At 40.7% G+C, this 571,470-nt stretch overlaps 2 protein-coding genes across 7 annotated transcripts; both read left to right on the plus strand.

Annotated features, from left to right (window-relative positions):
- Nucleotides 1-233,639: 233,639 nt before the first annotated feature.
- Nucleotides 233,640-487,110, plus strand: dapk1 (death-associated protein kinase 1). 6 transcript variants are annotated; one of them, XM_060838350.1, is made up of 27 exons: nt 234,076-234,266; nt 234,894-235,067; nt 250,454-250,573; nt 329,451-329,672; nt 344,629-344,767; nt 355,535-355,664; nt 358,376-358,424; nt 358,522-358,548; nt 364,234-364,386; nt 371,437-371,482; nt 372,374-372,463; nt 380,837-380,929; nt 381,750-381,869; nt 390,037-390,135; nt 390,424-390,522; nt 397,552-397,650; nt 403,355-403,552; nt 406,484-406,681; nt 410,353-410,451; nt 420,621-420,698; nt 428,267-428,489; nt 431,239-431,427; nt 434,056-434,253; nt 440,615-440,753; nt 441,560-441,680; nt 447,988-448,176; nt 485,004-487,109. In XM_060838350.1, exons 4-27 carry the CDS (start codon nt 329,497-329,499, stop codon nt 486,240-486,242), a joined length of 4,191 nt encoding a protein of 1,396 aa, XP_060694333.1. In that variant the 5' UTR covers nt 234,076-234,266; nt 234,894-235,067; nt 250,454-250,573; nt 329,451-329,496; the 3' UTR covers nt 486,243-487,109. The 6 variants fall into 6 exon arrangements, with proteins under 6 accessions (XP_060694311.1, XP_060694326.1, XP_060694333.1 ...); XM_060838328.1 differs by lacking the exons at nt 234,076-234,266; nt 250,454-250,573 and adding an exon at nt 233,640-233,829 and having other exon boundaries at nt 485,004-487,110; XM_060838343.1 differs by lacking the exons at nt 234,076-234,266; nt 250,454-250,573 and adding an exon at nt 234,041-234,058 and having other exon boundaries at nt 485,004-487,110.
- A 51,555-nt stretch (nt 487,111-538,665) lies between these two features.
- On the plus strand, nt 538,666-550,573 carry ctsla (cathepsin La). The gene is made up of 8 exons (XM_060838355.1): nt 538,666-538,774; nt 539,478-539,601; nt 541,365-541,487; nt 541,812-541,967; nt 542,050-542,274; nt 545,158-545,326; nt 549,272-549,389; nt 550,062-550,573. The coding sequence occupies exons 2-8, from the start codon at nt 539,479-539,481 to the stop codon at nt 550,159-550,161; spliced, it is 1,014 nt and encodes a 337-aa protein (XP_060694338.1). The 5' UTR covers nt 538,666-538,774; nt 539,478; the 3' UTR covers nt 550,162-550,573.
- The last annotated feature ends 20,897 nt before the right edge of the window (nt 550,574-571,470 follow it).

A 571,470-nucleotide genomic window follows, 5' to 3' on the forward strand; every position in this document is an offset into this window, starting at 1 on the left:
ATTCTGGACATCAGGTTTTCAACAAATACCAGTAGATGCCAAAGCCAACAGTTACTTCAATTACTGCAGGGCTCTCAATAGAAGATATAAACTTTCAATTTAAGTTTATCTAACACTGGCAACTGTGAAAATTACATTCATGTCGATGTCTGTTGGACCAACGCAGATCCTGAAGCAGCAAATAAGAATGGATTATGATCAACTGGCAATAAAATTCCACCCAGTTAGCATGGTGTAGGAGAGAGAGAGGAAAAGTGACCATATCCTTGTCCAAATTTCAGCAGCTCACTCAATACACATCAAAATTATCATAAAGCCCAATGCCACTGATAAGTTGAGAAATATTATGGGTTGTTTTTGTACTTGGGAAATAAAGAATTGCTTAATTTCTAAGACAAGATATGTACATTTTTTCAGACTTATTGTAGCAACAAAACAGCAAATCATTGTGGCTAAAATATTATAAAGCTCAAGTGGTTAGCATGATGAGAAGTCGGTTTTGGTCTGCATTGTGGTCAGACAGTGATTTTCACTTGCTGATATTCACATTTTTTTTGACTTAGAGGGCAACACAGTTGTGAAGTAAGTCAGAGTAAAAACAATTTCTTTTGATTACTAGTTCTACCGTATCTGCTCCAACATCCCTATGCTGACACTCATATCCTCCAATCAAAAAATCTTAAGTATTTAAAATAACAAAGTTGACAAACATTACAAGATGATTTTGAATGATACTGCCATCAGGAATGATCATAGACTTCTGAAATTCATTTGATTTCCAGATGAAAATCTGCAAAAAAATTCTTATTATTCTATGCATCCTCCAATAATTAATCTGATGTAAAAAGGCAACTAAGACTGAGATATTAATATTGGTGAGAGTAATGGTATCACTGGGGGGTACAAACAGTGACAAGTCAATAGTGCCATAGTTGGTTCAACTGTACAGGGGATTTGGAGGGTATTTTGGAGACCATTAAGGATATTCTATAATTAGGAGAACACATTACTACAGCCACAGATGTGGATCTAGGATAGCAAGCTGTCTTAGACGTGTCAGGATAAGTTATGTCACTGAAAAGCTGGGAGAAATTTCCACTGTCATTGAACAGCATGGATAATAGCAACAAGTTTTGGTAAATAGAACAAAAATGGAAATATCAGAATCACAATATCAAGAAAGAAAATTCCAATTGTCCCCTTCAGGGTTAAATGTGAGTTTAGAATCATTCTAACAGGCAGCAATTATTTATTACCATGGGTTTGAATTTCATTATTAGCCGAATTCATCTTATTTCTATGCAGCTTCAAATTCTCCTCTCCTTTTCTGTGAAACCAGTCAAGAAAGTCAGGGCAGTTACCTGACAGTAGCAGCTCATCTCTTGCTTCTCTGGGTCTTCATCCAACTTTAATTACAACAGAACACATCAACATGCTTTAGAGAGAACATTCTTCATTCTCCATCCAAACAAATTGGCGACAAGAGGACAACAACCTCACCACATCATCATGCTTCCTTTCACACCAACTCACACACCACATTGGCCCCTCAGAGCCTCATATGACTCTGTTTCGGCCAGGTCACTTTGCACAAAGGGACATGCAGCTACGTCATACTTCTACTCAGAAGTCATCTTATAGTTCTTAGTCATTTCTTAGTGCTTCATCACTCTGTGCTTAATTTTAGGTTGTCAGCCCTTGTATCTTGCATTGCTTTTTAATGCATTTTCTGGTCAGTGGGATAAAGTACTACCCTTTGTTTCCTACCCTCCCCCCAGACCCCACAAGCATCTCTGGGTTCCTGTTGCTATACTGAGAAGTTAGTCTGCTTTTCTGGGTTATTTCCTTTGGGTAATGGTGCAGGACTACTGTACAAAGGAGTCGTTCCTGGCTTGCGGTGTCTCAAGTGGTGGTCAGCTTTAAATTTATCACTAGTGCAATGACATTGCAAAGTCCTGCTAGCAGTGAGCATTTAAACTACTTTACGACATGATTCCATAAGATGGGCACTGAAGAGGTTTGTTAAATCAGTAATGAGATGAAGAGCTGACGATTGAGTGGAAAATGTTACCGTGGGCCATGGTAGACCATGTGCTATAAATCTCATTTGAAAATTCATTTCACTGCCAAGGAAGGGAAAAAGCAGCCATGTTCTTTTTGAATAAGGGGCATACCATCCAAAAATAGTGAGCACTTTGGGCCCTTTCAAAGTAGAACCAGTTATATGATCACTGTCAACTGTAAGGCCATCGGCTCACTGTGAGGCCATACCAGTGGCCCTACCAGACATGAAATGAATGGAAATTGACTTCATGAAATATACTGGCTGCAGTGTCCAGCAGGATATAACATGGACTTTTATGTTGTTTTATGCTGGTCCAAACCATGTAAAGAGTTTTCTCCTTCATCATTGTTAAGTAAATGCAGCAACATGTACACATCTGGCTTCTGTCAGGTATGATCTAACAAGTATTGCTGGCTCTTGACCATCCTAATTTACCCGCATTTTATCTGATTCCTATCTGAAGCATGATATACTGTGATTCAGATATCTCCAAGGAACCTTTCAGCATTATGGATCATCAGACTTTCATACATATTTTTGTACTTTTTGATCTAATGTCTCTGTTTCCTTTGAGTGTAGCAAGGTCTATATTTGCTGATCCTCTGCCAAAGTGAGGACAAACAGTCTTGTTTATAAATACTGGTATGATGATGGGTGACTGCAGAATACTTACACTGCAGCCTGATCTGACTGGCATTCCTGCATCTGCTATGTCCAGAAAGCTCACATTTTGGGGAGCTCTTACCAGGAAACCCACATTGCCATTAGCAAGGTAGTAAGAAACAGCAGTGTAACTGGCACAATTGGCTTTAGTTTGGATCTAAATACCTAAAAAAACATAAAATATGAAAGAATTATGAAAATTATGTCAGAATTCATTGGCAGCTGGAAAAAGTATAAGACAAGGGGCAGATTCAATATGGACTGCTTTACACCCACACCCAACATCAAAGTGCCAAACAGCAGCTTCTAATCTCATGAAATCTATATTGCTATCCATTTACTGTGAGACAGCATTGACAGAATTCTCCTCATTTGCTCCTTTCGCCGCCCAACATTCCTGTGCAATGATTCCTCTGACACTGAGATAAGTCTAAATACCAGAAATACCAGAATACTGGTACGAGTGGTGGTAACTCTGGGGTGTATAGACAGAACCAAATCCACTGTGTCATGGTTGATGCAGCTGCACAGGAGAACTGGAGGAAGATTGGAGAGCATTAGTGGGATGCGATTCTGTAGTAGAGAACAGATACACATCTGTATTGCCTCAAATGTGAATCTAGGTTGGTATGTTGTCCTACCACTGCCAGGGTCAATTATGTTGCTGAATGACTGCAGAACACTCTAAGGGTTGGAGAGGGAGTGGGGGTAGGTGTTAAAGGAAGGGGTACAGGGATAGATGGGAGAATGAATAAACACGGCTGAGGTCTACAGAAGTTGAAAAATAAATGAAGTCAGAGTTTAGGAATCTAGAAAAGAAACTGGTGTGCAGGCTCTCAAAGGTTAGAATGATCCCCAGATTATTCTCAGTGCCACACACCAGTATAGTGATAGGAGGAGAGAACAGATAACTGCATGGCTGAGCAGAAGCAGCTAGAGGGAGGGGTTTGGATTTCTGGGTGCAGGACTATTTTTATTGGAAATTGACCCAATGCATGTCAGATAGGTTTCACCTAAACAAAGGGTATGTCTTTGTCAGGTTTTTTGAAGCGTTACTTTGATCAATTTAGTTGGATAGGGATTAGGAACCAGATAACATTAGAGAGGAAAAACAAAGTGAACAAAGTTTGTGTTAGACTGACAGCACGAGAGTAAGAAATAGCAGGCATAAGTGGGGTTTGGCTAAAAGGTAATAGAATAGGGTCTAAGCTAAGTTTATAGTGTATGGAATTTATGGGATGTGAGAACTGTGATTGTTAAGCTCCATGCCAGCAATATCGAAACACAATATATGGTGATAAAAGATACTTGAATCAAAAAAGAGTTGAACTGGCTTTTAGATATTTCTGGATGCAGCATGGTTAGAGAAGGAAAGAAAAGAGGAAGGCAGCTATATTGTTTAAGGAGAATTTTACAGTGTTGAAAAAGGAGGCTTTCCTACAAAACTTTCCTCCAAGACAGTTTATTTGGTTTGAACGAAGCAAAGGTAGATGTATACAGATATGGGTGCCTTCCATATCTTTTCCATGAGTTCATGACTGATAAATCTAGATTTTACATGAGATCAGGTTGCGGCAGGGAGAAATATACTGTACACTTCTCCAGAAAAGAAGGTGGTTGGACATCAATCAACATTAAAGAGATTACTCTCAAACAATAACACAATGTGGCAGCTTAAAGAAGCTGATGATTGGAATGCTACCTCTCAATGGACAAGATGTCCTACACTCGAGTGCTGCCAACTATTCTGATTGTTCCGCAGCTCAATAATCCAATCAGTGTTAGACCTCAGTGATGAGACTAGATATTGCCAAACCTTCACAGATACAAAATAAACCTGCAGATTCTGGAATCCAAGACAGACAAGCAGGAGGCTGGAAGAACATGGCAAGCCAAGAAGCATCAGGAGGTGGAGAAATTATCCTATGGAGGATAGCATGAGGGATAGAGGCACATATTTTGCAGACCACACAGGAAGGAGCAAAGGGGATTAACATCCTAGGAATATGTACTCCCTTCTCCATAATGCAAAGGGGGCATCAACAAACAACTGTTCCCTTCCCTTCCAACCTTTCCAAAACAAGTTGTTAAAAAGTAGCCTTTCCACTCTTGCCTGACTGCCAGTGTCCATGTTTAATGATGGTGGATGCAGATTGACCTTTAAGTGGATAATAATGGAAGTGTTTAAAATCGACAAGTCACCATGACTGGATCAGGTGCATCCAAAGAAACTCAGAAATGTAAGGGTAGAAATCACTTAGATTCTGGCCCTAAGATCCTACTTAGAAAAATGGATGATAACAGAGATAGGAAAATTGGAAATGTTGCACCCTCATTCCAAAATTAGGTTAAATCAAGCAACTACAGGCCAAGCAATTTAAACTCAGTCATATGAAAACTCATAGACATTTCATGCAAGACAAAATTGACTGTCAATTCAACAAGTGTAGATTAATTAAGGAAAGCCATCAGACATTTTTTTAAAATGTAAGCTGTGTTAACTAACTCAATTGAATTCTTTGATGATGGAACAGAGAGGATTAAAAAGGTTAAATTTGTTGATACTTTGATCATGGATTTCCTAAAAGCAATTGATAAAAGGTCACATAACAGGCATGTGAGCAGTAGAGTTACAGGTAGATAGAATAGTGAAGAAGGCATTTGGTATGCTTTCCCTTATTGGTCAGAGCATTGAGTATAGGGGTTGGGAGGTCATGTTGCAGCTGTACAGGATATTGATTAGGCCACTTTTAGAATATTGTATGCAATTCTGGTCTCCTTCCCATTGAGAGGATGTTGTGAAATTTGAAAGGGTTCAGAAAAGATTTACAAGATGTTGCCGAGGTCGGAGGATTTGAGGTACAGGGAGAGGCTGGAGAGGGTGGGAGTGTCAGAGGCTGAGGAGTGACCTAATAGAGGTTTATAAAACCACGAGAGGCATGGATTGGATAAGTAGACAAGTTCTTTTCCCTGGAATGGGGGAGTCCAGAACTAGAGGCCATAGGCTTAGGATGAGTGGGGAAAAATTCAAAAGGGACCTAAGGGGCAACTTGATCACACAGAGGGTGGTGCATGTATAGAATGAGCTGCCAGAGAAGTGGTGGAGGCTAGTACGATTACAACATTTAAAAGGCATCTGGATGGGTATATGAGTAATCATGGGTCTGTTTCCATGCTATACATCACTATGACTCTATGACTCTATATGTGTGTCAGCATGAATACGATGTTGGCTGAATAACAGGAAAGAGAGTCGTGATGAACACTTATTTTGCAGTCTATGGAAACTATATAGTGTTGTGTCCTAGGAGTTGCTTTTCTTGTATTAATGAGTTTGACTTGGATGTGTAGAAAATAATTTTAAAATTTACAGATGATACAAAACTTGTAAGGATTATAAAATATTAGGAGGACAGCGCAGAGGTCAGGTGACCTAGGCTGGAATTGGTGGACGTGTAGCAAATTAAGTTCAATGCAGAGAAGTATATAATTATACACATTGGAACAAAGAATGAGTAGGATATTAAAAGTGTGACATTCTGTCTATGTACTCTTAACATTGTCCTGACTTCAATATTACACAGCTAAAACACATTGTGAGATAGATTGATGTTCATCTACAACTCTATAATTAATGAACTGTATATACAACATATCCTTGAACATGAGCTCACCAGAAACATAATTTGACTCCCAAAGGACAATATGCAAGAGTTGGCAAATGTACTTGTTTCTTGGAGACGTGTTGCTTGGTTTGGTTTATGATAGTTTTGACCCAGTGATCAAATCACTGGAATGTGTGGTTTCGAAGTGTGTGAGACTTGAAATGAAAATTATGTTGATGTAATCCTTTCAAGCAGCCAACAAACCACTTAACCAGCAAAATAAATGTCAAAATATGTGTTAATCCAGGTGCATCAGATATAAAGATTGATGCAATCATTTGGATGAAAAGCCCTGTTTTCATACCATTGGAAGCCCTTCTAATAGATTGGGATGAGGGTTGGAACAGATAGATGCCTGGGTGGGGAAGGGAATGTACTTCCAAACATGGAAACTACAAAACATGGGACAGCACAGTGGCTCTATGGTTAGCATCGCTACCTCACAGTGCCAGGAACTTGGGTTTGATTCCACCTTCTGTGTGGAGTTTGCACATTTTCCTCATGTCTGTGTGGGTCTGCCAGATGCTCCTGTTTCCTCCCACAGTCCAAAGATGTGCAGTTTAGGTGAATTGGCCATGTTAAATTACACACAGTGTTCGGGAATGTGTAGGTGTGGTGTGTTAGCCATGGGAAATACAGGATTATAGGGTAGGTCTGGATGGGATGCTCTTTGGAGGGTTGGTGCGGATTTATTAGGGCTGAATGGCCTATTTCCACATTGTAGTGATTCTAATTAACAATTTTGTTATAGTCATTTTCATTTCACTGATTTGGAGGATCTTAAATTTTTGGGGGGATTAAAAGAGAGCACAAAGCATGAATTTTGCTGTAAAGATGCAGCACATAATTCAAATGAATATAAAGGAAAATCGCAGCTGTTACAGATGGATACAAATCTGCTCTGCAAACATAAAGATGCAATGGGAAAGATTTTGTAAATGGGTTGTGCCTTGTTTTTGTAATCTAGTTGATTGCAAGTCCAAAATTAGGCTCAACTTTTATTTCAATAATTTCAATAAGAACCCATTGTGACTCCAGAGATATTTGCCCAATACACAAGATTAAAAATTAGACAAAATAAAAACAAAAGAACTGCGGATCCTGTAAATCAAAACCAAAACAGAAATTGTTGGAAAAGCTCAGCACATTTGGCAGTACCTGTGGAGAGAAATCAGAGTTAACATTTCAGGTCGAGTGACCCGGTCAGTCAACCCAAAACATCAACTCTGATTTCTCTCCACAGATGCTGCCAGATCTGCTGAGCTTTTCCAACAATTTTGTTTTGGTACAATTCAGATACCTTGCACCTTCACAAGTCATACGAAGCAGTGGAAGGAGGGAATTATCGTTGCCAGCTAAAGAAGGTCTGTAGAACCAGGAATGTTATGACAGGAATTATTGCTTAGGCCACAGCAACATTGATAAATCCTGTGAGGAGTAGATCCCACGTCCTGTTCCAGCCTTTGCTTTCCTATCTTGTTTGGGAGGTTTGAAACAGGAACAGGGTCTCAATCTACATATGTAGAGTTCCAAACTTCAATTACAGGTAGATGTCATAAGTGCCTGGTCAGTCATCTGGGTCAATGTGATAATGATCATAAAATTACCAGAGTCCTACTGTATCATAAAGCAGCTCTCTCATCAGAGGGGGTAGGAGAGAGAGAGAGAGAGAGAGAGAGAGAGAGAGAGAGCAAATAGTGATGGTTTAATCTGTGGTTCTCAGGCGAGGAGAAAGGTTGAGAAGGAGAATCCATCGGAGTCAGGGACAAGGGCTCAGTGATATCAGTTGGTTGGACAGCTAAATTGTGATGCAGATTGATGCCAACAGTGTGGGTTCAATTCCAGCACCAGCTGAGGTTACCATGAAAGTCTTTCCTTCTCAACTACTCCCTTCCCTAAGAACTGGTGACCCGGAAGTTAAATTGCCAGCGATCATCTCTCTAATGACAAAATAGCCCTATGATCTGGTAAGGCTATGGCAAATTTACCTTTTGAGTGCTGATACCCCTTGTGCTGATTGAACATTGTCCCTTATTGGTTTTCATTGTTCTTATTTATGCAGACACAATGACAAGAAAATCCAATTCCTACCCAAACAGTAAAAATAATGAACTTTTAAAAAAAAGTCATACTTTTCATGATAGCAAACATACCAAATCATGTTCTTATGTTTATAAACCAAATTGGCACATAATTGGAAAGCACAGCGTGGTACAGCTGTTGAACCATTAAATGTGGAAAACTTCAGTATTCATGGAAAGTATGATCAAAATATTCTGTAGAGAGAACTTCGCAGACATCAGAATTTTAGATGTTTAAGAGCTATTGCTGTGTACTATAAAATATATTCTATGACTTATAAGATATGTTCCATTATCAATCGTACTTGTCAAAATATGACACTCAGATGGATGAAAGTATCTATACAAGTACCAGATACATCAAAATCTTACCATTCAAAGCTAGTATAGTGGAGTGAATTTTTATTCCAATGATTTCAATGAAATGAGTAGACAATCCACTCTGCCAAACTATCATTCCTGTGGTTATACAAAAATCTACTGGAAAACTTTTCAGCCTCTCCTGTTTCAAGTAATGTGTTTTAATGTGTAAGCAAGTTACAGCAGAGGTCATATGACATATAAGCCAATACATTATTCATTAATCAGTCTTTTCACAATCAGTCTTGTTACCAAGATAAGGGCTTAAGGAGTGTGAGGCACAATTGTACAATGTACAAACACATTCTCCAAACATCTCTCTTTAGTCATCCAGGATAACCCAGTAATTTGCAGTGTACTATTGGAAGAGCACTACACAACCTTCATCTGCTTTTGAAGCAGGCTAGACATACACAGATACAAATGCTACAGGATAATATCATTAGGATAATTTAATGCCTCATTGGAGGGCAAGTGTGGTCAGGGGAGTCATGTAATTAGTTGAGAATAAGCAAGTCGAGATCCTGGCCTGCTCGTGTTTAATGTGGAAGGCTCAAGGTTAGCCTTCTCGTGCCAGCATCTGATCAGCCATTACTCCACATTACGGTTTCTGAGTGGTTAGTCACATTGCAGTAAGTAGAAAGCCCAGTGGCAGGAAAGACAAATATCTGATTGGTACTTAATTCTATCAGATCTCTGTTTTCCATCTGGTGGAGGAACCCAGATTAAAGTTGAGCAGGAAGCATAGGTGAGCAGTAGTGATGAAGGAAGAGCACTGATGGCATATGGCAACAAATTAATTATCTCTAAGTGGAGGTCTTTTGAGCTAACAGATGTTATAGTATCAAAGCAAGGGAAATTATACACCTCCATGCACATGATTTTGGTCATATATGGTTTTTAAATGCTGAGCTTGAGTACTGATCCCTGTTGCACTAGCTTAATAACAGACATCGAACCTGGAAGTGACCTATTTATACTCTTTTTACTACTATAATCAATTCTCTGTCCATATTACCCCAACTTCTTCAGCACTTATCTTGGTAACAAGACTAATTATGAAAGACTGATTAATAAATAACACAGGCTCCTAAATACAATCCAAGGTTTATAGGTTTTGCTTTTACATTTTAACAACTTGCCATAAAAGGAGCACAGTTTAAAAATATTCCTGCCTGTGAGTGGTATTTGTTTTATATCAACAAGCTGTCTTCTGTCTGTTTATAGAGACTATCTATTGCAATCTTTTTCCATTACTGCTCATTGGATCCTAAAACTGTAATGAATCATGGGGTTCACGTCCAGTAATGTTCAGCTGTTACTGTCAGGGCCACATTCTTCAAGTTGCACCTTGAATGTTCACGATGCATTAATGTGTGCTACATTTTTGAAACATAATAAGGTCCAGTTTATCTTTATCCGCTCAAAATAGATTTTCAGTTTTGTAATTGTGTAAAATAGATGAAGGCTTGTTGACAGTTTATTTTACATTTCTCCAGGTTTGTGTTTGCATTAAAGTGACAGTTTCAGCATCAAGATTGCACGGTGAAATAGAGCACATCAAAGACATTCTGTGGGATAATGGCTATCGTGATCAGATCATATCTCACATATATCGTGCACACATTTTAATGGTCTTAAGACAGTCATTCTTGGTTGTGAATAATGCTCAGTCCATCTCAAATTACTCTGGAATTGTAAGGGATGTCAAATGTTTGAGCAATAGGTGAAACTAGCTCTTTCACACTGCTACTATACAGTAACAGCAGGAGTAGTGATTCCCACTGAGAAGATGCTGCTATCAAGCCAAAAAGATATTCTGCCAGGAAGATGAATGAATGATGATGATCAGTTCTGTTGTGATGATTGGTACGTAGGCCATAATTACCAAAGATTGGCAGATTGTATCAAATAGCTTGACAGTTCAGTAGTTCACAATGAGCAAGGTGCCGACCATACCCAACCAGCCCATGCTTGCAAAACTCACAGCTCAGTGTCTAACATTAGATGTGATTCCACAATTGGACAACATTTACTTGATAATTCTGAGTATATGAGGAATTACGCTGAGAACCAACCCTAGGATTATCAGCCAGGCTCACCATGTGGTCCACTTACAAATACTGGAAGTGACGGATATTAATACTCAGAGCCCTATTCTTTGCAGATAGGAAGAACATGTACATACTCTGTTCATACTTCAACTCAATACAATAGGTCACAGCTAGTCACTGTTCATTTCTCAGGGCAACACCCTACCAACCAAAGTCAACAAAAGCAAAGCCTGGCAGTTAACTCTCAATCAACACTGAAGAGTACATTCTTCATGACAATGCTCCTATCAATCATAGTCCACTTGCTAACCAGTCACACTGTTATTTCATGCAGTATAAATGTTTGTTTTTGCCTCGTATTGGTATTCTTGTGAATTGAAAATGTGTTGCTGGAAAAGCGCAACAGGTCAGGCAGCATCCAAGGAACAGGAGAATTGACATTTCAGGCATAAGCCCTTCTTCAGGAATTCTTGTGAATTGTCATGATGAGTGCAAAACATGGAGCTTTGACAATATGCGTCTTCTTTCAGCAATGCTTGGGTTCTGTATCACCAATTGACTACAGAGGAACCTCGATTATCAGAAAGACACAGGTGGGGAGTATTTCATTTGGCTAATCGAATTCTGGGTAATTGAATGCCAGATAAAATAGTTTAGCCAAGCATTGGGACCTTGCAATCTTGCCAGATAATCCGATATTCAGATTATCGAATACCAGGTAATCCAGGTTCCTCTGTATTTGGATACCAAGAGCCAAAGTGCTTGAGTGGAAGTGCTGCTCATGCTCACCACCATCAAGAAGTGGATTATTAGTGGTACTCATTGCTTCCTCTCTAAGATAGTTGAATTAAAGCAAAAGATAAATTTTTTTTGCAGTGTAGGTTTGAACTGGACATTTAGCTGATCACCACATACATTGACAATTGAAGATGCATGGTTGGTCTGATTAGCCGTGAGTTGAAAATGAGTTGCTGGTTAAAGCACAGCAGGTTAGGCAGCATCCAAGGAATAGGAAACGCTTCAGAGAACACCTAAGGGACGCCTGGACCAACCAACCCAACCACCCCGTGGCTCAACACTTTAACTCTCCCTCACACTCCACCGAGGACATGCAGGTCCTTGGACTCCTCCACCGGCAAAACATAACAACACGACAGTTGGAGGAAGAACGCCTCATCTTCCGCCTGGGAACCCTCCAACCACAAGGGATGAACTCGGATTTCTCCAGTTTCCTCATTTCCCCTCCCCCCACCTTGTCTCAGTCGGTTCCCTCAACTCAGCACCGCCCTCCTAACCTGCAACCTCTCCGCCCCCACCCCACTCCGGCCTATCACCCTCACCTTGACCTCCTTCCACCTATCACATCTCCATCGCCCCTCCCCCAAGTCCCTCCTCCCCACCTTTTATCTTAACCTGCCTGCCACCCTCTCCTCATTCCTGATGAAGGGCTTATGCCCGAAACGTCGAATTTCCTATTCCTTGGATGCTGCCTAACCTGCTGTGCTTTAACCAGCAACGCATTTTCAACTGTGATCTCCAGCATCTGCAGACCTCATTTTTTACCTGATTAGCCATGAACCTATCAATGACAAGGTCTCTCTGTCACCCATGACGCAGAAATGCCCAATCTGGAGCCTTCATCATGAGCCTCATTGTTCAGTCCTTACTATCCTTTGCCCTCAAGGTATTATAGCATTAGAGAATCATAGAATGATACAACACAGAAGGGAATGATTTGGCCTATAATCCCTATTACATCTTGTTGGAAGAGCTATGCATTCAGTCCTACAACCAGCTACTTTTCTTCCCCATAGCCATATCCACTTTTTTCCTTTAAGGTATACATCCAATTCTCTCTTGAAGGTCAATGTTGAATCTGCTTCCACCACCTTTTGATGCAATGCATTCCAGGCCATATAACTCACTGCAAGAAATAGTTTAGAAGACTGTGACCACAACCATTTTAATTTCTAACTTTATATCCATTCAATTCTGCTCTCCCTGCTATAGGAAAGCTCTTGTTAAACTTCAAAATATGCAGTAAAGATTTACAAGGATGTTGCCAGGGTTGGAGTGATAGGGAGAGGCTGAAAAGGCTGGGGTTATTTTCCCTGGAGCATCAGAGGCTGAGGGGTGACCTTATAGCGGTTTATAAAATCATGAGAGGCATGGACAGGGTGATTAGTCAAGAACGTTTCCCTAGGGTAGGGGAGTCCAAACCTAGAAGGTGTACCTTTTAAGGTAAGAGGGGAAAGATGTAAGACTGATCTAAGGGGCAACTCTAAGAGGATGGTGCATGTATGGAATGAGCTGCCAGAGGATGTGGTGGAGGCTAGTACAATTATAGCATTTAAAAGACATATGGAAAGGTAAATGAATAGGAAGGGCTTAGAGGGACATGGGCCAAATGCTGGAAAATGGAACTAGATTAATTTAGGATTTCTGGTCAGTGTGAACGAGTTGGACCGAAGGGTCGGATTCTGTCCTGTACAACTCTATAACTCAGCATCCTAAAATCAAGAATATGCAGACTTATGGCTTTTCTACTTTGAAGACTGAGAATATTTTAAAAATTGCCTCTTTACCTAATTTTATCCAAAGCATTTGTGCCATTAGAGAATGTTCCCTTTTCAGAAAGTTGGGTACAAGGCTAGGACGTGGTAAATTCAAATTCAAATGCCTCCCAATACCACAGTAATGGATTGTGTAGTGACATGCTTTGCTGCACACACCCTGTTGCATAGCAAATTCAGAAATTATTCTTCAACAGTTCCTACTCTTGTAACATTAGGTTCTCATTAACCTTTGTGCAATAGTTTAATTTACTTACATAAATAACATAATTTGCTCTGACAGTATCAGGGTAGTACAGCAAGTGACAATACCAGTCACTTGTGAATAATGGCTTTCCTCCACTTTTCTCCAAGCATATTGTAATGTTGTTTTGCATGTGGGTTTATGGACTGGCATGGAAAACAAACTTCTTTGCAACCAACACATGCCTGACATTTCCACTTTGGTTGCCATTTAACAAGGACTCAGTCACTTGCTTGCTGATTTGGTCCATCCATGGAGTCTCTTTTCTAATCATTTCTGTCAAACACTTTTAAAATTTTTCTCACCTTCAGTAGCAGCAGTGGCATCTAATGTATTTCAAAACTTCTTGAGGTTTTTCAAATTTTTGGCACTAGGTCCTTTCAGACCTTTATGGTAGAAGTTTCCTTTCATGCTGTTCCTGCTCCATTGATACACTAGTCCTGCATTTCCAGTGTGTTCATACCAATGGAGCAGGAACAGTACTAAAGAAATTCCAACTTGTTAAAATATATTTACAATGTTCTGCTCCCACAATCATGCTACGTCATGCATCTTCCTAAATCTACATTTGGATATGTGAACAATTCTGCAAACAGTTGTACCCAAGACCGATGAGAAACATAAGTAACAAACCATCCTAGTAAGATTAACATCAGTTTGTAACAATTTAGAACTAACAGATATCTAATATTGTTTGTGCGAAATGACAATCATCTAAAGGTCTTCAAGGTGGAGAAGTTGAGATGATAGTTTCTTAGGCTGAAGGATATTTGGAAGATTCAATCAGGTGGAAAAGTCTGGATCAGCTAACACACTAACATTTGAACATATGAGTATGAATTAGAAACATAATAAACCATTCAGCCCCTTGAGCATGTGCGGCCATTTGATAAAACCTGGTTGATTTTGTACATGGCTGCAAATGTAGTTTACTGTTGACCCTCTATACCTCCGGTTAAGACAGTTTCCATATCAAAGCAAAGTTTGTTTCAGATTTACTGCATTCAGAGTTTTGTTTTATTATTGTTTGTTTTCACACCAGCCACATTGATCAGGGTTTACCATAATCAATCCATCTCTGTTTTATTTGTAACTTTCTATCTGATCAGCTATATTACTGTGTCATTAGCAAATTCGTATTTACAATTCTATACAGCTTATGCATAGTTAGTTCCTTACACTCATACTAAACTAAACTCAGTTTAATGAGTAAGTGAGGACTGCAGATGCTGGAGATCAGAGCAGAAAATGTGTTGCTGGAAAAGCGCAGCAGGTCAGGCAGCATCCAAGGAGCAGGAGAGTCGATGTTTCGGGCATGAGCCCTTCTTCAGGAATGAGGAAAGTGTGCCAAGCAGGCTAAGATAAAAGATAGGGAGGAGGGACTTGGGGGAGGGGCATTGGAAATGCGATAGGTGGAAGGAGGTCAAGGTGAGGGTGATAGGTCGGAGTGGGGGTAGAGAGGTCTGGAAAAAGATTGCAGGTTAGGAAGGTGGTGCTGAATTCGAGGGTTGGGACTGAGACAAGGTGGGGGAGGGGAAATGAGGAAACTGGAGAAATCTGAGTTCATCCCTTGTGGTTGGAGGGTTCCTACACGGAAGATGAGGCACTCTTCCTCCAGCCGTCATGTTGCTATGGTCTGGTGATGGAGGAGTCCAAGGACCTGCATGCCCTTGGTGGAGTGGGAGGGGGAGTTGAAGTGTTGAGCCACGGGGTGGTTGGGTTGGTTGATCCGGGTGTCCCAGAGGTGTTCTCTGAAACATTCCGCAAGTAGGCAGCCTGTCTCCCCAATATAGAGGAGGCCACATCGGGTGCAGTGGATGCAGTAAATGATGTGTGTGGAGGTGCAGGTGAATTTGTGGTGGATATGGAAGGATCCCTTGAGGCCTTGGAGAGAAGTAAGGGGGGGGGTGTGGGCGCAAGTTTTGCATTTCTTGCGGTTGCAGGGGAAGGTGCCGGGGTGGAGGTTGGGTTGGTGGGGGCTGTGGACCTGACGAGGGAGTCACGGAGGGAGTGGTCTTTTTGGAATGCTGATAGGGGAGGGGAAGGAAATATATCCCTGGTGGTGGGGTTCGTTTGGAGGTGGCGGAAATGACGACGGATGATGTGATGTATATGGAGGTTGGTGGGGTGGTAGGTGAGGACCGGTGGGGTTCTGTCCTGGTGGCGATTGCAGGGGCGGGGCTCAAGGGTGGAGGAGCGAGAAGTTGAGGAGATGTGGTGGAGAGCATCGTCGATCACATCTGGGGGGAAATTGTGGTCTTTGAAGAAGGAGGCTATCCGGGTTGTTCAGTATTGGAACTTGTCCTCCTGGCAGCGGATGCAGCAGAGATGAAGGAATTGGGAATATGGGATGGCGTTTTTACAGGGGGCAGGGTGAGAGGAGGTGCAGTCTAGGTAGCTGTGGGAGTCAGTCGGTTTTTTAGTAAATGTCCGTGTTGATTATGGCAGATATGGAAGGATCCCTTGGGGCCTTGGTATGGAAGGATCCCTTCAAATTCACCTGCACCTCCACACACATCATTTACTGCATCCACTGCACCCGATGTGGCCTCCTCTATATTGGGGAGACAGGCTGCCTACTTGCGGAACGTTTCAGAGAACACCTCTGGGACACCCTGACCAACCAACACAACCACCCCGTGGCTCAACACTTCAACTCCCCCTGCCACTCCACCAAGGACATGCAGGTCATTGGACTCCTCCATCACCAGACCATAGTAACACGACGGCTGGAGGAAGAGTGCCTCATCTTCCCTCCAACCACAAGGGATGAACTCAGATTTCTCCAGTTTCCTCATTTCCCCTCCCCCCACCTTGTCTCAGTCCCAACCCTCGAACTCATCACCATCGATTCTCCTGCTCCTTGGATGCTGCCTGACCTGCTGCGCTTTTCCAGCAACACATTTTCAGCTCAGTTTAATGAGTGTCCTTCTTTCACTAACGATGATGCAATTATGAATTACCCTTCTGCATTTTACTGAAATGAACAGAACTTAGCCATAATTATAACTGACACAAACCAGATCAATAAAATATTTTCACCAGATGTTTAAATAATGTATAAAAAATAAAAACAAATTAACTGCAAGGACGTTCCAACTTTTTTCTAAACTTTTTTTTACCATTCTTGAAGTGTTTTAGCTTTGCAAAGTTTTCCATGATGTACTTTTTTGTTAAACTACTTCAGAACCAAAAGCCTTTTTTACCTTGTTTTTCTATCAGGTTGGAAAGGCAGACAGTCTATTAAAGCAGATTTATATCAATATGCACATATAGTGACTCCATTCTTCTCCAGCTCTCTGCTGAACTGAGTGATGTTCCCAGACTTCATGTATTATCTGACTTTAAGATGCATCATAAATACACAAAGCAGCACTGTTGTATGGTTCTCTTTGTCTATCCTCAATAGAGCTGTTCATCTGACATTTTTAACATGCATTAGGAAGGTCAAAAACTAGCCAATGTGATGAAAGAGGTAAATATAGAGAAATAATGGTTCTACTATTTTTGAATGAATCTAGTACTGTTGTCAAATCTAAGGTATCTATGTTTAATCAAATGGGTGTGGGCTAGTTTCCTGACAGGTAAAAGATAGAGATGTTTCATTTGGATGTCAGTTAAGAGGTGCCCTTCATTAGTAGAAAAGTGCACAAGTGTTTGAAGAGAGATTATAATTTACTCAAGTAATCAGTGGAACATCAAGCGACCTAATAGTGGAACAACCCACCTTGTGAAACAATGTTACCACATACATAATTTTAAAGGTTGTGAGACAACATCCAGAAACTACAGCATTATAATAAGATTATTCTAATCTCTACAGACATTTAAAAAAGCTAAGTAAAAAAAAACAAAACAATTGCAGATGCCAGAAATCAGAAGCAAAAACAGAAATTACTGGAAAAACTCAACATTCCTGGCAGCATATTTGAAGAGAAATCAGAGTTAACATTTTGGGTCCAGTGACTGTTCTTCACAATGGAAAGTTACAAAAATCACACAACAGGTTATAATCCAGCAGGTTTATTTAGAAGCACTAGCTTTCAGAGCACTGCTCCTTCATCAGGTGGTTGTGGAGTAGAAGATCGTAAGACACAGAATTTATAGCAAATGTAGAAATTTAATGTTTGTGTCAATATGTGTAATCTTCTTGGAGATACCACAACCATCTGATGAAGGAGCAGCACTCCAAAAGCTAGTGTTTCCAAATAAACCTGTTGGACTATAATCTGGTGTTATTTGATTTTTTACTTCGTACACCCCAGTCCAACACTGGCATCACCAAATCAGAATGGAAATGTTTTTTAAAGAATAGGTCTTTATAAATGGGCCTTTGCAAATTGAAATCACTTCATGAACAATTCATAAGCAAATCTGAAGCACAAGTCAATGAAGTTACCTTTATAATGGAACAGGTATATTTATAACAGTAAAGATCTTGCGTGGGGATAGTTAGCTATGTTAGCTACATGGCTAATGTGTTTTTCAGAATCCAGCCAAAAGCACGGATTTGAACTTCTGATCTGATTGTGATGCTGCTTCCCTGTCTAACATGCATGGTGTGGAATGGTGCCTCTCAAGCTATCCAATCCATATTACAGAGAGATGCCAACATCCGTCACGGACTACGGTTAATTATCGACCTAAAGGTCTTAGAAAAAGACCTATGTTTTGCATACAGGAACAATAGGACTACAGCTAAAACACATTTTTATATTGATGCCATGCTGAGGGAGCTCTGAATAGGAATTGTTCATTTACTCTTCTGCATGTCTCCTGACATCATTAATTCTTAATAAGATACAATTCTGCAGCAAATAAGCCAAGGCAACAAAAAGAAAAACAAAAAATGTGCAATTATAGAAATTCTGTTCAAACACGTGACGCAACTTGGGAACAAGTGATAATTGAATCCTCAAGGGTCCATAACACTTGCAATTATACATTTTTTAATCAGCCTGTTCAGCGATATTAATACATACCTCAGGAGCAGGTGCGACTTAAATGCAGGCCTCCTGGCTCAGAAATAGGGACATTACTACTACCACGAGAGCCCTCCGACTTATAATTATACTGTGTGCTGTGAAGAATGGCAGAACTAGCATGGAAATACTGGTAGAGACCAGTTGGATGAAATGGTTTGTTCTGCGCAGTAGATTCTCCAAAATGTTAAAATTGCTATACAAATGCAGATTAGTGTTCCTGTTGCAAACCATACTCTGCATCATCATGGCTTGCCTGTAGAAGGAAGAGGGTGGTGGTGGAAGGGTCTTTTTCAGGCTGGAGTTTTGTGACTCGTGGTGTTCTGCAGGGATCTGTACTAGGTCTCTGCTGTTTCTAATGTATATAAGTGACTTAGATGAAAATGTAGATGGGTGAATTAGTAAGCTTTCAAGATGATACAAAGATCGGCGAAGTTGTGAGTAGTGTAGAAGGTTGTCAAAAGATACAGTGGGATATAGATCAGTTGTGGATATGAGCAGAGAAATGGCAGCTGAAGTTTGATCCATGTAAGTGTGAGATGTTGCACTTTGGGAGATCAAATATTAAGGAAATGGCAGGACTCTGAACAGCATTGGTGTACAGAGGGATCTTAGGGTTCCAGTCTATGAAAGTGGCCATGTAAATAGATAGGGTGGTTAAAAAAAAGGTGTATGGCATGCTTGCATTTATTGGTCAGGGAATTGAGGACAAGAGTCAGGATGTCATGTTACAGCTTTATAAGACTTTGGTTAGGCCACACTTAAGAGTATTGCATTTAATTCTGGTTGTCACATTACAGGAAGGATGTGAAGGCTTTGGAGAGGGTGCATAAGAGGTTGCTGCCTGGCTTAGAAGGTATGAGCTATAAGGAGAGGCTAGAAAAACTCAGATTGTTTTCCCTGGAGTGGTGGAGTCTGGGGGGGAGACTTGATAGAAGTCTATAAAATTATGAGATGCGTAGACAGTCAGAATCTTTTTCCCAGACTTGAAATGTCTAAAATTAGGGAGCAAGCGTTTAAGATGAGAGGAATAAGTTCAAGGGAGATGTGAGAGGTAAGTTTTTTACACAGAGTGTGGTAGGAGTCTGGAATGCAATGCCGTGTGGTGGTGGAGGCAGACTTTTAGGTAAGTACATGAATATGCAAGGAATGGAGGGATTTGGACAAAGGGCAGGCAATAGGGATTAGTTAAATTTGGTGTCATATTCAGCATAACATCATTGGCCAAAGGGTCCTTTCCTGTGCTATATTGTTCTGTGGTCTATGTTCTATTTTGTTATTGAAGAAGCCACAAATCTTTTACAGAACCTGGTAAGTTATGAATATCATGATATATTTATTAAATTTTGCATACATTCAGTGGAGCCAGGAAAGTCTAACTCCTTGGAGTGGTTTGTGTATTCAATAACTCCTGGCTTGCAGTCCAGAAATTCCATGCTGTAAACACAATCCACTCTGCTTTACCAAAAAAGGTTGGCAAGCAGTGAATTCAATAAATGTTTTCTAAAAATTTATTCTTCACTCTCAAAATCTATTAATTTGTTACAATACACATTAAAAATTTCTTTGTGAAACTTTGGAGATATTGTTAATTTGATCTTTTACTTTAGTTTTCCACTTGTTTCCACTTCTGGCTTAAATAAAGGGTGCAAACATTTAAGTGAGTATTTTCTTAAGAACTAAAGCAATGATTGTTATCAGATTATTCAGCTGTGGAAACCATCACAGTGGAATTCGACCCTGCTGTCAACCAATATCCACATGTACATATCAACGGGAATCATTGCACAGCAAACAGCAGGAGAGAGCCCAGCTGTTTTTCCTGTCTAGCCCTGAGACACTGGGTTCAATTGTAATGTCTCCAATTCAACCCTAGCTAAAATGAGCTAGTTCTCCATAGGACAAGTTGACATAGCTTTATTCATTTCATTACAAATTCAAGATACAATAACATAAATCATGTTGACAGACAAATCATATCAATTCCTCGCGATGTCACATACTTTGGTTGTTCCTCACTCAGACAAATGTAGTTGGCATTTTACTGTCAACATTACCCCTTCAAAATGACAGCACTATTCAGTTGCACTTGACAGCATTGTGTCACTCGTCAATAAATGTTTGAAAAGTACTTTTGCCATGTTATTTTAATTATAAAATATAAAAATATGTGCCACATTGGAACATTTTGTGCCTCTGCAGCTTAACCTGAAGGGACTCACTCTGCAGTGCCATCATGTCGAATAACTGCAAAGTTGCCATTTCAAAATGTTGTTCGCATTGAAGTGTTCAGCTCGGATAATGAGGTGTAAACTTGTTCAACATTTTGAAGATTATATTAAACATGGGTTTAACTGTGACGTTCCAGTTCTACACCTCTAAAAAACAACATTAAAGTATTTTCTCAATGTAAATAACATTCTAGTTATCTTTTTGCAGGACTATAATGTGATTTATTCAGCTTTGGAAATATCTTTTAATTATGTGGGTAGGACTAGATCTATGAAATCCAAACAACCAACACATTTAAGACCCAGTCACACTCACATGGTTAGATTAATAGTAAATGAATTTTGTAACAGTGCTGTTTAACAATAAAAAATTAATTCACAATTGGTTTTATCACAATTGACTTCAGCCTAGGAATATTTTAGAATTAAATGGTCTGAATAATATAATTTTGCAACACAGCAAGCAACCATTCAGCAAATCCTGTCACTCAGTCCCTTAACACTTGTGTTCCTTTTTTACTTTCAATTCTTTATAAAAATATTTAACTGTAATTCTACTTCCACCTTTGTTTCTGAAGGCATTGCAAGCCCAAACAGTCCTTTGCTTGGAAATAATTCCTCCTTTACTTGTTCCTTCATGATGATTTTAAACTTATGCCCTCAAATTTCACCGAGATTAACAGAGTAGTGGAAAACATTACCGTAATTCTTTTTAATCTGGAAACCCCTCAAAAAATTTGAAGTCCCACAGCTTTAAAATACTAACCAGTGCAAAATCAACAATCTAGGAGAAAGTGAGGACTGCAGATGCTGGAGATCAGAGTCGAGAGTAGTTGCTGGAAAAGCACAGCAGGTCAGGCAGCATCCGAGAAGTAGGAGAATCGATGTTTCGGGCATAAGCCCTTCATCAGGAATGAGGCTTGTGGGTCAGGGCTGAGAGATAAATGGGAAGGAGGTGGGGTTGGAGGGAGGTAGCAACAACCAAGATGCCATGATAACGAAAGATTTTTCAACAAGACCGTGTGTAAAATGATTGTTGTTTCCCACCTAAATCCATCTGGTCTACATTACATAGCAAAATACAGCCTCAAGTTCTCAGGTACCTGAATTCAAATAGTACAATCTTAAATAATGGCAGCATTGACTCAAAAGAATGATGACACCAGAGAGCACAGCCTCGGGACCCCTTGCACCGGTGCTTTGCAGCAAGAGTATTGATAACATTGCATCCTCAACAACTTCTCTTTCCAATCCTTCCACTTCCTCCAAAACAAAGTGGTAGCGATGGACATGCACATGGGACCCAGAAATGCCTGTCTGTTTGTTGGATATGTGGAAAGTCCATCTTCCGCAGTTACACTGGCACCACCCCCTCCTGTTCCTCCGTTACATCGATGACTGCATCGACGCCACCTCATGCTCCCACGAGGAGGTTGAACGGTTCATCAAATTTACCAAGACCTTCCACTCCGACCTCAAATTCACCTGGACCATTTCAGACGCCTCCCACTCTTTCCTGCACCTCTCCATCTCCAACTCTGGTGACCGACTAACCACAGACATATTACAAGCCCACTGACTCCCACAGCTGCCTATACTACACCTCCTCCCACCCTACCTCCTGTAAAAACTCCATCCCCTATTCCCAATTCCTCCACCTCTGCCGTATCTGTTCCCAGGATGACCAACTCCACCTCAGAAAGCCCCAGATGGCCTCCTTCTTCCACGATTGCAACTTTTCTTCCCACATGGTTGACAATGCCCTCCAGCACATCTCCTCCACTTCATACACCACTGCCCTTGACCACCCCACCCCTCCGAATGCAACAAGGACAGAAGCCCCCGGCTCTCACCTTCCACCGCACCAACCTCTACATACAACGCATCATCCTCCGCCACTTCCGCCACGTCCAAATGGACCACACCACCAAAGATATATTTCCTCCCCACCCCTATCAGCATTCTAAAAAGACCATTCCCTCTGTGACTCCCTCATCAGGCCCACACCTCACTCCTGGCACCTTTCCCTACCAATGCAGAAGGTGCAAAACCTGCACGCACACCACTCCCCTCATGTCCATCCAAGGCCCTAAGGGATCCTTCCACATCTGTCAGAAATTCACCTGTACCTCTACCAATGTCATCTACTGCATCTGTTGCACCAAGTTTGGGCTCCTCTACATCAGGGAGACAGGATGCCTTCTTGCAGATCATTTTAGAGAACATCTCTGGGTCACCCACACCCACCAACTCCACCGTCCTGTGGCTGAACACTTCAACTCCCTCTCACACTCCATCAGGACATGCAGGTCCTGGGCCTCCTCCACTGCCAAACCATTACCACCTGATGCCTGGTGGAGGAACACCTCATTCTCCGCCTTTGGACCCTGCAACCACATGGGATAAATGTGGATTTTAACAGCTTCCTCATTTCCCTTCCCTCCACATTATCCCAGTTCAAGCCTCCAACTCGGCACCGCCCTCCTGACCCATCCATCACTGCCCCCCTCTGACCTATCACCTTCTCCTTCATCTTCATCCACCTATCGCTTTCGCAGCTACCTCCCCTCACTGCCCCCCAACTCACCCCAACCTTACCTTCCTCCCATTTATCTCTCAGCCCTGATCCGCAAGCTTCATTTCTGATGAAGCGCTTATGCCCGAAACATCGATTCTTCTGCCCCTCGGATACTGTCTGACCTGCTGTGCATTTCTAGGACCACACTCTCAACTCGATTTCCAGCACCTGCAGACCTCACTCTCTCCTTGGAGTTGTACATCAGCCATTTATCAAGCTATTTGCCACTTCTCTACCAATCCTGTTCCACCAGTCAACCCCCTCCCCACCTCCAGTATCTCACCAAAGTTCTCTCCATGTACACAAGAGGTAAGTGCAAGTAGGCTATCCAGCTATACATGCTATTACAACTTATCCAGGGATGGGCATTTGGGGGCAGATCACTCTGATTTTCCTCTCTTGTTGTGATACAGTGGTAAACAGCTACTACTTCCCCCACCACCCACTATCAAATTAGATCAGGTTAGATTAGATTAGATACCCTACAGTATGGAAACAGGCCCTTTGGCCCAACAAAAAGAAGGGTTTATGCCCGAAACGTCGATTCTCCTGCTCCTTGGATGCTGCCTGACCTGCTGCACTTTTCCAGCAACACATTTTTAAGCTCTGATCGCCAGCATCTGCAGTCCTTACTTTCTCCTTTGGCCCAACAAGTCCATACCGGACCCTCTGAAGAATAATCCACCCACATCCATTCCCATACCCTGTATTTCCCTCTGACTAATGCACCTAACACTATGGGCAATTTAGCATGGCCAATTCACCTGACCTGCACACCTTTGGACTGTGGGAGGAAACCAGAGCACCCAGAGGAAACCCACACAGACACGGGGAGAATGTGCAGTCAGTTACCCGAGGCAGTAATTGAACCCAGATCCCTGGTGCTGTGAGGCAGCAGTGCTAACCATTGAGCCACCGTGCCACCCTAAATTAGGAGCACAAATTATATCCTGGGATCAACAACAGAGAGAGCAAGTCAAATTGGCATTTGCGTTTCACTCTGGACCTTTTGTTTACGAACTTAGTCATCAGAATCACTTGACAACTCTTCGTTTTGCCTGATGTTGTGGCTGAAATCTGAATGCAATTGGTTTGATGATGTTGCTACTAATTGTATTCACAAAGAATAGAAAACAAATATGTTCTTGTGCAAAGTTCAAACTTTGACTGCAACACTATAACCAATGTCCTATTCAGTTATTCATTGCAAGAGTGAAAAAGATGAGTTGTTATATTAAATTAATCCAGATACCATAGAGTGAAAACTATTTATCAGTTCAACGATCAGACTCATCTACCATTAAACTGATGTCCCTTCACAATGCAATAGCAGTATCTTTTTTTCTGACTTTCATTTGTTTACTTCTTTCCATATGAAGAAAGCAGGGTAATGAGACGAGCAGCTGTCATTCTTAATACCTTCAGAAACCTGTAACATCATCCGACAAGCAGCTGTTAACCCGTATTGCAGGCATGCAGCATTCTTCAGAGACTGCCTCTTATTGTCGGAATCTCTGCAGTCAGCCTGCAACCTGCAGGAACCTCTCATTGTGTAACCACAGCCTCATTTTGTAGGATATGGCAGCCAAAAAGCCGAATGAATATAGCCATTTATTTCATTATGTTGGATTGATCTCAGAGAAGCAACATTGGGAAAGGGGAGTGAGGAAACTTGATCCCCCCCTTTAACTACCATCAAGTCCCTCCCTCAGGAAATACCTGTCTGGAGGAGGTTGTGGGGGATGGGGGTGCAGTGTGTTGTGGGGTTAGGATAGGAAGTGAGTCAGACAGAATGAGAATTGTTGGTAGAAGTCAGTGTGTCAGGGCTGTATGATAGACTGCTATTTCCTACAGGCTATTTTGAAAATTGTTTAGCAATCAGGCTATCAGTCCCCTGCTTGACAACTGCCAGCAAGAGGAACCATCTCAGCCACTCTTCAGTGAAATCAGTCCAGTTTCCCCTCCAGCTACAGGTGTGACCAAGGCTGCGGGCAGAGCCAAACTTCCTAAAATAAATAAAAACAAACGCAGAATGTTTTTCATTTTCTGCCTTTTAGATACTGTATTCCTTGATGGGTCGATGTTATCAGATGAGCTATTTAGTCTCCTTCTGGTGCAAACAGAGTTTGGAAGCTGATGTCACGTCAAGCAGATTTTTAACACATTCATGGTTAAAATAAAAAGCTTCCAAACAACCACAAGAAGTTAACAACAGTGATACAAACGTCTTTCTTTTTTGTCTTCTTTGCACCACTCTTGAAGACAATGGATCCTACTGGGAATCCCCCTCTGCAAGCAATGCCCTTATTGAGGAACCATCAATCCAAGAAACTACCAACAGTAGTGACAGAGTCATAATTTGGCGCAACTTTCCCCTTTCCACTGCACCAGGGGGTCGTTTATTATTAACCACGAGCAAGAGCTATGTCTAATTCCTCCATTTCCTCTGAGATGCCATGACCAACTGCCAACCCAACTATTGGTCCGGCTGAGATTGACTTATAAGACACTGAGAAGAAATTAAATCTAGAACCAGTTAAGCCTAAGTAACTTAATCACGCACATTTCGACTTTGACCAGTTTGGAGGTATAGTGTAGTATTGGAAAAGAAAAGGTAACCAGTATTGATATTGCATCTTCATGACCTTCGACTGTTCAAAAATATGTCTCACATCCCATTAGGTAGTTTTGAATATTATCCCTAATTATAGATAACACTATAGTCAAATTACATATACCACCAGTTCCCAAAAATATTAATAATATTAATAACTGTATTTTTTTACATAGTTATGTACCTTAAGGGAAAAGGAATGATTGAGTATTTGAAAAAGTAGTATCTTTGCTGGCTGAATATCATCAGTGCAGTGGGGGATAAGAATGATAAGAGAAGGAGACACCAAGACAGCAAAACCTGAGAGATGCCTCAACTGTTGTGTAAATTCCAGCATACTTTACGACAATAAATCACCAGGCGTGAAAACTCCTAAAGCTGTGCACAATTCCCTTGTCTGGCAACTTCCAAGGCAAAGCTCATTACTGCCACAGGAGGCTAGACTGTGACTTTTGAAAACTAAAATAGTCAGTGGCAGAAATTGCAATTTTTTATAAAAGGAAAGACTTGCAATTACATAATTCACAATCTCAGGATATTCCAAACTGCTTAACTGCCAATGAAGTACTTTTGAATTGTAGTCACTGTTATAGCATAGGAAACTGACAGCCAATTCACACAGTAAGTGCTCATAAATTATGACAATAATTATGACAGATAAAGCTAATTTTGATATGTTGATTGAGAGCTAAATATAACCAGAGCACCTGCTTGTTGTCAAAGTAGTGCCAGGGATCCTTTAATGCCACCTGATAGGATAAACAGGGCCTCAGTTTGAAGTTTCATCGAAAAGCTGGCACCTCTTACAACACAGTACTCCTTCAGTATTGCGCTGGAGGCAAAATCGATTGTGGGGTGCTCAAATCCTGAAGTGTAACTTGAGTGTATAAACTTCCATCTCTGAAATGGGAATGCTACCGCTGAGCAATGATTGACTCTGAAATAGCAAAAACTAGGGGTGCCAGGAGGTCAGTGATACAATTTTTAGGAATTATACAGGCAATTTCCTACCCTTCCTTAGTAACAGTATAGTTGTGAAATTACAAGATCATAAATCCAGAAGACTAGACTCATCATCCAGTAAACCTGAGTTTAACTCCTACCACAGCAAATTGGAAAATACCTGGAAACAAAAAGAAAAACTAGCGTCAGTTAAAATGCTCTTGCGGCCATAAGATTATTCTAAACTCATTTCCAAAGAAGCAGACTCGAAACGTTAACTCTGTGTTTCTCTCTCCACAGTTGCTTCCAGGCCTGCTGAGTTTCTTCAACACTTCCTATTTTTATTATAGTAGGACTGTTGTATTACATGCCTTGCAAATATGCAGAGATTACATTACTCTTTCTAGATCTGATCAGGAGCTTTATTTATGAAAACTTTTCAAATATCTGTGCAGCCATAAACTTATTGTTTACTTTTAATTTTCTGTGTAACTGCAGGCAAATTTGATTATTGGTACACAGCACTTGAAGCAGTTAAAAGAAGTACAGAATCAAATACCAAGCAATGGACTACTACATCATTTCCCCTTTGTAAAATGAAAACATTTTAAATTAAATCATCCTAAACAAATAATATACACACCAAGTCATTTCAGCATCTCCATTTTCCCAAAGAACAAAATGGGAGAATATGGAGGTCGCTATTGACACGATTAAGATTTCTGAATCTGTGACTGTGCAACAAGACAAGCACTGAGAATGAGGAACTGCCCTGCATGGTTCCTGACAATTGTCCTGGGAACGGGAAACAGGAGAAAATCACTGACCCTGGTGCATGATTCTATGACTCTATGACCTGGTGTGCAGGCAGGGACCTTAGAGGTCATATTGGATAGGGGACACAGTGGTGGGAATTCCTCATTCACAAGATCACCAGTGGAGACCATGACAACAGATGCTGCCAGCCTGGTGTGAGATAGCCACCCTAGCTAAAGCACTCTCACATCTTCTGAAGTGAGTAAATGACTCTTGATGTGTCTCCTCTACACTGGGGAGACAGAACACCAACTTGCGGAACATTTCAGAGAACATCTCTGGGACACACGCACCAAACAACTCCACTGCCCCATGACCAAACACTTTAACTCCCTCTCCCACTCCGCCAAGGACATGCAAGTCCTGGGTCTCCTCCACCACCAAATCCTTACCACCCAACACCTGAAGGAAGAATGCCTCATCTTTTGCCTTGGGACCCTCCAGCCACACAGGATCAACGTGGATTTCACCAGTTTCCTCATTTCCCCTCCCCCTACCTTATGCCAGATCCAACCTTCCAACTCGGCATTGCTCTCTTGTCCTATCCTACCTGTCCATCTATCTTCCTGCCTATCCACGCCACCCTCCTCTCTGACCTATCACATTCACCTCCAACTTCAGCTACCTATCATATTCCTAGCTACCTTCCCCCCCCCTCCCATTTATCCCTTGGGCCACAAACCTCATTCCTGATGAAGAGTTTATGCTCGAAACATCGACTCTCCTACTCTTTGAATGCTGCTGACCAGCTGTGCTTTTCCAGCACCACACTCCTCTCCAGCATCTGCAGTCCTCACTTTCTCCCAATGACTATATACGCTCCCCTAGCATAAGTGCCGACATCTTCTCTCTGATACATCACATTCATTCTGTCTCTGCTACTATACCCACAAAGGTTCATGCTCTAACACTCTCACAATTACTTGCACTACCTTCCTTTTTTTGACATCACCCACCTCAATTCACGACAGCACTAATCCCACCTTCCCTCTATCCCGACCCTACACATTCACTGGGGACACCTCCCCATCTGCACCAGAAGTAACGGCTGTGACCCTCATTTTCATCTCCTTTAATACACAAGCAATGAAATTAAAGTTCACATTAGCCAATGCAATGTTAGTGGTGAATACCAAATGGAGCAAGCTAATGAGCCACTAAAGGCGCAAGATATCCCAGATAGACATAGGTGTAACTTGGAGTAGATCTCTTCGCTCTTGTGCCATCTTTTCACCATCAGTTTTATTATGACCACTGAGAGTTAGGCCAACTGACATCAATGACTACTAGTGAGATGAAAAGCACACTTCAGTCAGTACAGTATCCTGGACTTTGTATTAAGTGACAGTGACTCTCAAATCATGTGTGGAATTCAGTTACTTCAAATATGATTGGAAAATTCAATATCATATGCCATGTCCACACTAACCGCAGTCACAAAAGAAAGCTGAGGTGGCACAGTGGCTCAGTGGTTAGCACTGCTGCCTCACAGCGCCAGGGACTCGGATTCAATTCCAGCCTCTGGCAACTGTGTGGAGTTTGCACATTCACCCGGTGTCGGCAAGGGTTTCCTCCAGGTGCTCCAGTTTCCTCCCACAGTCCAAAGATGTGCAGTTTAGGTGAATTGGCCATGCTAATTGCCATAGTGTTCAGAGATGTGTAAGTTAGATGTGCTAGATATGGGTAAATGTTGAGTAATAGGGTAGGGGAATGGGTCTGGGTGGGTTACTCTTCAGGGGGTTGGTATGGACTTGTTGGGCCAAAGGGCCTGTTTCCTCACTGTAGGGATTCGATAATCATTGAAGGAATTCTGAAAATATCGAATAAATCCAACATAGACTTGAACAAAGCAATTATTGAGTGGAGAAATAAAGCAAGTAAAGGCATGAAAAGTGGTCTGGTTCAAAAAATAATATTACACCACGTCTAACTATTCTTCCAACAGTGAAAAACTACTCAGGTCTTGTGACAGGTCTGAGTAACAAAATAAAGGTAAAACAATAGACAGCCAATTTTCATTCAGGTGAAACTACAAAGTCATTGCGAGAGCTGAGCATTCAAAAGCAAGTCAGAGTGAAAATGCTCAACGCTCTCAACAAAAGTCAATCCAAGTGGCAATAATAGTTCCCATCTCAGTTCTATGAATGAACATGAATGACCAGTTGGTTTGTTCAACTGCAGGGATCTATGTACAACTAGAGAATCTGTTTCTTCACAACAGGCAGCTGATCAGGAAGGTGTGATCTCATTGCTGACACAGAGTAAAGAATGATACTCCCGGAGAATAAATAGGGATGAGCAGATACCAGATGAATACTGAATATAAATGCATATCATGAGAAGACCTACGCAATTTAAAGACAATATATTCAATGCATGTGCAGAGACTGATGGAAGTGAAACTGACTAGAGTTAACACACTATTCCATTAATGCAGGGAACTTTCTTGCAGCAATAGCTGCCTCACAATTTGAGGATATTTTTGAGAACATCTGACCATGGTCTCTTGCATATGTAGTGGGATAGGTATCATTTGTTATCGCAGTTTTCTTTGGTCTGAAATATTTTTTGAGAGCAATTACTGTTGCATCATATGAAAATTTATATTCTGTGAACTGCCTTCTGTCTTTTAGTCAAAAATAATATCCAAGCATTTCTTCAGTCAGGTCACTGAGCCATACAAAACATTCATCCTTATAATGAACAAATAGGCTTTGAACTCTGAAGTCCCTTCATACCACAGTATGGAGGAACTCTCGATGTAGAAGGGAAAAATATAAGCTAAATTTAAATTATTCTCCATTTCATTATCAATTGTATTTTATGTCTCAGAGATGTGCAGAAGGATCACATCTGTTACAATGTTTTAACAGGAATTTTATTTACAAATGCTTTGAAAGCCACAAATTTACAGTTTAGTTTTAATTTCTATTTTTCTGTAACCACATCCAGGCTGGACTAATAGCGCACAACAAGCATAACAGTTAACACAAAGAAACAATCAAAAACTGAACAATCAAACAATTAATTATCATAACTGTGATATCATGCCCAAAATACTCATTAATATCTTCATGAAATTAAACCTGCCTTTCTTACCAAATCTGCTTGCGAAGTGACCCACTCTCACCTTAGGATGACTGAGTTTTGACTTCCTTGGAAATAGTTTAACAATCCATCTGGTTGCATCCAATTCTTATAACTATTCAGCGAGAAGGCCCATCAAAATCTTCACTGGGCAATTAGTCATGGAAAATAAAAATCAGCCTTATTTAGCAGGACCTGCATCTGGTTAATTTTTTTTAAAAACTGGATAAATTTCAGAATTTTTCAATAACTTCTTTCACAAAGTCAACACACTTGTACCTCTCATCATAACAAGCAATGCGACCTTGTGAGACCTCTCTAGCTTTATCGAGGACATCTTGAAACCCATTGTACAGGGGACCCCAGCTTCTGTTGTGACACTACAGATTTCTTACAGAAACCCAGCATCCATGGACCAGTCATACGGCGAGTCCCAGGAACATTCCTCGTCACAATGGACATGTCAGCACTCTACACCAACATCCCCCATGACGATGGCATCCTGAAACAGCCTCAGCACTCAATACCAACAACTGCCCATCTCCAGGCACCATCCTACGACTCATCCGTTTCATCCTCAACCACAATATCTTCATCTTTGACAACCAGAACTTCATCCAAACACACGGAACAACCATGGGGAACAAATGTATACCTCAATGTGCCAACATTTTCATGCACAAATTAAAACAAGATCTCTTTGCTGCATAGGATCTCTGACTACCACTAAATATCAGATACATTGACGACATTTTCTTCCTCTGGATCCACGGCGAGGAGTCACTGAAACAACTCCATAGCGATATCAACAAGTTTGATCCCACCAACAAACTTACCATGCACTACTCTTTAGAATCAGTCTCATTCTTAGAAACGCACATCATCATCAAGGATGGACAAGGAACTTATCTCTACCTACCTCGACACTGTCCAATCCCCCCTAGTCCAGGAACTCTCCACATATGTTCGAGACACCACCCACGCCCTCCACCTCCTCCAAGACTTCCGTTTCTCTGGCCCCCAACGCCTCATCTTCATCATGGATATCCAATCCCTCTACACCTCCGTCCGCCATGACCAGGACCTCCAAGCCCTCTGTTTTTTCCTCTCCAGACATCCCCAACAGTACCCTTCCACCGACACTCTCATTCGTTTGGCCGAACTGGTCCTCACCCTTAACAATTTCTCCTTTTGAATCCTCCCACTTCCTCCAGTTCAAAGGGGTAGCCGTGGGCACACGTATGGGCCCCAGCAATACCTGTCTCTTTGTTGGCTACATAGAACAGTTGATCTTCCATAATTACACCGACACCACTCCCCACCTCTTCCCCCGCTACATTGATGACTGCATTGAGCCACCTCGTGCTCCCGCGAGGAGGTTGAGCAAATTCATCAACTTCACCAACACATTCCACCCTGACCTTAAATTTACCTGGACCATCTCTGACACCTCCCTTCCCTTCCTGGACCTCTCCATCTCCATTAATGACGACCGACTTGACACTGACATTTTTTACAAACCCACTGACTCTCACAGCTACCTGGATTACACCTCTTCCCACCCTACCTCTTGCAAAAATGCCATCCCGTATTCCCAATTCCTCCGCCTCCGCCGTATCTGCTCCCAGGAGGACCGGTTCCATCACAGAACACACCAGATGGCCTCCTTCTTTAGAGACCGTAATTTCCCTTCCCATATGGTTAAAGGTGCCCTCCATTGCATCTCGTCCACATCCCGCACCACTGCCCTCAGACCCCACCCCTCCAATCGTAAGAAGGACAGAACGTCCCTGGTGCTTACCTTCCACCCTACAAACCTTCGCATAAACCAAATCATCCGCCGACATTTCTGCCACCTTCAAAAAGACCCCACCACCAGGGATATATTTCCCTCTCCACCTCTTTCCGCCTTCCGCAAAGACCGTTCCCTCCGTGAATACCTAGTCAGGTCAACGCCCCCCCTACAACCCACCCTCCCATCCTGGCACCTTCCCCTGCCACCGCAGGAACTGTAAAACCTGCACCCACACCTCCTCCCTCACCTCTATGCAAGGCCCTAAAGGAGCCTTCCATATCCATCAAAGTTTTACCTGCACATCCACTAATATCAGTTATTGTATCCGTTGCTCCCAATGCGGTCTCACCTACATTGGGGAGACTGGGCGCCTCCTAGCAGAGCGCTTTAGGGAACATCTCCGGGACACCCGCACCAGTCAACCACACCGCCCCGTGGCCCAACATTTCAACTCCCCCTCCCACTCTGCCGAGGACATGGAGGTCCTGGGCCTCCATCATCGCCGCTCCCTCACCACCAGACGCCTGGAGGAAGAACGCCTCATCTTCCGCCTCAGAACACTTCAACCCCAGGGTATCAATGTGGACTTCAACAGTTTCCTCATTTCCCCTTCCCCCACCTCACCCTAGTTCCAAACTTCCAGCTCAGCACTGTCCCCATGACTTGTCCGGACTTGTCCTTCCTGCCTATCTTCTTTTCCACCTATCCACTCCACCCTCTCCTCCCTGACCTATCACCTTCATCCCCTCCCCCACTCACCAATTTACTCTATGCTACTTTCTCCCCATCCCCACCCTCCTCTAGCTTATCTCTCCACGCTTCAGGCTCATTGCCTTTATTCCTGATGAAGGGCTTTTGCCTGAAACATCGATTTCGCTGCTCCTTGGATGCTGCCTGAACTGCTGTGCTCTTTCAAGGATCAAGGATGGACATCTCAGTACCTCATTCTACTGCAACCCCACAGATAACCTCACGATGCTGCACTTCTGGAGCTCCCACTCTTAACGTATTAAAAAAGCCATCCCCTATGGACAAACTCTACACACAAACAGGATCTTTTCAGATGTGGAGGAACAAAATGGAAACCTGAAGGTGCTGAAGGCCACCCTCATGAGAACAGGGTACAATGCTCAACCCATCGTTTGCCAACATGCCACAGCAAAAACCCATAATGACCTTCTCAGGAAACAGACATGGGATGCAACCAATAGGGTACCCTTCATTGTCGAGTACTTCCCGGGGCAGAAAAACTATGCCATGTTCTTCACAACCTGCAACATATTATCAATAGGATAGGCACCTCACCAAGATCTTCACTACACCTCCACTTCTTGCACTTAAACAAGCACCAAACCTCAACAGACCATTGTTCGCAGCAAACTGCCCACCTTTCAGGATAGCATCGAATACAACACCATACAACCCTGTCATAGCAACCACTGCAAGACATTTCAGAGCGTCAACAAGGATACGACCATTACACGTGGGGACACCATCCATTACACGTGAGCAGGTACTCCTGTGACTCGGCCAGCGTTGCCTCGCTCATATGCTGCAGCCAAGGGTGCCCCAAGGCATGGTATTTGGCGAGACCATGTAGACACTACGACAACGGATGAATGGACACTGTGCATTAATCACCAGATAGGGATGTTCCCTCCCATTCGGGGAACACTTCAGCAATCAAGGAAATGTAGCCTCAGGTCTTTGGGTGAGCGTTCTCCAAGGCAGACTTAGGGATACGCATCAACACAAAATCGCTGAACAGAAGCTGATAGCCAAGTTCAGTACACATGACGATGGCCTCAACCGCAATCTTGGGTTCATATCACATATCAGTTGACCCCACCACACTGTACACTTGCACACGCATGCACATACGCACACAGACACCCACACACACTTGCACATACACACATGCACACCCTATCACAGGCATATACTCACACACTCTCTTAAGCAAGCACACACTCTCTCTCTCTCACACACACACGCGTACACCCTATCACAGGCATATACTCACACACACTCTTAAGAAAGCGCACACACACACACACACACACACACACACACACACACAAAGTCTATGGGTGAATTTGCATTTGCAGATATATCCTACTTTGTTCAAAAAGCACATTTAAGTAAGCAGTCAATGTGACATTTTATAAATTCCTACTTTGGAAATAAAATCAGTCTAACTCCATGTTGGGACACAGAGACTTTAACCTCGCACCATTAATGCACTGTCTGAGCTGCGATGTCAACTTTTTTTAATATACTGATAGAACCTTAAATTTTCGGGCAGTGACTTGAATGAACTTCTGGGATATACATAATAAACAATTGAAACCTATATTCCCATTCTAAGTGATTAAAGATTTAATAGCCATCTAGTTATGTCTTATACATCGCATCAGTTATATAACATTTTGATCTTTTACTTTCAATTTCTGTGTCCTATGTATCCTGTCCCACTAGCTATCATACGAAGGAGCAGCACTCCAAAAGCTTGTAATTTCAAATAAACCTGTTGGACTATAACCTGGTGTCATGTGATTTTGAACTTTGTCCACTCAAGTCCAACACTGGCATCTCCACATCTTCACAAAATTAGTTTGACATAAATTAGTTTGACATTAATTAATAGACAGTTGGGGCAAAATCTTTCAGAATAGGAGTAAATTTCCTAAAGCCACGTTGGATTATGTATACAGAGACAGACAACAGATGCTCTCAATGTAGCATTAAGAAACATTTTCCATAATCCTGAAAAGTGGCTAATTTTTCAGCAATATAAGCAAGACTTGTATTAAAAAGAGTCAAGCTTAATCAGTAAAAGATCGCTTAGGCATAAGGATCATAGCATGGTTATATTTATATATGATGTTGAAGGGTGAGAAACTTGTGTCTGAAAATAGAGTCTTAAACTTGAATAAAGGAAATGCAAAGTTGTGAAGGCCACGTTAGCTACAGTAGCCAAGGAAATAGAATCAAAGTTAGCATGTTAGTGAAGCAATGAGAGACATTTAAGGAGATAATTCATAATGTTGAAAGAAAATATTTTCAATTGAATAATAGAGTTTCTTCGAAGAATGCACTATTTGTGGCTAACAAAGCAAGTTAAAAGATGATATCAAAGTGAAAGAAAAAAAACATACAACTCTGCAAAGGTTAATGGCAAGATAAAAGATTGGAAAAGTCTTAGAACCCAGCAAAACAAGAGTTTCTATACGTACATAAAAAAGGCAAAGAGTAACTAAAGTAAGCATTGATCCCATAGAGTGGCCAGGAAAATTAAAAATGAGAACTAGAAATAGCAAAGGCTTTGAACAAGTACTATATCTAATTTTCTGGTAGAAAATACATGAAAGTATTTGAAAATCAAGGGACAAATTATAGGGAAGAAGTTAAAATAATCACTATCATTTGAGTAATGCACAGCACTAGAAACATTAACCTGACTGAAGGCTCACAAGTAATTTGGATTTGAGGAAACTGGAAGTGAAAAGTTTTATTCTGTAATGGTGACCAAGAAATTATCACCAATTGTTGTAAAAATCCATCTGGTTCACTAATGCCCTTTAGGGAAATAAGTCCTTACTGGATCTGATTATAGATCCACAGTAATATTGTTGACTCTCAACTGCTCTCTGGAATAGCCTAATAAGCCACATGGTTCCAGGTTAGTTAGGAATGAGTAATAAATGCTAGCTTAGCCAATGATGCCCACATCTCATGAAACAATAAAAAAAACTTAAACGTTGCTAAAGGTGGCAAGAGTTGCAGTCTTTTCATCTTGCACTCATTAGGACTATGTTGCAAGAATCAGACTTGAGAACAAGAGGCACCATTTTTTACGGCATGAGAAGAAAGTGCTGATTGGTGTGCAGACTTTAGTATGATTCTGCTCTTGGAACTCATTTGTTAAATAATCTGGACAGTGCTAAGAGTTACACTGGAAACAAATTTAAGATATTTAACTAGACTTGCAGTGTGATGTATTTGCATGTGCTGAAAGCTACACTTATTAATACACAGGATCCCGTTTTATGTTGGCAAAAAGGAATTTGTAAATGGCTGACTCTTCTTTCATGAAAAGAAAGTCATTGTGGTGACTTCCAACCTTCACTGCATTCCCATGGCAACACTCTGACCAACCAGCATCTATCTATCTGATCTGAGATTGAAGATTGAGAGGTAACTGTTCTTGCTGCATCTCCATGCCAATGATGGCTCAGCCAGTCAGGGCTCTTTTCTTCTGCTGTTTGAATTGGTTCCCCTGTTTTTCAAGCCTGCTTCTTGCTTCATAGTCCTGGAGATTGCAAAATGAAAAATTTCAGCTTCTTTTAGCAATTTTAAATTCTGTATTGCCATGCAATAATTTTAAAAAGTGAATACGTTTGTGTAATCTTCCAAGATTCAGTAGAATATGGAAAAGCTCTGCTAGATTAGAAAACCATAAATGTAATATTGGAATCCAATAGAGGAACAGTAACAGAACAGGACTATTGGTAGGTCAGGTGGCTAGACAATTAGCCAATTTTTAACCCTGCTCAATGTCATTCCTTGCCTTCTCATCCTGCTCCCATCTCTCAAATCACCGTGGCTATGACCTGAACATGTTATTGCTGGGCATTTAGAAAATCAAAACAGACTTTCACAAAAGTGAAATCATGTTTTTTTTTCAATTTACTTGTGAGATATAAGCATCGTTGGCTAGATCAGCTTATGTTGCCCACCCCTAGTATTTCTGAACTGCTGCAGATTACATGCTGTAAATTGAGAGGGAATGCCAGGATTTTCACTCAATGACTGTGAAGGAATGGTGATATATTTCCAAATCAGCATGCTAATTAGCTAGATTAGGACCTTTGACAAATTTGTTTATGTTCTTTGAGGATACAAAAAGCAGAGTAGCCACCTGGGAGTCACTATAGGCAATATATTTGGATTTGCAAAATTCATTTAATACATTGACTGAAAATTGTCTAACTGGCAGGAAATAGAAAAGGATCACTTCTGATTTGGCAAACTATAACTAGTGGGATGGCATAAGGCTCAATGCTGGAAATTCAACTAACTACAAACTATATTAATGATTTGGATAATGAGATAAGGTTATTGTAACCAGATTGGCTGAGAACACAAACGTAGCGAGGAAAACAAGTTGTGAGGAGAATATAAAAGTGGCCAAGGGATGGAGGTGACTTAAGTAAATGAAAAAACAATAGACAGATGGATGATTGAGCAGGAAATAGAAAATACAATTCACTATGACAAGAAAATTATTATTTAAATTAAGAGAGACTGAAAAATGCTGTGCAACGAGGTCTGGGGATTCTTATACATGAATCAAAAAAGTTTGCAACAATACAGCAAGTAATTAAAAAGATAAATGGAATGTTAGCCTGAAATGCTTGGTGGATCAAATATAAAAATAGGGAAGACTTGCTATAATTGTACAGGGCATTGATGAGATTGCACTTTGATTACTGTATACAATATTGGTCTCTTTATTTTAGCAGTGGCTTACTTTCATTCAATGTAGTTTAGAGAAAGTTGTAAAGTTGACTCTTGGAAGGAAAATGTTATCTTATGTGGAAAGATTGAGAATGTAGGGCATATACTCATTGGACTAGAAGAATGAGAGGTGATCTTAAAGTTTTGAACGACCTTGCTAGGGTTGGCATGGGAGGCTGTTTTCTCTGATAGGGGATAATAGAACTATGATGCACAATCTGAAAGTAAGATATCTCTCATTTCAGAAGACAGTGAGTAATAATTTCTTCTCTCAGAGGGTTGGGGATCTTTAGAAGCCTAAATAGATACTTACAACAGAACTTAATCAGAAATTACTTTGTTTTTTTTTCTGGGCAAATTCATGTTGTTAACAGAAACTTGGAAAAGGAGCTGGAATTAACATATGTTTGAGTACTGTGTGTTTCAGTTAACAACCCTTCCCCAGCACTTAAGGAGAATACAGTACTGGCATTATCAAATGAACCATTTACTTTACAGTGGATACTACTCAATAGCAGGAACAGCATAAAAGCATTTTGCTCACCATGAGGGCACTCCTGTCAAAAGACTTGTTATCATTGGTCATGTACACAAAAGGATTATTTTTATAGGATTTCTGTTAGTTCAAGAAAAGGGTTCAGGTTCCCAGAGTTAGGAAAATGTTTACACAGTTTAATCTGTAAATTTGATAGTTTTTGAAGAAACCACACCACAGCATGGGTCCCATTTATTAGCTATACACTAATGATCAAGCAATTAAGTTGAAGGCAGCAGTGCTCCTTCCCATCATTGGACCTTCTCAGGAAGTGTCATAAAAGAGAGAGGTTAAAACATGACTGTGCCCACTTAGGATAGATGTTTTTCACAATAAACTCTGAAGAGCATTTTTGCAGTCACTTTAGTCTTATCCTTAACTCTTTCAATACCAGTGCTCTAATTGTGCAGTTATGTTTTTCAATGTTAGAAAAGTTCTGTGAGTGCATAACAACAATAATGGGCAGTAACATAAATAATCAGAGCTGGGATGCTTAACAGTTCCATATCCTTTCTAAAATTCTGTCTGGTTTCACTTTTCATAAAACCTAGCATGAGGATTTTGACATAAACATGGAAATAATTATTCTAGATCCCATTGAACGAGATATACAGACGTTTCTGTTAAATCCTTAACAATGTAATTCACAGAAGAAAAAAATGCAGATGGTCACAGTTAAACATTCCACTTCAATCCTCAGATATTGTGTAAGGATATTAAAATTAATGCATAACTCATTCTACAGCTATAGTGTCCTACATGAAGTCATTGAGGTCTGCAGCACAGAAAAGGGCTCTTTGCCCCATTTTTTCTCCACTAGTGAAAACCAACCACCTCACTATTCTAATCCCATTTACTGACTCTTGGCTCGTAGCCTTGTATGCCTTGGCATCACAAATGCACATTGAGTCCCCTCATAGCATTTACCAGATTCTAACGAAGTGTTTTCCAAATGCATTGTTATTTAACAGCATTTGAGATTGATTTTTAAAAGGCCTGCCAACTTTGATAAAATTAAGATCTTGATCTGAAATAGCTCACCCTAAGTCTGTCACTAAGAGTCCGAGATCTAGACCACCAGCTCAGGGGGAAAAAAACAGCATCTAACATGTTAAACTGTGTATGATTTGTTAAATTTCAATGTGATCCATCCCCATTCTTCTAAACCCCATCGAAAACAGGCCTTGTATATGCAATCTTTCCCCATGTCCATATTTCAAGAATTAGTCTGATGAACCTTTATTGTGTTCCTTTCAAGGCTTTTAGAACATAGAACATTACAGCGCAGTACAGGCCCTTCGGCCCTTGGTGTTGCAGCGACCTGTGAAACCAACCTGAAGTCTATCTAACCTACGCTATTCCCTTTTCATCCAAATGTCTATCCAATGATCATTCAAATGCCCTTAAAATTGGCGAGGCTACTACTGTTGCAGGCAGTGCATTCCATGCCCCTATTACTCTCTGAGCAAAGAAATTATCACTGATATCTGTCCTAAATCTATCGCTTCTCAATTTAAAGCTATGTCCTATCATGCTAGCCATTATCATCTAAGGAAAAAGGCTCTCCCTGTCCACCCTGTCTAACCCCTTGATTGTCTTATATGTCTCAATTAAGTCACCTCCCAACCTTCTTCTCTCTAACGAAATCAAGTCCCTCAACCTTTCCTCATAAGACCTTCCCTCCATACCAGGCAATATCCTAGTAAATCTCCTCTGCATCCTTTCCAAAGCTTCCACACCCTTCCTGTAATGGGGTGACCAGAACTATACGCAATATTCTAAGAGAGGCCACACTTTTTGTACAGCTGCAGCATGACCTCATGGCTCCGAAACTCAAACCCTCTACCAATAAAAGTTAACACACTGTATTCCTTCTTAACAATCCTATCAACTTGGGTGGCAACTTTCAGGGAGCTATGTATATGGACACCGAGATCTCTCTGCTCATCTACACTACCAAGAATCTTACCATTAGCCCAGTACTCTGCATTCCTGTTACTCCTTCCAAAGTGATTCACCTCACACTTTTCTGCATTAAACTCCACTTGCCACTTCTCAGCCCAGCTCTGCAGCTTATCTATGTCCCTTCATAACCTACAACATCTTTCACCACTATCCACTAGTCTACTGACAATGTCATCTGCAAATCTACTAACCCATCCTTCTACACCCTCATCCAGGTCATTTATAAAAATGACAAACAGCAGTAGACCTAAAACAGATCTTTGTGGTACACCACTAGTAACTGAACTCCAGGATGGACATTTTGCATCAACCACCACCCTCTGTCTTCTTTCAGTTAGCCAATTTCTGATCCAAGCAACCACCCAAATATATAACCTCACTTACTCAGCAGTCCCTGTGTCTGCTCCTACTAGCGTGCACTCCTCCTTTAGACAAAGTAAGTTTTTATATTTTAAATTTATCTTCCCATCAGGCCCCTGGTCTCTGCTGTCACTCCTTCCACTGCAACTGCCGCCGAAAAAGAAATATTATATCACCCTTTACAAGATGAAGGCTTGATTTTCCAAAATTGCCTCAGTTATTGAATGATCCAAGCATAGTAGAGATTGACAAATATATCACCATTATTTAAGAAATGAAGGAGGGAGAGAGAGAGAGAAAGAGAGAGACAGACAGACAAATAACAGGCAATGACAGGCCAATTAGCCAATAGGCGATACCTGAGGAGATTATAGAGGCATTGGCGGTGGACTTTCAGAAATCACTGGAGTCAGGGAGGGTCCCAGAGAACTGGAAAATTATTAATGTAGCACCCCTGTTTAAGAAGGGAAGGAGGCAGAAGTCAGGAGAAAATAGGCTGGTTAGCCTGACATCTATTGAAATTAAGATTTTAGAATACAAGAGCAGAGAAGATAAGCTAAAAGAGGCGGAAACTAGAACTGAGTCTGCTGATAGGTTTGTAGCAAAACTGGAAGGTAATTGTTAATTACACCAATTTTCTTGGTACACTCCCCTGTTTTCCTCCCCATCAGCTTAATTAACTGATATTGGTTCTGAAGCAGGAAAGTCAAAATGCAGCATTTTTTAAAGAAGTACACTCAGGAATAATCCTGTGTTTTGGTATAGAAGTTGGGATGGTGGGGAAAAAGTCTTAATTGCATTGTTTGGTTAACATGATTTTGGAATTAAGTTTACAGTTAAATGTAGTAAGTTACTCTTTTGACTACTTCTGGTGTAGTTTTGAAAGATGGAAGAAAGAGAAGTGATAAAAGTAAGACAATAAGAATAAGACATAGGAGTGGAAGGAAGGCTATTCTACCCATCGAGTCCACTCCGCCATTCAATCATGGCTGATGGGCATTTCAAAGCCACTTACCAGCATTCTCCCCATATCCCTTAAATCCTTACAAGATTAACAATTTATCAATCTCTGCCTTGAAGACATTTAATGTCCTGGCCTTCACAGCACTCCATGGCAATGAATTCCACAGGCCCACCATTCTCTTGCTGAAGAAGTGTCCCCTCATTTCTGTTTTAAATTGCCCTCCTCTAATTCTAAGGCTGTGCCCCCAGGTCCTAGTATCCCTGCTTGATGGAAACAAGTTTCTAGTGTCCACCCTTTCTAAGCCATGCATTATCTTGTAAGTTTCTATTAGATCTCTGCTCAACCTTCTAAACTCTAATGAATACAATCCCAGGATCCTCAGCCATTCAGCGTATGATAGGTATCATCTGTGTGAATCTCTGCTGGACACGCTCCAGTGCCATTATGTCCTTCCTGAGATGAGGGGCCCAAAACTAGACAGTATTCTAAATGGGGCCTAACTGGAGCTTTATAAAGTCTCAGAAGCATTGCTTCTCTTATATTCCAACCCTCTTGAGATAAATGACAACATTACATTTGCTTTCTTAGCCACAGACTCAACCTGCAAGTCAACCTTTAGAGAATCTTGAACTAGTGCTTCCAGATCCCTTTGTACTTTGGCTTTATTTTCTCACCGTTTAGAAAATAGCCAATGCCTGTATTCTTTTTTCCAAAGTGCAAGACCTCGCATTTGGTCACGTTGAATTTCATCAGTCTTTTCTTGGACCACTCTTCTAAACTGTCTAAAATTTTCTGCAGCCTCCCACCTCCTCAGAACTACCTGCCTGTCCACTTAACTTCATATCATCGGTGAACTTCGACAGAATGCCCCAGTCCCTTCATCCAGATCATTAATATATAAAGTGAACAGCTGTGGCCCCAACACTGAACCCTGTGAGACACCACTTGTCACCACTGCCATTCCGAAAAAGAACCTTTTAATCCCAACTCTCTACCTTCTGTCACACAGCCAATCCTCAATCCATGCCAGTAGCTCACCTTAACACCATGGACCCTTTACCTTACTCAGCATTCTCCCATGAGGCACCTTATCAAATGCCTTTTGGAAGTCTAACCGACTTGTTACCTCTTCAAATAATTCTAACAGATTTGTCAGATACAACCTCTCCTTATTAAATCCATGCTGACTTGTTCTAATCCGACCCTGCATTTCCAAGAATTTAGAAATTCCACCCTTAATGACGGATTCTAGAATTCTACTTACAACCGAGGTTAGGCTAATCGGCCTATAATTTTCCATCTTTTGTCTTGATCCTTTCTGAACAAGGGGGTTACAGCAGCAATTTTCCAATCATCTGGGATTTTCCCTGACTCCAGTGATTTTTAAAGATTACAATCAACGCCTCAGTTATTTCTTCAGCCACCTCCTTCAGAACTCTAGGATGTAGCCCATCCAGGCCAGGAGATTTATCAATTTTTGGACCTTTTAGCTTTTCTCGCACTTTCTCTTTTGTAATAGCTCTCACACTCAACTCTGCCCATTGACTCTCCTTAATTGTTGGGATATTACTCATGTCTTCCACTGTGAAGACTGACACAAAGTATAAGTTCTTCAGCTATTTCTTTATCTCCCAGTACTAGCCTTCCTGCATCAATTTGGAGCAGCCAAATTTCTACTTCTATCTCTCATTTGTTTCTTATGTATTGAAAGAAACTTTTATTATTATTTCTAATATTACCAGCTGGCTTACCTTCATATTTGATCTTCTTCTTCCTTATTTCTCTCTTTGTTATCCTCTGTTTGTTTTTGTAGTGTTCCCAATCTTCTGATTTCCCAGTGCTCTTGGCCACTTTATAGGCTCTCTCTTTTTCTTTGATACATTTCCTGATTTCTTTTGTCAGCCATGGCTGTTTAATTCCGCCACTCCCATTCCACCCCCCCACCCCAGGATAATTTTTCTTTTCTTTGGGAAGAACCTCTGTACTGTCTCCTCAGTTACACCTAGAAACTCCTGCCATTTTTGCTCTGCTGTCTTCCCCAATAGGCTCTGCTTCCAGTTAATTTTTGTCAGTTCCTCTCTCATGCCCCTGTATTTACCTATGTTTAACTGTAACATCATTACATCTGATTTTGCCTTCTCTCTTTCAAACTACAGACTGAACTCTACCATCTTATGATCGCTGCCTCCTAAGTGTTCTCTTACTTTAAGAACTTTTAAAAAGTCTGGCTCATTACCTAGCACTAAGTCTAGAATAGCCTGCTCCCTTGTGGGCTCCATCACAAGCTGTTCCAAAAAGCCATCCTGTAAGCATTCCATGAATTCCCCTTCTTTGGATCCACCAGCAACATCATTCACCCCGTCCATTTGCATATTGAAGTTCCCCATGATCACCATGACCTTGTCTTTCTGACATGCCCTATCTATTTCCTGGTACATCTTGTGCCTCTGGTCCTGACCACTGCTGGGAGGTCTGTACATAACTCCCATTATGGGTTTTTTTGCCTTTGTGATTCCTCACCTACACCCACATAGACTCCACATCATCTGATCCTATGTTATTCACTGCCATAGATTTAATTTTTTTCTTAACTAACAAGGAACCCCACCCCCTCTGCCCACCTCCCTGTCTTTTCAATAAGTTGTAAATCCTTGGATGTTTAACTGCCAGTCTGAACCCCCTGCAACTATATCTCTATGATGCCTGCGATTTGTGCTGTAAATTCATCTACTTTGTTACAAACACTACGAGCATTCAGGTAAAACATCCTAATACCAATTTTCTTATCCTCATGATTTCCATCACCTCTGGAATTATGTCCTAAGTTATCCTTCCTTTTTGCTTCATTCCTAGTCTGCCTTGAACTTAAACCCTGCACACATACTAACCTGCTGCTTATCTTTCTGCTTGACTCCATACTCCCTGTCGCTTTCCCTTTCCCTTCCCCCTGACTCACAAGTTTAAAGTCCTAGTGACCACCCTATTTATCCTTTCCACCAGAACGGTTCAGGTGGAGACCGTCCCATCGGTACAGATTGCCCTGATTCCAAAACTGATGCCAATGTCCCATGAAATGGAATCCCTCTTTCCCACATCAATCTCTTAGCCACATGTTTACTTTCCTAACTTTCTTATCCATATGCCCATTAGCACGTGGCTTGGGCAGTAATTCAGAGATTATGACCCTCAAGGATTTGTTCTTCAATTTCCTTCCTAGTGCTTAATACTCCCCAATCAGGTCCTCCTTCCTAGCCTTGCCTATGTTGTTTGTGCCAATGTGGAACAAAACAACTGGACCCTCTCCCTTCCACTCCAATATCCTTTCAAGCCAGTCAGTAATGTCCTGCACCCTGGCACTGGGCAGGTAACACATCATGCATGACTCCTGATCAGGTTCATAAAGGATACTATCTGTCCCCCTAATTATATAATCCCCTATAACAACTACTTGTCTTTTTGCTTCCCCTCTTGAATGGCTGGCTCATCCTGTCCACAGCCCTTTTCCTCATCCATACAGGGAGCAAAAATCTCTTATCTGTTGGACAAGGACAAGGGCTGAGGCTCTTCCACTCCTGAACTCAGGTTCCCCGTACCTGCCTCACTTACAGTCACACCCTGTTGTCCCTGATCACTAATTGAATTTGAATGACTTAATCTACCGGGTGTCACTGCCTCCTGAAACAAAGCATACAGGTAACTCTTCCCCCTCCCGGATGTACCGCAGTGTTTGAAGCTCAGATTCCAGATCATCAATTCTGATCCGGAGTTCTTCCAGCAATGAACACTTGCTGCAGAAGTGATCACTGTCATTCAGAATGGGATCAGCCAGCTCCCACATCACACAGCTACAGTACATCACCTGTCCAGCCATCTCTACTTATTTAATTGATTTATACAAATTTACGAGTTAAATAATTTCTAGTACTTCTCTGTCATCTTATTCAATTAACCAACTAATGGTAAACTTTTAATCAATCACACAATACACAAGAAATATCAATTGAAACGCCTTAGCAACACACGAGAGTCCTTTTTTTGGTTAGAGAAGGAGGGTGGGTGGGAGACACTACACGTGTAGTGTCTCAGGATTCAGCTGCTGCCAAAATATATAGCTGAAACTCCCAAGATAAGTTTTTATATTTAAAAAGTACCTTCTCGTCGGGCCACTGGTCCTCACTGTTGCTCCCTCCACTCCAACTGTCGCCGAGAAATGAAAAATGAAGTAAATATTAATTTGAGACCAGTTTTATCTTGTGCTAACACGTTCGACAAGGTTCTCCATGGGAAACTGGTTAGCAAAGTTAGATCTCATGGAACACAGGGAGAACTCACCATTTGGATACAGAACTGGCTCAAAGGTAGAAGACAGAAAGCGATGGTGGAGCGTCGCTTTTCAGACTGGAGGCCTGTGACCAGTGGAGTGCCACAAAGATCAGTGCTGGGTCCACTACTTTTCGACATTTATATAAATGATTTGGATGTGAGCATGAGAAGTATAGTTAGTAAGTTTGCAGATGATATCAAAATTGGAAATGTGTGGACAGCGAAGGAGGTTACCTCTGATTACAATGGGATCTTGATCACATGAGCCAATGGGCTGAGGAGTGGCAGATGGAGTTTAATTTAGATAAACGTGAGGTGCTGCATTTTGGGAAAGCATATCTTAGCAGGACTTATATACTCAATGGTAAGGTCTTATGGAGTTTTGCTAAACAAAGAGACCTTGGAGTGCAGGTTCATAGTTCCTTGAACGTAAAGTCGCAGGTGGATAGGATAGTGAAGAAGGCATTTGGTATGCTTTCGTTTGTTGGTCAGAGTATTGAGTACAGGAGATGGAATGTCATGTTGTGACTGTACAGGACATTGGTTAGGCCACTGTTGGAATATGGCATGCTTTTCTGGTCTCCTTCCTATTGAAAGGATGTTGTGAAAATCAAAAGGGTTCAGTAAAGATTTACAAGGATGTTGCCAGGGTTGGAAGATTTGAGCTATAGAGGGAGGCTGAATAGGCTAGGGCTGTTTTCCCTGGAGCATCGGAGGCTGAGGGGTGACCTTAGGGAGTTTTATAAAATCATGAGAGTCATGAATAGGATAAATAGACAAGGTCTAGGGGGAATCCAGACTAGAGGGCATAGGTTTAGGGTGAGAGGGGAAAGGTATAACAGAGATCTAAGGTGCACTGTTTTCACGCAGAGGGTGTTGTGTGTGTGGAATGAGCTACCAGAGGATGTAGTGGAGGCTAGTACAATTGCAACATTTAAAAAACATCTGGATGGGTATATAAATAGGAAGGGTTTGTAGGGATATGGGCTGGGTGCTGGAAAATGGGACTAGATTGAGTTGGGATATCTGGTCAGCATGAACAAGTTGGACTGAAGGGTCTATTTCCATGCTGTTATATCTTTATGACTCTTTGACTCTATATGTTGTTGAGGCTGTATAAGGCTCTTGCCTGATCGCATTTAGAATATTGCTGGCAGTTTAGTGCTCTGTGTCTAAGGAAGGATGTGCTGGTCTTGGAGGGAGTCCAAAGGAGCTTTACAAGAATGATCCCAGGCATGAAGAGCTTGTAGTATGAGGAGCAGTTGAAGATTCTGGGTCTATACTCCACCGAGTTTAGAAGGACGGGGGTGGATCTGATTGAAACTTACAATATAATGAGAGGCCTGGATAAAGTGGGCATGATGAAGATGTTTCTACTAGTAGGAGAGACTAACACCTGAGGGTACACACTCAGCATAAAGAGATGACTATTTAGGACTGAGATGACAGGAAGTTTTCTCGCTCAAAGAGTGGTGAATCCATGGAACCCATTGCCATAGAGGACTATGATGGCCAAGTCATTAAGTATATTTATTACAGAGATAGATAGGTTCTTGATTGGTAAGGAGATGAAGAGTTACGGGGAGAAAGCAGGAAAATGGGGTTGAGAAACATATGAGCCATGATTGGATACTGGTGCAGACTCGATGGGCCAAATTACTTTGTACTTCTCCAATATCATATGGTCCTATATCGCATGGTCTTATATCGTATGGTTGTATATCATATGGTCCTATATCATATGTTCCTATATCATATGGTCCTATATCGTATGTTCCTATATTGTATGGTCCTATATAATATGGTCCTATATTGTATGCTCCTATATCATATGCCCTATATTGTGTCATCTTATGGTCTTACCAGTTGTCAAGAAATAAGAAACTATTATTATAAAATAATAGAATCATTCTTAGAGAGTCCACAATATGCTCAAAGTAAATTTGATAAATTTATTAATATTTCTGTGTTGTAATTGGTAAAATAGTTAAAGGAGAATCAGTAGATGTAATATACTTGAATTTCCAAAGATCATTCAATAAGTTATCATGCAAAACAATAATAATCATAAGGGCTCAGAGATTCTTGGTAATATGTGAGCATGGATTGAGGATTGAACAACAAATAGGATCAAACTGTAAGGATAACTGGGGCATTTACAATTGACAGAATGTGACCAGCTGTGTGCTGCAAAGCGTAGTGCTGAAGCCACATGTTATTATTCTATATTGATGATTTAGTTGAAGATTCAAGGAGTAATGTATCATGACTTTGCTGATGATACCAAACTCATGGGAACATCAACTGTAAGGATGACACTTATGTAATGATAAGGTCCTATGGAGTGTTGCTGAACAAACAGACTTTGGAGTGTAGGTTCATAGTTCCCTGAAAGCAGAGTCACAGGTAGAGAGGATGGTGAAGAAGGCATTTGGTATGTTTTCCTTTATTAGTCAATCCATTCAGTATAGAAGTTAAATGGTCACATTGCAGCTGTACAGGACACTTGTTAGGTGACTTTTGGAATACTGTGTTCAATTCTGATCTCCCTGCTTTAGGAAGGATGTTGTGAAACTTGAAAGGGTTCAAAAAAGATTTACAAGGATGTTGCCAGGGTTGGAGGATTTGAGCTACAGGGAAAGGATGAATAAGCTGGGGCTGTTTTCCCTGGAGCATCAAAAGCTGAGGGGGGGGGGGAACCGTATAGAAGTTCATAAAATCATGAGGGGCATGGGTAAGATAAATAGACAAAGCCTTATCCCTGGAGTGGGAGTGTCCAGAACGTGAGGGCATAGGATTAGGATGGAAGGAGAAAGATATAAAAGAGACCTAAGGTACATGTATGGAATGAGCTGCCAAAGGAAGTGGTGAAGGCTGGTGCAATTACAGCATTTAAAAGGCGTCTGGATGGGTATATGAACACGAAGTGTTTAGAGGGACATGTGCCAAGTGCTGGCAAATGGGACGAGATTAGGTTAGGATAACTGGTTGGCAGGGACAAGTTGGACCGAAGAGGCTGTTTCTGCGCTGTACATCTCTATTACCCTATGACTCTATGACACAGAAAGAACTGTAAAGAGATACAGAGGCATTAATTGTGGGGGAAACACAAAGGCAGCTGGTATATAAAATGGCAATGTTTTCACTTTGATCATAAGAATGGAAAATTAGAACCCATTTTAAAAGGTGTGAATTTTGAAAATATTGATGTTCAGAGACCTGCTGTACATAGAACGCAGAGTTAACATACACACAGAATAGACAGTTAAAAAGGGAAATGACACCTTTTCCTTTATTACAGGAGGATTTGGGTAAAGGAATACATTTTTTTGAGACAATTGTGCAGTGTTTTGGCTAACATACAGGAATACTGTGTGCAATTTTGGTCTCCCATTGAAGGAAGGAGCAATCTGAGTTGGTGGTGATACAGTGAAGGTTCACTGGATTGGTTATTCGGATGTGAGTTTTGTCTTATATTGAGGGGATTCCTAAACTCGGCCTATATTCTACAGAGTTTAGAAAAATTTGAGGTGATTTAATTGAAAAATTGGAGATTCTGATGGCTCATGATCCCGTAAACGTAACTTTATTTCTGCCAACTGTAAATTTTCACAGTCTCAGGATAAGTGGACGATTGTTTACAACTGAGGAAAGGAGACATTTCTTCATTCAAATTTTTGGCTCCATGTATTGTGGATCTTCGAAATTCTCCATCCCAGAAGGTTTTGGATTTCCAGATGGACCTTTGTTGAATATATTTAAAGCTGAGATGGGCATATGTTTGGCTTCTCAGGGAATCAAAGAATATGGCATGCAGACAGGAAAGTGGAGTTGAAGCCAAAGATCAGCTACAATTGTACTGAAAGACAAAGAAGGCTCAGTTCGAAGTTTGCTCCTGCTCCATTTCTTGTATTCAGGAATTTTTTTTTGTAACAAAGTCCAACATGCTACTTGCTTTCTTAATAACTTGCTACGTGGTTAACTTCTGTGATACAATTAAAAATAACTAGGTCCCATTGGATACTAACATTTCCTAATGTCTCAATATTTTTAAAAAATCTACTTATTTTAACCAAACATTATATTTCATATTGCACACCTTTCATCATGTGCATCCCCACGCCCAAAGCCAGGAGAACAGGGTCCTAAGTACGAACAGTGCCAGATAAGTAGTGTACCAGGTATGTAGGGGTGAGGGTGCAAAGAGGCTAGGAGTTGTTGCATTCTGGGGATCGTGGATGAGTGTCAGGTCATGGGGGAAGGGTGTGTGAATGATTGGGCTGGTGTTGCATCTTGGTAGGGCAGGCAGTGGTTGTTAGATCCACTGGGAGGAGAAATGGTGTCATGTTGGGCTCAGCAGTTGGAGAAGATTTTGGGTTGCAGGAGTAGAGAGGAGGTATTAGGCTAGGGTTTATGGGAGTGTAAGGGGTTTGTAGAATGAGTAGTTTGCAGAGCGTATATGTTATAAGTTTTGGGGGTAATTTTAATAGTTACTCAAGAGATAGACCAGACATTTAATAGTCTCACTGTTTAAGTAAAGACTTACATAACTGCAGTGGAACCCTTCAAATTCTCCCATTTAAACGGATACTTTTAGAGGGATATGTTTAGGTGATTTTGGTCATTGGAATCTTCAGTTTTTCAGCAATTCCCTCAATCTACTGCAAAGGAGATTCCACAAGCATAGCTCCTAAATACACTGAACAATATATCTGATCATCACAAAATCCAGGCCAATATTTCCCTTTCCTATATTTGTGTTGACTCTACATAATTATGATCATGATTATGTAATTTCTTCATTTTCATGTCACTGATAATAGATTCTAGTATTTTTGTGTAATTGAATCCAGGCTAGCTGAGCTATAATTCACTGATATTCTCTCTCTTTTCTTGAGTAGTGAATATATTTGCTGCCTTCAAAATTCATGGAGACAATTCTGCAATCTACATTTCTGGCACCTCACATATTTTTGCAAGTCTATGAATTTGCGACTGAGATACCTGGGATGAATTTTCCAGACCTTTCCCTTTAATAGTTAATTACCCTTAATTAATCTGTTCCTGTGCTTCTTTCCAGAAGATTTAACAATTAGTAGAAGTATTGTGATGATTGGGATATGGTGACTCCATGGATAAAACGTTTAGTGTAAATTTGATTGAACCAATCCAGAAGAGTAGATTAGTACACTGGGGACAAATGTTCAAATCCCACCATGGCAGCTGGTGGAATTTAAAAATTCAGATAGTTAAAAAAAACTCTCATGACCATTAAACTATTGGAATGTTGTTTAAAAACCCTCTTATTCATTCATGCCCTTCCCTAAAGGACATTAGGAAATGTCCTTCCCTGGCCAGACTTCGAGATATGTGGTTGACTTTCAAATAGCCTATCAAGCCATTCTATTGTACCAAACAGTTGCAGAAGAGTCAGAAAGGAGTAAAAGTGAATGGACCATCCAGATTAACTGAAGGACTAGAAAGGACTATGGCACACCCAACTCAATCAACCCTGCACAGTTCTCCTTACAAATAGCAGGAAGCTGGAGCCAAATCTGGGAGAAGGGCCTCACCGTCAAATCCAGCAATAGCCTGATATAGCCAGACCTCATAGACACAATCCCACTCTCCATCAACATCATAGACTTTGGCCTGTTCAACTGGGAGGGCAGAGCTTCCACATTGGTATCCAGTCAGGACAGAGTTCCTCAGGGATTTCTCAACGTTTACCTTGGGCTCCATGGACCCTCGGGCATTAGGTGAAACAAGCAGAGGAAAGCGTTCTACTGATTACCATTTACTGCTTACTCTCATCTGATGAGTCAGTACTTTACCATGTTGAACGCCACTATGAAAGAAATAGTGAGGCTAGCAAAGACACAGAAGACACTTCGGGTGGGCACTTTGATACCAGTCACTAAGAGTGGCTCAATAACACCATTAATGACGAAACTGACAGTTTCTGAAGGACATATTCTCAAGTCTGGGCCTGCAACATGTGGCAAGGAGATCCAGAGTGGGAAAAACCAACTTGTTCTTGCCTTATCAATCAGCAGTTGCAGATGCAATCATCCATGAGAGTAAATGTAGGAATGTCCTTGTGAAAAGAAAGAATCATCTTCACACTGAGGATACTCTCCACTGTGTTGTTTGGCACTATCTCTGTACTGAATTGGATAGAGTCATAAGAGTCATTTAGCATGAAAAAAAAACCTTCAGTCCATGCTAATCAAGTTTTCCAAACTAGATTAGTCCCGCTTGCCTGCATTTGGTCCTTTTCCCTCTTAAACCTTTCCTATTCATGTACCTGTCTCTTGTATCTTTTGAATCTTGTAACCAAACCTGCATATACCACTTCCTCTGGCAGTTCATTTTACATACAAACTACCCTCTGTCTGAAAAAGTTGTTCCTTAGGTCCCTTTTAAATTTTTCTCCTCTCACCTTAAAAATATGCCCTCTTGTTTTGAATGCCCCCGCCTTATGGAAAAGAATTTTGCTTTTCAGCTTATCTATACCGCACGGCATCCATGCCACATTGTGGGCTATTTGCAGCACTACTATGTTCAAGCACAAACAGTAGCCTCAAGGTCCTTTGTATCCCTCATTAGTATCCCTCAGGCTGGGAGATTAATCCCAGTGCAGTGAGCGTTTGAGTGGTGCATGACAGGAGCAGCACCAGGTCTACCTAAAACTGAAATACCAACATCATGGACCTACAAAACAAGACTAAAGGCACACCAAACCATGGATGCTGCATATAATGGATGTAAGTGATTCCACATTTAATGGATCAAATCAATGCTTTACAGTTCTTCCATGGACAGTCTTATATGTTGGTGGATAATTAAACAACCAGCTGGAGGAGGAGGCTCCACAAATATCCTCATCCTCAATCATGGGGGAGCTCAGCAGATCAGTGCAAAGGAAAGGTTGAAGCATCTGCAATGATCTTCAGCCAATACTGCTGAGTGGATGATCAATCTCAGCTTTCTCCTTAGCATCACAGGTCATCATTTATCAGCTCATTTGATCCTCTTCTCAGGATAACAAGAAATAGCAGGAGGCACTGGAAACAACAGCTATAAGTCTTAATGATATCCTGGCAGTATTAGTGAAGGCTTGTGCTCCCTAACCAGCTGTGCCCATCGGCAACTTTTACCATTACAACTACAACACCAACATGTACCAATGTAGAAAATTGCACACAATGTACACAGGAAAAGAAAGATCTAACGATGCCATTGCATCAGTCAACACTCCATCAACAGTAAAGAGATAGACTGAGATTTTCCATTTTGGGGTTAAAATATGGCAGTGAGTACCTTAGATGGGATTACATCTGCAATGGCCTAGGATAAATTATTTCACAAGATTGCATACTTCTCACCTTATTGTCTATGCAAACAAAAACTTTGTACAAGTGACTCGGTGAATCACGTGCGACAAGAGAACAGCAAATTGAACTCCTGACAGGGCCTCCCACTGTTGTAGGTTCTGGCACCATATCTAAAGGTCAGCTGGACCCCCACTTGACTTGCTGCAAGCCAAAAACATCCACTCAGTCTGCTGGTCACCTTAACAATGAAGTGATGCTTCCTAATGTCACCATCCTCTCTTTGCTAGTTCACACTCACAGTCTTAACTCTGTCACTGCACAGGTATCTCTGAAAGCTTCATAGCCGTCAAGCATCAGAATCATATACACAATCAACCTTCAAAACCTTACACCCACCACATACTCTGAAACTCGCAGGCTGTTGCGTTTCCTGGGGAGAACTCACCTCTTTATATGCTTATGCATGCTCACAAATTGCTCTTGCACCTATTGCCATTGCATTTAGTCCTTATTCTTATCTCATTTCAGGAAAAACAAGCCAAAACCACACAGAGAAGGTAAAGAGAGTTGGATGGTGTCAAACATTAAGATTCTCAGCACATTTGAGGAAAGGGCATTGCAGCTGGCCAGGGAAAACCTTCCTGTGGTAACAGGGAGACAGAGGTCAGGAATCCCATAAGCAATATTGCACTAATCACAGATGGTTCTCATAGTCACCCTGGAAAAGTTAAAGTTTGAGAAGTGGGCATATTGCATGCTACTGTCATTACAGAGTTGAATGCACAGAACTTAACCAGGCCTGGTTCAGGCATTGGCACTTCATTTTGAGGAGGTTTTTTTTGTACAGTGATCCTGGTGGAAGTGTCTGTAGCATTGTATTTCTCTTTAGCATCAGTCTAAGAATGTCATAGAGGTGCCCTTACCAGATGTGGAAGGATTATCCCTCGTCATCGAGTTACCATCCTTGTATGGGCCTAGAACCTTTGAAAAAGGCTGGCACAGGACAGCAGTCCAGAACAGAAGAGTCACGATATCTCACTGAATATCTAACACAGGGCCACATTATCCTGCTGTTGTGGTCACAAATGACTTGTAAATTAAGGGAGTGGAATCTTTTTCGTCTTGAACCTGCGAAAAGCCAGCACCTTAGAATCTCAAAGACTTCACTGCCCAACTTTCACCTGTCAAGAGTTCACTTACAAAGAGAGCATCAGTGAGCTCCGAGATGCACTTATAAATTACACCTGAGACATATCACACAGGAGCCCAGTCACTCCCAGAAACAACCAATTGAAAAAAGAAACTAAGGGCAGCTGTTACTTTCACGGCTGCCAAGATAGGATTGCTATCCAGTATCTATGGCCACTGGTTTTCATCCAGCAACCTTCCATCCCATGCATGGAAGACTTTTTTAAAAGAACTAAAACTAAAACTAAATCAGGTGGTTGAAGCTGATCATGAAGGTTCAATGTCAGAGCAACAAATAAAGCCCTAACAATCAAAGGAAATTAAGTTGGTTTCTGCAGATAGCGTTTTTCTGTTATTTTTCTCATCGTAACCTGGCACTTCAAGGTCCATTATGGCATCTCTTGCCCACCACTTATCCAATCAGGTAATTGAAGCAACAGTTCAAATCTCAAGCATTTCTGTTCCGTATGACTCCATTACTCATTGCCTAGATCAGAGTGGTGTTGGAGAAGCACAGCAGGTCAGGAGCATCCGAGGAGCAGGAAACTCGATGTTTCAGGCAAAAGTCCTTCATCAGGAATGAGGCTGGCAGCCTTCAGGGTGGAGAGATAAATGGGAGGTGGGTGGGGCTGGGGCGAAGGTAGTTAAGAGTACAATAGGTAGATGGAGGTGAGGATGAAGGTGATAGGTCAGAAAGGAGGGTGGAGCGGATAGGTGGTAAGGAAGATTGGCAGGTAGGACAGGTCATGTGGATGGTGTTGAGCTGGAAGGTTGGAACTGGAGTAAGATGGGGGATGGGGAAATGAGGAAACTGGTGAAGTCCACATTGATGCTCTCGGGTTGAAGTGTTCCGAGGTGGAAGATGAGGCGTTCTTCCTCCAGGTGTCGGGTGGTAAGGGAGTGGCAGTGGTGGAGGCCCAGGACCTGCATGCATTACTCACTGCATCAACTTAAATAACCTTAGAAGGAATCCTGAAAAGATGCTTGGTAAATATTTCAATCTTCAAATCAAGGAGACAATCACAATCTACACTGTTCAAATAGTCTCCTAAATATATTAGAAATCGATTTCTCAAGCCTGCGAAACAAGTGTGAAGCACTTTTCCTAGTAGAGTTGAAGTTTTTCTTTGCTTTTTGGCATCAGTTTGTAAAGTCATATAATCACATTGGTAATAGTTCTGTTTCCATATTACAGCTGTGCACTCTAAATCACTCTCTACCTTACCATATAAAACATTTTTATCCTTAGAAAAGCATTTCAAACACACCAATGGGAGCCAGCCAGGACTTAGTAAGCCAGGAATTACTATGCACAGCTGCCAATAAAGTAGTCAAAACTGCTAATAATCTTCAAAAAAGCAAATAATGGATGATCTAGAAATTAGCCTATTCAGATCCTTTTATTAGAGGATTTGTTGGTAGAGTTGGTTAAAATATTGAGCCTGAAAATCTGGAGTCATTCTATATTCATGTATCATGAGTACTCCAGCTTTAACTCTGGTGCAATTACCCCTGATAGCAGCTAAGTATATCAGGCCTAAATGCGTCAGCCTCCAATATGGCAACAAAGATCCTTTGGATAATTAGAATTTTATTCTATCTTTGCATGGATCCTGTAGTCTATTCACAGTGGGTTCTAACAGGCAGCACAGTGGCTCAGTGGTTAGCACTACTGCCTCACAGCACCAGAGACCTGGGTTCAATTTCCGCCTCGGGCAACTGCCTGTGTGGAGTTTGCATATTCTCCCCATGTCTGTGTGGGTTTCCTCCGGGTGCTCTTGCTTCCTCCCACAGTCCAAAGATGTGCAGGTTAGGTGAACTAGCCATGCTAAATTGCCCAAAGTGTTAGGTGTAGGGGAATGGGTCTGGGTGGGTTGCTCTTCGAATGGTCGGTGAGGACTTGTTGGGCCGAAGGGCCTGTTTCCAAACTGTAGGGAATCTAATCTAATCTAACTATTGACATGGAATGTGGAAATGCAAAGGATGATAAGTGGGGAGCACCAAGGGTTGGTACTATGTTGACAAAGGGGCTGTAAAGGGAACATTGATGGTAGGTGTAGGTGTGGGTTAGCACGGACTGTATGAGGGATCCTTGCAGGTGGGGAAGGAGTATGACATGCCATGGAGGCTGTGAAGGGATTGGATAGGGACATAGATTGTTGTTAGGGCAATAAGGGCCAGTGAGGGTAACTGAAGGTGAATAGGTTAGCATAAGGTGGCAAATATGAACTAAGGGGAATGAGTTGGGTTATATGAGGATTTTAAGGAGGAAGACCTCCTTACAGTTGTGAACTACCTTCAGTTGTGATGAAGGATAAGCACTCTGAAAGCTAGTGCTTCCAAATAAATCTGTTGGACTTTAACCTGGTGTAGTGTGATTATGAACGTTTTCCACTCCAGTCCAATACCAGCTCCCAGTCCTCCACATCAGAATGAAAAACTCACTCTTTAGGGCATTTTTCCCAGAGACAGCTGTGGTAATCCATGAAATTTCCCAACTTTAGAGTATAAATCTAGGCCCTCGTATTCACTGCTGATACTTAGACTTGATTTAGGTCAAAATAATGTGTCAGATTCATTTAAGGTAACATCAAGATTTATTCATAAGTTAAGCTACTTTTTCTCACTAATCAAAATATATTTTTTTGGACATAACATATTATACTAAGGAATCCAGGCATGTACAGTAATAGAATACTCAAAAAATTCTTTAAAAGAATGATCTGCTTGGTTGATTTAGAGTCAAACAATGAATTAAATTTGTGACATCTATTTATATAACTCAGCTTTTCATAATTACACCCTGTTATTATGCACCTTTTTAAAAACATTTCTCCAGAGCTAATTTGTTCAAGGATTTACTCCCATATCTAAATGACTATCCAATACACATGGTTAACACTTGTTTGTTTTACATTTATAAAACACTAACAGTTATGGAGAAAGTAAATGCAGCAGAATTACTCTATTTAAGAAAACAGCATCTGGCCATCTGTAGATGCCTAATTTTGACCTGTGAATAAATGAATCTTGAAAAGTTGCATTGTATTTGATAAATGTTCCGGCTTTCTCCCAAGCAATTTAGCAAATTTTGCTTATTTAAGGATTGTCCCTTGTGGTAGCAGGTCATAAAATTTCATCTAACAGTCGGTGGGTATTCAGTCTGAAGCCAATCTGTTGCCATTTAAGGGGCCTATTCAGCTTGCTAAGCAAACACCAGCAGCAGTCCAGCTTTATTATACAGTCTCACAGTACTCAAGATGCAGAGGGGGAGGGAGGAGGGAAGAAGATCACATTAATACATTCTAAACTTTGTTTTTACACCAATATAAGAGCACAATAGGTCTTTGTTCCACTGATATTATGAGCTATGTGTTATTTATAACTGTGTTACTGATGCTTTGCTGAGAGCTACAATTGAAACCATGCTCAAACGCCATTCTCTGGGGCTGAGAGTGATGGCATGCAAGTCTGTGTTTGCCATTCTCCACACTTTCAGTCATGTCACTGTGGACTGTTGCCAAGTAGAGGCCAGGCACTTACTCACAGGAAGAGAAATAATAAATTGAACTGTTTAAATTTAAGGTTTCTTTTATATAGCTCTCTCTTATCATTTTGCAGGTGGGATTCACTTATAGCAATTTTACCTTCGTTATTTTGCCTCCTTTCCCAGAGTTGAGGCTTCTGTTGGAATTTTAAATTAATGTAGTCAAGATATCATACATTAGTATATCCAAGTGGCCATTCTTCATTTGTGAATCTACCCAATTAAAGTCAATAAGCTATTTAATCAATGAGGTATGTATTGGACTCTGGTGTGTACATATTTATATTTTTCCAGGTGTGACCTCGAGAAAAGTTAGACCTCACCTTCCAAAAGCACAGGAATTGCCATCGAGAAGAAGAGGTCAGCAAATACATGAGAACACCATGACTTGCAAATTCTTCTCCCATCCATGCACCATCCTGACTTGGAAATATGTCACTATTCCTTTGCGATTGTTAGGTCAAATTCCTGAAACTCACTCAGTAACAGTATCTTGGATGTACATAGACTGAATGGATTACAGCAGTGACACAGCTCCCCACCAACTCTCTAAGGCAATAAGGATCGGGCAGCATGGTGGCACAGTGGTTAGCACTGTTGCCTCACAGCACCAGAGACCCGGGTTCAATTCCCGACTTAGGCGACTGACTGTGTGGAGTTTGCACGTTCTCCCCGTGTCTGCGTGGGTTTCCTCCGGGTGCTCCGGTTTCCTCCCACAGTCCAAAGATGTGTGGGTCAGGTGAATTGGCCATGCTAAATTGCCCGTAGTGTTAGGTAAGGGGTAAATGTAGGGGTATGGGTGAGTTGCGCTTCGGCGGGTCGGTGTGGACTTGTTGGGCTGAAGGGCCTGTTTCCACACTGTAAGTAATCTAATCTAATCTAAATACATGCCGAGCCAGCATACAGATACACATGTATCTCTTGAACAAATATATATTTTAAGAAGTTGAACAATAGCATGATAGGCTAGCTATCTGACACATTTCCACTTCCAAGAGATCTTGCTGGAGGAAGTCAATGTGGCAGAACTGTATGATCATACAGGATTCAAGAGCAAAGAACACAGAAAATTTACAGCCCAGAAACAGGCCCTTCGGCCCTCCAAGCCTGAGCTGATCCAAATCTACTGTCTAAACCTGTTGCCCAATTCCTAAGCATCTGTATCCCTCTGCTCCCCACCTACTCATGCATCTGTCCAGATGCATCTTAAATAAATCTACTATGCCTGCCTCTACCACCTCTGCTGGCAACGTGTTTCAGACACCCACCAAGCTCTCTGTGAAGTACTTGCCGCTTGTATCCCCCTTAAACTTTCCACCTGTCACCTGGAAAGCGTGACCTCTTATTATTGAATCCTTCACCCTGGGAAAAAGCTTGTCTCTATCCACCCTGTCTATACCCTTCATGATTTTGTAAATCTAAATTAGGTCCCCCCTCAATCTCCTTTTTTCTAATGAAAACAAACCTAACCTACTCAACCTCTCTTCAGAGCTAGCACCTTCCATACCAGGCAACATCCTCATAAACCTTCTCTGCACCCTCTCCAAAGTGTCCACATTCTTTTGGTAATGTGGTAACCAGAACTGTACATAGTATTCTAAATGCAGCTGAACCAATGTCTTGTACAATTTTAACATGACTTGCCAGTTCTTATACTCAATACCCCATCCAATGAAGGCAAGCATGCCATATGCCTTCTTGACCACTCTATCCACCTGTGCAGCAAACTTCAGAGTACAATGGACCTGTGCTTCCAGACCTCTCTGCCCATCAACTTTTCCCAAAACTCTTCAGTTCATTGTACAATTTGCTGTAGAGTTAGTCTTGCCTAAATGCATCACCTCACATTTGTCTGGATTGAAATCCATCCGGCACTTTTCCGCCCAATTCTTCAGTCTATCTATATCCTCCTGTAATCTTTGACATTTCATTATGTCCTCCACCAATCTTCGTGTCATCTGCAAACATGCTGATCATGCCAACAGACTCCTCTTCCAGATCATTTATGCACATTACAAACAACAGTGGCCCCAACACTGACCCCTGTGGAACAGCACTGGTCACCATTCTCCATTTTGAGAAACACCCTTCAACTACTACTCTGTCTCCTGTTGGTCAACCAGTTCTTTATCCACCTAGCTAGAACACCCTGCACACCATGTGACTTCACTTTCTCCATTAGTCTACCATGGGGAACCTTATCAAATGCCTTACTAAAGTCCATGTATATGATATCAATTGTCCTTCCTTCATCTATCAACTTGGTCACTTCCTCAAAGAATTCTATTAAGTTGGTCAGGCACAATCTCCCCCACACAAAACTGTGTTGCCTATCACTGATAAGCCCATTCTTTTCTAAATATAAATAGATCCTATCTCTCAGTACTCTCTCCAGCAACTTTCCCACCACCGACGTCAGGCTCACTGGTCTGTAGTTACCCAGAATATCCATACTACCCTCCTTGTACAGGGGGACAACATGAGCAACCTTCCAGTCCTCCGGCACCTCACCTATATTTAAGGGTGCCATGAAGATATCTGTCAGGGCGCCAGCTATTTCCTCTCTCACCTCCCTCAGCAACCTGGAATAGATCCCATCTGGTCCTGGGGATTTGTCCACCTTAATAACCTCTTCCCTACTTATGTCAACGTGATCCAGATTAATCAAACTTCTATCTCTAATCTCAAGATTCATCATGTTCCTCTCCTCAGTGAACACTGATGCAAAGTAGTAATTCAGAATCTCACCCATTCTCTCAGGTTCGATACACAGCTTTCCTTCATTATTCTTTAGTGGACCAATCCTTTCTCTGGTTACCCGCTTGCTTCTTATATAAGAACAAAATGCTTTGGGATTCGCTTTAAAAAGGGAAATGGTGCTGGCTTTGGAAGCTGCAGCATATGGACCTTTGGTGTTTTTCTGCAGTGCATCTTGTTAATGGTACACACTGCTGTGGCAGAGTATTGGTGGTGGATGGACTGGACATTTGTTGATGTCGTGCTAATCCTGGATGGTGTCAAGCTTTAGATTAGATTCCCTACTTACGGAAACAGGCCCTTCAGCCCAACAAGTCCATACCGACTCTCCAAAGAGTAACCCACTCAGACACATTCCCCTACCCTATATTTACTCCTGACTAATGCACCTAATACCATTTGGCAATTTAGCATGGCCAATTCACCGGACCTGCACATCTTTGGATTATAGGAGGAAACTGGAGAATCTGGAGGAAACCCATGGCTGGAATCGAACCCAGGTCCCTGGCGCTGTGAGCCACCATGCCAGCTCTAATCAACCAACTTTTTGGGACAGGAAACTATGTAAAATGTGTTTCTCAAGGCTGTCTTCTAAATCCACAACAAAATGCTAAAACTATGTACACCTTCCAATCCCAAGAAGCTTCTAGTTCTCTTTCAAGTCTACCAAAAGCTTAATCCACTACATTGAAACAAAAGCAAAGGGATGTAATTAACCCTTAATTCTATCCCACATGCTCATTTCCACCCAAAATCTGCCTCAAGTAATTATTACTACCATATCAATGACAGTAAGAGGTATTACGAGGCAGATGCTGTAAAAATAAAAACAAGATGTCACACAGTGTTGGAAATATGAAACAAAAACAATGCTGGAAATATATAGCAGGTCAGACAGCTTCTGGGAAGAGGGTAACAGAGTTAATGTTTCAGGATAATGACCTTTCATCAGAACAGTTTAGAATCATTGGCCAAAATATAATGGCACGCCACGGTTAGCACCCCTCTGACCAACTGTAGATGTTAAGCCCATGCATGTGAGCAGCATGACTGTGGAAGACATTTTTCCAGTGGTGGTCAATTAAGAGACATTAGGATCAGTGACTTGCCTCTGTGCACTGTCGATCCAACCAGAGGACTCGACACTTCACCAGTACCACAGACTATGGTGGTCACAGGTAGAAGGAGAGAGAATTTCTATGGCAAAGCAATAGCTGAACTTTCCACTGGTGGTATCAGAAGCATGGGTTTGGCTGTTGTTCCCAGTTGCCCCCTCCATAATGAATAAACCATTATTGAAGGAAGGATCCTACCCCAACTGGATGGCCACTGTGAAGCTTTCTCTCCATTTGGTAATGATAGAGGAAGCAACTTTGGCAATAACCAAGTTAAAAACAATTCAGTTTGAAGCTTGAAAAAATGTGTTTACTTTCTAAAGGAATGGTCAGTTCCAATTGAAAGAGCTCTAATTTTAATTTGCACCTCTTATATATCTATAAATATTTGGAGAAGCTCATTCCTGTTTCCAATTGGAAGTTTCAATGGATACATCTATTGAAGTAACAAGGAAATTGTCAGCTTTGCTATAAAAATCCATTATTAATGGCTTATTAATGTACTTTAGTGATGGAAACCTGTCCTCTTCACCTGGTGTGAGTCTATATTTATGACTTCAATTTGTGTCAATGTGGTTGACTCTCAGATATCCTCTGAAAAAGACACACAAGCTACTCAATTGATTAAACAGCTATGAAAAGCTGTAAAAAGAATGAAACAGGATGGAATTCTTGGCTTTAACCAAGCTGTGAGTTATGCAGTTCAGTGAGAGTCATTCTCAATAACATTTAGTATATGATGGCAAAGTTGAGATGAGATGAACAACAGCTCACACAAATATACACATTTGTTTAAAATCCAAGCAATCGTGAAGTACTTTACATCATCAGAACCAGCACAGTTGCATTCCATTACAATCTGTCAATTCATAGTGTAGCATCTCTTCACTCCCCCATCATCTTGAAGCCAGATAATTAAACTGGTTTCAATGGGGATTGCAGAACAACATACCAGGAGCAGCATCATGCACATCTGAAAATCATAATTTTCTTCAGTTTTCCAACACTATCACTGGACACAGTAATATATGGTCCTGTGAAATTGCGTCTGAGAATCTTCAATGTTAAAGTTGTATCCCATGAAGCCTCAAAGCATCGAATCAAAAATATGAGGAAACATGCACCTGGCTACAGTCTGCCATCCTTCCTTAGTTCTGCCCCTCCCCCATGAGTTGGACGAAGCAGGCAACAAAGGCACAGAATAGAGGACTTCAATGTTCATCACCAAAAATCACCCAGTAGCACCATCACTAACTGATCAAATCTTAAAAAATACATCTGTCACATTAGGCTTGTGGTAGGTGTTGAAAGAGCCAACACGAGAGAATAATCTCCTTGTCTCCTCACCAATCCTCTCATCACAAATGCAAGGTGTTCAAGGTGGCAATTTTGGAGTAACCAATGTACAATCTTTGTGGAGATGAAGTCTCATCTTTACATTGTCCAGACCTTTCATTGTATCATACATTATTGCCATGCTAAATGGGATAATTGCCAATTAACAACAGAGGTAGCAACTAAAATCTAAGCATTCACAAAATACTTTACATCATCAGAAGCAGCAGAGTTGCATTCCATTACAATCTGTAAGTTCATGGTGTGGCATATCCTTCACTCCCCCATCATCTTGAAGGCAGATTATTAAATTAGTTTCAAAGAGGATTGCAGAACAGTGTACCAGGAGCAGCATCATGCACACCTGAAAATATATCACCAACCTTGTGAAGCTACAATGCAAGACAAAGTGCTTTTTAGAAAGCAGAAACAACATACTATAGACAGAACTGAGCAATCCCAAAACAAACTGAGTCAAATGCATGTTTCAGCCAATGGTCCCTGACACTTCTTTCAATATCCAAATCATTACAGGCAGTTAACTTCCACTATGACATGTAGCACTCATCCATCACATGGGTGCACTGACACCCATTTTAAGCGTGAGAAACAGGTGAAGCACCATTGAAATTCTTTACAAAGTTGCTGCATCAACTTATTCCATCTATATTTTTGATACTGGAATTCAACCACTGCACAGATAATTTTGTTTCATTTTCAAAACTGTCTTTATTTGGTAATTTTATAAGAAAAATTAAATTCACAGAAAGCCAGTTTCATAAACAAACCTATATTCAATATGAAAAACAAAGGTACTAGAGATACTCAGCAGATCAGGAAGTAGCTGTAGAAAGAGAATCAAAGTTAACATTTCAGGCCAATATCCTCCCAAGTGAACAGGGAAAACAGGAAGATGGGCTCATTTTTTAGATGACTGCCCTTTATTCTCACTCTTTTGATCCTGTTGAAACTGTTCTTGGGAGAAAAGATTTACACAGCTAATATTTATGTATGTGTTGAACTGTGCAGAAGAAAGTACACCTTTAAAAATATAAATTTAGATTGATCTGCAACCTTTCAAGAATGTTTTTGACTGTAACTTGCAGTGGAATCTGTGCAATGCTGCCTGACTTTTCTCAGAAATTAAGAGGATTTTAAATCAATGTTATTTTGAACTTATGCTTGGGTTCATGTTTTTCAGGAGGCTACTCGAAATGCAACAGAATACTCGCTGTATAAAGACTGGGTCAATTGTAATGCAAGTCATTCATTATATGTTTGGCACTTAGTTGGTGTTCTGACTAAATTTTTATTTTTATTAAATAAAATGCCATTATTAATCAAAAGGTCATAATGGAACTTTAATAAATCATGTTCTATTAATTGTTTCTAAATGCTAACATATTGATGAGTTATATATCAGCAGTATTCTCTTGAGATAGATCTGAAATAGCATGAAAAATATTTGACTAATACTAATTTAGTCATAAGTATACAGTAGGATTCTCTGTGCTCTGCATTTGTGTGCATGCAAGTCAATAATTGCATAAATGCTGTTACAAACATAACTTCAAGTAACTGGACTTAGTAACTCCTGACCAGGAATAGGAAATTGATCAGGGTTTTTGGCCACAATCCAATGAACTGTGATGAGAAAGTGCACTTGCATAGACCACAGGTTCAGAGAAAATTCAACTTCTCTAAAATTCCCTCCAAACCAAAATAATCTGGCATACTGTTTGAAATGTGATCCCTCCTGAAGCAGTTATTTTTTTAAAAAACTGTCTCCAATTAGCTAAGATAAAACAGAGGCAGAGTTTAGGCAGTGGGGGCATTCGTGAGATGCATGAAAGAGTTGGAAGAGTAGTCCGGTGAGGGAAATCTTGATGTCGAGATTATCTCATTCCAAGTTGTATACTTTTCATGAATGGCCTGACATAATTCCCACCAAGGTGATAAAAACAATGACTGCAGATGCTGGAAACCAGATTCTGGATCAGTGGTGATGGAAGAGCACAGCGAAATCGACGTTTCAGGCAAAAGCCCTTCATTAGGAATAAAGACGTTGAGCCTGAAGCATGGAGAGATTAGCTAGAGGAGGGTGGGGGTGGGGAGAAAGTAGCATAGAGTACAATGGGTGAGTGGGAGAGGGTATGAAGGTGATAGGTCAAGGAGGAGAGGGTGGAGTGGATAGGTGGAAAAGGAGATAGGCAGGTAGGACAAGTCCAGACAAGTCATGGGGACAGAGCTGAGCTGGAAGTTTGGAACTAGGGTGAGGTGGGGGAAGGGGAAATGAGGAAACTGTTGAAGTCCACATTGATGCCCTGGGGTTGAAGTGTTCCGAGGCGGAAGATGAGGCGTTCTACCTCCAGGTGGTGAGGGAGCGGCGGTGAAGGAGGCCCAGGACCTCCATGCCCTCAGCAAAGTGGGTCGGGGAGTTGGAATGTTGGGCCACAGGGCGGTGTGGTTGATTGGTGTGGGTGTCTCGGAGATGTTCCCTAAAGCACTCTGCTAGGAAGCGTCTAGTCTCCCCAGTGTAGAGGAGACCGCATTGGAAGCAATGGATACAATATATGATATTGGTGGATGTGCAGGTAAAACTTTGATGGATGTGGAAGGCTCCTTTAGGGCCTTGGATGGAGGTGAGGGAGGAGGTGTGGGCATAGGTTTTACAGTACCTGCAGTGGCAGGGGAAAGTGCCAGGATGGGAGGGTGGGCTGTAGGGGGGGTATGGACCTGACCAGGTAGTCACAGAGGAAACGGTCTTTGCAGAAGGCAGAAAGGGATGGGGAGGGAAATATATCCCTGGTGGTGGGGCCTTCTTGGAGGTGGCGGAAATGTCGGCAGATGATTTGGTTTATGTGAAAATTTGTAGGGTGGAAGGTGAGCACCAGGGGCGTTCTGTCCTTGTTACGGTTGGAGGGGTGGAGTCTGAGGGCGGAGGTGCGGGATGTGGACGAGATGCGTTGGAGGGCATCTTTAACCACGTGGGAAGGGAAATTGCGATCTCTAAAGAAGGAGGCCATCTGGCATGTTCTGTGGTGGAACCTGTCCTCCTGGGAGCAGATACGGTGGAGACAGAGGAATTGGGAATACGGATAGCATTTTTGCAAGAGGTAGGGTGGGAAGAGGTGTAATCCAGGTAGCTGTGGGAGTCGGTGAGTTTGTAAAAAATGTCAGTGTCAAGTCAGTCGTCATTAATGGAGTTTGAGAGGTCCAGGAAGGGGAGGGAGGTGTCAGAGATGGTATAGGTAAATTTAAGCTCAGGGTGGAAAGTGTTGGTGAAGTTGATGAATTGCTCAACCTCCTCACGGGAGCACGAGGTGATGCCAATGCAGTCATCAATGTAGCAGAGGAAGAGGTGGGGAGTGGTGCTGATGTAATTATGGAAGATCAACTGTTCTACATAGCCAACAAAGAGACAGGTATAGCTGGGGCCCATACGTGTGCCCATGGCTACCCCTTTGGTCTGGATGAAGTGGGTGGATTCAAAGGAGAAATTGTTAAGGGTGAGGACCAGTTTGGCCAAACGAATTAGAGTGTCGGTGGAAGGGTACTGTTGGGGATGTCTGGAGAGGAGAAAATGGAGGGCTTGGAGGCCCTGCTCATGGCGGATGGAGGTGTAGAGGGATTGGATTCTCACCAGTCAGTGGCAAGATGCCAATTGATAGTAATTAACAATTTTGAAGGTCCTTATTGACTGCTCAACCTGCCAAAAAACTAGCCATCAGGATTACCCAACATGAAAGCCAGAATGGGTGTTTGGCGAGTTCAGCTCACTGCTTCCACTAAACAAACTCCATTTTGCTCTTCGCCAAACTGCAGAGTTGGGTATAATCAATTTGGTTTCGCTGCACACACTTCCACCATAGACACTGTTTCCTGACTTTCAGACAGCCATTGTTGCTATCCTGGCATCTCTCCCAATGCACTGGAACTTGACCTAAAACCTAGGGTTATCTAGCAGAGTACAAATTCAACCAACATTATTCAAGTGCATCAGGGACAGGTTGTTATTCAGCTATTGACATTTTACTCACACCATCTAACACTCTTGGTCACCTGCAGAGACTTATTATTCAACACCCCACTCACACTATTTATATGATCTTTTGATCTCTCTGCCCTTGATCTAACTGCCCATAAATTCTCTGTTCTGTTTGCTTCCCTCTCACTTCACCTGTCAAAGGGGCTACACTCTGAAAGCTTGTAATTTCAAATAATTGTTGGACTATAATTTGTTGTTGTGTGATTTCTGAAATTATAAATCGAACAATTTGTCAAAGGATCAGATTCAGGTAGGCACCAGTAGAAATATATCTGAAGGTCCTCATGAAAAATTTGGACAAAAAAAAATCAGCTCAGGATAACTGCAGCATTCCATAAGTTCTAAATTAATTGCAGAAGGTGAACAATAAACATAAGCCAATCAGGAAATAGAGTGGTTCTCATGTCAGCCATTTTTAATTGTGTTTCCAGCAATTGGGATGATATGTAGCAGTAGGTTTAACCAAAAGGAACAACAAACTTCTATCAAAGACTGATTTAACATAAAAGGTGATATAGCGTGCCAGAAACAAAGGCTGTCAGTCTTATCAAAAGAAGGATGAAGTGGAAGATAGGGTAATTTCTGTTAATGATGGAGCCAGACCATATTCATCTCATGGAAAAGTGATCTCTTTATATTGAGCTCATTTCTCCTGGCAAATTCACTTGAGTCTTGAATGGCCCAGACCCTATTTGAATAATTAATGCCATTATTTAGCAAATGCTGAAAATATGTGCTTTGTTCTGAATGGCCACAATCCAATATTAAGCACATAATCAGTGTATCATTATTTTGTGAACTGCATGGAAATTTTCAGTGAAACAAACATTGTATATGAAAATGTTGGAAAACACAATTTTACAGATCATCAAAAGATTAATCAAGAGTGACCTTGAGAGAATTCAAAAACTTTCCAACAAATGTTTTAGTAACATATGTCCAAAAAAGGACAACAAGCAACGATCAAATGTTAAAACTTCAGCCATAGTCATTAGAGCCACAAGAGAAAAAATTTTCAAACAGTCATCAGGTAGTACAGAACCTGAGAATTGCTTTAAAAGGGATATACTTGGTTGAGGCTTTTCATCTTGCACTCATCAGACAATACACAGGAAACACCAAAGTAAAGGGAAAACATTTATGCTGCTAGACAGGAAAGCACTGATTGGTTGACAAGGTTGACAAAGCTTTTCACTGTGCCTTGGTACACATGATAATAAATTCATTTCAATTCAAGTGCTCTCTGATTGATAGAGATGTTGCTATGGAAAATGTATCAGTTAATGATGAATGAAAAGCAGTTAACTATCAGTCATCATTAGCTCGTGTTTCTCTATAGCAATGCCTCTGCCAATCAGTTCACTTTCCAATCAATCAGCACTCTCCTCTCATAAGAGCAGGAGTATACTATACAGTCCATCAAACTTATGCTGTCATTAATTTAATCACAGCTGATGGAATAATCCAATATCTTTACCCACTCCATCCTCATAAACCTGTACACCACTGGCAATCAAAAATCTATCAATCTCTAGCTTAGACATACGCAAAGGCTAACCTTCCATAGACCTCTGTAATAGAGAATTCCAAAGGTTTACAACCGTTTAAGTAAAAATATTTATCCTCTTTTCAGACTTAGGTGGCATCCCCCTTAATTTTAAATTGTGTGCCCTGGTCTAGGCTCCCCATCCATTATGAACCAGGGAAAACATTTTACCTTCATCTTCTTTGTTCATCCTTTTAAATAGTTTGTAAGTTTCAATGCGATTGCTTCTCATTTTCTGCAAATCTCATATGGTATAAATATTGTTTTCCCTTTAATTTGGTATTTCTTGTGAATTGACCTGATGCGCACAAGACAAAAAAATTCAACAAAATGCGTCTTTTTTCTTCAAAAATATCCGAAACTATTATTTTAAGAATTCTTCCTTTTACCTCCTGAGACCAGCAGTCAAGGTGTGATATTCAATGCAAATGCAAACAATCCTTTGGTAGTTCAATCATCTGTCTACCTGGATGATTACCATTGCCAAGTTGGACAATGTACCCCATCCTAATCTTGTCTTCAATCAATGTCCAACAGAACTCATTTGGTAGTGATTAGGCTCAAGACTTGCTGACTTTTCCTCCTATTTAGCTTAGGGAAGTTGGAGTCGCTTATGACATCCCTATGAGAGCCCTGGCTGTGTTTAAATAACTCTGCACAGATCAGAGATCAAATCTGGATCTAGTCTGTCTGAATTCTCTTATGTAGAAGTGAATCAATTATTGTCATTTTCTGGATTATAATAATGTCACTGAAAATCTTTAAGGGTTATGAAACTTTAAATATTTGTTTCCTGTTGGCTTTTTAGGATTATTTGACTTTGTCCCCGTGATGATGATTATTGCGAGAGCAGCAATTAAAGAAAAAATTGTGATAACTAATGGTTTAGGAAAAATGTGATGTTATTCCTGTGGAATCCTGGGAAGCTGGAAGCACTTAACTGCAAGAACTACATCTGTAGAAAGAACCAATAATTTGTTCAAGGAGCTGACATCTGGTTAGTTAGCTTTCAAATAGGGTTGATGGTCTGACAGAAGGCAGCGTTTGCACTGAATCAGTGGCAGAAGTAGGTTTATGTACACCAGAATCTCAAATACAGGAAATGCATTTGTTATGATAGCATAACCATTTGGACTGGCTAACAACCAATAAAAACAGACTTAAAAGGGATTGTTTAATATTTTTAACAAAATATAAATTAAAGTTCAACAATATGTACACATGGACATTTGGGCTGTGTTTTTAATCACTTTATGCTGCATTATTTAACATGATTAAAAATAACAAACTTGAGGATAATTTTTACACGGCTCAACAATAGAAAAATCTGTTTCGAAGGCTGTATGAAACCAAACATTAAATTTCTATCAAATGGTTATTCCCTTTATTTCTGTCTCTATAAAAATCTTTTCAGTCATTTCATCCGACAGCCAAAACCTTTCAATGTTCAGAGATATCATACACAGATGTTGGGTAATGAATATAATTCTTGAAGAACATCCTTGTGGGAATGATGCTATACGTACAGGTTCTACTATGGTTGCTATGAAAATAAATGCATAAAATATGGCTTCCTTGTGTTTGTTCGAGTTTTTAATTGACTGGCATATTATGGGATATCCCAGGACGTCAACAACATAAAGAAAAACAAATTAGAGAATGTTGTATTCTCATAACTGAAATGTGATCCTGTAAGAAAAACAGGAAGATTAAGTTGTACATTTATCATGAATTATTTTCCATACATCATGTGGTTAGATTAAAGTTGCATTCACATGACTGAACGTTAGCAGACTTTACTAAGTATAAACATACAAGGGATGGTAAGAGAAGACATCTCTGATTGACCTACAGACTTGGGTTTAAGTTCTATGTGATCTGATGTGATTATAATATTGATCTGCACACACATATTGAGTAACTATTCTTAACATTAAGGGTTGGTGTGGACTTGTTGGGCCGAAGGGCCTGTTTCCAAACTGTAAGTAATCTAATCTAATCTAAGTATAGTTAACTCTTCACATATCTCCCAAGTCTTTACACTATTTATACATCTTCTTATTCTACCTCACATACAGTCTCTGTGCATTATATGCATGCTCTGTGGGGAGGTTTCACCAATCACTTTGAACCTACACAGAAGCTTATTTGGAGGTTGAGGAGGGTCAATACATGCCATACTACTTCTCTGAGTGTCTGTGTCATTAGTGACATCCCTCATAAGCTGTGCATAGCCACTCCAATGTTCTGTGTCTGACCTCTGGCTCTGTACGTCTCTGCCGTGCTTGGGGTCCTGAGGCCTGAAAGGAAATGTTGGTCATTAATAGTTACATTGTCTTATTTTCTTCTATGGATTAGGTTTTGCAGGACATCCAGCTATTTGCTTCTTTTTAACTAAATTGTGGTATGGTTATTTCTTTGAAGAATGCCACTTGATGTCCAGACAGGATAAGATCTCTGTTGTTAGAGCCTCATAATAACAACTCTCTCGTACTGCTGGTCCCTGAGCCATACCTGGTCTCACTTTTCCAATATGGGCAGGTTATGAGTCTGTATCACTGGTTGCAGGTGTGAATTTGATCTGTCCTTTAATTTTTTTTACTGTCTTGTTCATTCATAGGCCTGTGCCATGACACTTGGCCTTAGTTTATGGGAAAGACAGGGGAGTTGAGTTTGCAGCCTCCAGCCTATTAAACGTGGCTTGGGCCAAAGCCATTCTATAAGAGTGTAGAAAGGGAGCTGAGTAAGGCTAAATGGGAATCTTAATTTTTTTTCAGGTGATTTGTATGATATGAACCCCTCTCCTGGCTTTATCTTGGCTTGTGGGTATCCTAATGACTCTGTAACATGGATAATTCCATAAGAGACAACAAAGGATTGGAAAACTATTGATGAATTATGGTGCATTGCAAGTGAATTCTACATGTAGGATTTCATGCATGGAAAATATGATGGATTATAACAACTTCCGAGATGGGTCAATTGAACTTCTAGACCTTAATTCATTAGAAATAATCATCAACCAAGATGAGATTATCCCTTAAATTCAAATAATTTATCCCAAGTATTTTCCATGGTCTAGCTGAAAAAAAAGAAGGTAAAGAGTAGCACTGGGGTAGCACAGTCCTCAATGGGTTGTGACATACCTGGCCACAACTTGGATTTCCATGCCTTGAGCTGACACTTGAAAATACCCAGATGCCTTCTGTGGATTTTCTGGAGATTGTCTGGAAACAGCCTTCAATGGATCAAAATATCATTGATATTTCTGATGTGATTACATTGCTCAAATTCCTGCCACAAAACAAGTGTTATTCAGGTGGTACTCTGGCCAGTGAACAAGGTAGAACATGGTTAAAAACAAGGTAAAAACAATGACTGCAGATGCTGGAAACCAGATTCTGGATTAGTGGTGCTGGAAGAGCACAGCAGTTCAGGCAGCATCCAAAGTGCAGTGAAATATTTCGCTGCACTTTGGATGCTGCCTGAACTGCTGTGCTCTTCCAGCACCACTAAGGTAGAACGTGTGAATCTGCATTCTTCATCACACAATTGAGCGTCACAAACTTCCTGAAACTTCTTTGCTAGGATGGCAAATATTGTGGGGTTAAAGTGACAAAGATCTAAACGTCTTAACTTTTGGTTTTCCTTTACTATGGGCATCTTCAATGAAATGTCTAGTAAATGGGATTAGAACAAGTTGGTATTTGTTGATAAGCATAGATGTTGTGGCCCAAAGGGCCTTTTTCTATGCTGTATTACTTGATGATTCTATCCATGATTCTATGATTCTAATATCAGCTGTTGTCTGGTGTTTGCCTTATAAATATTTTTAACTGCGTTATAACATATCAGCTGCAGCTGAAATTTTGGGATTCAAACTCAACCCTGCACCTGAACCCAGTCTTTGTGGCCACCTGGTTGTTCAATAAACTTAATGATAATCTGTGGTTAATTTAAATCTTTACCAGTAAGCACAAGATGTAGCCTTGGGACTTTTCGCAGGCTCAACCCATTGTGAGTGCAGCTTTCTCAATGACAGCATATCTTATCTATCAACAAGAGGCTTGAAAGCATACTTGGCTCGCCATCTGATTCCATTGTAGTAAATCTGAAATGAGACTGCTCCCAGACATTTGGATGGTACATCTGCCACTAATATAGCTGGGAGGTCATGAACATAACGTGCATGAACCTCAAACAAATTCCAGTCAAATTGACTGTTGGTCATGCTCAGTCCAACATCAAGCTCAATCTTGTTTCAAAAGTTTCCGAAGAATTCATTACCTTGGGTTTGGTCAGGTACAAATTTTCCCAATTGGTTCACCATTCCCAGAAATCTTTGGAGTTCTATACAATCCCATTGTGCTGGAAATTTCCTGTTGGCTTCCATTTTCTGTGGATATGTAGTGATTCCTATTGCTTCAAAAACATGGTCCAAAAATGTTATCATTAGTTTTGAGAATTCACACTTTTCATTAAGTCTTAACCCAACATTTACATCCCCCTCATCTGGAAGGAGGAAAGTATGCCAAGCTGCAATAAATATGACAATCTTCAAGAAAGAAGACTAACTGCAGTAACTACAGTGGGATCTCACTGCTGTCTGCCACAGGGAAGGTCAGCGTAAGAATCTTTTTCATTGGCTTCCTAGCTTGGCTAAAAAAACTCATCTCAGACTCACAATGAAAAATAGCTAGATATATGAATATATAACTGCTATCTATGCACAAAGTTTGAGGGGGGTAGGGGGAAACATTGTGTAAGGTAATGGCTGTGGAAGAGTTAATATTGAGTGAGAATATCAGGGGAATGAGCCACAATAGAAATGGGTCACCATCTTCTTAGGAGGAGGCCAGGAGTTCCCCTACATCAACCTGAAGGAAAGACATTTCAAAATAGCTGCCCATTCCTCCATTTTGCAGGACACCTTCAGAATCAGAATCAGAAAAGTGTTCTCATCTGTCAACGTCGTATACTTTACTTAACTCACTGAACATAACCATAGAATCCCTACAGTGTGGAAGCAAGCCATTTGGCACATCAAGTCAACATTGGCCCTCTGAAGAGCATCCCACCCAGACCCACCTCCCTACCTTAGCTCTTTAACCCTGCAGCTCCCACAGCCAATCCACCTAACTTGTACAGCTTTGGACTGAGAGGAAACTGGAGCACCCAGAGGAAACCTACACAGACATTGGAAGAATGTGCAAACAGGGAGAATGTGTAAAATCCCCACTGTCACCCGAAGCTGAAATCGAACCCAGGTCCCTGGTGCTATGAGGCAGAGTGTTAACTGCTGAGCCACCATGCTGTATCATACCTAAACTGTTACTCCCTAAACAATTTCAACAAACTATTAGAAATTTATTGCAATGCCTATATTAGGAAATTGTGATCATGAAGGCTTCTCACAAAAATCAAAATTTGAATTCCACCGAACCTGATGACGTTACAAAATCTTTGTGATTTCCACAATGTTCCGATCGAATGAGATATGACATATCTGGCTCTTGGTAGTTATAATTATGCATATCTGTTTAATGCTAATTGTACCTAAATCTATCATTCAATTATATCTTGTTACACAAGTCAAGTGCCTCTTCTTATTAAGATCTTACTACTCATAATTAGACAGACCTTTAGACATTACACTAAATGGAGAATAGGCAGAAACCATCTACTCCAGCCACAATCCACCAGGTGATGGTAACCAGAAGAGACAGCATTATGAAACCTGAGAAAAATATACCATGAAACCATAAGACTTAGGAACAGAGGTATGCCATCATGTCTGCTATGCCATTCAGTGATATCATGACTGATCTGATAACCTTTAACTCCACTGTATTGTCTTTTCTCCATAACTCTGAATATACTTGATGATGCAGCCCTACCAGCCCTATATATTAAAGAGTTCCACAGATTTTCTACCCTATGAAGAAGGAATTCCTCCTCATCTTTGTGCTAAATTGCAACCTCTTATTCTGAGATTATGCTCTCTGGTCCTAGTCTCTCCCACAAGGAGAAACAACCTTTCTGTATCTCCTCTGTCAAGTTTACTAAGAACCTTGTATGTTTCAAAAAGGTCACCTCTCATTCTTCTATATTCTAACAAATATAGGTCCTGATCACTGAAACTCTCCTCATAAGACAGTCCCTCCGTACTTGGTATCAACCTAGTGAATCTTTTCTGGCCCGTCTCCATTGCTAGTATATCTTTCCTTAGATAAGAGACCCCAAATTGTTCACAGTATTCCAACTATAGTCTGAGTAGTATCTGTTATAGTTTTAGCAAAACTTCCTTACTTTTACATTCTATTACCATTGAAATAAAAAGTATTTATTTCACTTTCCTATTACTTGCTGAACTTTTGTGATTCATAGATGAAGGTTCTTTTCATAGCTTTCTCGTCATTCTCACTTTTAAGAATATTCTGGTCCTCTATTCTACTAGATAAAGTAGATGCCTCACATTTCTCCTCATGATATTCCATCTGCCAAGTACTTTTACCCACTCACTTAACCTGTCTCTCTCGCTATGCAGATTTGTTGTGTCATTCTCACCTGTTGCCTTCCCACCTATTTTTTGTAATGTGCAAATTTGGCCTTAGTATTTGACTTTTTTCATCCAAGTTATTAATGTATATTTTAAATAATTGTGGACTAATACTGATCCCTGTGGTACCCCACCAGTTGCAAATTGCCACTGTGAAAATGTCCATCCTATCCCACCTCTCTGTCTTCTATTAGTTAGCCAATCTTATATACTTGCAAACATAATAAAACACCACGGGCTCTTAGAGTCATGGAGATGTACAGCACAGAAACAGACACTTTAGCCGAAATCATTAATATCAACCAGATGTCCTAAATTAATCTAGTCCCATTTGCTAGCATTTGACTCATATCTTTCTAAATACTTCCTGTTCATATACCCATCTAAATGTCTTTTAAATGTTGGAATTGTACCACTTTCTCTGGCAGTTCATTCCATATATGCATGACTCTCTGCATGAAAACATTGCCCCTTAGGTCCCTTTTAAATCTTTCCCTTCTTATCTTGAACTTATGGACACCCCTACTCTGGGAAAAGACATTGACTATTCACCCCTCATGATTTTATAAAACTCCATAAGGTCATCCCTCAGCCTCTGATGCTCCAGGGAAAATAATCCCAGCATATTCAATGTCTCCGTACAGCTCAAACCCTCCAACCCTGGCAGCATCCTTGTAAATCGTGTTTGAACCCTTTCAAGTTTAACAACACCTACCCTTTAGCAAGGAGACCTGAATTGAATGCAATATTCCAAAAGTGACAAAACCAATATCCTGTCCATGACCTTCTAACTTATTAAGTACACGTAGAAAATCCTTTGTCTGAAATTCCGAAATCCAAAAAGGTCCGAAATCCGAAGCTTTTCTCGAGAAGTTTTTTTCTCCAGAACAAGGTTGTTTGGCTTGCAAAGAGTTAACCCAACTCCACACCCAGTCAACCCAAGTCGTGACATGACATGGTTGCGTGGCCCAGCACTGGCAGGCGTCAATTCTGTCTTAGCTCTCGTAGTAGTCAGACACGTGTCTGCTGCTCAATCGTTTTTTTTTAAATTTCACTGTGAAAATGTCACTAGTTCCAAAATCTAAAAAATTCCAAAATCTGTAAACCAGTTAGCCTCAAGAGTTTCAGATAAAGAATAGTATAAAATTAACATCCAATTATATTACAAATACTACATCCCTTTTATCTATCCTGCTTGTTACCTCCTCAAAGAATTCCAGTCAATTTGTCAGGCATGATGTCCCCTTCACGAAGTCATGCTGATTTTGCTTGATCATGTTATGCATTTCTAAATTTATAATAGACTCTAATTGTTTCCCAATGAGAGACTTTCAGTTAATTGACTTATAGTTACTCGTTTTTGTCTCCTTCCCTTTACAATTCAAGGTTTAATATTGGCAATTCTCCAGTTCTCTGTGATTTTTCCAGAATCTAATAATGCCTGAAAAATTACTATCAATTTATCCACTATCTCTGTAGTTACTATTTTTAACATCCCAGGATGCATTCCGTTGGGTCCAGGGTCTGATTGGTCTTTAGCCACATTGGACTTTTGATAACATTTTTTTTAGTGATAGCTATTTCCTCTACTCCTTTTGCCATTGAAATATTTAGTCATTTTGGAATGCTATTAGTGTTTTCTCCTGTGAAGACTAATGTAAAGTATTTATTGAACTCCTCTGCCATTTCCTTGTTCCCCATTATTATTCCTCAGCATCATTCTCTAGGGGCCTATATTCAATTTGACTTGCCTTCCTTTTTAAATCGTTAAAGATGCTTTTGCTGTCTAGTTTGATATGACTTGCAAGTTTACCCTCAAAGTTTATTTTCTCCCTTTTTTTTGCCATCATTTGTTAGCTTTTAAAATTTTTCAATCCTCTAGCTTACCATAAATCATTGAGACATTGTATGTTTTTCGATCAATCAGATGCTATCCTTGTTAATCATGGTTGGCATATTTGTTTCCTAGAATCCTTCTTCCTCACTTAAATTAATCTTTACTGTGAACCATAAACTATTTTGTTAAACATCTGCCATTGTTCCTCAACTGTATTAGCTGCTAAATTCCTTTCCCAGTTCACTCCACTCAAATCTGCCTCATCCCTTTTCAATTACCCTTATTTAACTTCAGGGCCGTTTTTTCTGACCCTAGTTCTTCCTTTGAAAACTAAACACTAAGTACTACTATGTAATGCCACTTTTTCTAAGGGAATCTTTTAATGTGACATCATTTATCAAAGCTGCCTCATTACACACCACCAGATCCAAAATAGCCTGATCCCTAGTTGGATTCATTACATATTGTTCTCGTAAACTGATCAAATATGCTTTATTTTCACTCATGACATCCTCTGACGATCTGACTATCTAAATCACCCATGCATAATGTACTGCCCTCATCATCCCTTGATTTATTTTCTGTCCCACAATATAACAACTGTTAGGTGGCCTGTAAACTAGTTCTTCTAGTGTCTTCTTTCACTTTTTATTTCTTACTTTCACCCATATGGATTCTACATTTTCTAATTCAAGATCATTTCTTACTACCACACTTATTCCGATCAGTACCCTTTCCATCCTATCTGGCCTTTCAAAAGGCAATTTAGATCTCAACTTTGAACTCCCTGTAACTATATCTCCACAATGGCTTTACCATCATATCTATTAACTTGTAGTTATGATGTTAATTCATCTATTTTTCTCTGAATACTATTTGCATTCAAGTGATGAACTATTAATTTTGCCTGTTCGACCATTTTTCCCATTTTGACATTATTTATTGCAATTTTTCTATGTATGCATATTGTCTCTACCTGTCCCACTCTGTGTCCTGTAATCATGCCATATCCTCATGTTTTGTAAGTTGTTGAACGGTTTAAATGAAGTTCTATCCCAGCAGAACAGCTCCCTTCACCCCAATTCTGGTGTCCGTTCTCCACAAACTGAAACCAATTCCACATTAATGTTTCAGACATGCATTTAACTCCTTTACTTTATCTCTCGTATGCCAGCTTGCCTGTGGTTTAAGTAGTAACCCAGAGATTATTGCCACTTTGCAGTTGAATAAATGATGCTGCAGTGTAATCTTTCACAGACATTTAGGGCTTTTAGTGATCTTAGCATTTTGATATCGATCATCATGGCCTGTGAATTCGATAAAAGTAATCATCTGCTGTGTGCTTTTAAATCCTGTTACCATGCATTCTTTGAATATGGGCTTTTATATATAGAGTCCACCATAATTGAAATTTTGGCTTTCGATCGGATAGGCAAAAACTTCTTCCTGCTTCTAGATATTCTAACAGTGACAGACGTCCTCCAAAGCACTATCATCTCCCCTCTTATACGTTGAGTTGTCCTCCCTTAACAATTATTGCCTCCTCTGCATCCCAGCATGTTGCCTCCATTCTGACCTATTGACTTTCCCAATTTCATTAAGATAGCTGTGGCCCATTACAACCTGCTTTGATGTTCAGTGAACGGACCTGAGGATGACCATGGCCCATGCTCTGACTGATTTGGAAGAACAGGCCTGACTGTTGAGTGACCAAACCCTGGAATGATCTCTGTACACCTACCTGACTAATGTACAGGTAATCCCCTGGCTTGTTGCATTGAATGTGCAGGATTGACTATGGCGCACCTTTCTGACATTAATGATGCAGAATCCCTGACCCTCCCCCCCCAGTCCTCACCTTCCACCCCACTAATCTTCGGATACAGCACATTATCCTCTGCCCTTTCCGCCACCTCCAATCAGACCTCACCACCGGAGATATATTTCCCTCCCCGCCCTATCTGTGTTCCCCAGAGACTATTCCCTTTATGACTCCCTCATTAGGTCCATGCCCTTCACCCTTCACCCTCCACACCTGGCACCGTCCCTTACCACCTCAAGAGGTGTAAAACCTGTGCCCACGCCTCCCCACTCATCTCCATCCAAGGCCCCTGCACATCCACCCACCTCATCTACTGTGTCAATTCCTCTCGATGTGGTACATCAGGAAGACAGGATGCCAATGTGCAAGCATTTCAGGGGACATCTCTTGCACTAACACATCAATCAATCCCAATGTCTTGTGGTTGACCACTTCAACTCCCCCTCTCACTCCCCCAGGACTTGCAAGTCCTGGGCCTCCTCCACCACCAAATCCAAGCCACCTTTCAGCGTTCCCTAATGAGATTCTCCCTCTTCCTAATGAGATTGCCACGTCTTCACAATTGACTCACCCACGTCATTCAGGGGCTGGAAAATTCAGCCCTAATTATCACTACTACTTTCCACATGAAGGCAATTCCAATAACTATCTGCTTATCTTTACTATTAACAAAGTGATTATTGGTCATGATTGGTAATAAATCTAACATACCCAAAAAGTGAACAATTATAAATGTAAAGTCACATTCCTTTAGGCTGTGAACTGTTTTAGTACACAAATAAAACACTGATTTTTAAAATTCCATTATGTACAGAAAATGGTGATATTTGATTAAATTTATTTTGAAATATTGCTTACAGATATAACTAATTTTAAGGAGAGAAAAAATCTGTTCATTGTATATTAGTTGTGTTCAATTGTATACAGATAGTGAACATTGATTGTATCTTCCTTTTTATCCCTTCATCTAAATGTAAAGTAAAAATCACTAAAGCCATTAGAGAGAGGTGACTGGTCATGATTTAAACTGAAGGTCTCTGTGCCTCAGGTGAGGGAAGAGCTTCAGAAGGAGAGTCCTTCATGGTAACTGCAGTGTGTATGGGAATTGAACCCAGACTGTCAGCATCTCTGTACAATACTAACCCCCTATCCATATAAATAGGCATAACTGAAACTGGGTTTGGAGCTATTTGCATGTAATGTGCAACACAGAAAATAAATGTTTCTGAAAATATATGAAGATTGGTTTTAGTTCTGTCCTTCAGTGGTTGGCTTTCTGGATTATAATAATTTAAAATTTTTGTGCGTGCAAATGACATTGTAAAGGTAATATTTCGACACAAGATTAAAAAACATTTTCAATCCCTGAAATTCCAGAAATTTCCAAGAGGATTTTTTACATTTTTCAATAACCAAACTTTGCTTTTTACAGTAAGAGGCATCCATTCTCCTGGATCTCCAATAATGTTTATAATTGGATATGAGATTCATGACACACATTGTATTGATGTAAAAGTCTCCACATTTAGCAAACACAATAAAACAAGTTAAGATCAGCATGATGAATGAAGCGCACGTTCAGGCTTGTTATTTACCAGTTCTGTTGTGACATCACTTGAACTTGAGGATATTTCCTTCTAACACCTTTTTTCCCACAATAATTTATGTCTAGAGTCATAGAGTCATAAAGCTGTACAGCACAGAAAGAGACCCTTCAGTCCAACTCGTCCATGCCAGCCAGATATCCCAACCCAATCCAGTCCCATTTGCCAGCACATGGCCCATATCACTCTAAACCCTTCCAATTCAAATACCCATCCAGATGCCTTTTAAATGTTGCAATTATACCAGCCTCCACCACTTCCTCTGGCAGTTCATTCCATACATGCACCACCCTCTGCGTGAAAAAGTTGCCCCGTAGGTCCCTTTTAAACCTTTCCCCTCTCACCCTAAACCTATGCCCTCTAGCTCTAGAATTCCCCCACCCCAGGGAAAATACCTTGTCTATTTACTTTACCAATGTCCCTCATGATTTTATAAACCTCTATAAAGTCACCCCGCAGCATCCGAAGCTCCAGGGAAAACAGGCCCAGTCTACTGAACCTCTCCCTATAGCTCAAATCCTCTAATTCAGGCAACATCCTTGTAAATCTTTTCTGAATCCTTTCAAGTTTCACAAGATCCTTCCGATAGGACAGAAACCAGAATTGCACACAGTATTCCTAAAGTGGCCTAACCAATGTCCTGTACAGTTGCAACATGACCTCCCAACTCCTGTACTCAATACTCTGACCGATAACGAAAAGCATGATAAATGCCTTCTTCACTATCCTGTCTATTTGCGACTCCACTTTCAAGGAGCTATGAACCTGCACTCCAAGGTCCCGTTGTTCAGCAACACTAACCAGGATCTTCCCATTAAGTGTAAAAGTCCTGCCCTGATTCTACGTAAGGCATGAAATCATTATCATTTTAGATGTTTACAGGTAAGCAAGGGGCCATAACTGAAAACCTCTTGAGATTGCAATACCAATGCAAAAGAAAACTCAAAAACACAAGATTAGAATTTATTTTAATTATCACGAACAAAGCCATTTTTATGCCCGCAAAATTATTTTTCTTTATTTTGAACACCTACTTAGACATAAGTTCTGAGAAATAGGATGGTTTTCTTTCCTCATTGGTATACAATCGATCCAGGTAAAATCCAAGTCAACTATCTGAAACAAGTCCACATTTAGCTCTCCTTATTCAACTCTAGTATAACAGTTATTGAACAGAATGAGGCTGTTTTCCTCAGGCAATCAAGATTGAGAGGGGGCATGACTGAAAATATAAAATTATGAGGGGCATAGATAGGATAGACAGGAAGAAACCTTTTCCCTTGGAGGAGGGGCCAATGACCATGGAGTATAGATTTAAGGCAGAAGTTTGAGAGGAGATATGATGAACAACCTTCTCACCCAGAGAATGGTAAGAATCTGGAACTGACTGCTAATAAGGGGGTAGAGGCAGAAACTCTCACAACATTTAAGAAGTATCTAGATATATGCTTGTGATCCCAAGACACACAAGGCTATGGGTCAAGTGCAGGAAAATTGGATCAGAATATTTAGGTGTTTGTTTTTAACCCTGCATAGACACATTGGGATGAAGGGCCTTTTCCTGTGCTGTAAACCTCTGTAACTCTATAACATAAACTGATCATAGATGAACATCCACTATTCCATAAAAGGAATATTTCTATTGCCCAAAAAGCTACCATTGTGACCCTTTGATGTTGAAATGTAATATTTTTATGTCTGCTGTGCTTCTATCTGCACAGAAGTTCAATCTAATAAAAAATTGATCACAGCCTTCAACAGGCAGTCACCACTGCAGGTTTTCATCTTAATATTGAACGTGGAAATATTTGAACATTTGTAGAATTGGAAGTGGTAGAAGTTGTCTCCATTCCAACTTAACCATTCTTTTCCCATCCACTCCATCCCCTCAGTACACTCCAACCTCTCCTCCAGCATACAGGCAATCTGTGCTGAAATGGGCCACTGGCTACCACAGTCACTTGGTTCATTCTGTTGTTTTGCTTGCTTTGGAAGTTGTAGCAGTGTGCTTTCAGTTCTGTTAATTTTGGAGAGAGGTTAAAGACTTTAAGCCCATCTGTTGTTCTTCACTAATTTAGTGTCACTTCACATTGAATTTGTGGTAATTTCATTTCTTAAGGTTATATCAATTCACAAACATACTGAGGCATATCAAACCTATTTCACACAATGACTAAATTTTGGTTTGAGACTCCCACATGGAGCATTTTGGAAAATTGGGCACCACTTCTCATGAGTTTCCAGCCATCTTGGATGAATAAAAATCAGAGGCAGCCTGTCCCTGTTTTTTTTATGTGTGTACCCAACTGGTAGCCCTACTGGGAGCACAGAGTACAAGAAAGTGTTGTGCACTACATAGGAGAAAGAGAATAAACGTTTATCCCTTTGGTATTTTTGAATAATTCAAACTCAAGTCTAATATATCTGTGGATCTTTCTAAATTGTTTATTTTCTATTCCTTCCTCCTATCCTGCTTGTTGAGTTCCAAAGATAGCAGGAGCCCTGTGAAATCATTAATGTGTTGGTAACAACAGTGGCTGTCAGAAGGCTGTTCAGCTGTAAAGGATCACTCTTGAACCCAATCCTGTTCTCATCCAGTATTTCTATGTGGACTCTCCACAAACAACAGCACTCTGAGGGTTATCACGCTGAAGAGATGGCAATCTTTGACATGCTCTTAATCTGGCTAGATTGGATCTTGAATCTCTATCTGCCTAAGGAGATTCAATACAAAAAAAAAGCAGTTGGTATGATTTAAGCTTGTACAACTCAATTCCATAATAGGACCTATTAGGGCAGATGACAGTAAACATTTTTATAATTCTGTGCAATACAAACATTTCAGATTTCTGGCACTGAACTCTCCTCATGAATAATGTCTAATATTAACCTAGTTTACCTGTTGCCTTGGAGTCTAGACTTCAGTCTACATTCTGTAGTTTGTATTGTCTGGCATGTTCTTTAATGTTTGCAGGACTAAATTTGATTCATGTAATGGGCTCTAGAAAACAACTTTGACTAGAAATTTTCATGAAAATATACTTTCATGAAATTACAAAATGAATTAAAATATAGCTCTGAATTTTGAGAGTATAATGTACCAAATGAAATGTTTTTGAAGAAATGTTTAAAATGCCTTCTCAAATCTTTGGCGACTTTTAATCTACTAATGGGTCACATCTATATACCCCTGTGGCATTAAATCTTGAAAGAAACTAAAGTTATTTGGCATGTGTCTGTGTGTGCCTTTCAAATATTGAATCCACTTTACTATTATGCGCAGTACCATGGTATTTTGAAAATCTAATAAGCAACACTTTCAGGCATGGGATTTCGCTGCAGTCACATAAATGCACAAACACTTTCACTTGCTCACCAACATTCTCATTATCTTGCCATCTCTATTAACATAGTACTGGGTTGGGAGGGGGTATTATTGAATTCTGTCTGCAGGCCATAGTTCAAAATGGTTCACATTTCATTATAGTGTGGATGAATTCCAGATGTGGTACTGTGAGTAATCAGTATTGAGACTGGGGGCAGTGAATGTGTTTTACACAGCTGGGAAATGGCTGTCACTAAAATATGACTAATGGCTAAGTAGTACACTTATATTACAGACTAATTCACGTTATTCAGCCAAAAAATAGCACAAACCATGGGAATTTAATTCATTTCAATCCATTGGTGCCAATAATAATAATATTCAAAAATGCCAATAATATTCAATGATATCTATTTTATATAATTTTAAAAATCTCCACTTCATCCCTGAATCATGTAGTCTTGGGACATAATGATGCATTCAAATGCATCATACTTTTTGGCAATTTAATGTAATGGAATTGAAGGATAGTGATTTGATATGTTCCAGTTCTACTGGGAATATTGTACAAGCAGTCTGCATGGAAAGTTAAGTATGTTTTCTTTTGACTGGAATGTACAGTTGTCCAGCAGATAAATGGTTGCAGTAAAGATCTAAGATGGAGTGGGAGAAGGAAGGAACCATGGCCATAATCAAGAGTTCAGCTGTCAGGAGAGGGTGGGAGAGGTGGCTGTGGATGAGCAAAATCTGCTGGGAAAATTGCTAAGGAAGAGGATAAAGGAGAAAGGGGTTTAGAAATCAGTCACAAGACAAAGAAGTAGTTTTAAATATCACAACCATCTGAACTACTTAAAACAGGAAATGGAGAGAAGGAACATAGAAACCAGGAATTAGTGAAGAGATAGCCACAGTTGGAAGAGTACAAAGGGTAAGCATTCAGAGTTTTAAGAGAAAGAGAAAGAAAGATCAAACATGAAGGCAAAAGCTACCATGCAAGGTATTGGAGAGAGATTCCTCCAATTGCAGAGAAAAGAGAGGAAAGATTGAACAATAGGCAAGGATGACAGAGTCCAAAGCTAACTTTGAAAATGGGCAAAAATGGTGGAAGCACAGAGGAATTTGTGCCTGGGTTGAAATACTATGATGTACAAATGTCCTTCCTGGCTTGCCATAATCACGTGTCCCATACCGTGCAGCACACATGATAGCAACAGCCATTTGATAGACAATTCAATAAAGGTATTGCACAGCCACGGCTGCTATCTGATGAGCACAGAACAAGCAGTATCTTCAGTGCAGAGAGCAGAAGGGACACATAACACAGATAGCACGAATGGTTTGAACAAAAGAAAATCAAGTATTGGATTACATAATGTGTGCCATCCTATTTTATCTTTCTCTCATTTCTGTTTGATGGGGCACAAATTGCCTAATATCAAGACTTTTGCCCCATTTTGACGGGAACATTCTGTCTTAGAGAACTCCAAGAAAATCAAATTGACTGACTGCCTCAGTAGTGACAGATTTGAGCAATGGACACTGCTGGGACTACAACAGTTAACAGACTTCAACCAAGTCCAAAGTATCACAGATCCAAGCTGGCAGACTCTTGTGAGAGTGGAGAAAGTGCTTGAGAGGCTAATATTAAAGAATGATGGGGTGGGGTGGAAGGGAGCTTTTTCTTTGTGGGGGGGGGGGGGGCACCTCTATGGAGGGCTAACATAATGTTTTCCCTAACTTGCCCAGTACTATCACACCCAGTAAAAGTTGCTGGGCTACTCACCTGCCTTGTGTTTCCCCATATCTCAGGCATGTTCAGGATAAAGCACTCAAATGTCATTTAAAAACCTCAGCAGGTTTAAAGGCCAGCAGACTGCCAAACACCTCCACAATGCGTGGTAAAATGAATCAGAGCAGCCACATAGCACTAGTGCTCTGTGTCCCAGTTTCTTGCCAACTGTCCTTCTCCAGCTCCCCACCTCCAAACTTTTAATTCATATGTCTGTTGGGATATTGGATAATATGAAGCTTTCAGACAGGTCAAGTGTTAGCATTTTCAACTGAATAACATTTACAAACACAATTTCAGTGGTTTGTCTAAGACCAGTTGGTGCTTTGTTTATTCCATCTAATTGGAATACCGTATGCATCGCATCTGAGATCCATTCACTCCCTCGGTACTGCGTAGCTTACTGGGAGTTGTAAACAAACTGATCAATAATCAATGAACCAACTTTCATTGCAAATGTGACTACATTGCATAAACAAAACCTTTCTCCTTCCCTTCCTACCTTCCCGCTTCCCTCCATCCCTTCCCTCTTCAATTCATTCCTACCTTTTGTTCCCGTTTTCTGAAATCAACAAACATCAGCAAATATATCTGTTGGCAAAGAACCAATTATAAATATGATACTGCTTTATTCGTTGTATTTGGGTTATGGTGAAATTGAGGTAATTTAATGAAATGAACAAATTAACAACTGCTGTTCATACACTTCATGAAGGAACCAATTCGTATAATACAAATTCCAATAATGTACAACATTGGCAAAGCTTATAACTTTAAGCTGCTTTACATTTAAAATTAAAGTAACATTGATTTTTAAAATAAATATATCAGTTTTTAAATAGTGTTTGTCTCTCATTTCTACTATTGTAAATTGGCTTTGATTAACTTAGTTTCATTGTCCTGAAGATGTAATTCACAAGTTGTGAAATAGAATGATACACATTACACAATACAAAATGTGTTTTTTTTTTCTCCTGTCCATTAGCTCTATTTATATATGTGTCCCTTCTGCTCTGTTCATCAAAAATATTGTTTGTTAGTGCTCACCAGATTGCAGCCATGTTTGTGCAGTGTCTTCATTGAAGGGTCTGTCAAATAGCTGTTGCCAGTGTGTGTGTTGCATGGTATGGGACACGTGACTATGGCAGACCAGGAAGAACATTTGTGCATGACAGCATTTCAACCCAGACACAAACTCTCTGTGTTTCCACTATCCTTACCCCTATTTAAAGTTAGTTTTGGACTCTGTCCTTCTTGCTTCTTGTTCAATCTTTCCACTCACAGCTCTGCTATTGGTGGAAACCCACTCCTAAATCTTGCCTGGTAGCTTCTGCCTTCATGTTTCAAAACTCTTACCCTTTCTCTTAAATGTCTCCATAAACACTTTGGGGTTGGAGTGGGACACCCCACAATCCAAAAATTTGTTGCCATTTAAGATACCACAGCACTGTTAGAATATGTAAAATATTACACCTTAACTTGTTAGGAATGAAAAGGGTTAAAAATGAAGGCGAAGAAAGAAAATGATATGATAATCCTGATGTGATAGGTTTCCAAACCAATATAAATTTAGGGCTAGAACACACTTGTTTAAAACTGTCTTCTTTAAATATTTAATGATAGCAGATGCCTCAGGCAAGGTAACACTTTTCCCATGTCTCTGCTTCTTTTTAGTTGTCACATTTATTTCTACATATGGCTGTTGATTTTGAGTTGACCATTGGTACTGAGCTGATTAGGGGCTGGTACAGCAGCAGTAGGTTTGAACAGAACACTTTAAAGTAAATTTGACCACAAATGATCCATTAGCTCTTTTCATCAAATATGTTTTTAGAAGTGGACAACTTAACTATTGCAAATGATAGTCATTCCCAAGACTATTCAGACCTTGTTTATTCAGTGGGGTAAAGATTAATTAACCCAAACTCAGACATATAATTTGTGATGATTTTTTTCTTACAATAAAACAACTTGTGCCATTTAAAGTAGTCATTATAGAGTTTAATCACCTAGCTCCAAGCTAAATGTAACCACAGGTTTGTTTCACTGACTGTTTTTCATAGCTTGGCTGTTAACCTTTTTTTCCTTTGGAATTATTGAGCTCTCAACAGTACAGTACAGAATTTCTCAAGTGAAGAAACCCCATAACTCAAGAATTTTGAAGTTGACTGTAGTGCATAAGGTTTCTCTCACAAGAGATGACAATTCTGTATTCACTGCATTTAGAATTTCTACTGGACCTTGTATGTTTTTGTATTGGGGTTGATTTTATGGACCACCCACAGGATTGCTGCAGGGGAAGGTAGGTTGACCAGTAAATTAGAGTGGGTGAAAGTGAGGACCGCAGATGTTGGAGATCAGAGCTGAAAAATGTGTTACTGGAAAAGCGCAGCAGGTCAGGCAGCATCCAAGGAGCAGGAGAATCGATGTTTCGGGCATAAGCCCTTCTTCAGGAATCTGTAAATTAGAGTGCAGTTCCATTGGTTGTGTGACTGCTGTCAGTCATCGCCCCCACCCCGACTGCAAGTTTATCAAATAAAATGGCAGGAGTGTGTCGGTTCCCAACACATGACTCTATTGAGGCTCTTAAGTGAGTGATTAATGCCCAGTTAGGGGCCTCTGCTTTGATTTCATCGGTGGTGGCAGAACCTCTGTATCCAACATATTGTCCATTGTGTTTAGCCCCTTAAACAGAAGCAAGGGCCCCTTGTGCCAGGTCTCTGGTACCAATCAAAGTACCCATGCCACAACTTTGCTGCCCCCTCTCCCCCGCACTCCAACATTCCATCCTGTCATTCCACCCAACTCCAAACCCCACTGCTCACCAGGCCTCTCAGCCTGGCCCCAGCAAGATCCTGGGCATTGCTGAATGATAACTTCTGCCATTCAAGCAGCCAAACCAGCAGAGGTCACTGATTCTTCTACAGTCAGTGCACAGAGGTGCAGATCTCCAATTGGCCCATGGCTCAACAAGGTGGGCCCTCCTCCTACAGAGAGACTGAAGTCTAACCTTATAATAAATAAAAGATTGATACCCAGAAAACTAAAGTGTGTAAGCCAATTTAGGAAAGGCAAGTTCTCCCACCATCAGGGTATAATCCGACCCTAATTGTGCAAGGTATTTCAATCTTTCCAAATAATTAAAAATTCCAGACAATCAGAATCTATTTGTCTGGGATGGTTTATCAGCATATCATGATGAATAATCCCATCAACTTACATTTGTTTTATGATGCTGATCAATCAATCTTTTTCAATAGGCCTTACGAATATTCCCAATCTTTCCTCACATTACATGGTATTGCCACCACAGTGCTTGATCATTCCTCATATCAGTAATCATGTTTGGAATGAGATGGTTGTTTTCCAACCTGGTATTCTTCCTCCACTAACCTATGCTGTTTTGTGTACTGTGTTCTTTAGCATGTCTTAGGGAGAATTTTAAACCCACGACCTTCAGCCTCAGAGGCAGTGAGCTACCAAGGGAGCCACTCCACTTCTTACTTTGATTTCATATTTCTAAGGTGCAATTTCAACCCAGCCAGTCTTACAGAAACAGAATGGACTGGGGATTAAAATCATGTCAGCAGTTCATTTGCAATTTTAGCTCACTAATTTTTGTCTTTGGGGCAAGTAGCAATCCCAAGTCTGCTAAAATAGAGTTAAAATCTTATAGTTATATTCCAATGTCTTAAACATCCATCAAATGACTTTAACATCAAATTGCTAGTACCTTAGTCTCAAGCAAACTAATAAAATCTAATGGATTGATGTCTAAGACAATCTGAAAAGTATAAAAAGGAACTCTAAAGACAGCTCACTGGAGCCCAAGATATTTTACTGCTTGGTTTTGCAGGCACAATTACAGTGTTACTTCCACACTTTAGTTGTGTTATAACCTTTCAGTCAGCAACAGCATGTGCAATCCATCTGCTTGTGCAGTAATTCAACAGGACAGATATAAGGTTCCAGCAGTTATTCTTGGTATCATAAGTAGCACTGAGATACACAAATGAAAAAGGAGCCAGAAAACAACAATATTTATCAGAAAAATGTTTTCTTGATTAATTATGCTAAAGAAGCAAATTACAGTATACTACAGAAAACACAGACTTGGACAATTGAAAAATTATCTAACTTTACAGATTGCACAAATATATAGTTGCCACTCTGATACCTTAGTTTTTAGCTACAATATTTATAAATGTCGTAGATCCTGGAATATTGTGGTTAGTGTATGAACAAATGTCAGATTACAGATTGTTGCTGATGTGTTTGGAATATCTCAAAAGAAATAGTAGAGCACAGCCAGCTAACAAATTAACGTGAAAGATTTTACATTAAATTAATAATTTGAAAATACTCACAGGGCAGAACATACAATAACTGCATCACAAGATAGTTATCGGTACTATTGTTTACCAAAGCCTCTAATTTGTTCATTTAGTTAGATAGCAACTCCTGCACTGAGCTGCCATCAGTCAAATTTCCAAATCACAATTATCAGCTTCTTTGTAGAAAAGAGTTCTCCTTTCTAGATTAGAATTGTAGAAATGTAAATTTTAATCCATTTTCAGAAACTGATACTTTGTCTATCATATCTATCCCCCTTCTATATATATTTTTTGTTGATTCTTGAGTTAATTTTGAATTTGATGGTGAGGGGTGTGGAGAAATTAACCTTTTGCTCAGATGAAGAACAGAATGAAAGAGGAATCCACCCGAATGGAAATCACACCAACCTGAATTTACTTCCAGAATCTTCCTGAATATGTCCTCAGAAGGAACTCCTTCTTAAACTCATTCTCCTTCAGCACAGTGTTTAGCACTGCAGCCTCACAGTGCCACAGACACAGGTTCAATTCACCTTCAGGCAACTGTCTGTGTGGAGTTTGCACATTACTCCCATGTCTATGTGGGTTTCTCCAAGTGCTCCAGTTTCCTCGCACAGTCCAAAGATGTGAAGCTTATGCAGAATTTGGTCATGCTAAATTACCAGGTTGTGTGTCCGGGGATAAGCAAGCTAGGTAGATTAGCCATGGGAAATACAAGGTGACAGGGATATGGGATGGGGGGTGGGAGGGAGGGCAGCAGAAGTGGAGTGGGTCTAAGTGGGATGCTCTTTAGGTTTTGTCTAGTGACATTACCACTATCGGAATAGTTACGTTCTCTGCAGAGTCTCTGCAGGAATAGTAAGGGAAAGAATTCATGGTGGATACAATCGATAGACCCCAAGCAGTTGCCTCATTGTAGGACAGAGTATAAATCAGGAAATAATGGAGGTGTATAAGTACACTATATAGTGTCATGGGTGATTTTAATTTGTTTATTGACTGGATAGATGGGCAAGTGTAACATGGAAGACAAACAAGTAGAGTGTATCAGGGTTGTATCAAGAGCTGTTTCTTAAAACAGTATGTTGTAGAACCTGCTCAGGAAAAAGACTCTTTTGGATCTAGCAAAATGTAATGATGTAAGATTAATAACAGATCTCACAGGTAAAGATCCCTCGGGGTAGTAATTACAATATGCTAGAATTCAAATTCTTTTTGAGCAACTCAGGCATCAATCCAGGATCCTCAATTTTAAAAAAAGGGACTGAATAAAAAGTTATCTAAAGCAGGCTAGAAAAATAAACTAAAGGGAAGGTCAGTCGAAGAGCAGTGGCAGTATCTCATAGAATTTATTCTGTTCAAAAAGAAGGTCTTGACAAGAAGGGTGACCCACCCATGGTTAAGATAAGCAGTCGGGGAGAGTGTTCAATCAAACATTCAAAGCAGTAAAAACTAGTGCTAGGTCAGATGATTGGGAATTTTGTTTTTAGGAACCAGTAGTGGATGATTGAAAAGCTAATAAGAAGGGAAAAAATGATTATGGAAATAAACTCACAAGAAAAATAAAAATAAACAGCAAGAGCTTCTATAAGAATGCAAAAAGAGATAGTGTTGGGGGTGTGGGGTACATAGGTAATTAAAACCAATATTGTGCCTTGTTCTTCATGGTAGAGGACACAATGAAGATACCAATGATAACAGGTAAGCAAGGCCCTAAAGGATGGTAGGTCTTGTAACAGTCTCTAGCAAATCTTTGAAAAAGTAATGGGATGGAAGCCACAGAAATTGCCAAGACCTCAAAGCTTGCATCCAAGGGTTTTAAAGCGAGTGACTAGGGATTTGTGGAGGCATTTGTTGAAATATTCTAAATGTCTCTGGATTTTGTGAGGGATCTAGCAAATTGAAAAAATGCTCATGTGATGCCCCTATTCAAGAGGTAGTAAACTATAGGCAAGTTAACCTACCACCTGTCATTAGAAAAATGCTATCATCCATTATTAAGAAACAATGGGAAATGCTGGATGCAAAAAAAATTGTCAACATGGTTTTGTTAAAGGGAAGCCATGTTTGACAAATTTGCTACATTCCTTTGAGGATATACCAAGCAGAGTTTGTAAAGGGGAACATGTAGATGTCATGTAGTTGAATTTCCAAACGACACTTGATAAAGTTCCACATAAGAGATTATTGCACATGATAGGAGCTTGTACTATTGATGGCAATGTATTAGGATGGGTTGAAGATTAGCCAACACATAGAAATCAGAGAATCATAATTAATGAGCATTTTTCAGGTTGGACAAACATAATTAGTGGCATGCCCCAAGGATCTGTTTTATGGTCTCAATTCATAGAACCATAGAATCACCACAGTTTGGAAACAGACCATTTGGTGCAACAAGTCCACACTGCCCCTCTGAAGAATATCCCACCCAAACCCATTCTTCTACCCTATTACTCTACATTTCCCACGGCTAATGTACCTAGCCTCCACATCCCTAAACACTATGGGCAACTTAACATGGCCAGTTCACCTAACCTGCACATGTTCAGACTGTGGGAGGAAACAGGAAACCCATGCAGGCATGGGGAGAATGTGCAAGATCCACACAGACAATTGTCTGAGGCTAGAATCGAACCTGCGTCCCAGGCACAGTGATGCAGCAGTGCTAACCAATGAGCCACTATCTTGGCTATTTATTGTCCATCCCAAGTTGTCTCAGAGTACAGTTAAGAGACAGCCATATTGCTGTGGGTCGGGAGACACATGGAGCCACACCAAGCAAGGATGGCTGGTTTCCTTCCTTAGAGGGAATAAGTAAACCACATGGGTTTTTTTTTTGCTGACAATCAACAACAGCTCCATGGTCACAGGTAGACTCTTAACTTGATTATTGAAATCAAATTCCATCGTCTGCTATGGTGGGATTCAAAAATAGTCTGCAGAATTTACTTGGGTCACTGGGTTAATAGTCCATCAACAATAATAGAGGCCATTGCCTCTATTTATATCATCTATATTAATGACTTGAGAAGGGGACAGAGTGTAATTTCTTTTTAATTCATTTGTAGGATGTGGGCGTTGCTGGCCAGCCAGCATTTATTGCCCATCCCTAGTTGCCCTTGGGAAGGTGGTGGCGAGCTGCCTTCTTGAACTGCTGCAGTCCACCTGCTGTGGTTTGACCCACAATGCCATTAAGGAGGAAATTCCATGATTTTGACCCAGGGCAGTGAAGGAACAGTGATATATTTCTAAATCAGGTTGGTGAGTGGCTTGGAGGGCAACTTGAGGGTGGTGGTATTCCCAAGTATTTGCTGCCATTGTCCTTCTAGATTGAAGTAGTCATGGATTTGGCAGTTGCTGTCTGAGGACCTTTAGGTGAATTCCTGCATCTTGTAAATGGTTTCTCTTTGGAGTTACTGAGCTTCAATGGTAAAGGGAATGGATACTTGTGGATGCAATGGAATCAAGCGGGCCACATTGTCCTGGATACTGTCAAGCTTCTTGAGTGTTATTGGAGCTGCACTCATCCAGGCAAGTGATAAGTATTCCATCACATTCCTGACTTGGTTCTTTTACAGGGTGGACATTCTTTGGAAATTCAGAAGGTGAGTTCCTCAATGCTCCTGACCTGCTCTCGTAGCCACTCTGTTTATGTGATGTGACCAGTTGAGTTTCTGGTCAATGATAACCCCAGGGACATCGGTCATGAGAGCTTCAGTGATGGTAACAACATTGAATGTGATGGTTAGATTATTTGTTATTGACGATAATAATAGCCAGGCATTTGCGTGCCATGAATGTGTCTTGCCGCTTGTCAATTCAATGTCCAGATCAGTAACGTATCCAAATGTACTGGTAATACAAACGGTAGGTGAAAGGGTATATGGTGATGAGGATGTATAAAATTTCCAAAAGGGTTATAGATATGTTGAGAGACTGGAGAAAACCTTGGCAGATGGAGTTTAATATCATAAATTGTGTCATCATACACTTTAGTAGGAAGAATCAAAAGGTAGATGATTTTTTAAATGCAAATTGACTCCAAAACAGTGCAGTGTAGAAGGATCTGGATGTTCGTGTACATTAAACACACAAAGTTATCATGCAGGTACAGCAAGTAATTATGAAGGCAAGTGCAACTTTGGCCTTTATGGCTAAGGTGTTAAAATAGGGAAGTCTTGTTACAACTGTCCAAAGTGTTGTTGAGGCCGTTCCTGGAATACTGTATACAGCTTTGTATAAAAAAAAGGATGTACTGGCATTGCAGACTGTGCAAAAGAGATTTACTAAGCTGATCCCAAATGGAGGGGTTGACTTATCAAGAACAACTAAATAGTTAGGCCTTTGTTCATTAGAGTTTAGAAGAATAAGTGGTGATTTGATCAAAACATTTAACATTCTGAACAGGGTTGCTTGTAAGGAGAGATTGCCACTGATAGGGAAATTTGGATAAGGGAACATTCATTAAAAGCAGAGATGCAAAAGTATTTCTTCTTGCAGATGGTTGTGAAAGTCTGAAATACTTGACCCCAGGGAGTTGTGGTGGTTAAGTCATTGAAAGTATTTAAAGAAGAGGTAGATTGATTTCTAAAATATCAAGGATTTGAGGGCCATGAGGAGCTAGCATGTTGGAGGAGTTGAGGCCTGGAGCATGATCATGCAAAATAGCAGGACAAGCTTGAGGGACTGAATGGCCTACTCCTGCTTTTATCTTTTACACTATTATGTTCTAAAGTTATTACAGTTCACCTTTGTGGGGATTTTAAACAAATGATAAACTGTTTCTCGCAGCTGGATAAATACTCAATCCCTCGCAGAGCTGGCAAAGGGGCTGCCCTTTAAAAAGCTGGAGCCATGCGTGCCAGCAGTTGAGGTTAGATAAGAATTCTCAGAAGTGTGCTACAATTAATAACCTTAAGGGTTTGTACCAATATGTGTGACACTGCCATCTGGAGTATCATCAGCCTGTGCCATTTCTCAGCAGATAATGGAGAACATTTTGCAAGGTTTATCCCAGATCACCACTTATCTGGATGACATGCTAATAACAAGGAAGACCAATAAAGAGCACTTAGAGAACTTGGACATAGTCCTTAGATCTTTCTCCAAGGTGAGCATCTTAGTAGGGAAAAATGTGTGTTCCAGGCACCCCAAGTGACTTACTTGGACTACAGTCAACAAGACCAGGTTACACTCCATTGGAAGATAAAATGGGAGCTCCAACATCTGTACTGGAGCTTAGGTCTTTCCTTAGATTGGTAAATTATTATGGAAAAGTCATGCATAACTTGGCCTCCATCCTGGCACCCTTCCATCCGCTATTGAAAATGGATCAGCCTTGGAAATGGTTTCTTATCCATGATGCAACCTTTAGGAAAGTGAAGAAGCAGTTAACATTGTCTGAGGTGTTGACACACTAGGATCCCAGGGAAGATCTGGTGCTGACATGCAATACCTCCCCATAAGCTATCAGGGTATCAGGCTTACAGATATAACAATGGAGAGAAGTGTTCAATAATGTATGCTTCCTGGACTTTGGCTGTTGCAGACAGCATACATGCCCAGGTAGAGACGGAAGGTTTGGTGGTCATCTTTGGTGTGAGAAAGTTCCACCAATATCTTTACAGATGTAATTTTGTATAGTAACAGACCACAAACCCTTCTAGGGCTACACAAACAGGGCAAGGCCATGCCACCCATAGCTTCATTTCAAATTAAGTGGGGGGTTGTCATTTTCAGTGCATAAAATTATAAATTGGAACACAATCAGGGAGGCCAAATAGCAAATGCAGATGCCTAGAGCCGCCTCCAGCAATACTGGTAGATGGGCCTAAGGTCAGCAAACAACTAACTGAATATTGGGTTAAAGTCCAACTCATATTCTAATGTCTCTGGATGCTCAATTCATAATGCCCAAGTGAAGTGAAGGGACAAAGAGTGCCAAGTGCTAGTAAACCTATACCCCAGCAAGGAGACAGTAACTTCAACAAAGAAGATTGGGAAGCTGATGAGAAAGATCTTTTCAAGCTTAGTACAGATAAAAGCTGCACCTACACTGTTGTCAAAAGTTCAAACAAAGAACAAAACTCTATTCATTATTATACCTCAAAACTTGTCAAAATTAATTTTAAAATGTTACAATTTTTTTAAAGAAAGTGAATGATAATCTAAAAGTAAAATAAATATATGTGTAAGAGTTGACAAGTTAATTAAGAAAGTATGTTCCTATTCTGCTGTAATTGATTTGGCGAAGGGTGAGTATTTAACACCAAGTCAAGCTGGCAATTTTGGCACAGTTTTCTAAACTTGTATGATTCTAGAACTGGATAATTCTAAGCATACATTTTATCTTCCAAGTAGTATATATTGTACTTGATATTTGTAGATTTTTGGCAGTGTTTGGGTCTCAGTGTGGTGCTGACCACACACATGCACGTTGAACCTATCCTTGCATCAGGAAATTCTTTTTGTAAACTCGAATTCAAGTACCTAAACATATGCTATTCATTAAACAGTGTTTACTTATGTCATATATAGTTTGCTTACCCTTAATCTACTGAACACACCAAAGGACCACGTCAGAATTACTGCAGCCCTCATTCAGACCGTCTCTATCCAAACATTAAAAAAAATCATTTGTCTAGTAATGATGGTAAGATAATAATAATCTCAGTTGCTCTGTAATAAATTGATGCCATTATTTAAAAGACTATTGTGGCTATTCAACCCAGCCAAGACAATTCCTTTTGACAAAATATACTTATTTGCACAAAATATACTTACGAATAATTTAAATAAAATAGGTTTAGAGGGAATAGTTTGATACACTGTAAAGATGTACTAGGAAAGGTGCAAGAGAGAGGAAGTTTCCATTTGCTTCTGTTAGTTTTGCATCAGCTTAATTCTTGTGCAGGAGATCATGGAATTTTAAACAGAGATGCATATATCTCAAACAACTTACTTTTTTGCATTTTGGAGATCTTTTGAGCAATTTGCTTGAATTAGACTTCACCCATAAAATAAGTCACATACTAATTGATCAAAATTGTAAGATTCTGTTATTGTGCTGGCCTCTCTATATTTGCACAATTTTTAAGGACCACAAGCACCTGGAGTTGAAATCTAAAAGTGTTTCGTGTGAAGAAAAAAACTGACCGACTGTCTAGAATACACCAATGTTAAAAATACATGATGCCAATATCCATGGACATGGCTGTGTGTGGCTGATGCCCAGAGAGTGTGCCTGAATTGTTAGTACCCAATTTCCAACATGAAAGTAATTCAGAGGAAGTGGCCAGCTGAATCTGCCGGATGCTCATTCGGTTTTGTTTTTGTTGTGTTTTCCCAAAATCTAGAATGCTTGGTGAGTTTAGTAAGAAGGGAGGCCGAATATTAATGAGAGGAGTTGTGCCATTCACAAGGCATTTAACAAGTGTTAATCACTATCAGTTAGCATCTCACCATTATCAGTTGAGGTCCTTTCCATATAGCTTGCAAAAGACATAAAAGTGATAGTGCAGGTTGCTCCTGATATTGAAATGGGCCTTGTTGCACTTGTCACCCAATTCTGCCACACACCTCACCACGCCCCCATCGCTCAGACCACTATAACATTCCATTCATTGTACCTGAGTCAAAGCATCTCCTGCAACTATAGCAATTTCAGTAAAGGTGAAGGGAAGGAGCATTGACTAGTATCAATAGAGGCAGCAAAAATTGTATACTCGCATGGACAGTAGGCAAAGGTATGCACTCAATTGAGATCCTGAATTGTTGAGTTTCTCTTTGGGTGAAAGTGAATCAAGAAGGAAGAAGTTAATTCTGGCAAGTTGGGTAATTAATGAGATGCATATTTATAGTTTCTCAATACTTTATGGCAAGAAGTCCACTTAATCAGCTAAAGAGGAGAAATTTCATTTGCTGGCAAGAATTATATTTTTGATTAATCCTTTATACCTCACAATATTCTCATCACTTCAGATACTGGAAAATCACATCCTTGGATTCTGCTGATAGAATCTGGATGTCTGTCTATTTTTCTCTAAGTGACCACCACTTTAGAAATGCAAGAAATCACTCAACATTAATGGAGGAAAGTGATGTGAGAGGGACATCATGTGATATAGAATTGGCTTGATGGTATAAAGCAAAGAGTAACAGTGGAAGGACACTTGTCAGATTGGAGGCCTGTGCCTAGTGGAGGGGTCAGTGCTGATCCCATTGCTGTTTGTTATCTTTATCAATGATCTGGATGAGAATGTACAAGGCATGATTAGTAAGTTTGCAGATGACACTAAAATAGGTGGTAGCGTGGACAGTGAGGAAGGTTGTCAGATATTATAGCAGGAACTTGATCAGCTGTGGGCTGAGAAATGGGAAATGGAGTTTAATATGGAGTGTGAGGTGGCAAATAGAGTATGAGGTCTTGCATTTTGGCAAGTCAAATGGAGTTTCATGCTGAATGGTAGGGTGTTAAGGAGTGTAGTGGAACAGAGAGACCTTGGAGTTCAGGTGCACGGTTCTCTGAAAGTGGAGTCACAGGTAGACATGGCAGTGAAGAAGGCTTTTGGCACACTGGCCTTCATCAGTCAGGGCACTGAGTATTGAAGTTGGGAAGTTATGTTGCAGTTGTACAGGACGTTGGTGAGACCAAACTTGGAGTATTGTGTTCAGTTTTGGTCTTGTGGGATATAGGTAAATTAATGTTACTTCTGTAATTCTGCAATTATAATTTCTGATACAAGGTGAATGAACTCACATCAATGTGTAATTGTTTCAGCCAAGAGCTGAGTCAACAAGAATGGAAACTATGTGGAGGAAATGCATAAATTTTTTTTTGTATCAGCTAAAAATGTATGCAAGAAAGAAACGGGACTGCAAAACAATGGTAGATAATACAGGCACTAGATAAAATGCTGTGAAGAGAGGCAGTTAAACTAAATATGCCTGTATAAACAATAGGTATAAACATCTGTTTCCCACTTTTACAGAAACACAGGAACAAACCCCAATTAAAAGAGTTTTAATGATAAGATGCTGAGAGGAATGGCACAGATGCAGGGAGTAAATAATGGTGAGACAAGGATGTGCCCACAGCAAGATGGGGTCAAATGGCCTTGTGAGAACAGGAATAAGTATTTTTGTCACAGACAAGGCCGGATAAGACAAGAGATAAACAGGAGTAATGGGTACCGGTCTTAGGGAAGTGGAGGATGTAAACAGGGGGGGAAACGATGAAATAAGAAAAGAAATGTAGGAACCAAATTATATAAATATCGAATATTTGTTGAATTCAGTGTGTTTTTTGTTTCTGCCTTGTGGACATCACACCCACTTGCAAGTGTGAAATAAATGACACTACTGCTTCAGATCTTGTCTTGGACTGAAATTATTGAAGTGAGTGAGCTTTGTTTCTCACAGTCACTTGTTATAAGAAGGATGTTATTAAATTGGAAAGAGTGCAGAAGAAATTTACAAGGATGTTGCCAGGACTCCAAGATGTGAATTATAGGGAGAAGTTGGACAAGTTAGGACTTTTTTGTTTCAAGTGTAGGAGACTGAGGGGGGATTTTACAGAAGTGTATAAGACCATGAGAGATATGGAAAGGGTGAATGCACTCAGCCTTTTTCCCAAGTTGGTGAATGGAGTACTAGAGAGCATCAGTTTGAGGTTAGAGGGGAAAGAAGAAAAGGGAACCTGAGGGGTAATGTTTTTACACAGAGGGTGGTACGCATATGGAATGAACTGCCAGCAGAAGTGGTTGAGGCAGGTATATTAGCAACATTTGAAAGTCATTTGGACAAATACATGGATGGGAAAGGTTTAGAAAGATTTGGGCAAAGTGCAGGAAAATGGGGTTAGTGTGGATGGATATTTTGGTCGGCAGGGACCAGTTTGTGCCAAAGGGCCTGTCTCCATGCTGTAGAACTCTATGACTCAATGATATAATTCCAATTTAGTTGCATAAGTATAGCTAACATCAGCACACTTGGGCAAAACATGGCATTGCATGAACTTTGCTTGAAGTAGTTAAATGAGACAATAGACCAACTGTTTGCCCAAGTAGAGTACTGTAGTTGTAAAAGCTGATCTGTTTCTTTTTCTCGCACTTATGAACCACAAATGTTAAAACAGCACACCCATATTTTCACCACTCAGGCAGAGTTAATCCAAACTAAACTGAAGAAAATTTCAAATAAACTCAGAATGGATGAGTATCCAACTATCTCACTCTGTGTATATTAACTACAATGCATCTACCACCTATGTCATTGTTTTCATGCCCTGATCAGAACATTTTCAAATGGCACAGCCTGGGATGGAACAAGAGAAGGGATCAAATTGGTTGGGGGTTGGGGTTACTGGATTTTAAGTGCATGCCAGAACCTGGATCCAGTAATTTCTATTTCACACAGGCAGCTGCAGCTTTTTTTTAATACATGCTTAACATCCAATATTGATTTCTTTTTTTCTGTCTGGAAGATCTGGGTCAATTTAAGCTTCAGAAAGCTGAAGGAAGTATTTGTTCAGGAAGACATTGGGCAGAATGTCAAAGTGGAAGGGTATGTGGAATTCAGTTTAGGTATGCAAGTTGAATTCCTGTAAAAATGTGAGCAAGTTTAGAAATGGTCTCCAAACTACCAACCTCCATATTTGACTGCAGCAAGCTGTGAGCATGCAGTCCCTTTCAAGTTGTCAATGTCACTACTTTAATCACTCAATACACTGATATTGGCATGAGTTCTTGAATTTCACTTTGAGCCCAGCAGATGCCTGGACTTTATGGAAATGAAAGCAAGGTTGGAAAACAGCAGCAATTGTGGGAGATTAAGACATGACAGGGCAATATGCAATAATATCCAGAACTCAGTGCGGATTTCATACTTGCTAGTGTGAAAGTGCTTGTTCACAACACTGAATGGTTATTTTTCACAGCTAGGAAGTATCATTTAGAATTTAGAAGTTCTGATCTGCACTTTAGAGCTCTAATCTATCAGACAGAACAGGAGTGTCATTTGCAACGTTTTACATTGGCCTGCTATTGGGTTGATCTGTAACAATTGCAGGAGCAGTGGCAGAAGCATAAGGAACAACAGAAGATGTAACACCAGCAATAGCAAGAGTAGCAGCGGTTGTTCTAGCAACAGATCAACTTTATTTGCCAGGACTGGCACGCTACATTGGATTTGTCTGCAATGATGTAGCTCAAAATGAATATGTACTCAGGTTTGTAGTGGTGGCTGGTTTCTGGCAGGCAAGGACATCAATGTACTCATGTAGCAATCTGTACAGCCCAAAATCAATCAAAAATGTTCATTAATGACAAAAGATTCCATTCCAGAAATCTATAGCTAATGGACAGCAATAAAAATTACCTTACTACAACTATGAAAAAGGTTCACAGGCAGTTACTATGATGCATTCATCCTAATAAACCCAACAAAACCTCTTCACGTCTCAGAGTAGAGTTACTGACAGGTTAGTTGGAGATTAGGGACATCCCCTTAAAACCTAATGGATATCTCTGCTCAGAACACCAAGGATTGCAGCCCAGGAGGAATGCAATGAACACCTATCACAGTGGATGTGTCATCCAACAAGTATTTGGCATGCTAAAGATGTGCTTCAGGTGCCTGGTCTGATCTGGATGCACCCATCAAAATGCACGAACCGAAATGTCAGAAAACATTGTATTATGTTGCACTGTCATATTGTACAGCAGAAAGTTTTGGATTTGTAGGAGGAACAAGTTACAGAGCATAGAGCATCCTCACATGATTCTGAGGAAAAGGGTGATGATAAGGAAGAGATCATTGATTTAGGCAATGTGCAGCAGTGCCTATTGCTGTTCAGGAAATTCTCATCGATATGAGATTAGCTCAGATTTCACCAGTCAACCACTTAATAATCTAAATGCAAAACCTTTCCTCCAACCAGAATCACAGAATCCTTACAGAGCCAAAAGAGGCCATTCACCCATGATATCTGTAATGGCTTGCTGAGTATTTTAATTCCTGCTGCTTCCCCATAAACTTTCTGTTAAAGAAATCAAAGAAATTCCTCATTTGAATCTGGCACAATCACATTGCCAAACCTGGGCCATTCGCTGTGATAAAGTATTTTCTCACTTAGCATTTGTGATTGCTTTTCATAAAACCATAGATTCTCTACAGTGCAGAAAGAGACCATTTGGCCCATCAAGTCTGCATTGACCATCCGAAAAACATCCCATCTGGACCCAGTCCATTCTTGTGATCCTGCATTAGGGCTTTTACCATGCCTAACCCACCCAGATTGCACATCCCTGGATTCTATAGGACAATTTTTAGCATGACCAATCCACCTAACCTTCACATCTTTGTATTGTGGGAGGAAACTGAGCCACCCAGATGAAACCCGTGCAGACATGAGGAATATATGCAAACTCCCACTGATATTTGCCCAAGGCTGGAATTGAACCCATTGTGAGGTAGCAGTGCTAACCACTAACCAATGCTAACTACTAGTCCAGACTCTTCATGATTTTGAAACCTTCTATCAAACCTCGCTACCTGCCCCCCAGCCTTCTCCTCTCCACCAAAAACTGTCCCATATTCCCTAATCTATCATCAAAGCTGACAATTTTCAAATTTCAGTCATATTTGGAATCATTTTTGTTAACGTCTTCTTGATTCTCTCTAAATTTCTTGAAATTTCACTTTCTGCATTTATGTTGGATGCTGCATTAATTGCCACTCAATCTGTTGATGTCTGAAAACCTGGATGAGGAAAGCTAAAGTAGGATATTGTCACATGATGAACTAACTCTCGGATCCCCCAGTAGTCTTGGTGAACAATTTCAAACTTACGTAATTTCTATCAGTTTGCTATAAATCAATAACCACATTTTTGCTTCGGATAAGTGGATCTTCTCTTAAGACTCATTACGGTTTTCTTCTACCACTCTAAATCAATTAGGATCTTAAACCCTGTGAAGAAAATTGGATTCTGGCATCAAACTACTCAAATAGGCAGGTACATATAACAATCTTGCGGAGAATTCAAATTAGTTCACCTTTCAATGTCCCATCTGTAGAGGCAACTGTGTAAATCTGCAAAATAAAAACCAAGATCATTAGTTGCAGGGGTCTCTGGTTGAACTGGCCCATTCAATCACAAGACTTTCAAGACTGCAATAAACACCAAAGACTGAGAGGACAGACTGAAAATTTGCGGAAGTTTCATCAACACTATTCCTGGTAAGGATCACTTTGGCAATGAGTGTCGAGGAAGTTCTGACCTGCAGCTGTTGCTGCTTCAAATGCAGTGGGGCAATTGAGTCTTTTAAATGCCTGCTCATGGGATTAATCTCATTGCTGTCAGGTTCTAACCAGTGGTGATGATGGAGCCCAGGCCAATGCCCAGATCAGCGTTTATTTCAACATGAGTAGAGGGCATCTGTTAAATGACATCTGAGCTGATCAAATGTAAATCCTCCCCACTACCAAACTTCATTGGCTCATTGCAGGGACCTGCCAGGAAGACCACCAAATCCCTTCCCAAGTCATGATGTAGCACTGAACATCCAGTCAGGTCAGGAATGAAGTAATTGCTGTGACCCTACTGGTTGAGGACAGGTATTAACATGTGATTCCTGATGAAGGGCTCTGCCCAAAACTTCGATTTTCCTGCTCCTCGGATGCTGCCTGGCCTGCTGTGCATTTCCAGCACCACTCTAATCTTGACATTAACATGTGGTTGACTAGCAGCTCTCTCTGGATGGGCAGAAATCTCACCTCCAATCCATTTAGGATTGTTTGGATGTTGCATGTGACTGGAGCAGCATTCCTTCTGCTGGTTGTGCCCTACCCTTACTTTTCAGCAGATGCCATGGTGCTGTTTAAAATCCAGGCATATGTTCTGTGCAGCCAGGACATATATAGACACTAATCACACACTGCGGACAATTTTTAGCAAATCCCTTAATCAGAATCTTTTATATGTTTAAAAGTACTTCTCAATGTAATCTCAAGAGAATTCTGAAATGGTGTGGCACACATGCTGACCTCTAATAGCATATGATACAAGGAATAATGGATACCTGGAGGCATTTCAAGGCAGCAAGCTAGTAAAAGGATTCAGATAACAGCATAAACTGTAAAACCAAAGCACAGGAGGTTTACAACTGTCATCTAAACCCAACGGTTACATTATGCTTGTAAATCACCCCTGATGTCTTATTTTTCATGATAGAATGTTGGATTTATATTTTAGAGGATGCAGGGCCTCAAGATTGCAGCAGGATTGTGAACTTGCAACCATGGGAAATCAGTACAAGTTCAGGCCAGAATAATTAGACTGCAGTTTCCTCTTATTACCGCTTTTATGCGGAAATTGTGGATATTTTCAGGAGGGGTGCTAGAAATACATTAGAGGGAATCCTCTTCTGAGATCACAGTGGAGGATGCTGGAACATTATGGAAGTAAGTCTCCTGCAGCCTGACAATGATTTCCCAATGCCACCCATCTAACCACTCTATGTATGAAACATGGTGGACAAGGCTTGAAATGGCACCAGATTTTGTTGCCTGCACCCTCCCCCCCCCTAAAGAACTTAAACTGTTCTCCAATGCCATCATATCAAAGGTGAGTCCCAGCAATCAGTGCTAACTACTCAAATTGTTCAATATATCATATCAGTTGCACGACACTATGATATTGTGCTATGAATTATGCGTTTTATAATCCTGCCCCACTAGCTATCTGATGAAGGAGCAGTGCTCTGAAAGCTAGTACTTCCGAATAAACCTTTTGGACTATAACTTGGTGATGTGTGATTTTTGTTTTTAACTTTATCAGAATCAAATGAAGGGGCAGGTTATGAAAACAGTATTCAGATGTCCCATGGGCATATCTTATTAGATATTTTTTGCAATAAGAGTGTCACTGTCTAGACTAATATTCATTACCAATTCCTATTTACCCTTGAGAATGTGACTGCTGCAGTCTATTTAATGTCGATACTCTCACAGTGCTATTAGGAATGACGTTATATGATCTTGACCAGGTAGCAGTGAAGGAACAGTGATATACTGGTGGCTCCAAGTCGGATGTGTGTATGACCCTGGAGGGAGATCTTTTAGTTCCATTTGTTGTCATATGGTGTCTTAGAGGAGGTTTAGGGGACATTATTCCATGAAAGAGATATGTTGGAGTCTGAGGACCTTTTGAAGTAATTCTTTATTTTCTTTACACTCACATTATATTATACAATTATACTAATTACTCACATTCTGGCTAAGCAAGACATCTAGGCTATTGATCACTCTTCAAAGTCTTACCATCATCATGTGGTTATGACATCCATGGCATAGCTTCCTTATACAGGTTCATGGGTCAATGTTAACGTCCAGTCCTTGTTGCAGTTGGAGGTGTGAGGTTCAAGGGCAGAGGTGTGGGAAGTGGAGGGAATGCGATAGAGGGCATTGTTGACCACGTGAGATAGGAAATTGCGGTCCTTGAAGAAGGAGGCCATCTGGGATGTCCTAGAATGGAATTGGTCCTCCTGGGACCAGGTGCAACAGAGGCGAAGGAATTAGGAGTGAGGGATGGCAGTTTTACAGGAGAGGTTGGGAGGAGGTGTAGTCTAGGTATCTGTGGGAATCAGTGGGTTTGAAGTAGATGTCCGTGTTGAGTCAGTCACCAGAGTCAATGGAGATGGATAGGTCCAGGAAGGGAAGGGAGGTGTCTGAGATGGTCCAGGTGAACTTAAGGTCAGGATGGAAGGTGTTTGTGATGTTGATGTACTGTACAACCTCCTTGTGGGAGCACAATGTGGCAATACAGTCATCAATGTAGCAGAGGGAAAGGTTGGGAGTGGTACCAGTGTCGCTGCTGAAGATGGACTGTTCCATGTGGAACAGTTACACCAGCACTATCCCCCACCTTTTCCTCTACTACATCAATGACTGGATCAGCTCCAACTCATACTTCGGCAAGGAGCTTGAACAATTCATCAACTTACGGTAATCTTATAGAAATTTATAAAATCATAAGTAGCTTAGATAAAGTGAATAGGGAAATACAAAATGAACGGGCATAGAATTAAAATGAAATTGGAAAGATTGAAAAGGGATCTGAGTGGCAACTTTTCTCATAATGAGGGCAGTGCATATATGGAACGAGCTGCCAGAGGAAGTGGTAAAGCAATGTACAATAACAACATTTAAAAGACATTTAGGTAGGTATATGGATGGGAAAGATTTAGAAGGATGTGGGCCAAATGGGATTAGTTCGGTTTAGGAAATCTGGTCGGCATGGACGAGTCAGGCCGAAGGGCCCATTTCCATGTTATATGACTATATCGTCCTATACGATGTGGAGTTGAACCACCATTACGATATAATTGAATGATGGAACAAGGTCACAAGGTTGTTTGGTCAGCCCTTGAGTTACTATACATTTTTATAAGTATGTTTAGACTGAGAAATCTGTATTTAAATTCTGACTTGCCCAATGGGTTAATATTCAAGGGATAAGCCTGCTTGCTTCTTTTATTCATGATGCTGATAAACAAAAGGCAGTGTAAGAGCCATTGACTTACGCAAATTTGGCTGTTTATTTATTGAAATGCATGATCGTTAACAAAGCAAATCATGAGCAGAAACAGGCAAGCAGCCATTGTCTTCGCTGAATGCTTTTCTTTTCCCTCAGAGAGACAGACCATACATTAATGGTTGATTAATTTTCCACCCATGCTAGCATATTTTTGGATGTACTACATACGAGTTGAGTTGTGGCGCCACTAAAGCCAACAGTATTCTATAGCTTCTCACAAACAAATTGCTGGCAGCATTAACATGGTGTTGTTGAAGAACAAATTGCCAACAGTACTGAGTCCTTTGGTCAGTCAAACATGGCGCAGCGACTTTATCTTCTACAGCTCCATGAATACATCTCATGTAGACTAGCACAGTACAATTTATGATATAAAGCATTAAATGGCGGCTAATGGCAGCTAGGTTCTCACTCTGGCTGTTTACAGGAGCTCGTTGTTGAAGGCATGAGGCCAGTTCCATTTTAAGGCCAGATCTTCACAGCCTAGCCCCTGAAATCATGTGCTTGGTACAACCTGCCAGTTATGATCAATTGTAATCTCAACCGGGTAACTGCCTGTACGAAGCAGTCCTTACTCTGCCCTGCAGGCTTCAGGAAAGGGAGGCATCAAGTGAAATCCATTTATAGCAGAGGTTGAGAGGTGTTTTCCCTGGAGCGTCGGAGGCTGAGGGGTGACCTTACGGAGGTTTATAAAATCATGAGGGGAAAGGATAGGGTAAATAGGCAAGGTCTTTTCCCTGGGGTGGGGGAGTCCAGAACTAGAGGGTATAGGTTTAGGGTGAGAGGGGAAAGAGATAAAACGGACCTAAGAGGCAACTTTTTCACAAAGAGGGTGGTGTGTGTATGGAATGAGCTGTCAAAGGAAGTGGTGGAGTGTGGTACACTTACGACTTTTAAAAGGCATCTGGATGAGTATATGGGTAGGAAGAGTTTAGAAGGATATGTGCCAAGTGCTTGCAAATGGGACTAGATTAAGTTAGGATACCTGGTCGGCATGGATGAGTTGGATCGAAGGGTCTGTTTCCATGCTGTACATCTCTATGACTCTATGACTCAATATAGGTATTAGACCTGAAGGAACACTAGCCCCAACTTACTACACAAAATTAAGAACAACTTATTGCTGGACCCCTCTTCAATTGAATTGCCAGCTGAAACACCGTGGAATGAGCAGACCACTCACTCTGCTCAGTCAAATCTTCAAGCTATTTGGTCCCCTCATCAAAGTATTCTGATTTTTCAGGTTAAAAATGCCTAAGGCCTGATTCAGTTGAACACTCAAGCTTTCGCCCATAATTAAGATCTGGTAGTGATACCATCAAAGGGAATAATAGTCAAATCTCACCATTATTAGAGCATAGTAACCCATTTACATTGGGTTAAAAGATCTCAAACTCTCCCATTAATTAACTGTTGCAGGGTGATAATAATGGGCAAATGCATAAGTATCTATATAACATCCTAATATAGATCAAGAAAAAGAGGACACAGTTGGTACATGTTTGCAAAAGAAACAAGTGAGAGGTGAGCAAGAACATTTCACACAGTAAGTGGTTAGGGTATGGAATGCACTTCCTGGAAGTGTGGTGGCATTGAAGAGGGCATTGGATAATCATTTAAATAGAAACATTGTGCAAGATTTCAGGTAAAGGGCGTATGTTGGTACTGACATACTGGTTCAGACATGATGGGTCGATTGGCCTCCTTCAGAATCATAACACTACTGTGATTCTATATCTTTTGTTTTAACATAGACTTCTTGATATTTTGAGTTTCACTATTCAGAAGGGCTTTTTAAAAATATTTGCATTCTTCTTCCCTCCAGCCTTGAAATCGTCTCCAGGATAACGTACAGTGAAGTAGAAAGTGAGGATTGCAGATGCTGGAGATCAGAGTTGAGAGTGTAGTGCTAGAAAAGCACGCCAGGTCAGTCAGCATCTGAGGAGCAGGAGAATTGATGTTTCGGGCGTCAGCCCTTCAGGTGGGCATTCAGCCATTCCTGATGAAGGTCTTATGCCTGAAACGCCCATTCTCCTGCTCCTTGGATGCTGACTGACCTGCTGTGCTTTTCCAGCACCACACTCTCTAATAACATACAGAGAAACCTTTTCTCTTGGATTACATCAGCCAGCGCTCCTTTAAATTCATGAGATCTTTCTTGTTTTCAAGTGAAAAAAAATCACTAAATTAATTCTTGTTTAGCTTTTATTAGTTAAGCAAATTGAATTTACAACAATAAACAAAAAATTGTAGTGCTAATAAAAAATAGACTTCACGCTAACTGACATTGTCAATGCCTCCCTTCCCTCGAGAACCTTTCAAGATCATCATCAATGCCTTTTCCTCAAAAAATATTCAAGTGATGCAGACCAGACAAATCCTGTCTCAAATTGTGACCCATTTTCCGGCTGCACATTCCTGTATTGCCTTCCAACAGTGAGGAATTTCAAGTCCATAGGAGAAGTTGAATGATAATGAATTGAGTGAGAGAGGAATCAAAGGACCACTGGGTAGGTCTTAAGGAGACAACAGATGTGAAGTAGGCATGAAGAAATGTGTGGAGGCAGGCAATCAGGGCTGGAGTGCAGGAGGCAGGAAAGAGAAGAGGGTGAGCAAAAGGCACGATGCAGGTTATCACATGGATGGTCTCAATCTTACAAAGGATTCAACTAAATTGTTACACTTGGTGTTGGAGTGAAGGTGCAAGCAAAGTGGAAAGAGTTTAGCTGGCAGCTGATAATGAGAAATGCAGCCAGGGCTTGTCAAAAGCTGAAGAGACCAAAAGGCACAGTCATGATTCCCATTGGTTGATCTATTCAGACTTTATTTTAAATCACCAATGTTTTCCTCCTATTGGTCAACTTTTGCTACTTTTTGCGGCAGCATCCAAGCTAAGTTTGTAGATAACTGAAATTCACTGAGGTCTTGACTATTTCATAGAACCCCTACAGTGTGGAAGCAGTCCATTCAGCCCATCAAGTCCTTCCAGACACTCTGAAGAGCATCCACCCAGACCTACTCCCTCCGCTCCCCACCCCACCCCCCCACCCATACCCCCATCCTATCACTGTAAATCTGCATTTCCAATGGCTACTCCAAATAGCCTGCACATCCCTGGGTACTATGGGCAATTTAGCATGGCCAATGCACCTAACCCAGACATCTCTGGACTGTGAGAAGAAACCGGAGCAATCGGAGGAAACCCATTCAGACACAGGGAGAATGTGCAAACTCCATACAATCAACCGAGGTTGGAATTGAACAATTATTAAAAGCCAAATGTTATAGACAGAGGTTAAATTCCCGGTCTGTAGCAACTATACCTCTATACTAAGGCCAATGTACTATGTTGGATAAGGTTTCATTTTTAGCATTTAAGCAAATATAACCAGACTCCTATGCTGATTAGACTGATGGGGGAGGGGGGATGTTGATATGCCTGAACCCTGGAGACCTCAGTAATGCCTGGAATGTGGAAAATGTCCTCAAAACTTGTGTGGATCAGTTTGCCTGTGTTTTTACAACAATTAAGAAAAATGAAATATATATTCTGTAGATGTTTTAGAATGATAACTTATGCTTCTATCTAAAATAAATCAGTAACAGCTACATGTACTCTCTGTAAAGGGCAAGATAAGCATTGAAGTGAACATAAGTTATTTTCATTCTCAACAATGTATGACCATGACCATACTTCATTGAGTTACAGATTACATGTCCTGCAATGTAACAAAATTTCTTAATTAGCACTGAAGTAAAACTTGCCCAGAGTTGAATGATTAATTGAACAGGAATTAATCTTCCTACCTATTTGATCTGTTGCATAACCCTACTGATGTGAGTGGGTAAAATGTCAGTCATGTGCATTTTTCTTTGCAACTACTGGATTATTATTGAGTGGGGGAAAAAATGAACAGTCACTTGATGCATGCAACTAACACGATGTCCTAATTCTCGATCAAAATCACTCCCTGTCACTTGAATGAGCTCAGGAATCCCTGCAGTGTTACTATCTGGTGATCTGGTTGCACATTCCTGGGACTTTTCTTCTTCCGTTCAGCCGCAAATGAATGTCTGGACAAAAATTTGTCTAACATCTGACAGCTGAAAGCATTTTAAAATAGGCAACTGTAAGCCAAAACAAAGTACCAAAATGGCGTACATTTTAAAGTTAACATTTGGTTACTTTGAAAGCAAAGAAAGATTAATAAATCTCCAAACTGTAGTCTGTTAAATTCACTTTACTTTTCAAAGGGAGAATTAGTATGAAATTGAGTTTACTCTGAGGCTCTTGACCTGCTGTGAAAATATAGAAGCAACTTATTGCAGATACTGGACTCTACTGAAAACAACCAATGCTGGAGATCACAGCGGGTCAGACAGCATCCGTGAACAGAGAGCAAACTAACATTTCAAGTCTAGATGGTTCTTCAGCAGAACTGAAGTAAAGTGTGAAAGGGATAGCATTTAAACTATAGTTTGGGATAGGGGTGTTTGGGAGTAGTGGATGTAGGGTGCTGGTGGAGAAAAGCTGTTGTTAATTTGGATTAAATAATCAGAATGTGAGAATGGCAGAGTAATGGTGTGTCTCCCATCAGACTTGAAATGACAGACTGTCCCTGGGGTAGGGGGGAGGGGAGAGAGGACTTGGTAACATGATAAACAGTCATTCCAGGTGAAGCAGCATTTCACCTGTTCCTCCTCCAATGTTGTGTATTGTATTTGTAGAACATAGAACATAGGACGTTACAGCGCAGTACAGGTGCTTCGGCCCTTGATGCTGCACCGACCTGTGAACTTAATCTGATGCCCCTCAAACCTACACCGATCCATTATTATCCACATGCATGTCCAATGACCATTTAAATGCCCTTAACGTTGGCGAGTCTACTACTGTTGTAGGCAGGCCATTCCACACCCCTACTACTCTCCGAGTAAAGAAACTACCCTGATATCTGTCCTAAATGTATCACCCCTCAATTCAAAGTTATGTCCCCTCATGTTAGCCTTCACCATTCAAGGAAAAAGTCTCTCACTGTCCACCCTATCTAATCCTCTGATTATCTTATATGTCTCAATTAAGTCATCTCTCAACCTTCTTCTGTCTAATGAAAACCGCCTCAGTTCTCTCAGTCTTTCCTCATAAGACCTTCCCTCCATACAGGCAACATCCTAGTAAATCTCCTCTGAATCCTTTCCAAAGCTACCACATTCTTCCTGTAATGCCGTGATCAGAACGGCACACAATATTCCACGTGCAGCCTTACCAGTGTCTTGTACAGCTGAAGCATGACCTTGTGGCTCCAAAACTCAATCCCCCTAACAATAAACGCCAACACACCAGATGCTTACTTAACAACCCTATCAACCTGGTTGGCAACTTTCAGGGATTTATGCACCTGGACACCAAGACCTCTCTGTTCATCTACACTGTCAAGAATTTTACCATTAGCCCAGTATTCCTGTTATTTCTTCTGAAGTGAACTACCTTACACTTTCCCGCATTAAACTCCATTTGCCACTTCTCAGCCCAGCTTTGTATCTTATCTATGTCCCTCTGTAACCCACAACATCTTTTGCTACTATCCACAACTCTGCCTACCTTTGTGTCATCTGCAAATTTACTAACCTATCCGTCGACACCCACGTCCAGATCATTTATAAAAATAACAAACAGCAGTGGCCCCAAAACAGATCCTTGCAGCACACCACTGATAACTGAGGTCCAGGATGAAAATTTCCCATCAACCACCACCCTCTGGCTTCCTTCAGCTAGCTCATTTATGATCTAATTCGCTAAATCGCTTCAATCCCGAAACTCCGTATTTTGTGCAATAGCTTACTGTGTGGAACCTTATCAAATGCTGAACTGAAGTCCATGTACATCACATCAACCACTTTACATTCATCCACTTATTTTGTCACCTTCTCTAAGAACTCAATTAGGTTAGTTAGGCATGACTCACTCTTCACAAACCGTGTTGACTATCTCTAATCAAATTATTTATTTCCAGGTGACTATAAATCCTATTAGCAGCACCCAATGTGGCCTAATCTACACTGGAGAAACCAAATGAAGACTGGGTGATCACTTTGCGGAACATGTTTGGTCTGTGTGCAAGCATGACCCTGACCTTCCCATAGTCAATCATTTTAAAACAGCCTCCTGCTGGCATGCCCACATGTCTAACCTCAGCATGCTGCAGCGTCCCAGTGAATCGCAGTGCCAACTGGAGGAGCAACATCTCATCTTCAGACTAGGCACTTTACAGCCTTCTAGACTTAATATTGAATTCAACACCTTCAAATTGTGAACTATTTCTACCCTTTGTTTTACCTGGTACGTGCTGTCACCATGCCCTCTCTCCCTTCCCCAAACCGGAGGGACTGTCTGTCCTTTCAAGTCTGGCAGGAGACACATCATTGTTGTGCCATTCTCACATCCCAATCACGTATCTGAACTATCAACATCTCTTCTCCATCAGCACCTTACACCTACGACCCCCACACCACCCCAAACTATAGAATACATGTTGTCCCCTCCACATTTCACTTCAGTTCTGATGAAGAGTCATCTAAAGTGGAAATGTGAGTTTGCTCTCTCTCCATGGATCTGACCTGCTGTGATCTCCAGCACTGGTTGTTTTCACCTACTGTGAAAAACTTCTTTCAAATTCATCATGTTGTTCCATTATGTGCAACTGGGAACTATTATAAATTTTCTCTTTGTTTGGCTTTGAATTGATATTTAAAACTTTAGAGGCAAAGTCGTCCTCATGGACTAGTAAATAAATGAATATTCTGATCTGTTGCACAGCCATAGAGGGAATGAAAGTCACAGGTTGGATCTTTGATCTATGCTGAATTCGTTGATCACAGCCTGGAAGTCATTTAAGGTTTGGGAGAAATATGAATCAGAAAATCTCACTGTTATCAAATAACATCCGCTTGAAAGTCCACATGTAAATACAAGTCAAGGGAAAAATCTGCTTTGAATATTATATGTTTCATGGTTAAGTGACCTACCACTAATTCTTTGGGCGCACACACAAGAAGGATGGTTTTTATCAAAAATGTGGAATTGTCAAATGTGCAAATGTCAAGTTGCATCTTCTGTTGTAAAAATGAAAAAATAGAGGAATAAAACATTCATTTGTGTCATAAATGGTAAGTCATTAGCATCAAACTTTTCCAGCTCTGCTTCATCTTATTTGAAAAAGGGTTACACCCAAAATGTTGACTTCTCCAGCTCCTGATACTGCCTGTCTTGCTGTGTTCTTCCAGCCTCCTGCTTGTCTACCTTGGATTTCAGCATCTGAAGTTTCTTTTTGTCTCATCTCATTTGAGTCAAATATTGTGCAGACTTTGTGACACTGTGGGTAGCAACTCTATTTCTAAGCCAGGAACTCCAGGTTCAAGTCTCACTGCAAGCCTTCATTTCCAAGGAAGGTACACTCACAACAGCCAAACAGGTCAAGAATTAGTAGGATCCAGCATCCACCTGTGGCAGGCAGTAAAACTGGGATAGATTCCTGGTCAACCATGTGATAGAAGAAAAATAGAATCCACCATTGTCACTGTTCATAGCTCAAGAGTACAGCATGCATTTAAATGTTTGCACAGCAATCATTTTATGTCTAGTGACATCACTAATCTGGTAATTTCAAAACGCAGTAATTTTACCATTAATTCTACGAACTGTAAATATCCACATCTGAACTTGCATATAAATAATAGCACAGGCTGCCTTAGCCTTTCTTCTGTGCAGTGTGAACTGATGCTGGTCTTTTCTCATGGGCCAGCTGTGCTCAATGATATCATGAGCTCAAAGCACAAAGAAGCACTAAAACAACCCACTTAACCTGCCTTCAAGGTGATTAAGGACAGCAACAGTGTTCAGCTATTCAGATGCCAAGGGTCACAGCACACATTCAACCCCCAAGGCAGGGACAAAATGTAAGATACTAAAATAAGTTCCCTCAGGCTATCTTTTTGTCATTACTCCTCACCCAAGTTATTCATCAAGGTGTAAACTTGTGAGAACTTTGTTTTCAGCAAGTCTTCAGATTTTTTTTCTTCTTTTAGCTGTTTGGGGTATGTACAGATTTTATTTTGGTTTTGGTTATAACTTTGTTATCCTAGATCATTGCTGTTTTACAGCCTACTATCTGACATCAAATGTTCCATATTTCTCAAGCCAGGTGTTACAAATCCTCTTATCAAATTTAATCTTCAGCCATCAACCTTTGACATGAGAGGTAAATTTTGCCCCCAGGTTTAGCCGCCTCTGCTAAAACAGTCATTATTCTTGCAATATGCCCTGTCAAGATCATTTGCTGATAAATAAGCCATGCCAGCTATTTTGAACTGTATCAACCATATGTCATCAATTTCCTTCATCACATCCCATACAAGGACACTGCTTCCATGATTAAGAGTTTAAGCCCACAAGACCTTAAAGCACCTCCAGATAGATATAAGAGATTATCTTTATGGTACAAATTATTGCAGTAAAAATATAAAATTGCTGTCATTGGTCAAAAGATGACCAAAACAATAAATGTGTTATGTCAAGTATGGAAATAGCTGAAAAACTGTTGTAGTTTGCACATAAAAAACATCTATTAGGTAAATAACACATTACTTTAAAAAAGAATGATTTATCATCCCCACTGCACCAGAAAACCTGAAATACTTGATTTTCTTTATTCATTCATCAAGAGTACAATAAAGGAACTTTGTAAATTTCTCTGTAGAATGTTTTCCAATAGACTGTAGAAATCAGCCATCTGAAAACTTCAAAAATTTCAAAGACTCTAAAATGGATGATATTTCTAAATCAGATGAATCACCTTTTTCTTCTTGTAACTTTATTACAAATGTTGTTCGACATCAGGGAAGAGCAGGATCAGACTTGGTTCTGATTCTCCCTGAGGTCAAATACTCCATTGACACTCATTGTCAAGGCTCAGCATCTTAATAAAAGCAAAGGAAGAAACCAAAAAAAAATTACTATTTTCACTACTCTGGAAGAACTTGTGAAAATCTTTATTGTGAATTGAAAGTTGAATAAGTATACCGACTAATCTTGACCTGACAATCTCCGCTTTTATTACCAAGGAGCTGTTCTATATAAGTGGCTATAGCAATGACTTTAACTACTTTGGAAATATGCTTCCACCCTGCAATTAAATTAGATTCCCTACAGTGTGGAAACAGGCCCTTTGGCCCAACAAGTCCACACCAATCCTCCAAAGAGTAACCCACCCAGACCCATTTCCCTCTGACTAATACGCCTAATAGGATGGGCAATTTACCATGGCTAATTCACCTGACCTGCACGTCTTTGGACAGTGGGAGGAAACCCAGGGAGAATGTGTAAACTCCACACAGACAGTCACCCAAGGCTGGAATTGAACCTGGGACCCTGGTGCTATGAAGCAGCAGTGCTAGCCACTGAGCCACCGTGCCACCTTTGGATCTGATACTGGTTGATCACCAAATTTTACCCATTCAGCCAAACTCATATTTATGTATTATTTCATTAGGGTTTCCTTCCAATTCATATCACTGACCATAGCATATACTTTATCGTCCCCTCTCAGGCTTTTGTCATGAATTTCAAGAAAGAGTTGGATAGAGCTCTTAAGGATAGTGGAATCAAGGGTTATGGGGATAAGGTAGGAACAGGATACTGATTCAGGATGATCAGCCCATGATCATAATGAATGATGGTGCTGGCTCGAAGGGCAGAATGGTCTACTCCTGCACCTATTGTCTATTGTCTATCATCGATAGTTTGTGCATCTCACAATTAAGCACCCGTTTTACCAGAGGATACTTTCAGGTACTTCCTACCTGACTACCCAGGGACAATAATGTTGTAAAGTGCAGGTGGGTAAATGTACCCTGACTAACTTTGACCTATTTTGAGTAACCCCTTTTGACTCAACTGGATTACGTGGTGAGAGATAGACAAAGGGGACAAGAATCAAGGTAAAGTCAAACTCAGTTTCATTGAACATTTTATCAAGGTAAAAAATTGACTCCATTATTGTAATTTAATTAAACTCTATCAAACTCTTCACAGACTCTTCAGTAAAAATTTTGACTCTCTAAGTAAACAATCTCAAATCCACACTGGCTATCTATTTGTGACACATACTTCCAAGGATTTGCTACAGCCTATCCATAGGACAGTTGTCTGAAAACACTGGTGATAACACTGGTGATAACTGTTCTATAAGGCTGGGACAAGCTGTTCCTGTCTTTGATGTTTCAGGATCTGTTGTCTTCAATTTGGACTTCTCTTGTCTAGGACTGCTTTTGATCTTTGGTTCATCTCACCAAGGATATATGCGGGTCAGCTGCCAGTTGAAGGTGCTCACTAGAGATGCCTTTGAAGAAGATAGAAAAGCAGAGAGAGCTGGGAGTTCAGGTTCCCACTTGCATCCTGCTCTTCATGCTTTTCTCAAAGATTCCGTGACCGATGTCAAATAGTAGCTTCAGGTGGAGGCTGGAAGATAAAGTGAGATAACTAATTTCCATATCTGGAGGTTGCTCAGCATGGTTTGAACCTTCAAACTGTCAAGTCTGATTCCTGAAGAAGGGCTTATGCCCAAAATGTAGATTCTCCTGTTCCTTGGATGCTGCCTGACCTGCTGCGCTTTTCCAGCAACACGTTTTGCAAGTCTGATCCGTGTCACACGATGCCTCTGACCTTCTACTAAGCTTGGTACTACCAGCTCTGCGCAGCATTCTTCTAACAAAGCAGATTCTCAGGAGTTTTCATCCATGCTCGTGGGAAAACGTAAAAATCTGTAACAACCCTGGAGTCATGGGTTGCCTGATCACAATTTCCATCAGTCACTTCTTTTTGTTAATTGATTTCCAGCAGTTATTGTTCCCACTAAAAGCCCTTAAGCCGGTGATGTCTTTATTGGTGAGTGCTAGGCAAAAGTGAAAACTGCAGATGCTGGAAACCAGAGTCTAGATCAGAGTGGTGCTGGAAAAGCACAGCACGTCAGGCAGCATCTGAGGAGCGGGAAAATCGACATTTCTGGAAAAAGCCCTTCATCAGGAATAGAGGCAGGGAACCTCTATTGGTGATGAAGGCTCTTTATTGGTGAGTGCATTGAGTATAGGAGTTGGGAGGTCATGTTGCAGCTGTACAGGACATTGGTTGAGCCATGTTTGGAATATTTCATTCAGTTCTCATCCCCCTACTATAGGAAGGATGTTGTGAAACTTGAAAGGTTCAGAAAAAATTTATAAGGATTTTGTCAGGTTTGGAGGATTTGAGTTATTGGGACAGGCTGACTAGGCTGAGGCTTTTTTCCTTGGAGCATCAGAGGCTGAGGGGTGACCACATTGAGATTTATAAAATCATGAGGGGCATGGATTGGATGAATAAATAAGGTCTCTTTCCAAGGGTAGGGAGTTCCGAAACTTGAGGGCATAGAGTCATAGAGATGTACAGCACAGAAACAGACCCTTCAGTCCAACTTGTCCATGCTGATCAGATACCCAATATTAGTCTAGTCTCACTTGCCAGCACTTGGCCCATATCCCTCTAAACCCCTCCTATTCATATGCCCATCCAGATGCCTTTTAAATATTGTAACTTACCACCGTTCACCACTTCCTCTGGCAACTCATTCCATATACGTACTACTTCTGTGTGAAAAAGTTGCCCCTTAGGTCTCTTTTATATCTTTCCCCCTCACCCTAAACCTATGCCCTATAGTTCTGGACTCTCCCAACCCAGGGAGAAAAGCTTGTCTAATTACCCTATCCATGCACCTCATGATTTTTTAAACTTCTTTAGGTCACCCCTCAACCTCCAACGGTCCAGGGAACACAGCCCCAGCCCATTCAGCCTCTCCCGGTAGCTCAAATCCTCCAATCCTGGCAACATCCTTGTAACTGTTTTCTGAAACCCTTTCAAGTTTTATACCATCTTTCCAATAGGAGGGAGACCAGAAGTGCACACAATATTCCAAATTTAAAGTGAGAAGGGAAAGATTTCAAAGGGACCTGAGGAGCAACATTTTCATGCAGGGAGGGATGTGTGTATGGAATGAGCTGCCAGAGAAAGTGGTGGAATCTGATACAATTACTACATTTAAGCCACCTGCATGGATATATGGATATGAAGGATTTAGAAGGATATGGGTCAAATGCTTGCAAATGGGACTTGATCAGTTTAGAATATCTGGTCAGCACTGACAAGTTGGACTGAAGGGTCCATTTTCATGCTGTCTGTCTCTAAGAATCTATGTGCTAATGGTAGTGCCATTAATTGGGGTGTTCTAGGACTTTAACACTGCAATGATGAAGAATCATCCTGATTCAGAAATGCATCACTGTTGGGCAGGGTAAGAATGGCATGTTTCCTTCCTCAAACCTGATGTTTTACCACAGTTTGGTAATTTCATGGTCACTATTAATTATAGTGGTTTCTTTTAAAATTCAAATTAATTTAATTTTGCATTTCCAATACTGTCACAGTGAGATTTGAACTTGTGTTTTTAGATCTTTAGAAATATGAGAAATATGCTATCACACCCATTGAGTATTTTGTGACAAACTAGATAACAGTCAGTTGATGTACAATTGTTGCCCAAAGTTTGGAGTCAAAATAGCAGTGAAGCTAGTTACAGTTGCCGTCAGCTCTCTGCAAATGCCACAGCAATTTCTGGTGAAGACAGGTACACTGTTAAGTATAAAGATCAAAATCTGCTGGCAAAGGCGAGACACTTCAATGTTAGTTTCTCTAAAATGGCATCTGTTGACCAGCCCCTGTATGGACATGTTATACGCAAGGTGCACAAAGTTACTTCAAAACATAACTGGAACATAGATACTATACCTTTGCAAAATGCACTTCAGAATGTCAGGTGACTTATTCTGTGATGCTGTTCTGACAGTGGCACACCTGTATGAACATACCACTGGGAAGTAACTTAAAATGCAAATCAAAATGCCAAATAACTGCAGATGCTGGAAATCAGAAACAAAAACAGAAATTCCTGGAAAAACTCAGCATCTGTTGTTCTGAATTTGGACCTGAAAGATGAATTCTGCTTTCTCTCCACAGATGCTCCCAACCTGTGCAGTTCCCTCAACAATTTCTGTTTTTGTTTTTAAAATGCAAATAATCTTTCTCGCTGCAATTACCCTCATCATTTAAATGAAAGATTTATAAAATGACAATGGCTGCTAGACTACCTGGCCTTATGGAGATGAAATTTCAAATCAAGTCTTTCAACAGGAATAGCTGAAATATTGTTGGGATAGCAAACCACACCTATTGTGTGTCAATTAGATTGATGTCAGTTCATTTTATAAACAATGGTACTCCTCAATACTGTCACCACAAGACTGGAACCAGCTAGAGAAAGTCCACACTTTAATTAATCCACAAGGGCAGCATAACAGGTCAACCCAACCAACCCAACCACCCCGTGGCTCAACACTTTAACTCCCCCTCCCACTCCACCAAGGACGTGCAGGTCCTTGGCCTCGTCCATCGCTAGACCATAACAACACGATGGTTGGAGGAAGAGTGCCTCATCTTCCGCCTGGGAACCCTCCAACCACAAGGGATGAACTCAGATTTCTCCAGTTTCCTCATTTCCCCTCCCCCCACCTTGTCTCAGTCGAATCCCTCGAACTCAGCACCGCCTTCCTAACCTGCAGTCTTCTTCCTGACCTATCCGCGCTCACCCCCACTCCAGACTATCACCCTCAACTTGACCTCCTTCCACCTATCACATCTCCATCGCTCCTCCCTCAAGTCCCTCCTCCCTACCTTTTATCTTAGCCTGCTGGACACACTTTCTTCATTCCTGATGAAGGGCTTATGACCGAAACGTCGAATTTCCTGTTCCTTGGATGCTGCCTGACCTGCTGCGCTTTTCCAGCAACACATTTTCAGCTCTGATCTCCAGCATCTGCAGACCTCACTTTCTCCTCCCAGCATAACAGGTCAGTCTGGGATACAAAGGCAAGAGAGAAGCCACCTCCAATAGTGCAATGGAATACCAGGCCTTAGAAGAGGGACTAATTAATGTTATCCATAAGATTAAATTTCTACATGAAAGGATTTCAGGCACAAATTCATCAGAAAAAGCCTGAAACTTGCAATCTCTATTGTCGTCAGTGAATCAAGCGATAATCTTTCAGAACTGTAATGTTTCAATCACCATCTGAAGGACTATATGAACAAGTGACCCGTTTCTTTTGTTCTGAAGAAGTGTCACTGGACCCAAAAAGTTTTAACTCTGCTTTCTCTACATAGATGCTGCCAAATCTGCAGAGTTTTCCCTACAATTCCTGTTTCTGTTTCTGATTTCCAGCATCCGCAGTTCTTTATTTTTTGTACCAGTTTCTTTTGTTTTGTTAGCAATCTAAGTGCATCTTTATAAATCACAATTTCTAGTGTGAGAGTATTTGTGCATTTATAAATTAGATGTTTGTTGCATTTACATTTTGAGTACTTTGGTTTAAGCTTACAAGAAAGACTTTTTAGTGGCCATTTTTTAAAGTCACAAAATTCAATGTGTTGAAATAATCCTTCTCAAAACCACACATTTTTGTGACCTTTCAAAAGATAAGAAAAGGGTGAAATTGTCTCAAAGCCTTGTTCATACATAACATCCTCCCTTCAAATGAAGCTAAATACTGTGCTGTGGATAAGAAATAAACTCACAAAAGTTACAAGAAGACATTTCAAATCCTACCATATCTTTACCAAGGTGCAAGTATTACCAAGGTGTAAGTATTACCAAGGTGTAAGTATTGCTTAACAACAGCCAACACTTCTGGCATTGAAAATTCACTATTCCCAATATGGAGTCAGTCTTTGTGTTTAATGTTTAACTGTTGATTTGTTAATGGAGAATTATTAAAAATAAATTCTTGTTTTCTGTTCCTATTTGCTTATTTTCTTAATTCAGTCTTTCTTTTCCTCTCTTTAATTATTTATGTCTCTTTTGACATTGAATTCTCCCACTCTAACATGCCCAGTACTTTTTCCTCAATCCTTCTGCACATAATTTCACAATCCTTCAACCTGCTTGGTTAAAAGGGATACACAGTTGTTTATCCTTTTGGAGGGCACTGTGCTGTTTCTGTTTTTCACTTTGAGCAATTTATAACAGAAAATATCATCAACATCACACCAGCAGGATAGGAAAGTCTAACCCTTGTTGGATACTGTTTATTGATCCTGGACTAATAATTTATGCAACATGTCTTAACATGATGAAGGGCTAAATGTATGTTTTAGAATTCCCTCAGAGGCATTAAAATTTCAATGTTGTAATAGGGATAGAAAAATATCCCAATAAATGATTATAATGATTGAAGAAAGGTAGGTTCAATTCACACCTTTAATTAAAACTAAAACTGTCAAAACTTAGGTATTAGATTAATATACTCCCTCAAGTGTGAAGTAAATCCTAGTTATACCTTCTATTAAACAGATGAATTTTATGCTCTCTGGATAAATGTAGCCTCATGGCAGCCATGTTAGACAAAACTTCACTACAGTAAACATTTGTTTGTGATAGAAATGTAACACTCATGACAAATACAAGTGGTAATAATTATGTTGCTGCTACTAGCTTCTACATTATTTATCAAAACATTTGAATCCCAGAGTAAACATGCAATCTGTCCATCCTGGGAATCTGTGTTGAGATTGTGGAGCTCTGCATGCTGTAATCATTTTTTATGAGTATTCTTTGGTGTCACTTAATTGAAATGAAAATTCCAGTCTTCAGTTCCTAGCATGACCAAGCTTTGCTTCATTACAGCCCCTGGTGATGGATGGGACAAGCTTAACTGATTTTGACTAAGCACTTCTTCTAAAGAGATGACAGAAGTGAAAAATGAAACGGCCAAAGACATTTTTACCACCTTCAAAGCAAGCTGGTGTAAACAGGAAAAAACAACTTTTTCCAAATTGGGATAATCAAATTAATGCTTCATTAGTTAACTTCTTAATTAAAAAATCTCACTTTATTCATTTACTTTGAGCAAAGTTGACTGAAGTTATAGTAATTAATTACGAATCCAATATATTTGTGTGAACATTTTATGGTGGTCATTGTTTAAATTACTTTGCAGTGGGTACAGTTGTTAACTATTCCATGAGACTGTCATGCAGCAGTGGCACTGAGTGCAGTGATTGCTATAAATGACACTGACTGTCCTTTAAACAAAAAAAACATGAGACTAATCAAATCATCTCCTGAAATGTCCATAATATAAATTCAGCATTAGGTTCCAGTAATCATTTAACATATGAAGGAGTATTGTTGCCATCTCAACATTATGAAGAAATGTTTATTTAATGTAATGTAATCTTCTTACATTTATTGACAAGAATTGACCCAAATTATTTGTCAGTTTTCTCCCATTTTATCATCTTCTCCAGACAGCTATTCTTCATGTATGAGCCCAGAAAACAAGTGCTAATTGGGTGTGAACCATGGGTGCATCACAGCCAATCCTGATACTTTCCTTAACTGACAGCCCCAGTGAGTCACTAGATAGTGAACATGAGAATGAATTCAATTAAATTATTCTCTGCCTCAACCCAGAGTTGTTGTAGCCTCGTTATAGTGTCACCTCAGTTGACATCATTGAACACATCACAGACCAGGAATCAAACCGCAAATTTCCATGCTGTATCATAAGAACATAACTGATCCACTGTCAGACCTGACACCAACTGATGAGGTAATAAATGAAGTGTGCACATATTTTTTCATGTTCATGGTACAGAATGTAATGATTTGTTTGTATTTCCTAATTAATTCCTTACTCCGATACACAAAATTTGTAATTTTGATTTCAATATGACCAAAACTCACTATTTGAAAGAATGCAGACGTGTGCTGGAATTGACTGTAATCTTCAGTAACGGTTTTATGACAACACCTTTGATACCACAATTCTTGTAGCTGTACAAACAAAAAGACATAATATATGTATGCCGTATCCCTTGTGCAATTTCAGAATTGGTTACTACCACCATGCTCAAAACAAAGAAAGTAACTCAAAGATTCAATTTAATTAACCCTGTAAAGTATTAATGCCAACTGATTCTTTACATAGTTCGAATCCACAATAAAGTAAAAAAAATGAAAACAATCTCTAGAACTTCAGTGACTAATATACGGAAAATGCATTGGTTTGCGATTCGAATATAATTTAACTCAATATCCTTTTTTTAATATCCTTTCTCCAACTTTCCTGTTATCTGCTGAATTTATTTATCTATTTTGTTATTAAATGATGGTCACACGTTTCCATGTTTTTAACTTGTTTTCTTAGAACATATATAAATATTTTGATGTAAGACTCAATGCGATTTAGCTTTTGGTTTATGAATATTTCTTGATTAATTTACCGTAAATACAATTGTTAATTTGTGTACCAAGAATAGTAGCAATTACTTAAGCAAACAAAATAAAATATTACATTTTTATTACACCCTTCATACACCTTTCATTATACCTATGAATGTTTCACAGTTGAAGACGTTCTATTGAAGTGAAGAAACTCTTGCAATGTCGGAAACACCACAGCCAGCTTGCACCTGATAAATTCACACATATTGATACTGTTCCAATGGTTTGTTTGAGTGCTAAAGTACAAATGAGGATACCAGGATAACTCACCTGCTCTTCATTGAAATAGGGCCATTTGATCTTTTACATCCACCCAAGAGAGCAGATGTCAATCCTCTGTTAATATTTTATCCAGAAAACACCGACTCTGACTGCATGGTATTCTCTTATTACTGAATTAGAGTGAAAACCTACAGACAAAGGGAAACAATTTTCATCCAGTTGTTGGTTTGGATATTGATCCAAAGGTTTAAAAACACAAATGAATCCAAACTTACAACATAAAAGGAAATGTGCTGAAATCAGAGGGTTTAGCACGCAGAGAACCCCAGAATACTATAAAAAAAGCAGAGAACTGCTACAAACAAAAATAGACTGCAGACCAAAAATCAGTGTTATTTGGCAGTGTCCTGTATGGGACATATGGAATGTTGTTTCATTGGAATTTCAGGAAAACTTCATGAGAGGTACATAATAGGTAGGGATAATAAGGGGGCTAACTATCTCCTCCATCTCAACAGAAAATCATCTCTTAAAGGCATTTTGTATCTCTTGCCCTTCCAGGAATGTACGAATAAAGTTAAAAACTGATTACAAACATGACCAATGTGTGCTAATGAAGGGCTTATGCCCGAAATGTTGATTCTCCTGCTCCTCGGATGCTGCCTGACCTGCTGTGCTTTTCTAGCACCACACTCTTGACTCTGATCTCCAGCATCTGCAGTCCTCACTTTCTCCCAATGTATGCTAGTGGAAGGGGTTCTAGTAGAAGATTGTGTACTATTAAATTGAGGTTCTTGTGGACTCATACCCTGGGTTTGAGTGTGAATGTGATTTGAAGCTCACAATTGAAGAATCACCCACTCATTACCCTGTATTACAGATAAAAAAAGACTCTTTCGCTTAGAATACTAGAAACCAGTTAGTAAGTAAGCCAATCAAATGGAAACAGGATAACAAAAAGATGCTCTCATTCTGAGTGCTGCCAGTCAGTTACCATCTAAAGGAAATAGAACAAAAAGTATTTAAATTAACCTGCAAAAGTCAAGATTCCTGAAATCAACTTATCAATTATTAAGATTTCACTATCTACTCTTCCCAAATGACCCAGAGATAATGAGCCATAACTGTTTTGAATCAATTCTTATTCCTGATCTGTTGTATTATTAATTCCTTTCACATTAGTGACAAATAAACTTACTCTTTTGCTAAGTCATGAAAACCTGGTTAAATTGGCTCTTCCAAAAATATAAACTAATTTGGTCTAGGAAAGAGACATCCACAATGAAGGGATCCTTTTTAAATTAAGGTTTGGAGGTGCAGGTGTTGGACTGGGGTGTACAAAGTTAAAAATCACACAACACCAGGTTATAGTCCAACAGGTTTAATTGGAAGCACTAGCTTTTGAAGCGCTGCTCCTTCATCAGGTGATTTGTGACACAACTGCCTAATGAAGGAGCAATGCTCTGAAAGCTAGTGCTTCCAAATAAACCTGTTGGACTATAACCTGGTGTCGTGTGATTTTTAACTTTTTAAGTGGTGAAAGAAAGCAGAGTTTATCAGCAGCAGCTTGCATATAACAGAGTCATTACTTAGTTTAGAAAACAGTTGGGAATGGGATATCCCAGATGCTAGTATTCAGTCCATTTTTCTCAATTATGTTTATGACATCAAGCTAGACATATAGGTTGTGGTATAAAAGTCACTGACAGCACAAAGGTTGGCGAACAGTGTAGGCGATTGTAAAATACATTTTTTAAAAATTCATTCATGGAATGAAGATGTTACTGGCTAGGCAGCGTTTATTGCCCAGAGGTCAGTTAAAAGTCAATCACATTCCTTTGGTTCTGGAGACACATGTAGGCCAGACCAGGTAAGGATGGCAGTTTCCTTCTCTAAAGGATGTTAGTGAATCACATGGGTTTTTCCTGACAATCGACAATGGATTTATGGTCACCATTAGACTCTTAATTCCAGAAACTGACTGAATTCAGATTCCACCATGGCAGGATTCAAACTCAGGTCCCCAGAGTGTTAGCTGGATCTCTGGTTTAACAGTCCAGTGAAAAGCCACTAGGCCATTGTTTCCCCCTCGCAAGAAGGCTGCTCTTTCAGAATCAATGCGACCAACACCAGCTAATGCGATCAATTAAAACTGCATGGATGTATAAGGAAAGCAGTGCCCAAAGAAGCTGACAGGACGTAACAGTAGTCCAGCTCTCCATCGACAAACATTATTGAAGCACCACCTGGTGGGAGAGTAGTCATGAATCCATGGACCACAAATCTGATATCCCCTCTCTGGATGACAATATTCAGAACCCTTGTGGTTGCCTGTTAGCCTGCCAAGTTTAAACTGTCAACACAAATGCTGAGAAGGTGTTTTCCAGAGCTATTTTAGATCATCTTACAGGGCTTACTTTTGTATGATGTCTGCCTCACCTCAATTAGATGTGACGATATTATGCTGCAAACTTATACCCACTAAGAAATCTAATCAAATTATTCACTCACTGTACATTGCTAAGCTTTAGGTAAAGCAATTCCTCCTGATAACCCTGGGAATAAAAGGCCTCCTTCTTTAAGCTAGCTGTTTTATCCTCCTCCTCCTCCTTGTTCAAGCCAGGAGAAAGTGAGGACTGCGGATGCTGGAAATCAGAGTCAAAAATCTTCCTGACGAAGAGCTTATGTTCGAAATGTCGACTCTCCTGCTACTCAGATGCTACCTGACCGGCTTTGCTTTTCCAGCATCGCTCCATCTTCTAGTCACTTGGTTTGCTCTGCATTGTCTCTGTTCATTCTTCCAGTCAGTCTGTAGTCTGGAATGCAAAATTCTGCTTCCATAGCTGGGAACAAGTAGTTTATACAGAATGCTTGAAGTTAAGACAAATTCCTTCAGCAGCTGCCAAGGTACTCATTGTGGACTTTACCAACTTTGAACAAGCCCATAAATCAGCAACATTTTCATAATCAGAGCAAAAAAACCCCACTACAAACCAATTGGTGATTAGCCTTAAGTATCTCATGCTCTCTTGATATAGCGCAGGTGGAAGACCCCTCCTTTTAGCTGTGCAAGTTTAGGAGATCGGTCGCATTGAGCTCTGATAAAAGATTTCAGACTCCCCTCCTGATGCCTATCATTACTTTATCACTAGCCCTCCTGTCTCCCAGCAAGCCTTGAAAATTATATAGAATCCAGTCATAGATTTAAAAGGGTTTCTCATGACGAAATGCTTGCCAAATCTTTTGACGCATTTTGTGATGATATTAAGCACATGACAGGATAACTTTAGAATATTTTAGCTTGACATGGAGAATTGTCAGTTTCTCTTGCCTATGCTGAATAAACAATATCAAGAGTAACTTGTAGGGGACAAGATGGTGAAAGAAATTAGACACAACAATTTCAGCTTTTTGAACAGTGCAAATTTTTTTTTTAAAGCATCAGCACTTCAAATATAACATTTACACATTTTTCTAAACATAATTCTCATACTTCCAGAATGTATTCAATACAGTGGCATACAACAGATTTGTGAGAAACGTTTAACTCATGGAATAAAAGAAACAGTAGCAACATGGATACAAAATTAGTTGAGTAATAGGAAACAGAATTTTTGTCAATGGATATTTTTCAGTTTGGAGGAATGTTTGTAATGGACAACACCGGGGAGTTGGTAGGAGGACTCATGTTTTTCCTGCTATACATTAATGATGTTGATTTTTTTTATGCAGAGATCAAATTCAAAGTTTACCAATGATATCAAATTTGGAAATATTGTAAACTTTGTGGAGGACAGTACAGAACTGCAAAAGGGCATGAATAAGATGGTGGCCTGGGCAGATAGGTGGCGTGTGAAGATCAATGCAAGAAGTGATGTGACGAATTTTAGGAGGAAGAACATAGAAAGGCAATATAATGAAGTGGTACAATCCTAAAGGGACTGCAGTAACAGAGAGACCTGAATTATATGTGCACAGATCATTGAAAGTGGTAGGACAGGTGGAGAAAACAGTTAATAAAGCATACAGTATCCTGGAGTTTATAAATAGGGACACGAAGTTCAAGAGCAAGGAGATGATGTTGAATTTGTAAGACCTCAGTTGAAATACAGTGTACAGTTCCCTATGAGAGGGAAGTGAATATGCAGCAGAGATTTACAAGAATACTTCCAGGGATGACAAACTTCAGTTATGAGGATAGATTGTACAGGTTGGAACCATTCTCCTTGGATAGAAGAAAACACGAGGAGATCTTATCCAAGTTTTTGAAATCATGAGGATATAGAGTAAATAGGGAGAACCTGTTCCCACTCATAAAGGGATCAAGAATGTGTGGGCATAGATTTAAAATGATTTGCAAAAGTTGTAAACATGATGTGAGAAAAAAATTTCAGGTCTGAAATTCTTTGTAAGTGTGGTGCAGGCATGTTCAGATGCCTCAACTGAATCATTCAAGAAGGCAGTAGATGATTAGATGATTAGATAAATGGTGACTGTTTTCCCTATCTTTACTTGCCTATTGGTTTGAAAATGTCAAGGTTCCCAGTAATAATAGGTTCAGGTGGGGCATACTGTCCTTTGCATTAAGTTAAGGCACCTTTTGTTAATAATGTAGATCACCATTGCTTATGTTTATTGGTGCAGTTACAGAATTTCATTTTGAAAAAACAATTTTTAGTGTATAACAGAGCTAAACGTTATTACTCATTTATCAACTGTAAAGTTCCTGAGTAAATAGTTATAATTGAGAATAATCTATGCAAACCTTCTGTTCACCAGTTAAAAATGGGAAAAGAACAGCAGTTCGATTGAGAAACAATGGTCTGTGGAATTATACTGTAATATGACACTTCAGGGAGAAAGAAAAGCATGAAAATTGGAACATTGCCTTGTAACTAACATCAGTATGCTTGCTCCCAAATCCCATTCTTTTATGATGTTCAGCAGAAGTATTCTCTCTGAATCAAAACGTTTTGTGCAATAAGCTCTTTCTAGGATTTGAATGTCATCTATGTTGACACTTCAGTCATTGCATTCATGATGAAACTGTGCATCATAGGAGATGAACTCTTTTATGATGAGAAATTAAGCAGAGACCCAAATCTATCCAATGAAATGTTATTAAACTGAAACCAGTGACTCTGTACTCTCTACAGATGTACAAAATGCACTGCAATAACTAACCATGGTACCTCTGATAACATCTTCCAAACCCTTGATCTCTAAAATCTGGAAGGACAAGGGTAGCAGATACATGGGAACACCACTACCTTCAAGTTTCCTGCCAAGCCACTCACCATCCTGACTTAGAAATATATCTGTCACTGATTGGAAATCCTGGAATTTCCTTCCCAACAGCAAGTTGGGTACGTGTACATCCCAAGGACTGCAGTAGTTCAAGAAGCATAGCACCTTTTCTAGAGAAATTTGAAAAGTAGGACAATAGACAATAGACAATAGACAATAAGTGCAGGAGTAGGCCATTCAGCCCTTCGAGCCTGCACCGCCATTCAATATGATCATGGCTGATCATTCCTAATCAGTATCCGCTCCCTGCCTTATCTCCATAACCCTTGATTCCACTATCTTTGAGAGCTCTATCCAACACTTTCTTAAATGAATCCAGAGACTGGGCCTCCACTGTCCTCTGGGGCAGAGCATTCCACACAGCCACCACACTCTGGGTGAAGAAGTTTCTCCTCATCTCTGTCCTAAATGGTCTATCCCATATATCCCATATATCCCATAGAAGATAAAGCTGTGTCCTCTGGTTCGGCACTCACCCATCAGTGGAAACATGTTTCCTGCTGCCAGAGTGTCCAATCCTTTCATAATCTTATGCGTCTCAATCAGATCCCCTCTCAGTCTTCTAAACTCAAGGGTATACAAGCCCAGTCGCTTCAGTCTTTCAGTGTAAGGTAATCCCGCCATTCCAGGAATTGACCTCGTGAACCTACGCTGCACTCCCTCAAATGCCAGAATGTCTTTCCTCAAATTTGGCGACCAGACCTGCACACAGTACTCCAGGTGTGGTCTCACCAGGGCCCTGTACAGCTGCAGAAGCACCTCTTTGCTTCTATACTCAATCCCTCTTGTTATGAAGGCCAGCATGCTATTAGCCTTCTTCACTACCTGCTGTACCTGCATGCTTGCCTTCATTGACTGGTGTACAAGAACACCCAGATCTCTCTGTACTGCCCCTTTACCTAAATTAATTCCATTGAGGTAGTAATCTGCCTTCCTGTTCTTGCCACCAAAGTGGATAACCATACATTTATCCACATTAAATTGCATCTGCCATGCATCTGCCCACTCACCTAACTTGTCCAGGTCACCCTGTAATCTCCTAACATCCTCATCACATTTCACCCTGCCACCCAGCTTTGTATCATCAGCAAATTTGCTAATGTTATTGCTGATACCATCTTCTATATCATTAATATATATTGTAAAGAGCTGCGGTCCCAGCATGGATCCCTGCGGTACCCCACTGGTCACTGCCTGCCATTCCGAAATGGAGCCGTTTATCACTACCCTTTGTTTCCTATCAGCCAACCAATTTTCAATCCAATCTAGAACTTTGCCCCCAATACCATGCGCCCTAAGTTTACTCACTAACCTCCTATGTGGAACTTTATCAAAAGCTTTCTGAAAGTCCAGGTACACTACATCTACTGGATCTCCCTCGTCCATCTTCAGAGTTACATCCTCAAAAAACTCCAGAAGATTAGTCAAGCACGATTTCCCCTTCATAAATCCATGCTGACTCTGTCCTATCCTGTTACTACTATCCAGATGTGCCGTAATCTCATCCTTTATAATAGACTCCAGCATCTTTCCCACCACTGAGGCCAGACTAACTGGTCAATAATTTCCTGCTTTCTCTCTCCCACCTTTCTTAAAACGTGGTATAACATTAGCCACTCTCCAATTCTCAGCTACCAATCCCGAATCTATCGAATTCTGGAAAATCATCACCAACGCATCCACGATTTCCCGAGCCACCTCCTTCAAGTACCCTGGGATGTAGACCATCAGGCCCTGGGGACTTATCAACTTTTAGACCTAACAGTCTCTCCAACACCAAATCCTGGCAAATACAGATTCCCTTAAGTTCAGGTCCTTCAGTCACTGTTACCTCAGGGAGATTGCTTGTGTCTTCTCCAGTGAACACACATCTGAAGTACCCATTTATTTCTTCTGTCATTTCTTTGTTCCCTGTAATATATTCCCCTGTTTCTGTCTTCAAGGGCCCAATTTTAGTCCTAACCATTTTTTTGCCTTGCACATACTTAAAAAAGCTTTTACTATCCTCTTTTATATTATTGGCCAGTTTACCTTCGTACCTCATTTTTCCTCCGCGTATTTCCTTCTTAGTAATCCTCTGTTGTTCTTTAAAAGCTTCCCAGTCCTCTGTTTTCCTACTTATCTTTGCTATGTTATATTTTTTCTCATTTAACTTTATATGTTTCTTAACTTCCCTCATCAGCCACGGCCGCCCATGTCTCCTCCTGGGATCTTTCTTCCTTTTAGGAATGAACTGATCCTGCAACTTCTGCATTATACACAGAAATACCCGCCATTGTTCCACCACGGTCATCCCTGCTAAGGTATTGCACCATTGAACTTTGGCCAGCTCCTCCCTCATGCTCCATAGTTCCCTTTATTCAACAGACTCAGGCGACAGACTGTGTGGAGTTTGCTCGTTCTCCCTGTGTCTCCTCCGGGTGCTCCGGTTTCCTCCCACAGTCCAAAGATGTGCGGGTCAGGTGAATTGGCCATGCTAAATTGCCAGTAATGTTAGGTAAGGGGTAAATGTAGGGGTATGGGTGGGTTGCGCTTTGGCGGGTCGGTGTGGACTTGTTGGGCCGAAGGGCCTGTTTCCACACTGTAAGTAATCTAATCTAATCTAAAGAAGTACTGTCACTTCCGACTGTACCCTCTCCCTCTCAAATTGCAGGTTGAAACTTATTGTATTATGGTCACTACTTCCCAATGGCTCCTTCACTTCGAGGTCTCTGATCAATTCTGGTTCATTACACAATACTACATCCAGAATTGCCTTCTCCCTGGTCGGCTCCAGCACCAGCTGCTCTAAGAATCCATCTCTGAGGCACTCCACAAAGTCTCTTTCTTGAGGTCCAATAGTCCATTCAGGAGGAGAAAGTGAGGACTGCAGATGTTGGAGATCAGAGCTGCTCCTCTGCCCTTGAACTCCGCCCCTCCAATCGCCACCAGGACAGAACCCCACTGGTCCTCACCTACCACCCCACCAACCTCCAGATACATTGTATCATCCTTCGTCATTTCCGCCACCTCCAAAGAAACCCCACCACCAAGGATATATTTCCCTCCCCTCCCCTATCAGCATTCCGGAAAGACCACTCCCTCTGGAGTCAGGTTCACACCCCCCCACCAACAATCTCCACTCTCGGCACCTTCCCCTGCAACCGCAAGAAATGCAAAACTTGCGCCCATACGTCCCCCCTCACTTCCCTCCAAGACCCCAAGGGATCCTTCCACATCTGTCACAAATTCACCTGCACCTCCACACACATCATTTACTGCATCCCCTGCACCCGATGTGACCTCCTCTACATTGGGGAGACAAGCCGCCTACTTGCGGAACGTTTCAGAGAACACCTCTGGGACACCCGCACTAACCAACCCAACTGCCCCGTGGCTGAACACTTTAACTCCCCGTTTCACTCCGCCAAGGACATGCAGGTCCTTGGCCTCCTCCATCGCCAGAGCATGGCAACACGACGGCTGGAGGAAGAGTGCCTCATCTTCTGCCTAGGAGCCCTCCAACCACAAGGGATGAATGCAGATTTCTGCAGCTTCCTCATTTCCCCTCCCCCCACCTTATCTCAGTCCCAACCCTTGGACACAGCACAACCCTCTTGACCTGCAATCTTCTTCCCGACCTCTCCGCCCCCACCCCCACTCCGGCCTATCACCCTCACCTTAGCCTCCTTCCACCTATTGCATTCCCAACGCCCCCCCCCCCAAGTCCCTCCTCCCTACCTTTTATCTTAGCCTGCTTGGCACACCCTCCTCATTCCTGAAAAAGGGCTTATGCCCGAAACGTCGATTCTCCTGCTCCTTGGATGCTGCCTGACCTGCTGCGCTTTTCCAGCAACACATTTTTCAGCCCAGTAGTCCATTCAGCCCATCATGCCTGCCCTGCCATTCAATATGATCATGGCTGGATTGAACAATTCCATGTCTTTTGCACACCCTATCCCTTTAAATCAGTATATTGTTAGTAATCAGTAATCTATCAATTACTACCTTAAATATACCCAAAAATGAAGCTTCCATAGCCCTCTGTAGTAGTGAATTCCAAAGGTTTACAACCCTCTAAGGAAATATGTACCTCCTCATCTCGGACCAATCATCTGGGATACAGCTAATTTTTAAATTGTGCCCCTGGTTCCAGACTCCCAACTATGGGAAGCATCTTACCAGAGAAAACACCTGACCTGTATCTACCCTGTCTAACCCTGTAAATATTTTGTAAGTTTCAATGAAATTACTTCTCATTCTTTGAAACACTAGATTTAGGTGAATATTTTTAACTAGCATGGACGTGATGAGTCAAAGGGCCTTTTTCTGTGCTGTAATGATAGTCCAATTTGCTCAATTTCTCTTTAGAGAGTAATCCTGCCATCCCAGCAGAAAATGTGGTGAACTTTCATGACAATCCCACGATCACAATAATATCTTTCATTAGATAACAAGACCAAAACTGCATGCAGTACTCCAGGTGCAGTCTAACCAAGCTCTTATACAATTGAAGCAAAACTTCAGAATGCCTGTACTCAAATCCTCTGGCAATAAATTCCATTAATCTTCCTGAGAGCTAGTTGCACCTGCATGTTAGCCTTCAGCGACAGTTCATCAAAGATACCTAGGTCCCTTGCACATCTACACTTTCCAAACTCTTACCATTTATGAGATAGTCTGCACATCTATTTCTCCTACCAAAGTGAATAATCTCATATGTTCTCACCCAGTCACCAAGCCTATCCAAATTCCCCTAAAGTTGCTTTGGCATCTTCCTACAACAAAATTTTCAGTTAGCTTTATTTCTTCTTCAAATTTGGCAATAGTGCATTTGTTCTCGACCTACAAATTATTGATATAAAATTTCAATAGCTGGGGTGCATGTACTGATCCTTGCGGTACTCCAGTAATCGGATTGCCAACTTGAAAATGATACATTTATTCCTACTCCTTGTTTTCTGTCTGTTACCCAATCCAACCCAGTACATTATTTCCTATCCTATGACCTTTAATTTTCTAATGAGCCTCTTGTGGGAGAATTTCATCCAACACATTCTGAAAATCTAAATGTACAACATCCATCGGCTCTCGTTCATCAATTTTGTAAATAACATATTCAAAAAAATCTTCAACAAGTTAATCAGACACAATTTCCCATGTGTCCATGTTCACTATGCCCAATCAGATCACTCTCATCAAAGTATCTATTTATCCCATCCTTTATAATAGATTTGAACATTTTCTCTACAACTGATATAAGATTAACATTTCTGTAGTTTCCTATTTTCATTTTTGCTCCTTTCTTAAACAATGGGGTGACATTTGCTACCTTCCAAACTGCAGGGATGATTTCAAAATCTATACATTTTGGAAACTACTGAAAATTATAAACCATCTCTATAGCCTTCTTCTTCAACACTCTGCTTTGCAGACCATCAGGGCTGCGGAATTTATCAACTGACAGCTCCATTGACATCTCTTCTTATTAACATTCTGTTAGTAATCTTCTTACTAATGCTAATTTCCTTCAAATTCTCAATCTCTCCCCTTATCTCGACCTCTTGTTCTGGGAGATTTTTTTTGTATCTTCTTCAATCAAAACAAACACAAGGTAATCATTTAGCTTCTCTGTCATTTCACTGCTCCTCAATATAAGTTCTTGTGATTCTGTATGTAATGGACACATATTTGTTATATCTAAATGCTTTCTTTTCATACCTATAAAAGTTTTTACAGTCCATTTCAATGTTTTTTGTTAGATTGCATTCATTTTCTACCCTCTTTTTCCTTATCAGTTTTTTTGGCCCTCTTTTCACTGTGTCTCGATACACATGACAATAAATTCAATTCAATTTTAAAAAGCTTGCCAAAATTTCAGAAAGATTTTTCTTTGCATCTTATACAGTCCTGAACTTCCTTTGTCAGTCACATTTGACAGACCTTTTTGAGTTTTGAACCTTGATAGAATGTCCAGTTACTGTAAATCTTATTGAGATTGGGAATAAATGCTGGACTAGTCATTGATAGCCATATTGCAGGAACAAACAGTGAAAAAGATGTGGCCTGATCTGTGGAGCATTTACAGCTTTTATTTCAGAGTTTCAGTAAGTGCAGCATTTTGCTTTTGTACCTCTGCTTCTCTCTCAGGTGAATGTAAAAGAGTCCATAGCCTGATCTTACGAAGAGGTGAGGAATTCTTTTAATCTTTTGTCCATTTCTTTTTTTCTCACCTAATAACTAATAACTCTGAAAAAAAAACATGAGCTGATGTGTCTTAAATGGCACACTTCCTTATTTATTTGTATATTTACATATTGAGGTCATTCTGCTACAATGCGTGTTTCATTAAAGTGCATTCGCTGTACGTGATCAACAAATTGGGGACATTGTTTCAAAAGCTGGAACTTTTAAAACATGTGTTGGCTATAATGTGATTACATCGGCAACCATCACATTACGGAAGAACTATCTGCACTTGGACCTGTTTGTCTGAATCAATGCCCCTACTCACAGTATGTTCTCTGCAATTGTCAGTATTTCCAGTGCTGGAGACATTCCTCGAATAGGTGTGGGCTTTCTTTTTGTCGTAACTTTGGTAAAATCATCATTTCGACCAACACCTTGTAATGTTTATGTCATGCTTTCTCTTTTCCTAGACCATTCTTTAAAGGTGGCAGTTTGCTGGATTTGTAATGATTTCAGAAATAGAAACCCATCTCAGTAGCTGTTCATTGATGATTAATAACTTCCTATATTATTCGTAGTTTCTTGCTATTACGAGCTATAGCAAGGCCAAGTTGACTAGACAGCTATCAAATGCATCAGATTAACATTAACAGTTTAGGGTTCACCCTGCCCCGCTTCTGGGTGATCTAAATGCAGCCTTCCTGCCCTCTTCAACCCACCCAGAGTAAAAAACTCAGCTTGACGAATTTCAATGTATATTTGTATAGAACCTATTCCTTTCTTTCTCATGTATTCATCCATTTTCCCCTTAAACGCATCTGTTATTGCCTCAATTATTTGGACAATATCTTGCAAAGGGGATTGACTAGAGTACAATTACAGGCTCATGAATCCAAAGTTTGGTGAATTAAGGACTTAGAACTATGCTATAATAATAATTTCATTCATTGCCTAATTTGATTGCAAATGAAAAAAAAATGCATTATTTCTGAGGCAACAATAAGTCATGTTTGACAATTTTGTTCAGTGGTGTAGTATTTCACTTTGGAATAAGCCATGTTTACTGCCCAATTGACCTTTGTCAGCAGATATAGAAGGATCTTCATGCAAATTGCCAAACAGGCCTTGTGTTAACCAGGTGTTTCGGTATTATCCTTTAAGCTACACGCTCAGTTCAGATTCCACCCCAGATCGATAGTGCATTTGTATAGTGCATCTGTTAACTCAGGCAATAAGTATTCCAAATACATGCAATCATTCCTTCATTCTCTCTTGTGAGATTATGTTCAAAAGGCATTGCAGCATAATTTATGGATGTCCTTGACACCTCAAATTACAAGCAATCATTTTATCAATAGATCTTAAAATGTAAAAGTTTAGTTTTGTTAACAGCAGAAAAATGAAGATTTTTCTTCAACATGCTGTACACTTCAGATGTAAAAGTCACATGCTGCAACTTTCACTTTTTTAAATATTAAAGTTGAAATGTAATAAGCACACTTTGAAGTGAACAATTTTTATAGAACCTATCAACCAGAATCTTCCATGATATAAAAGAGCTCTGACAATGCATGGTTCACACTGTCAAGTTTCTGCAACTGTTTTAAGGTGCTGTAATGCTAAGAGACAGCTTAATGGTATATTAAGCTAAGTAGTTTAATTGCCTTATAGTTAGTAAAAGCTGGTTTCTGATTTATCAGTTGTATATAATTAAACAGGCACATTAGAAGTAGGAAATGCCAATGATTTGGAGCACAGTAAGTCAGCCAGTAATAAGTAGTATTCCAGCAGAGTTCTCCCTGAGAAAAAAAATTGAGTTCTGTGAACTTTAGCCTGAAGGTCAATGCTTCAGAAAGAAACTGTTTGATCTCTAATCTGAAATGTGCTATAAGCAGCATGTCTTTGAAGATGAAAAATAACTGCATAGCTTTATTAACTCAATGAGCATTCTCCCTTAAAACTAGTTCCACATTTTTTTTAAGAAAAAGAGGTCTCCTCTTGTTCTGGTGATATAGTGTCGACAATGTCAATGTGCATGCTATTAACTTACAGACTGAATCTATAAAGACTATAAAGTAATGTTAGCCAAGGTTAGACCCGTTTAAGGCACATTGGCATCAGGATTAGCAAATGCTGGTTCTTTAAGATAAGAAAAACACTAATAAACATGTTAGTTCCCAATTGACTCTTACAACAAGTTTTGAATCTTTCACAAGTTATACAAAGATGCATAGATTAATGAATTTAATGAACCAGCAAAGGTTTGTCACCCGAAACTGATGTAAGTTTCAAACAGACATTTTAAGGGATGCTTCATGCATAGTCTTCTATGGTCATAATTTGGCTAAAATTCATTTTCCTATTTGTTGGGTGCAGATGTAACAATTTGTGACCTGCACGTTCCAGCTCCATTGGAGACAACTGAGTTTTGTGGTTTAGGAGCAAATTACTGAAGTTACTGGAATCTGTAATGTAAAAAACATTGCTGGAAATCACAGGTGGTCAGGCAGAATTCAGGGAGAGAAAACAAGCTGACATTTGGTGTCTCGATGATTCTTCAGCAGAGCTGATGTGGAGTGTGGGGGGTGCAGTGTTTATGGAATATTGGAATGTGAGAAAGGCAGAACAGGTGTGGGCCAACTACCAAACTGGAAAGAACAGATTGTCCCACAGGGGTGGGGGGAGGGAAGAGAGGACATGGTGACAGAGAATGCAACAAGTAAAGCTAAAAGAAATGGGAGCTAAACTAAAGGGAAGAAATGGGAGTGAGTGTGTAATCTGAAAGTGTTGAACTCAATATTAAGGCCAGAAGGTTGTAAAGTGCCTAGTCTAAAGATGAGATGTTGTTCTTCTAGTTTGAGCTGACCATTGCAGCATGCCAGGGACAGACATGTGGGCAAGAGAGCAGGATACTGTGTTGACATGACCAGCTCTGGTAAGGTCAGGGTCAAGCTTGTGCAAGGACCGGAGATAGTCTGCAAAGTGGCGACCCAGTCTACATTTGATTTCTGCTGAAAATGTGTTGCTGGAAAAGCGCAGCAGGTCAGGCAGCATCCTTGGATGCTGCCTGACCTTCTGCGCTTTTCCAGCAACACATTTTCAGCTCTGATCTCCAGTATCTGCACTCCTCACTTTCTCCTGTATTTGATTTCTCCAAAGTAGGCCACATGGGGTGTAGCAACTGGAATAGACCAGATCAAAGCAGGTACAGGTGAAATGGAAAGACAGTTTAGGCCCTTGGATGGTGAGCAGGAAGGAGGTGAAGGGGCAGGCGCTGCACCTTCTGCAGTTACATGGGAAGGTGCTGTGGGAAACAGGAGTGGTCATCGAGGAATGGACTAGGTTCTCCCGGATGGAACAATCCCTGTAAAATACTGACAGAGGAACTGAGTGGAACATGTGTTTGGTGGTGGCATTCTGCTGGAGTTGTATGAAATGGTGGAGGGTTTTTGTGCTTTGACCGCTGAAGAACCAGGTGATACACAATTGAAGTGGGCAGAGCTGATCTTGGAAGGCATAAAGGACATCGGCATCCCTCTGTCCCTGGAACATTGAGTCAGCACCAATGTTCCAAAGAGCATCCCACCCAGACCCATGCCAGTCCTGTGACCCCCCCCCTCCCATTTCCCAAGGGGAGCATGGGTAGGATAAATAGACAAGGTCTTTTCTCTGGGGTGGGGGAGTCCAGAATTGGAAGGCGCAGATTTAGGGTGAGAGGGGAAAGGTATAAAAGGGACTTAAGGGGCAACCTTTTTCACACAGACAGTGGTGCATGTATGGAATGAGCTGACAGAGGAAGTAGTGGAGGCTAGTACAATTACAACATTTAAAAGGTATCTGGATCGGGATATGAATATAAGGGTTTAGAGGAATATGGGCCAAGTGCTGACAAATGAGACTAGATTAGGTAAGGATATCTGGTAAGTGGAATAGGAAGGAATCTCGAGAAGAACTTTGTCATGCACGGGGCAATAGAGTTATGGAATAAGTTTTCAGGGAAACACTTTGAGCAGATAAGTAAGTGGATGGTAGGAAGCTCAAAGGAGTAGATTGTGACTGACTGTGACTATGTTAACCCGTTTTACATCTTTCCTGATTCTATCACAATTGACTTAATGAAAATAAAAATCAGGAATGATAAATACATTGCCAATTCACAATCACTTCCACTGCAATAAGTTTTCCAATAGAAAGCAAGTGAGAGTTGTACATGCCGTTCTGCTTTAACGTGCATTTCGCTAATGCAACTTCACTATAACGTGATGGATGAACTGGGAACACTTTTTCGAAAGCATGAATTTTTAAAGTGTCTATTAGTTATAATGTGATTTTGGCCCCATTAGTTTAAATGATGCTGCTACTATGCAATTTTCTTATAACATGGGATGGTATGAGAATGGAACTACCGCATTATAGCAGAACTGACTGTTATGGGAAGATAGCTTCAAAATAATCAGATGGACATGTTGGATTCAATACTTCTTCTTGACTCTATAAGTTCTTTTACTTTTAAATTGTTTCAGCTTTCAAATAGAATTTTTTACCAAAACTGGGCCTAACTTACAGTGAATACAGAGCAAAATACTTCCTTACATGTCATAAGTGCTATATACAATGGCCAAATATGAATGAAAATAAAGGTATTTCTCATTTGAATGTAGCCTGCTGTTGAAGGCTTTATATTTGTAAATGCTGCCATTTTTCACTTCTGTTTGTACTTTTGACCACAACTCCATCAGGCAGTACTCAGCATGTATGTCCTCGCGACCCTACAGGAAAGGAGGGGCTTGATCCTGTCTGGTTCTTCCCTGAGCAGACTGTCAAAGCCAGTTGGCAGATTGCCTCATCATTAGAACTTTCCTACAAACACCGGATGTGCTTGGTTGGTGATGAGAAGGGAGATCCTTCATGTGTGCCCAGACCACTCAGTGTGAATCAACCCCTCCACCCCCACCCTCACTGCAGAGATCGTGGAAGTGAATGTCACACACCTCTTTCTAGAATGTGCCTTTGCCACAAGTCTGGAGTGAGATGCTGTGGTTTTTGTTGAGGTTCATCCTGAGCAGTTCCATGATGCAGCACTCTGTGCTCTATGGTCTGTTCCACAGGCCACACAGCAAGACAAAAGCATTGATCGCGCCTGAAAGACCGTCAACTCAGTGAAAGATGCACTTTGGTCTGCCCAAAACTTGTTCTACCAGAATAAAGCGTTGACTTTCACCAAGTTTTGCAGGCTGGCACATTCCATGGTCCAGGACTACATGCTGAAGGAAGCACTAAAGTTTGGGGCAGCTGCTGCCAAGGCACATTGGGTAAGACAACTGTTAAAATGTGTCAAAGTGCAACAAAGGTTAGTTCAGTTATCAGATTAGATCAGATCACTTACAGTGTGGAAACAGGCCCTTTGGCCCAACAAGTCCACACCGACCCGCCGAAGCACAACCCACCCATACCCCTACATATACCCCTTACCTAACACTACGGGCAATTTTAGCATGGCCAATTCACCTGACCCGCACATCTTTGGACTGTGGGAGGAAACCGGAGCACCCGGAGGAAACCCATGCAGACACGGGGAGAACGTGCAAACTCCACACAGTCAGTCGCCTGAGTCGGGAATTGAACCCGGGTCTCAGGCGCTGTGAGGCAGCAGTGCTAACCACTGTGCCACCGTGCCACCGTGCAGACCCTCCCTCTGCCTCAAAATGCATGTAAATAATGTCCTACATGAGTAGGAAATATCTTTGGTTTTGCAACTGCAAGGAATGTCAAATTCCAAGGTTTGTTTTTCTTAAGATGCAAATACTGAGCAGAACTGCTTTAGTACCAGCGTATGTTCATAAAGATCATTTCCATTGAAAAACTAAGTTTGTTTCTTTGTTTTCTTCCTTCGTTCTCTTTAACTGTTTCTAACTCGGATTTGTATAATCTTACAACATCGAGAAAGGTACATCTAAGACTGAACAAACAAAGCATCCCCCCACCCCATGTTCAGGGAATATTCCTGGGAAAGTTTGAGGTTGAATTTTCAAAGGCTAACAGAGTAAAGAATGGATGCATGTGTAAATCAAAAATGGTGTTCCTGGAAAACATTTCTGGAAAACAGTATAAATTATGACATATTTAAGAAACAAAGAATAATACTCAATGTCTCAATCAAAGGCACAGAGTTGTCATTGTGGCACTAAGTGTTTTACATTTGTGAATAGCGAGTGTTTCAACTCTTAATTAGGCATGAGGTTTTTGGCATTATTTGGGCATCAGAGGTGGGTAGAGGGAGTGCTCATGAACAAATGACCAAAAGCTTACTGAGTCACTTACACTTGGGTAGAATCCTGCCACTAAGCCTCTTTCCCTAATGTTAGCCTAAGGGGCCATCCAGCACTCTGTGGTGGAGGAGGAACTAAAGTAAGTTTGAGCAGAAGAGGCTCTTGTCCTTGATAACAAGAGATTACACCCCAGTAACTACATACAGGTTCCATGAGTCCAGCCATACAAACTATTACTGATGAGAGATAAACACGACATGAATGTCCTCATCAGGACACCTTGCCTGGAGTCCAACTAAGTTCGACTGCTGAACACCTAAAATCCCAGTCTCTACATCGTGGCTATGTCATTTATCAGATTGGATACAGCTTCTGCAAAGTCAATACTCCACTTTTTTCTGACCATTACCTTACAACACATGTTTTCGTCCTTTCTGTCCTGAAGGTGTGTGATTTGAAGGAAGTTAATGAATGCAGAATGGAATCAAGCGTGAAAAGATTGAGAAGCTCATTATAATGTACATGAAACAAAATGATAGGGCACTGGGGAACCTTGAGGTAATGATAAAAGAGGCAGTACCATTCTACACAGATGGAATGCTTTAAAAAGAAACTGAAGGAGCAATGAAAATTGGTGGACCCTGCACAAAAGAAGCTTGTTTTGAAACACAGAAAGGATTTCAGTACAGTTGGTTCAGCTATTACGCTGTTTTCATGCAATCCCATGTTATAAGAAAATCACATAGTAGCACCATTTAAACTAATGAAGCCAAAATCACGTTATAGCCAATACACATTTTAGAAGTTCGCACTTTAGAAACAGGGTCTCCAATTTGTCAATCACATTACAGCAAATTGGCATTATCGGAACGCGTGTTATAACAGAACAACCTGCATTAGGCTATCCAATGACAAATGATTTACAAAAGGAGTTGGCAACATCAGGATTAGGAAAATCAGAGCCAACCAGACAACCAATCAAATTGTCATTTCAAAACCATAGATCATAGATTGGGCAAGTAATGCGTTATATAAGAATTCACAATTCTTAAATATAATTTTGGGAAGTTTCAATAAGGATATCACTTAGGTACAATGGAAGTATTCCTACCTCTAGGCCGAAGGGTCTGGTTCACATTCTATCAGGAGGTGGAAACTGTTTCTCATACCAATTTTATATTATTTTTCTTGCATAGATCACTATTATGAATGGGTGAGCAAATGAAAAGAGAATTAGAGTCATTCAAGCTGATGGCTTATTACACTCCAGAGTTTTGGACTGCGCACTAAAGTTTTGAACTGAATTACCAAACAGTCTATTCAACAATCCTTATGCTCTGCCATTTACATCCGTGGCAACGGGATCCGAGTAAACTGGATATATAGGCAAACAAACAAGGACATAAAACTTTAGCAGCCATGGTATTGGAGAGACATAAAGCACGGAGGTATAGCAAAGCATGAACAGGTGTTTCTGCTGTGCCTGTAGAAATTACTGAAGTCACATTGTAGCTAATATTATCAGAGACCACCCACAGTGGAACTAGCCACTAAATAATACAGATTGGGATAACAGTTAGAAGTCAATTTCAAAATCTTAGAATAACAGGGACAAACCTTTGAACAAAACTGAATAATTCAACCTCAAATGAAGTCCAAAGATAATCAGAAACAGCTTAACATTTATAAATTGGAGAATAATTGTAGATGTATTTGTTTGTTCATCTAAAGGATTATTAGTAGACTATTTAGGTCATTTAAACTAGAAGTAATTAGAAAGAAATTACAGTATGAAAGAATTATTATTTAAACATTTTTCCAAAAGATAACAAAGATTTATGGCCATTGCAGACCAAAATTATTGATAGGGAAATATAATTATATAAAATATAATAATTTGTATTGGTCAGTAACATTCAACCTTTGTACTTAGATACCATACTCGAATTAAATGTTTGTAGATCCATAAGGAACAAAGATCCCAAAGGACATTAGCATTTAGCTACAAACAGAAACATTTCAAAGCTACTCCCAGTCCCTGCCACATTCCCCCTCCTCCAATCTTCCTTCACAAACTGAAACATTTAGGTCCGTATGCTCTGTTGCTGAGAAACAGGATGTTAGCTCAAAGTTTCCGATCACTGTTTAAACTGCTCTCTCTAACACTGACCAGAGGGATAAAAAACACTAATTTACCATCTTCCAGCATTTCTGGCCAAATTTCCAAATCTTAGTTCAGCAAACCCTGAGACATCAGCACCCTTTCAAAAGTTGCATACCCTTTTTATGGTACTGGCTGCCAAATTCCGGTAAGTAGGTGCATAAATATCCCAAATGTGAGAGTGACTTGGGGAAAGTAAACTGCTGTCAAACACAATTTGATGATGTAAAACTCATGGTAAGTGCTACATTCTTCACCTGAAATGTGGAATAATAAAAGTATAGAATGCTATTGATTACACTTCCAATTTAATTATATGAAATAAACAGTTAAAATGCTCCTGTTGTGTTATAACTATCTATTAAAGAATTAAGAAAGGTTATATTAGTTAAAGGAAGCATCCTTCTTGGAAATTGCCACCATAAGGGTATATAATGAGTCTAAAACATTTTTTATATTGTTGTATGATTTGCCCATACGCAACGTAGCAATTGAAGCAGCATCACCTGTACCTGAAAAGGAAACACATCTAATCTACAATCAATTGTATTAGATTAGATTTTTCTTTTATGATTACCAGTCTTAATAGACCTTTAAGACATCATTCTATCCCCAGATATAATGTGATAAGTAATTAAGTCTAAAATATTATAGATTATTGAAAACAGCTTTTGTAGTACCTCAAGCTTTTGACTTTGTTAAAGAGTGGTCTCTTAAGGTTTGTACATCTCATGTGAATATTAATCTTGGTCACTTTAAGCATTATCTCCCACCATGACAAGCAGTTGTTAGATTTTACTATGCCAGAGCTCAATTAAAATTGTTAATGAACATGGTTGCTTATAGTCATTCTCAATATTTCCTCTCAAACAACTGTTTCATGTTACAGTGAGGTGTGTGAGTTGAGAACAGGGAAGGGGTGGGAGGATATGGTGTGGGTGGAAACTTCCAGAAAACCTGGTTTCCCTTCATCTTCCCACAAGTATCCGGATCATTGGGTTTGAACAGATCTTCGGAAGTTCTGAGTGCTCCGGTTAAATGTTTAATTATGTTCCCAAGGTGAAGATAAGTAATTTAATGAATGAGTCTGTGCACAATGAATTAAGCCCATTATTATCTTTAATAACATTCTCCCTAGGTACCTAACACTATCAATCGGACCTCATATGGTTTATATGAACTAAAAGGGATTAAAGGGTAATATCTTCTTGTCTAAGTTCAAAAATAGAGATTGGAAGAAACATAGAAACATAGGATCAGAAATAAACCATTTAGCCGGATCCACCATTCAATATAATCATTCAACTCAGTACCACTGTTCCTAATTTCTTCCATACCCTTTGATCCCTTTAGCTCTCAGAACCATATCTAACTCCTCTTGAAAACCTTCAAGGTTTTGGCCTCCAGAATTTTCTGTGGCAGAGAATTCCATAGGCTCACCACTCTCTGGGTGAAGAAATTGCTCCTCATCACAATCTTAATGGCCTACTTCATATCTTTGGACTGGGACCTCTGGTCTGGAATCCAAGTCATCAGGAATGTCCTTCCTGCATTTACGCTGTGTAATCCTTTTAGAATTTTATAGGTTTCTTTGCGATCTGTCCTCATTCTTTATAACTCAGGAAAATATAGTCCTAACCAATCCAATATCTCTTAATATGTCAATCCTGCCATCCCAAGAGTCAGACTAGTAAACCTTCATTGCAATCCCTCCATAGCCTTCTCCAGATAAGGAGACCAAAACTACACACAGTACTCCAGGTGTGGTCTCACCAAAGCCCTGTACAATTGTAGCAAGATATCCCTTCTCCTGTATTCAATGAGGGAGCATATTGGTCACAACAAGCTCCTGAATTAAGGTCCAGAACAAGGAAGTCCCTGCTGCCAAGAGCTACTGACTAATCAGAGGTTGCCATTACTAGAATTCACCAATGCCATGAAATAGGCCATTGCTGCTTCAAAGACAACATCTTTTGGACTCCCAGGATGAAGGAACATCCATGAAAAAGGCAAATATGGAAGCGGTGGGGCGGCAGAAGGAGGGGAGAGGTCACAGCAGGTATAGGTTACTGGAAGCACGGTGAGGGTGTGGCTATCACTTAACCTATGTGTAGTCTCTCAATCATGCACATAGGAGTGAGATCATTGGACACATAAACGACCCAACAACAGCACGCCGCTCCACCCCCCAACCCTAAGCTTCTAACTAGCTGAAGGGCCAATTATATCTGGATCTGCCTGATGCTGGATTAACTGGAGTTCAGGTGTGAAAAGGCTATATGTAGCCATTAGTGTACCTCTTTAGAGCATTAAATGCTGATAGAACAGGAATCTGCTTCTTGGACCTTCCCATTTACAATGAATTTGGGCAGAAGGTGGCGATGTTCTGGTATACCACCATTTAACCTAAGAAAATTACCTCTCATCATCAAGCCTGCTGTCTCTGGGCCTGAATGAGTTGCAATGAAAGGCTAAATGTGTAGGTGGATAGGTTGGGAGGAAAGTGTGATACAACCATGCAGGATGATGAGGTCCGGTTGTGGGAAGTAGAGAATGGTCAACAGGCGGGATTTGAAGGAGGAGTTGGGATGTCGGTTGCTTGGTTCCCACAAGGTCTAATATTTCCTGGATAACTATTCAGGTCTTTAAACAGAATTCACTGACTCTAAAAGAGGGAGATTTGTTTGGAAGGTCCCAGATGAGAAGGTGAATTACTCATTAGAAATTAATTTCCCTGGAACTTCCATGGGGTCAAGAGAACAGAAGATCTGGGGAGATTTATCTGGTAGAGTTTTGGAAGGAGATGATACATTTCTTGTTGTACTCTGATTGTCTGGTTGTACTCATTTAGTTAACATGAGAAGAGTTTTGGCAACTTAATCTATTTCATTGGCTAGGATATAGCAGTCTATCCATGATTAATCATTGAGTTTGAAAATACTTATTTAGTCACAGTTAAAATTTCTATGTGTGTGTATTTATTTGTGGTTCTTGTGATGTTACCTAACAAACTGTGGGATGATTGTTATTATTTGATGCTGTTAGGGAGGCATTCTACCATACTGACCCAGACAAAAAGAAATGGCGATAGCTAATCCAGTCAGAATGGTGTGTGACAATGCTGCTCTTGTCACCCTCAGTGTTAGAGGCTGGAGGCTGAAAGACGCTGTCAGAAGGAGTCTGATGAGTTGCATCAATGCACCTTTTAGATATTGATTACCATAGCACAGTACATCATTGTAGAGTGAGTGATTATTGAGTTCATTGTCAGGGAGAGAGTTCAGCCAGACCATTTAGTCCAGGGCAGTGAGAATTGCTGCAGCTGTCCCCATCCAGACAATGAAGAATATACTATCGCATTCTTGACTTCAGGCAAATAGATGACAGAATGGATTCTGGAGATGATCATCTCATCACAGCATACCCATTGTTTATACCTCCCATCCAGCTATGTTGTTGATTGGGATGCTCCAGTTAAGATTATCATCTGTGAGGACTGAGAACTCATGAACATCAGAGGAGGCTAGTGAGCCCTCTCTTGATGACGATGATCATTGCCTTCCACTGAGATAGCAAATTTGGTGTCACTTGTCAGTGTGACCACATTAGCTAGAAGTATGGTGTAAAGACGAAGTGATTTCAAATGAATGGCTCACCTCTTAACTCTCTCAACAATCCACACCAATGATACTGGTGGTGGTGAGGTAGCTTACAAGGTTAATAGACATGAAATTGGAGAGACCCTGGAAATGGGCACATGTACCACAAAAGGTCTGTCTCAATTGTGGCTATTTTAATTGAGGTATGAGTTTTATCTTGGTTAAAGATCAGTGTAGTTTTAATAGGCAGGGTCCACCTTTTAAAATTTCATGTTGGCCTCTGCATTAACTCGATGTGCAGATCAAGGCACAAAAACAGCAAAAGAATCACAACCATCAAATCAGCATTGACAAAAGTGTAAGGTTTGAACCAAAACCTAATTGGATCATTTTCAAATGGAAAGTGGATGCATTCAGCAAAGCAGTAGTATAGTATCAAAACAGCACTGAAAACTTTGTGATTTACAAAATGCGTTACTGCCCTCCATTGTAAATGTGCACTGTGTTTCACTCTGCTGCTTTTCTCAGAATACTCCAATGTAAAAACACTTGGTGTTTATGGCACCAAGTACAACCCCAAGATGAACATGATACATTGGTGTATATTACTGTGCTATAGGCAGTCTCACAGGCTAAATGGGGGAATTCACATGACAAGCTCCAACATGTCAGCAGTAGTGTGTAACAATCACTTTTCAAAGCTTTGGTAGAGAGCACTTAGATAGCAACATGCGCATATAGCATTCAATGTGTTTTAGATAAAATTGTCACCTCCTATATTTATTTCCTATGATTCATTTTTAACTGAGATATACTCTCAATATTAAGTGCTGAAATGTGGGGAGACAGAAACAGTACAGTGAAAAATCCTTAAAAACAAGCAGAATATATATTGTGTATCTTAATTTAAAAGCATTCTTGTTATACAGTAAGATTTGAAAAGTTGTGGAACAAACTTTCTTTGCGGTTATTTTAATATCCTAATGCTTGATCCCAAGTCCTTTTCACATCTGCAGTATCATTTTTCATCTGATACATTTTGCCACAACATTATAAACTTACCACACAGCAGCTAGTGCTCTAAAAATGGAGCGTACCTTGTCTTCTTTGAACTGTACTTCACCAGAATTACCCAGTGGACACTGTCCTGTGTGTTTCTGTGAATGCCGGGAGTGGAAAACCCTAAAGAAATGCACAGTAGCTCCCAGTTGGAGGAACTTGTGAATGCAGCACAATCTTTTTATCATCATGGCTGCTTGGAAGATCTTGGGCCAGCATTTTTAAGAATGTCATGGACTCCATCACCTTTGGATATCTTCCCCTCCCTCTAACCTCATAGTATCTACGTTCTAAGATTCACAAAACAAACTTCACTGGGAGAGCCATCAAATGGATTTTGTCATAGAAATAGAGGTGGGTTAGTACGCAGGTGGATCAGTTGTTCAGCTTGATGTGACTTTCCCTGTCATTGCTTCGCAGGGAGGTACTCACCTGCCAAAGCACTTGCCCGTCTCCGCCAATTTATTTATTCCTGAGACTGTGCAATTGCCTTTCCAAATTGAGCATTCTATATGCAACCTTTCATCTGCTAATAGACTATGCAAATGAGACTTAAACAAAATGTGAATTTCTTAATGCTAATTTAGTCACCTGGTTTCACCGTAGTTAAAATGGCATTTCAGTGCAGAGAGGTTTTGTATATCCCCCACTGGTTCCACAAAGCTGTGGTCAGGTGATTGTGGCAGCCATATTAGGTCATTATTTGTTCTTTTTCAAAATTACTTTAGTTCAGGTATTGAAATGATGGTGGAAATTGAATATTGAAAGTCCATATTTACCATTCTCATAACAAGCTATTAGAACAGGAACAGAGCTAGATTTTCAGGAATGCCTTTAAAAGACGCACTGAGAACTAGGGAGGTGGAAGATTTAAGGACATAATTCCAGTGTGTAGGGTCCAAGCCATGGAAGACGAAGGCCTGAACAGTGGACTGGTTGAAATTGGAGGTGTGCAATAAGCTAGAACTAGATGATCACAGAAAGCTCAACAGTAACATAATTACCCTCAACCTACCTCTAAACCTGGAGGCCTGGGTTGAAATCTCACTTGTTCCAGTGGTGTGAAATTACATCTCTGAACAGGTTAATTAAAAAGTATCACACAATGGCATAGTAAAGTATCCAGAGATGCTTCACAAGAGAGTTATCGACATTTGACACCAAGCCACATTAGGAGACATCAGGACAAATGACCAAGAGAATTGCCAAAGACTGATGTTTTAAGAAGTGTCTTTTAAAGGAGGAAAAAAATGGAGAGGTAGAATGATTAAACAACAGGCTATCAGCTGAAGTCATTCCTCTGGCAGCTCATTCTGTACACGCACCACTCTCTGCATGAAAAAGTTGCCCCTTAGGTCTCTTTTATATCTTTCCTATCCTTGTCCATTTATCCTATCCATTCCCTTCATTATTTATAAACTTCCATAAGGTCACCCTTCAGCCTCTGATGCACCAGGGAAAAAGCCCCCGCCATTTTAACCTCTCGCGATAGCTCAAATCCTCCAACCCTGGCAACATCCTTATAAATCTTTTCTGAACTCTTTCAAGTTACACAACACCCATCTGATAGGAAGGAGACCAGAATTACACACAATTTTTTAAACGTGGGTCTAACCAATGTCCTGTACAGCTGCAACATGACCTCCCAACTCCTGTACTCAATACCAATAAAGGAAAGCATACCAAATACCTTCTTCACTATCCTATCTACCTGCAACTCCACTTTCAAGGAGCTATGAACAAGCACTCCAAGGTCTCTTTGTTCAGCAACACTCCCTAGGACCTTACCATTAAGTGTATAAGTCCTGCTAAGATTTGTTTTACCAAAATGCAACATCTCGCATGTATCTAAATTAAACTCCATCTGCCACTTCTCAGCGCATTGGCCATTCTGATCAAGATCCCATTGTAATCTGAGGTAACCTTCTTCACTGTCCACTACACCTCCAACTTTGGTGTCAACTGCAAACTTACTAACTATACCTCCTATGTTCACATCCAAATCATTTATATAAATGATGAAAAGCAGTGGACCTAGCACCGATCCTTGTGGCACTCCATTGGTCACAGGCTTCCAGTCTGAAAAACATCTTTCTTAAATAATGGTAGTTAAGAATGATAGATAAGAATGGAACCAGGTATATGCAATCCCATTCATTGGATGGGACCTGTATTTGAAGGACAAGAAAATTTGAAGCTCAAGATCCCACATTGGAGACTGATAAGCAAAATTCTGAGATCCAGAATAACTTGGCAAGTTAGATCCAAAAATGGCTTCGTGACAAGAGTCAAAGGTTGGTGTTGGAAGGCTGTTTAGAGTCATAGAGATGTACAGCATGAAAACAGAACCTTCGATCCAACCCGTCCATGCCGACCAGATATCCCAACCAATCTAGTCCCATCTGCCAGCACCCGGCACATATCCCTCCAAATCTTCCTATTCATATACCCATCCAAATACCTTTTAAATGTTGCAAATGTACCAGCTTCCAGCACTTCCTCTGGCAGCTCATTCCATACACGTACCACCCTCTGTGTGAAAAAGCTGCTCCGTAGGTCTCTTTTACATCTTTCCCCTCACACCCTAAACCTATGCCCTCTAGTTCTGGACTCCTCGACCCCAGGGAAAAGACTTTGCCTATTTCCCTATCCATGCCACTCATAGTTTGGTAAACCTCTATAAGGTCACCCCTCAGCTTCCAACGGTCCAGGGAAAACAGCCCCAGTCTGTTCAGCCTCTCCCCATAGTGCAACTCCTCCAACCCTGGCAACATCATTGTAAATCTTTTCTGAACTCTTTCAAGTTACACAACATCCGTCTGATGGGAAGGAGAACAGAATTGCATGCAGTATTCTAAAAGTTGGTCTAACCAATGTCCTGTACAGCTGCAACATGACCTCCCAACTCCTGTACTCAATACTCTGACCAATAAAGGAAAGCATACCAAACTCCTTCTTCACAATCCTATCTACCTGCCACTCCACTTTCAAGGAACTATGAAACTGCACTCCAAGGTCTCCTTGTTCAGCAATACGCCCCAGGACAATACCATTAAGTGTATAAGTCCTGCTAAGACTTGCTTTCCCAAAATGCAGCACCTCACATTTATCTGAACTAAACTCCATCTGTCACTTCCCAGCCCATTGGCCCATCTGATCAAGATCCTGTTGTAATCTGAGGTATCCCTCTTCGCTGTCTAATACACCTCCAATTTTGGTGTCATCTGCAAACTTACTAACTGTACCTCTTATGCTCACATCCAAATCATTCACGTAAATGACAAAAAGTAGAGGACCTAGCACCAATCCTTGTGGCACTCCACTGGTCACAGGCCTCCAGTCTGAAAAACAACTCTCCGCCACCACCTTCTGTCTTCTACCTTTGAGCCAGTTCTATATCCAAATGGCTAGTTCTCTCTGTATTCCATGAGATCTAACCTTGCTAACCAGTCTCCCATGGGAAACCTTGTAGAACACCTTACTGAAGTCCATATACATCACATCTACTGCTCTGCCCTCATCAATCTTCTTTGTTACTTCTTCAAAAACTCAATTAAGTTGGTGAGACATGATTTCCCATACACAAAGCTATGTTGACTATCCCTAATCAGTCATTGCCTTTCCAAATACATGTACATCCTGTCCCTCAGGATTTCCTCCAACAACTTGCCCACCACCAACGTCAGGCTCACTGGTCTTTAGTTCCCTGTCTTGTCCTTACCACCCTTCTTAAACAGTGGAACCACATTAGCCAACCTCCAGTCTTCCAGCACTGTGACTATTGATGGTACATATGTCTCAGCAAGAGATACAGCAATCACTTCTCTAGCTTCCCACAGAGTTCTCGGGTACACCTGATCAGGTCCTGGGCATTTATCCATCTTCATGCATTTCAAGACATCCAGCACTTCCTCCTCAGTAACATGGACATTTTTCAAGGCGTCGCCATCTATTTCCCTACATTCTAGATCTTCTATATCCTTTTCCACAGTAAATACTGATGAAAACTACCCGTTTAGTATCTCCACCATTTTCTGTGGCTCCACACAAAGGCTGCCTTGCTGAGCTTTGAGGGGCCCTATTCACTTCCTCGTTACCCGTTTGTTCTTAATAAGTTTGTAAAAACTCCTTGAATTCTCCTTAATTCTATTTGCCAAAGCTATCTCATGTCCCCTTTTTGCCCTCCTGATTTCCCTCTTAAGTATACTCCTACTGCCTTTATATTCTTCTAAGGATTCACTCGATCTATCCTGTCTATACCCTACATATGCTTCCTTCTTTTTCTTCACCAAACCCTCAATTTCTTTAATCATCCAGCATTCCCTATACCTACCAGCCTTTCCTTTCATCCTAACAGGGATATATTGTCTCTGGACTCTTGTTACCTCATTTCTGAAGGCTTCCCATTTTCCAGCCATCCCTTTACCTGCAAACATCTGCCCTCAATCAGCTTCTGAAAGTTCTTGCCTAATACCATCAAAATTAGCCTTTCTCCAATTTAGAACTTCAACTTTTAGATCTGGTCTATCCTTTTCCATCACTATTTTAAATCTAATAGAATTGAGGTCGCTGGTCCCAAAGTGCTCCCCACTGACACCTCAGTCACCTGCCCTGCCATATTTCCCAAGAGTTGGTCAAGTTTTTCACCTTCTCTAGTTGGTATGTCCACATCCTGAATCAGAAAATTTTCTTGCATACACTTAAGAAATTCCTCTCCATCTAATGCCTTAACGTTATAGCAGTCCCAGTCTATCTTTGGAAAGTTAAAATCTACTATAACCACCCTATCATTCTTACAGATAGCTGAGATCTCCTTACAAATTTGTTTCTCAATTTCCCTCTGACTATTAGGGAGTCTATAATACAATCCCAATAAGGTGATCATCCCTTTCTTATTTCTCAGTTCCACCCAAATAACTTCCCTGGATGTATTTCCGGGAATATCCTCCCTAAGTACAGCTGTAATGCTATCCCTTATCATATATGCCACTCCCCCTCCTCTTTTGCCCCCCTTTCTGTCCTTCCTGTGGCATTTGTATCCTGGAAATTAAGCTGCCAGGCCTGCCCATCCCTGAGCCATGTTTCTGTAATTGCTATGATATCCCAGTCTCATGTGTTTGTGTGATTGGAGCCCAGTGTGCAGTGGAGTACCACAGGGATCATTGCTGAGGGTCTCTTATTGTTTGTGATATTCATAAATGATGTAGATGTGAGGGGAACGGTTTACAGATGATGCAAGTGTTGGCTATGGTTAATTGTGAGGAAAAAGGTCATAGATTACAAGAGGATGTGGATGGATTGGTCAGATGGGTGATCAGTATCAGATGGAATTTGATCCTAATGAGTGTGAGGTGATCCCCTTTGGACGAAGTATCAGTACAAGGGAGTACCTTATGAATGGTAGGATACTAGAAAGTCATGAGTAACAGACGAATGCTTGCCCACAAATCCTTGAAGGTGACAGGGCAAATTGATAGCAGTTGAGACATTGTTTATAAGGGCAGGGTAGTTAATTTGGAGCTGTACAGAATTTTGTTTGGGCTACAGCTGAGGTATTGTGTGCAGTTCTAGTCATGACACTTTGTGAAGGATGTGATTGCAATGAAGGTGGTGCAGAGTAGGTTTTCCAGGATGCTGCCTGGGATAGAGTGCTTTAGCTATGAAGAGAGGCTGGATAATCTTGGGACAGAGCTTTGGAACAGAGAGAGTTGATGGAGAACCTGATAAAGGTGTACAAGATTATGAGGTGGCATGGATCAGTTGGGTAGAAAGCAGTTGTTCACCTTAGTTGAAGGAGCATATTTGAGGGGAGTTGAGGAAAAATGTTTTCACCCCCTAGGATGGTGAGGGTCTGGAATAAACAGTCTGAGAGGATAGTTGAGGCGGGCTACCTCACAACCTTTAAAAGTACTTGGATAAGCACGGGAAATGTGAGGCTTTGTGCCAAGTGCTGGAAAGTGGAACTATAATAGATATAATGCAGTTTTGGCAGTGCTGAATCAGTGGGCTCAAGGACCTCTTCTGTCATGTACAATTCCATGATTGTATGAGAGAGTGACAATTGAGAGAACAGTTAAAAATATCAGCTTGCATGGAAATCAGGAAGAGAAGTTGAATGGTCAGCAGTTAAATGGGAATAGCTTTGAGGAAAGAGGTGGTGATTCTCATGGACAAGATGAAAACAAATGAGAAAGGTGCTGGAGAAAGATCTGAGTTTAGGCTAGGGCAGCAGTGTTATTTAGAAAAAGATTTATTCAGTTGGTTAGTGGAAGGGAAGGATGCAGCAGAGCTGATTGGATTATCCTGATATTAGCAACAAAACAAAACAAGTACTGTGTGTTCTCCTTAATGACTTTTTATACTTAATGTTGGAGGTGAGGGTGGTCGATAGTTGGTTTAAGATAGGTTTCAGAAAATGTTTTGCTGTAAAGTGTGATGTAGTTGCTCCAGGTCTAACAATAAATAGACTAGTTTTTGCATTAATTATGAGTCTGTACCCCTATAGTTAGTACTTAGTAAATATAGTAGTAACAAATATAGTTAGTAAATGCTGGCCCAGCCAGCAAAATCAATGCCCCACAAGTGAGTTAAAAAAATCTGCTGAAATCTTACTTTAAAGTTCTGGGTCGAAAGGATTAAAGCAAATAATCTCTTGTATTCTACAGTGATGAATGTTCAGAGACTTTAGTGTAGTGGTTATATCTAAGCATGTTGACATATACATGGCTCTTGCAAACTGAGGAAATTTCAAATAATCAAAGACACAGAAGCTGCCATTTTGCCATAAACACAAGAAAAAGTTATTGGGAAACAGTTCAAAGTGTAACGCTCTTGTTATCATTGCAGAATCCTCGGTCAGGAATAGCAAGAGTTGTGATTGACCAACTCAGCAGACAACAAGGATCAAACTGAGAACATATCTTGTTTGTATAGCTCAGTATTGTATTCTGCACTGCATCATCTGTCATGGGACTCTGGTGAATGTCCTTTTCAACATTTGTTTCAATCATTCAAGCAGATTGGATGAATTGACTCAATCAGTTGCTGTCAGATTCTGACACTGATGTAACTGCTGCCAATGGGCCATAACTGTTTCTAATTAAATAAGCAGTAGCTTTGAAAGTAAATTTTCATCAGGCAGCAACCAGATTTTCCAAACTTTCTTCTGTCGCACAATTGACAGAGAGCATGGAATAGCGTCATCAGGCTTTACATTCTATTTTTTGGGAGGGAGGAATGAACAATTATAGAAAAGTTTAAAAAACATATTGTAGATGTACCCATCCATAATGGGATCTGTTGGAATGACCACTACACAGTGCTTGTTGAGACAAAGTCCTGTCTTCACATTGAGGATACCCTCCGTCATGCTGTGTCGTATTATCACCATGCTAAATGGGACAGACTTTGAAACAATATAGCGTTATTGAGGAGTATCATCAGCAGCAGAATTGTATTCAGCCATAATCTGTAACCATACTGGCTGACATAGCCCCTAATCTGCAATAAGCATCAGGTTGGGAGTCAATCCTGGTTATGGAATGCAGGACAGCATGCCAGTAGTAGCAGCAGGCATTCCTAAAAATGAGGTATTGACCTTGTGAAACTGCAATACAGAATTACTCACATGCTAAAGTCATAGGCAGTAAATCATAGGCAGTGTTAAGAAACCCCAAAACAACTGGATGAGATCGAAGCACTGCAAACCTGTTATACTCAAGCATGAATGGTGGTTGACATTTAACAAACAAATGGTAGAGACCACAAAAGGTGGAGTCTAACAAAAGGTAGAGACACCACAAATATCCCTATCTTCAATGATCCACATCAATACATCAGTGTAAAAGACAAGTCTGAATAATCTGAATCCATTTTATGACCATGTGCCACATGGATGATATATATCAATGATTGAGAGTTGGAGACCAAACATAATGTAACTAAATTTGTGGATGATAAAAAGTTAAGTGGAAATGTGCGTTGTGAGAAAGATGTAAAGCAGTTTCAATAGGATTTGTGAAAGGACAAGAACATAGCAGATAGAATATAATGTGGAAAAATGTGAAATTATTCACTGATAGGAAAACAGGTGTGGAGTATTTCTTAAATGGTAAGAAGTTGAAAAGCGTAGATGTACAAAGGAATATTGTTGATAAGTCACTGAAGACTAGCTATATCATTAACTTTTATTGCAAAAGGATTTGAGTACAGGAATAATGAAGTATTAGCAGAATATGGTTAGATTGCTCCTAGATTACTCTGCAATTTTGATCGGCTTATCTCAGGAAAGATGTTGTCGCTATAGAAGGAAAACAATTAAGTGCAATCAACCAGGCATATTCTTGGGAATATAGCACTGGTGTGATGAAGAGAGATTTTGCAAATTGCACCCGAATTTCGTAGAGTTTTGAAAAATGAGATGTGACTTCATTGAAACTTAAAAACATTTAAAAAGATAGACGGGGTAGGTACAGGCAAAATGTTTCCCATGTTTTGGGAGTCTAGAACCAGGGAGACCAATTAGAAATAAGGGAATGCTACTTAGGTCCAAGTTGAGGAGACCACCAAAAGGGAAATCCATCCAATAAGTGGGACATACTAGCAAGGCCACCCATCGGCACGGCCTCCGATTTTGAGAAATTAATTTTGTAACCTGAGAATGCATCAAACGTATCAATAACTTGGATCAAGCGAGGCACAGGCATCAGAGGATTACTGAGAAAAAGGAGAACATCATCTGCATAAAGGGTAATTTTATGTTTACCCGTGCCAGCCCTCGGGGCCGTTATATTCGAGCCAGCCCGTACAGCTTCTACTAGTGGCTCAACTTTTAGCGTGAATAACAACGGTGATACAGAATTCAAAAATCCCTGACGGCAGCCCCTATCCACATTGAAGCTATCCGAGCCTAAGCCATTGGTGATCACAACTGCTTTGGGATCATTATACAATGTTGAGACTCATTAAGCAAATACCTTTCCAATGCCAAACCTTTCCAACACATAGAACAGGTATGACCATTCAAACCTGTTAAATGCCTTTTCCGCATCCAATGAGACTACTATTCCCAGTATTTCTTCCTGATGATAGACTTGAATCACATTCAAAACCCTTCTAATATTATTAGATGATCAATGGCCCTTGATAAACCCTGTCTGATCCTCTTTTATGATGTATAGCAATACCCTCTCCAGCCTCAATGCTAATGTTTTAGAGAGAATTTTAAAATCTACATTTAGTAAGGATATTGGTGTGTATGATGCGCAATCTTCTGGGTCCTTTCATTTTTTGAGAATTAGGGAGATATTCGCCTTTTTCAATGAAGGCTGGAGGCAGCCCTGACAATAAGAGTACTTGTACACATCCATAAGTAGACCAGCAAATACTCCTGCAAACTCTTTGTAGAATTCAACCTGAAATCCATCTGGGCCAGGTGCTTTACCGCTCTGAAGTTGCCTGATTGCATCAAGTACTTCCTGGGTTGTTAGGGGAGCATTCAGGACCGACATCTGTTCCGGGGTTAAGTCCGAAAAGGTCAGGCTTTTAAAAAAGGACTCCATCTTCCTGGCTCTATCTTCTCAATCCTGCAATTTATACAAATCAGAATAAAACTTTCCGAAGATTGTGTTGACCCTTTTATGATCGTGAGTCAGAGTACCAGCACTTTCCCTAATCAACGTGATAGCTTGAGGGGTCTTTTTTATTCCTTGCGAGAAATGCTAAGTATCTGCCAGGTTTATTGCCAAATTCATACAATCTTTGCTTTGCAAATAATATTTCCCTCTTTGCCGTATGGGTAAGTGCCGTATTCAGGGCTGTCCTAAGGGCTGTAATCCTTCATAATTTAGCAACAGCAGGTCTATCAATGTACATTGTTTCAGCTGCCGTTAAGCGAGCCTCAGGCAGATGCTGTTGCTCTCCCTTTAGTTTTTTCTGGGTTGCCGAGTATGACATAATCAGACCCTGTGCATAGGCCTTACTGGTCTCCCACATCATTGACGGGCTACTAGCCGTACCTGAATTAATTTCCAAAGAAGTTTTACATTCTTGAGAGAAATATTTTACAAATTTACTATACTTCATTAAGAAAGAATCCATACGCCAATGTCGGGGGGAATGCCTCATTTTTCCTAGCCTTGATTTCTATATACACAGCAGCATGATCAGAAATTATTACTTTACCTATTTTGCAGGATGATACAGAATTCAAAAAGGCTGAGGCGGCAAAATAACATATCAACTCTAGTGTGACATTTATGTGGATTAGAGTAAAAAGAGAAACCTCTGCCTTATGGGTGGAGACACCTCCACACATCTACTAATCCCAACTCTTTATTCAAATCCACCAATTGTCTACATCTGGGGGATACACCCGCAGTACTCTTGGGTATCCTGTCTATTTCCAGGTCCATAATGCAATTAAAGTCTCCCCCTATAATTGTATGATGAGCCCCGAGAGCCCTCAGTTTGGAGAAAGCTTCCATTATAAATTGAAAGAATGCGCCAGGGGACAATACAGATTCAAAATCCCATAATCCTCTCCATTTATAAGGGCTTTAATCAGTATATACTGTCCAGATTCATCTTTTATCTGACTTAGGATTTTAAAAGGGAGATTCTTCCGAATAAGAATGACTGCTCCCCTACTTTTTGACCTGAAAGCAGAAAAGACGGCCTGATCAAATCCACCCTGCTGTAATTTCAAGTGCTCTTTATCCAGTAAATGTGTCTCCAGTAGGAGAGCTATATCAACCCTTTTTTTTTGAGGTTTGATAGTATTTTCTTCCTTTTGATTGGAGAATTACTCCCCTTGACATTCCAGGTGCATCATTTAATCGAATAACTAACCATAATCATCCAGGCAAGTCCGAGACCCCCAGGAGGAGAAACCTCATCCAAAACACCCAGAGCATATACCATAGAAAATTCACAAAATAGAGATTCTTTAATGCACTCACACCAATATAATAAAAAACTATTTCTAAATAGAAAAAATATACAACGTATTTAAACGGAGATTTTCCCCCTTGCTTGCAGGGGGCATCACTCCCTTTCCAAAAACCCATCATATCCTCTCCCAACCAGTGCCCCACCCTCAACCCAGGCACCCCATAATAAAATAAAGAAAATTCAAGTGTACTGTAAAGCTAAAGTTAACAGTGAGAATCCTACCCACTCCCCCCCCACCACACACACACACACACACACACACACACACACACACACCAACACTTAGATATATTTGGTAACATTAATACCACATATAAACATATAAAACTATAAAGATACAGTCTCAGCAGATAATAATTAAGTATAGTAACACAAAATAATAGGGGGAAACAACCCCGCTCTAAAAGGAAGAGATAAGGTAAGACAAGGCAGATGCCCCTCCTCACCTGAATCAACTAGACCACCCAGCCTATATATAAAAAAAGAAAATTGCGAAGTGGAGAACAAATAAGCCCCCCCCCACCCCAGGAGATAATATTAAACAATAAAGGTAATAAGAACAATATAATTCACCACACAAGTTAACTCTTAGAATCTATTTAAGAGAGTCCAAAAATTCCTTGCCCTTCTCCAGTGATCCGAAGTTATAGACGGACCCTTCAAAGCTAAAACATAGCGTCACTGGGTAGCACAGGGAGTATTGAATATTTAAATCCCTTTGATGCATCTTCGTTTCATCAAACGCCCTCCTCTTGCAGACAAAAGCTGGAGAAAAGTCCTGAAACATCTAAAATCTTAGATCCTTTTTAAGACATGGCCTGGGGATCTTTCCTGAGATTTCTGGAGGCTTCCAGGAGCATTTGCTTCTCTCTGTAGCACTGAAACCGGAACAGCGCCAGGTGGGGGGCACTGGTCCAACCCGGGCCTGCATATTGCAACCTGGTGGGCCCATTCTACCCTTACCTGGCCTGATCCAGCCTCCAGCTTCAACATTTGAGAGAGCCACTGCTCCAGAAACACTGCAAGCTGGCCTTCCTCTACCCGTTCGGGAAGGCCCAGCAAACAAATTTTTTTCGACAACCTCGATTCTTGAGGTCATCGATGTGATCTCCTAAGGCCCGGATTTGTTGTTCAAGAGTCCGGACCTGACCCACGGCTGATTCTGCAGTAGCCTCGAAGATTGTGGCCTTTACTTCCGCCCTCCGACTCAATGTTCGATTTTTTTTATGTCTCAGTCGTGTTTTTGGAGTGCGACCGACAGCGATTGCTACCTGCTTCTGGACTCTTCTACGAAGGTGCTGATCTTCTCTTTGAGCTTGGAAATCACTGCAACAAGGCTCGCCACCGTAGGTAAGTCCCCGGGTACAGCTACGGACGCCTCTGCTGCAGCTGGGGAGGGTGCAGGAGGGGTTCCTGTGTGCTGCGAGCTGCGGGCATTCTTTCTCTTAGTCATTTTAACAGAGCGCCGAACTACTCAAGTTTGGTCCAAATGACTAGCTGTATTAAATAAAAGTTATTTAAAATGATTTGGCCGGTGTGATGGAGGCGGGCAGCCCATTTTGCCTGAGTCTTGGGCAGAGCACTACAGACTCAGACTTGCTGGGTTGCCGCCATCTTGGATCCCCAAGATCTGTCTTCTTAACTACCTTATTAATCTGCAATGAGCCCTGATAACATTCTGACAACAATACTGAAGATTTGTACTGCCAAACTAGATGCATCCCAGAATCATGCTGTTCCAGTTCACCTACAACACTGACATCTTCCTTACTTTTTAAAAAATTATGCAGGTATATCCCATTCATAAAAAGCAGGACAAATCCAATCCAACTAATCAATCTATTTATGATCATCAGCAAAATTATAGAAACAATCAACAACAGTGTTATCACATGGCAATTGTGAAGTTACACCTGATCAGGTCCTGGGGATTTATTCACTTTTATGCATTTCAAGACATCCAACACTTCCTCCTCTGTAATATGGGCATTTTTCAAGATGTCACCATCTATTTCCCTACATTCTGTATCTTCCATATCCTTTTCTCCAGTAAACACTGATGCAAAATACTTGTTTAGTATCTCTCCCGTATCCTGCAGCTCCACTCTGTCTCTCTGGTTTCCCTTTTGCCCATAATGTATTTGTGAAAAACCTTTTGGATTCTCCTTAATCCTATTTGTCAAAGCTATCTCATGTCCCCTTTTAGCCCCCCTGATTTCCCTCTTTAGTATATTCCTACTGCCTATATACTCGTCTAAGGATTCACTTGATCTATCCTTATCTACAACTATATGCTTCCTTCTTTTTCTTAACCAAACTCTCAATTTCTTTAGTCGTCCAGCATTCTCTATATCTACCAGGTTTTCTTTACACCCTAACAGGAATATATTGTCTCTGGACTATCGTTATCTCATTTCTGAAGGCTTCCCATTTTCCAGATTTGGAGATGCCTATGTTGGACTGGGGTGTACAAAGTTAAAACACAAATAACACTAGGTTATAGTCCAACAAGTTTATTTGGGAGCACTAGCTTTCGGAGTGTTGCTCCTTCATCAGGTGGTTATGAAAAATAAGATTGTAAGACACAGAATTTATAGCAAACGCTTACAGTGTAACATAACTGAAATCATATAGTGAAAAAGACCTAGATTATTTATTAAGTCTCTCACCTTTTAGAATGACCATGTTGATTTCAAAAAAAAAGTTTTGTGATTTACATATGAAAGAGCTGAAACCAACATGGTCATTCTAAAAGATGAGAGACTTAACAAGCAATCCAGGTCTTTTTTAATATATAATTTCAGTTACATCACACTGTAAATTTTTGCTATAAAGTCTGTGTCTTGCAATCTTATTTTCCACAACCACTTGATGAAGGAGCAGCGCTCCAAAAGTTGGTGCTTCCAAATAAACCAGTTAGACTATAACCTGTGTTGTCCCATTTTCCAGCCGTCCTTTCTCTGCAAACATCTGCCCCCAATCAGCTTTTGAAAATTCTTGCCTAATACTGCCAAAATTGACCTTTGTCCAATTTCCAGCTTCAACGTTTACAAAGAACATTGAACATTACAGCACAGTACATCCCTTCAGCCTTCGATGTTGCACTGACCTGCAGAATGAATCTGATGCCCATCTAACCTACACTGTCCCATTATTATCCACAAGTATGTCCAATGCCCATTTAAATGCCCTTAATGTCAGCGAGTCTACTACTGTTGTGAGCAGAATGTTCCACACCCCTACTACTCTCTGTTTAAAGAAACTACCCCTGATATCTGTCCTAAATCTATCACTCCTCAATTTAAAGCTATGTCCCCTTGTGTTAGCCTTCACCATCCGAGGAAAAAGGCTCTCACTGTCCACCCTATCTAATCCTCTGATTATCTTATAAGTCTCAATTAAATCTCCTCTGAATCTTCTCTCCAACGAAAGCAGCCTCAGTCTCTTCAGTCTTTCCTTGTTCGACCTTACTTCCATACCAGGCAACATCCTTGTAAATCTCCTCTGAAACCTTTCCAAACTTCCACATATTTCCTATAATGTGGTGACCACAACTGCACACAATTCCCCAGGTACAGCCTTACCAGTGTCTTGTACAGCTAAAGTATGACCTTGTGGCTCCAAACCTCAATCCCCCTAACAAAAAATGTCAACACACCATATGCCTTCTTAACAACTCTACCAACCTGTGTGGCAAGTTTCAGGGATTTATGCACCTGGAGGCCAAGATCTCTCTATTCATTTACACTGCCAAGAACTTTACCATTAGCCCAGTATTCTGCATTCATGTTATTTTTCCGAAGTGAACTACCTCATACTTATCCACATTAAACTCCATTTGTCACTTCTCAGCCCAGCTCTGCATCATATCTATGTCACTCTGTAACCCACAACATCCTTCACCATAATCCATAACTCTGCTTACCTTCATGTCATCTGCAAACTTACTAACCCATTCTTCTATGCCCACCTCCACATCATTTATAAAAATGACAAACTTTCAAACGTGGACCCAAAACAGAACCTTGCAGCACCCCACTGGCAACTGAGCTCCAGGATGAACATTTCCCATCAACCACCATGCTCTGTCTTCTTTCAGCTAGCCAATTTCTGAACCAAACCACAAAATCACCTTCAATCCCAAAACTCCTTGTTTTGTGCAATATCCGACCGTGTGGAACCTTATCAAGTGCCTTACTGAAGTCCATACACACCACACCAACTGCCTTACCTTCATCCACCTGTTTTGTCACCTTCTCAAAGAACTCAATAAGGTTAGTGAGGTACGACCTACCCTTCACAAAACCGTGTTGACTATCTCTAATCAAATTATTCCTTTCCAGATGATTATAAATCCTATATCTTATAACCTTTCCCAACATCTTTCCAAAACCAAAGTAAGGCTCACTGGCCTATAACTACAAGGGTTGGCTTGACTCCCCTTCTTAAATAAGGGAACAACATTTACTATCCTCCAATTGTCTGGCACTACTCCCGTCAACAATGATGATATAAAGATCAAAGCTAAAGGAACAGCAATTTCTTCTCTGACTTTCCAGAGAATCGAAGAATAAATCCCACGTGGCACAGGGATTTTATCAATTTTCAGATCTTCCAAAATTGCTAAAACCTTCTCTTTGTCAACCTCACACCCATCTAATCTTGTAGCCTGTATCTCCATATTGTCACTAACATTGCCCTTTTCCAATGTGAATACTGATGAAAAGTATTCATTAAGCACTTTCACATGTCTTCAGATTCCTCACACAACTTTCCACTGCTATCTTTGGTTGGCCCTAATCTTACTGTAGTCATTCTTTTATTCCTAATATATATGTATAGAAGGCCTTAGGTTTTCCTTGATCCTATCTGCCAACAAATTCTCATGTCCTCTCCTGGCTCTTCTTAGGCTTCTCTTTTGATCTTATAACTCTCAAGACTCCTAAATGAGCCTTCATGCCTCATCCTCACATTAGCTTTCCACTTCCTCTTGACAAGAGCTTCAACTTCTTTAGTAAACCATGGCTCCCTCTCTCGACAACTACCTCCCTGCCTGGAAGGTATATACTTAGCAAGGACCGAAGTAACTGTCTCTTGAATAAGCTCCACTTTTCAAGATTGTCCATCCCCTGCAGTTTTCTTCCCCATCGTATGCATCCTAAACCTTGCCTAATGGCATCACAATTGCCTTTCCCCCAGTTATATCTATTTCCCTGCTGTACATACCTATCCATGCCCATTAATATTGTCAACATAACTGAATTATGGTCATAATCGCCAAAGTGCTCACCTGCCTCCAAATCTAATACCTGGCCAAGTACATTCTCCGGTTCCAAATCCAATATGGCATCGCCCTGTTGGCCTGACTACATACTGTGTCAGAAAACCTTCCTGCATACATTGAACAAAAACTGACCCATCTAAACTACTTGAATTATAGTCCTCTCCATATCCCACAGACCCCTTTGCCCAGCTCCAACACTGTCCCTCCACCTGGACCCCTCCACCTGGACCCAATCCCCATGGCCTTCTACCTGCCCTCAATTTGTACATTGAGAACTGTCGATGTGACATTGGTTGCCTCAATTTTGCCCCTGCACACATTCCAACCTCTATCTCCCTTCACACTGCATCTGCTCAGATCCAACCTTGATTTTGTTATTAAGCCTGCTGATAAGGGTGGTGCTGTTGTAGTCTGGTGTATTGACCTCTATAATGCAGAAGCTGAGCACCAGCTCTCAGGTACCTCATCCTATGAACCAGGACCAAGACCCCACCATGACACATCAGGTGATTGTATCAACTATTAGAAAGTGAGGACTGCAGATGCTAGAGATCAGAGTCAAGAGTGTGGTGTTGGAAAAGCACAGCAGGTCAGGCAGCATCTGAGGAGCAGGAGAATCGACATATTGGGCACAAGCCCTTTCCTGATGAAGGGCTTATGCCCGAAACGTCAATTCTCTGCTTCTTGGATGCTGGCTGACCTGTGTGCTTTTCTAGCACCACAATCTTCATTGTATCAACAATGGTCTCTAACCTTGTTGCATCTGGTGATCTGCCTCCCCCCTCACTGCCTCCAAGCTGATAGTTCCCCCAGCGCCACACAGCTCACTTCTACTTCCTTCTGAAAATCCACAAACAGGACTGCTCATGCAGACCCATTGTTTCAGCCTGCTCCTGCCCCACAGAACTCATCCCTTCCTACCTTGATTCAGCCTTTTCTCCCCTGGTCCAGTCCCTGCCACTTACATTTGCATTTCCTCTGATGCTTTGTGCCAGTTTTGAAATTTCCAGTTTGCAGGCTCCAGTCGCCTCCTCTTCACCACGGAATTGCAATCCCTTTATATGTCCATCCCCCACCAGGGTAATCTCAGGACTCTCCACTTCTTCCTGAAGCAACAGCCAGAACCGTCCCCATTCACCACCACCCTCCACACCTGGCCAAGTTCATCCTCATCCTCAACAACTTCTCTTTTAACTCCTTGCATTTTCTTCAGTGCAAAGGGGTCACATGTATACCCACATGGGCCCTAGTTTTATCTGTCTCTTTGTGGGGTACACTCTTTGTTCCAGTGTCATTCCGGACTCAACCCCCAACGCTTTCTCCAATGTATCGAAGACATTATCAGTGCTGTTTCCACCTTTCATCCAGAATTGGAAAGGTTCATTGAGTTCACTTCCAATTTCCACCCTATTATGAAGTTGAAGGTGTGTACTGTACTTTTAAGAGAGAGTGAAAGCTGGTAAACACCTGTAATGTCACAAAGTATACTGGACAATTTGAAGATGTAACAATTTGGCTGTAACTTAGATACTGGGTTGTTTTAATGCAGCTTGAATTTAACTAATCAGTTTAAATTATGCCCCAACATACTAAAACCCAATCGAATTTGAATTTTACTGTTTTGACAACATTGAACCAATGAGATGACCCAATGTTTTGGTGTATGAAAAGCAGACATTTTGGACAGTAAACCTGAGAAAAGGTATCTTCTGCCATCAACAGACTGCCCACAAACTCTCTCTCTAAAAAGTGCCTTTCTCATATGAAACATCTTTGCAGCAGAAGACTGAAGATGACCCAGGAAGATCTACAAACAGAGGAAGATCAACACTGGAGATGACAGTTGCGGTCTGGTTTTGAAAATTGATTTTCAGTAGATTTATTAGAGGCTTTACCAGATCAGTATAATGTTATAGAGTGGGAGGTAGATAACAAATCTTTAAGAGAAAGGAGGCTCAGAGTTGTAAATAGTTGTTGTTTAATGTTTTCTTTTTGAGATAAAAAATATAATTTTTATTTTTTTCTTTAAATAGTGGAATTTGCATAGTTCTCCGTCATTCATACTTCCACAGATAATGAGGCAAAGTGAGCTTTTCTGTGTGTTTGGTTTAATTAGCACAACGGTTCACCACCGTATTTTAACAACTCTACCCTCACTTCCACCTGGCCCATCTCTGACTCCTCCCTTCCTTTCCTCTGTTTCTATTTCTGGGAATAGACTGGCCAACAATATTCACTATAAGCCCACTGACTTCCACAGTTACCTGGAGTATACATCCTCGTACCCTGCCTCCTGTAAAAACTCAATTCCATTGTCCCAGTTCCTCTGTCTCTGTCATATTAGATTAGATCACTTACAGTATGGAAACAGGCCCTTCGGCCCAACAAGTCCATACCGACCCGCCAAAGCGCAACCCACCCATTCCCCTACATTTACCCCTTTACCCAACACTACGGGCAATTTAGCATGGCCAATTCACCTGACCTGCACATCTTTGGACTGTGGGAGGAAACCGGAGCACCCGGAGGAAACCCACGCAGACTCAGGGAGAACGTGCAAATTCCACACAATCAGTCGCCTGAGGCGGGAATTGAACCCGGGTCTCTGGCGCTGTGAGGCAGCAGTGCTAACCACTGTGCCACCGTGCCGCCCATATGTTCTGATGATGCCAACTTCAACAAGGGAGCCTCCAAAATGTTGACATTTTTCCTCAACTGAGGATTTCTCAGCACTATTGATGACAGGACACTCAACTGGGTCCAACCTATCTCCAACACTTCTCCCTTCACACCTCTCTCCCCTTCCACAACAGCAATAAGGTCCCCCTTGTCCTTATCTACAATCCATATCTAGAGGAACAATAGCCATCATTTCTGCCAATGACAGCAAGATGTCATCACCAGGCACACATTCCCATCCCCTCCCTTGACCATCTTCCACAGGGACTGTTCCTCTGGGATACCCTGGTCTACTCTTCCTTCACTCCCGACACCTCCTTATGGCACCTTTCCCCTGCAAATGCCGAACGTGTGACACTGCCCACTTACCTCCCTCCTCCTCGGTATCCAGGGGCTCAAACATTCCTTCCAGGTGAAGCAGCACTTTACAGACACTCGCCACGCTCTAGTCTGCTGCATTTGCTGCTCACAATGTTGTCTTCTCTGCACTGGGGTAACAAAGTCCAGACCGGGTGACCACATCGCCGTATACCTATGTTATGCCTGCAAAAATGACCCTGAACTTCCAGTTACCTACCACTTCAACACACCACCCTGTTCCCTGGCCAATATCTCTGTCTCAAGCTTGCTGCATTGCTCCAGTGAACCTCAACATAAGCTGGAAGACCAACACTTCATTTTCTGCTTCGGGATCCTGCAGCCTTCAGGGCTCAATATTGAGTTCAATAATTTTAGGGCTTAAACTCTCCTATGTCCCAGCCCCCACCCACTCACATCAGGCCTTGTTATCAAATAGTCTGCTGTTACACACAACCCATTACCAGCCACTAACAGTCTCCCTTTCCAGCTATTCAGCCTCCTAGCCAGAGCATTATCAACCACTTTGTCTGTCGAACCTTTCTTCTCTCTCTTTGGGTTCTCTCCCTTACTATCATTTACTCCTTACCACCTCCCTATCTTCTGCATAAATACTGACATTTTCTTAGGTACCATCAGTTCTGAGGAAGGGTCTCTTCACAGATGCTGCCAGACCTGCTGAGTTTTTCCAGCAATTTCTGTTTTTTTGTGGCAATCAATCTGTTGTTCTCCACTATGTTTTCTTTTATACACACTTTACATTTTTTCATGTAGCATGGGAAATTTTATTTTAATGACATTTAATATAAAGTATATTACATTTAAGTGTCACTGTTATGCAGAGCTATTGTTACCAATTGCAAGAAAAATGGTGAAATGTTGTCAAACCTTCTCATCTTACATTCATCAGGACACAGTGACAAAAATATCAAATCCCAAGGGACATTAATTTATACTGCACAAGAAGAGGGTGTTGATGTGACATACCCTACTTTTAGTTATGTATTTAATGTTTATATGAAGTAGTGTAAATATAATTAACAGTAGCAAGCTGCATGTTACAAAATGGGGTAAGCTCCCCCACTGCTGATTTAAACCTGCGACACAGAAATGATTTAACCCATGCTGTAATCTGTTAAAATTTGGGGGACAAGGAACTATGCCCAAAAGTCACTATTTAAAGTAAAAATTAGCAACTTTTTTTAACATCTAACAGAGAATAATTAACCAACAACTATTTACAACTGATTTATCTAAACCTATCTTTTATACTCCCTCCTACAATACTGCTCCGATAAGACCCCCAATTAAGATTGACTGAAAAATTCAAATTTCAAAACCAGTCAGCTGTCAAATCTTCTCTTTGTATCTTCCTCTGTAGATTTGCTCTCCAGGTTGGTGTTGATGTTTTGTCTCTGTGCGAACATCTTCAGACAGGTACCTTTCAGAAACTTCTGACTAGCAGCCTGTGTCTGTTGGTCTTTTGGCAGTTTTCCACCAACTGTTCAATGGTTTTCCGGTTTTAGACCCCAAAGCATCGAATCATTTCGTTGGTGTTAATATTATCAAAGTACTAAATTCAAACTTAATTGGAGTTTGGGTATTTTGGGGCATAATTTAAACTGATTGGCCGCATTTGAATTTGTTTTGTCATTTCCAGTCAACCCAGTAAATCTAGTTGTTGGACCAAATGCTACATTGTTACCTTAGTCCGAACACTTAGTGCTGTGTCAGGTACTTCTGCTAGCTTTTATCTCTCTTAAAGGTACAGTACCCCTTACACCCACATAAGGGCAGCACGGTGACATGGTGGTTAGCACTGCTGCCGCACAGCGCCAAAGACCCGGGTTCAATTCCTGCCTTAAGCAACTGTCTTTGTGCCGTTTACATTCTCCCTGTGTCTGCGTGTCTGGGTTTCTTCTGGGTGCTTCAGTTTCTTCCCACAGTCCAAAAATGTGCAGGTTAGCTGACTTGGCCACGCTAAATTACCCATAATGTTAGTTGAAGGGATAAATGTAGGGGAATGGGTCTGGGTGGGTTGCTCTTCGGAGGGTCGGTGTGGACTTGTTCAGCCAAAGGGCCTGTTTCCACACCGTAAGTAATCGAATCTAATACTGCAAAAGTTACATGAACTTAAGCAAGTAGTATGTTTGTACCTAAACCTGACAGTCTGCTATCATTGATATTTTCTTTTTTTTTCATTTTTGTTTTATAATTACAGGAAATAGAACTTAATCAGGAAGGTGGCACATATGTTTGATCACACATTCAGAGTATGTCACTATATTTAACTTTATTATAATGCAAACTAACTGTAGCAAGATGGCTTTAATTTTAAATGTAAAGAACGATATAAGAATTCCTACTAACATCCTATTCAGGCTAAAATAAAAAGTTGCCATAAGTATAGCCCGTAAACTATTTTTCGTTTGTAACCCATTAGATTTATAGGTTAAATCACCAGTATCACCACGTTTGGCTTTGGATATTTTTTTAAGGTAGTTTCTGGAAGGTACAAAATAGAGTCTTGCTACATGAATGCAGGTTCCCTCCAATACCCTCCTGAATGAGTTAACCTAACTGTGCCAATAAGAGCCAAACTTGATCAAATTCTCAACCGAAACTTGCACACAAAGGTGCACTTGCTCCTTCTCCTGCTATACTTTTGTTTGGTGGGAAAAGTTGCTTCCTCAAAGTTCTGGAGTGTGAAGCAGCTGAGTAAACATCTGGCCACCTTTTCAGGTCTAGTTCCTTCCCAACAGCCTAGGAAGAGCGAGCACTTCTGAAGGCTGCGACATTACACTGCAGCTGTGATTGGATATGTGACGCATGTTGAAATGGGATAGCCCTTGTTGGCAAGTGCCCAGCTTCATTTCTTTTTGGCCTGATTCATTTAGAGGCAACACAGACAGCTGGCTCAACACAGATACATTGTGACTGATGTCAGGAAATCAGGTATAGGCCTGCTCTGATCCAGCTGTCTATTCCCCATCTGACTCCCATTATCCTCCAGCCCCAAAGTGGGATTTACCAGATCAGCATTTACAGTGGTAAAGTTATTTAAAGACCATCAAGGACACCTCAACGCCAGAAAAAAAGATTTTCTCAGAAGTTAGAATTAAGTTACATAACTCAGAAAATAAGACAACGATGTCTCCTGCCAACCCTCTCAGAAATTAGCACGCAAGCTAAAAAGACAAACTAGGAACTGACCTCGATATTGTGGATGTGTATATGTCTAATGTCACCGAAACCTGATTGTCCGCATGATCTTGATAGATTGTTAATGATAAGGTCCCAATATTGGAAAAAAATATGAACAGGCTGCTACCATGTTCCAATTGTCAAGTCTTGTACTGATGGAGAATTGGCAGCAGGGATAGGGCTGTGAACCTAGGAGTGCCTCATCAAGAATCTGCACACAAATGACAAATGCATGAAGCTCATTGGACATGTTGTGGCGGAGATGTCTCTTGGTAACAGCATCTGTGACTGAGCAATCCTTTTATCACACCTAATGGGGAAATGGCATGAAAGTTTTCCTTAAAAACACATTGTCCCACTTTATCCTGCTGGGGAAGCACACCCTGTGGGATCATTGGGCCGATCCTGATGAAGGCCTTATGCCCAGAACATTGATTCTCCTGCTCCTCCGATGATGCCTCACCTCTTCCAGCACCACACTCTCAACCTTGTGGGATCATTACCTTCTTGGTCAAAGATAAAAACCCTAACTTTTGCAACTTGAAAAGTTAGAATGGTCAGGAATAAATCTCAAAGGGGACTGTAATGCTGGGTCCTACTATAACCATAATTACTGTAAAGGTGTAATATAAGGAGTCATAGTCCAGAAAGGATCATAGACATCTCTCTCCATTCCAGACAAACAACACATTATGTACAGCTTGAGGATAACCACATCAGCATGAGATAAGTCAAGGATGTAGGCCTACACGATCTAACAATGTTGGTATAGAAATTACACTCATTGTTAGCTTTATTCTGCATCACATTCTCATCATCTAGCCAATTGCACTAATTGACCCATGTTGAAGGGGAAATTTCAAACTAACTGCAAATTGGTTGAATTTAGTTGCACATACCTAATTGTATAATTCCAAATCAACTTCCTAAAATTCAGGCTGTAGTGATTGTAACAAAGTCAGCCAGGTGGACCTCCTACAATATGCAGTCCCTGATTGGGGCTATTAACCTGATTAAATCAGGGAGCCCTGGCTGACAGGTATAAACAGTAGCGTCAGAGGTTCTTAAAAACAGATGGTATACAAAAAGCTCAGCGGCTTTGGCAGCATCTGTGAGGAGAAATCAGCGTTCATGTCTTGGATCTGGTGACCCTTCCTCCGAACTGATAGTAGCTAGGAAAATGTCAGGATTTATATCGAAGATAGGGTAGGGGGAGGGAGTAGGGAGTAAACAATCGGTAGGGGTAGAGCCCAAAGACAGAGAAGAACAGATGAAGAGACAAAGGAATTGATAAAATCTTGCTAAGAGGGTAAATAGCTGTTAATGGAGACTATTAGTGGCTAACAATAGGTAGTGTGTAATGGTAGACAATGTGATAACAAGGCTTGATGTGTTGGATAGGGGGATATGATATGAGAGAGTTCAGGCCCTAAAATTATTGAACGTGATATTGAGTCTGGAGGGCTGCAGGGTCCCCAAGTGGAAAATAAAATGTTGTTCTTCCAGCTCGCGTTGAGCTTCACTGGAGCACAGCAGCAAGCCTGAGACAGAGATGTTGGCCAGGGAACAGGGTAGTGTGTTAAATTGGGTGAAAGTGAGTACTGCAGATGTTGAAGATTAGAGTCAAGAGTGTGGAGCTGGAAAAGCACAGCAGGTTAGGCAGCATCCAAGGAGCAGGAAAATCGATGTTTCGAGCAAAAGCCCTTCATTAGGAATGGAAGTGAGAGGATTCAAAGGATAAATTGTTGAGGGTGAGGACCAGTTTGGCCAATTGAATAAGAGTGTCAGTGGAAGGGTACTGGTGAAGACGCCGAGAGAGGAAGAAACAGAAGGCTTGGAGGCCTTGGTCATGGCTGATGGAGGAGCATAGAGAATGGATATCCATGGTGAAGATGAGGAGTTGGGGGCCAGGGAAATAGAAGTCTTGGAGGAGGTGTAGGGCGTAGGTGGTGTCCCAAATGTATGTAGGGATTTTCTGGACACAGGGGGTAGGACAATATCGAGTTATATGGGAATGAATCCTATGGGGCAGGAGCAGGCTGAGGTGATAGGTCAGTTAGGGTATTCAGGTTTGTGGATCTAAGGTAGGAGGTAAAACTGGGTGGTGCAGGTTCTATATGGTTGAAAGCTGTGGGTAGGAGATCCCCTGAGGTGATGAGGTTGTGTACGGTCTGAGAGATAATGGTTTGGTGATGGGAGGTGACGTCGTGGCCGAGGGGGAGGGAGGAGGAGGTGTCTTTAAAACTACCATTGCACCCCACTTGTCTGCTGGTTTGATAGTGAGGTTGGGGGTTGGAGCAGAGGGAGTAGAGGGCTGCGTGTTGTGAGGGTGAGAGTTTGAGTGGGTGAGGGGGTAGGCAGGTTGAGGCGGTTAATGTCTCAGTGAGGGGGAGGTCTGAGGGGGATGGTGAAAACTCGGCAGGGCTGGGAGCTAGGACCTGGTATAGGGCTAGAGCTAGGAGTGAGAGCGGAGCCTGTAACTGGAGTGGGCGTGGTAGTAGGGGGAACCGGGGGTGACAACATTTGCAGAAGTCATGCTCACCCCAGGATTCTGGGGATTGGAGGTGGTGTCTGTGGGATCCACCGGGGATGGGGGGGAGGGAGGCGTGTCATCGGTGTTCAGGTGAGTGGCGTCAGCGGGGACGGAAGTGGTTGTGATGACAACAGCTGCAGGGACAGAACACATGGTGAAGGTGATGTTGTTGGGGGTAGAAGTCAAAGTTAAAGTGGCAGGCAACTGCAAGGTCAGAGTCATTTTTGCTGGCAGAATGTAGACATACTGCGATATGGTCACCCAGTCTATGCTTTGTTTCCCCAGTGTAGAGCAGACCACATTGTAAACAGCAAATGCAGTAGACAAAATTGTGGGAAATACATGTAAAGTGCTGCTTCATTTGGAAGGTATGATTGGGCACTTGGATACTGAGGAGGGTGGAGGTAAATGGGCAAGTGTTACACCTTCAGCAGTTGCAGGGAAAGGTGTCGTGGGCTGTGGCGGGTTTGTTGGGAGTGAAGAAGTGTGGACTGAAGCATCCCGGAGGGAACAGTACCCGCAGAAGGCAGAAATGGTGCCAGATGATCTTCTGGATGTGATGCTGGTGGGATTGTAGGTAAGGACAAAGGAGGAGAGGGGAATATGTGTCTGGTGGTGCTGTCTAGCTGGAGGTGGCAGAAATGGTGCCTGATGATTTTCTGGATGTGGATTCTGGTGAGTTTGTAGGTAAGGACAAGGCGAACCCTATCACTGTTGCAGGAGAGAAGGGGGGGTGGGGGGGGGGGGGTGAGGGCAGAAGTGCAGGAGATGGGTCCAACCCAGTTGAGGGCCCTGTTAACAATGGTGTTGGGGGGAGTCTTCAGTTGTGGAAGAAGGTGAACATTTCAAAGGTTCCCTTGTTGAAGTTATCCTCATCTGAACATAAGCGACAGGGATGGAGGAACTGTGAGAATGGAATGGAGTCTTTACATGAAGCAGTATGCAAGGATGTGTAGTCCAGGTAAAGTGATTCAGTGGATCAGACGTTCTGTTCACTCTGAGATTTGGAACTAAGAGAGCTAGATCAGTGTCAAGGATAATTTGCATGTAAATAAAGGTTGACTTGGTGATGAGATACCAGCTTCTGTGGAATTGTTTCATAGACAAAACTGGGCCAATGGTAAAACAAGATCCTCAAACAGTAAATAATATCAAATTTTATTTTAGAAAACAAAAAGATACCCTTATCTAAATACTCAGTATACTTTTACAGCTTCAAGTGGGTGATCAATCCAGATAGAACTGTAAATCTGCCTCACATTCCCTTACTAACAATAATTTCCTCAAAGCCCTATCCCGCACTCAATACCACTTACAACAATATGCTCATTCTCTCATGACTGACAATGTAGACGGTTCTAGAAAATGTTTTACCATTCAATTAGCATTGCTTTGTCACAAATCTGCTGTCTTTAGCCAACTGGTCAATTGTTGTTTTGAGTTAATTTAATTGGATTCAATCATTTACACATAATGCCCCATTGAACAGTACAATCAGTTTGTTCGTGATGTCTCCCCATTTGTTCATGATGTCTCCATTCTCTGAATTTATACAAATAGTTATTCATTGTTTTGCACATCCTCCAACATTCAAGGATAAGATAGGGATTTGTGCTCAGCAGTACATGATAGTTCCCTTTTACACAGCCAACGCTGAAAGTAGCCCTGCAGGGCAGGAAAAATTGGTTTGCAGCAAACTAATACTTTCAGCTTCAAACATTAAAGTACTACCCAGCTTAATAATTGCCTGATTAACTTACTTTTCCTGTAATTATATCACTGAGGCGCACTACTTATTCAATCATTTGTTTCTGTGCGGTTACTAATTATACAGTATTTTGATTAGATGAGTGTGGTTCTCTAGGTTATACAGTTTAAGTTACAAAATGGCTTCTTTGGCCCAATGTTAACCCAAAAGTATTTTGTTGACCTTGTTAGCTTATAACAATGATTATAAGGTGCAAGTTTTCTAAAAATGTTCACATTAAACTAAAATCTACCCAAGTCTACTGGTAGGGCTGCTGGAAAGGACAATTCCTATTTTTTGTGAACTATCAAAACTCCAAATTGAAAATGTCGCCCTCATATAGACCTGCATTCCTAGGGGAGGGCTGCGGAAGGAACAACCCGGGCTGGCTAACATTCCTATTCCTGGATATCCTGAATGACCACTCTAATTTGCTTTCCATGGCACTACAGTTGGTGAATTTCCTGAGTGCTCATTTCTTCCCTGTGACTGTCCCTTTTGATCTATGGTACTACCTCACTCACTGTGGCTAATTGTTCTGATGGAAGCTTGATGCATTCCCTATGGTGGGCATTCTTCCACAGTATTTCCCCTTTTACACAGTGGTTTTCCTCTCCATAGTTTGCAGCTTATGCAGGCCTTGAAGTCCATCGTTTACTGCTTTCTTTCACCTTTGAACTTCTCTTCAGGTGTCTTCCCCACTTCCAGGGCTGGGCTGCTCTGCTGGCCTCATTCTTCACCCATAACACTCCGGGTTTCACTTCAGGCTCTCCTCACTTCTTACATTCATTTCCACGCATCTAGTCACTACTGTTGACATGTAGATGAATGTCGGCGGATGATTCTGTGTATGCAGAGGTTGGTGGGGTGGAAGGGGGGTTCTGTCCTTGTTGCGGTTGGAGGGGTGGGGTTTGAGGGCGGAGGGCCTACCAACCTCCACATAAATCACATCATCTGCTGACATTCCTGCCACCTACAAACAGATCCCACAACCGGGGATATATTTCCCTCCCTGCCCCTGTCCACTTTCCGCAAATACCGTTGCCCCCGTGACTACCTGGTCAGGTCCGCGCACCCCCAACAACCCACACTCCTGTCCTGATACCTTCCTGTGCCACTGCAGGAATTGTAAAACCTTCACCCACACCCATCCACTCACCTCCATCCAAGGCCCCAAAGGAGCCTTCCACATCCATCAAAGTTTCACCTGCACTTCTACAAATGTCATTTATTGTATCTGTTGCTCCCGATGTCGTCTCCTTTACACTGGGGAGACTGGACGCCTTCTTGCAGAGTCCTTCAGGGAACATCTGCAGAACATCTGCACCAATCAACCCCACTGCCCCATGGTTGAACATTTCAACTCCCCCTCCGACTCTGACAAGGAAATGCAGGTCCTGGGCCTCCTCCCTCACCACCTGATGCCTGGAGGAAGAACGCCTCATCTTCCGCCTTGGGACACTTCAACCCCAGGGCATCAATGTGGACTTCACTAGTTTCCTCATTTTCCCTCCCCCCACTTTACCCCAGTTCCAACCTGCCAGCTCAGCACTATCCCCATGACCTGTCCTATCTGCCAATCTTCCTTCCCATCTATCCGCTTCACCCTCCTCTCCGACTTATCACCTTCATCCCCACCCCCATCCACCTATTGTACTCTTGGCTACTTTCTTCCCAGCCCCACCTCCATCCCATTTATCTCTCCGCCCCGGAGGCTCCCTGCCTTCATTCCTGATAAAGGGCTTTAGCCCAAAACATCGATTTTCCTGCTTCTCGGATGCTGCCTGACCTGCTGTGCTTTTCCAGCACCACTCTAATCTTGACTGCTAACATGCAGTAAGATGAAGATGACACTCATCTGACCAAACATTTCTGAACTTTATTAAACATAATGATGATGAGGGAGAACATCTTTGGGAACCTTATTGATCCAGGCACCAGTTTCACATGATTTGACAGTCACGATGGCATTGATCCTTTCATACATGCTCAATATCTATTCTTTGGGTAAAGGTATCATTCACCCTTTACTCCATACACCAGACCCTGTATCCAGGTCATAGGAAGAGTCCTAAGTAGTAAATAGTCATGTTGCCACCTTGTCTGTCTGTTACTGCCAGACATTATTAACATCTCTCATAGACAGTCCTAGCAATGAGAAATGGAAATTAAACAAAAGAATCCTGGAAAAATGGTTGAGCTATTATTAATTTTGTTTTGCTGTTTTATATAACTTTGATACATACTCATGATGTCTGTGGACCAAACGGCAGGTGGCGTACATTTGGTACAAACCAGAATCAAATCAGGTGGAAAGCCTTCATGCTGCGCCCCACGCTTCTCCCTCAACCCTGCCCCCACCCGCCTCTTGATTCTTTCAGAGTATTACACTGACTACAATGAGTTATTATGCAAGTTCAATCTAATTGCCCAAAGGCAAAGTTCAACAGTTTGCTTCTTTTACAACGACAAAGCATATTTTCAAAAGTAAACACCCCAGGATAGGACTTTTTTTCTGGGGCAGGAAGCAGACGTTGGGACTGTCTGAATTAAAATGATAAGGCAAAGTGATAAGACATTGATTTAGAGTTCAGGCCATGAGAATGAAGGGGATGTCCTCTTTCCAGGAGGACACCACCCTCCCAACCTGAGCAGACCTGGACAGAGACACTCAGCGGACACAGTGCCATATGGAAAAACTCACTCCTGTTCAGGAAGAACTCTAACTCCATGATATGCTTTCGTAAGACAATTGCAATGGCCAACTCTCAGACAGGCTGGTATTCACATTCTAGCAGATTAACCAGCCAAGGACCCCGAGGTCACCTGCAGATCTATGTGCCCAGGGCACTTAATGGCCTCTCCAAATGGCTCAGAAACAATGTTCTGCTGAGGACCAGCCAACTCTTAAACGTGCAGCTTCCAATGAATAAGAGCAGTTGATGTCATCCCCAGAGGTCAGCAGTACATCACCACACACTCTTTTTTTTTGTCCTTACGGAAGAAACAGGCCTATAAATCTCTAAGAGAGGGCCCAAATGAGGGGCGAGGCTTCATACCTGTGCATTTTCATCATTATGCAACAAGGAGCCATGGAGATCACCAGGGTCACTGACCACAAGGAAGTCAGGCAAGGTGAAATGGGAACCCATGGTAGAGATTGTGATTAGAGAGTGCAATATGGTCATTAAAGGGGTGCACTTCCCTCCACCCTATGCATTAACATACCAATGACACAGCTATATTGTGAAGGTTCAGCACAGGAACAGCACTCTGATCTCCAAGGTTGGTTCACATAGTCTATTCTTGGGTATGCCATGGGTCCTGATGCCAGACAACAGACTAGTTCTCTCAGCATCACCACATCGAAGCATAACTATTGCAGAGGTCAGAGCAGGCACTATCCTACCTTACAAAGCAACCCTCCAATAATCATTTCGGTGGGTACTTCTTTAAAATTCACGTATGGGGCGTGAACATCACAGGCAGCATTTACAGCCATGTCCCTAGTTGCCCTTGAGAAGGTGGTGGTGAGCTGCCTTCTCAAACCGCCTCAGTCCCCGTTCTTTAGGTTGATCCACAATGTCCTTTGTATGCAAAAGGATTTGGCGACATCACTAGTGTTGAAAGCGGCAATAAAGAGCAGGCGGAGGTGCATGAGGCAGAAGTAAATGTGGGAAGGATGGAACTCAGGCACAGTCCTGCTCAGCTGGGCACAGATGCAAAGCCTTGGAAGTCTCAGGAAAGGATGCTCAATCTACATCAGCAGCAACCTATGTGTTTCCTCATGATGGAGATCCTGGGGCAGTGCATGGTGATTGGCAGAGAATGGCAGAGTCCATGTGCTCATGTAGTCCATCACAGCTCAGGGCTTTAAACACCAGGAGCCTCTCCATTAAGAGAGTGAGCAATCCTGCAGACAGACGTTGTGGCAACACTTGATGTTTTTACAGGAACTGATATCTGATGTTCACAGTGTGAATGTGAGACCCTGTGTCCTTGATCAGTCAGTGGCACTGATGCCGCAGGGCTATCTGCAGCTCAGCTAGTGGCTCCCACCAGCTATTTGGAGTGTTAGCCATGGGCCTAGGCAATGAATCTGGGAAGATGATAGTGCCATTTTCCACAGGACAACATTATCACCAATGGTCACCTTGGCCCATTTGTTTGAGGGACCAACAGCGCATCAGAATCCAGTGATGGAGCATGTTGGCATAATTCCACTTTGTTGCAGCAGCCTCTGGTACCTTCCACCCTGCCCCGCCACTGGCAATTCTTGAACAAGAAGACTGTTGTATATATCTCAACCTCAAGCCAAGGCTAGTAGGTAGACTGCTTCCAGTGATCTGCCTCTAGAATCTCCCAAGATTTCTTAGCTTTGGGAAAAATCCAAGGGGATTTGAAAAACAGCCATTGTAACACCCTATTCAAAAATGGAGAGAGATTTAAAAAACTATATACCAACTAGGTTAACATGTGCCCTTGAGAAAATGTTAGAGACTGTTATAAAGGATGCAATAGCATAGCATTTAGACATGCGTAATATAATTAGCATGGCTTTGTGAAGGTGAACTGAAACTTGAAAAAAATTATTACAGTTTTTATAGGGGTAATAAACAGGATCAATAAAGGGAAACCTGTCAATGTATTTGAATTCTAAACCACATTTGATAAAGTACTGCATGTTAGGTTACTTAATAAAATAAAAGCCCTTGCTGTTGGGATCTATATATTGGCATGGATAGAAGATTGGTTAACTAATAGAAAACAGAGAATTGGGATAAAGGCAACATTTTCGGGATGGCAACTAGTTGAGTGCGACAGGGATTCCTGCTGGCATGACAATTATTTATAACATACATTAATGACTATGTTGGAAGCATATATTCTATTGCCAGGGTCGCAGCTGACACAAAAAATAGGTGGTAAGGCAAGTGGTAAGGATGACACAAGGAGAGATATAGACAGTTAAGTGAATGGGAAAAAAATCTTGGCAGATGGAAAAAATGTGGAGAAATGTAAGCTTATGTAGATCTGCAGGAAGACGAGAAGAGCTGAATATTATTTAAATTAGGAAAGACCGCGTAGAGCTGTAAAAGAGAGGAATGTGGGATTTCTCATACATAAATCATTAACAAAAGCACCTAAGCTCAAAGGATAATAGGAAAAGTAAATGAGTGTTAGCCTCTATTTCCAAGAGAAAGGAGCATAAAAATAGAGAGGTCTTGCAAAACTATATAAGGCAGTAGTCAGACCTTTCCTGGAATACTGTGAAAAGTTTTGGTCCCCTTATCTAAGGAAAGATATACTGGCATTGCAGGCAGTCCAGAGAAGGTTCACTAAGTTGATTCCATGTATGGATGGATTTCTTATGAATAGGTTGAGTTAGTATTTATTGGAGTGCGGAAGAATGGAAGGTGACCTTATTGAAACAAATAGGATTATCAAGGGGCTTGACAAGGTAGATGGAAGACATTGTTCCTCCTTGAGGGTGAGTCTAGGACCAGAAGGCAAAATCTCTTAGTAGGGATTTGCTCATTTAAGCCAAAGATAAGAAGTAATTTCTTCTCTTGGAGAGTAGTGTTTACTACAGAAAGCTGTAGATCTTGGCTATAAGTAAATGCAAGGCTGATATAGAAAGAGTCTTCATCAACAAGAGAATCAAGGGTTCTGGGGATAAAAGAAGAAAGTGGAATTAAGGATTATCAGGTCAGCCATGATTTCATTGAATGGCAGAGCAGGCCTGATAGCTAAATGGCCTACTTTCACTCCTACATCTTATGGTCTTATGGCTGCACCTCCTCCAAGGTCACAAGGGGAGAACAGCTTAGAAATAGCTGAGAGTAGGGGTCACCACATTGGGCAAATCACAGAGTAGGTCATTAGAGTTTCTATCAAATATAAATGTGTAGATCTTGTCATAAGAGACAACATGCAAATATTGACACATGAAATAAAACGTTTGAGCGTCTATCTTTGATTAGTCTTGCCAAGACTTAATATCTGGGAATGAGAAAGAAGAGAAAGAATCATGAATAGAGACAATGAAATGTGACAAATGTGTACCCTCAATTGGCAAGAGGAGTTGACATGTTCCAGGCTGTACTTTTAATGAAGGAGTTCTCACAAATAAATTGAAGTGAGTTTCATATCGTGTTGCTTTTCCTGGGTCAAAGGGACTAACTTGAGATGATTTTGAATCATTTTGTCCCCACTGTTAATAATATCCTGATGAGACCTTCAAACCCAATTATTAGATCCAACCACATTTTTCTTGTTATCCTTCTCTTTCCTGCACTTTGTCCTCCTCTATTGAGTACAGTCCTTCCAAGGTCTTAACATTCTTAAGGTCCACATATCTCCAGAGAGACATGTTATCAAGAGTGCAACATACAACCACGACAATTGAGATACTCGTTGGAATGTACTTCAGTGAACCATCCAACTCATCCTGGCACAGGAATCTTACCTTTTGACTAGTATTAGACGGATTCTTCTTTTTTAAACATTCTTTTCATTCATACATAGGGTGTGGACATTGCTGGCTCGGCCAGCACGTATTGCCCATCCCTAACTGCCCAGAGGGCAGTTAAGAATCAACCACATTGCTGTGGGTCTAGACTCACATGGAGGCCAGACCAGTCCTAAAAGACATTAGTGAACCAGGTGGGTTATTCTGATAGTCAACCTGATCATCATTGGAGTAAAATGCGAGGTCTGCAGATGCTGGAGATCAGAGCTGAAAATGTGTTGCTGGTTAAAGCACAGCAGGTCAGGCAGCATCCAAGGAACAGGAAATTCGATGTTTCGGGCCAGAGCCCTTCATCAGGATGAATGAAGGGCCCTGATCATCATTGGACTCTTAATTCCAAACTTTTTAAATTGAATGTAAATTCCATCTTCCGTGGTGGTGGGATTTGAAGCCAGGTCCCCAGAACATTAGCTGAGTCCCTGGATAAATAGTCCAGCAATAAAACCACCAGGTCATTACCTTCCCAACCACCTTCCTGTAGGGACAATAAGGAAAAACAATGCAACATCCTGTGCATGAGTTCTGCCTGAGGATACACTTTCCAGAGTCTGCTTTTCAATTTCTGTTTCTGCGCAAGAACATAAGAACTAGGGGCAGGAGTAGGCCGCCTGGCCCTTCGAGTCTGTTCCGCCATTCAATAAGATCATGGCTGATCTTAAGAAGCTTCACAGCTGCAAACTTACACTAAAGAAGCTCTCCTAAAATTGGTTAATCCTGCCAGAATTTGATACCTAATTGTTGAAAAGTGCAGTCACAGGATAACAATATAATGTGTGGAATTACTACAGAATTTCAGACTCATTTTCTCACATTAGGGTTCTTTACAGTTGATTCAGTTCGATGTAAATTGTTCTTCTGCTGGATCTGAATGGTTAATGCTTGTAATCTGCCCTCTCAAGTCTTCAAAACCATAATGCTACCACGCTACATCCTTCCCTTTGACGTAAATGTAACAATTACACAACAAGGATTGATGAAACAATAATATGGGTTCTTTATTTGCAGATAAGACCATATGCAGATAAGGTTAACGATAAGACTAAGTACCTTCATCTGATCTATCCTTTTGCTACTTATGAGCCAATTACAAGTCATGGAATTACTCCAGTCTTCCTGAGGACTTGTATTAATTGACAGCAGTTTAGGATAAACCCCTAAAAGCTACATGTACTTCATAATTGCAAAACTGAAAGTCCAGAAAATGAAACTCACTGCCCTCTAAGCCTATGAGGTCTCATGCATCAGCAACTGAAAGTACAGTCTAGTTCTGGCAACTAGAACATCAGTAACCTGGTGCAATGGTGTACGGCCATTTGCATGATGCCACCAGATCTGCAGTTGTTCCTTGCATGGAGCCAAAGCAAAGAGATACAAAGCTACAATGACATTGACAGCAACCAGCAGGGTCTGAGGACCAGTATGAGGTGCAATGAGGTTACAGATATCTGAGACTATCCTCCTGGAGATTTATAGTCTCCTGGAACACTGAGTCTCATTCATCTCAAGGAAACTCCTTCAACAATACATCTTATGCTATGGTATAGCTGCTATTGCCACTTCTTTTCTTGTCCTAATGTCATGCTCCCCAGATGTCTGCACTTCCAATCATCCTGTGGAGGATGTTAATGCGCACTGCCACTAGATCTGAAGTCTATAGTTCTGTCCCATGTTCCCTCCCATGTTCTCAGCCTGTTCACTTCATTTTATTCGTGCTGACCCCCCTATTCCTCCAATGTTTCTGTAGTAGCAGGAGAGTGACAGCTCCCTGAGCATCCAGTGTTTATTGATCATCCTCCTCACAAACCGCACTGACAGATGATACCTGTTTGCAAATGGCAAAGTACCTCTCTAAGCCATTCATTCTCTCAAAGGCTGCAAATCATTCCTGGCTGAACTGGGCTGGTCTGGGCTCGGCTGGTCTGGTCTGAGCTGGGCTGAGCCAGGACTAGTTGGACTGGGCTGGGTTGACTCCTCATTGTGTGAGTGTCTGCCTCCATGAACTTGATTTTTGAATTTTTTTTTGTATGTGCTCCTATATACAACTGTGCCTTTTTTTTTCCATTACGGTGTCATTTTTTTTCTTCATCAATTAATTACCATTAGTAAATCACCTGATGGACATTTGGATATTTACAAGCAAAGCCCATTAGAGCAATACAAACCATCAGAAATGAAGGAGAGGTAGTGAGAGCAAGAAAGGGCTAAATCAAAATGGAGTTGGAGGGGGGTGAGACTGGGCGCCTCCTAGCAGAGCGCTTTAGGGAACATCTCCGGGACACCCGCACCAATCAACCACACCACTCCGTGGCCCAATATTTCAACTCCCCCTCCCACTCTGCCGAGGACATTGGGATCCTGGGCCTCCTTCACCGCCGCTCCCTTACCACCAGACGCCTGGAGGAAGAATGTCTCATCTTCCGCCTCAGAACACTTCAACCCCTGGGCATCAATGTGGACTTCAACAGTTTCCTCATTTCCCCTTCCCCTTCCTCATCCTAGTTCCAAATTTCCAGCTCAGCAGTGTCCCCATGACTTGTCCGGATTTGTCCTAACTGCCTATCTCCTTTTCCACCTATCCACTCCACCCTCTCCTCCCTGACCTATCACCTTCATCCCCTCCCCCACTCACCCATTGTACTCTATGCTACTTTCTCCCCACCCCACCCTCCTCTAGCTTATCTCTCCACGCTTCAGGCTCACTTCCTTTATTCCTGATGAAGGGCTTTTTCCCGAAACGTCGATTTTGCTGCACCTTGGATGCTGCCTGAACTGCTGTGCTCTTCCAGCACCACCAATCCAGAATCTTACCTACTCCAGACCCAGTAGGTCATCCATGAAAATTTGAATGTGGCTCTTAATATGGTCTCAATGAGCTCTTTAACAATCTTGGTGAGATTAATTGATGGGACAGGTTCTCGCTCTGCTGAAAATTACCAGTGCCATCAGAAAACCAACAAGAACTGAAAAATCAGCCCATAATTTCTACCAATAGTCGATGCTGATTGTAAATCATCACTTTCAGTGGCCAGTAAAAAACAGTCTGTGTGGAGACCCAGATTGATCTCTCCTGGTGATAAATCTTCGTCCTTCATGGACAGCAGCAATTGAGCCCCCTGGACTTTAGAAAATTTGATTGGATTCAATTTCAAAGTGAAGCTGCTATTTTCAGTTTCCAGAGGTCAATGCAAAGACTGCTGTGAATGGTCCAGCCAATCTGCAGAGTATCCCATTTCATAGGTTTTTCACAGCCTGTTAGGCTCACCATCGTTTTGGTCTGATGTGTGGAGGACAAATAAAATAATAGGAGAACCAGACCAACTGCAGAGTGTAACTATATTCTAAGTCACAACTTGGAATTGCTGGGCAAATTAGATAGCACACATTAAGAACTAGGCAATGTCAGATTATTTAAGTAAGAAAAGGGAATTCTATATTTTCTGTATAAGGTACAGTACTCTGCTATTGTGAAATGGAATCCTGCAGCAATAGCAATGCATATTTTCAATTTTTTTTAAAAATAGCTCCTGGAAAGAAAAGGGTGAAACCGTGCCAGTTTAAAATATAAATATGAGCATCTCTTTAAATTAATTAGGCCATTGCAATCCCAAATATTATTGCTTACAACAGTCCAACATGGAGCTGCATGAATGTCATGCTTGCTCACTAAGATCCTTAAGACTCATATGTAAATATATTTCCAAACACATAGCCTGCAAATTGGAAAGACAAATCAAAAGTTGCAGTTTTGCCACTGTTGCTGTAAAGATCCTGATGGTCAATGAATTACAGTCCTAGTGAAGGAAGAGGATGGAGTTCCAAATCTGATGTCACAAATGGAATATTTTAGTTCACAATCATGTGCGAACGTCAGTTTACCATGTCCAGAACATTAAATCATGTGCTCAGGAAAGTGCAGGGTTTCTGCTCCTCTCCTGGGTTGTTCTTCAACATGTGTGGACTATTTCTGTTACCTGGGTTACCAAAGAATACACTTCTAGAACAAGGATATTTCCTTAAATATACAACAATATGCAATCATGTATTTTAAAATTGGCAAAATTGGAAAATCCTTTTTTCAGCAAGTGCTCCCCTACCAGTCGTGAAGCATACCAATTGCTGTAAAGAAGCCAGATCAAGAATGTCTTTTCATTACTTAATTGGCACTAAAACTCCACGCTTCATGTATGGAATAGAAACAGCCAATATTCTGTGGTTTTCTAAGTGATAATAATGACTAAGAATTGGTTAACAACCAGCAGCCACATGTTAAGAACCTAAACAATGCCAAGTTCTTTAAGAAAATAAAACCAGTATTTTTTTCTCTATGAAGTAAAGTGTTTTCCTATTGTGAGTGCCTCACCTACAAACCCTCTCAATACATATTCCAGCTGTGGCAAGCTGATGAGAGAGACAAGCAGTAGGACTTATACATTTGCTTTGGAATTTAGTCATTAACCATTGCCTACTGCTGGTTCATTTAGAATGGCATCTTTCTGATAACAATGTACTGAAAATTAAAATACAAGCTTAAATTATTGAATAATTTGTTTTTAAAAAGCTGCAATGGTATGACATGCAAATATTTCTTTCTTGCAGAAGATAAACAGAAATAGATGAATAGTATTATCAATGATAACCTTCATCAATCAAATATTATCAAATTCTCTGTACCACTACAATCTAGAAAGGGAAATTTGGAAAATAATTGATTTGCAAAAGTCCTGGTAAAGCTAATGATTTGTTTCCTTTCACAACTTTAATACTTCTTCCATTGTGGTCAAGTCATGCTAAGAGAAGTCTACTTCCAACTGGTACAGTGTAATCAGCAAGTGTTTCACTTCATAAACTGAGACTGTATTGTCACTAATAGATGATGGGAAAAAAATTAAGTTGTCATGTTTTAAACATTAAAAAAGATTTATACTTTTAATTCCTTGTGGAAAGATGTTTGGCAAATCTTTTTTGCTTTTATAAACACAATATACTGTTATACCTATAAATGGGTTTCAAATACGTTATTGCTTTGGTAACCTAATGATTCATAATGTCCTTTAAATTTTTTTGAGTTAAGAAAACTAGAAAGGTATGTGGAAGCACATTTAAAGACATGAATATGAATCAGATTGCAAATATTGGAATTGCACAAACTTCCACAAGTAAATAACAGTAGTTTTCATGTTCATACATTCAGAAGCTTTTGTTTAGAATTTCCAATTGATTTGTATTAATTTGTTGATAATGCATCAGGTTTTAAAAATGCAGGTTTTACCTCCAGCAAATAAACAATTATAAAAGGCTGACATAACAGCTTTTCTGAATGACAGCAAATGGAATGTAACTTTGATGTTGAATTATGTGTTAACTTAAGTTTATCATGTCCATAATATTAAATCATGTAATCTGGAAAATGCACAAGTAATTAACACACTCACTTGTCAACTACTTGACAATTGAGTAATTATTGTTTTTTTCTTTTTAAGTTTGTTTAAATGTTATAAATGAAGGATTTTTAATTTGCAGTTAGCACTGCCACCTTGTGATCGGTCTCAGCAGCAGCTATTTATGTATCTTGTGCAATTTGCATGAAAGCAGCATCAATTTTCCTCATATTCTTATAATGCTGAAAAAAGTTATATTTTTCCAATGTCACCTCATCCATTTCATTTTATCCACCAAGTCAAGCAGCATTGCAAGAGAGAGAGAGACAAAGTTAATGTTGCAAATCCAATACAACTCTTATTCAGAAGAGATTATTCCAAATAAAGGTTATATTGGACTCAAAATGTTAGCTCTGTTTCTCCCTCCCTAGATACTGCCAGATCTGCAGTATTTCTCCAAACTTTCTGTTTTTAGGGTATCCAGGACAATTTTATTTAATGCTGGTCTCCCACCTCATCCAGGCTTACTTCATTTTCCCGGAGTCCTGCAGAGAACTATGAAAGAATGGAATTTTCTGACACAGGGAGTAATTGAGGTAGAAACTATTACATCTTTGAAAAGATAAATATTTAAAGGGAAGGGACATACGTGATCTTAATGGAATCAACAGGGTAATGAGATTAAATTTATCTTATTCTATTTGAGGATAGCTTGAGATAATCAACCTATATTTTTCTGTGATATTCCATTGTGCCAAATTATTTTAAATGATGGGGGGAAGGTCATGATGAAGCAGCTGAAGATGATTGAACTCGGACACTACCCTGAGGAACTCTTGCATAGCTGTCCTGGGGCTGAGACGACTGACTTTCAACAAGCATTTTCCTTCTGGTATATATGACTCCAAAACATGGAGAGATTTCTCCCTGATTTCCATTGATTCCAATTTGGCTAGGTGTCCTTGATGCCATACTCAGTCAAATGCAGCCTTGGTATCACCTCAACTGTTGAATTTTCTTTGAAATAATATATTACCGGTTATATGTGACCTTCCTGACATCTGTCTGAGGCTGAGTCAGACTATTCATAATCTTAATATCAAATTGACTGGTTGGAGATTCAAGAACCAGGGGACATAGTCCAAAATTTAGGGCCAGACTAATCTGAAGAAATGTTAGGAAGTACTTCTACACACAAAAGGTGGGAGAGGTTTGGAATTTTCATCCCCAAATGACAATTGATGTTGAATCAGTTTTTATTTTAAATATGAGACAGATTTTTTTTTTGTTTAACAGAAGTATTCTTTTCCAATCTATACTCATAACTAAAATTTCTCATTCTCTGAAATATTCTTGTAAATCTCTTCTGCACTCTTTCCAATGTGTTGACATCTTTTCCATAGTGTGGCACAACATTTCAGCTAAGATCTAACAAGTGTCTTATACAAGTTCAACATAACCTCTTAGTTCTTGTATTCTATGATCTTGATAATAAAACCCAGGATACTGTAAGTTTTATCAACTTTTTACTGAACCTGCAACCCTCAATAATCCGTGTCCACATACACACAGGTCCTTCTGCTTTTGGACCCCATTTAGAACTTATATTGTCTATCTATATTCTACCTTACACCACTCTGCATTGAACTTCATCTACCACCAATCTGTCCACTATACCAGTTCATCAATATTCTTTTAATGTTCTATACTCTCCTTCTTGCAGTTTACAATGTTTTCAAGTTTCGTATTATCTGCAAATGGAATTTTACCTCCAGTAAATTGTTTTATGTGATAATGGCAAGGCTTAAGTAATCCCTCGTAATATTTTAAAAAACTGAACAGAACTGATGAATCCAAGAGTTGTTCATTCCTGTGAGCTTTCATGTACATTGGGGAGGTGGTGGTGTAATGGTAATATCACTCAATGGACAAGCAACCCAGAACCTCAGGCTAATGTTCTGTGGGCATGGGTTCAAATCCGACAGTCCAGATAACGAAATTTGAATTCATTGGAAGTCAATCACACAATGAAAATGTGAGCATTGGTTCTTTGTGATTAAGAGCTCACCTGATTCACTAAAGGGAAGGAAATCTGCCATCCTTGTCTGGCCTACCTGAGATGCCATGCATTCAGCAATGTGATTGTGTTTTATCTCTGAACCTTGTGCTTGCTAGCCTACCCTACAATGCCCACATTTATGACCACAAACAAAATCAAATTTTATATTACATGAGTGCACCCAAAGCTCTTCAATTACTATAGAACAGCATGCTTTCAATAGCATTCAAGTGATCTGAATTAAGTTGAAATATGAGATCTTTTTACCCTTAGGTCACAAGCAATTATATCGTGATGATGTCAGGAGTATGTGTCTTACAACTACACTGAGATACCATGTCCCTTTAGAGAATACTAACAATGAGAAATAAAACAACGGGTTGAGCTGAACTGAGGTAAGTCATCAGTTTGGCTCAGCTCGAGTATTGTGTACTAGGTACCATGCTTAGGAAGGATGTGAATGCATTGTAGAGGGTACAGAAAAGGTAAACAAAAATGGTTTCAAGAATGAGAAACTTCAGCAAAGGAGATAGATCAGTGAAGCTGGGACCTTTTTATTGATGTGGAGAAGGGTAAAAGGAGATTTAATGGAAGTTTTCAAAATCATGGGAGATCTGCAATAGAGCAGATAGGGACAAATTGGTCCCACTCCTGAATGGCTTAAAAACGAAGGGCAGAGATTTAAAGGGATTTGCAAAACAAGTAAATGTAATGTGAGAGAAAAAAACAATGTCACGGAATGAGTGGAGTGAGTCTGGAATGCACTGTCTGGAAGTGTTATGGAGATAGTTTCTATCAAGGTATTCAAGAGTGCGCCAGATGATTATTTAAGGAGAAACAATGTGCAGGGTTACTGGGAAATGACAGGACAATGGCAATACGTCATGATGCTCCTCTGGAAATCTGGTGCAGACAAAACGGGTCAAATGGCCTTCTTTTACACCGCAACTATTCCATGATTCAGAGAATCACACAGGTCTACGTCACACAAAAATGCCTTTCAGCCCATCAAGTCTGGGTTGACCAAAAATAAGTTCCCAACTATTCTAATCCAATTTTCTAGCACTTGGCCTACAGCCTAGTACACTTTGGCATCGTAAGTGCACATGTAAATATTTCTTAAATGTAATGAGGATTTCTACCTCTCCCACCCTCAGAGGCAGTGAGTTCCAGATTCCCACCACCCTACGAGTGAAAAAAAGTTCTTACATCCTTTCTAAACCTCCTGCCTCATGCCTGAAATATATGCTCCCTGATCATTGATCCATCCAACAAGGGGAATAATTCATTTCTGTCTATCCTGTCCACGCCACTCATAATTTTATACATCTCAATAATAGCCCCATCCATCTCCTCTGCTCCAGGTCAGACATCCGACTGGAAAACATAGAAATCCATCACCATGTGAGTCTCCAAATTAACCTGTTGAGAATTCTACATCTGTTTGCATGCTCCCTCACCAGCGGACTTGCCTTACTTATCAGAGTCGGGACAGTGGAGACTACGTTTTTGTGCTGGATTTTGGAAGTGAAGGTTGGGCCAGTTTCCAACTTCAGAAACCCGAGCCCATTCCCACTGTATGTATCTGCCATATTTTCATCTCTTGCAGATGGGAGTGGACTGGTTTAGGTTTCCACCCATTGAGACAGTGTAGCAGAAGAGTGGGTCCAGAGGCAGGCTGGTAATAAGGCCTGCCTAGTTTTACTGGGGCTTCGGCCCAGCTTTCCACATCATTTTTAATTCACCCAATCCTCATTTCATTTACCATGCCCCTCCATACCGTTATATCTCTTGTTTTCCCCATGTCCCCACCATACCATTTATAACCCTTCATGGCTACTTATTCAGGATCCACTTTGAATAAGAGACATGTAATAACAATGGTAAATCTTTGAAATAGATGTGGAAAGTTATATCTCAAACTATCTAATAGTGCTGTCATTTAAAAGCACAACACTCATTCTGAAAAAAAATCCTGTACACAATGGAAAATATGTAAAATCCTTCAAGTGGCCATTCTGCAGTAAAGTTACATCCATTCTGCAATCATTTTTTTAAGAAAGATAATCTTTTAATGACCTCTTAAAATTGTCAATCAAACTGTGCATACAATCTCAACAGACCTAATGGTTCTCTAGCCTTTGATTCTATGGCTTATTCATTCTTTTAAAATCTAGACTTGGCCAAAGCAGTTCTGAACAACATTCCAACTTCAACCTTCTGTAATTTTTAGGTCATTCAAAACTCTGCTGTCCATGTGTTAATTCATTTCAAGGTCTATTCACCCATCACCACTTTGCTCAATGTGCTACCATCTCCTGTTTAAGCAATGTTTAAGACGCAGAAACAATCTTTCTGCATCTATCCTGTTCAGTCTCTGATAAATCCTTTATATTTTGATAAGGTCGCCTCCCAATCTTCTAGTTTCCAATAAGAACAGGCCCAATGCACTCTACCTCATCTCAGGATGCAGCCCTTCTATACCACGTGTCTGGACTACCTCCAATGCCAGCATGCCTTTCCTTACATAAGGATCCCAAAAATGTTCATGGTATTCCAGCTGGAGTCTCAGCAAAACCTCACTACTTTAATATTCCACTTTGTTTGAAATAAAGGCCAACATTCAATTTACCTTCCCTATTAGCTGCTGAAGTTGGAAGTTAGTGTTTTGTGACTCATGGACAGGAACTTCCAAATTAATCTGTTCCATAGCTTTTTGCAGTCTTTCTTCATTTAAATGTCATTCAGCTTCTCTATTCTTCCCGCCAAAGTCCGCGCACAGTGATCAGCATGCAAACATCACTCATAGTGATCACCATATTAACATCTTTCACAGGGATCATCATATTACCATCATTCACAGTGATCAGCACATTAACATCATTCACAGTGATCAGCATATTAACATCATTCACAGTGATCAGCATGCAAACATCATTCACAGTGATCATCATATTAACATCATTCACAGAGATCATCATATTAATATCATTCACAGTGATCAGCACATTACCATCATTCACAGTGATCAGTATATTAACATCATTCACAGCAATCAGTATGCAAATATCATTCACAGTAATCAGTATGCAAATATCATTCACAGTGATCAGCATGCAAATATCATTCACCACTGATTTCCAGTTCCAGAAATCGGTGCTGCACACAAACCTCAGAGGTCAGTGCAGCAGAAAAGAAATTAGTGGGAACACCCTTTCAGCATCTTCCTTTTTAGCCCAAGAGGTAAGCAGTAGATTGTGGAGTGGTCCCTATTCATTCTTGGCTATCTATCTTTCAACTTGCGAACTTCTCCCCCTTTCGTGTTTGTGGGAGTGAAAGAAAGAATGCATGTATTACTGGGCTAGGTCTTAATTAGAGTCATAGTCATACAGCACAGAAACAGACTGTTCTGTCCAATTTGTCCTTGCCAGCAAGACATCCCAGTCTGACTGAGCCCCATTTGTCAGCATTTGGTCCATATCCTTCTCAACCCTTCCTATTCATACACAAATCCGGATGCTGTTGAAATGTTGTAATTGTACCAGCTTCCACCACTTTCTCTGACAGCTTGTTCCATACATGCACCACTGTCTGCGCAAAAACATTGCCCCTTATGTCTCTTTTAAATCTTTTCCCCCTCACCTTAAACCTATGCCCTCTAGTTTTGAACTCCCCTATGCTGGGAAAAAGACCTTGGCTATTCACATTCTCCATTCCCCTCATTATTTTATTAAACTCTTTCAGGTCACCCCCATCCTACAGTACTCCAGAGAAAAAAGCTCCAGCCTATTCAACCTCTCCCTACAGCTCAAACCTCCAAATCCAGCACCACTCTTTTAACTGTTTTCTGTAGTCTCTCAACAACAATGGCTTTCGTATAGAAGGGCAACAAGAATTGTATGGAGTATTCTAAAAGTGGCCTCAACAATGTCCTGTACAACTGCAACATGGTCTTTTTCCCAGCATCCCAACTCTGATATTCAATGTTCTGAACAATGAAGGCAATGAAGGTGAACCTTATTCACCAGTCTATCTGTCAGTTCACTTTTAAGTAACTATGCATCTGTGCCCCTAGTTCTTTTTGTTAGGCAATATTTGCCAGGGCCCTACCATTAATTCTTACCATGATTTCCCTCACCTAAATGAAAGTCTACCTGCCACACCTCAGTCCATTGGCCTATCTGATCAAAGTCCAGTTCTACTCTAAGATAACATTCTTCACTATCCACTATGCCAGCAATTTTGGTGTCATCTGTAAACAAACTAACTATGCCTCCTATATTCATATTCAAATCATTTATACAAACGACAAAAAGCAGTGGACACATCACCAATTCTAGCAGCAACTGCTGGTCACAGGCCTCTAGTTTGAAAAACAACCCTCTACCACCACCCTCCTACCTTCAAGCCAATTTTATATCCATTTGGCTAGCTCTCCCCTGATCCCATCTAATCTAACCTTACTAGCTAGACTACCATGCAGAGCCTTGTCAAATGCTTTGCTGAAATCTTCATCAATCTTCTTTTGCACCTCTTCAAAAACTCATTCAAGTTAGACAGAGACAATTTCCCAAACACAAAACTATCCCTAATCACTTCTTGCTTTTCCAAATACATGTAAATCCTGTCCCTCAGGATTCTCTCCAACAACTTGCCCAAAACCGATGTCAGACTCACTGGTCTATGGTTCCCTGGCTGTTCCTTACAATAATGGCACCACATTAGCCAACTTCTAGTCTTCTGGCACCTCACCCATGGTTGCCAATCATACAAATATCTCTGCTAGAGGCACAGCTATCTCTTCTCTAGCTTCCCACAAAGCTCTGGGGGACACCTGATCAGATCTCGGGGATTTATCTACCTTTATGCATTTTATGGCCTCCAGAACCTCCTCTTCTGCAATATGAACGCTTTTCAAAACATCACTATTTATTTCCCCAAGTTCCCCAGCTTCCATGTCCTCATCCACAATAAATACTGATGCAAAATAATTGTTTAGGATCTCCTATGGTTCCACACATAGACGGCCACTTTGATCTTTAAGGGCCTCTATTTTCTCCATAGTTACTCTCTTACCCTTAACATTTTTACAGAATTTCTTGGAATTTCTTACAAAAACCCTTGAACTCTATTTGCTATTTCATGTCCCCTTTTTTGACCTCCTGATTTCCCTCTTAAGTATAGTCCTACTGCTCTTACACTCCACTTAGGGATTCACTTGATCCCAGCTATCAAAACCTGACATACGTCTCCTTCTTTTTCTTGACCAAAATCTCAATTTTTCTAGTCACCCAGTATTCCTACACCTACCAGCCTTGCCCTTCACCCTAACGGAAATATACTGTCTCTGGACTGTCATTATCTCATTTTTGAAAGCTTCCCACTTTCCAGCTGTCCTTTTACCTGTGAACATCCACTCTCTCCCCCATCAACTGTTGAAAGTTTTTGCCTAATATCATTGAAATTGGTCTTTGTCCAATTTAGAACTTTAACTTTTGATCAGTTATTTAATTTTCCATAACTATTTTAAAACGAATAGAATTATGATCAATTTGACCAAAGTGCCACCCTACTAACACCTCATTACTTGCCCTGCCTTATTTCCCAACAGAAAGCCAAGTATTGCCCCTTTTCTAGTAGGTACATGCACATGTTGAATAAGAAAGTTGTCTTGTATTCACTTAACAAATTCCTCCCAATCCAACAGTCCCAGTCTATGTTTGTAAAAGTGAAATCCCCTACCCTTTCAATCCTATTTTTCTTAGAGATATCTGAGAGCTACTTACATATTTGCTTCTCAATTTCCTGCTGACTATTGGGGGCGTACAATCCCAATAAAGCAATCATCCCTTTCTTATTTCTCAGTTCCACCCATTCAGCTTTACTGGAAGATCTCCTAGGAATATCCTCCCTAAGTACATCCGCAATGTTATCCCTAGCCAAAAATGTCATTCTTCCTCCTCCTTTTCCTTCCTTTCTATCCTTCCTATAGCATCTACAGCCAGAATATTTAGCAGTCAGTCCTGTCCATCCCTGAGACATAATTTCTGTGATAGCAATGATATCCCAGTCCTAACCATACCCTAAGTTCAGCTGCCTGGCCTGGCAGACTTCTTGTTGTCAGCCAATTCCACTGCTTGATTTGCTGTTTGGTTTTCTATGAGTCCTTACCAATGTAGAAAGTGCATTCTTAATTTATTTCAGAAATGTCATTACCTAAGGGCCTCATATGTAGTCTCTGACTTTAATGCCTGCACCCAATGGTCAAAGTTACTTTATTTACTGTCTACATTGTATGTAAGTCTGTGTAGAATGCTTCTGAATATTCTAAAATTCCTGCTGTAATCGTTAGGCATGCAACAAGAACAGCTTTTATGCAACCTCAATTTATAGAACCCTCCACAAAAAGGAAGTATAAACCTTATGAGTTCTGCCTGTCAACCTGTTTTATTTGAGCAATCTCCAAATTTATTTTGGCTTCATCTGCTTAGCCATTTTTCAGAAAAAAATTTTTTTTAAATGCCTCAGCCTCACTTTCAACAAGTTTTGGGAGGTCTTGCAAAAACATAAATAGCTCTCCACTAGATCTTGGATGAGAATCAAATTTTCCTTTTCAGTATGGTCTTGGAGTCAGAAGTCTCCTTTTTTAGCTCCTTTTAAGATGATATTTCTTCGCTTCCTTTCCTTTCCTCACCTGAAATGTTATTCCCCTCCCTCTAAAAATCTTTTTCCCTTTATTTTGCTCTCTCCAAGGTGTTCTTTCTCTTGTTTTTTCGATCTCCAAAGTGTTTTCTTTCAAATACAAGATTTGTTTTCATTTCCAATTCTCTTTCTTACTTCTTCATTGTGTTTCAAAGTGCTCCATCTGCAGTTCAATATTTAAGAGCTCAGTTAATTTCTTCGAGGAGAAAGTGAGGTCTGCAGATGCTGGAGATCAGAGCTGAAAATGTGTTGCTGGAAAAGCGCAGCAGGTCAGGCAGCATCCAAGGAACAGGAGATTCGACGCTTCGGGCATAAGCCCTTCTTCATTCCTGAAGAAGGGCTTATGCCCGAAACGTCGAATCTCCTGTTCCTTGGAGCCTGACCTGCTGCACTTTTCCAGCAACACATTTTGAGCTCAGTTACTTCCCAATTTAGTTTCCTTTGTTATTCTTCAATTTCAAACATTGAGATAATACCTTAATTATGTCTGCTGTAGTACTATTTCAAATTCTAATTTCTTTCCCAATTTAATTAGCCTAACATCGTTTTCTTTTTGGTAAATCATTCAGGAATAAATCCAGAAAGAACCCAATAATTACCAAAGCAACTTTGATATAATAATGTGAAAGAAATTTGTTTTGTTCCTTTAATATTTTTCCAATTATTATTACCCCACTTCCAACTAAAATCCAGCTGTCAGCATTAGGGAGCCCAGGTGAGACCCATTTTTATTGTACAACTAAGGTTGCAGGAGTGCACTATCACTGTAGTACCACTACTCTGTGCATCAAAAGATAAGATAAAAATATATTGTCCAGTTACCATAATGCTCAATTATATGTTTTACTTATATCAAGTTTAAACCAGTTTTAATTAAAAAAATTATTATCAAACAAGACTATTCCATGAAGACTAGTTAATGTTCATAGCAGATAACAAGGAAATCAAAATGTTTATCCCTATCAATACCCCTGATACACATGTAACATCACAACACATTTCAAGAAAAGAACTTTCTGCTGACTAGGGTCACTCTTGAAAGTGGAAAAGGTAACATGCAGAATGTTCTGGAGTCTTTTGCTCTGGCACTCTGCCACATGTGGTCAAGTCATGAATCACTAATGATCGTCTCTGCAATATTGGCAGGCACAGCCTACTCAGGAAAACAATACTGAGAAGTTACTTCAATCACTCTTTCAGACAAATGGATATCACCCCGAACTCAGCAAAAGAGTTATTTTCAGAATAAGGAGAGATCAGCTAGACATCCAATCTTCACAGGCTTCTTGTTCCCCTTGCTCTCTAGATACCAAAACACTGTCCAACCAGTTGCTGTTCAAGTAGGCCCAGCAGACATTGAAATTAGAATAAGAAGTCGCTTACATTACCAATCCTATGACTTCTAGGAAACCCCACAAAGCTTGAAATAAATCACGTTTTCCAAAATATCCTAAGTCAATAATGGCACTGAAGCTTTGAGAAGTCCAAGAAGTTCACCAATGCTGAGGATACCCTGACTTGTGGTCATTTCATCTTTGGCTGCATTTCATGTGGCAACAATTGTTTCTCTAGAGATAATGGTCCTTCCCTTGTGGCTGCTGATGTTTGTGATTCTACCTACCTCAGCGCAAATATCCCTCTGGATGATCATAAGACATTAGCGCAGAAATAACCATTCAGCACATTGAGACTGCACTGCCATCCATTGAGATCATGGCAGATCTGATAATCCCTAACTCTACTTGCCTGCCTTATCTTAATAACCCTCTATTCCCTTACTGATTAAAAATCTGTCCATCTCAGCCTTGATTATATTTAATGACACAGCCTCAAGAGCCCTCTGAAGTAAAGAATTCCAGAGGTTCACTACCCTCTGAGAGAAGAAATTCCTCTTCACCTCTGTCATAACTGGGTAATCCCTTACACTGAGATTATGCCCTCTGGTCCTAGTTGCTTCCACAAGGGGAGACGACTTCTCCCCATATATCCTGTCAAGTCCCCTAAGAACCTTGTATGTTTCAATGGGGTTACCTGTCATTCATCTAAATGCTATTGAGTACAAGTCTAATCTACTCATAAGACAGTCCCTCCATTCCTGGTGTCAGCCTTGTGCACCATCACTGCACTGCCTCGGACACTAGTACTTCTTTCCTTAAGTGAGAGTCAAAGATTGTTCAAAGTATTCTAGCTGTGGTCTGACTCTTGCCTTGTACAGTTTAGCAAGACCTGCCTATTTTTATATTCTACTCGTTTGAAATAGTGGCCAACATTTCATTCATTTTCTGTATTACCTGCTGAATTTGTATGCTGTTTATGATTCATACAAGAGAACGCCCAGATCCCTCTGTGCTGTAGCTTTCTGTGATCTTTCTCTGTTTACACAATATTCATCTCTTATATTGTTCCTTCTAAAGTACATACCCTTACATTTTCCCAGGTTATATGCATCTGCCAACTACCTGCTCATTCGTTTAACCTCACTGTATAAAATCCCTTCATTGTAGAAGCAGGCGATTTGGCCCATGGAGTTCACAACAACTCAATTAAGTGCATCCCACCCAGACCCACCCCTCTACTCTATCCCTGTTGCCCTCCATTTTCCATGGCTAATTCACCTAGCCTGCACATCCTTGGACATTATGGGCAATTTAGCCTGGTCAATCCACCTAAACTGCACATCTATGGATTGTGAGAGGAAAGAGGCTGTGGTTAGCACTGCTATCTCATAGAACCAGGGACCCGGGTACAATTCCAGCCTCGGGCGACTGTCTGTGTGGAGTTTGCATATTCTCCCCATGTCTGTGTTGGCTTCCTCCTAGAGCTCCAGTTTTCTCACACAGTCCAAAGATGTGCAGACTAAGTGGATCAGTCATGAGAAAAGCAAGGTTACAGGGATAGGATGGAAAGGGTGAGTCTGGGTAGGATGCTCTTTAGAGAGTCAGTATGGACTTGTTGGGCCAGTTGGCTTGTTTCCACACTGTGGGGATTCTATTTAAAAAAAGGAAGAGACAGGTAGTTCTTATATAACCTGATAGTTGCATTACAGCCAACACACGTTTTTTAAAAAAAACATGTTGTATCGCAGAACGACCTGTACTTGGGATTAACACTGCCCACAATGAGAAATATTAGCCTAACTGAGCTGCACCACTCAGAGGTTATGATTTATCTCAAGCTGTTGCTTGGTACCTAAATAATGCACACCAATGAATGAATAGTCTGTTTCATTTTCCTCCATGAAGTTGAAGACTTGTTCACAAAGCCTACAACCCATGTGCCATTGGTAAAAAGCTATTGCATGTGCAAAATGCATCTTATATGGCTGTTTTATTAGTTTAATTCATTGCTGGCCTCACTCACAGGAAATGTCTCCTGACCCAGCCCTGACAAAACTCAGAAGGAGGTGAGAATATATTGTGACAGGGGCAAAGAGGGGATTAGCTGTGCTGCAGTCTCATGTCAACAGCAAAGAATAAGTCCCACATTGGTTCAGGTTACCTGAAGGACTCTCTTTCTCAACGTTTCCCCTCACCTCAGGTATGGTTAAACCACCCTCAGTTGTCACTCTGTAATGAGAGAGCAGCTATTGAATCTGGTAAGACAGTGGGGGATGCAATCAAATGACATTTTTAGATTTTTCTGTTTCCCCAACACCCAAACTTGCATTCACTGGCCTGGGAAAATTACCCCAGTGGTGTCATTTCTGATTTCAAATCTTAGGAATTCATTAACATTTCCATCAATATCCAGGACTATCCACCTATTTTCCACATGTCTAACATCCCCTGCCACATACCCAACTCTCTACTTTAGTTTCATTATCTAGTTATTTTGCATTTTCTTTCCATTTATGTTACTGACCTCAGCAATTTACTTCTTCCACAAATTATGCCCCAAATACCTTCAGCTGCCCCATGCTTAACCTATTGCCTTTCTGAGTGAGAAAGAAGTCCACAAGCTCCTTGTACTTTTTGGACCAGAGGATGGAGAGGATGAGGAGAAAGTTTCAGCAGACAATTTGCATTAAAGAAATGAATATATGGTTATCGTTGCATTCCAGGGTGATCCAAAAGTCACGACCAATTTTAGCAAAGATGAATAGGACCCAATTGGTTTTTATGTAGTCCCATCAAATCTGATGCTGAATAGCTAAAATAGTTAAACCATATCTTTTTGAAAGTTTGGATTTAAGAGAGTGGAATGAGGACATTACCAAAGAGTGATGTTAGAGGTAGTGGTGGATTGAGTAGGTGTTGTTGCTGTAGAGCTGGTTGGATCTGGGAAGGAGTTGAGAGGCTTGTGATTTAGCAGTTGAGGCAAGGTGAGGGGTAGACATGGTCCTGATTGTGTTTTGCTCCTTGTCTTCCTGCTGCCATACAGTTTTCATAGTTGACTTGGGGAGATTAGAGAATTGGCCAACCATGAGGGACCAAGAAAGTCACTTAACTGACCAATTAAGCATGTTTTTTCATAGCTGCTAGCATTTTATCAGCAGTGGTTGGGCGTTCGCCATGTGGGGAGACTATGTTATGAATTCTGGCAGTGTCCCTACTTACTCTGAGATGATCTTCTCATTCGAGCACTCTTTAGCCCATGGAGAAGTCCCTGTCTACAGCAAATCAGTAACAGCACTGCCTGGCCTCACCAATAACTTCTCCTCACCCACTCTCCTCTCCAGCTCTACAGGGCCTGTCTGCCTGATGAACCCACATATCTGGTTTATTAGGTGGGTGACCTGCTCCTATGGTATCTCTTCTTCTAGCCACTGTCCTAGCAGCTGCCACCGCTCCAGCTAGTGCTCCTGAAACTACTGAGCTGTGGTCCTCTGGTTTTTTATTTTATTCATTCGAGATGTGGGCATTTCTGCTAAGTCAGCACTGATTGCCCATCCTAAATTGCCCAAAGGGCAGTTCAAAGTCAACCACATTGCTGTGGGCTTGGCCAGACTAGACCAGAATGTAAGCTTGCTTCCTAAAGGACTTTAGCAAACCAGATGGGTTTTTCGAGCAATCAACCATGGTTTCACAGTCATCATTAGACTCGTAATTCGAGATTTTTACTCAGTTCAAATTTCACCATCTGGGGTGGCAGGATTAGAACCCAGGTTCTCAGAACATTACTTGGGTCTCCAGTCCAGCAATGATACCCTTTTATTTTGGAGTTCTGATATCAACTAAGTAGTTGTCACACCACTGAAAATTGTAGCCAGGACGTCAGAAATGGCCATTGATCTTCATGCTCTGATAAACCTTCAGCCATTGTAGTAAGTGAAAGGCCAAAAGCTGGACAACTGTGATTTTGAAAATGCAGTTCCTCGTGAATTGGGGGAAGATGTTGATGAGACAGACAATAAAGGAAGTGGCTTTGAGAGGAGGAAGAAATATATTGATGGAAATAGATGCAAGATGATTGGTACAACACTGCCAGTGTTTCGGATACAGTTAAATGAAGTCTGCACCAATTGCCACCAATTTGTAAGATGAATCCTCATCATGTTGCATGAGTCGCAGCCACCATCCTCTTTCATGATAGGGATCTAGATGGCTGTGTGTTCTAGAGTAGTGGTGGCAAACCACTCAGTAGTCTAATAAAATAAGGCTAGAATAAATTAGTTTGTAAGGGTTAAATAGGGAAAAAGTAAAGATCAGACATTATTAATGAACCTCATGCATGCTAAAGAATAGTGTAGGAATCCAAGAACAAGACAGTGCTATCAAAACATGTCACATGGTCTTGGCCAAAAGATGTTTGGAGAGGTAGGGAGGTGACATTCACTGATAAAGGGTGGCAATACAATACCAGGCTAAATTATCCTTCACTGGGTGAAGGACAAGGCATTAATGACATAAGCCAATGACGTGGAATGGATATCTTTTTCCTATGTTTTTATGAAGCAAGGTTGGAATTTGAATAATGAGATGCCCATGTGGCAAAAGTTTGTGTAAAGATATTGCCTTTTCCTGTATTTCTGTGAGTTATTTTAGCTAGCCTAGAATATAGCTTAGAGTAAAAAGTGAGGTCTGCAGATGCTGGAGATCAGAGCTGAAAATGTGTTGCTGGTTAAAGCACAGCAGGTTAGGCAGCATCCAAGGAACAGGAAATTCGATGTTTCGGGCCAGAGCCAGAGTCCTGATGAAGGGCTCTGGCCCGAAATGTCGAATTTCCTGTTCCTTGGATGCTGCCTAACCTGCTGTGCTTTAACCAGCAACACATTTTCAGCTAGAATATAGCTTACCTGGGTATGCTTGAATAAATGCTTGAAAACCTTGTACTCAATTGTGGTCAATTATTATGTATTAGCACAACATCTTAAACAAGTTATAGTTTATTGCATAATGGCAATTGTCTCCAAGTTGCACTGATGTAATGGATATTGGTAGACTATTAGGAAGACCTAGATTGTAGGTCTTAATCCTTCAAGACTCTAAATTGCTCTCCCACTCATCCATGTAACCACCATATTGAATGGGACTTAGTACATCCTTCAGCATTCGCCCTTTTGGATCCTTATACTTTTACACAAGAAATTTCCCTTCTGTGGGAATTAATGAAAATAAGTGAAACCAGGTGCACAAGATGATTTAGTTCACTACTTCATAATGGAAGCTGTGTTAACCAAAAGTTCATACAAGAGTACTGAGGGGAATAAATGTTATAAACTGAAATAGCTTTACATTGGCCAGTACCCCAACACCAAGTCACCCTTCATTTACGCGTGTATAGTACCTGACACTGGTCCAGCTTCCTGAGAGTTGGCTCTTTGAGTGAACAGAACCTCTGAAATTTCTATTTATATCTGTCAGCCAGGGCTCCCTGATTGGACCAAGTTAACAGCCCCAATCAGGCAACTCATATTCTATGAGGTGTACCTGGCTGACCCCATTACAATCACTATAGAAACAATAGAATATGATGTGGTGATGCATGAAATATACAAACTCATCATACATATTGTAAATTCTTCAAGTCTACACTCAGCTCTTTCATTAATAGGTTTCCCTTATCATAGGGTTAGAAGTAGAGCTGTGCAGTTATAATTGCCCTGTTTATCCATATTTGCAATTTCTCACTTAATATAGGCCATGCTGTTGAATGCCAGAGCTTATGGGGCATTAGACAGAATCCAGGTAGATAACTTTGTATCAGAGTTTTATTCCAACTGATACATCAAAAAACTCCAACAAACCAATAACTCATTCCCCATCAAGTTCTCATCTAATTATCCTTAATAGCATAAAAATTGCTTGCTATTTCATTTGATCTCAGATATCCTACTTAGACCCTACTAAATGATAACAGTGTTGCCATGCAGTAAAACCTGGACCATATCCAGATTTAGGGTGATGAATTGCAAGTAGCATTTTCAATCTGTAAGTCATGAGCAATGATCATCTTCAATAACTGTTTTTACCAGAATACAGAGAGTCTGCCTTTAAAGCTGATTGATTTAAAGTTGTTTCACTTTAAATTTGTTAATAAAAAAGGGACAACATATTTGTTTATAGTGTGAGTTTTAGTTTCAGGTTGTTTCCAACATACATCCTGTGTGGCTAACCTGTTATAGAGTCATAGAGCCATAGAGCTCCAAAGCATGGAAACAGATCCTATGGTCCATCTCATCCATGCTGACCAGATATCCTAAATTACTCCAGTCCCATTTGTCAGCATTTAGCCCATTTACCACTAAATCTTTTTTATTCATATACCCATCCAGATGCCTTTTACATGTTGCAATTGTACCAGTCTCCACCACTTCCTTTGGCAGCTCATTCCACACATGTACCACCCTCTGCATGAACAAGTTACCTCTTAGGTCCATTTTAAATCTTTCCCTTCTCATCTTGAACCTATGCCTTCTAGTTTTGGACTCTGCTATTCTGGGGAAAAGTCATTGGCTATTTACTCTATTCATGCCCCTCCTGATTTTATAAACTTCTATAAGGTCACCCCTCAGCCTCCGATGCTCAGGGAAAATAGCCTCAATCTATTTACCTCTCCCCATGGCAATATCCTTCTAAATCTTTTCTGAACCATTTCAAGTTTCACAGCATCACTCCTCTAGCAGGAAAACCAGAATTGAACACAATATTCCAAAAGTGGCCTAATCAATGTGCTATAGAGTTGCACCATGACCTCCCAACTCCTATACTCAATGCTCTGACCAATAAAGGCAAGCATACCAAACACCTTCTTCACTATCCTGTCTACCTGTGACTCTACTTTTAAGGAACTATGAACCTGCATTCCAAGGTCTCTTTGTTCAGCAGCGCTCCCCAGGACCTTACATTTAGTGTGTAATTCCTGGCCTGATTCACCTTTCCAAAATACAACACCCCTACTGAACTCACTGTATACCCATGACTTTGTCGCCAAGTATCAGACTAATGCCATTTACAAGTTTGCTGATGAGACCACCAAAGTCGGTCGAATCTCAGATGGTGATGAAACAGACTACAGATGGGAGGTAGAAGACCTGGAAAAATGGTGCACTGACAGCAACCTAGCTCTCAATGCCGGCAAATCCGAAGAACTCATTATTGACGTTTGTTGGGATGTTACTCATGCCCCCTACACATTAACAGCACAGAGGTGGAACGAATGGAGAGTGTCAAGCTCCTGGGAGTGGCCAGCCACAACAAGCTTTCTTGGACTCTTCATGTGGGCGCACTGATTACAAAGGCCCAACAATATCTTCTCTTCCTCAGGCAGCTGAGAAAATTTGGCATGACGGCGCATACCCTTGCCACCTTTTATAGGTGTGTCATTGAGAGCATTCTGTCTGGATGTATCACTACCTGGTATGGCAACTGTACCATTCAAGATCGGAGACGGTTACAGAGAATGGTGAACTTGACCCAGACAATCACAAAGGCCAACCTCCCATCTATAGAATCCATCTACCAGGCCCGCTATCAAGGAAAGACCGCCAACATTCTCAAAGATCCATCCCACCCTGGCAATGTTTTTCTCAACCTCTACCATCTGGGAGAAGGTACAGAAGCCTGAACACACACACACCAGCCGGTTTCACAACAGTTTCTAGAGAATACTGAATGGACTCACAAACTCTTAGCATTCGCCAGTACCTGTGATTCTGTTTTGCCACTATTTATCTAGTTGTTACCTATCTATGCTATTTAACTCTGATCTGCCTATATTGCTCGCAAGCCTTTTGCTGTGCCTCGGTAAACGAGACAATAAATTCAATTCAATTCCACCTGCCACTCCTCGGTCCATTGGCCCATCTGATCAAGGTTCCATTGTACATCTTGCTGTTCACTACTCCATTCAAGAACTTTCCAAATGCTTTTGCTCCTACATTCAGTTCTCCCTCCTGTTTCCTGTTTTTGCTTCACCCTCAGTCACTTTTCACCCTGCTTTCATCCTTCAAAGTTTAATCTTTAAATTCTTACTTTCCAGTTTAGCTTTCTCTCCTATCTGCTGTTTGAAATTTAGAAAGAAGCCCTGTGCTCAGCCTAATGTTACAGAAAGGTCCTGAAGTACTGAACTCTACAGTATTTGTAGGAAATAAGTAACTGGAGTAGCTTTTCAGCCCCTCGAGTGTGTTCTTCCAATCAATGAGATCATGGTTAATCTGTGACCTAACTCCATATACCTGCTTCTGGCCTATATCCCTGAAATATATTTGTATTAACCAAAGGAGGTACCTAAGATTTAAAACAAATAACTGATTTAGAGTTGATTGCATTTGTGGACAAACATTCCAAACCTCCGCCCCCCCCTTTGTATGTAGAAATGCTTCCTAACATCTCTCCTCAATGGTCTCACATTACTTTTTATATTAGTTTGAGAATCCCCAACCAGTTGAACTAGTTTATCTATCTTTTCTTTTACCTTTTCCTGTTAATATCTTGAAGACTTTGATCTGATCACCTCTTAATCTCCTAAATTCTGGAGAAAATCAGCCTAAGTCACATCATCTCTCCTCATAATTTAGCCCCTGAAGTATAGGTGTCATTCTTGTAAACTTATGTTGTACTCCCTCGAAGGCCAATATATCCTTCCTGAGGTGTGTACCCAGATCTGCTGACAGTGCTTCAAGTATGGTGCATCCAGAATGTTGTATAGCTGCAGCATAACTTCTACATCCTTGTACTCCAGTAGAGCCATAGAGTCATAGAGTTGTACAGCATGGAAATAGACCCTTCAGTCCAACCTGTCCATGCTGACCAGATATCCCAACCCAATCTAGTCCCACCTGCCAGCACTCGGCCCATATCCCTCCAAACCCTTCCTATTCATATACCCATCCAAATGCCTTTTAAATGTTGCAATTGTACTAGCGTCCACCACTTCCTCTGGCAGCTCATTCCATACACGTATCACTCTCTGTGTGAAAACGTTGCCACTTTGGTCTATTTTATATCTTTCCCCTCTCCCCCTCAACCTATGCCTTCCAGTTCTGGACTCTCCTACACCAGGGAAAAGACTTTGTCTATTTATCCTATCCATGCCTCTCATGATTTTATAAACCTCTATAAGATCACCCCTCAGCCTCCGACGTACCAAGGAAAATATCCCCAGCCTGTTCAGCCTCTCCCTGTAGCTCAAATCCTCTAACTCTAGCAACATCCTTGTAAATCATTTCTGAACCCTTTTGAGTTTCACAACATCTTTCCAATAGGAAGGAGACCAGAATTGCACGTAATATTCCAACAGTAGCCTAACCAATGACCTGTATATCTGCAACATGACCTCCCAACTCCTGTACTCAATACTCTGACCAATAAAGGAAAGCTTACCAAATGCCTTCTTCACTATCCTATCTATCTGCGACTCCACTTTCAAGGAGCTATGAACCTATGCTCCAAGGTCTCTTTGTTCAGCAACGCTGCCTAGGACCTTACCATTAAGTGTAAAAGTCCTGCAAAGATTTGCTTTCCCAAAATGCAGCACCTCACATTTATCTGAATTAAACTCCATCCACCACTTCTCAGCCCATTGGGCCATCTGATTAAGATCCCATGTAATCTGTCCACTACACCTCCAATTTTGCTGTCATCTGCAAACTTACTAACAATACCTCTTATGCTTGCATCAAAATAATTTGTATAAATGACAAAACAAAGTGGACCCAGCACCGACCCTAATGACACACCACTGGACACAAGCCACCAGTGTGAAAAACAACCCTCCACCACCACCCTCTGTGATATAATTCTTAATAGGCTGTGGCTGTTTTCTTTGGATCGTTGGAGGCTGAGGGGTGACCTTATAGACGTTTATAAAATCATGAGATGCATGGATAGGATAGGTTAGGATATCTGGTTGGAATGGGCAAATTGGACCAAAGGATCTGTTTCTGTGCTGTACATCTCAATGACTCTATGACTATGACTCTTGTATTTAGTTATTTACTTTAGTTAGCGAGTTATTTCACCTAGGGATAGTGCAGCACTTCAATCTGTACATAGTTTTTGCTCAGAATAAACAATCTGCAGGAATCTAACTCTGATTTTAACAGCAATTCCCATGGGAATCAATATCAATTAAGTGATATTATGATTAATATCCTAAGGAACAATACTGCCCAGAAACACTCCTGAACCAGCTAAATAAATAATTGAGCTAGAGGTCAACGGTCAGGTACTCTGAAAAGAATGACTCAGCTGCTGGATGCCCAAGGGCTGGCTAACAAACACAAGGTGAATGTTGTGAGTCTGATGAATACTTCCTATTTGCTGGGAAGAGTACGTTTCTAAAAATAGCTGAGAAGCTTAATTGGACTTAATCAAGATAAATTAGCCAGCACTACATCTTCCAGGATTCCTTTGCATACAGGATGCGGTCCAGCAGCTCCCAAACTCAGGTTAAAATATCACCTCAAAGGAGGAAGGCAGCAGTTGCTTATCAACTCCAAATCATGAAGCTTCCCATCATTAAAATATACCATTGAATCATACAGCATAGAAGAAGCCTTTCAGCTGATCAAGCCTGTACCACCAAAATACACAATCCAGCCGAGGCCCACTTCCCAATATTACAGCCATGGTCTTAGATGTTATAACACTTCAAGTGCTCATCAGATGACTATTAAAAGTTGTGAGATTACCAGCCTCAACTACCCTGCCAGGCAGTAATTTCAGACCCATCCCACACTCTGGGTGAAAAACCTTTTCCTCAGCTCCCCTCTAAACTTTGTTCCTTTCCTTTTAAGAATGTGCCCCCTTGTTATTGACCCTTAGTTGGAGGGGTACAGCTGTTTTCTCTCCACCCTGTCCATGCCCTTACACTCTGTAATCTTAATCATATTCTTACTGACATCAGTCAGTTCCCTTCGCAGCCTGCTCTGCTTCAAAAAGAAGAACCTGAGCTCATCTTCCCTAATATACTCCATTCCCAGGCAACATCCCGGAATCCTGTCCGTAGCTCCACCAGCGCAGTCACATCCTTTCTATAGCATGCTGACCAGAACTGTCCACAGTACTCCAGATGTATCCCAACCAAAGTTGTGTAGAGCTCCATCATAAGCTTTTTGTTCTTATAATCCGTACCATGACAATTAAAACTAAATGTCCTATATGCCTTTTTAACTACCCCATTTACTTGGTCTGCCACCTTCAGGGATCTGTGGACAAGCACCCCAAGATCTCTCTGTTCCTCAGAGCTTTCAAGTGTCTTACCATTCATTGAGTACTCCTTGTCTTGTAACTTCTTCTAAAGTGTACTACCTTACATTAAAAATTCCATTTGCCACTCATTTGCCCATTTGACAGATCCACCTATATCCACCAGTAAACTAAGATCTTCTTCCAAACAGCCTGACATTCTTCATGTCATGCTTGCTTGCTTGTCAGACCCCTTACATTCTCAACTATTTATGTAATATATATCACAAACAATAGTGAACTCAGCACTGATCCCTATGGTATGTCACTGGAGACTGGCCTGCAGTCACACAAAAAGCCTTCTACCACCACCCTCTGTATCCTACCACTAAGTGAATTTTGGGTTCATTTTGCCAAATTAACCTGGAGATCATATGCTTTTATCTATCTCCAGTGTGGGCCCTTGTCGAAGGCCTTACTAAAATCCATACCTACTAGACCAGCTACACTATCCTTATCTACATGCTTCATCACATTCTCGAAAAATTCCACCAATTTGGTAGGCATGATCTCTCCCTGACAAATCCATGCTGACTACTCCAATCAAACTTTGCATCTCTAAATGGAAATCAATTTTCTCCTTTAGGATTTTCTTCTATACTTTTCCTGCCACTCATGTGGGATTCACTGGCCTGTCATTTCTCTATCACCTATCTTGAAACGTAGAACCACATTTGCTACCCTCCAGTCCTCTGCCACCTCCTCTGTGGTTGGAGAGGAATTAAAAATGTGGGTCAGGACCCCTCAGATTCCCTCTTTCATCTCCACAGCAGCCTGTTTCTTAACCACCATTAGTTCATTGTGAGATTACCTTCACCACAAAGACTGTACAGCATCTGCCACCACCTTCCCAGAAGTACAAATATACCCTCAGTTACTACACCCTACTATTCAGTTTAATACAAATAGATATTCCAAGCTATTTGATCTAGATGCTCCAGGCAGTTAAAACTTTTAGAACAAAGCATGTGACTAGTAACAACAGTGAGTTAAACAATATGGAATTTTTGTTAAACAATTGTTTAGGTTTTAATTGATTCTAATGATATGGGTTGTATCCAAATATTGTCAAAATTCTGGAATAATAACAATAAACATAATAAATTAACTTATCATTCTTGTTCTTTGCTTGGACAATGCTTGATGGCCATTTTAAGGGTAACAATTAACATATGTGAATGGATGGGAAGATAAGGACATTTTAGCCAAATATTTATCTCGTTCACATTCACTGTGTTTTTTGCTTATTGGGCACTGAAAGGTGAGGGAATGGGGAATACGACCAATTCATAGTTCTCCAAAAATGCTACCTTAAACCCCCTGTAGAAAGGAAATAGTCAATATACTCCTGAAAATCCTGGCCCATAAGGACATTGACAATGTTTTCAAGATCTAGCTGTGTGCTCCTCGTTTGGCCTAGATTCCTTTTCATTTTCTGTCAAGCATGCAGACTTCAAACTAGGCCATGTACTCATTGCTAATTTGAAGTAATTTGGGGTGCTGAAGTAGTAAAACATAATGCAATTATTAAATAATGCTGAAAAATAAATTAAAAATCACACAACGCCAGGATATAGTTCAACAGGTTTACTTGGAAGCATTGCATTTGGAGCACTGCTCCTTTATCAGGTGGTTGTGGTGTATAAGATCGTAGGACACAGAATTTAGTGCAAACGTTTACAGTATGATGTAACTGAAATAATATATTGAAAAACACCATTGTTAAGTCTCTCATCTTTTAGAATGACCATGTTGGTTTCAGTTCTGTCATATGTAAATTCCAGACCTTTTTAAAAAAGTTACATTGTCAAGTAAACTTTAACAATAGATGCCATGTCGACCCACTGAAGGTGTGAGGGCACCTTATACTCCACAACCACCTGATGAAGGAGCGTCGCTCCAAAAGCTAGTGTTTCCAAATAAACCTGTTTGACTATAATCTGGTGTTGTGGGATTTTTAACTTTGTACACCCCAGTCCAACACTAACACCTCCAAATCATGACTGAAAACTAAAATATTGCTGTTACAGAAATTGAATTATTAGATGCAAGGATAAAATATTGTGAATGTTGAAGTCTGAAATAAAAGCAGAATGTGTTAGAAATACTTAGTGATGCCATATACCATCTATATAAAGAGAAACAGAGTTAACATTATATGTCAGAATCTGAAAAGGTGTCATTGATCTGAAATCTTAATTCTCTTACTTTTTGGAAAGGCCTGCCGAATAGTTTCAGGATTTTCAGAATTATTTGATGGTATGAATGAAACAATATTGAAATATCATTTTATTTTGAGAATACTACTGGTATAATGACAATATTTTCTTTTGCATATTGGATTGCAGATTGAAATGGGAAGAAAACTCTTTTAAAAACTGAGGATTGTCGAAGGATTACTGCACTTTTTTAAAAAATGTTACTTCACTCTCATTGTAAGTGCTGTTTACACTGTTGTTTGTTCAAGTAGTGGTTGGTTTTGTTACAGATGAGCTGGTACCAAGGAGTGTGTATGAATGGAGTTTCAGCCAGCAACAAGTAGCTGATTGGTCTATGGATTAATGAACAGTCTTCATTGACAAAGGCTTTCTACTTGTCAACAACTATGTGATTGGTTCCTGAGTAGCTGAACCACAACCTGTGGGTGTGAATTTTTGGAGAGAAACCATCGGCTCTCTGAAAGGGAAGAAGCTGTTCCTTCTGTTTTCAGTAAAAACCTGAAGTGGGACAGCTTATTTTCTTCCTTCAACAGTTTCTGGAAGCTTTTCTATTAGCTAATAAATCAATAGTTGTAAATGTGAAACAGTTGCCCTGTGCAGGGTGCAAGGAAGTGAAAGTCCCAGGAGAAGGAAAATTGAGGAGCAATAATAGCCAAAGTCCATCTCAGTAAACCCCGTGAACAGGGACCATTGAAATACCTTCATAGTCTCTTCTTCCACCCATGACACCCATGCTTTCTTCAGTATGTTTGTATGTGTGTTGACGGAAAGTTTATAAGGGTTTGGAGTTTTAATCAATAGAGGTACATGTTACTGGTTCATAATTGTTCACTTGTAATTCAAAACTATTTGTTTGTAATAAAATGTTATTCATGTTAACTGCATAAATCTGGTCCATGCTTTCCATCTGGGAAAAGGCTGGGAAATCAGGGATTTTGCATACTTTTACAGAATCCTTAACTTTTGTGATGATTGTCGGAATATTGGGGCTTGAGTAACCACAAAGTAACAGTGAAGTGTAATAATGGCGACAAAAGATGACATAGAGCACTTCTTATCAAAATGAAAAAATGTATTCATTCACATATAACCTTTCCCCTCTTTTTTCATTTGCTTTGCAGATAATAATAGAAAGGGAAAATGTTTCTAATTGGGAAACATCCAGAATGTGTTCAATATGAGACTGGTTAGTTTGTGCTTCAAAACTAATTTGCATAATCATAAATATAAAATGATCAATGAATTAGCACAACGGGCAAACAGAATAGTTTATCATAATAATAGGTTAGCATTTTTTTCATTAAAATAAATTTCTTGTTGTGTTTAAGAGTGTAACCTAGTGTAGTTTTATTAATGTGGCTGAAAATGGGTTTATCAGCAAAAATTTGTTTTTTTATTGATGATACATAGACTTCCATTCACTTAGTAGTTTCTTTGGAGTAAACTTACCAGCTTCTTTGAAAACATACCAGCACAATTTATAAAGGCAGTTAAATAACTTTCATCATTTTGATGGTGGTTCATGATTTGGTCAAAGTGAACATTGAATTTGCATAAAAAGTTGAAAGAAAATTGACTTTGGGTGTAACACATATTTAAACTTCTCCTTCCTTATGTACTTGTTTGCTTGATTTCACCAGAATGTATTGCTTTAACTGTTGGAAACTTCACTCCAATAATTTCAGCTATCTGTTTCAAAGAAAAGGCAAGAGAGTCATCTAACTGTGGTGACAAGCTAATGGCAAATCACACACAACGAAGCCAATACATTGATTGAAAGTCCATCTGTTGCATTTACTATTAATATTATTTACAAAAGTAGCAAAGTAACACAAATTCATTAGTCATGTAATCTCAGCCATTGAAATTGACTTGACACTCCTCACTACTAGTCAAAGCAGGATTGTCGGGCAGCAAAACAGTTGTGAATTCCACCCTGATATCTCTTATGACAGCTGCTCAATCTGATTTGTAAGGTATAAGGCAATAGTCTACAGGAAGTAGGAGGGTGGGAGGAAATGTATAAAATTGTTGTACCAACTTCTAACTAATTTGGCTGGTAAATGATATTAATAATTACTTTGAAACTAAAGACAAAATCAGCATATAGATTTACATTTTTTTATCCTGAAAGCCATGTGCTTCTGCGTTAGTTTCGTCTTTTTAAAATTCCGGTGTTGCGCTGCTGTTGTCTAGCAGCAGGTGGCGCCATTGCTTCATAACAGTCGGTTGTCGTTCTGGTTCTTAGTAAATATAGATTCAGCATGGATATATCACCAGCACTTAAATGGGCTCGAATGATTTTGGTTTAATTTATCCGCTTCCTTGCACATTAGATTATTATGATATTAGTCCTCCATTTATTTCCAACGTTTCCAATGCTGCTTTCTGCCCCAGGAACATATTGAACGCCATGTAAATACTGTGGCTAAAAGGGCGATCCAGAGGCTAAGAACATTGCAGCAAAATCCCAAACCTCCTCCTGGGGGTGTACCTATATCAAATGGATTGCAATGATTTAAGAAAGCAGCCAGTAATGCCTACACCCTACAAGTGACTATATAAACAGAGAATCTCCTGAAATGTCTTTCCTGTTTCACTCAGCAGACTTCCTGCATTCATTGCTAAACCAATCCTGATGAGATCAGGCCGCAATCAGGCATCGGGTTGGGAGGGGACATTACTTTCAGGGGTCAGTCCATTGATTCTATAGTGGCAGCTTGGAGAAGCTGTTGGCGTTAAGTGTGGTTGGGGACATTTATGGGCATCAGTGAGAGGTCTGGGTGTAGGTGTGAGCCATAGTCAGTCTATCAGTCTGTAGAAGGCTGAAGGGAGGGCTGGGTGGGTGAGTGGGGCAAGTGTGATGGTAGCAATCCACACTCAGGGTGGACAGGGTAAAACACGTAAGAGGCTGCATCTGCAACTACACATTGGGATTTTATACATGAATAACATAGGTCCAGGCCCATGTAAAGTGTAGCACACAGCTTGGAGGCTGCTCACTCCCTGACCATCCTACAATATTGATCTCCTCTGGACCTGACATATCTTTGAATAGCCACTACTGTATAATCTTTGACAGCTACGCTTTAGTGCATTCGGGATGTTGAACTAGGAAGGCCTAAGGTGTTGGCAGACTCAATGCCATGTATTTGCATTGTTCCATTGAGCTGCCTGTTCAATTCATGTACAGACATGCACTGCTGCTGGCTAGTGTGGAAATGTAATCAGTGCCTGCAGAGAAAAACTTAAAAGCTGATGCATGCAAGTTAAAGTCATCAATATTTATGTACACAGTTCTTTTTTCAGAGTACCTTCGTCACCCATGCCACCAAAGTGCCCTCAAATGATTTTTTTGTTTCCCTCTTGCCCCACTCCCATTTATGTCAGTGTACACTTTGGTTCTGCAGCTTGGATGGGGAGAGTCCATGCTGATGTGGGGCTCTCTGTAGTTACTGCAATCCGTCTGATCTCCCTGAGCATTGTCTCCTTTTTTCCAGATGAGGGGGATGAGGTTATGTGTATGAGCCAAGAGGGCTTCTCTGCCATATTTCAATATTTCTGTGGGGATTCCATCTGGGCCAGTGGCCTTGCTGGTTTTTAGCTTGGATGGTCTTTTAGGTGCATCTCCTGTCAGGTTGGGGTTGTGCTGAGATGGTGAGGATTACATTCTATGAGGTACAGCTGTGGCCATTTATGTCAAAAACTAAGTCCAGATGCTGAGGTCCTCAAAGTGCTCCTTGCACAAGTGCTGACGAGACTATCCCTGTTGATGCACGTCATTCCTCCCAACAAGTTGCTGTATTTCCTTTCTGCGTGCACTCTATTCTTCAGGTCACAGGTATTTTGTTGTAGCTCAGCCTAAATTGTCAGCAGATCTGCTTTCTTTCCTTTGAGTTTCGGATGTGTTTCCAGTTCAGGAACACCTTGCACTTGTAATTCAGTGTCTCCTGGATCTCCAGATCATTCTTGTTCAATGGTCCCTAATGTTTTCTGGTACAGAGTCACCTGAAGAGTACTGATTAAAATGGATATGAGGGCAGACCAGATGCTATAGGCATTCTGTGACACTCAGCCATTGAACACTGAGTATCGCTAGGTTGAATCCGCAGCGTTACCTGAGTTGATCTTTCTTTGCAGGGTGCTTGTATCCATCAATATTAAGTTTCCTGCCACTATGTTTCTCCTGTCGCTGCTGTTTTTGAATGTCTCTGATGGAGATGTGAGATTGGGTTATGTAATGATGTGACAGTGTTATGGACAAAAAATTGAGGTGTGTCTGTTTCAAAACCACAGAACAAGTGATAGTCTGAATGGTAGCCGACAGTACTGGAAGTTTCCGTGATACTCTGATCACGTATCATAATTATTGTGAAATTACAGTCAAGAGCTTCATGTGGATTACATGTTTGTATCACTTTGAAAGTAGCTGTTCATTATTTCAATTTACGTTAACAGTAATGATCAATAGCTTCATGGGAGAACAGGTGCAAAAACAAGGAAAACATTTTGAACTAGTTTAAAGCAAGAGGCGAGCTGAAGTGTTTCAGAAGTATTTTTGCAAAATATGCAAAATATTTTCTCCTGACGTCTGTATCAAAATGCAGCTGTTAATGATAACCTTGGCTTATCCTGATCCATGTTAATAATTATTTTAACAGAACAAAGGTGAAATTGAACAAGTACAACAAAATAGCTTCATGTAAAATTTACATGCTGTTCCATCAGAAACCATTTTAATGAAGCTCCCTCTGACATGCCACAGCTTTGATATATCCATCTATCAAACATGAATCAGTCACTAAACTAAAATATTTAAAAGTCCTTTCAATGCAATAAGATTCTAAAGATGTACTTTTGATAATTGCTTCATTTACAGTCGGCCTATTATTCTGAAGTTTAAGCATTTCAACACATTTAAAGATTACAGTGGTTAATTTTATGAAACATATATTTTTTCAAATTATTTTCCTTTTTGCCTAAAAAGAGCCAGTGTTCAGCATTTCTACAGTTACGAAGTTCTATCTTTCCTCCATTGGTTGATTGATAGGCCCAAGCCCACTTCAGATATACTGACTAAAAGGAAAAAGTTGTAGTCCTTCTTAACTCACTTGCACCATCGGTGTGACTTGAAGAAACTCCAGGCATAGGCTACAAATGCTAGTTGGACCATACACTTAGATTTCAAGAGGGAAATTTGAGTACAGCTGTAAGCCTGAGATCCTTACAGTTATGTTCCTGGCCCCTGATATTGGCAATTTTTAACAAGAACTGGAGAGGAGAAATCAGGTGATCTTGGTACTTTGAATTTTTTTATACATGTTTGCAAAAGAAAAATTTTCAAGCTGTTCCAGAAAAGTCTTCCATCAGCCTTCATTAGCTGTGTGCAGTCTAATGCTGATGTGGAGATGCAGGTGTTGGACTGGAGTGGATAAAGGGAAAAATCATACAATACCAGGTTATAGTCCAACAGATTTATTTGGAAGTACTAGCTTTCAGAGCTAGTTACCTGATGAAGGAGTAGCACTTGGAAAGCTAGTACTTCCAAATAAACCTGTTGGACTATAACCTGGAATTGTGTGACTTTTAACTAAATCTAATGATGTCACAGTCTTTAGGTGATGAAGTAATTAGTCTTGCACAATGTCCCAGCATAGACATGACCAATCTGACCTCTGCTTGTTAATTTTGATTGTATCTATTGTTATTGTGCAATCATCTACATTCTGAATATTAGTGGTTAAAAAAATAAATATTTTGTCAATGTTTTTAACTCTCAATCTCCAGGACAACTCACAAGAGATATTAAAGTAAAGGGAAATAACATTTTTACTCCTTGAAGGGAGAATGTTGATTGTTTAGCAAGCTAACACTGATCGGTAGAGGTGTTGCTATGGAAAATGCACCAGTTAATGATGACTGACAATTAATTGCAAGGCTGAAAATGTGTTGCTGGTTAAAGCACAGCAGGTTAGGCAGCATCCTAGGAACAGGAAATTCGACGTTTCGGGCCAGAGCCCTTCATCAGGAATGAGGAGAGGGTGCCAGACAGGCTAAGATAAAAGGTAGGGAGGAGGGACTTGGGGGAGGGGCGACGGAGATGTGATAGGTAGAAGGAGGTCAAGGTGAGGGTGATAGGCTGGAGTGGGGTGGGGACGGAGAGGTCAGGAAGAAGATTGCAGGTTAGGAGGGCGGTGCTGAGTTGAGGGAACCGACGGAGACAAGGTGGGGGGAGGGGAAATGAGGAAACTGGAGAAATCTGCGTTCATTCCTTGTGGTTGGAGGGTTCCCAGGCGGAAGGTGAGGCGCTCTTCCTCCAACCGTCGTGTTGTAATGTTCTGCCGATGGAGGAGTCCAAGGACCTGCATGTCCTCGGTGGAGTGGGAGGGAGAGTTAAAGTGTTGAGCCACGGGGTGATTGGGTTGGTTGGTCCGGGCGTCCCAGAGGTGTTCCCTGAAGCGTTCCGCAAGTAGGCGGCCCGTCTCCCCAACATAGAGGAGGCCACATCGGGCGCAGCGGATGCAATAAATGATGTGTGTGGAGGTGCAGGTGAATTTGTGGCGGATATGGAAGGATCACTTGGGGCCTTGGAGAGAAGTAAGGGAGGAGGTGTGGGCGCAAGTTTTACATTTCCTGCGGTTGCAGGGGAAGGTGCCGGGAGTGGAGGTTGGGTTGGTGGGGGGTGTGGACCTGACGAGGGAGTCAAGAAGGGAGTGGTCTTTGTGGAACGCTGATAGGGGAGGGGAGGGAAATATGTCCCTGGTGGTGGGGTCCGTTTGGAAACATCTCCAGCATCTGCAGACCTCACTTTTTACTCAATTAATTGCAAGGCTTTGTTTAAATTTTAAACCAGGCTGGTTGACTCTGATAAGTCAAGGCACTGCCTGAGAAATTAATCTGAAGATGGCTGCCACCTATTTCCTTGAGCCGAAGCAGGCAAAGTGTGTGTACGTGTACCTTCTGTTTGCAATGGAACAGGATGCTGTGTGTCAATATACGTAGCTTTCAGAACATACAAGTATGTCACAATTTGAGCCCAATTGACAATCTGAAATTGGTTGTCATTGTAATCATTCCCACACTTGGGATTATTTAGCAAGCCCTGTGCACTTGCAGAAAAACTGTCTAAAGTTGCACACCTGCTGTGAGCTATCCAAGGGCAGACTTGTTGGATATTTAGTCATCCTGCTTGTTGCAAGCAATGAAAGATTTGTGCCATTTGATACAATCCACCAGCCCTAAAAGCCTATCCAAAACTCCACAAATCCAGCAATCAAGAAAATATTTAATAAGCAACATTCAGTCACACTGCCTTTGAAAACTTTTTAAAATGAAATGGCATGGCAAAATTCCAGGCACTGAGGTACTCATCTGAACAAGTCTGCCAAGCATCCATGCTGTGTTGAGACAATTGCAAAGCTCCCCTTCGAATCCTCATCCACCATTCTTTACAGCAGGAAGTGTGCCGTGTTCTATGATACGCTTGTCCATCTGCACAGCCAGTTACTTAGACAGCTCATGTTAAAAGTTAGGTATGTAAAGTAAGTATAAGGCTTGGGTATCAGTTAGTTAAGGGGTTAGGGTGCCAGCTGCATTCACGGGTAATATGTCAGATGGATGAGAGGGTGTAGTATGGCATGTGTGATGTTAACAGGGTGGCAGTTGGATGGGGTGCCAGGCTGGGGTGCAGAGTAAAGCGCCACTGGATGGGTGCCAGGTGGGTGAAGTGGATCAAGTACCATGTGGATGTGGTCATCAAGATGCCAGCTAAGCAGGGTACCAAGTGTGAAGAATACCAGGATGCCAGATAAGTGGTGGAGGGCATCCATCTGAAAGACAGAAGGTATGAGCAGTGAATGGAAAGTGAACAATGGTAAGTCAGAAGGTCAGTTACCCAGGTATTTGAGTAGGTTTTGAATCCTCTGACATTTGCTGATTTCAATTTTAAGGGGCTTTATCAGAGGCTTGCAGCCAGAAGGAATTGCCCACTGCAAGTTTCAGTTTCACTCTGCACATCCCGCAGAGCTGCATGAGGAAATCCCCAAGTTCCAACTTGCAAATCCAATCTATGGTGCTCCAGCAACTCTCTGGTCATCAAAATATCTGGGCCTTGTAAACGTTGTCAGTTCTCCTTGGTGACCTTCTTGATGTGAAATACACTCACCTACCATAATATTTTAGCTTGAATGCCTCAAAGTGCTTTGCAGCCAATAGACTATTTCTTTTGAACTGTATTCATTGTTATAATGTAAAAAATATTAACGTGTTATCTTAATTTTTTTTAAAACCATACTAACTGCACCTACCTGAGATTAAGCAAACTTGGATTTATATGAAATGGAATCGCTGAAAAATGCACAACAAAGCAGAAATAAATAATATTTCCAATTCTCTCCTAATTCAAGTTGCATTCACTGACAGCAAATGGAACAGAAATATTAGGTTATAATCAGGGACTAGATAACCTCTGATCTGTCAGTATATAATCAGCTATATAATATAATTATCGTTCTACAATCTTTTTCTAAGCATTCTAAACTCTAGGCAACTGTTTACTGACAACAGTCAGAATTGCAAGGCATGTCAATTAATCTGCTGGGTTTAACCCTCTGGCAAATTTACATAAGATAATGTGTTAATACAAAGTAGATAAAATCTCTGGAAGAGACAGCACATTTTATCAATGGCATGCATAAAGTGCTTGGAATCTGATTCACTCTTAGTTGGTTATTTTATTGGATGTTACACAGTTTTAATTAATTAACACATTCTTAAGTAACCTTCCACTAAACATTTGCAAAGTTGTCAGGTGCAACTGAGTTTACTGAAGACAGCTGGGTTATAGTAAAACAATACAATTACCCATGCCATTGGTGCTAAGCAGTGAAATCAGGTATTGTTCCCCACACCTCACCTCTATCCAGTCTTATTCATCAACTAATATAAAGATGACCATCTTCTGAAATAACTCCAGAGATTGGCATCCCAGCACCAAGTCATCCTTTATTTACACCTGGAAAGTTCTTGACGCTGATCAGCTTCCCTCAGAGTCAGCTCTCAGAGTAAACAGGATGTCTGACACTCCTATAAGGTTCTCCTGCATGCAGGACATGACTGAATTTTGGACACGTTGCTAGCTCAGAACCTCCCTCCCTGCATTTTCTTTCTGTCGCTGATGTGAGCTTCAAGGAAGACTGCACCGTATTTTTTATTTGGTTGTGCCAGATTCAGTATTGCTACCCGAACTGCTCCCAAAATTTGAAGTCAATATCAAAATTCCTAAAGGAAGTCTTCTGAGTGAATTTGTGGCATTTCCTGCAACTACCATGAGAATGCATCCCAGATTCAGGGTCTTTAGAGAAGATCTCCTTTGGTAAGCAAATGTCGGGCACTGTAGCGAAATGACCAGCCTACCTCAGTTGTGATTGTCTCAGCATTAGCATGGATGCTTAGCATGCTGGCCAGGTAAGCACTTCTGTGTCTGGTATTTTGCCATGCCATTTAATTTTCAGAAGTTTTTAAAGACAGCTCAAGTGAAAGTGTTTGAGTTGGAACAGTCCAAGAGTTACAACCATAAAATAGAACAGGCAGGACTATTGTTCTGTAGACTCTCACTTCAGTTAGCAGTCTTGCTCCTCTTCCTTCCCAGACTGATGTCCAAATTCTGTAAAAGGTTACGCTTGTTTTGGCAATTCCTGCTCGTGTCTTGTGTTGTCCTCAGCTCTGATAGCACCAGACCTTGATCTTTGTTCTTACATAGGATTTTGATTGTGTTCATCTTCATAAGAGTGTGGGTGGGTCACTGTGGCAGTCTGTGTATTGCTTCCTCATTGATGATGAAAACTTATTGAGGATGTGGTTAACATGCTCTGCCCATGTTTCTGGAATTTGGTCTTTTCTGAGAGTAGTGTTGATCCAAGAATTGATGATGAAGACAGATTTCAGAGCATCGTAAAATCTTTTCAAGTCTTTGGAGTTTGCATATATCTAAAGTTTGACTGCTTTCTGATTTAGCCAAGCATCTCTCTAAACTTGCATTAGACAGTGGTATGTGCTCAAAGGTGCATGTATACAGGTATCAGGACAGGGCATAATGTGCTCCCCCTCCTTTCATGATCAAGCAAAAAATAGAAATTCAAGCAAAGTTTGCACATAAAGAGTAGGGACTTCAGCATTATATCATATGGTGCTTGTGAAATGATACACCCATATAAATCAAGTTGTTTGGAACAGGAAGAGAGAAACTGGTGATGGGAGGGCAGGGGGAAATCTGTATATCCTCTCTTTCAAAGTGCATTCCTAATATGGCTGGCTAGAATCTGATTTGAAGGTTAATGTCACAATTGCCTGTAAATTCATGTTCAAAGCTCCATGCTATGGCACCCAGGAATAATTGAAAGTCAGACTGGATTGTTCACTATTGTGATGGCTGTACATTATAAAATGGGGGTTTTACTGTACACACCATGAAATACAATAGATTACAAACAATAGTGCAACCATTTCCTCAAGTTAAACAGGAAAGAGAAATGCATGCAAAGAAGCAAAAGAGGTTGGGATATCTTGGTCGGCACAGACGAGTTGGACCGAACGGTGTGTTTCTGTGCTGCACATCTCTATGACTCTATGACACAATTATGTAGGAGTGAAGGACTGACTTTCCTTGCTTACAGACTTTTTTGACAGATTTTTTTTCTTGACACAAGGCTGGCATGTGGCTCAGTGGTTAGCACTACTGCCTCACAGCACCAGAGTCCCAGGTTCGATTCCAGCCTCAGGCGACTATCTGTGTGGAGTTTGCACATTCTCTCCGTGTCTGTGCGGGTTTCCTCCGGGTGCTCTTGCTTCCTCCCACAGTCCAAAGATGTGCTAGTCAGGTGAATTGGCCATGCTAAATTGTCCCATTGTGTTAGGTGCATTAGTCAAAGGGAAATGGGTCTAGGTGGGTTACTCTTCGGAGTGTTGGTGTGGACTTGTCGGGCCAAAGGGCCTGTTTCCACACTGTATGGAATCTAATCTAAAGAGTGCTTTTTTACAAACAAAGCAACCTTCATGAATTAAAGCTCCAAAATGCTGCTTGAATAAAGTACTTGAAATCTCAAGGTAGAGCCAATTCTGGATGAGCACAGGACAGTATGAAGGTAGATTTCTGTGTTCAGCTTTCTGTGTTCAGATGAATTAAATAACATGTCCTCATGATCCTCACAACAAAGTACAAAACATTTTACAACCTTAAGTTTGGTAATCATTTATTGAAGTAAATTATATTGATTTTGATTTTATTGTCATGTATATTTTACATTAAGAATACAAAAAGGTAAGTTAAAAAGCTTTCATTTGTCATCACAAACAGCCCCATTTTGAATAATTTAAGAATAACTGGAAAAATAGATATACCTTGAGTCTATCAGTCCTGAGCAGGCTTATCACTATCATTAACAACTGCATCGCATCATCTGCCTCCAGTTTGCTGCTGTCTATACCAGAGCCAAACCAACATTTAAGCCATTGCTAGGCTGATACTCCTCCGCCACTGCCTCACCGCTGCCTGTGCTGGACCAACCAACCTCAGAGTCACTTCTTTGGACACCGGGCATATCTCATTGATGTTGCTGTGATGCCCTTCCACCACCACTTCACCACAAGCACCAGATCCAACCAACAATGAAATCGCCAATCTTCAGGCACCATCTTTTGCTGCTGAGCCTACCTCGTTGACATTGCCTCTGCCAATGTAGCAGCCACTGATTCCAGGCCCTGTGCTTGTCCCAGAAAAGTAAGGAGGGTCCCACTCGAAGTCCACGCACTGGGTCTGTTTGAGGTCCATCTGCTAGGCTGTTGCCATCAACAATGTCGTCCAAGCTCAAAACAAGGTAAGTAAGGGAAAAAAAAAAGAGACAGGAAAAAAAAACAAAAAGAAAAATGGTCTGAGAGAACAAGCTCCAGCACTAGAACCCTACTCCACAGCCATCTTGGACCAGAATATACCATTACATGTAAATCTGCCAGTATTATAGGAAAGGCAGGTGTGGAGAGGTATTGTACTGTGATTTATAATAACACATAAAACAAAAGTCCAGTTATCAATTAGCTACTCAGAGTGGTTGGTTACTGTAAACTACCTTCCAGACTGAATACAGTTAAGGGAATACCAAGAGATTCTTCTCTTCAAAGGCCTCCAAGATAATCTTTTGGTCCAGGGTCCTCTGTGTGGAGCAGGATGAAATATGCTCGCATTTCTTTTTCCAGAGGTGCACAGACAGAGCTGTGTGATCAATAGTCTGAAGGAAGAAGATGGCTCAGTAACACCATCTCAGTCTGACATTGCTTTGTGTACATAGCTATCAGGAAGTGGTCAGCACATAGCCTTCTCAAGGCAGGAAAAGGAAAGAGTGAATCCTGTCGGGAAGTTCCCTGAACAGACTGTCAAAGTCATTTGGCAGAACACATATTCACTATAACTTTCCATCAAGCACTAAGGCATAGCTTGGCTGGTAGTGAGAAGGGTACTGCCTGTCCAATTCTTCATGCTCGCTCAGTCTCAGTACTCCACCGCACACCACCCTCAAAATGGATATACTCATGAAAAGACTGTCATGCATCTCCTTCTGGAACTTGCCTTTGCAAAGGATATCTGGAGAGAAATGCATTGGTTTTTCTTGAGGTTCATCTTGAGCAGCTCCAATCTGACTCTGAGACAAATTTAATGTTCACACACCACTGCTACTGGCAAAGTCTCCAGGCTGGTTATTCTGGCTGAAGACTTTAACTGCATCATCGATACAGCTGGACTATCTGGGGAAGCTGACACCAAACTGGACACCTAACCAAATTCCTGATACACAACGTCTTCAGATGGAGATGGCGTGCAGCATAGACACACAAGGTTGCAGCCAGATGGGTCTATCCTCTCAAGGATAGATTTCTTGTTTGTGTCCCATACATTCTCAGTTAGATCCTTGATGTCAAACTGGTGTACCTCTCTACTCGCTGCCTCCTGCTAAGTGACTGTCACCTACAAGACGACCAGAGGGCTGGCAAGGGAATGTGGAAGCTGACTGTGAAAACTTTGATGCCAGTTCACATTGATGAGCTCAAAAGGGATTATACAGGTTAGAGAACCATGAAATCTCTGAGTCTCCAGTGGACTGGTGTTAAACCTTCGAGGAGAACATCCAGAGGTTCTTTATCTTCAAACATGTTCAGAAAAGAAGAGAGAGATGAGGAAAACTGACCAATCTCCAGAAAAACCTAGAAATCCATTCCTGCTGCAGATAAAGGGGTTGATGTTGAGGAGTATCTCCAGGACGTGAAGAAGCAGCAAACTTCACTCTTTGCCTCAGAGGCATCTATGATAATCTTCCAATCCAAGGTCTGCACTGAGGAACAGAACAAGACGTGTTGACGTTTCTTCTTCCAGAGGGTGCACAGGGAGAGCTCTGTGATCAGACGTTTGAAGATTGCTCGGTAAGGTTATCTCAGTTTGACATCCTGAACATCAGCAAATCCTCTTATGCCAGACCAAATGACAGGAAAACCACGGACATTCCTGGTCATTCCCATCCTCTATCATGGAGGTCTTAGATAATAGCACGCAGGAGAAGCTGGAGAAGCCGTTATCTCTGGATGAGCTGACCAAGATCCTCGAGCTCTTTGAGAGAAGTAAAACTCCTGGAAGTGATTGCTTATTGGCCAAGTTGTATTCTGCTCTGTGAGACTTGATTGACCAGGACTAGCTGGAGATGTATGCCAATATACTTGTGACAGGTAGCATGTGCCAGTCCATGAGGAAAAGTATCATCACATCATCAACAAGTGAAATGAGGAGAGGATGGAAATCAGAAACTGGCGACCCCACTTCACTGATAAATGTGGACTACAAAATTCTGTCTCAGTTCATCGCCAACAGAGTCAAGTCTGCTCTGGGACTGGTTATTCACCCCAACCAAAACTGTGCTGTACCGGGCAGGACAATCTCTGAGAGATTTGCACTCCTTAGAGATAATGATGACCTATATTCACGATAACGGGGTAGACACCTGCTTCATCAGCTTGGAGCAAGAGAAGGCCTTTAATAGGCTATCACACATATTTGGGACCTGTCTCCAAAATGGGCTTGGGGAAGGGAAGTAACAATTGGAATCTGATTTCTGTACACCAATATCATTAGTATAGTCTCAATCAATGGGTGGGAATCAGAAAGCTTCCTCATCAGATTGGAATTAGCCAGGTCTGTTCTCCCTGCTGCCATGTTTGTGTGGTATATAGTCTTTTGCTGAGTTCATCAAGCGGGATGCAAGCCTGAGAGGGTGACTATTCAAGGATGACTATGCATGTCAAAGCTGCCCTGTACATGGATGATGTTGCCATTTTCTGTTCAGATCTGCTATTTGTACGCAGACTCATAAGCATCTACGACCAGTTTGATCTGGCCTCAGGAATGAGGTAAATCGAAGCAAGGGTGAGGCCACATTCTAGGGAACATTTATCCCCTTCCCAGATTACCTGAAGGTGCTGGTATTATGGTTTGGAGGGGTCCGGGCATGCGCAAAATCTTGGAAGGAGCCCAGCACCAAAGTGAGGCAGAAACTGGTATTTTTGGAACACTTCTCCCTCTCCATTGCAGGTAAAAACCTGCTCATCAGGTGTAAGGCACTCTCTCTGTCATTATAGATGGTGCAGGTCTGGTCTATTCCTCAAACCTGTGCTGCTGCAGTCACGCGAGCCATCTTCTACTTCATTTGGACATCTAAGATGGACTTTGCTTGCAGAGATACCATACAAAACTCTAGATAAGGGGTGGCACAGTGACTCAGTGGTTAGTACTGCTGCCTCACAGCACCAGGAACCTGGGTTCAATTCCTGCCTCAGGCGACCACCTGTGTGGAATTTGCACATTCTCCCCGTATCTGTGTGGGTTTCCTTAGGTGGTCCGGTTTCTTCCCACAATCCAAAGATGTGCAGGTTAGGTGAATTGGCCATGCTAACTTGCCCATAGTGCTCAAGGATGTGTAGCTTAGGTGCATTAATCAGGGTAAATGTAAAGTAGTAGGCGAATGGGTCTGGGTGGGCTACTCTTCCGAGGGTCAGTGTGGACTTGTTGGGCCGAAGGGCCCACCCAGACCCATTCACCTTTTACTGGAGGGATTTTATTAAATAAAAGGACCCAACATCACCTCATCCTGATGGCCATCTTTGCGTGTGGCTGCCTAAAGCTGTGCATAGACCCTCAGTACAGAAATACCAAGCGTCACTGTGTACTGAAATTCTACCTGTCCCCGGTATTACAAAGGATGGGTCGAGCCTTGTTGCTGTTGAATGTTCCAAGTAATTGGACTGTTTCATATCAGCTATCCATTATGGAAAAGTTTGCAAAGAAAAACAATGTATCGCTCTTGAGACCCTGTGAGAAAAGGAGAGGGCGATCCTGTCAAGTTGTGCCCTGAGCAGACTGCCAAAGTCAGGACGTAGCTTAGTTGGCGATGAGAAGGGCACTGCCAGTCAGATCTTTCATGCATGACTATCTTCTTTGTGCCACCTCAAAGTGGCTGCACTGGTGAGGGGACTGTTGCACACCTCCTTCTTATAAAGAAGATCTGGAGAGAGATGCAGAGGTTTATTCTGACAGCTCCATGACACAGGACTCTGTGCTGTAAGGGCTGTTATCCATAATGCAGACCAAGACAAACATTGACGGTGCCTGGATCACCATAAACTTGGTGCAAGATGCTCTTTTGTCTGTCTGAAACTTTGGTCTTCCAGTGTGAAGAGGTGACCCCAACAGAGTGTTGCAGACTGGCACATTGCAAGGTCTAGGACTATGTGCTGAGGGATGCACTAAAGCTTAAGACAGACGATCATTTAAGTTCTGTTCAGCTCTCAGATCCCCCCCCCCCATTACCTGAAAATGAATGTTAATAGTTTCCTACATAATTAGAAATTGCCTTTGTTTTGCAACTGCAGGAAGCTTTGAGGAATGTCAAATTCCAATGCGTTTTTTTTCTCTCTGCAAAGACAGTATAGATTTAATGACATTTTCTATGTATTTATAGTTTTTTTATGAATCAAGTATACTTTTGCAATATTAAAAAAAAATCTGACTGGCTGATTGTTTGTTTGGTATTAAGGGAGCATCTTAGCAGCCAGAACTCCTTCCATTCTGAAGAAGGAAGGATTAAGCTCCTGCTAAACACCATTTTGGACCCGTATTGATCCATTATGTTGTTTGTAATAAGGTCAATAGACTGAAATTGTTTGTTGTAGCATTGGCTCTTTCGGCTGGTCAGAAAGTTGGTAGCAACACTATCAGAGCCATTTTCAGAAGTCCAATAGGATCGATGACTATTAGGTCATTAACTTCCTGCAGTTGGAGTTCTGAGGGCTGGTGGAAATTTAGCCCCCAGTGAGTGTGACCACAGGAGAAGGTGGGTTTGAAAGTTTGGCTTGTCAGCTGGAGTGTTTTTTTGCCACCCACAATTCATCCCAGGCCTTTGTCTAAGTATAGGAGGTGGGGTTAGTAATATCCAAGAGGTGTCATCGAACCAGAGGGCATGCAGGCCTTCAGCCCCAAAACCAACATAGGGAACAGTGGCCATGGAAATTGAGCAAATATAGAGATGAATGGGAGTCAAATATTTGCTGGTGAGGTGGAGTGTAAATGTCATAATTGATGGGGGGTTGGGGGGAACCTTTCTGCTTGCTAAGTACTTTGTGGGGTATAGGGTGTTCAATCAGGTAGGCTCCCTATTCTCCCAGATCCCTTTTCCTCATAGGCAAGCAAAATATTTACCAAAATCCCTTTGAAACTTATTATCTCTTCAAGCAGTGCATATCCGAGCGCAACAACTCACTACACTAATCATTAATTTTAACCATAGATTGCCCAAAGTTCTTTCGGCAATTATCTTAAATCTTTGTCCTCTATTTAATGATCATCCGCCACTAGAAATGGTTCCCTTTTATCTGTATTTTATCAAAACCTTGTGTGATTTTGGGCCAGACCTTCCAGTACGCAGACCGGCAATGCACAGAACTGAAGTTGCTGCTGCTCATCGGGACTCAGAAGAACCTTGATAAACACAGTTAAAAATCACACAACACCAAGTTATAGTCCAACAGGCTTATTTGGAAGCACTAGCTTTCAAAGTGCTGCTCCTTCCTCAAGTGGTTGTCAAGAAAGAATTTTCTGTCTTTTGAATACTTTCTCTTTATTGTTATCCAATTCAATTTCTCCACTACTTTTTACATTACTGTGATTTTGCCAGCATTGTCCCCTTTGCTGAAAATAGATTCAAAATACCCAACAAGTCCTCAACTACATCCTCCACCTCCACAAAGAAGTCTCCTTATGTATTCCTAATTTCATTTTTATGATTCATTCATGGAATGTGGCTGTCACTGGCTAGGTGAGCATTTGTTATCTATCCTTAATTTTACTTGAAAATGTAGTACCTTCTTAAACCTCTGAGGTGCTTAGGGTATAGAGATACCCACAATGTGGATAGGAAGGGCGTTCCAAAACTTTGGCCCAGCGATGGTAAAGGAATGGTTATGTAGTTCTAAGTCTGGATGGTGTGTGGCTTAGAAGGAAGATTGCAGGTGCTGGTGTTACCATTCATTTGCTGTTTTGTTTCTCATGTCATGGGTTTGGAAAGTTGCACCCAAGGACACATGATAAGTTACTCCAGTAAATATTGTCGATGGCACTCATTCCTGCCACTGTGTATCAGTGGTGATGTTCGATGTGGTGCATGGCATGCCAATTAAATGGGTTGCTTTCTCGGGGATGGTGTTGAGTTTTGTTGGACCTGCGCTTATCCAGGCAAATGGAGAGTATTCCATCACACTCCTGACTCGTGCTTTGTTGGTGATGGATAGACTTTGGGGTGACAGAAGATGAGTTAACTGCTGCTGAATTCCTGGCCTTTCATAGAACTTATATGGCGTGTCTAATTCTGTTTCTGGTCAATGGTAAATCCCAGGATATTCACAGTAGGGGAATGAGCAATACTAATACATTTGGACAATAGTTGGAATCTCTCTTGCTGGAGATAGTCATTGCCTGGCACTTATGTGCCACAAATATTTGTTGCCTCTTATATATTGATCAAGTCTCACTGCATATGGACACACATAGCATCTGAGTTGTCATTAATTGTGCTGAACATTGTGCAATTGAACATTCCTACTTCTTACTTTATGATGCAGTTGAGGAAATTGATGAATTAGTAAAGATGGCTGGGCCTAGGTCACTACCCTGAGGAACTCCTGCAATGATGTCCTGGGCATGAAATCTTTCACCTCCAACAACCACCTTTCTTTCTGTTATGCATAAGTTCAAAAAACAGTTTCCCCCTTATGCCTATTACTTTCCTAGAGCTTCTTGACTCCATATGTGCCAAACGCTGTCTTAATGTCAACTCTCACCTAACCTCCAGAGACCAGCTCTTTTGTCCATGCTTGAACCAAGACTGTAATGAGAACAGGAGCTGAGTGGTCCTGGTAGAACCTGAATTAGCATCAGTGAGCATATTAGTCCTTCTCAAGTGTCATGTGATAGCACTGTCAATTCCCTTTACATCACACTGTTGATGATCAAGAATAGAACTGATAGAGTGTAATTGGCCAGTTGGGATTTGTGAAATAATTGGCAATTTTCCACATTGTTGGATAGATGGCAGTGTTGTAGCTGGATTAGAACAGCTTGACAAAGGGTGTGCCAATACTCATACCACAAGATTTCAATACAACTGCTGGAATTCTGTCAGGGCGCACAGCCTTTGCAGTGTCCAATGTCTCCAGTTTTTCAATATCAAGTAAAGTAAATTGAATTGGTTGAAGGTTGCATTTGTGATGCTAGGAATCTTAGAAGAGGCCAAGATGAATCATTCACTCAGCACTTACGGCTGAAGATGAATGCAAAAACTTCAGCCTTATCTTTTGCACTGATATGCTGGACTCGCCCCATTATTGAGGATGGGTGTGTCAGTGGTGAAGGGCGACTTGTTATGACACAAACAAAGGTGGGAAAGCACACAGTGAGGATGTCACACTAAACCTACAGAGGGAATACAACTACATGAGTGGTCAAGAAAGTGGCATACTGTGAGGTTGCGCACGTTGGTAGAAATAATAGAACAGCTGAATATTCTTTAATTGGGAAAATACAGCAGCAAGTTGCAGAGCAGACGGCTTTGAGAGTCCTTGTGCATGAATCACAAAATGCTAGCATACAAATTCAGTGTGTGAAACGGAAGTCAAATGGAATAATGGCCTTTATTTAAAGTCGTGGAGTCATAGAGCCATAGAGATTTACAACACGGAAATAAACCCTTCAGTACAACTTGTCCATGCTGACAAGATATCCCAATCTAATCTATTCCCATTTGCCAGCTCTTGGCCCATATCCCTCTAAACCCTTCCTATTCATATACCCATCCAGATGCCTTTTAAATGTTGCAATTGTACCAGTCTGTACAATGTTCTCTGGCAACTCATTTCATACACGCACCACCCTCTGTGAGAAAAAGTTACCCCTTAGGTCTCTTTTATATCTTTCCTCTCTCACCCTAAAACTATGCCCACTAGATCTGGACTCCCCCATTCCAGGGAAAAGATTTTGTCTATTTATCCTATCCATGTCCCTCTTGATTTTATTAACATGTATAAAGTCACCCCTCAGCTCCAGGGAAAACAGCCCCAGCCTATTTAGCCTCTCCCTATAGCTCAAATCCTCCATCCCTGGCAACATCCTTATAAATCTATTCTGAACCATTTCAAGTTTCACCACATTCTTCCAATAGCAGGGAGATCAGAATTGAATGCAATATTCCAATAGTGGCCTAATCAACATCTTGTACCGCCACAACATGACCTCCCAACTCCTGTATTCAATACTCTGACCAATAAAGGAAAGCATACCAAACTCCTTCTTCACTATCCTACCTACCTGCGACTCCACTTTCAAGGAACTATGAACCCGCACTCCAAGGTCTCTTTGTTCTGCAACACTCCCTAGGACCTTACCATTAAGTGTATAAGTCCTTCTAAGACTTGCTTTCCCAAAATGCAGCACCTCACATTTATCTAAATTAAACTCCATCTGCCACTTCTCAGCCCATTGGCCCATCTGATCAAGATCCCATTGTAATCTAAGGTAATCTTCTTCGCTGTCCACTACACCTCCAATTTTGGTGTCACCTGTAAACTTAATAACTATATCTCCTATGTTCACATCCAAATCATTAAATAAATGACAAAAAGTAGAAGACCCAGCAGTAATTCTTCTGGCACTCCACTGCTCACAGGCCCCCAGTCTGAAAAGCTCCACCACCGCCCTCTGTCTTCTATTTTTGAACCAGTTCTGCATCCAAGGGGCTAGGTCTTCCTGTATTCCATGAGAGCTAACCTTGCTAATCAGGTTCCCATGGGGAACCTTGTCCAACACCTTATTGAAATCCATATAGATCACGTCCACTGCTCTGCCCTCATCAATCCTCTTTGTTACTTCTTCAAAAAACTTAAATCAATTTCGTGAGACATGATTTCCCATGCGGAGAAAGTGAGGACTGCAGATGCTCGAGATCAGAGTCGAGTGTGTGGTGCTGGAAAAGCACAGCAAGTCAGGCAGCATAAGCCATTTCTGATGAAGGGCTTATGCCCAACTCATCGATTCCCTGCTCCTCGGATGCTGCCTGACCTGCTATGCTTTTCCAGTGCCACACTCTCGACCATGATTTCTCACGCACAAGGCCATGTTGATTATCCCTAATCAGTCGTTGCCACACAGCACTAGGAACCTGGGTTTGATTCCAGCTCCTGGCAACTATCTATAAGGAGTTTTCACATTCTCTCCACATATGTGGGTTTCCTCTGGAAGTTCCAGATTTTTCCCAAGGTCCAACATGTCAGGCACATTGGCCATAGATAAAAAATGCCCATAGTGTCCAGGAATTTGAAGGTTACTCATGACAAAATCTCCATGTGGGTTATGGGGATGGGGTGCTCTTTGGTGGGTCAGGGCGGACTTCGAGTCATAAAGATATACAGCACAGAACAAATCCTTCGGTCCAATTTGTCCACGCTAACCAGATATCCCAAACTAATCCAGTCCCATTTACCAGCACTTGACCCATATCCATCTAAAGCCTTCCTATTCATATACCCATCCAAATGCCTTTTAAATGTTGTAATTGTACCAGCCTCCATGAGTTCCTCTGGCAGCTCATTCCATATATGCATCACCCTTTGCATGAAAATGTCGCTCGTAGGTCTCTTTTAAATGTTTCCCCTCTCGCCCTAAATCTGTGCCCTCTCGTTCTGGACTCGCCTACCCCAGGGAAAATATCTTGATAGGTTGAATGACCTCTTTTTGCACTGCCTGGATTCTATGATTCAAAGTTGGACTCAGAAGGCCTGACAAGAAAGGCAGAACTGCACCAGGCCTCGAAAAGTTTGTGTGAAGCAGCAATCCAATGACGATGGTCACTTCATGGGAGATATGGGCCTGTATCTTTACTCATACGTGTGTTCCCAGCTACGGATACCTTAGGTATCACCTTGTGGGAATGTGTCCAGTTTGTACCTAATCAGTTCCTTTTTGAATTCCTCCCTTTGCTCATCTATTAATCTTTGATTTAAATTCGCTGGGTCACATCTCTTTTCAGGTCCCTCCTCCAGCGGAGTCTTTTCACGTTTGATTTTTCCTTCTCCTTTGCCCCGACAATGAGAAGACTAATGCTTTTGTGATCATATTAAAGGCAAAAGGTATAATTTTGGAAATGCGACTCCACTTAATTCCCTTTTGAGTGCCGCAAAGAGGAATCTAGGAGTACAAGCATCTGTACATAATATCGCTGACAGTAATTTCTGCTATTATGTGCCATTGAAACAATCAGGAATCTGTCAATCAGCTGACTTCTGAAAATCCCGTAGATTGTTCCCATTTCCGCGAGTGGTGGTGGATTTGACGTTTGGAAGAGACTAACGGCAAAGTAAATGCTCCTTGGCGGAGAGGGGAGCAAACGGTAGAAATCAGAAGAAAGTAAGCGTTCCTGAGAGAACGAAGCATACGTCGAAAGAGGAAATGTGCAAACGCCACAGTGAGAGGGAAGCAGTGAGGTCTTTGCTGTGCGCCACTCACACCTTGTCCGGTTTTCAACGGTTGCTGACTAGTTTGCAGAAGGAATTGTGAGTAGAAGCAAAGACGTGGTGTTGTTCTGCGCGTGGTGTCAATATGAAGCCTGTAGATGAGGAGAGAGTGGCTGAGTAGTGAGCCTTGTGAGGGAGTCAGTGAGAGTTGCAGCAGCCTGTTGTTGTTATTGGCTGGGCCGCTCCGGTAACCAGGGGCAGCTCCACTTGGTGACGGAAAGCTGGAGCTGTTCCCTGGGAGCTGACCGCGCCAGTTCCGGGGGGTGGGGTGAGAAAAAGCACAGCTGTAAACTTCCATCTTTTATTTTTTTAAACACCGCCCTCCAGCCCTGGGGAGGGGAATGTTGTGTTTTAGGGTGGTAGGGTTGCTCCTGCTGTGGAGTGCAGGTTGTAGTTGGGTTAATGTGCTCGGATTGCGGTCCGGGTTGACTTTGGGCGCAAGGCCGAGGCTCGAGCACACTGTGTGCTTTCCTGAGGTACAGAACTCCCCACCTCCAAGTAGTCACCAACCTTCAAGTAACCGGAAGAGACCTTAAACATTTGACAGCGAGTTCTCTCTCTCTCGTATTGTCGGTTTTAATTTACCAAGTGTGCATTTTTATTAAATACATATAAATATAGATAATTTTGGTTTGAATTCAGATATAGCTGTAGACCGAATAAAAAGGCTTGTTTTGGGAGAATGAATCATGCTGGTTACTTTGTTTTATTTTTAAAAACAATAATCTATATATGGTTGTTGATGAACCTATGCTGTTGATTCTTCAGCTCTGGTGTTGGTCTGCTGTATTGGTGAGGAATCACCAACCAGCCCTTTGCAAAGATTGAGTGGCGCTGACTTTGTTCACGGTTACAATAGACGTGATTTTTTTTGTTCATTTCCCTGTGTTATTTTGAAGATAAATAGAATCAATCCTTAATTGTGCATCACGAGCAATGTTGATGATTACGTTGTTTATGTTGTACTATATACCGAATAAGGCAATGTAACAATCAGATTTTTCAAAAAAAATGTTCAGGAACGCCCATTTATTTAACCCAAATAGCAATCGTTTTTTTTTGGTGCAAAAAAGTCATTTTTGAACTTTTTTTTCCCCGCACAGGCTGGAATGCACTTTGTGTGGTTAGGAAGTGGGGAGGGTCGCCCTGTTGGATGCTGAAATTGGTTACCTTTTATCGGGCTGATTGTGCGCCGGGATGCAGTAACCAGTTACCATGACCGTGTTCAAGCAGGAAAATGTGGACGATTACTACGAAATCGGCGAGGATTTGGGGAGGTGAGTGTTTGGAATTTCATAGATTCGGATCAAGGAATCTGGTGTTTGTAACGAGGTGGCTGGAACAATGGACAAGAACGTTCTCATTTACTGTGCTCTGTCAGGTGATGGATCCATTTTGTCAGGAGGTGAAGGTATGGGGCAGGAATTGGGACTGATTTAAATCCCCCTCGACCCAGACGTTCAGACAGAAGACTTTTTTTTCCGTTAAATTTCCAACGAAACAGCTAGCATCGGACTGTTCCACTTAAGATAGTGGCAGATGCTAAGGGTTTGATAAGGGCCAAGCTATGGGTGTTGCACATGGTATGTAGCTTTATTATCGTTCCCATTCAGTTCAGCTATTTTATCATGCAGAAAAACCGATGGTGGTGACATTTCTGCCGACCTAACATATTTGTGGTTGTTTTTCCCCTCTTGGTAGGTTCTACTTAGCTTTGAATATAATGGGGTTCAATGTTTTGTCATCATTGTTAAGGGGTTTAAATTCTGTATTGGCATTTAAAAGATTTGTAGGGTTTGATTCATGCCTGGTAGTCTGTGAAAATAGCTTGAATTTAAATAGTATGTAATAGTGCATTTTCTCTAATGCATGTTACTACAAGGAGTAACATTACATAAAATGCACACAAAAAATTGGTCCAGAAGTGTGAACCCCACTGATTCAGTGTTCTACCCTCGTAACATCCTGTTAAAAGTCTGCATCATTCTGTGATCAACCAGAATTGTCAATTTAACTCCTAGTCTATATTAGGAAAAAAGCTATTTTCAGAAGACCCTTCTCCACTATCCCCTTCATCCTCACCTCCAAATGAACTTTGAGGTGATTGTGGACTTATTTGTTACTAAGGTTGACCGTGTCTGATTAGTTACCTTTACTACTGCCACCTTTTTCTTTCCTCTGAGTCATTCTTGCCCTTTGGTTTCTGTCTGTTCCAACTCCAATACTTTTTTTTATTTGTTTATCTATGTTCCCTCTGTATCCCAAACTAATCTTAGTCAGAAAACCTACCTTTTGCTCCCTCAACCCTAATCCAACTCAATTGTTCAGCACTCGGTCTGGGAAACAGGAAAGTAATGGTTTGATATTGCTAATGGTTTGCTCTTCATGGTTACTGTGTCCATCTTTCAAGTCTGCCATCATCACCCTTTCCTTAAAAAGCCAATCTTTGACCCCTCTGTCCTTGCATGCTCCATCTCCAGTATCTTATTGGAGCAATTGAATGTGTTGTAGCCTACCAAATCAGTACCTATTTTTCACAGGGTTCCATATCGGAATCTCTCCGGATTGGTTTGTTCTACTGGCAGAACACCAAAATATCCCTTATTAAAATCACAAGCAGCATCCTGTATGGCTGTAAACAAAAAAAGAAAGAACTGTGGATACTGGAAAATCAGAAATTACTGGAAAAACTCAGCAGGTCTTCAGTTCTGAAGAAAGATCACTGAATCTGAAACATTAGCTCTGCTTTTTCTCCACAGTTGCCAGACCTGCTGAGTTTTTCGAGCAATTTCAGTTTGTGTTCCTTTGTGACTGTGAAGGAAGTAAACTTTCCCTTCTCATCTTTATGGCCTGTCTACAGCCTTTTCCATGGCTGAACTACTTCTAATACTTATCCACTGTCATCCAGATAGATGGAACTGCTCTTGCCTGATTCAAATAATTTTATTTAGCATAGCCAGATAAAGAATCGATTTGCAATGACTTCTCTTCCCTCTTGCCTCCATGCAAACTCTCAGCTCTGAAATTTCCTTCTTATCGCTCTGTCTCTTTTTTTTTTCTCCTGTTTCTTCCATAAAATGCCTGTTTAAAAAGAAGCTTCTGATTGTCTGGCCCAGTACATGTGACTCGTCAAATTTAGTTTGATAATGCTCCTGAAAAACATTATTATTCAGTGTCTTTTTATGTTCAGTAATGCACAAGTTATTGTTATGGTCTATATGTGCTGTTGCTTGTCAACTTGCAAATACTATGTTGTTTTGTTTAGTTCACTGTAATTTACTTGGTTACATGAAATGCATTTTAACGTCTATCGAGGAGGAATTGTTTTGCACTGGTTAGGATTACAGTGACTGCGATTTTATCTAAAGCTCAAGTCACTTCAACTGAAAGGTGAAGCCTGTGATTAGAAGTCTTTTATGAAATATAATGGTTTCAGCATCCTCAGCCTAAGCTTTGAGAGTCAGTTTAGTGCTCTTTCTGATAGGTCTGACCTTGTATTTGATTTGTACTACGGTTAGTTACTTCAAATTGGAGTCCATGTTTGAAGTAAATATTCAGGTGTTGAATGGCTGAACCTTATTATTTTTAAACTGAGATCTTTCAAGGTTTTCAGAAGCTTTTTGTTTTTCTCAGTGATTTATAAATGTAATCTAAGTAGTAAATTGAAATTGAACTGGGCACTTCTCTGGTTTCTTCATGTTGAGCCTTCGTGACAGAATTGTGTACACGCTTGTTTCTAATGACTCGAGTTGATGCTGATACTTGACAGTTCTGGATGAAATCTGGCTTGATAGATCATATGTTTAATTTTTTTTGTTGACTGTAGTTCCTAACTGAAACAAAGTCACATGATGCTACATACTTTTTAACAATAGAATGTGCATTTATTATGTAAAAGAGAAAAAAAAGCTGTGCACATATTATGTTTAAAATAATCTTAACAAACATTAAACTAAGTTAAACCCTGTTTTCCAACACTATCCGCTGTTGAGACTCCAGTCCAGAGAAATTCAATCCTATCCCAACGCTATAAATTCCAATTAACTGATTCTTTCCAGTTTCTCTGTTGAAATGTAGAGAATATTTTGTGATCCCTCTCCAAATCTGATGGCCCAAACTTGTTAAATTCTAACTGTCTGCAAACTCTCTTGGTGTGAAAAACGTCACAAACTAGAAAAATGCTGCTGCAGTGACTAATTTTCATCTGAATTAAAGCTTGCTTCTGAACTCGACTCTCAATTGTTCTCAACAAAAACACTGGTGTTTTCTGAACTGACAACAAAACGTTTGGCTTAATCTATTTATACTGCCTGTCATAAATATAAAATTGTATGCATCTTATTCCATAAATACTCGAGGGGTTCTTCCAAGTCCTTGATTGCAGTTGTGTGTGTTTTTGGAACTGGTGCATTGAGGTCGCTGTTCCAGAATGAGATTCTGGCTTTTGCTTTTTAAAAAAAATCCTTTTATGGCTCGGACACATGTCTGTATTTCTCTCTTTTAAAAACAATCCAAATTTGTTAAATGATGATATATTTCGCACACCTTTCATCACATTGTCATAACACTCATCCAGGAATCTGTGCTTGTGCATTTGTGTTCTAACATAATGTCATTTGATGTAAGGAACTGGGTGATTGGGAAGGTGGTCACATTTTATAAGCAGATTTCAAATATTAATCTTCAGAAAATAAGCAGGATTCTCCTTTCTGCTGGCTTCCTATATATGTTTCGCCATTGGAGTTTTTGCAGTGATATGCTCCAGAATAGGTTTCACATTATGGTGATGTTTTGTGCACTGCATAACCTTTTCCTTCAGATATTTGGAACTGGAAGCCCTGGAGGAAGAAGGCTAATGTAGTGTGGCAGAATAAGTCACCAGTACTAAAAGTTCAAATCAGAGGAGGCCGCTGTCAGGGGAGTACATTAGTTATTGGGAGATGTTCAGAAGAGAAAGACACCCTCCCTGCCTACACTCCCTTGCAATGTACCTGTATCCTGCTTTGTGGCTATGCATCACCCAATGAGCATTACAGTCCAATGCAAAATATGAGGCAGTTGTATTCCCATTCTGCTTAGGTAAAAATAGCTCTGAAGTTTTATTACAAACATAATCTGAAGGTGACTTTTTGTATTATGGGTTTACAATGAGTTGAAACATACTTTACTAGGAGATTTTAAGTTTTATGTAAAGTAATGAATTTTATATAAAAAAAAGGGCGTTTGCAGTCTGTGGTTTTTATTTGTTGGTGGTTTAACCACAGTGCGTGTTTGATCTCAAATCAATTTCTTGTAGGGAGGACTAAAATTAAGGCAAAGCCCTTCCAGATAAGGAGGAAAAGTCACTATGTAACTCCTAATGGGAGATATCCAATCAAAAGAGCCCTTGAATGCCTACTATTTGCCTTGGCTAAGCAAGATGTCAAAAGAAGTCAGAATGAAAAGGAAGAAAAAAAACCACATCCTTATTTTAAGTACATTTAAAAACATTTTTATTGAATGTGCAAATAAATTTCTCCAAGTTCATGATACAGTAGCTACATTTCAGACTTGTTCACAAGTCGCTGTCCAGAGTTGTTGTCAAGTTTGTTAATGAAATACTGTGTTTTCTCCTACCCATAACAGAAATTTAAATTCTGATAGTTTTGTGTAAATGAATTACTGAATAAATACCTCTTTATTTCAACACATTAGTTTCTACTTCACATTTATAGAGTCAAACTAATTATTTGTGTCAGCTGTAGCACAAAAGGTTGGATATTCCCCTCAACTGAGAAGGTTATGCATTTGTGACATTCTAGAGACTCTAGAACTGTACTCAAGATTAAATCTGGGCTGACAAACCAATGTTGTGCTGAAGGAATGCTACACTGTCAAAGATATATTTTTAAAATGAAACATTAAACTGAGATCCTGTTTGTCCTGGCAGGTGGATGTTTATAGACCCCAGAGCATAATAGCTGTATTATTGGACTAGTAATCCAGAACCCTAGGGTAATATTCTGGTACTATGGGTTCAAATGCCACCATGGCATATAGTGAAATTTTAATAAACATTTGGACGACTTTCAGGTTTACAAAATCATGAGGAGCATGGGTAGGATAAATAGACAAAGTCTCTTCCCTGGGGTGGAGGAGTCCAGAATTAAAGGGCATAGGTTTAGGGTGAGAGAGGAAAGATATAAAAGAGACCTAAGAGGCAACTTTTTCATGCAAAGGGTGATACGTGTATGGAATGAGCTGCCAGAGGAAGTAGTGGAGGCTGGTACAATTGTAACATTTAAAAGGCATCTGGATGAGTATATGAATTTGGAAGGGTTTGGAGGGATTATGGGCTGGCTGCTGGCAGGTGGGACTAGATTGGGTTGGAATATCTTGTCGCCACGGATGGGTTGGACTGAAGGATCTGTTTCAGTGCTGTATATCTCTATGGCTAAAGGCGTACGTGTAAGCACTGTCAGTTGACATTAAAAACCTATTTCCTTCACTAACGTCCTTATGAAAGGAAAATTGCCATCCTTACTTGCTGTTTGCCTACATATGACTCCAGACCCACACCAATTTGTTTCTCTCTTATTTAAACTCTGGGTAAATGTTGGCCAGCCAGCAATGTCCGTATCCAATAAATAAATAATTTTAGAAAAACTTGAAGAGCAGTGGAGTGATTTCCAATATCCTGATAATATTTATCACAAAGCAGATTATCTGGTTATGATCACATTATTTTCAGGAGTTTGTATACAAATCGCTATCTATATCATAATAGCAACTAGACGTTAGAAGTACTTTGCTGGTTGAGAAGCAGTCCGGATGGCCTGTGGCCATGACAGATGCTATATAAATGCAAGCCCTCTTTTTCCTATATCACATAAAAGGATTGTTATTACCAATGAATCCATGCCCTAGGTTATGGTGTCTTAAGGAAAATAAACGTAACAACAGAAGTACAGGTAATATCTTGGAGCCTGCACCACCATTCAGTATGATCGTAGCTGATCATGCGATTTCAGTATCCCAGTCCTGCTTTCTCTTCATACCCCTTGAACCCTTTAGTGGCAAGGGCCGCATCCAGCTCCCTCTTGAACATAAAAGAGGCATGAGGGAGTAAATTGACAGAGAGGAAAGGTTATGTAATAGTAAGTCTGTTTAAGAGAGCTGTACAATGATGTGCAAAAGTAGAGCTCAGAACATTCCACTCCAACCTTTCTTCAATAAAGCTATCGAATTATAGTTGAGATAAAGCCAGGTGAGACGAATATCCTATCTAGACACTGTCTGTCATTTCAAAGTTCATTTAATTCTGGAAATATTCTGCTTGAGAGATGAGAGGAAAACAAATTGTTGCTGACTATTTATAAACCTGTTACAAGCAATATTTGCTTGGAAAATATTTGGTTGGAAATTTAGTTCATCAATTTGTTTTTATCTTTGAGTAATGGGAATAAGTCGATGCTCATTAAGTTCTGGTTAACCGATCACGGGAACAATAATGGCCCAGCAACATTGTGACTTCTGATTGCCAGGAATAAATCACCTCTGACCTTATGAATTATATTTTAGTTTTAAAGATTTCCTTAAACAGAATTTTACAATTTCCTTAAAGAGAAAAAAGCAACATTTCTACCTATTGGAATAGATTTGATTATTACTTTGATTCTCTTTGGACATCTGTCTATCACCTGAACCTGCTTTTGTTTTTCAGTTCCTCAGGGGCTATTCTGTATATTAGAATAGTTATGAGCTTTAGTTCCTGCAATTAATCCAAGACCCCTCAAGGGAATGTAAAAACTGATTTACACCAATTGAAAGAGAGGTGGGGATTAGTATACTGGCCAATATTTATCCTTTGACCAACATCATTAAAATACATTATGTGACCATTTTTGTTGTTTGTGGATCCTTGCTGTGTCCAAATTATTTTCCGACTTGGCAACATTGAAGTGTGACATGCTCTGGTTCTTTCTAACTAATTGTTTTATTTCTTCCTCCTAATTTCCACCACTTAATTGTGATACCTGTCTGAGTAACAAGCTTTTTTTTTTACAATGAACGTTTGTTGAATGAATTTCAAATCTTCATGAGGAAATGTTCTGCTTTGACTACACAATTGTAAAGCGGAATACTTCAGTATAGACCTAGCAACTTTGAGAAATTAACTTTAGATGTCTACACATTTGATTGTGATCATCTTCAATAAAAATTCATCTTTGATATGACAAGGTATTGAATTCTAGAAAATAGTTACAACAGTCCTGAACCTTGGACCTTTTTTGTAGATATATTTGGTTTCTTCTCTTACTGGCCAACTCCCCAAAAAGAGTTGTCAAAACAAAACCCGAAATTGCTGGAAAAACTGTGCAGATCTGGCAGCATCTGAGGAGAGGTAGCAGAGTCACTGGAACTGCAAAGTTAATTCTACTTTTTCTCCATAGATGCTGCTAGATCTGCTCAGTTTTACAGCAATTTCTGATTTCCAGCATCTGCATTTCTTTGGGGTTTGTTTTTCAGAAATTTTATCAAGTATAAGGATGTTAATTGCGAATTTTCCTATCAGCGTTCCAGGTAATTGCCACCCATTTGCACTCCAGTGGGTGCCCCTTCTTAATTCTTAAATTTGAAATTAGTAAAAGGGTGTTTTCAGATGCCGAAGACATTTTTGCTCAAATTGTATCCCACGTTTTAAAAATGTATTTTTTTTACGACTGTCTGATAGATCCATTACTTCTTTTAATCTGTTTCACCTTTTTTGGTCCATGACCATGTCAGTGGTCATTTTCCCTTAAAAGGTAGTAGAAAGAGAGAACTGAACTATTCTGGGACTTCTATCCAGTCCCTCTATACTCCCCTTTGACTGACTATAAAGTAAACTAGGTTCAGACAAATTTAGTTGTCTACTTCCAATATAACACCTGAGACAGGACAGAACAGGGGTTAAAATTTGGAGTTCCCCCACTCTTACCCATTGGATCACCTGGCTCTTATATATTTATTGTTTGTATTCCATGTGGGTATATTAGCATATTATTGGTCTAAGTATCTGCCTTTCAATGAGAGTTTCAAACACCCTAATTACTATCGTATTCTGTAGTAATTGAATAATTAATCTGGCTAAGGGACATATGGAGTAGGATGTATTGTTCACAGATGAGCACTGATTCAGACTGGAGGGTCACCAATTTGTAACCTAATTATTACTTATTTAAGGTTGGTATCTTGAGTGAATAGAGTATTTGTTAGCTCAGTTACTCATCCAGATAATTATTTTGCTAGGGAAGAATTCAATTACTGAAAAATATCAATTTAACTTGCTTAAACAAAACAAAATCATGACCTCCAATGAAAATTGTTGTGGTCTGAGTTCTGCAGATAATTGAAGTTCCAATATGTGCATGTTAGTACAGTGGGTTACAGAGTGCACTATTAAAAGGTCTTTAGTGCTTCAATTACAAATTATATCTGTGAACCACTGGCCATTCTTTTAAGTTGCTCCAATGGTTGGATCAAACAGATGGGGTTCCTATAATGTTTCAGCATGCAACCTGGAATGGCACAAAGCCACGATTCGTCCTGTACATGCATTTTGATTAATCTGCTCAGGGATGTTATTATATACATCTTTGATTCGGAGGTGGGGATACTATCACTGTGCCACAAGAACCCTAATGATTCATGCTGTATTAGTGGCTCTGCAATACAGTGTTTCAGAGCTCGACAGGGGAAAATACCTCCACGTTTCCCGCTTAAAGTTCTAAAGTGTGCCGTGACACCACCTGAAGCTTAAATTGCACATGATTGAAGGGCATCTTTGATTGAATATCTTGTACTGTATAAATAGAGTCTAATGATGACCATGAAACCATTGTCAATTGTCAGAAAAACCATCTGAATCATTAATGTCCTTTATGGAAGGAAACTATTGTCCTTACCTGTTCTGGCCTACATGTGACTCCAAACCCACAACAATGTAGTTAGCTCTTAACTGCCCTCTGGGCAATTAAGGACGAGAAATAAATACTGGGCTAACCAGCGACACTCTAATCCCATGAATGAGTAAAAGATAATAAATGGTCACCAGTATCTATGAAACCGTATGCACAACAATTAGTTCGTTCAAGAGAGGATAAGCCATGGAGCTGAGTAAATTCTCCAATAGCCTGTTCAGAAATATGTAGTTTAATTTTAAAAAATGCAACGTCCTTTGCAATGTTCTGCTGAATCTACAATAATAGCTTAGTATTCCATATTTAAATTTCTTCGCAGTCATGAAATAAAAGGAATTCATGTTGAATATCATAGAATAGAGAAGCTGAATATTATATGGAGAAAGAGACTGTAGGAAGCTACAGAACGGAGGGATTTGTAAGCCTTCGTCTCTGAGTCTCAAAAAGCCAGCATTCATGTTCAGTAGATAATAGGGAAGGCAAATGGGGAATATTGTCTTTATGTCAAAGAGAATGGAGTATGAAAATAGGGAAGTTTTGCTAAAATTACACAAGGCACTAATACAACCACAGATGGAATACTGTAAACCGTTTTGGGCCTTTTATTTCAGGCGGTTCAGCGAAAGTGCATTGGCTTATATCAGGTATAGAGAGACTATCTTTTCAAAAGGGTTTGAGTAGATTGGCCCTATGATATTTGGAATACAGAAGAATGAGAGAGGTCTTGATTTAAACATACAAGATTCTTGGGGTAGATGTGGAAAGATTGTTTCTGCTGTGGAAGAGTCTCGGACCAGAGGGCGCAATCTCAGAATAAGGGGTCAAATATTTTAAGATAGATGAGGAATTTCTTTGAGGTAATGGATCTGTGGACTTATGTATCACAAAGGGCTGTTGAGGCTGGGTTATTAAGTATTAGAGGCTGCACTCGACAGATTTAATCAGTAAAGAAATCAAGAGTTATGGAAAAACGCTACAAGATGATCAGATCAACCATGATCCCATTAAATGGTGCAGCAGGAATGTTGGGCTGAATTGCCTACTTCTGCTCTGACATACGTTGTTTTTAAAGAATCATAGTTTGGTTACTCTATGGAAGAAGTTATTTCGCGTATTGTGTCTGTGCTACTTTGGTCCTACGATCTAAAGTTTCCTTATGTAATCAAAAATTAAGTCAAGCTAACTAAAGTAGAAGAACTTGCATTCATACAACCAGTAAATTAATTTTGGAATACAACTTTCAATGTTTGGTAAGCTAATGTCCGCCAGTTTCCACTGAGCAAGGTTTCACTAAACCACAGTGAGGTAAATCATCACTTAAACTGCTATTATTGTATTTTATATTGGGGAGAGGATTGGCAGGCGTGGTATATGCTAACAGGGACCGTCCAAGTGGGAAGAGTACATGGAGAGTAGCTGTTGAGCCTAGGGAGGATTTGGGATTGGGAGTGATGAGTAGGGCTGGAGGTGGTACTGGGTGCTCCTTGGCCTGCAGTAACAGACTTGGGGGCAGTGTTGAGGCAATCAAGGAAGACCAGCCTGCTGGAAAGCCCTCCCCAGATCCAAACCCTATCCAGATCCTGGGCTTTCATGTATAAAGCCTTGCTCCCTTTGGCCTGTGTCAGGCACTAACCCCACACCTTGGCCTCACCAACTTAGGTTGAAACTGGCCAGTAATACTCTGCTCCTTTCTAACTATGTCTGTGCACGTGCGTTGTGCCAGATTGGATTGCGTACGAGCAGGAGTACAATGCAAATTCCCAAGCAGCAAAGTTCTGAGACAGATGTCATTTGGAGTGTTGGTCACGCTACATCTAAGTTGTCCATAAGGACATTGTGTGTGTGTGTGTGTGTACTGGCTTCTGAGGAAATACCTGAAGCAGTTCCATCTGACCCCAGCAGTTTCCTGAGGCAGCAATGTGCAGTGTGTTGTGGCTGCCACTTTGTTGACTGTGCTGGAATATTTCTAACGTTCCTCATGTCACTATTATATGGAAAGCAACAATTTTTTTTAGGATACTATTACAGTTTTGTGGCAACCTCCATCAGCTATTATGATTATTCAAAACCATATCCATAGGTGCAGCTGTTAAAGGTAAAAGTATATTCGATTTGGTATATTCTGAGAACTTCTTTCGTATACAGAAACCAAATTCCATGCAACCAAGAAAGCTAGGTAGGAGTAAACTGCAGCACCATTATTTCCGTTGGTACATTGGATAGAGTCTGCGATTGGATTTTGAATTTGCAATGCAGAATTTGATAAAAATGAGTTGATAACATCACATCAAAGGGAACCGAACATTTTGGATCTGAGTGAACAAGGCAAGGAACTGATCAGCTAAATCTTTTAACAGGTTGATAATTAACAGGGTCTAACAGGAAAGTACAAATTGGATGAAGCCTGTGACAATTCAGGTACGTACAGTAGAAATATTTCCAGTAGAAAATGGAGAAAATTATTTTTAAAAATTTGCTTTACTATCACATCTTGAATGGGTACTGAAACTGGAATGGACAATATTTAACTTTGTAGCAAGTTTACTTAGCATTGAATTGTTGTAAGCAGGTGTTGAGTCAGAGAGGGAGACTAAATACGGAGCAGTCTAACTCCAACAGTAATTTTTGAATTTGAGCTTGTGTCCATCTGCTGTTTGCTTAAATTTCCTGTAGCATTTGACCATTAATAGTGATGAGCACATCAACCAAATTTATTTTGAATACATAATCTGGTACATAGAAATCTCTTAGCATTGTACAGCTTATTTGGAAGCTCATGGTTTTTTTTTAAAATCTGTAATATGAATACATTATGTTAGTGAGTAGGTTGTTGGGTTTAAGCGATGTTTATCTTTCCTGAGAGTAGAGGCATTACCTGACACCTCTGTACTTCTATGATCCTTGTCAGATTAAAAGTGGGTGAGGTTTCCTTTTCGTGCTTAGTTGTTTCCTAAAGGTGGTGGTGAGATTAGTGGAGCAAACAAAAAGTGAAACTATTTAAATTTATAAAAATTTTTCCCCTCTCACCCTAAATCTTTACCCTCTCACCTAGTTCTGGCCTCTTTCCCCCACCCCCCCCACCCACCCTAAAGGAAAAGACTTTGTCTATTTATCCCATCCATGTCTCTCTTGATTTGATAAACCTCTATAGGATCACCCCTCAGCCTCTGACACTCCTAGAGGAAACAGTCCTAGCCTATTCAATCTCTTCTATAACTCAAATCCTCCAACCCTAGCAACATCCTTGTAAATCTCTTCTGAACTCTTTCAAGTTTCACAACGTCTTTCCGATAGGAAGGAGACCAGAATTGCATGCAATATTCCAGCAGTGGCCTAACCAATGTCCTGTACAGTCGCAACAAGACCTCCCAACTCCTGTACTCAATACTCTGCCCGATAAAGGAAAGCATACCAAATGCCGCCTTCACTATCCTATCTATCTGTGACTCCACTTTCAAGGAGCTATGAACCTGCACTCCAAGCTCTTTGTTCAGCAACATTCCCGAGGACCTTACCATTAAGTGTAATAAATCCTGCTAAGACTTGCTTACCCAAAATGCAACACCTCACATTTATCTAATTTAAACTCCATCTGCCACTTCTCAGCCCATTGGCCCATCTGATCAAGATCCCGTTGTAATCTGAGGTAACCGTCTTCGCTGTCCACTACACCTCCAATTTTGGTGTCATCTACAACTTACTAACTATATCCCTTATGCTCGCCTATAATCACTTTTAATGTTATTAACCTAAATGTTTTGGCACATTGCAGTTGAATTACCTTTTGTATCCTTATACTATACCTAAACAGCAGTATTCTAGTTAAATTGGCTGTTAATGCATGCTAACTTATGAAGTAAAGCGAAATGGGTGGTGCTCCAAAGAATAACATGTATCCATGTTGACACATCCTCTTCTATTGAAGGCATCAATTTCCACTGGGAAGGAGGAAACTTGACTGAAAGCTCTTCAGTATTTGGTATTTTGCCATTTCTATGTGAATATTTAAAAAGACAACTGATGTTTATGTAACCTGTGACAGATGTATGATTTTATTCATTGAACTGTCTGAGTTATTTGGGAATAATAGGTAGTCCATGTTGAATGAAGAGCACCAAACCAGTTAATAGATTTAGAATGATAAAGAATTATTCAAAATATTTGTTTGCAAATTGATTGATAGTGGTGGCATGGTGGCTGAATGGGGGCCGGCACAGTGACTCAGTGGTTAGCACTTCTGCCTCACAGCGCCAGGGACCCAGGTTTGATTCCAGCCCCCAACGACTGTGCAAACTCCACACAGACATTCTCCCCATGTCTGTGTGGGTTTCCTCTAGGTGCTCCTGTTTCCTCCCACTGTCCAAAGATGTGCAGCTTAGGTCATGCTGTATATTGCCCAGAGGGATGTGTAGGTTAGGTGCATTAGTCAGGGGCAAATATAGGATAGGGGAATAGGTCTGGGAGGGTTACATTTTGGAGGGTTGGTGTGGACATGTTGGGTTAACGGGGCTGTTTCTACAGTGTGGGGATTCTAATTCTAAACCTAGTTTTTGACATTCTCTGAATGTTGCCTGTAATTTTTGATCTACAACGTTCTCAGTGGCAGTGTTACGCATGTGAACTTGGAACATGCAGATATTCATCTTACTTTGCATTCATATGAGAAAGATGTGATATTTATATTATTTTGTTAAAACTTTGTCATGCAGAAATTGAAGGAGACAAACAGAGGGTTAAGGAATACAGATTACTAATTTTAATTGCTTGAACAATTAACACTTTTGTTAAAGTGAAGGATTAGTCATGTTATTTATATGAATTAGTTGAAACAATAGATTCAGAGTAGCATATCCCTTGCACTGTGATCCTTTTAGTAGAAGTTAAAGTGAATTTGTACAGTCTTTTAACATTAATAATCTTATGTGGGCATCACTAGGAAGCCCTCATTTATCACCTATCTTTGAGTGCCCTTAAGAATGTAATGGTAAGCTGCTGTTTTGAACTGTTGCAGTCCCATAATGTAGAGAGTTTCAGATGTTTTGTCGAGCAGTGAAGAAGAGATGCTAATTAACTGTCCAAGTCTAGATGTTATATTTGTTGATTTATAGGGAAACTTAAAATTCATGGATCCATGCATCTGTTGATCTTGATGTTATAGGTGGTTGAAAGTGCTGTTAAAGAAACTTTTGAGTTTTTGGGAGTAGGGATAATTAAAATGGTGTTTTGATCTGAATGGCCTTTTAGAGGGTGGGTTGTTAAGAATATTCAAAGCAAAGACAGACATATTTTAAGCTGGAAAAGAATCAAGCATTATGGGGAAAAAGGCAAGAGACTGGAGTTTAAGATTATCTCATCAGCAATGGTCTCATTGAATGACAGAGCAGACTTGATGGGTGTAATGGCCTGTTTCTGTTCCTACATGCTATAACCTTGGTGGAGAGACTGTGGGAAGTCAGGAGGTGCTTCCATAGTTGTAGAATACCAGACCTCTGACCTTCTGTTTTAGTTGTTACTTTTAATGAGCTGCTCCATAATTTTCTGATCAATGGAAACTCTCCAGGATTTTGTTCCTTGATGAATCATTGATGATGCCATTGAATGTCATGAGGTTGGATGCTTTTTTTTTTGTTTTCATAAAAATATCTTTACATACGTAGTTACTAATGCAATTCAGTTCTGTACAAAGAAACAAACGTTGGAGTTGACACTTTTCAGCAAACAAACCCAGGCATTTGTTACTTTGGCGAGACAGTGTTTATATACATTTGAGGCACTGGGACAGTCTGATAACTCAATGGACCTCCATTTAACTTTGGCAGAAAGACCTTACGCAGTGATCTTTCCTACGAGACCAACCCCATCCTTCACAAAGTTTGTTTTTTGTGTACCTGAGAGTCTATGCATGGCTTGATACAGTCACACACAAAGGTGGCCATCAGGATGAGGGTGGCCTTGGGAATGTTAGGTCCCCCCTCCCCCTTCAGAGTTTTGTAGGTAGGGTTCCTGCAGACCTGGACCACCTCCAGATTAAGTGCAGATGGCTCAGGTGATTGTAGTGGTCCAGGTTCGGAAAATGGGAACTGTGCCATCTATAACAACAGAGTGCCTCTCACCTGATGACCAGTTTTTACCCACAATGGAGAGTGAGCGATGTTCTGAAGAGACTAATTTCTGCCTCACCTTGGTCTTGTGCATCTCTGAAGATTTTGCACGTGCCCTGACCTTGCAAACCATATTCCCGGCACCTTCAGTTAATCTGCCCTGATGGTGACAGGGATTACGGATTGGTTGGCTTGCTTCCCAAAGAAATGGCCTCACTCTTGCCTTGATTCACCTTTGGCTTCTGAGGCCAGTTCAAACTGATCACGAATGCTCATGAGTCTGCACCAAGCAGAAAATGACACTGTCATCTGTGTACAGGGAGGTTTAGAGCTCTAGCAGTCTGTTGCTTGGAATAGTCATCCCTCTTCGGCTCGTGCCCTTCCTGGTGGACAAAGCCGCAGAGATTGGGCAGCCTTGCCTGACTCCAAATCTGATCGGGATGCTTTATGATTCCCAACAGTTGATCGAGACTGCACTAATGATATTGATGCAGAATTGTCAGATTCAGTTGCGAGTTCCCTATCCAATTGGCGATGACCTTGGGCAGGATTTTGCAGTCCTCATTCAGCTGTGAAATTGGCCACCAATTTCTAATTTCCTCCATTTTCCCCTTCTTGTAGACGACAGTGATGAAAGCTTTCCTCCTGGATTCGCACATGCTACCTGACAGAGGTATACTGTAATACAACTCCAGCAGATCCTGGCCAATATGTCCCACAGAGCTGAATACAACTCGGCCGGTAAGCTGTCACTTCCAGGAGTTTCATTCTTTTCTAAGGACTTGAGGACCTTGGACAGCTCATGCAGAGACAATGGCTGGTCCAGCCTCTCCCATGTGCTGTCGTCTAAGACCTCTGTGATAGAGGACAGGGACAACTGGGAGGCTGTGCTTTCTGTGAGCTTTGTGTCACACAGTCTGACATAAAAGGATTTGCTGATCCTCAGGGTGTTAGACTCAGATGATGTTACTGTGCCATCTTCTTCCTTCCTCTGTGACGTAGACACCAAGCATCTGCAGCAGGAGTAGGTTCTGACTGCTTTTCTGGAGTTTGGACAGTTTACCCCACCTGTCTCTTGCCCTGTAAACACCTTTGAGGATAAAGAACGTTTTAATGTTCCCTTTGACTGTTTCCCATTTGTCCACTGGAGACTCAAAAAAAAGGATCTTCTCCAACCCGTGTAATCCATTTTGAGCACCTCCGTGTTTTCCAGTGTCAAGAGTTTCACTTTCATGCTTCAAAGTTCCCTTGCCGGCATGCTGGTCATCCTGTAGGAGGCAGTGGTTAGCGAAGAGTACCTGTTTGACCAAGAAGGTGCATGACGCAAACAGATAATCTAGCTTTAAGCGGACAGACTTGTGTGGCTTTAACCAGTTGTATACACTCTGCGCTCTATCAGAAGGGGTGCTGAAGACGTCATGAGGCTTGGCAACTTTAACCGTTTCCATAAGGAATCTCGACATGGCATCCAGTTTGCTTTTAGCCCTTTCAGATTTCCAACTACATCGATGATAGTGTTGGAGTCAGCAGCCAGAATGATTGGCTTGGATGAGGCCAACAGTTGTGGGAGCTGCTGCAGGATACCCAGCTGCTCACTCTTAACCACACGTTAATTAGTCTTGGAGCGTTTTTGCACATAGCAGACACTATGATGAGGCGCCTGCTGACCACCTCCTTAACTTTGGAGATGGTGAAGTGACCTCCTTGTAGCAGAATATCCAGGCCAGAGGAACTGCAATTATTTCTCTGCACTGATTACCTTTTCCTCCGCTTCAGCCTGTCGTCCTTCTGGACACCCCTCCATTTCAGTTTTTTTGCTCGAAGGTGAGACCTTACTGTCCTTTTGGGATCAGTGGCTCACGTTGTCACTTACCGCTACTTTGGCACACAGTGATCCTTCCTCCACTTTCTTCCCATTCACCCTGACTGTATTGCAGACCCCCTGACCTGAGGCCTGGGAACTAGCAGAGGCCATGGCACTGGCTGGCTGGTTACTGAATTGGCATTGGGCCGAAGTCAACATAAAGATTAGATCACCTATAGTATGGAAACAGACCCGTCGGCCCAACAAGTCCATACCGACTCTCCAAAGAGTAACCCATCCAGACACATTCCCATATTCACCCCTGATTATGGGCAATTCACCTAATCTGCACATCTTTGGATTGTGGGAGAAAACCAGAGCACTCGGAGGAAACCCACGCAGACATGGGGAAAATGTGCAAACTCCAAACAGTCAGCCACCCAAGGCAGGAATCGAACCTGGGTCCCTGGTGCTGTGAGGCAACAGTGCTAACCACTGAGCCACCGTGCCACACTATTTCTCCACCAATTTCAGCTCAGCTCAACTGATCTTCTAAGTTTTGCTCACAATCATAATCCAGCAATGATCTCAAGATCTTCCTATGATGAAGGTTCTCAGCTGAGACTTGTCCTGAGAGGATGATCTTCTGGATCATGATATCTCTCCTGCCAGACAGGGAGAGCTGCTCAACTTCCTGTAGTTTGCTGGCATAACCGCTGCTAGTACCTGTGATGTCTGAATGTCCCTTGCCACTAATTCTACCTTTTGGATGTTGTTCACATGTGTTGCTGCATTTGAGCACGGCAACAAATTGTAACTGGACCGAAGATTTGAGTGTATTAGGCTTGGTTGTAAAGCATGATATGCTTTAATGATCTCTCTGGAAGATTAAAAATAGGTGACACTTCTTCTTCTACTTCCTTTTGTGTTTCATACTGTTCTCAACTTCAGAAAAGCTTGAAATACTCTTGGGTGGAGAACTGAAAACTCTAGGCACCACACATTTGGACAGATGCAGTGGGTATAGATTGTAAGATCATAAAATGTAGGAACAGGCGTAGGCCTATGAAGTGTGCTGCATCATACATTGAGATAACTGTTGGTATTATAATTCTTAACTTGATTTACCTGCTTTTTTTCCCCAAACCCTTGATTCCCTTAGTGATTAAAAAGCTATCTATCTCCGCCTTAAATACACTAATGACTAAATCCCTCCTCCTCTCGGTTCTGGAGGGTTGTTCCTTCACTGAGACTGTGCCCCCAGGTCCTCATCCCATCTACTAATGGAAGCATCATCTCTATATCCACTCTATCCAGGCCTCTCCATATTCTGTAAGTTTCAATGAGATACCCCCCTCACCCTTCTAAACTCCATTGAGGACAGACCTCAGAGTCCTCAAACTGCTGTTCAAATGACAAGCCCTTCATCTCTGGAATTGTTCTTGTAGATCTCCTTTGGACCCATCCAGTGTTGCATATCCTTCCTTAGATACGAGTCCCAAAACTGCTCAAAATATTCCAAATGTGGTCTGACCAGAGCCTTATACAAATTCAGCAGTACATCTCTGCTCTTGTGTTCTCGTCCTCTTGAAATGAATGCTAACATTTCAATTGCCTTCCTAACTGTCAACTGAACTTGCACATCAGGGCAGGATTGATTGGCATGAGGGGCCATAGTTTTAAGATATTAGGAGAAAGGTATAGAGGGACATCAGAAAAAGGTTCTTTACACAGAGAATTATGAATGCATGGAATGTGTTGCCAGCGGTGGTGGTGGAAGCAGAGTCATTAGGGACATTTAAGCAACTGCTGGACATGCACATGGAGAGCAGTGAATTGAGGGGCGCGTAGGTTAAGTTATTTTATTTTACATTAGAATTAAACCTCGGCACAACATTGTGGGCCAAAAGGCCTGTTCTGTGCTGCACTTTTCTATTTCCATCACCCTTAAGAAAATCCTGAACTAGGACTACAAAGGCCCTTTGTGCTTCATATCTCCAAAGCCTTTCCCCATTTAGAAAATAGTCTCTGCCACTTTTCTTCCTATCAAAGTGCATAACCTCACACTTTGTTTTTCCCAAATTATATTCAATATGCCACTTCTTTGCCCAGTCCCCCATCTTGTCCGTGATCTTCTGCAGCCTCCCCACTTCCTCAGCACTACCTGCCTCTTCACCTATTTTTGTGTCATCATCAATTGAAACAATAACCTCAGTTCCTTCATCCCGATCATTAATGTATAACTGGAATAGTTGTAGTCCCCGTTGTGGACCCCTTCACTTCTAGTAATAAATGGCTGCCATCCATAAAAATGGCATCCCTTTATCCCGACACTTCGCCTTTTACTAGTCAACCACTCATCTATTCGTGCCAGTGCCTTCCCCCTAACACCATGGGCTATTGCATTTTATTTTCCCAGTCCACCTGCATATTGAAGTCCCCTCATGATTATTGTAATATTGCCTTTCTTCCATGCCTTTCCTATCTCCTGGTTTATTTTCCAACCCACATCCTGACTACTGCCAGGAGATACATACTTCTCATTAGTTTTGTTTTCCTTTTTGGTTCCCCAACTCTACCCATACAGATTCTATGCTTTCTAAGTCTATTGTCCAAATCACTTCTTGCTATCAATTTAATTTAATTTCTTAGTAACAAGGCAACCTCGTCCCCTCTCTCCAGCTGCTTATCCTTTTGATTGAGTGCATAACCTTGGATATTTAGTTCCCAACCCTCACTCCCTTGCAGCTATGTCTCTGTGATACCCACAACATACCTGCCAATTCCAATCTGCACTACCAAGTAATTTACTTTGTTTTGTATACTGCATGCATTGAAATACGAAACTCTGTCTGTTGACAGCCCCTTTACTCATATTTTTCCCCTTATATGCTGTGCCTGAAGTTACATTCCTCAGCCTTTTCATACTCTCTGTCCTATTCCTTTCTCTGGAAACGTTTTAATAACCTCTGCCGAGACCTCCCCTCAGCTTTTAATGTTTTACATTATTTTCCATGCAACTAAACCTCAAACTATGTTCAATTCCGTTGGCTAGTCTCCGCTGAGACAGTTTTATGAATAGTGCAAGTGGCCTCTGTGTTATCTCTGTTTTGATAGGACTGGGAGGAGAATTGAATAGAGTCTGTCCAGTAGCTTTTGCTTCAATAATCATTGTGTGGATATTGACTGAGGATAGAATTCAAATGTGACTGGGATGTTATACAGTCAAAACCTGGTGTTAAGTATTATGCATGCAGAACAGTCACAGGGTTGCCAGTGCACACTCGATGATACCTTGGCAGGGTTGATAAATGAAGGAGTAAATTAGATTGATTGGGCAGAATTAACCTTTTTGCATCAGTCCCTATACATTATACATACCGTAGATGTAAGAAGACTATTCCAGAAGTAACAGCCGTTGTCTTTCTGGAATGAGTCACATAACATTTTGGTGAGAGTAGGGAAAGGAAGTGTTCAGTAAGCCTCCGCCTTCTTTCTCTTTCTTTCTCTCTTCTTTCTATCTTCAGAGTTGGCATCTAATTACCATATATTATTGAATACTTTATTTTCTGCCCATCACAAATTCCCACACTTCGCTGTAAATTTTTGAACAGAACTTTGTGTATTATCAAATGTCTAGCACGCTAGCTCGTGGTCAGTTTGAGACTTATTTATTCTGCGCTTTATTACATAAGTGTGAATCTAGTGATTCTCATATAAAACAGAATACACATTAAACACGTGATCATGGATTTAAAGAACCTTTCTGTACAAAAAGCCATTTGGTTCATTAATATTCTGACAGCTGTCTGGCCCATTCCATTGACCTTTCTGTACAACCAATTTTCCTATTTGGTTTTGATATTAAGAATAGTGACTGGGGGCTTGGCCAAGTTTGTGGAATCTTAGGTGCGTCGAAACTGAAGTGTTTTTACATTCATGCTGTCACCTAAAGCTGTCTGCTTCACTATTAGGGGATATGTAAATTATCAACTAACAGTCTCACTCCTAGCCTTGTGACAGAAGTGAATTTCTTCCATCATTTTAGGTCTTTAACTAGAGCCTTGATCCAATAATGGGTGGATAAGAATCTGAAGCAGTCAAAAATTCTAGTGAAATGTTTGCCTTTGTCAAAAGGAAATTGAAATACAAAAGAGTGAAAATAATGCACCAATTATTTAGTCAGTCTTAGTCAGCCTCCATCTGGAATCCTGTCTTCAAATCTGGGCAACAGCTTCAGAAAAGATGTTTGCAAAAGCAAAATCATGTACATGATAGAAATCTAAAGCATTCTGGAAACACAAGGGTCAAGAAGCAGCGCTCATGGAGAGTAAGTGAGAGTTAAGATTTAATTTTGATGAAATTTCACCAGATTCTGCTCTGAATCATTAACTTCCTTCTGCTCTTCACAGACGCTGCCTGAACTTGAGCATTTTCCAGCCTTGAAGTGTGCAGTGCACATTCACCCTTGTTTAGAGTGTATAGGGTTAAATTAGCAGGCAGTGTTACACAACTCAGGCAGTCTCTTGAATTTAGAAATTTGTGGAATGATCTAATTGGGATGCTGAAAACAGTGCAGGGATTTTAACTGGGTAAACAAAATGTTCTTCTAGGACATTTCTGTCAAAGAGGACGACATCATAATACTAACCATTTTGCAGTGTTGTTCCTCCCTTACTTGCAAATGGTAGTGACAGTCTGGAACTCTTTCACCCCTACAACCTCCAAACTGTGGCCTATCCAAAGGTATTGGGTGCAAAACCAAATGAAATTTTTATGAAGGAGATAAACTTGTTTACTCCCCATTTTAATTAGGACTTGGTTAGCACAATTATTTGTCGGTGTAGCTGGCATGGCCAGAATTTTTTTTGCCTATCTTAATTTCCCTAGAGAAGATGGTAGTAAGTTATTTCCTTGAACTGTGCTGTTTATGCAGTCATATAATCTTTGAGCATAGAAACAGGCCCTTCTATTGCCGTAACTATACTAACTAATAAATACCAAATGGCACTAATTCCGCTTACATGTGGTCTATAGCCTACTATGCCCTGGTATTTTAAATGCATATCGAGATGCTGCTTAAATGTTGACAGTATCTACCTTCACCATCTACTCAGGCATATGTCTACCACCATCTAGGTGAAAAAGAAATTCTCAGATCTCCTATAGATCACTTACTCCTCACCTTAAACCTCTGCCATCTGGTCTTAGACATGTCTGCCATAGGAAAAAAATTCTCAAATTTTCTACTCTGTCGATAACTCTCAATCAAAGATTCCTTCACCCTGCTCTGCTTCAAGGAAAACAAACCCAGCCTATCCAGTCCCTCCTCATAACTGAGACTTTTCCTCAGCGGCAACATCTTGGAGAATCTCCTGTGCACCTGCTCCAGAATTACGCACACAACTCCTCCAGCTGTGGCCTAGCCAGTGTTTTTTGAAGTTGTAACAAGATTTCCTTGCTCCTATATTCTGTGCCCTCGCTAATGCAGGTAAGCGTCCCATATGCCATGTTCACCATCTGGTCGACCTGTGCTAACAACTCCTGGGGATCTATGGATTTGTACATCAGGGTCCCTTTGATTCTCAGTACTTCGGTCAGGACCCATTGTTTTTTGTGTATATCCGTCCCATATTAGACCTGCCAAATGCATTCCTTTGCACTCTATCAAATTTATCAGCAGATCAATATTGGATTATAGCCTAAGGGTCTCCTCCTCACATCACTAATTTTCCTGTTATCTGCAAACTTAGTACTTACACCGTTTTTACATTCACATTCACATGTACATGTACATAAACAACAAGGATCCCAGCAGCAATCTGTGGTACACTGCTAGTCACTGGCTTCCAATGGCAAAAAGCATTCCTTCACCACCACGCTTTGCCTCCTGTTTGCAGGTCAATTTTGGTTCTAGTTTGTACTAGCCGTTGATCCCATGGGCTCTTATCTTTTTTGGAACACCTTTCCGTGTGGGATTTTGTCATAGGCCTTACTGAAGTCCATGCAAACCATGTCAAATGGACTACCCTAATCACTTAATCACCTTTTCAAAAAACTCAGTTAAATTTCTTAGACAGGATCTCCCCCTAACCAATCTGTTCTGAGTCTTTTTGATCAATCCCTGCCTTTCCAAGTGTTGATTAATCTTGTCGTTCAGAATTTGTTCTAATAATTGCCCAACCAGTGATGTTAGTGTAACTGATCTGTAATTACCTGGCCTATCTCTGCTTCCTTTATTGAACAAAGAGGCCACATTAGCTATCGTCCAGTCATCTGACATTTCATCTATAGCCAGCAAGGTATTAAATAATTCCACCATGGCCCCAGCAGATCTCCTGAATACCCTTACCTCCCCTAGCAACCTGGATAGATTTCATCAGGCTCTGGTGATTTATGCTCCTTTACACTCACTCAAACATCAAATACCTCGTTATTAATCTTAACATGTTCTAGAGCCTTGCAATTTGAAATCCTCAGCTATAATATTTTTCTTCCTTGTGAATACAGGTAAGTATTTATTTAAGACCTTACCCATGTCCTCTGGCTCAATATATAGATTACCCTTTTGATCTCTAATGGGTCTCAGTCTTTTCCTGTAATCCTCTAATTCTGAATATACTTAGAAAAAGTCCTTGAAGTTTCCTCAATTGTATCTGCCAAAGATATTTCATGGCCCACCCTTTTCCCTCTTCATATCTTCTTTTTAAGCAACCTCCTATTTTCTTTGAAAGTGCCTCCCTCGCTTTTAATGTGTTGTATCTGACATACGCTTCCTTTCTTTACCTTTTCAATCTCACAATATCTCTTGACATCCTTGGTTTCCTGGATTTGCTCCCCTTACTTGTCACTCTTAGAGGAACATGCAGAATTCTACTATGCTACTTTTAAAAGATTCCCACTTTCCAAATGTAGAATTATCCATATGTAGCTGCTGCCAGTCTGTTTGCCAGATCCTGTATAATGTATTTGAATTTGACTTTCATCCAGTTTGGACTGTTAACTTATGCAGCATCCTTATTCTCTTTCATAAAGACTTTAAAAATTATAATTATGGTCACTGTCCCCAAAATGCTCCCCCACTAAATCTTCAACCACTTGACCAGATTCATTCTTTAGGATTAAGTCAAACATGCCCAGTTTCTGGTAGGTTTATCTTAATATTGACACAAAAAGCTCTCCTAGATGCACCCCTGTTTCATCCTAAGGGGATCCCAGTTAACTTTAGCAAAGTTGAAATCTCCGACAACTATAAGCAAGTTTCTCTCTCACCTTTTGTGAGTTGTCTACGTATCTGCACCTCTGTCTCCCTCCAACTGTTGGGAGGCTGTAGTATAATGCCAGCAAAGTAATTGCCTTTTTTAAATTTCTAAGCTCTATCCAGATGGCTTCATATGAAAACCTTGGACATCCTCCCTCATTATTGCAGTGATGGTTTCCTTTTAATATAATGCAATGCCCCATCTCTCTTACGTCACTTCCTCTAACCAATCCCATACACATCGCATCTGAAACTTCTATACCCTGGAATGTTGAACAGCCAGTCCTGTATTTTTCTTCAACTGTGTCTGTGATTGCAACAATATTGTATTTCTACAGAATGATCGAGCTCCTTACATTAAAATAGATGTTGTTTAGCTTTCTGGACCTACCATGTGCCTTACTTTCCCCATGTATTCTCCACCTACTAGGCTGTCTTAGCATTATTTTGATATCTGATTGGACCTTGCTCCTGACTTTACATCTACTCTGTGCATTTTCCTCTAGCAAATAATCTTAAAACATCCCAGCAAGGATATTGGACATATTTCAGTTCAGGTGCAACCTGTCCAGCTTTTACAGGTCCCACCTAACCCAAAAGCTGGCCCAATGATCCAAAAATCTGAAGCCCTCCATCCAAGTCATACATTCATTTAATCTTATCTTCCCATTCCTACACTTAGCATGTTATACTGGAAGTAATCTGGAGGTTACAATTTTGGTAGTCTTCCTCATTAATCTACTTCCCATCTCTCTCAAATTCTCTTGCAGGACCTCTTTCTTTCTTTACCCATGTTATCAGTGCCAACCTATACCATGACTGCTGCAATTCACCCTTCCCCTTCAGAATGCCCTGTAGCCATTCTGAGACATCCCTGACACTGGCACCCAGGGAAGCAATACATCACTTGTTTGCTGCCACAGAACTACCTGTTAGTTTCTCATACTATCCACACAATTGGGTCCCCTCTCACTAAAGGTCTCCCTGTCTTTTTTCCTCCTATTGTTGTGCAAAAGAGTCAACTGTGGTGGCATAAACTTGGCTGCTTTACCCTGAGAGGCCATCCCACCACCACCTCCGCCACCCCCCCCCAAACAAATGTGTCCAACATGGTATATATGTTTGAGAGGGAATTGTCACAGAGGGCTCCTGCACTTCCTGCCCTTGCTTGTTAGTCTTTCTGATGTTCTCATGTGATGCTTGCCTGTCTGTGTAGCCCTTACCCCTTACTTGTGGCGTGACCAACTCAGTAGATGTGCTATCCGTTATGTTGTCTGCATGAATGCTCCATGGTGAGTCCATCTGCAGCTTCATTGCTCCATGTGATCAATCAGGAGCTGCAGCTAAGCACACTTCCTGCATACGTGGTCACCATGGAAACTGGAAATGTCCCTGATTTCCCATATATTGCAGAAGTAGCATTCCATAGGGCTGAGCTATCCTGTCACCAACTGCAAAAAATAAGGAACCAATCGCTTAACCTTACCCACACTACTCGCCAGATCAGACTTTTCACTCTTTCTCAGTATTTGTGCCAAACTATGGAGCACAAACTACAAAGCACAAAAATAAACACTTTATTGTCTGTGTCTTCTTCCTGGCATCGCTCACTCAGTCTCAAAAGTTGGTTTGCAAGTGGGCAATCCTCTTGCCCTCTGACACTGTTTGAACTCTGACATCAGGTAGAGTTCTGCTTCTGGATTCTGTTCCTCTCCGCTCCTGCAGCCGCTCCAGCTGAGCTCCATCTGGGCCCTGCTTCTTGCATTTTATCTGGAAGCTCCGCTACTGTTGTTCACCCCCAAGTTTAATCTGCTCTGTTCCTCTCCCACTGCTGCTCCAACTGATGTACGAGCTTTACTCATGATGTACCATGTTAGCACTGTGGATGTTCCTATCTTCTCATGGTCTGCAGTAACTCAAGAATTCGGCTCACTACCGCCACCTTAAGTACAATTATTGGTGGACCTGGCTAATACTACCCAGATCCTGTCAAGCAACTTTTAAAAACTGAACATTGCAGTCAGTGAATGTGCTTATTTCTGACCATGTTACAGTGGAAAGTCATTGATAAAGCATCTGACGGTGGTCACTGGTACCACCAAATCATTATGACTCTTTGAATTTGAGACATCCACATCGTACATTTTGTACGGTTTCCTTCCTCAAGTTTTTATCTCAATTGGTTTTCAACAGGGAAGCAGTAATTAGAATTCCCAAGTTGATAAATTAAGAGATTTGAGGATATGGGAAAGAGTGGGGTGATAGTAGGTGATGAGTTCATGGTTTCTTTGGCCTTTTTTAAATCTAAAGCATGAGACCACATGGAGCTTGGACTTAGCACTGGATCCAAGAGCAAGACTGCCTGAATATACACCATCTGCTCAATGCCTGTAAGACAGTACCTAGCCAGGGTTGGTGATAAAAGAATGTGGATGAGGTCCGCTGAAATAATCTCTCTGATTCTTATGTTTAATTATCTGTGTAATAGATCTTCCAGTTTGAATATTGGTGCTTAGATATTAATGAGAAGGATTTTGTCAGGTTGGTCAAACTGGCTTTACCTCAGTATGGATTAAATTCTTTGTTTCGATAGTTTTAAATTAAATCAAGACTTCTGCATTGGGGTACAAATTATAAATCAAGCCTTTTTTTATGTGAGCAAAGATGCCGACTTTCATTTAAATGTCTTCACAGAAACTCCACTGGGAGAAAGGTTTTACATAGTTTGATCAGCTTGCCTTGTTTTAATTAGAATTTAGGCAGTAAATTCTCATCTAGAATTCCAAGGGTGGTTATTTCATTGACCTGAATGTACAAAAGGCTGTTTGATTTACATCAAATTAATATGGGTTGTAGGTAATTTTATATATTGATTGCAGCTGACTTATCAAAGGAATGACTGTAGAGAAGCCTACAGCCTTCCATGCTTTAATATTCTTTATAATGCCACTTGAGGAACTCCTTGCTCCCTGCTTATGGGTGCAACCCCACTTGTCCCATTCCTACTCACTCTCCACCTCTCCTGATTAAAATATCTGCCATAAGATCATTTTGGCAGTCCTGCCCAACCTAACCATTGTTGCTTCTTTGGACACTACCTCCTAAAATTGCTCTTTCTTAAAAATGTGGTATAATGAAGTACTACACCAATACTTTTAAGATTATTTTGTTGATATCGTGACTGCTTATTTACCGACTTCCAGAGTGCAGTGGATGGGGAACAATCAGTTCCTGCTTTTACATTCCATAATTAGTCCTTCCCTGCACGTGCATGTTAATCTTGTGCTCACCACTTCTGCAGTGAAACCAAGATCCTGTTTTGGATTGGTGCAACTCCTGTGTCAGTGCTCTACTTGCCTTTCAAACTCAGGTTTTAGCAAAGATGAAGGTCATTTGGCTCTTGACTGTTCTGGCATTCAGTTGGTTTGATGTTAATACCCATCTAGCCAGAGTCAGTCAGTCTCAGTTTGATATTGTCAGTTCACCTCAGCTTTTTGAGGAAGGAGTTCCAGATTTCCACTGTCTTTTCTGTGATGAGGTGTCTCTTGAAGTGTCTCAAGATAAAGTCCAAGCTTTTATTTAACTTTAAGATTGAAAGCAAGTGAAAATGTACTTTAATGTGACAAATTCCAAAAATCTATTGTAGTTTTTAACATTTATACATTGGTAAATGTTGTTCCTCCTGTGACCATATGCTGAGTACTAAGATGCCGATTATTCTCGATGTTATATGTTGGCCTTGATAAGGACGAGAAAACAAAATCTGAACTATTTACCTTTGAGCTTATTTTGTTTTAATTTTAGCCAGAATTAAACTGTAGGCCAACGTAGGTTATCAATCCAACCGTTTGATTTGTAAATGATCTGCTGATTGAGCAGTAAAGAGATAAAGGTGTTCAGGTTAACAATCCATTTGATTTCTTTGAGTGGAGTGTACAAAAGCACTCTGAGGGGAAATTTAAACTATATTTAATGTATTTGTCTTTAAAGGAGTGATGTAAATTGAACAGAAATTCATAACTGTATCTTGGGTGAAATTATGAAACAGATGTAGAAGCTTCTTTTGAAGCTAAATTGTTTTGTGAACACTGTTTTTGCCAAGCACCAGCACTTTAAGAACAGTCTCTGTGTTTTGATTTTTAATATAAACTGCTCACTTGAAAATAAATTTGTGGAAGTGAGACTTTATTACAAATAGAACAAGAGACCATCTGTTCTTGCTCAAGATTTATGCTTGCCATCCTACTTGATGTGTATCTAATTTTTTTTTTATTTTGACCACTTCCTTCGGTCTTATACTGTTAATTTGTTAACCTGTACAGCATTCACAGTAGCATTTAACTTGAACCAATAGTACCAATTATTGGTCCTGCAAAACAAAATGCTACTCCCCACAGCAACCTCAGCCCCCTGCATCGTCCTCTGCCATAACAACGCTCATCACAAATGCCAGAAGCAGCATTATGTATTTCTACTGGGGAAATCGACTGCCTTTCTGCATTAACATCAAATTTGTAATTATTGTCCTTTTTTTTTGTTGGGTATTCTGCAAAAAATTATACTTCCTTTGAATCCACTTACTGATTATTTGTTTGTTCCATTATTGCCTTCTTTTGAATCACCATTTCATTTGCAACGTAATCAATTTCCCCCTGTCCTATGCAGACCTAGCCCATCTAAAAGATTATTAACATGAAATGCTACACCTTTCTTTTTCCACATAGATTCTGTTTGACCTCATGATCGTTTCTAGTTTTCTTCATCTGCAGTATTTTGCTTTTATTACATTAGTGAAACCTGTTTAGCCAAAGCTTCCTCAAGTGTTGAGTACAACAAACGTATTTAAGCTCAAAAGATTACTGTTATGCCTCTATAAGATTATATATTAAACAGTACATAAAAGCTCATGTGGATTCTGGAAATCTGCAAGATAAATAGAAAATGCTAGAAATACTCAAAGTCAAGCAGCCTAAATGGAGAGAGCAGGAATACCTGGTGCAAGGCCAGTTAACTGTTGTTTGTTTCTATGTAGCTGCTTCATAAAGTAAATGAATGTTTTTGATTGCATTTTTAAAAATCACATGTTCTTGTGGAAATTCATTATCTATTAATCAGATTTAACACTCCCAATTATGAATTCATCTGTTTTGTTTCAGTAGCCAACAATTTGCTATTGTTGACAGCTCAGATGAAATTGAACAAATATTTATGAATCTACAGTAGTTAACTTGATAACCACTACCTCTGCAATGCTGTGTTTATGCATACTTATTCAAATATAATTAGAATTCAGCCCACACTGATTGCCACTGAAGGGTCATTGATTCTTTGTCAGGAATTGAGGATTACAAATAATTCAAGGCTTTCATATTTTTTTGTGGATGAGTGCTGTGGCTTAATTTAATAAAAAGCTAAAGCTTAATAAATTTCTGAAACAAGAACTAATGTGAGATTTCTGTAGTTCTGTGTAATATAATGACAAATGCTGAATTGTAAAGTACTATTGACTAAGCTATTCTGTTTACGCACCTTGTATTAGCCACCAATTGACAAATACAAATGTGATGTTTGCATCAAGCCAGTTTTTATTTACAAACATGGACTTTTTTCAAGTCACTATGATTCAGGCAAAGAGACACCCCATCATTTAGGTTAAGTTTCATACTGCAGTTTTTACATAAACTGCTGAATTGTAAAGCTGTGATAGTATTTTTAAAAAATCTCATACACATTTTATTTTGCATCTGACACAGGATGGACACTGACATTTCTGTCAAGAAACTAAAAGTCCTGGGTGAGACTGAGTAACATCAGATTTGGTGTGCAGAAAGCAAATGGAGCTGCAACGTAATGTTATTTTTTCAAGTTTGCTATAGTGTTTATAGAATAAAAGTGATCTTTGGCACATTTAACTAGAGATTACAGAATTTTGTGCACCTGCCAAGAGTCCTGTCTTTTAATGTCTTGTTGAAAGCCTCTGAAATCTACAGGATTTAACTTGATAACCCCCACCTCTGTATTCCTGTATTTATGCACATTGATTAAAACAATCAAAATTCAGGAATAGTCACGATCTTTAGATGCAAAATGCAAGAGCTGTCTTCAAAAGTATTTTCACAGAACAGTACATGATGAGATATGTTGATGCATAGCATTTGGGTTGTATAAAAGTGACTGATGTAGCACTCTGAGATGGATAGATATATAAATGTATACACACACATGCATTACAATATAATTCTGAATTCATCATTGGAGCATAGGGGCAGTAAAGATGTTTGCTCTTGATATCAAGGCAGCATTTGACAGAGTGCAGCATTAAGGAGCTCTCGCTAAACTGGAGTCAGTAGGAATCTGGGGGAAAACTCTCGCTGGAGTCTACCTGGCACAATGAAAAATGGTTGATTATTGGAGATCAGTAGCCCAGAAAATCTGCCCTTATGGCATAAGGCAGCCATTTATCAAGGAGATGTTAAAACAGTTTTATTTGTGTAGCTTCAACTTCTTCTTTCCTCTGACTAATTGCTTTCAATTCTTCGATAGCAATTTGTCCTTGTCCCTTAACAGTCAAGGGAAGACTAAAAGATGATTGCCAGTGCCCCCAGAATTTTCACTCTCACTTCCTTTAATATCTTTGGATGCATTTCATCCAGTCGTGTTCTTTTACAACTTTTAAGTACCAAAATGCTTCTTCCTCATCGATAATGAACCATTCTAGTGACAGATTCTAATATAGCTTCGTGCTTTGTCACTGTGGCCTGCATAACTTGATAACCACTAGTAGGCGGCACGGTGGCACAGTGGTTAGCACTGCTGCCTCACTGTGCCAGAGACCCAGGTTCAATTCCCGCCTCAGGTGACTGACTGACTGTGTGGAGTTTGCACGTTCTCCCCGTGTCTGCGTGGGTTTCCTCCGGGTGCTCCGGTTTCCTTTCACAGCCCAAAGATGTGCGGATCAGGTGAATTGGCTATGCTAAATTGCCCGTAGTGTTAGTTAAGGAGTAAATATAGGGGTATGGGTGGGTTGCGCTTCGGCGGGTTGGTGTGGACTTGTTGAGCCGAAGGGCCTGTTTCCACACTGTAAGTAATCTAATCTAATCTAATAACATCCACCTCCTTGGTTAAGACAGATGCAAGATATTCATTTAACGCCTATACCATGCCCCTGTCTCCATTTCGTAAATCCCCTTTTTGGTCTCTAATGGACCCTACTCCTCCTTTTACCACTCTTTTACTAGTAGTGTAATTATTAAAATCTCTGGGATACCCTTTATGTTGGTGACTAATTTTTCCCCACAATTACTTTGCTTCTCTAATATGCTTTTCCACCCCATGATGAACCTTTTGTGTTCCTCTTATTTCTCAGTTGAATTTTGTACATGACACCTCTCATAAGCACACTTTTTCTTTTAATTTCTATCTTCTTCGTCATCCATGAAGCTTTGGATTTGTTTGTCTTCCCCCTTTTTGAGGGAATATATCTTTAGTTTCCCCAAACCATCTCTTCTTTTTGAGGGTAGCCCAGTGCTCAATCATAGAACTTTCCTGCCAGACATTCATTCTGTTCTTTCCAGCCCAGCTCTGCTTTTGTCTCGCTGAAGTCTGTTCTATGTCAAGTGACTTTTCTTTCTTACTCTGGATTGACCATTATCATTTTCTACCATCATTTATTCTTGTGACACAATAATTACTGTTTCTTAAGTGTTTCTTCACAGCCCATTTCATTTCTGAGTACCATGTCAAATAATACATCCCTTCTTGATGGACTGGACTCACACTTCTCGGGAACTTTCCTGAGCACATTCTAGGAGCATTGCCCCTTGCTGTCTCTTAAACTGACAGGCTCCCAGTCAATGTTTGGATAATCAAAGTCTCCTATCCTAGGCACTTGATAAGGTTGGGATTTCTGTATGTCCCTGCAGATTTGTTCTATTGCATCCTTCCCACCAGTTGGTAGTCTGCAAATGACAAAGAACAATATAATTGCACCCTTCTTTTTCCTTAGCTGTAACTAAGTTGATTTTGTTCTTGAATTGTCAAGGATAACCTCTTCCTCCAGCATTTCACTCTTTAACCAATACCTGACACACATCCTCCTTTCTTGAACACGCTGTACCCAGGAATATTTGAAATACAGTATTGCCATTCCTTAAGCCAGGTCTCGGTTAATGCCACATCAATGCAACCTGCTCCTTTAATTCGCCCAGTCTTATTTACTGTATTTCATGCATCGTAATCCTGATTTAGATTTTGCTATTTTCTCCCTAACTCCAATTTCACCTATTAACTCATTATTCTCTGTACAATTGTAGTCTGTCTCTTGAAGTATTTTGTGAACCTTGGTGTTCGTCTTTACTATTCTGTCTTGTTTTCATACCTTGTCAAATTAATCTTAACCAGTCTTCATTTTGTGCTCGTGTATTAGTTCCAAATCCATTAACCCTAATTAGTAATAGCTGCTTGTCATGGAGCACAGAAACAGAACCTTCAGTCTAACTCATCTGTGCTGATCATCCATCCTAATCTGACCTCCTGTCATTTGCCAGCATTGGGCCCCTATTCCTTCCTGTTCATATACCCATCCAGATGCCTTTAAAATGTTGTAGTTGTACCTGCATCCACCACTTCCACTGGCAGCTCGTTCCACCGTCGTCTCTGAAAATGTTCCCCTTGGATCCTTTTTAAATCTTTCCCATTTCACCTTAACCCTATGCCCTCTAGTTTTGATTCATGTCAAAAATATTTTTAAAGTGGTTACATGACAAACAGTGCTGCTTTTTTTTCATTCAAATCCAGTTCAGGATATATCAATTATTGCAACCATAATAATGACAAAACATTTAAACTAGTTTCCAGTATAAATTGTGCCAAGTTGTAAGAAAACAACAGTCACATCTTTCTCTTTTATCATTCCTCATCTCTCTTTGACTCATCTTGTCCACATGACCCACTTCCTGTTCCCTTGATTTACATTTCTCTGAAACTACTGATACCCAATTTCACTTGATTGCACACCCTCCCCATCCGAGCTGATACTGCAAATGCTTACCTTCACCATTTAAAATTTGCAGCCATCACCCCTTCCTCAAAACAAATCTTAACCCTTGGCACCTCCATTTTTGTTAACTGTCCAATTTCCCTTGCCTCTCCAAAGCCTTTGAAAGTGTTATTGTCTCCCATGTTTCCAAGAACTCCTCCAGTTTTGAATCCCTCCAATCTGTTTTTTTTCTATGCCTGACTACTGAAACATCTCTTACCAAGATCACAAATGACTACTTTCTCGATATAGCTTCCATCCAGCTTTCCTTGCGTAGTTCCATTCTTATCTACCATCTTGTAGCCAGGCACTTCTTTGCAATGATTTCTTCTCCTGCTTCTGCACTATTTGCCTTGGGTACCCCATGAGAAGTCACCCTATTCCTCATCTTCCTGCTGTATGTTGATATCATCTGAGACAGAGCATTAGCTTTCACATGTAACCTAAAGATAGCCAGGTCGATCTCTTCCTCATCCATTTTCCACAGACCACCTGAGTTCCTCTCTCATTTTTAATCTTTTTCGCCATCTATCTCGCCACCTATTTCTCAATGGTTGATAAATTATCCAACATTCTTATCAGATACGTTTTGAAAATCCAATTGCACTACAATCTAGCAGAATTCTTCTCCCTTGTTTACCCCCAACTTAAAACTGCCAGTTATATAACACATTTCAATATACCGCAAATTTGTTTGAGTGCAAAAAAAGTCTTTGTAACTTAATTTTGCTGGTGTAAAAATAAGAAAGAAATAAGTATTTTGTTATTATCACAGTACAGCTGCAACACTCACTTTTTAAATCCCAGCATCCACAATGGGCTTCCACTGTAACAGATTATTGAAAAATAATTTGCCTAAGTGAACAGCTACCACTTTAAATAATAGATGATAATATTGTTGCCGCTACTGATGTGAGACAAAGGGCACAGTTTTAGAACTAGCAGCATCCTTAGTTTCCCACGTACACACTACTGTAGGCGTTTTGCTATAATGTGCTGTAGAAGTCCACACTTTTACATTTCCTTTTATCGTAGGGTAAAGCTTTTCTTACTGTAAGCCTGAATCCTATGGCTCTCATTTAAGTTTAGTAGCTTTTTGTCACAATGGAATTGGCTGCCATGCTTGTCGTAATACTAGTGTTCAAACTGATCTTGAATTTACATAAAAGACTTCTTAAAATTTACCTACAATATAGATTGTACTTTGCCACAGTTGTCATAATATGATGGATGGAGACACCTAATTTTATTGGTGCTAAGTGCTGCAATTCTGGAGCAGAATGACTTTGTTTTTGTTTTTTTTAAGTATGCCTTTGCATGACACATCTGCTGTGTTATGAAATAACCACATGCTGCCTTGAATTTAACTTACTGTCACATTTTTCTTTTTGTATTTGCTTGTTTCTTTACATGACAAAGGTTGAAATAAGCATCACAGCTATTTCGAGAACCTTGTTAACTTCCAAAACACTACATTACTAATTTACTATTCTAACCCACAGTTCTTGTAAAGAATTTACTTGGCAGTAGGATCAAGGCTTGGTACTACTTATACAAATCATTATTGGCTGAATGTCAATCCTTTTCAAAATATAGACAGCATGACCTCCTTCTGAGGTCCCCACCATCTTAGATGCCAATCTCCAATGAATTTCATTCGCATCACATATGGTTAAGAAATGGCTCAGTGCGGTGATTACAGCAAGGGAATGACCCATGACAAAATCCCTGTTGTAGGGCTGACAACTTGTGTTCCAGAAACAGCTGTGCCTCCATCCAAGCTGTTCTCGATATTCAACAATATTGGCAATTACCCAACAAAATGGGAAGTTGTCCAGGTATATCCTGTTCACTCTAAGCAGTACAAATGCAATTCAGCCAATTACTGCACTATTAGTCTATTTACAATTGTCTGTAAAATGATTAAAGGTGTTCTCGATAATGATACTCACAGTACTTCCATATCAGAAGTGGCCAGTTTTAAGTTTGAATTCTGTCAGGATCAGTGCAACCTTGGTTGAAACATGGCCAAAGGAGCTGAATTTGTGAAGTGAGGCGAGACGGCGGTTGATTGAGTTGTGTCAAGGAGCTCTAGTGTAGTTGAAGTCAGTAGGGATGGGTGTGAAATGCTTGTCACTGAATGATCTGGAATCATTTGTAGTATGAATGAAGATGGTTGTGCTTGTTGGAGGCTTCAGACCCAAGACTTGACTGCAGGATTTCCTCATAGTGTCCTAGGCCCAGTCAATTTCAGCTGCACGATTAATGCCTTTCCTTGATCAAAATATCATAAATGAGGATGTTTGCTGATAATTTCACAGTGATAATTGTACAAAAATAAACTAGTAAAAAGCATAACTTTGGCTTTCTTGAGTCTTGACATCAGTTCACCACATTATCTTTAACATGGCCCCACTGTCGATAAGGGCTTTCCTTCTTGCTCTCCAATCCCTGGTTCCACCCTAATTCTCATCTGTATGCTATCCCTAGAAGATATCCAAAAATGCAATGTAATTTTACACAGGTATGCTGACAGCACCAGTACTAGATGGTCATCTGTCACCTCCACTGTCTCTAGATTGTCAAACTGCCTGATATCCAGTACTTTATGAAGACAAATGTTCTCTTGGGTTGACCAAGATCTCCAAGACTAACACTATTCTCTAGTCACCAACTCCATTCCACTCCCTGGCAACTGCCTGAAGCTGAAATCAACTATTCACTTGGTGTCATAGTTGATCCAGGCTTCTGGCCAGATACCTGTACTATTGCTAAATATATCTTTTCCCTAACTCTACAATCTTGCCTGGTGTTATCTCTGCTTCAGCTCATCTGCTGAAATTGTTATTTATGTCTTTGGTATCTAAACTTAACTGTTCTCTCAAACCTGTTTGGTCTGCCATGTCCCATCTTCCATGTCCTTAACCTTGTCTCCTAAACTCTGACTATACTCTTACTCATGCTGGCCTTGCACTGTTTACCCATGGTGTGTGTTAATATACCTGTGTCTCCTCGTTGAGCAATACTTCCATTCTAAAATTGTTTCTTTGTCCCTTCACTAAGTCTGTCAATCCTTTGACCTGATGGCCTTCTGGGAAATTTGCCCTCTTGACACCATCCAGGAAAGGTTTTGCCTGCTTGATCGGCAATGTGTCTACCCCCTTAAGCATTCAGTATATGAGCATTGTGACTGCAGTCTATATCGTTTACAAGATTCACCTTAGCAATTGGCCAAAGCCTCTTTGGCAACAACTTTCAAACTTGAGACTTCAACCAATTAGAATGACAGAAGGTTCATTGGAATGCTGCCATCTCTGAGTTCCTGTTGAAGTCACTCCCTATCCTGACTTGAATGCAAGCTGCCATTGAACGTGGTTGGTTTAGAATCCGGGAACTTCCCACCTAATAAAGTTGTGGCAATGCTTTCATTGCACGGAGCAGCAGTTCAAAAAAAGTGGCTCACTGCCATCTTCTCAAGCAGTTAGGAATGTGTAATAAATGTTGGTGTTACCAGTGACACCCATGTCCATTTCAGTTATGTTTTTAAATGCAGCCATTGTAGTGGAACCTTTTTTCCTAAGTAGATACTTCCATTCCCCCCTCACTTTCACACCTATTGAGTGCATTGTCTCTTTGCTTACAGCAACCTCCTTAGTCACTAATACAGTCATCCACTCGGCCAAAATTTTTTTTATACCTACATCATCCCATGACTAAAATGCTCCCATTGCAATCCACAGCCAGATCAGTTTCAGTATTATTTCCAAGGATCACATTTCCCTAAAAGAAATTAATAACCCATCACCTGTTTCCCTCACATGGATCTGTATGTTGGTGCTTTGGTCATACAATAACACAAGTACACTTTACATTCTCCAAAAACTAATTCTCTCTATCTGGAGCATTAAACTGTCTCTTGGAAATCATACTGAGAAAGCATTGCCAATTCTTCAGGGCTGTTTTTGACTTAAATTGGGAATGGATGCTAATCCCATATAGGGATCTTTGTCAGAGGTCTAGCAGACCTTGATTTCTGCATCTCATTTTAATGCTGGTCAACAGCTCATCTGTCTCATGTGGAAAGACGTTTATGGTTAACAAGAAATGAAGTCAAAGTCTAGGGAGAAACAGTTGGGCCAATGCCAGGAGAAGGAAGCCATGAAGAGGATGTGCCATGTTAGACTAGGGTGGGCAAAATTAAAAATCACGCAACACCAAGTTATAGTCCAACATGCTTATTTGGAAGCACTAGCTTTTGGAGCACTGTTCCTTCGTCAGGTCGTCATAAGGCTATGGAACGTTTTATAGGAAACGTAGGCATCAATGTTTCAAACTAGGTGAACGCAGAGGACAGCTCATGGCCGCACTCGGAGAATTTGCTTCTTGAAGAGTCTCTCTAGATTTCCTATAGCTTTTCCTGGCTTGGTAACTAAGACAGCAGCTCAGCTTTAGAGCAGGTGTACATGCCATTAAGGTCCACCTCCAGTATATTATTAGACCTTGAACTATATTTATTAATGATGGTCATTGAAATACTTATTCGCTAATCAAAGTTTAAAATGGGAAATCCTGCGGAAAATGGGTCCACTTTTTTTACTACTCTTCCATTCTTTTTCATTGTGTTGTTGTAATCTACTTTGATCATCTGTTCTTTCCTGTTTCTTTTACAAGATTGTAACACAGAACTAATTACCTGAAATCCCTCTCTTTTACACTCATAGTCCTTGATTACATTTGCCCTAGATTAAAACCTGTTCTCAACATGACTTTTTTTTAACACAACTTCAGCATAGATAAATCTCCCAAAGTATTGGAAGCACATTACACCATTGAAAGAGGCCATTTGGCATTTTGCACCTAAGCTAATTATGGAAGAGTTGTTCAATTGTTCCCTTTCCCCATGATCTTTTGAAAGTTTTCCTTTTCAAATAATTATCCACTTCCCCTTTTTAAAAAGCTGTTATGTATTTTGTTTATACTTGGTCTCTGGTAGGATGTTGATTTCTTTGCAGCACCCTACATTTTTTAAACAAAAAAATCCTAATATCTTAAATTATAATCCACATTCTCTCATTTTTCCACAAATAAAGCCTTTCATGTATAGCATCATCTTAGTAAATCTCTTGTATACTCTCTTGATCTCCTGACTGTTGTGCCCATGTTCATCAATTTTTATTTCCTTTGTGTATCAGATTTAAAATGGCTTTGTAGCATTTTATCTGTTATGCTTCTGTTGATTGTTGTATTGAAAACTATTTTTGGCTTGTTTCCATTGACTGAAGCACAGATTAGTTTTAACTCTATCCCTAGTAATTCTGTTACAGTTTATTCCTTTTTATTAACTGTTACTGTTGAGCCAAAGGTACTTTCATGTGGTGCACAATGCAGTTTGAATATGGTTTGTCCTGTCTATTGTAAAGGGCTGCTACTTGCAAAGGAAGATGCTGATGTGTCTTTTGAATTATCTGCTAATGCATATTCTCGATAAAGGAAGGAATAGTAATATATTTCCAAGTCAAAATGGTGAGTGGCTTGGAGGGGAAAATTGAAGGTGGTGGTATTCCCATGTATCTGCTGCCGTTAACCATCTAGATGGAAGAGATTATGGGTTTGGAAGTTGCATTCTGAAGATCTTTGGTGAATTTCTGCAGTGCATCTTGTAGATAGTACTCACTGGAACTACTGAGTGTTGGTGGTGAAGGGAGTGAATGCTTGTGGATGTAGTGCCAGTCAAGTGGGCTGATTTGTCCTGAATGGTCAAGCTTCTTAAGTGTTGTTGAAGCTGTACTCATCCAGGCAAGTGGGGAATATTCCATCACTCCCCTGACTTGTGCCTTGTAGATGTTGGACAGGCTTTAGGGAGCCAGGAGGTGTGTCACTTGCCACAATATTCTTAGCCTCTACCGTGAACTTATAGTTGCTGTTTTTGTGTGGTGAGATTAGTTGAGTTTCTGGTCAATGATAACCCCAAGGTTGTTGGTAGTGGGGAATTCAGTGAAGGTAACACCATTGAATGTGAAGGGGTAGTGGTTAGATAGGCACTTATTGGTGGTGGATATAGCCTGGCGTTTGTGTGGCGCTCTTCTGTTCGTTTTTGAACCATTGCTGTAATGAGGTCAGGAGCCGAGTGGCCCTAACAGAACCCAAAGTGGGCGTCACTGAGCAGGTTATTGCTGTGCAGGTGCTGGTTGATAGTGTTATTGATGGTACCTACTGTTACTTTACTAATGATCGAGAGTAGACTGGGGCAGTATTTGGCTGGGTTGGATCTGTCCTGCTTTTTATGTACATGACATACTTTGGCAATTTTCCCCATTGTTGGGTAGATGCCAGTGTTGTAACTGTACTGGAACAGCTTGGCTCGGGGAGCAGCAAGTTCTGGAGTACATCAGAATGTTGTCAGAGCCATAGTCTTTACAGTACAGTATCTAGTGTTTTCAACCATTTCTTGATATCACGTGAAGTGACTCAATTTGGCTAAAGACTGGTATTTTTAATGCTGGGGACGACCACTGAGGATGGGGAGATTTGTGGAGTTTTCCACTTTCGTGAGTTATTTAATTGTCCACCACTATTCACAACTAAATGGGGCAGGACTGCAGAGCTTAGACCTGACCTGTTGGTTGTGGGATCACTTAGCTCTGTCTAATGCTTGCTGCCTATGCTGCTTGGCATACAAGTGGTCCTGTTTGATGGCTTCACCAGGTTGACACCTCATCTTCAGGTATACCTGGTGCTGCACCTAGCATGCTCACCTGCACAGTCTGTTGAACCAGGGTTGATCCCTTGACTTGTTGATGATTGTTGAGTTGGGGATACGCCAGGCCATGGGGTTACAGATTGTGCTGCAGTATAATTCTGCTGCTTTTGATGGCCCACAGTGCCTCATGGATGCCTAGTCTTGCTAAACCTGTTTGAAGTCTGTCTCGTTTAGCATGGTGATAGTGTCACACAACGTGATATAGGTTCTCAGTGTGAAGAACTTTGTCTCTGCAAGGATTGTGACGTAGTCATTCTTACTGATACTGTCATGGACAGATATGTCTGCACCTGCCAGATGTCTAAGCAGAAGATCAGTGTTCCTGTTGGGCAGTGGTTTAAGACTTCCTTCTTGAATTGGTAAGAGACTCTGGTTTGAGGATGATTTTGGCCACTCGTGCTTCCAGCTAGTATAGTTAATACTTAGATTTTTTTAAGTTTCAAAAAGTTAGTGCAATAAAATGGACAGAATCTAACTCAGGGTTTTACTATGTGCTTAGTGGTAGTAGCCCCGAGATCAAATGCTTTAAGAAGCTTAATGCCTCACCATTACCAATTTCCATCACACTGGGATTTCTGTCTGCCCATTTGTTTCAACTTACAGAAGCTGTACTCAAGTTTTGCAGAATCATATGAGAATTAATTGTGTGGCAAAAGGAGTCAATGATTAATGGATATGATTTTTCTTTGCAGTCGAATTGTTGAAAGAAACTTTTCTGGAAAAATTCATGATTTACCTTGAGTTGAAAAGTAATACTGTGTTTCATAGATTTTTAATGTATGGTTTCTATGTTTGCAGCTTTTTACTTAAAGACTTTGACAAGGCCATCAAATTTAAAAACAAAATACTAGAGAAGGTGTGTGTATGTGTACTCTAGGAAGGTGATCAACCAACTATCCTTAACCGTGGAAGTTGAGAACAGTACCAAATTAAAAGAAAAGAAATATACTTTGATGAAGATAGTTTTAAATGCTAATAAAAGATGACACAAAAAATAAGTTGGAGGCAAACTAGCAAGTAATGTGAAATGGACACTAAGAGCTTCTTTAGTTGTATAAAAAAAGGAAAAGAGAGATCAAAATGATCATAGGTCTTTTTGTAGAAAAGGGACTGGGGAGACAGTAATTGTAAACTGCAAATGGCAGAGGAGTTGAATAAATATTTTGCATCCATCTTCACAATAGAAAACATTAATAGCATTCTGTAACTATTGAGTAATCAAAGGGCTAAAGTGGGGATGGAATGGTGGGCAAATAAATACAGTAATTATTACTAGATAAAAAGTACTAGCGCGATGATGATGGTTTTCCAATCCCTGAGACTTCAGTGTACACTTATTCAAAAAGGAAGGGAGACAAAAACAAGTAATTATAGGCCAGTTAGCTTAACATCTCTTATTTGTAAAATGTTAGAGTCCATTATAAAGGATGTAATAGGAGAGCATTTTGAAATTTATAGTAAAATCAAGCAAAGTCAACATGGAGTCATGCAGGGGGAATCCAGCTTGACAATTATTACAATTCTTTAAGCAGATAACAAGTAAGTAGCGAGAAGAACCAGTAGATGTAATATATTTGGATTCTCAAGCATTTGATGAACTACTGTGCATGAGGTTTCTTGAAAGAAGAGCCTATGTTTCCTTTCATGCTGTAATTTACACACATCTTCCATCTCTCTTTCTCTTTCCCTTCACCATTAACAGCCCATTTTGTCTGCCTCTATCAAAAGTATTTTAAAATAAAACATATTCCAACACATTTCAGTTCTGAAAAAGAATCATACCGACTTGAAAAGTTATTTCTCCTCTCAGATGCTGCCTGACCTGCAGGGTGTCTTCAGCATTTTGTTTTTTCAGGTATCCAGCAGCCGCATTATTTTGCTGTTGTAAGAACATATTGCCAGGATGGCTCAGTGGTTAGCACTGCTGCCAGGGACCTGGATTTGATTCCACCCTCGAGCAACTGTCTGTGTAGTGTTTGTACATTCTCCCCATGTCTGCGTTGGTTTCCTCCAGATGCTCCAGTTGCTTCCCACGGTCCAAAGATGTGCAGGATAGGTGGATTGCCCATGGGAAATGTAGGGTTACTGGGATAGGATGGGGTGGATGGGATCCTCTCCGGACAGTCAGTGTGGACTCAATGAGCTTCCACCTTGTAAGGATTCTGTGATTATATATGAGCATGGGGTCAGTTAGCCCAGTTGCTTGGACAGTTGGTTTGTGATGCAGGGTGATAACACCAGGGTGCATCTTAATTCCCCGTCTTCATTTTTCTGCATAAGCATGGATAAAGGATTGGCTAATTAATCAATTCAGGATGACAACTTGTAACTCGTGGAGTACCACAGGGATCGTTGCTGTGGCCACAATTGTTTACGATGTGTATTACTTTCTTAGATGACAGAAGAAGCATACTATCGCCAAGTTTGCTGATGACACAAAAATAAGTGGGAAGGTAAGTAGTCAGGATGACACAGTCTACAGAGGAGTGTAAATAGGTGAAGTGTGTGGACAAAGGTTTGCAGGTGGAATGTAATATGGGAAAATGTGAAATTAGGCACTTTGACAGGAAGAATGGAACGACTGCATAGTATCTAAATGGAGAAAGCCTGCAGAAAGCAGCAGCACAGAGATTATGGGTCAATCCTCTTGGAATCACAAAAAGCTAGCTTAAAAGTTTAGGTAATAGGGAAAGCAAGTGGAATGGTGAACTTTGTTTCAAAGAGTGAAGTTTTTAAAATATATTTCATAAGTCAATTGTCAGGACCGCACCTGAATACGGTGAATAGATTTTGTCCGCTTAAAACAAGAAAGATCTACAGGTATTGGAAGCAGTCCAGAGAAGGTTCATTAGGTTGATTCTGAATTCGGAGAGAATTTCCTATTGGGAGAGGTTGAGCAGTTTATGCTCTTGTAAATCGGTATTTACAAGAATAAGAGGACACCTTATTAAAGCATATAATATTCCTAGGGGACTTGGCAGGGTAGATTCAGAAGGATCATTTTCCCCCTTTAGGATCGAAGGTCGTAACTTCAGAGGAAAGAGTCACCCATTTTAAAACAGAGGATTTCTGAATGTTGCCAATCAGAACACTGTAGAGGACAGTCAAGTCTGGTTAAATATATTCAAGACTGTGAAAGACGGATTTTTAATCCGTAAGGAAATTGAAGATTATGGGGATAAGGCAGAAAGCAAAACATGGATCAGACATTATCTCATGGTGGAGCAGCTTACTGGCCTACTTATGCTCTTTGTCTTATGGATTTACGACATTGTGGTCAGGTTTAAAAAAATGTCATTCAAGCTTATGTATTTTTCCACTTTTTTTTTCTCCTACTATCAACCAATAACAGTGTGGTGAATGTTGAGCTGTTGGCTTCTACTGCAACATTTAATGTTTGGAATCAAGTTACTCTTTGCATTACAGAGAGTTTCTTGAACTTTTATTAATATAGGAGAGAGGGCCTCGGAAGTTAAAATAACTCTTGCTTCAGAAGATTGAATTCCTTCTGAGGCTGCAGCGTCGCAGGTTGTGGATACACATATAGTTGAAATCCTCTCGCCTCAGTTGATCTGCTTAACACAGCTGTATTTTCACCGAGTGAGTCACAGTTTATAAGGAAGCAGAAGCAGAAATTGATGGCAGTAGCAGCTCATGACCTTGAGTCAGCTTAATGCATGCTGAACCTTTGGCACCTGTCATTGTGAAGATGAATACCATAGATACAGCAACTTAGTCAGGTCATGAAAGAAGATGTACTTTCCTCAGTAGTGGGCAGTGCGAAACTAGCTGCATAGACAGGTTATTTGTCTCCATGAAACTACAAATACGTTCTCAAATGTGTCTATGCATGCCGTGACTGTAGCCATGCATTTCCTGGATGTCAACTTGTTGGTCACCTTCAAAGAGGATGACAGTCCATATTTGTGCTTATGAAGGGGAACAAGGAAGTGAGACTGCAAATTGCAGCGACACTGGTCATATTATTTCAGCCTTCCTTAGATTCTCAGAAGATGCCAGGAGAATTGCAAATATTATGCCCTTTATCAAAAAAGGAGTAAAAATTACAGTAGTGGAGAAATGTCTGGAAAGAGTAATTCAGGACAGAAATTAGTCAAATGGACAAAGCTGGGATAATTCAAGGAGAGCCAGCATGGATTTATGAGAGGAAAATTGTGTTTAACTAACTGGAGTATTTGAAGTGAAGTATGGGTTGATGAAAGTAATTCTGTTGATGTGGTGTGAATAGAATTCCAAAAAGCATTTGATACAGTGCCACGTGATTAGACTTGAACAAAGTTAGAGATCATGGAATAAAAGGGACTGTTGTAACATGGATACAAAATTGACAGATGATATGAAACAGTGTAATGCTTAATTAATATGTTTTGGGGTAGGTTTGGATGTAGTGAAGTTCCCCATTGGTCAATATTAAGATCTTTGCTTTTGTTGATCTATAATAATAATAATCTAGATCTTGATGTGTAGAGGACAGTTTCAAAGTTTGTGGATGGCATAGAACTGGAAGTATTAAAACTGAGGAGGAAAGCCTCAGAAGGTTATTGACATATTGATGGGGTGTGTTGATATGTGTCAGATGAAGTCCAGTGTGGAGAAATACAAGGCAATTGCATTTGACAGAAATAACGTGGAGAGATAACATTCAAAAAGGGTTACGACTCTAAAGGAAATGCAGGAGCAGAGGTGTGTGTGTGTGTGTGTGTGTGTGTGTGTGTGTGTGTGTGTGTGCGTGCGCATAAGTAGACAGGACAGGTTGAGAGAGCATTTACTAAATTATTCAATATCCTTGGCTTTTATCATATGAGCGTAGAGTACAACAACAAACAGATAGTGTTGAGCTTGTATTAAACACTGTTTAGACCTCAGCTGCAGTAATGTGTGTAGAGAGCTGACACCATACTTCAGGGAAGATGTGAAAGTATTGGATAGAGTGCAGAGTAGTTGATAAAAATGTTTTCGGGAATAAGAAACTTCAGGAATGAGGGTGGATTGGAGAAGCTGGCACTGTTTTCTGTGAAGACAAGAAGACTATGAAGAAACTTAATGGAAATTTTCAAAATTCTGAGTCTGGACAGATTGAATAGGGAGAAACTGTTCCACTCCTGAAAGGAATTAGTACAAGAGTGTACAAATTTCAAGTGTCTTGCAAATGAAGCAGGTATGATATAAGAAAGAACCTGTTCAAATGTGAACTAGTTAGGATCTGGAATTGGTGTAGAGGCAGGTTGAATCAAGTCATTCAAGAGGGCATTGTTTGAATAGAAACATTGTGTAAGGTTAGGGAAAAGGCAGGAGAATAGTGCTGAATTATAATGTTCATCTGGAGAGCTGATTCAGACGTGATGGGCTGAATGGCTTGTTTCCACACTGTACAATTCTGATATTCTTTGTGGCCTTACAGTTCATTGCGATTTACATTAATCTGCCCCTGTTAGCATTCTGATCTGCGAAATATTTTCAAAATGTTCAGTCAGTCCATCTTTAGTTAGAGACTCCAGTAATTTCCTGACTCCAAGTAATAACTGGTCTGTAGTTCACTGACCTGTTTCACCGGTCTTAAGCGGTGGAGTAATGTGCAGTTTTTAAAAGAACGGTTCTTAAATTGTGAGAAATGTTTTGAAAGATCATAATTAGAACCTTTTTGCAATATCCTTACCTAAAACGGCAATGAAAAGCATTTATTCTCCATTTGTGTCTTGCTTTTATTCATTATTGCTTAATAACTTGCACCAGTTTTAGTGAGTCCTTTTCCTGATTCATTGTTAACTTCCTTGGCCCATCTGACTCACTGCCCCTTCCTCTACTGTGTGCTGAGTATTTATTAAAAATTTTCACCACTTTATTCATTTTCATTGACAATATTCACATTATCTGTCTGTTTTACATTTATCTGTTATCTTTTACAACAGATATTGAGCTATGCTACTGCACATCCTATTCCGACTCAGCTTAGAGAAACAAAGCCTGGAAGTCATGTTTAATTGCTGCCAAGTCTTTTCTGTTCACAGATTTTGACAAGCCAAGTTGACTTTTGGGTTTTACTCATACAGTTTCACTACTCTATTCTCCAAAATAATCTTCAGAATAATATCAGGATTCTTATGATTATTTTGTAATACTTGATGGTATTGCACGAACTGTATTTTAAAGCTCAGTAGATGAAACTTAATTCACAGGTAATGTTTAGTAGAAGGAAGCTCTATTACAGCCCTAAAGTCTTTCCCTTGTGGCAGTTGAAGGATGAAATGGGTAATGGGTGAAAAGAACTGCAGCAAATTTTAGCTTATTTGAGGTAGCCTGACCAGGTAAGAAGTTTGCTGCTCCTATTGTATTAAATCCATGTAAAACTGGAAAAAGTCCATGCTCATTTCAGTACAGAGTCAGTAAATCTCAGTCAGGATTGCAATTCAAGCACTATCATTAGCCTCAGTTCTGGGCTAAGGGTAATGCTCCTATAGGTGCAAATAATCAACTGGAACAAGGAAGTAGTGAAAAAGAAAATGAGTTTGTAATGGAAGCATTGCATGCAGTTGGTTTGGGTTTTATTATTTTTACGTCTAACAGGCAAGTAACTCTTTTTGCTTTTACAAATTCGCCAAGTCTATAACAAAACCATTTATGCAAAAAGAAAAGCTAAATAAAATCATGTGATCCTGGAGTTAATATCGGACTCAATTGGTTGTGACACCAAAACACACCACGGCTCCCAAATATCTTGGGTGCATTTTTCAACATGGCTCATGAGCACTCTTAGCATAGGTTGCCGGGTCACTTATTCTGTGATACTGTTGCCATCTGCCAATGCTTGTTCGGAAGATAAAGGTTCCAATGTGAACCTGTCACCCTAATAAGAGGGTCTCAATTTCCCTGCTAACATTGTAGATGTTTTCAATCAACCTGTTCAGACATAACATGATATGATACACCTTGGGAGCTGATAGGACTTGAAAGCTGCATCTTTTGGCTTAAAATTGGGACATTACTGCTGCACCACAAGAGCCCTTGTGCTGACATTGTTAGCATGGATGAAAGCTAAATGACAGGATACATGCACCCTTCTCTTCCAGTCTGACTAAATGCTCAGTAGTTCCAGTTATTCACTGGCCTGCATCATGGGCTGGGTACTGGCAGATGGGACTACATTGGGTTGGGATATCTGGTCGGCATGGACGAGTTGGACCGAAGGGTCTGTTTCCGTGCTGTTCATCTCTATGACTCTATATATCAATAGTACGCCATTTAATGCTTTTCAGTCAGCAATTTGAAAAATTATTTTTCAGTTTCATTTTCAGCAATATTAGAAATATGACCTGTTATTTTCAATTTGTTCTGTATAAAATATGCATAAATGGTATCTCAGTTTTAAATAAAACCAGATTGGCTTTCTGATGAATGCACAATATGGAACAGTGCCATTTGCATTTGTTGTGCTAAGTCAGTTGACCTAGACCAAGACAGCTTTTGGTACACTACAGTTGACTTCATCACCCTAGGTTAGAAACGGGTAAATTGTTAAATCCTTCTCTCATCACAGTTGATGATCACATAATTACAGAATTACGATATTAGAAAAAGGAGGCTGTGATCTCTGTTGAAAAGGGCCACAAGCAGGTGATTGGGCAAAAAATAGGACTATTCTTAAGATCCTTGTGGATGAATAGCTCATCAACACTGAATAGGCTTCTATAATGGCAGAAAGGGTTGCTGGGATTTATTCATTTCTGAAGTGGGTTCCTGATCTCAGTCACACTGTAAAGAGACTAAAAGCAGAGACTTGAAAATTCCTTGCCAGATAGAAGGAAATACAGTGGGTGTATTCATTTTGTGTTTTCAGTCATGCTTCTTATCATCGAACCAGAAATTGATAGAGCATTTGGTATGTTTAAGTTATTAACATTAAACATGGCCTGGAAAATGTAAGATAAGAAAATATAAAATAGCTTGATGTATAAAACCCAACATTCAGATGATATCATTTTTATGTATTATTCCAAAGTAGTGCAATGAATTCAGTTTAGAAATGTGATAAATACCTGCCTCCTGTTCTGATACAAAATTTAGTAATGATGGAATTAAATAACTACAAAAAACTATGTTTGCTAAAAATCTTAAACAAAAACTGCTGGAGAAACTCAGCAGGTCTGGCAGCTCTGTGTAGAGAAATAGTTAACATTTAGAGTCCAGTGATCCTTCATCAGAACTGCCAAAAAAGGTCACTGGATTCGAAACGCTAAGTCTATTTTCCCTTCATAGATGCTGCCAGACCTGCTGAATTAACTACATGTTGCTTATGCATTAAGTTTATCCATGAATTACTGAGAGCGAATGATTGATAATGTTTGTAATAAACAGCATAGGTTTTATTTCATGCTGCTGGCTTGATCATTAAAAATTCTAGCAATTTGTCAGAGGTACACATGCTTGTACATAAAATCAAAATTTGCACTCTACATAATACAGATTTCTTAATTGTTTCAGTTCTAAACTCCATATCAGTATCTACAAATTACAATGAATTTCATGATATCCTTATACAGATACTCTTGCTAAGAAACAGAATTGTCTGAAAACTAGACATTATTATTAAAACGTGCCTGGCATCATTTATAAACTTTTAATCAATAAAATTAACTTTCCCAGGCAATTCTGCTAGATGGTGCATGGCAACAGACATGCCTATACTTTTGCTTCAGATTTCCAGCATTTGCAGTTCTTTGTTATATTTTACGTCCGTATTGCTAATTGCATTCCAGGCTATTCCTGGGCTCCAAGTGACCCTGACCTCAGCTGAAACAAAATACAAATCTCATCATGTCCTCAGTCCCATGGCTACTAGTTTTTGAGAGAGTATATTATAATTCTTCCTACACTGAGATAATCAGTATCAAAATGTATCGCACTGGGAAAGCACAGCCAGTCAGGCAGCATTCGAGGAGCAGGAGAATTGACATTTCAAGCATAAGATCTTCATCAGGAAATTGAGTTTATGCTCCAAACGTTGATTGTCCTGCTCCTCAGATGCTGCCTGACTGGCTGTGATTTTACAGTGCCACACTTTTTGACTCTGATCGCCAGCATCTGCAGTCCTCACTGTCTCTTATTAAATGCTTAATCGTGAAGAAATTAGATTTTTGAGAAAGCAGCAAAGTATTAATGGACTTGGATTTTGTTCTCACCCAATTCCAGATTGTGCAGCCTATTTGATATGTGTAGGGGGCATAAATCCTAATCTCTGTACATCTTGCAAATTTTTGAGTATATTTTCAATTCACTGAACTCCTTTTTAAATGTCACCGATCAGTTTCTATACTAATTCAGAAGTGGTTAGGAGATGATGACTTTACTTACAAAGTAAGTAGAAAGGAGACTGTACATTTTAGAAGTGTTCATAAAATATTTCCAGAGGGACGGCTTCTAAGTTTTATTCTAATTTTTGTTTGAGTTTTTTTTTGTTAAATGTGCGCAGTTTATAGCCTGTACCTTGATAGGCAGTTTTCCAGAAACTGACTTGTTTGTGTTTTGTAGTTGACCACAGAATAATGGCTACCACCCCTCCCAATCCGTCAAGGCGACAGCCACCTTGCACATGACATCTTGCTACACTTGAAAAACATGATCGGCCATTGTATATAGCCAGTCAACATCCAGGATTATTAACATAAACAAAAATGCCTGATCAATCAGCAGTAAGATTCAATTATATTCCCATTCCCCTCTACGTATAACTGTCTTGTTCATTTTTGCCTTTCCTCTCCTGGTTGCCACTTCTCAGTCACCAGTACTCATGCGCAGCAAAGCTCCTGCTTCCTGAGCAACTACACCCCAACCCAACTGGTTGCTGGCTAAATTTACCACTCCCTACTTCTCCTGCTCACCCTTTCCCTTCTCCTCAACAATTGCTCTGAAGTTGGGCAGCAGGATTCAGAATGGGAAATGAATTGCAAGGTTTCTGAGAACTAGAGAGATAGCAAGACAAAGGGTTGGCAGGATCCAGAATGGTTGGAGAGCAGAAGAGGCTGCTCCAATTCATGTGACCCTACATCATGCCCGATACAAAACAGTATTTCGGATGGAACCCCTCACACTGAACACACGTACCAAAATTAATAACTGACCATGAAATCAAAACAATTAGAATCAGGCCATTTGAAGCAGGGAATAACTACTTTTAATATCAGAGTTATAAATTGCTTAGAAAATTGCACCCAGCCAATGGGCTAACTCTTAACTTGTTCTTCTCAAACAGTTGGTCTTTGCTGAGGCCAGATATTTCCAAAAGTGTTGCGTCTTGCAACATACTATGTCCACGACAGAATCCGTTGTTGTCCTTCCTTCATTTTTATTTTTTTTCACTTTGTACTTTAGGGTCTTTAGTTTGGAAAGTGCTGCTTTGTAATGAAAATGAGGGATTTCACCTCAGCGGGTTGAGTCTTTGTAACTTCTTGCCACAGAGAGTTATGGGGGTAGAGTCCTTGTGTGTATTTGAGGCTGAGATAGATAGATTCTAATCAGTTGGGGAATCGAGGGTTACAGGGAAAATGTAGAAAGTTGACATGAGGAATGTCAGAGTGTCGTGATCCCGTTGATTGGTGGAACTGACTGAAGGGGCTTGAATGGCCTGCTCCTGTTCCTATTTCTTAGGTTCTTATTTTCAACCTTTGGATTTTAATTAATGTTATTTTTGTTTAACAATTTTTTTGTACAACAATCCTTGGAGCTCCCACTGGTGGTCTTGGCTATTCATCCAGAGCCCAATTCTTATTGAAAAGCTCCATATTTTAATTCTCAGAAGTTTCCCTTTCACCGTGCTATTTTTGGTGAATACTTTTCATTGCACTTTTGTGATGTGGCATCCTAAGTCATTACATCAGAGCTGGAGATTAGGAAAAGAAAATAAGTTTTCAATTTCACGTATTGTCCATGTTTTGGGATGAGGATCATCTGATAAATGTCAAAAAGTGTTCCTAAGTCATAAAATTCTGCACATTGTCTCATCTTCTTAGTAACTTCACAAAATACTAGGTACATGACTTAGTTTTTCAAACATTCTCAGTGTCTGGTCTGGTAGGACAAGAATTAAAATACAATTCGGTCATTTTATTCGCCTGTAGCTGCTGTGAACTCTTAATAAGAAAAGCTTAGCTGGAATCGATGTACTGACCTCCTGCCTATACTTTAGGAATCAAGTTGATTAGATTGGTTCCTGTGATGAAAAGGTTCTCCATGATGAGAGGCTGAGTAAATTAGATTTATAATCTTTTTTTAGTTTAGAAGAATGAGAGAGAATCTTACTGAAACATACAATATTCTTTAAGAGATTGACTGGGTAGACACTTAGTTGTTTCCACCACATGGTGTATGTAGGAAAGTGAGGTACAGTTTGAAGAAATGGGATCATTCATTGAGGGCTGTGATGAGACTTTTCAAAAGATTTTGAAAGGGTTTTTGTTGAACCACTTTGGAATTCTCTATTTGGAGTGTTTGGATGCTGTATCGTTGAATGCATTTGAGGTGAAGATCATATTGACACTCAGGCAATTCTGGGATATTGGGAGAGGGCTGGAAAGTAGAGCTGAAGCCAATGCTCAGCTGTCATCTTATTGAATGACAGAACAGGCTCAAGAGTTGAATGTTCTTCTCCTTTTCCTTTTGTTCTTTGAGGCAAAGAGTGGATGTGGAGTATGGAAATATCTAGTTTTTGCTATCAAATGCTCTTGGGTCAGACTAACTGGAGGTTGCAAATTGAAATGTCACTGTGGTTCAGTTCAAAATGTAGGACACCTCATTATGCCACTTCAAATTTTTATATTCATCTGTTGATCTCTGAGTAAGACTGACAGTTGTACAATTTCCTGTGTGTGCTGTCAACTTACATTCAGCAAGGACTAGGTTGAAACAACTCAGCTAAAGTATCCAACTTGGTGTGTATTTATCTTGGCAGTCTGGACTGAATTTGAACCCTGGCTTTAGATATATTGGGCTAATTGGGCATCTGTAAAGTAGTTGTTGCCAATGACCGTTGTTTGCACTTAGAGCAATGTGGAGAAGGGGGGTGGGAAGCACCTCTCTAACTTAAATGAGAATGATGCTTTATGGCAAACTATCAAGAAAACTGCTTTGTCTTCAACTTTAAGGGTTGATTTGATCAAATGTAAGATCCAATATTTTTTCCACAATAATATGCTCTCAAAATCCAGTTCATACTTAGTTTTCAAATGTGCTGAAGGTTTTTTTTTACAGTCAGTGAAATAGTGTAGTTGCAGTATGCTGACTACATATTTTCTCCTAAGTCAAATGTTGTAATTGACTAGAGCCAGGGGTTCATTACAATTCAGTTCTGAATAGGCTGGGTTTTTTTCTCCTCCAGTAATAACTGCAAACAATATGCACACCAATTCTCAGTACTATTTAATGACATCTCATTGCCAAATAGATTTGGAATTCCTTCTGTTAATTTGTTTTTGTTACCCTACAGTACTCCTTGACCTTTGAACTCCCCTGCCTCTGACTCCCTTGTATAATTGAAACTTACTCCTGTACCTCTTTTGGAATCTTCCAATGGCCAAAATGCTCATCATTTCCTCCTGATGAGCTGCACCCCAACTGCTCTTATTTTACTCTCTCACCAAGCTTCCTGCACTTGCCTGCTGTTAGGTTTATGTTTTAATGTTCAGCTCTCTTCTGCGGCTAACTGTCTGCAGGGACAGTTATCTTAAAGCTGGGTCTGAACATGTGGAATAATCTTTAGACTTCCATTGCTGTCAGCATGTTGTATAAGGCATCTAAACAGTCTGTAACTCACTGTGTGGTGATTTCTTGTCACCATCCTCTCAAAGTCCAGAGATCTCCACACCTGCTCACTCTGGTGTGGCTGGAGGTGGTGACATTTGCTGGTGTAACTGGCAGAGGCTGTAGCAATAAACTATTAATTGCATGATATGTGAGAGTAAATAGTTACTTGATATATTGATAGACATTAATACAGAGACGAAGAGATGACCAGGTGTTAAATCTCACTCTTTCAAGATCCTGAATTGCACATTGCTCACACATCCATATGACAATATTATATTGGCAGTGCTTATGACATGCCTCCACATTAACTCTTTTGGACCCAAAAAACTGCAGTGACTTTGAGCTATGCATTTGTATAGTTACTGTAGAGTCAAGATATTTCCTAATAAAGAGGAAAGTATCACAGGCTATGAGTCACTGTGAGCCATCTGTCCCTTTGTTTCATCTATGACTACATTGAAAGTTATATATGGAGTATATTATTTTCAAATGAACCTCCTTTATTTGAACAAAGGGATCTAAAGCTTCGAATGGGACAAAATCTCAGTTTGAAATAAACTCTGAAACTAACTTTTTTATGGCAAATATGACACAAAATTACAAAATGAGAATATTACCATGAAAGTGTGGACAGCACGGTTGAGTTGATGAATGAGCAACAGAAGAAAAGTCATGTTGAACTTTGTTAACTTTCTCTGTCCATGTATGAAAAGTACTGGACTTTCTTTTTTCCAGTACTTTCTGTTTTTAGTCCAGAAAGATCCGTGGCTCAAACTTGAGGTAAATATGGTGAAGAACAATATTAGGCAGAAATCCTGCAGAAAAATGGCTCTGGATCATTAAACCCCCATAACGTTTTGAAGCTGTAGCAACAAATATCAAGGGGGATCCTTTCTCATTCTTTTCACCTTGAACCCTGCCCATCATCTTCTGTCAGCAATAATTTGACAACACAGTCATAGAAGCAGACCCTTCGGTCCAACTTGTCGATGTCGGCCAGATATCCTAAATAAATCTAGTCCCATTTGCCAGCACTTGGCCCTTATCCTTCTAAACTCTTTCTATTCCTATTCCCATCCAGATGCTTTTTAAATGTTGTAATTGTACCAGCTTCCACCATTTCTTCTGGCAGCTCATTCCTCTGCGTGAAAAAATTGCCCTTTTTTAAAAAGGCCCATTTTAAATCTTTTCTTTTTTCACCTTAAACCTATGTCCTCTAGTTTTAGACTGTCCTACCCCAGGAAAAAGACTTTGTCTACTTACCCTATCCATACCTCTCATGATTTTATAAACCTGTGTAAGGTCACCCCTCAGCCTCCGATACTCCAGGGAAAACAGCCATAGCTCATTCAGCCTCTCCCTAATTATAGTTCAAATCCTGCGTTGCACCCTCCTTACACCTCAGTCACTTGCCCTGCCTTATTTTCCAAGAGTAGGTCAGGTTTTCACCTTCTGTAGTGGACACATCCACATACTGAATCAGAAAGTTTTCTTATACACACCTAACAAATTCCTGTATATCTAAGCCATGGACACAATGGCAGTCTCAGTCTATGATTTGAAAATCAAGATCCCTTACCATAACCACCCTATTATTCTTATAGATAAGTGAGGTCTCCTTAGAAAATCGTTTCTCAATTTCCTGCTGACTATTGGGGGCTCTGTAGTACAACCCCAATAGGATGATCATCTCTCTCTTATTTCTCAGTTCCAACCAAATAACCTCCCTGGACATATTCCCAGGCAGAGTGATGATGGTATGTGCCTTCCAAGCAGTTGACCTGGGTTCGATTCCCGGCCATCTCAGTGTTGTGGCTTCTCATATGAAATTTAAATAGAACCTACCAGAGTAAAACGAGAAAAAGAATGTTTCTTTTAGGCACTTGTGTGGCACTGTCACTTAATTGGTTAAAATGCCTGTCTAGTAAACAGGAGATCCTGGGTTCAAATCCCAGTGGCGCCTGCTTGCTGCATTTGTGTTTGGGCTTTGTGTTTCAACTTCTGGGTGGCACGGTGGCTCAGTAGTTAGCACTGCTACCTCATAGCACCATGGTCCCAGGTCCAATTCCTCGACTGTTTGCACATTCTCCCTGTGTCTGTGTGGGTTTCCTCCGGGTGCTCTGGTTTCCTCCCACAGTCCAAAGATGTGCAGGTCAGGTAAATTGGCCATGCTAAATTGCCCATAGTGCTAGGTGCATTAGTCAGAGAGAAATGGGTCTGGGTGGGTTACTGTTCAGAGGTTCGGTGTGGACTTGTTGGACCAAAGGGCTCATTTCCACACTGTAGGAAATCTAATATAATCTAAAATATCCTCCTTAAGCACAGCCACAATGTTATCCCCCTTCCTGTCTTGCCCCCTTTTCTATCCTTCCTCTAGCATCTATAGACTGGAACATTAAGCTGCCAGTCCTGTCCATCCCTGAGCCAAGTCTCTGTAATCACTATGACATCCCAATCCCATGCTCCCAACCATGCCCTGAGTTCATCTGCCTTGCCTGTTGGGCCTCTTGCATTGAAATAAATGCAGTTTAATTTTTCAGTTCTACCTCATTCTTTGCTTTGTCCCTGCCTGCCTTGACTGTTTGTTTGACTTGCTCCCTTTCCCCAACTGTACCAGTCTCAGCCTGAACTCTTCCCTCCATATCCTCGTGGGTCCCTTGCGCACACCCCTTACAAGTTTTCCATCCTCCTGAGCAGCTGTAGCAAATCACCCCATCATATTAGTCCCTTTCCAATTCAGATGCTATGCATAATTATACAGGTCAATTCTACCTCAGAAGAGATTCCAATGATCCAAAAATGTCTTCCCCCACACCAGTTTCTCAGCCCCACATTCATCTGCCCTATCCTCCTATTCCTACCCTCACTAGCTCATGTCACCAGGAGTAATCCAGATATTATTATCCCTGAGGACCAACTTTTCTAAATTCCTGCCTAATTTCCTATATTCTCTCCACAGAATCTCATCTGTTTTTTTTCCTATGTCATTAGTTCCATGTGTACAATGACCTCCTGCTGGTCCCTCTCTCCTTTGAGAATGCTCTGCATCCTCTCTGATGTCCTAGATCCTGGCAACTGAAAGGCAACACCATTCTTATGTCTTGTTGTCAGCTTCAGAAACGTCTATGTCTGTCTCTGACTAGAGACTCCTCTATCACAGTCGATCACTTTGAACCTGACGTACTCCTCGTTACATCAGAGGCATCCTTGGCACCAGGAATCTGGCTGCTAATGCTACATTCCCCTGACAGTCTACCACTCCCAACATTTTCCAAAACAACATGATTGGGATAGTCACAGGAGACTCCTGCCATACCTGCCTCCCTCTCTTCATTTTTCTGGAAGTAACCTATCTACCTGACTGTATCTTCAGTTTTTCTCCCTTCCTGCAACTGCCATCCTTCAAACCCCTTAGCTCCTGTAAATTCTTTATTCCCTCTAACTGCTGCTCCAACCAATCCATGCTATTCGATTAGGATTTGCAAACAAATACACTTCCTACAGACATAATCATCATTAACATGGAAACTCTCTCTAATCTTCCACATCTGACAGGAAGAGCACATCACTGTACTTCAGGCCATCTTTGGAGCTTAACAATCTACAGACCCAGAAAATAGCACAGTCTTACTGCTCTAAAAAACTGCTCCAGGATAACTTCGTGCCTATATTTTTTAAAGTTTAATCAAGAGACAGACATCAATAAAAACATAATAAAAACAACTTTACTCGCTATTTAGATTTACACGAGAAAAATCAGTAAGGTTACACTTTAAAACTAGGTACTTAGCTGCTTCCCTGCTGTGAGCTCCCCCGCAGGTTTCTCTAAGGTCTGCTGTGAATATCACGTTTGTTTACTTTTCTTAGATAAACTTGATGTCCAAAGATACATGAAATCAAACAGAGGCAGTCAGCTATGACTGTCAAATGATTCTCCCATTTTCCCAAATTTACCGTTTTTACATTGCATGAGCAACAAACTTGCTAAGTTGGATTAAGCAGTGAGTTAGTTAGTAAGTAAATTGCAATAATTATAAAAGGACATTAATTGTGCAGAGGGAGGAGAAATTACTTCTATTGCCAGGTTGCTTGCGAGACTAACAGAAGAAAGGGTAGGGCAATCAATTAAGGTTTGTGCATAAAGTCATAGGGATATAGCAGAATATAGTAGCAGGTCACTGGGGTCATCATGCCAATGCCAGCTCTTTGGAACGTAGGGTTATGTAATTTTTACACTCCCAACTCTACTGATTTAGAGTTGTAATGATGTTTTCATTCAGTCATTGCCTTAATTTATCACTGGAAGTTATTATTAAATCCAAGTCACAAGGCTTTGTGACACTGTATTTTAGATCCCTGTGTTTAAGAATAAAGCATTTCCTATGAACTTGGTTCTTCTGTCATTGCCTTAAATCTGTGTGCTCTAGTTACTCATCCTTCTGACACAGAAAATCCTGTCAGATTTACTTTGGCATAACTGTTTATGATTTTGAATGTGTCTCAAAGCTGCTCTTTACTCTAAAGAAAACGGTTTTTCTAGTATCTCCCACATGAATTGAAGTCTTATATCCCAGCAGCATTTGAGTAAACTCTTTTTACATTTCTTTTCAGGCTATGATATATTTCCTATGGTGCAGTGCTCAAAATTGAACATAATCTTATTAAGACTGAGCTCATGTTTTTTTTTAAGTGTTCAGTATAAATTCCTTGTATGTACTGAATACCAGGGGTCTCAGTGCTCTAAGAATCTACAGAAGGTGTTTAGGGATGATCAACAATCACTAATTAAAATTCATTGTTTCATCCACCCATTCAATCTCTCTCTCCCTCCTGATGTTTGACCACGTTCTCACTTTTGGGTTGATGTAGTCAGTCAATTGAGTAGATTTTTTTAAATTTGGAAAGATACTGTGAAGCCACCCATTGTGATAACTGTTGGACTCGCAACAGACCGTGTTATGCTGTGGACGTGTCAGGACAGTATGATCCAGCAATAGTTCTGAGCCAATAGTCTTATTGTGGTTCTCATCAGCATGGGTATGGGCCAAACACTGGCAAATGGGACTAAATTGGGAGGTCTGGTTGGCCCACCCGAGCTGGTCTGAAGGGTTGTTTCCATGTTGTATGACTGGATCACCAGCAGCATCAAAAACACCACATTTCCTCAATTCCTTCATTATGGAGTAGTAGCCAGTGATTAAAACAAAACAGCAATAATTATGGAGTCATAAAAGGGGAGCTTCACACCCACACACTTCTTTGTGTTACCAGTAATGCTGGGGCTTAAGGCCTAGTTGAGTCATGTCCTGTGCAAATTTGTCTTTGACTTGATAGCAGTGGAAAATCAAAATTGCATTTAATTTCCAGTTGTTTGTCAATGATGATGTCTCCCCGTTCCAGGTCTCTGATCATGCAGTTCTGTTTAAAATGGTACTGTGTAATTACTTTGCCTCTTATTTAAAAGACCCACTTTGTACTTCTCTGTTCAATTTAATTTGCCATGTGGCTGTCCATTACCCCAGCCTGTGTCCCCTGAGGTCTGTTAATGTATTTACTGCTTTCTACATTTCTAAATCATGTATCATCTGCAAACTTCAAAATTATGTTTTGTATACAAAATAGAAGTCAGAAATATGGATCTGAGGGCATTAACCCCAGAGAAAATCATTGCTCGCCATTCGAATAAACAGTCATTTACAATTACTCTTCTTTCTGCCATACCAATCAGTTTTGAAACCATATGTCACTGTTCTGAAGTTTTTAGAAAATAGGAAGAAAATTAGCATAAAATTGCCTGCCTCGGTGAAATCAGCACTAGTTAATTTACAAATCACAGCACAAGTGTTCAGAAGGCCAAACACTATTTGACCAACAAATGTTTTTAGCATTTGTAGTGTTTGTGCAGTGACTTGAATGTAATGAAACCTTCAAAAGTTCTTCACAAGACGAAATGTGACACAGTCGCACAAAAAGGTATTTAACCAGATGACTAAAACTTAATCAAAGAGGAATGCTTTAAGTATTTTAAAGGAGGATAGGAAATGGAGAGGCAGTGAGGTGTAGGAAAAAAGTTTCCAAGCTTAGGGCACAAGAAACTAAAGGCTTAGCCACCAGTATTGGAGCGGCTATATTTGGGAATGTGCAAAATGTCAGAATCAAACGAATGTAGAAATCTTGGAGGGTTGTGGGCTGCAGGAGATTGTAGTGATAGAGGGACACAGCTGTGGAGGATGTATTGATAGTTAAAACATAGGCAGCAGAGTGTTGTATCACCTTCGATTTGCAGGGGAAGGAATGCAGGAGAGTAACCATGGGAATAGTAGTCTCATGGTAACAAAGGCAAGAATGAGGGTTTTTGCAGTAGATGAGCTGAGACAGGGGAGAAGTGAGGCAATATTAAGGAGATTGAAGGAGGCAGTTTTAAAAATCATATAAAAATCCGGTCAAAAGATTAGTTTGTGATCAGAGGTGACACCGATGTTGTAACCTGACTGGTTTAATTTCTGACTGTTATGAGAAAGCGGTATGAAGTCAATAAGGAACTGAAATTAATGGCTTCAGTGATCCCGATAAATAATTAGAGGAAATTTCTGCGCTCACTGTACAGAATGTTGGATAATTCAGCAATCACCTCGAGAGAAATAAGAGAGATGATGGTGAGACACAGTTGAAACAAAAAAAAAATTGCTACACATATTCAGCAGGTCTGGCAGCATATGTGGAGAGAGATAGAGCTGTGTGAAAACCAATGGTGTGTCTTGAGGTGACATCAAGGTACAGCATGTAAATGAGGAATATAAAAAACATACAGTATATTGAATGGCCTGAACAGAGTAGATGTTGAGAAGATGCTTCCATTGGTAAGAGAGATTAGGATCCAAGGGCATAGCCTTAGAGTAAAGGCAAGACCTTTTAGAACGGAGATAAGGAGAAATGTCTCAGCCAGAGAGTGGTCAATCTATGGAAGTCATTGCCACAGAAGGCTGTGGAGGCCAGGTCATTAAGTATATTTAAATCTGAGATAGATACGTCCCTGAGTATCAAGGGTTATGGGGAGAAAGTGGGAGAATGGAGTTGAGAAACTTATGAGACGTGATTGAATGGCAGAGCAGACTCAATGGGCTGAATGGCCTAATTTCTGCTCCTATGTCTTATAGGGGAACACTCTAGGCCATACTGCAGGAGCAGGAAGAGAAGCCATTGCAAGGGAGTACCTGGCTACAGAAAGGTAGTAAAGAATGGAACTAATCAAGGAAAGAGTCAACCAGCTGGATGGAAGCTATGTTGAGGAAGATGAGGGGAAGAAGTTTACCTTTGACAAAGTGCTGTAGGATGTAATTTGTGACCTTGGTAAGAGATGTTTTAGTACTCAGACAGGGACAGAAGCCAGGTTGGGGGGATTCAAAAATGGAGTTCTTGGAAATACGGAAACTGGTTTGGGAGGTGACAACACTTTCAAAGGCTTTGGGGAGGAAAGGGAAATTGGAGATTTCACAAGAATGGAAGTGCCAAGGGGTAAGATTTGTTTTGAGGAAGGGGAGATGACTATAAATGTTAAGGGAGAGACTGAAGCATTTGCAATACCAGCTTGCACAGGGTCAACCAGATGAAATTGGGTGATCAGTATTTTAGGAAAACATGATTGAGAGAACAGTAAGTGGGTCACATGGACAAAATGAGGTCAGAGAGGAATGAGGAATGATCAGAGAGAAAGATTTGACTTTGCTGTTTTCTTACAACCTGGTGCAATTTTTATTGGAAGTTAATTTAATGTTTATTATTAGTATAGTTATAGTAATTAATATGTTCTAATCTTGATTTGAATGAAATAAAATGTATTCTTTGTCACCATTTTACAGATAATTTTGATGCATGCTAAAAACTAAGGTGAGAGGGGAAGGATTTAGAAAGTACCTGAGGGGTCTCTTTTTCACATAGAGGATGGTGTGTGCTTGGAATGAGCTACCAGAGGAATTGGTGGAGGCTAGTACAATTGCAGCATTTAAAAGGCATCTGGATGAGTGTATGAATGGGAAAGGTTTAGAGTGATATGGGCCAAATGCTGGTAAATGGGACAAGATCGGATGGGATGTCTGGTCAGCACGGACAAGTCTGACTGAAGTGTCTGTTTCTCTGCTATGTGGCTCGATTAACTCTATATTCTGGGTTGGATAATCTAGCATGAAAGGTACAATATAATGGGTACAAAATTCAGAACAGCTTTGATAACCTTTCTGAATGTCACATTGCATATATTGAAGTAACATTTTCTTCATATATGAGGTGAATTTTTTATGACTCTATCGATGATGAGCACTTAAAATTAGTTGAGAGGATGTGGTGTTAAAAGTTTATTCAGTATCTTTCCAGAATGAGTGATCAACGATTCTGTTGAGGTTGTTATTTCCAGTATTAACACTGACAAACTGATTACAATGATTGAAAGAAAAATATAAAGACCTGTTTGTATTGTGTACCTGACAATCCAGTATTTAAAAATTATAAGTGTAGCTAAGCAAAATACAATTCACATTTAAAGATGACTGGGCTGTGTAGGTGAGGGGTGGGAAGTAGATATTGCAGGTAATGAAACCCACATTTGAATAATGGCTATTATTTGTGTACTTTTTCCTTCAAGTGTGTGCTGTTGGTTGGCTTTCTAAGTACTTGCTTTCTCTTTGCAAGACATTGAGGAGTGATTGATTATACCTGTGCATACAGTTTACACACTATAATTATGTCTCTGCCCATTTCTGTTTTCCCCTAACTTTAATGACTAATCCTAGGGAAGTGTTCAGTATTTTCAGTTTTGGTGTACGTACTGCACTCTGACATTTTGAAATGTGTTTTTTGAGGAAAAACGTAATACTTACTTTGCCTTTGTTTTAATCCTACTAATGGAAAGCTTTTTGAAGGTTTTCTTCCAACCATCGTATGGTAGGGAGGTTGTTTCCTTATTTACACTTTAATTACCTTAATGATCTGGTTAACAATTTAAATGGAATTGGCTAATCATATTACCTCCACGGACCCACAAGCTTTGTACAATTTAATGATTGTTTCTATACTGGTTCTTTTAAATACAACCATCCATTCCCATCTCCAAAGTCTGTTTGGCTGTTTCTTTTGCCACTTTCTATCTGTTATAACTTAACTGGGAAGAGTGCACTGATAATCGAGGCCCACTATTCCACAAGTCGTCACAAATGTGTAAAAACTCTTTTAAACCACTAAGATGACCAATTTGTCTTGAATAGCAGTCAGTCAGGCAAAAACAATGCCCACCAGGTTCAGTTGGTACCAAATAATAACTATTTATTGTAAACAAATTTAACTTCTGCAAATGGAAGAAAAGAAAGGATGGTAAATTTATCTCTACGCATCTTAAAAAATGCGCGTGAATGAAATGGATATAAAACCGACAGTTTCAACCACCTGTATTACAGGTGAGAAGATGTTGAGGGAAGAAACAAAATTCTGAACGTCAAAAGTCCAGTTCATAAGGATGGATTAAATAGATTCTCTGTTCCTTTTGATTGTGGTGATAATAATAATGTGCTGTGGCAATGGTCATTCTTCACGTTAATAAAGGACAAGGAATTATTGAATTCAACAGTGAGTTCTGAGGCTGCAAGGCTCTCATGCAGCAAATGAGGTGCTTTGCTGGAACACTGCAGCAAGCTGAAGACAGAGATACTGACCAGGGAGCAAGCTGCTATGTTGAAGGGGCAGGCAACTAGAAGCTCAGGGTCATTTTTTTGCAAACAAAAAGTAAATATTCTGCAAAGCAACCACCGAGTCTGGAGTCTCATCTCTCCAGTGTAGATGACACTATATTGTGAATGGTCAATACAGTAGACAAGATTGAATGAAGTGAAGGTGAATCACTGCTTCATCCTTGAACATGTATCTGGAGCCTTGGATAGTGAGGAGGGAGGAAGTAAGTGGGCAGGTGTTACATCTTTTGCAATTGGATGAGAAAGTGTTGGGGGTATGGTGTTTGGAGTGGAGGAGGAGTGGACCAGGCTGTCCCAGAGGGAATGGTCCCTGCAAAATGCTGATAGGGCCAGGAAGCATGTATTTTGTCGTGGCGTTTCACTGGATGTTGCAAAATTGTTCGCTTATGATACTTTGGATGTGGATGCTGGTGGGGTTGAAAGTGAGGACCAGGGCAACCCCTCGGTGTTGTGGCAGGGAAACAACTAAGGGGTGGGGACAAAGATGTGGGAAATGGGTCAAGGTTGTCTAAGCGTCTGTCAACCACGGTGGTGGGCAATCATCGATTGAGGTAGAAGGTGGACATTTCTGATGCCCATTGTAGAAGTTAACATCATCAGGTGTGATGTAGATTGAGGAAGTAGGAGAATGGAATGGTGTCTTCACAGAAAGCGGGGTGTTAAGATGTGTAGCCCAGGTAACTGGGAGTTGGGTTTGTAGTGGGTAATTGGTGGCCAACCTATCCTCAGAAATAGAAACCGAGATGTTGAGGAAAGAAAGAGAGAAGTAAGTCAGAGATGGTACTTAGTAAAGTTCTGCACAAGAAATTATAACAAAAACAATGCATGTGAAATTGTGGTAATCATGATATAGATTGACTTGGAGGTGCGAGACTAAGAGAAGGGATAAAGGGAATGTTCTTTGATGTTCCCTGTGGAGGGGGGGCACTGGGAGAGGCTGGAACTGGGAGGTAGAGGGGGCTGGGAGGGAGGGGGGAGAGTTGGGGAGGAGGGTGGGGGAAGGGGGTAGTCCAAAACTAGATGGCATAGGTTTAAGGTGAGAGGGGAAAGATTTAAAAGGGACATAAAGGGCATAGTTTTCACGCAGAGTGTGGTGCCTATATGGAATGAGGTGGTGGAGGTTAGTGCAATTACAACATTTAAAAGGCACTTGCGTAGGTATATGAATAGGAGGCTTTAGAGGAATATGGACCAAATGCGGAAAATGGGACTACATTTATTCAGCATGTATGGTTGGCATGGACAAGTTGGATCAAATTGTCTGTTTCTGTGCTGTATGTCTTTATGGTTCTCTGTGCTGTGATACAGTAAAAAGTATCATTTTGTATCATTATGTAAGGCACGATTTGCCTTACATAAGTACATCAGGGTCATAGAACAGTACAGAATATAGTGTTACAGGTGCAGAGAAAGATCAGCTCTAATATGAAAGGTATGTTCATAAGTCTGATAACAGCAGGAAAGAAGCTGTCCTTAAATCTTTTGGTATGTGGTTTCAAACATTTTTTTTTCTTCTGCCCAATGGAAGAGGGTGGACAAGTACATAACTGGGGTCTGACGGGTCCTTGACTGTTGGCTGCTTTCTCAAGGCTGGAAAGTGTAGACAGAATCAATGGAAAGAAGGCTTGTTTCGTGATGAACTGGGCTGTGCTCATAACTTTCTATAATATCTTGCTGTCTTGGGCAGAGCATTTGCCATACCAAGCTGTGATGCATCTGGAGGAAGCTTTCTCTGGTTCATTTATAAAAATTGGTAACAGTCGTTGTGAGTGTTCCAAATTTCCCTGAGCCTTCCGAGGAGGAGCAGCATTGTCGTTCATTCTTGTCTGTAGCATTGATGTGGATGGACCAGGACAGATTTTTTTCCTGATATTTACTTATAGGAACTTGAAGCTGTCTACCATCTCTACCTCAGCATAATTGGTATAGACAGGGGCATGTCCTCCACTCCTCTGCTTCTTGAAGTCAATGACCAGCTCCTTCCTTTTGCTGACACTGGGGGAGAGGTTGTTATCTTTTCACTACATTACTAAGCATTCCTATTTCTTTCTTTATTTGGTCTCGTTATTGTGGTGTCATCAACAAATTTGTAAACGCATTAGAGCTGAATTTGACCCCACAGTTATGAGTGCATAAGGAATATAGTAAGGGACTAAGTCCAGAGCCAATACAATATAGAAGGGCAAGGATAGGTAGAGGGAACACCATCCACTGCAAATTCCTCTCCAAATCATTGACTATTCTAACTTAGAAATATATTACCATTCCTTCAGTGTCACTGAGTCAAAATCCTGGAACGTCCTCCATTACAACATTGAGGATGTACCTGCAGCAAATGGACTGAGCAATTCAAGAAAGCGGCTCAACACCACTTCCTTCGGGGTAATTAGTTAATAAATGCTGGCCCGATCAGAGAAGTCTTCATCTCCTGATGGTTGATTTGTTTTTTGTATTCAACAAAGAGATCAAGGAAATTTTGCCATCCATGCATAAATTATGCACTCTAAGATAGAACCTGTTTAATAGCTCTGCAAAGTTTGTACGAACATTTTGTCACACTGATTTGGTCATCAAGAAAAGGAGAATTTTAAATAAAGGCAAATATTAAAATTTTACGTAATGCTTGATCTCTTGAATTTAGTTGACTTGCACACATTTATAGCTTGAACCAATTACAGATATTTAACTGGCTTGGAAGAGGATGAAACTTGAATTATGGGGGTTAAATTATTAACCTGAATCAAAATGTGCTTAAATTTTGAGTAATTCTAGTAACAAATGTTGGGGACAAACAAAATGCAGAATATTGTGTTTTCGAATCTTTCAAAACATCCCAAACTATTACATAGCAATTTCTGCAACATAAAACTAAAATAGGCTTTACCATTGTTGGGTCTTCCTGGAACAATTAGGTGTTTTAAAAAAAAATTAGGAAGGACTTTTCCTAATTTTCTCCTCAAACATCTGACCCTGTAATTTGACCTCGGTGAGTAAACACAATTGTCGCTTTTTTTTTGCATGTTTTTCTGAACAAGTGGTTGTCTGGGAAACGCTTAGTTTTCCATGTCCAGTAGATTTGCATTGGTTTATGTAAAGCTGCAGAAAATCCTATTTGACCTTGGGAAAGCTTCAGCTGTACTTCTGGTTAACAGAAAAATTGTTTGCTGATTTTAAACATGATTAATATTGACCATTCATGATAATTTTGAAGAGAGCTAATGGGGAGAAATCAGAATTTTATTAAGGGGGTAGCAAAAGAACACTAAATCACTTTTGACCACCAGCTGGAAGATTTTCAATTAGTAAAAATAAATTTGTGCAGCTTTTCTTTGTAAAATCTTAATATAGAACAAGTCTTTAGCAAATGAAACTGTTGACTTGAGTCAGTTACATAAATGGTAAATCATGGCATAATCAAATCTGTTGCCTAGCTGCAGTGACTGATACACTGTTCTAAGTTTGCAACTAAAGAGCCTTTAAGCTCCAAAGGACGTGCCAGATTCTTCATCACTCACTTTACTGTTTTCCTTCACCTAATGTTGGGCTAGGTTTTGTGTTTTTAAATCTCATTAAATGTACACATTTATTTTGTGTTTTTAAGTCTGGGGTTTATGACTCAGTTTGTGAACATCTATCGTGGGGAAGTTGCAAAATTTGCATTATTAAGGAAATGATAGCAAGATACTTAGGCAATCAGGTAAGAATAATGTGACTTTGTGAAGGGGAAGTGGTATTTAGCTAACGTACTACAGTTTTCTGAGAAATTAACAGGCGAGGTTGCTAACAGGGAGCCTGGGTTTCCTTTAGTAATTTTTAACACAACAGCACTTATGAGAAAAAAGTAGTCATGGTGTGGGGTAACCCATTAACAAGGATAAAAGTTTAGTTACATAATAAGCAGCAAAGAGTAGGGATAAATGTATCTTGAAATGGCAACAGGAGAGAGAGGAGTGTTAGGGATTAGTGCTGGACCCGCAACTATTTGCAGTGTATGTCAATGACTTGAAAATGGGGACTAAATATAACAAAATTTGCTGATGAACCCAAGATAGGTTACAAAAAAGTAAGTTGTCAAATATGTGTGGAGAGTCTGCAGAGGGTTAAAGATAGTTTAAGTGAACAGGCAAATAGATATAATAGAGCCAATAGGAAGACTAGAAAATTTAAATTTAAATAAGGAGATATTACAGAACTCTGAGGTAGATAAAGACCTGGGAGTCCTGGGACATGAAGCACAATTTTTACTATGTAAATCATCCTTTTTCAAAATGGTGGACCCTGCAAAGCCTTCGTATCTTGAGGTAGGATTTGAAACCAGACCTTCTGAACCAAGAGGTGAAAGCAATGCCTTTGCAGCACTAAATCTCCTAAGCACAACAAAGTTAGTGCCAAGTAATAGCAAATGCTTAGGTTCACAATTTGAATGTTGGTGTTTATTGCAGGAAGTTTGGAACATCAAAGTAGGGAAACTTTACTGCCCCTGTACGGGGCTCTCCTGAGATTACATCAGCAGCACTGTGTGTAATTTTGATTATCATTTTAAACAAAAGATATAATTGCATTGGAAGGATATCAGCGATTCTTCACAACTAGAGGACTGCTGTCACAGAGAAAGCTTGAACTGGTTGCAATTTTACCTTGGACTTTGAAGAAATAAGAAGTGATCCTATTGAAATATGTAAGATCCTGATACCACCATTGTGGTATTTTACAGGGCAGGTCTTGTGTCTCAAATTGATTTGGGTTTTTTGAGGAAGTGACGGCAATGATTGATGAGGGTAGGTCAGTGGATGTTGTATACATGGACTTTACTAAAGCATTTCACAAGGTCTCCCATGATAGGCAGGTCCAGAAGATCAAGTAATATGGTATCCATGATGAGTTGGCAAATTGCATATAAAATTCGCTTGTCCATAGAAAACAGAGGATAATTTCTCACCATTGTTGTTCTTACTGCAGATGACAAGAAAATTGGTGGAGTTGTGCCGATTTAAAGAAGGTTATCAAAGGATGCAGCAAGATATATATCAGTTGGAAAGTTCAGCAGAAAAATGACAGATGGAGTTTAATCTTGACAAGTGTGAGGTGATGTCTTTTGGAATGTGAAAGGCAAGAGGAAATATACAGTAAATGACAGGACCCTTGGACAGATTAATATATAAAGAGACCTTGAGGTCAAGTCTACTTTGGCTGGAAGTGCCAACACAAAGACATACAGCATGCATGGCTTTTTGCTGGAGCATCAGAGGCTGAGGGGGTGACCTGATGGAAGTAGATAAAATTGAGAGACATGGATAGGGTGGATAATCAAAGTCTTTTTCCCAGGGTGGAAATATTAAATACAGAGGGGCATAGGTTTAAAGTGGAAGGGGAAAGTTTAAAGAGGATAGTGGATGTCTGAAATGTGCTGCCACTGGAGATGGCAGAAGTAGATATAATAGCAATGTTTAAGAGGTATTTATGCAATCACATTAGCGGGATACAGACCATGTGCAAGCAGATGGAATTAGTTTAGAATGGCATCATAGTCAGCACAGACATGGTGAACTGAAGGGCCTGTTCCTGTGCTCTGCTGTTCTAAGGGGACTTAACGGGGTGAATTCTGAAAGAATGTTCCCTTTTGTAGGAGAGACAAAGACAAAATTTAAGGTCTTGCTTTTCAGATGGAACTGAGTCCCTCTTTCGTTCCTCCAGTATTTTGTCTGTGGAATTCTTTTCCTGAGATAAAATAGCTGAGTCATTGAGTTCAGTCCAGGCTAAGTTGATACTTGATCAACAGGGAGTTTCATTTACCATGACTAATCCACCGAGCCTGTACATTCCTGGATATTACAGACAATTTAGCATAGCCAATGCATCTGACCTGCACAGCTTTAGACTGTGGGAGGAAACTGGAGTACCCAGAGGAAATCCACACAGACACTGGGAGAATGTGCAAACTCCACACAGTCGGTCACCCAAGCGAGGTCCCAGGTGCTGTGAGGCAGCAGTGCTAACCACTGAGCCCAACTGCATCATGCTCAGTTCCAAGGTCAAAATTCATGTTTTGCAGATAAACTGACCATCAAAAGCCTATGCATTTGGTACACGCACAACATCGTCTGGTTTTTATGCCTCATACAGCCTGCTCTGCTTCTGTGTTGACCTTGAACATAGAAAATTTTTCTTGTGTGTGGTAATTGTTGGGCAGAGCCCAAAAACTTGTAACTTTGTCAGTAGACATTTTTCTAATTCAATCAAGGCTACAAACTTTTTTAAGACCCTTGCTATTTGCCAATTTTTAAAAGAAATGTTGATTTGAACACAGAAGAATCAGTTCTTCAGATTTTTTTAATCAACTCAATCAGAATGGTTCTTTGTGTTCCATTCTGCTGTGCAGTGAATATTCCATTGTAAGTGCATTTCGATTTCAAAATAAACACACCCCCACAGTAATAACAGCTTTCAACCCACAGCAACCTTTGAGTAGTTTCATGTCAGGCTTTTATTATTTCACTTCTCTATTCTGTAGGCTTGCTGTATCTACATTGTGATACCTACACTACGTGGATCTCCCTTCCTGCAGCCGGATTGAAGCAAAAATATTTCATTTTGCTGTCGTTTGGCGTGGTGTTTAGTCATGCCCTGGTCCTAAATACCCATGACACCAACCAATTTTCAATTGAAATCACTTGAGTAACTCATCGGTCATCCAAAAGAGAGACTTCCTCTGGGTGATCTGAAGCAATTAATAGAAAATATGTTTGTTCTGAGCTGTTGACATTATTTAATTCATGCATTAGTGAATAGCATAGTTTGCAACACAGAATTTAAAGTTTACATGGTTTATTTTGACACAAGTTTTTGATTTGGGTGGAGTTTTACACACACGTACAGTTCTCTTTATTTCTATGTTTCTGTATATTTCTATATATTCTGATTGTAAGTTTGCTGGCTGAGCTGGTAAATTTGTTCTCAGACGTTTTATCAACATGCAAGGTAACATCTTCACTAATGTAGCGCTGGTGTTCTGTCCTGCTTGCTATTTATCTGTCTTGGTCTGTTCTGGTGGGTGATATCACTTCCGGTTCTTTTTCTGAGAACTTGGTCAATCGGGAACAAATCAATATGGTTGTTAATGGAGTTCAGGTTTGAATGCCAGCCCTCTTGGAATTCCCGTGTGTGTCTTTGTTTAGCCTGTCCCAGGATGGATGTATTGTCCCAGTTGAACAGGTGACCCTCTTTGTCTGAGTGTATGGATACTCGTGATAGTTGGGCATGTCTTTTGGTGGCTAGCTGGTGTTCATGTATCCTGGCAGCTAGTTTCCTGCCCATTTGTCCAAAGTAATGTTAGCCACAGTCCTTGCAGAGTATTTTTTATATAATATTCTTTCTGCTGGTTGTTGCAATTTATCAGGAGCTGTCTCAGTGTGATGTAGGTTTGTGGGCTACCATGATGCCTCGGGGCTGGAATTGTCTGGTCATCATCTCAGAGAGGCTCTGGGCATGTTGTGTCTTCTTGTTTAGGTCTGTTTTAGATTAGATTAGTTCCCTACAATGTGGAAACAGGCCCTTCGGCCCAACAAGTCCACACCGACCCTCCAAAGAGCAACCCACCCAGACCCGTTCCCCTATATTTACCCCTGACTAATCCACCTAATACTCTGGACAATTTATCATGGCCAATTCTCCTAACCTGCACATCTTTGGACTGGGGAAGGAAACTGGAGACCCGGAGGAAACCCTTATATATTGGAATCGGCGGACTGCCCATATCGGGTACCCATTGTTTCTGAATACATTGTACAGATGGTTTTCACCAGCTTCTCTTAGTTCCTGGATGCTGCAGTGCGTTGTGGCTCATTTAAATACCGTCTGATACAGCTCAGTTTGTGGGTGTTGGAATGATTACTCCTGTAGTTGAGTATCTAGTCGGTGTGTACGGCTTTCCTGTAGACGCTGGTCTGTCACTCTTCATTGGCTTTGCATTCCACAGTGACATCTAGGAAGGGGAGTCTATTGTTGTTCTCTTCCTCTTTGGTGAACTTTATACTGGTAAGGATGTTGTTTGTGTGTTTATAGGTTTCTTCTAATTTGTTGCGTTTCATGATGACAAACATGTTATCCACATAGCGGACCCAGACCTTGGACTGAATTGTGGGAAGGGCTATTCGTTCTAACCTCTACATAGCTGCTTCTGTAAGAGTCCTGATATTGGTGATCCCATAGGCATCCGGTTGATTTGTTTGTAGGTCTTGTTGTTGAAGATGAAGTAGGTTGTGAGGCACAAGTCTACTTGTTTGAGGATTATGTTAAAAATCACACAACACCAGATTATAGTCCAACAGGTCTAATTGGAAGCACTAACTTTCGGAGCGCTGCGCCTTCATCAGTTCATCACCTGACTATAACCTGGTGTTGTGTGATTTTTAACTTTGTACACCCCAGCCCAACACCAGCATCTCCAAATCATTGTTTGAGGACGTTGTCCTTGTGGATGGAGTTGGTGCTGTCAGGTGTTTGTGGCCTTGATTTGTCTAGCAATAGGGCCAGTGTTTCTTTGGCTATGGTGATGTTTATTGATGTGAATAGGGCCGTCCTGTCAAAGGCAACCATGACCTCGTTATCCTCTACCTTGGTGTCTTTGATGTTAAGGAACTCCTGAGTGGAGTGGATGGAGTGGCTTGAGTCTTCTGCTAGGTGTTTCAGTTTGCGTTGCAGTTCCTTTTGCTATTCTGTATGTCAGTGTACCGGAAAGTGTGGGTTTGAGGGGGACACGGTAATCCATATAAACTGGGTGTGTTGGAGCCTTCAGGTTTCATTCTTTTGGAGGCCTATCTTATTAATTTCATCTGTGGTGTGAAGGTTCCTCAAGGGTGCTGTAATATGGTTTTCTAGCTGTGGAGTCAGGTCCATCACCACCTGTTGGTAGGTATCTGTATCTGCAAGTAGTGTGTTTGCTTTTTCAATGTATTGTGTTCTGTTTAGGATGGCGGTCACACACCCTTTGTTTGCCAGTAGGATTACGATATTTCTAACTTTTCAATAAGTTCTGTTTCTCCACTTCCCCTTTCCTGGCCTCTACAACACAGAATCATTATTGATCAGAAGGAGACCATTTGGCCCACTGCACCTGCATGGGTACTGTTATCTGGTGTTAACCTCCCGCCTTATTACATCATTTCTATTCGAATTATCATCCAGTACTTTCAAGTACCTTTGCATTTGTGACTTCTTTCTCTACAAATAATTTTTCAACTGCTCAACATCTCTCAGCACCTGTGATAGGTTGTTAACTATTGAAACCTGGCTGTAATCTATTGCATTTATTTGTTATTGCCATTTTCTATCTTAAGAGTGAGGTCCCTAATAAGATTTTAATATCCTTCAGCACTTAATGCTATCATTAGTTAGGCAGTGATGCTGTAAAGTAGATAGTTTGAAATAGAAGAGCATAGTTTTCAGAATTCTGCTCTCTTTCCTTTCTTTCATTCTGGATGATGAAGGTATTCTCAAAATACTGTCAGGAATTCTGTTTCTGAAGTTTGACTCAAAGGCAAGGAGGGCTGGCAATGTATTTTTATTCAGGGGAGTGTGTAACATGAAGTTGAACCTGCAGGTGGTGGTGTTCCCTTGACCCTGCTGCCTTTGCCCTTCTCCCAAGTTGACTTTTAATATAGAGGTTCTGTCTGAGAAATCTTGGTGAATTATTACAGTGCATCTCATTAGATGGCGCACACTGTTCATGGTGCATCAGTGGTGGTTTGAGTGATAATCAAGCAAGCTAATTTGCCCTGGATTATGTGGACAATCCTAAGTTTTGTTGGAGCTGAACTCATCTAGTCGCTTGGAGAATATCATCTCTGAGGTATAAAATTGGGGAGATGTTATTTACAAATACTTTTCAAGTACCTAGCAGACACATATTGGATCATGGCGTTACATTTCATGGTGAAATTATCTTTTGCTGCAGTTGACTCAGAGTGCCTCATGGACATCTAGTTTTAAACTACCAGCTCTCTTTTGAATCTATCCCATTTACCAGAATGGCAGTACCACTTGGCTTAGTGGAGGGTGCCTTCATTGGGATTTTGGAACCTCATTTCCACTGTAGTGTGTCTTAATACTATTACTGCAAGGGCAGTTACACCTGCTATAGATAGTTTGGCGCGGACAAGCCCAAATTTTTATTAATTTTTGGTCCTCAGCGTCTTGTGCCAATCCCGTTAGTTATGTTTGCATGAGTCGGCCAGTTCAATCAGTAATGGTATTCTGGAGCCACTCTTGCTGATGGACAATAAATTCCTTCCTCCTCTGCCTCCACTTCTGACCCAGACTTGGTTTCATTCAGTAGTCTTGCTACCCTCAATGTTTTTTTTCCAAATAGTATTTGACATTGGAGGTGTATTATTAATTTATCAACTGACGGAAGTCAGCAGGTACTTTTCTTACTCATCTTTGCAGTTGTACCATGAGACTGCATATGGTCCAGACACCGTGTTGAGAGTTTTCAGGCCCTCGCATTTCTGACTGTACATCACTGCGATAATGTTTCAGGTTTGGCCTGCCAGTAGGTAGGACATATCTAAGGATGATCATGAATTAGTCATATTGTATGGTATGATGAATTGAGGTTGTCAGGCTGTTATCTGACTAGTCTGTACTTTCCCAATTTTGACAGATGGCCCCAAATGCTAATAAAGGAAGACTGGGAAATATGTGCCTATGATATGATCAATGCCTAGTTTGATAAGGCTAGCTTGGCTTTATTTTTGAGCATTGGTATGACTAGTTTGGCAGCTTGTTGAGGCAGTTAAAAGTCAGTCACGTCATTGTGGGTGTAGCATCACATGAATGCAGACTGTGGGTTGGAGTCCTGTTTGGGCCAGACCACATTGGGATAGCAGATTGCCTTCCTTAAAGAAGGCAATCTGCTTTAAGGATGATAATGAGCCAAATTTGTTTTTACAGTGCTATAGTATTTTAATTGTCGTCAATACTTGTATAAGTTTTCTGTGTTCAATTTTATTTAATTCATGGAATTTAAACTCTCATACCATGGTTAAAATTTAAACTCCTGTCTTGAGCTTATTGCTGGTCAAGTAACATTGCTATTAAGATTGTGCACGAGTGTGTGTGTGTGTGTGTGTGTGTGTATGTCGTCTAGTTGGTAATTACTTACCTAAGCAGATGCATTTAGACAATTTATTAATATCATTTTATTTACTTGTACCTTAGCCTATAGCATTCTCAGTAGACTAGTTCATCAGGCTGAGAGGTGACCTTAATGAGCTTTATAAAATCATAATATGAATAACCAAGATCTTTTTCCTTGGGTAGGGGATTCCAAAACTAGAGGGCATAGGTTTAAGGTGAGAAGGGAAAGATTTAAAAAGGACCTGAGGGGGTACCTTTTCACACACAGGATGGTTTGTATAGGGAAGGAGCTACAAGAGGAAGTGGTAGAGGGGGGCACAGTTGCAATATTTTTTTGAAAAACAAAACTTGGACAGGGACATGAAAAGGAAAGGTTTAGAGGTACATAGGCCAAATGCAGACAAATGGGACTGTTCAGTTTAGAAAACCAAATTGGCATGAATGACTTGGGCTAAATGGCCTACTTCCATACTGTATGATGCTATGACTCTAACTGCAATCCAAATTCCTTGTTATTTAAAAAGGGGATTGAAAACTGAAATCCTCTACCCATGGATGACAAAATCATAAACAGCATCAGATGCAAGATAATGTAACTGAACTGCCTTTATTTATAGTGTTGAAGCTACAGGGTTTATTTCAGTTCTAAATGTTTTGGTTCTGTATTTACTGCAAAAATATTTAAGGAAAGTGGGGTTAAAACAAGTTTTGTGTTTTGCTGCACACATGTGCGATTGCAAATTGACATGCAATTTGCGAGAGAAAGAACTAATTAAAAGTACCCTGTAAGATTTTTGCTTAATGCACGATTCTTTTTCTGTTGTTAAGTGATCAAAACAGACTTCATTACAGATTGAAAGGGGAAATATCATTTTACAAAGAGGGGTCAGACTGGGCCAGTCTTCATTTATTAAGGTATAGCATACATTACAAAATGTCCAACTTTGTAAAGACATTTATCTTTTTGATTGCTAGTTGTTCTGAATTAAGGTTTGATTTCTTCGTGGTTGTTGCTTTATGCACTTTAAGCTACAAAGCATAAAGCTGGTTTGGTCAGCTCAGTTTGACTAGATGATGACTGCATGGATCAGCTGAATGTCAAACACATTTGTTTCATCTGAGACTCTGCCTCTGCCTAATTGGCCAGCTTGACATAACGAGTCGTGATACTTTGCTGCGAAGTGACGAATAATCACCAAGGACCTGGCTTCAGGCAAAGAGTTTGAGATGAAAGAGAAAGTTACACGCACCAAAAACCAAGACTCATCCATGTTTCCAGTTTCAGTACGAAACTAGGAACAGAGTAGGCCATTCAAACTGTCGAACTTTCTCCACCATTTGGTGACCTCTGTGCCATAATGCCATTAAAGGTGGGAGCAGAAATAAGCGATTCAGCCCATTGAGTCTGCTCCGCCATACAACAAAATCAAAATTCCGCTTTAATGCAGGTTTTGTGAATGCCTCCTGATAGGACTGGATTCAGCTATGATGCCCTTGAGAATAATCTCTTGTTACCGTTGAGACCTGCGTTCTAAATACGTTAGGATTATTTGTGTGGAATTGCAGATGGTATTGATCCCTATGAATATGCAGACCGAGAAAATGTCAAAACATTTGAGAATTCCTGTAGAAAGAAGAATATTTGTTAATTTATTCTTCTCCCTACAACCTTTAATCACCAATTCTTGTAAAAGGGGAAAAGGTTCCAAATGAGAGGTTAAAAAATGGAATGAGTTTGAAATAGTAAAAGAAGAGAGATCAAACAAAAGTAAACTCCTGCCCTAGATATTCAGGACAAATTCATAATTATCATTTTAAAGTATTTTGTCAGGGCTATAGGCATTTTCCTTTTGAGCTAATATTTTGCGGATGTTTCAGTTAACTTACAGACTAAGTTTCATCATAATTACATCCGTGCAAGTGTCTTTTCCTTTCCTTGATATGGCATAAGCTGGACTTATGGTCAATGCACAGCAACTCCTAATATTAGCAAAGAGCAGGGTGTGAATGTCTTGTTGAAACAGGTCATTTTAGAGTCACAGTCATAAAGCATAGAAACAGACCCTTCACTCCAAACAGTCCATGCTGACCATAAGTCCAAACTAAGCTAGTCCGACCTGCCTACACTTGACCTATATCCCTCCAAACATTTCTTATTCATGTATTTATCCAAATGTCTTTTAAATGTTGTAACTGTACTTGCATCCACCACTTCCTCTGGACATTTGTTATACACACAAACCACTGTAAACATTGTTGCCCCTGCCTTTTTTTAAATCTTTCTCCTCTCACTTTAAAAATATGCCCTTTAGTCTTGAAATCCCTCACTCTAAGGAAAAGACACCTGCTTTTCAACTTGTTCTATTACCATCATGATTTTAGTGATGTCTATAAGATCACCCCCTCAACCTCATTTGATTATCACTCCATCTACAAATATCCATATCACTGATTTAGTCCTGGAACACTGAAATTCAGGTTTCACAATCCTTTGATTAGCAAACAGTTGTATTGGTATTAAACAATAACAGAAAATGCTAGAGAAACTCAGCAGGTCTGGCAGCATTTGTGGAAAGAAAACCGTTAATATTAATATTAACTGGAGAGAAAATGAAGTTAACCTTTTTGAGTTCACTCCTGAAGAGGGGTCATTGAACTTAATAATGTTAACTCTGTTTTCTGTCCACAAATGATGCCAGACCTGCTGAGTTTCTCCAGCAATTTCTATTTTCGTTTGTTTCAGATCTCCAGCATCCACAATTTTGTTTAATTTGGTAATGTGGCTATTTTCTTGTTTTTTTTTTGTCCTAGTGCTGGGCTGTTATAGCATCCCAACTCCCTAGCTGAAGGATGCACTGGGATTCATTATAGAGATCAAAAGCCTTATGTACGAAAGCTGGAAGGTTTATGGAGAGAATGAATTTGTGAAGGAGGATTTAACCAGAATTGCTTTATTTTAATGCTTATTCTGTTGAGATTCCATCAGATTGCCTTTTAACAACTGGCACCTTTGACTAACAGCAACCCACTCCACCAAAAAAGAAAGGATAATTAATTAATAAGCAACCAAAAGAACAGTGGGGGATGTTGGAAATCGAACAAAAACAGAAAATGCTGGAAAAACTCAGCAGTTCTGGCAGTATCTGTAGAGATGAGAAAATTAATTGCCATTACTGAGCAATACTGAAGAGTGTAAATTTGTTAGAGAATGTTTGTAGAATCCAGCTGCCCTGGATTCACACTGAGCGAGTAGGTGAGTAGATATGACTAACCTGTTGGACTATGGTACTGTAATTGAACCCAGATATTTTATGCTGCAACTTTTAAAAGAGAAAGTTGTTTAAGGTTAATGTGAAGTCCAACTTAGTACCATGGTAAGGTGGAACAGTAGTGGATTATAAATACCAGAACAAAATCTATAGAATTTATGATTTTTAGTTGACAAAAAAGTTAACATATCTGTTAAAACTTAATATGTTGTATTAATGTTTCCTGGTGAAGGGCTTTTACCCAAAACGTCGATTTCGCTGCTCGTTGGATGCTGCCTGAACTGCTGTGCTCTTTCAGCACCACTGATCCAGAATCTGGTTTCCAGCATCTGCAGTCATTGTTTTTACCATGTTGTGTTAATACTATAGGTTATATTGGAAATGATTTATTTTGGAAGGAGATTGCCGTAAAACCTAAAATTAAGACAGAAATAAAGCTACATTGTATAACATCATTCCTGTGCATATGGGAATTAAAATTTGATTTCACTACATGCATAAGATCTTCATGTAAAAATAATATCTGGCTTGAAATCCCAAATATTGTCACTTTTTTCCCCCAATAAGACTTGTACAAGCTAAGACCTCATAGAGGAAAACCATTATGCTTCACAACTAAAATTTTTATGAAATATTCTTCATTTTTGAGAAATATCGAAATAGTGAACTATAACAGCATAATTTTAAAAAATACACACGGATGAAAAAAACAACCATTTCGACTGGGTCAACCCACCAGCTAAGCAAACACATGCCAGAGAATTCCTAGAGGCCTGGCACTCCAACCACATCGCCATAAACAAATCGGTCTAGATGCTATCTATCAACCCCTCAGAAAACGAACAGGAAATGACATCACCACAAACCCCAGGACCCCCATCCAGGGGAAAGATATAAATAGAAAGCAGGAGACAACAGCTTCACTTCACTTGGAGGTCACCACTGATGATGTTACTCGCTAGGTAATGAAATGTCTGGATATCAAACCTACAGCTCAGCGAGCAAAACTCCATCCCATAATTCAAAGCATCTTGATCTTTGGTACCAGTCTTTTTTTAAAAAAGATAACGTTGCCAGAGTTCCATAAGGCTACACTCTCATCAGAGAGAGAGATAATGGGTGGTAGTTTAACCAAATCACAGGTGAGGCATGAAGTTGAGAAGCTGGGACTTTTGTAATAATTTCAGCTGGTGTAGGAATTGAACCCATTGCATTAAACCAGCAATCCAGCCAACTGCACTAACTGGCCTCTACTTCATGTATTTTTAGTGACTTTTGAAAGGTTTATTGAATCTTGGAGAGCAGCCCATCCATGCTGTCCAGATATCCCAACCCAATCTAGTCCCACCTGCCAGCGCCCGGTCCATATCCCTCCAAGCCCTTCCTATTCATATACCCATCCAAATGCCTCTTCAATGTTGCAATTGTACCAGCCTTCACCACATCCTCTGGCAGCTCATTCCATACATGTACCACCCTCTGCGTGAAAACGTTGCCCCTTAGGTCTCTTTTATATCTTTCCCCTCTCTTACCCTAACCCTCTAGTTCTGGACTCCCGACCCCAGGGAAAAGACTTTGCCTATTTACCCTATCCATGCCCCTCATAATTTGGTAAACCTCTATAAGGTCACCCCTCAGCCTCCGACACTCCAAGGAAAGCAGCCTCAGCCTGTTCAGCCTCTCCCTGTAGCTCAGATTCTCCAACCCTGGCAACATCCTTGTAAATCTTTCTGAACCCTTTCAAGTTTCACAACATCTTTCCGATAGGAAGCAGACCAGAATTGCATGCAATATTCCAACAGTGGCCTAACCAATATCCTGTAAGCCGCAACATGGCCTCCCAACTCCTGTACTCATTACTCTGACCAATAAAGGAAAGCATACCAAACACCGCCTTCACTATCCTATCTACCTATGACTCCACGTTCAAGGAGCTATGAACCTGCACTCCAAGGTCTCTTTGTTCAGCAACACTTCCTAGGACCTTACTATTCAGTGTATAAGTCCTGCTAAGAATTGCTTTCCCAAAATGCAGCACCTTGCATGTTTCGGAATTAAACTCCATCTGCCACTTCTCAGCCCATTGGCCAATGTGGTCTAGATCCTGTTGTAATCTTCGCTGTCCACTACACCTCCAATTTTGATGTCATCTGCAAACTTACTAACTGTACCTTTTATGCTTGCATCCAAATCATTTACGTAAATGACAAAAAGTAGAGGGCCCACCACTGACCCTTGTGGCACTCCACTCGTCACAGGCCTCCAGTCTGAAAAACAACCCTCCATCACCACCCTCTGTCTTCTACCTTTGAGCCAGTTCTGTATCCAAATGGCTAGTTCTCCCTGTATTCCTTGAGATCTAACCTTGCTAATCAGTCTCCCATGGGGAACCTTGTTGAACGCCTTACTGAAGTCCGTATAGATGACATCTACTGCTCTGCCCTCATCAATCTTCTTTGTTACTGCTTCAAAAAGCTCAATCAAGTTTGTGAGACATGATTTCTCATGCACAAAGCCATGTTGACTATCCCTAATCAGTCCTTGCCTTTCCAAATACATGTACATCCTGTCCCTCAGGATTCCCTCCAACAACTTACCCACCACCGAGGTCAGACTCACTGGTCTGTAGTTTCCTGGCTTGTCTTTACCGCCCTTCTTAAACAGTGAACCACATTTGCCAACCGCCAGTCTTCTGACACCTCACCTGTGACTGTCAATGATACAGATATCTCAGCAAGAGGTCCAACAATCACTTCCTTAGCTTCTCACAGGGGATTTATCCACCTTTTTATGCATTTGAAGATATCCAGCATCACCACCTCTGTAATATGGACATTTTTCAAGACGTCACCATCTATTTCCTCACATTCTAGATTTTCCATGTCTTTCTCCACAGTAAACACTGATGCAAAATACTCATTTAATATCTCCCCCGTCTCCTGCGGTTTCACACGTTGGCCGCCTTGCTGAACTTGAAGGGGTCCTATTCTCTCCCTAGTTACCCTTTTGTCCTTGATCTACTTGTAAAACCCTTTGGATTCTCCTTAATTCTATTTGCCAAAGCTATCTCATGTCTCCGTTTTGCCCTCCTGATTTCCCTCTTAAGTACTTTCTTTATACTTCCTTTTTCTTAACCAACCCCTCAATTTCTTTAGTCATCTAGCATTCCCCATACCTACCAGCCTTCCCTTTCATCCTGGCAGGAATATACTTTCTCTGGATTCTTGTTATCTCATTTCTGAAGGCTTCTCATTTTCCAGCTGTCCCTTTACCTGCGAACATCTGCCTCCAGCTTTTGAAAGTTCTTGCCTAATACCGTCAAAATTGGCCTTTCACCAATTTTGAACTTCAACTTTTAGATCTGGTCTATCCTTTTCCATCACTATTTTAAAACGAATAGAATTATGGTCGCTGGCCCCAAAGTGTTCCCCTGATGACACCTCAGTCACCTGCCCTGCCTTATTTCCCAAGAGTAAGTCAAGTTTTGCACCTTCTCTAGTAGGTATAATTCTCTTAACATATCTTTCACCTTAGTGATGGTTCCCATATCTAACCTTAGTTATTGGACTATTCAAATGCACCTAACTTTGTGAATCTTTAGGTTGTCTTTAGGTTTACTATGATATAAAAGATATTGTTCGCTAAAAAGCGTTGTCAATTTGCTAGTAGAGTTAAGAGTGCAAACTAATATCTTTTTTATCAGTTCACTGCATTACTGTGTATACACTGCAAAGAATGGAACTGAGCCAAGTTCAATCCTCAATCTATACAGAGCTTTTTACTTGAGTCACATGCTGGTGAAGGGTTCGGCATAACGGTGGAAGACCTGGATCCAGGCCCATGACGAAGCACTTAAGGACTGTAATGTTGAACTGTTAACTTTATTTTTCCACTTTGTACTTAATATGATGCTGGAGAATGGCAACTTTGTACACTCTTCCCTCTACTCCTGGACTTGAGTCCGTGTAGCAGTAAAACCTAATTCTATGTAAAGCAGTAGCCAACTATATCTGGGCTACTTGACATGCGGTCTTTCCAATTCTGTAGTGCAGATATTTTTATTCAGTTGTGGTACACCTCTGAAGCAGGCTGGACTTGAACGTAGGCATCCTGGCTCAGAGGAAGATAACACTGTGTCACAAGAGCCCCACATTTTGTAATATATACTGAGTTTGGTTACTGGTTGTTGATGAAATCAGTTGGTCTGCAACAAATGTATTTGCTTTTTTTTTTGCAAGTCTCGCTTGTGAAATGGAGACTGAAATATTTCCTTTTTATCTTTACATTGTTCTACAACTACAGTGTGATGAAAATTTGCCTGAATTGGTGAACAAAAACAGGGTGTGGTGTTCCGGTTAATCCTGTCTGCTCAGTCAGACACCAGCAGCAGTTGCTTTTCTTAATGTCTGCAAACATTTATCCATCCTTAATATATTCCAACATGGTGATCCAGAAAATTCTAACTTGAAGAGATTCTTATAAGGACTGGAGGCAGTTGTAAATTTATTTTTCACTCAGTAGCTGAAGTTGGCCACTGGATGATACATTATAGTCTGTTATAATGCTGATAAGCGTACTGTGAATCTCTAATAGCATGCACATGTCATGGCTTCCCATGAAGGAATCCTATTCTCCCAGCTCAAGTCTATCACTTGACCGACCCAAATTGATCCTGACCCAAATATCCCTTCTGAGCCACCTACCTGCTGTAAAACTTGCTGCTCATATTTACCTTATTCATTTGCCTTTGCTCCATGACTTTTCTCTTTCATTATTAGCATGCATATATAGAATGGCAGTGGTCAGGGCACCAGTTTCCTGATCATGGCTCTAAAATTGCGCAAATAAACTATTTTTGAATACATTTATTGCATAATATTATCTGTATAACGGCTATTGATATTGTTCACCTAACAGAAATTAAAATGTTTTAAAATTGCATTGCACGCAAAAGAGGCATTGGGACTTTGCAGACAGACTTTCTCGGACACTGCTCCACCATGTAATCATTGTTCGACTATAATGTGGTGTCAGTTTTGGAGGTTGACATTCGTGTTGATTCAAACATTCACTGGATATAATGCTGACACAGCAACTATTCGGTTTGTTCTTGTGTAAGCAGTAAATGATCAACATGCACTACTTGTCATAAAATACATTATCTGTGGTATGTACTTGCCATTTTTTTTAACTATCATAAGGAAGTATGAAGCAACATATTGTATGGATAACTTTTGGAATATCTGAAAATATTCATTAATCTGAAATGCGGGCAAATACCAGACCTGCTGAGGATCTGTGCTGTAATTATTACAAATTGAATTAATTAGGATCCCTGTGGAGACCAATAATTTTTAAAGTTATTTTAATTCAAAGTGGCTGATGAGTAGGATCATGTGACAAATTTTTAAAATTGTAATGTCATCCAAAAGCAACAGTATCTAAATATTAATCAGCAGACAACATATGTTCTAAACTACAGTAAAAGTCTCCCATTTAACTTTTGTAAACTGACCCAAAATTTTCTCTCTATACTTGACTTTGTCCCTTAAGTGGATGCTTCATTCTTCAGGAACAAGTTCATAGTTATTCTGAGTTTTCAATGACTTTTTTCTTCGTGAATTTTGAGAAGATTTGTAGCTCAAGTTGAGATTCTGGATCTAGGTTTTCCCGCTAAACTGGGAGGTTCGTTTTCAGACATTTTGTCACCCTACTAGGTAATATCATCAGTGAGCCTCTGGTGAAGCCCTGGTGTTTGTGATCTGCTTTCTGTTTGTGTTTAGGTTTCCTTGGTTTGGTGACGATATTTCCTGTGATGTCATTTCCTGTTCCTTTTCTCAGAGTCTGGTAAATGGGGTCCACATCAATGTGTTCATTGATAGAGTTCCCATTGGAATGCCATGCTTCTGTGAATTCTCGTGCATCTCTGTGTTTGGCTTGTCCTAGGATGGATGTGTTGTCCCAGTCGAATGGTGTCCTTCTCATCTGTATGTAGGAATATTATGCCATGTCTTTTTGTGGCTAATTGATGCTCTTGTATCCGGTGGCGAATTTTCTGCCTATTTGTCCAATGTAGTGTTTGTTACAGTTCTTGCAAGGTATTTTGTAAATGACATTGGTTTTGCTTGTTTTCAAATTCATTAGCTGCTGTTTTAGTGAGTTGGTGGGTTTGTGGGCTACCATGACGTCAAGAATTCTGAGTGGTCTGGCAGTCATTTCTGAACAACAACAAACTGCCATTTCTAGATGTCACAATACAGTGAACAGCCAATGGGGAACTTCAAACCAGTGTCTACAGGAAGACAACGCATATGGATCAAATACTGAACTACAGACACAATCATCCCAACACCCAGAAACGAAGCTGCATTAAAACATTATTTCAATGAGCCATCACACACTGCAGCATAGAGGAACTACAAAGAGCAGAGGAAAATCACATATACAAGCAAAACTAATGTCATTTACAAAATATCTTGCAAAAACTGTAACAAACACTACATTGGACAAACTGGCAGAAAACTAGCAACAGAAAGACCCACCATCACTGGTATCCTTACATACAGATGAAGAATGACACCACGTGGACCCCATTTACCACCGTCTGAGAAAAAGAACACAAAATGGTGTCACCACAGGAAATGTCACCAACCCAAGTAAACCTAAATCCATAAATTGAAAGCAGGTCACTAACAGAAGTGCTTCACTGGAGGTTCACTGAAGATGTTACCTAGTATGGTGATGAAACATCTGAAAACGAGCCTTCCAGCTCAGCGAGCAAACTTGCATCCAGAACTACTTCCTTTTCTAGTTGGATAACTACTAATCCTGAACTAACATAAAGATTATCTTTTGCCCCAGAGATACCTCACTCCAGTTAAAGCTAGGCAAATGTTCTGGCCTAGTTTAAAACCTCATAAACTTGGTCTCCTGAATCTGAGCATGAGCATCCACCTTCATTCTGCATGGTAAAAATAGAGAATGGCTGCCTTTGTCTGTCTCCAGGATTCTTGCAGACTGATTGTGTTTGAGAGTCGTAATGGCAACCTGATCCTATAATTGCTTCCTCTGGATTGCTTCCTTTCTAAAACCCAACTCCTTGACAACATGAATCATAAAGACCTTGTATACAAATAGAAATATTAATTTGCCTTTTGACAGTGATCCACTTTCCATCTAAGTACACTGTTTAAAGTACAACTGTTTACAAAACCTGATATTCCTAACACTTCCCTGTGGCTTGGAGACGAGCAGTCTGTCCATTACCAGCATTGCTGCCCTGGTTGTTGTTTACCATCACAACCACAGACCAGGCTATTCCTGAATACCACCCACGAACTTAAGAATTCGTGTACGTTTGTACGTAATCACCATTAATCTACAAACCCTTCATTTTACTATCATCCCTGTGCCTATCCGAGACTCGCTTAAATGTTCCTAATGTATCTGACTCTACTATCACTGCTGGCAGTACAATCCATGCACTCACCACTCTGTGTAAAAAACTGACCTCTGACATCTCCCCTAAACCTTCCTCCAATCACCTTAAAATTATGCCCCCCTTGTGATATCCATTTCTGCCCTGGGAAAAAGTCTCTGACTATTCACTCTATCTATGCCTGTCATCATTGTGTACACCTCTCATCTTTCTTTGCTCCAATGAGATAAGCCCCAGCTCCCTCAACCTTTCTTCATAAGACATGCCCTCCACTTCAGGCAGCATCCTAGTAAATTTCCTCTGCACCCTCTCTAAAGCTTCCACATCCTTCCTATAATGAGGCAACCAGAACTGAACACAATATTCCAAGTGTAGTCTAACCAGGCCTCTGTAGAGTCGCAGCATAACCTTGCAGCTGTTGAACTCAATCCCCCGGCTAATGAAAGCCAACACATCGTATGCCTTCTTAAAAACCCTATCAACTTGGGTGCTAGCTTTGAGGGACTTATGGACCGTGGACCCAAGATCCCTCTGTTCCTCCACATTGCCAAGAATTCTGCCTTTAATCCTGTAATCTGCATTCAAATTTGACCTTCCAAAATGAATCACTTCTCACTTTTCCAGGCTGAACACCATCTGCCACTTATCAGCCCAACTCTGCATCCTGTCAATGTCCCTTTGCAACCTACAACAGCCCTCCACACTATTCACAACTCCAACCTTCGTGTCACCGCCAAACTCACTAACCCACCCTTCCACTTTGTCATCCATGTCATTTATAAAAATCAAAGATCAGAGCTCCCAGATCAGCTCCCTGTGGAACACCACTGGTCACCGAGCTCCAGGCTGAATGCTTTCCATCTACTACCACCCTTTTGTCTTCTATGAGCCAGCCAATTCTGTATCCAGACAGTCAAGTTTCCCTGTATCCCATGCCTCCTTACTTTCTGAATGAGCTTACCATGGGGAACCTTATCAAATACATTGCTAACATTCATGTACACCGCATCCACTGCTCTACCTTCTTCAATGTGTTTTGTCACATCCTCAAAGAATTCAATAAGCCTTGTGAGACATGACCTCTCAAAGCCATGTTGACTATCTGTAATCAAACTATGGTTTTCCAAGTAATAATAAATCCTGTCCCTCAAACTCCTCTCCAATAGTTTGCCCACCACAGATATAAGACTGACTGGAGTGTAATTCCTAGGATTATCCCTATTTCCTTTTTTTTGAACAAACGAATAAGGATAAGTGTGAAAGTTTGACACCAAGTCTTCGATTGACTGGAGAATATCCAGTATTGTTTGTAAACAGACTAACAAAATAATGAGTTTTGCATACCTACACCATTATAAAAAGATTATAATAGGTTAGCTCTGTCTTAATTCTTTATTCATGCTCTCGGCCTGAATTTCCTTTTTTAAAAAAAAGTGCTAAAGCTATATCTTAACCTGTTATGGTGCAAACATCCCAGAAAATTATAGTACAAGTGAGTTATGCCACACAATATTTTGCTGAGAATTTTGTGTTCTCCATGGAAAGCCTTGCTGAAAATTGTTAATAATTAATTATCAAAGCTCTATCCCAATGTCCACAGCTGTTACCACAAAGAAATATACATTTAAATAATTCAAACTTTGTGAGAAGATTTGTAGCTCGGGTGCTCGTTATTGTGGTTCTGTTAGCCGAGCTGGGAGTTTTTGTTGCAAACGTTTCGTCCCCTTTCTAGGAGACATCTTCAGTGCTTGGGAGCCTCCTGTGAAGCGCTTCTGTGCTGATTCCTCCGGCATTTATACTGGTTTGAATCTGCCGCTTCCGGTTGTCAGTTGCTGTCCGCTGCAGTGGCCGGTATATAGGGTCTAGGTCGATGTGTCTGTTGATAGAATTTGTGGATGAGTGCCATGTCTCTAGGAATTCCCTGGCTGTTCTCTGTTTGTCCTGCCCTAAAATAGTGGTGTTGTCCCAATCGAATTCATGTTGTTTGTCATCTGAGTGTATGGCTACTACGGATAGCTGGTCGTGTCGTTTCGTGGCTAGTTAGTGTTCATGGATGCAGGTTGTTAGCTGTCTTCCCGTTTGTCCTATGTAGTGTTTTGTGCAGTCCTTGCATGGGATTTTGTACACAGTGTATATATTGTCTCTGGACTCTCGTATTCCTGTGAGGGTGAAAGGAAAGGCTGGTAGGTGTAGGGAATGCTGGATGACTAGAGAAATTGAGGGGTTGGTTAAGAAAACGAAGGAAGCATATGCCAGATATAGACACAGAAATAGAATGAATCTTTAGAGTATAAAGGCAGGAGTATATGCAAGAGGGAAATCAGGAGAGCAAAAAGGGGACAAGAGATAGCTTTGGCAAATAAGGTTGAAGAGAATTGAAAGGGACTTTACATATACATTAAGGGGAAAAGGGTAACTAGGGAGAGAATAGGACCCCTTCAAGATCAGCAAGGCGGCCCACGTGTGAAACCGCAGGAGACGGGAGATATTAAATGAATATTTTGCATCAGTGTTTACTGTGGAGAAAGACATGGAAGATTTGGAATGTGAGAAAATAGATGGTGACATTTTGAAAAATGTCCATATTACAGAAGAGGAGGTGCTGGATGTCTTCAAACACGTAAAGGTGGATAAATCCCCTGTGAGAAGCTAAGGAAGTGATTGTTGGACCTCTTGCTGAGATATTTGTATCATTGGTAGTCACAGGTGAGGTGTCAGAAAACTGGAGGTTGGCTAACGTGGTGCCACTGTTTAAGAAATGGGAAGTCGATGGCCTAGCAGTATTATTGCTAGGCTGTTAATCCAGGCACCCAGGTAATGCTCTGGGGACCCGGGTTCGAACCCCGCCATGGCAGATGGTGTAATTTGAACTCAGTCAAATCTGCAAGTAAGACTGTATTGATGATTGTTGGATTGTTGATTGTTGGAAGAATCCGTCTAGGATTTTGGGAAGGAATCTGTCACCCTTACCTGGTCTGGCCTATGTGTGACACCAGACACACAACAATGTGGTTGACTCTTAACTGCCCTCTGGTCAATTAAGGATGGGCAATAAATCATGGGTTGACCAATGATGCCCTCATCCTGTGAATGAATTTTTTAAAAAATGGTAACAAAAAGCTAGGGAACTATAGATCAGTGAGTCTAACATCAGTGGTGGGGCAAATTGTTGGAGGGACAGGATTTATATATATTTGGAAAGGCAAAGAGTGATTAGGGATAGTCAACATAGCTTTGTGTGTGGGAAATCATGTCTTATCAACTAGATTGGAGTTTTTGAAGAAGCATCGAAGAGGATTCATAAGGGCAGAGCAGTGGACATGATCTGTGTGGACTTCAGTAAGGTGTTTGACAAGGTTCGTCAAGATAGACTGGTTAGCAGAGTTAGATCACATGAAATACAGGAAGAACTAGCCATTTGAATACAGAACTGGCTCAAAGGTAGAAGAGACAGGTGGTGGTAGTGGTGGAGGGTTGCTTGTCAGACTGAAGGCTGTGACCAACAGTGCGCCATGAGGATCAGTGCTGGCTCCACTGGTTTTTGTCAATTACATAAATGATTTGGTTGTGAACATAAGTATAGTTAGTAAGTTTGCAGAAGACACCAAAATTGGAGGTGTAGTGGACAATGAAGAAGGTTATGTCAGATTGCAACAGGATCTTGATCAGATGGGCCAATAGGCCGAAGAGTGGCAGATGGAGTTTAATTTAGATAAATGCGAGGCACTGCATTTTGGGAAAGCAAATCCGAGCAGGACGTATACACTTAATAGTTAGGTCCTAGGGATTGTTGCTGAACAAAGAGATCTTGGAGTGCAGATTCATAGTTCCTTGAAAGAAGAGGTGCAGGTGAATAGGATAGTGAAGAAGGTGTTTGGTATGCTTTCCTTTATTGGTCAATACATTGAGTGTAGGTGTTGGGAGGTCATGTTGCAGCTATACAAGACATTAGTTAGGCCACTTTTAGAATATTGCATATAATTCTGGATTCCTTCCTATTGGAAAGATGTTGTGAAACATGAAAGGGTTCAGAAAAGATTTACAAGGATGTTGCTAGAGTTGGAGGATTTGAGCTATAGGGAGAGGCTGAATAGGCTGGGGCTATTTTTCCTGCAGTATTGGAGGATGAGGGGTGAACTTTATAGAAGTTTATAAAATCATGATGGGCATGGATAGTGTAAATAAACAATGTCTTTTCCCTGGGGTGGGGGAGTAAAGAACTAGAGGGCATAGGTTTAGGGTGAGGGGGGGAAAGATTTAAAAGGGAACTAAGGAGCAACATTTTCACACAGAGGGTGGTGTGTGTATGGAATGAGCTGCCAGAGGATGTGGTGGAGGCTGGTGCAATTACAGCATTTAAAAGGCATCTGGATGGGTATATGAGTAGGAAGGGTTTAGAGGGATATGGGCCAAATGGGACTAGATTAGGTTAGGACATCTGGTCGGTATGGACGAGTTGGACTGAAGGGTCTGTTTCCGTGCTGTACATCTCTATGACTCTAATGAAGTGTTTTATCAGCTAAGATGTGGAGACACTGGTGTTGGACTGGGGAGTACAAAGTTAAAAGTCACAACATCAGGTTATAATCCAACAGGTTTATTTGGAAGCACTAGCTTTCGGAGCGCTGCTCCTTCAGGTGGTTGTGGAGTATAAGGTTGTAAGACACAGAATTTATAGCAAAAGTTTACAATGTGATGTAACTAAAATGATATATTGAAAAAGACCTGGATTGTTTGTTAAGTCTCTCATCTTTTAGAATGACCAAGCTGGTTTCAGTTCTTTCATATGTAAATCGCAAAACATTTCTAACCAGTTACATTCTCCATGTCATCTTAGATATGTATGAAGGTGTGAGGTTAAAGTCTGTCTGCCTGTGTCCCAATGTTCAGACTGATTCTTTTTCTACAAAAAAATTTACAGAATCTTACATGGATTCACGCAGTTTTTGAGCAAAATAAAATGTAATTCTGCAAGTACAAATTCACCCCACAAACTTACCTGATGGGTGTGTGTGTGTGTGTTGGCGGCTGGGGGTGGGGGGGGGTTGTAGGGGGTTATGAGTTTCTGTGTGAGAGTGTAGAGGGGTATAAGTCTGTGAGAGGGTATGCGTGACCGTATGAGAGAGGGTCTGTGTGAATATGTCTGTCTGTGTGTATTGTGCAATGGCGTCACCTATAATGTGACATGAATCCAAGGTCCTGGTTGAGGCCATCCCATGGGTACTTGAACTTGCTTGTCAGCCTCTGCTCGGCCACGTTTCGTTGTTGCCTGTCCCAAAGTCTGCCTTGGAGGGCGGTCACCTGAAAGTCCAAGGTCGAATGTCCTGGACTGCTGAAGTGTTCTCCACCTGGGAGGGAACACCCCTGTCCTGTGCTTGTTGTACAGTGTTGCCATAGCCTGTGCATGGTCTTGCCAATGTACCATGCCTCATGAGATAGACAACGTTGGCTGGGTCGCATGAGTACCTGCCACATACATGGTGGGAGGTGTCCCCAAGTGTAATGGCGGTATCCATGTCGATATTCTGACACGTCTTGCAGCAGCTACCATGACAAGGTTGTATGGTATTGTCCTGAAAGCAGGACAGTTTGCTCCGAACGCTGATGTGTTTGAGGTTTGGGGGTTGTTTAAAGGCAAGAAGTGGAGGTGTGGGAAACGTCTTGACGAGGTGCTCATCTTCATTGATAATGTATTGCAGGCTGCGAAGAACATGGCTTAGTTTTTTGGCTCCTGGGAAGTACTGAACAATGAAAGGTACCCTGTCGGTTGCAGCTCATGCCTGTCTCCTGAGGAGGTCATTACGGTTCCTCGCTATGGCACGTCGGAGCTGGCAGTCGATGAGTTGAGCATCATACTCCGTTCTTATGAGGGCATTCCTGAGTATTTCCAAGTGCCCGTCATCCTCCTCATCTGAACAGATCCTGTATATGCGTAGGGCTTCTCCATAGGGGATGGCTGTTTTAATATGTTTCAGGTAGAAGCTGGAGAAGTGTAGCATTGTGAGGTTATCCGTGGGTTTGCAGTAAAGTGAGGTGTTGAGGTGCCCATCCTTGATGGAGATGCATGTGTCCAAGATAGTAGAGAGGAGTCCATGGTGAGTTTGATGGTGGAATGAAACTTGTTGATATCACTGTGCAGTTTTTCAGTTCCTCCTCTCCATGGGTTCAGAGGAAGAAAAAGTAGTTTAGTGTTGGTTGGAGGTTTTGACCAAAGTAAAATGTAATTCAACAAGTACAAATTCACACCACAAATGGTGTGTGTGTGTGTGTGTGTATGTATGTATGTATGTATGTATGTATGTATGTAGTGGGGGAGGTGTGTACAGTGTTGATTTGAAGGCCCTGCGGAGATAGGTCGTCTTGTTCGGACCTGTACATGAATATATTGGCATATTGGGCTGCAAATTTGGTCCGCATGGCTGTTCCATGTGTCTAGATGAAGAACTGGTTGTCAAAGGTGAAGACGTTGTAATCGAGGATGAAGCGGATGGGTTTTAGGACGGTGCTCAGAGATGGGCAGTTGCTGGTATTGAGTACTGAGGCTATTGCCGCGATACTGTCATTGTGGGGGATGCTGGTGTAGAGTGCTGATGCTTCCGTTGTGATAAGGAATGTTCCTGGTTCGACAAGTCCGTGGGTGCTCGGTTTCTGTAAGAAATCTATAGTGTCACGACAAAGACTGGGGGTCCCCTGTACCGTGGGTTTCAAGATGCCTTCGACATAGCCAAAGAAGTTCTCTCACAGGGTCCTATTGCCTGATATGATGGAGCGTCCTGGTGTATTGGCTTTGTGTGTCTTCGGAAGGCAGTAGAAGTCACCTACGTGGAAAGTGCGTGGATGAGGGCGCACAAGGAACTCTGAAAGCCTGGATCCAAAGTTCTCCAAATCATATTTGCAGAATGATTGCTTTTCCCACAAGTGTGAGCCTAAGATGCCTTCTGCTTGTCACCTTTTCTGAACTCTTTGTAACAAAATATCAAGGACAAAGATGATGAAGTACAGCATAAAATCAGGCAGCAGCATCTCATCTTCCTACTAGCATCTTGTCATCATTTCTATTTAATATTTTTGATAATTCCACCTCTAAATGAAGGATTCTACTTGCAATTTAATGAAAATTGTAGAACTGGATATCATAGAAGGATAGTCCTCTGTCACCTGGATGCTAACTCTTTGGTGCAGCTTTTCCAATTAATCACATTCTTCTGGTCTTTGCCAAAGCTTTAGTTTATTTTCTCCCCTTCTCTCTTGAAATGTGTTTTAATCTCAAAATGTCATCCTTGGTGATTTGGACAATAACCATAAATCTCTGATTTTTAGTGACCAGCTTCTGTCACTGGAAACAGTTTGGCTTTATTTACTTCATTTAAGCCATCCATGATTTTGAAAACTTTGACGAGATCTCATCTTAACCTTGGTTTCTATAATCTGTCCAGAAAACTTAAGTTCTTTGTACCTAGTACCATTGGGATTCATCTCTTCAGCACTCATCTCAGGGCATTGAGATTTTTCCTTGAAGCATCCTTTGGCTTTCTGTTCCTACAACTCCTTCAATTCTTGTTGCATCACCTAATTGTTACATTGCTACAAAAATAGTCACTCCACATTGTTCTTTAAATGTAATTTTATTTAAATTTAAAGAAAAATGTCGAGTGACCTATTTTTGTAGGCCGCTCTGCCTTGACAGGCTGTGTTTCTCTAATCCAGATGTCTTAATTTTCATTGCACTGGTAGAAGCCATGCCTTCTGTTGCCCATGCTGCAAGCTGTGGAATACCCACCCTACACCTCTCCACTTTTTTAATCCTCACTTTCCTTTTTTAAAATTCCTTAAAACTTGCGCCCTGACCTTAATAACTCCTGTGCAACTACTATCGTTTTAAAATGTCTCTGAAATGCCATGCAGTGTTTAATTGCATTTATGTCACATCTCTAATGTTGAAATCCCTTCTAATACTTTCTCTATGCCACAAAATTTGTTGCTGTTCACTGGTTGATTTGTGCCTAATTTTCAATTTCCAAATCATAAGGATGTCACCACCTCAATGCTTCAGTTTGGGCAGGGTCTTGTCACTTTCTATTTCTCATTGTTGGATCATTATCAGCTCATTATAATACCAACAACACTGCCTTGCTCAGGTGATGAGTGGAGTTTTTGTCAATTAACCAGCTTGTCTGAGCCAAAATAATTTTCTTCTTATTGTCTGTTATCTCCGTCTACGGAATTCCACTAATTTAGATAGCTGATATCTGCCCTTTAAATTTAGTGAAGAAAATACAAAATAAATGTCATCATTGCATTTGCCTTCTCAACTACCAATTCAACCTGCTGGTTTACCTTGAGAATCCTGGACTAGAAGTCCCAAGTCTCTTTGCATTTCAGACTTCTGAACTTTCTCCCCATTGAGAAAATAATCCGCGCCTCTGTTGTTCTTACCAAAATGCATGACCTCACATTTTCCTGCACTGTACTCCATGTGCCACTTCTTTGCCCATTCTCCTAACCTGTCCAAATCTAGTGAGTTGCAAGGACCCAAACGCTGATCTTTCTCATACCCAATACCTTGCAGCATTGTCTTGCATGTCACAATAGGGAGAAAAGCAAATTCTATTAATGATTCTCCATAGAATAAATCAAAGTATAAGATCTTTAACCATCAATTGATAAACATGCCAAAATTTAATTTTGTAATTTAAAGGTAGGAGAATCCGAATATCCAGGCGTCTTATGTTTTTGCCTGTTTTGTTATGCTGCCTATCCCTTGGCAGTTTTGTATTCATGCTGCCACTGTCCTTTATTTTCTCGGCTTTCATTTTGCAAATTTATGGATGCTTTGACAATGTGAGAGGCAGATGTGAAATGTGTGGCAGCATTCTGGGTGGAGGAGGGAGAAGATGAGTGACTGGGGTCAGGATTCTCTGTTGGAGCCTGTGCTAGACCCTCAGTGTTGACTCGTGAGTTTTTTCCTACCAGTTATTTCACCTTGTTGCGAGGAGTAGAATCTGGAAATGCTGCCTCTGCTTGGAAAGGGGTGATCTAAGTTCAAAACTAATCCGGGGGACAAGAATTCAGTGAAAGGGATTCCCTAGAGCACTAGTGGAAGCAGTTAGTATTAATTCTTTCACATGCATGTTAAATTTCTTCTGGTAATCATCGTTGCTGCATTTGTTGCAATGGAGGTTCACTTGCTGCAGATGTAGTTGCAGCTGTTCATGCAGTACTCTTTGTATCACCTGATTGGCTTAGTCTTTTTCTGTTGAGCAGTTCCTTTGGTTCCAAGCAGTTTTTCATGTAACTGGGCCCTGGCCTTTTTGCACTATTCGCACGTTTTGTCTTGTATCCTTTATTTCTATCACGATTCCCTCTGTTGTCATCTGCTACTATCACTTAGGTCTTTAACCACCTTCTCTCTTTGATCAAAGCAGTTTACATATCATTCTATTTTCTTTGCTATCTTTTGTGCTGTACTTCCACCTTTCCTACTCGCCTTTGTTCTTTTTTTAGCTCAGTTTCACTAATATGTCCCATTTTTCAGATACTTTATTCCCAAAATTTAAAGTGGTTGATCGTATTTATAGGTATTGTTTGACCTCTTGGGTGTTTTTGTTTTATTTCCATCACCTCTGCAGTATTTTGCTTTTTGTGTCTAATTATTTGAAACATGCAATCACCACAAAATCTTGACTTAATTAATCATTTGGCCCTTCCTGCATTGCACATAATCAGCTCATCTGGGTGAAATAGCAGTCCCAGCACTGAATGAGAGAGCTCGTCCTCCAAAGATGTTTATTGATTGCCTGTGTTATAGTTCAAGCAAATGACTTGTTTTAAGTAAGCTACTGGTCTTTACAAAACCCTTTCGTGTTAACAGGACCTGTGAGTGGGAGATAATGAGATCAGGGAAGAGTTTGAATACATTGTTGATTTGAACTTTGTCCCTCCACTTTTCCAGCTGAACATAGAGAATGTAAGGAGATAAGATTTAAGAAAAGGGGTTTCATACATATTTTCTAGGATTAAAGCAACTCATACATTTTCAAGTATACTCTAGCTTTATTGCTGTAATAGTAGGTCAGTCAGTGAATGTAGGTTTCGCCTGCTCAGCCATCTACTACTAAAATGCTGGGATGTTAAAGAAATAATTGTTCACTTTTTGAACAGTTAACCTGCAGAAGACCGGGAAGAACCTAAGTGACACAAAGATTGGAGCATCTCCCTGAACCAATTAAGACTCCTATTGCTTGTGCAGCATTCCATAGTACATTTTATTTTTTTCGCTGGCTAATGTATTTGATCCACAGTGTTTATTGTTCTTTCTGTTTTATTTACCTTCACATTATAATTCGACTTTTATTTCCAGTGGACAATTTGCAATAGTGAAAAAATGCACAGAGAAAAGCTCTGGAATGGGATATGCAGCAAAGTTTATCAAAAAACGCCGCTCAAAGTCAAGCCGCCGAGGAGTAAGCCGTGAAGATATCGAGAGAGAAGTCAACATCTTAAAGGAGATTCAGCATCCAAACGTCATAACTCTGCATGATGTTTATGAGAACAAAACCGATGTGATCCTTATTCTTGAACTGTAAGTAAATATTTGCGTCTTTATGTTGTCTGCCTTCAGTGTGAAAGTGTGCTGGAAATCATGTGCAAATTGTGGAACAGCTTGGTGTGTTCTGAAGGAGCCTATTCCTTTACCTCAAGAGGAAGGGGCAATAAATGTGAAGCATTGGGCATACTCTGCTAGGCATGTTTCCTTGACGTACATTAAGGTTGTGATATTTCAAATAAATATTCAGCAATTTCTATTTGGCTTTGAACCACTTTGTAAGCAACCTACAAACATTATAAATATTGTTTTCAATGCATATACACTAGCAGTGGAAGATAATTGTAACCTTCTTCACAAACCACTGTAAATAAAATTAACTTTAAACCACAAAAGTAATCAATAACATTCAATAGTACCTGTCTGCATTGTGAGCATCTGCCTGCAATAATTTCTGTTCCTTTGTTGATTCAGTAAAAGGAAATGGATTATAAAAGAACCAAAATAAAATCAGCTTCCTTTATAGAGAACTTGATTTTTCTGTTTATGCACAATAAAATAGAATCCTTATATGCCTCCTTTCTTTTTGAGAGCTAGCCAATGGGGGTGGAACTGAGAAATGAGGGATGATCGCATTTTTGAGATTGTACTATAGACGCCCCCAGTAGTCAGTGGGAAATTGAGAAAATTTAAGGAGGTCTCAGTTGTCTTTAAGAATAATAAGGTGGTTATGGTAAGAGATTTTAACTTTCTAAACATAAACTGAGATTGCTATCGTGTTAAGGGTTTAGATGGAGAGGGGTAGAAGTGTGTAAAAGAAGATTTTCTGATTCAGTATGTGTATATACCAAGTAGAGAAGGTGCAAAACTTGACCTACTCTTGGGAGGTAAGGCAGGACAGATGACTGAGGTGTCAGTGGGAGGACACTTTGGAGCCAGTGACCACAATTCTATTAGTTTTAAAATAGTGATGGAAAGGGATAGGTCAGATCTAAAAGTTAAAATTATAAATTGGAGGAAGGCTAATTTTGACGGTATTAGGCAAGAACTTTCAAAAGTTGGTTGAGGGTGGATGTTTGCAAGTAAAGGGATGGCTGGAAATGGGAAACCTTCAAAAATGAGATATCGAGAGTGTAGAGACAGTACATTTCTGTTATGGTGAAAGGCAAGGCTGGTAGGTGTAGAGAATGCTGGACAACTAGAGAAATTGAGGTTTTGATTAAGAAAAAGGGGGAGGCATATATGTCAGGTATAGACAGCAGAGATGGAATGAATCCTTGGAGTATAAAAGCAGTAGGAATATTCACAAGAGGGAAGTCAGGAGAGCAAAAAAGGGACATGAGATAGCTTCAGCAAATAGAGTTAAGGATAATCCAAAGAGATTTTGTAAATACGTTCATGACAAAAGGATAACTAGGGAAAGAATGATCAGCAAGGCAACCTATGTGTGGAACACCAGAAGATGGGGGAGTGTTTTACATTAGTGTTTACTGTGAAGGAGGACATGGAAGATATAGAATGTGGGGAAATAAATAGTGACATCTTGAAAAATGTCCATATTACAGAGGAGTACGTTCTCGATGTCTTAAATTTCATAAAGGTGGATAAATCCCCAGGACCTGATCAGGTATACCCTTGAACTCTGTGGAAAGCTAGGGAAGTGATTGTTGGGACCCTTGCTGACATATTTATAACCTCAATAGTCACAGGTATGGTGCAGGAAGACTGGAGGTTGGGTAATGTAGTGCCCCTATTTAAGAAAAGTGGTAATAAAAAGTCAGGGAACTATAGACTGGTGAGCCTGACATCGGTGGTGGACACGTTGTTGGAGGGAATCCTGATGGACTTGATTTTCATGTATTTGAAAAGGCAAGGACTGATCAGGGATAGTCAACATGGCTTTGTGCATAGGAAATCATGTCTCACTAACTTATTTGAGTTTTTTTCTGAAGAAGTAACAGGATTGATGAGGGCAGAGTAGTGCGCATGATCTGTATGGACTTCAGTAAGGCATTTGACCAGGTTTCTCGTGGTAGACTGGTTAGCAAGGTTAGACCTCATGGAGTACATGTCGAACTGGCCTTTAGATGCAGAACTGGCTCGAAGATAGAAGACAGAGTGGTGGTGGTGGTGGAGGATTGCCTTTCAGACTGGATGCTTGTTGACCACGAGGATCGGTGCTCAATCCACTGCTTTCCGTCATTTATATAAATGATTTGGATGTGAACACTGGATGTATAATTGCAGATAATTGGAAAATTGGAGGTGCACAGACAGCAAAGAAGGTTACCTCGGAGTACAAAGGGATTCTTATCAGAGGGGCCAGTGGGTCGAGGAGTTTCATTTAGACAAATGTGAGGTGCTGCATTTTGGAAAGGAAAATCAGGACAGGGCTTGTACACTTAATGGTAAGGTTATGGGGATTGTTGCTGAACAAAGAGTCCTTGGAGTACAGGTTCTGAGTACTTTCAAAGTGGAGTCGTAGGTAGATAGGATAGTGAAGGTGGCATTTGATATGCTTTCTTTCTTGGTCAGGGTATGGAGTATAGGAGTTAGGAGGTCATATTGCAGCAGTACAGGACATTGATTAGGCCACCTTTTGGAGTATAATGTGCAATTGTGGTCTCCCTCCGCATGGGAGAATGTTGTGAGACTTGACAGGTTCAGAAAAGATTTACAAGGATGTTGCCAGGGTGGAAGGGTTTGAACTACGGGGAGAGGCTGATTGGCCGGGGCTGTTTTTCCTGGAGCGATAAGAGGCTGAGGGGTGACCTTATGGAGGTTTATAAAACCATGAGGGTCATGGATAGGACAAATAGACAATGTCTTTTCCCTGGGGTGAGGGAGTGCACAACTAGAGGGCATATGTTTAGGGTGAGGAGGGGAAAGATATAGAAGGGACCTAAGGGGCATCGTTTTCACGTAGAGAGTGGTGCATGTATGGAATAAGCTGCCAGGGAAAGTAGTGGAGGCTAGTACATTTATAAAATTTAAAAGACATTTGGATGTGTATATGAATAGGAAGGGTTTGGAGGATATGGGCCAAGTGCTGGCAAATGGGAGAAAATTAGTTTAGGATATCTGGTCGGCATGGACGAGTTCAATCTAAGGGTCTGTTTCTGTGCTGTACACCTCTATGATATTATGGTAATATCTCTCTCAACATGTTTCAAAAATTCATCATGTACCATATCCATAGGGGACAATTGTTGTAATGAGTTTATGGAGTTCTGAAGCAGTTGCTGTAAATTAGATAGTGCACTTTATCTTGACGTACTGCTTTTCTTCTTGTTCATCTGTTATTATTTATGTAAATTGTATAGTTTTCTTCAATGATACATATAATTGAGTTTCTATGTTCAGGTGAGTAACAGTCTCACTGAAACACTGATCAGTGTGGTTAAACTTTTATACCTCCTCCTGGCCCTTTGTATAATTCGCAATGACAGGAGCACGTTAACAGCTCAAAATAGGAAATGAAATGGTTTTTAAATCTGTAAGATTCTCTACTGGATTGGTTCTCAAAATAAATTGCAGAATTGCTACAGCACAAAAGACTATTTGCCCCATTCTGTCAGTGCTGGCTCTCCAAATGGACACCTAACTTGGCATCGTGCTCCTGCATTCTCCCCTTAATAGGACACATTTTTCCTTTTCAGCTAACTATCTAGTTCCTTTCTAAATGCTACAAATGAGCTTACCTCCACCACACTCTCAGAAAGACCTGAGGGTATTTCAAATCCTAAACTTGCATTAAATGAAAATGTTTTTCCTCACATCACTTTTGTTATACAGGTGTACAATATGTTGATCGAGAAACAAAAACTTCACAGTACAGAATAAAAACATGAGAATGGCAGAATGCATCTATATGACACTAAATGCCACAGTCTTATCAAAGTCTACAGCATGAAAATAGACCCTTCAGTCAAACACATCCATGCTGACCAGATATCATAATTCATCTAGTCCCATTTGCCAGTATTTGGCCCATATCTCTCTCAACCTTTCCTATTCATATACCCATCTAGATGCCTTTTAAATGTTGTAATTGTACCAGCCTCCACCACTTCCTCTGGCAGCTCATTCCATACACGCATAACCCTCTGTATGAAAACGTTGCCCCTTAGGTCCCTTTCAAATCTATCCCCTCTCACCTTATGCCTATGCCATCTAGTTTGATACTCCCCTACCTTGGGAAAACGGCCTTGACTATTCACCCTATCCATGCCCCTCATGATTTTATAAACCTCTATAAGGTCACCCCCTCAGCCTCAGACACTCTAGGGGGAAAAAGCCCCAGCCTATTAAATCCCTCCTTATAGCTCCAACCCTCCATCTCTTTCAACATCCTTGTAAATATTTTTTGAATCCTTTCAACTTTCACAACATCCTTCCTATAAGCAGAAAGACCAGAATTACATCCAATATTCTAATAGTGGCCTAACCAACGTCCTGTACAGCTGCAACATGACCTCCAAACTCCTTTACGCGGTGCACTGACCAATAAAGGCAAGCATGCCCCAATGCTGCCTTCACTATCCTGTCAACTGTGACTCTGCTTTTAAATAACTATTAACCTGCAACTCAGGTCTCTTGGTTCAGCAGCATTCTCGAGGAAACTGCCATTAACTGTATAAGTCCTGCCCTGGTTTGCCTTTCCAAAATGCAGCACCTCCCATTTATCTAAATTAAACTTCATCTGCCACTGTAGCCTTACTGAAGTCCATATGGATCACATCCATTGCTCTTCCCTCATCAGTGCTCTTCATTACTTCTTGAAAAACTCAATCAAATTAGTGAGGCATGATTTCCCACGCACAAAGCTATGTTGACTATCCTTAATCCGTCTTTGCCTTTCCAAATACGTGTAAACCCTGTCCCTCAGGATTTCCTTCAACAGCTTGCCCACCACCAATATCAGGCTCGCCAGTCTATAGTTCCCTGGCTTTTCCTTACCGCATTTTTTAAATAATGGCACCACAGTAGCCAACCTCCAGTCTTATGGCACCTCACCTGTGATTATCGATGATCCAAATATCTCAGTAAGGGGCCCTGCAATCATTTCCATAGCTTCCCACAGAGGTCAAGGGTGCACCTGATTAAATTCTAAGGAGTTATCCCCTTTTTTGCATTTTAAAACATCCAGCACCATCACCTCCGTAATATGGACATTTTTCAAGATGTATAAACCCACAGACACCTATAACTATCTGGACTACACCTCCTTCAACCCAGTATCCTGCATGAATTCCATCCTGTTCTCCCAATTCCTCTGTTGCATCTGCTCAAATGAGGAGACATTCCACTCCCAAACATCACAGATACCTACCTATTTTGAGCAACATTCTTTTCCCCTCTCTGTCATCCAGACAGCCCTCTACCGCACCACCTCCATTCCACAATCCACTGCTCTAACCGCCCCCTCCCCTCAAACATAATGAAGTCAGGTCCCCATTGTCCTCACCTACCACCCCACCAGTCTCTACATCTAATGTACCATCCTTAAACATCTCCACCAACTCCAATTAGACCCTACCACCAAGACCATCTTCCCCTATCCATCCCTCTGTGCCTTCTGCATGGACCATTTTCTTTGCCAATCCTTGGTTCGCATCACTCATTTTTGAAGGCTTCCCATTTTCCAGCCATCCCTTTACCTGCAAATATAAGGCATCTGGAAGGGTATATGTATAGGAAAGGTTTGGAGGGATGTCGGACAGGTGCTGGCAGAGGGATTAGATTGCGTTGGGATATCTGGTCGACATGGACGAGTTGGACCAAAGGGTCTGTTTCCAAGCTGTGCATCTCTATGACTCTATGACATCTGCCCCCAACCAACTTTTGAAAGTTCTTGCCTAATATCATAAAAATTGGCCTTCCTCTAATTTAGAACTTCCGCTTTTGATCTGATCTATCCTTTCCATCACTATTTTAAAACTAATAAAATTATGGTTGCTGGTCCTAAAGTGCTCCCCCACTGACACATCAGTCTCCTGCCCTGCCTTATTTTCCAAGAGTAGGTCAAGTTTTGCACCTTCTCTAGTAGGTAAGCCGCATACTGAATCGAAAATTTTCTTGTACACACTTAACAAATTCCTCTCCATCTAAACCCTTAACACTATGAAAATCGCAGTTCATGTTTGGAAAGTTAAAATCACCCTATTATTCTTACAGATAACTAAGGTTGCCTTAAAAATTTGTTTCCCAATTTCCCACTGACTATTGGAGCAATCTATAATACAATCCCAGTAAGGGGATCATCCCTTTCTTATTTCTGAGTTCCACACAACTAACTTCTCTAGATGTATTTTCAGGGATATCCTCCCCAAGTACAGCTGTAATGTTATCCCTTATCAAAAACGCCACTGCCCCTTCTTTCTTGCCCATCCCACCCCTTTTTTTCTTACCCTTCTTGTAGCATTTATATGCTGGAACATGAAGCGGCCAGTCCTGTCCATCCCTGAGCCACATCTCTGAAATTGCTATGATATGAGGAGAAAGTGAAGACTGCAGATACTGGAGATCAGAGCTGAAAATGTGTTGCTGGAAAAGTGCAGCAGGTCAGGCAGCATCCAAGGAGCAGGAGAATCGACGTTTCAGGCATAAGCCCTTCAGCCCTTGATTCCTGAAGAAGGGCTCATGCCCGAAACATCGATTCTCCTGCTCCTTGGATGCTATCTGACCTGCGCTTTTCCAGCAACACATTTTCAGCAATTGCTATGATATCCGAGTCCCAAGTTCCTAACCATGTCCTGAGTTCATCTGTCTTTCCTGATATGCCTCTTGAATTACTAAAAATACAGTTTAATTATCAATCATACCTTGTTCTCTGCTTTGTTCCTGCCTGCCCTGACTGTTTGACTCACTCCTTTTCCCACTGTACCAGTCTCAGATTGATCTTTCCTCATCTTACTCGTTTAAATCTTCCCACGCAGCGCTCAAAAATCTCCCTGCCAGTATGTTAGTCCCCTTCCAATTCAGGTGCAATCTTCCTTCTTGCATAGGTCTATTCTACCCCAGAAGAGATTCCAATGATCCAAAAAATGTGGCCCCTTCTCCCCTGTACCAGCTCCTCAGCCATACATTCATCTGGTGTATCCTCATATTCCTGCCCACATTATCTCATAGCGCTGGGAGTAATCTAGATATTACTACACTTGAGGACCTCCTTTTTAAATTTTTTGTTAAACTTTCTATATTCTCCCTTCAGAATCTCATTCTTTTCCCTTCCTATGTCATTAGTTCAAATGTGTACAACAGCCTCTTGCTGATCCTGCTCCCATTGCGTACGTTTAGATTAGATTAGATTAGATAACTTAGTGTGGAAACAGGCCCTTTAGCCCAATAAGCCCACAAAGAGCAACCCACCCAGACCCATTCCCCTACATCTAACACTACGGGCAATTTAGCATGGCCAATTCACCTGACCTGCACATTTTTGGACTGTGGGAGGAAACCGCAGCACCCAGCGGAAACCCACGCAGACTCGGGGAGAATGTGCAAACTCCATGCAGACAGTTGTCTGAGGCGGGAATTGAACCCAGGTTTCTGGTGCTGTGAGGCAGCAGTGCTAATCACTGCGCCACCGTGTCGCCCTCTCCAAGGGCCCTCTGCACCCTCTCCAAGATATCCTTGATCCTGGCACCAGGTAGGCAACACACCATTCTGATTTTTCACTGCCAGCCGCAGAAATGCCTGTCTGTGCCTCTGACTTGAGAGTTCCCTATCACTTGAAACTTGAGGTACCCTTCATTTATATTAAAGCCATTTTCAGTACCAGAAACTTGGTTGTTCTTTTTACATTCCCCTGAGACTCTATCCCCCCAACATTTTCCAAAACAGCATACTTGTTTGAGATGGGGATAGCCACCTGAGATTCCTGTATTACCTGCCTCCTTCTCATGCCTTTCTTGAGCTGTCCCAGCTACCTGACTGTATCTGCGGCTTTCCTCTCTTTCTATAACTGCCATCTATCACACCCCTGCTCTTGTAAATTCCTTATTATCTCTAACTGCAGCTTCACCCAATCCATTCGATCTAATAGGATTCGCAACCAAAGATGCTTCCTGCAGACATAATTATCAGCAACATGGAAACTCTCCCTAAACTCTGACATCTGACAGAAAGAGCACATCACTCTACTAAAAGCCATCTTTGCTCCTTCACAATCTGCAGACCTAGAAAAGCATGGTCTAATTTCTCTAAAAATAAATTGCTCCAGAATAACTTAGCACCTATATATTAATTTAATCAAGATTTAAATTAGAAAGATCTTTCTAAAACATATAATCACAAAAAACCCAATCCTACTCACTACTGTAGATTTACAGCAAGGTTGCACTTAAAATGTATGCACTTACCTGTTCCTGTGCTGTGAGCTCTCCCACACAGGTTGCTCCCAGATCAGCTATGAATTTCACTGTTTGTTAAATTTCTTTAATGAACTCTGATGTCCCAAAATACTTGAGAACTCAAACAACAAAGGCAGTAACTGTGCAGATTCACCACTGTGTCAGACAACAGTGTAGATTTCTTTCACTGACCATGTGGTGTCTGCCTTTTGTCTGTCCTTTTTTTTTAAAAGTGCTGTTGTTTCGATTTTTTTTCCCCCAAACTTCTAAACCAATGCAACAGTTTATAAAACCGTAATTGCTGCTTTTCGAATTTGAGGAAATCAGCTCCAACACCAAAAATACCTCCAAAAAAGGAACAGCTCTTACAGCCACAATTTTTTTCCCATCCTCCATCTTGGATTACTCAGATTCCTTTATGATTGTCTTTACTAACTCACTCACAAGCGTTCTATATTTACTATACCACATTTCCATTCAAACATTCATAAAACCGCATTTTTGCAGTACTCTTACTAGATAAACTAAATTAAGTGTCCCTTCCGACCCATAAATATTTCTTTGCACCTTTCAATTCTTATCGACCCCATGCTAAAAGCCGTGTTTGAACCTATTTCTGTATCAAAGGATCCCTTGAATAAGTGTTAATACTGTAACCTCCTCTGAACAATGCCACCCCGCCATTGTGTCTCCATAACTCACTTGGAAAGATTATTATATTAATTAGTCCGTAGCAACAGTTTCTCAGGACCTGACTAGGTTGCAGAACATCAATTTTCCCCATTAGCCTGTTTCAGACATAAAGGACAGTCTGCTGTCCTTTATGTCTGAAACTTCCTGGTACACTACCTGGGGCTACCATCTTGTACTAATGTATGGAATTGTATTTTGTAGCTATATAGGGCAGCTATCCCCTTTTAAAAAAACTTACTATCAAAACAGCACTTCTGTGAAACTGCATGAGTGAATGCCTAAGAACTGTCAAAACCTGCAATAGTCAATAAAACCTCACAACCTAGCTGCAGGAGGTCACTTGAGTATCCTGTAAACTTCTATTTAGTACATGTATAATTTCTCACTGATTTGGATCATATTGGTCTAGGTTTTTTTTTACTAACATTACTAACTTTAAAGACCAACCTCTCTCAATTGTACAAGCTCAGACCAGACAGACATTCTAATCCCATCAGGAGTAACAGCCAGCATTTAGCAAGTGCTTGAACTATCTCCTGCTTCCTCACGACAGATGTCACACAAACTTGTGTACAATAGATACAACAATGTGACACCATAATGCTAAAATTTTAATATATATAAAAACTGTCCTAAAAGAGGCTACTGGCAACCTGTACTTTGAATTCCTTCACCACCTCAAACTGTGCTATTGTGGATGCTCAGTCAAGAGGCTATTTTCGCCATTGACCAATCTCTGTTGTTATTGAACACGATCCCACAGAGTGCTGTGTTAATTCCCAACACGAATAAGTAAACTGAAATTTATGCAACCAGACTGCTCATGTCTTGATCTTCCCTTAGGAATTAAGCTGTTGTAAAAAGTATAAAGGTAAATTTACAAGAAAATTGGGAGGGGGAAAAACAACATGTAATCAATCAAGCTAATTAAATCCAGAGACCATTTTTGATTTATTCTATTAGACTTTATTCAATACTGCATTTTCCCTTATTTTAAAAAAATGCTTAGTTCTTTTAGCATGGCCCACAACATACCATTCTTTATGGTTAATATGTCTATGATCTTCAATTTCACATTAACAGGTACCAATCCTGCTTCTTTAGTGTGTCAATTGTTACTAAATCATCTTTGCATCAGATTGCACCATTTCTCTCCTCAGTCCTTCGACGTGAAAGTACTTGGGATCTTCCTTTTACATTTAGGCTTCTTAACCTAGAAATTCCCTTCAGTAAATATTTCTTTTTTTCAATTCATTCTAATTATTTATAATGTTACTAGTATTCTTTGTCAAAGTAATGCATTGTGTGTGTGTGAACAATCTTCTGTAATTGGACTGAAATGAAAAAAAGATGTAAAACTCTTTAGTTCATAGTTTGGAAAAAGGAAATTGATGATGTTCATGGACTGAAAAAGAAATAATTGGACATTTACTATGGTTGTTGGACAACCAAATATTTAGATATTTCCTGAGAATTTAAATTCAGATTTTTTTTTTCAAATCTGTGTGGCAAAGATTTTGAACAATATTCAATCATCACATGAAACTGTTGTAAAAGCTCAGTAGGTCTGGCAGTATCTGTGGAGAGAAAGCAGATTATGCATTTCTTCAGAAGAAAGGTGCTAGGGTCAATGGTGTCTATCAGTATGTTCAAGAGATACCAAGGGGAAGGGTGAACAGCCAGAGGCCCTGGTACATATTGGTACCAATGACATAGGCAGGAAGCGTGACAAGGTCCTGCAAGGAGAGTTCAAGCAGCTGGCCCTGAGTTGAAGATCAGGGTCTTCATGGTTGTAATCTCCGGATTAGACCCCATGCCACGTGAAGCAAGGCAGGAATAGGAAAATAGTATCGCTTAAAATATGGCTTAACAAGCTGGTCCCTGGGGTTGGGTTTCATATTTAGGGATCATTGGGATCTCTTCCAGGGCAGGAGGGATCTCTACTAAAAAGGCAAGTTGTATCTTAACCGGAGGCGCACTAACATTCTGGTGGAGAGGCTTAATAGTGTACTCGGGTGGATTTAAACTAATATGCAGGAGGCTGGGAACCAAAGCAACAGGTGAGAAAGTGAGCAGGTAAGTGGAGGTTAAGAGGATAAATAAGCAGGGCCAGTCCAATGATCAAGGTGAGGGAAGAAATCACAAAAGTTCAAAATGTGGTTTGTAATTTGCAGTAAATGATAGAGTTGAGGCTCAGTATTATCAGGGATTAATAAATAAGATGGAGAGTGTGGAAAGCATAATGCACAAAAAAAATTAGAAGACAGAAAAACAAATCAGTATAACTTTTTTAAAAGCCTTGTACCTAAATGTACGCAGTGTTTGAAATACATTGTTGAGTTGACAGTACAGAGACAAATGGGGATTACTGGAAGATCAGGACTGGGGAGTTAAATATCTAAAGGTGTTCGGTATTCTGAAAGGATTGACAAGAAGGAGCAGGAGGTGCAGCTGGTTAAGAAGGGCATCAAGGCTGTATTAAGAAACTATATGGTACAGGGGCCAGAATGATGAATGAGTCTGGATAGAAATGGAAAAGCAAGAGAAGAAACCCCTTGGTAACAGTAATTTCCACCACCCCCTACAAAGTAGTATGCAGTATAAACCAGAAAATGAGATTGTGAGAGAGGCAGAAGAATAAACCAGGAAATGGGGTTTTGAGAGAGGCAGAAGAGTGATTATGGGTGGTTTGAAGATGCATATTGACTGGGTGAACACTTGGCAAGATTAACCTCGAAGAACAAGTCAATCAGTATACAAGAGATTGTTTCTTAGAGCAACATTGTCATAGAGCAACCAGAGAACTGAGTACTTTAAATTTGGAATTATGTAATAAGGAAGCGCTGATAAATGGACTTGTAGTTAATGATTCTCTTGGAAGGAGTGACTACAATATGCTAGAGTTTCAAATTCAGATTGAGAGTGGAGATAGTCACTTATGAGAATTTTACTGTTGGACAAAGATTATTATAGCGGCCTGAGGAAGGAGTTGGCCCTGGAATGAACTGGGCAAATTAACTTAAAGGGCAGGACAGTTGAGTACAGTGGTGATGCTAAATACCTCTCAAAGTACATTCCTTAGAGGGAGATGAATTGTAAAAAAGTGAAAAGTCATCCATGTTTTAACAAGAAAGTCATTGATAACATGAAGGCAAAACCTGAAATTTGTCATCCTGCACAAGTTAGTCGCTTTGTGCAGACATCAGGGAGGCGCTGGCCTCCTGATAATACCATTCAATTGTTAAACGAGAGATCAGATACTGTTCTGAGGACTTGGCTTGAATCCTGCCACAGCAGATGGATGAGTTTGAATTCACACCTGGAATTGAGAGACTGATGGCGGCCATGAATTGATTGGTGTTCCAATCAATCGGTTCTGGGACCTCTGCCCTTTGTAATTTTTATAAATGACTTGGATGAGGAAGTGAAAGGGCGGGTTAGTAAGTTTTCCAATGGCACGAAGCTTGGGGGGAAGTGATGGCGAGTGTGGAGGGCTGTTTTAGGTTGCAGTGGGACATTGATAGGATGCAGAACTGGACTGAAAAGTGGCAGATCGAGTTCAATCTGGAAAAGTGTGAAGTAATTCACTTGGAAGGATGAATTTAAGTGCAGAATATAGGATTAAAGGCATGATTCATGGCCCATGACCATAGATTCCTCAAAGTTGCCACCTAGGTTGATGGGGTTGTGAAGAAGGTGTATGGTATGTTGGCTTTCATTAGCAGGGAGATTGAGTTTCAAAGCCGTGAGGTTGTGCTGCGGCTTTGTAGAGTCCTGGTTAGACCGCACTTGGAATATCCAAATGAGATGGATGGGCACTATTTCGTTTGGATAATCGATTATTCAGTTAATCGATTAAATGCCTTTCCTCTGGGGCTCAGAGTTTTTAAAGTCTGCTCCCTGTTCAGGAGGCAGCACATGAGCCACCGCCCATTGCCACCAACCCCATCCCCAATACCATCCCAATACCTCCCCGCCCCCAACCCCGTCAACATCTCCTCCCACCGTCAACCCCCTCCAACACCTCCCCCTGCACCCAACCCCATCCCCAATACCTAACCTTGCCCAACAGCTCCCCCCGCCCCACAACCCCGTCCAACATCTCCTGCCCACCCCAAAACTGCCCTCCCCCTCAGTCCACCCCCACCCCCTCTCTGGGGCAGCTAGACTGGAGACCAGCAACAAGACTGCTGCTGCTGCCTTTGTGGGGTAAGTCTCCAAATAGCACACAGACACAGAGCCACAGCCCCACACATACTTTTTTACTGCAACTTTTTGACAGGTTCCATATTTGACCTGTCAGGATAATGTTGGTCAGATTATCTGGGGAAGGGGGGGTGTGGTGGATTTAGGGTACACCCCTCTGTAGAACTCCAGGGAAAGTGTGGAGAAAGAGAGAAAGGATGGGAGGTTAGTCATTTGGCGACAGTGCCTGTTTAATCACTGTAATCAAAACACACAATCACTGTTGGAAACACGTCTTTGATGTAATGTTTCTATCGAGACCTAATATTCAGATAATCGACGTTCCTCTCTATTGTGTTCAGTTCTGGTTGCCTCATTATAGGAAGGATGTGGAAGCTTTGGAGAGGGTGCAAAGGAGAATTACGAGAATCTTGCCTGGACTGGAGAGCATGTCTTACGAAGAAAGGTTAAGGGAGCTGGGGCTTTTCTCTTTGGACCAAAGAAGGATGAGAGGTGTCTTGCTAGAGTATTGAGAGGCATAGATAGAATGGATCATCAAAGACTTTTTCCCATGGCTAAAATGGCTATCATAAGGGGGCATAATGTTAAGGTGTTTGGAGGAAGGTTTAGGGGAGATGTCAGAGGAAGATTCTTTACATAGAGAATGGTGGGTGCATGGAATGCACTGCCAGCAATGCGCTTAGAGTCAGATACACGAAGGACGTTTAAGTGAGTCTTGGATAGGCACATGGAAGATAATACAATGAAGGGTATGTAGGTTAGTCTGATCTTAGAGTAGGATTAAAGGTTGGCACAATATCGAGGGCTGAAGGGCCTGTACTGTGCTATACAGTTCTGTGTTCTAGCTGTTGTTTTGAGAAAGCATCACTAAAGTTGCATGTCATACTCCTCATATCTTTATAACTTATTTTGATATGATAAGTGGAGTCCAGTTATACGTCAGTACATGATATTTGTTTGGTCATGACCAAATGCTCTTTGTGCAATCAGTGATTATTTCTAAAACACTTTCATTTTAACCTGTTGTTGCTGTCATCTGTTGCCCACAGTTAACAGGTGGGGCTTTACCTTTCATTCATATTAAAATGCATATGTAAAACTCGTTGTATAGAAATAACTAGTCTAAGTCTGTCTGTAAATATAATTGTTATTATTTGGACTCCCTATTTACCAATTAAACACTGCATTATCAATTTAATATTAACCTATGACAAACACGTTATTCTAAATAATTCAGTTTGTGTTAGGGAGTGCCAGGATAAAATCCTAGGGAATTCCACTGCATTTTTTTCCCCTGGACAGAGCATTTTCTATTTAGCACAACCTGAAAGCAATTTCATTTTTTCTTGGACTCCTCTCCCAGTTGCATTCTGCTTCTGAGCAATGTCATAGATAAATGAAACAAGTTTGTTGTGCACTGCAAATAAAACTGCAGGCTGTTCAGAGATTTTCTCAATTAAGATTTTTAAAATTAATTTATGCAATTTCAATATTTCAGTAGAAGATGAAAAGCCAAATGTTGAAAGGTCAAATGATATGATGTAAATCTACTATATTTGCTGTTGGTCTGTGTTATCAAATGTTCCAATGTCACACATGGCAAATGGCAACTAATGTTATTGCATGGTTTAGATCGAGCGTTTGACGTATTTTACGTTGAAATTGATACACATTGGAGCAATTTGTTTGATATGTTTAAAACTATCCTACCAAAGTTATTTATCTTCTATACACTGTAGTGTGTCTGGAGGAGAATTGTTTGATTTTCTGGCTGAGAAAGAGTCCTTAACAGAAGAGGAGGCCACTGAATTTCTCAAACAGATTCTCAATGGCGTTTACTATCTACATTCCAAGTGCATTGCCCATTTTGACCTCAAGGTAAAATTTACATCTGAAGTTGATGAACTTTTGATATAGTTTTTTAATATGGAACAGGTGAACAGTATTAATTTTATGCAATTTTTATGACAAACTGTGTGGTCAGGCTCGAATTGCAAAGAGTCATTTGCATTCTCTTGTTGAGATACAATATGTTAGATAAGTAAGGTCTTTATTTTAGATTCTCAATTGATTAAAGGTTGGCAGAAAAATCAACAAATTGTAAAATTGTAAATATTTTGTGAAGTCTATTTTTCTGTACTTTATATTTCGAAACATTATAGAAGTATGGGTCAAGTGCTGGCAAATGGGACTAGATCAAGTTGGGATATCTAGTCAGCATAGAGTGATAGAGATGTACAGCATGGAAACAGATCCTTCAGTCCAACTTGTCCATGCCAACCAGATATCCCAAACCAATCTAGTCCCACCTGCCAGCACCCAGCCCATTTCCCTCTAAACCCTTCCTATTCATTTACCCATCCAGATGCCTTTGAAATGTTGGAATTGTACTAGTCTCCACCACTTCCTCTGGCAGCTCATTCCATACACGTACCACCCTCTGAGTGAAAACGTTGCCCCTTAGGTCTCTTTTATATCTTTCCACTTCCACTCTAAACCTATGTCCTCTAGTTCTGGACCCCAGAGAAAAGACTTTGTCTATTTATCCTATCCATACCCCTTGTGATTTTATAAACTTCTATAAGATCACCCCTCAGCCTCCTATGCTCCAGGGAAAACAGTCCAAGCCTATTCAACCTCTCCCAATAGCTCGAATCCTCCAACCCTGGCAACGTGCTTGTAAATCTTTTCTGAACCCTTTCAAGTTTCACAACACCTTTCCGATAGGAAGGAGACCAGAATTGCACGCAGTATTCCAGAAGTGGCCTAACCAATGTCCTGTACAGCCGCAACATGGCCTCCCAACATCTGTACTCAATACTCTGACCAATAAAGGAAATCATATCAAACGCCGCCTTCACTGTCCTATCTATCTGCAACTCTACTTTCAAGGGGCTATGAACCTGCATTCCAAAGTCTCTGTTCAAAAACACTCCCCAGGACCTTACCATTAAGTATAAAAGCCCTGCTAAGATTTGCTTTCCCAAATTGCAGCATTTCGCATTTATCCGAATTAAACTCCGCTTGCCACTTGTCAGCCCATTGGCCTGTCTGATCTAGATCCTGTTGTAATCTGAGGTAACCTTCTTCGCTGTCCACTGCACCTCCAATTTTGGTGTCCTCTGCAAACTTACTAACTGTACCTCCTATGTTCACATCCAAATCGTTTATATAAATGACAAAAAGTAATGGACCCAGCACCGATCCTTGTGGCGCTTCACTGCTCACAAGCCTCCAGTCTGAAAAACAACCCTCCACCACAACACTCTGTCTTTTACCTTTGAGCCAGTTCTGTATCCACACGGCTACCTCTCCTTGTATTCCATGAAATCTAACCTTGCTAACTAGTCTCCCATGGGGAACCTTGTCGAATGCCTTCTTGAAGTCCATATAGCTCACTTCCCTCTGCCCTCATCAGTCCTCTTTGTTACTTTTTCAAAAAAAAACCTCAAATTTGTGAGACATGATTTCCCACACACAATACCATGTTGACTATCCCTAATCAGTCCGTGCCTATCCAAACGGATGAGTTGGACCGAAGGGTCTGTTTCTGTGTTGTACATATCTGACTATGACTTTATAAGTAAATGGTTCGTGGTTTTGTTAAAGTTGGTCTTTTGATTTACACACCTCAGTGTAGGGCACAGCAGTTTCATGTCACCTCCTCTAGGTTGATATTTTCACACCAGCAAATGATGTGCAGGGAACCAGGGTGTACCTGAAAAATCTAATTTTGTAATTTCCCAATTAATCCCTACTTTACTTATTTACAATAAGAAGGCAGATTTGTCATCAATTCCAATCTTTGGTTTTAAAGTTTATTATTTAGGGATGAGCTCAGTTACGTTGTAGGAATGCATTAAAGTTGCATTTAAAGACCTCAAAGAAGCAAAGCTCGTGAATTCCAAATAAAACAGAAAATATCTTTGAATATCAAAATCTTTTACTTTAACATTTTTTGCTATAGTCTTCAGAAAATACTTTCCAACATGAGGGAGAAGCTCCACAGAATAAATGTTTAATCCGCTGTATTAAGTGAATGAATATCAGCAGAACCTTTTTACTATGGATAATTTTCTCCAGTCTGTCACAAGTATCAGAAACAGTTGAATTTTAATCTAGCCACCTACCCATTAGCCCCATGATCCAGGCTCTGTCCATTAGTAATGTACTTTAACATGAAGGAATACAGTGCTTGAAATAATTCTTAGACAACTATTTCTACGTATTCACCTCAGATCTGGGTTTCAATCCAGCTCAGACTAATGGGATGAAAGTCACATCGTTTCATTAATGTAATCGAAGTAGAATAAGTTTGTGACAGTCTTAACATATTTTTTATTAGCTTAACTCGCAGGGTAAATCTGCTCATTATTTAGAATTCAGTCTTCTGAAGATGAGCCTTTAGATTACTTTACAGTGTGGAAACAGGCCCTTCGGCCCAACAAGTCCACACCGACCCGCCGAAGCGTAACCCACCCATACCCCTACATTTACCCCTTACCTAACACTACGGACAATTTAGCATGGCCAATTCACCTGACCCACACATCTTTGGACTGTGGGAGGAAACCGGAGCACCCGGAGGAAACCCACGCAGACATGGGGAGAACATGCAAACTCCACACAGTTAGTCGCCTGAGGCGGGAACTGAACCCAGGTCTCTGGCGCTGTGAGGCAGCAGTGCTAACCACTATGCCACCGTGCCGCCCACTAACATAGGAATTCTTTTTTTTAAAAAGAGTAAACGTCCTCTGGTGTAGCAATGCATTCTGTTCAATATGTTTGATTGAGGGAGTATAGCGCAAGTTTTCCTCTGCATCTGTTAGTGGCCAAGGAGTGCCAGTTTAATAATGCATATTTCAAAACAGAAAAAGGAGAATCAATATTTGTTTTCTAGAGAAGTGATATACTTAGTCGTTTGTTCGCTATAATAATCTGTGTCGGTGTTTACTACTTATAAGGAATGAGTATTAAACATATTTGATTGCTCTGTTCCCATATTCCTTTACCTGCATCCATCTATCCAGTCTAATCTAGACATTGGCATTATTTCTGCCTTGGACGCAATTTTGAAGGTGAATTCTACAAACTGACCATTTATTTTGTCAAAGATATTCTGCTGCTCTTTACTTTAAATCACTTGGCCATAATCTTGTATTTATAATTCTTAGTTCTCAATCCCTATAATAATTATATCTTTCTGCTTTATGTGTGGGGGAAATAATACATTTCCTCAAAGCTGTGGCAGTATGTAGATAAACTGAAACTCCTCCTCTGGTGAAAGAATTGAGAACAAAGAAGGAAATCAGGAAGCACTTCTTCCACAAAGTATAGTGAAAATCTGGAACAGTATTCTGAAAGGTCATGACTGCTAAGTCAAATTAAATGTTCAAGACTATAATTGATAGTTTTAGCAGGGAGGGATATCCAGGAATACTAAACAAAGATCCATAAACATAGTTGTTACATTTAACATTCCTTGGATATCAGAACAAATAGGCCTTTCTGCCCTTTGAACCTATTCCCACTCCTAAGTTCATATAATCGCTGGCGCAGAAGGAGAACAAAGATACTTAATTACAGGAGTTTCGAACTTTGACATTTGTGAAGTGCTTGAGTACTATGTGATGAGATATTACATGACTAACTATTCAGAAATATGCAAACAGGGTTGCCATCCCTGTATTATATCAGTGAGTGCATCTGGAATTGTCAGATTAATGTTTCTGTTCAAAATGATTCCATTTTACATTTTACAGTCAAACATATCAAAGTTGGTCATGGTAACTGACCATTCAGTGTTGATTCCATTGGATGGTTTTAATTGAGACAGAGAAAAGAGTTTTGTTTGTTTTTATTGGATCTTTGCAACAATATTTAATTCTAATGTGTTTTATATTCTTTTTTAAATCCCATGTAAAGTCAACATTTTTTTTACGTTAAAAGTTCCATCCTCCTATTTGACCATTTTGTAGAATTAAATTGGTTTATTGCATTAACTGATGAGAATGTGAAATGATTAGCTGCACACATTTGATAATAGTAACCTGTTCAAGCCTCTTGCCAGTTTTGTTCATGGACTATTTTGCTCTGTAACTACCGTCATTATTCACCATGCAACTAACATTAAACATTTCCAAGTTGCAAAACCCAAAAACAAATCTGACTTGAACATGTTGTGGCAAAATGAAATTCAGCTGCCGTTTGCCATCCCACAAGAACTTCAGACTACATAAAACTGTGTTGCTATAAATGGTTCAGATTCGAGGTTGGGTGGATGTACTGTTTGAAGAAAGACCAACAAATGCAGGAGGAGAAGTAGATTATTCAACCTATCAAGTCAGTACTACCATTCAATGAGATCATGGCTGATCAGTGATCCTCACTTCCACTTTCCTGCCTTTTCATCTTGACCCTTGATTCCTTTGCTAATTAAAAATGTGTTGGATCTCAGCCTTGGATATGTATAATGACCCAGCCTTGACGATCTTCTGTAGTAAAGAATCCCACAGATTGATTACCCTTTGAGAGAAGAACTTGTTCCTTGTCTCAGCTCTCACTGGGTGTCCCTTTTCTCTGAGATAATGTCCTGAAGTCCTAGACTCTCTGACTAGGAATTGCAACCTTTCCTCATCTACCTTGTCAAGCTCCATAAGAATCTTGTATGTTTTGATTAGGTCATCTCTCATTCTTCTAAATCCCCAATGAGTTAAAGCCCTACCTACAATAACTTTAGAAACTGAATGTTACCTTCAATGTCCTTTATTCACCCTGTACTCCAGGTCCTGTCATGACATGAGCTGCTTTTGGCACAATCAACCCATTTTCACTTACTTATGGTCACCATTATCAGCTTTTCTTTCTTCAGGGTATATTATCACCATCCTTCTGTTTGTCCAACTGCCATTGTCTTTTCCTGGGCACTATTTCCATCTCTCTGCTCTCTCTCTCACTCACTCACTCACTCACTCACTCACTCACATATACACACACACACACACTCACTCTCACTCTCACTCTCACTCTCACTCTCACTCTCACTCTCACTCTCACACTCTCACACACACACTCCTCATGCTCTCCCCCCCTCTCTCTCTCCCCCCCTCTCTCTCTCTCCCCCCTCTCTCTCTCCCCCCCCTCTCTCTCTCTCCCCCCCTCTCTCCCTCTCTCTCTCTCTCTCTCCCTCTCTCTCTCTCTCTCTCCCCCTCTCTCTCTCCCCCTTTCTCTCTCCCCCCACAGCCACCCTAACACCACCACATCGGTCTGGAGGCATTAACTTTGCTTTCTCTCCACAGATACTGCCATATCTGCTGAGTTTTTCCAGCAATTTCTGTTCTTGTTCCGACCTACTCAACCTCTCCTCATAAGAAAATCCCTCCATACTGAGGGACAATGGAATGATCTTTCTCTGGATTCTTTCTAATGCCAGTGCATCTTTCTTTTGATAAGAGGGCCAAAACTGTTCACCGTATTCCAGGTCTGGTCAAATTAGTGCTTTGAGAAAGTGAGGACTACAGATGCTGGAGATCAGAGCTGAAAAATGTGTTGCTGGAAAAGCACAGCAGGTCAGGCAGCATCCAAAGAGCAGGAGAATCGACCCCGGGCATAAGCTCTTCTTCAGGGCTTATGCCCGAAACGTCGATTCTCCTGCTTGGATGCTGCCTGACCTGCTGCGCTTTTCCAGCAACACATTTTTCAAATTAATGCTTTGTATAGTTTTTAACAAGACTTCCTTATTTTTTTGTACTCCATTCCCTTTGAAATAAGGGCAGACGTTCTACTTACCTTCCATACTACCTGCTGAACTTTATGCTAGCTTTTTGTAATTTATTATGAGGACTTCCAAATTGCTCTGCTGCAGCTTTTTCAGTCTTTTCCACTTAAATAATATTCAGCTCTTAAATTCTTCCTGCTAAAGTGCATAACCTTGCATTCTTCACATTATGCTTGTCAAGTGTTTGCCTAGTTGCTTAATCATTCCTGAAGAAGGGTTCTGCCCGAAATGTCGATTCTCCTGTTCCTTTGATGCTGCCTGACCTGCTGTGCTTTTCCAGCAACACATCTGATCTCCAGCATCTGCAGTCCTCATTTTCTCCTAGTTGCTTAAGCTGTCTGTTTCCCTCTGCAGGCTCTTTTATATCATCCTCACCACTTGCCTTCCCATCTATCCTTGTGTCTTCTGCAAACTTGGCTATACTACATACACTTTAGCATCCAAGTCATTAATATATATTGTAAATAACTGTGACTCCAACATTAATCCCAGTGGCATGAAACTGCCAACAGTGCAGAGATATCAAGACTGTCTGGTATTCCTAACCCTAAATCCTCACACCTGCTTTCTGTGCAAGCAAAACAATTTATTAAACTTTCCTTATCTAACAGAACCCATTCCATTACCCCAACACCTGCCTTCACCTTTAAAATTTGATACTTGTTTCCACTTCAACCTGCAACTCGAAACCTGGTCCTTTTTATATTAAAATAAGTAAATATAAAGTTTACTTAAAATAACTAAAATGTCAAAGAAATACTACTTGGCTTATTTATATTTACTCATTTTATATGTGAGCCAATCAGAACTTGGCCGAATTTTGGGCAGTTTTGTAAAACTTTAACTCCATTTGTCTGATGTTTTTCTAAGTTGTACTTTGTTCAGTTTCACGATTTTTATTTCATGTATCAATCAATTTGTGATATTTTAGCTGATAACATCAGAAAACTGAGCCCAATGTAGAAAAGTGTAGGTGCAAGATTAGTAGTTGATTGAGCAATGGGCACTGTTCTGTGTGTTTTTAGGTTATGTTGCTGGAGAATTGAACTTGTGCATTATTAGACTGATGTGTGTTTAAAAGGATATTGTGCAGATTTGTTTGAGTGTATTTGAACTGCAGCCAAATCAACTAAATCAATAAGGAACAGCGGCTCTGGAAATGTTTGTTTTTCCATTAGTCACATGATATATTGTCATCAAACATTAAGGAAGTATCAGTGAGTGTTTTACCACTTCTGTTTTGGACTCTACAAATTGCTGAGGGAAGAACGACGTGGTTAGTTTAACCATTCAAGAATTAAATTTATTTGGCTATCTTAACTATCTTTAATCTGCATGGTATCTTTCGTGGTGTCATTGCTGCATAGTAAATCATTTCAGGAAAGAATAGTTCAGATTTTGTTTTAAGAAGAGTGCTGTTATTGATTTTGAATTGACCAAAATCTTGGCAAAAATACATCCTTATTGCAACAGTTATGAATTTGTACCATCCAGGAAATGTGCAGTAATAATCTAAAGGACTAAAGTGTGGCAGTCAAAACTGCATGCAATATTTCAAATGCAGCCGAGCTAAAGTTCTGTATAGCTGCAGCATGACTTGCCAAGTTTTATACTCTGTGCCCTGACCAATGAAGGCAGGCATGCCATATATCATCTTGATCAGTTCATCCACTTATGTTGCCATTTTCAGGGAACTGTGGACCTGTATGCCTTGATTTATCTGTATGCTTCTAAGGGTACTGGTGTTTCCTACATACTTCCCTCCTGAATCAGACTTTCCAAAATGCGTCACCTCGCATTTGTTTGGATTAAACTCCATCAGATATTTCTCTGCCCAAGTCTCCAGCCTGTACATATACAGATTGTATCCTCTGACAATCCTCCACAATATCCTACAGCTCCTCAAATTTTTGTTGTCTAAAACGTTGTTAATCGGACCAGTTGCATTCTCCTCGAAATCCTATAAATATATATATATGCATTAGAAACAACGGGGATTCCAGCAATGATCCCTGCAGAACATCACAGGCCACAGATCTCCAGTTAGAAAATACCCATCCACGGCTACTCTCTCTCTTCAATGTCAGTGATCAGACAACAAGAAAACTAACTCTCCCTAGGGGAGGACTGCCAAGCCAAACTGTGCTTCCACCTGCAATGACTGAAACACTTAACTAAACATGGGATAAATTTGGACCTCCAAAATATTGATTGTATCAGTATAATCTGTAACAATGCATCATTTGATAAAATATAGTACAGGAACAAATAACTTGATGAAGAGTGATAATCGGACAAAAATCAATCTTTTTCTTTCAAATTTTTGTTAACCAAACAGTAACACAGTTACTCGTGTGGCTATTCAGCCATTTAAATCCGTTCTGCCATTTAATTGTGGTTAATGTATTTGATCTATACCATGTGCATTTACATGTTTTTTAAAAGCATTTTGTGTGTTTTTCTCTTTTAAATCTTTTGACAGAGCTTTGGGGTCTTCCATGAAATACATGAAAATTGGCAAATTAAACAGTAAAATGCTTTACATATAAATCTTTGACAAAGAATATTTTGCAACTGCAGGAGAAATGCTCACTTTAATCCTTTAGATTATTATTACACATTTTTGAGAGGTATTAATTCATAACTGCTGCAATATGGATATATTTTCTCCCATGATACAAGCTCTGTAATAATTCAAAATCTATAACCGCTTTCTCTTCTTTTGCTTTTACTACACAGTGATCATATCATGAAATTTTCAATAGAGCAGATTAAAGATGGTTAAGACAACCACAGAAGGATGTAGAGGCTCTGGAAAGGGTAGAGAACATGTTTACCGGGATATTGCTTGGTTTGGAGGGTATTAGCTATGAGGAGAAATTAGACAAACCTGGTTTGTTTTCACTTGAATGTTGGAGGCTGGATTGGGGGTGACCGGTTTGAGACATATTGATAGTTGAAGTCTTCTTCCTAAGGAAGAAATATCAGTTACTAGGGAACATAGGTTTGAGATAAAAAGAAAATTTAAAAGCGATATGAGGCAATTTCTTTTTACATGGAGGGTGATAAGTGCCTGGAATGCACTGACTGAGGAATGGTAGAAGGAGATACAATTGCAACATTTAAAAGACATCTCGTCAGATACATGAATAGGCAGGAAATAGGTGGGTACTGATCATATAGAGGCAAAAGGTTTTTAAGTTTAGAAAGGCATCATGAATCATAGTCATAGAGATGTACAGCATGTAAACAGACTCTTCGGTCCAACTCATCCATGCCAACCAGATATCTCAACCCAATCTAGTCCCACCTGTCAGCACCCGGCTTATATCCCTCCAAACCTTTCCTATTCGTATACCCATCCAGATGCTTTTTAAATATTGGAATTGTACTAGCCTCCATCACTTCCTCTGGCAGCTCATTCCATACACGCACCACCCTCTGCATGAAAAAGTTGCCCCTTAGGTCTCTTTTATATCTTTCCCTTCTCATCCTAAACCTATGCTCTCTAGTTTCCCCATCAGGGGAGAGACTTTGTCTATTTATCCTATTCATGTCTCTCATGATTTTACAAAACTCTATAAGGTCATCCCTCAGCCTCCGACGCTCCAGGGGAAAACATCCCTAGCCTATTCAACCTCTCCCTATAGCTCAAATCCTCCAACCCTGGCAACATCCTTGTAAATCTTCTCTGAACCCTTTCAAGTTTCACAACATCCTTCCAATAGGAAGGAGACCAGAATTGCACACAATATTCCAAAAGTGGCCTAATAGATGTTCTGTACAGCCGCAACATAACCTCCCAACTCCTGTCCTCAATATTCTGACCAAGAAAGGAAAGCATACCAAACAGCGCCTTCACTATCCTATATCCCTGTGATTCCATTTTCAAGGAACTATGACCCTGCACTCCAAGGTCTCTTTGTGCAGCAATACTCGCCAGGGCCTTACCATTAAATGTATAAATCCTGGTAAGATTTGCTTTCCCAAAATGCAGCACCTCACATTTATCTGAATTAAACTCCATCTGCTACTTTTGAGCCCATTGGCCCATCTGATCACGATCCTATTGTAATCTGAAGTAACCTTCTTCGCTGTCCACTGCACCTCCAATTTTGGTGTCATCTGCAAACTTACTAACTGTACCTCTTATGCTCACATCCAAATCATTTATATAAATGACCAAAGCTAGTGGACCCAGCACTGATCCTTGTGGCACTCCACTGGTCACAGGCCTCCAGCGTAGGCTTGGTGAGCCAAAGGGCCTATTCCTGTGTGTACTTTTTGTTTTGTTTTCTTGTTGTTTTTTGAGGTGCTTTCTGTGGATGCTGGATGAGAATTGAATTTGTTAGTGCTCTTATACCACCCTCCCTATGTATTCCAATGCTTGTGGTAATATTTAAATAGTCTGTTTTTTGTGTGAGGTTAGTGGATTAAGTGACATAGTAGAAAGCTACTACTGCCATTGCTTGAAGCATTCAAAGGAGCATTTAGCATGTACAGTGCGAGCAATAAAAGGAGTGGAGACATCTGTAATAAATAACTCAGTGCAGCCTTTACATACATCTACCAACCAGATCGATTTGATAACCAAGTAAAGGTAGCAATTGCATTACTTTTGAGACTTGTAAAAAAAAAATTGGGTCTTGCACTTGAAAGCAAACTATTTTAGAAAGCAGTATTAGTCAGTTGATAATTGTGATGAACAATCTACTCAGTTTTTCTGTTCACATTTGAATAAACTGTTAGGCTTAGAATATGTTAATTTTATATATTTTTAATTGTTTTTTTTATTATGCTTGTATTTTGCTTCATAAATGAAAATGAGTTAATGTTTGAATTCCTTCCATAACTCTTTCTCTCTGCAGCCTGAAAATATAATGCTGCTAGATAAAAAGTCACCGAAACCTCGGATTAAACTTATTGACTTTGGTTTGGCTCATGAAATAGATTTTGGGAATGAATTTAAAAATATCTTTGGAACTCCAGAGTTTGTTGGTAGGTATCTTTTAAGACGTATCTGAAATCAGCTTGATTATTTGCAGTGTTGGATTTTTCACTTGTTGTAAAGTGATTTTCTATTACCTTTTGTGGAGATAAATGTACATTTACTTTGTGAAAATATTCTATAGTTTTACCATATTCGCAGGAAGAATATGTCATCATTATGTATGAACTGAGAAGAAGCTGCTGATAAGAGATCAAAATAATTTCACCTAAGATTACAACCTGAAGTTTAACTGAATTGGTTTAATAATAATGCCTATATTTCTTCTTTGCAGATCTAGGTAGGTTGCACTTGGATTTTATGTCGGAAGGCCTGGGCTCTGTCTTCCCTGTTTGCTGTCTAGGATACAGAGATATGAGCAAAGCCTTACCAATATCAATCATTAAGTCTTAGATGGAATTTTTTAAACATTTGTGAGATAAAGTGTGCTCATTTTATTATTCCAACATGCTGTTATACATCCTGTATTTATCAGGCTGAACCTGCCTGTTTTTGTACCTTCTGCCTGTCATGTGGTGTCGTCATCAAATTTGTCGAATTATATTTTCATTCCACTTATCCACATTGTTTGCTAAAATCCCAATAAGAAACATCAATAGCTGTAGAGATTACACTTAATGCTCTTATACATTTGCTGAAAACCCATCTCTTCACATAAAGTTGGGAAAGAAGAAAATCTTTTAGTAAATTGATCAAAATGACAGTCAGAGAAGCCTGCAAGCAGCTTGCCATTGCACAGATGTGGTTGTGGGAAGGTGAAATAGCTGGAGAGTAAAGGAGCAGCAATTTGTTTATCGTCTGCATTTAATAAATTATAGTGACTTAAAGTTCTTCCTTGGTTGGAGCCAATCTGATGAGGGTGTACAGCATATACCCTCATTTTTAGTCCTTTAATTCTAATCAGTAGTTAGGTTTGACTGGGATAAAAGTTTACTTCTATTAAAGATTGAGAGCGCTGTAGAACATCTGACACAAATTTAAAAAGAAACATTATGTAAGCACTTTTTTCAAAAAGACTTCATACTTTCGAGCATCAGTGTTTTTTATATTGTCAAGGGTGTTAATTGTATGTTATTTGAATCTAAGTATATGCTGGTGTTAAGTGATGATTCACTTGACTCCTTATTAAAGGAACAAACTGAATCTGTGGGTTTTGGTTGAGGAGATATTTATCTACTGTGTAACTCTCAATCTGGATGTGTAGAAAGGTTGACTCCAGTTCTCCCTTTCACCAGATGCTTTCTGGAATATACCTAAGTTGGTGTGAATTTTCTTTTCTTCTGTTAACGCTCCTGTGTTTCTAAAGTTGGTATATATAGTTCAAATAAATTATGTAAATTCCTGCCTTCATTGCTTCGTTGGTATGTGGGCTAGCCAATATAGAAGTGATCTAGGAAAGTTCCAGGTTTAACCTGTGTCAAGTTGGCAAATTTTATTTGCATAGGTGAGGGAGGATTGTACATGGCTTTTGTGCCTTCAAGTTTGGAAGGAAAAGAAAAGACAGTGTATGAGGACAGAAGGTTTCCGTGGTTGACTGGCTTATTGTAACCCCTGCTTAGACTTGCCCATGGATAATAGCCAGTAGACAAGATACCTGGAGTGTCGGAGGCTGAGGGGGTGACCTTATAGAGGTTTACAAAATTATGAGGGGTATGGATATGATAAATGGACAAAGTCTTTTCTCTGGGTTGGGGAGTCCAGAACTAGAGAGCATAGGTTTAGGGTGAGAGGGGAAAGACATAAAAGAGATCTGAAGGAGCAACTTTTTCATGCAGAGGGTAGTACGTATATAGAATGAGCTACCAGAGGAAGTGGTGGAGGCTGGTTCAGTTGCAACATTTAAAAGGCATTTGGATGGGTATACGAATAGGAAGGGCTTGGAGAGATATGGCCGGGTGCTGGCAGGTGGTACTAGATTGGGTTGGGATAACTGGTTGGCTGGACGAGTTGGACCGAAGGATCTGTTTCCATGCTGTACATCTCCTCTATGACTCTAATTGTGAGATCTTATATTTTGATAAGAAGCAAAGAGGTCGCGTACACCGTTTTTTAAAAGAACTTCTGAATAAAGTAAGGAAGCAGAAGAATATTGAGATAGATACTCACTTCACTAAAACAAGTGACAGATTAATAAGGCCTTCTTATTTTTAAAAGAAAACTAAATGCTTGGTTTAATTTATGGAGGGATAAAATTCAAATGCATAGCAGAAATGATAAGCTTAATTGGAGCCTTGGTAATTCACATTTGGAGTAAAGTGAACAGCATGGTCGTCTTTTAGGGACAAAGGTACAATGACTGTGCTTGAGAAAGTGGAAGGGAAAGCTTGCTAAAAGAACTAAACTGTTATAGCAATCAGGAAAAATTAAAATCTTGGAATTTCATTCTTCAATAACAAAAAAAAGCATGAATTAAGAAAGAATGGTGACAACAGCCACTGCAATTTCTCAATAAAAGACCTGACTTTAAACACTTGAAAGGACGGCTGTATCAAAAGGAAAAGCTAGGGTGGCAGGAAAGAACGAGAGATGCAGAATACATGATATTGAGCGATTGATGTTGGATGGTTGATCCCTGCCAGCTGAATTAGGAAATGGAAAATAACAACAATGGGAGTCCATGTAAAATTTAAAATGGAAAATAAATCCTTTTGACTATAGCACATAATATTTTGGATCTTCTGAATTTTGTTTTATTTTGAAGCTCCAGAAATCGTCAACTACGAACCCCTTGGTCTAGAGGCTGATATGTGGTGAGTGAAGACAAATTGTATGATAAGATAAACTTTTGGATGTGGTTTTTAAACTAATTGCAGAAATATATAAGCACTGTTCTTCCATGTGTTTCAGGAGTATTGGTGTCATAACCTACATTCTGTAAGTATTATATTTTTAAATAGACGTTCTTTTGCCACTATAACAATGCACTTTTAACACTGACTAAAAAATATATTCCATTGCCAGCACAAGTAACACAATTGACAATGCCATAGTGTTAGCGCTTTGCATGCTTGAAATAACATTCATTATTTTTCAAGAAATAGTTTTATGAACTGTGTGGATCATTGAAATTCTCAAAAGCGGCACCCAAATTTGTGATTAAATAATGAAGACTATTTTTCCTTTTATGTAATTGTTTAAGAACTCTATCTGCAGAGATGCTGTAGTATAATTAAATTTTCAGACAACCATAGTTCCTCAACCTGAGATGAGCACTGGAGACCTTGAGTAGCGGAGCAAAGTTAGTGATCTAGCATTGCTTTCAGTTAAGATATAGATTAAAAGTCCATTTACAATTGACTCTTTTTTTTCTCTCTCGAAGCATTTTTACTGTGCTCTTTGAGGGAGGGAAGATTGGAAAAAAGAAAGGACACAGTAGAAAGCCATTTGGTCTCTGTACCTGAAGTATGGAAATCTATACAAGTTACATTAGTGGAGGCCCCTTTGTGCTAACAACAGAAAGCAATACACTATATTACTGAAATATGTTGGAATATTTATAATTGGATGTCTGATTAGACTCTGCATTACATAGCAATATTTATTTGTATTACACTTTGCAATATAGAAGCTATAGAGGGGTGAGGATAGAATTGAGCCTCTCTGCAGGAATCGAGATTACGTTAAGGGGATAGGTAATCAGAGACAAATGGTGAAGGTGAGGTGAAAGTCCATGGAGCAAAGTTACAGCCGATGAAGGTATAGACACTGGCGATGTGGGAGAAGAGAGAGACACACTAGCCCAAGATCTCTAAAAAGTGGACTACCTGGACAGAATACTTGTAGAACCAGAATGGAGCTGGATTTAGAGAGAGGCATAAGGAATTTGAAAGCCATGTGTTGGTGGATGTTAGGCCAATTAAAGTTTTCACAGCTCAAGAATTATTTCAGTGTGTCTAAAAAAAACTTAAGTACCTTTAAAAATAAACTGGCTCGAAGATAGAAGTCAGAGGATGGTGGTGGAAGATTGCTTTTCAGACTGGAGGCTTGTACTAGTGGTGTGTCACAAGGCTTGATGCTGGATCCACAGCTTTTAACTATTTATATAAGTGATTTGGGTGCGAACACCGGAGGTATAGTTACTAAGTTTGCAGATGAAACCAAAATTGGAGGTGTAATGAATGACTAAGGAGGTTAACTCAGAGTACAATGGGATCTTGATCAGATGGGCTAATGGGTTGAGGAGTGGTAAATGGAGTTTAATTTAGATAAATGTGAGGTGCTGCATTTTGGAAAGGCAATCAGGGCAGGACTTATACACTTAATGGTAAGTTGCTGGGCAGTGTTGAACAAAGAGACCATGAATCGCAGATTCATAGTTCCTTGAAAATGGAGTCACAGGTAGATAGGATAGTGAAGAAGGTTCTGGATTAGTGGTGCTGGAAGAGCACAACAGTTCAGGCAGCATCCAAAGTGCAGCGAAATTGACGTTTCGGACAAAAGCCCTTCATCAGGAATAAAGGCTGTGAGCCTGAAGCGTGGAGAGATAAGCTAGAGGAGGGTGGGGGTGGGGAGGAATTAGCATAGAGTACAATAGGTGAGTGGGGGAGGGGATGAAGGTGATAGGTCAGGGAGGAGAGAGTGGAGTGGATAGGTGGAAAAGGAGATAGGCAGGTAGGACAAGTCCAGACAAGTCACGGGGACAGTGCTGAGCTGGACGTTTGGAACTAGTGTGAGGTGGGGGAAGGGGAAATGAGGAAACTGGTGAAGTCCACATTGATGCCCTGGGGTTGAAGTGTTCCGAGGCTGAAGATGAGGCGTTCTTCCTCCAGGCGTCTGGTGGTGAGGGAGCGGTGGTGAAGGAAGCCCAGGACCTCCATGTCCTCGGCAGAGTGGGAGGGGGAGTTGAAATGTTGGGCCACGGGGCGGTGTGGTTGATTGGTGCAGGTGTCCCGGAGATGTTCCCTAAAGCACTCTGCTAGGAGATGCCCAGTCTCCCCAATGTAGAGGAGACTGCATCGGGAGCAACCGGTACAATAAATGATATTAGTGGATGTGCAGGTAAAACTTTGGATGTGGACGGCTCCTTTTAGGGCCTTGGATAGAGGTGAGGGAGGAGGTATGGGCACAGGTTTTACAGTTCCTGCCTTGGCAGGGGAAGGTGCCAGGATGGGAGGGTGGGTTGTAGGGGGGCGTGGACCTGACCAGGTAGTCATGGAGGGAACGGTCTTTGTGGAAGGCAGAAAAGGGGTGGGGAGGGAAATATATCCCTGGTGGTGGGGTCTTTTTGGAGGTGGCGGAAATGTCAGCGGATGATTTGGTTTGGGCGAAGGGTTTGTAGGGTGGAAGGGGAGCACCAGGGACGTTCTGTCCTTGTTACGGTTGGAGGGGTGGAGTCTGAGGGTGGAGGTGCGGGATGTGGATGAGATGCGTTGGAGGGCATCTTTAACCATGTGGGAAGGGAAATTGGGGTCTCTAAAGAAGGAGGCCATCTGGTGTGTTCTGTGGTGGAACTGGTCCTCCTGGGAGCAGATACGGCGGAGGCGGAGGAATTGGGAATACGAGATGGCATTTTTGCAAGAGATAGGGTGGGAAGAGGTGTAATCCAGGTAGCTGTGGGAGTCGGTGGGTTTGTAAAAATTGTCAGTGTCAGGTCGGTCATCATTAATGGAGATGGAGAAGTCCAGGAAGGGGAGGGAGGTGTCGGAGATGGTCCAGGTAAATTTAAGGTCAGAGTGGAATGTGTTGGTGAAATTGATGAATTGCCCAACCTCCTCGCGGGAGCATGAGGTGGCACCAATGCAGTCATCAATGTAGCGGAGGAAGAGGTGGGGAGTGGTGCCGGTGTAATTACGGAAGATTAGCTGTTCTACATAGCCAACAAAGAGACAGGCATAGCTGGGGACCATACGTGTGTCCATGGCTACCCCTTTGGTCTGGAGGAAGTGGGAGGATTCAAAGGAGAAATTGTTAAGGGTGAGGACCAGTTCGGCCAAACGAATGAGAGTGTTGGTGGAAGAGTACTGTTGGGGACATCAGGAAAGGAAAATACGGAGGGCTTGGAGGCCCTGGTCATGGCGGATAGAGGTGTAGAGGGATTGGATATCCATGGTGAAGATGAGGCGTTGGGGGCTGGGGAAACGGAAGTCTTGGAGGAGGTGGAGGGCGTGGGTGGTGTCTCAAACGTATGTGGGGAGTTCCTGGACTAGGGGGAATAGGACAGTGTCGAGGTAGGTAGAGATGAGTTCAGTGGGGCAGGAGCATGCTGTGACAATGGGTCGGCCAGGGTGGTCAGGTTTGTGGATCTTGGAAAGGAGGTAGAACCGGGCAGTGCAGGGTTTCCGGATTATGAGGTTGGAAGCTGTAGGTGGGAGATCTCCTGAGGTGATGAGGTTCTGTATGGTCTGGGAGATGATGGTTTGGTGATGGGGGGTGGGGTCATGGTGAAGGGGCCAGTAGGAAGAGGTGTCCTCGAGTTGGTGTTTTTTACCTTGTTTTTACCTCTAGTGAAGAAGGTGTTTGGTGTGCTTGCCTTTATTGGTTAGATCATTAAGAACAGGAGTTAGGAGGTCATGTTGTGGCTGTCCAGGACATTGGTTAACCACTTATGGAATATTGTGTACACTTCTGATCTCCCTGCAGGAGGAAGGATGTTATGAAACTTGAGAGGGTTCAGAAAAGACTTACAAGGATGTTGTCAGGTTTGGAGGGTTTGAGCTATAGGGAGAGGGAAAATAGGTTGGGGCTGTTTTCCCTGAAATATCAGAGACTGAGGGGTGACCTTATGGAAGTTCATAAAATCATGAGGGGCATGGATAGTTTAAATAGACAAGGTCTTTTCCCTGGTGTGGGGGAGTCCAGAACAAGAGGGTATAGGTTTAGGATGAGAGGGGAAAGATTTAAAAGAGACCGAAGGGGCAACTTTTTCACACAGAGGGTGGTACGTGTATGGAATGAGCTGCTAGAAGAAATGGTGGCCTCTGGTACAATTACAACTTTTAATAGGCATCTGAATTAGTGTATGGATTGGGAGGATTTAGAAGGATAGGGGCCAAGTGCTGGCAAATGAGACTATAGATTAATTGAGGATATGTGGTTGGCATGGATGCGTTAGACTGAAGGGTCTGTTTCTGTGCTGTACAACTCTATGACTCTAAATGTTGCATGTAAAAACACTTTATAATATGCAGAAGATTAATATGACTTTATATGACAAATATGCAAACAATAAAAAATATATTGTGATGTACATATTTTTTTGAATGCTGAGCTGATTAGAGCAACTGAGTGGCTGACGTGAGCAAAGCCATCACAGGTCTGTTTCCTGGGTTAGTGTTGATCATGACGAATGAGTGGGAGTATAGGAACATTACTATTGGCTTAAGTGCCTTGAATTTTCGAATTTGTCACTGCTGATTATTTGTTCAGTAGTTATTGCTGGAACTTGCAACAGTAGTAGACCTGCTGACGTTTAGGGCATTTAAATGGGCATTGGACATACATATGAATAACAATGGAATGGTGAAGGTCAGATGGGCATCAGATTCAATTTCACAGGTTGGTACAACATTGAGGACCAAACGTTACTGCGCTGTCACGTTCTATGTTTGCCCAAGAGTGACCATCTGGTGCTTCCCACGGTTGGGCATTTTTCCAACACTTGCTGTCTAGACCAAAACATATGAAGAATTGTTTCTTGGGCAAGATACCAAAATGTCTCATAATTGTGAGCTCTCTGTATTCCTCTAAAGAATGAGAAATAAATGCCTTCAGGAAAGTGATCATCAACAAGAGATAAAAAGGCAAACAAATGTCCTAGTGTTTACATTGTTCTGAGAATTTTTTCTGTACTGTTGGAGTGTTTGTATAACTTAAAAGAAATGACTGATAACTGCATAGTTATCTAATTTTGGCTTATTCAAATGAACTTAGAAATCTGGCATTTTGATTTGAAGCATAATGTAATGGGAACAGTATAGATATGGAGCAAAATGTAAAACAGCTGCAATGTTTTTGAATGACTAAGCAAGATGTGGGAGTACAAGAATCAGACCAGATTGAATTACTCGTATAAAAGCTAACAGTTGGTTTCATAATTAAGGAGAGCACAGTTAGTTTCTTCAGATAGCCTAAATATTTTTAATACTATGTCCGCTCAATTGGCTGGATGGCTGATTTGCAATGCAGAGCAATGCCAACAGTGTGGGTTAAATTCTCGCACCGACTGAGGTTACCATGAAGGATTCTCCTCCTCAATCTCTCCTCTTGCCTGAAGTGTGGTGACCCACAGGTTAAACCACCATCAATCATCTCTGTTGAATTAGACAGCAGCACTATGGTCTGGTAAGACTATGACAACTTTACCTTTAATTAAAAATGCCCATCATTTGTTATTGTGTAATAATTTGGATTTTTGTTGGGGATACAAAGAGTTAAAATGTTAATATCAGAATCAGAACCTTTACACAGAGTAATGCAGATTATTTCTCATTTGAAGCCTTGTGTAGTTGGATTCAATACTTTGTGGTAGCCATTATATGACAAGGATGTGCAACTTATTTTTAGTGGTGTGTTTTTTTTGTGTACAATGTTCTGAAATGTTCATGATTATCTTTTAATTAGCTTGAGTGGTGCATCACCTTTCTTGGGTGACACTAAACAAGAAACATTGGCCAATGTTTCAGCTGTGAATTATGAATTCGATGAAGAGTTTTTCAGGAACACCAGCGGCTTGGCAAAAGATTTTATCCGAAAGCTCCTTGTGAAAGATCCTAAGTATGCCTTTAATACACTTTATTGTACTTTAAATTGTGGATACACTCTCAACTAATAAACACTATGGGTATTAAAGATGCTAATTGTTAAGTTGTATGATGGTCCTGTGGTTAAGTTAATTACACAGTGTACAATACTGGTGGAACGTAATTGGGTTCGAAGATACCTGATTTCAGTTGGGCAAAGGTCCATGCTACATTTGGCATCAACATCTCTTGGTTTCAGAGGGAATATTAGTCAAGGTTTCTGCTTCTGATTTCAGTTTCAGAATCTAAGCATGGGTTGCATGATCAGATCAGTTGTAATGCTTCTACAATTAAATTCTGTTGGTCCAGTCTGGATATAGGCTTCCTCGCTGAGCTGGAAGGTTCATTTTCAGATGTTTTGTCACCATACTAGGTAACGTCGTTAATAAACCTCTGAATGAAGCACTGGTGGTACAGCCCTTCTTCTATTTATGTGGTTGGGTTTCCTTGGGTTGGCGATGCCATTTCCTGAGGTGACCTCATTTTGCATGGTGATGTCATTTCCTGTTCTTTTTCTCACGGGGTGGTAATGGATTAGGAGTCAATGTGCTTATTGATAGAGTTCCAGTTAGAATGCCATGCTTGTAGGAATTCTCATTTGTGTCTCTGATTGGCTTGTCTGAGGATGGACGTGTTGTCCAGTTGAAGTGGTGTCTTTCCTCATCCGTATGTAAAGATACGAGTGAGAGTCGGTCATGTGTAACCCCCAAGCGGGCTATACCACCAGTGCTTCAGTCAGAGACTCACTGATAATGTTGCCTAGTATGGTGACAAAACGTCTGAAAACGAACCTTCCAGCTCAGTGAGCAAGCCTACACCCAGAACATCAACCGGAGCAACAAATCTTCTCAAAACTTGCTGTTGTCTAGTCTATAATTCTAATATGTTTCTAATATAATTCTAACATAATACAATTTCCCTAAATCATGAGTACCTGCCAGCTTTGGGAGAAGAGGAAAAATAACTCTGGATTGGTGACTTTTTTAAACGAATCGAAATATTATAATAATCTCATTTATGTCACAAATGCAATGATTTGAAACAAGACTGATAAATTTTGTTTAGAAATTTTTTTTATTGAGTTACATTTCAAACTTAAATGTAGTAAATTGATAATATTAACTCATTGAGTTTTTTGGGGGGAACCTGTCATTTTATCAATGAATACATGATAGTTGGGCTTTTGATAAGGTCTTGCATCGCATGCTCATTAAGATGGTAAGAGCCCATAGGATTCAGGGCATTTTGGCAAGTTCAATCCAAAATTGGCTTCGTGGCAGGAAGCAGAGAGTGATGGTCAAAGGGTGCCTGTGTTCAATGGCGTACCACAAGATTCGGTGCTAGGTACCTTCTTATTTGTTGTGTGACATGACATGAATGCAAAAGTTATGATATTAAGTTTGCAAATGACATGAAAATTGGTGGTGTGCTTAGAAAGTGAGGAGGGGAACTTTAGACTACAGTATGAGGACTGAATGGTGGCAAATTGAATTTAATCCTGAAAAGTGAGAGGTAATGTATTTCAGGAGGACTAACGAGGCAAGGAAGTACATTTTGAATAATAGAGCCTGAAGAAATGTAGAGGATCAGAACTACCTTGGCGTGCATGCCCTTGAAGCCAACAGTGCACGTAGATAAGGAGATTAAGAAGGCATCTGATTACTTGCCTTTCTTAGGCAAGTCATTGAATATGAGAACAAAAACATAATGGTGGAGATGTATGTCACGTTAGTTAGAACACAGCTGGAGTACTTGTGCAGTTCTGATCACCACAGCACAGCAAGGATGTGATTGCACTAGAGCGAGTGCAAAAAAGGTTCAACAGGGTGTTATCTAACTTGGAATGTTTCAGCAGTGGAGAGAGATTAAATAGGCTGTGGTTGTTTTCCTTAGAGCAAAGAAGGCTGAGGGGAATCTGATTGAGGTGAACAGAGTTCTGAGGAGCGTAGGTAGGACAGATAAGGAGAAACTTTTCTCCTTAGTCAACCATTCAATAAGTAGAGGGCATACTTTTGAGTTAAGTAGTAGGAGTTTTATAGGGGATTTGAAGAACATTTCTTTCACACAGGGTTTGTGGAGAACCCACTGTCTCAAAGGGTGCGAAAAGCAGGAACCCTTGAGAAAATTCAGAACTATTTAGATGAGTATTTGAAATGGCATAGCATACACGATTGTGGGACACATCCTGGGAAATAGGATTGGAAGAGATGGATGTTTGATGAGTGGTGCAGTCACAATGGGCCAAAGCCCATTGTTTCTGTGCTGTAAAAACTCTGCCTTTCTGAATCTGACATCAAGGAATTAAATCCTTCAGCAAAATGAAATCTTATTGATCACTTAGTACTAACTTTCCTGATGGCATAATTATATACAGGACTGTTTCTTCCCCATGTATAAAGTACCATATTTTATGGCTATTATTTTAGTGGAAATTCTGTAATTCACTTTTTGGAGTTATAGAGTCTTAGAGATGTACAGCAAGGAAACAGACCCTTCAGTCCAACCCATCCAGATATCCCAATCCAATCTAGTCCCACCTGCCAGCACCCAGCCCATATTCCTCCAAACCCTTCCCATTAATTTATCCATCCAAATGCCTTTTAAATGTTGGAATTGTACCAGCCTCCATCACATCCTCTGGCAGCTCATTCCATACACGCACCACCCTCTGCTTGAAAAAGTTGTTCCTTAGGTCTCTTTTATATCTTTCACCTCTCACCCTAAACCTATGCCCTCTAGTTCTGGATTCGCCGACCCCAGGGAAAAGACTTTGTCTATTTACCCTATCCATGCCCCTCATAATTTTGTAAACCTCTATAAGTCACCCCTCAGCCTCCGACGCTCCAGGGAAAACAGCCCCAGCCTGTTCAGCCTCTCCCTATAGCTCACATCCTCCAACCCTGGCAACATCCTTGTAAATCTTTTCTGAACCCTTTCAAGTTTCACAACATCTTTCCGATAGGAAGGAGACCAGAATCGCATGCAATATTCAAACAGTGGCCTAACCAATGTCCTGTATAGCCGCAACATGACCTCCCAACTCCTCTACTCAATAGACTGACCAATAAAGGAAATCATACCAAACGCCGCCTTCACTGTCCTATCTACCTGCAACTCCACTTTCAAGGAGCTATGAACCGTACTCCAAGGTCTCTGTTCAGCAACACTGTCTAGGACCTTAACATTAAATGTATAAGTCCTGGTAAGATTTGCTTTCCCAAAATGCAGCACCTCTCATTTATCTGAATTAAACTCCATCTGCCATTTCTCAGCCCATTGGCCCATCTGGTCCAGATCCTGTTGTAATCTGTGGTAACCTTCTTCGCTGTCCACTACATCTCCAATTTTGGTGTCATCTGCAAACTTACTAACTGTACCTCTTATGCCCGCATCCAAATCATTTATGTAAACGACAAAAAGTAGAGGACCGTACACTGATCCTTGTGGCACTCCACTGGTCACAGGCCTCCAGTCTGAAAAACAACCCTCCACCGCTACCCTCTGTCTTCTACCTTTGAGCCAGTTCTGTATTGGAATGGCTAGTTCTCCCTGTATTCCATGAGATCTCACCTTGCTAACCAGTCTCCCATGAGGAACATTGTTGAACGCTTTACTGAAGTCCATATAGATCACATCTACCACTATGCCCTCGTCAATCCTCTTTGTTACTTCAAAAACCTCAATCAAGTTTATGAGACATGATTTCCCATGCACAAAGCTATGTTGACAATCCCTAATCAGTCCTTGCCTTTCCAAATACATGTACATCCTGTCCCTGAGGACTCCCTCCAACAACTTGCCCACCACCGAGATCAGGCTCACTGGTCTATAGTTCCCTGGCTCGTTCTTACTACCATTCTTAAAGAAAGCCAACCTCCAGTCTTCTGGCTCCTCACCTGTGACTGTTGATGATACAAATATCTCAGCAAGAGGCCCAACAATCACTTCTCTATCTTTCCACAGAGTTCTAGAGTAGACCTGATCAGGTCCTGGGGATTTATCACCTTTATGCATTTCAAGACATCCAGAACTTCCTTCTCTGTTATATGGACATTTCGCTACTATTTCTATATCTTTCATATCCTTTTCTACAGTAAATACTGATGCAAAATACTCCTTTAGTATCTCCCCCATTTTCTGCGGTTCCACACGAAGGCTGCCTTGCTGATCTTTGAGGGGCTCTCTTTTCTCCCTAGTTATCCTTTTCTCCCTAGTTATCCTTTTCTCCTTAATGTATTTGTAAAAACCCTTTGGCAAATAGAGTTAAAAAGAATCCAAAGCTACTTCATGTCCCCTTTTTGCTGTCCTGATTTCCCTCTTAAGTATACTCGTGCTGCCTTTATACTCTAAGGATTCACTCGATCTATCCCATCTATACCTGACATATGCTTCCTTCTTTTTCTTAACCAAACTCTCAATTTCTTTAGTCATCCAGCATTCCCCATACCTACCAGCCTTTCCTTTCACCCTAAAAGGAATATACTTTCTCTGGATTCTCGTTGTCTCATTTCTGAAGGCTTCCCACTTTCCAGCCATACCTTTACCTGCAAACATCTGCCCCCAATCAGCTTTTGAAAGTTCTTGCCTAATACCGTCAAAATTGGCCTTTCTCCAATTTAGAGCTTCAACTTTTAGATCTGGTCTGTCCTTTTCCATCACTATTTTAAATCTAATAGAATTATGGTCACTGGCTCCAAAGTGCTCCCCCACTGACACTTCAGTCACCTGCCCTGCCTTATTTCCCAAGATTAGGTCAAGTAGCACTGAGAGTAATCCAGATATTACAACTCTCGATGACCTCCTTTTTAAATTCCTGCCTAACTCTCTGTAATCCCCCTTCAGAATTTGACCTTTTCCCTTCCTATGTCGTTGGTCCCAATGTGGACAATGACCTCTTGCTGGCCTCTCTCCCCCTTGAGAACATTCTGCACTCTCTCAGAGACATCCTTGATCCTGGCACCAGGGAAGCATCCCACCATTCTGATTTTTCGCTGTTGACCACAGAAACGTCTCTCTGTACCTCAGACTAGAGAGTCCCCTAACACAATTGCTCTCTTGGAACCCAACGCACCCCTCATTGCATTAGAGCCAGTCTCAGTATCAGAAACTTGGCTGTTCGTGCTACATTCACCTGAGAATCCATTTTCCAAAACAGCATACTTGTTTGAAATGTGTTCATGACTTCTAACCTACCAAATGTTAATGAAGCATAAGACATTTGGATGTAGGTGCAGAAGTGATCATTGATCTGATGATCTTCAACTCCGCCTTATCCCTATAACCCTTGAATCCCTGATTAATAAAAAAATGTATATCTCAGCCCTGAAAATACTTCACAGTCCAGAGAGAAAATAAAGATCTTCCTCATTTTTATCTTAAAAGTACAGATATTTACAATGTGATTATGCCGTCTAGTCCTAGACACACTCACAAGGGGAATCAAACTGTCCCCATCTAGCCTGTCAAGCCCTCCAAGAATCTTGTAGTTACATAAGGTCTCCTCTCATTCTTCAAAACTCCAATGAATCTCGACCTCTTCTCCTAAGATAGTCCGTCCATACCTGGTATTAATGTAATGAACCTTCTCTGTACTATTTCTAATGCCAATACATCTTTCCTTAGATAAAACTATGGTCTGGATGTATGTTTGCTCGCTGACCTGGGAGGTTCATTTCCAGACGTTTCATCACCCAACTAGATAACATCTTCAGTGGGCCTCAGGCAAAGTAGTGTACAAGATTCCTGCTTTCTATTCGTGTGCTTGGGTTTATTTGGGTTGGTGATATCATTTCCTATGGTGATGTCATTTCCTGTTCTTTTTCTCAGGGGGTGGTAGATGGGGACTAATACATCAACCCAAACATATATAAATAGAAAGCAGGAATCTTGTACACTGCTTCACTTGAGGCCCACTCAAGATGTTACCTAGTAGGGTGATGAAACATTGCAAATTAACCTCCCAGCTCAGCGAGCAAGCCTACATCCAGAACCTCGACCTGCGCTACAAATCTTCTCAAAACTTGCTAATAGCTATGGTCTTGCCAGTGAATTGTACGGTTTTACCAAGATTACTCTATTCTCCATTCCTTTTGAAATAACAGCCAACTTCCATTTGCCTTCTGTATTACCTGCTGAAATTAGATACTAGCATTATGTAATTCATGCACAAGGATTCCCAAATCCCTCAGTGTGGCAGCTTTCTTCAGCCTTTGCCCTTGAAGTAATATTTAGCTCTTCTATTCTCCCTGAATCTCTCAGCCTTCTCCCACTCACTTAATTTATCCATAGCCCTCTATTGACTGTTTGTGTCATCCTCACTCCTGGTCTTCCCACCTATTTTTCTCTTATCCGCTCCAGCCCTGAACTCTGTGGCACTCCACCAATTGCAAGTTGCCATCCTAAAAATGTTCCCTTTATCCCAATTCACTAGTTAGATTAGACTAGTTAGCTAATCTTCTATTCATGCAAATATACTACCCAAAACCATGGGTCCTTATTAAGTCGCTTTACATACGTAACTTTCATACATTTTAGTTTGCTACACTTAAAACCTTTTGTTGAAGCCATTGGACACAACTTTGTTGATGTTCACAAGCTACAGCTGAAGAAACTTCAGCTGAACTGACTACCTATTTGAATTCACATCTTGAGATTGTATGATGTGAATCTTTAGAAGTGATATGTTGTATTCGTGCCAAGTTATAGAAACAGAAACAGAAATTGGTATTTTCAACCTCTCCATTCTCTTCATAAAGAAAAAAGTAAATGGTTTCAGTTGTTAAATATGGTGAGCAAAATTATATCGTGTTGTCCGTTGTCCTTTGTCCTATTTTCAGACCATTTTTATGCATTGAGGAATGATAATTGCTGCATTTGAAGTGACATCAGTAAATCAAATGAAAGGAGCATTAAGTCAGCCTGGAAAGCTGTAGATGCAGATGTTATTATTTGTAATAAGGTTTTTTTGTTTTTGATTACTGCACTGTTTTTAATATGTTTTGCTTCTGTAATATGTCTTTAATAGGAAAAGAATGACTATTCAAGATAGTTTGCAGCACCCATGGATCAAGGTATGCTTTTCTATCTTTATAACTTCATTATACAATTATAATTGAAGAAATGTGCAGACCTTTTAAGGCTCTTTTCTTGTTTAAAGAAATGTATTTGCATACTCCAGAAGAGGCCTTGTACAACCTCAGCATAATTCTTCTGGAGTACTAGTCCAGTTTGGTCACCCTGTTATAGGAAGAATATTACTAAGCTGGCAAGGTTCAGAAGAGATTTACCAGGATGTTGCCAGGAATGGAGGGGCTGAGTTATAAGGAGAGGCTGGATAAGCTGGGACTTTTTCACTGGAATGTAGAAGACTGAGAGGTGACCTTATTGAGATTTATAAAATCATGAGGGGTATAGGTAAGTTGAATGGCAGGTGTCTTTTCCTTAGGGTCGGACATTTCAAGACTATGGGACATATTTTTAAGGTGAAAGGAGAAAGATTTAAAAAGGCATCGGAGGGTATTTTACTTTTACGCAGTGATTCATGTGTGGAATGAACTTCCAGAGGAAGTGAGTGATGTGGGTACAATTACAACGTATAAAAGATACTTATATTTGGATAAGTACGTGAATAAGAAATGTTTGGAGGGATATGAGCCAAGTGCAGGCAGGTGGGACTACTTTAGTTTTGCATTATGGCCTATTTCCATGCTGTATCACTCCCATCAGGAGATGCATATCCATAGCCCAGTTTTACGAGATTAAAGGCAGGGAACTTGCCTGGATTGTGTTGGTGATTGTACCACTGTCCACCATGCCCCAGTTTTTCTATTTTGACTATGAAAAGATTATTTCAATCTCTACCCAGTCAGTATAGTGCAAGAATTACATTGCATAATTTGTGTTTATATTCAATTAATGGAAGGTTTGATGCCTTTAGTAACTTTATTTTTGTAACATTTCAGCCAAAAGACAGTCAGCAGGCTCTCAGCAGAAAAGCATCAGCTGTAAATATGGAAAAGTTTAAAAAATTTGCAGCCCGAAGGAAATGGAAGGTATGTGGAATTGTGACTGGCATTCAATATTTACTTGACAACGTTTGGCCATTTCTGTAATCAGTTCAAGGTTTGCAGGTATCAGAATTCAAAATTAATTGATAAAGGAATTTAGATCAGGTCATTATGTCCATCGTTTTGGAGTCAGAAGGGGGAAGAATAAAAAGTTGAATGAGGGAAAATATTTAAAATATGTCTTTGTGGGACAGGAGGAAATGTTTCAGAAATTGATATTTATGCTGTCAGGAAACAAACAATATTGAACATTTTTTGCATCATTTTTTGAATGAGGACTTGAATCCAGCTGAGCCTTTCCTATCCATCTTCTCACTTCTTAAAAGAATTTTCCTTGCTACAAATGAAGGGTGTGTCTGTAAGAACTTTGTGAGTCACTGTCATAATTGGTTCTTGTGGAACATTTCTTGATTCAGTCCTATGCAGACCCTCAAACACAACTCCTCTTGTTCACCTTCACCTGGCCCATCTCTGACACTTTGATTCCTTTCCTTGACCTTTCTATTTCCATTTCTGAGGACACGCTGTCTGCCAATATTCATTACAAACCTAGTGTAACCCACCATGACCTTGACTGCACTTTTTCATGCTCTTCGTGAAAAGACTCCATTCTGTTGTGGTTCTGTTAGCCGAGCTAGGAGTTTTTGTTGCAAACGTTTCGTCCCCTTTCTAGATGGCATCTTCAGTGCTTGGGAGCCTCCTGTGAAGCGCTTCTGTGCTGATTCCTCCGGCATTTATACTGGTTTGAATCTGCCGCTTCCGGTTGTCAGTTGCTGTCCGCTGCAGTGGCCGGTATATAGGGTCTAGGTCGATGTGTCTGTTGATAGAATTTGTGGATGAGTGCCATGCCTCTAGGAATTCCCTGGCTGTTCTCTGTTTGGCCTGCCCTATAATAGTGGTGTTGTCCCAATTGAATTCATGTTGTTTGTCATCTGAGTGTATGGCTACTAGGGATAGCTGGTTGTGTCGTTTCGTGACTAGTTGGTGTTCATGGATGCAGGTTGTAGCTGTCTTCCTGTTTGTCCTATGTAGTGTTTTGTGCAGTCCTTGCATGGGATTTTGTACACTACGTTGGTTTTGCTCATGCTGGGTATCGGGTCCTTCATCCTGGTGAGTTGTTGTCTGAGAGTGGCTGTTGGTTTGTGTGCTGTTATTAGTCCTAGTGGTCGCAGCAGTCTGGCTGTCAGTTCAGAAATGCTTCTGATGTATGGGAGTGTGGCCAGTCCTTTGGGTTGTGGCATGTCCTCATTTCGTTGTCTTTCCCTTAGGCATCTGTTGATGAAATTGCGCGGGTATCCGTTTTTGGTGAATACCTTGTATAGGTGTTCTTCTTCCTGTTTTTGTAGTTCTGGTGTGCTGCAGTGTGTTGTGGCCCTTTTGAATAATGTCCTGATGCAACTTCGTTCGTGTGTGTTGGGGTGGTTGCTTTCATAGTTCAGGACTTGGTCTGTGTGTGTGGCTTTTCTGTATACCTTCGTGGTGAATTCTCCGTTCGGTGTTCTTTGTACCATCACGTCTAGGAATGGGAGCTGGTTGTCCTTTTCTTCCTCTCTCGTGAATCGGATTCCTGTGAGTGTGGTGTTGATGATCCAGTGTGTGTTCTCTATTTCTCTATTTTTAATGATTACAAAGGTGTCGTCCACGTATCTGACCCAGAATTTCGGTTGTAATTGCGTTAAAACTGTTTTTTCTAACCTTTTGCATTACTGCTTCTGCTATGAGTCCGGAGATCGGTGAGCCCATAGGTGTTCCGTTGATTTGTTCATATATCTGGTTGTTGAATGTTAATGTGTTGTGAGGCACAGGTCCAGTAGTTTAAGTATGCCGTCTTTGTTAATAGGTTCAGCGTCCTGTTGTCTGTTCTGTATGTCCAGCAGGTTTGGATATTGTTTCTCAGGCTAGGATTTTGTCAATAGAAGTGAACAGTGCCGTTACATCGAATGAGACCATGGTTTCTTCCTTGTCTATATGTATATTTCTGATGATGTCCAAGAATTCCTGTGTTGACTGTATAGAGTGTCTGGATCCACTGATCAGGTGTTTCAGTTTCTGTTGTAGCTCTTTAGCCAGTTTGTGTGATGGTGTTCCTGGTAGTGATACTATGGGTCTGAGTGGGATGTCTGGTTTGTGTACTTTAGGTAGTCCATAGAATCTGGGGGTGGTGTTGCTTTCCGGTTTCATTCTTTGTAGGTCAGTCCTGGTTATCTGTCCGTTTTTTTGTAGATTCCTCAGTGTGTTGTTTATCCTATTGGTGAGATGTGGGGTGGGGTCAGACTCCCTCTTTTGGTAGGTGTTGGTGTCTGCAAGTAGTTGTTCTGCTTTTTGAATGTAATCTGATTTGTCCAGTATCACCGTCATACTGCCTTTGTCTGCTGGTAGTATGATTATGGTCTTATCGTTTCTTAGTGATTTTAGTGCTTCTTTCTCCTTGGTGTTGAGGTTGTGTGTTTGTCTTTTTCTTGTTATCATAGGTACGATACTTTGTCTCACTGTTTGTTGTGTCTCTTCTGTCAATCCATTGTTCCTGAGTGTGCATTCTAGTGCTGCTAGGAAGTCTGTTGTCTTGGCATCCCTGTGGTTGTAGTTAGGTCCCTCGGCCAGTATTGTTCTTTCCGTGTCTGTGAGCTGTCTGTGGGAGAGGTTTTTAACCCAGGTGTGTATTGTGGTGTCCTTTTCGTTGTGTGTTAGTTTGGCCATTTTTCTTTTGGTGCCGTTTTTTTGCGGTGTGTGGTCCTGTTCTGTACTATGGTGACGGCCTGTTCTATGGTCCGGGTCCATTCCTGATTGGTGGTTTTTGAAATTAATGATTTTTGGCTCGCAGTTTCTTGTCTGTATTTGCGGAGTCTGTTGTGAGCGTCTGTAATCATTACCTGGATCATCCTGAGTCCGTTCGGTCTGGCTGTGTCCCTGGCTTGTGGATTGTTGACTGGTGGTCTGTATCTGACACATGGTGGAAGGATTCGATTCGATAGAAAAAACAGTTTTAACGCAATTACAACCGAAACTCTGGGTCAGATATGTGGATGACACCTTTGTAATCATTATAAAAACAGAAATAGAGAACACACACCGGATCATCAATGCCACACTCACAGGAATCCGATTCACGAGAGAGGAAGAAAAGGACAACCAGCTCCCATTCCTAGACGTGATGGTACAAAGAACACCGAACGGAGAATTCACCATGAAGGTATACAGAAAAGCCACACACACAGACCAAGTCCTGAACTATGAAAGCAACCACCCCAACACACACGAACGAAGTTGCATCAGGACATTATTCAAAAGGGCCACAACACACTGCAGCACACCAGAACTACAAAAACAGGAAGAAGAACACCTATACAAGGTATTCACCAAAAACGGATACCCGCGCAATTTCATCAACAGATGCCTAAGGGAAAGACAACGAAATGAGGACATGCCACAACCCAAAGGACTGGCCACACTCCCATACATCAGAAACATTTCTGAACTGACAGCCAAACTGCTGCGACCACTAGGACTCATAACAGCACACAAACCAACAGCCACTCTCAGACGACAACTCACCAGGACAAAGGACCTGATACCCAGCATGAGCAAAACCAACGTAGTGTACAAAATCCCATGCAAGGACTGCACACAACACTACATAGGACAAACAGGAAGACAGCTAACAACCGGCATCCATGAACACCAACTAGTCACGAAACGACACAACCAGCTATCCCTAGTAGCCATACACTCAGATGACAAACAACATGAATTCGATTGGGACAACACCACTATTATAGGGCAGGCCAAACAGAGAACAGCCAGGGAATTCCTAGAGGCATGGCACTCATCCACAAATTCTATCAACAGACACATCGACCTAGACCCTATATACCGGCCACTGCAGCGGACAGCAACTGACAACCGGAAGCGGCAGATTCAAACCAGTATAAATGTCGGAGGAATCATTACAGAAGCGCTTCACAGGAGGCTCCCAAGCACTGAAGATGTCACCTAGAAAGGGGATGAAACATTTGCAACAAAAACTCCCAGCTCGGCGAACAGAATCACAACAATGAATACCCGAGCTACAAATCTTCTCACAAACTTTGAAGACTCCATTCTATTCTCTCGGTTTTCCAGTCACTGTCACATTTGTTCAAACTGAGCCACCTTATACACGGGTGCTTTTAGCCTGTTCTTTCTTTTCCTCAACCGAGGATCCCATCGCTTAGTGGGTAATAGGGCCGTCAGCCATATCTTAGCCATTTGCTGCACATCTGCCCTTGGTCCTTCCCATCCCTCCCAGAACAGTGATAGGGTTCTCCATGTCCTCAGTTATCATCCTATCAGCCTCCACAATCAAAGAATGATCTTTTGCTGAATCCCCTGTCTCCAGCAGGATGCTGCAAGCAAACACATCTTCTCCTCCACTACACTAACAACATTCCACAGGGATCGTTCTTTTCATGACAGTCTTTCATTTGCATGTCTCTCAGTCTGGTCTCCTATATTAGCTGTATTCAAGAGCAGACCCACAACACAGATTACCATATTCTAGAACACTTCCACACTGTCTGCCATTTCAATACATCATCTTGCTTTCATGCTAACATTTCTGTCTTGGGCCAAGTGCTCAAGCAAACTCTCAACAATTTGGAGGAAGTGCACTTTCCAATTAAACACTTCGCTATCTTCAGGACTTGATGCGAAATTCAACAACTTTGTTTACCATCACTAATCAACGTAGAACTGATGCATTTTAAAAATTTAACACCTACTCTTCATCCAACTCTCTTCTTTGCTGCCATTAGAATCCCCTTTCAGTTCCAAAGAAAGGTCATATTGGACTTGAAACGTTAACTTTATCTCTCTTTCCACAGATTCTGCCAAACCTGCTGAGTTTCTCCAGCAGTTTCTCTCTTTATTTCAGATTTCCAGCATCTGCGATATTTTACTTCATTCATAGTTTTGAAGTGTGAAAGTTATTGTGTGTTCCCTTTTGAGGTGGCATAACTATCTTCAAAAGAAGGCAAGAATACTTTTGATAGAAATATTTCACGTAACATGGGGCTTAGGAATTTGGAGTGGACCAACCTTCTATGATCCAAGTTAATTTCGAAGTCAAGCGTTCATAGTTTCAAATTAAGAACTGCCGAAGAAAATGGGATATTCAAATCCAATCTCTTTAGCAAGAAGTTAAAGAACAATTGGAGAGACAAGTAATGTAGTAAGACCAGGAACTATGATGGAGTTTACCTGAGGAAAAGTACAATCCTCGTCAACAAATAGGATTCAGTTTTAAAGTGTAGAAATACATCAAACTACTCTTGAGGCACAATTATCTACTTTAATAGTGAACTACCACAGCTAGAAAATTGATATAATGTTTCATAAGTGGTGGTGGTGAGTATTATAGCCATCACTGAGGAGAAGGTTCTAGGGAAACTGAAAGGTTTAAATCACCCAGACAAAATGGACTACAGCCCAGGGTTCTGAAGGGAATAGCTAAAGCAGACTGTAGAATCATTGGTGGTGATCTTTCAGGAATCACTAGAGTCAGAGAAGGTCGCACAAGACTGGAAATGGCTAATGTAGTGCCCCTGTTTAAGAAAGGAGAGAGGCTGAAGACAGGAAATTTATAAGCTTAGCCTGACCTCAGTCCTTGTTAAGATTTTGGGGCTCGTTGTTAAGGATGAAATTGGGGAATACTTGGAAATGTGTGGTAAAATAGGGGTTAGTCTGCACGGCTTTTTGAGGAGGCAATGAGGAAGTTAGTAAGAGAGCGAGTGGATTTAGAATTCCAGAAAGCTTTTGATAAGTTTTATTTAGATTAGATTCCCTACAGTGTGGAAACAGGCCTTTCGACCCAACTAGTCCACACCGACCCTCCGAAGAGTAACCCGCCCAGACCCATTCGCCATATTTACCCCTGACTAATGCACCTAACCCTATGGGTAATTTTGCACGGCCAGTTCACCTAACCTGCACGTCTTTGGACTGTGGGAGGAAACCCACGCAGATACAGGGAGAATGTGCAAACTCTGCACAGACAGTCGTCAAGGCTGGAATTGAACCTGGGTCCCTGGCGCTGTGAGGCAGCAGTGCTAACCACTGAGCCACCGTGCTGCATAGGAGCTTGCTAAATAAGATAAAAGTCCATGGTGTTAGGGGCAATGAACTCGCATGAATAGAGGATTGGATGACTAGTACAGGACAGAGTGTCTTTTTCAGGATAGCAGCTGGCGACCAGTGGAGTTCTGCAGGCATCCATGTTGCAACAACAAATTTTCACTTTTTGCATTAACAATCTAGATGATGGAATTGAGAACATTGTTGCTAAGTTTGCAGATGACACAAAGATAAGTTGAGGGACAGGTGTTGAGGAAGCGGGAAGGCTGCAGAAGGATTTGGGGCAGGCTAGGAGAATGGGCAAAGAAGTGGCAGATGGAATGCAATGTGGGAAAGTGTGAGATTATGCACTTTGGCAGGAATAATAGAGGTGTAGACCATTTTTTAAAAGGGGAGAGGCTTTGGAAATCTGAAGCACAAAGAGATTTAGGACTCCTTGTTCACGATTCTCTTAAGGTTGACATACAAATTCTTTTGACTGTTTCATAGAAAAATTCAGTGATGGCATCAATCTGAAAGGGCTAGAATACAAGTATAGGAATGTAATACCGGGGCTGTATAAGGCTCTGGTCAGACTGCATTTGGAACATTGAGAGCAGTTTTGGACCCCATATCTAAAGGGGGATGTGCTGGCCTTGGAGGGTGTCCAGAGGAGGTTTACAAGAATGATCCTGGGGATGAAGCAGTTGAGGACTCTGGGTTTGTACTCGATGGAGTTTAGAAGGGCGAGGGAGAGTCTCATTGAAACTTGCAGATTACTAAAAGGCCTAGATAGTAGATGTAAGGAAGGTGTTTCCACTAATCAAGGAGACTAGGATCTGAGGGCACAGCCTCAAAGTGAAAGGATGACCCTTTAGAACTGAGAGGAGGACGAATTGTTTCAGCCAGAGGATGGTGACTCTGGAACTCGGGCCAAGTCATTGAGTATCTTTAAGACAGAGATAGATAAGTTTTTGATTAGTAAAGAAGATCTAAGGTTATGGGGCGAAGGCAGGAGAATGGGTTTGAGAAACGTATCAGTCATGATCAAATGGTAGAGCAGACTTGATAACTGAATAGTCTAATTCTGCTCCCATGTCTCATAGCCCTTCATTGAGGAAACCATTTTATTTTTGGAGAATAAAGATCTTTAAGCACTTACTCAATTAAGAATAATGATCAGTTATCTAATGTTGTTGAAATATTACCTTGGAAGAAATCCCAGATGGCTTTATTGCAACCTACCAAATGATCATTGAGTTTCTGATTGTATTTATTAATGTTATGCATAAACACACACCGGGGCTGTACTTACTTGGGTATTAGTATGAGTTGTTAGTGTCAAAGCTGCAACTGCACATACAGGGTTTTCTTCCTTTGGGTCAATCTGAGCAAATCAAAAATGAAAGTCTCCGACATGGGATGATGTCATTAATTCGTGGTATTTGTTCATGGAATGTGTGTATAAGACTAGGCCAGCATTTTATGCCACCCCTAAATGCACTTGTGTTGAGCTGCCTCTGGAACTACTACTGTCCTTAGTGTGTCAGGGAACCCACAGTAGTGGTCAGAAGGGAGTTTCAGGATATTGGCCCCGTGACAGTGAAGGGACGGTGATATAATTTCATGTTACGATGGCTTGGAGGGGAATGTGTAGTGTAATGTGTTTCCATGTACCACTTGCCATTTGCTTTCTTGGGGGAAGATGTCACAGGTGTGAAAGGTACTGCCAACAGTTTTAATGAGTTATTGTCGTGCATCTTGTCGATGGGAAAAATATGGCATTAATGAAGCAGCTGCTTTGTCCTGGATGGTATCAAGCTGAGTGTTGTTGGAGATGCAACAATTGTATCAATTATTAGTGTTGGAAATCTAATTGAGAGAACATCATCGCGGAGTAGCGTAAACATCAGATAATAAAACCAAAGTACCTTTCATTTAATCAGTTACTTCTACCCACAACAAAAAATGTTCTCCTATCCCGGAATGTTAGTGTTTATACATATAGGAAAATATTTGTCATTTTAAGAGATACAGGTAACCTTGAATAATGAAATTATACAGCTTTCATGCTCTTTATAGTTTGGATTGACTTAAGTTTGCTGATAGAAATTAAAAACTGACAAATGAATGTAATACTGCCTGAAACATTCAGTCTAATTTATTATTGATTCTGTGTCATTTCTAGGTGATTGCAAGCCATTAAGTGTTTTGAGAATTGGATGTTTATGTTTAAATGTAACTTATTTTGTTAAAATATATTTTCTTTAGCAATCTGTGCGGTTAATATCATTGTGCCAACGGCTATCAAGATCATTTCTTTCTCGAAGCAATATAAGCATTGCTAGGAGTGAAGACACTTTGGTAAGTATCTGAACAACATTCCATTTGGCAGCTGAAGATCTGTTTTCTTTCTTAAGAATAAGAAATTGGAGGCATTAAGTGTGTTGTTCATATAAATACATGCTGGCTACAAACATCCCTTCAGGAAATCTAATTGTGTAGCATCCACTACTTCCCCTTTATCTATCCTGCTTGTTACCTTGTCAAGGAATATTTGGGACATAGTTACCCTTTGTTTTTTCTGTGGTATTGATTCCATTCAGCAGGCTGTTTTCAGTGATGACATTGTGTATGTGCACTTTGCTGAGGATAATCTGCAGTTAGAAGAGTGAAAGAAGCCTGTCTGCTATAGCACTTCCTAAAATCCTCTTCTTTGATAGCATTGGTTATGTTGTCTAGTGATGCTTTCAATAATTACCTTGGGATTTTGCATTAGATACACGTTGATGTTCTTAGACAAGTTGATTTGGCCAACTATTGCTCTGGCTGATGCCAACACAGAGCAGGATTGAATGGAAGATCTTCTTTTTCTGTAAGGTATACTGCTCACTATAATTGCTGGCTGATCAATCTATGGAGCTGTTGAATTTTGCATAACTCCAAAGAGCTAAAATTGGAAAGAATCTGTCATCATTATTTAAATTCACTGATTTAAAAAATAAAAGCTGGATTTCCTGAGTAATTAGAATAATTGGAAGAGGATGTTATCAAGGTGTAAATTATGCTGTTTTTGAAAATAGCAGAAATAGTCTTTCCTCCTTCCATCCATATGTTCTGTAGTCTTTGACCAGCAAATGGTTGGTTGCTTTCCAAGAGTGACTAGTTTTATTTTTCTTATAAGGATGAAGAAGATTCTTTTGTGATGAAAGCAATTATTCATGCCATCAATGATGATAATGTTCCCGGACTACAGCACCTTCTTGGATCTCTTGCCAATTATGATATTAACCAGCCCAACAAGGTAATTTTTGTACATTGTTTGGTTTGTTTTCTTAATGGCTTGAGAATGATTTTCTTCCTACATCTCAGAATAACAGGTACCGACTATGATCATTGTCAAGTAATCCGCTGATTTTAATAACAGGAAGAATATCTAAGATGGTAATCTAATTGGCTAAATTCAGCATGTTACAGTAGATGCTACATAAATTATTTCATCTTTTGTACTATCATTGCAAATATTTATGATTCCTGTAGTGGTTATTGTAGGTCGTTTCATGTTATCAAGTAATCAAATTATGCAAAATGCTATAGCTTGTTTGATAAATTAACATAAAGCACAAGGAAAATTTTACATGAATGACCGCGGAAACTGTTCACTGTTAAATTTTTAGTGTTAAGCCAGTAAGCAGGTAGTCCTCCTTTTAAACAAATAATCCCCATAACATTTTTATATTCAATTCAATTTAACATAATTATTATTAAAATTAGTCTATTTTACTCCTCCCCACAAATTTCATCACAAGGAAGCATTTGGATTTCTGAGGGCAATAATTGCTTGTAAGAATGCAAGAGCATTATTGTTTCATTAAAACAAAACTGTGATTCTAACTTGAGTCCATTTGCCAGTTAATGTGTATGCATGTCAGAACACAATGCAGGGCAATATGAAACAGCTGTTCGTAATTATGAGGAAACTTTTCCATGTCTGATCTTTAAAATTAGCATTAATACACCCTATGGGGATCGCATTCAAAAGTACAAGTGTTCATAATCAAGGACCCAGTATAATGTTTACAGTTCTCCAGGTCTCTGGTACCATCCCTGTATTTAAAGTGAGTTAGAAGATGATCCTTGCCTTTTCAGTTTCCACTTTTGCTTCCCTCAATATTCCCAGTTGCATCTTATCCATTTCTGGTGATTTGTTTAACTACAGCTGGTCTCTGTAATGCCCCCTTGTCAAATTTTAGCTGGTCCAATGTCTTTAATCCCTTCTCTTTCACAGTTTCTTAGTAAATCATGGTTAAAGACAGTTGAGCATTGCTCATTTATTACCTAGGTTGTGCCTTGTGCCTCCACAGGTCAATCCACATTTAGGTCTCTCTTAGTCCCATTCCTCATCTTATCACCCTTTTATTATTTATACGGATATAGAGAATTTTTGCCCTTTTCATGTCAGCTGTCAGTCATACTTGTTCCCTGCTGTTTTTATTTGTTTCACACTTCTGTATTTGAGTTGGTTCTGAATTGTATTATCCACCTGACAACTGTCATGTGCCCCCTTTTTCTGTTTAATTATTCATTCCAATTCATTTGCTGTCCAGGGAGATCTAAGTTAGTTTGCTGGACCAGATCTGTTCTTGTCATCTTGAAGTTGGCCCTACCCAATCCTTGGATGCTGCCTGACCTACTGCGCTTTTCCAGCAAACACATTTTTAGCCTATCCAATCTATATTTACTCTAGACTGTTTTGTGCTGTTTCCTGTATCGCCACCCTATTTCTTGTATTGTGCTAACTGTCTCTTAAAAATATATCTACCAATATTTGGTCCACTTGACCACCTCATTCCTGAGAACCAAATCTAGCAAAGCTCCCATCTCTCCAGGTGGAGACCTCCTGATGTAGAACATTTTCCTGAGCATACTTCATAAACCCCTACTCTACTTTAACATAACTAAAGTTCTGGATTATGAGTATTCTAATTCTTGGACCTCTCTGCAGTTACTTTGCAAGTTTGTTCATTTGTGTTTCTTCTATTTGTTGATGGTATATAGAATAGACCCAGGTACCCAGCAACGGCATCTTTTTTGTCTATTGGCTCTGATCAGATTCTGCCCTTGACATCTCTCCATCCCCAAGGATACCCCTCTCTCCTCAGTACTTGTGTGTTTTTCTTAGTATTGCTATCTTTTCTCTGTTCATTCCTTCCTTCACTGTCTTTCCAGATTTCCATTACAACAATCTGTTCTCATGTGGCTGTCTGTTGCGGTTCACCCCACACATTTTTTACCAGAATATGATGAATTCACATCAGTATACAAGTAGTTCTTCAACACGATGGTTGAATTCTTGTCCAACCCCACATTTTAGAAAAATCAGGCTTTAGAAACAGCAATTAATGTGGTGGCTATGTAATCGCATCACAAACAATTAACATTTTAAAAGTTTGTGCTTTAGAGATGATGTCCCCAATTTGCCAATTGCATTACAGCGAATTCGCGTTAACGAAATGCATGTTATAGCAGAGCAACCGCTACAATAAATATAATTTAGATTATTCATCATTCCTTCTTGATCTGAGTTCTCCTCAGACTGAGTTTTTTTTTGCTCTCTCATATTCCTTCCTTGTTCCAACATGACTACCAAGTTTAAACCATCTCTAGTAGTACAAGCAAAATCCCTTGTAAGGGACTGCATTTAAAAGCAGGGAGGTTATGTTGCAGCTGCATAGGGGACTGGTGAAGCTACACCTGGAGTACAGCGTGCAGTTTTGGTTGTCTTACTTGAGAAAGGATATAGTGGCAGTAGAAGGGGTGCAGAGGAGGTTCACTAGGTTGATTCTGGATTGAGGGGTTGGCTTATGAAGAGAGACTGAGTTAACTGGGATTATATTCATTGGCATTTAGAAGAATGATGGGGGATATTATAAAAACATTAAAAAATTATGAAGGAATAGATAAGATAGATGTAGAGAGAATGTTTTTACTTGTGGGTGAAACAAGGACAAGAGGGCATAACGTCAACATTAGGGGGAGCAGATTTACGACTGAATTGAGAAGGAACTTTACCGAGAGGTTGTGAATCTGTGGAAATCCATGTCCAGTGAAGTGGTTGAGGCTTCCTCATTGAAGGTTTTTAAAGCTAAAATAATTTTTTGAGCAGTAAAGGAATTAAGGGTTACAGTGAGAGGGTGGGTAAGTAGAGCTGAAGCCACAAAAAGATCAGCCATGAACTTACTGAATAGCAGAGCAGGTTCAAAGGGCCAGATGGCCTACTCCTACCCCTAGTTGTTACGTTCTTAAGGACAGTTGTCCCAGCTCTGTTCAGGTACAACTTAAATGCCTGTGGACCTTCCGTCTCGTTCTGTTCTATATCCCAATTTCTGAACTTATTAACTCATGGTATTGGGAGTGATCCAGAGATGTGACCTTTTTGTTCACTAGTTTCTTTCCCAAGTTCCTGCGGTCTAACATTGTAAGACAGTATCTTTATTATGTTTATTAGCGCTTCTTGTTTGAGCGATTACTATTACCCTTGAGTAATCGTAAATGATTTCTTAAAGTCAAACCATAGCCAGGGTGATTGGTGAATAAGTCAAATGTAAAGTTGAGAATTCCAGGCCAAACAATTCCTGTTGAACAACTATTTCTGATTGGATGACTTTTCTTACTTGTTCTGTGCTTATACTTTCTCCAGTTCAGGGCCAGTGATCCTTCAACAACATATTAATATTAATCAAGCATTTGTATTGTAATGTTGTGACATGAGTCCTTTCATAGGAACATTATAAAACAAAGTATGACACCAAACCAGGCAAGGAGGTATGAGTTCAGATGGCCAAATGCTTAGTCAAAATAATGAGCTTAAGTGTGTTCTGGTGGAAAACCAAGTAAAGGAGTGTAGGAGGATATTCCAGAGCTTGGAACTTGGACAACTGAAGGCAGAGTCACCATTGGAGAGCAGCTATAATTGGGAATGCACAAGAAACCAGAAAAAGGGAAGTACTCTGAGACTTGTATGATTGTAGGAGATTACGGTGATGAGAAGAGGCAAAGCCGTTGAAAACAAGGATGAGAATTTTAAAATCAAGATATTGTTTGATGAGGAACTAATGTTGGTCAACGAGCTCAGGTGCGATTGGAGAACATGACTTGCTAGAACGTAAGACTTGGGAATTTACGTTGAATTGGAGGATTGAATAAGGAAAATTAGCCAATGAGTTGGAATAATGGACTCCATAAGAAGAAATTAAGGCATAGACAAGTGTTTTAACGACAAATAATCTGTGCAAAGTTAAGTAATGTTATGGTGACAAAAAAGAGAGTCCTGGTGACCATGCACATATGAAGTTGGAGGCTCTTGTCTGTGTTATATATGACTTCATGTCCAGATTCTTGATGCAAAATAGTGAAAATGCTGAACGTTGCAAAGATTTTGCATCAGTATTTACTGTGGAAAAGGATATGGAAGATATAGACTGTCGGGAAATAGATGGTGACATCTTGTAAAATGTCCAGATTACAGAGAAGGGAAGTGCTGGATGTCTTGAAACTGTTAAAGATGGATAAATCCCCAGGACCTGATTAGGTGTACCTGAGAACTCTGGAAAGCTAAAGAAGTGATTGCTGGGCCTCTTGCTGAGATATTTGTATCATCGATAGTCACAGGTGAGGTGCCGGAAGACTGGAGGTTGGCTAACGTGGTGCCACTGTTTAAGAAGGGCGGTAAAGACAAGCCAGGGTACTATAGACCGGTGAGCCTGACCTCAGTGGTGGGCAAATTGTTGGAGGGAATCCTGAGGGTCAGGATGTACATGTATTTGGAAAGGCAAGGACTGATTAGGGATAGTCAACATGGCTTTGTGCGTGGGAACTCATGTCTCACAAACTTGATTGAGTATTTTGAAGAAGTAACAAAGAAGATTGAGGACTTCAGTAAGACGTTCGACAAGGTTCCCCATGGGAGACTGATTAGCAAGATTAGATCTCATGGAATACAGGGAGAACTAGCCATTTGGATACAGAACTGGTTCAAAGGTAGAAGACAGAGGGTGGTGGTGGAGGGTTGTTTTTCAAACTGGAGGCCTGTGACCAGTGGAGTGCCACAAGGATTGGTGCTGGGTCCACTGCTTTTTGTCATTTACATAAATGTTTTGGATGCGAGCATAAGAGGTACAGTTAGTAAGTTTGCAGATTACATCAAAATTGGAGGTGTAGTGGACAGCGAAGAGAGTTACCTCAGATTACAACAGGATCTGGACCAGATGGGCCAATGGGCTGAGAAGTGGCGGATGGAGTTTAATTCAGATAAATGCGAGGTGCTGCATTTTGAGAAAACAAATCTTTTGCTAAGGTCCTAGGGAGTGTTGCTGACCAAAGATATCTTGGAGTGCAGGCTCATAGCTCCTTGAAAGTGGAGTCAGAGTTAGATAGGATAGTGAAGAAGGTCTTTGGTATGCTTTCCTTTATTAGTCAGAGTACTGAGTACAGGAGTTGGGAGGTCATGTTGCGGCTGTACAAGACATTGGTTAGGCCACTGTTGGAATATTGCATGCAATTTTGGTCTCCTTCCTATCGAAAAGATGTTGTGAAACTTGAAAGGGTTCAGAAAAGATTACAAGGATGTTGCCAGGGTTGGAGGATTTGAACTATAGGGAGAGGCTGAATAGGCTGGGGCTGTTTTCCCTGGAGCGTCGGAGGCTGAGGGGTGACCTTAGAGGTTTACAAAATTATAAGGGGCATGGATAGGATAAGTAGACAAAGTCTTTTCCCTGGGGTTGGAGAGTCCAGAACTAGAGGGCATAGGTTTAGGGTGAGAGGGGAAAGATATAAAAGAGACCTAAGGGGCAACTATTTCATGCAGAGGGTGGTATGTGTATGGAATGAGCTGCCAGAGGATGTGGTGGAGGCTGGTACAATTGCAACATTTAAGAGGCATTTGGATTGGTATATGAATAGGAAGGGTTTGGAGGGATATGGGCCAGGTGCTGGCAGGTGGGACTAGATTGGGTTGGGATATCTGGTTGGCGTGGACGGGTTAGACCAAAGGGTCTGTTTCCATGCTGTACATCTCTATGACTCTAAACTGACATCCTGTCACAGTGTGCACCATTTCTGATTTTCGTGGGGATGGTTTTGTGAACTCCTGGGCTTTAGGCCATAAAAATGAATAGATGGCATGGCTGGCCATAGAGCGTGTGGAAGGGATGTGAGGCGTGCAAGTTTGTGATATACTGATAGTTGCCAGTGCAAATAGAGACGGATAACACATTTGAGTTAGCAAGAAGAATTTCACTTTATTTTCCTTTGCAGGTAACACACCAGTAAACTTTAGCATTCAGATAAAATGAGTCCATAGTTTCAGCGTGTGATGTAACATTTGTTTCAAATATTGGTCCATATTGAAAAGATAAGCAGCAGAATGGCTTAATTTTGTTTTATTAATTACTAGGTGAACATTGTACTAGTCTCCATAATGAGCCAATAATACTGAGTCACCAAGATCAACATGTTTCCTCCTCTTATCTATTTAGAGTGCAGAGTTAACCAATTCTTCTTCTCCAAGTAGCCTTCTGAATTCTTCAACTGAGGCATGTAAGTTGGTTTTACTATAGGGCAGGTTGAAGAGGCAGGCCCCTGTATACCTCAGCCACAATAGGAGTCAAATTCCATGGACTTGACATTATTTTGAACCATACGAGGGTCATCAAGCATGCTCTGTGAATTCGCTGATAGCCATCGGAATAGTGACAGAATTTTTAAAATTGCTCTTTTTACCTTGCCCAACCAGAGATAAAAAGTTAATCATTGTTTCTGTCATGGTTTGGTGTTCTGTGAGCCTGAAGTATGATGCAGTTGTAGTGATATTGGTAGCAAGGAATTGCACTAGGTTTACATGGCCAAGAATTGCTGTCTTAACGGCCCTTCTTCCCCTCCCAATTTCTTGTTTAAATTCTTTTCTGCTTTCTTAGTACTCCTCAAGGGCCTTGTTTGATTTCTGTTTCCTTAACCTTATGCATGCTTCCTTTTCCTTTTTAACTCAGCTTTCATCTCTCATTATCCAAGGTTCATAAATATTGTCACCTTTGTCTTTCATCCTTGCAGAAACATCCTGGTCAACAGGCTTCCCACATGATCAATATGGATTTACTTTCAACAGCTACCTTAAATCCAATTTTTCCAGCTCATGCCTTGTACTGTTATAATTAGCCTTCCCCTAATTTAGCACTTACACTCGAGGACCAGACTTATCTTGAAAGTTATGGAATTATGATTGCTGTTCCCAAAATGTTCCCCCACTAAAACTTCAACTATTATAGTACCACTCTTACAAGCACCCATTATTTCATGATTTATACTCTGTCCTACAGTGTAACCGCAGACGAAGGAACTACAAACCACTTTTATCAAAGTGACTTCTTTTCCTTATCTCTATATGATCTGAGAAGAAACATTTTCTCACAGCAAGTGGTTCAAGTTATGAAATGTACTGCCTGGAATTGTGGTGGCGCAAGTTCATTCGATGAACAGGAGGGATGTTAGAGGATTTTATCAATAGAAATAATGTGAATGGTTATGTAGAAAAGATAGGAAGATGAAACCAAATTATGATGTCAATTTGGAGATTCAGTGCAAACAGGATAGACCACGCCCCTTTTGCACTCTAACTAATCTGTAATCAGAGTAATTTAGTTAACTCTGAGTTTTCAGTTACTCTTTGCCAATTTGCTCCAGGTCCATGGCACTGCTTTTTAATTTAGTCCCTATCCGTTCTTAGTCCCATCTGTATCGTTGGTATCCAATGAATCCCGCCCCCCCAATCTCGCCAGCATTCCCACCAGGAGTTCCTCTCCAGCCCAGAGCCAGTTTCCTGAATGCTGGTACTGGAGAGACAATATAGTCACCTGGACTTTGACTCTCTGCTGTAGAGAATAGCATATATTCTTCAATTATACTGTCCCCTGCTGCAACTCTGTATCTTCCACTTAAATGCTCCCTTGCACCATGCAATAGGGACAGTTTGCTCATCCTCATTGTGATCTTTTATGTTATCTACTCAAGCTGCAGGGACATCAGATCAGTTGGACAGTTGTAGAGATGTTAACTTTGAGATCCCTATCACTGCCTCAATTACAGCCACCTTCTGTTCCTGACAATGGAGCAGATCTGAAATCCCTGGCACTAAATGGTGTCTCCTGGAACAAAGAGAGCAGGTAACTTGCCCCTCCCCGATGTGTTTGAAGCTCAGACTTCAGGTTATCAACAATGAGTTAAATTCCCTTGAAATGCAGGCACTTGCTGAAATTTGGAACATGGTCCAGGGGCTGCAGTTGACCTCGATCTGGAAGGTAAGCGTACTACAGTAGGTATTCAGCTTAGTCAAATAAAAAGGAAAATAAGGGACTTAAATCATCATTGCCCACTGCATTCTCAGATTGTCTCTCACAATTTGTTTAATCTTTCTGCAGCATGGAACACCTCCCCTGATGGTGGCAGCTGGTTGTGGGAACATCCAGATTCTCGATTTGCTCATCCAGAAAGGAGCAAAGATTGATGTGCAAGACAAGGTTTGTACTGGAACTTCTCCCAAAGTAGTAATTGTCACTGAACCATCATAGACAGTATACACATGTTACATAGGTTTATAGTTACCAGTAAAGCCTAATTCTGGAAAAAAAGAAATGGGTTTTTGATATATAAATGATTTGCCTAAAGTTCCTACAAGAGTGAATACAAAATCGGTTGTCAGTTATGGTTTCATATTTTGATGAACATTTATAAATTAGTTGAGAATTCAGATGTTTTTAACAGAGACCAATAAAGTTCACTTCACAAATTATTCTCATTTTTTTTAGTCTGGTTCAAATGCACTTTATTGGGCAGCAAGGCACGGCCATACTGAAACATTAAAATTCTTGCACCATAAAGAATGTCCATTGAATGTACAGGATAAGGTAAGCAAAGAAAAAAATTTATGCAATAGTACTAGATTAAAATTGATGCCTTCGTAACATTATTAAATACGTTCCTGAATTAGTTATTTCAAAATGACAGTATTTTGGTGGAGTTATATTTTATTTGAACTGATGGTGAGAAACATGAGATTTATTGTCTTATCTGTATATTCATAAAATTCAGTAGAAAATATATAAGATGCAATTTCAGAAAATCTATCAACTTTGTCATCTCAATTTTAGTCTCAGATTTGAATAGCTGTTCTTGAGTAACAAATACTTTTTATAGATAGTTGTGAGTAAAGTTTTAACTAAAGGAAAAGCATGGGCAGGGGGCAGACCGTAGTGCTTAAGGGGGTCCTTTCCACTCAAAGCGTGAGCACAGTGACCTGCCACGTTTCTTCCCTCCCTCTGAACTCCACCCATCAGCAGTGAGAATGCTCCATGTAAGAGCCCCACATGATCTATATAAAATTGGGGACAGGTTGAGGTTTGGCAGGATGAAGAGGGTGACCTAGGGAATTCTGACCCCACCTTGTGCGCCATTGCAGCAGCCTTTTCTGCCCATGGCTATTATGCCATTAACTTCAGTGTCTGCCTTGTCATCAACTGCATTTCTATCCACTGTCACTGTCCTAGAATGAATCAGATTCTTCTTAACATCATTGCTCTGTTCTACTTCAAGATATTTTTCACCCTGTTCCATCTTCAACAGAAAAGATCTTACCACTCAAGTTTGTTACTCCCTCAGTCACAGTCACTGCTGTAACCTTTGTTCATGAACTTGTCATCTCCATATACAGTCTTTCCAGTGTTTCTCATGCAAGTCACTCATCCTCCAGTTGCCATAAAAACTAATTTATCCAAAACTTTGTTCCTTTATTCTTTACAGCAAGCCTAACTACACATCATCCCCATCCTAGCTGCACATTAGTACTCACATCCCCAGCAGCTTAAATTTAAATTTTCTCATTGGTCTATTTAAATTTCTTTGCAGTTTCATTAAACTTCTGACTTTCCAAACCACCCTTCATTCAATCTGTTCCTGAGGCATCCTCTTATGTACCACCTCCCATGCCCTATTACTGATAACTATGTGCTCAGTTCCAAGCTCTAACGTTGCCTACAATTGCTTCATTAATCCTCCTATTTTCTACTGCTAAGTCTCTCCTTAATGCTTTGCTGTTAACCATACAGTTAATAACCTTTCCCTAATAATATCTGCTTTTGTAGTTATTTTCCTAATGTCTCAGTAAAGTGCCTTGGGATGTTTTCTACAACTAAGGGATTATATGAAGGTGGTACGTATTGTTCCTCATTGTAATTGGTTTGGAATATTTTCTTTTTATCGAGCTTGGGTGGTTATAGAAAATTATTGATCTTAATGGATAAAGATATTCTGCATTCTGCTTAGAATCTGAATAAGGCAGCCACCAAGACAGTTTTAACATTTGGGTTCAATGAGTGTACCTTTCAAGTCCTATACTTCTATATCCCCATCACCTTGTAGATAACCCCTCACCAACTATTTGTCCAATTTTCTATCAAACAATATTTATAGATTTTGCTTCCATCATCCTTTAAATCAGTGCTTTATGAGCAGGGCAAGTGTCACTTCTGGTCCTTTCATCAGTTATTACTGATAAGTTTGTCTTCTCTGGTCACTGACTCAGCTGCCAATATAAGCATATTTTTGTTCACTATATCAAAACTACTCATAATTTTGAACACTTCATTTATATCTCTTATTAAGGTAAGGATAAGAATCTTAGTTCATCTAGTCACTCCCCATAACTAAAATCTTATTTCCCTTTAGAGTTATAGAAAGGTACAACATGAAAACAGACCTTTCAGTCCAACTGGTCCATGACAACCAGATATCCCAACCTAATCTAGTCTCATTGGCAGTACTTTGCTCATATTCCTGTAAATCCTTCCTATTGATATACCCATCCAGATGCCTTTTGAATGTTGCAATAGTATCAGCCTCAACCACTTCCTCTGGCAGCTCATTCCATATGTGCATCACCCTCTGCATGAAAAAGTTGCCCCTGAGGTCCCTTTTCTATCTTTCCCCTTTCACCGTAAACCTATGCCCTCTAGTTCTGGACTCCCCCACCCTGAGGGAAAGACTTTGTCTATTTATCCTATCCATGTCCCTCGTGATTTTATAAACTTCTATGAGGTCACCCCTTAGCCATTGATGCTCCAGGGAAAACAGCCACACCTAATCAGCCTTTCCCTGTAGCTCAAATCCTGCAACCCTGGCAACATCTTTGTAAATCTCTTCTGAACCCTTTCAAGTTTCACAATATCCTTGCGATAGGAAGGAGACCAGAATTGCACACAATATTCCAACAGCGTCCTGTACAACTGCAACATGACCTCCAACTCCTATACTCAATACTCTGACCAATAAAGGAAAGCATATCAAAAGCCTTCTTTACTAATCTATCTACCTGTGACTCCACTGTCAAGGAGTTATGAACCTGCACTCCAAGGTGTCTTTGTTTAGCAACACTGCCGAGGTCCTCACCATTAAGTGTATAAGTCCTGCTCTGATTTGCTTTCCCAAAATGCAGCACCTCGCATTTATCTAAAGTAAACTCCATCTGCCACTCCTCAGCCCAATGGCCCATCTGATCAAGATCCTGTTGTAATCTGAGGTAACCTTCTTCGCTGTCCACTACACCTCCAACTTAATGTCATCTGCAAACTTACTAACTACAGAGGAATTTCAATTAGCCGCATATCAATTATCTGAATTTCAGATTATCCGAAGAAGATCCCAAAGTGCCGATAAAAACATTACATAAAGAGGTGTTTCCAACACTGATGACGTCTTTTGTTTACAATGATTAAAAGTGAATTTGGCTTACTGACAATGCTGCTGAGAACAGTCCTGGACGTTGATGGGAGCCCAGGCACCGTCTCCAAGTGACTCACTGCTTTCTCTCTCTCTCTCTCTTTTACTCTCTCTTTTGCTCTCTCTTTTACTCTCTCTTTTACTCTCTCTTTTACTCTCTCTTTTACTCTCTCTTTTACTCTCTCTTTTACTCTCTCTTTTACTCTCTCTTTTACTCTCTCTTTTACTGTCTCTCGCTCTCTCTGTCTGTGTCTCTCTCTCTCTCTCTTTCTTTCTCTCCTGGAGTTCTACACAGGGGTGTACCCTAAACCCCTCTTCCACAAATAATCTCTCCAACATTGTCCTTTAAAGTGCAAAGGTGGAACTTGTGAAAAAGTTGCAGTTGATTTGGGGAGGGGGGTGGTGGGGGAGCATCCCGCGGGATGTGCTGCTGCCTAGTCTTGTGAATGGGGAGCATACTTAGCAAATGCTCGCTGTGTCACTCCCATTGGGGCGGCCAGGGGAGTAGGTGGGAGGTCTCAGCAATGCTGCCGGTCAGCAAGGTGGCTCAGTGCTCAGAGCTACTGCCTCACAGCATCAGGGACTTGGGTTCGATTCAACCCTTGAGCGACTATCTGTGTGGAGTTTGCACATTCTCCCATGTCCGCGTGGGTTTCCTCCGGGTGCTCCAGTTCCTTCCACAGTCCAAAGATGTGCAGGTCAGGTGAATTGGCAATGCTAAATTGCCCATAGGGTTGGGTGCATTAGTCAGAGGGAAATGAGTCTGGGTGTTACTCTTCGGAAGGTTGGTGTGGACTTTTGGGCCGAAGATCCTGTTTCCACACTGTAGGGAATGCAATCATCATCTAATCGGGTCCCTTACACACAAGTGTGTGTCCACTCATAAACAAGTCTTGAAACAGAGAGAGAGCGAGGCAGGTAAAGCAAGGAAAAAGGAAACTTCACAATCCCAGAGGAGAGGCATTAAGTTACTTATCCGAATGATCAATTATCCGAACGAAATACTGCCCGCTCATCTAGTTCGGATAATCGACGTTCCTCTGTATGCCTCCTATTTTCATATCCAAATCATTTTTATAAATGAAGAAAAGTAGAGGACCCAGCACTGATCCTTGTAACACACCACTGGTCACAGGCTTCCGGTCTGGCAAAATAACCCTCCACCGCCACCATCTGTCTTCGACCTTCAAGCCAGTTCTGTATCCAAATGGCTAGTTCTCCCTGTATTCCATGAGATTTAACCTTGCTGACCAGTCTCCCATGGGGAAACTTGTCAAACGCCTTACTGAAGTCCATATACATCACGTCCACCGCTCTGCGCTCATCAATCCTCTTTGTTACTTTTTCAAAACACTCAACCAAGTTCGAGGGATATGACTTCCCACGCACAAAGCCATGCTGACCATCCCTAATCAGTCCATGCCTTTCTAAATATGTGTAAATCTTATCCCTCAGGTTCCCTCCAAGTTGCCCACCACCGACGTCAGGCTCACGGGTCTATAGTCCCCTGGCTTGTCCTTACCACCTTTCTTAAATAATGCTACCATGTTAGCCAACCTCCAGTCTTCAAGCACCTCACCTGTGACTATCGATGATACAAATATCTCAGCAAGGGGCCCAGCAATCACATCTCTAGCTTCCCACAGAGTTCTAGGGTACACCTGATCAGGTCCTGGGGATTTATCCACCTTTATGCATTTCAACACATCCAGCACTTACTCCTCTGTTGTATGGACATTTTTCAAGATGTCACCATCTATTTCCTTACATTCTGTACCTTCCATGTCTTTCTGCGTAGTAAACACTGATGCAAAATACTGCACCTCCACACAAAGGCTGCTTTGCTGATCTTCCGAGTTACCCTTTTGTCCTTAATGTATTTGTAAAAACCCTTTGATTCTCCTTAGCCCTATTTGCCAAAGCTCTCTCTCATGTCCCCTTTCTTGCCCGACTGATGTCCTGCTTAAGTATACTCCTACTGCCTTATACTCTTCTAAGAATACTCTTCTACAGGCGGATCGGTGACACAGTGGTTAACACTACTGCCTCACAGTGCCAGAGACCCAGGTTCAATTCCCGCCTCAGGCAACTGTCTTTGTGGAATTTGCACATTCTCCCCGTGTCTGCATGGGTTTCCTCTGGGTACTCCGGTTTCCTCCCACAGTCCAAAAATGTGCAGGTTAGGTGAATTAGCCATGCTAAATTGCCCATAGTGTTAGGTGTAGGGGAATGGGTCTGGATGGGTTGCTCTTTGGAGGGTCGGTGTGGACTTGTTGGGCCAAAGGGCCTATTTCCACACTGTAGGTAATCTAGATTCACTTGATCTATCCTGTCTATACCTGACATATGCTTCCTACTTTTTCTTAATCAAACCCTCAATTTCTCTACTCATCCTGCATTCCTTACACCTACCAGCCTTTCCTTTCACCCTAACAGAATATACTGTCTCTGGATTCTCGTTATCTCATTTCTGCAGGCTTCCTATTTTCTAGCCGTCCCTTTACCTGCGAACATCTGCCCCAGTTAGCTTTTGAAAGTTCTTGCCTAATACCGTCAAAATAAACCTTTCTCCAATTTAGAACTTCAACTGTTAGATCTGGTCTATCCTTTTCCATTGCTATTTTAAAATTAATGGAATTATGGTCGCTGGCCCCAAAGTGCTTTCCCAGTGACATCTCAGTCACCCGCCCTGCCTTATTTCCCAAGAGAAAGTCAAGTTTTGCACCTTCTCTAGTAGGTATAACCACATACTGACTCAAAGTGTTCTTGTAACAGTTAACAAATTCCTCTCCATTTAAACCCTTAACACTATGGCAATCCCAGTCTTTGAATGGAAAGTTAAAATCCCCTACCATAACCGCCCTATTATTCTTACATAACTGAAATCCCCTTCCAAATTTGTTTCTCAATTTCCCATTGACTATTAGGGGTTCTATAATATGATCCCAATTACGTGATGTACCCTTTCTTATTTCTCAATTCCACAAGAATATCTTCCCTGGATGTACTTCCAGGAATATCCTCCCTCAGCACAGCTGTAATGCTATCCCTTATCAAAAATGCCATTCCCCCTCCTCTCTTGCCTCCCTTTCTGTCCTTCCTGTAGCATTTATATCCTGGAACATTAAGCTGCCAGTCCTGTCCGTCCCTGAGCCACGTCTCTGTAATTGCTATGATATCCCAATCCCACGTTCCTAACCATGCCCTTAGTTCATCTGCCTTCCCTGTTAGGCCTCTTGCGTTGAAATAAATGCAGTTTATCAGTCCTACCTTGTTCTCTGCTTTGTTCCTGTCTGCCCTGACTGTTGGTCTCGCATCTTTTCTCAACTGTACCAGTCTCAGATTGATCACTTTCTTCAATATCTCCCTGGGTCGCACTCCCCCTCCTTACTATTTTAAATCCTCCAGAGCAACTCGAGCTAATCTCCCTGCCAGTGTATTACTCCCCTTCCAATTTAGGTGCAATCCATCTTCCTTGTACAGGTCACTTCTACCCCAGAAGAGATTTCAATAATCCAAAACTATGAATCCTTCTCCCACACACTAGCTCCTCAGCCATGCATTCATCTGTTCTATTCTCCTATTCCTACCCTCACTATCTCGTAGCACCGGGAGTAATCCAGATATTACTACCCTCAAGGACTTCCCTTTTTAAATTCCTGCCTAACTTTCTGTATTCACCCTCCATTTGTGTGATTTTCCTCTCCATTCTCTCTAAGGCCTTAAATATACTTTCTGAAGATGGTGATCTAATTCCACTGGTATCTACAAAATCTTTTTCATGGATCCATTGAGCATTTCCATTTGCTGCTGCTGCTGCTCAGTCTGCCACCGTTTTCCCCTCCTTGAAACCCTCACTCCTATGATTTACGTTTCTTTCTGGTCTTTGTTTTGATATGTTTTTTCTTATATTCTACATTTAATAAGAACTTACAGATTGTTATTATATTATTATTGTCCAAAGATATTCTATATCTGCTTTAGTGTTTTAAATAGTTAAGTATTGTAGAATTTTCAATATTTTGTGTTCAGAAAAGCTGACTATAAATACCTCTGTGAAATGAGTGCTTTATTAAGGGAAGCCAAATAACTCCAAATAGTATCATGCATTTCAATTTCAACCTGTTTTTTGAAATGTTAGTTTTGTTCATATTTTACTGCAGTCTGGTGAAACTGCCCTCCATGTAGCAGCCCGCTACGGGAATGTGGAAGTTGTACAATACCTCTGCAATGTTGGTGTTAATCCAAATCTCCAAGACAGGGTAAGACTTGTAAAATTTGATCGGCTTCAAAATTTGTGTATCGTTGGTCATCTGTCGTAGTAGCATTTGTACATAACCAGCTAATCCACGATTATGGAAAGGCTCAGCAAATCTGGCAGAATCTGTGAAGAGAAAGCAGCATTAACTTGGTGACCTTTCCTCAGAACAGATGGTAACTCAGAGCATCTCAGTTTATATGCAGAAGATGGAGTGGGGGAAGGGGTAAGGAGTAAATGATAGGTGGGGGTTAGAACCCAAAGAAAGAGAAGTGCAGTTGGACAGACAAAGGAGTAAGTAACGATCCGGTTAAGAGGGTTAATGGAGACAGTTAGTGGCTAACGATAAGTAGTATGTAATGGCAGACTGTGATAACAAGGCCTGATGCGTAGGGTAGGGGGTTAAGACATGGAAGAGTTAAAGCCCTAAAATTATTGAGTTCGATATTGAGCCTGGAAGGCTGCAGGGTCTGCAAACAGAAAATGAGGCGTTGTTTTTCCAGCTTATGCTGAGCTTCGCTGGAACAGTGCAGCAGGCCTGAGACAGAGATGTTGGCCTGATCATTATCCATGCCTTTGTCTGTCCAACTACTCTTCCCTCTCTTTGGCTCTTTCCCCACCTATCATTTACTCCTTACCCCCATCCTATCGTCTGCATATCAACCAAAAATTTCCAAGCTACCGTCAGTTCTGATGAAGGATCATCGGACCTGAAACATTAACTCTGATCCTACCTTGACTCTGTCTTTTCTCCCCTGGTCCAGTCCCTGCCCATGTAGATCCACGAATCCTCTGATGCTTTACACTAGTTTTGGAATTTTCAGTTTGGAGGCTCCAATCGTTACCTCTTTACCATGGAAGTGCAGTCCCTTTATGCATCCATCCTCCACCAGGATGGTCCCAGCGGTCTCCGCTTTCTTCCTGCAACAAAGGCCTGAACCGTCCCCGCCCACCACCACCCTCCTCCTCTTGGCTGAGCTTTTCCTCACACTCAACAATATCTCTTAACTCATGTCATTTTCTTCAGGTCAGACCATGGGTACCTGCACAGGCCCCAGTTATGCCTGTCTCTATGCAGGGTAGGTGGGACATTCTTCGTTTCAGTCCTTTCCGGACTCCAGCTACAACTCTTTCTCCAATATATTGGTGCTGCTTCCCTCTCTTGTGTGGATTGGAAACATACATCGATTTCGCTGTCAATTTCCATCCTGCCCTCACTTTCACCTGATCTGTCTCTGACTCCTCCTCCCCCTCTTTCTCTCCCCACCCCACTCCCCAAAAAAAAACTTCCTCAACATCTCTATTTTCATTGCTGGGGATTGATTGGCCACTAATATCCATTATAAATCCACCACCTCCCACAGCTACTTGGAATTATACATTCTCACAACCTGCTTCCTGTAAAGACTCTATTCCATTCTCCCAGTTCTTCAGTCTCTGTCACATATGTTCCAATAAGGCCAACTTTGACAAGGGAGCCTCTGAACTGTCCACCTTGTTCATCAACCAAGGAATCCCCAGCACCATTGTTGACAGGGTCTTGAACCGGGTCCAACCCATCTCCACACTTCACCGTCACCCCTTCTCCTCCCTCCCATGACAGCAATAGGATTCCCCTTGTCCTTACCTACCATCCCACCAGCAACAACGTCCAGAAGATCCGCCACCTCCAGCGCATTGCTTCCACTGGACACGTATTCCCCTCCCCTCCCTTGTCCACCTACCGCAGAGACACTTCCCTCTGGGGCACCCTAGTCCATTGTTCCTTCATTCCCAACAACTCCCTGCGGCACCATTCCCTGCAACTGCCAAAGGTGTAACACCTGCCCATTTACCTCCTCCCTCCTCGGTATCCAAGGGCCCAAACATACGGTCCAGGTGAAGCACTTTACCTGCACTTCTCACAATTTAGTCTATTGCATTCATTGTTTAACATGTGGTTTCCTCTACATTGGGAAAACGAAGCATAGACTGGGTGACTGCTTCACAGAATACCTACATTCTGCCTGTAAAAATTGACCCTGAGATTCCAGTAGCCTGCCACTTTAACACACCATCCTGTTCCCTGGCCAACATCTCTATCTCAGGCTTGACGCAGCTTTCAAGCAAAGCTTTACGCAAGCTGGAAGAACAACACCTCATTTTCTGCATGGGGACTCTGCAGCCCTCTGGACTCAATATTGAGTTCAATAATTTTAGGGCCTAGACTCTTCCATGTCCAAGCCTCCTACCCCAAACACCAGACCTTGTTATCTCTATTGCGCATTATCTATTGTTATCCACTTAGTCTCTATTAACATCAAATCGTCCTCCTAGCCAGATCGTTACATACTCCTTTGTCTGTCCAACTACTCTTCTCTGTTTGGGTGTTAACACCAACTATCATTTACTCCTTACTGCCCGGCCCCCCATCCTATCTTCTGCAGAAAACCAACATTTTCCTAGCTACCATCTGAACTGAAGAAGGGTCATCGGACTCAAAACTCTGATTTCTCTTCACAGATGTTGCCAGGTCTGCTGAACTTTTTCAGTAACTTCTGTTATTGGTTCTGATTTACAGCATCCACAGTTTTTTCGATTTTTAATTCAGGATTATGATGACTGTGGAATCGGACTGGAATAAAACTAATGGTCAAAATATAAACCAATTTTGCCTCCTCTTCTGATCATTTTTTTTGTCTATAGAGATTATTAAGGAACTAAATCTGAGTAATCAATTGAAATTTGAAAAATAGTGTCTGTATTCTGAAAGTACATTCATGGTGATTACTGTTCACAAGCAAGTTCGAGAAGAAGGTAAAATTATTGATGCATTTTTTAAAATGGTCCCTATTCATTAGATGTGTGTGACTTTGTAGACAGAAATACATTGAATTCAACAGTTTATGACTGTATCCCTTTCATTTAGTTTACATAAATTCCTTATTTCAAGAAGATCCCTGTCGGAGCACTGTTCTGCGGTTGCCACAGCTCTCTAATTCTTTAGCCAAATGGCCATTCTTCATATTTATTTTCACGAAGAGAGGTTGCAGAACTGTCGTACAGAGAGATCTGAGTATCCTAGTACAGTACATGAATTACAAAACAAGAATTAAGTGCAACAATGGATTTGGAAGCTAAATGGAATTTTGTTGTTAACTACAGTGTGAATGGGATATAAAAGTAGGGAAATTTTGCTACAGTTTGTTTTGAACATGAGCAAGACTGTTTATGAAATACTTTAACCTTGGTCTGCTTATTTTGAAGCATAAACATAATTGAATAAGAGTTCAAAGTTAAGGGCTTCCCATTTAAGACAAGAGATGCATTTCTTTTTTTCCTAGGCAGGTTGACAGCATTAATGTTTCGAGTGTAGTATGACTCTACTTTAGAGTTCTAAGGAAGAGTCATGTCGGGCTCAAAGCGTTAACTCTGTTTCTCTCTCCACACATGCTATCCGATCTACTGAAATTTCTATGCATTCCAGCATTCTATCTATGTTTAAAATTCCAGAGTCTACAGTACTTTACCTTTAACACTCTCGCCAACTGATTATATAATACTCTATGATATGAACTATTAGGAGTTGATCTGAAACAGGATCTTTTTCTTTTTAACTATACTGGAAACAGTGAGGCTGACTTGAGTCTCAATGACGAGCTTAATTGGGTCGGCTAACTCATCATTTTTCAGAGATCTTTCCTAATCTGGTTGCTTTAGAAACAATGATTGGTAGAGTTTACATAGTTATCGGTTTGAGAGGTTGAAGTAACAATTCTGTGTCATCTGTTGACTACTAATGATTTTTTTTCAATGGCTGGCAGTTTTAAATGTGATGAAGGTTTCCTATTTCTGCCACCCTTTTTCAGGCAGTGAAACACAAGGTGATCACTCTCAGTTGCAAATATGCATCTTTCTGTGTGCAATACAGTATTTGGTGCTACACCACTTAAGGAAAGGATTGTCCTATGCTGTATCATTGATTGGTAGGAAAACCTATCACACCCACAATTCCTTATGGATGTTCTTAGACTTGAGTACTATGCAATATTTAAAGATTAAAATGGCAATTTTCAGCAAGGAAATATGCTGAACATCCTGGAAACTTCTCATATCTTGCTCAGGTACCAACACGAGTAGATCAGGTAGAGTGTTCTCAGTGAGAAAGTTGTGTGAAATTTCTACCAACAATGAAACTCTGTAAATCTCAAAGAACTGATTGAAGACATTGTATAGAAATATGACAAAATTAGTTTCTATTCCAGCTTTTTGTAGTCAATGATTCATGCAAACTTAAAATTTGACAAGCAATCATGTTAGCACCCTGCCAATGGATATACAGCATTCTACCACTAAGTGAATATAACCCTAAACAAGTGAGTGAATGATCTTTGTTGTTTCCTTCCCTAATTTGTTCATGGTGCTGAAGGACGATACTTCTCGGAAATTGTTTATTTGTGTGTTTCCCATTGGCAATTGTTAACAAGATGTTTGAGAGACCAAATGTAATTCTCCCCCTATGCAGTATCTACATATTTACACTTTGGCAAGGGCCACTAGTTAATTTGTAAGGAGAGGAGATTATGGGTGATTTTTTTTTTCCCCATTTCTGTGGTCTTGGCTGCAATCAGTTACTTGAACAGAGAGCCAGAATTGAGCCTTGAATTTCTGAGCCTTGCCTCACCTTGTGCAGTGCAGTTACTAGTTCAGTGAATTGATTGGTGCACTTTTATTTTCTTTCCATCCTTTGAAAAATAGAACAGGATTTTGACATTCCCTGTGGGATATAGATGCCTTGGGATACAGGACTTTTCAACCACGTGAGCTGATCTGCCGAGAATTCTAGGATCACTTTATGGTGATTTCTACAATTTTAATACCTTTTAAAAAGTTTAATATTTTAGATTCTACTTTTTTAATCTTGTGTAGTTCTATTAATTTATTTTACTCTATCAAATTTGAATACATGCACGGGATAATCAGTGCATTTTATCTTCCGATTTGTGAAGTCACTTCGATGCTATTGGCTGCTTATCTTGCTTAATGACATTATTGTTATGAGATGCTTAGAGATCCTCTTCAGTTTGGCACCAAGTTAAAGGGCAAATCCATGCTAGATCTTTGTGAGCAGCCTGCTTAAATGTCAGGAACATGTGCTGTCATTTTGTCACTGACTGCAAGATCTCAGCTACAGTTGTTTTAGTCTGTTTCCTTCCATGTGTTTTATACTTGAAATGCTTATTTATTTCTGCTATTTAGATGTGATCTGATTATAACTTTGGTTCCATTCAGAGTTGGTAAGTGCTCTCATGTCTACAACTTCGATTCATTGCACCATAGTAGATCCCTACCAATGCGTGAACAAAGTTTGACAGATTTTTAGTGGAATATTGGCAATGCTCAATCCAATAGAGAATTTATGCTCGACATTTAACTTATTCCATTTTCCAGTCACTGTTTGGTTGGTACAGTAATACATGCACAAGTCAGGAGTGCTGGTTGCATTGCAGGGATCCCATTCAAACTTTTGACTTGAGACTCTACATTCTGCTGGAAAATGATGCTAAGTACTCATCACTGAGTTTACTTAGTCGCATGCAATTGTGCCATTACATTATTGAACACTTTGGTGTAGATTTTCTAATTTCATTATCAATTGATGTTTTTTTTTGTGCTCAATTTATTCAAAGTTTATCAGTTGTGATCCTTTTTATTGTTTGTTTCTTTAGGACCAAGAAACCCCTTTACACTGTGCATCTTGGCATGGTTACTATGCTGTAGCCAAGGCACTCTGTGAAGCTAATGCCTCTGTTCATATTAGAAATAAAGAAGGAGAGACTCCCCTCCTGACTGCAGCAGCAAGAGGCTTTGTGGAAATTGTGGAATGTTTAATAGAACATAATGCAGATGTCGATGTAACTGACACAGTAAGTTCTGAGTATATTACATGTTTGAATATCCAGCTTTGTAATATTAATTATTTATTTTTGATTTGATCTTGGTATGCATTCTGTGGTTGATATGTTTTTCTGTACACTTTTCAGCTAACCGTGAAGGAAGTTAGTTGGAATTTGTCAGATGTCAAATGACACCAGGTTGAGAACTCCTCCTTCGTCAGGTGAAGTCACCTAAATAAACCTGTGTCATGTGACTTCTGACTTTATCCACCCCTGTCCAACACCAGCATCTCCATATGATTTGAATATTGGTTATGTATGACCATTATTTTGGCAGCAAAACCAATAAAGATTCTTTTGCCAGCAATGTCTGCTAGCATATTGTAATGTTCTTTTTCAGTATCTACAGTAGCCCTTTATTGCATACATTTGTTCTCAAAGTGGTATTGCAAAATTGGTCATATTGCTCTGATCTTGATACTTGTAGCATTAGCACATGAGTCATTTCCCATGTTTAATATCATTCTGTGAGAGAAAAGCAATTCTCGGCAGGCTGTTTTTAAAGTGCGATTCTGGTTTCTTTCTACTGAAATTTCTTCTTTAAGAAAAATGAGCACTTTTACATTAACAATTTTTAAGCTAACATTGTTGGAAACTAACAAACATGCAAACATCCATGTTTATTTTGTTAAATCTGGTTCTCATCCCAGCAACGGAATTGTCAATACAAAGAAAATGCAAGTGAATAATTTTCACACTAGGGCAAGAGCCAAATTATTAGAAAAAGAGGCAGGTGGAATGGCACTTGGATGGCAACCTTCTGTAATTTAGAATGAATAAATTACATTGTAAGAGCACATTTTGATTCTGTTATTCTACTTGTACCACTAAGTATCAATTTTCAACGAGCTGGGTCAAGTTCCTAGAACTCCCTCCTAATAGCCCTGCGCAGTACCCACTCCACATGAATTGCAGTGGCTCAAACTAGCAGCTCACTATCACCACCTCAAGGCCAGTTGGAGATGGCTAATAAATGTGCCCTAGCCAGTGACACCTATATCCTACGAACAAATAAATAAAAGAAGTAAGTGAGCATTTGCCAGATTTTCAGAAGGTTGGCAATGCTAATGTAACATTTGTGAAATTTGGTTGCTGTACATTGTTTGACATTTCTGCAACCACTTACTTGTGTATTGTATTGGCTGCAAGCATATGATTTTAATTACCGCAATAACCAAAGTAAGCAGAAACAGCTTGTAAATTGCAGAAGTCTTGATTTGTCAAATGGTCATTTGGATTTTCAAACTTTCGCAGTCAGTGAGATTGTACAGGTCATCAAACCACTGGGGTTCCAAAAGAACAAGTTTACTTTTTCCATGGAGGAAATGCAAGTGAAGGAATTAAATCACATCCTTACAATGCTTTCTGCAGCATCAAGAAAGAAAAGATCCTGAGCCAAATTCTTGATTATGTTTTTCTTCCTCCACACTTGCATATTAAGATACAAAAGAATTCTCTAATTGTGAGCCATGTAGACCAGCAAAATTTTGGTTTCAATTCCTGCAAAGCAGAAGTTGGATGAGGATATGATGAGGTTCCATTTTAAGATTGCTCACTTCCATCCATTGCAGATCAACTTGCACGCACAAAACTATCGGAAACTGTGAAGTCTTAACCTAGATGATTTATTCTCACCATTGAAAAGGAAGAGTAGACTCAAATAGTTACAGCAGTGACTCACTTAGGCTGACACACTAACAAAGTGTTAAACATAATCACTTCTCTGTGCTGATGTTCATGTGCAGGAATATTGATGCTTCAATTAATTGCAGAATAGCTATCTATGTTATGGAAAATCTGCCAGTATTTCTGCTGCTGATGGCTGGAACCTAGGCAAGAAAACAAAGCACTGACGTAAGAATAATTGTCTGGAAGTAGGTGAAATCCTAACCAGGAAAAACAAATGAAGCAAATTGGGAAGAAAAATTGGTGACTCTAGATGCTTTATAGTTTTTGCTTTCAAGGGCTGAAAATGAATTAAGTCACCAAGATTCGACAGTATGTTAGAGGTTGAAACCAACAAATAATTAGGTTAACTGTAAATAATTTAATGGAAGTTTGCTTCCAAATCCCTATTTTTACAAAGTTTAGAAACAAAGTCTTGATTGGGACATGTTTGAAAGACCTTTTTGTTTTAAAATCATCTGATTATATAATATTGATGGCCAACATTTTTAGCAAGTGGTACATGGATTAAAATGTTTCTCTATTTATTAATATTTGTAATGGAGAGGTTTTCAGGGAAAGTGGAAAATACCCATTATTGAGGTATTTCTGGATTATATATTTCTCATACTTCTATCTAGTGTACCATTTAATTGCGAACTGCATGAGAGCTAGGGTTTACAGGGATAGTTTACCATTGTATGGGCTTTTCATAAATCCATCCCTTTCATAAAAGAGAATTATGTTCCAACAAGAGAGTTGACCTTACCATAATGAGGTTCCACACTATATTGGGTAAAATTGATTTGAGTCCATTCTTAGGCCCAAATAAAAGTTGCAGAGGCTCAACCTCTCTTGAGTTAGAGAAGAGCTTTTGAGTCATATGGGACAAGAATTTATATTTGGGCAGTAGATGCTGAAGAATCTTGAAAAACTTAACTGCTCTTACCCTCTTGAAGTAATGAATTTATCAGAAGAATTTTTAAATAAATTTCAGTCTCCTAATGTGGATATTCACAGTCTATTTTAGGCAATTTTCCAGTGTAATTTTAAAATAGGCCTGGGATTTTGATTGTTGGACCAGCGCTTTCACAGATTGGGTGCAGATAATCCCAATGCTAAATTGTATTACTTTGTACCCGTTTCGCACCTGAAAATGAAGCTCAACAAATACTAGTTTCTATTCCAATGTATTTTCTCACAGAGCTGTATAAGTTTGCATTTTGTTTTTTTCAGGATGGTCACACAGCTCTGCACTTAGCAGTACGAAGATGTCAGATAGAAGTGGTGAAATATCTGCTAAACCAAGGATGTTTCATCGATGTACAAGATCGACATGGTAGTTCAGCTCTACATGTAGCCTGCAAAGATGGCAATTTGGCTATTGTTATGGCTCTCTGTGATGCAAATTGCAACCTTGATCTAACTAATAAGGTAATAACACCATCATTAAAGGTTTTCTGTAATAACATACAATTCATTGTGTGACAATCAGATTTTCTATTGTATTCATAGTCCTGCAACTTCTTGCAAATGAAACCCTTGTACTAATCAAGTTTTTATGTGACCATTGCTTTAGTAAAGGGAAACCCTATCCACTACTGGATGGATAATATTTTTTGATCAGGCATGTTAGACACTGGGTGAAGAGAATGATGGACTTCAGTTCTCCTATAATCCTGAACAGCACTGTGGTTCCCCCTTAGATGTGTACAGCAACTTAGAAGCTATTTGCCTGAACCTGTTGTGTGATAAATGCTACTCTGCAAACCTCTGCATCTTTCCAATAGAGACACTATTGGATAGTCCCCAATTTTGGTTACTCCACCACTTGCATTAAACTATAGAATTCCCTTGAGTTCAATTCATTCTCTGTCCTCCTTAAGACAATTCTAAACTGACATACTTGACCAAGCTTTTGATAATTTATCCTGATATCCTCCTTACATGATTCTTTTTGTGGGATATTTAAAAATGTACTCTTTTTAAAAGGTTGTTGCGAAATGCATTTCTATTAAGAGATTTTCAAATTTTGGATCATCCAACTTCATATAGCCTAAAACCATCTCCGTTTTGTTAACTGTTAAGCAGATATTTTTGTACTACTTACAAAGCTTCAAATGGTCAGAATTGAAATGTTTAGTAATTTTGCCTTCAGGTATGTTTTATTAGTTTTGCATCTTTTTTTTTTCAATTATCAAACATTATGGTGCATTAGCTATATAATCAGACGCATCATCACACTACTACATTCTACAGACTGATTCAGGTAGGGGAAAGCACCTACTCATTTGTAGATGGTTATGTGGTGAAAACCTGCATATTAGGGATATAGAGACTTTGCCATGTTACCCATTACCAGAATAGTATCAAGATTAAATTATGAAGACTGCTTAGAACTAATGAAATAGGAGATAAAGCAAACCATTCAATCCTACTCTGCTATTGAGTAGGTTTATGATTTATTATTTACCTCAACTCAATGTTCCTGGGCTATTCCCATATCCTTCAATCCCATTATTATCCTATGAATCTATTGATCTCTGTCTTAAATATTTAAAATAACTGAGCATCCACAGCCCCTGCGGTAAAGAATACCTCAGGTTCAGAACTCTTTTGAGTGGGAAAATGTCTCCTTACCTCACTTCTAATTGCCCAACCCCTTGTTCTGCAACTGTAACCTCTACTTTCAGACTTCTCCTGCAAGAAAAGCAATCTCTCCCCATTCGTCATGCCAGATTTCAGAGGAATGTTACATGTTTGTTTGTTGTATTAAATGGATTCAAGACAGATAGTGTTGAAAGTATAAATCAAGACACCGTTCTTTTCCTTATTTGTACATGTATTCCCAAAATGCAGCATTACAGATGCCTGTTTCCTAACCCAGTATACATCTTTAATCATCTTGTTCAGGCATGTTACAGTACAGGGACAGGTGGGATTTGAACTTAGACCTCTGGCCCAGAGGTAGGGGCACTCTTGCACCACAAAACCCTTTGCCTACTCTATTTATATGTGATCCCAGTCATTAAACATTGCCCATTCTCTGTGTATCTTTAATATCAACAAATCATTAACAGTCGCCTCATGTGCATCTTAATTCTAGGAAACATTGACCTTGTCAGTCCTCATTGTATAATTCGCTAATCCCAGGAATCTGTTACAGGTTGCATAGATTTATAGTCACTTGAGTATGGGAGACTAAAGATTTGATGGATATACACAGGGAGAATCCATTTTATCTGCTAAGGAAGTCCTAAGCAAGTAGTCTGGTATCTTAACATTAGAACTCATTTCAGTGGTGAAGTCAAAAAATATTTCTTCACACAAAAGGTAGTGGAAATCTGGAATTTTCTCTCAAAAATCTATTGAAATTAAGTCAGTACAAGTTTTAAAACCAAGGTTAAAAGATTTTTGGCTTGGCTGAAGTGGCTTACTTCTGTCCTGTCAAGATATTCTGACAGTTTGTTTAGTGTCCAGTCATTGAGGTAGGCATGAATGTAGGGTGTGCTATTCCCTCACTGTTGTAAAAGTTGTATGTGTATCTTCATTTTACAATGTCTTTTAATGCCTAAATATACAAAGCACTGAATTACTTTCCTGTAGTAAATAGCAACTAAAGTTTGCTGGCGTTATTTTGTGTTATAAACATTGAGCTAATGATGTTACTATCGTACTTTCATGCTTTTAGTAATTTAGAGATTAGTTTTATTCTGAAGAGTAATCTAGCCATAAATGTTTACAATGTAAGTTACTAATTGAGCATGTTGTCTCAACTAGCTCTTTACGATCCAAAATGATCTCTTCTGACCTGACCATTCTATAGTTCTTGCTTAATTTTCTCTTAAAATGTAATGTTATTCAGTCACTGCCGTTGGAAAACTATTCTGTTTTCTGCATAAAGAAACTTGTTAAGCCCTTTTTGTCATTCTAAATGTCAATCTTATATTCCTGATGAAGGGCTTATGTCTGCAACATTGACCCTCCTGCTCCTCGGATGCTGCTTGACTTACTGTGCTTTTTCAGCGCTACACTTTTTGACTCTGATCTCCAGAATCTGCAGTCCTCACTTTCTCCTAATCTTACATTAATGACTACTTAACACTAGTTTGACCTGGCTATATTTACTGCTGTTTAAATAGTCTGAGTAGTGTAGAGTTTCTCCTGATAGTTATAATTTTCCATCCTTGGTATCATCTGGTGCACTTGTCCCATATGGATTGACTATGCTTGCCAAAATAGACATCTCAGAACTGCAAACAGCATTTCAATTAATTATTAACCAATATTTTGTACAGACCTTACAATATCCCTGAAGTATTTCTGAAATTCAAAATATTGTTGGCTGTTACAAGACTTTGACGCTCACACCATTTCTAATCAGCCTAACTTATTCAAAGCTAAAAATCACACAACACCAGGTTATAGTCCAACAGGTTTAATTGGAAGCACACTAGCTTTCGGAGCATCGCTCCTTCATCAGGTGATATGCAGGAGCGACACTCTGAAAGCTAGTGTGCTTCCAATTAAACTTGTTGGACTATAACCTGGTGTTGTGAGATTTTTGACTTTGTACACCCCAGTCCAACACCGGCATCTCCAAATCACAACTTATTCAATGTTGAATGTAAGGAAATAAATCAAAATTGGGCATCATTCTTTTCTACCCCTGTCTTTGCCTCATTCCTTTACTTGTGAAGTGACTGGGTTTCATTCCACAGATGTCGGTGTCCCTTCCCTGAACGTTATGACTGTTGGTGTACCCTGTACGAGGCTGGGCATGTGAGTTTTTAGTGGATTTGTGGAATTTGAGGATCATCTCAGCCAACCTGTAGCATACAATTCAAGGTTGTAAGGATAGTCTCAATAAAGAAAGTCCTGATTGATTTTATTCTCCCAATTCCCAGTCCCAGAACTTTGAGACTAATTAAAGGTCGGCTCCCCTTTAAGCATGTCTAGAAGTGGAAGAGAGGTGGTGAGTAGGGAGTAAGCTAGCAGTGAAACATTTTCTGCTTTCAGAAAAAAAATGGATTGTAGTGGAAGTCACTTTTTTTTTTAGAAAAGCATTAATGCCCTACCTGCTTTTAAATATTTTTCTTTTACAGTATGGACGAACGCCTTTGCATTTAGCTGCGAACAACGGGAGTCTTGATGTTGTTCGTCACCTCTGCCTTGCTGGTGCTAATGTAGAAGCTGTTAGTTCAGTAAGTTGACTGATCCTTTTTCTCAAAGCTGTAATTTAGTCAGTGCTGTTCATTTTCTCAATTATCTCACCTAAGCATCAGGAATGATGTTTGACTGCACTGATTCTGTATTTGTTTTCTGAACTCGACTCTAAGTACTGAAAGCAATAGTCAGATGGTAATGTCTCAATTTTAATGCTATACCAGTAAATTAAACTTACTTGGACCTTGTCATGTACTCTATAAAACAAGACAATATACTAAGATTTTCTAAAGTGAGTACAGGGTTTCTGTCTATAGTATGATGTGGCCAATTGCTAATTTGTATCAATATCAGCACTCTGATATCTCACTCAGTAGCCTTTCAATGTACAAAACCATCCTAATCTTCTCTTCATAGAGATCACTGGTACTGAATAGTATTGGAACTTCAGCTAGCATTTTAGTCTTCAGTCCAGCTAGAGATGATGTAAACTGTAGTGCTGCCTGGAAATTCAGGATAATTCAAGGGTGAACCTGTTCTTTGAGTTACACTTCCCAACTGAGCTATTGAAATTTTTACTTCTTTATATTAATTTGTGAGTTGTGGTATACTCTCACTGCACTTGCACAGTCACCATTTTATATGTCCAGGTGAACCATGCTACTTACAACAAATGGTCCGATTCTGGCTCGTTAACTAAATAGTGTTGGAATTATGAGTTGTTGATCTTTTAAATAGAAGTTCACTAAAGCAATCACGTTTATCATATTCCTTTAACCTATAATTTTCACATTCTTCTGTAAATGCAAATAGATTGACTATATCCTGTGACCATAACTCCGTTAGATTTAAGATAGTTATGGAAAAAGGATGGGAATGAACCAAGAATAGAAGTTCTGGGAGACAAGGAAAAAGCAAATTTTACTAAGCTAAGGTGCAGTTTCACTAAAGCTAAGGTACAGTTTGGCCCAAGTGGACAGGAAAGCTATTTGCAGAAGTGCATATCCACAGATGCCTGAAGGTAGCAGGACCTGTAGATAGTGGTTAAGAAGGCACATGGGATACTTGTCTTTATTAGCTGAGGAATAGAATGTAAGAGCAAAAACGTTATGCTTGCCAAAACACAATGCTTGACAAACTTAACAGGTCTGGTAGCATCTGTGGAGAGAGAAACAGAATTATCATTGAGTCAGATATGACACTTTTTCTTGGCTCTCCTCTTAGCCTTCTACTACTTATTTTAAATTTATGCCTCCTGGTTATTGAGCCCTGTATTGATGGAAAAATTGCCTTACCAACTCTATCAATGCCCCTAATCACCTTATACATCTTTATTGGCTCCCTTTCAAACTGATACAAAGAAACAACTCCAGACTATGGAATATTTCCGTGTAGCTTCAACCCTCCAGCCCTGAGAGCTTCCTGGTAAAATTCCTTTGCAACCTCTGTAGTGTAATTGTTATTCTTCCTGTAATAGGGTGGCCGGAATTTTATGCAGTGCTTCAATTATTGCCTTTTGTTTAGTTCTAACGTAACATCAAATACAGCAGATGCTGAAAATCTGAAATATAAAGCAACAGTGCTTCTCTCTCCACAGATGCTACCAGCATGTGTGGGGAGAGAAATAGTTCATGGCAAGCTAGCTATTAACTGTTGATGGGTACATTCTCCAAGGGGAATCAGTTTAGCTCGGTTGGCTAGATCATTGGTTTATGGAGCAGTGTGATGCCAACAGCATGGCCCAATTCCCATCACTGGTTTGAAGTTACCATGAAGGGTTCTCCTTGAGGGTTTGGCAGCCCTCAGGTTAAATCACCACCAGTCACTTCTTTCTCTAATGAGAGAGCAGCCGCTATTGTCTAGGAAGATTATGGTGACCCAGCAACAACATTCTCCGAGGCATCTCCTCTATCAATCGGAGTCTACTTCCAACCATTTAGCACTGTTCTCTAATGCAGTATATAAATTTTAGTTTTTCACTTGAATTTGGATTCTTGCAAAATGTCTCGATGAGTACAAGTCAAAAAGCTTAAGCAAAATCTATCATTTCTTTAAAAAGAAATGTTTAAGTATTATTTTCTGTGAGTAAAAGTGCGTAGCTAATGTTTAAACAAGTCCACAATCCGAACTGGGCCTCTCCCTTGCCATCTCTGGCAGCTGACTAACCACTGACATCTACTACAAACCCACAGACTCCCACAGTTATCTGGACTACACCTCCTCCCACCCTGCCTCCTGTAAAAATGCCATCCCTTACTCCCAATTCCTCCACCTCCACCACATCTGCTCCTAGGATGACCACCATAGAAAATCAAAGATAGCCTCTTTCTCCAAAGACTGCAATTTCCCCTCTGATGTGGTCAACGATGCCCTACAGCACATCTCCTCCATTTCCTGCACTTCCACCCTTGAACCCCACTGTTCCCAACGCAACAGGGACAGACCCCCTGGTCCTCACCTTCCACCCCACCAACGACCGTACACATTTCATCATCATCCGCCACTTCCACTACCTACAAACAGACCCCACCATTTCCCTCCCCTTCCCTATCAGCATTTCGGAGAGACCATTCCTCTGTGATCCCTTGTCGGATGCATGCCTCCCACCAGCCCTCACTCTACTTCTGACACCTTCCCCTACCACAGCAGAAAGTGCAAACTCTGCGCCCACACGTCCCCCTCACCCACATCAAAGGCCCCATGGATCCTTCCACATCCAACAGAAATTTGCCTGTAACTCTACTTATGTCATCTAATGTAACTGTTGCAGCCAATGTGGCCTCCTCTACAGCGGGGAAACAGGATGTCAACTTGCGGATCATTTCAGAGAACATCTCTGGGACACCTGCACCACCCAACCCCACTGCCCTGTGGCTAAACACTTCAACTCTCCCTCCCACTCCACCAAGGGAATACAGGTCCTGGGCCTCCTCCATTGCCAAACTCTAACCACCAGACACCTAGAGGAAGAACGCCTCATCGTCTGCCTTAGGACCCTGCAATCACACAGGATTAATGTGGATTTCACCAATTTCCTCATTTTCCCCTCCCCCACCTTATCCCAGTCCCAAGCTTCCAACTCTGCACCGCCCTCTTGACCTGTCCATTGTGGTTCCCGTCTATCCCCTGCACCCTCCTCTCTGACCTATCGCCTTCTTCCCCCACCTTCATCTACCTATCGCATTCTCAGTCACCTTCCCCCTAGCCCCACCACCAACCCATTTATCTCTCAGCCCCCGACCCACCAGCCTCCCTCCTGATGAAGGGTCTATGCCCACAACGTAGATTCTCCTGCTCCTCGGATGCTACCTGATCTGCTGTACTTTTACAGCACCACACTCGACCCAGAATTATCTAAGCCAAGAAAAGGACTGAATAAACAGATACAGGGGAACCTCGATTATCAAAGCGAGATGGGCGGGCACTATTTCGTTCGGGTAATCGATCAAATGCCTTTCCTCTGGGGTTGAGTTTTTAAAGTCTGCTCCCCATTCAGGAGACTGCAGCAGCACACAAGCCCTCGCCCCCAACACTGCCCCCAGCCTGACCCCTGTCCCTGTCCACCACTGTCCCCAGCCTGTCCCCCTCCAACACTGCCCCGCAACCCTGGCCTACACTGTCCCCAGCCTGCCTCTCCCAACACTGCCCCCTGCCCGCACCCCACCCCTTCAACACCGCCCTCCCGCTCGCTGCCCAACACCGTCCACAGACCGCCCCCCCCACTCCAACTCCATCCAACACTGCCCCCCACTCACCCCCAACACTGTCCACAGCCCGCCCCCACTACCCCATCCAACACCACCCCCAATACCATCCAATTCCGCCCCTTTCTGCCACCAACCCCGTTCCAACACCACCCCAAATACACTCCAACCCTGTCCCCTCCCACCCCCAACCCTGTTCAATACAGCCCCCCAATCCTATCCAACAATGCCCCCTCCTGCCCCCAACCCCGCCCTGAGCCCGCACCCCAACAACGTTCCCGCCCTCACCTCCCCTCCAACACCGCCCCCTCTCTGGGGCAGCCGGACTGGACACCAACAACCAGTCTGCTGCAGCAGCAGCTTCCTTTGTGGGGTAAGTCTCCAAACAGCGCGTGCGCACACACACACATTTTACTGCACCTTTTTGACAGGTTCCATGTTTGCTCTGTACAGGACAATGTTGGAGAGATTATCTGGGGAAGGGTACACCCCTCTGTAGAACTCCAGGGAATGTGTGAGGAGTAAGAGAGGGCGGGAGGTCAGTCATTTGGAGACAGTGCCTGGTTAATCACTGTAAACAAAAGACACGATCATGTTGGAAACCCGTCTTTGATGTAATGTTTCTATCGGGACCTCGGGATCTCCTTCGGATAATCCGATTTTCGGATCATTGGTATTCAGATAATCGAGGTTCCTCTGTATATGCTGTAAGGTAATGTGTGGAGTTTGTAAGTAGGGAAATCCTTGCTCCAACTGTACAGGGTATTGGAGACACCATATGAGAGAACTGTTATCACTGTTGGTCTCCTTATGTAAGGGATATGCTGTAATCCACATTATCTCACTCTGTACCAACTAGAATGACTATATTACTGACGATTATGCATACTTCACCAACGAAACAGCTACCTAAATGTTTCCATGACAGGAAAACCAGCTTCACCTAGCCATCATGATGCTTATTAACAGCACAATTTAAAAACAACTAGTGCTTTTTGTGTCATTTCCTTTTGACCTCAAAGGCTATGTCTGGCTCTTCAGTTCCATTAACTGTTAACAGGAATCTAACGATTGAATGGTACACAGTTCCTGTCAAAGTCAGTATCCTTCTGCCATGTGCCCAGATTTTGATTTACTGCATTACCCATTCCATGTAGGAGAAAGTGAGGACTGTAGATCAGAGTCGAGAGTGTGGTGCATAGTGGATAGCATGAATTTCCTTGTAATTGTATTGGAAACAGTTCAGAGAATATTCGCTCTGCTGTTTCTTGGGATGATGGTTTTCACTTATGAGGAGATGGAGCAGGTTGGCCCTTTGTCCATTGGTGTTTAGAAGAATGAATCTTATTAAAACATAAAATTCTGAGAGATGCAAGGTTTGTGAAGGTTTGTAGCTCAGGTTGAGGTTTAGGGTGTAGGTTTGCTCGCTGATCTGTAGGTTTGATATCCAGACGTTTCATTACCTGGCTAGGTAACATCATCAGTGGTGACCTCCAAGTGAAGCGAAGCTGTTGTCTCCTGCTTTCTATTTTATATGTTTGTCCTGGATGGGGTTGAAAAAAAACCCACCAATTCGACTGGGATAACACATCTATCCTCGGACAGGCTAAGCAAAGACATGCCAGAGAATTCCTAGAGGCCTGGCACTCCAACCACAACGCCATAAACAAACACAGATCTAGATACCATCTATCAACCCCTCAGAAAACAAACAGGAAATGACATCACCACAAACCCTAGGAACCCCATCCAGGATAAACATATAAATAGAAAGCAGGAGACAACAGCTTCGCTTCACTTGGAGGTCATCACTGATGATGTTACCCAGCCAGGTAATGAAACGTCTGGATATCAAACCTACGGCTCAGCGAGCAAACCTACACCCTAATCTGAGAGATCTTGACATGGTTGATGCTGAAAGGATATTTCCTTTCAACCCAGACATAGGGAGTACAGCTTTAAAAATGGAGTCTCCCAATTAAGATGGAGATGGTAAAGAATTTTGTCTGACGAAAGTCATTAATCTTTGGAGCATTTTTCTCCAAGACATCAGGGAGGCTGGAATATGTTCAAAGGTTAAGTTGAGAGCCAGCAGGAACATGGAGCTGAGGCCACAATCTGATCAGTCATGGTGTTATTGAATGGTGAAGCAAGATTGATGGACTGAATGGCCTACACCTGCTACTGCCTTTTGATATTATGGTATCAGCTTTTTGAATCCTGCACATTGGTTAAATTGCAGACATACTCCCCTGAGTTTTAATTAATATTATTTAAAACAAACGTAAATCCTAGAAGGTGGCCCGTGAATTCAGGTCTGTGCTAGTGGCAGACAAGGTTTCCTGTGAGCAGCACTGATTCTGAAGATTGTGTATCCTATATACTCACTATGTAAATTTTGCCCTTTTTAAAAATTGCAGTATTGGATGTTAATTTAAGAAACCTATTAAACTTTTTTATTTAAATATTGAAGGGTATACTGCTGTTAAATTCTTAATCATGCAAGAAAAGCATGAGCCTCATTAGATCTTTTTCCAATAAAATCATTTGATACTAGTTTTGTAACCTTCCAGCTCAGCAAGCAAACTTACATCCAGAACCTCAACCTGAGCTACAAATCTTCTCAACTCGTTAACTAGTTTTGCATATTTGGCTGAAAGCCAGTGGCTGGATAGCAAAAGGAATAAAAATGAAAGGGCAAATATGCATGAGCAAGGATATAGCTAGGAAGGTGGGAAAGCATTCCAATTTTCTTATTTCCAACAAGAATAATATGTTAGGTCAGGGCAATACAAAGATGGAAATATAAACTTTTGACATGTATGGTTAAGATCCTTCTTTTAAATAAAGCAGCTGATGATAGCAGAAAGATTTGAAATGAAGCTAAATTAAATTTCATGAGTGACATGCACCGATTTGGTATGTGCGTCCCTAAAGTGGTGATATGGGAATTCAATTTGTTAACTCTGTTACAAGCTATGGTATTCGAGAAAAAGAATCAGCATGATATTCACCTTATAAGAATGATGGCTCATGTTCTGATTTTGACTTGGTGGTTCCTGTTATCGCTTGATACATCAGAGAGATTTAATTCTGAATTTAAAAAATACCTGTGGCAAACCAGGTTTGTAATGAACTGTAATGCTGTCTGTTTCAGTAAGTGTTTTTGAAACATTACCACTCCTTGGAGGTGGCAGTCACCATTTGATTGCCACCCCACTCCTTTTTTTTGTCACTATCCGATGGATCTCTGCATTTCTGGCATTAATGTAGAGCATGGGTATAAAGGCTAAAAGACTAAAATTTAATGAAGACTGGCAGATGTTTAAGGAGATATTCAATTCCCAATTAAAATATTTTCAAAAAAAGAAGAAAGGTTCTAAGGGGAGTTTAAGAAAAAAACTAAACAAAGAAGCTAAAGATAACATAAGAGCAAAAATGAAGGCATGCCATATTGCAAAGGGCAGTGGCAGGCAGGGAGATTGGGAAACATTTTAAGACCAACAAAAGGTTACTTTAAAACAAATAATTAAAAGGGTGAAGGTAAATTAACCTGTGCAAAATGTAAAAAAGCTACAAGTCTATAAAAGGGAGATTAGTAACTAAAGTGAATGGTGATCCTTTGGAGGATGAGACTGGAATTCATTCTTGGGAGCCCAGAAATGGCAGATAAAGCAATATTTTGCTTCAGTTTTCATAGTGTGGACATTAGTATCATCCCAATAACAATAGGTAATGCAGAGATTATACAAAGGGACGAATGTAACACCACCATCATCATCATCATTTCTGTATTGAGCAGAATGCATTGAAGGCAGTTAAGTTCCCAGGGCCTGATGGCCTACATCCTAGATCTCTTTTAAAAAAAAAGTGGAAAAGGGATACTGGATCCATTGGTTATAATATTCCAAAATCCCTGATTTGCAGGAAAGGTTCCAGTGGATTGGAAAGTGCCAATATGACGCCCTTTAATCAAAAATGGTGGGATGTAGAAAATAGGCAACTAGAGTTAGTTTAATGTATGTCATTGGGAAACTGTTACTATTACTAAGGAAGAAACAGAAGGACATTCGAATAGTCAGAACTCGATCCATCAGGGTCAGCATGGTTCTCTGAGAGGTAGATTGTGTTTGACTACTTTGCCAAAGTTCTTCAGACAAAGTGGATAATGGCAATCTTGCAAATGCCGTACATCTGGATTTCCAGAAGGCCATTGATAAGGTTCCACATGAAAGTTTAATACAAAAGGTCCGATGACATGGGATTGGGAAGTAATTGATTGCCTTGGATAGAGAATTGGCTACTCAACAGAAATCAGTATGTTGGGATAAATGGGTCTTTTTCAGGTTAATAAGATGTAAGAAGTGGGGTACCATAGGGTTCAGTCCTCACACTCCAACTATTTATAATTTATACTAATGACCTGATTGCAGAGATAGAAGGTACTACAGCCAGGTTTGCTGATGACACTAAAATAAGTGGGAAAGTAAATTACAATATGAAATAAAATTTTACAAATGAATGTGGGTATGGATAGGTTAAGTGAATGGGCCAAACTTTGGTAGATAGAGTTTAACACGGGTAAAAAATGAGGTCTGCAGATGCTGGAGATCACAGCTGAAAATGTGTTGCTGGTTAAAGCACAGCAGGTCAGGCAGCATCTCAGGAATAGGGAATTCGACGTTTCGAGCATAAGCCTGATGAAGGGCTTATGCTCGAAACGTCGAATTCCCTATTCTTGAGATGCTGCCTGACCTGCTGTGCTTTAACCAGCAACACATTTTCAGAGTTTAACACGGATCAGTGTGAGGTTATTGATTTTGGTTGGTAGAATAGAAACTATTATAAAGGTACAATAGGTAATAAGGAAGGCAATTGGAATGCTGACACTTATTGCTGAAGGAATAGAGTATAAAAATAGGGAAGTATTCTTGCAACTGTATAAGCCTTCAGTGATTCTGCACCTGGAGTATTGCATACAGTTATGGTTCCCTTGCTTGAGAGATATAGTTGCACTGGAGGCTGTTCAGTGGAGAGATTCACTAGATTGAGACCCAGAGTGAGGGTTTTTGTGTCACAAAGAGGAATTGAGCAGTATAGGCCTATACTGTCTGGAGTATGGAAGTAGACGAGATTTAATTAAGGACGAAATAAGATAAAGTGGAATTGACAAAATAGACACAGAAAATGTTTCCTCTTATGGGTCAATCTCTAATCAAAGGTCATAATTTTAGAAGGGGTAGCAGATTTAAAACACTGATGAGGAGAAATCACCTCTGTCAAAGGGTTATGAAGCTATAAAATTCAGAGTGCAATGGATGCCGGGACATCGAATAAATTAGTAGCACATTGGAGGTTTATGTGGATCAGGCAGGAAAGTGAAGTTGAGCCCATGATGAAATCAGTCATGATCTTCTTGAATGGCAGAGCAAGCTAGAGGAGCTGGATTACTTTGCTCTTATTTCTTATGTACCTGTTTTTGGAGTCATCCTTTGTAGTGTAGGATTGTTGGAGAATTCCAAATATGCCACTTCTTTACAACATTAGCTGCCATGTTCAGGTAAGTTCATTCATTCACTAATACACAAAAAGTTTTGGGACATATAGACAGTTTTTCAATGTGCTAATGAATGACTGTGAGTAAGGTATATGGGTACGTGGAATAGCAAGGTGATGATAAGGTTACCAATGATTAAGCTATGTTGGGTGGGGTGGGAGAGTCAGAGTGAGAGGTACTTGGAGTGAATACAAGGGGCTTGGAGAGTTGAGCAGAGGCTGATCTGTTATGTAGGTTGCGCAGTTGATACAAATATTACCTACTTAATATTTCCTGGGTAGCTATCAAGGTGAAGAATTCAGAACTGCATGGACAATAAAGGAAAAGACTTCAGTGTTGGTGGAGCCATGGAGCAAATGCAAGGGATATGGCCAGCACAGACACAATAGGCTGACTCGCTACTCACCTGCAATGTATGATTCAATGAGTCAGGAAAGATTTAGGAAAATTATTTCTTAAATTATAGGTTAAGGTATTATCATGTAATTATCATTACTGGAGCTGTACCAAATAAAATAAAAGTGATGTACAAAATTGGAAAACTCTTCATCTAAAATCACTAGTGTTCAGGAAAAATATGCTAATATTCTTGCCAATTGTAATGCGATCCGCGGATGTTTTATGAAGCTTTTTTATTCCTCTTTGACTCTGCAGGCATTTACTCATATTATGCATTCATCCAGAAATGTTGTATTTTAATGTGGTTACAGCAGGAACTAATTATTATGCAATCAGTGGAATAAATCTGGTTCATTTCAAAACCTTCCTGAGTGAATTGTTAGCAGCTCTTAACTGAGCATCTGCTAACACAGTTTGCTATCTGTCATATTCTAGCACAAGTGTGTGAAAATGAAATATGCAGGTTGCCAACACTGACTTTTCGTTGATTAAATATGAAATTAAGTAGAAATCAAGCTAATTGAATTGATTGCTGGTTGTTTAACAGGACGGAAGAACTTCAGAAGATCTTGCGAGAGCAGAACAGCATGAACAGGTCGCCAACTTACTTGCCAGACTTAAAAAGGTAATGCATGTGTGTAAATTGGGGACCTTAATAACGAACAGGTGTTAACACACCTTTTGCAACACATTTGGCAGCTTGTGCTTTTTCTTCCCACAGTGGTAACACCATGAGCCTGAATTGGTCAGGCAATTAAACCAAAAATTAAAGAACTGTACCATTCTAAGTTTAACTTTTGTCAGAAATAAAAAGTTTTTTTCTGGTGCAATGTGAACATTGTACCCTTGTAACTATTTATGGGTGAAAATAACACCTATTCTGCAATAACACTATGCCAGCAAATAGACGTCTCGTTCATGGTCATCAACCCTAACAGCAAAGCCTTCATTCCATCAGATAATTGAAATTGTGTTGTTGGAGGTAAAGGGTCAAGAATGTGGTGCTGAAAAGGCGGAGCAGGTGAATCGACATTTCAGGCATAAGCCCTTCAATCAGGAATTACTGGAGGTGAAGCATATCAGGGAATCCTTGGGACAGTATGGACCAGTCAGCCTGTCTGTCACTTAGTTAGATTATGGTTGATATACAGTTCAACATCATTTATCATTGTAGCTCCACATCCCTTTGTAACTTTATCTCACCAACCTACCAATGTAAATAAGCATAGCAGCAATGCAGGATAACCAACTAAAATGATACATTTCAATAAAGTAAAGAACTGTGGATGCTAGAGCTCTGAAACAAAAACAGAAACTGCTGCCGAAACTCGGCCAGTCTGGCAGCATCTGTGACAGGAAAGCAGAGTTGATGTTTCGAATCCAGTCTTGTTTGGCAAGGAGGTCAGACTGCAGCTGAGGATTACACAGTCAGAAAGTTAAAAGTCACACAGCAGCTTATAGTCCAACAGGTTTATTTGGAAGCACTAGCTTTTGGAGTGCTGCTCCTTCATCAGGTGATTGTGGAGAATCAGGTGATTATGGAGGATTGTGTGCAGTTCTAGTCACTGGAAGGGCATAATTGCTCTGGAGAAAGTACAGAGTAGATTTACCAGAATGCTGCCAGGAATGGACAATTGTAGCTATGAGCAGAGGTTGGAGAAGTTATGGTTGTTTGTGTTAGAATAGAGAAGGCTGAGGAGTGAATGATTTAATTGATGTATACAAAATTGTGAAGTTGTGAAGGGTGTATGTAGAGCAGAAGAAAGGACCAGTTTCCCTGGGCAGAGAATTCAAAAATCAAAGGTCATAGATTCATGCTAAATGGCAAAAGGATTAGAGGGGATGCAAGGAAAATCTTTTTTACGCAGAAGGTGGTAGTTGTCTAGAATTTCATGCCTGAGTTGGTGGCAGAGCTAAAGACCCTAAACTCTTTCAAAAAGTATCTGGATCTGTACCTTAAATGGTGCAAGTTGCAGGGCAATGGGCCTTATGTAGGAAAATGGAATTTGAAAGGGTGGCTGGGTCAGCATAGACAAGATGGACCCAATGCTCCCCTTTTGTGCTGTATCATTTCTATGGTTCTGTCGACTCTTCATCAGAACTGAGAGCAGCTAGGAAACGCTCCTCTACATTGGGAAGACAAAACGCAGACTAGGTGATCGCTTTGCTGAACAACTACATTCTGTCTGTAAAAATGATCCAAAGCTTCTAGTTGCATGGAACTTCAATAGCAATATTTCTGTTCCAGGCTTACTGCAGTGTTTCGCCAAGCATCAGTGCAAGATCAAAGAACAACATCTCATTTTCCACTTGGGGACCCTACAGTATTTGGGTCTCAACATAGAGTTCAATAACTTTAGACACTGATTCCATGTTTCCCACTCCCAAACCCAATCCTGCCATCACATAGACTGCTTTTACTGCAGACTATCATTCTCTGCCACCTTTAATTTTCATTATCACTTATTCAGCTTTTCTTCTGTCCTGGCCTGCCATCCGTAGTCTCTGTACCTACGTCTTGCACATCTCGCTCTTGGGCTCCATCTCCACCTATCCACTCACTTGCCTTCACTCTCATAACCTCATCTTCAGCATTAATGCCAGTTTTTTCCAAGCTGCTGCCACTTCTACCGAAGAGTCACTCGACTCAAACTGTTAACTCTGCTTCCTTCCCGCAGATGCTGCTAAACCTGCTGAGTTTTGCCAGCAATTTGTTTTTGTTGAAATGATACATTTGTTCCACAGCTAAGCTGAATTTCCTTCATTTAGCTAGTGCACACTTGACTGAAGTAGGTGCTGACCCTTGAAATGGTCATTTGTGATTGGAGCCAATTATGTATCTGGAAACTGATTTTAAAGTTGATCTGACAAAACTAACCAATAAGTAAGTAATTTGATCTTCACAACAGTAATATTGCAGCATCTTTTTGTAGTAGTTGTTTTGCAATATAAATGCAACACTGGTCTGATTTTATTCATCACTATGTTCTGTTCTGTGGGTCTATTTGATCACCTTTAGATCATCATACTGTACCTGTCCATTCAGCAGATTATCTTCTCCATTGATGATGAGAAATGTAAGTGGCCATTTTCCCGCTCAGAATACTTGTCAGCTGAATGAGAGTCTGCAAGCTGGAATCTCCCAAGTTCTGTCAAATTTTCAGTGATTCATTTTGTCCAAATACAAATTAGGGTGCAGAATTACGTGTCTGTGTTTGGAAAAAGATAGTACTGCTGCAGTAAGGCCAGTTCAAAACAGCTGCAGCTGTTCATGATCAGCCAAAACAAAACTTAGCAAGTTATAAAACAAAAGGGTTTTGGGATGAAATGATCATCTGTATTTCCAGTTTTGTTGCAATGGAACGTAATCCTCCAGGTCCAATTCAGCTTGCATCATTATTGTCAAGAAGGTGGGAAAGAGACACATGAGACATGGCATCATCTTACTTTGTTATTGCCCTTATTAAGGAAAATGCCATAGCTGCCACCTCATCCAGATTCAGATTATATCTTCTGAAGAGTTTCTTCACCACGAGCCGACTGAAGCTGCCCAGTGGTGCCATCAAGCCTGGAGGTGGAGTTTGCAGCAATTGAGTCTCAGGGGTTCTTGAAACGATTCCATAATGTGGTATAATAATCATCGCCATACAAACAACAGGTTTATTCAATATGAATCATATGGATAATGTGAAGGTTTCAGCAGCTCCAATTCCATACATTTTATTTTGTAATTCTATTACAGTAGTTACCACAAATGTTGCCTATTATTACAATTTCTAAATATTAGAAAAGCTTTTCAATTACAAAATATATGGGGTTTTTTGTTTACATTTAGGCCAATGTGGTTCCAGTGATTAAAGTTCTCTTAATATACAGAAGCACTTCAAGAATAAAGCTTTATAAAATCATAAGAGGAATAGATAGGGTTAATGGTAGGTGTCTTTTCCCTCGGATCGAGAATTTCAAGACTAGGAAGTATACTTTTAAGATGAGAGGAGAGAGATTTTAAAAAAGACACGAGGGGCAAATGTTTTGCACGCGGTGGTTCCCGTGTGGCATGAACTTTGAGGAAGTGGTGGGTGTGGATACAGTTACAACTTGTAAAAGACACTTTGATAAGTACATGAATTGGAAAAGTTTGGAAGGATTTGGCCCAGGAGCAGGCAGGTGAGTCTAGTTTAGTTTGGGATTATGTGCAGCGTGGACCGAAAGAATCCGGTTCCATGCTGTATGAGTTTGTGTGCTTCTTCCATCCCTTTTTGCCTGTGCAGGACAAAGCTAAAAGAAATAACTTGCATTTGTATTGCATCTTTCACATTGATAGGGTGTCTCAAAGTGCTTCACTAGTGGTAAAGTGCTTTAGAAGTATTCTCACTGTGATTTTGTACCGTACACAAAGAAGGCAGCCAATCTAGGCACATATAACAGAGATAAAATGGTTTTAGACACATGGGGTAAAAGCTAAATCTTGGCCAAGATATTAGGAAAGCCCCCTGTTTTTCTTCAAGTGGTGTACAATATTTTCCTTCCAGTTGCAAAGTAAGATGCGACCTGTTATATCCAATATCTCTGACAAAGTAGCCCTCCATATCATAGTGAAGAAAAGAGAAACAACAAGCATTAAAGCATCACAAACACTCGAAATATAAAATAAAAACAGCATGCTGGGAATACTCACTAGGCCTGGCAGCATTTCTGGAGAGAAAAGCAGTTGATAAGTTGAAGTCTTGCTTCAGTTATATTAAAAGTTTGGTTGGACCACACCTGGAGAACTGTGGGCAGTTCTCCAGGTGTGGTCTCCTTATCTTAGGAAGGATATCATCACCACAGATAGTGCAGCAAAGATTTGCTAGAATTTTTCCCATGATGGCATGACTATCCTGTGAAGAGAGATTTGGAAACTGGACCTGTATTCTCCAGAGTTCTGCAGAATGAGAAGTGATCTCAATAGAACTTAAATAATACTCAGTAGAACTTAAATAGATGCAGGTCAGATGGTTCCCCTGGCTGGGGGGGCCTGAAACCAGAGGACACTCAGAATAAAGGGAAAGTTATTTACAACTGAGATGAGAAACAGTTTTATTCAGACAGTTGTGAATGTTTGGACATCTCTATCTAAAAGGGCTGTGGAGGCTAAGTAATTGGCAATGCTTAAAGTGGAGCTGAATAGATTTCTAAAAGGCACTGATGTGAAAAGATATATGAATAGTGTGGAGGAGAATGGCGTTGATGTTGATAACCAGCCGTCATTGTATGGAATGGTGGAGCATGCTCAATGGGCTAAATGGTCTACTACTGCCCCTGTGTTCCTAACTGATCAAGAAATGATGAAAGTGGTTCTTTTCACCTAAGGACTTCCCTCACTATGGTTGACAGGACCCTGAACTGTGGTCAACCCATTTCTCAGATGCTGCTCTCAACCATTTCTCTTGTTTCGAGAACCATGATTGTTCCGCTTTACCTCCATGTTTGAAGGATCATGCTCCATCTTTTCTGGCACTTCAATTACACCACCAAATGCTTCAACTCCTACCTTTTCCTGCCAGAGTACCTAAAGGATTGAACCCTTTTCAAAAGCCCGGTCTACTTCTCAATCACCTTAACATCTCATCTTATCACATTCCACAGTACCTTCCCACACCAGGAGAAACATTTGCCCTTTTTATTTCCCCTCTACTCACTGTCCAAGGACTCAAATATTCCATCTGGATGAAGCAACAATTTACTTGTCCCTTTTTTAGTCTGGTCTGCTGTAATTGCTTCTCACAATGCAATCGCTATGCTGGGGAGACCAAATCCCTTTACAGAACATCTCTGCCTCGTCAGCAAGCGTGACCTTGAGCTTCCAGTTGCTTGTCATTTTAATTCACCAAATTGGTCTTAAATTATATTCCAGAGAAGCACAGAACAGGTTAAGGAACAGTACCTCATTTTCCTTTGGCACTTTACAGCCTCTGTAATCCACAGTGTAGGCTGGAGGGACTGACATGAGGAAACATTGGATAGGTTGGATAGTTATCCTTGGAGTAGAGAAGGTTCAAAGGGGATCTGACAGACATTTATAAGATAATGAGAGGCTTGGATAAGTTGGATAGGAAAGCATTTCTTCTCCAGTAGTAGAGGGGACCATAACTAGAAGGCATAGATATAAGGTAAGACATCCAGAAGGCCAAGAAGAGAGTTAGAGAGTAAAGTTTTTAACTTAGACAGCATGGGTATTTGGAACTTGCTGCTGTGAAAGTATTGTAACATGTGGACATTATTTAGATATTCACTTGCATAGCCGTAGCCTCTGTAGTGTCGACATGAAGGACTGAATGACCACCTCTTATGCTGTGAACACCTAGTAGTGATCAAATTCTTGTTTGTCATGATTTTGCTTTTAAAAAATTGGAAAAAGATGTTCATTACTCTGTCATTCACACCCATCTGGACATTTTCTTTGTTTCATTATTATAGTCATGAGCACTATCTTTTCCTTTGGTCAATGACATCATGTAATCATTTTACATTTAATACCTCTATCTGTCCCAGACCTTCCTTTTTTATTCTTCCAACCCCTCCACACCCATCACATTTCTGATGAAAATACTGGTTAAAACACTTTTTGTTGTTAATGATTTCCAGTGATTTATATCATCTGGAGTAAGATGCCTCACAAGCCTGAGCAATCAGCCCACCTGTGATTGGAAAGGAGTATATACACAACAATCACCAGCCAGAAGTGCCCTCCCAGTCTGGGAACACTTCAGCGGTCCGGGACATTTGGCCTCGGGCATTCGGATGACCATCCCCAAGGCAGACTTTAGGACAGGCAACAACGCAAAGTAGCCAAGCAGAGGCTGATAGCCAAGTTGGGTACCCATGGGGATGGCCTCAACCGGGCCCTTGGGTTCATGTCACACTACAGGTAACACCACTGCATGATGTGCACTCTTGCTTGTATGCACATGCGCGCACACGCACTCCTACAGACCCATACACTCACTCAGACCCTCTTTCACATACAAGCTCTCTCATCTGCTCATACATACACACCCCCCACACTCACACCCACACGCTCACCCTCTCACAAACTTGTACCCCTTTACACTCTCACACACAGACACACGCATGCATGTGGGGTGAGTTTGTACTTGCAGAAATACGTTTAATTTTGCTCAAAAAATTGTATGAATCCATGTAAGATTCTGTAAATCCTTTTTGTAGAAATAGTGTCAGTCTGAGCATTGGGACATAGACAGACAGACTTTAAGCTCACATTTTCATGCATTATCTAAGCTGACATGGCACCTATTGTTAAAGTTCACTTGAGAATGTAACTTTTAAAAAAACGTTTTGGGATTTACATATGAAAGAACTGAAACCAGCTTGGTCATTCTAAAAGATGAGAGACTTAACAAACAATCCAGGTCTTTTTCAATATATCATTTCAGTTGCATCACACTGTAAATTTTACTATAAATTCTGTGTCTCACAATCTTATTTTCCACAACCACTTGACGAAGGAGCAGTGCTTCAAAAGCTGGTGCTTCCAAATAAACCTGTTGGACTATAACCTGTTGTGATTTTTAATTTTATACTCCCTCCAGTGGCAATGTTTATAACAACTCTGAGAACATTTTTGCATAGCCAGAGAATAGCACTGCTTCACCTATACGTTCTGATACCATTCTAACATTTTATTATTTCCTGATTAAGTATTTTGTAGGCATTACACCAACTGATAGTTGCTTGCATAGAGCGTTATAACTTTTATAGCATGTTTTGGTTTTATAAGTGCATGCATATTTTCATTCTCCTCTCCGGAAGGAAGGTACCTGTACTCTATTTAGCATTTCCAGATTTATCCAGTTTCATTTTGCCTAGTGCTGCATTATAAGCAGATGTACATGAATGGTGCTCCTTACAGTATAAACTGAAGGATTTCAATTTGTCTAATTTATTGTGATCTAAATTTATGCAGTGAAATTCATGAATTCACTGTTGCTGACATTTGTGGCAAATTCCACTTTATTATTTTAGCAAAGTTGCCGGGCTTAGTTTCCATTGTGCATTATTGAAACAAAAATGAACATATTAACTCGTTACTAAAAATAACTGCTTAAAGCTCCTTAACATCTTAGGTGACATGCCATGGAGACAATGTCAACCGTGAACCTCTATTAATTCTGTTGCTTTGTTTTACTTTAGGACACACATAGAGGCATGTTCATTCAGCAACTTAGGCATTCTCAAAATTCCCAAGCCCGAATAAAACTGAAGTTGTTTGGAAATTCAGGAACAGGTAAAACGGCACTTGTAGAATCTCTCAAATGTGGGCTCCTGCGAAGTTTCTTCAGGAGACGCAGACCAAGGCTGTCATCCACCAACTCAACTCGTTATCCTCCATCGCCACTATCGTCAAAGCCAACAGGTATCCTTAATATTTTTAAACAACAATGTGAAGGATAGCCATAACGTAGGTATTATAATTGTGCTTCTCCCTACAGGTACAATCACACAGTCATGTTTTGAGACCTATCAAAACAGCCATTTCCCAAATCATGATGTGACTGCCTCATAGAGTCATACAGCATGGAAATAGACCCTTCATCTAACCAGTCCACACGGACCAAGCCTCCCAAACTAAACTAGGCCCACTTGCCTGCATTTGACCCATATCCCTCAACCTTTCCTATTCATGTAACATTCAAATGTCTTTTAAATGTTGTAACTGTACCTGTATCTACCACTTCCTCAGGCAGAGTATTGCACTTAAGAACCACCCTCTGTGGAAAAAAAACTGGCCCCATGTCCCTTTTAAATCTTTCCCCTGTCACCTTAACAATATGCCGCCTAGTTTTGAACTTCCACACCATAGGGAAGAGAGCTTTGCTATTCACCTTATGTGTGCCCATTATGTGTGGGTACTAATTTAAGACAGAGATGTCAAGGAATTTCTTCTGTGAGGATTGAGTGTCTTTGCTCCTCCCTACAGCTCTCTGTGGCAAGGAAATCCAGTGTCCTTGTTCATACTTAGGCTGAGATAAATAGATAGATCGTTGATCAATAGGGGAATCGAGGGTTGCAGGGTAAGGGCAGGAAGGCTATTAGGAGAAATGTCAGATCATCCACGATCCTATTGGTGAAGCAGTTTCAAGGGACTAAATAGCCACCTACTGTTCCTATTTCTTGTGGTTTTACTAAATCGAGAAAGGATAAGTAGAAATGAGGACAGAACTAATTGATACAAAGAATCTCTCCTGATATGAGTCAGAAGATGCTTGTATAATTTGATGTTGTTTAATTTGGATAGTGAAACATAGGCGTCAATGAGTCAGTTCCAAATGTTAATGCTGCAAAATCTGACTACTTTATTCCACCAGCAGACTTTGAAATCCATTAATGGAAGTGAACTTAGCAGTACTAACAGGTTATGCTCACCAGCCTGTCAAAATCCAAGTAAAATATTACTAATAAAAAGACAGCTTATGGTTTCAGTTTTGCAGGATATGGTTTGTGTTTTCGGTCTGCTATAACAGTAGGATTTTGTAGTGATTTTTATATTAATAGCTTAATTTTGGTCATAAAGTATGCTATCTAAAGTGTCTGATGATTTGTATCCCTAATGTTCTTCCTGCCAAATATGTCCCTTTCATTCTGGAAACAGATTTACAAAAGCACTTTTATGTGGGCCTGCAATCATCCATTGGATTTCAGTGAAAATGCTAGGAGTAACATCAGTCCCAGGTCTAACCCCTGGACAGCAATAAACCCCATCATGAGGAAATGGTCTCCTCCATCGCCAGATGAGGTTTAATTGCAAACCTTTCCAGAGCTGCTTTGAAATTTCTTGGAATTATGAGAAAATCAAAGAAGCCTTGCATTTATCTTGTGTTTTTCACACCAACCAGACATTTCCAAAGTATTTTAAAGCAAATACAGTCTTTGCAAAATGTAGTCTAATAAGTGTACAAATTAGGAACAGAAGTAAGCCATGTATGTCCTTTTTGTCTGCCTTAACATTAAAAAAAAGTCATGAGAGATGTGTTTGAGTTTGAAATGTGCATTTCCATCTAACCCCAATATTCTTTGACTTCCTTGCCTAATTGGCCACTATTATAATTTAGGAAACGCGACAGCCAATTTGCACTCAGCAAGTACTGACAAATAGCAATGTGATAACCTGGTGTTCTACTTTTGTGACACTGACAGTTAAATATTAGCCAGGATCCAGGGGATAGTTCGCTCTTCAGGATAATCTCATAGGATCTTTTACATTCAAGCAAAAGGTCCAAACCTTGACCTCTGAAAGACAGCGCCTCTGACAATGTGACAAGCTTTCTGTACTGTTCTGGAGTCCCAACTTTGATATTTGTACTGAAGTATTGGAGTGGGCCTTTAAAGTGGAACTTTGCAACTCAGACAGAAGTGTTACCAACTGAGCTAGAGTTGAAGCACAAAGGTAGTGAAGTCAGATTGGATGTAACGATTCACAATGGCAAAGCTTAGGGAGCTTGGGAATGCCATCCCTTATACCGTAATGAATCATTGTCTTTTTGGTTTACCTTTGGCTCTGAATCAGAAGGTTGTGATTCAAGGCAGTTTCTGGGAATGAGCTATTGTCTTGGTTGTGATTTCATTGCAGTCCAAAGAACCTGCTGCATTGTTAGAAGATCTGTCCTTCAGATGCAGCATATAAACTGAGGCCCCCATCTGCCCCCTCACTTGGATGAAAAAATGCATCATGGTATTATTTGAAATATATGGAAGTTGTCCCATTGTCTTGGCTGTTATCTATCTCTCAAACTACTTTTTAGAGGTGTTTATTAATAATTCATCTCATCATTCTATGTGAACTGGTTGTGTTGTCGCCTATAAATAACAGTCAATACACTCCAAAAATAATCCCAAAGTTACTGGCTGACTTTTCTTTCCCCTTCTCTATTTAAAAAGGGGACATGTCCAATTGCATAGCACCAAACTGCTGCTCCAATTGATATCGGTTTAGTATCAGTTAATGCCTTTCACACACCTGGGCCATAATTTATATTTTTGAAAAGTTGAATTAAATTTGAATAATTTATATTTAAGAAGCTTTACAACTTTTATTTAGATGGTGACCTTGGACCAAGAGCCGTTGCCTTTATTAGCAGCATATTTGATTAACTTCTCATTTCAAGTTTCAGTGAGTATTTCAAACTTGTACCCTGGCTGTGAAAATGTCAGTGTAAGGAGCCGGAGCATGATGTTTGAACCAAGTCTAACCAAAGGCGTTCTACAGGCTTTTGTTTCACCTACACACAATTTACACTATGTAACTGATGACCAGTCTACTAAAGCAATTGACATACAACATGCTAATGTTAATGGTAAGAAATGTTTACTTTACAATAGAGCTAACTCGGAACTCCTGACCTTTTTACTGGCTACTTAGTCATTAAGTTTAAATACAGAGCTAGTATGAAATTTGAATCCATTATTGTATAAAACATGCTTAATTGTTTTTGCTATTTGAAATCTCAACAGGCTTATCATATTCAGAAAGCTGTTTAGTTTCTGGGCTGTGTTATTACTGTGTAAAATTGAGTGGGTGAAGCTGCATTTTAAAAGGCATTAATTTCATTTGCAGTATGTCTCTAATTTAAGTTTAATTCGCCACTTACCTCAAGATCATAGTAAATCAATTTGTTCTTCATGTACAACAATTACTGTGGCAGTTTGTTTAAATCTTTGGTAGCATTTATCAAACAAGTGCTGTCCTGATGCTGTAGAGTATCTAAGCCATTTAATCAGGAAGAAGCAAAATAAAATTCCAGTTCAAGGTTGAGTTAGCTGACCAAAGCCATAATTCATGAAATCTCTCCGTAGTCTTTATTATAAGTGGTTTAGTGAGGAAATCTGCTATGGGCAGCTATATAATGATCCCTGTTGGAAACAGGCATGTTTACAAATCTGGTGCAAGCATGATGCAGCTTCAATTCAATTCAATACAGCACAGGAACAGGCCCTTTGGTCCACCAAGCCTGTACCTATTCCTTATTTAGATCACTACATATTCCCTATGTGCAGTTTCTATCCCTCTGTCCGCCTCCCATTCATGTGTCTGTCAAAATATGCCTTTAAACATTGTTAATGTGCCTGCTTTCATCATAAGACCATAAGACATAGGAGTGGAAGTAAAGCCATTCGGCCCATCGAGTTCACTTCGCCATTTAATCATGGATGATGGGCATTTCAACTCCACTTACCGCATTCTCCCTGTAGCCCTTAATTCCTTGTGACATCAAGAATTTATCAGTCTCTGGCTTGAAGACATTTAGCATCCCAGCCTCCACTGCACTCCGCAGCAATTAATTCCTCAGACCCACCACTCTCTTGCTAAAGAAATGTCTCCGCATTTCTGTTCTGAATTGACCCCCTCTAATTCTAAGGCTGTGCCCATGGTTCCAAGTCTCCTTGCCTAACGGAAACAATTTCTTAGCGTCCACCCTTTCCAAGCCATGTATTATCTTGTAAGGTTCTATTAGATCTCCCCTTAACCTTCTAAACTCCAATGAGTACAATCCCAGGATCCTCAGCCGTTCCTCGTTTTTAGACCTACCAATACAGGGATCATCCGTGTAAATCTCCGCTGGACACGCTCCAGTGCCAGTATGTCCCTCCTGAGGTCTGGGTCCCAAAACTGAACACAGTACTCCAAATGGGGCCTAACCAGAGCTTTATAAAGTCTCAGTAGCACATTGCTACTTTTATATTTCAACCCTCTTGAGATAAATGACAACATTGCATTCGTTTTCTTAATCACGGATTCAACCTGCATGTTTACCTTTAGAGAATCCTTGACTAGCACTCCCAGATCTCTTTGTACTTTGGCTTTATGAATTTTCTCACCATTTAGAAAGTAGTCTATGCTTGTATTCTTTTTTCCAAAGTGCAAGACCTCGCATTTGCTCACGTTGAACTTCATCAGCCATTTCCTGGACCACTCTCCCAAACTGTCTAGATCCTTCTGCAGCCTCCCCACTTCCTCAGTACTACCTGCCTGTCCACCTAACTTCGTATCATTGGCAAACTTCACTAGAATGCCCCCAGTCCCTTCATCCAGATCATTAATATGTAACGTGAGCAGCTGCGGCCCCAACACTGAACACTGTGGGACATTGCTTGTCACCGGCTGCCATTCCGAAAAAGAACCTTTTATCCCAACTCTCTGCCTTCTGTCAGACAGCCAATCCTCAATCCATGCCAATCCATCATCTCCGCTGGCATTGCTTTCCAGGCACACCAGTCGCTGTATGAAAAGATTTCCCTGCACTTCTCTCCTAAACCTTCCCCCCCCCCCCCCCCCCCCCCCCCACCTTGAACCTGTGCCAGCTTGAATGTAATGTTGTCTGCAACCAAATGAAATGGCCGACAATCATCCTCAAAGCTGGGACATGATGTTTGAGGATTCGTAAATTCTCCCAGGTCAGAATCAGAATCTTCAAGAGAATGAGAAAATATATCAACTTTTTAGAGAAGCATGCCAATTGATTTCTATATTTGATCCACATAGCTAATGGCTGGATGATGATTGGGAGTGTCAGATGGAACATGTGCATTTGGCGGCCAGTAAGCATGGCAGAAGGTGATTGGACGGTTCGGAACAGGCTCTTACATTATTCCAAAGAGACTGCACCTTGCAACATATACTCCCAGCTCAGAATCATCCTCTCAATGTATTTGCATATCCTGTTTCATGTCCCTGTGGAAATAGAGCTTACCTAATATCTAGATTATATTGAAACTCCTAGATAATGCCACACTATATAAGGTTAATATGGTTTTGGTTCTCACAAACCTGATCTGAAATCCACAGTTTGGGAATCACTGACTTGTTACCACTGCTTTCTGCTCAGCAATTTTAAATAGTAAAATGAATCAGACTGTTAACATATGGTCTTTTTTAAAAAATGTATTGGTCAGCTCAGGATAATTGAGCATTGAATTTCTTTTAGGTGTTGGCGATTTTAGTGTCTGGGAGTTCTCTGGTAATCCTGTCTACTATTGCTGTTATGATTATTTTGCTGCAAATGACTCCACTGCTATCCACATGGTGCTTTTCAGTCTAGAGGAACCATATGAAATGCAACTGAATCAAGTGACCTTTTGGCTCAATTCCCTCAAATCTCTTATTCCAGCTGAAGATCCTTTAGGTAAGGTTCAATTCATGCATTATTCCCAGAATACGCTTATCCGACAATTGTGAAAGGAAGCTTTTGAACCTTAGTGTATGAGAATTTAGTTTTCCCCAAAAAAATCTTAATATAGAAGAAATTTTTATTTCTTTCAAAGTTTATTTTGATTCTTTGAAAAAATAACACACTTGGGTTAAGTTTGCCAATTACTGATTAATTTAGTGTTTCATTTTAAAGTCTTCAATAAAAGCTAAGGGTAGCTTTCTTTTTCTCCTCATGCACCACAGTAATAGTTCAACAAATAGCGTACTGAAAATGTTTTAATCAGAGACATTAGGGACATTTAAGCCACTGCTGGACCAGCACATGGACAGCAGTAAATTGAGGAGTGTTTTGGTTAGGTTGACCTTAGATTAACATAAATGCTTGAGACAACGTTGTGGATTGAAGGGCCTGTACTGTGCGGTACTGTTCTATGTTCTAACTCTTAGGGCAGACAGTATGTACCTTGGGTGCTGCAAAAAACCTTTAGCTCAAGGGCTTCAGTCATGAAGGAACCCTTAGCTGGTAGTCAAGTTCTATGTCTGTGGAAGCCAACTGTTGCACCTTCTGTAGTTTTTCAGTTCAAATTTTATCATTCTCTGCTGTTGCCATCTAAATGAATGACCTTGTTGACGGACTGAGTTTAATGTATCTGTTGATACGAAACTGGGTAGGAAAGGGGTTTAACCAGATTAGTAAAGTGGGACAGCAGGTGGCAGATTTTGGCAGGAAGAATAGGAGAAATTATCATTTGTTTAAATCTTGAGAAACTGTTACGTTGTGGTGTTGAAGGGATTTATGTGTCCTTGTCCAAGAATCACAGAATGAGGATAAATCTAAGAACTGTGGATGCTGGAAATCTGAAACAAAAACAATAAGTGCTTAAAAATAAACTTAACGTTTGAATCCAATGATCTTTTGAAGCATCACTGGACTAGAAATGTGACTCTCTTTCTCTCCACAAATACTGCCAGTTCTGCAGAGTTTCTCCAGTTACATAGTTAACATGTAGGCATAGCAAACAAATAGAAATGTTTTTGTTACAAGGGGATTGGAACACAAGAGAAATACCATCTTGCTACAATTGTACAAGACAGCACTCTAAGCTTGTACAGTTGAGTTGCATATCTAAAGAAGGATGTTTTCAGTAGGATTAAAGCTGATCATCCAACTCCGAATCCTGTTCCCACTTTTCGCCTGTATACTTTGATCATATTATCATATCGCTCGCCTCCCTCAGTATTCTTGAAATCAATCCCATGAGGTCTGTGTACTTGTCTACCTTAATGCTTTTCAAAACACCCAAAACCTTTTCTTGTAGTAGCAATCCCAAGAATATCAGCATTCCCCTACCGAGGCTCACCTTCCTCTATATCCTTATCCTTTCTAAATACCGATGCAAAGTATTCATTAAGGACTTCATGCACTTCCTCCAACTACATGCACAAATTCACTGCATTGTCCTTACCACCCTATCCCTAATTACTCTCTTGCTTCTTGTATATGTGTAAAACACCTTGGGATTTTCCTTAATCCTGTTTGCCAATGACAATTTGGTGAGGCAGCACTCCATGCCTGTACGGTTGAGCTTGGCCCTTTGAGTCAGAGTCATAGAGATGTACAGAATAGAAACAGACCCTTCGGTCCAACCTGTCCATGCCGACCAGATATCCCAACCCAATCTAGTCCCACCTGCCAGCACCCAGCCCACATCCCTCCAAACACTTCCTATTCATATACCATCCAAATGCCTCTTAAATGTTGCAATTGTACCAGCCTCCACCACATCCTCTGGCAGCTCATTCCATACACTTACCACCCTCTGTGTGAAAAAGCTTCCCCTTAAGTCTCTTTTATATATTTCCCCTCTCACCCTAAACCTATGCCGTCTAGTTCTGGACTCCCCCATCCCAGTGAAAAGACTTTGTCTATTTATCCTATCCATGCCCCTCATCCTCTGATATCCTTGTTTAAGTTCTTTTCATGGTTTTATTATAGTCTTCAAGGAATTTGTCTATTTTCAGTTTCCTAAACCTTGCATATATATCCTATTCCTTTTTGACTCAGCTCGTAATTTCTCTTATCATCCAGGTTTCCTGAATTTTGCCATTCTTATCCTTCATTTTCACAGGAACAGCTGGTTTTGAACTCTTATCAACTGACCTTTAAAAGATTTCTATATGCCAGATGTGGGTTTACCCTCAAACAGGACCTGCCAAAAATTGTTGTAGTTAGCCTTTTCCCAGTTTAGTACTTTGACCTGAGAGCTACTCGTATCCTTATCCGTGAGTAACCCAAAATTTACAGAATTATGGTCACTGTTCTCGAAATGCACCCCTACCAAAACTTCGATTGCCTGGCCAGGCTCGTTTGGTATGGCCACGTCCCAAGTTACATAGTGTTTCAAAACACTGTCCTGGACACACCTCACAAATTCCACCCATCCCCATCCAAGCCTCTGGGTCTAAGGGAGTCCCAGTCAATACAGGGTAAGTTAAAATCACTGCTGCAAATGTGTTGCTGGTCAAAGCACAGCAGGCCAGGCAGCATCTCAGGAATAGAGAATTCGACGTTTCGAGCATAAGCCCTTCATCTACAGCTGTGATATTCTCCCATTTTGTGACTCAAACTCCCCCACCTCTTTTGCATCCCTCTCTATCTCGTCTGAAACATTTAATCCCAGAATGTTAAGCTGCCAATCTTAACCCCTCTCTACCAAGATCATCACAATTGTATGTTCTAATCCACACTTTAACCTGTTGTCCACCTTGTGTTAAAACAAATACACTTCGGACCACCAGTCCTGTTCTGTTCAGTAACCTTTCTCCCTGGTTTTCCCTTTGAGTCTTGCTGGCCTGAGTCTCTAACTCCTCTTTGGCCATTTCCCTTGGCTGACATATAGCTCCAGTTCACACTGCAACACTCACAAGTAACACTAGCAAACCTCCCTGCCAGGATATTGATGCCGCTGCAGTTTAGATGCAACTTGTTCTTTTTATTGTATAGGTTCCACTTGCTCTGGAAGAAATTCCAATGATCCATATGTCTGAGCTCTTCTTCCCCCACCAGCTCTTTAGCCATGTATTTAGTTGTATTGTTTTCCTATTCCTATTTTCCTATTCATGGCCTCACCGCATATGACATGGGAGTAATCCCAAGATTTCAACCTTAGCGGTTCTGCTTTTCAACTTAATACCTAATTTCCTGAAATCTCTTTGAGGACTTTGTCATTCTTTTTCTGTCTGTGACATTAGTACAATTTGCATATGCGACCTCTGGCTTCTTGCCCTCCCTTTTGAGAATGTCCTGCTCGGAGACATCCTTGATGCTAGCCCCAGGGAGACAATATATCAACCTAGAATTTATTTTACAGCCACAGAAACATCTACCTGTACTCCCGACAGTGGAATCCCCTATTACTACTGCACTTTGACCATTTTTTCTGTACAACAGAGGCAGCTGTGGAACCACTATTGCACTGCTGCTGTCACCATTGCCTGGCAGGCAGTCACCACCATCACTGCCCACCCACCCCACCCCTAACCCAAACAATATCCAAAACGATACATTTGTTAGAGCAGTCACCCATCTTTCTACATGAAACTTGGGGGTGACCATGCCTCTAAAACTCCTCCTTGTGGATACTTTTCACTTCCTGCATGTTCTTAAGTGTATCCAACTGCGACTGCGAACGATCATGTGGTCTTACAAGAGCAGGACTGGATATACTTCCTGTAGATGTAGTTGTCAGGGATGTTCAAACTGAATTATGTCCCACATTTTGCAGGAGAATCAGGCTACCACACTGCCATTTTCAGCCCCAGCAACTAGTTAAATAAAAATAAATTTCTATTAAATTAAATTAGTTAACGAGATGGATCCTAGTGTTGGATCCTCACTAACAAATATTAATTACAATATTCTGTAAACAACACTGTAGGTACTACTGTAAATCCCAATACTCTAAAAACTCATGGGTATTTGGTTAATGGAATTCCAAGGTATGAAAAAATAGAATCTCCTGACCACAGCTTACCAATCAGGAACCCTTCTGTCCAAAATATCATTTTTGCACTTGTGATGTAACGAAGCGCAGCTCCCACAATACTCCCGTGTGATGTATCAAAGTCAATGCCCTGAGCTCAAGTTTTTACCTGCTGCCTCTGGCCTTTCTGGTTCTGGTTCCCAGCTGCTGATCAAAGTAAGGCTCCTACTCGAAACCAGCTGACTTCTCCCAGAATCCTCTTCAGTCGCTTCTCACTGAGAACAACATCTGCAAATTCCCTTTAAGCTACTCACCATCCTGATTTGGAACTATGTCATCATTCCTTCACTAGCACCAGGTCAAAATCCTGGAATTCACTTCCAGACAGCACTGAGGTTCTTCCTACAACCCAAGAATTGCAGCAATTTATGAGAATAGCTCACCACCTCCCTCTCCAGCGTAATTAAAGTTTGCAATAAATGCTGGCCCGTCTATGCTCACATCATGTAAATTAAATTTAAAATTCGCTATTTCATGCATTGGAAGTGGCTTTTGAAGTATTTCAGCCACACTTACTCCTGTCAAGGTACAAGTCAGGATTGTAATAAAATACTCTCCTCTTGCCTGGATGGGTGCAGCTTCAACATCACTCAAAAGGCTCAACATCAACCGGGGCAAAGCAGCCAACTTGATAGGCTGAGCCACCACCCTACATTGTCAGTTTGTCCACAGACACTTCAAGCTGGAGGCATTGTGTGTACCATCTCCATAGTGAACTATGTCTACTTGCCAAAGTTCCTGCGATAACACTTTGCAAAGCTGTAAATTCTACCACCTAGAAAGAACAAGAACAGCTAGTGCATAGGCACACCAACATTTCTGATTTCCCCACTAAAGCTGCATCCAGTCGACATTTGCAAATTTTTCACCAGTCCTTCATTGTCTTCCAGTCAAAAGTCTGACTACCTAATAATGCAGCCAGGCCAAGCTATAAAACGTATTTACATAATTTATGCCTGCGTTCTGATAAGCAACTTTACATAATACTATCTTCCCAGCAGATGGCACTAAAGAGCCATTAAAATAAATTAATCTATGTGGCAAACTGCCTGTGTGGGCATAATAAAATTTGTCATTATCATTTTATAAGAGCCTCTGTTTTAAAGTTTACTCAGTAATGAAACAAATGTGTCAGTGCTCAAACTAGTAATAGAATAAGTTAGTTAGTAAAAAATTTTGGGAGCACTTTGTGCATTTTTGTGATATGTGCTTTTTTTTAAACCGTCAACAAAACAAGTAAAGGTAAAGTAAAAAATGAGGTCTGCAGATGCTGGAGATCACAGCTGCAAATGTGTTGCTGGTCAAAGCACAGCAGGTTAGGCAGCATCTCAGGAATAGAGAATTCGACGTTTCGAGCATAAGCCCTTCAAAGTCAACATAGACTCAAAGGACCATACAGAGGGATAACTGTGTGGTAGCTCAACTTGGGGTCACATACCTCAGGTGAGGGAAGAGATTAAGAAAGAGAGTCCTTCATTGTAACATCAATCAGTGGGGGACTTGACCCCACACTTGTATTGGTCTGCATCACAAACCAGCTGTCCAGCCAACTGTGTTATTTGACTCCCTGATGGATCTTCCCTTCCTTAGGACAGATGGGCTTCAGATTGGTTCCACAGCTCGGTGCAACATAGAGGGCTGAAGGGCCTGTACTGCGCCGTAATGTTCTATGTTCTCAACCTCACCCTTCACCTGACACCAGGTTAAGCCATCTCCCACCAGGTGTATCCCTCTAATGAAAGAGGAGCCTTGTGGCCTGGGAAGGTTATGGTGACTTTACCATTGTAAAATGTATGCAGCTGTAAAGCAAGTCCCCACACATTGCATGCTCAATAAAATGAAATAAATAACCTTTAGATTTCATTGATTAAATGTGAGTATTCCTCAAAAGCGAATTCTTTGATTTCCCAGCCGTGAAAAATAAAGGACTAAAGGTAATTGAATGCAAACTTATGTTTACCGTCAGTCTAAAGGCCTTTGAGCATTTCTAAAGGCGACAGGCTGAAGGGCCTGTTTCCACACTGTAAGTAATCTATTCTAATAACCAAACAGTCACATGTCATTTTGTTGGTGGTTGTTAAATTTGTGAGAAACTTGAACATGTCGCCTAAGCTTGGAATTAACTAGGATTTAAACCTTTTTTCAGTTACAATAGTAGATATTTCATCTGCAAGGGATTAACAGTATACCTGACACATTAAATACCATGAGACTGGAGTCACAATGAACACAAAACTAATGATCAGACTGTTTTTTATGTTTATACTCATAAATGATTTCTTCTCTTGATAGCATTTGGTGGAAAGCTGAAAAGTCCTTTGCAGGTTGTCCTTGTTGCCACACATGCAGATATTGTAAACTGTCCCCGTTCATTTGGAGGGGAGTTTGGTTATGACAAAGATCTGTCACTTCTCAAAGAAATAAAAAGTAGGTAAGTAGCCAAATTCATCTGAATTGCCTTTCAAAGGTTTCATTTTCCTTGAGTGCCCTATCCATTCCCAGTTCAATTCAGTTGGGAGTATTTACAGGTGCAAACTTGTGCATTTGAGCCCGAGTCCAGGACTTGAGCATGTAGCACTCTAATGCAGAACTCCTGCAGTATCAATTATCGAAAGTGGCATTCAGTGGGGAAGATAGAAGAAATATAATCATTGTAATTCATTATCATAATCTACCAAGGTTGATTCATACTGATCTGTAACAGAATGTGATGCATTCATTATTTTCCAGAGCTTGAGAGAAAAGAATTGTGTGAATTATTTCTCTTTTGTTAGCACCTTTTCTATGAAGAATTCAGCTATACTTGTAACTCCATAAATAGTGACTGGAGCCACAACTCATTTTTAAAAATGGTGACTTTTTTCACATATTGAGGAATATTGTAATGATGGAACAATCTGGAGTATGCAGTAACGTCAAAATAATGTCCGTGACTGGTGGGCATTATTTAGTCTAAAGTTTTTGTGACATTATAACTGCAGAATCCAGGCTAACCTTCCAAAATTTCTCACCATTAGCCAGTTTGTTGTTTTTAAATGTATTTTTTAATGTTTATCCTGTTATTGAAGTTTGGTTTAATTTTATGATAAGTGTATTTATTTCTGATATACCTGGGTGGGAACCAGTGTCCTGTGATTTCAGTATTCCTTCCAGTAGCACTAACCTCCTTCTAAACTTTACTGATAAACTGCATTCTATCAGTATTGCAATTTGTATAATGCCCTTCTGTATACTTAGGTTTGGAAACGATATGCACATATCTGATAAATTGTTTGTGCTGGACACTGGTGCTTCTGGATCTAAGGACATGAAGCTGCTACGAAATCATCTGCTGGAATTAAGGAATAGTATTCTTTCTGTAAGTATCCTGTGCAACACTCTGTATGTATCGCAAATGTGAACACTTGCTCCAGAATGAGTGTAAGGATAGCCAGTTTAACATCAGTGGTGGGTAAGGTTTGAGAAGACATCAAGGAATGAGTTATGCATTGGAGTGATTTGTGTTAATTAAGGGGAGGCAATGCTGATTTTTTTTGAGTAACCTTAATCAAATGTTTTGAAATAAAATATAAAGTTGATAGGAAACATAGTAGACATTATCCAAATGGATTTTTGGAAAACATTTGATAAAGTATCTCGCAAAATATTGCTTAGCAAGTTGACTATGTTGGAATGAAGGATCAATTCCTGCTTGGATAATTAAAAACAAATTGGATTAAGGACAGAAAACAGCGTCATGTTGTTAGATGGTTTTTCATACTGAAGGATGGTAGTCAGCGATGTTCGCATGACAATAAAATACTGCAGAGCAGAATTGGTGGGCAAGTGACAGATGAAATTTAGTAGAGAAACCTGAGGTGTGTGTTTTGGTAGAAGGAATAGTGAGAATCCTATTCTTGTATGAGTTCTGTGCTTCTGTGAAGAATTAATACAGCATTAATGAGTGTATGGGGACAATGGAGCGATGCATATGCATATCTTTGAAAGTGAAAGGACATATTGACACTAAATAGCATCTTGGAATCCAGGTTCAAAGAACTAAGGCAGTTGAACCTTTACAAAGCTCTGATTAAGACAGATGTCCTGCCTTTAGGTTGGACTTGAGGGTCTTTGAGAGAGTGAGAAAAGATTTACCAGAAATATTCCACAGAGGAGGGATTTTAGCGATAAGTTTAGATTGGAGAAGCTTATGGTTTTCTCCTTAGAGTCAAAAATAGTTGGAAAATTTAATAAGGTGGACATGATTGTGGCAAGTTATTTCCCCTTTAGCTGATGCTAGAAAGACAAGGGCCTCATTTTTTAAGGTGTTGCACAGGACAAATAGGCAGAATGTAAGTTGTAATGACCTGGAATGTGTTGCCAATGAGGGTGGTGAATGCAGAGAAAGTTAATGATTTCAAAATAAAATTATAAGAGCTTGAAGAAATTAAACTTGCAGGGTTGTTGGGACAGAGTGGATGAATGGAACTTTATGAATTGCTCCAATGAGCTTGCTTAGACTTGAGCCAAGTGTCCACCTCCTGTGTCATGATGATTGTATGATTAAAGTCAAAAGTTACAATACTGGGGTAAATTTTGCTATGTGTGCTGGATGTTTCAGTTTTCTCATTCTCACAAGTTTTCCGAATTTTTGGGCAGCTCTCGATCTCAAAAAATCATTGAGAATATTTTCGTAAACTTGTGTGCTGTTTTTTATGTGCCTTTCTTCTCCCTTCTCAAAGCTGCTGATCTTTGTTTAAAGACCTCTCCATTGCACCACCTACAATACCAAGTGTAGGTGAACTGAGATCTTGAGTATTAGTGAGTAATAAAACTGGGAGGGTAATATAGAAAGCATATACTGTGCAAATGTGCATGTTTTATGAACAGAAGTACTGTTGTAAGCAGCATATAAATCAGTAACTAGAAATGTATCACAAATGTCAGTACTTGGGGAACTCGACTATTTTCAATTTATTGAAATAAATTGGATGGAGGACATTATATAGTAAACGTCAGAAAGTGAGTTATGAAGAGAATACACAGAAATTGCAAAAATATACTGTAGATTGAGTGGACAAGAATGTAATGGATGAATTATAATGTAGACAACTGTGAATTAATCCAAAAACCAAAAGAACTGTGGACGCTGGAAATCAGAAACAAAAGCAAAAATTGCTGGAAAAGCTCAGCAGGTCTGGTAGCATTTGTGGAGAGAAATCAGAGTGAACCTTTCAGGTCCAGTGACCCTCCTTCAGTCTGTTCTGAGGAAGGGTCACTGGATCCAAAACGTTAACCCTGGTTTCACAGTATGGATGCTGCCAGATCTGTTGAGCTTTTCCAGCAATTTATGCTTTTGTTTGTGAAGTAATCCACTCTGATAGGAAAATTGGAATATCAGAATTTTTAAAATGATATCAGGCCACAAAAATGTTGGTAATCAGAGGGGACCTGGGTGGCAAAGTTAACGTAATTACAACAATCAATCAGAAAAGCAAAGGGTGTGTTTGCTTTTAACATAAAGGAATGCGAACAGACTGGCCTATAAGAATCTTTGGAATTCTCTACCCCAGTTGTGAATGTTTAACTTTTCGAATATGTTCAAGACAGAACTCAATAGGATACTGGATACTATGGGAATCTAGAATACAGGGATAGTGTAGAATGGTGCAGCTCAGCTGGAAGACATTTTGAAAGGACAGGCAGGAAGGAAAGAGTCAAAAACCGAAATTATGGAAAAGCTAAGCAGGTCTGGTAGCATCCATGAGGAGAAAAGAGTTAGCATTTGGAGTCATCCAAATTTTAAAGTTGTTAACTTTTGGTTTATAAATACTGTCTTATACCTCTGTCCTACCATGTCTGAGGAAGGAGTTGAGCTCCGAAAGCTTGCAATTTCAAATAAACCTGTTGGACTTCAACCTGGTGTCGTTCGATTTTTGACCTTTGCTCATATGCACTGTTACAAATCATAACTCTACATAGGGCTGATGGAAGGAAAGGAAACTTTGTTTAAATCATCTAATTACTGGCCAGGTTGTACTGTATACACTGACTAAGCTCTTTTTCTGTCATGAGGCCAAACAGCTTCCTCATTTGATAAGTAAACATAAACAGTAATATTGTAACAGGTTTTGACATTTAATGGGCTGTGTGCATTGTCAGCATTAAAGGCAAGACATCCAGAAACTGACATCCGTGAAACTGCCAAATTTATGCTGAAATTTTTGTTAGTATCTATGATCTAGGTTTGAGGAATCAGCAGCTTAAACTTTCTACTGATAACAATTTAAAAGCTGCTTTTGATTGGTGTCATTGCAACAAACATTGAGTGCTAGGTCACAATGATCAATTGGTTTTGTTACCCACATTTTTGTAGTGTCCCATTTGCATTTAGAGGAATGCGAATATAACACTAAAAATCAAGTACAATGTCAACAGCAGGTTTCAAAGATTGTATCCAAATGCTGACATGGTTTTATTTGATCCCACAAAACCTCCAATTTTAGATTGTTTATCATATGAATGTATTTTCTACAGCACTCGAGTTAAAAACAATCAACAGTGACATGTGAACTTCACAGAATTTATTTTTGAACTTTTATTATTACTCCTTATTGAGATGTACTTATAGAAGGTTAACCGCTGTGCGCCAATCTTTCCAGCACTTTTCCTCTATTCCTTTCTATTTGTCCTGGGCAGAAACTAATCTGGGCATGTAGTTATTGGCACAATAAAACTATTTGCAAGATTTTGTGTTTTTGTTTCTTACAAGTAGAACTTTTTTCAAACTTGATATTTTACTTTATGATACTTGGTATTTACTCTTGTGTTGTCTTCTCCTCCTCTTTGTTTTCATCTTTTCTGGCAGTCCTCTCACTCTAATCTACCTTGTCATTTTCATTATCTCCTCTGTTTTGGCTGCCTCAGTAGCTGATATGAATGCCTGTGCTTTAATTATAATACTAAACTGTTTCCTGTGGAAGTAATTTCAAACTTTGAGCCACACCTGTTTATATAATAGGCCACATTTCAGCAACACGTGAATAATCTATTGCGCTCAGAGACCTTTTCTAACTGCAGTGAGTTGGTCTTACTCAGTGGTCAAAAGATTTCACAACTTGACTCAGTACCCTGGTTTAGCAAGTGAAAGGTAGTAAGTGCTTTCTCACTATTTGTAAACACTCTAGGAGTTACCCATGTCATGGTTGAGTTCAAAATTGATGCACTCAGTGGTCAAATATTTAGCTTCACTGTCACGCAGTATATTTTAAGTGAGTGTTTAAAAGCTGTTTGACCGTGGAGATTTCAAATCCAAAACTAAGGTGGGCAGCACGGTGCTTAGTGGTAGCACTATTGTCTCACAGTGCAAGGGACCTGGGTTTGATTCCACCCTCGGGCAACTGTCCGTGTGGAGTTTGCACATTCTCTCCGTGTCTGCGTGGATTTCCTCCGGGAGCTCCGGTTTCATCCCACAATCCAAAGATGTGCGGGCCAGGTGAGTTGACCATGCTAAATTGCCCAAAGTGTTCAGGGATGCCTAAGTTAGGTGCATTAGTCAGGGGTAAATATAGGGGAATAAGTCTGGGTCCGTTACTCCACGGAGAGTTGGTGTGGACTTGTTGGGCCGAAGGGCCTGTTTCCACATTGTAGGGATTCTATTAAATTCTATAAAAATTCCGGCATGATTGCTGCCTGTCAATTTTCCGGCAGGGATAATGAGGTAGTAGTAGTAAATTGAGCTCTGCTTAATTTTTCCCACCTTGAATTTCCTTACCTCAGCTAGGGAGGATAGTTGTCATTTCTCAGATTCTCATGCAGACAGGCATCGCAATAATATAACAAAAAAAAACCCCATGGATGCTGGACATCTGAAACAAAAATAAAAAGTACTGGAGGAGCTCAGCAGGTCTGGAGAAACTCAACAGTTATGTTTCACTCCCAGTGACCCTTCTCCAGCATCTTCTGTTTTTGAGATAAGCATCGCACCCTGGGTGTTACTCGTCTGTGTAAGTGTGCTGATCGCTTATAGAACATAGAACATTACAGCTCAGTACAGGCCCTTCGGCCCTCAATGTTACACCGACCCGTGAAACCAGTCTGAAGCCACATAACCTACACTCCATTCTCGTCCATATGCCAATCCAATGACCATTTAAATGCCCGTAAAGTTGGTGAGTCTACAACTGTTGCAGGCACAATTTCCACGTCCCTACTGATCTCTGAGTAAAGAAACTACCTCTGACATCTTCCTATATCTATCACCCCTCAGTTTAAAGCTGTGTCCCCTCGTGCTAGCCATCACCACCTGAGGAAAAAGGCTCTCACTGTTGACCAATCTAATCCTCTGATTATCTTATGTCTCATTTAAGTCACCTCTCAATCTTCTTCTCCAACAAAAATAGCCTCAAGTCCTTCAACCTTTCCTCGTAAGATCTTCCCTCCATACCAGGCAACATCCTATTAAATCTCCTCTGCACCCTTTCCAAAGCTTCCATATCCTTCCTATAATGCGATGACCAGAACTGTATGCAATGCTCCAAGTGTGGCTGCACCATAGTTTTGTACAGCTGCAGCATGACCTCATGGTTCCAAAACTCAGTCCCTCTAATAATAAAAGCTAACACACCGTATGCCTTCTTAACAGCACTATCAACCTGGCTGGCAACTTTGAGAGATCTATGTATATGGACACTGAGATCTCTCTGCTCATCTACACTAACAAGAATCTTACCATTCACCCAGTACTCTAGATTCCTGTTACTCCTTCCAAAGTGAATCACCTCAGACTTTTCTGCATTAAGCTCCATTTGCCACCTTTCAGCCCAGCTCTGCAGCTTATCTTTGTCCCTCTGTAATCTACAACATCCTTCAGCACTATGCACAACTGTACCAATCTTAGAGTTGTCTGCAAATTTACTAACCCATCCTTCTACGCCCTCATCCGTGTCATTTGTAAAAATGACAAACAGCAGTAGACCCAAAACAGATCCTTGCGGCACACCACTAGTAACTGAAGCTTGTAGTGTATTCAACAACTCGCGTTCCCTACAGAAGACACTGTTAATGTCTTTGGATGCTTTGAAAAGTTTTTGAATTTTGTCCATATAATATTTTAAGAGTTTTAATTTTAAAATTAAAATTGCTTCTAGTGCAAAAGCACCAGCACCTTATTGATGAAAGAACAAGGGGAGCAAAAGAGGCCTTTATCATTTGGAAACTCATTTTTAATGAAGTATCTCAATATGCTGTCCACTTAATTTGATGTATGAATGCCCTACTTCATACAGTCCTGAGCAATAGAAACCAGGAAAGATCCAGGCTAGGGAGAGACTGTTCAGTTCATTCAGTTCTTGAATGTTATTCATTAATTCTTGTTAAAAAGCTTGAGTAGACATCATGTGAAGGCAGAATGTGATGCTCCCATTGATTAGTAGTCAGGGGAATTCACTGGCTTGTGAAAGAAATGGTATCTTCAGGAAATTCAGAGGCTACTGCTGGTGAAAGATTAGTGTCCCATGGTAAGAACAAGGAGGGCATTAGGAAAATATATTTTACAGAGTTTGTATATTAACATTATTTTAATTGGCTGCAATTATTTCAACATATAATTTTTAAAGCCTGCTTGCAATGTTCCGTTATTGTATAAAGTAAAGACTAAGAAATGTAAATATTCTGAATTCATTTAGACTTGTCTACCCATGACATTCCTCTGTGAGAAAATCATCTCTATACTGCCTTCTTGGAGAAAACAAAATGGACCCAACCAGTTTATGTCATGGCAACAATTTGTTTATGATGTTCAGAACCAAATTAATCCCCTGGTGAGTGAAGAAGATCTGAGGGAAGTGGCCCAACAACTCCACAGTTTGGGAGAAGTAAGTGTGTTTTAGTCATTCATACAGAGTCAAATGTAGCCTCTGTTACCTTTACAATTAATTAATCATGATTGACAGTTTATTTTTCATGATGCTATTGCCCTACATTTGTGATTTTCAATTATATCTACTGTATTTTATTCATTATATGTAAACTACCAATAAAGTTCAGTCAACAAAATAGGTTCAATTGCCAATTTAATTGTGTTTTACGATTGTAAGATTTTGGGAATCACTTTAATTGTAACACCTCGTCAGTTACAGTAGAAACAGTTTGAAAATGTCAATTTAAAGCTTTACTCATCTTGATTAGTTGCAAGACTCATTCCAGGTAAAAGTTTATTTTCACAGAACTTATTAAAGTTATCATTGTAAATACAAACGATTGATAAAGGCAGTGGATTCAGTCAGTGCTTAATGGAGCACAGGCTTTCAATGGTCAATTTGACTGGCTGTACCTCTTTCTACTCTATTAACCAAAGTGTTCTCTTTTTCTTTATGACTGGTTCCACAGACATCGTTGAGGATGCTCTTGTCTTATTGTGCTAACATTATTGGATTTAGTTACACTTCAAAGTTTGTGCGAAGATTTGTAGCTCGGGTGCTTGTTGTAGTGGTTCTGTTCGCTGAGCTGGAAGTTTTTGTTGCAAACGTTTCGTCCCCTGGCTAGGAGACATCATCAGTGCTCTGGAGCCTCCTGCGAAGCGCTTCTTTGATGTTTCTTCTGGCATTTATAATGGTCTGTCCTTGCCGCTTCCGGGTGTCAGTTTCAGCTGTCCGCTGTAGTGGTTGGTATATTGGGTCCAGGTCGATGTGTTTGTTGATGGAGTTTGTGGATGAATGCCATGCCTCTAGGAATTCCCTGGCTGTTCTCTGTCTGGCTTGCCCTATGATAGTAGTGTTTTCCCAGTTGAATTCATGTTGCTTGTTGTCTGAGTGTGTGGCTACTAGGGATAGCTGGTCGTGTCGTTTCGTGGCTAGTTGGTGTTCATGTATGCGGATTGTTAGTTTTTTTAAACTTTGCATTATTCTCTCTCTTCTTGTTACATTTGAAAACAATTTCTCAAGGAAATGTGTGTCAATGCTTTGAGCTAAAATTGTCATGATCACATAAGACTGATTTAAACATGTTGTGCCCTTATCCAGTAGCTAAGCATGATTGGAACCCATTCTTCAGTACCGTAGAAGTCTGGTGTCATTTATACAAATGAGATGTCCTATCCAGCGAAGCTAGTTTTGAGTTTTCAGTATCTCAATAATGGGCATGTTGGTTTTGGAGAGGATACTCGTGTTGGTTCACTCTTGTTGGCACTGAATCTGGATGATCTTATGTGTGCTGTGAAAGTCGTGCTGTTTCGGTGCTTTGAGGTACTTGTTTAGTTGTCCAAGTCTTCAAAGCATTTGGAGCAAGGAGTCACTGCTGCCTGATAAGCCATGAAGTTAGCGGAGTCTTCCTAACCACTTAACGTGCACAACATTGCTTTTGTTGTTCCTGAAACCTCTTTAAAATTGTACTGTTTAATTTCAATTGTCACTCCCCATTCTTCCAAACATCTCACTCAACAATCTCACCTATCATTTATCCACCAATTTCATCAGCCTAAGTAGTCCTTACAATTTAGACCATAAGACATAGGAGTGGAAGCAAGGCCATTCATTCCATCACGTCCACTCTGCCAATTAATCATGGCTGATGGGCATTTCAATTCCACTTACCAACAATCTCCCCATAGCCCTTAATTCCTTGCAAGGTCAAGAATTTATCAGTTTCTGCCTTGAAGACACCAAACATCCCGACCTCCACTGTGCTCCGTGGCAATAAATTCAGCAGGCCCATCACTCTGGCTGAAGAAATGTCTCCTCATTTCCATTCTGAATTGACACCCTCTAATTTTAAGGCTGTGCCCACGGTCGTAGTCTCCCCGCCTAACAGAAATAACCTCCCAGTGTCCACCCTTTCTAAGCCAGGCATTATCTTGTAAATTTCTATTAGATCTCCCTCAATCTTCTAAACTCTAATGAATACAATCCAAGGATCCTCAACCAATCATCATATGTTAGGCCTACCATTCTAGGGATTATCCTTGTGAATCTCTGCTGGACACGCTCCAGTGTCAGTATATCCTTCCTGAGGTGTGAGACCCAAAATTGGACACTGTATTCTAAATGCAGCCTAACTAGAGTTTTATAAAGTCTCAGAAGCACGTCGCTGCTTTTATATTCCAATCTTCTCGAGATAAATGACAACATTACATTTGCTTTCTTAATCAACCTGCTAGTCAACTTTTAGAGAATCCTGGACTAGCACTCCCAGATCCCAGTACTTCTGCTTTATGAATTTTCTCACCGTTTAGAAAATTAGTCGATGCCTGTGTTTTTTTTCCAAAGTGCAAGACCTCGCACTTGCTCACGTTGAATTTCATCAACCATTTCCTGGACCACTGTCCTAAGCTTCTAAATCTTTCTGCAGCCTCCCCACCACCTCAGTACTACGTGCCTAACTTCGTATCATCAGTGAATTTCACCCCCTATCCCTTCAGCCAGCTCATTAATTGTCATAAAGATGTACAGCACAGAAACAGACCCTTTGGTCCAACTCGTTCATGCCAATCAGTTATCCTCATCTAATCTAATCCCACTTGCCAGCACCCGCCCCATATCCCTCCAAATCCTTCCTATTCATATACCCATCCAGATGCCTTTTAAATGTTGCAATTGCACAAGTCTCCACCACTTCATCTGGCAGCTCATTCCATACATGTACCACCCTCTGTGTGAAAACGTTGCCCCTTAGGTCTCTTTTATATCTTTCACCTTTCACCTTAAACCTATGCCCTCTAGTTCTGGACACTCCCACCCTGGGGAAAAGACTTTGTCTATTTATCCAATCCTTGCCCCTCATGATTTTATAAACCTCTATAAGGTCACCCCTCAGCCTCTGACACTTCAGGGAAAACAGCCCCAGCCTATTCAACCTCACTCTGTAGCTCAAATCCTCCAACTCTGGCAACATCCTTGCAAATCTTTTCTGAACCCTTTCAAGTTTCACAACATCCATCTGATAGGAAGGAGACCAGAATTGCACACAAAATTCCAAAAGTGGCCTAACCAATGTCCTGTACAAGCACCATATATAAAGTGAACAGCTGCAGCCCCAACACTGAACCCTGCGGGACCCCACTTGTCACCAGCTGCCATTCCAAAAAAGAACCTTTTATCCCAACTCTCTGCCTTCTGTCAGACAGCCTATCCTCAATCCTTGCCAGTAGCTCACCTCAAACACCATGAGCCCTCACCTTACTCAACAGCCTCCCACGAGGCACCTTATTAAAGGCATTTTGGAAGTTTAGAGAGATAATATCCACTGGGTCTCCCTGGTTTAACCTACTTGTTACCTCTTCAAAGAATTCTAACAGGTTTGTCAGGCACGACCTCCCCTTACTAAATCCATGCTGACTTGTTCTTTTCCGACCTTGCACTTCCAAGAATTTAGAAAGCTCATCCTTAATGGTGGATTTTAGAATTATACCTGCAACTGAGGTTAGGCTAATCAGCGTATAATTTTCCATCTTTTGTCTTGATCCTTTCTTGAAATGGGGAGTTACAACAGCGATTTTCCAACTGTCTGGGACTTGCCCTGACTCAGTGATTTTTGGAAGATCACAGTCACCGCCTCCTCTATATCCTCAGCCACCTCTCTCAGAACTCTATGGTGTAGCCCATTCAGGCCAGGAGATTTATCGATTTTCCGACCCTTTAGCCTTTCTAGCACTTTCTCTTTTGTAATGGCTACCATACTCAACTCTGCCCCCTGACTCTCCTTAATTGTTGGGATATTATTCATGTCTTCCACTGTGAAGACTGACAAAGTACTTATTAAGTTCTTCAGCTATTTCCTTATCTCCCAGCACTAAACTTCCAGCATCAATTTGATGCGGCCTAATGTCTACTTTTGTCTCTCATTTGTTTCTTATGTATTGAAAGAAACTTTTACTACCATTTCTAATATTACTGGCTAGCTTACCTTCATATTTGATCCTCTCCTTCCATATTTCTCTCTTGGTTATCCTCTGCTTGTTTTTGTATTCTTCCCAATCTTCTGATTTCCCAGTGCTCTTGGCCACTTTATAGGCTCTCTCTTTTTCTTTGATATATTTCCTGACTTCCTTTGTCAGCCCGGATAATTTTTTTTTTCTTTGGAATGAACCTCTGTACTGTGTCCTCAATTACACCCAGAAACTCCTGCCATTGTTGCTGTACTGTCTTCCTCATTGCTTCCAATCAATTTTTGTCATACCCCTGTAATTACCTTTATTTAACTGTAATACCATTGCGTCTGATTTTGCCTTCTCTCTTTCAAACTGCAGACTGAACTCTACTATATTATGATCGCTGCCTCCTAAGTGTTCCCTTACTTTTAAAATCTTCTTTAATGTCTAGCTCATTACATAGCACTAAGTCCAGAATAGCCTGCTCCCTTGTGGGCTCCATCACAAGCTGTTCCAAAAAGCCATCCTGTAAGCATTCCATGAATTCCCTTTCTTTGGATCCACTGTCAACATTATTCACCCAGTCCACCTGCATGTTGAAGTGCCCCATGTTCACCTTGATCTTGCCTTTCTGACATGCCCTATTTATTTCCCAGTACATCTTGCAACCCTGGTCCTAACCACTGCTTGGGGGGGAGGGGGGGTCTGTAGATAACTCCCATTATGGTCTTTTTGCCTTTGTGGTTCCTCAATTCCACCGCACAGACTCCACATCATCTGACCGGACGTCATTCAGTGCCATAGATTTAATCTCATTCTTAACTAACAAGGCAACCCCGCTCCCTCTACCCACCTCCCTGTCATTTTGATGAGTTGTAAATGCTTGGATGTTTACCTGCCAGTCCTGAACCCCCTGCAACCACATCTGTGATGCCTACCACATCATAATCATTCACGATGATTTGTTCCGTTAATTCACCTGCTTTGTTACGAATACTATGAGCATTCAGGTAAAGCACCTTAATGCTAATGCATTTTTCAAGTTTTGTGTCATGTATAAATTTTGAATTTTTGTTCTCTAATGTGGATTGAAAAAAGCTGTGGTTCTAATAGCAATCACGGGGGGACCCCAAAGAAAATTATTCTACAGTATGAAAAATAATCACTCAGCACTACTTTTGTTTCCTATAACATATCCAGCTTTGTATTCTTCCTAATGTTGCTTTTTCCATGGATCTCAATATTGTGAACAAAGCTACTTCATGGCATTTTATCAAACACCTATTGGAATGCCAAATATATCGACCATATTTCACTGTTCGACGCGCTCTCACTTCATCAAAAGACTCAATCAAATTGGTTCAAAATGATTTGCCTTTGACAAATTAGGCCATACTTGTCCAAATTACTGTTGTTTTGGACCAGTTTATTGCTTCTAAAAGCTTTAAAAGATGGTGAGATATTCTTATACATTCAGTCACTGTGTTGTCTTGGGAAATACAATTCTAAAGGATTATAAGAGTCATAAATTTAAATGCATCTTGTTACAAAGTTATCTCTAACATAAAAATACTTTTAATCAAATATAATTTTTTCTCTACTAAAACACCATACACTAAAATAAAGCCAATGTAGAATGCATCTGCTATGTCGTCGTCTTCCTTCGTGCAGTCAATCTTTTCTCGCCTTTCTTTATTGACAACCCCAGAGCCTGAGAATGTGAGCCCCTTCAGTCTTACAGATTGAAAGTACTTGCATTGTCACCAAGTGAAATCCCTTGACATACTTAGAGTCATAGGGCCATAGAGATGTACAGCACAGAAACAGACCCCTCGATCCAACTCATCCATGCCAACCAGATAATCCAACTTCATCTAGTCCCACCTGCCAGCACCTGGCCCATATCCCTCCAAACCCTTCCTATTCATATACCCATCCAGATGTCTTTTAAATGTTGCAAATGTACTAGCCTCAACCACTTCCTCTGGCAGCTCATTCCATACGTGTGCCATCTCTGTGTGAAACAGTTGCCCCTTTGGTGTCTCTTATATCTTTCCCCTCTCACCCTAACCCTATGCCCTCTAGTTCTGGACTCCCCCACCCCAGGGAAAAGACTTTGTCTATTTATCCTATCCATACCCCTCATGATTTATAAACCTATATAAGGTCACCCCTCAGTCTGCAATGCTCAAGGGAAAACAACCCTAGCCTATTCAGCGTCTCCCTATAGCTCAAATCCTTCAACCCTGGTAACATCCTTGTAAATCTTTTCTGAACCCTTTCAAGTTTCACAACCTCTTTCCAATCGGAAGGAGACCAGAATTGGATACAATATTCCAACAGTGGCCTAACCAATGTCCTGTACAGCTGCAACATGACCTCCCAACTCCTGTACTCAGTACTCTGACCAATAAAAGAAAGCATACCAAACACCTTTTTCATTATCCCATCTACCTGCAACTCCACTTTCAAGGAGCTATAAACATGTACCTCTTTGTCAAGTGAAGCTAAGCAGAGTCACATGATATGAAAGGAATAGATTGTATAGGTTATAGTTAGGCAGAATAATATAACGTTAGGTTAATAGATGAATATGTTTTGATCATGTAATTATAAATAAACTAAACAATTCTAAAAGAACAATCTCCCTGTTAATCCTACATTCTCTTCCCTTTACACTATCACTATTCAAGTCTATCTTAAGTTATCTTCCCAAAATTTGGTTATGTATAGAATATGTTCAGTACTGTAATGGCACTTTTATTCCTTCTTAACTTATTTTGTCCTTGACTATTTAAGCATCCTCTCTCTCCAGCACTTTCCAATTGCATTCTCAGCCAATACTTCTACCTCTCCCATTTCCTTTCCCAAATTTCCTATCCTATGTTTAGCATCTGGTCCTGCCCTTCTTTGAGATAGATCTCCGTGATTGCAAAAACATTGTATTCCCAGGTTTGTATGGGAGTAGATCTTCCGTTAGCTCATGTTCACAGCAGTTGGAAGTGAATTCTCAAAACCTATTCTAGCCCTGAAAATGATAACAGTTGTGATTTTGTTACATTCTTCTGTTTTTTCCAGCACTCCAAGTGATCTTGCAATGACATTTTTATAGTCAATAGATTGTTTCATTGTAAATCACTCAAAATGAGTGAAATTAGAGAATAGGTGTGGTGTACTCATTGAATTCTCAAAGCCTATCCTAGACCTGAAAACAATAACAATTGTGGTTTTACTGCATTTTTATCATTTTTCACAGTACTCTTAGTAACCTGGTAATAGTTAAAAATCAACTAGGAGAAAGTGAGGACTGCAGATGCTGGAGATCAGAGCTGCAAAATGTGTTGCTGGAAAAGTGCAGCAGGTCAGGCAGCATCCAAGGAGCAGGAGAATCGACGTTTCGGGCATGAGCCCTTCTTCAGGAATGAGGAGGGTGTGCCAAGTAGGCTAAGATAAAAGGTTTGGGGGATGGGTGTTAGGAATGCGATAGGTGGAAGGAGGTTAAGGTGAGGGTGATAGGCCAGAGAGGGGGTGGGGGCGGAGAGGTCGGGAAGAAGATTGGAGATCAAGAAGGCGGTGCTCCCCCACCACTCCCTCCGTGACTCCCTCATCAAATCCACATCTCCCCTGCCGCCCCCCCCAACCCAACCTCCACTCCCGGCACCTTCCCCTGCAAACGCAAGAAATGCAAAACTTGCACCCACAACTCCCCCCTCACTACCCTCCAAGGCCCCAAGGGATCCTTGCATATCCATCACAATTCACCTGCACCTCCACACACATCATTTACTGCACCCGATGTGGCCTCCTCTACATTGGGGAGACAGGCCACCTACTTGTGGAATATTTCAGAGAACATCTCTGGGACACCCGCACCAACCAACCCAACCGCCCCGTGGCTGAACACTTTAACTCCCCCTTCCACTCTGCCACGGACGTGCAGGTCCTTGGCCTCCTCCATCGCCAGACAATGGCAACACAACGCCTGGAGGAAGAGAGCCTCATGTTCCACCTAGGAACCCTCCAACCACAAGGGATGAATGCAGATTTCTCTAGCTTCCTCATTTCCCCTTCACTCCCCTCCCCACCCCCCCACCTTTTCTCAGTTCCAACTCTCAGACTCAGCACCACCTTCTTGACCTGCAATCATCTTCCCAACCTCTCCGCCCCCACCCCCTCTCCGGCCTATCACCCTCAACTTAACCTCCTTCCACCCATTTCCAACATCACTCCCCCAAGTCCCTTCTCCCTGCCTTTTATCTTAGCCTGCGTGGCACACCCTCCTCATTCCTAAAGAAGGGCTTATGCCTGAAACGTCGATTCTCCTGCTCCTTGGATGCTGCCTGACCTGCTGCGTTTTTCCAGCAACACATTTTTCAGCATAGTTAAAAATCACACAACACCAGATTATAGTCCAATGGGTTTATTTGGAACACTTATGCTTCCAAGTAAATCTGTTGGACTATAACCTGGTGTTGTGTGATTTTAAAATTTATCTACCCGAGTCCAACATTGGTACCTCCATATTATAATATGTCATTTACATGTTTCTAGTCAATAGTTTCACTTTAAATCCTCAAAATGAATGAAGTTAGAGAATAGACTTGGTGTTCTCATTGAAATGAGTATCAAGATTCTAACTCACGGTTGCCCAACTTTTTTGGTTAGGGAACATTCCACTTGAAGAAAATTTTCAGGAAGGCAAGGTTTTCCTAACAGGAAAGATGAGCTTCAGCAAGATAAACAATGCCACAGCATCAGATGGATAATTTAAATTAATAAAAATGACCATTTATAAAGGACCAACAGCAGAGCTAACTAATAAAACCCACGTATCTTTGGCTAAGAAGCAAATGTAGAAAGAGAAAAAAAGACAAGACTCAAAGACTTCATCAAAGGAATTGGAACTGGGTTGAGCTAAGGAGTTGGGTTTACTGTACGTAATACTGACCTTACTTTACCACTGGGGCACTTTCAAATCTGGCCTCAGCAGCATTTACATAAAAATGGAGTTGGGAGTGGATTGTCTTTCAGCCTGTGTTTGCTTATCTCGCAGCCTGTTCCATGGAGAGAGTTTTGGGAAGGGAGGAGGAGGAAAACAGGCTTATTTTCAACTCAGTCGCACTGTCCCTCCTATCCTTTGCACCCATCCTCTCACTCGCGTCTACCTGCCAATCCATGGTGCACTTCAGAAGAGTACCATATTTCAGATTTGCATAAAATAACTTTGAAATATAAAATTGCCATTGTTGATGTATTTACAATCTACTGGGACATAAAGTGGCCATTGTATTGCACATCCTGTTTCTTTGCATACGTAGCAAAAATACATGGGAACTTATCAATAGTGAGCTCAGCATTCTAGACAACAATTTAAGTTGACGCTACTGAACTCACTCATGTAAGAAAACCTGAGACTTTCCATGAGACTTGCTCCATGTATCACAGTACACTGTATCATGAGTACTGAACCCAACATTTGCCTTAATACAACAAATTGTTGATCTCCTTATTGTATCAGTACAATGGGAGTGCAACAAATTGACCAGTTCGAAAGGATGGTTTGCAATAATTCTGTAGTTAATTATTTACTGTGTCTTTTTGCAATTTCAATTGACCACTGTGAGTGTGTACCTGGCAATTCATCAATCTGACACTTGTGATTGCTGTAAATGACAAAAGCAGAATGAAAAAGATCTTTGGGATGTGGGAGCCAGGTAGGTAAACATGATTTCAACTCTTTAGTTGCATAGAGCGTAAATGAAGCAGAGACTATTTAGGCCAGTTGCTACTGTTTGCACTGTAACTTTCATATATTTTAATATATAACAAAATTATTTTCCATGTCTAGTCTTTTAACAAATTCAATTATATTTTTTGTAAGAATGTGCATTAAAGACAGTAAATTTTAACATAGATTTTTCTGCTTGAAAGCTGGTATTTGAGTTTATTACACAGCACAATCAGCACATTGCTGATAGCACTGGTTACTGAAAACTAAAGGTCTTCAAATACCCAAATCCTTATAATGCCATAAACTACCATTTGCTCATTTCTAAACTTTGTGCCTCTGTGCTTTCCCTGTGCATGCTTTTAACAGTTTAACATATGCACAGCTTGCAGACAACTGGGTATTCCTCACTAGTATTTAAATAAGAATTCTGTATACTTCATAATAAACGGATGAATCTTGGATTCCACCAAAGAATGTTGCTGAAACATATTTTTAAATGCATCATGGCTTTTCTAAGATTCCTGTCTAGCATACAGAACCAATGAAGTGAGCAAAATAGATGTTGGCCAGACACTTTTGCCCCAGTTTAGATAATGGGAGAAAACATAAGTTGAAGTCTCAAATGCAGCTTTAAAATGGAACAAAAACAGAAATTGCGAGACAAGTTGAGCAGATCTGGCAGCATCTGTGGAGAGAAATCAGAGTTACTCCTTTAAGTATAGTTTTCTGTTCTGATCAAGGGTTGCTGGATCTGAAACATTAACTCTGATTTCTCTGCACAGAAGCTGCCATCCATCACACCCCAGCTCCTGTAAATTCCTCATTGCCTGTAATTGTTGTTCCAACCAATCCATGCAATCCAATAGGATTTGCAACTAAATGCACTTCCTACAAACGTAATCATCGGCAACACGGAAACTTTTCCTAATTTCCCACATCTGACAGGAAGAGCACGCTGCTAAAGGCCATCTTTGCACTTTAACAATCTACAGACCCAGAAAGTAGCACAGTCTTACTGCTCTAAAAACACTGCTCCAGGATAACTTCTTAGCTATGTTTTATACCTTTACAGTTTAATCAAGGTTCAGATCTCAGTATAAACATGCAATTGAGAAAGAATCTACTCTCTTCACTATTGTAGATTTACAAAAACAGTCAGGTTACACTTTAAAAGCCAGCCACTTAGCTGCTGTTGTGCTGTGAGCTCCACACAGGTTTCTCGGAGATCAGCTGTGAATTTCACTGTTTGCTTATTATTCTTAAATGAACTCCAAACTCCAGAGATACTTGAAACCAAACAGCAGAGGCAGTCAGCTGTGCAGATTCACTGCTATGTCAAACATCTGTGCAAGTTTACTTCTCTGTTTGTTTCACTTCCCAAATGGTCACTGCTTTGTCTGTCTTCCTCCTTTTTAAAGTGCTATTGTTTTGATCTATTTTTCCCCAATGTTCCAGAACAATGCAAGAGCTTATAAAACAGTAATAATTACTGCTCCTAGAATTTGAAGACGATCAGCTTGAACGCTGAAAATACCTCAAAAAAAGGAGCAGCTCCTACAGCCACATTTTGTCCTGTCCTCCATCTGAGAATTTCCGGAATCCTTCCTTGATTTACATTACTTTCATTTTAAGCGAACGCATAAATATGTTAACATACGTTTGTGATGGAATACATTCAGCATCAAAGTTCAATTGCAAAACACCAAAGATTGGACAAGTGTGAATTAATTTAATTAACTAATGATAACTGGAAGCTGCATTCTTTGCTTTGTTTTTTCAGCTCTATTTCCATTTTATAGTTGTACTTTTCATATTGAAATGTTTATAATAATGAATATAGCAGGAAGTGAAAGGTCAGTTGATTTTGTCGACAGGGAGCTAATGCTGAAGTGTTTGTCTCCATTTTGTTAGATCCAACACCAGATATGTAATATATCTTTAAGAGACAGACTTATCACCATGTAACGTAATGTAGAAACTCTGTCCCTATCTTACTGAACTCCTTTTTTTTTCTTACAGCAAGTCTTACTGAGGAAAGCATGCCAAAGTACATCCAAGTTGCTCAGGTTGAGGGCCTACATGCTTGTGTTTGTGATTGTGGTGTATGTATTTAAATATATTGAAAGGTGTAATAAACATTAATTGAATTCTTCAGTACTACATAATTCAACCTTGTTTTACGGAAGCTAACAAAAGTATTACATAGTGATGTCCTGCTAATATCACAATCACATACCACATCACTTCCTGTCTTGTCCTGTCCTGCAGCTATAGTAGTAATGCCGCCATTATTGCTGGCAGCTGTCATTCTGTCACTTCGCAGTGATATGGCATTGCAATTCAATATAAAATAGGGGTACAATTTTAAAGTGAATGCAGGCACAGAGGGACCTCAGTGTACAGATCGCTGAAGATGCCAGCACAGGTAATAATCAGGTAATAACACATACAGTGCCCTACCCTTTATCAACAGGGTCATGGAGTAAGGAGGTGATGTTGAACTTGTATAAGACACTTATTAAACCTGAGCTGGAGTATTATATATAGTTCTGCATAACTTATTATAGGAAAGATGCCATCTCATTGAAGAGTATGTAGAGTGATTCACAAGAACAATTCCAGGGATGATAAATATCAGTTATAAGGATAGATAGAAGAAGTTGGCTCTGTTCTCCTTGGAGACGGGGCAGCTGAGGAAACCTGGTAAAGGTTTTCAAACTCATGAGCAGGCTTGATGGAATAGATAGGGAGAAACTGTTCTGCCTCTTAACAGGATAGAGAACTATTTAAAAAAAGAAAACAGAAGTTGCTGGAAAAGCTCAGCAGGTCTGGCAGCATCTGTGAAGAGAAATCAGAGTCACCGTTTCGGGTCCAGTGACCCTTCACCAGAACTGATGGTAGCTAGGAAAATATGGCTTATATGCAGAAGATCGGATGGGGCTAAGGAGTAAAGAGTAAATGATAGGTGAGGATAATAAACTGGCTAGCTGGGTGAATAGCTGTTAATGGAGACTGTCGGTGACTAACAATAGGTAGTGTGTAATGCCAGACTCTGTGATTACAAGGCCTGGTGTGTGTGTAGATGTTGGTGTGGAATGTGGTAAGGGGCTAGGACATGGGAGAGTTCAGCCCCTAAAATTATTGAACTCGATATTGAGTCTGGGAGGGCTGCTGTGTCCCCATGCAGAAAATGATTTGTTGTTTTACCAGCGTGCGCTGCTCGTCACTGGAACCCTACAGCAGTCCTGAGACAGAGATGTTGGCCAGTGATGCAGGCAGCTGGAGGCTCAGGGTACCTTTTGGGGGTAGATTATAGATGTTCTATGCTTCGTTTCCCCAATGTAAAGAAAACCACATTTTGAACAGTGAATGCAGTGGACTAGATTGTAAGAAGTGCAGGCAAAGTGTTGCTTCACCTGGAAGCTATGTTTGGGCCATTGGATACTGAGGAGGGAGGAGGTAAATGGATAGGTGTTACACCTTCGATTGCAAGGGAAGGTACTGTGCCAGTGGTAGTGAAGGAAGAGTGGACCAGTGTGTTTCAAAAGGAATGGTACCTGCGGAAGGTGGACAAGGGAGGGGAGGGTATCTGGTGGTGGCATCTCGCTAGAGTCATAGAGATATACAGCATGGAAACAGACCCTTCGGTCCAACCCGTCCAAGCCAACCAGATATCCCAACCCAATCTAATCCCACCTGCCAGCACCCGGCCCATATCCCTCCAATCCCTTCCTATTCATATGCCCATCCAAATGCCTCTTAAATGTTGCAACTGTACTAGCCTCCACCACATCCTCTAGCAGCTCATTCCATACACGTGCCACCCTCTGCATGAAAATATTGCCCCTTAGGTCTCTTTTATATCTTTCCCCCTCACCCTAAACCTCTGCCCTGTAGTTCTGGACTCCCCAACCCCAGGGAAAAGACTTTGTCTATTTATCCTATCCATGCCCCTCATAATTTTGTAAACCTCTATAAGGTCACCTCTCAGCCTCCTCTGCTCCAGGGAAAACAGCCCCAGCATGTTCAGTCTCTCCCTGTAGCTCAGATCCTCCAACCCTGGCAATATCCTTGTAAATCTTTTCTGAACCCTTTCAAGTTCCACAACATCTTTTTAATAGGAAGGAGACCAGAATTGCATGTAATATTCCAACAGTGGCCTTAGCAATGTCCTGTACAGCCACAACATGACCTCCCAACTCCTGTACTCAATTCTCTGACCAATAAAGGAAAGCACACCAAATGCCGCCTTCACTATCCTATCTACCTGTGACTCCACTTTCAAGGAGCTAGGAACCTCCACTCCAAGGTCTCTTTGTTCAGCAACACTCCCTAGGACCTTACCATTAAGTGTATAAGTCCTGCTAAGATTTGTTTTCCCAAAATGCAGCACCTCGCATTTATTTGAATTAAACTCCATCTGTCACTTCTCAGCCCATTGGCCCATCTGGTCCAGATCCTGTTGTAATCTGAGGTAACTCTCTTCAGACGGTAGAAATGGCAGCTAATGATCTTCTGGATGTGGACGTTGGTTGGATGGCAGGTAAGTACAAGGAGAATCCTATCTATGTTCTGGAAGGGAAGCGAGGAGGTGAGGGTGGACTCATGGGAGATAGGTCAGACCTGGTTGAGGCCTGTCAACAACAGCTGGGGAATTCTCGGTTGAGGGAGAAGGTGGACATTTCAGAGGCTTTCTTGTTGAAGTTGGCCTTATTTGAACATATGCAATGGAGACGGAGGAGCTGGGAGAATGGAATGAAGTCTTTACAGGAAACACGGTGTGAGGATGTATAGTCCAGTAGCTGTGGGAGTCGGTGGATTGCATTACAATGGATATTGGTGGCCAGGCTATCCCCAAAAATAGAATGGAAGAGAGAAGTCAGAGACCAGGTGAAAGTGAGGGCAAGGTGGAAATTGGAAGCAAAATCAATGCACTTTTCCAATTCCAGACGAAAGGGGGAAGCAGCACTCTCGATATCATCGATATATCAAAGAAAGATCGTAGGTTGGGGCTGGAGTAGGACTGGAACAAGGAATGTTCCCCGTACCCCATGAACAGACCAGTATAATTGGGGCCTGTGTAGGTACCCCTGGCCACCTCTCTGACCTGAAAAATATGAAAGTTTAAACAGAAATTGTTATGGGTGAGGACAACCTCAGCCAAGTGGAAAAGGGTTGTGGTGTGTGGGGACAGTTCAGGTCTTTGCTGCAGGAAGAAGCAGAGAGTCCTGAGACTATCCTGATGGGGGATGGATATGTAAAGGAATTGCACGCCTTAGTATGGAAGAGGCAGCTGGACCCTGCAAACTGAAAATTCTGAAACTGGCATAAAGCATCAGAGTAATTACGGATGTATATGGGCAGGGAGTAGACTCTAGGAGAAGAGACTGAGTCAAGGTCGGATGAGCTGGGTTCTGTGGGGTAGGAGCAGGCTGAAACAATGGATCTCCATAGGCAGTCCTGTTTGTGGATTTTTAGAAGAAGGTAGAAGCGATCTGTGTCGGGCTGGGGGAACTATCAACTGGGAGGCAGTGGGAGGGGAGAAGATCACCAGATGAAATTAGGTCCATAACCCTAGTTGATACAATGACCTGGTGTGTCACGGTGGGGTCATGGTCCAGGGGTAGATAGGAGGTATCTGAGAGCTGGCATTCAGCCTCTGCAACATAGCAGTCAGTATGCCAGACTACAACAAGCACCACCCTTATCGACAGGCTTAATAACAAAGTCGAGGTTGGATCTGAGCGTACAGAGTGCAGTCAGCTTGGAGAGAGAGAGAGAGAGAAGTTGGATTGGTGAGGGGAGTCTAGACTAAAGAGCCTTGGTGTTTAAGGAACTTACAAAAGGAGCAAATGGACGCAAGAAGAAACTTTTTCACACGGCAAGCTAATAGGGTGTGGAATGCACTGCCTAAAAATATGTTGGAGGCAGATTAAAATGAGGCATTCAAGAGGGAATTTGTTATGGACCAGGCTCGACCCCTCAAAACATTTTAAGCAGGTAGCCCAGACCATAACTTTGCTGTTTGTTTCAGATAAGTGTATAGTGGTTTTCAGGAGTGAATTAGCTGATCAGACTGCCGAGTTTTAAACAAACAATTTATTTACAAAACTACAGAATGAAACACAACTTGAGAGTTACAGGTTAGCCAGGGAAGACCCAAAGAGAGAGCTAAGAGGAGCCAGGAGGGGACATGAAAAGTAATTGGCAGATAAGATCAAGAAAAACCTTTAAAGCTTTCTGTAAGTATATCAGGAATAAAAGAATGACTGGAGAAAGATTAGGGCCAATCATGGATAGAAGTGGGAGGTTGTGCATGGAGTCTGAGGAGATGGAGGAAGCACTAAATGAAAATCTTTCATCAGTATCCACATTGGAAAAGGATAATGTTGTTGAGAATACAGAGACACAGGCTACTAGACTAAACTGAATTGAGGTTCAAAAGGAGGAGGTGTTAGCAATTCTGGAAACTATGGAAATAGATAAGTCCTCTGGGCCGGATGGGGTTTATCCGAGGATTCTCTGGAAAGCCAGGGAGGAGATTGCAGAACCTTTGACTTTGATCTTTTGGCGTCATTGTCTATAGGAATAGTACCAGAAGAGTGGAGGATAGCAAATGTTGTCCCCTTGTTCAAGAAGGGGAGTGGAGACAACTCTGGTAATTATAGATGTGTTGAGACTTACTTCCGGTGTTGATAAAGTGTTGGAAAAGGTTATAAGAGAGAGGATTTATAATCATCTAGAGAGGAATAAGTCCTTTAGGGATAATCAACACATTTTTGTGAAGGGTAGGTCATTCTTCACAAACTTTATTGAGTTCTTTGAGATGATGACTAAACAGGTGGATGAGCGTATAGAAGATGATGTGATGCATATGGATTTCAATAAGGCTGGCTGAAGGTTTCCTTGCTGGACTGGAAGGTTTGTTTTCAGATGTTTCATCACCATACTAGGTAACGTCTTCATGGAGCCTCTGGAAGAACTCCCTTTTCCTGCTTAATGTTGGTGTGACTGACTGACTGATTGATTGCTGGGTTTCGGTAAGGCGTTTGATAAGGTTCCCCATGGTAGGCTATTACACAAAATACAGAGTCTTACGATTGGCAGTGATTTCGTGGTTTGGATCAGAAATTGGCTAGCTGAAAAAGGTGGTGATTGATGCAAAATATTCATCCTGGTGTTCAGTTACTAGTAATGTACCAGAAGGACTTGTTTTGGGACCACTGCTGTTTGTCATTTTTATAAATGACCTAGATGAGGGCGTAGAAGGATGAGTTAGTAAATTTGCGGATGACACTAAGGTCAGTGGAGTTGTGGATAGTGCATCCTGAAGGATGTTGCAGGTTACAGAGAGACACAGATAAGCTGCAGAACTGGGCTGAGCGGTAGTAATGGAGTTTAATGTGGGAAAGTGTGAGGTGATTCAGTTTGGAAGGAGCAACAGGAATAAAGAATATTGGGCTAATGGTAAGATTCTTGGTAATGTGGATGAGCAGAGAGATCTTGATGTCCATGTACACACACCCTTGAAAGTTTCCACCCAGATTGATAGGGTTGTTAAGAAGGTCTACAGTGTGTTAGCTTTTATTAATAGAGGGTTTGAGTTTTGGAGCCACAGGTCATGTTGCAGCTGTACAAAACTGTGGTGTGGCTTCACTTTTAGGAGCATTGTGTACAGTTCTGGTCACCGCGTTATAGGAAGCATGTGGAAGCTTTGGAAAGGGTTCAGAGGAGATTTAATAGGATGTTGTATGGTATGGAGGGGAGGGTCTTATGAGGAAATGCTGAGACACTTGAGGTTGTTTTCGTTCAAGAGAAGAGGAGGAGGTGACTTAATAGAGACATATAAAATAATCAGAGAGTTAGATAGAGTAGACAGTGAGAATCTTTTTCCTCAGATGGTAATGGCTAGCACGAGGGAGCATAGCTTTAAATAGAGATATTGGACAGGTGTCAGAGGTAGTTCCTTTACTCAGAGTAATAGGGGCGTGGAATGCACTGCCTGCAAGATGAGTAGACTTGCCAACTTTAAGGGCATTTAAATGGTCATTGGATAAACATATGAACAAGAATGGAATAGTGTAACATCGGGGGCCGAAGGGCTGCAATGTTCTATGGTCTGTGAACCAAGAATAGAATACCCGATTAAGTTATGCTATCTGAACCCGACAGGAGTCCCGATTTAGAGATTCTGTTCCAAAATACCGGCAACAATCCCAATAAACAAACCCAACACAGAGTAAAAATGACATTAAAAAGCTTACTTGTTACAAAGCCAGAAGGGCAGAAGGAGGGGAGAGAGCATCCAGTTTCAATTGTGACCCTGACTCAACTACACCCCTGACCTGGACTGACCTGTGCAGCTGGAGAGCTGGCCATGGCCACTTGATTATACCAGTTTTTTTTTAAACTTGAAAGCTTTCTTCCTGAAGCATGATCTGTTCGGTATAAACAAAAGGGGCCCAACGAACCATTCAGCCTTCAGGCATGATGGAACCTTGGGTCATTTAGAACCTCCCTGAAAAGAACCAAGGACACATGACCTTGTAAAAGGACCAGCTTTGTGACAAATTGGATGATTATTTGCATAGAAATGGTGTGCAGGGGTATGATTTGATTTATTATTGTCGCATGTACTGAAACAGTGAAAAGTATTGTATTGCATGCTAACCAGACAAATCATACCTTTTATAAGTACATCAGGGTAATAGAACAGATTACAAAATACTGTGTTAGTTACAAGAGAAGCTACACAGAAAGATCAACTCTAATATGAGAGGTCTGTTCATAAATCTGATAGCGGTGGGAAAGAAGTTGTTCTTAAATCTCTTGGTATATATTTTCAAATTTTTGTAGCATCTGCCTGACAGAAGAGGGTGAAAGAGAGTAAAACCAGGGTGGGTGCAGGGAGAGGGGGAATGATTTGATTATTGTTGGCTGCTTTCCCAAGGCAGCATGTGCGGTGTAGATGGTGTCAATGGAAGGAGGACTGTTTTCGGTGATGGACTGGGCTGCATTCACAACTCTGTTATTTCTTGCAATCTTGGGCAGAGCAGTTGCCCATACCAAACTGTGATACATTTAGGTAGGATGTTTTCTGTGCACATCTATGAAAATCTGTAAGAGTCATTGTGGACATGTTGAATTTCCTTCCCCTTCTGAGGAAGTAGAGGTATTGGTGGGCTTTCTTGACTCTAGCACGACGTGAATGGACCACGATAGTTTAGTTGGTGAAGGAACTTGAAGCTGTCAACCACCTCAGCAGCACTGATACAGACAGGGGTGTGTCCTCCTCTCCACTTCCTGAAATAGATGACCAGCTGCTTCATTGTGCTGACATTGAGGGAAAGCTTTTTGCCTTTGTTCCATGTCAGTAAGCTGTCTGTCTCCTTCCTGTACTCTGTCTCGTCATTGTTTGAGATCAACCCCCTACAATGGTGAAATCAGCAAATTTGGAAATGCTGCTGGAGCCGAATTTGGCCACGTAATCATGCATGTATAAGGAGTACAGTGAGGGGCTGACTATGCAGCCTTGTAAGGCACTGATGTTGAGGATTATTGTGGAGGAGAGGGACTTTGATAAAGAGTGGAGCTGGAAAAAGCACAGCAGATCAAGGGGTATCAAAGGAGGAGGGGACTCAACGTTTCAGGTCAGAACCTTTCATGTTACCTAACCTTACTGCTTGCAGTCTGCAGGTCAAAGTCGAGAATCCAGTTACAGAGGAGCGAGCAGAGTCCTAGGTCTTGGAGTTTGGAGACGAGTTTTATTGGAGTTATGCTGTTGAAGGTGGAGCTAAAGTCATTAAATAGGAGTCTGACATAGGTATCGGTATCCAGATGTGCCAGGGAGTTAGTGTCTGCCATGGGCTATTGTGATGGTTGGCTAAGTGTAACAGATCAAGGCAATCTCGGAGGCTGCAATTGGTGTGTACTGTTACAAACCTGTCAAAACACTTCATGATGATGATGTCACTGCCACAAGGTAACCGTCATTAAGGCACGTTGCCTGATTTTTATTTGGCACCAGGATGATGGTGGTCATCTTGAAGCAGATGGAAGCTTTGCTTCACAGTAATGATAGGTTAAAGGTTTCTGTAAATACTCCCACAAACTGTTCTGCGCAGGTTCTGAGTGCACAGCTGGGGACTCCATCTGGACAGTCACTTTATGTGGATTCATCCTCAAAAAGGCTGGTATGACATCTGCGATGGTGGCTGAGAGTACATGCTTACCCAAGGCTGTCTGGGCTGGTGATGTCATTTCACTGCCCGTCTGTTCAAAATGAGCAAAAAAGCATTGAGCTCATTGGGGAGGGATGTATTGTTGTCAGCAATCCTACTCAACTTTACTTTGTAGCCTGTTATATCATGTAAGCTTTGCCGTGGTCAATATGTGTTTGTGTGAACAGTCTGGAATTCTAGATTAGTTGGTTTTGTCTCTTGGCGTCATTGACGGCTTTGTGAGAATCTAATGTAGATTTCCTATGCAAGTCTGGGTCACCTGACTTGAATGCCTCAGAGCTGGACTGCAGGAGATTGGCAGGTGGCTCCCTCCTACACTGGAACACTTATGAGATTGTGTTCATGAGCGTGCTCAGTTAGAATCGCAGGAAGGATGATCCCAATGATTGAGCAGTACAGAATCAAGGGTCACAGTCTAAGTAGGCCATTTAGGACAGGGATGAAGAGAAATTCCTTTACCCACAGAATGGTGAGCTTATGGAATTCTCAGCCACAAAGTGGTTCAGATGAAAGCATTGAATGTTTTCAAGGACATAAGCATAGTTCTTAGGACTAATGGGATCAAAGGTTATGTTGCGAAAGTGAGAACAGGGTTTTGAGTTAGACGTTGTCATATTGAACAGCAGAGCAGGCTTAATGGGCCAAATACTCCTCTTGTTTTCAACGTTTATGTTGCTGTGCCTCCTAACAATGGTGTTAACACTAAGTGTGGCCAAAATGTAAATCAAAATTTTAGTTTGATTAATCTGAAAGGCTGGAAGGTATTGATCAGTTACTCTTATTTGTAACAGATCAACAATGTCTGTCTATACTTTTAAATAGAAAAATATCCCAATGCACTTCACAAAAGTGTACTGAGACAGCAATGAACACAAACCAAGAATAAGACAAATGTAGGACTCTATTGATGTTTTTTGAGTTAGTTAAGGAGGAAAGAGAGCAGAGTTTTTGGAAATGAATTGGGCTATTGAAGGGAAAATGAGTAAAAACAGTAATGATTACTATCCCATGCCAAATGGCCTTCTGGTAAGCCTGCACTTAATTTTGACATACTGACATTTCATTATTAGATAACAAAAGAGCAGTAGAAGTTGGTTATTTTGAATTAGGAATAACTTTTGATTTCCAATGAAGAGCACTTACTATCTTTTTCTTCCTCCCCTAATTAACCTGCTGAGCCCTTGGGTTTCTTTTTGTCTCATAATTTAAAAATTGTCTAACTTGGTATTTCATTAAACAGTGACAGTGATCACAGAACAAGATTAGCGTGGAATAAACAAATCGATAACGAATAGAAATCATCTGAGCTTTTCCACAGTGATGCAGATTTTACCTCTGCAATCGAAGATGGGTTACGGAAATGTTCTCACCCAGTTAACCTGTTTGATTGTAAACAGTACGTCCAAAAAATTAATGGATGGAATTTACTTCAACTTGGTGCACAGGGTGTGGCAAAGGAAGAGTTAGTTTTTGGTAAAGGTAGATCTCAATCCTGAATCTTTAAATGATATCCTAATATTGGGAGGTTGGATGAATTTAATTTTTTAAAGAATAACCTGGGTTTTGTTTAGAATGTTGTGGATTGCTTCAGCTGCTGTGGTAATTTTCATTACAGCTATCGAAACATGAGCAGAGTTTTCAGAGCAGGTTTATTTTTAATTCACTCATGGGACATTGGCATTGCTGGCTGGCCTTTATTGCCTTTCCCTAGTTGCCTGGGATTAGGTGGTGATGAACTGTTTCTTGAGCTCCTGTAGTCCATTTTCTGTAGACTGACCCACCATGCCATTAAGGGGGATTCCAGGATTTTAACCCAGCGACAGTAAAGAAATGGCAAGTATTTTCAAGTCAGAATGGAGAGGGGCTTGGAGGGAAATCTGCACATGGTGATGTTCCCATGTATCTGCTGCTCTTGTCCTTCTAGATGGAAGTGGTTGTGGGCTTAGAAGGTGCTGCCTAAGGAGCTTTGGTGAATTTCTGCAGTGCATCTTGGGGGTAGAACATGCTGCTGTTGCTGAGCTGTGAGGTAGTGGATGTTCTGGATACTTGTGGATTTGGCACCAGTCAAATGGGCTGCTTTGCCCTGTATGGTGTCAAGCTGCTTGAGTGTTAGTGGAGCTGCACCCATCCCAGCAAATGAAGAATACTCCATCACAGGCTTGACTTGTGCTTTGTAGATGGTGGACAGGCTTTGGGGAGTCAGCAGGTGAGTTATTTGCTGCAATATTCCTAGCCTCTGACCTGCTGTTATAGCCACTGTGCTTCTGGTCAGTGCTAACCCCAAGGATGTTGATAGTTGGGAGTTGATGTAACACCAGTGATGGTAACACCATTGAACCTCAAAAGACAGTGGTTACATCATCTGTTATCGGAGATAGTCATTGCGTGGCATTTGTGTGGCACAAATGTTGTTTACCAAATGTCAGTCAAAGCTTAGATGGATTGCTTCAGTATCTGAGGAGTCATAAATGATGCTGAACATCGTGCAATCATTAATGAACATTCCCGCTTCTGATCTAATGATCAAGAGAAAGTCATTGAAGCAATTGAAGATGGTTGGGTCTAGGATACTACCCTGAGGAACTCCTGCAGAGATGTCCTGGAGCTGAGATGACTGGCCTCTAACAATCACTACTGTTGTCTTATGTGCCAATAATTAGTCCAGTCAGTGGAGAGTTTAGCCCCCGATACCCATTGATTTGAGGTCTTCTTGGGCTCCTTGATGCCACATTTGATTGAGTGTTGGCTTGTTGTCAAAAGATGTCACTTACTTTACCTTTTGAATTCAGCTTGTTTAGGTGTGGTTTGATCTGAGGTCTGTTGTTGGGATGGAAGCTCTTGACTTTTTTTTACATTTTTGTTCTTACAGAGCATCAACCAGACAGAAACACCTTCATGTTCATGAGACCAAAGGTCAGTTAGAACTGCATAAATGTCCTAATGCAGTTTGACGTTAAATATGCAGAGTGTGGCAGAATTATGGACTACCATAGACAACAGAGTTAGATTCCAAAAAAAAACCTGCTGATGCTGGAATCCAAAATAGATAGGCGGCAAGCCAGGCAGCATCAGGAGGTGGGGAAGTTGACATTACGGAACGGTTCACCGAGCATCGCAGCCGGGTCCGTGGGGCTGACCAGACCTCCCAGCCATTGCCCATTTTAATTTCCCTTCCCACTCCCTTTCCGACATGACCATCCTTGGCCTCCTGTATTGCCACAACGAGTCACACCACAAATTGGAGGAACAACACCTCATCTTGCATCTGGGCAGCCTATAGCCCGGAGGACTCAACATTGAGTTCTCCAATTTCAAATAACCTCTCTTCCCAGGCCTTATCCTCACTTCCACTCCTCCCTGCCACCAACTGGATTCATTCCTCCCATTGACCAACCAGTCATACCCTCTACCTATCGTCACCTATGCCCAGTGCACCACTCTGCCCCCGCCAACCCGTTTATCTGTAGCTCTCCCTTCACCCACCCAGAGTCCTGAAGAAGGGTTACACAATGAAAAGTTGACTTCTCCACCTCCTGATGCTGCCTGGCTTGCCATAGACAATAGAGTGGCAATAGTCTTGCTTTTTATTTCTTGCACAGATCTCTGGAAGTCCATGCTGTGGACAGCATCAGCCATAATGATAGCAGTGCGCAGACCCTTGCAGCATGCAGCTTAGAGAGAACATTGCCGAATGCCCTCTTCACTTGTCACAACTAGTGAATTGTCTTTTCTCACCTATTATTGTTTAATACATATATTAGTGTGATCTACTGGAGGAGAAATTAAACAGGTTTTGTCTTCGTGGGCCATCCATGGAAACATTTCATACCTAAACATGAAATAATATGATTGAGGAAAGCCACTTGCAGGACTCTCACCAGTTTTCCTAAGCCTTTAAAATTAAGTGTAATTTCACCTGATAAGTAATTATACGCTGTAGGAATGAAGGACAGGGCTGAGATTTAATTCAAAATTTATTGGCAAGCTCAAAACCCTGAAAGAACATTTGGATAATCACTTAGCTATATTTCCACAGAAAGTGAAGCAAGCTTGTCCACTGCTACCCTTGATATTTAATGTCTTCATTGACGTTGTGTTAGAGGGCACCAGAAGAGGCCAGGATTGTATTGTCCAGTTCTGTTTCTGGAGTTATTGCAGCGCTTCCTTTTACAGATGATATGTTGGTACGGTCACGAACAGTGGATTAACTAGTAGGATATGAGCGTAACAAAGTTCATTATTATTGTTACTCTAGAGGGAAAGCCAGTACTTATTAGACACATTGTAGAATCAAATTGCTGCAGATCCTGGAATCTGTATTGAAAACAAAAAAAATTGCTTTGCTCCGATGAAGAGTCACCTAAAGTCAAAACATTAGCTTTGCTCTCTCTCCTTGGATGTTGCTTGATGTGTTGTGATTTCCAGTATTTTTTTTGTTTTCAGTACTTATAAAATGCAAGTCAATTTGTCCCAATTAACTTGCAAGAGGGTACTTGAAACTCTGGTTAAATGGATGGTGGTGTTTTCTTCACAATAGGGAAGAACAAAAAGCAGTTTAGTCTTCCTCATCTCATCAATCACGATAAAATTCTAAAACATGGAAAACTTGCACTTTGGAGATGTGTCAAAACAGTCCTCCAAGTCTTGTAGCAACTAGGTGTGTAAGATATGAAATCTCAGACCAAGTTTTGATGTGAATTGTGGCCACCATAGACGATACAAAGATGATTGGAATGTCGTTAGTTATTCTGCATCATGAAGAAGGTTTAAATCACTAATGGAAAGCCTCAGGATGAGCGCAAGATCTCTGTAATATATGAGTTAGACATAAAGTACATGAACCTGTACTGTGATGGAGAGTAAAAGGCATGTATTTGGTGCTAACGTTCTACATTTCCCATTGGGTAGAAGCAGTATTATTAATGGGACTTGATTTTATGCTGGGGTCCAGGTAAAACATCCACAAGCACTGCTCCTCTTGACAACAGGAAATTCCAGTTTTCCTTGTGAGGCTAAAGCCCACATTTGCCTGTCACTGAATGGCTAACTAACCACACTCACATTTTGGACAGTTGATAAGCAAAATCTCTGGAGTCAGGTTTACTCAAAGATAACAAGTCTAGTATTGGAATATTGGATTTTACTGAGTTCCCGTAATTAATCCAGTAATTCAGTACTTTAAGATCCATGATATTCTATTGCACAGTGGCATAATGTCTAAAATAATCTGCTTAACCCTTCCCTTTATAACCTTGAACCTGATATGACAGACTGAGTTTGTGAAGTTAAAAATCACTCCACACCAGATTATAATCCAACAGATTTATTTGGAAATACAAGCTTTCAGAGTGCTGCTCCTTCATCTACCTGATTCAGCGCTCCAAAAGCCTGTTGATTCTATGACCTGGTATGGAGTGATTTTAAACTTTGTCCATCCCAGTCCATCATCGAATTAGTGAAGGTAGTTCTGTAGTCATTCATGTATATGGTTATTTGGGCAATCTACTAAATGGTAACTATGTACTAAAATAACATCAGTCAATGCTGAGGGGAGCAGAGAAGATCATTGTAATGGTTTAGTTTAAGCAATTCGCAATTTAAAATAAAAACTGTAGATAAAGACAGAAAAAAAATTGTGTATTAGTATGAATTCTTTGACAGATTTCCTCTTTTTTTTAAAAGTAAAATTATGAGAAAACAGGACTCTGTCAAATCAGAATTAATACCACTCTTCATCAAACAGTTAACTCCAAATGTGAGAATTCCACCATTGAACCAAAATCATGTATTCAAGCTGTACTAGAGACTTAAACACACAATCTAAATTTTCACTTCAGTCTAATACTGAGGTGGGGCTCTGCTATCAGACTTACCAACTTTCAGATGAGACTTTATATCATGGATCCTGTCTACCATCTCAACTGTATGTAAATTTTCAAAAGTGTTGATTTAATTTTAAGTTAATATGTTGTTGTTACTGTTGGCTTTGTGCTATCTGTGGGTGACATCGGCAGGTTTATAAATTGTACAATTCTATAGATGCAGCTGCCAATCATAGAATTCCTACAGTGTGGAAGCAGGCCACTCAGCCTATGGAGAAAGTGAGAACTGTAGATGCTGGAGAGTCAAAGTCAAAATTTTAGGCATAAGTCCTTCATCAAGGTTTATACCGGAAACATCGACTCTCCTCCTCCTCGGATGCTGCCTGACCTGCTGTGTTTTTCCAGTACCATACTTTGTGACTCATTCAGCCTATGGAGTCCACACTGACCCTCTGAAGAGCAACCTATGCAGACACAATCCCTATCCTATCCCTGTAACACTGCATTCCCCATGGCTAATCCACCTAGCCTGCAACCTCTGGACACTATGGTCAATTTAGCATGACAACCCAACCTGCACTAATTTGGACTATGGGAAGAAACCAGCGCACTCAGAGGAAACCCACACTGACTCCAGGGAGAATAGTGTAAACTCCACACAGACAGTCCCCTGAGGGTGGAATTGATCCTGGGTCCCTGGCACGGTGAGGCAGCAGTACTAACCACCAAGCCATTGGGCTGCCCAATTTTCCTAGGTTATTTCAGAATATACTTCAAAATTGTTCTGTTAGTGGAAAAGCAAAACGATTATGTAAAAGCACTTCCCTTGTTTAAACTAGTATCATTTCTATTTATTTATTATGATGTTGTTGAATTCAATTCTAGTTTTTAGTTTGTTTCAGGTGGCCACTTAAACTTAAGTGAAATCTTTCAGTCAGCAATTTTTTAAACTTTTGTGTTGAATATCCTGCTTTGACTAATTAACACCTGTGAGCCTAAAGAAAGCCTTTCAGAAAAGTAAAGCAAGTTTTAAAATTTCACATGATTTGTTTCAAACCACCAGGATTTCATTTGTGTAGCTTATCATCTGAATCTCTCCTCAATAACTCCACTGTCTTTAACCAAGTTCAGCTGTACGTTTGTTGATTTGTGTTTATGATCTAATAATCTATTGCAAAAACAACTCCCACTTTTTGCAGTGTTGGTACAGTCTTGTACAGAAGTCCTTGGTATATATCTCTCTTCCTGTTGCGAATGGAACAAAATTACATTGAAATGTGTGGTTTGCAAGCTTGACCCAAAACTCAAACCACAGATATAAAATTTCTCTTTCAAGATATGCAGCTGTTCTACATTTTCAGGTGCAAGCTACTCAAACAATAGCTTGCTACTGACTGAGGATCAGCACATTAAGGTGCTAGGCCCCAAACGTAGGGGTCGGTTAGCTCGATGCTGTAAGTGCAAAATAAAGCTATTGGAGTGATGTCAATCCCTGTATCAGTTGTAGTGGTTCATGGAGATCTGTCATCTTATCCCACATTTGATGTGGAGTCGTACCCATCAAATTAAATTACCGATTTGTGTCTTCTGTGAACAGGTATACTGAATAGTGCTCTGACCAAGTACCAGAGTATGTCCAATAAAGTTGGAACTTGTTGCATTTTTTGGAGGATTACATCTGGGCACATTTTACAACTGAAAACAACACAAGCATCAGATAAAAATGTTTGCTGACCGATCCTTAGAACACACCCCCGACGTTTTAGGAGAAAACCATCATAACTGAAGACAACATTGCAAATAAAAGCAAATTGTGAGGGTACATACTTTCCTTTTTCTGGGACCAAGAAATTTATTTATTTATCGTCACCTGGTGTTAATGCACAAGACAACGTTTTTTTTTCTGTCCCCTTCATCAAATTCTGTCACTTTAATAAAAGTTGGGAAGATAGAAAATGGGCTGCTGACTAATCAAGATCTGGCCCATTGAATCAAATTACAAATTATTTGTATGGTGGAGGGATCAGTGAATTATGATGGAGAGATCAATGACCAAAGGGCATAGATTTAAAGTAAGGGGCAGGATGTTTAAAAGGGATGCAAGGAAAACATTTCCACCCAGAGGATGGTAGAAATCTGGAACTCCCTGCCTGTAACGGTGGTAGACACAGGAACCATCGTAACTTCTAAAAAAATATGTAGATGCACACTTGTGGTACCAAGGTATACAAGGCCCAGTACTTAAAAATGGGATTAGAATAGTTAATAGATAATAGACAATAGGTGCAGGAGTAGGCCATTCAGCCCCTCGAGCCTCCACCGCCATTCAATATGATCATGGCTGATCATTCCTAATCAGTATCTGCTTCCTGCCTTATCTCCATAACCCTTGATTCCACTATCTTTGAGAGCTCTATCCAACTCTTTCCTAAATGAATCCAGAGACTGGGCCTCCACTGTTCTCTGGGGCATAGCATTCCACACAGCCACCACTCTCTGGGTGAAGAAGTTTCTCCTCATCTCTGTCCTAAATGGTCTACCCCATATTTTTAAGCTGTGTCCTCTGGTTCGGCACTCACCCATCAGCGGAAACATGTTTCCTGCTGCCAGTGTGTCCAATCCTTTCATAATCTTATATGTCTCAATCAGATCCCCTCTCAGTCTTCTAAACTCAAGGGTATACAAGCCCAGTCGCTTCAGTCTTTCAGTGTAAGGTAATCCCTCCATTCCAGGAATTGACCTCGTGAACCTACGCTGCACTCCCTCAATAGCCAGAATGTCTTTCCTCAGATTTGGCGACCAGAACTACACACAGTACTCCAGGTGTGGTCTCACACCTCTTTGCTTCTATACTCGATCCCTCTTGTTATGAAGGCCAGCATGCTATTAGCCTTCTTCACTACCTGCTGTACCTGTATGCTTGCCTTCATTGACTGGTGTACAAGAACACCCAGATCTCTCTCTACTGCCTCTTTACCTAAATTAATTCCATTGAGGTAGTAATCTGCCTTCCTGTTCTTGCCACCAAAGTGGATAACCATACGTTTATCCACATTAAACTGCATCTGCCCACTCACCTAACTTGTCCAGGTCACCCTGTAATCTCCTAACATCCTCATCACATTTCACCCTGCCACCCAGCTTTGTATCATCAGCAAATTTGCTAATGTTATTGCTGATACCATCTTCTATATCATTAACATATATTGTAAAAAGCTGCGGTCCCAGCACGGATCCCTGCGGTACCCCACTGGTCACTGCCTGACATTCCGAAATGGAGCCGTTTATCACTACCCTTTGTTTCCTATCAGCCAACCAATTTTCAATCCAATCTAGTACTTTGCCCCCAATACCATGCGCCCTAAGTTTACTCACTAACCTCCTATGTGGAACTTTATCAAAAGCTTTCTGAAAGTCCAGGTACACTACATCTACTGGATCTCCCTCATCCATCTTCAGAGTTACATCCTCAAAAACCTCCAGAAGATTAGTCAAGCACGATTTCCCCTTCATAAATCCATGCTGACTCTGTCCTATCCTGTTAGTACTATTTAGATGTGCTGTAATCTCATCCTTTATAATAGATTCCAGCATCTTTCCCACCACTGAGGCCAGACTAACTGGTCTATAATTTCCTGCTTTCTCTCCCCACCTTCCATAAAAAGTGGTATAACATTAGCCACCCTCCAATCCTCAGGTACTGATCCCGAATCTATCGAATTCTGGAAAATAATCACCAACGCATCCACGATTTCCCGAGCCACCTCCTTCAGTACCCTGGGATGTAGACCATCAGGCCCTGGGGACTTATCAACCTTCAGACCTAACAGTCTCTCCAACACCAAATCCTGGCAAATATAGATTCCCTTAAGTTCAGGTCCTTCAGTCACTGTTACATCAGGGAGATTGCTTGTGTCTTCCCCAGTGAACACAGATCTGAAGTACCCATTTAATTCTTCTTCTATTTCTTTGTTCCCTGTAATATATTCCCCTGTTTCTGTCTTCAAGGGCCCAAGTTTAGTCCTAACCATTTTTTTGCCTTGCACATACTTGAAAAAGCTTTTACTATTCTCTTTTATATTATTGGCCAGTTTACCTTCGTACCTCATTTTTCCCCTGCGTATTTCCTTCTTAGTAATCCTCTGTTGTTCTTTAAAAGCTTCCCAGTCCTCTGTTTTCCCACTTATCTTCGCTATGTTATACTTTTTCTCTTTTTACTTTATATGTTTCTTAACTTGCCTCGTCAGACACAGCCGCCCATGCCGCCTCCTGGGATCTTTCTTCCTTTCAGGAATGAACTAATCCTGCAACTTCTGCATTATACACAGAAATATCCTCCATTATTCCACTACGGTCATCCCTGCTAAGGTATTGCACCATTGAACTTTGGCCAGCTCCTCCCTCATAGCTCCATAGTTCCCTTGATTCAACAGATGTACTGTCACTTCCGACTGTACCCTCTCCCTCTCAAATTGCAGATTGAAACTTATTGTATTATGGTCACTACTTCCCAATGGCTCCTTCTTCACTTAAGTGGTTGTTTTGACTGGTGCAGACCACATGGATCAGACGATCTAGACTTGAAAGGTTAGCTTGATCTCTCTGCATGGATGCTGCCTGACCCGCTGTGAATTCCAGCATTTGTTGTTTTCAGTACAGATTCTAGCATCTGTCGTAATTTTCTCCGACATGGGTCAGAGGGCTAATTTCTCTGCTGTAGATGACTGATTCTAAACTATATCTGATTGTCAAGCTGACGTTAAAGAACCCAACACGACTGCAAACAGCAACTGCAATACTCAGCATTTGTATTGAACACCCAATGAGGCCATTCTCTAAATTTTTTATTATCCTTCTTGGGCTTGTGCACACCAGGTCCAATCCCTTGTTTCACCATTACTTACCAACCAGATTACCAAATGTAGTCAATGGATATAGCAGGTCTTGGAGTACTCAGATGGTGTTGATTTCTCACCTCCAATAGACACAAATCATAACATGTACATTATAAGGTCTTAGTTCTTGTGAAATGAGTTCTGCCAATTTAAATGTGAGTGTAGGATTTTAGGATTGAGTGCATTGCCTGTCACTCCTGTATTCTGTTCTGAGCATAAAGAAATCATGTTTCTTACATATGAGTTAGGTACTAATCATTTGTTTGAAGAATCAGTTACTAAATTTTTGCTACACTTTCTCATGCCTTTTTCTTTCTATACCCCAAGCATGTCAACTTTTTTTAGAATATTTTAATAATCCCTACAATGCCCTTGGGGAGTAACTAACTAATCTTCCTGTGGAATTCATAGAGTATGACTTCCCTTGTTAACCGGTGATGGTCTTCTCAGTTGGAACTCAGGTTGGAATTGTTGACATTTTATGTTCAATGTAAATGTGCTGCAAGCAGCAGAATTATTGGTGCAAAGGACCATGCTTCTATTTAAGTAAACACTAGTGAGGCTGACAAAGTAACAGGAATGTTTAATGGTAAGCATAAAACCTATGGTATGGAGTATCTGTAGAGTGGGTGAATCAGATTACTGCCTGTGTGGTATCCTGTGGCTGGCTAAGGATGATGGTATTGTGGCCAGAGTTGTCGAGCAAGCTGAACATTAGTTATGGAAAGTTTCTTGTTTGAATAGAAGTAAAAAATATGAGCAAAAAAGAAGCAGACTCACTCTTACCACTTTCTGACTTCTCCCTCACTTTTGATGGTTTGCATTGCCCATGGTGGGTTTTGCTTGGCAACGTGGCTGATTACTGGTGGTAGTTAAAAGGGGAGGGTGGAAATGAAAAAAGAGTCATGATGATTTTGATGGTGGGAGTGTCACAAGGTCATGTGTGATGGCGCTTTTCCAAAAAAAAAGTAGATCATCCCTTCCTGCTCTCCCTTAATGGTTTGCTTTGCCTGTAAATATCTAATTGGCCATATCGGTGATGTACTTATGGTGGTTACTGGTTAAAAATGATGATTTGGTTGTGTGTAATAGCACTTAAAGCATACCCTGAAGATAGCACTTGTGATGTAGTGGTAGTGTCCTTATCTCTGAACCATAAGGCCTGTGTTCAAGTCCCACCTGTTCCAGAGGTGTGTCATACCAGCCCTGAACTGCTTGATTAGAAAATAAAGCAATTAAGCACTGGTGAGAAATAGACAGTGACATCTTGAAAAATATCCATATCACAGAGGAGGTGGCTCTGGATGTCTTAAAATGCATAAAGGTGGTGTCATCAGCAAGATGACACCACCATAGTCAGTCAAATCTCAGATGGAGACGAAACAGACTACAGAAAGGTGGTGGAAGACTTGGAAAAATGATGCACTGAGAACAACCTAGTTCTCAATTGCGGCAAAGCCAAGGAATTCATTATTGACTTTCGGCGGGTTGTTACTCATGCCCCTGTACACATTAACAACACAGAGGTGGAATGAGTGGGAAGTGTCAAGCTCCTGGGAGTGGTCGTCAACAACAAGCTTTCTTGGACTCTTCATGTGGACACACTGATTACAAAGGCCCAACAACATCTCTTCTTCCTCAAGCAGCTGTGGTGAACTTGGCCTGGACAATCAAAAAGGCTAAACTCACATCTATAGAATCCATCTACCAGGCCTGCTGTCAAGGAAAGGCTGCCAGTATTCTCAAAGATCCATCCAACCCTGACAATGTTTTTCTACAACCTCTACCATTGGGGAGAAGGTACAAAAGCCTGAACACACACACCAGCCGGTTTCACAACAGTTTCTGCTCTACTGTTAGAATACTGAATGGATCACAAACTCCTAACATTTGCCTGTACCTGTGTTTTTGTTTTTGCCACTGTTTACCTATTATTTACTTATCTATGCTATTCAACTGTGATCTGCCTGTATTGCTTGCAAGAAAAAGCTTTTCACTGTGCCTTGTACAGGTGACAATAAATTCAATTCAATTCAAAGGTGGATAAATCCCCAGGACCTGATCAGGTGTACCCTTGAACCCCTTGATAAAATATTTGTATCATCGACAGTCGCAGGTGAAGTGCCAGAAGACTGAAGGTTGGCTAACATTGGTGCCACTACCTAAGAAAGGTGATCAGGACAAGCCAGGGAACTATAGATTGGTGAGCCTGACATCGGTGGTGGGCAAGTTGTTGGAGAGAATTCTGAGGGACAGGATTTACATGTGCTTGGAAAGGCAAGGACTGATTAGGGATAGCCAACATGGCTTTGTGCGTAGGACATCATGTCTCACAAACTTAACTGAGGTTTTTGATGAAATAATGAAGAGGATTCATGACGGCAGAGTGGTGGACATGATCTATGTATACTTGGATAAGGCATTTGACAAAATTCTGCATGATAGGCTGGTTAGCAAGGTTACATCTCACGGAATACAGAGAGACCTGGCTATTTGGATACAGAAGAATGGGGGTGGTGATGGAGGGCTGCTTTTCAGACTGGAAGCATGTGACCAGTGGTGTGCCACAAGGATCAGTGCTGGGTCCACTGCTTTTCATTATCTACATTCAATTCCAAATAATTTATTGTAAGAGATATAGTTAGTAAGTTTGCAGATGACACCAAAATTGGAAGTATAGTGGACAGTAAAGAAGGTTGCCTCAGAGTAGAATGGGATCTTGATCAGATGGGCCAGTGGGCTGAGGAGTGGTGCTTAATTGAGATAAATGTGGGGTACTGCATTTTGGAAAGGCAAATCAGAGTAGGAGTTAATGGTAAGGTTCTAGGAAATGTGTCTGAACAAAGAGAGCTTGCAGTGCGGGTTCATAGTTCCCTGAAAGTGGACTCACAGGTAGATAGGATAGTGAAGAAAGTGTTTGATGCGCTTTCTTTTATTGATCAGAACATTGAGTCTGGGAGTTGGGAGGTCATTTTGTGACTGTACAGTACATTGTTTGAGCCATTTTTTGAATATTATTTACAATTCTGGTCTCCAAGGGTTCAGAAAAGATTTACAAGGATGTTGCCAGGGTTGGAGGATTTGAGCTATAGGGAGACGCTGAATAGGCTGGGGCAGTTTTCCTTGGAACGTCGGAGGCTGAGGAGTGACCTTCTAGAGATTTATAAAATCATGAGGGGCATGGATAGGGTAAATAGACAAGGTCTTTTCTCGAGAGTGGGGGAGTTCAGAAGGAGAGGGCATAGATTGAGGGTATGAAGGGAATGATTTAAGAGACCTAAGGGGCAACGTTTTCATGCAGACGTTGATGTGTGTATGGAATGAATTGAATTGAATTTATTGTCCCATCTACCTAGGCACAGTGAAAAACTTTGTCTTGTGAGCAATACAGGCAGATCACAGAGTTAAGTAGCAGAGATAAGTAAATAATAGGTAAACAGCAGCAAAAACAAAAACACAGATACAAACAAATGTTAAGAGTTTGAGAGTCCATTCAGCATTCTAACAACAGTGGGATAGAAAGTGTTACAACATTGGCTGGTGCGTGTGTTCGGGCTTCTGTACCTTCTCCCCAATGGTAGAGGTTGTGGAAAAACATTGCCAGGGTGGGATGGATTTTTGAGAATGCTGGCAGCTTTTCCTTTACAGCAGCCTGGTAGATGGATTCTATAGATGGGAGATTGACCTTTGACCTTTGTAATTGTCCAGGCCGAGTTCACCACTCTCTAACTATCTCTGATCTTGAATGGTACAGTTGCCATACCTGGTAGTGATACATCCAGACAGCATGCTCTTGATGGCACATCTATAAAAGTTGGCAAGGGTATTTGCCATCATGCCAAATTTCCTCAGCTGCTTGAGGAAGAAGAGACGTTGTTAGGCCTTTATAACCAGTGTATCCACATGAAGAATCCAAGGAAGCTTGTTGTAGATGACTACTCCCAGAGCTTGACACTCTCCACTCGTTCCACCTCTGCGCTAATGCGTCGGGGGATATGAGTAACATCTTGCTGAAACTCAATAATGAGTTCGTCAGTTTTGCTGGTATTGAGGGCTAGGTTGTTTTCAGCACACCATTTTTCCAGGTCTTCCACCTCCCTTCTGTAGTCTGTTTCTTTGCCATCGGAGATTTGTCCGACTATGGTGGTGCCATCAGCGAACTTGTAAATGGCATTAGTCTGGTATTTGGTGATGCAGTCATGGGTATACAGTGAGTACAGAAGGGGGCTGAATACACACCCCTGGGGGATCCAGTGTTGAGTGTTAGTGAGGATGAAATATTGTCCCCAATCTTCACTGATTGTGGCCTGTGGGTCGGGAAACTGAGGATCCAGTTGCAGAGAGTGGGGCTTAGTCAGAGATACTAAGTTTAGTCATCAGTCTCGAGGGGGTAATAGTGTTGAAGGCTGAACTGTAGTCAATGACTAGGATTCTTATGTAGCTGTTCTTGTGTCAAGATGTTCTAGGGAGGAGTGAAGTGCAAGTGATATGGCATCTGACATGGATCTGTTGGTCCGATGGGCAAATTGGAGTGGGTCAAGAGTAGTGGGGAGGCTGGAGTTGATTAATGCCATGATCAGCCTTTCAAAGCGCTTCATGACCACCGAAGTTAAGGCCACTGAGAGGTAGTCATTGAGGCATGCTGCAGGAATCTTCATAGGCACAGGGATGCTTTGGCGCTCTTGAAACAGGCAGGAACGGTGGCCTGCTGCAGGGAGAGGTTGAAGATGTCTCCTGGTCTGAAGGCCTCACGCCTGGTTTTTAGCAGGTTCTGAATGTCCTGATTCATTCAGGGTTTCCTGTTGGGGAACACCTGGATTGACTCCCTCGGTATGCAGTCCTCCACACACTTGCTGATAAAGTCTGTGATGGTGATGGCATGCACGTCCAAAGTACCTGTGGACTGGTTGAACATGGCCCAATCAGCTGATTCCAGAGAGCACTGGGGTTGATCCGCTCCCTTTTCCATCCAGCACTGTATCTGTATCCATGAGTGGGGGGGTCTCCTGCTTGAGCATTTACCTGTAAGCCAGGAGCAGAAACACTTTTAATGACTGGCTGAATCGTAGATATTCCGTTGTGGTCAGAGTTCCCAAAATGGGGGGTGGAGCAGTAGGCATCTTTCATGGTGATGTAGCAGTGGTCTAAGATGTTTGGGCCCCTGATGGGGCAGGTAATGTTCTGGTGGTACTTGGGTAACACCTTCCTTAGATTGCTTTGAGGAAGTGGTAGAGACTGGTACAATTACAATACTTAGGCATCTCGATGGGTATATGAATAGGGGGAATATGGGCCAACTGCTGGCAAATGGGACTAGATTGGGTTGGGATATCTGGTCGGAATGGCTGAGTTGTACCAAAGGGTCTGTTTCCGTGCTGTACATCTCTGTGACTCTATGGTGGTTAATAGGTGGAAAAGAAAGCAGACCCGGGGAAGGATCCGCAGAACTGTCTGTCCTGGATTGGGACTAATCTGCATGTGTTCTATTTTGTGTTCAAAAGTAAATGATGTTCCTTTCCTGTCAGACTTCCTGAATTATTACAGACATGTTCCTTCGTTGCCTTTAATAGGTTATGCATGAGTTTCTTTGGGCAAAATAGTTGGTAGTTGATTGAGTTATGGAGCTACAGTGTGGTGGTAATCTCATACCAGCCCAGTTTGTTTCCTTACATCTCTTGCAAGAATTTTGACAAACATTGTCTAGCCCAGGATTGCTCACAAGAATTGTAGTGTTGTGATTCAACCAATGTGGACCTGGAATATAACTTGGGACTTTGTGATTTTTGTGATTGGTAGATGCTGTCTTTTACAAGGACCATTCAGTTTTTAGGGTGTGGGGAGTTCAAATTAAGCTATTTATAACTGAAGTAGTGAAAAGCGAAATACTTGCATTCATAAGATGTGTTGGATCATCAGAATTCCAAAATTATTTTTATCCAAATAATCACTCTTAAAATGCAGGTGGCATTATCTAACACATTTCAAACTGTGCATATCACCAATGGATTGATCTGTTGGGGATATGTTTTTGCCTTTTAATAAGATATTTGAATTAAAGTTAAATGTAAGGCTCCAACAATGAGAATGTTTTATTGCTGAAATTAAGATTAATATACAGTACTAACCTCCCCTCTATTTATTTTCCTCAGATTAATATTTTACAAAGTGAAACTATCCAAGATGTGGTGCTCCTGGATCCTCGGTGGTTATGTACCAATGTATTGGGAAAACTTTTGTCCAATGAAAATCAAAAGGCTTTGCACCACTATAGGGGCCGGTACACAATAGATGACATCCTGCGCCTGGTATCAGAGAATGATGTAGAAGAGTTGTTGCAAATTCTAGATGCAATGGACATCTGTGCTCGGGATTTAATGACTGGCTCAATGGTAGATATTCCAGCTTTAATTAAAGTAGATGGTCTGCATAGATCCTGGACTGATGAAGACGATGAAATGATGGTTTACGGAGGGGTCCGCTTTGTGCCTGTTGAACATCATACCCCATATCCTTGTGGTATTTTCCACAAAGTGCAGATGAATCTCTGTAGATGGATACATCAGCAGAACTCTGAAGGAGAGCTAGATGTAAGGTTATGGACTAATGGGTCAAAAATAACCAACAAAGGAACTGAAGTCTTGGTGTTGCTGGTCAACCATGGACAGGGTGTGGAAGTACAAGTGAGAGGGTCAGAAACTGAAAAAATAAAATGTTTTATGCTTCTCGATTCCATTTGTAGTGTCATTGATAATCTAATGGCAACTACTTTGCCTGGACTCCTAACGGTCAAGCATTACTTGAGCCCTCAGCAGCTTAGGGAGCACAGTGAACCTGTTATGGTATACCAGCCTAGAGACTTCTTCAGAGCTCAAGCTCAGAAAGAGACTTCACTCACCAACACCATAGGTGGGTACAAGGAGAGTTTCAGCAGCATTTTGTGCTTTGGTTGCCTCGACATCTATTCCCAAGGAAACCTGGGAATGGATATTCCTGTCTCAGAACTGAATCTTCTTACAAGACGAAAACTTAGCCGCCTACTGGATCCCCCTGACCCCATGGGTAAAGACTGGTGCCTTTTGGCTACAAACTTAGGACTTGTTGACCTTGTTGCAAAACTCAATGCTCAAAATGGAACTTTAAAAGATGAGAAATTTTCTACAAGTCCAACTGGTGCTGTGTTGACTGAGTGGGCAGCTTCACCAGAGAATTCTATAGGGCTTTTAATGTTCAAACTAAGAGGATTGGGACGTCGTGATGCTGCAGACTTTCTTTTAAAGGCCTCAGCCATTTTCAAAGTTAACTTCGATACCAATGGGCATGAAACCTATATAAGCAGCTGCAATGGAGGAACATCTTATAATTCAATCAGCTCAGTAGTTTCAAGATAAAAACACAAGTTTTGCAAAGCTGGTGAGAGTTGTCATTTTAGCTGAAGCCTGACTTTATAAAATGCATTCACTGTGTACAGATAATGCTCTAGTTAATAATCTAGCTTGCTTTGACAATAGTGAAATTTACTGTTGTACACTTAACATTTTTACTTCCACATTGTAACCCACAAATCCTTGGTCAACTGGGGTAGGATGTGGTGGTACAAATGAGAGAATCAGAATCTGAGAAATTGGTTTATGGATTCCATTTGTACTGTTGTTTGTGGTTTCAGTGGGTTATCTACTCAAAAGTGTTCTGGAAAAGACCATTTTTTAAGAAAAAGAGTTGCAATCTTTAGAATTGATACAATTTTGTCAGTTATTCGGATAAACTTTGTAAAGCTGCCATGTGCAAGTTATCCAGTTTGTCGGGATCTTCATCTTTTTGTGATGTCATTTGTGGAAGTTAAGTTCAGAAAAAGCTATCAACAAGAATGTGAATTTTTATAACAGGTTTTTCATCATCGCACCCATATATTATTTTTATTTTCTATAGTGGAGGGGGAAAAGGTGAATGTTTGTTTGCTATTGACAATATTAAATTTGATGTGTAATGTCAACAACCAAATGTGAGTGCCTTCTTCAGGAAAGGGTTTCCTGATTTAACTAGACCAATATTTGTTAAAAGCCTTTACATAGAAATCTTCTACCTCCCCATTTCTCTGCTCTGAGAAGCATGCATTTCATTACCATTCAAAACATTTGTACTTCCTTTTTGTACAGGTTTTTCAATTTTGGTCAACTTCTCTTCATATTGATGTGGTTAATCCACAGTTTAAAAGGGAACAAAGTCATGTAGTAATTTCATGTTCATTGACAATAAAACAGTGATGTACAATGAAATTTAATAGTGGGACTTTTTTTTCCATTTCTTGATTGTTGTTAACAGGAATCATGTGATCTTAAATCTACAATCTTATCTATACACTTCCACACTTACTCGCTTTTTGGTGTAGTATTATAACAGGAAGTATTTTTAATTTACTTGTGAATATTAAGCTCTGAAAACCATTAATTTTGCAAAAGAGTTGCGAAGTCTATAAATGTGGAAATTCAGTGGCATCGCACTTACTTTCCAAGCACACCATGGGAGCCAACGCGTTCATCTGAGGGCAACATATTTGCTTATTCTGTGCCAGAGTTCATGCCCTGATTATAATATAGAAGTGTAAAAATTAGAATATAAGGTTTGCACCTAAAACCGATTCAAGTCGCCCAATTGCGAGTGCAAAATTTTCTTCACCTGTTGAGGCCAACTGTGCAAAATTGGTCTTCCCTCCTTCCATCCAGATTGCTCTTGATAACATGAGCAGCAGCTTATCTTGGGGCACATCTTCCCTCAAGGTTGCAAACAGTCTGATTTTATCTTGGAATATTGCCAGGGAATGAGAGGTTTTTAATGACTAAAGAATAGATCATTGCAGGGACAAAAAAGCTTTGGTTTCTTCATTGTTTAGTTGGAGGAAATTCATTTTCATCTAGTGTTAGATGTTGGACTAGCCTGACAATTTAGAGGCTATAGAAATGTCAAGAAAAGTAATGGTGAAATAAAAATTAGATACATGTGGAACTTGACAACTGTTGAAATAATGTTACTTTATCTACTACAAGTTTAAAGATGATGCTGTGGAAGCAGGACAGCCATTATAGATGAATCTCTGGCTGTAACTGGATAGTTGAGAAGGGAACGAGGTGAGTTCAGCCCCACAGCTGGACAACAGAGGAGAGACATTGGATAAAGGTGGTCTGGTCAGCCACGTCAAAGGGAGCAGGCAATGAAAAGACTACACCATTCCAAAACAAACTTTAAATATTTTGTAACATTAAATCTAGTACTGAAAATATACAATTGGTTTTTCAGTGAGAAAGTAACTTTCAAGTAAATGGTGTGGATTCAACATTGGAATTGGAATATGTGAATTATTTTGTGAAAATAAACAAAAAAATGGAGGAGAGGTAATAGACTGAACCTCTAAAACACTTGGTAAATTACAAAAACTGGGAGGGTGAGACTAGTGGAAGATGTTCAATTAGAGAGACAATAAAAATATTTATAAAATAGCTGAGAAACTGAAAATTTCCCATCATGTTGCAACAAATAAAAAACAGCAATAAGCAGCAGAAATAACACTTCACACTTGTTTGTAAATGTGAATTCTGCAGTGACTGTTAAATATTATCTATGTAATCATACAATATTTTTTGCAGTTGGAGACATGGCCCATGTAATGTTTAATGCTAGAAGTCTGGTTCAGGCGGTATGTATTTAATAGCTTCCATAAACTGCCCATCCAGACACTTACAGCTGGGTAGAGGTCACATGACTATGGCAGGCCAGCCTGTACATTACATAATTGCATTTCTTCAACTACATTAAAAAGAATGCATTACCATTGTGGGATATAGGAAATTTATGTTTCTTCTGCAATTCTAAAATTCATTATATATAAAAAAAACTGAACTCCATCAGTGTGCAATTGTTTCAGCCAGGAGCTGAGTCAACAAGAATGTGAACTCTGTGGAGGAAATGCTAATTGGTTTGCTAAGGATGTAACAAATGGTAAAGCCATTTAGTAGGGCTTCGTGATAAGACGCTTTGAAAACAGACAGTTAAACTCAATATGCCTGTATAAACATCTGTTTCCCACTTTTACAGAAAGAGGAACAAAACCACAATTAAATGAATCTTAATAATAAGATGCTGAGAGGAGCAGCACCGATGGAAGGAGTAAATCATGGTTAGGGAAGCAGGCAAAGGGCAAACAGCCCTGAAAATAGGAATGAGCATGTTTTTCACAGACAAGACTGGATAAGACACGAGATAAGCAGGAGGGTCTCGGGGAAGTGGAGGATGTAAACAAGGGGGTAACCAATGAAATAAGGAAAAAATATGTGGTAACCAAATTGTATAAATATCAAGTATTTGTTGAATTCGGTGTGTGTTTTGTCCCTGCCTTGTGGACATCACACCCACTTGCAAGTGTGAAATAAAGAGCTCTGCTGATTCAGATCTTGTCTCGGACTGAAATTATTGCAGTGAGTGAGCTTTGTTTCTCACACCATCATCTGTAGTTACAAGTTACTGAAGTTACACAATACACATGATGACAAATGATCATTATCAACAAAGCAATGTTTTAGCTTTAGTCGTTTCTATTTTCGTAAGTCCCTGTATGTGCATTGCATACATAATCTTTAAATTGTGTAGATTTTGTACAGTTTGCTTATGTGTTTTTCCTCTGGAATTTGCTCATTCCTCGGGTGATGTTTTTTCTCCAGGTATTGTTATTCTTGTGGTGAGTGCAATTGCCATGGTAACCTGATCTATTTCCATTGCTGGGAATGGCACATCTCAGGGGTTGATGATCATTCTGTACTGTCTGATCAGCTGCCTGTAGTGAAGCTGCAGCTTCTGTAGTTGCATGTAGATTTGGTCATTGGAACAACATTATGTTGGTTATGTACGACCAGATATGATCAAGGTGATGACAGCACAACACTGATCCCACAGGGCTGAGTTTTGTTGAGAGCATTGAATATTTGCACACTGACTGTCTCTCAAATGCTCAGCTTTGCCAATGTCTTCACAGCTTTATCAAAGTGAAATTTGGCTGTGTGGCAGTACTGCTTGAAGTTGACACCCTTACCTGTTTAATACTGTAGATCAGATCCATAGTTGTTCTTCTCGCTGTAAGAGTGGTTTGGGTGCAACTTGACATTTGTCTTTGCCCTGAATTACTTTCCATGCCTTCAAGAGGTGTATTTCTCCACTGGACGATTGCCTTGTTCATAAGAATGTAAGAACCGGGAGTAGGAAATTCAGCCCCTGAGCCTGCTACGCCATTGGATATGACAGTGACAGATCTCCTCTTAGCCTCAACTCCACTTTCCCGTCTATTCTCTATAAACATTCAATACGTTAGTAATTAAAAGTCTGTGATGGATTGCTTCATTTCATTATGAGCCCTTTAATGGAATCCACGACTGCCTCAGAGTTACCATTTAACTGGGGATAACGTAGAGATGTCACTCATCATAACATCGAGAATGCTGTAACAACTGAAGTGCGCTTTCTGGAATTCTTCCACCTTTCTGATAGTTGTTGCAATTGGCTTTTCTGATTCCCAATAGTCAGAACAAGTCAACAATGACAAGATAACCAGGTTCAAGCAAGTGATGAAGTCTACTCAAAGCTTCATTCGTGGTTTACCAAGGATGGTATGTGTCATAAGCTGCTCTTTAGTTGGCTTAGCTTGGTATTTTTTGCAAACACTGCATTGGCTGGTGTGGCCTTTAACTCATGACTGGCTAGTAGAGCATTTCTGTTGTCTTCAGATGAAATTGAATTACTTGATGGCTTGCATAGACACACTTCAGTCTGTCCTTCCTCATTTCCTTAGGGATGATATCCCCCTTTCTAGTAGATGCCACTTTGGGTTATTACTTCATCTTTTTGTCCGCTTTATTCTCTCTCATAACAATAGATATTTTCCTTTGATATTTTCAGACCATCCTTTTTTCAGTACTCCCTGGATCAATTTGGATACTTGCATCCGTTTTCTATATTTGTTTAATTTGAGCAAGATACTTGTCTTTCAGATTCGATGGCTCTGCTGGGTTTTTGATTTCTCCAACATGTCGAGCTGTTGCTTCTTGTTAAATCCGTGGGACTTCGCACAGTCTTCAGAGCCTCAACTTTATTTATATGGAGTGTTGCTGTCAACAACATACTGGCAATATCCATCTGTTTTTGCTGCTTGCATTTAACATCAAATTTACATCTCTGCAAACAAAGTAATGTTCTTTCTGGATGCTTTGGCAGAGATAGAAACAGTATGAGGAAGATGCTTTGACATGGCGTGTGGTCGAGCTTCACTGTCATTTTGTCTCTCCCAAAGAGGTTTTGTTTGAAATACTGATAAGCAGAGACAGTAAACAGGTGCTTTATTCTCAGTATGACAGTTCATTTAGTTTGTGTTAATGCCCTGGACCCAAATGCACCAATGTCCTTGCTGCATACAGGTTGCTTCAAATCCTCGCAGATGTTTGAGTCCGGTGAAAGCTGGTTCGTGTTTTGTACTTCAATACCTCTGTCTATCCTTAGCAGTGAGCTTACGTAGATACCCAAATTCTCATGACAAATTCAGCAAAACTTTAATAAATTGTTCATGAATGCAACAAATTATTGTACAACTTTCACATCTATTGAACACTGTATCTCTATCAGTACTTGACTTCAGGCATTTTCGGTTGCATCTTTTTGGTGACATACAGGTTTAGATGTCAAAGTCTTTTCAGCAAGTCTCAGTAGATTTTGATTGTTTCCATTGTTCCAGTAGCTTCCATTCAAACTATTTTGTACTGTCCAGATTAATTCTCTTCTGGACCAGTGGAAAGCCAAACAACATATATAACTATCCCTATCTTCCAGGTTAAAAGTTACTTTCATCCAGTTTCACTTGCCAGTAACCATCTTTTGCATCAAGCTGTGGCAAATTTTCTATGATGGCTGGCATTGAATAGTGCAATCTCTTCAAAGCTTCACGGGTCACTTGGCTTTTTCCAGGCTTTTTCACTGCTACAAGGCTGCTAAACCATGGTTTAAGAATTATCACTCTCTTGGTGACTCCTTTGATTTCCAGCTTTTCAATCTAGTTTTTCAGGGGGGACTTTAGGGCTGCTGGATTTCCTCATCCAATGATGAGATGATCTCACACTTGCAACAACTTGGCTATTCATCAGAAAAACATCCAGAATCTGTTTATAAATAAAATTGAGTTTTTTTGGGATTGGTTCAACAATCAATAGCTGGTCGGCCTGCAAAATGCTGCAGATTTGGGATGTTGGAGGGTATTAATCCAGACTTTAAATAAGTGTATTTTGCTTAACATCTACATTCTGGAGCTCCAGATGCAAATTCTTCCCATCACTTTGGGCTCTCAGCTTAATTTGTCATCTTGGCATGAGTATTATACCATCATATATCTTCAACCTTATTTTTGCGGGATTCACTTTTTGTTACCATTTTGAGTGAAGTTGTATGCATCGACAAAATCCATGTTTTGTGAAGCGCCAGTGCCTGACACTTGATGTTTACTTAATGTTCTCTTTTACTGTCGTCATTGTAATAGTCACAAGCTATCATGTTTAGTCCTGACAACACCAATTTGTCGCATTGTGTAAAAATATTTGTCAGAGTCAGCTGAATTCTTTCTCAAACTGCTTTTCACAGCCTTGCTTTTCCTCCTCCTAGCTAAGCACTTGCATGACAAGTGATTCAACTTCCTTTGGTGGGAGACTGCTTTTCTTGTTCTGGGCATACTTCCTTTTGCAAAACATCTGACATAATATTGGAAGGGTGTTGTCTCCTGTTGATCTTTCAACTGGCTTCTCTGTAAATAATTTTGCCCTGGAAATATTTGTGGCATAATGTAAAGCCTCATCAGTTCTCCCATTAATTCACACTAGCTGATTATTGGCAACCTCAGAATTTCTCTACATGTCGATAGCTTTCTTGAGAATAGTTTTTTTTCCCCTCAGTAGGTTCCCTTCTGCCACGAACAATCCTTTCTGACAAGATCATCATTCAGTTGTCCAAACTTTCAGGATTCAGCTAGATGCATCAGTGCAGTGGTACTGATTAATGGTATCTCTCTCACTTTGTGTTCTATTGAATAGATACCATTGATATGGAGTTCAAAGTATCTCTTCAAAGCCTACATTATCTCTCCTTTCTGTCTTTTTTATTCCATTTCATTGAGGCTGAAATATAGCTTGTCGCACTCTTCCCAGCATTGATTCTTATTATCTCATGTACTTAAGTACAGAGTGCAAGAGTACAGTGAAAAATGTATAATTTTGTCATGGAGGATCATATTGGGTACAAAGGTACCTAAGAGAAACAGTTAAAAAGTTAACATGCATGCCATTGGTAATGTTTAAGTGAATTGGCCATGCTAAATTGCCCAGAATGTTCAGGGAGGTGTAGGCTGGTGCATTAGTCAGAAGAAATGTAATAATGTGGGAGTATAGGTCTGGGTGGGATATTTTTCAAAGCGCTAGTGTGGCTTGTTGGGCCAAATGGCCTGTTTTCAATCTGTTGGGATTTGATGATTCATAGAACTAGTATGAAAAATAGAGAAATAAGGTAATAGTTAACATTAAAGTCCTCCTTAATTTAAACTAGAAAAATAAAGGAATTAGATGATTCCCCACAGTGTGGAAACAGGCCCTTCGGCCCAACCAGTCCACACTAACCCTCCGAAGAGTAATCCACCCAGACACATTTCCCTCGTATTAATGCATTTAACACTATGGGCAATTTACCATGGCCAATTCAGCTGACCTGTACATCCTTGGACTGTGGGAGGAAACCAGAGCACCTGGAGGAAACCCACGCAGACACGGGGAAAATGTGCATACTCCACACAGACAGTCGCCCGAGGCTGGAATCAAACCTGAGACCCTAGTGTCGTGAGGCAGACAACAGGGCTAAAAGAACCGCAAGATAAAAAAAACTTTGTTGAAGTGCTTGTGTATATAGAGAGAACTTAATCATTGCATTTAGGCCAGTGTGAATCCAAACAAGAAACTCCTCCAATTATGAGGTGTTGCCCTGATTTTTGCAATTGAAAAGGTTTTCTAACATTTAAAGCTGTATTAATAGACTAAATTTTCTGTAACTACTGTACTAGAATGTATTTAGTTTCAAACATCATTGTATATTGTATCATATCCTGAAATCAAAATTATCGACCAAGTTAGTTGGTTTGTTTTTAAATTCTTCTCAATGGTGGGCAGTATGGTGGCTCAGTGGTTAACATTGCTGCCTCACAGCGCCAGGGACCTGGGTTTGATTCCAGCCTCAGACAACTATATGTGTCAGTTTGCATGTTCTCCCTGTGTCTGCGTGGGTCCCCTCTTGGTGCTCTAGTTTCCTCACACAATCCAAAGATATGCAGCTTAGATGAATTGGCCATGCTAAATTGCCCATAATGTTTAGTTCCCTACAATATGGGAACAGACCCTTTGGCCCAACAAGTCCCCACCAACCCTCCAACGAGTAGCCCACCCAGACCCATTCCCCTACCTGATATTTAGTCCTGCCTAACGCACCTAACCTATACATGCAAAGACTCAGTGTGAACGGGTTCAGCTGAAGAGCCAGTTTCCACAGTGTTGGGATTCTATGATTGTGTTTCAAGGAAGCTTGTTACAAAATAAAACATATGGAATTGGAGTTGCTGAAACCTTCACATTATCCATATGATTCCTATTGAATAAACCTGTTGTTTGTATGGCGATGATTATTATACCACATTATGGAATCGTTTCAAGAACCCCTGAGACTCAATTGCTGCAAACTCCACCTCCAGGCTTGATGGCACCACTGGGCAGCTTCAGTCGGCTTGTGGTGAAGACTCTCTTCAGAAGATATAATCTGAATCTGGATGAGGTGGCAGCTATGGCATTTTCCTTAATAAGGGCAATAACAAAGTAAGATGATGCCATGTCTCACATATTAAAACCCACAAAATGTCTCCTTCCTTCTCCCTTGACAATAATGATACAAGCTGAATTGGACCTGGAGGATTATGCTCCATTGAAACAAAACTGGAAATACAAATGATCACTTCATCCCAAAACCCTTCTGTTTTATAACTTGCTAAGTTTTCTTTTGGCTGATCATGAACAGCTGCAGCTGTTTTCAACTGGCCTTACAGCAGCAGTACTACCTTTTCCCAAACACAGACACATAATTCTGCATCTTAATTTGTATTTTGGACAAAATGAATCACTGAAAATTTGACAGAACTTGGAGATTCCAGCTCGCAAACTCTCATTCAGATGACAAGTATTCTGAGTGGGAAAATGGCCACTTACATTTCTCATCATCAGCTGAGAAAATAATCTGTTGAATGGACAGGTGCAGTATGCAGCTAAAGGTGATCAAATAGACCCTTCATCACTATGTGATGAATAAAATCAGACCAGTGTTGCATTTATATTGCAAAACAACTACTACAAAAAGATGCTGCAATATTACTGTTGTGAAGATCAACTTACTTATTTATTGATTAGTTTTGTCAGATCTACTTTAAAATCAGTTTCCAGATACATAATTGGCTCCAATCACAAATGACCATTTCAAGAGACAGCAGCTACTTCAGTCAAGTGTGCACTAGCTAAATGAAGCAAATTCAGCTTAGCTGTGGAACAAATGTATCATTTTAACAAAAACAGAAATGCCTGGCATCAAAAGAGTCCAAAGTCTCAGAGAAGCCAATGGCCCAGTGGTACTGTCGCTGAACTGTTAATCCAAAGACACAGGTAACACTCTGAGAACCCGGGTTTGAATCCTGCAATGGCAGGTGGTGGAACCTGAATTCAATACATATCTGAGTTCAGAGTTTAATGATGACCATGAATCCAATATCGATTGTTGGGAAAAACCCATCTGGTCCACTAATGTCCTTTGGGGATGAAACTGACTCCAGACCTACAGTAATGTGGTTGACTCTTAACTCCCCTCTGGCCAATTAGGTGTGGGCAATACATGCTGGCCTAACCTGTGACATTCTCCTCCCAAGAATGAATAAAAAAAATGAAGTGATTGCGGCTGGGAAAAACTGGCATTAATGCTGAAAATGAGCTCATGGGAGGGGGGGGGGGGTGGAGGTGAGATAGCAGCATAGTAACTTCTGTGTTTCTATTCTAATTAATTCTGTAGCTATGTCATAGTTTTGCCGCTGAAAGTGCAAAAACAATTCCAAATCTGTCTCATAGCTCCTTTCATTTCCACAGTAGCAGGGAATGAAAAATTCATACCGATTTTGATTCACCCAGTAACTCAAAATTGCAGACTATTTTTCTTTACTAATTTCCTTCAGCAGTTGGCTCTCTTACAACTCTGAAAATCTATACATTTTCAGCAGGCCTTCCTAACTGTCTTTTCAATTGTAATTATCTCTCTCAGTTCTGTAAATCCACATTTTTTAACTGCGCCACTCTTATAATATCTCTCAAGCTACGTGTGTGAATGGTTCCCATAGGCAGCCCAGAAAAGCATTTATTGTAGAGTAGCAGTTGCATGACGACAGTAAGTCAGTGAGCACATTAAGTACATTTCATTAGATTCCCTACACTGTAGAACAGGCCCTTTGGCACAACAAGTCCACACAAACCCTCCGAAGAGTAACCCATCAAGATCCATTCTCCTACCCTCTATTTACCCCTGACTAATGTACACTATGGTCAATTTAGCATAGCCAATTCACCTGACCTGCACATCTTTGGATTGTGGGAGGAATTCTGAGCATCTGGAGGAAACCCACACAGACACGAAGAGAATGAGCAAATGCCACACAAACAGTTGTCCAAGGCGGGAATCAAACCTAGGCCCCTGATGCTGTGAGGCAGCAGTGCTAACCACTGAGCCACTGTGCTGCCATTTCTCCAGAGCCCACTATTTTCTTTCTGTTCCCAGTTGTGTTCATGTTCCATTGTTTCTACTGTAGCCCCAATTTTTACAAAAAAATACTTTTATTGAAAAATAGATTTTTGAATAATACAACAAATACAGAATAATACAAATACAAAATAATACAATTCAAAACAATGCACAGAAAGAACACCAACAAAATGTAAAAAAAACCAAACTGCCCTCATGTACATATGTATAAAAAAATGAAAAAACCCAACTAACTACTTAACTAAATAAATGATAACTAACAACAAACTAATAAATAATCATAATACAGCTCAGCAAAACAAAACAATAAATCTCGATTATCGAGAGCATTAATTTTCACCTATTCACACATTTGCAGCTCCCCCTCTCTGGATATTGGACTCAAAGCACAATGTTACGGTTATATAAAAGCCCTTGTTAGTGTGGCAGACAAATCTGTATCCAGATGTTCTAACAAAGGCTGCCATGTCTTATTGAAATTCTCAGTTTTGTAATGTATCCAAGGGGATCTGCTCCATTACAACCTTCTGCCAACCCAACAGACCCAGGGGATTTTCGGATACCCAATCTAGCAAGATATTTTTTGCGCTGAAAGTGAGAATGTTGAAGAGTTTTTTTCTTATGTGCATCTGCAGGTAACACACTGGACAGGCCAAGTAGAGGAGAAATCGGGTCCTTCTCCACCCTTATACCCAAATCCCCTCCATTGCACCTGCCACAGAGCTCCAGTATGTATGAAGCCTGCCACAAGACCAGAGAAAATGGGTAAGAGTGCCCGTACAAACCTTGTACTTGGGACACATTGAAGATACGCCTGGTTTAAATTTTCACAGACAGTCTGGAGCCAAGAGGACCCTGTGGAGAATTTTCAACTGTAAAGCATGGGTCCTATTGCAAATTGATATCTTTCTTGCATTTTCCCAAATATCTTCCCATGCTTCAGAGGAGACCTCAACACTGAGTTCTCTCCCCTACACCTGCAGAGTTGATCAAACTCTCTGAGGGGACACCCCCCAAAAGATGATATAAAGTACTGACAGAAAGTGTACTCTTAGCACTGACCACTCTCCTCTCTATGTCAAATTTGTCGGGATCAGTCAAAAGTTTAATCTCTTTTTGAATAAATTCCTAACTTGAAAGAAACAAAAGAGGTCCCTGCTAGATAGCTCATATTTCCGTGCTAATTGATCAAAGGACATCATTGTATCTCCCTCAAATAAATGGCCCATGCAAGACACACCCCTAGCTACCCAATGTTTGAATCGTGAATCCATCATCCCCAGATGAAAACCCAGCATACCCACTATTGGTGTAAGAAAAGACACTTTGCCAATTTGCCTTGCCTCTGCTGAATTGCCTTCCATGCTTTAACTGTATTGATAATCATTGGATTATGTCAATATTCCTTAACTGTCCTCATTTTGTCCAAAAACAGCAAGCTAGTAAGGGGGTACTTTGTCTGAGAAGTTTTGATACCTAGCCATATTGAAAGAGGGTCCCCACAAGTCCAATCAACCATGTAAGATAAAAGCGAGCTTATTTGATAGTTTTTAATGTCGGGGAAATCAATTCCCCCCAGTCCGTGAGGCAATTTCTTTTTTTCGCTAATTTAATGAAAGGCTGATTACGATGCCAAATAAAAGAGCTGAACCAGCCATTCAGTCTCCTGAACATTTACTTATTGTAAATCAGGGGCAGCATCTGTATAGGACATAACAAACGGGGGAGAATATTCATCTGAATAAGCTCTATTCAACCCAACCACCAGAAGCAACTCCCATCTTTGAAGGTCTTGTTTGATTTTATCAAATAATCAAACAAAATTAGCTTTAAACAATTGATCAAGAGCTGGAGTAATGAATATGCTGAAATACTCAAAACCCCTGTGACCACTGAAATGGGAATGAGATTTGCCCTCAAGACCTAGCACCTTCATAAGACCATCCATAGGCAAAGCCTCTGAATTTGCAAAATTAACCTTGTATCCCAAAAAGATGCCAAATGTGCTGATGCATTGTATCAGGTGAGGCACTGAAACGGCTGGATTTAATTTTTAAAATGAGGACATCGTCCACGTACAATGAAATCTTAGGTAATTTTGACCTCACTTCTGGAGCCAATATATTGGGGTCCCTACAAATAGCCTCCACCAATGGTTCAATCACCAACGTAAAAAGCAATGGTGAAAGGGGACAGCCCTGTCAGCTGCCCCTAAAAATACTAAAATTGCTTGGTTGTACCCCATTGGTGATGACCACAGCGAGACGGTCACTGTAGAGGACCGTTGCCCACGTTATAGAGGCTTCGCCCAAGTCAAACTCTTCCAGAGTATATAAAAGAGGTACTGCCACTCAACTCAGTCAAATGCCTTCTCTGCGTCTAGAGAAATCGCCAATCCCTGTATTGACTGCTGCTGACATTCTTGAATTACTTCAAGCAGCCTCCTACAATTATTGGAGGATGTGCAGCATTTTATGAAGCCCGTCTGGTCCTCTTTAAAAATAGAAGGTAACACAGTCTCCAGCCTTAACGCAAGAGTCTTAGAGAGGCTTTTAAAGTCAACATTTGAGAGTGAAATGGGTCAAGATTAGAGTGGTGCTGGAAAAACACAGCAGGTCAGGAAGCATCCAAGGAGCAGGAAAATCAATGTTTCGGGCAAAAGCCCTTCATCAGGAATTCCTGATGAAGGACTTTTGCCTGAAACATCAATTTTCCTGCTCCTCAGATGCTGCCTGACCTGCAGTGCATTTCCAGCACCACCCTAATCTCCAGTGTCTGCAGTACCCACTTCTTATTTAAGAGTGAAATGGGCCTGTAAGAAGCACAGCCCTCCGGGACATTCCCTTTTTTTAAGAATAAGTGAAATATTGGCCTCTCTTAGAGATGGCAGGAGACAATCATGACTGTATGAGTCATTGAACATGTTGAGCATCGGGCCTGACAATATGTTTATAAATTCCTCATAGAATTCAGTGACGCCTTTCCACTCTGAAGCTGCTTCACAGTCCTCTCACTCTGATAAGGGGGCATTGAGAAAAGACTCTTGTTTGGGGGTTACACCTGAGAGCTCTAGATCTTGAAAAAAGACTCCATCTTGCCCCTCCCCAACCCCCACCCCTCCTCACAACCCTCAGATTGGTATAATTCAGAGAAAAATCTCTGGAATGCCTATTAATCTTGTTGGAGTCAATGTTTAGTTTCCAGACCCTTCCCTAATTGCTGTAATGGCTTGAGGGGCCTCTTTTTCCTGGTGAGGTATGCTAGGTACTTGCCTGGCTTGTCACCATGCTCGTATAACGTTTGTTTTGCAAAAGTAAGCTCCATCTTTGCTGTCTGTGTGAGCACAGAAATCAATGCAGACTGCAGCACCGTAATCCTCTGTAACTTGACCAATGAGGCCTGTCAAACTAAGCCTTCTTGGCTGCCTTCAACCGTGCTTCAAGGAGACGTTGCTGTTTGCCCTTCTGCCGCTTCCTACTGGCAGAGTAGGAAATGCCTCACCCCCTGGCATTGGCTTTGGCAGTTTCTGAAAGGACAGATGGGCTATTAACTGAGCCTATGTTAATGTCTAGGAACGTCCAAAATTCCCTAGAGAAGTACTCCATAAAATTATTATCCTTGAAGATAAAGGGGTGCATTCACCAATTCCTCAAACCCACTGTAATGTCCTTAACCTTAACCAACAGGTACACTGGAGTGAGATTGGAGATGGTAATATTACCAATCATGTAAGATACCACCAAGTCCAGGGTTGCCACGGGGATCAGAAAAAAATCAATCCTAGTGTAGTGTCTGCATGGATTGGACAAAAAACGTAAAATCCCTGCCTGTCGGATGGAGACGCCACCAGACGTCCACCAGCCCTAACTCTACACACAGACCCACTAACTGTTTAGTTTGTACAGAGGATATCGGGGGACCTTTGGGCAACCTGTCTACTGTGGGATCCATGAGACAGTTAAAATCTCCCCCTATAATGATATGCCGGGACTCGAGATTGATCAATTTAGAGAACACATCTACCAAAAATTTAAGGGGATGGGCCGGAGGGCAATTAATATTTAAAACACCATGTTCTTCCCCGTTTATCAGGGCTTTGAGGATTACAAACCTCCCGTATGTGTCTTTAATACACTCTAGTAACTTAAATGGGTGATTCCTCTTAACCAATATAGCCATGCCCCAACTTCTGGTATTAAAAGATGAAAAGTAAACCCAATCAAAACTATTCTGCTGTAGTTTCAAATGCTCCCTATCATTTAAGTTTGTCTCCTGTAACAAAGCAATATCCACCTTCTCCGTCTGGTAAATTGGATATACCGGCAAGACCTCCCAATGGCACGGCCTCCGATTTCATAAAATTGATTTTGTAACCTGAGAACATACCAAATAGATTGACCACTTGAATTAAGCAGGGCATGGATGACAAAGGATCACTTAAGAAAAGGAGGACATCATTCATACAGAGAGTAATTTTATGCTTGCCCGATCCAACCCTCGGAGCCGTTATATTAGGGTCAGTTCGTATAGCTTCCACTAATGGTTCAATCACTAGTGTAAATGGTAATGGTGAAAGAGGACAAAGGTAAATGCCCCACCCATCCTTTAGTATAACTTAACTTAGAAGTTGAATACACATCCCAACTGTCGCCAAACATAGTATAAACCAGATTATTACCAATTAAAAAAGGAAAAGAAAGTCCCAAACAAACTTCCTTTTTACTTTTTATTTAAAAGAAAAGTAGAGACATACCCAAACAAAACTATTTGTACATTCTAAATTGTTCAGATTAAATTCATTTGTCCACAAAGTCCCTTGCCTTCTCCGACATGTCATTGAGATGTACAGATCCATCGAGGGTGAATCATAGCACCATCGGATACTGCAGAGAGTACTGGATCCCAAGCTCCCTCAGTCTTCTCTTGATGCCATCATAGGATTTTCTTTACTGGATCACCGCCACTGAGGAATCCTGGAAGAATATGATCTTAGAGCCCTTGTAAACTAGGGCTTTCGGATCCTTCCCCTGGATTCTGGAAGCTTCCACAATTCTCTCCTTATCTCTATAATGATGAAACTGCACCAAGAGAGGACGAGGACATTGACACAGACCTGACCTCCGCGCCATGACCAGGTGAGCCCTCTCTATCTTTAAGCCTCTCATTCCAACCTCTAAGTTAAGGAATTTCAGCAACCAGGCCTGAATAAATTCTGCTTGCGCTCACCTTCCCTATCCTCCGGCAGACTGACGATCCAAATTTTTTCCTGCCCCTGTTCTCAAGGTCATCAATCTGGTCAAGCACATTACGGACCTGCATCTCCAGGGCCTGGGGGAACTGGTATCAGCTTCCACCACTGTGACTCTGTGTTCAACCTCATCTGTCCCTTTCTCCAGGTCTCCCAGCTGCTGTTCATGCTTCTACAAATAGAGATCAGGGCCAGCTTCTCCTCTATCTGCTTACCCAACATCTCACTCCTTCACTAGAGCCGGGTAGGTAATCGAGTCTGAGGAACCATGCAGGCTGGGCCGCAAGTCTGGCCTCAGACTTACCTCTCCCCTTCTTTGGCATCACTGAATGACAAAAATGAAGGTAAGTTGCTTTCTGACAGTTTCTTGGAATTCCACGATCTTTCCAGAATCCCAGGATATTGCGGTGGTCCGGGTATGGCAAGTTAGGACTTTGTCTCGCTTGCGATGTGGTGCAGAGCTCTGCAACGTGATCTTCCTGAATCACTGCCATCTTGGATTCCCCCCCCCCCATCCCCCGTAGACCCAATTAATACAATTTGGATTCTGCTACCCTCTTGCACTAATTTGATCTCCCACTGCGCATTAACCATTGTCATTTCAAGAGTTGTATTACGTGAGTATTATATTTTCTTTCATTTTGTCCTTCAGCCAATAACTCATTGTCTTGAGTGATTCCGCAGTTAGCAACGGCCCAGAACATTATCTGGGTGGCTAGTCTTTACTGGACAGCTGAAATTATGCGTGTGAACAGTTACTTCCACATGGGAAACATCCTAATCAAATTTATGAAGTACAGCTCTGATGTGCTTTGCAAGAAACCATAGGAGCAATTCACACAATTTCCAAATTAAGCATGTTTGTGAATTTGGTAATCTCAACTTCCTGTTGAGATAGCTGTCACAGCTAATTGACTTGGGATAATAGCAAATTAAATCGACCATAAACATAGGATTATAGCAGCCTGGTCCTTGGTGTTAATTTATTTTATTACAAGGGTTTGGTAGATCTATCCAGTTGTAAGTAGTCTATCACTTAAAGCAAATTTTAATTGGATATTTGAGAGGAAAACGAGCACAAAAACATGTTTATTCATTTAGGAGATGTGAGTATCACCGGTAAGGATGGCACTTGCTGTTCATTCCTAACTGACCCTGAGAAGGTGGTGGTGAACACCTACAATCTGTCTGCTTTAGGTACACATAGTGCTGTTAGAAAGGGTATTCCTGGATTTTGACCAGATGAAGTGAAGGAACAGCAAATATAGTTCCAAGTGAGGATGGTGTGTATATTGTAAGAGAACTTTCAATTGGTAATGTTCCATGTGTCTACTGTGCTTGTTCTCTACATCATGGGTTTGGAAATTTTGTCAAAGAAGTCTCACTAAGTTGCAGCACTGTCCTGTAAATAGTCCCAGCTACAGTCAGTGCCCACAGCGGAGAATGTTGTGGGTGGGAGGGTTGATCAAATGGGCCGCTTTGTCTTGGATAGCATTGAGTTTCTTGAGTTGATGGAACTGCACATATCAAGGTAGGTGGAAAGTATTTCATCACACTGAAATACAAGCAGGATAATACATTTGTCCCCTCAAGCCTACCCTGTCATTCTATAAGATCATGATTGATCTTCCCCAGGCCTCAATTCCCCTACCAGGCCAACACCTCACAGCACTCAACCTTCCAACATTTCAAACATCTACCTACTTCCTCTCAACTTATTTTGTGATCTAGCCGCCTCAACATTCTGAAGTAGAGACTATAGGAAGCATGGTTAGTATAGAGTCATAGAGATGTACAACATGGAAACCAGACTCTTCAGTCCAACTCATCCATGCCATCCAAATATTCTAAATTAATCTCATCCCATTGCTAGCACTTGCCCTATATCCCTCTAAACCCCTTCTTATTCATACACTTAGACATCTTTTAAATGTTGTAATTGTACCAGCTTCCACACTTCCTCATTCCATACATGCATCACGCTCTGTGTGCCCCTTAGGTCCCTTTTATATCTTTCCCCTCTCACCTTAAACCTATGCCCTCTAGTTCTGGATTCCCCCCAACCCAGGGAAAAGAATTTGTCTATTTATTCTATCCATGCCCCTCATGATTTTATAAACTCTATAAGGTCATTCCTCAGCCTCTGATGCTCCAGGGAAAACAGCCCCAGCCTATTCAACCTCTCCCTGTAGCTCAAATCCTCCATCCCTGGCAACATCTTTGTAAATCTTTTCTGAACCCTTTCAAGTTTCACAACATCCTTACGAAAGGAAAGAGACCAGAATTTCACACAATATTCCAAGTGACCTCACCAATATTCTGTACAGTCGCAACATGACCTTCTGACTCCTGCATTCAATACTCTGACCAATAAAGGCAACCATACGAAATGCCTTCTTTACTAATTTTTCTACCCCTGATTCCACTTTCAAGGAATTATGAACCTGCACTCCAAAGTCTCTTTGTCCTGCACACTCCTCAGGACCTTATCATTAAGTGTATAGATCCTGCCCTGATTTGCTTTTCCAAAATACAGAATCTCACATTTATCTAAATAAAACTCCATCTGCCACTCGTTGGCCCATTGGTCCATCTGATCAAGGTCCCGTTGTATTCTGAGATAACCACCTTCACTGTTAACTACACCTCCAATTTTGGTGTCACCTGTAAACTTATTAACAATACCTCCGATGTTCACACCCAACTCATTTATATAAATGATGAAAAGCAGCAGATCCAGCACTGATCCTCGTGGTGCACCACTGGTCACAAGCCTCCATTCTGAAAAGCAACCCTCCACCACCATCCTCTGTCTTCTACCTTTGAGCCAGTTCTCTCTCCAAATGGCTAGTTCTCTGTGTATTCCATGAGATCTAAACTTGCTAACCAGTAAATTTGCAGATGGCGCCAAAATTTGTGGTATAGTACACAGTGAAGTAGGTTCTTTCAGTGTACATAGGGATCTTAATCAACTGGGTCAAGCAGTGGCAAAAAAAAGTTTAATTTAGATAAATGCAAGGTGTTGCATTTTGGTAAGACAAAGCCAGGATTTACAGAGTTAATGGTGGGTCCTTGGAAGGACCTAGGGTTTCAGGAACATAGTTTCTTGAAAGTTGTGTCGCAGGTAGACAGGCTGGTGAAGGCATTTAGCATGCTTGCTTTCATTAGTCAGGCCACTTGAGAGTAGGAGTTGGGATGTCATGTAGCAATTGTGCAGGACATTGGTGAGGCCAGTTTATGGGATACTGTGTCCTGTTCTGGTCGCCCTACTTTGGAGGGATATTATCAAATTGGAGAGTGTGCAGAAAAGGTTTACAAGAATGTTACCGGGACTGGATATTTTGATTTATAAGGAAAAGCTGGATAAGCCGGAACTTTTTTATATTGGAGCAGAGGAGGTTGAGAGGTGATCTTGTAGAGTGTGAAAGGTGCAGATAAGGTGAAGAGCAAAGGTTTTTTTCTCTAGGGTAATGGAATTCACAAATAGATGGCGTAATTGTAAGGTGAGAGGAAAATGATTTTTAAAAGACCTGAGGGGCATCTCTTTCACACAGATGGTGATATGTGGAATGAACTGCCAGAGAAAGTGATAGATGCAGGTACGGATACAACTTTAAAAGATAGTTGGACATGTATATTAATGGGAAAGGTTTAGAGGGATATGGGCCAAATGCAAGCAAATGGGGCTTTGGGAAATATAGTTGGATGAGTTGGACCAAAAGTGCCTGTTTCCATCCTGTACGGCTCCGTGACTCTATTCAAATAAATAATAATCTGTCTTTTGATTCTTCCTACCAAAGTGCATGATCTTACACTTTCCTACATTAGATTCCATTGGTCTGGTTTTTACCCACTCACGCAAACAATCTACTGAATATCTTCATGATGATTCATCAAACGTCATCTTTACATCTTTCCAACCTGAAAAAGAATCATTATTCCAGACTCTCTGACTTCCATGTGTTAACCAATCCTCAATTCATGCGAATACATTACCACCAATACTGTAAGCTCCTATCTTGCGCACTAACATTTTCTGTGACTCCTTATTGAGTCCTTGCTAGAAATCTAAATACCTTATATATGCCAGTTCATATAAACTGCAACTTATAAAGTTGGCATGTTATATCCTCAAAGAACTCTCGTAAACGTGTCAAACATGGTTTTCCACTCATAAAGCCGCACTGACTTTAACAAAAGAATTGTGGATTTTGGGGATGTAAAACAAAAACAGAACATGTTAGAGAAACTTCGCAGGACTGACAGCATCTGTACAGGAAAAAAATGCTGTGTTAACCATATTGAGCTTGTTCATTTGTGGTAAGCATTCCTAATGTCCTGCTATTTCTTCCTTAATAACTACTTTGGAACTCCTTGCCACAGAGAGGTGTGGAGCCAGAATCGTTCAGTATATTTAAGGCAGAGACAAATAAATTCTTAATCAGTAGTGGAATTAAGAGTTATAGGGAAAAAGCAGGAAAGTGCATGTGAGAAATATCAGACCAGCTACCATCCTATTGAATAGGAGCAGGCTTAATGGCTGAACAATCTACTCTTGTTCCTATTTCTTATAATGGACTAGCAATTTCCCAATGACACAAGCTAGGCTAACTGACCTGCTTTCTGTCTCCCTCCTTCTGACATCATAGTAGCAGTTTTCCAATCTGTTTTAATCTTCCCTGAATTCAGTCAGTTGGAATATTTTGACCAAAAACTCCACTATCTCTACAATCATTCCTTTAAATCCCCTGGATGTCGACCATCAGGTCCTTGTTTGCCTTCAGTCCCATTAGTTTGCCAAACACTAAAGATAGAGACTGTTAAAAGACCTTTCCTACCATTAACATCTTTCTTATATGATATTTCTAGAATGTTTAGATTAGATTCCCTATAGTGTGGAAACAGGCCACTTGGCCCAACAGATTCACTCCAACCCTCTGAAGAGTAACCCATCCAGGCCCATTCTCCAACCCTGACCAATGCACCTAACACTATGGATAATTTAGCCTGGCCAATTCACCTGACCTGCACATCTTTGGATTGTGGGAGGGAACCCGAGCACCTGGTGGAAACACACGCAGAAATAGGGAGAACGTGCAAACTTCATACAGCCCCAGGTGGGAATTGAACCTGGGTCCCTGGTGCTGTGAGGCAGCAGTGCTAACCAATGAGCCACCATACTGCCTTCATTTATGACTTCCAGGAAACTATTAGAGGGTGTGGCAATCACATGAAAATAACTTATATTACAAGGCCACGCTGGATGGTCACAAAGACTGTTTCTTTACCTCTGTTCAAATCAGCATAACAGAAAATCAAAGGATGGGTTGGAAATGACAGTGATAGCATTTCATAAGTTGGTGTTTATTTGAGATTGCATCGACTCTGAAAGTTTCAGCACTTATACTAGGGCATGCAGGTAGCTGCCAGAGAAATTGGTGGACGCTGGTACAATTGCAATATTTAAAAGGCATTTGGATGGGTATGTGAATAGGAAGGGTTTGGAGGGATATGGGCCGGGTGCTTGCAAGTGGGACTAGATTGGGTTGGGATATCTGGTCGGCATGGGCTGGTTGGACCGCAGGGTCTGTTTCCGTGCTGTACATCTCTATGACTCTATGACTCTGTGACTTCCACCATGAAGATTGATGCAAAATATTTCTTTAAATTATCTACTGTTTCCTTGTTCCCCATTTCAATTCCCAATCACTTACTCCAAGGACACCACATTCACTTTAGAAACTTTCATTTTATATTCCTGTGAAAGCTGTTTATTTGTCTTTATATGACTTGCCAATTTACTTCCATAATCCATTTTCATTTTTTCGGTCATTTGCTGCTGGAAATTCACCAATCCTCTGGCCTTTCACTGGTTTGTGTTACTTATACACCTTAGTTTTTGATTGGATACTCTCTGGTTGACCACAGGTGATTCATCCTTTTAAAGCAAAATATATTTTTGCTGATCATTTTAAAATATTTGCTGAAATGTCAAACTTTCCCTTAGTCTATTTTACCAGTCCTCATTAGATTTCTCTTTCTTCAGACCTCCATATTTATTGAAGTTGAGAACACTGGTTTGGCATCTGAGTTGCTCTCCCTCAAACTGACTTTGAAATTCTACCATGTTGTGGTCGCCATCCCTTATAGGGTCATCAACGACAAAATCTCTTATCGATCCTACCTCATTTCCCGTTAGTAGATCTAAAAGGGACTGTTCCTGCATGGATGGTGGACAGGCTTTGTGTGACAGGAGGTGGGATAACCTGCTGCCGAATTCCAAAACCGGATCTGCAATGTGAGCTACAGTATTGTTATGGAAAAACCAGTTCAGTCTTTGGTCATTGCTAGCATGCAGGATATTGATGGTCAGAATTTTTTTTACTGATAATGCCATGTAATATATTGGGATGATGGTTAGCTTTTCATTTATTAAAAATGATCAAAACCTAATGTGAGGTACAGAAGTACCTTGTTATTTATTAGCCTATGCCTGACTGTTAGTTGAATTTTGCTGCATGCAAGTGTAGACTGCTTCAGTATTTGAGGAATTATCAAATACTTATAGCATAAAGGAAGATACTCAGCCGATTGTGTCTCACACGGCTCTGCAAAAGCCTAACGTTATTTCCTCACATTCTCTCTGTAGCCAAGCAAATTTTTCATTTTCAGATAATGATCCAATTCTCTGTGAAAACCATGAGTGCATATGTTCGCACCAAATACCCAGGCTGATCCAAACATTACCTTTAAAAAAATTGCCCTGTATTGTCATCGCTTCTTCTGCTAATTACCTTAAATTAGGGTTCTCTGATTCACAGCCAGCCTACTATTGAAAACAATTTCTCTCTAGTTCTTTTATCCAGATCCTTTGTAATTTTGAGTATCTCTGTAAAACTTCCCTGTTCTCTTCTCTTCAAGGTGAAGCGCACCTGTTTCCCTGATCATATCCACATAACTGAAATTTGTCATTCCTCAAACCATTTTTATGAATGTTTTCCGCATCTGTATAATCCCTTCAGAAGCACAGAACTGTATTTAATATTTTGGAATTGACAGTGAGCATCCCCCCCCAACCCCCACCTTCTGACTTTATGATGGAAGAAATTGTTGTCTGTGAAATATGTATAAATGACATAAAGGAGAAAGTGGGGTGGGGGAAGATGGGATAGCTTTGCGGATGACACGAGGATTGACTGGGTGATTAATACTGAGGAAAAAGGTTACAGGAAGATATAGATGGGTTGTCAAATGAGCAAATCAGTAGCAGATGGAACTTAACCTTGAAAAGTGTGAGGTGATGCACTTCAGAAGAGGTAGCAATAATACTCAATGAATTGTAGGATACTAGAAAACTCAGGGGAACAGAAAAATCTTGGGGTGCTTGTCAACAGATACCTGAAAATGGCAGAACAGGTTAACAGGGTGGTTAAGAAGGCATGCAGGATACCGGCCTGTGTCAGTCATAGCATAGACAATAAAAGTAGGGACGATATATTTAATCCAGAACATTGGTTCGGCCATAACTTGGGTACTGTCTACAGTTCTGGTCACCACATGGTAGGGAGGATGCGATTGCAATGGAGGAGGTGCAGAAGAGATGCATCAGGATGTTGCCTCTGTTGGAGCATATCAACTATGATGAGAGACTTAGATAGGTTCATGATTTGGAGATGCTGGTGTTGGACTGGGGTGTACAAAGTTAAAAATCACACAACACCAGGTTATAGTCCAACAGGTTTAATTGGAAGCACACTAGCTTTCGGAGCACCGCTCCTTCATCAGGTTGTTTCCTTCAGTAGAGAGAAGGGAGAGGAAATCTGATTGAAGTGCGTACATTTATGAGGGGCATGCACAGATTGAGTAGGAAGCAGTCCTTTCTCTTAGTTAAAAGGTCAGTAATAAGGGAGCACAATTTTAAGGTGACAGGCAGAAGGTTCAGAGTAGATTTGAGGAAACATTTGTTCACCCAGTAGGTGATTGGAATCTAGAATGCACTGCCTGAGAGGGCAGTAGAGACAGGAAACCTTACAACCTTTAAAAAGTACATTGGTGAGCACTTGAACTGTCTTACCATTCAAGGCTATGGGCCAAGTGCTAGAAAATGGCAGCGCAGAGAGGTCAGCACAGACTTAATGGGCTAAAAGGCCTGTTCTGTGTTGTATGACTCTATGAAAGGTCAGTGATGAAGCAGGAGAAGTTGGCTAGGCCTAGGACACTACTTTGACAAACTTCTGCAACAATCTTGGTGCTGTGATGATTGGACTCCAACAGCCATAATCAACAATCACTTCTGCCTCATCCCATGAGTTCAGCTCTTTGTCAATTTCAAACGACAATGAACTCAGGAATAGAATTGCTTTGGCAGAACCCAAACTGAGCATTTATCAGCAGGCAAGTCCGAAATGATAGCAATGTCAACTATACCATCCGTCACTTAGCTGCTGTTTGAAAGTTGACTGATAGGATAGGATTGGCTTGTTCGATTTGTCCTGCTTTGTTGTGGATAGGACATACTAAGGAAATTTACCACATTGTCAGGTACATGGGATCTTTGTAACTGTGCTGGAACAGCTTAGTTTCGGGTGTTGTTGTTTTTGGAGCACAAACTTCCAGTACCTCCATCAAGTGCTGGTTAGACACACAGCCTTTGCAATATTCACTGCGTTCACTATATTTTGATAATATGTTGAGTGTATTGAATTGGTTGAAAACTGGCTAGGTAGATTATCTACTCAGAATTTATGGTTGGAGAGGGTTGCAAATACTTTCATCTTCCCATGGCAAATGCATGTATCTATCCAAAGGCTTTTGGACAATTTCAAATCCTTTTATTGTTTAAGATTAACAATTAGGTGCATCATTAATATCGTGACAGTGTACAAGACCAGAAAAGTTAAACCAACCTGTATAGGATGCTAGTTAGACCTCAGCTGGATTATTGTGTGCCATTTCAAGTGCTATATTATTGAATTGAATTAAATTTATTGTCACATGTACCAAGGCACAGTGAAAAGCTTTGTTTTGCAAACAATACAGGCAGATCACATAGTTAAATAGCATAGATAAGTAAATCATAGGTAAACAAAGGCAAAAACAAAAACACGGATACAGACAAATGTTAAAAGTTTGTGATCCATTCAGTAGGGTAGACACTGTTATGAAACCGGCTGGTGTGTGTGTGTGTGTGTGTTCAGGCTTCTGTACCTTCTCCTTGTTGGTAGAGGTTGTAGAAAAACATTGCCATGGTGGGATGGATCTATGAGAATGTTGGCGGCCTTTCCTTAACAGTGGGCTGGTAGATGGATTCTATAGATGGGAGGTTGGCCTTTGTGATTGTCTGGGCCAAGTCAGCCACTCTCTGTAACCTTCTCCGGTCTTGAATGGTACAGTTACCAGACCAGGTGGTGATACATCCAGGCAGAATACTCTTGATAGCGCACCTATAAAGTTGGCAAGAGTATTTGCCATCATGCCAAATTTCCTTAGCTGCCTGAGGAATAAGAGACATTGCTGGGTCTTTATAACCAGTGTGCAAATGTGCAGCTGTGATCTCCAGCATCTGCAGACCTCATTCTTTACTTTATAACCAGTGTGTCCACATGAAGAGTCCAAAGCTTGTTGAGGATGACCACTCTCAGAGCTTGACACTTTCCACTCGTTCCACCGATGTGCTGCTAATGTGTAGAGGTGCATGAGTAACATCTCACCGAAAGTCAAGAATGGGTTCCTCAGTTTTGGCGTATTGAGAGCTAGGTTGTTCTCAGTGCACCATTTTTCCAAGTCTTCCTCCTCCCGTCTATAGTCTGTTTCATTGTCCTTTGAAATTCGACTGATTTTGGTGGTGTCATCAGCAAACTTGTAAAGGGATTAGTCTGGTATTTGGCGACGCAGTCATGGGTATACAGTGAGTACAGTAGGGGGCTGATTACGCACCCCTTAGGGGGTGGCAGTGTTGAGTGTTAGTGATGATGAAATATTGTTCCCAATCTTCACTGATTGTGGACTGTGGGTCAGGAAACTGAGGACCCAGTTGCAGAGACTGGGGCTTCATCCGAGATCACTAAGTTTAGTCATCAGTCTCGAGGGGATAATAGTGTTGAAGGCAGAACTGTAGTCAATGAATAGGATTTTTACGTATCTGTTCTTGGTTTCAAGATGTTCTCGGGAGGAGTGAAGGACAAGTGATGTGGCATCTGATGTGGATGTGTGGGTCCGTTAGGCAAATTGGAGTGGGTCAAGTGTAGTGGGGTGGCTGGAGTTGATTAATGCCATGACCAGCCTTTCACAGCACTTCATGACCACTGAAGTTAGGGCCACTGGGCGGTAGTCATTGAGACATGCTGCGTGAGCTTTCTTAGGCACAGGAATGATGTTGGCCCTCTTGATTCCTGATGAAGGGCTTATGTCCGAAACGTCGAATTTCCTGTTCCTTGGATGCTGCCTGACCTGCTGCGCTTTAACCAGCAACACATTTTCAGCTCTGATCGCCAGCATCTGCAGTCCTCACTTTTTCCTCTTGAAACAGGCAGGGATGATGGCCTGCTGCAGGGACAGGTACAAGATGTCCGAGAAGACCTCTACCAGTTGATCTGTGCATGCTCTGAGTGCACGGCCTGGTACTCCGTCTGGTCCCATTGCTTTCCTTGGTTTCACATGAAGAAAAACTGATCTGACCTCTGATGCAGTGTCTGTTGGGATAGGTTCATCAGGAATTGTTGGAATAGGTATTACTCGCCGCTGAAATTCTGCTCAAAGTCATCGTCTGTTATCTTTCACTGTCTCTTTTTAGAACCTGTGATGTCATTCAGTCCTGGCCATAGTCGCCGGGTGTCTGTCTGAGTCTCTAGTTTGGATCAGTATTGGCCCTTGGCTGTCTTAATGGCTCAGCAAAGGTCATACTTGGATTCCTTATATTTGAGTGAGTCTCCTGATCTGAAGGCCCCACGCCTGGGTTTTAGCAGGTTCTGTATGCCCTGATTCATCCAGGGTTTCCTGTTGGGGAACACCTGGATTGACTCCCTCAGTATGCAGTCCTCCACACACTTGCTCTTAAAGTCTGTGATGGTAATGGTGTACACGTCCAAGGTACCTGCAAACTGTATGAACATGGCCCATTCAGCTAATTCCAGACAGCACCGGAGTTGACCTTCTTCCTCCTCCAACCAGCACTGAACCTGTATCCAAGAGGGAGTCTCCTACTTGAGCCTTTGCCTGTAAGCCGAGAGCAGAAGCACGGCATTGTGGTCAGAGTTCCAAAATGACGGCAAGGGACAGAGCGGTGGGCATCATTCACAGTGGTGTAGCAGTGGTCTAAAATGTTCGGGCCCCTGGTGGGGCAGGTAAAGTTCAGGTGGTAATTGGGCAACACCTTCCTTAGATTGGCTTGATTGAAGTTGCCAGTCACTATACACTGGGCCTCAAGGTGTTCCGTATCCAGGGTATTAGTGATGGAGTACAGGACATCCAGAGCTTCTTCTACCTTGGCTTGTGACGGTATGTACACAGCAGTTAGTATAGCAGCGGTAAATTCTCATGGTAGATAGAAGGGGCGACATTTGATGGTGAGGAATTCAAGGTTTGGGGAGCAGTGGCTGCCCAGGGTTGAAATGTCCGAGCACTACAGTTTGTTGATTAAAAAGCAAACCCCTCCACCCTTGGTCTTACCTGAGGACACTGTTCGGTTCATACAATGGATAGAAAAACCATCAGCCTGAAGTGCGCAGTGGGGAATGGATGGGTTGAGCCAGGTTTCTGTGAAGCAGAGAGCGCAGCAGTCCCGCGGTTCACACTGGGAACTGAGCCATGATCTGAATTTATCTGTCTTGTTCTCCAGAGGTTGCACATTTGCTAGGAATAAGCTAGGAAGGGAGGTCTTGAAACCGCATAGTCTCAGTCTTACTAGCGGGCTAGCACGCTTACCCCGCTTCCTCTTAGGTGTCTTACATTTGAGTGGTCTGGTGGAGTGGATTCTGACTGGTTCCAGGATCCCGTGGAGTGGGTAGGTTGCAGTTTGTGTATTTTTGCTTTGGACCCAGTGAAGCAGGTAATTAACAGTATGTTTTTTTTCACTGGGGGGACTGTGCTTAGGACCCTGTGGAGAGATTCCTGGTTTCAGTTGCCGTCGATTTGCTGCACCAGGTATAGCCACGTTTCTTGCAGAGGTATTTGGGCTGCTCTCCAGGTACGTTCTGATAGATTTCATGTCAGGCAGGCCTCTGATAGGGCCGGGAGTGTTTCGTATCGGTTCTCCTTCATGGGGCACAGGTATTAGGGAAAGTGTGAATGAATTGTAGAGCGTGCAGAAGAGGTAACAAAAAGGCTTACAGGGATGAGGATAGGTTGAGGATGTTGGCACAGATTTCTGATTATCAGTGGCCTAAAGTTTTATGAGGATAGTATTTCTCAGAGGCATTGATTTATAACAATTAGTCCTGCTTGTTATAAATGATTGAGAAGGCTCAAAGAGCTAAATGGCCTACTCCTGTTCTTGAGTTCCTATATTCTTATGGCAATTTGAATGTACTCTCAGGAAGTGCAGTGGATGATTCAATTGAATCATTCAAGAGGTTTAGATGATTATTTAAATAGAAACAATATGCAGGATAATGGGGAAAAAGGCTGAGTTTGGCATTAAGTCAAAATACTCAAAGGTTAGTCATAATAGTTCAAATAGGCGAAAGTGAGGACTGCAGATGCTGGAGATCAGAGTTGAGAGTGTGGTGCTGGAAAAGCACAGCAGGTCAGGCCTGAGGAAGGGCTTTTGCCTGAAATGTTGATTTTCCTGCTCCTCGGATGCTGCCTGACATGATGGTTCAAATAGCTGCCTTCTCCACCATAGCAGTTCTGTGATAACAATGATCAGACTGAAAATGGAAGACTCACACTGGAAGAGAAAAAAGCTAATAAATGAAGCTTTAAAAAAATCTCAAAAAAGATTAGCAGCTAATATAAAAGATCTAAAAAGTAGCAAACGGAGAAAAATAACAAACAAGAAAATGATTAATGCCTGGAGGCAACAGGTATAACTAAGATATTTGGTGAATACTTTATGTATTCTTTTCCCAAGAAGTAAGCTGCTCATCAGGTCATGGTGAAAGTGGAAGAAATTCAGACACTGAAGGGTTTAAAGTTGATATGGAGGTGATATTGGACAGGTTGTTACATGCTAATTAGGTACAAGGACTGAACGAAAAACACCGAGTACTGTATAATTAGAGAACTGAGAATAGAAATTGCAGAGGCACTGGCCATGATGTTCCTGGTTGTGCCAGTATGGAGAATTACAAATGTTACACCCTTAATCCATTAAAGATGTAAAGATAAACTCTGAAACAATGGATTGGTTTATTTAACCTTCTTGGCGGGGAATGTTACATTATAATAATGGAAAGTATAATTCTGGACAAATTTTAATAGTTACTTAGTAAATTTGTGTTAATTAAGAAAAGCTAACATATCAAATCAAAACAATTCAAATCATATTTGAATTAATGAATGATTTTATTGTCCCGCATATCTAGGAAGATACAGTGAAAAGTGTTTTGTCACCATAATCTGGCTCCATTTTGAGTTACAAAAAGAATAAAAAGAAATTACTTATTTAGAGCTCATCTTCTGTTTAGATTGAGTCTCAAGCTTGGCTCCAGGGTTTTTGCAAGGTCTCTGCAAGGTGTTCCAGGCCTCAAGGAATTCCCATTCTGTGTACAGCAATTGACAAAGTCGATGCCCCAGGGGACCCCACTGCTGCCACCTTGCCAACATTGTCAAGAGTCCCCACTCCAGTCACTGCCACCACAGCAGCTGATGACCCGCCACCACCACCAAGAGTCCAGGCTCAGGGCTTAAAACAGCCAGGACTCCCTAATCCAGCCACCACCAATGGCAAGAGTCCAGGCTCTGGGCCTACCTCTGCCAGGAGTCCCTGCTCCAGGGACTGCCACCAAAAGTCCCAACCATGCCACTGATGCTGCAGCCACCGTCCACCTCTGGCCTTGAAGATGAAGAAAGAAAAATAATAATTTAAAAAATCAAAAAGGATGCCACCAGCCTGAAGTGGACTGGCTCAGGAGCGTGGTCACTACCTACTGTTACGGCACTGCTATTTTGAAATTTAATCAATATGGTTGGAGTTTTTTTGATGAGGAAACATAGGAGATTGATGAGGGTAATCCTGTTGATGTGATGTGCATTACATAGTCTGCCAGAAGACATTTAATGAAATGCCATACAACAAAGCTGTGGGCAAAGCTATAACTCATGTAACATAAAGGAACAGAGCAACATGGATATAAAATTGACTATGTGACAAGAAACTAAGTGTAGACCTTGATATACTGAGCATAATTTCAAAATTTGCAAATGGTATGAAACTTGAAAGCATTGTGGACTATGTGGAGGATAGTGTAGAATTTCAAAAGGATGTGTTGACAAGGTAGACAATGGTGGATTAAATGAATTAATACAAAGACGTGCAAAGTGATTCACATTAGTAGGGACACGGGAGACAATATAAAGGATACAATTCTAAAGGGAGTACAGATGCAGAAGACCTTGGTGTATATGAACATAAATCAATGAAGTAGGCAAATTGAGAGTGCAATTAATATAGCATACAGCATCCTAAGTTTTATTTACAAGAGCATGCATTATAAGAGCAAGGAGGTTGTGTTAAAATTCACTGGTTTGGCTTCAACTGGAGTACTGTAGTTCTGAATGACACTCTTTTTGAGAAAGATGTGAAGGTTTGATTGATTTATTGTTGTCACATGTACCAAGATACAGTAAAAAGTGTTGGCTGCTCAACAGGCAGATTGTACAATATGGAGTACATCAGAGTAATAGGTATTGGAGGAAGTACTGAAAAAATTGATGGGAATGATTGCAGAGGATTGTATTAATGTAGATTTGAAAAGTTGGGGCTGTTTTCCTTTGGGAAGTTTGAGAGGAGATTTGACATTATTCAAATTTATGAGGGTGCAGATAGAGGAAAATTGATCCCACTGTTGGAACAAGCTAGAAAAAAAGGCAAAAATTGAAAGTAATTAGAAAAGAAACAATGGAATTTGGAGGAAAAACTTTTTGCGTAGTGAGAAAATGCGCTAGGATATGCTGGACAAAGGTTCAGTCAAGCCATTCAAGATAGAATTGGATTGTAATCTGAAAATAAAGAATGTGCAGTGCTATGGGAAAAATTGGGGGAGTAGTATTGCTCCTACAGGGAGTCACCATAGATATGACAGGCTGACTTACCTCACGTGCAGTAACAATCCTGTGATTCAATGCTGCCTTCTCCAATATTTACTTTTCTTCCTGTTTCTGTTACAAATTACAGACTATTAACATTCCCATAATATGGAAATTAATTGTGTTTGATACTTTCAGACTTGTTTGTGGCTCCTTAGATGAACATTGCTCAAACTGTTTCCCTTGTCATGTCAGCTGATACAGAGATTCAGATTTCCATTGAACCTTTTGGAATAGAATAGACTAACTACAAACCCATTGTCTCATCTGTGAGATAAAGTTGTAGATATTACAAAGTAAACGCAGGAAGCCAAGATATAGATGTCATTCCTCTTAGAATTACAAAGACACCAGATATAAAGGCAGGTTTAGTTGCAAGTGGAAACTGGATCACAATATTCGGGACAAAGTCAGTCTCCAATTCTATTGCATCTCCAGACTATAGTTCATTTACGTAAAACTACCATCTGTTAACTGATCAGTACAAATCATCCTACAGTTAGAAAAAAGAATTAAATTGTCATGACCATGCTTCATCATTTAACATTCTGGATGTTTCTATATTATTTTTCTTGTGTTTAGATTAACACTTTGGTAAATTAATCGTTTTCACCATTTTACCATTTTAAATAATAGAAATGGAAATTAAATTATAAAATTAAATTTATCTCTATTATAAAATTTGCCAAGTTATATATACTTAATGTGAATGGAACATGTACTGTTAAGCATACTTTATGCAGTGCGTTAAAATTGATAAACCCTTCAGCGATTATATTGCAACTGTGTACAGTACCTGATGACTGCTGTGTTTTGAACACACTACCTTATTAAAAGAAGTGATGTGTTGCTTTGTTGCAAGCAGCTGAGCTGAGTACAATGTAAAGAGTGGCTGCTATGAGAATGCTCGGAGTAGAAAAATTGCTGATTAAAAGACAAGGTCAGCATGCCAACAACCACCTTGAGCAAATGTCAGCTGCAGTTAAAAGGAAAATGTGGAGGGAGAAGTTGAATGGGTTGTTATTGTCATAATAGTTGGTTTATGTGGGCATGAGTATTGAGTAGCATATACCCACTCAGATGAGCAATATATCTGTACTATAGAGGGAGTCATATTATCTGGGATGAATGACCAGACAGCAGCTGTCAAGCCTTTTGAAGCTTTCTTTAAAGTGTAAGATCTGAGAATTTTCTTTCAGTCTGAGACTTGACAGAGAAATGATGAGAATTGCCGAGTGTAAAGATGCAGAGATGCGGGTGTCAGCCAAACGTTCAAGAACTTGAACAACTAGTATTTGGATTTAATTTGCCTCCTCTAGCTAACTGTTTTGAATAACACAAGTCTTTCTGGCAAAGTAAAATGCGGATGCATTCAATTGTCAGGCTGTCTCAGTGCATCAAAAAGAATATAAGTTGTTTCCTGCATAACTAGAAAATGCCTTTGTTTTTGTACTCATATTTTACGAATACACTATATTTCTGAAATAAAAAGAATGCTTTGAATTGCATCAAGACAGTTCCTGTATATGGTTGTCGCCCATCCTACTGTTAAATTCATTAATACTTTGTTGTCAGTAGCAATGGAAGCCAGCATTAAACTCCTGTGGCAAAGATACACCCCAACATACCTTGGCCAAAAATTTAATCTCACCAATAAGTCATCTCAATCAATCTGAGAGAGCAACAGGAAATGGAAAGGAAAGAGGATGAAAGATTATGGGGTCATGCAAGGATGTAAGGGTGAGGTTAAAATCAGATCAGCCACCATCTTACTGAATATTGGAGCAGGCTCGACAGGTTCAGTGGCTTACTCTTTGTCCTTGTTCATATGAAATAGCAGTGACAGGCACATTTGGAAGGCCAGTGAAAAACATCCAAGCTACAAAAAAGTTGGCATGTCAACAAGCAATTTCACTACAGATGCATGACATTAAATACAATGGTAACCACTTTTATAGTGTTTTGAATTCATACTAACATGGGTCTAGAAATGTGCTATCAATATAAAGCAGCAATCCTCAGGAATTAGCTCATAATTAAGGATTCCAGAGGCCTGAATTAAAAGAACAAAATAAAAATTCTTGAATCTGTTAGCAACAAATTAATGATAGCAATGGGAGTGTTCTTTCTGGATGAATGAGTTTAAATGATCAATTCTTTTGTAAACAGTACTAAATTAGCTACTAATGTGAGTTATTTGATTTACACTATCATGTGTGCTACTTGATAAACAAATGGAAAAAAGGTTTGTCAATCAATTCTTTCCAAACTCCCTTAAATTCACCCCAGTGTTTTTATTTGTAAAATAACAATGCGTTGATACCCTAGGGCCATCTATTTTCTCAAGTTCTGATGATCACAAACTCCTGTGCTAATTGGTGACCAAACAATTTCCAATAGTGTGGCTAGATAATGGACAAAGACAATCAGCTAATTGATATATTCATTCAGACCAATGATGCAATTAATAGTTAAATGAAATTAGGCATCTCTGGAACAAAAAAAGAGGGTTAGAGATAAAATGTTAATCTGTTTATTTTTTTATACTGAAGCTAACCAACCTACTGAGTGTTTCTGGTTACTACTTGTTCTGAATTCCCACATTTGCAACTTGTTTGCTTAATTTGATTTATTATTGTCATGCATACCAAGTATAGTAAAACATTTTGGTTTGCATGCAATACAGGCAGATCATACCATACAAAGTGCGTGAGGGTAAGAGAACAAAGTGAAGAATACAATGTAACAGCTGCAGAGAAGGTGTACAGGGAGCAAGATCAACATTAAATTTAAAATTGAAAGTCTGCTCAGAAGTCTAATAAAGGCAGGGAGGAAGATATTTTTGAATCTATTTGTACATCGATACAAACTTTTCTATCTTCTGACTGATAGAAGAGGATGGATGGGGGAATAACTGAGATGGGAGGGATCTTTGATTATGTTGGTTGCTTTCCTGATGCAGTGGGAAGTATAGATGGAGTTAATGGATGGAAGGTTAGTTTGTGTGATAGACTGGCTATGTTCATGACCCTCTGTAGTTTCTTGCAATCTTCGAAAGAGCAGTTGCCAAATTTTGTGATGAATCCGGATAGAATGCTTTCTATGGTGCATCTATAAAAATTGGTCAGAGTCCTTGTGAACATGCCGAATTTTCTTAGCCTGCTGAGGAAGTAGAGACGTTGTTGCGCTTTCTTGGCCATTCCATTGACATGGTGGACTAGGACAGATTGTTGGTAATCATCACTCCCAGGAACTTTATGCTCTTGACCATCTCCACCTCCGCACCAAGGCTGCAGACAGGAGCATGCCCTCTACTCTGCTTCCTGAAGTCAATGACCTTTCCTTCATTTGAGCCCCAGCAGTCGTAGATTCTTTAAACCTGAAATAGATTTAAGAGATCATTGTTAGTAATACTAATACACTTAGAATAGGGGTTTAGAAGAGTCGAACAATTATAAGGTATCTAAGAGCCAGCTTGCAAAATGTTGCCACGGTCCAGCAGCAACTTCAATAGCCTTTTTTGAAGAGCTTGTTATGCAGTGAGAGCATCGTAGCTTGCTGCAATTGTCACTGGAGGCAAAGATGGCATTGGCGTCATATTGTAAATCAGGAGAGTATTCTTCTGAGCTGAGACATGACAGAGACAAGACTAGTATTGCAGAGTGTAAAAGTACAGGAGTCAAAAATACTGCAGATGCTGGAATCCAAGGGAGACGAAGGAGTCAACCAACAGATCGAGGATTTAACAATAGACAATAGGTGCAGGAGGAGGCCATTCTGCCCTTCGAGCCTGTGCCACCATTCAAAATGATCATGGCTGATCATCCTTAATCAGTATCCTGTTCCTGCCTTATCTCCATAACCCTTGATTCCACAATCCTTGAGAGCTCTAGCCAACTCTTTCTTAAATGAATCCAGAGACTGGGCCTCCACTGCCCTCTGGGGCAGAGCATTCCACACAGCCACCACTCTCTGGGTGAAGAAGTTTCTCATCATCTCTGTCCTTAATGATCTATCCTGTATTTTTAAGCTGTGTCCTCTGGTTCGGCACTCACCCATCAGCGGAAACATGTTTCCTGCCTCCAGAGTGTCCAATCCTTTAATAATCTTATATGTCTCAATCAAATCCTCTCTCAGTCTTCTAAACTCAAGGGTATACAAGCCCAGTCGCTCCAGTCTTTCAGTGTAAGGTAGTCCCGCCATTCCAGGAATTGACCTCGTGAACCTACGCTGCACTCCCTCAAATGCCAGAATGTCTTTCCTCAAATTTGGAGACCAGAACTGCACACAATACTCAAGGTGTGGTCTCACCAGGGCCCTGTACAGCTGCAGAAGAACCTCTTTGCTTCTATACTCAATCCCTCTTGTTATGAAGGCCAGCATACTATTAGCCCTCTTCATTACCTGCTGTACCTGCATGCTTACCTTCATTGACTGGTTTACAAGAACACCCAGATCTCTTTGTACTGCCCCTTTAACTAAATTGATTCCATTTAGGTACTAATCTGCCTTCCTGTTCTTGCCACCAAAGTGGATAACCATACATTTATCCACATTAAACTGCATCTGCCATGCATCTGGCCACTCCCTTAACCTGTCCAGGTCACCCTGTAATCTCCTAACATCCTCCTCACATTTCACTCTGCCACCCAGCTTAGTATCATCAGCAAATTTGCTAATGTTATTACTAATACCATTTTCTTTTTCATTAACATATATTGTAAAAATTGGTAATTGGCTTTAATTTGCCCCTTCAGGCTCATTGGGCTTTGGATAGCACATGCCTTTCTAGCCAAGTATACAGTAATGCAGTCCCATTCAATTGTCAGGCCATCCCGGTGCCTCAAAATGAGTCTAAATAGTTTCCTGCATAAGGAGAAAATGCTTTTCTTTATTTTTGAAATAAAAAATAATGCTTTGGATTGCACACATCTAGACAGTTCCCATATATGGCTGTCACCCATTTTACTGTTAAATTCATTAATATTCTGTTGTCAGCAGCAATAGAAGCCTGCACTAAACCTCTGTTGCAAAGATATAATTGCAATACCCAATATATCCAGGCCTGTCTGAGGTCTTCCTGCCAAAGATAAATGGGGGCCTCTTCAGCTATTTGATTCCTTGGTGTCTCAAATACATGAAAATGTAGCTTTGTACAAGGAAGAGGTTTACTTGTTGGGAGAGAATAAAACTCCAATGTTTGTTCTTTCCTGATATGCTACAGCACAGAACCGAACTGCATTAGTGTATATAAGGTATTTTTTATGAATAAAGTATATTTTTGAAATTAAAAATAGCTTGACAAGTACTCCCTCAGGACACAGTGGGACAGCATGGTGGCTCAGTGGTTAGCACTGCTGCCTCCCAGCACCAGGATCCCAGGTTCAATTCCAGCCTTGGGCAACTGTCTGTGTGGACTTTGCACATTCTCCCTGTGTCTGTGGGTTTCCTTCGGCTGTTCTGGTTTCCTCCCACAGTCCAAAGATGTGCAGGTCAGATGAATTGGCCATGCTAAATTGCCTGTAGTGTTAGGTGCATTAGTCAGAAGGAAATGGGTCTGGGTGGTTTACTCTTCGGAGAGTCTGGACTGGTTGGGCCGAAGGGCCTGTTTCCACATTGTAGGGAATCTAATTGAATATAATCTAAAGACAAACCATGTCTGCACCTGGAAGACCATCAACTCCATGAAAGATGCTCTTTTGTCTGCCTGAAACTTTTTGTTGGTCTTCCAATGTAAAGAGTTAACCTCCACTGAGTGTTGCAGACTGACACATTCCAGGACCAGTACTATGTATTAAGACATACAATACAATTTGGGCAGCCGCTACCAGGCACTGTGGGGAAAGTTGACTAAAGTCTACCTGCACAGTTGCTCAGTTGTTAGTACTACTGCCTCACAGCACCAGAGACCCAGGTTTGATTCCAGCCTTGGGGAACTGTCTGTATAGAGTTTGCATGTTCTCTCCATGTCTACATGGGTTTCCTCTGTAGTTTCCTCTCAAAGTCCAAAATGTGCAGGTAAGGTGTACTGGCCATACAAAATTGCCCCATAGTGGCTAGAGATACTCAGGCTAGGTGGATTAGCCATGGTAAAAGTGGGCCTATAGGGGAGAGACCAAATGACCTCTTTCTGCACTGTAGGGATTCTATGTTGCCTCAATGTGTGCAAATATTTTTCCTGCATGAGTTGGAAATGTCTTTGCTTTTGAAACTGCACAGTAGCTCTGTGGGACATCAAATTCCAATATTTTTTTTTCTCTCTTCAAAGACTGTACTGGATTGAGACCCCTTTGTATGTACTTATAATTTTTTAATGAATAAAAAAAACTTTGGGTATCTCCAGCCAAGGTGGCTAAGTGATGTCTAAGGTCTTTCTGCCAAGTATAACAAGGTTCCATAAAGTTCTAAGATCACCTCGTTGTCTCAAAATGGATGTTAAAAATTTCCTGCATGGCTGGAAAATGCATTTGTTTTGCAACTGCATGGATGTTCGGAAGAATGTCAAATTCTAATGTGTTGTTGTTCTCCTTTGCAAAGACTGTACAGAACTCTTTTAGGACTTGGGAGATACTTTATTCAGAAAAATCATGTTTTTGCAATAAACAGCATTGGTAACTCGTCCCAAATCGTGCCCCTACTCCTCCTTCAGTCTGGCTGAAATTCTACTGAAATGAGTCATATCTTTCCTGAAATGGTTGTTTCCAGCTGAAAGAAATTACTCTTTACATTCTTATCATACATTCCACAATAACACTAGCTGTCACTGCAGCAAATTGAATGGCTAGTTTGTGATGCAGAGTGACACCAATAGTGCCAGTTCAATTCCTGTGTTGTTTGACGTTACTATGAAGACTTCACTTTACAATGTCACCCACCCCACCTGAGGCATAGTGACCCTCGCCACCAATTATCTCTCTCAAATGAGAGTAAAATTTATGGTTCTCTGGGACTATAGTGACATTTACTTACCCCTCACAACCACTGACCAGACATTGCCATTTTCCCCATAAAGAAGTCTGGAAATGATAGTTTTGGTTGATGAGGAACCAAGGGTGTGGGGGAGAAGGAGTGGATCTTTGGAGACTAGGAGGATAGTGATGAGAAACTGAAATGAACACTATGTAGAACACAGGAGTTCATGTAATCTGGATTTAACAACTGCTAATTGGATTTAACTTGCTTCAACTATACCTTGAACAAAACGTACCAAGACAGTGCTTGGGCCCCGGGGTGAGGTTGTGGGAGATGGGTCTGGCGATGGGAGCTGAAGAGAGAAACTGCAAATCAGCAAACTCTGCAGGACACACAGCAGCAGAAGAAGTAGCAATGTACTGACAGCAAACAGCTCCAACAAAGGAGCGGCCAGTTTGGGGATATCTTTGAACTGTATCCACATTGATGGCAATACAACCAGAAGTGACAACCTTAGCAATGATGCTGTATTTTAAAGCAAGCACACTGTATATTACTTGGACTTTATTGTAGGTGAAAGATCATTTCAACAGATCAACAACTGAAGAACAAGAAAAGAGAAGCAGAGAGTCCTTACCAGATGGAAGGAAGTAGATTCTATTTTTCTATAAAGGTGACTAAACCATAAGATGTTTCTGCACAAGTGACTATGGAATCTGAAACCAGAACATCTTTTAAGAGTGAATGGAAAGGTTTTTTAAAAAGGGGGGATATATGTCATCTGATGGAATGGGGTCATTAGAGAGTGTATCGGAGATTTGATAGCTGTACTTTTAATATAATTTTTACAATTCTGTGAAAAACTTTCAGTAGTAACTCTGAGCTGAGGGAAGAATTTAGTAATGCTTGAGGTGAGCTGATGTGCTTTGTGAGAAGTGCCCCAAATAGAAAGTCTGCTGACTTCTGTGCAGCCATTCAGTTTGGTTCAGGTCAGTGTCTTCAGATTTTGACATACAAAATTATGTAGAGATCAGCTCTCACTTAGCCCACAGTTCAGAGTTATTACGTTTATCCTGAGATGGTGTTCAAATCAAGGTTCTGAGAGATAGGGAGCTAAATCCAGCCAATTAAAAGTGGTATTGAGATGGGGAGTCAGACCATCCCTTGTACAATGTAAGGGGATTCTGGCTGTGCAGTGATAATCAGCAGGTTATAAGGTTACTATTAATTACTTAGAAACTAACAAAGTTCATTTTATCATTACAACTTATAAGTGAAATTAGGATGTTTTTTATATGCTTATAGTTACTATTTTTGTGTGATATCAAGAGTCACTATTAGTTACTGTTGAAATCAAACTTGCTTCCATTTCTTGTTTCTCTTGAATTTCTTTCTCATCTCATTCCTTTCTCAAAGATCTCAGTGCGTTTCACATATTTTCAGGTGCAAAACTATAAGCACAGATTTTCAAATACAATGAACGCAAACTCTAATAAATTAAATGCAATAACATTTGTGGAAGCACCTGATTATCCTTGAAGGTTTGTCTTCAAATTGAGTTGGCAATCCTAATTGCAGCACCATTAAATATAAACAATGTGATCTCAAAAACACACTTGGACAGAACTGAATAGCAACAATCCACATTGTAGGAAGATTGGTAAAGAGCTAATCCAAACAACTGAGTTTTAAAGTAAGATATTGAAGGCAGATGGAGATACATAGAACCACAAAGGTCATAGAAAGGAATTTCAGTACTGGTTGAAGACATCTCTATCTGTAAAAACCTCTTACAAAATATCTGTTCTCCTTCAATTCTGGCCTCTTTCTCATTTCCTGCTTTAAACCTTCCAGCATTGGTATCATCAATTGTCCAGTACAACCTGTACCCTCCCTAAACTCATTGCTCATTTAAAACATTCCCCAAAGCCTGATCAAAGTCGTAGGTTTTTGATCATCTGTCAGAATATCTCTTTATATGGCCCAATTACAAATTTTGTTTGATAAAGCTCTTGTGTGGTGCCTTGGGATGTATTACTAAGTTAAAAGTGTTACACAAATGGAGGACTTCATTGTTCGTTAATTAAAGAAAGACCATAGTAAGAGAAATGCAAAGCTCAAGAGATGTATTGTAGGGCTGCAGACACATATAAGGACTGGGAAGAAAGAGGCCATTAAGGGATTTAAACATGGAATGAGGTTTTTAAATTGGAAGTAAGTCAACTCAGCAAAGACAGGATTGATGAGTGGGTCACGTATGATGTAGGCCAGAAGTTTTGAATGGACTTACACTTACAAAGACTTTAAGATGGAAGATCATCCAACAGCATGAGAAAAAATTGAGTATTGAAATGACTGGTGGGGATAAGAATTTCAACAGCCTATAGCCTGAGGGAGAGGTGAGGATACAGGCATTGTGTGTGATGAAGAAGGCATAGAACCAGAAACTGAGTTCAAAGAGAACAATGTTTGTCAGCCATGTGATTCACCCTGAGATAATGGATGGGTGAGGAGTTTGAAATAGCAACAAAGGAGTGACCGCAAGGAGTTTGCAACTCATCCAACAATCTATATCTGCTATGTCAACAGCACAGACTCCATAGGGTAGCTATGATAGGAACTGCAGCCATATGTAGAAACTGACCCCACATCTTTGGATCACGTCACCAAAGGGCAACACACCTATGATGAAGAGGAAAGGGTAAGGCTCTAGCCTGACGAACACCAGTGGTGACAATGTGAGGATGGGTGATAAACTACTGCTCGAGTTGCCTTAGCTACATCTTGATACGTAAAACTGCAATTGAGTAACAGTTGTCCCAGTGAGTGTTTTTTTATATATTCAGTCTTCTATAACAAGAGTTGCTAAAGAGCAGTGTGACATACTGTATCAAAGACACAAAGATCGAGTGGACAGTGGGTCACCATCACTTACACAGCGAAGTCATTGTGACTGTGATTTTTCAGTGCTGTGATGGGTAGAAATTTGATTCCTGTGTTAAGGTGTAGGAAGGATGCACATGGATGTGGAATGAAACAGCAAGTTCACAGACCTTGGAGGTTGGAATAGAGGAAGCAGTTGACAACAACAAGGGGGGAAGGGTGTATTTTTTTCTTTTAAATGGGTAAACTGCTGGAGCTACTAGAATAAGATCAAAGCATTTAGAGACAGCTCTCTTGACCAAGATCAGCAGACAAAGACCACGTGGGTAGATGAGAAGTAAATTAGAGTAATTTACAGCATAGGGATGGCCTCACGAGAGGTTTGTCTTTATGGGTAAGGAGAAAAAGCAGCAGAGTCAAACAGCACAGAAACAGACTCTTTGGTCCAACTAGTCCATGCCAATCATGTTCACAAACTAAAAAGATCAGACTTATCTGCATTCGGCTCATATCCCTCCAAATCCTTCCTATTCATGTAATTATACAAATATCATTTACCTGCTGTAACTGTACCTGTAATATTGTAACTGTACCTGTATCCACCTCTTCCTCTGGCAGCTCATTCCACACATGAACCACTCTCCATGTGGAAAAAAGTCGCCCCTCATGTCCTTTTTAAAACTTTCTCAATGCACCTCAAAATTATGCCCACTGGTTTTGAACTCCCCCCACCCTAGGGAAAAGACCCTTGCTATTCATCTTATCTATACCCCTCATGATTTTGTAAATCTCTATAAGGTCATTTGACACATTAAAACTCCAAGGAGTTGGAATCTGGAAATGATCCTGAATTCAGGTGCTGGCAAAGTTTGGACAATTAGGCCTATGCTTCTACTTATAAAGGATGCCATCTCTTTTTCTTTAAACCATCTTCACAACTGGTCCTACCACAGAGTCATACAGTCAGCTGAATATAAAAAAGCCTCACTCATTGGGACTACTGTTACTCAATTCCAGTTTTATGTATCGAGATGTAGCTAAGGCAACTCAAGCAGTAGTTTTTCACCCATCTTCACATTGTCACTACTGGTGTTCATCAGGTTCGAGCCTTACCCTTTCTTCTTCATCATTGATGTGTTGCCCTTTTAGTGACATGATCCAAAGATGTGGCGTACAGCATGGAAATAGACCCGTCGGTCCAGCTCGTCCATGCCAACCAGATATCCCTATATTAATCTAGTCCCATTTGCCAGCACTTGGCCCGTACCCCGCTAAACTTTTCCTATTTATGTATGCATCCAGATGCCCTTTAATTGCTGTAAGTGTACCAGACTCTGGCAGCTCGTTCTATACATGCACCACCCTCTATGTGAAAAAGTTCTGCCTTGGGTTCCTTTTAAATCTTTCCCCTCTTGCCCTAAACCTACGCCTTCCAGTTGCAGACTCACCCACCCCAGGGAAAAGACCTTGTCTATTTATTCTATGCATGCCCCTCATGATGTTATAAACCTCTATAAGGTCACCCCTCAGCCTCAGATGCTCCAGGGAAAACAGTCCCAGCCTATTCAGCCTCTGCCTATCACTCAAACTCTCCAACACTGGCAACATCCTTATAAATCTTTCCTGAACCCTTTCAGTTTCACAACATCCTTCCGTTAGGTGGGAGACCAGAATTGCACGCAATATGCCAAAAGTGGCCTAACCAATGTTCTGTACAGCTGCAACATGACCTCCCAACTGCTCAACTCAATGCTCCAACCAATAACGGAAAGCGAAGCAGATGCCTTCTTTACAATCCTGTTAACCTGTGAATCCACTTTCAAGGAGCTATGAATCTACACTCCAAGGTCTCTTTATTCAGCAAAACTCCCCAGAACCTTACCATTATGTATATAAGTCCTACTCTGGTTTGCTTTTCCAAAATGCAGAACCTCACATTTATCTAAATTGAAGTCTATTTGCCACTCCTCAGTCCATTGGCCCATCTAATTAAGATCCTGTTGTACACTGAAACTATTTTCTTTTCTGTTCACTACACCTCCAATTTTGGTGTCAGCTGTTAACTTACTAACTATACTTCCTATGTTCACATCCAACTCTTTGATATAAGGAATGAAAAGCAGTGGATCCAGCATTGATCTTTGTGGCACTCCACTGTCACAGGCCTCCAGTCTGAAAAACAACCCTCCACCACCACCCTCTGTATTCTACATTCGAGCTAGTTCTGTATTCAAATGCTTAGTTCTCCCTGTAATCCATGTGATCTAACCTTGATAATCAGTCTCCCATAAGGAACTTTGTCAAAGGCCTTGCTGAAGTCCATATAGATCATGCCCACCAGACTGAAGTATGCTTCATTCTTTTTCTTAACCAAACCCTCAATTTCTTTAGTCATCCAGCATTCCCTACACCTACCAATCTTTCCTTTCACCTGAACAGGAATATATTGCCTGTGCACTCACATTTCCTTATTTTCAAGTCTTCCCATTTTCCAGCCATCCCTTTACCTGCGAACATCCACCATCAGTCAACTTTTCAAAGTTCTTGCCTAATACCATCAAAATCGATCTTCCTCCAATTTAGAACTTTAACTTTTGGATCCGGTCTATCTTCTTCCATCACTAGTTTAAAGCTAATAGAATCATGGTTGCTCCCCCACTGACAACTCAGTCACCTGCCCTGCCTTATTTCCCAAGAGTAGGTCACGTTTTGCACCATCCACATACAAATACTGAATCAGAAAATGTTCTTGTACACACTTAACAAATTTGTCTCCATCTAAACCCTTAACACAATGACAGTCCCAGTCTATGTTTGGAAAATTAAAATCGCCTATCATTACCTCCCTATTATTCTTACAGACAACTGAGATCACCTGACAAATCTGTTTCTGATTTTCCCGCTAACTACTGGGGATCTATAGTATAATCCCAATAAAATGATCATCCAGTTCTTATTTCTCAGTTCCACACTAATAACTTCCTTGGACGTATTCCCAGGAATATTCTCCCTAAGTACACCTGTATGTTAACCCTTATCAAAAATGCCCCCCTTTCTATCCTTTCTATAGCATTTGTATCCTAGAACATTAAGTTGCCAGTCCTGTCCATCCCTGAGCCATGTTTCTATAATTGCTATGATATTCCAGTCCCATGTTCCTAACCATGTCCTGAGTTCATCTGTGTTCCCTGGTAGGTCTCTTGCATTGAAGTAAATGCAGTTTAATTTATCAATCCTATCTCTTCTCTTCTTTGTTCCTGCCTGCCCTGACTGTTTGACTTGCTCCTTTTTCCCAACTGTACCAGTCACACACTGATCTCTTTCCTCACTATCTCCCATGGTCACACCTCCCCCACTTACTAATTTAAATCCTCCTGAGCAGCTCTAGCAAATCTCCCTGCCAGTATATTTGTCCCCTTCCAATTCAGGTGCAATCCGTTCTTATGTAGGTCACTTCTGCACCAGAAGAGATTCCAATGATTCAAAAATGTGAATCATTCTCCCCTGCACCACTTCCTTAGCCACGGATTCATCTGCTCTATCCTCGTATCCTTCCCTCACTAGCATGTGGCACCAGGAGTAATCCAGATATTACTACCCTCGAGGACCTCCTTTTGAAGTTCCCGCCTAAACTTCCTATATTCCCCTTCAGGATCTCATCCACTTTCTTTCCTATGCTGTTGATTCCAATGTGTACAATGACCTCCTGTTGGTCCCATTCCCCTTTGAGAATATGCTGCACGCTCGCTGAAATATCTTTGATTCTGGCACCAAGGAGGCAACACACCGTTCTGATTTTTTTTGCTGTCGGCCGCAGAAACATCTGTCTGTGCCTCTGACTACAGTGTCCCCGAACGGAATCAATTGCTTGGAATCTGACGTACCCCTCGTTAAGCTTCAAAGTTTAGTGTCTATGTGTACTGCCTTTACAATTTAATTATTTAGTTTATGAATAACGTGTATTAAACTATAAACACTAGCAATTGAGCCCTGTGTTTGAATTTGACATCAACGATGTCATTGCCAGTATCAGCAATTTATTACTGTGTGTGGTTGCTGAGTTACAAAATAAGGTAAAATGCAGGTAGACAGGTTGCTGAAGAACCTCTTGAAACTTAAACTTTTCATGCACTAATTATATTTATTAACTAATTTCACTTCTTCGAATTGAAAATTCCCTCAGTACAAGAGAAACCATTCAAGTGGTGAAAGAAAACTTTCTTCTTCATAATGAAACACTGCACTGAAGTTAATTAGTGTGTAACGTAGAGTGTTTTAACCCAATTAAAATTTCCATCCTTATTACATTTCAGCCAGACCAAATGAAACGCTTATCTAAACACTGAAATCCTTGTTCATATTTTCTTCATGTGTTTGACTATCCCAAAAGCTCTTGCTCCACATAGTATAAATTAACAATTTTTGCAGAAATCTGTACATTTCCTATTCCACACAAAATCTGGAACATTCATTACCAGTGCCCTTACAAAGTTTTAATTGCTACCCATCCATTTTTTACAAATTCATTCACATTCTAAAAAATATTGCCCATTTCTAATTGCCTTTCCAAAAGTAGCGGTGAACTGCTGCAGTGAATATGATACAGGTGTCAGGTACGCCTACAATTCTGTTAGTGAGGGAGTTCCAGGTCTCTGCACCAGTAACCACGAAGGAACGTGATAGTGTTTTGAGCTGGGACAATGTGTAATTTTACAAGAAACTTGTAAGTTGTGGTGTTTCCAAGTATTTGCTGCCCTCCTCCTTCTAAATATTAAAGATTGTGGATTTGGCAGGTACTGTCTAAGGAGCTTGCTGAGTTGTTGTTATGCATCTTATAGATGGTACACACAGTTGCCAGTTGTGGTGGCAGGAGTAAATGTTAAAGATGATAGATGGGGTGCTGATGAAGGGCTTATGCTCGAAACATCGAATTCCCTATTCCTGAGATGCTGCCTGGCCTGCTGTGCTTTGACCAGCAACACATTTTCAGCTGTGATCTCCAGCATCTGCAGACCTCATTTTTTACATGCTAATAAAGCTTTGCCCTGGACAGTATTGGGTTTTCTAAGTTTTATTGAAACGACAATCATCTGGGCCAGCAAAGAGAATATGAGGTGCCTGGATGTGAGTTCCTCACCACAGAATTTCCAGCGACTGAAAACAAGACCATAAGATGCAGGAGCAGAATTAGGCCATTCTGCACATTGACTCCGCTCTGCCATTTGATCATGGCTGATCTGTTTCTCAACCCCATCCTCCTGCCTTCTCTCCCTAAACTTTGATCCCTTTCTCATCAAGAATTTATCAATCTGTCCTAAATACAGCTTTCTGTGGCTATGAGTTCCATACGTTCAGCTACCTCTGGCTAAAGAAATTCCTCCTCATCTCAGTTCGAAAGGGTTATCCCTACCTTCTGAGGCTATGCACTCTGATCCTGATCTCTTGCATTAGTAGGTGAAGGGAATGCTGGATGACAAGAGAAATTGAGCTTTTGTTTGAGAAAAAGAAGGAAGCATATGTCAGGTAGAGATAGGAGAGATTGAGTGAATCCTTAAGGTATAAAGCAGGAGTATACTTAAGAGGGCAAAAATGGGACAAGATAGCTTTGGCAAATAGGGTTAAGGAGAATCCAAAGGGTTTTTATAAATACAATAAGGACAAAAGAGTAACCCAGGAGAGAATAGGGCCCCTCAAGGATCAGCAAGGCAGCCTATATGGAGAGCTGCAGGAGATGGGGGAGATACCAAACAACTATTTTGCATCAGTGTTTACAGTGTAGGGAAATAGATGGTGACATCTTGAAAAATGTCCATATTACAGAGGTGGTGACGCTGGATATCTTGAATTGCATAAAAATGAAGAAATCGTCAGGACTTGATCAGCTGTACCCTAGAACTCTGTGGGAAGCTAGGGAAGTGATTGCTGGGCCTCTTACTGAGATATTTGTATCATCAATAGTCACAGGTGAGGTGCCTGAAGACTGGAGGTTGGCTAACATGGTACCACTGTTTAAGAAGGGTGGTAAGGACAAGCCAGGGAACTATAGCCCAGTGAGATGACCTCGGTGGTGGGTAAGTTGTTGAAGGGAATCCTGAGAGACAAGATGTACATGTATTTGGAAAGGCAAGGACTGATTCGGGATAGTCAATATGGCTTTGTGCGTGGGAAATCATGTCTCACAAACTTGATTGAGTTTTTTGAAGAAGTAACAAAGAGAATTGATGAGGGCAGAGCCGTGGATGTGATCTATATGGACTTCAGTAAGATGTTTGACAAGGTTCCCCATGGGAGACTGGTTAGCAAGGTGAGATCTGATGAAATACAGGGAGAACTAGCCATTTGGATACAGAACTGGCTCAAAGGTAGAAGACAGAGGGTGGTGGTGGAGGGTTGTTTTTCAGACTGGAGGCCTGTGACCAGTGGAGTGCCACAAGAATCGATGTTGGGTCCACTATGTTTCATCATTTATATAAATGATTTGGATGTGAACATAAAACATAAAGTTAGTAAGTTTACAGATGACACCAAAATCGGAGGTGTGGTGGACAGCGAAGAAGGTTACCTCAGATTACAACGGGAACTTGATCAGATGGGCCAATGGGCTAAGGAGTGGCAGATGGAGTTTAATTGAGAAAATGAGGTGTTGCATTTTGGGAAAGCAAATCTTAGCAGGATTTATACACTTAATGGTAAAGACCTAGGGAGTGTTGCTGAACAAAAAGACTTTGGAGTGCAGGTAAATAGGATAGCGAAGAAAGCATTTGGTATACTTTTCTTTATTGGTCAGAATATCGATTACAGAAGTTGCGGCTGTACAGAACATTGGTTAGGCCACTGTTGGAATATTGTGTGCAATTCTAGCCTCCTTCCTATTGGAAAGATGTTGTGAAACTTGAAAGGGTTCAGAAAAGATTTACAGGATATTGCCAGAGTTGGAAGGAGAGGCTATATGGAGAGGCTGAATAGGCTGGAGCTGTTTTTTTTTTGGAGGGTCGTAGGTTGAGGCGTGACCTTATAGAGGTTTATAAACTCATGAGGGGCATGGATAGGATAAATAGATAAAGTTTTTTTTCCTAGGGTGGGCAAGTCCGGAACTAGAGGGCATAGGTTTAGGGTGAGAGGGGAAAGATTTAAAAGGAATCAAAGGCACAACTTTTTCATGCAGGAGAGTGGTGCATGTATAGAATGAACTGCCAGAGGAAGTGGTGAAGGCCAGCACAATTGCAACATTTCAAAGGCATCTGGATGCATATATGAATAGGAAGGGTTTAGCGGGGTATAGGTCAAGTACTGGCAAATGAGATTAGATTAATATAAGATATCTGGTCAGCATGGATGAGTTGGACTGAAGGGTCTGTTTCTGTGCTGTACATCTCTATGAATCTCATGGAAGTATCTTCTACACATCCACTAAATCCAGGCATCTCAGTATTCTGTAAGTTTCAATGAGAGTCCTTATCCTCTAAACCTGGAGTACAAATCCAGAGCCTTCAACTGCTCCTTATATGACAAGCCCTTCATCCCCAGGATCATACTTATAAACCTCCTCGGGACCACCTCCAACGCCAGCATATTTTTCATTTGATATGGAATCCTACACTGCTCACAATATTCCAAGTGCAATCTGCCCAGAGGATTGCACAGCCTTGGAAGTATGTATATTCCTGCTCATGTATTCTAGCTCTCTGCAAAGCTTTTGCCTTCCTACTACCAAATGAACCTGCACATTAACTTTAAGAGAATCCAGAAGTAGAACTTCTGAATCCCTTTGTACTTCAAAGTAGAGATTAGAGTGATTTAGAAGGATTTCCAATGTAAAGTTTTTTGTAGTTAGTTTATTATGGTACATATTCATATTATGTGACCAGAGAGACCAAGGGTTTTTTTGTTAAGATTAGATTAGATTACCTACAATGTGGAAACAGTTCTTTGGCCCAACAAGTCCACACCGACCCGCCGCAGAGCAACCCACCCAGACCCATTCCCCTACATTTATACCTGGCTAATCCACCTAACACGATGTGCAGTGTAGCATGGCCAATTCACCTGACCTGCACATCTTTGGACTGTGGGAGGAAATGGAGTACCCGGAGGAAACCCACGCAGACACGGAAAGACTGTGCAACTCCACACAGACAATTGTCTGAGGTGGGAATCGAACCCGGGTCCCTGGTGCTGTGAGGTAGCAGTGCTAACCACTGAGCCACCGTGCCGCCCCATTGAACCCAAAAGACTATCCACCGGCTGACTGGTACCAGTGCCTCCCCCCTTCCCCGGTGGTCAACCTGGCGCTGGGTAAAACAGACACGAGGAGGATGGGATTAGATACTTAATTCTTTGAAATTTGCATCACAGGTAGATAGAGCTGAGAATGTGTTGCTGGAAAAGCGCAGCAGGTCAGGCAGCATCCAAGGAGCAGGAGAATCGACGTTTCGAGCATGAGCCCTTCTTCAGGAATGAGGAGAGTGTGCCAAGCAGGCTAAGATAAAAGGTAGGGAGGAGGGACTTGGGGAAGGGGCGTTGGAAATGTGATAGGTGGAAGGAGGTTAAGGTGAGGGTGATAGGCTGGAGTGGGAGTGGGGGCGGAGAGGTCAGGAAGAAGATTGCACGTTAGGAAGGTGGTGCTGAGTTCAAGGGTTGGTACTGAGACAAGTGGGGGTTGGGGAAATGAGGAAACTGGAGAAATCGGAGTTCATCCCTTGTGGTTGAAGGGTTCCTAGGCGGAAGATGAGGCGCTCTTCCTCCAGCCGTCATGTTGCTATGGTCTGGCGAAGGAGGAGTTCAAGTCTTGGTGGAGTGGGAGGGGGAGTTGAGGTGTTGAGCCACGGGGTGTTTGGGTTGGTTGGTCCAGGTGTCCCAGAGGTGTTCTCTAAAACGTTCCGCAAGTAGGCGGCCTGTCTCCCCAATATAGAGGAGGCCACATCGGGTGCAGCGGATGCAGTGAATGATGTGTGTAGAGGTGCAGGTGAAGTTGTGGCGGATATTCAAGAATCCCTTGGGGCCTTGGAGGGAAATAAGGGGGGAGGTGTGGGCACAAGTTTTGCATTTCTAGTGGTTGCAGGGGAAGGTGCCGGGAGTGGAGGGTTGGGTTGGTGGGGGGTGTGGACCTGGCAAGGGAGTCACGGAGGGAGTGGTCTTTTCGGAACGCTGATAGGGGAGGGGAAGGAAATATATTCCTGGTGGTGGGGTCTGTTTGAAGGTGGCGGAAATGACGACGGATAATGTGATGTTTATGGAGGTTGGTGGGGTGATAGGTGAGGACCAGTGGGGTTCTGTCCTGGTGGTGACTGGAGGGGCGGGGCTCAAAGGCGGAGGAGTGGGAAGTGGAGGAGATGGGGTGGAGAGCATCGTCGATCACGTCTGGGGGGAAGTTGCGGTGTTTGCAGAAGGAGGCCATCTGGGTTGTTCGGTATTGGAACGGTCTTCCTGGGAGCAGATACGGCAGAGACGAAGGAATTGGGAAAATGGCAGGGTGGGAGCAGGTGTAGTCTAGGTAGCTGTGGGAGTCGGTTGGTTGATAGTAAATGCCCGTGTTGATTCGGTCGCCCAAGATAGAAATGGAGAGGTCTAGGAAGGGGAGGGAGGAGTCTGAGATGGTCCAGGTAAATTTGAGGTCGAGGTGGAAGGTGTTGGTAAAGTGGATGAACTGTTCAACCTCCTCGTGGGAGCACGAGGCAGCGCCAATACAGTCATCAATGTAGTGGAGGAAAAGGTGGGGGATGGTGCCAGTGTAGCTGTGGAAGATCACAGGTGGACAGGGTGGTTAAGAAGGCATTTAGCATGTTTACCTTTATTGCTCTTTGAATATAGGAGTTGGGACGTCATTGTTGACGTTGTACAGGATGTTGGTGGACTGGTGTGGTTCTGGTTGTCCTGTTGTAGGAAGGATATTACTAAACTAGAGAGAGTTCAGAAAAGATTTACCGGGATGTTGCCAGGAATGAAGAATATGAGATATAAAACTAAACTAGACTGGGACTTTTTTCACTGGAGAATTGGAAGTTGAGAGTTGACCTTATTGAGGTTTATAAAATCATGAGAGGTATAGATAAGGTGGGCGGCACGGTGGTTAGCACTGCTGCCTCACAGCGCCAGAGACCTGGGTTCAACTCCCACCTCAGGCAACTGACTGTGTGGAGTTTGCATTCTTCCCGTGTCTGTGTGGGTTTGCTCCGGTTTCCTCCCACAGTCCAGGTTAGGTGAATTGGCCATGCTGAATTGCCTGTAGTGTTAGGTGAAGGGGTAAATGTAGGGGAATGCGTCTGGGTGAGTTGCGCTTCGGCGGGTCGGTGTGGACTTGTTGGGCCAAAGGGCCTGTTTCCACACTGTAAGTAATCTAATAAAGTGAATGACAAGGGTCTTTTTCTGAGGGTGGAGGAGTTCAAAACTAAGGGACATATTTTTAAGGTGAGAGGAATAAAGATTTACAAAGGACATAAGGGGCAACTTTTGTTTTTACACAGTTCATGTGTGGAATGAACTGCCAGAGAAAGTGATGAATGTAGGTACAGTTACAATGTTCAAAGACATTTTAAATAGGTTCATGAATAGAAAGGTTTGGAGCGATCTGGTCCAAGCACAGGCAGGCTAGTTTGGCTAGATGGCGTGAATTAGTTGGACTGAAGGATCTACTTACATGCTATATGAATGTGGTGTAAAAGTGAGGACTGCAGATGTTGGAGATCAGAGTCGAAGAGTGATTTTATTCCTGATGAAGAGCTTATGCTTGAAACATCGACTCTCCTGCTCCTTGGATGCTGCCTGACCGGCTGTGCTGTTCCAGCACCACACTCTTTGACTCTATGGTGCAAATGTCAACTCCCCTGATTTCTGGCCTGAAGTTTTGTGATTGCGACATAAGTGCATAGAATATTTTTTCTTCACTGAGATTACTGATTAAAATCATTATCTAAATGCCGATGTATGAATGAAACACTTGTATAATATTAAATTGGTTTCTACTCGTTCAAAAGTTCTAATTCTGGAGCTAACAAACACATGAAAATTGTCTTTTCTCAGCAGTATTTACTGTTGGTTGACTTATAAAAACATGTGACATATCAGCTGCAGCGCCAACTCATGTTAAGATCTGACTCTATCCTTGGGCGAGTAAGAAAACCTTTCCTTATCCAAGTTTCGATTTCCCTGTTTCATCCCAGAAACGTCAGAGTTTCTATTTGGTAAAAGCAAGGACGAAAAACCCTGACTCTCATCCCTCTTTTAGTTTCTCATCAATATTTACTGCTTCACTCACACCTTTGACGATCCTGCTCAGAACTACCAGTGTGTTGCAGGTATAATCGAAATCCCAACTTAATGATAGATAGGAAGATGAAAACCCAGAACAAAGGTTCATAGTTGAAAGACTATCTAAGAAGTTATTAACTGCAGTTTAATAGATGTGGTTCACAACACGTACGCTCATCCTGTTTGCACACCCCAGAACATTGTCGACAACATTTACTAACACATCGCAAACAGTTCAACCTTGTCATGTGAATCACATTGAACATGGAGTCTCGTGACTGGGTGTGGTATCACGTGATCGCACGGTCTCGCCAATCAGCGCTGAGAATGTATCCATCTGGAGATGGGGCCTTTATAAATAGAGGTGGCGCTCGCGAGTAGTTTAGAGCGTGGTCCGGGAGCAGGAGGCAGAGGTTATTGTTCAGTTGCATCACTGGACTCGCTCTTCTAACCATTGCTTTTCCAAATACCTAACTCCAGAACGTAAGTGTCAGGTTTTATTTTTTTTAAAACGTAGAGGCAAAATCATGCGAATTCGATATTGTCTGGGCTGTTTCTATATCGGTTGGCTTGGAAAAGCTGGGATAATAGGGACAATGTATTGTGTTTTTTTTAAATGCGGCTAAATCGAACATTTTGCTGGCAATGTTTCGGCCTTTCCTTATCTGAGCGAATGAATTGGGCTTTACAGTCTATTCCCCAGGGAAAAAAAACAGTTCAATTGGTATGGAAACTCGTCTTGGTTCGGTTACTAGTGAATCAATCGAGCTGGTTTTGTGTGGTTTTCCAAAGATTCTTACGAAATCCTGCCTCTTCTGTAGCTCGGCTCAGCTCCCGTATGACGTGCTCTCCTGATTCAGAGCAAATGCTTAGATTTGTAATCCGGGAGTTAGAGATCCTGCAAAACAAAGTTATCCCCGTTGTAGCGAAAATTTATCCGATTGATTACTTTGGCTGGAAAGTGCCAATTTTCTTTAACTGGTGGGCGAATAAATCTTTGAATTCCTATTGATCCGGGAGTTTTTTAAAGATTTTTTTGTGTATGTAGCTCTTAAAGTCCATGTCATATGTTGGACTACACCCAAAGTCCACTGTTAGCTGGGGACAAAACAAAATAAAGCTCTGAACTGATTACATCCAACTTAACGTTGGGGAGATGTGAACTTTCATCCATGATATTCCCTAGGATGAAGATCTTCTGTGTATTTCCTTTGTGCTTGATGGGAGTGTTTGCAGCCCCAAGCTTCAATCCTCTGTTGAATGAACCTTGGAAGCAGTGGAAGAGTTGGCATCACAAAAGTTATGAGCAGGTAATATGGTTTTGATAAATCTGAGTTTTCATCTACATCCTATGTGACTGACATAAGTAAGTTGGTTTTCCTTTGTTTGCATCCTTTGGCATGGCTGACCACACCTTGTTCCATTGTTGCACAGTTTGGCAGAATGGTTCTCTGCTGTCTAATTGTAACTTTTAGTGATTTCTCTTTGAGTTCCTGAATCATTACCTCTGGTATTCCCTAATCAACCCTTGGACCCCTTGCTGATATCTTTAAAACATATAGCATTAGTTTCCACAAATGTCAAAAGGACACGAAATGCTGTGTTGCACCATTACTAAGATGTCTGGTGTGCTGCTTGTCCAATATGAGATCAGGAGATTGATCCTCTGCTTAAATAATATAGCTATTGTCTGCACTACCTGTTATAAGTTATTCCATAGCTACTGACTCAGACCAATGCTAAAGCTATAATCTAAGGCTGAACCAGACTATGTTTGCATCTGTCACCCTGGAATGAGGTTCTGGTATTTGCACTATTGTTAAGAGAGTTTTTGCCTCCTCTAACAAAGCCTGACTTGGTGCATTCTTAAGAGTGAAATTAGGAAGGTAAAGAAAGAAGATATGAGAGAGAACTGGTAGATAAGGTTAAGGATAATCAAAAAAAATTCAACCAGTACATTGAGTAAGAGGATAGGGCCCCTTAAAGATCAAGGAGGTCATCTTTGTGTTGAACTCCAGGAGTTGGGAGAAATAAATGAATATTTCATATCAGTTTTTAAGTGGAGAAAGAAATGAAGGCTAGAGAACTTGGAAGTAAATTTTGATGTTTTGGTTGCCCAGTTACAGGAGGGATATCCTTAAGCTGGAAAGGGTTCAGAAGAGATTTACTAGGATGTTGCAGGTTATGAAAGGCTTGAATTATAAGAGGAGGCTAGATATGCTGCAATTTTTCACTGGAATGTAGGACATTGAGAGGTGACCTTTATATCAGTTTATGAAATCATGAGGGGCATAGATAGGGAAAAGACATCTGCCATTAACTCTAAGATGGGGTTTTCAAGACTGGGGCACATTTTTAAGGTGAGAGAAGGAAGATTTTAAAAAAGACATGGGGTGGAGCAAACATTTTTTTCAGAGGGTAGTCGCATGTGGAATGAACATATTGAAGAAGTGGTAAATGTAGGTTGAATTACAACATTTTAAAAGACGTTTGGATAAGTACTTGAATAGGTAAGGTTCGGAGGGATACAGGCCAGAAGCAGGCAGGTGGGATTAGTTTAGTCTGGGTTTATATTTGGCACTGGTTGGTTGGACCGAAGGGTCTGTTTCTGTGCTGGATGACTCAATTCATCTGGTTCGACTGCCACCTGTGCCTTTGTTCCTTCTATGCTTGACTGTTGCAACATACTCTGTGCCAGCCTGTGTACATTGAAGATCATCCAAATCCCTGCTTGTGGTCTAACTTGCACCAAGCCCTATTCACCTTTCATGCCTCTGTTCGGCCATTGTCTCCTGGTTATGCAATGCCACTTTCAACTCTTAGCCTTGTTTTGAAATCCTTCCTGCTGCTCTGTACCCTAATTTTTATGATCTTCCTGAATTTCACAACCCTTATCTAATTCTGGCCTTATTAGTACATTGATTTTTAAAACTTCATTATTGGCTATGCCTTCAATTGTAAGATGGTTATACTTCTCTAACTAGCATGCTTTGACTAAACTTGTATCCATCTACTCAAATATCTCAATTGGCTTGGTGTCAAGCTGGAGGTTATAATTATAGTCTTCTTTCAGAGAGAAGAAGGTTGGAGAAGAATGGTGTGGGAAAAGAACCTTCGAAAAATTGAACTTCACAACTTAGAATATTCACTTGGAAAACATTCATTCAAAATGGGAATGAACCACTTTGGAGACATGGTGGGTAGTTGAATGTATTGCAAGAAATGTTCATAGTGTCCTAATCCCTAATTATACATAATAAAATCTGACTACTGTATAATAAAGCTATTCTCAGTCTCAAACAAAGTTAATATAACTATATTGTAACTTTGAACTGGGAATAATATTATGTAGAGCGTGTCACTTCATTTGGATCCAGTGTTTTTCTTTGTGAAATGTGCTCTCGATAGTTAAGTAAATCTGCTTTAGGAATGTACAGTACATATGCTTTCCTAAATGATTTTGCTGTTTCACTTCAGTGTGAAATTTCTTGCAGTAATGAGTATGTTTTCTGCTCTGTAGCCGAATGAAGAATTCAGACAGCTTATGAATGGGTATAAGTCAAAACAAACTGTGAAGAAGACTCGAGGTTCTCTATATTTGGAGCCCAACTTTCTGGAGGCACCCAGGAAGGTTGATTGGCGTGAACATGGATATGTCACTCCAGTTAAAGACCAGGTCGTTATTTATGAATTATACAGTGCAATCCAGTTATTTCTACAAATTGAAAGCAATATAATAACATCATCTATTTTTATAGGGTCAATGTGGTTCATGCTGGGCATTCAGTACCACTGGAGCCCTTGAAGGCCAGCACTTCAGAAAGACTGGCAAGCTTGTCTCACTCAGTGAACAGAATCTTGTGGATTGTTCTAAACCTGAGGGAAATGAAGGATGTAACGGTGGACTGATGGACCAGGCATTCCAATATGTACAGGATAATGGCGGAATTGACTCCGAGGAGTCCTATCCTTATCTTGGAACGGTAAACTTTAAATGCTTGCCATTCACCCAATTTATTTCCAGAATCTGTGTTGACAGTTTTAGTATAGCCATGTTTTCTTTCACTCTGCGTCATATTACATATGCTTTTATATTTTTAAAAAAAATCTGAGGTAGAAAGTCACATGGAGGTCCAGGGAGATCTGCGGCAAATTGTGGAATACCTAAAATTAAATGTGCGTTTGAGATCAGATTTAGAGGGGGACCGATGTTGCAGACGGTTGTGGAACTAGAATAGTTTTCCACAATAGGAAGGAATTGGACTTCTGCCCTGTAAGATCTTATGAAAATAAGAATGAGAATTTTTACATTGATGTATTCATTGTTCTAGACATAATGTAGGTTAGCAAGCACAGAGCCTTCTACAAGTTTGGACATAGGCAGCAGTTTTAGATGACCTCCAGGTTTAAAGGAGTGGAATATGTATTGGCAATTGTGCATTGGAATAGCCTGATCCATAAGGAAAGACTTGAATTCTGAGCTTCATACATCTGTTTGTCTGCATCTGAAAGTCCAGTAACACTTATGGCAATGCGCAGTTTGAGTGATGGGATTGACAATTCGAAACTTTTTTATCTTGGGATCAAATGTGATATTGGTTTTATAACAGACTGATTGATTGATTTAAATTAAACTTGCCAAAGATTGAGGTGAATTTGCTAGTTGTGAAAAAAAACAATTTTTAAAATTAGTTTAGTGTACATTCAAGTGTTTTAATTGAGGAAATCATCTGCTCATGCAGTGTTGAATGTCAGATAAGCAGATTGGGTAGAGTCCAAACAAGGAGTGGTGGTGAAGAAAAGCTGATTTTGTCAGAATGGATGTGAAAGATATTAATGCCTTCAGATTGAGTAGATTGCCATGTAAGATAAATCTATACAGACTGGGCTTGCCTATAGTGTATAACATCCTGAAATGTCATAACTAGCAGCACTTGAAAAGGGATGTTTCCCTCCCATGGATGACTTCAGAATTAGGGGCACTGTTTTAAAATTAAGTGTCACCCTGTCAAGAGTGAAGAAAACTTCAAAATTTGTGCATCTTTTGGAATGTTGCCTTGGAAGGCAGTGAAGGTGATGTGATTGAAGACTTTTTTTTTAAAAGGGAGAGGTAGCTTTTGTTTGTTAGGCAATGAAATCAAAGGTTATTGGGAGGAGATGGGAATGTGAAATTGCTAAGCTGGTATTTTGAATGATCCTATTAAGGGGAGCAGGTTCAAAATGCTAAATTGCTACTGCTGTTCCTATTTTGCTTAATGCTACTGGGAGCAGATGCATAAGAAAAAGGGTGGGGGTCAAGATCCACTGTAGGGGTAGTGCAACAGGTATAGGAAGGAAAACTATTGTATGTGATTCTCTGGCTATACCTAGATAAGATTGGAAGAATGTTTTCAGGGAGGTGGTGATGTGGTAATAACTGCATTAGGATTTGAGAAGCCCTGACTAGTATTCTGGGCACATGGGTTTGAATCCAACCACAGCATTAAATCTGGATTTATAAATTAGTCTAAAGTTGGGCATGTAACCATTGTCAGCTGTCACAAATCTACCTGGATCACTGACGTCTTTGAGAGAAGGAAATCTACCTTCTTAACTTGATCCAGCCTTCATGTGACTCCAGAGCCACTGCATTGTGGTTGACATACAACTGCCCTGTGAAATGCTCCACTTCGGGTAACAATGTGATGCAAACTGAATTACAAATATTGTACTGTTAAAAAGGCTGTAGTTATTCATAATTGATTGTCATATCCTTCATTACAAAATGGATAAAAATCCAGCAACAAAATAAGCACCAGCTTTTCTTATTTAAACAAAAGCCTTTACCACATTAATTCGTGCCAAGTCTCATCACCTCGTCAGGTGACAATGGTACTGAAACATGAACAAATCCAGACATTTGCAGTTCATTTATTTGCCTCTTGTTGTTTGAAAGCCTTAGTAATTGGGAAAAAAAATTGAAGTACTCATCCTGACTTCTCCCAAGTATGTTTGACTGTGTGGTTCCATGAACATAGGGATGATTATCACCAACTACCAAACCTTTTCTTTACAGTTTTTTTTAATGTTCTATACCAGTGGAGAGGTTCGATGTTGACTGTTGCTCAAATTCTTATACACAATATGCCAAGAACATTTGTTTTAATGGGTTTTAAACAATAGCAGTAGATTTCTGCTTTGTGTATGAATGGTTACCAAAAAATGGAAAATATTTTCACATCTATCAGTGATAATTCATAACTTTGGTAACTGTTCACAGACTGTGTGCGTTATATTGTGGCTTCATATGAGTGATTGTATAATAGTATGGAATGTTGTTGTGAATAGCTGAATCTATCTTATCTTTTGTTTCTTGGCCAGATTTACATCTGTTTACTAGCACAATAACCAATACTATGAATTTGTGCAATACTGTTAGCTTTCAACAACCATGACTTGGAATAATTAGATATTTATTCTTTATTAGTTCAGTTATGACTACCAAGATACAATACTTTTGGGGTATTTTTCTCTGGAGCTTTGTGCTGTTTCTTTTGTTATAACTCCTCCAGTGCCAATTTCTCATCAATGCATTTTAGGTATGACTGGATAGTTGGTTGACTGTCTTGTTTATAGAATGTTGAAGTCCACTGTGATACCTTCACTATCTCCTAACTGCAAGTGGCTGACATCAATCCTGTATCTTAGTCTGAATTGTGTACTTCACTGTAATGCCCAATCGTTCTCTCCACTCGAACTTTTCCAAAGAGGTTTTTTCCTAATTAATTGATGCAATGAGTACCCATTTTCTTTCTGTTTGGCTGTAAACATATTTCTAATTTTGAAGCATTGACTTTAATCTGTGTATTTTGCTTTTCTATTTTTAGGATGATAATCCTTGTCACTATGATCCCACATACAATGCTGCTAATGATACTGGGTTTGTAGATATTGCCAGTGGTAACGAGAGAGCCATGATGAAAGCGGTTGCTGAAGTTGGACCGGTTTCTGTAGCCATTGATGCAAGCCATGAGTCATTCCAGTTCTATGAATCTGGTAAGAGTCACTTGATGTAACTGCTGAAATATAGTCACTAACCATATGTACAGGATTTTTTTTATCTATGAAAGAAAAATGTGCTGGAACTCTGAATAAACACAAAACACTTAATGCATTGCTAGTCTAGAAGTATCCATGGAGAGAAAACAGTTAATTCATTCTGGTAATGACCTTTCGTGGCTATCATTGCGTGCAATGTTAAGATACCCTGACTCTAATATCATCACCTTACCAAGTAGGTGATAACTGTAATATAGTTTGAGAGTAATTTTTAACTCATGACTGTGTGTACATTCTGTTTGCATTGCTATTTCTGGAGTGGTATTTGGGATCCTTCAGATTCTTGTCTCTTCTCAAGTGGGAAGATTTGGTCTTAGTGATACACCAATGAATCAAGGTACCATAAAGTCAGATGTACAGCATGGATACAGACCCTTTGGTACAACTGCTCCATGCCAACCGGATATCCTAAATTAATCTAGTCCCATTTGCCAGCGTTCGGCCCATATCTGTCTAAACCCTTCCTATTAATATACCTATCCAGGTGCCTTTTTAAAAATATATTTTAATTGTACCAGCCTTCACTACTTCCTCTGGCAGCTCATTTCATACACGCACCGTCCTCTTTGAAAAAGTTGCCCTTTAGGTTCTTCTTTTTTTAAAAATCTTTCCCCCTCACCTTTTAAAACCTGTGCCCTCTGGTTTTGGACTTTTTTTCTTCCCCACACCAGGATAAAGATAGTGTCTATTTATCCTATTCATACCCCTCATGATTTTATAAACTTTTTTTAGGGCAGCCCTCAGCCTCTGATATTCCAGGGAAAGCAGCCCCAGGCTCTTCAGCCTCTCCCTATAACTCAAACCCTCCAACCCTGGCAACATCCTAGTAAATCTTTTCTGAACACTTTCAACTTTCAGAACATTCCTAAAGAACAGAGACCAAAATTGCATGCAATACTCATTGGCCTAGCCAGTGTCCTGTACAGCCATAACATGATCTCCCAACACCTACACTCTGTGCTTTGACCAATAAAGGAAAGCATACCAAACACTCTTTTTTTAACTATCCTATGTAGTGTGATTCTGAACTCTGAATCTGCACTGCAAGGTGGTGGTGTTGGTGTTATTTTGTTTTGTTTTTGTTCAGCAACACCCCCAGGACCTTCCCATTAAGTTAAGACCAGCCCTGATTTGCCTTTCCAAAAATGCAGCACCTCCCATTTTGTCTCAGCTAAACTCTATCTGCTGCCACTCGGTCCATTGGCCCATCTGATCAAGATCCCATTGTACTCTGAGGTACCCTCATTCACTGTCCACTAATACCTCCAATTTTGGTGTCATCTGCAAACTTACTAACCATACTTCCTGTGTTCATATCCAAATTATTGATATAAATGACAAAATATCCTCAACACTGATTCTTGTGGCACCCTGCTGGTCACATGCCCTCCAATCTGTAAAGCAACCCTCCAGCACTACCCCCTCTCTAGCTTTTTATGAGGCAGTTCTGTATCCAGATGGCTAGTTCTGGCTGTATTCCATGTGATCTAACCTTGCTGAACAAACTCCCATGAGGAACGTTCTCTTAATGCCTTACTGAAGTCCATATCGATCACATTCACCGCTCTACCCTCAATTGTCTTTGTTACTAATTCAAAGAACTTAATCAAATTTGTGAGACATGATTTTCCTTGCACAAAACCATGTTGACTATCCCTGATCAGTCCTTGCAGCTCCAAATACCAATCCTTGCTGTGCAGATCCTGTCCCTTGGGATTCCCATCAACAGCTTGCTCACCACTGATATCAGACTGACCAGTCTATAGTTCCCTGGCCTTTCATTACCACCTTTCTTCTTAATTAGTAGCACAAGGTTAGTCAACCTGTAGTCGTCTTGCACTTCACCTGTCGTTATTCCTATTTGCCAAAGCTATTTTATGTTCCCTTTCTTGTCCTGATATTCCCATTAACACTCCTACTCCCTTTATACTCTCAAGAATCATTCTATCTCTGCTGTCTATATTTGAAATAGAATTCCTTCTTTTTCTTGACTGCATCCTCAATTTCTCTAGTCATTCAGCATTTCCTTTGCCCTAATAGGAACATACGATCTCTGGACTCTATCTCTCTTTTGGAGGTTTCATGTTTTCCATGTGACCCTTTTTAACCTGCAATCATCCGCATCCCAAAACCAGCCTTTGAAAGTTCTGGCCTAATACCTTCAAAACTGGCCTTACTCCAGTTTAACTTTTAGGTCTGGTCTACCTTTTTCTGTCATTATTTTCTGTCATTCTGACCATATTGTCACCGGTCACAAAGTGCTCCCCCCACTGACCCCTCAAGTCACTTGACCTCTTGGGGAAATAAGGCAGGACAAGATTGATACCTTATGAAGTAGATACATCTACATACTTAATCAGAACCTTTTTTTTCCCTTGTGCAACTTCCTCTGTATCAAGCCCTTAATACTATGTCCCAGTCTATGTTTGGAAAATTAAAATTAAAACTGAGGTCTCCTTACAAATACTATTGTATGATTTGTCTGCCTATCGGTGCCTTTGTCTTATGTGGGCTGTTTATGCCCATGTCCCAGCTGCCTACAAACATGTTTGTTGGCTGTTTCAGATGCGACTGTCCAAAGTTGAAAGAAATTAACTTGCATTGATAAAACTATCTTGATGCTATTTGGTGGGCTGGGGAAAGAAGGACTTGATCTGAAAATGACAATCACACCCAATGACCAACCAGTAAGTGGTTAGAAAAATGATTCTATTTTGTCTTAAGGCAAAGCCATGCTGATTTTCCACACCGACCTTCTGAAGAGCAACCCACCCAGACCCATTCCCTACATTTATCCCTGACTAATGCATCAAACGCTCAAGGCAACTTAGCATGGCCAATTCACCTAACCTGCACATCTTTGGACTGTGGGAGGAAACCCATGCAGACACTGGGAGAATGTGCAAACTTCAGCCTCTGGCGACTGTGAGAATCGAACCTGGGATTTTGGTACTTTGAGGCAGCATTGCTAACCACTCAGTTTCCTTTTCTCTTCCACTTCTTTGCCCAAGTCCAAACATTACCCTGTACTGCAATAGCTTGGTTGAAAATCCAACTGGCCATTCTGAGGAGTTAATGGTCGATTTTATATTGTATCCAAACTCTATACTGGGATTGCTTTAAGAATGAGGATTACTGGCACTTTTTTTTTTCATTGCTGTGGCCTGCTACAGCACCAGCAGTTGCTGTTTTGTTTCTTAATAGGCAGATGGTTTATTCAAATTGACTTCTGTACAAGACTTGAGGCAAAATGGATGTGAACATAAACACTGACAGAAAATAACAGTTGAATGCATGGTCTCTCATAGAATAATCAAAGGATCGTACATTGCAAAACAGATCATTGGCCCATCAAGTCTGCACCACCAAAAATATACTAGTCCCAGTTTTTCTGCACTAGTCCCTTTGTGTTCTATGTTATGACGTTTCAGGTGCTCATCCAATTTTTTTTTTTAAAAGGTTGAGGTTTCCTGCCTCCAATCCTCTTCCAGGCAATGCATTCCGGATTCCATCAACTGGGTGCCAGAGCTTTTCCTCAAATGCCCTCCAGACTTCCTGCTTTTTATTTTAAAATAGTGTCTCCTTTTTATTGATCATTTTGACTAAGGAGAATCGTTCGTGTCTTTGTGTTTGTTTTTGTTTATCCTGTCCGTGGCCTTCATAACTTTGAACACCTCTACTAGGCACCCCTCACTTTTTCTACTCTAAAGTTCCTGAGCTCATCCAGTCTCTTCAGTTGCAATGCTCCATCGTAAGCATCATCCTGGTGAAACAAGAATCAAAAATTACTGGAGAAACCCAGCAGGTCTGGCAGTCTTCCTATGATGGGAATATATTTCTTCCTGTCCAGTTTGAAACTTAACTTTATTTTTTCATTGCTAGGTATCTACTATGAAGCTGACTGCAGCTCAAAAGACCTTGACCATGGTGTACTGGTAGTAGGATATGGCTATGAAAGAGATGACGTAGATGGAAATAAATTTTGGATCGTAAAAAACAGGTACCCCTTTATTAAAAGTGTCCAATTTAACTTTTAGATTTAGATTTTTGTCATGTGTACTCTAAGCACAGGAATATAGTGAAAAGTATCTAATGTCTCTACACATAGCATCACCCTAAGCATAGAATCACCAGAATCTCTACAATATGGAAATAGACCTTTTCCCACAACAAATCCACACTGATCCTCTGAAACGTAACCCACCCAGACCCATTCCCCTGCTCTATTGTCTGACATGTACCCCTGACTACTGCACCTAACCTACACACTGTGGAGAATTTAGCATGGCCAATTCACCTAACCTGCACACCTTTAGACTGTGGGAGGAAACTGAAGCACCCGGAGGAAACCCATGCAGACATTGGGAGAATGTACAAACTCCACATGGTTGCCTGAGGCCGGAATCTAATCCGGGTCCCTCGTGCTGTGAAGCAGCAGTGCTAACCACTGAGCCATCTTGCCATTTGGGTACAAAGTAGTAGAAGAAACAAAGTTTTTAAAACCTTAAGCATTACTGACTTTCATAAAATAAGTATAAATTAAAGAAGTAAGGTAATAGTTAACATTAATATTCTCGATTATAAACTAGAAAAATAAAGTTCACTCTGAGTGCTTGCTGGGACCCTGTCTCTTGTCTGAATACATGTTAACTTTTCTTTTCTTGTTTCATAGCTGGAGTGAACAGTGGGGTGACAAAGGATATATACTGATGGCCAGAAACAGACATAACAACTGTGGAATTGCAACGGCAGCAAGTTACCCTCTAGTATAAATATCGAATTGCCTTATTTGAAATATAAGTTAATGAGTATCAAGATGTGTGCTCTAGACGTTTCAATAAGCCAGCTGTCCCAGACATGAAGGTGTTCTATTATTTCCCTGCCGGAATTGAATTATCCTTTTATCTGGAGCTGTTCTGATTTTGTTATTGGATTCTGTTGTCAAACTAGAAAACTCTCAATTGAAAGAAGACTGGTTTGAGTGGCCTGACCATTGGAAACAGATAGGGGGGGATAAAAAGCAACATAAATGTTAACTTTCAGCTAGTGTTACATAATTACAATTTTTTAATAAGCTATTTTATGCCAAATTGATTCATTTATAATGAGATGTTCAACTAACTGTCCTTTAGTGTTTTTAAACTGTGTAACTGCTGAGCAATGCACAATAAAATGTTGCTCTGATGTCCATTGTTATTATGAATTCTTCCAAATCCACACCATGTTTTGAGTAGCTATCATGAATTTAAAATATGCTGTTCTGTTGGAACAATATCTACAACTAGAGGGGTGTTCAATGAATCCATAACACAGCAATTGTACATGAATTGCTTCTAAGAAAGATCAAGAACAATGAGAATGTTGACTTTGTAGGATGTCTAGTCCTGTCTTCTGCCCTGCATCTCATAAAATAAGCTTCCAATGTAGTAATGATGGAATTCTGAGAACTGGGTGACAACTTTGTGTACTGCAGATCAGGACAGGTCCTGGTACTTGATAACTTTAGAATCTCCTGAAGGGAGAGAAATCAAACGTAAATCTAGCCCTTGGATATTTCAATCTCTGCTAGAGACTGCACATGAATTAATACTGCACACAGGATGCCATTGAGTCTGTGGTGCTTTGTTGGTTCTTTGGAGAGCTCTACTATTATTCATCCATTGTATATTTCTTCCCCCTGCAACTACTTGTATTTTCTTCCCTTCAATTATCTGAATGGTACTATTGAATCTGCTGCTATCATAACTGAAACAATTCCATATGCATTTTTAAAGTGGCATTCTTATCCTGATTTAAAAAAATAAAAATGGTGTTCATGTACTGCCTTTTGTGTTTTGTTTTGTAATGCCATGAGGTTAACATGTTCCTCATTTTCCTTTTTTAAAATGTATTTTTTTAGCAAGTGCTCTCCAAAGCAAAAAGCTTTTTTGACATGTAATGCTCCAGCGATGAGCTGATTATATCACACTGCTATGACCATAGTGATGATCTGGCCAACATGTTTTGCCATCAATAGTTACAGTTTATTCATGGGATGTGAGCATCACTGTCAAGACTTACAATTAGGAATGGACATAAAACGTATTTCTGATCAGTTATTACATGGATTATGAAGCAGTCCTGATTTGTAGTTCAGTATGCTATATAGCTAACATTCAATATGTCACCTCTTCTAATTGTAATATTCTACAATTTGTCTGTACCCTAACTAGTCTTGCTTTCTTTTGACTTCTTTTCAAACACTTTTTCAAACCTCTCGCTGTGGTATTGCATTGGCAACATCTCTTATAGAAGAGGCCCTTCATCCATTGCATCCATCTGCCACAGCAATACCATCTGTACAGGTCCTACTTTCCAACACTAGGTCCATAGCTTTTGAATGTTTTGAAACTTTGTGCTTGTGCAGATACTTTTTAAGGGTTGCACCTGTGCCTGGTAGGCAATGCATGTAGATGCCATCATCCTTATATGAAATCTGTTTCCTCTAAATCTTATACTTTCCACCTTTTTTAAAGTGTCTTCCCTTGTAATTGATCCTTCAACTGTCTGTGCCCCAAACCTTTACCTCTCTAACAGGACCCTCCACTTTCTCTGCTCAAAAAACAACCTGAGCTTATCCAGTCAGCAATGTTTTGGTCACTCCTCTGTATCCCCTACAATACAATCACACCCATCCTGTACTGTCATCACCATCCTGCACAAGCTAATCCAGCTGTAACTTAACTGAAGTTCTTTTATAGCTTCAGACATAACCACCCTGCTCTTGTAATCTATGCCTCAACTGGTAAAGGTGTGTCATGTGTGCTGCTTTAACTATTAACCTGCCTTGACACCTTTTAACAGATTTGTGGTCAAGCACCCCAGACACACACTCTGAACTTCTGAGAGTTTTAGCATTCCCTTGAGTGCTCCCTTATTTGTATCACCTCCTACTTACCAGGGTTAAGTTCCATCTGCCCAAATGTTTATTTCCTTCTGTAAGACTTTCATCACTGCTGACCCTACCCCCTGCCCTACCACCACCCTGGCCAACATTCTAATTTACATTGTTTGGATATATCATGGTTAAGAAAAGACTCTGGGGATGATTCCTCTTCTATGCCATTGGAGTCTGGCTTCCAGTCACAGAAACAGCTTTCTACCCTTTGCCTCATCACTAAGCCAGTTTTGGATCCATCCTGCCAAGTTGATCTGAATCCCCATGAGCTTTTACTTTCTATATCAGGCTCCCATTTGGGTCCTTATCAAAAGCCTTGTTGGAATCCATGTCAACTGCACCATCCTGCTGTGCACACTTCGTCTCCTCTTCAAAATTCAGCTGGATTTGTTAGGCATGACTTTGCTCTAACAAAGCTATGCTATTCTGAATCAAACCTTTCCTCTCAAAATAAAGATTAATTCTGAAGGAGGGAATTTTTCAAATAGTTTTTCTTCCACTGATGAAAGATTCACTGGTCTGTAATTCCCTGGGTTACCTTAATCACCTTGAAAAATGGAATCATGCCAACTGTTCTCCAGTCCTCTGGCACTTAATCTGTGGCAACAGAGGAATTAAAAATTTGGGTCAGGGCCCCAGTGATTTCCTCCCTTTACTTCCTGTATCTCAGGAAACAAGAAGATTGATTGAGGACAGAACATAGAAACTGTTTACTTGTATTTAAGTAAAGCCTTTGACAAGATTCTACATGATAGACTAATTAGTGAGGTTAGATTATGCAGGATAAAAGTAAATTACTGCAGATGCTGGAATCTGAAACCAAAAGAGAAAATGCTGGAAAATCTCAGCAGGTCTGGCAGCATCTGTAAGGAGAGAAAAGAGCTGACATTTCGAGTCTAACCAACTCTTTGTTAAAGCTAATTAAGGGGAGAAATAGGGAGGTATTTATACAAGGTTCTCTATGCACTGTCGTTATCACCTCTTTACTGCTACCTTTGCTTCTGGAGCCATGACTCACCTCTCAGCCATGTATAAATACCTCCCTATTTCTCCCTTTTTAGCTTTGACAAAGGGTCAGTTAGACTCGAAATGTCAGCTCTTTTCCTCTCCTTACAGATGCTGCCAGACCGGCTGAGATTTTCCAGCATTTTCTCTTTAGATTACGTGGGATTCAGGATGAACTTATCAATTGGATACAAAATTGACTTAATGGCAGGAGACAGAGAGGGTGAAGGGTTTTTCTCAGACTGGAGGTCTGTGACCAGCAGTATTCCACAGGGATCTATCCATTTACATTTGTCATTTATCTAATATGATTTAGATGAGAAGATGGAAGCTGTAGTAAGTTGTGGGTGACACCAAAATTGATGGTAAAGTGGACTGTGAAGAAGATTATGCAAGACTGCAAAGAGATCTTGATCAATTGGATCAATGGGCTGAAGAGTGGCAGATGGACTTTACTTTGGATAAATGCACAGTTTTGGTAAAACAAACCAGGCAGACTTGTACAATTAAAAGTAGGGCTTTGGGTAGTGTTGTACATCAGCGATCTAGGTACATAATTCTTTTAAGGTTTGCATCACATATACATAGGCTGGTTAAAAGGGTGTTTAGCAGTCTTGCCTTCATTGCTCTGATCTTTTAGTGTAGGAGTTGGGACATTATTTTGAGGTTGTACAAGAAGTTAGTGAGGCCTCTTACTGGAATACTTCTCCAGTTCTGGTTGCCCTGTTGTAGGAAGGATATCATTTAAGCTGGAGAGGGTTCAGAAGAGATTTACCAGGATTTGCCCGGAATGAAGGGTTTGAATTCTAAGAAGAGGTTGGACAGGCTGAAGGAGATTGAGGGGTGACCTTTCAAGGTTTCTAAAGTCATGAGGGATATAGATAAGATGAATAGCAGGTGTCTTTCTCTAGAGTGGGGGATTTCAAAACTGGGTGAGAGGATAAACAGTTAAAAAGAGAATTGGGCCAATTTTTTTACATAAAGTGTAGAATGAACGTCCAAAGGAAGTGATGGATGTGGGTACAGTTACAATATTTAAAAAATGTTCAGATAAGTACATGAATAAGAAATGTTTGGAAGAATATGAGCCAAGTGCAGGCAGATAGGACTAGTTTGGGATTATGTCAGCATGGACTGGTTGGATTGGCTGTATGACTCTATAACTCATTCAAACCTGGGATGTGCTCACTTTTATGTTTGCCAACATGCTCAAGAACCCCTCAGTCCACCTTCATGAATGTGTACCAACATTTCCTCTGGAGAAAACGTGAAGTTCTCATTTAAAACTCTACCTATGTCCTCTGGATTCATGCACAGATTTCCCGTTAAGTCCCAACTCATTGATTGTTTATTCTCTTCCTTTTCATATTGTAGAATATATTGGGATCCTCCCTAATCTTGCATGCCAGTGCTCTTTCATGCTTCTTTTCACCCAACCCCTGCACTGTCTATACCTCCAGTGATTTTCTTCCTTTGCACCTGTTATTCACCTTTCTTTTCCTTTTTTTATCCAGCCTGAATTTCCCTGACATCCAAGGTTGTCTGGGCTGGTTGCTGTATGTTTCATCGAGTCATAGAGATGTACAGCGCGGAAACAGACCCTTCGGTCTGACCCATACATGCCGATCAGATATCCCAACCCAATCTAGTCCCACCTGCCAGCACCCGGCCCACATCCCTCCAAACCCTTCCTATTCATATACCCATCCAAATGCCCCTTAAATGTTGCAATTGTACCAGCTTCCACCACTTCCACCAGCAGCTCATTCCATACATGTACCACCCTCTGCGTGAAAAAGTTGCCCCTTAGGTCTCTTTTGTATCTTTCCCCTCTCACCCTAAACCTATGCCCTCTAGTTCTGGACTCCCTAACCCCAGGGAAAATACTTTGCCTATTTACCCTATCCATGCCCCTCATAATTTTGTAAACCTCTATCAGGTCACCCTTCAGCCTCTGATGCTCCACAGAAAATAGCTCCAGCCTGTTCAGCCTCTCCCCGTAGCTCAAATCCTCCAACCCTGGCAACATCCTTGTAAATCTTTTCTGAACTCTTTCAAGTTTCACAACATCTTTTCGATAGGAAGGAGACCAGAATTGCACGCAATATTCCAAAGTGGCCTAACTAATGTCCTGTACAGCCGCAGCATAACGTCCCAACTGCTGTACTCAATACTGTGACCAATAAAAGGAAGCATACCAAAAGCTATCCTATCTACCTGCGACTCCACTTTCAAGGAGCTATGAACCTGCACTCCAAGGTCTCTTTGTTCAGCAACACTCTCTGGGACCTTACCATTAAGTGTATAAGTCTTGCTAAGATTTGCTTTCCCAAAATGCAGCACATCACATTTATCTGAATTAAACTCCATCTGTCATTTCTCAGCCCTTTGGCCCATCTGATCAAGATCCTGTTGTAATCTGAGGTAACCTTCTTCGCTGTCCACTACACCTCTAATTTTGGTGTCATCTGCAAACTTACTAACTGTACCTCTTATGCTCGCATCCAAATCAATTATGTGAATGACAAAAAGTAGAGGACCCAGCACTGATCCTTGTGGCACTCCACTGGTCACAGGCCTCCAGTCTGAAAAACAATCCTCCACCACCACCCTCTGTCTTCTACCTTTGAGCCAGTTCTGTACCCAAATGGCTAATTCTCTCTGTATTCCATGAGATCTAACCTTGCTAATCAGTCTCCCATGGGGAACCTTGTCGATTGCCTTACTGAAGTCCATATAGATCACATCTACTGCTCTGCCTTAATCAATCCTCTTTGTTACTTCTTCAAAAACCTCAATCAAGTTTGTGAGACATGATTTCCCACGCACAAAGCCATGTTGACTATCCCGAATCAGTCTTTGCCTTTCCAAATACATGTACATCCTGTCCCTCAGGATTCCCTCCAACAACTTGCCCACCACCGACGTCAAGCTCACTGGTCTATAGTTCCCTGGCTTGTCCTTACCGCCCTTCTTAAGAGTGGCACCACATTAGCCAACCTCAAGTCTTCCGGCACCTCACCTGTGACTATCAATGATACAAATATCTCAGCAAGAGGCCCAGCAATCACTTCTCTAGCTTCCCACAGAGTTCTAGGGTACACTTGATCATGTCCTGGGGATGTATTCACCCTTTTATACTTTTCAAGATATCCAACACTTCCTCCTCTGTAATATGGACATTTTGCAAATTGTCACCATCTATTTCGCTATTTTCTATATCTTCCAGATCCTTTTCCACACTGATTACTGACGCAAAATATTCATTTAGTATCTCCCCCATTTTCTGCGTCTCCACACAAAGGCTGCCTTGCTGATCTTTGAGGGGCCCTATTCTCTCCTTAGTTATCCTTTTGTCCTTACAGTATTTGGAAAAACCCTTTGGATTCTCCTTAATTCTATTTGCCAAAACTATTTCATGTCCTCTTTTTGCCTTCCTTATGTCCCTCTTAAGTATACTCTTATTGCCTTTATACATTTCTAAGGATTCACTCGATCTATCCCATCAATATGCTTCCTTTTTCTTAACCAAACTCTCAATTTCTTTAGTCATTCAGCATTCCCTATACTTACCAGGCTTTTCTTTCACCCTAACAGAACTATACTGTCTCTGGATTCTCGTTATCTCATTTCTGAAGATTTCCCATTTTCCAGACATCCCTTTACCTGCGAACATCTGCCCCAAGTCAGCTTTTGAAAGTTCTTGCCTAATACCGTCAAAATTGGCCTTTCTCCAGCTTAGAACTTCAACTTTTAGATCTGGTCTGTCCTTTTCCATCACTATGTTAAATCTAATAGAATTATGGTCGCTGGCCCCAAAGTTTTCTTCCACTGACACCTCAGTCACCTGCCCTGCCTTATTTCCCAAGAGTAAGTCAAGGTTTGCATCTTCTCTAGTAGGTACATCCACATACTAAATCAAAACATTTTCTTGTGGACAGTTAAGAAATTCCTCTCCATCTAAACCCTTAACACTATGGCAGTCCCAGTCAATGTTTGGGAAGTTAAAATCCCCTACCATAACCACCCTATTATTCTTACAGATAGCTGAGATCTCCTTACAAATTTGTTTCTCAATTTCCCTCTGACTATTAGGGGGTCTATAATTCTTAGTCCAAGAACTCCCCACTTACGTTCGGGACACCGCCCACGCCCTGTACCTCCTCCATGATTTTCACTTCCCCGGTCCCCAACGCCTTATCTTTACCATGGACATCCAGTCCCTGTACACCTCCATCCCCCATCACGAAGGACTCAAAGCCCTCCGTTTCTTCCTTTCCCACCGCACCAACCAGTACCCTTCCACTGACACCCTCCTTCAACTGACTGAACTGGTCCTCACCCTGAACAACTTCTCTTTCCAATCCTCCCACTTCCTCCAAACCAAAGGAGTTGCCATGGGCACCTGCATGGGCCCCGGCTATGCCTGCCTCTTCGTAGGATATGTGGGACAGTCCATCTTCCGCAACTACACTGGCACCACCCCCCACCTTTTCCTCCGCTACATCGATGACTGTATCGGCGTTGCCTCGTGCTCCCACGAGGAGGTTGAACAGTTCATCCACTTTACCAACACCTTGACCTCAAATTCACCTGGACCCCGTCTCAGACTCCTCCCTCCACTTCCTAGACCTTTCCATTTCTATCTCGGGCGACCGAATCAACACAGACATCTACTATAAACCGACTGACTCCCACAGCTACCTAGACTACACCTCCTCCCACCCTGCCCCCTGTGAAAACGCCATCCCATATTCCCAATTCCTTCGTCTCCGCTGCATCTGCTCCCAGGAGGACCAGTTCCAATACCGTACAGCCCAAATGGCCTCCTTCTTCAAGGACCGCAGATTCCCCCCAGACGTGATTGACGATGCTCTCCACCGCATCTCCTCCACTTCCCACTCCTCCGCCCTTGAGCCCCGCCCCTCCAACCGCCACCAGGACAGAAGCCCACTGGTTCTCACCTACCACCCCACCAACCTCCATATACAGTGCATCATCCGCCGTCATTTCCGTCACCTCCATACGGACCCCACTACCAGGGATATATTTCCCTCCCCTCCCCTATCAGCGTTCCTAAAAGACCACTCCCTCGTCAGGTCCACACCCCCCACCAACCCAACTTCCACTCCCAGCACCTTCCCCTGCAACCGCAAGAAATGCAAAACTTGCGCCCACACCTCCTCTCTTACTTCTCTCCAAGGCCCCAAGGGATCCTTTACATATCCACCACAAATTCACCTGCACCTCCACACACACATCTATTGCATCCACTGCACCCGATGTGGCCTCCTCTATATTGGGGAGGCAGGCCGCCTACTTGCAGAACGTTTCATAGAACACCTCTGGGACACCCGGACCAACCAACCCAACCACCCCGTGGCTCAACACTTTAACTCCCCCTCCCACTCCACCAAGGACATGCAGGTCCTTGGACTCCTCCATCGCCAGACCATAACAACATGACGGTTGGAGGAAGAGGGCCTCATCTTCCGCCTGGGAACCCTCCAACCACCAGGGATGAACTCAGATTTCTCTAGTTTCCTCATTTCCCCTCCCCCCACCTTGTCTCAGTCGAATCCCTCGAACTCAGCACCGCCTTCCTAATCTGCAATCTTCTTCCTGACCTCTCCACCCCCACCCCACTCTGGCCTATCACCCTCACCTTGACCTCTTTCCACCTATCACATCTCCATCACCCCTCCCCCAAGTCCCTCCTCCCTACCTGTGCCTGCTGGACACACTTTCCTCATTCCTGAAGAAGGGCTTATGCCCGAAACGTCGAATTTCCTGCTTCTTGGATGCTGCCTGACCTGCTGCGCTTTTCCAGCAACACATTTTCAGCTCTGATCTCCAGCATCTGCAGACCTCACTTTCTCCCCAGTCTATAATACAATCCCAATAAGGGATTATTTCTCAGTTCCACCCAAATAACTTCCCTGGATGTATTTCCAGGAATATCCTCCCTCAGCACAGCTGTAATGCTATCCCTTATCAAAAATGCCACTCTCCCTCCTCTCTTGCCTCCCTTTCTATCCTTGCTGTCGCATTTGTATCCTGGACCATTAAGCTGCCAGTCCTGCCCATCCCTGAACCATGTTTCTGTAATTGCTATGATATCCCAGTCCCATGTTCCTTACCATGCCCTGAGTTCATCTGCCTTCCCTGTTAGGCCCCTTGCATTTAAATAAATGCAGTTTAATTTATCAGTCCTACCTTGTCCCTGCCTGCCCTAACTGTTTGACCCGCTTCTGTTCTCAACTGTACCAGTCTCCGATTGATCTCTTCCCTCACTATCTCCCTAGGTCCCACACCCACACCTTACTACTTCAAATCCTCCCCAGTAGCTCTAGAAAATTTCCCTGCCAGTATATTAATCCCCTTCCAATTTAGGTGCAAACGATCTTTCTTGTACAGGTTACTTCTACCCCAAAAGAGATTCAAATGGTCCAAAAATATGAATCCTTCTCCCATACACCAACTCCTCAGCCATGCATTCATCTGCTCTATCCTCCTTTTCCTGCCCTCACTAGCTCGTCGTGCCGGGCGCAATCCAGATATTACTACTCTCGAGGACCTCCTTTTTAACTTTCTGCCTTTCTTTTTGGGCGGCATGGTGGCACAGTGGTTAGCACTGCTGCCTCACAGTGCCTGAGACCTGGGTTCAATTCCCGACTCAGGCGACTGACTGTGTGGAGTTTGCACGTTCTCCCCGTGTCTGCGTGGGTTTCCTCCGGGTGCTCTGGTTTCCTCCCACAGTCCAAAGATGTGCAGGTCAGGTGAATTGGCCATGCTAAATTGCCCGTAGTGTTAGGTAAGGGGTAAATGTATGGGAGGGTTGCGCTTCGGCGGGTCAGTGTGGACTTGTTGGGCCGAAGGGCCTGTTTCCACACTGTAAGTCTAACCTAATCTAAAAAAATCTAACTCTCTATAACCTCCCTTCAGAATCTCAACCTTTTCCCTTCCGATGTTGTTGGTTCCAATGTGGGTCATGACCTCTTGCTGGCCCCTCTCCCCCTTCAGAACATTCTGCATCCTCTCTGAGGATCTCTTGATCTTGGCACCAGGGAAGCAACACACCATTCTGCTTTTTGGCTGCTGGCCACAGAAACATCTGTCTGTACCTCGGACTAGAGAGTCCCCTAACATAATTCTCTTGTAACACGACGTACCCCTCATTGCATTAGAGCTAGTCTCAATACCAGAAACGTGGCTGTTCATGCTATGTTCCCCTGAGAATCCATCACCCCTACATTTTCCAAAACAGCATACTTGTTTGAAATATGTCAAGCCACAGAAGGCTCCTGCACTAGCTGCCTACCTCGCTTACCTTTCCTGGAGTTAACCTATCTATGTGACTGCATCTGAGACTTTCCCCCCTTCCTATAACTGCCATCCATCACATACTGTTGCTGTTGCAACTTGTTCATTGCTTCTAACTGTCTCTCCAACCGACAAGATTTGCAACCAACAGCATTTATTGCAGATATAATCCCTAGTAACCCTTAAACTCTCTTTGAACTTCCACATCTGACAAGAATATCACTCTACTAAAGGCTATTTTTGCTACTTCACAATCTATAGAACCAGAAAATAACACTATCTTATTCTCCTACAAAACACTGCTCCAGGTTAAATTAATAGTTATGGCTTATATTTTAAGCTTAATCAAGAGACATATCTCAAAAAACATAGTATCAAGAAAGAACCCACTCTAATCACTACTGCAGACTTTCTGTAGGTCTCACTTAAAAACAATACACTTATCTGCTTCTGTGCTGTGAACTTTGCCCAAACAGTTCCTCCAGGATCAGTTGTGAATTCCACTGTTTGTTAATTTTCCCAGATGTACTCCGATTTCCAGCGATTCATGAATTCAAACAACAAAGGCAGTAACTGTGTGCAGGTTCACTGCTGTGTCAGTTTCTTTCTCTCTCTCTCCTGCACTGACCTCACCTGTGCTTCCTTTGTCTGTTCTTCTCCCTTTTAAAACTGCTGTTGTTTTGTACTGTAATGGCAATATGTTGGGCCTGTACTCTTGCCAATTCCATTTTGTTCACCCCTCCCCCCCATCCCGTCCCAACCTGTGCTTTTGTCCTGCTGTAGATTTGCCTTCAGGTAGCTGTTTCTGGTGTCCAGATCTGTCTGATTCTAATAAAATCTGCCTTCCCCAATCTAAAAGCCATTTTTTTGCAGACCATCTTTTTCTATTACCAGCCTAAAACACGTAGCGTTGTGGTTGCTGTCACTAAAATGCTCACCCACTGCCACCTTGAGCACTTTCCAGCTGCATTCCCCAGAATTAGGTCCAACACCACATCGTTCCCTGTCAGACCTTCTACGTGTTGATGTGGAAAGCTCTCCTGATAAAATCTCAAAAAATCTGCCCCCTCTAAACATTTTATGCTATACTTATCCGAATGAATGTTGGGGAAGTTGAAATCTTCTAATCTAATTACCTTAATATTGTTTTTACATGCCTCAGTAAGTTGTCTACATATCTGCTCCTCAATTGTCCATTAACAGTTTGGGGGCCAGCCCCTTTCATTCCTAAACTGTACCTACGTATCTTCTTGGATTATATCATATCTTCTTTATTGCACTAACTGATTCCTTAATTAATAGTGCCATATCACCACCTCGTTGTTGTGGTTCTGTTCGCCAAGCTGGGAATTTGTGTTGCAGACGTTTCGTCCCCTGTCTAGGTGACATCCTTAGTGCTTGGGAGCCTCCTCCGAGGCGCTTCTGCGATCTTTCCTCTGGCATTTGTAGTAGTTTGAATCTGCAGCAGATTCAAAACATTTAGAGAAAACATTTTGGTTCTGCACTTTTATAGATTTATTTCTAACTTGAAATTTGTTTCTTTTTATTCTGGATTTCCCCAAGAATTTCATGTAGATGTTTTATTTTTATCATACATAAACTTCAACTAAGTCCCTTCATCTTGATTGTTAGTTCAGTGTGTCAAGCCAGCTAGATTCTATACTCTTTAACAGCATTTGTTTTAATTGTAGTAGCCCTTGCAAGTATGATGAAGTACAAAAAACCCGTCACACATTCTTTTGTAGCTAGATTTTAACGATTGCTATTTAGAGGCATTAAATCTTTTCTACCCTTTATTACTCTCATATTTCTACCATTACATCTAATGTACTTTTATATTTTACATCACTACCCCTATTTTGTATTTTCCAATTCATTACTTCATAGGAACAGGAGTGGGCCATTCAGCCCTCCAAACATGTTTCTGTCATTCAATGAGGTCTTGGCTGATGTGTGACCTAACTCCATATACCTACCTTTGGCCCATATCCCTTAATACCATTGTTTAACAAAGGAAGCCTCTCATTTAAAATTAACTAATCAGGATCCACTGCCATTTGTGGGAAAGAGTTTTAAACATCACCTACTCTTTGTGTGTAGAAGTGCTTCCTAATATCCCTCCTGAATTGTCTGGCCCTAACGTTTAGACCATGCCCCTAGTTGTGGAATCTCCAACCTGAGGCAATAGTTTATCTTTATCTACCTTGATGTTTCTCATTAGTATCTTGAAGACTTTGATCAGATCACCCATTAACCACCTAAATTCCAGGGAATACAGATGTAATTTGTGTAATCTCTCCTTATATCTTAATCCTTGAAGTTCAGGTATCATTATTGTAAACTCACATTATACTCCCTCCAAGGTCAAGATATCCTTCCTGAGGTGTAGTGCCCAATGTGCTCACAGTGTTCCAAATAGGATCTAATCAGGTTGTCTGTATAACTGCAGCATAACTTCTGCATCCTTACACTTCAGTCCTCTAGATATTAAAGGGCCAGCCCTTGATTATTTTCAGCACCTGTTGTGGCATTCAAAGTTCTATTCAAGGGAGTGATGAGACCATGATTATCTGGAGAAAGGTGCTAAAAGACTACGATGACCATGTACATGTATGTATTAGTTGCAGGTGTAGGCCATTCAGCCCCTTGAATCTGGACCACCATTTAATAAGATTATGGTTGACCTGATTGAAACCTTACTCCTTCATTCCCATTTACCTTGATAACCTGTTCAACTCTGCTTTAAAGATATCCAAATTCTATGCTGTCATTACCTTTTTTGAGGCAGAGTTCCAAAGATATACTGAGAGAAAATTTCACCTCATCAGTACCATTACATAGTGACCTCCAATTCTAGATTCTCCTACAAGAGGAACGGTCGAACCCCTCAGGAACTTGTCTTTCAATTGAGTCCCCTTTCATTTGTCTAAACTGCAGTTAGTATTAGTCCGACCAAACTACCTGGAGAAGATACTCCCCTTCCCCATCATTCTGGCTAATTAAGTGACCATACTGTCATGTAATTCATTTACATTATTTGTAAACAGTTGAAGTCCCAGCATTCATTATGTCACACCTACCAGGAGATGACCCATTTATAACCATTTTTTCTTAGCCTGCCAATAATTCTATCAATAGCCAACATGCTACTCCCCACATTGTGACCTTTTGTCTGCAATAACCTTTGCGGCACTTTATCAAATGCCTTCTGGAAATCTAAGAACTGTGTGTCCACTTGTTCTCCTTAATTCATAGTACAAATTACCTCCTCAAAGAACTCCAGCATATTGGTCAAAGTTGATATCCCATTCACGAAACCATGCTGATTCTGCCTATTTACCTTAATCTTACCCAGGTACCCTTTTAAATCTTATTTAATAACAGCATGTAACATTTTCCCTATGATAGATGTTAAGCTAGCTGACCTATATTTTCTTAATAATAGAGTTAATATCAAGATCCAATCTAATAATCCTGAATCAAAGGAGTTTTGGAAATATAAAACCAATTATACTAAATTTAACTTGAATTTAAAACAAATTATATCACTATCTACTTTTTTTAAGACCATAGGATGAAATTTATCAGGACGTGACCTTTTGGCAGTTCCGACAAAATCACAATCATCAGACAAGAAATACTGAGATTCTCTCTCCTATTCAATTTCAGATTTATCTTTATTTCAAGCAACTTACTTGTATGCTCTAGAATGATGACAGATTCAAAATTACTTATGTTCAATTTATTCGTCATTTCTTCATTTTCCATTATTAATTCTTCTTTCTCACTTTCTATAGGACTAATGCCAGCACTGTTAACTCTTTAAAGGTTTATATATTGGCTCAATCTCATATGATTTGGCTTATAGTCAGTTGTGTTGAGATTTTTTGGAGTGTTTGTTGCTGCGAGTTCTCTTGCCATATCTGAGCAAATTGAGCTCATTAATTACTTACCTTGTACCTTGATGTCTCTCTCTCACTGATTCTAACCCATTGTACTGTTCACCATTCCTAGAATAACTCACCGCTCAGCAAATATCTGTTGAAAGATTGGCATCCCCAGTAAACATGCCATTTTTAAAAGAAGGTATGCATTCAGGCAAATATCAGTAGTCCAGTGTTGCCCTGCACTGGCAATGTAATGGCACAGTAGGTATGTTGCTCATAGACATGCAATCCTATTCTCTCACTCTATTCATTGTTTAGCCACTAGGCCACACAGTGTACCTATCTTAGCCACAGTCTATTCAAACACCTGAAATCACCACCATTCTGCCCCCAGTAACCACTGGAGATCCACAGCACATCATTGTCCAGTTGGAGACATCATATACAGACAAGTAATTTGACAATTCCAAACATGAGTTTCTACTTCCAGGCAGTAAAACCAAATACATATAAACTAATGGAGGCTGACGGTCACCCCCACAATGCAAATATGATGACCAACAACAATTTTACGTTTCATGATAGCTCAACTTTCAGCTGCTGAAACTGGGTGTGAATTAAATCCTGTCTGGTTTATAGTTGCAGTTGAGCTGTGCCATGCATAGGAAGAGCTTTCTTCTCCCAATGTCCTCGAGTGCCTCCTTGGAAGGTTGCTTCAGTTCTCTCGGTTCCTCAACATCTATCACATTCCCATGTTGCCTGCTGTAATTGTGCACTGCACAGTACACCAAGATGATGGCTTCACTCTATTTGAACTACATTGAAGAACTCCCAAGGCCAGCATTCACCTCCTTTTACGTCATTGCTAATATATTCCGCACCATTGAGGTGTCAATGTTACATCTGCAACCAAATTGCCTTTGAGCAGCATTTGAAGCCTAAGCACAAAAACTCTGCATACATTGCAGATGGTTGAAGAAATGTCAGGAAATTTAATACAGCTAGAGTTTGCAAACAGCTGCTCAAGTACTTACCCATTCAGTATTTTAATGACCTGCAGATGTGGATCCCACATTGTCTCCCATCAAACTGACACCGTCTCCACCTGCACAGGGTGTTTTCCCAGCCATTTTCCAGTTGCAGATGGCACTAGTGAACTTTAAATGATGGCAGGAAAGGCAGCTCACTGTTGATATTTCAGCACTAGTCCCATTTTGTTTGCCAGGTACACCGTCAGAGCATCCATGTCCCTTACCTCTGGTCCATCCTGTCCCAGTCTGGGTTTCATTATCCAACTAGCTGCTCTATCATTCTACCTATCCTTTTGTTTTATAAGCCTATATTTGTCTGTTCTAAACTGTTACGCTAACTGGCCTGTTTTGTTTTCAATTAAAACTTCTATCCTGCTTATATCTCCCTCCCTGTTTGAATAAGGATGTCACATAGGCAGTTTTCCAATACTCTAAAATTTTTCTGTAAGATTTCTTGAAAGATTACTGTCAGTATCTTCAATCTGTAGCTATTTCCTTCAACATTTTAAAATTATTTGCAAATTTACTCTCATAGTTTATTTTCTCTCTTTTTTAAAAATAGTCTTTTAAGTCATTTGGTTCAAGTGTAATTATCTTCACTTTAAAAGCATTCAAGGATTTTTTTATATAACCTTTTTGAGGAAAGAATTCCAAAGACACAAAAAGACATTCTTCTTATCTCTGCCTCAGATAGTTGACTTTTTTTTTGTAAATAGTTTATTAAAGACCTTTTTAAACCTTTTACAAAACATCTATATACAAAAAAACACCAAAAAAAACAAAAAGGTAGAGGCAGTACAACAAAGTCATAATGCGATACTATTAGTAATGAATGACCTACTATTCTACCAGAACAAATGTATCTACTTAAACTAAACTACAAACAAATTAAATAAATATTAACTTCAACAAAATTCAAGTAACTTACACTAAATTATATCTCACTCATCACACCTCCACTGAGGCTCCCATCCCTGGGAGCGCTACCTATAGTACCTGTATTCTCTTTTTATTCTTTTTTTTCCCCTAGCCCCCCCACCCCCTCCCAAGGCACCACGGGAACCCATACCAATTCCCATGACTATACCATGGCCCTAATTAACATTGCTGATAAGTCTGCATCAATAGAATTTAAAAAGGGCCACTACATCTTGTAAAATTGCACCATGTTTGTGAGGTAGTCTTGGGGAGATGCTCCATCACCAGCCTACACCACTCCATAAGACCTGGTGGTTTTCCCGATGCCCAATTCACTAGAATGTTCTTCCTCGCACAGTGGGTAAGAATGTTACACAATCTTGTCCCGTGTTCCCCCAGAGAGGGCAAATTTGGTAACCTCAGAAGAAATGATACCAGATCCATGTTAATTTCAATCCTCAGGATGTCCTTTAGCTCTGTTGCTATAGCACTCCAGTATCTCTGGATCTTACTACATGACCAGTACCAATGTGTGAGAGTGCCTTTACTAATTTTACATTAACTGACTAAATCACATCAGGACCTTCCCCTCAAACAAATCTCCTAGGCATAAGATTTCCTTATTCTCCCATAGCCTAAAACCAGAGTCCATTGCCCCAGGTTTAAATCCTTGGGCTCCCACCAACGGGTAAATGGCGAGGTCTTAGATCAATTGCCCTCGTCTTGCCTCATTTTCCTCCAGGCTTTCATTGTATTTAAAATGATTGGATTTTTACACTGCTCGGTCATGGATTTCATCTTATCCATAAATAATAAATTAACTAGAGGGCATCTTGACTGTGAGTCTTCAATGTCAAGTCAAATCGACTCCAAATCCCCCCATACCCAATCACCAACATGTGCTAACAGGACGCTTATTGATATTTCTTCAAATCCGGAAGATCCACCCCTCCCTCGCCCTGTGAAAGCTGCAATTTAGTGAATTTAATTAGACGGTGCCTATGGCACCAAATGAAGGACCCTAGCCAACCACTGAGCCTCCTAACACTCATCTGGGTAGCAGCAATGGGAGATTTTCATGGGGTGTAACAGGCGAGGAAGAACATTGATTTTAACCAGGGCTATGTGGTCCAACCACGATAACAGTAACCCCTCCCATCGCTGCAAATCCTATTTTAGCCTCTCCAAAGTTGTACATAGTTAGCTTTATATAGCTGGTGGAAGGAAGGGATAATAAAAATTACCAAATACAAAAAGCCTTTAGGCGACCGTCTAAATGGGAACTACGTTCCATCCTTCAGATTAGCCATCTCCACTAATCTCTCTACTGGCAAGGCTTCCAATTTTATAAAGTTGATCTTGTAACCCGTGAAACTGCCAAATAAATTAATTGTTTGAATCAGTCGAGGAACAGACTTCTCTAGATTGGTCAAGAATAAGAAGACGTCATCAGCATATAAGGTGACTTTATGTTCCCACACTCCCACCCTTAGCGCCACTATTTCAGGATCCTTCCTGATAACCTCAGCTAACGGTTCAATTGCCAAGTGGTGAGAGAGAAAACCCCATCAACTACCTCTCCCAATGTTAAAGTTGTCTGACTTAGCACCAGTTGTAATGACTGCTGCTTTAGAATCATTATACAATACTGCCATCCCATCTGGCAAAACAGTGCCCCAAAACAAACGCTCTAGGTTCCCAAACAGATATGGCCATTCTATCTGATCAAACATCTTTTCTGTGTCTTGGCAGACCACCAGACCCGGAATCAATCTTTGCTGGCATACCTACACTATGTTCAATACCCTCCTGATATTGTTGGAGGAGCAACAGTCTTTGACAAAACCCGTCTGATCTTCTTTTATAATATGGGGCAGGACCTTTTCCAACCTTACAGCTGGCATGCTGGATAGAATTTTAAAGTCTACATTCAACAGCAAAGCACATATACGAAGCCCATTCTTCGAGGTCTTTCCCCTTGTTTAAATTGAGAGAGATATTAGCCTCCCTAAGAGAAGGAGGCAGACAATCCTGTGCATATGAATAGCTATACATTTATGATTTGCTTATAGAATTCACTTGGGAATCCATCTGGCTCCGCTGCTTTGCCACCCTAGAGATGCCTTATTGTTTCCTGCACTTCCTGTACTGTTATAGGCATACTCAATAGGGAAACCTGTTCTGTATTTATACTGGGGAGGTCCAGATTCTCAAAAAAGGACTGTATTCTCACTGCATTGTGTTTGCCCCCCACCTCCGATTGATATAGCTCTGCAAAGTATTCACTAAATCTAATATTGATTTTCTTCAACTCACAGGTAATCATACCAGCCTTCTCCCTAACAGACATAATACATTGGGAAGCTTTTTTCCTCCTAGCCAAACATGCCACATATCTACCTGGCTTGTCTCCAAATTCGAACAGTCTTTGTTTAGCAAAGGAGACCTCATTTTTAGCCACTTGTGTGTACAATGAGTCAAGAGCTGCCCGGAGAACTGTGACCTGTTGTAACTTGACCAAAGAGGGCCTACTATGCTTCCCAGCTAACTGCAGCCGGACTTCCAGCATCCATTGTTGCTCTTCCCTCTGCCTTCTTCCAGTCGTAGAATACAAAATGACCAGACCTCGTAAATATGTCTTTGCGGTCTCCAAAATTTTGCCGGACTACTGGATGTACCTGACGGCTCTGAACTCTCTTCTGATATATTCAACAAATTTGCTTTCCCTTAACAGAACTGGGTACATGTGCCAGTGCTGTGTATCCATTCCACTACCCTTGATTTTAACATCTAAATACACTGGCTCATGATTCAAAACAGCTATATTCTCAATTTAGCAAGCCAATGTTCTGTCCAAACTGTCAGTTTGCATAAAAAAAATGTCAATTCACGTATGGCACTTTGTGGGTTGGAGTAGAATGTAAAGTCTCTTCCATTAGGGTGGAGGTGCCTCCATACATCCACTAGTCCCAACTCCTCACACAGGTCCACCAACTGCTTAGATTGCATGGGTGTACCTGCCAGGCCCTTGGCATCCTGTCAACTTCGGGATTTATTAGGCGATTAAAATCCCCTCCTATGATCATGCGGCGTACCCCAAGATTCATTATTTTAGCCACTGCATCAATTAGAAATTTAAGAGGATGCACTGGGGGACAATATACATTCAAGATGCCATACTCTTCCCATGTATTAGGGCTTTAAGAAGGATAAACCATCCATGTTTATCCTTAATCTGCTCCATTACCTGGAAAGGGAGTTTCCTTCTTATCAGTGTAGCCACTCCTCTACTCTTAGAGCTGAAGAAGGAGGAGAATACCCTGTCATAAACCCCTGCTGCAGTTTCAGATGCTCCTTATCAGTTAGATGCATCTCTTACAGTAGGGCAATGCCCCTTTCCTTCCTAAGGCTTGACAACACATGGGCAGCCCATGGTTTCCCAAGAGGAGAATGCTCATCTGAGGTGTGATGAGCTACATAGACATTAACTCTGTGGAGTCTAAAAATTACTCCTATAAAAACTACTACAACTAAAAAAATTAATCACCACATTTAACTGAAACAAGCACCTAAATAACTCCCAATTCACTAGAGATCTTCCACCTTGCTGATAGGGGGCTATCCTCCCAACCTTACTACCATCTTAACTCCCTCCAGCTGAGGCTGTGCCCTAGCCCCAGGCAATTCACAGATTAGGAAAACCTGTTATTTACATTCTGAGAGTTAACAATGGACGCCCATCACCACACCCCCCCCCACTCCCCCCCATCTTAACCACCCCCAATACAAAATCAAAAGGACAGCAGTAAAAAAAAGGACCCAAATAATGCCCAATCGACCAACATATAAAATAATTCTAGTTTTACAACAAGGCTGTACGTATAAAGCCAATAACCACAGATAAGAAAGGGGGAGAGAGAAGTGAAAAAAAAGGCAATAAAAAAACCCGTACTTTTGTCTGCAATGATGCCCCCTCCCCTCCCACCTGAGTCAAGTCCTTCAATTCAAAGAATTCACAAAGTGCCTCACCTTTTCTGCAGAGTCAAAATTATATACTGTCCCCCCCCCAGGGACGAAACACAACACAGCCGGGTACTTCAAGGAATATTAAATGTTCAGGTCCCTTAATTCTTTCTTGACATCATCAAATGCCCTTCTCAACTTAATTGGGGCTTCTGAAAAATCCTGAAAAAACATTACTTTGAGCCTTTGTACATTAAATCCTGTCAATTTCTTCCCAGTTTTCTTGCTGTTTCAACCTTTAACTTTTTTTTTATAATACAGGACTGTGTGGGGGCGTAGGTCCAAACTGGATCTGCGCATTCCAATCCAGTGGGCCTGCTCCACACTCACTAAGCCCGTCTCCAACTCCAATCTCAGGAACTTCGGGAGCCACTCCTCCAAGAAGCCGACAAGGTCCTCGCCTTCTTTGTGTTCTGGAAGACTCACGAGCTGTAAGCTTTCTCTCCTATTATTGTTCTCTAGGTCGTCAACTTATTTTTGAAGGACCTGAACCTAGTCTTCCAGCATTTGGATCCTTCCTCCCAAGACCTCCGCCATGGTCTCCAATGCCGTGGTCCTCTCCTCCACTGCCTCCATTCTTCGGTCCAGCAGCTGGATTTCCAGCTTATGTTTTTTTAGCTTGGCAGATAGTGGTCCTACTGCTGCTTTCCTTGGAGTTTGGCAAACCCCAAGAGTAAATGCCGCTGTCCTGTTAGATCCAAAGGGGCTGCCACAGGAGTTTGAGCACTGGCTACAGCCACCCCCAATGCAGTAGGGGAGTGCCCTGTCTGCTGTGCTCCTTTTGGACCCTTTCCTTTATTCAATTTCATCCTGGCCTTAAAACAGCTCCAAATTATCAGTAAAGTTTAAATTAATTCTTTTTTGTCCTGGGGGTGGTTGATGGGGGAGGTGGTGGGGGCATGGTAAAGGACCACCTTGCCTGGGGGTATGGCACAGAGTCCAGCACAGCAGACCACT

Source organism: Hemiscyllium ocellatum, chromosome 2, assembly GCF_020745735.1.
Source record: "Hemiscyllium ocellatum isolate sHemOce1 chromosome 2, sHemOce1.pat.X.cur, whole genome shotgun sequence".
In the NCBI taxonomy this organism is placed as follows: Eukaryota; Metazoa; Chordata; class Chondrichthyes; order Orectolobiformes; family Hemiscylliidae; genus Hemiscyllium; species Hemiscyllium ocellatum.

Bases quoted from the DNA above. Each gene is read 5' to 3' on its own strand.
- dapk1 (XM_060838328.1), top strand. From the start codon at position 235,006: ATGACCGTGTTCAAGCAGGAAAATGTGGACGATTACTACGAAATCGGC. The intron at 410,452-420,620 runs GTAAGTTGACTG...GTTGTTTAACAG, and splicing joins ATGTAGAAGCTGTTAGTTCA to GACGGAAGAACTTCAGAAGA. The intron at 431,428-434,055 runs GTAAGAAATGTT...AATTTCTTTTAG, and splicing joins ACAACATGCTAATGTTAATG to GTGTTGGCGATTTTAGTGTC.
- ctsla (XM_060838355.1), top strand. From the start codon at position 539,479: ATGAAGATCTTCTGTGTATTTCCTTTGTGCTTGATGGGAGTGTTTGCA. The intron at 541,488-541,811 runs GTGGGTAGTTGA...TCTGCTCTGTAG, and splicing joins TGAACCACTTTGGAGACATG to CCGAATGAAGAATTCAGACA. The intron at 542,275-545,157 runs GTAAACTTTAAA...TTCTATTTTTAG, and splicing joins CCTATCCTTATCTTGGAACG to GATGATAATCCTTGTCACTA.